This window comes from Hermetia illucens, chromosome 6, assembly GCF_905115235.1.
Source record: "Hermetia illucens chromosome 6, iHerIll2.2.curated.20191125, whole genome shotgun sequence".
Taxonomy (NCBI): domain Eukaryota; kingdom Metazoa; phylum Arthropoda; class Insecta; order Diptera; family Stratiomyidae; genus Hermetia; species Hermetia illucens.
In genome coordinates, this window is record NC_051854.1 from 548,050 (window position 1) to 1,018,873 (window position 470,824).

Here is a 470,824-nt window from a genome sequence, read left to right on the forward strand (position 1 = left end):
CTCTGTCAAACCAAAATCAAATTCAGCACCAACACGCAGAAATTTCCATAAAATGCGACTGCTTTCAAAATTTCATACAATAATGGAACGCAGATATATGTACCCATTCTAAAACCAAATATTCAACTCAACATTAGTTCTATTATAATCACATTGACAAATTTCGGTCTTACATCATTCCAAGGCCACGTGGATATATTGTCTTGCTTCCTGTCATTTCAAATATAATAGATATATCGTCCTTTCCAACACGCGTTTTGTTGGGGACACGCTGAAAATGAACCCGAATGCGAACCCTCTTTATTATAGAAATTCCAAGTTACATTCATTAGATTCTCGATTTCTGCAAAAAAAAGGCAACTAGGCAGAATTCCGTTTTCCCTTATTTTATGGATGTACCATTTCTTTCCGAAGTTGCAGATGATTGCGTGAGGTTAGAGCTGGGAGATAGAGACAGCATCTGAAGTGTCGTTGTACTCACATCTTTTGTAAATGAAGAATCGTCGCATCCAATTGCAAAGGATTTGCTATAGAATTTTTCAAATGGGTTTCATTAAGTTTGTAGAATTAAAATATTTTGACTTCGCTTTCAATCAATATTTACTTTTTATAATAATAAAAAAACTAGACAGTATTTATGAAGCAATGAACCTTCTATCAAAATGCGGGAGTATACATACATCATAATTACAAAAGGTTTCTAGGCGCTAAAATTAAAAGAAAATATGCAAGTTGATAATCCTAAAATGTAATACTGTGCTGGGCAGCAAAAACAGAGTCATATTCCATGTCAACCATATCTATGGAAATGGTATCATCGTCGATAAGGATGCTACCCCCACCCATGACATGGCTTTTTATATATACAATACTAGATATGGTATATTCCGCAGGAATTTCCTAGCAGTTTCCATGCACAATTCATATGTATAGCGCATAGGCCTGGATAACTTGATATGAGTAATCAGCCCACCACACTAAACAGCACGTACAAACTCGTGATAAAATGTCGATATCATGAATTAAAATGGCAGGATAAGGAAAAGAAAAAGGAAAAGTTCTTGTGAATTCAAGACAATGATAAAGTTGGTTTCTTGCATGATTTCATTCACAACTTGCATAGCAGGAGCAAAATACTCAAGGAATGTGAAGAGTAATCGGAATATCCTGTCAGTTGCTTGTGGTATTTGTGCCTTCTATTCTACGTGCACACTTGATGGAACCTATTATGTACATATATAAGTCACCCTTATCTCTAAGCGGGACGAGATAAGGTATTTGCTATTCAATTACCAAACGCTTTTTCTGGCTGTAGGTTCGGTAAGGTCAGATTTTATGTTCAGACTTCATTGTGTGTAACATAGTTAACCATCTAATTTGTAAATATAATTCTTAATATACATTTACTTCTAGAATCTTCTATCCTGCGTAGAAAAGAGCTTTTCCTAAAGTGAATGAAAGGCGGCATTAATATTCATCGAACCTCACTTCAATGGATTTGTATTTAAGGTGGGCTTGAAGGAGCTCATTCAGCTACGTGAAAAATCACTCACAGTGAGAAACACTTTCATTGAAGCACGGGAAATTAGTTTCGATAGTTCGCAGTAACTTGAGTGTGTATATATATGAATATTTTGAAGAAAGCTTAAAATGATGGCTTTGTTTGCAATTATGGAAACGACTGATGCAACGCAGGCCCCTATAAAAGAAGAAAAGTTCTATTTTCTGCTGCATTCAATCTTTTCTTTTTGGGAATCTTGTATATGTGGTTGGAATTAGCGAGTGTTAATTTGATCTTTCGTCATATTCGCAAGAAGCATTTTTCCCATTCGTAAAGAATCGCTTTTTCTGGTCGAATGGATTTACTTACAGCCTAAGCTCTAGTGCTATCAAGTGGTTCATATGTTCTTAATCCTTATGTATATTTTCCCTCTAGATGTTTAGTCAATATTGGAAGAATTGGAAATGGCTGAAGAATATTGCAGTGACACATCATTCTAAAATTTCTTAAAAAGCCCGGTATTTAATTTTAGTAAGGCTTTAAACTAAGAAAGAGAATCCTTTCATTTCATAATCGATTGACCCCTTTCCAGTAGACAGGTGTCGAAGCCTTTTTGGTAGAAAGGTGTTTACTTGTATAATATCTTTTCTGATGAAATATTTCGTTTCTTCTACGATCTTGTACGATAATCTTCTTGAGCAATTGCATCCAACGAACTTAAAGTTGCAAACTAACCAGTTCAGTTATAATGAGAGTGAACCGCAAGAAAAGAAAATATTTTGTTTGAGTATATGTTATTTGTTCAGACTAAAGCCAGCTAAAGTCGGATCTTGATAGCTTCGCCACTTGCTTTGATTCATACTCATTTCGTGTTTAACACCTGTAGCTGCGTCCAGGGCAGAGGTGAGGGATCGTCTATGAGTTTCATCTGATCTCGATGAAACCGTTGTGACTTTCGCAGCAAAGACTGCAGTCTGCATTACATTCCAGAAACTCCGTAGTAATGTGGAATCCCGATAATTCGTACATTAATTATTCGTATTTGCCGCTAGTTCGTACAAATTTGCCGATCTTCAGAAATAATTTTCTTTATTTTGCACTCCCGATAATTTTCCTGTAAAACGTACTTCAAATTTCTTAACGTGGAAACATGATCACTTAAATGGCACTGTGTTTTTATTCATTATTTCATTATATAAATATACAAATTAAATAAAGTGTACATACATTAAATATTTCTTATTGGTTTCATATACATAAATGTAAATATAATAACTATTTTAGTGGCTCATAGAAAATTATAATACATCCATGTCTAACATAAGAGTATATCATCTAAATATTTTTTTTATCCTTCGAATATTCGTGTTTGTATATATTTATTTTCTTTTTTTTTCTGTAAATATTTATCAGTTTCATAGCCTATTGGTTAATTTTAATATAAAACAAGCGCAATTTAGCGTCATCATCATCACTTTCGTTTATCTTAACATCTATCAAATTTCATTAGAATATATCGATATAAATAATAAAGATAGCAAAATTATTGTTCACATGATGAGAATTCGGAGATTGTTAGCAGGTTCGGAATGATCCGTGAATGAATATGTAATAAGGTTGCCGGATAAAGACAAGATTTGAATTACATGGACAACGGTGTTGAAAGGAATTATTCTTGAGTTGATCTCAAATTATTTAAAAATATTTTTTTGCACAAAACCGGTGTTAGTATTGTCCTGATCTCATTCCGAACCCACTGTCGTTTGAATATTAGATGTCAGTAATATTTAAAATTTTTGGAGATCGTTTCATAGTATCCAACATTCGCATTCTGTCTTCATGCGATTGATGATGTGTGCCATGAATGGGAGTATGGGCACCCAATTTTACTAATCCGAAGAAACTTCTTACCGGATCAAGGATTACATGACGATCATAAGCAAGATCGGAAATACGAATGTTGTCGTCCGCCTTTAATAGTGTAACGCCACTGGTGAAGCAAGTATTCGACTTAGTAACTCTGTCAACCGAATGTGTCATAGTTGTGCAAATGAGGAATGGAACTCCGTTCTTTTCGATGCGGAACCCATTTGTATCATGATCATCGTGATAAAACAGCTACAAATAAAACAACAAGAAATTCATCTAAGTGTAATCTCGCGGTGTTTATAGCGATTAGATTATTCGAAATAATTAAGACATGTCTTTTCTATTCGCTGGTAACATTAATTAAGCTTACAAATACCGATATTTCGGGAACCACTTGTTCCCTTTATGAGCACTGATGAAGGGTTTCCGAAATATTGGTATTTGCAAGCTTAATAAATATTATTAGCGAATAGAAAAGGCAAGTCTTAATTATTTCAAAGAAGAAATTAATGTTATATATGGAGAAAAAGTGTTTAACATCACAAATGCAGAAACAGTTGTGAACGTTGGGATACTTCAATCCTGGCTGTTTCTCCATAAGATGACATGTAACTAAATATTCATGTTAAACTGTTGAAGATGAATTTATGATTATATGCGCGAAAAAACATTCCAGGCAGTTGCCAATTATTTTTTTAACAAATTGGCTCTAAAAAAGCACTGAAACATGATCACGTTATATTATTTTTTTATGGAGCATTTAATAAATTGAGAATACACTGAACATTCCAGGCAGATGCCAGGCTTTAATTTCACTTCCACGAGAAGTACAAAAAACGCATTTATATGGAAATTATTATTAAACCGCACATACCTGGGCGTAAATGAGATAAATTCCAGTTTCTTGTACCGTCACAATCCCATTCTCCATGCGGAAGAATTGATTCGAATTACTGATTGAAGGATCAACGGCCCAGTCCACGTATACTCCGCCTGTATGCCTTAAACGACCATTTCCTGTGGATATGAAAAGGCAAAAAAGGAATTAGGAAAAAATATTTAGCATAGTGATGAATGTGCTCTAGTTGAATATACGACTAATGTCACGATGTCAAGGGATGAAAACTTCAAGAATTATTACTAAGCATTCCAACCTTCGTAGTGTCGATGATGACCCGGGATATAACGACTTGTGTCGCCAACATAATGAACAGCTACTGACCGATGTCGTCCTGAAATTTAACAAAGGAAATTATTAAGGAAAATGCAAAAGTATATGGAGTCGTGGAAGGAAAGTGTGCGTTGCTCCATGTAAATCGACAAATAATTAAAGAGGTTATAGAGCTAGAACAATAGTTTTTTATTACTTCTACAAACGTTAATGCATTGGCGTTTACTTCTAACTACTTCTAGTAACATTTCAAAGGGACATATTCAGCTAGCATTGGTTGGATATGTTGTAAGTGCAACTATTTAGATGAATTTTTTTTCTAAAATCAGTAGACTGGGCTGGCCTCACCTCGACCTTCTAGACTTTTGTGTACTGGTCGCGCCACTCGTCGCCGTGTTCCCGTTAATACAACTTGTCCAGGATACGATGCCGCCTTATCCTTTAATAAAAACAATAGAAATATGATCAAATTTATGTGAATTACAAATTACAAGCTTTAGCAATGAAGCAATGATAAATTACAAGGAAATGCGGTGATATTAAATGGACAGCTAAAACATCAAATGAGAATCTTTAACTTTCTCCATCGAAAGTGCCTAGCACTGAAAAAATAATAGGTTATGTTCTGAGCTCTTCGGATACATAAGTGAATGCAAACACCATATGTGATTGTCAACGCTTCTTTTTGGTAACATTGATGTTTCTACTTTGAATAATGGTTGAATTTAACATTTAATTTATACATTCTGTGGCATTAAGCAGACACTACTTATATATAGCTATTTATTCCAATGAATACTACTCATTTACCTAAAACGAAAATCTAAAAAAGCAGCCGAAACTTGGACAAAACTACCATTCATTTAGACAAACGACCAACATTATTTCGTGGAAAACTCAAACGAGCCACAAAGAATTTTGATATTGCGAAATTTTATATTACCAAATAGTTAAAATAATGCATTCTAACATATTCGCTTTTAGTAATTACTTCTCTATAAGCTTTCGATCTGTCTTCACTTGTGTGCATAACGCGATTAGGACGAGTATGAACAGTGAAAGGAGATACTGTTGTCCTAGAATCAATCCAATGTTGCCGCTGTCCCTAAAATATAAAGAGCTATTATTTAAATCTATTTACTGTGGATAATATCCTATTCTCGCACTTTTTACTAGTAATGGCTTTTTACCGCAATCACTCGCAATTGGAAATTAATGAACAATGCGCCTGTCCATATCGTCAATAAATGCCCAAGAACAATCGTTTTATGTAAATGAAAATACTTAGCCTAATAATAGCCAATTGTTATTGTTATTGTGTTTTCTGGGCTTACTGATAAGAGATACAAATAGTTGTAATAGGAAGACACTTCTCGCAACATTTTCAGTTAATGTTTATTCCAATTATCTACCATACAACAGGGTTAGATTCTATAAACTCTATAAACGGAATATTGTCAAGCTTTCAACGTTCAACATAGCTAACAAAGCGACTTCAATATTGAAAACTTGAACAATAAATATCAAGCGCTTGCACGAGTTCACAGAGTTTCGAGAAGTATAACCTTTAGCATTTTGTTTATTGAAAAGAAGTATCATAAGAGTTTTCTTTATGCAGCTTGAGAACCGAAAATTGTCTCTTGACTTATTCAGGCCAAGCTCATTAGACAATCTGATCCTAATAATTGAAAATATCGAGGATATATTATATTATTGTCGTTGGGGATGTTTCTTGCTAGCATAAGGACCGCTTCGAAAAGAAGAACGAAAGTGGGGTCGTTCATCTATCTACAAGAAAATTTGATGATGAACTTAACGGATAGTAGATTTCTAAAAAGGTTTAAACGTTGCTAGTGACAGCTTCTTAATACCTTTCAGTAGCAGAAATAGTTTAAGTACTAGTGATGCTTGAAAACTCTCTAAGATATTTATTATCACTAAATGGGTCCAATCGTGGAAGAAGTTGTTGTTATATTGAAACTATACTTTTCGAATCTGTCAATTATACACTGGCATCAATAACTCGACTTTATGTACTCGTATTGTTTGCGTATAAAAATTCGTAGTAAGGCTGATTGTTATTCGGAATAGCTAGTTCCATATTTTGAAATAATATTTCGATATCTTAGCTGGAGTTATGATGGATTTTAATAGTTGAATTACTAAAAAAATTAAAAACTGAACAATCTTGATTATATTTTTTTTGTGCAATAACTTTGCCGATTAATTAGGTCTTTCATTAAGTCCAGAAGTTACATATGTTGACTGAACATTTTTTTGGTCATATTTAAAGCAGTGAATATTGCTTCTTTTTTAAGGTTAAGGTTAGGTGTGAAACAAAGCCTTGTTAAAATCCTCTTACTGCCTGTCTGTCGCACGCATTTTGTTCAGAAACGACTATATCTATTATTTCAATGGGGGTGGCAAAATTTGATGGGGAGGCTGTATGGGCACCATGTTACTTTTAGACAATTGTATATTACTACACTTTTTGAAAATTCATTAAAGACTCCTTAAGTTTAAAATTCGGCAGCAATATAGACTTTAATATACAGAATGATACTGGAAGATTTTTCTAAAATCCCACTGTTATTGACAAAATTACATTGCTTCTTTCCAATATTCTGACATACTAAATCGATATCTATTACGAGGTACATATATATGGAAGAGTCGTGTACTCAAATATTTTTACATAAGAAATTTGAAAAACCTTTCACACCTGAAGCGTCAAGCTTCCATGTCTCGACTTGTTTATTCGATTCTAAGCGAGGCACTCAATCACATTTTGTAAAGCTAAGGCCTTTAGCCCAATGGTAGATAGACGAAACTAAAGAATGAGCCTCGAACTTGTCATTACTGTGATGAGGACAGAATGTATTCATCTAATCAAACTTTTATTTTTTTAACTCCAATTATTTAGAACAAGAGATTCCATCTAACGTTCTGGGGTGGACACAACTCATAGTTATGTTACCATGTTCAAGTATGTATATTTCGAAGCTTGCTTCACAAAATATTATCACTCGTTTTGATTTCATAAAAAAAATTAGGTGTACCTGTTGAGTTGGGTGATTGTTCTGATTGCTATCGCCATCTTTTCCCTGTTCCATTCGCATGTTTGCTGGTTTCGAGCGGATCTCCATATACTTTTTATATTTCCGTTCTAAATACTGTTGCCTTTAATTTAAAGAAATAATGATTGATTTCAGAAAATCGAATATAAGTTGGAAATTTCTGAGGTTATTCTTTAGGAATATTAAGGGAACGTGACGGGTTCAAATTTTTCAAATGCTTCATTTTTTAAGAAAGAAAAGAAACCTCATAATAAGAGTATGTATTTGTTATTGTAATTTTAAAGTAGTTTAAAAAGAAATTTTTAGAATTTTGAATTTTGAATCCGTCACTTTCTATTAAGGAAGAAACAAATTATTCAATTGTGCTAACCTTTTCTCATTCCAGTCATATTTCATTGTTGGTTTGACTGCGCCTTGTCCCTCTGCAGGTCTGTCTTTAGCAGAGTAGGGTTCATCAACAACTGGAACACCATTTCGTGCTACAATTGACCGTGTTTTTCGTTCACTATTTTCATCACTATTGCCACCTCTAAAAACATTTTTAGTGAATCTTTGTGATGACAATATTATTTGAAATAGTACATATCCAATCCGTATTCATAATCGTCCAAGTCTTCATCGAGATCATCATAGAGAGAACTGTCTAAATCAATTTTGTAAGTTTCGTTTGCAGCCTTTGATAAGTCCTCTTCTTCAGAACTACCGCCAAGAAGCTCATCATCCATGTAGTCTTCGTCATCGACTTCCATATCATTCAGTTCAGGATCATATTCATCTTGATCATCATCCATATTAAAGAAGCTTTTATCAGGGATTATTTTTTCTGCAGACACACTGTGACCATACTAAAAAGAAAGAAGAGCGTATTCTTTAGTATTTAGATTATGTGAATTGTGAAAATTCAGCTGCAATATAATTACGTATTAATTTTGATGGCTTTCGTTGAAAACGGATTACAAACAGACGAAAAAAGCTGTCCAGAATTATGGAAATTATCAAATAGAATTACCCAGGACTACCGTCAAGAAAAGATCACAAGCTAAAATGTAAAATGTAATTACCTCTGATTTCCCAACAGGTAAACATTCTACCCATGAAAATCAGTCACTAATTACCCGTCTGAACACATCTATTGCGAAACAAATTGACAAGATGAGATTCCATCAAGCCATTTTCAATTTCAATTCAGAAAAATAATTCCCATATTCATGTGTTTACGCAAATCCGTGTGGTGGAAAGCTTTCTTCTCAATGAATTTCCTGATTATTTTTAAAAATTTGATTTCGTCAACAGAATCTATTTTCGATTCAAGCATGTTGATTTTTCGCCTTCAATCAAATTTCTGATTTATTTGGAGTTGATTGAATGAAAATGTACATTATTTCTCTCCTCAAAAATCTTTCCCGAAGTTTGTTTTGCGAAATTGATATTTTGCAGAACACATGCCATGGAAAGTTGATGCGCTTGAAGGTCAAGGTGAAATATCGATTTGTATGACTATATGTAAAGTATATGTATACATTATACAAAGCTAAACTAGTGGAGCAGGTCGATGTTGGATTACAAGATTCACAAAACTGTTTATATCGACAAAGTGGCAAAGAATAGTTGCCCATTTGTCATATAAGAAAACTTATTTTATTTATTATGTCTCCTGTCCACTGCTTTGTGGAGTACAGGGAATCCAAATAGTCTCTTATTCGTATTGATATTTTTAGCCCATTTGATTTTTCAGTGAAACTGTGCTTAGGTTTATTATTATAAACCTGCTGCTGCTGCGCAAATGATAAGCTTACAGCAGCCAGGCAACACAGAGAACCACAAACACCCATGACCTACCGGGATTTGAATCCAGACCAATGAGATCGATAGGCTGACGCTCAATCAAGTCAATCTTTGCGTGGTCGAACATTGATTTATTTGGCGCATGGCTCCTTGAAAATTATACTGGAAGTAATGAAATTTCGCGGTAAATAAATTGATACGAACAAAGCTGACCATTCCTAAATGAAAGAAATTAGTTACTCCATTCGGCACATCTGCATGGTTCCCGGAAAAACCTGCTGGCTGAAAGGTATGCTGGAGCGACTAACATCAGCTCGTCATTCCAAATTATCATCAATCTGCCTATTGAAATTAGAGTACAAACAGCGACGGAATATTGCTGGAGAGAAGTTTCTTAATGTTTTAATGAAAAACTAGATTTTCAGTAGAAGCATTTTCCAGTCGGATACAGCTGTTTTTCACCTGGAAATCAAAAGTAAATCGAAACTTTCTCTTATGGCTTGAAAACTTTCTATTCCATTCTATGGATGTATATGTACATGCTATACTTGGAAATCGGCTATTGCTTCTTGAATGAGAATTGCCAAAAACTTATCCCTTATGCATTTCGATGTGTATGTTCTCGATGATTCGGTGCATTTAAAGGCACGTCAGCGATGATTTAGTATTTGAGTATACATTGATGTTTATCAAGTTTTTTACTATTGAAGCTATTTGAATCTATTTTCCACAAGGGCTATGTATTGTGAGTTCAACGATTAGATTACTTTTTATTCATTGTAGAAACAATTCTACTTTTCGCACTGAACTCATTTATTGTCCCTAGTATCAACGAAACTGTCCTGTTGCTATTTTCATCACACTAAAGTTTATTTATAAATTCAAAAGCTACAGAAGGAAATTCAGTTTGCCAAGAAAATTGCGCGACGACAGCAAGCAAAATAGCAAGCATACATAGCAAAGTGGCGTCCTGTTGTCGATTTATTATCATGTTCTTCGACATTTTTATTTTCATATCAACTGCTAAAAACAACAATAATAGAACTGATAAAAAATATGTGAGAGTTGTGAATAACATTCTATATCTGTTTGATTGAATTATTGTGTTATTACCATTATTAAGTTAGGAGAAATTATTCTAACGATAACCTAAACAACTGTTGCGTGAGAAATGGGGTATGGCCCTTTTCTCGCGCTTTCAGAATAGAATGTAAACAAACTGCAATCATGTTTACGTTTTGAAGTCTCATTTCCGTGGATAGCAATGTTTGCAAAAATCTTTTTCTTTTCTCAAGTATTATATTCGCTAAATACCTTCTACTATGTGTTCCTCTATAGTTTTATCAGCACACTTGCATCACGTTTATAAATAGCTCAATTTCCTTCTCTAAATTACTGCATAAAAATAATACATTCAATTGAAATGCGACAAATCTGATCAATAAACTCAAATCTATGAAATCGCAGCAAATTATTAGAATTCAATCATTCTTTTATTCACTTTGCCCACCAAATAGTAATATAAAAAATAGAAAAAAAATATTTCGAACTTGAACTAATATAAAATGGCACGAGACATGCAAAATAAGGTTGAACTCGGTCAAGTTGGAGTCGGGATCAATTTTTGGATGAAAATTTAGAATTCATTGATACAAATGCATTTGAACTTCAGCCATGACTCCACTATGTTCAATTATTTCCTGAATTTGGTTTTCAAATCTGCTACTATTGAGTTGATTGCATTCAACTAGCAGAGGAATCGTCATTTGAGAAATGACAAGAAATTGGATTCTAATTACCGTAGCCATTTCCAGTCGTTTAGCGAATCGAGATAAAGATACTATTATATTTCAAGGTCTCAATAATAAAGGGCAGATAAAAAGGGAATTTTCATAGTAGTCATATAGTATTTGGAAAATTGTTCGGTTACTTTATTGCAAACAAATAACCACTTTGCTTTCACCATAACTTTAACCAGCAATCATTAAACCAAAGAGCTTTAACAAATTCCAAGTCCCCCAAGCATGATTCCTTACTTTGTAGATAATATGAACAAATTTACGTTGTTATCATATGTAAACTGATAATCTACCTCTATTCATCCTAATTTGTACTTAAAGTCAACAAATGCTTACCTTTATGCATATTTACTTCATATTTACATATTTCTAGTGGAAGCTTTCGGATTACTTTAGCGGGTCTTCGTATAGAAGGCGGCTAGCTTTAAGTTGGTAACCATGCAAACATTGGAATGTGGTCTTATATCCGGCATTGCCATTTTCAGCTTAAGTATTGGGTTTTTGAATCGTAAAGCAAATACTAGACCAATATATCATGTTTAATAGGCCCCATTCATGATTTTATTAGTAGGTAGGGTACAATCTCTTTTTCTCTTAGATGTCGTATATTCTTTTGATTTCAATATGAGAAATGATATTAACAAGTTCATAATGGTTTTGAAGAAACAAATAATAACAATAAAAATAGTCTAGATATAAGCCATCTAACGGAGCAAACAACATCATCAACAATCAATGAGGGCTGAAAAGATTAGGGCATTAGAAAATAATACAGGTATGATCATCATCAACTTGATCGCAAGTCTCACACATGTTACTATCATTACATCCAAAAACGTTTAGTTCCCTTTCATAAATTCAGCTATATACTATGTTATATAAAGTCGCAATAGCTTGCCTTTCGATAGTCGTTAGAAACAAAGTCAATGAAGTTTAGAAACCTCTTCATTAGGACAGAGTCTTCACAAAGGATCTGGGCTTTGAAGTGTGTTAGAGCACTACATGCAAGACCCTAATGGTAGGAGGGTAGGACTCTGGTACCCTGAGGCAATGTGTTCAGCATTGCGCTCGCCCGTGATAATTATTCTGATTTGAGTCAGGACTGGTATCCGACATCCAATCACGATCCAGATCCCTCTACTACCAGCGAGATTTGAACCGCTGTGATAGCCTAGCGCTCCAAATGCTAAACCATCTGAGATTCCTCTGAAGTTTCACATCACATATTCGAAGATACAAACTTCTCGAATGTTTTCATCAAATAAACAAAGGATTAAAAAGAATGGAGATGATGGGAAATGTGACATTCTGGGAAGATACAGATATTCAGAATGTTGCTTTTCGATAGGGGAGCCGATAACGCAACAAATGGCTACTGTTTGATAGAGTACCTAGTTACAATTATGCAGAAATGTAATGTAAAATATAGGAAAAAAACACTGCAAAATTTTATTCACTTTACATTGCATATTTAATTTAAGTTGACTTTTTCAATAAATGTTCAATTTCGAAATCAATATATATTGTAGATCACGTTACAGCCAATAAATTAATTGATACTAACTGAATTTAATTGACGTTGACATCACACCAATTAATCTACGTTCATATTGATACAAAGTACAATTTACCTTATTTAATTATAACGATGCATGTTGTTATTACTGCAATATGGAAACAACAAATGCCTTCATGGTATTCTATTTAAATTTAAATTTCTTTCATTCGAACTTGAATTATTGGAAATTTATATGTAATGTGCAAATGTTTACATCTTAATTTACTCTGTTTAGCTTGCATAATTGATTGACGTGATATAAATGGAAAAAAGTTAAAAGCTAGCTCTGTATATTATCATATATGTATACTTGCATGTTTCAAATACACAGTAAAGTATTAGATTTGGGAAAATATTTCGTGGTTTTGAACAGACTGCTATGGAAGGTAGTACTTTTGGCGAATGGCCAGAAGCGATTGGCTATTTGTTTGACATATGCTATACGACATACGTGTAGCATTTGCGTGCTAAATTTTATTATGGTCGATTGAATAAAACGGATGCAATGTAGACTGGAAGGGTATTTGGAGGAAGAGTGCAATCTCTCATTATTTTCATTCAAAATGAACTTGGCAGAAATTATAGAAATACTTGAAGAATCCAAACATTTTGATTTTAAAATTTACAGTCCAGTTTTTTAAATAGTTTGTAAGCATTTCAGAAGTTTTTAGTAGTTATAATTTGCTTGTTCTTATTCTTTCTTACCATTTGTTCGAAAATATGCATTCGCTCTATAATTCAAAAGTATATTCTTTAGTAATGTTGCAATTAGAGGTATTTATCATTCACTTAAACTCACTTGCGTGGATCTCAAACGCTAGTGTTTTTTTTAATAATTAATCCATGCATACTCATCAGTCCCAGTGTGTTCTCCACGATTATTATATAAATTCAAGAACAAGCAACAAGACTTTTATCATCAATTCTTAGAACTGAAAACTGTGAACAAATTAGATATCAGTGGGCATATTTTCGATTTAAGTTGCTGACCACTAAATCTCTTGGGGCCACATTGTCAACTTTACCGCGCTATGAATCATTCAGAAATGACACAATAGAATTTTTTCTAGTCTATTAGAGACGTAAAATATAATGTGGGGCTTTCCATTTCTGCACAGTCAGTGTGATAGTTCGCCCAAAAAGATAGGAATAGACAAAAATCTTAAAAAGAAGAAATCTAAATGATAGTTTGATACAAAAAAAAACATCGAGAGGAAACAAATTGAAGTGAGTTATTTTTTTGGCTTCTGAATGTTTCTTTTTTAATTTTATTATTCGCAAACAATTCTGCAGATTGAAAGTATTTCTAGGTGTGATTTAAAGGCGATTTACCAAATATAGACCTAATAAAATATAAAATCAATGTTATTGGTTATGTATAGTAGGTCAGTAACATGACTCAGGGTTGATATGATTTACCTCATCGAAAATTGACTAAATTTGGACATTGCTTCGTTAAACGTTATAGATTATATGGATATGCCTATATCATGGAGAATTATAAATTGGAATCTTAGACCATTGACTATTGTCTTTGAAAAATGTCAAGTATAATTAAATTGGCAGATCAACTGAAATCAGTTGAAGCAGGCACTCAGGCTTTAGTTATGGTGGTAATGCCATACGCCCTCATCTGCTATACCGGGAAGGATCTCAAATGAATTTTGAATTTGAGTTAATACAAAATGATCGTGGTATTTCACTGTCCCCAGATCCCTACCGAACTTCGCGAGAGTAACTTCAACTGTTTTTTGTTGAATTGCAACTGACAGTTAACAGACTCTGAATGGTTTTTATACGATAGTAGGAAAACTGAAATTCTTTTAAAAAAGAGGATACAAACTCCATTTAAATCAAAATGCAGAAATTAGATAATTTATATAGAACCAATATATGCCTTTATAGCAGATAAAGGCATTCTCAAAAAAATCTAATGATGCAACGCAATACAAACAATACATCACATATCTCAATAAGTAAAATTCAAGCCTATGCAATCCAAAATGGTCTTTTGAATTGTACCATTAATTTATGACTATGAAATGACTATATCTGCCCAAACTTCTAGCAAATGATTGCATCCAAAAATAGTTTGGATTCATTGGTCACTGGACCAGCACTTTTAAAATACGTAGGTATGTAAAATGTGTCTGTGTGTTATTTGTTGTCAATTTGATTTGACGTCATAAGAAATACATAGCTAAATATACCTATATGAACATGTAAACAAATTTTGCTGATTTGGTGGTGGTGCGAAAATTCTTAAGCATTTAGGTATTCATTGCTGGAACAGCAAACTTTCTAAAAACATTAATTTGCGGAATTCAAATGATTTTCTTTATCGAATCTGTATTTATCAACTGTTATTTCCGACTTTATTGATTGTTTTTAATCGAGTTCTTAGATATGAAATGTTTGAAATTCCTTGTTGGTTATTTGGAAATTTCATTCCTGGCAGAATTGACTTTCACGCTCGTCTAGCAGTTTTTCAACCAAAATATTTTCAAACTCTGTATTTCACGATAATAACTTATATTGTTCTTAAATTTAAGCAATTTATACTAAAATTGGGACTAATAACCCATTCAGACAGAATTCTCCACTCACTTTTCATAAATATTTCCTCTATTCATCACTCAGCATATCCGACGTCATTCAACGACATGTACATTCAATATAAATCAATAACGGCTGCTGAGCGTTCCTTAGGAATAAGATACAAATTGTACCTCACATCATGTCTGGAATAACACGCGACTAACTTGTGTATGTACTATAATTGCTTCACTTGTTGCATTTATTGTTCGTAGTGCACATAGGCAAGTGACTTTTTACTTGGCTTAATTTAAATTGAATTAACATCGCATCATCATTGTGAAATGAGATATATAAATAAAAAAGGGGAAGAAAACATTAGACGAACATGCCAATGTCCGCTCAGTATTCACGCGAGTCAATTTTTGTTCAAAGGACGTCAGAGTGACGACAATATTATCTTGTCGACGTTGTCAACAACAAAAAAATTGCAGTTGTCTTCCTATTACATTCCAAAGTTCAAATATAAACGGGAAATATTTCTGGAAGAAAATTTTGCTAGAATATTCAGATTAAACTTGTACATGAAAAACAAATTATTTTCGCTTATTTTTTATGCTTCAACAATGATGAAAAACATCGAAAGTATTTACATTATTGTTATACATTCTTCTATCAGGCTCATATGCAGTGATACCATTTTTATAGTGTGAATCATCAAGTTCCTGGAAATACGCATTGATAACTTCCTTGTTGGGTCCATTATTTTACGTAAAAGTCATTTTTTGATAGTTGCTGAGGACTAAATCTAGTAAAGTTCCACTTGAGCTCTTTGATTTTAACCATTGCAACGATCGATGTATTACCATGGAGAAGTCTGATTTTCTTCTTTGACAGATAGAGTCTTTTTTTGCACTTCATCATCATTAACGACACAACAACCGGTATCCGGTCCAGGCCTGCCTTAATAAGGAACTTCAGACATCCCCGTTTCGCGCCGAGGTCCACCAATTCGATATCCCTAAAAGCTGTTTGGCGTCCTGACCTACGCCATCACTCCACCTTAGGCAGGGTCTGCCTCGTCTTCTTTTTCTACCATAGATATTGCCCTTATAGACTTTCCGGGTGGGATCATCCTCATCCATACGGATTAAGTGACTCGCCCACCGTAACTTATTGAGCCGGATTTTATCCACAACCGGACGGTCATGGTATCGTTCATAGATTTCGTCATTGTGTAGGCTACGGAATCGTCCATCCTCATGTAGGGGCCAAAAATTCTTCGGAGGATTCTTCTCTCGAACGCGGCCAAGAGTTCGCAATTTTTCTTGCTAAGAACCCAAGTTTCCGAGGAATACGTGAGAACTGGCAAGATCATAGTCTTGTACAGTAAGAGCTTTGACCCTATGGTGAGACGTTTCGAGCGGAACAGTTGCGCGGATTTCATCATCGTAGCTGTTATCGGTTGCGATTTTCGACCCTAGATAGGAGAAATTGTCAACGGTCTCAAAGTTGTAATCTCCTATCCTTATTCTTTCCGTTTGACCAGTGCGGTTTGATGTTGTTGGTTGGTTCGTCTTCGGTGCTAACGTTGCCACCATATATTTTGTATTGCCTTCATTGATGTGCAGCCCAAGATCTCACGCCGCCTGCTCGATCTAGATGAAGGCAGTTTGTACGTCTCGGGTGTTTTTTTTGCACTTCACTCTCTAAACGCTGTAATAGCCTTGGATAGTTTTACGAGGGATCATTTTATCCTTTTGAAGGTAATCAACGAAAATAATTTCGTTTGCGCCGCAAAAAACAGTGGCCATAATCTCAATCTTTGGAAATATTGTTTTTACCTTCTTTGACATTGGTTCACCTGCCCAAACCATTGTTTTACTGGTGTTTGGTTTCAGGAGTTCTACGGCAAGAATCCGTCGAGATTTCGAGACTGTTTCCCGAGTCAATTCCTGACCGAGAGTTAGTAAACACGATATCCACCTAGCAGAAAGCTTCTTAATGCAAATATGTTCATGTTTAATATTGCGCGCCCGTTCATTTGATGTGCTAGTTGTCTCCGCTATCTCACTTATTTCCAATCTGCGTTCCTCCATCATGTTTTTAAGAATCAACCATTTCGACACTTGTAATCTCAACGAGGCGGCTTGAAAGTGATGCGTCATCAGTGGTCGTGCGACCTTTTTTTTAAATTCAGAAACCCATTGTTTGGCTATTGAATATGACGGAGAAGTAGATGTAGTAGTTTGGCTTTTCAAATAGAAGTATTTGATGATGTTCGGATTCTCTGTTTTCTCCATTTTCACGCACACAACCAAGGCGTATTCTTCAATAAGCTCGCAACAGAGCAATTAACCTGCAAATTGGTATACAAGCTAATCAGGGGCAGATTTATAGAATATCAGTAAAAAATCAGACCTCTTAGTACTATTTCTTGATCAGGCTGGAAACTTTTCAACCCGCCCTTACAGATGTACCACTAAAACAGACGATAATGCTATTATCACTTTGTTCACGAACTCTTCAAAAATATCTTTCAAGGGAGCGAAAGAATAAAGAACATTAAGGTGCCATTAAACATCAGACAAGGACTTCAAGAATCCGCTGTTTTTCACAAGAGTATGATTGCTGCACTTCCAGCAAAGCACATTAAAATTTAGGCCAATGAAAATATCGACCGAGATTGAAGGAATCTAATATTTACAGATGAACTGACTTTTAAGATTGATAGTTGGTGAAAGCAAGGTTGGTCAAAAAAATAGAAACAATTTTGCAACGGATGTTTAAGCATCCAGCAAATGCCCACGTTCACGGACGCTTTTCTCTGCAGGGAATCGGTAGTTTTCATTCTTTCACCAGGAATCTCGACGCAGGCTTTATCGTGAAATTATATCAGAAGTGCCTCCGGATGGCGCTGGACGGTCATAGCGGAAGGTCGCGGTTCAAATCTCAATGGTGGCAGAGGGATTTGTTATTGTGGCTGAATGTCGGATACCAGACGACTCAGCACCTCAGTCAAATCAGGGTAATAATCTCAAGCGAGCGTAATGCTGACCACATTGCCTCCTACAGTATATGGTAGTGTACGTTATGGTCTTGAATGAAGTACTCTAACGCACTTCAAGGCCCTGATTGTTACGCCAACGATTACTATTATATCAAAAAGTATTGTATTGGAGTCGTCCAGATTTTTGATGGAACCTATACGAGCGAATGTATTCAGCAAAAGTAAAACTTAGCTGATTGTGTACCCCCCGGAAAGACGAAAATTGGCAGATTAGCCTGTTCAAAACTAAAACGCTGATCTGGAATGAAATGTTAAAGCCTTGAAGAAGCTTAAGTTAAAAGGGAAAATGACAAAAAGCACTCTATACCTGGAAATAACGTTTAAATAAATATGGAGACAATTAAGTGGTCGTGACTGTGTACTGCATTTGATTGCAGTTCCTTTACTTCCATGTCGCAAATGCAAATAAAATCATCCCCTCAAAGAAATAAACTTTAATGAGTTAAAATGAAGTTAATTTGTCATTGGAATCAGGGTAAACATACACACCATAGATATATGTATGCATCGGAAGTTGCTATGTTTAAATAATATCTGCACGACTCGGAACATAAAAACGAATAATTCGCCATTTCGGGATTTAATGAGAGAAACTTTCTATATTTATTTATTTCAAAAGTGTCTCCTTACACTGGATGAAGTTTTACTTACCGCTTCTTCGAATTCATTGAGATCAAGTAAATCGAAACCAAGACGCTTTTGCATAGTATCTAACAGCAGGTTGAGGTGTTTAACTTCTTTTTGAAGGTTCGCCACTCGTACAGAATTCCAAATCTGAAAATTAACGTAAATGTATATTCATAACTCTTCAAACATAGTGGATGAAAAATTTGGCTCAATGGGGAGATTTATCTATTGAGTGGATAAATTATAAATGTGGGATAAAATCTAAGTGAAATTGATAAGAGCATTGAAGTTTATCTACTAGATAAATAAGTCTTCCTTTACATTTAACTGAGTAGTTAATACCCTATCTACAATTTTAATACATAAAATAATTGATAAGAAGCCAGATAGTGTTCGCAATGGGTTCGTTGGAATGAGGATTTTTTTGCGAATTATGTGTAGACTCAATTAACTTGTTCGTAACATTTAGTAATAGTTTAAGAACCTCGTCACTAACTAACTAACTGACAAGAAAATACAAAACAACACACTTTTCATATGAATTGAATGCCATGCTCGGCCATTTACCATCCGATTTGTTTGATCCTTTTTTTGTTTTGCTCTCTGAATTTAGTTTTAAAAACTTAACAAGGTTTTACATTCCGAATGCTCGCAAACATCTTCTGAAACTCTGAAGGCGTTTACCTCGAAACCACGTTTTTTAAAACTTCTCATTTCTCTCAGAAATTACTAGAGGGATTTTAATATCTTTTGATTCGAAAAAACCTTTTGTGATTGTTTTATGTGACACCCCAACTTCGCAATCTTTTTTTAGCTCAGTAGCTAGCGATCCACATAAACTATTATTATTTTTCTTTCCTCTCTACTAGTATGCTTGTGAGTTATTTAGGTGAATTCTTTCTTCTTTGAAAACATTTCTGAAGGCTCCTTTGCAGTTTTACCCTTGCAAAAATTAAAATAGTATTATCATATGTTCTGCTTCCTATCAATTGACTTTTTAAATTTCAAAGAGGATTCTTACATTACTTTACCCATACATTTATTCATAATTATATTCTTAAATATTTTCTGTGTAGATATAATTATAGCATATGAGCTAAAAGCGCAAAACATTTGCAAACGAATCTCCTTTCTGCTGCAGATATATGATATAATCATCTTTAACAAACGACTTCTGGAAAATAGTATCCACTTCCAACTCTTTCCAGAAATCACTGTCTTTTTGAACTAAGTATACAAGATCAGCTGTTATCTTCTTTTATCTGCGAACCCGAAGAAAATTCTACTCTCTCTGAATTTATGATAAGACATAACTGAGATAAGAATAACTGCTTTGCATAACTCTGCTGCTAGAATCAATTTCTTTGGCGAAAAAGCAAATAAAGGGGAGATTTTTGTACCCCGAAAAACGTTAATTATATATACTCACAGTTATGAATGGAATGTACTTAATGACGTTAACTTGCATGGAAAATCTATTGGTGTATATTTTTTATAAACAAAGCAAGAAATTTAGGTTGAGTTTTGGCAATACATGAAAATAATTATGATCAACATAAATAATACCTAATCATGAAATAACCTTCCAAGATACACAAGCTCATCATCATCATCAACGGCGCAACAACCGGTATCCGGTCTAGGCCTGCCTTAATAAGGAACTCCAGATATCCCGGTTTTGCGCCGAGGTCCACCAATTCGATATCCCTAAAAGCTGTCTGGCGTCCTGGCCCACGCCATCGCTCCATCTTAGGCAGGGTCTGCCTCGTCTTCTTTTCCTACCATAGATATTGCCCTTATAGACTTTCCGGGTGGGATCATCTTCATCCATACGGATTAAGTGACCCGCCCACCGTAACCTATTGAGCCGGATTTTATCCACAACCGGACGGTCATGGTATCGCTCATAGATTTCGTCATTGTGTAGGCTACGGAATCGTCCATCCTCATGTAGGGGGCCAAAAATTCTTCGGAGGATTCTTCTCTCGAACGCGGCCAAGAGTTCGCAATTTTTCTTGCTAAGAACCCAAGTTTCCGAGGAATACATGAGGACTGGCAAGATCATAGTCTTGTACAGTAAGAGCTTTGACCCTATGGTGAGACGTTTCGAGCGGAACAGTCTTTGTAAGCTGAAGTAGTCTCTGTTGGCTGACAACAACCGTGCGCGGATTTCATCATCGTAGTTGTTATCGGTTGTGATTTTCGACCCTAGATAGGAGAAATTGTCAACGGTCTCAAAGTTGTATTCCCCTATCCTTATTCTTGTTCGTGCTTGTGTTTGACCAGTGCGGTTTGATGTTGTTGGTTGATTCGTCTTCGGTGCTGACGTTGCCACCATGTATTTTGTCTTGCCTTCATTGATGTGCAGCCCAAGATCTCGCGCCGCCTGCTCGATCTGGATGAAGGCAGTTTGAACGTCTCGGGTGGTTCTTCCCATAATGTCGATATCGTCAGCATAGGCCAGTAGTTGGGTGGACTTGAAGAGGATCGTACCTCTTGCATTCACCTCAGCATCACGGATCACTTTCTCGAGGGCCAGGTTAAAGAGGACGCATGATAGCGCATCCCCTTGTCGTAGACCGTTGTTGATGTCGAATGGTCTTGACAGCTCAGTCACGAGCAAAATTATTTTAAAAAACTCATCATCAGATCATAGATTTTCTAACAAAAATGTGACTGACAGATATGTAGATATTTGTATAAAGAGGTGAAGTAACATCTTACCTTTTTAAATTTTAGCATTCTATGGGGTAGGGTAGACATTTTAGAAAGAAACTACCATTCCAAGTTCACCAGTGTATAAGACTTACACCCTCAAACATTAATAAATTTCCTTTTGATGACATCTCATCAAGCCTTGCAATATACTTATTGCTTGGTGGAAGAGGCTCTAATCGAAAGTAGCCAGATTGCATATCTTACTGACCAGAATTATTGTTTCTCTGAGATAACTCTAGCTTAAACAAGCGCATCCTTTGACCCAAGATATCTGGGCACCATCGCGAAGTATTGTTTTCCTTGGAGAATCTCTCGTAATGTTAACTCTATTATAATTTCTGATCATTTTTTTGTGCGAATTTAGAGTGCATCTGGAGGTCAATCAAAGAGAAAAAGTAAATATAATTTCCTATAATTAGACACGTCATTAGACTTGTTACATTTATTTAACTTGTGAATTGATATGAAAAAAAATATTTCTTTCTCCGGCACAATTTTATTTAGCATTATTCTTCCATTATAAGTTACCCAAATTTCATGTTTATGAACGACTTCCTTTATTAATGAAACAAAATTTATTTCTGTTTGTAATACCAAATGCTCGTGATTAGGTCTTTGTTCTCGATGCTATGCCCCCATCGGCTCAAATATCTGAATACAAACGCAATTAAGATATACTATACATTCAAAATTGAGCACTTACGCCACAGAAGTTTTAGTGTGGCACCAAAACAAAGGTATAGTAATAGGTACTTGCATTAATGTTGGGATCTTATCAGTTTCCAAGGAAGTAAATATTGCGCTAAGGAGATTTCTAATGCCTACGAAATGTTACGTAGATAGGTGGTATATTATGAAGGGAGCTGTAGCTTAAGCAATTGAAACTTAAAGATACATTTTTTCCTAAAATGAAATATAACTTCACTGATATCAAGAAGCATTTTCACATTTTGTTTTTGAGGGTATTGAACATTTTTCTTTTGCTTCTATTTTCAAATTACTCAAGTTTCATATCTGTTATCTACTGCTACATGAATGCAAGGTCGTTCGGAGACATGAAACCAAAAATGATTATCAACATTCCATAACATGGGGACAATGTATGTACGAGGAAGATATTGCATTTCACTGAGACGAAAATACGAAAATATTTAACGATGAAACGTGCCACTGACGATATGATTTAGGAATGCAGGGAAGCTATCAGTGGACAAAAAGTGCAAATGATGTATCTACCTAAAGATATAGTGATCGATGATTGCCGAGGGTGACATCTAATTTGAAGTGGTGAATAAATATGAATCTCCATACATGATGAGTTTATAAGGAAATATCTTTCGTGTTATCAGTTACAATATTACCCACAAGTACTTTATTTATTCTTACACACACACATACACGGTGTAGACATAATACTTATTATAAGAAAACTGCCTATGATAGTTAGTCCCCTTCTTGCATTGATTACTTTTGAGGAATCGAAGATTCAAGGGAACGATTGCTGCGTTAAGAGGAAACACCTACATTTTGAAGACAGCCGGAGACTGCACCATTTTATCTACAGCTCATGAAAATGAGACTCGCTTTAGCCTATTGACGGCAAATGAATTTTTATTCGACGAGGATATCGATATCGAAAAAATAGCGTTCGAGAGCAGAATCCTCCGAAGAATGTTAAGCCCCTTACAGAAGAATGAACGATTTCGTAACCTAACGTTCCGGCCGAAATAACTCACCGAAAAGTCAAAGCCCTTACTGCCGGTAGCAATGATGAATAAGTACATAGCAATTGCCCTAAATAACGCCGTATAGAAAGTATACACTATATATACAGGCTACTACAGGGTCCTGTCGGAGAAATTGAATATGCAGAAAATTAAAACGTCATCTACAAAGCGATCCCTAATCCCTGCAAGAATCAAATGAACCAGAGTGAGCCAAAGTAGCGACATTTATGGATAGGGCGGCTATCTCTAGCATAGAAAAGAAGTACTGGAGAAACATTAACGAACCTGCAAAGAACTGTTGACCTCATTCAAAAATGGACCAGGTCAAGGGAAATAAAATTGAATGAATCTAGATCTATTCACATTAACTTCACTAAAATATGAGACCAGTTGGAGTCATCATCAATGGGCAGGACATGCCATAGGCGAATGAAACCAACTATTTAGGTATAACAGTCGATGCAAAGTTCAGCTGAAAAAGACATATTCCAAAAAAGAAAGCAAAGTTAAATGCCAGGTACAGACAGTTAAAGTTTCTCTATTCCGGGCCCCCGAAAGAATAGCAGGCCGGCATGAAATCCGCCCCTTTCTCCCGTTAGTTTATGGGTAAAGATGAACCAACCACGGTGCTAGTGTTAATTACAGTGCCCTTCCCCTACAAATTCGAACCGAAATTTGTGAAAAAAACTACTCAATGGGGAAAATCTCAGGCATAACTTAACGAGAGGTGGCTTTCTTGGGTACACTGTCAGGGCCGGGGTTAGTTTTTGAAGGTTTCCACTCCTAGAAAAAAAAATAGTGTAGTTCAGCTCCCTAAATACATGTATATGTTTGCTATAACCTCCATATATGGGGTATAACGAGTCAACCTCACCTAAGCGTCATTGCTATCGATTCCTGACAATTAGCTTCAGGTACCGCATGACCTTCTAAATGCCACTGAAAATATAAATACGACACTGATGATGACCATAGATATACACGGTAATGTTTCCTTTCAGTATCTAGATAATGAGAAATTAAAAATCAGAAGTATAACTGCGGTTGCGCTCATATGTAAACGATAATATGTAACATTATATTAAAGAGCATTGTTGAAGAGAGACCGTATACTCTACCCTTTTAACTGAAGGTGAATCATTCGAATAAAAACAATCCGAGACTGAAGGTTTGTATAAGGTAAAGAACATTTTTTTCCACGATTAAATCGGAAAAGGACAATTTATGTTTACTTACACAATAAAAAAGCTATTGACATATGACAGCTAATACACGAAGTAAAATCTACCGGAGTTTCTATATACAGCTTCTGACTCGATCCCTAGATATATATATCATTAAGTCCCCATCATTCAGCTGGGCTCCGCTATAGTTGATTAAGAGGAATAAAAATAGCATAAAGGGTTTCATGGAATGAAATGACTGGATGTGGCAGTTAAATAAAAAAAATTATGAGTTCCTCATCTAGAGTGGTGTATATATGTGGTTTGTTTTGATTTTCAAAATGTTTGTTTTGTAATTTTTCAAAGTCTGTTGCACATGTGCATGAAAGTCATGAGTATACGGGAATTAATTCAAATCAATGAGTTGCACGTTTAGCTCTTCAAAATATCAGAAATTGAAAAACTTTGAATTTCAATTGTTTGTTTTATCATTTTTCAAAATGTGTTACACATGTGTGTGAAGAAATGAATTCAATTCAATGAGTTGAATTTTAAGTTCTTCTAAATATCAAATAACGAAAAGTATTTGCACTATGCGCGAATCAATTTGAACTGATAATTTCTAATGGAACATACGTTAAATACTAACTAAGTTAGTATGTCCAGCACCAGAAAGTTAGCAGCTTCACAAACCGCTCAATGATACTTAAGATCTATCGAAAATTCAGCTGAAATTCGGAACCCTTTTTAATGTTTCTGATCTGAATATTTTGACATTCCCAATGGAAGCATTTCAGATATATTTCACACTTCAACTAACTACAGCCATGGTTTGGATATTTACGATAATTTAAAATAAAATTGAGCATCGACCTGAATATTTAAATATTGTTCAGACTCACCACGAATCCCAAAAGTCCTGCGTAAAAGATTGCCAGTACAATAGAATGGCAAACCAAAGCGGTCTTGCTTCCATTTGGTCGCTTCGATTCTCCTGATTCCACGGGAACTTTTATAAAAGGCTTCAAAGTTTCGACGGTCATAACGTTGAGCAGCTCTCAAGCACTTTTCAGAACGAGAATGTTATCACCAACTAAAATATAAATCACAATTCACCAAAAATATCCCAATTCTTAGGGTAAGGCAGATTTCATGGCACAGTCTTTGATTACTATTAAAATAAATTTCAATATATATTATATTATATTGAAGAACATCTAAATATGAAACAATTCTACTAAATTTAAATAAATGTTCACGATCACCGATAATTTTATAAATTTCGCCCCCTCACTGAAATTTTAAAATTTTTTGAATGGAATGAGAAAGTTCAGTAGATAAATCTATATATCTATTATTCCATCGGAAAGTGTCTCTGGTACTGTACTGTTTCGAGATATGAGAACGCCAACCGAACGTGTTTATTTGAGAACTGCGCGAGCAACACTGATTTTCTCGAGGCAAAGTAGCTATGGGTAAGTTGCACGAGCAACAGAAAAAGAAGAATCATTATTAATATTAGTGAGTAAGATCAGCAGTGATCTTATCGTGATCGCGTGGCGACGGCATTCTTCTAAGGCGGAAAAAATCATATTGCGAATTTTCGTTCATAGTTTTTGACTAATTAAGACATAGCAAATGTAATATACGAATGAAGTAGATAGGATATTATCTGAGACATATTCAAATGACCTATCTCGTGTAAGCCTAGAAGTTTTTGAGAAAAGACTAATTTTCTAGTTGGCTAAATAAGTGTATGCATAATAAAAAATCAATAGGACCAAACAAACCGTGCGCAGTGAGGGGTTCAACTTCAAATCTCCGCTCGAGAACCTTGGATAAGAATTCATCAATATAAATAATAAATTCCATGAAAAAAATTTTGTTCATATGAAAAATAAGTTCGAATCCGACCCTCCCTCTTCCTTGGCAGTTTCCCGCACACTGGCCTGGGACCAACGACAAACAATCCTGCATTCAAAAGTACAAACTAATAACATAATTTCAAATGGTGATGTCCAGTAGCATTTGAATGCAGAAAGGCATATGCCAGGTTAGCTGAAGGTCCCTATAGGCAGGCATGAGGACACTAATGATGTTGTAGATACTTGAATTCATATATGTATGTATTTCGAATGCAATGATAAGTTAAATTCAATGCAAAAAGTGAAAACAATTTGATATGCCCCAGGCAAAAAATGGATTTGATTATTCACGAATGGGTGGGTCAAAGGACATAAGAAATACCTACTTTTTCTTGACATTGATAGATCATATGGATCGACGATTCAAAGGTATATCTTAACGATATCAGTGCTGGTCCACAGCAAAGATGTTCATTTCGAATGCACTGAGAATCAGATATATCGTTTGTATGTGGTACCGAAAATGAAGGAGCGATGTAATTCGACCGAGATGCAGACAACAAACTTAATTGATCATTTACTGCCAGTAGCTGCCATCATATGTTTGAATTATACCACTTATGCTTTATATTTACATTGAATATAGTACTAATCGGCCGTATCGGGCTTGTATGTAGATTTAATGACCGGCAAAAGGTCAAGTGCATATTGACGGAAAAGTTAAGTAAAGTAAATCTGTTTCGCAAAATGGTAATTCCATTAAGTAGAAATCACTTTTGCACACAGGAGGATAGCAAATGATGCCCAAGTCATCGATTTGAAGAATAATTAAATGAAGCGTATACTCCCTGGTCATGTTTAATGTATAATAAACGAAATTGTGGAATCCTCAAGGAGAATGTTGTTCTTATTAGGGAGAAAAATCGAATTGATTGAGTTTCCAATTACATTTTATATCAGTTAAATTGTTTCAAATGTGTTGTTACACTCATTACAGTATCCTGATTCAGGTCCGATATATCTTGGGGCCTTATTTTCTGGTGGATAGTGGTCTACTGGATTTGCGTTGTGTTAGCCATTCTATATTTTGTAAATCTTGAAAACGTTTTTATTTTATAGTTGAAAAACGTTAGAAAGCGTGAATAGATAGCGAATAGACCCCTTTGTTAAAATCAAATCTAAATTCAAGGAATGGAAGATTACCATTTACCATATACAAGTGCTAGAATAGAGCCAAAGATGAACTAAAAAGAAACATCTACTATCTGCACATTTTTTGCTTGTATTCAAATCGTTTTTGTTAAAATATACAAATTTACATACTTATATATTTAATAGAGCTTGGTTATCAGTGGAATATTTGTTTTTGTTTTATTCGAAGGTCTTGAATTTTTAATCTAAAAACTGAAAAGTCGATCGTTGTACGAATAGGGACAAATAAAACTTTATGGTGAAAATATATTCAATTCCATGGAAGCAGATGAAAATGAACCTAAGACTATGATATGGAAAAAAGGAAGAGATTTGACTGAAGTATCAAGTAAGGAAGAGGTTTCTTGATTTGATCTTGATCTAGAGCTCCTAAAGTGTATTCTAACCTTGTCAGTAATAGCAGAAATTGAAAAAAAATTCGAATTTTTCGATTTCTTTTTACCCATTGAACTAAGGTTTAAAAATACTCTCAAAGCCCTCTGTGCTTACCGTAAAAGGCGACTAAACAGTCTGATTTCTGGAATTTTTAGAACAAGCTGTTTGATTACGTTATCGAGGGCCTCCAAAATGCACACTTTCTCCAACTTGAAGGGGGATTCCAGTGATATAGGCTAACCTCTGGCGAGTATCCTCTCTCTGGTTTTAACTACTTGACTGATAACTGCCATCGTTTATCAGTGCGATAACGTATACGACCTAGTGACGGAAATAATGAAAATGGACAAAAAAGCAAATGTTTTTGATCGCCGAAATCTCTGAAATCGCAGCGATGCTGCAAAACACAATTGAAAATCTATTATATATATACAGTAGCCTCCTGAAATAGCGAACAAAATAAACCATAACTTGTTCGCTATTGCGAATGTGTTCGTTATTTTGAAATATTTTTTCGAATATCTTTTTGCATTATAATGTCTTTTCACACAATAAAGTGTGGACGACTTCTGGGGGAAGAATATTAGTTTCGTTTGGCAAACATATTTTCGAGATGATTTCACTATATTTTGCACCATTACATTCTAGGGCTTTATTGAAAATTTAAATCGCTTTAGTGGTTGATATTTTCTAACGAGTCTTCGACGCTTCTTTGTATGTTGATAACATTCGACAGTCTAGAGTTAGTTTTTGCTACTTTCTACTTCCACTGTTGCAATTTTTAGTTTTATGTTATGTGTATATGATTCCTAAAAATGTAATATAAAGGAATGGAAAAGCTGTATAAGAAAAAAAGTATATTTCTTCTGGATCGATAATTGTGAAATAAATTCACCGTCATTGCGATGTTTGCTTGCATTTTTCTCCACTTTTCGTCTAGAATGCTTGAAGAAATATTGTCCCGGTTATGATCTTTCATAAAATTGGACTTAAAAATATTATTAGATCATTTTGCTGTTGTTTTCAGTCGGACCTTCTCCCAAGGGGACCCTAGTTTCATATTGTATCCTTCATCGTTAATTTCATTAAAACTTCACCTATTCCGATATTGCCTTACATAATATTTGTCGATAGCAAGGCATTAGGATAGTTCTCGTTATACGGATACCATTTTGGTGAATAGATTGAATCAAAACTTTCAAATTTGGTCGCAAAAACATTACCTAAATATTATCAGTTTCCATTCGCAATTCACTCTCAGGAGAATGGGACGCTGCGTTATCCAAAGACTGAGGGCCTTGACCGATACACCACGACTTTTTAAGGACATTTCAACTTAGAACAAAACCTAGTTAATAACTTAACAGTTGCTCATGCCGATGTTTTGAAATAGCCTTTTTGGTTTTTGTACTTTTATTTCACTTGGAGCTTGTATCGTTTATAGTCTAGTCTGAATAAAGTAAAGAAATGAAATATGTCTGTGCAAAGTTAACAAAGGGCGAGACACAATGTTTCGAAAAATTTAAACTATATTGAAAGTCCTGCAAATGGTGTTCGTTATTTCGTGCGACTTGTTGTTCCTTATGTAGAGTACCTGATGTGGAAAATTGTCGTTCGCAATTTGAGGTTCGTTATTTCAATAGTAATGTATATATAGATCGAGAAAAGAATCGGCTCGAGAGACTTTCTTATGGGAAGTATCTACCGCCAATATTCCAGTAACTGCTTGCATAATTTACTAACCCCATCGTGCGACTTTGTCGGTCAGGATAACACTGCAAAATAGATAGCTTGTGATTCTTGGCTACCTACGACTATTTTGGCAGTCTGGAAATTCGTATCGTGTGCCGAAATGCACCATTTTCGAGTTCCTTACTGATATATTGAAGGTGATTCGTAAAGCTTTGGGTTGTATTCATTCATAAAGACAAACTTTAAACTTACGCATCTTTAACCAAAGTCAAATCAATCACCGACAACAACCGTGCTTAATGGTTGGAACTGTTATAATGAATCTCTCCAGTTCGAAAATAGCATTTGAAAAGCAGCTTTAATATTTAGCACAGCTGTTTGTTGTTTACTCCTTCTATTTTTGAATGGCGAGAATCCACTTGTTGGCGCGTCCTCTGCCAGGACAATTGAGTTTGGCAATCCGGCAGGATATTTCAACAAACAAATACAGAGGTGAGTTAAGTTAGTTGTTCTATTTGTTGCTCCTTTCCAATTTTAGAATAATTTTGCACTTGCCGGAATTCCTTTTGTATGTTGAACATGCGCCTAGGTCGTAAAAGCCAGAATTTTCAAAATAAGTAAAGGGAAAGCATCTGATCTGCAATCACATCGCTGACACCTGTGGAATGTTGTCGAAGGTGATTTTCTTTCTGAAAATTGAGAGCAGCATTTATTATTTTTTTGTAATGTGTGGGGCAAGCAAGTGCTCATCATGGTATGATCCAAAATTTGATTCTCAATGGTTTAGTCGGCTGTGAATATGTATGAAAAACCTGACAAAAGATCGCTGAGGGCCAAGTTGAAAATTGAATTAATTTATTGAGTTTCCATTTTCACTTCGACAAAAGTTGTGAGCTCTCAAACTGTCTCAAGATGTTCACTTCCCAAAGTATCCTCTTATGTTTCACGTATTCGATTTTTGCTTCGCAGGGTTTACCCTAATTTGGCGTATATCCGCAAAACTGTGGATGGACATCAGCGTCATCCTCGAACTAATACAATTCTATGAGTTTATTCAATGGTCCTTGTCTTACTTCTGAAGGGAACAATCCACTGAATGTTAGCATAACTGATCAGTACCTTTTGCTTCAAACACCGTTTTCTTGTACTAGTTCATGGATTTTTCAAAGATGTCCTTCGCAATGTGTTATGAGACGATCTTGCAAAGATTAAACTTTCACAATCGCAAAAAAACAACTTGGAGAATGAGCTTCTTATGGTGATTTTATTCTTTCGAGATGTTATTAGGCTTAGTAAACTTTAGTATGTCTTTCTGCCTAAGATAAGACGACTCGGGATTTGGGGATGTTTATTGCATCCGCATTGCTCCCTAGGTAGACACATTCATTAGAAACTTAATGCCGGTATTCGCCAATTAAGATGTCATACGGGCATTCCCCTGACTTTATTATCTTACATACGTAATTCAATGTGATAACGTTGAAAAGTGGTGTATGTGTACCTTTTCTAGCAATCAACTTCGTGTCGGAAGTAATCTCTACGATCCAGGATGAATTGGGATGCGATAGTTCAACAGTTAGGATGGCAGGAATTAGTTTCTAAATGGGAACATGCTGAAGCCTCATCAAACCCGTCGGTAATTTTACTGTAATAAGGTTATTACAAGAATATCTACTGAAGTTTCTAAGTGCACAGGACGACATCAGAAATCATTACATCACTGCATTAGGAGATACATTAAACACTGATCCCAAGCTGAGTGAAGAGTATTCAAAGGTAAAACTTTTTGCGCCTTTTGCACAATCTACAAAATAGTCTCCCACTTTAGGATTATTTGAATGAGAATCTAAATAGTTTCACCAGGAGTGAAAATACCAATCCATTCCTCAACGATGATGACTTTGAACTTAAAACAGATGTTACACATGCCCCGAATCTAGAGAGTTGGTTTTACATTGATCCTCATGGTCAGGAACAAGGGCCCTTCAATGCAGACGAAATGGCTATTTGGTATGATGCAGGCTATTTTGATAACAATGTGAAGGTACGAAAAGCATGTGAATCTCAATATAGTACCGTTGGAGATTTGATCGATAGAAGCGGTGTTATATTTTCAACTGGTTCAACATCAGATCTAGTGCCTTTGGAATATGTAGAACGAGCCAAATCCTTTATAAACCCATTTCGTTTGAATGTCGTACCCAAATACAGCGAAAATCGAAAGCAGATCGGGGGAACCAAAGTTAATACTGGATTTGCTGGTTATACTTGCGAAAGGTACGCATTCGATATTTCCGATCGGTTAAAGTATCTCCGTTTGGAAGATTCACAAGAAGATGACAAACCACAAATTTCAACACGAAACCCTATTAAATTTAATCTCACGGAAACAAAGATAAAAAAGTGCGAGAAACAAAATGAGAACAGAAAAGTCGTTAGCAACACCGAAAAGCCCTCAACTCAGAAGTTTGTATCAAAGCTGGACAATTTGCAAAAATATTGGCGAGACGTTGCAAATTCGAAACTTTCTGGATCACAAAGCGCTCAACATATTCAAATCGAATTCAATGGAGAGGAATTTGATGCCTTTTTGGAATCAGCATCGCGTGTCAGTTGCCTGGGAGCTGGTTCAATTGAATTCCTAAAGAAACGTAACCTGCATTTTACACAGTACCGTAATCCAACGAGAACAATCAAAGCCGAGAATGGCGAAAATGCCAAAATTGTAGGCCACGTGTTCATAACTCTCACATATGCGAAATATACATTAAACGAATTTAAATTGCTCGTGGTCCCCGTACTGAACGCTTTCCTATATCTTGGTACAGATTTCACAAACAAACTCACAGCGGATAAAATGCCAACGCCACCTCATCTAGGCAGTGACGAGCCGAAAAGATACTGTGATGATAGCTTTTTTCATACACTTGAAAAAGGCCAGAATGATTCATTGAATAGTATAAAGCAATCATTTCCTTGCTTGGAATTTCCGCAGATTGGCAAATTAGGACTAACAGCTCTGTGGATTCATCGTATTGACCTAATTGACGGTTGTACTCTTTCACGAATTCCCACTACACGTTTAGAGGCGAATTCAATGAATTTGAAAGTTCTCGATTGGATGCTTAGTCTTGACATTATTGAGGAATACAAGTCTACATCAAGATTACCAGCAACCGCTTCATACCAGCAAGGCGAGTTGCAGTTGGCCATAAATCTTCAAATAAGAAAAATGAATCCTCTAATAAAATCCGACGAGCATCGATTGCCCAGAAAAACCGAAATTCTAAAAAGAGTGAAGGTTGCTAACTATATTTCCAGCATCCATTTAGACTATATTTCATGGCAAATACTACTCGACATGGAATCCCGGACGCTCACAATATTTGAAGTAGCTGGGCGCGGTTGGTATCAATTCAAACGAATGCCGGTGGGTTTGAGAAATGGACAGCAGCGAATCTACCAGCTTATGAATAAGATATTCCCAAAAGAATGGCAGGATCATTGGGTGTTATTCTCTAATGAACTTTTGATACTTTCTCAAGATTTTAATTCACACATTGAGCATCTTGATGAAATGAGAAAATTAATAGATCAAAGCGGAATTCATGTGAATGTTCAAAGAAGCAAGTTTTGTATGTGTAAAATAAAGTGCTTAGGATATATAGTTGGAAGCGAAACTCAGAGGGTTGATCCAGAAGCGTACAGAGCTATTTCATCAATTACGCGTCCAACTGAAAAAAAACAACTGATGAACTTTTTGAAGTTTCTAGAATGGTTTAAATGGCTTCTGCCAAACTACGATAAAACAGTTGTGCCACTGCGATTGTTAGAACACAGCAAAACCGAAGGCAGTGATAAATTGATTTATCCCCCAGAGGCTTGTGAAGCATTCTCTTTCATCAAAAGGTTCCTAATCAGCGATGAAGTCTTACATCAGCCAAATTCCGAGCTTCCTTTCTATGTTCAATCGAATGCTAACTTCAAAATGGTTGCTGGACTGCTATATCAAGTTGATAATAATGGTAGGAAACGAGCTGTTGCCTACCACGCAAAGGAATTAACAGCTGTGCAAAAGAAATACTCTGTTACGGAATTGGAATGCCTTGCACTTGTATCAAGTTTAAAACAATTCCAATCATACGTTGATGTGGAACATTTCTACGTAGTTTCAGATCAAGATATTCTATCCTGGATATTGAATCAAGTCTCCCTCCCTCCTCGACTTTCTTCATGGTGCATTGCTTTACATAATTATAACATTACTATAATGCCCAGGCGATATCGTAGTAACGATAGTTGCGAGCGAAGTGTTTTCAATAGAGTTGAATGCTCATTTAAATATAAAATCATGGATGATTTGAAAACAGCTTTATTTCAAGACTATGAAGAGCTTCGTCATAAAATTATAAGATGTCCGAATGATTATCCGGATTATAGAATTCGCAATGGTTTAATATTTTCTAGGCGAGAATTCAGTTCTGGTGATCCTACAACAGATCCAATGGTTTGGAAACTGTACATTCCCACAGAGATGGGCAGATCAATTGTTGAATATGTTCATGTAAATGCGTTTGGGGGTCACAGAACACGAAAAGAAATGAAACGATTCTTACAAACCGAATTTTACTGGCCAGCAATGGGAGCGGAAATACGAAAGCTGATAAGAAAGTGTGGAGATTGCCAGGACTAGAAGAGGATTTTTATATCATACATTCTAATGTATATATTTTAGGTTAGGAGAAGTCATCTTTCATTTTTATATTTAAATATAATGTATATGTTAAAGGATGTGGTTTACTCAAAATGCCATATTTTCGATTTTGTAAAGATTATCAAATGTATATCCTAGTGTTTGTAATTATAAAGATTAAAATATAAAACAATGAAATGATGCTTCTTTCGTTAGTGTGATATTTATTCAGCGACGACCAAACAATAATGGTGATACCCACGAAGCGTTACGAAGAATCTGGTCCTATATAACGCTGATATACATTTCGTAGCATACATAACGGAAAAATCTATGAGCGATATCGCGATTGTTTAGTTGTGGATAAAATCCGACTCTACATGCTGCAGTGACCGAGCTACTTAATCCGTATGGGCGAAGATGATCCAGCCCAGAAAGTCTATATGGGCAATATTTACGGTAGGGAATGAAGATATGGTAGACTCTTCCTTAGATAGAGCGATGACGTAAAGTAAGACGCCGGGCAGCTACTAAGATATTGAATTAATGGCACAGAAGCGGGATATTTGGTAATCTTTGTTAACGTACATAGGCTGGTTCTTGCACCGTTGATGATGATGAAAATAAACAACTTAAGAAAACCACACCTGCCTGGTCTCGGCGTAAAGAACTTGACTGTGTATGGGTTAGAAAAATGGTTTTGAGGTATTGTCAAGTCACTTCGCTCTCATTTCATGTAATTATTCTGCAATTGCTTTCGATGTTTAACTTGTCCTCCGGTTCATGAACCGAAACAACAATTTGGTTTATCAACTTAGACTTTCGATGTCAAGATGTTGCCTAGATTCACGCCTCCGCTTTTCGCTCTTGTTTCTATACACATATCTTCCGTCTAATATAAAAAGACAACTTTTCCCAATTTTTCTTCACCACGATTCTGTCTAATAAATAAACCTTCATTCCTCTTAAAAACGGCATATACTTTGCTAGCAAAAAACTCCACAGTGAATAAAAACAAATGCTTTTACCCCGAAGAAAGAAATAATTTATTCGCTCAACAAAAAATAAAATTACGAAATGAAGAACAAAATGCTGACTTAGTACGTACAACGTACAAATTGCTATCGATTTAAAAAAAACGTTAGGTAATTACATACTATTTTATCTTTAAAGCCCCTTCTCCAATCTCCTAAATTTTTTTCGTCTTTTTCTTTTTGATCGAATTGATACCCTCCGCTATCTCTTCGATTTCCTTAATGTTAATCGCTTCTTGGAAGCGATTGTCCTTTTTCTTATTTTGTCTTTGCATTAAATCATTTGCTACGGAACTTAATCGACCCCAAACAAAATTCAAGAAGTCCATCGCTAAATCTTGCTTAAAGAACGCAATGGCAACAAGCGCAATTAGCACTAGTGCTGAAATTGAATTCTGATTCAAATCGCCATCACCTGCTTTTAGTTCGGGAGTGAAATCAAGCTCAGCATAGATGGAACTTGTATTGGCAAGGAAATAAGCGGTTGGCAGGTTATATTTAAACAGTTTATCCGACATGCTAGTCTTTAGCTCCACGTAGTATGACTTTCCATCTAGTGGGATCGTAGGAAAGAAAACTAAAATTCCGGGATTGTAGCTACCTTTCGGATTAAGCGGGCTCTCTACTTTTTGTGAGAAAATTGGGCTGTCCGCGCTTCCTTTCCGATACATTTCCAATGTTAACGTTTTATAGTAATCATTCGACGACGCTGTGACACGGACTTTCACGTCAACAAATTCATATGGACTTATAGCAATCAAATTAATGTCCTGAATATCCTCGTTTGCAATGGTAATTGATTGATGAGACGGAATGGAGCGTTCCACATTTGCGTTTACTTCTCCTTCTTTCGGCCGCACTATATATGTACAACCTGGTTTTAGTGCACGGATTCGGTATTGGCCACTGGCAGCGCTTGACGATTCTTCTTGGTGGTGTAGGCATTCCTCGTTGGAAATTGCTTCAACAACTACATTTGGAAACGGATCACCATTGAGGGAGGTTATCGTTCCAAATACTGAATAAGCGACCCGCTCGCCACTGTAAATATAAGTTAGAGTTCAAATTGAGCAACTTAATTTTGGTTCGTTACAATATTTTAAGACAATACTAAAAATATTAGAGAATTTATTCTGCTCTGAACTTAATTCTTCATTTGCCAGATTTTAGAAGATGAACAATCAAAGAAAAGAAAAAAATATATAACTCACCTCAATTCAATATTGATAGTCTGACCGTCTTTCACGTCAATAATTTTTGAATTTGGATTGAATTTATACTCTTTCATCATGGGTCTCAAGAAGTACTGACTAGGCGAGAGCGAATGGAATTTTATTACTCCGTCATCTCCAGTTACTAAATTTTTCCTATAACTCTCGGCTCCAGAAAGCGACAACAGAACACCCGACAATTTATTACCATTCTTGCCATCCTTAACAGTGACAATGATCTCACACAGCTTATGGGCATTGAATACATTTTTAACTCTATCATAGTCGGAAAAGACATATGACTCTTTCTCTGCCTCCAATTGTACTTGTAACGACGAATCGATCGGACCAAATTTGAATCCTCCCCGAGATGATGAAGTCGTTTCGATTGGTTGCAATTCCGGATTACTTGGGAAACTTAATGTCACTTTAGCCCCTTCAATTGGAGGCAATATTTTACCTTCAATTATCAAGCCTTGTGTGGCCACAAAGCTAACAGCGATGTCTATGCAATCCTTGGCACCGATAACTTCTTTTGTTTTTGGTTTGAACAACATAACATTACTAGTTGGAGTCACTGTTATTAATTCCTCTGGCTGCAAGTATGTGTCAAAGCGGTAGGAGTAGAATCCATCTACCTTGTTCGCTTCTAAGGTAGACGTAACTACATTTTTGCCTTTCTTTCCTTCAATTTGCATTTCAAATGGTTCAGTATTGCGTTCAGCAGAGAGAATTCGAATACCAGTTTTATGTGCAACTGCTTGGATGATTACAGGATTTGAATCGGATGTTGAAAAGCTTTTTGGCAGATTTACGTCATAAATATGGCATCCTTGCACGGTAAGACTATACTCTCCAGCTTTATTCACGCAGAATGCATTCACGCCCGACATTAAATCCATTCTTTCAGTTTTCCCTTCCGGCTGCGAATGATGCTTATACTGCATTTGAGCTCTATGACTGGAAATTATCGAGATTTCATATCCCTTTTGAACGAAAGCTGCAACTTGCTCATTAGCGGATTTAACGTTGAGTTCTTTCGAAGTGCTGTCCCAACAAAGCTTCATCTGAGGAATTGAAGCCTTGTAGTTGCCAGGGAGGATATTTTCAAAGGTGTAGGCGCCTCCTAAGTAGAACATGAGCTTTAATACTTCGCATAAATTTTTCAATGAGATCTAATCACGGGAAAGGTGAAGCGCTTTTACCTGATCACTATTGCTATTCCGTCTTACCTTTAGCTTTTGTCACAAAATTCTGCCCTGTATTCCTACCGCTTGCATCGACGGCATGCAGTGTTACATCCACATTCAAACATTCAGCAGAACTGTCCGGCAAGCATTTAATTTTGCCTGAAATAGTTGCTTTAAGTTGCGAAAATACGATCCCCGACACTGGTGACGATACAATTTCCATATTTTGTGATACTGGATACAATCTGAATATTAGAAAAAAATATATACGCAATTTTTAAAACCTCAAGTTTTACTATCTTACTGTATTCCATTGGCTTTATCTTCCTCTGTCGTTATCACTTCGACCGAATATTTCCCGGATGGTAAATATGTACACCAATGTCGTGCATGTTCAGTTGTGCTGGCTGTCGTGTAAAACGTCGAACCAAGTTTTGTAATGCCAACCGTATGTGGATGCTCAGAGATAACTTCTCCGCAAACTTTGAATGTCGAGACTATGATATCCGGTAATATGGGATTGGAAATGGACAACTTGACAGTTTGCTCAGCGAATTTTAAGTCGTCTAGGAAGGAAATAAGAATATATATTTTCAGATGAGTTTTAGAGTCAAGGTGAAAGCTCGCTTAAGTACTAATGAAGAATCCAAATGCTGGATACTGGCTCGTATCCTCAATGGAATATATAAACTTACCTGCCTCAACAGCAAGACTATATGAACCACCTTTCATGTTCTCTAACGAATAGACACCATCACTGTTGGTTTTCGTAAGTGTTTGCCCATTCAATTTGACGATAGCATTGGGGACACCTTTCCCACCTGCGTTAGTCAATACCTTCCCCGAGACACTAAATCCAGTGATCTACAACATTAAAAAGGAACATCAAGTTTTTCGGAAACTTCATATTTTAGTTAACCCACCTCAAAACTGTCTTTTAATATAACAGTATCGCGAACTACTTGGAATTCAAACGACTCTGGCTGGATATGCAGCTTAAGATTCTTATTGTCAAAAGCAGGGCGTATTAAATACTTTCCGGGCGCTACAGCTCTGAAGAGGAATTCGCCATTCCGATCAATTTCCGAAAAACAAATCGGATGCTGCTCAAATGCTGAATTGCCTGATACAATCAAAGGAAGATCCTTTGTAGAACATTCGGAAACTAACTTTTGCTATTTAGGAGAAAATGAACAGGAATTGAATCTCCAAATTTTAGACTTTAAGGCAAATATACTTACACCTTTTTCTTTGAACAGAACCACACCAACGTTACTCAATGTTTGCCCATTGTTCGAAAATTTTCCGCGAACATCAAATCCTGAAACAACTAAGGAATTCTCCGGCAGTTCAGTATTGCCAGTTGCTACTACCACAGTGTATTCAGGTTTTGAGAAATGCCATTTATCATGCGAAGCTTTTATATGATATTTCCCAGGGATAATCGGAGTGAATGAGAAGATTCCATTGATGTCGCTTGTCGTTTTTCGCATATCTCGACCGTCTGCTGATTCCAATGTAACTGTAACATCCTTGGCGCCACCAATTTGTCCAGCCAATGATATTTTGCCAGTGATACCGAATCCTTTAAAGTTGAAGTTAACATCTTTTCCTTGACTACAAACATCAGTTTTTCCATCGAAGTTTAAGTCGACCGATTCAGGTTCGAAGCTCCAGCCAGGCGGCGGAGATATTCTTAGGATGTATTCCCCTTTGTCGTAAACTGGGATGAAGTAATATCCATTTGAGGGTGAGCAGTCGGTTTTATCCTTTAAGCTGCCTTGTTTTGTTAATCTGATGGAAATCGAAATGTTATCTGCGGGTTGTTCTACAATTTTGACAGTAACTATAATATGTATTTGTAAACTTCCATAAGGTCAATTGGTTTCGGTTGACGGCCACCGAACATCAAATCAACTCGATGATATCACGATCAGCAGAAGATTCAATAGTCTTGTGAATGTGCTTAACAATGGGGGTGTTGGCGTCGGCTTTGAAATGGACTACAATTTGATGGACCCTTGTTTTCGCTTGTGTGCCGCTACTGCATCTGATCGTAAATGAGCAGAGTGCCGACTCGAACCAAGTTCAGACTCTCCTCCATTAGTGAGAAAAAAAAATTCTGAACAAATTACCGGGTAGTTTATTGGGCCTTGGGTCGCCATTAAAACTGTCTTTATCTCTGGCGTGGCTGAAGTTGCCGGCTATGTCTCAAAAGGAGCACACAAAACTAGGCTGGCTGCGGAGGCCAATCAATTAACGCAATGAATTGAAAGTTGTTGATAGCTATGAGTGAAGCTGTTGTGGAAAATCGCGGTGTATAAACCGTGATATAAGGGATTCCACTTTGATGGAGAAGGCACAAGCTCCCCAAATAGCAACAATTCAACAAAACCGTGATATAAGGAATTCCATTTTGATGGGGGAAGCCCAAGCTCCCCAAATAGTAACAATTTCACTAAGCTTTTCAGTGATAGATTGACGGACTTAACGATAGTCTTCTCATCCACGATGAAGAACAGGTGAGAGGGTGGAGTGAATATTCATCACGATTTTCAATAATATGAAATTCGCTGAACATGCAAATAACAAATATTCCTCAAAATAAAATGAAGTAATGTCGCTAAATCCCTGCGGTACTATTCTCTGCAGCCCGTACTGTCTCTTCAGAGCTGCTATTTATAAATCTGAACAATCTGGGATCTTTCTCAGTGAAAGGGGATGCACCAAAAACACATCGAAAGCTTGATCGTCAGAGAATAGCACAGTTTCTCTGCACCCTGTACGAACCGCTCTTCGGATAATTTGGAGAAATGCGCGGAGTTCAGAACATATCTTCATCTGCTTTCGAGAAGGCTTTCGACAGCGTCAATAGAGAGTGTACCTGGAATGTTCTATGTAGGAGGGTCATTTAAAAGAAACTATAAACTGTTATCAAAGCGACACAAGATGACGCAAATTATCCCGTGCCGCATCTGACATGGTCAAATGATTCACAGTCGGACTGGCGATAAATACCAAAAAAAAACTGAGTTTGTCAGGGCAAGTGGTCACGGCAGTCTTCCTTTTTCAATTAACATGAAAAATATGCAGGGTTTTGAATAGTTTGCATAGCTAGGAAGCGTTGTTTCTACCTACGGCGGTTCCGAGCTTCTTATCGCTCAACATATTAGGGTTAGTTAAATCCGTTTTGTTGCTTTATCAAAAATCTGGAAATGCTCTGTACTGTTATATAGGAGTAGCGACTGCCAGTCTTACTTGATAAATTTAAACTTTCATCAATTCGTATCTGGAGGGATTGTCTCCTTGAGAACAGCTGAACCACTTTGCCTGGAAACGATAGCTATGGCGTGTAAGGCTATTGACGCGATATGTCCCACAAGGGTTTACGATAACCATATACGACCCGGGGGTGCAAGATTGACTTTTGATTCGAGAAGCAATGTGTCGTAAATAATCTGACCCATTTAATCTAAAACATTATTATTTCTTACTTTACTTGGACTCTCCACACATTCTCTACTTTTTAGGTTCTGACCACCTGCGGTATCTGCTAGGTCACTATCTAACTGAAGCCCAACAAGTGCGAGGAGAGATAAAGTTCAGGATTTGTGTAAAAATTTCAAAGATTTAATAACCTGGATAGCAAATGAATGTACGAAGCGAATGGGGGAGACCTATACACATTTTCTGTCAGGAAAACATAATTTGCTGAGATCATTTATCTCCAAACAGGGGGAAGTTTTTGAGCTAATTATATTTCGAATTTACTTACAATTTGATTTCCACTTTTGAAAAATCAATGTCAGCGTGACTTCTGATGAATCCTCCACATCCCAAAATTTCATCGGATTTGGCTTTAGTTGCTAAAACTAATAGACTCACTAAAAAAGACACCACCGAACCCCTACTAACCTCCATTTTTCTACCGCAAATAGACGTGATATTCATGACAGCTGCATTATGACACTGGAAATATCAGATGATAGGCAAAATCTGAATCCAATGGAAGGAGCGCGCGAAATGAAATTACAAATGCATTCATATAATCGGCGTGAGATATTGTGTATCTGAAAAGTGCTCTGTGGAATGTTCATTATCGTGCTGGGTGTTTGCTATAGTTACATCATCCTCAATGAGCCACACTAACTATGGATATTGTTACTTAGGCAAGGACAAGCGAATGTATATATCATACCCTGAATAGGTATTATTGACCATTTGCCGAGGTTCTTTGGGAAAACTAATAGGCATTGGATCAGTCAAGTCTACATCAGATTCTACTCATGTGTGTCCTGCCATACTACAATCGCAAGGGAAATCAACGGCTGAAATATAAAAACTTTTCCTTGCAAATTTTTGCTTCCGAAAATTAAATAATGACGGTATAAAAAAGTAGTGATGTTCAACTAATCCAAAGAAAAGACTTTCATGCGATTATAAGCAGATCCAAAAGATGAAAGCACGCAACGAATGACGTTGTAAATAAAGCAAATTTCAACTGAAAGATAAAATAAAGAAAAATATTGAAATTGAATCTTGCATGTGGATTTGAACTCGGGGCTCCGGGCCTTGAATTACGACTATCTTAAAAATTTCCCATAACTTGGGAAATATCATGAGGAATTTCTTAGGCTTTCACCGGCGACCGGCTTTTGACACATGAATTTCGTGGTCCGCTGGACTTGTTTTGTTTATGGCTGCTGTCACCGGGTTGGTAATGTATGACGCTGGTGGTATTCGTCCGGTAGATTGATTCTATTCTTTTCGTGATCAGTTGTGAAGAAAAGTTTGATACAAGAAAATGTTCATTGCATGAACATTGCACAGGACCATCACCTGCATTTATAGGTACGTAAATGAGGTGCAACTTACTTCCTCCCTAGTGTGATGGTTCCACCATGCAAAATATTTAATATTTTTGCCGCCCAATTTCGTATTTTCAATTGTACTGCTTTGAACTATAACAATGGCAATGGAAATTCGTCAAAGGCTCCCTTATATAGTTTTGGGAACACCTTTCCCAAAGCACTAATTGCGGTGCACGTGCAAGCTTTTCTTGAGTTGTGTGGTGGGCGCTGTATAGCTTTCTTTTTGGTTTACCTGAATTGTGAATTCATTATATTGTGTCATGTTTTGTCCTGCAGATGCCTGGAGCTCATTTATACTTTCATTTCCTGAACTTACTTCTCTTGCAATTGATTATTCAAATACACCCTAAGTAGCACAAATATTGACGATATTCACTAAGACTCCTTCGGCATCCTTTCTTTGTATTTTCTAAGTGATTTTTTCCCCTTTGGTGTTTCGAAGTCTGCTCCTCTTTGCAATTGTGTAAACTATGCAGCTTGTGGTTCAATTTGCCTTCCTATCTTTACCGACGTTTCATAGTAAATTGTTTTCGAAATTATCCATCGGTTCTTTTTATCTTTCGTTCTATTCCCAGGATGTCAACAAGCACTATTATCGTCACATCTCATTCACCATCAGCACCGTTTCTTATTATTTTCAATATTATTAATAAAGAGGATGTGCATGCCGTCCTTAAGAACTTTAGTCTCAAATTCAGTGTGTCATTAAGTCTGAACTGTAACCAGTAGAAAGTTCAGATTATTGTGGAGTTTTAAGTTCTTCAGAAATTTATCTGACACTTTGTAGACTATCAAATGCTATTCCATCCCAGGTCGAAGGTTTCACTGTGTTCTCGCAAAATTTGTAAGGATGCAATGTCTTCACTTCCCTCTTCTTGGGTCTTTTGAAAATGAACGTTTTCTTAATTCCTAAAAAGTGTCCTGGTCTTGATTTAATAACTTCTGCTTCTTTGCCTTTTAATTCAATCTGACACAGAACCCCAGAGTAAGCAAAATATTTTGCAGACCATGCGCCTTTTCTCGGTCAAAGATCTGCCTGAGTAGAGTTGGGTGATTGTTAAATCGCCATCTATCGCTCTCTACGTCGCTTCCCATCGACTTGAATTTTTAGACGCATCTTGGCTAGTGAGTTTTCATCAGCACCCTAAGGCATCTTTGGCAATTTCTCGACGATGTTTAAAACCCCCTCCTCACAGGGAGTTATATCCCCGACCCAGCGCAACGCGAGGCAGCGTTCATTATTTTTGGCGACCGGAAGGATAGAGCACGACGAATTTGGGATATTGATTGATGCGTCGACCGCAAGGACGACAGTTGCGTGTTGCATGAGGCTCTCATTCCTCTTTTGTACGAACAGTCTGGGTGCTTCTTTAATTTGTTTGGTGCCCTCACAGGCGGTCTTCAAATTTTTTCGTTTTGCTTTCCCAATCGAGTTGTTGTACATTATTAATGAGTTGCCTTTTTTTGCCTGCTTAGAGAGTCTGGAATCATCTATTGCCAGCTTGGCAAGGATCCAATACAAGATTCTTTGGCGAGGTAATGGGTTTACACTAGCTTTGTTTAAGCCTTATATCATTATTTCTAACTCTAATTCGTTTCTTATACTTCTTCTAACCTTTTGGCGAGTTGTATTGTTGTTCAAATATCTATGTTAGGACTCCCAATTTATTCTCGTGAGTGTCGTTTTATTCTAGTTCGACATCAAAGGCTTACCTGATATCCTCCAGATCACTCAAGAATGTACTCACTCTCTTGTTCGTTTAGCGTTGTGACTTCCCAAGCCTAATTGCGCGAATTCCTTTTGCAGCAAATAAGGTTCTCGATTATTCTTGTTCCTTCCGAACAGATATTCATTTCGGTTTCGATAGGTTTGCAATTTAGAATAGCTTCCTGGCCCCTAAATTCATTTCTGAGCTATTTGAACCCTTTTCTCTCTCTTTAGGTTCTTAGAAGCATTATCTTCTTGCGGACTAGTCTTCCCCTATTCTTGGCTCCGCTACCAAAACCCTAGCTCGTACGTCCCTGAGACCTAACTTTTGTCCTGATGTCTGTTATTTCTACCTCGATATTCTAGACTGGGTTCAACATTTTAAAACCATTCTAAGATACATGCTACACTTTAGCCGCACATTTATCCAGAACTCAAATGGAATAGCTCTAAGAGGTCTCTCTAAAAAGTGTACCGCCACTTTCAATGTTTTTAGTAGAGGTATTTTACCATCAGTCTCTAGGTAGTTTCAAAAAGCATTCTGATAATATTCCCTCATTTTCGCAAGCAGTTAAATTTCAATTTAGGGAGTATCACAAATTTAGACGACGAAATTCGTCGAAGTTGGTGCTTTGGTTACATCCGTTCTACCTTACTGTTTTCACAAAGAGTTTTCATGAAAACGCGCTGTTAAGCAAACATTTTACTGGCTAAGTAACGTTTCGATAGTCCGCCAACATGAGGTGGCACTTGTTTGATTTGTGGATATGACGAATGACCAGGATGCTCGTCTACGATAAGTCTCCACTTAGAATGAGTTTCTAGCATATCACGAAATTCTTCCGTATTCATCTTATTATGGACTCGTCACCTTTACAAACAATCTGTAAGAAGAATTTCTTTTAGAAATGTAAGGATATTCGATGAGCGGGAGTTCCACTTCTCGAAAAGCCTGCAAACGTTGTAAATATTTTGAAAATCATGCTTCTACCATTTTTCAGAGTGAACTAAATGTAAACTCATCCTAATCAAAATGAGTTCATATAGTTCCATTGTTCGTAAAAATACATCCCCCAATGGGCTCGGAAAGGTCGGGAAAGATAATATTCAAACAGGGGTCTTGGTATGTAATTCGAATGTACTTTGTTAACGACGAGAATGCGTCATATTTGCATTATTACAGATTGAAAAAAACTACTGCGATCGAGCAACCGGTCGTAAACTATCAAATATTCGCCTTGTAGACTCCAGTGCGTCAAATGGTAGCAAGAAATTGAGTGATGATGGGTGCACAAATGCACAAATGAAATCTGAAAGAAGCAAAGAGAATGCACTGAATGTGAAATCACCAATCAAAAATGCTATTGGGAATCGACAGTTTATTCGAAAAACAGAAACAACTCACACACTTGTGACAGATTCAACGGGAGCATATTTTTTACAATCTCAAACTCAAACTCAGTCGATGATTAGCAATGATTTGGAGGAGGTAAGCTTATGCATTCAAGAGAAATGCGTCATTTTCATTAATGCATTTGAATAAGGGGCACTGGATTTTGCTCGCTTTAGTATGGAACAGTGATGCATCATTTGCAAGTGCTTCGTTTAAATAATTGAAGGATTAAAATATGATTCTATTGATTTTCATTTCAGTTCCCTGCATTAGGTACAGGTCGACGACATAAACGTCATTCAAGTAGCGACAGATGTGATCAGACAAATTTAAATGGAAATTACTTACAAAGATCAGTACTATCCCCATATGCAACAGAATTTGTATATACAGGCTTTTTTGAGAAAGTTTTATGTGACACTTCCAAAGAGAAGGATTATGAAAACAATAACTGGAAAGATGGCAGCGATGACTCTGCTGTTGAGGAGGGAAACCTTTCGATAATGGAATTAACTGAAAACGAAAGGAATGATGAAATGAAAGAAACAGAAGAAGCGAATACAGGTTTCACAAGCAGTTCCTTGTCGCGGAGGAAGTATTTGTCGAAACTGTCGGCCGATGCAAAGCCGTTTGAATCAAGAGATAAAGACGACCTTGATACTGTTGTTAAAAAACGTGTTGATATATTTGATGCAACAAAAATACCTTTTTCCGTGGGTGCGCCACCTTTTGTACCTAGATCATGTAGTCAAAAAGGTTTCTGCAATACCGAAAACTCTTCCACTGGTACTATGCCAATAGTCAAATCTCATCACGATCAGGAATGGAATGAATCGAAAGAAAAAACTGTTCGACAAAGCTTTTCACTAGATAAAAAACTTTTCATTAATAAGACTGAAAAAAACATGGCAGAAAGTAGAGAACGTGAAAGTTCACCGTCAACCGTACTTAAGGTCGACGATCGTCTGCAAAGCAAATCATCGCTTAAGCTATCCATTATCAAAGACAAAAGTGATGCTAATGATATTGTGACAAAACAGAACCTATGTCAAGTTGAAGGTAAAAAAAAGTATCCACTGATGCCGTTACCATCTACACCAGAAAGGACGTGTGCAGTTTTGAATAGTCGGCTTCAAGCTGACGCGAATCCGTTTTGTTTCGCAAGGGAAGAAAACCAGAATTCGAATAGCATAGATTCAGTGATTACAAGCAAAAAATCCATAGATGAATTAGAACTGAAGGAAGGTACAGTGAAAGGTTCCTCAAGTTCTCCCGAAATTTCAGGCAATACAACGATTTGTAAACAACTGAATGCAGTGGGTGGACAGAAGTTAACCGCTATGGACGAAAAAACTAAAACATTGCACAGTGACCACAAAACATCAAACACCTTCGAAAGCTGGTGTAAAGACAGAAATACTCTTTCGCAAAGATCAAGTTTTCCAAATAAAACCATGAATATTGTCACAACTAGAAATAGGTATACAGAGCAATGCAGGAAGGCTTCATCACCTTCATACACTAATACTAGCTGCAGTGCAGATGATAGTGAGATTTCGATACCAGATCATAGTAATAAAACAGCTCTACCGTCAAAGCGAGACAATCCTTTGCAGATCAAGAATACGATTCAACAATCGTTTTCACAGGATGAAGCTACTAATGAGGAATCTAAACGCAGTCCGGTTCTTAAGTCCTCTAATTCATGGGACAAGGATACGCGTACAACAAACGTCGATGAATCACAAACTGTGGCCTTATTAAAATTACAGGCTATGGCCGATTCACTCATACCTAAAGATACCATGAAACATCAGGCTCAACATGGTATTTGTCCTGGGCAATGTGCTTCGTCAGTTAACGGAAATATCGATACACCTGAAGTTTTCGTTTCGTCACGTAATATTACAGATCCGAGCAATGCCAAAAAGGGCCCAACTCAATTCATTTCATCGAAGTTGACTGTGCAACGCGGTTCATTTAATTCGAAGACAATGCATGAGAAAGTGGTTCAGCAGCATCTGAATGGGCTCAGAATGCACAATAATGAGAAAGTAGTAATGCACATTATTAATAATAAACCAAACCAAATTTTTGAAGGTAAAGTAGGCGGTGATAGAAAACTGCTTCAGACACATAGAATTGAACAATCTTCAAAGAATTTGCAAACATTTGTAAGTTCGGTTGTATCTGAGGAATCAAAGGCTAAATTTACCCCATCATTAAAAACAAATACAACCATTCAAAGTAGCACCGTCAATGAATTCGGTTATGGGAATCATGTGCCGAAGTGCTCTACCCCAGTTCATGATTCTTTGAAATTGAATTTACTAGAAAGTCGTGGAAATAGAATGTGTAGTTCTCAATCGATTCAGTATAGCAAACCAATGAGACCAATTTACAATGTTCCTCGGTTTTTGCCCCCACGGCCTCTCATTTCACCAACTAATGGTGGAACATTGGAACTATCAAATTTACGAACGATTGCAGACCGAATTATGCCTAAGGAAAATGTGAAGGAGTTGGTAGTAAGTAACCGTAATTCCAAAAGCCTCGAAGATCACTTAACTCATTTGAAAATGCAAAACAACAAAGACGATTTAGGGCGGTGTTCAATAGAAGCCCATTCTGTGAATTGCGCGAAGACCGTCGAAAGCGCAAATCGAGACATTGATGTTACAATTAATAAGTCATTCAGCAAATTATCAATATTACCAGCGACTTCGCCACCCATTCCGCCAAGGCGAAACATTTTAAATCAAAATGATTTAAAAAATAATTCAATAATTCCTACTGGAAAGGAAGAAAATCAAATTTCACTGAACGAGGACATTGGCTCAATTTATAGTGAGAATAAAGCAAACACGTGGTTACAAGCTTTAGAGCAACATTATATAAACAAAATGGCAACAAGTGATAACATAGATAGTAAAGAATCTCACAGTTCACAACCCTCAATTATTGGCCCATCGGAGATCTTAAACACTGATACCATTCTGCAAAAACAAATAAAAAATCCTTTCATAGTGGATACAAACATGACCATCAATCCGCAAACGACTTCTTCGAGATGCACAAACCCATTTCTGGATGAACAAGAAATTGTCTCTGAAACCTCACCCCTTAATACATTGACTGCCGTAGACATACCAAAAGATCCTTTATGGTTTTATGTTGATCCAAAGGGTGAAACGCAAGGTCCATTTATGAGTATTGAGATGGCGGAATGGTTTCATATTGGATACTTTAATGATTACTTGAAAGTCCGAAGGAATTGTGATAAACGTTTTGCTAGCATAGAAGAATTTTTAAAGCTCACGGGAAGCAGCTCACCGTTTTTAGACTCAGGTTCAGTACCGCCATTAGAAATTGAAGAGGAAATCCCGAGAAGATCTACAAATCCCTTCCTTTATGATATATGATATGGAAGGAGTATCATCGAGTGATATTTGTTTTTGTCGTTGGAATGCGACATGAATTGAGTAGAATGATAGTAGTAAGATTTTTGTTCAATCTAAAAAGAACGTTATTCATAGCATATATCATATATATGTTTAGTATGGTCTTAGATTTTCACTAATAAGTAAGAGATCTTTCATAACTGTAAGCTGAATCGTGACTGCAATAAGTATTCTGTTGGTAATGATTCCATCAAGTTTTATTGCTTTTACTATTCGTATTAAAATGATTTAGTCTTTAACTGGTTTTGGGATCGAAACCTTTCCCAAATATTTTATTGTATTGTAATCCGGTCAATATATTTTTTTTTGTAATTCTATTTTTTGCCTTAATATCATATTAGAAAGTGTTTCAAGGAATCGCTTAACAAAGTTATTTACAATGTTGGAATAAAATATATTGAATATGGTTTTATGAAACTGTATTTATAAAGCTTAATGGATTTTAAGCAAACAATTTATCCTAAGGTCTGCAATCCCTAATGGACATTAATCCGTTTGTTCAACTTATTAATACAAATATAATTTTATATCACTATGATAATAGCCAATAATGCTTCTTAATTACGAATGTACTGATGGTGGAAATTAACCGAACGTGTTTGTGTCGAAGGGCTTCTACAAATTGTCGTTGAGTCAAAACGCTATTGCGATTATTATCTACGCAATAATTTCCGTCTGAGTACAATTTCTTCGCGCGGGTCGGCTCTGGCTCTGAACTGGGAGAGTATCGTTGTTTTGGCCGCCCTTTTGGTCGTGTCGCCACCTTATTGATTGTTTCCCCCCACCTTTTTGATTGTTTCCCGACGACTTCGATGTTCAAATCAATGACCACACTATCGACGGCTCTCCCGCAACTTTTCTATGATCGGTGCAACCCCGATCGATCGCGGGTACCCTCGTTTCGAATGGGATCATGGCGTATGATGCCAATGGTATAACGTAACATCTTTATCTTCGTTACCGTGAGACGCCATTCCTGCGGTGAATGATGTCGCGAATACGGTTGTCAAAAATATGTTAAAAAAGCTTCATGGTATGGTAGTAACGGGATCGGGGGGTAATTTAAAAATTCTACTGAACTGCATTCCTTTTACTTTATTACCATGCTGAAGTTTCCATCTGCAGCTCATTTTGTTACTCTACTGGTTAATAGTTGTTCTATTAATAAAAGGTCGGTTCATTGTTTGTCCGTCTTTCTGTTACACTTACTTTTCTTAGTAGGATTTAGTAGTAGATTCTCGTATATTTAGTATTGAGCATTTTCTTTTTTCACCGGGTTTTAATTATATACTTTCCTTCACAGAGTGTTACTAAAAAGAGTGTGTCTTACTTAAATGCCAATTGTTTTCACGAATCAGATGAGGAAAATAAAAAGGTACATGATAATTGGGGAACAACCCGACCCATCATGAAAAGAAGAAAATACATATGAAAACCAAACGAAAACAAAGTTTCTGGTCACCAAACTGCATTACTTTCGATTAAAAATTAACGCGTTGCACATACCAATACCAGATGGGTATATCAACGCATTTCACCCTCTAATCGGAAAACAACCATATTATAATTTAACGAAAATTTACAACTCTCGATTCACGAACTTGATTGTAATCAACTTTTCCGACCCTAGCTGAACATACTGACTGGACAAATTAGTAAAATTATCACCTTTACGATGATACTTCCACACATCGTATATAAAAGATTGCTACCACTAAAACCGTTATCCAGTGCATTTTTGATATCGTCTAGTTGAAACGAGTGGTAGATCTTCATTGTGAAGTGCCTGCTAAATTTATATTTGGAATATATTACATCGAATCGAGCAGTTTTCCGGGAGAATTTAACAAGAGAATATGTTTGCATTGAAAATGAAAGTGTTATTTGTTTTAATGATTATTGTGGCTATTGCGGTGGCTGGTGACTTAAATGGAAGTCGTGATGATGATGGTGAAACGGATATAGCTAGGAAAAAGAAATCTAAATTTCCATTCCATTTCTGTGAGTATTTTTCTTTGTGTTTTTTATAATTTTAATAATAATTTTAATTTTTTTCTTTGTATTTTTCGTTGCATTTCACTTAAATGTGAATTGATTTGCATTTCTGTCTTCTGAAGGATGAGGATATTTTCTCCACAAAAGATATATTTTGTGAATATTTTTTGTATGCTGGCGGTTACTCGGGCTGAGCGTGTTTTATCCATTTGGGAGTGATAACCAGGAAACATGGAATTCTCGAAAGTTGGAACTTCATCGACAATTATTCCATATTTGAATGATTTTCCGCATTCATAGATAAAGCTATTTCAATTCATTTGATATTACCTTTGTGGCGACACTTGCCAACATTGACCTATTTCAAATTCAGTTTAAAAGAATGATTCTGCGTCGACTAACTATAGGCTCATCCATAATATTTTTCGTCGTTACTTCGAGAGCTTTACGTTTGGGCCACTGCTTCTTTATTCAGTATTTTTAATGGGTTCTCCCACAAACACTAAAATCAAGGATACTTCGAGAAACCCTTCGCAAATGATAAAGTAACGCTTCTAATATTTCAGAAAGTTGAGGACAATTTTTATAATAATCTTGTCATTAAAATTTCTTGGATGACCATCTGCATCCTCTTCGCCTATTGAAGGGGCAACAATACCGAATCCTAGAACTAAAATTGCCTCAAAGCGTAAAATAAGTTGTACCACTTCTTGCTCACGCCATTCGTATTCGTCAAACAAAAGTAAAAGTCATTGTTATGGTCCTTGGATTTGATCCATATCATTGGAATATCAAAATGTGCGCTTTTGTTAATTCCGTCTGTTCAGTCACGAGGCATTTTCTCAGGCCGACCCCGCATCTAAACAGGACAAAGGCTAGAGAAAGAAGTCGAGACACATTTTCTCGCAATTATGACACTCAATATGAGGGGCCCAATTACTGTTTTGATCGGCAAAGGAAACATACAAATAGGCGACATATGCTCTTTCGTAAAGTGCTTACTAGTAGAGGCCATAACTTAATCTAAAAAAGGATAAAATGACAAGGTGCTCCATCACTTTTTGAGTTGGTTTTTTTTACCAATTAAAACTCAACACCGTTTCGTCGCTAGTAGTAATTTTTAATTCGACATATATCGATATTTTTTCTAGTCCAAAGGAATCTACATTTGATTACACATGCGTAAATATTTAGTCTTACGAACTAAGCTGTGTTTAGAAGTAATCTATGAGAATATCACTTCAGTTCCTCCCATCAAAGTGACTGGATGGCGCTTGGATTCACCGCAAATGGCACTCAAATCGTATTTAATGTTTCAATTTCCTTCCATATGCATTTTTGTAAAATGCTTCATTACATCTGAAACAACTTATTTTTATGGAAATTTCACTGCACTCAAAGAATTGATTGACATGAAAATTAAAACGATACACTTAGGTGTAATTTCATGCCACAGTGCTTACAAGCGACCTTCAGTTGGAGTAGGGTTAATCCGTCTTAAAATTACGAATATTTTTTTGTGTTTAGAATTCAAATTGCTGGTAATTTTTCTGTTTTCCCCACATTGCATGGGCTTGCATTCGACAATATGCCATGGAAAACGGCAATTGTGGCCATTGGCAGTATCTATATACCTTGTAAACTTATCCGAGTGCTATTTCACCCTCTATAAACTGTTCTTGCTCAAAATTCTTAGCTCCATAATTGCTGTGAAGAGAAAAACTTGAAACAGGCATAGGAATATTCACGAATAGCCATGGAGAATAATATTGCAATAGCCAGTTCGAAATTCAGCGGGATAGTGCTGTGTTACTATCGTTATTCACTCGTTTGTTCTACCATCTGCACATAAACAACATAATGAGCTGCGTTCATTGTGTACAAGTCCGTCCTGTTTGCCCACGAAATTCATGTTATAGAACTATAACTAATGAAAATCTCATAACAATTCGGGGTAAGCTTTCAACCAATTCGAGCAGTGATTGGTGTCCAGAAGATTGTCTGTCATTATTTTCGACAATACTAAAAATGTCAGAGCTGTTTCCATTGACCGCACAGGCAGGCTTGAATGTGCTAAACTTTATGTTATCACGATGTTGCATGTTATGTGTGACTTTGTCAATTTTTATCAGATTAGCGTTTTGAAATCTCTATCAATTGTAAACAAAGTACATGTTCCTCCGTTAGCCGTGATCGTCTAGTGGTTAGGACCCTACGTTGTGGCCGTAGTAACCCAGGTTCGAATCCTGGTCACGGCAGTGCTCTAGCACTGTCACGGGGAGGGATTTTTTTTTGCTTATTTTAATGATTACAAACGTTCTAATCGTTTATTTCTTTTTTTCAGTGGGATATGGAGTTGGAATACACGCCCTGGCTATCTTATACTGGCTCAAGGTCAAAGCTATCATAATTTCGTTCTTCGTTGGAACAGCAGTTGTGTGGGGTTTCCGATATTTCGCGCATCATTTCAAATCGTGCCCAGAAGTCATTCACGAAAGCCCCATCATACCGATTGATCATGGGTAAGAACAGTTTGTTTTGTAGTTTTATGGAAAATTTATCTAAAAAGGCTTTAAGTCGTCCAGAACCCTGCAAGCATATGGAATGATGAGATCCCATGTACGCTCATTTTCTACGTTGTTAAGTTGATATATTGCGTATATTAAATTAACTTCGATTCTTTTAAAGTAATTGCACACATTTCTTAATCCTCTGATAGAATGGCGAACAATAACCTATATATCAAGAAATTCGGCGAAATAAAAGACATGACAATTAAGAATTGTAAAATAGTTAATGAAAATAAAAGGGGAGGGAAGAGTTATTTCAATTTGAATGGACTTGCAACATCTGGGCATAAATAGGGATAGGGATAAACCTCACCCGGGGTAGGAAGTCGATGCTCCACTGAGGTAATGATTCCCCCGTAAGCTCGGGACTGAGAATTTACCCAAAGTATTCTTTGTTTATCGCAAATGGCGAGTTTTGTTTTCGCCAACGACTTATGATTGTATTCTGGATTGTGCTACCGCTTCTCGACGATGATACCGAGACTCTACAGAATGCTTACACCAGTGATTAGCAGAATGTCCAGGTTAAACTTCTGGAGAGTACCACCTTCCTTCTAGTTTGGCAAGTCTGCAAGGAAGCGGACTCCACGGACCACTGTGAGTACCTTGTTTATAGACGCATCGGAGGGCAGATTTTTCATGATTATGTATTCCTATTGCAGCAGGTAGTATCACATCTTCTGATGGAAATCCTACGATACGTAAACGAATCTGAGATATTCAGTTAGGAGGGAGGGTTGAATACAGTGGAACGCTGAAAAATCAATGTCCTTCCTCCACTTCATACACAAACATAGCCCTCCCGGAACTAAGCGTGAATTCGGTGCTGAGCTAATGCTTACTGATATCATAATTTGATGGCAGCTTTCGCTTGCTTACATTATTATCTACTCGCAAGGGTTTAGAGCATTGACTCAAAAAACTCAGAATTTATCATTTACGATCCTCGATACCGCGATACAGGGATTCGTCTGATTTGAAATTGTATGGGCCATGCTTAGCATTTCGAAACTTCTAAGTTGGTTGGTGGAACGCTTAAACTGAAAAAATTGCATATTCTTGCAGCTAGCTTTTCTATACATATTAAGAAACTTCTCCTCTCTACAACTTCAGTTATCACGGATTCCACGATCACATTTCCTACTCGGCACCACACGATTTTCTCGATCACGATCCCTATGGCGGATATTCTCATTTCTCAGAATCATCCCCAGATGTGATTGAATCAGACTCGCCACCTCACCGTCGTCGAATATCCTCGAAAGGGCGAAAAATGTCAACGGAAGAGCAGTAAGTACACTATAATGACAAATCTTCGCTCGTCATCACTGAGTGAAAATGCATTTCAGAGTCAGCGACATAATCTTCGCTTTTCTCGGAGTCGGATCGGATTCGTGTCGAAAACGCTTCTTGTGCGAAATGGAGTTTCGATCCAATGACAATCCTCTAACCCAAATGGCATTCCGTGTTATTGGACGTGGTATTTTCACCAAGTACGTCCGGAATGAGGACGAGGAGCCAATGCCTCGTAGTTTTGCAGAATGTGGCCAGGTACATAGCGATTGTAAATTTATCGAAGAAAATATCAATATAGACGAGACGAATGAAATTGATGAAAGTGAGAAAAATACAACGGCATCAACGGAAATAATATCACCAGATCCGGATCCAAGTGAACCTGCAGTGGAGTCACAGAGGCAGATTGATACTGTAGCGGAACGGATTCTTTGGAGATCGAGTCAATAAAACACTGCCTGGCCCACAGTATATCACCAATTATCGATGGGCTGCTAAGTAGTTTAGGTCAAGTGCATATTGTGTTCCGAAAATGTTTGCACTCTCCCTTTTAGTGAGGGTAAACAAATGAAAAGACCACGACTTGGTTCTACAATGTTGTATGGAAGATATTTTGTAAATAGAAATAGGGAAATGCCAGTAAGTTAATGTTATTTTTAAGTATTTATTTATTTATGAAGAGATGAAGCTATATTTATAAGAAAATATAAATAATGAAAAAATGTATATTACAAGAATTCGACATTATGACATTAGACCGGTCAATGTGTGACGGCTCTTCCGGGCAAAAATAATTTCGATTTTGAATAAAATGTTCAGTTTGCAGATTTGATATCAGCCGCGTTCCTTTTCGTTAGAGATTCAGCGCTAATTGTTTTTTGCAACTCAATTCTAATAAATTTAACGGCATCGCTAATATACTGCAGCTCAGATTTTCGAATTACAGTAATAATGAAAAACCACCTTGCATTTGTTCGGAGGGTAGTGTTGCTTCACAGTTTGCTGCTGCGGCAATTGCTGTGGCGATTGCATGTAATCTTCCATGAGTCGTCTCGGTAGCCGTAGTAGCAGTAAACACTCCAATCATTTTCAGTAGAACTTTTCATATTAACACAGATGGCAGGAGAGTGCCATTTGATACCCGTGAATTGAACCATTTTTTATCAATCATTTCCAGCCGCGTCCACTTCCAATTCAATCAGCTGTTCAACCAAGCCTTCCAGTAAACTTAACCTAAAAAGTGTTTGTAAACCGATTCCTGTCTGTAACTAGTGAGTGTAGGTCGGTTTTAGTATTAAAGTGCTGTTAAAAATGGGAAAAAACGGTCCAGCAAATTCAGATAATGACGAAAACAAGATAAAGCTTCCATTAGACCCGCAAGCGCCGGTTACTCGAAAGGGAGTTTTGATTTCATTTCGAACGGGGAAGCCGATGGAAATCAATGAACGCGACAATGTAATTTCTCGAATCATTTCAGAAACTAAACAATTTATCTGAAAATTCACATTCTTGCAGCTCGGCCGATGTCGTCTAGTGACTGAATTTGAAAAACTAAATCGAATTGGCGAAGGCACCTACGGAATAGTTTGTATGACTCGCATTTGTATAGCGCCTGCTTGCTTGATTTCAACTTTGCGTTTTACAGATAGAGCCCGCGACACTAAATCCAATGAAATTGTTGCCTTGAAGAAGGTCCGAATGGATCAGGAGAAGGACGGGCTTCCCATAAGCGGGTTGCGCGAGATTCAAATATTAATGGCGTGCAATCATGAGAATATTGTCCGCCTCAGGGAAGTGGTCGTTGGGAAGAGTTTGGAAAGGTAACTTATTGTAATTTGGCTGAAAGTTGCCTCTAATCACATCCCTCAGTATTTTTCTCACTATGGAATATTGCGAACAAGATCTAGCCTCACTGCTGGACAACATGACTTCTCCCTTCTCGGAGTCTGAAGTGAAATGTATCGTAATGCAAGTATTGAAGGGACTGCAGTACCTGCATTCCAGGTATATCGTTCATCGAGATCTGAAGGTGTCGAACTTGCTCATGACCGACAAAGGATGCGTCAAAATAGGTACCCGCTACGAGAGTCTACTCTTCTAAACTAAATTTCATGATTATTGTGTTGTTCCAGCTGACTTCGGCCTGGCACGATACTTCGGAATCCCACCTAAACCTATGACCCCGCAAGTAGTGACCCTGTGGTACCGAGCGCCCGAGCTCCTGCTTGGCTCTCCGGTTCAGACGACGGCCATCGACATGTGGGCTGTCGGTTGCATCTTGGGCGAGTTACTTGGCCATAAACCGTTATTGCCGGGAACAACGGAAATCGCTCAACTTGAACTGATCATTAAGCTGTTGGGAACTCCGTCCGACGCAATCTGGCCCGAGTATTCAACTTTGCCTGCGTTGAAAAATTTTACTCTCAAGCACCAACCATACAACAACTTGAAGACACGATTTCCTTGGCTCTCAGCAGCGGGATTGCGTCTGTTAAATTTCCTGTTCATGTACGACCCGAAGAAGCGAGCCACTGCGGAGGAATGTCTGCAAAGTTCATATTTCAAGGAAGCACCGTTGCGTACGTGATTTGCCATGTATCTAGGACTCCTTTAACGATACTTTATTTTGCAGCGTGCGATCCAAAACTCATGCCCACCTTTCCGCAGCATCGAAACCTAAAAGGTGGGAAGGAACCTTCATCGTTGGTGCAACCCGCCCCGACAACGTCTGACCATTTGCCCGCGATATCGGATTTGCTTGGCAGCTTAATTAAGAAGCGACGAGTCGATTGAAATAAAACATAGCATCATAATATTTTACATCTTTATTACTAAGCCTACATCAAATATTGACAAGAAACAAATGGGCCAGTTGCAGTCTACAAATAGGGCCGCTCCATTGGCGTTTTCTTGGCTCTTTTGTCGCGAGATCGGGGGAACCATCTGTGCTTCGTGGTGTATGTAAGGCTCATGAGTTCCTGGCGTGCCGCCTCTGGATGCTTGTTCTTGAACGCCTTCATTGCATTGTCCAATTTGTCCTCCTTCAGGAGCGATGTACTGTCCAATTTCTCGATGTTTGGTATTGGCTTGGACATTTCATATGGAAACGGTGTGTCCGGGTGCCAACTGACAATCATTTTACCGTCATTGGTAACAACTATTTTGTCTACTAAATGCTGGATCCCCTCCGGATATTTACTGGAAAACGGCCGAAAACCCGGAGGAATAATTGCACGAACTAACGATAACCTTAAAGCCATTGTCGCAACTGACATTTGTAGTTTATGTCAATTTTGTAATCCAGTGTGCGCCGAACAGTCTTGCTTTTGGTACAATTCTAATCACTTGAAGCATGGACTGAAACGAATCATTGATGTAAGAAGAAGAGGTGGTTTCCTGTCGCAGAAACGGCTATGGTTCCGGCGGAGAGGTAAATGTGGTAATTAATTACTAGTAGAAAACGCGGGAAGTCGACTAAATAGGGAAATTGTTATCTTTAACTGTTTGGGACATTTTCTATATCAGTCTGAGCTAAGTCTTTGGTTTAGCTCATTGAAAGTGTACTGATCAGGCTAGTAAACAGATAATCCGCGTTAAGCCAAATGCGAATATCATGGCCCGCCATTTTACTTTCCGCGTCAAGCTCAGATTTGTATTGAAACTAACGCTTCGAAATAATTTGCAAACACATAACTTCTCTTTACCTCAATGCGCTTATATTTGCAAATTGCATATATTTTACAAGGTCTTGACAGCATAGACACCTGGTTATGACTCAAATGGAAAATGTAAGTTGAAGCCATTCTTCTATCTTTTTTTTTTTTTTTGCTAAACTTTGGCCTCAGGAGGTTGCATTCAAGAGCTCATGTAAGAACCCTGTACCGGAAAATTGCTTTATAATCCTCTTATTTGCTTTGTGATTACAATGAGCTTACGCTAGTTGTACAGTATGTATATTTCGATTTTATACCGGACTCACAGGTTTGCCAAACCTCAAGAAGGCATCGCAAATTCAAACGTGGGAATAGTATTTGGCTTGGTTTGTGTAGGTTTGCGCTTGCAACCGATCCGATTGAGTTTCAGTTTTTGGACTAATCAAAGGGAATTTGTTTGCCTGCTCAGAAAACACTGATGTATTTGCAAACGCATGGATGACTATGTTTGGCCGACAACATTAAGCCAAACGTTTGGAGTTTGGGGCAAGTGTCAAACGTGTAGAGGTGGCATTAAAATGTCGCCCAAGTCCCTTTTATTTAGGTATCATGCCAGTTAGGTCACACAGCCATTAAGAAAAACAGCGTTAATGTGTAATCAGGTGAAGTAAATTACTTATGATTAACTGTATTCGCATTATAGAAACATTTTGTCTACATATTTGGCTCAAATATCCTGGTGAAATATTATATATCAACTAAATTGAAGCACGAATCCATATTCGATGATTCATTTGATTATTGACAAAAAAGGTTAACTTGTAAAAGAAAACTGTTCAATTTTATTCAGCCAAACATTATATCGAAGGTGAGGCTTGTCTGGATATTCGTTCTCCACATCAGTTGATGCGTCGCTATTGGCACTGCTATTTCTCGTAGAAGTATCATCCATGGATCGACTTTAGTATTAGATAGAGTCTGTCACGTCCCTGTTGTTCATGTGACAAAGGTTTCTGCGATCGACTAATCTCCTTGTGCAGTCAACGATACGGTTGCTGGCAGGGCTGCATGGGTCCGTCGTAACGTACAAATGCTCGAATAGTTATTGCTAAGTCTTATCGAAACCCCCAATAGGTCCCATATACGATAAAGATCTCTGTAAAGTGGCCTGTTTATAGAGCAATGCTAATTGGTTGAATTGACACGAAAGATCACAAGCCAAACGCCGCGACTACCCAGAAGTCTAAGGAATGGTTCCACTATACTGTTGGCTATTGTTCGCAGACGACTTGCACAGAATAAATAATTTTTGAAAATGTACGACTCAAACCATCTTTAATCTTAATCCATTGTTGTGACTATCTATGGCATTCCGAAGTTACACTCGTGTATCAGCTGAGATTTCTTGCTGCAGTAGTAGTATTGCTGCGGTTTATCATGGTAAGGCATGGAAGTATCTCCAAGCGTTGAAATTACTGTAATCAAACTCCTAAGCCGGAAACTGGCGCCACCAGTAGCGACACTTGAGTCAGCTCTCCTTGAGAGCCTTGAATGGCTACTAGTTACCACCTATTTTGGAATTTTTCGTTCAAGTTGCCCTGCAGGAAGTTGTTGAGCGGAGCTTGTGTTGCTGCAGTATTCAGTAAGAGTTATCGAAAGAAATCAATCATACCCAACGACTAGCGAAACTTTTTCAGTTCGTAACAGGGTCCGAATAACTTCAATTTTCTCTGGAAATGGATGGGCTTCAACAATGGAAATTATGTGACCCGAAAAATTCACCTCGGCCTGTTTAAATGTGCCATTGGAAGGATTGTTGATGGCTCCGTACTGTCTCAGTCTTTGTAAGAGCATCTCAAGATGTTCATGGTGGTCTCCTTTAGGTAATGAGGGGATAAGGATGACGACAATGTAGGTGAAGCAAAATTCCAATTCATGCAGTACTTCATCGATGAATCTTTGAAAAGTTTGCAGAGCTTTACCAAAAAAGGTCATCAAGTTGAATTTGAAGAGATAGAAGGGTGTGATTATTTCTCTACGGGGAGCACAATTTTCTGCACAGCAATTGTGAAAAGTCGTTGATATACCGGGTTATCGGTCGGGTTATGGATAAGCATTGAGTGCGCGGTGATCTTTGCAGTCTCCATTCGCCTGCCTTCCTAGGAACAAAGTGTGCTCGAGGTAAACCGTCGTAATTTCTAGACGATGACCGATCCAGGCATTATGATAATGTGACGTTGCTTTGAGTGAGAGATGGTCGTTCCCACATCCAGGATGTGTTATCTCTGGGTAACGTTACAGGAGGCCATGAAACGGAGATGAACCTGTTATTGTCTTCACTGTGGGGATCTCATATTCGATTATCTAAGGGGGATGAGATGAGTGATTCAGCCATAATCAATAATGCGTTTTGATACTTCAACAATTTTCGATAACCAACATCACAGCTTCAGGCCCATGACAAGTATACTTGTTTCGAATAATGAGAGGCAATCCAAGTTGCCAGTCCTCGAAACTGGTGAGAATATCAGAGATGTCTTTCAGACGTCTACAAATATGTGCTATAAAATTTGCCATCTCGTCGCTCTTCTCAAGCGATATATCATTGTGAACCGTAATTAATGCCTGAATGTATTTGTAGCACATCGTATGGGTTTCTTCCGTGGGGTGTTGAAGATACCGAATATGCATATTGTGTTTTTTTGTTTCAAGCGTCAATTGCCGTCATTCTTCTCTACGCCAAATAACTTACCATTAAAAGATCATATCAAAGAATTTACCTAATTGTCTATGAACCATCTCATTGTTTATGTGGTTGCACATTATTTAGCTGAAACTTTACTTCATTCATTTTGGTACATGATAGCTTTGCTTCTGGAAATTTTGTATCCTTGACGAACTTCATGTATACTTTGCTAATTACTATTTCATAAAATTCCAGCTATCATGCATTCCCAAATCATTTGGCTGCTTCTTCCACACTGAATTTTTGTATTAGTTTTTTCTCAGGTTCAGTGTCAGATGGTGCATTGCAAATACTTGTTTGCATTACAAAATTAATAGTTTTTTTCTTCTAGCTAAAAAGTATTTATTTCAAGTATATTATTCAATAGAACGTGCGTTTAAAGTACAATGGTGATGTAAATAATGCTCGACCAATAGTCATCAGTAAGATTTCTATATTTATAAGGTCATGCGCAGCCGGTTTCCTTGGGTGCATGTGTGCCCTAAAAACTACGACTTGTGATCTCCACACGTTAAAGAATATAGTAGTGAGCTCGACATGACAACTGAAGAATTCATTGTCCAGTTTGAGGCGAGCGTTTGATATTTGGAACCTGCCTGCTTCCAAGATATGAGCTTTTATACTTTTTTGGGACCAATACGGGACCTGAAAAAGCCAGCTCTCTGAATTGCCGACAACTCGATAATACGCCATAGTATTATAAGTCTACGAAATATATTTTGGATAAACAAATTTTTCTAAGGATGGTCAGCTGTAGCACACATAACTATAAAAACGATAAAAAATCCTTTTGTTTCTACTTTCCGATCATTTCGCGAACTTGATCTGACGCATATGCAAGTGCTTTACTCAAACTAATTTCAAGTCGGCTTATTTCGGCTTAGCGATGATTTTCCTTAGCTTTCAACTGACAAAACATGTTACTTTTGAATAATTTTAACAATAATTTCCGATATACTATTCAATTCACTCACTAAAGCAAATGTCCCTATCCCAATCATTGATTCATTACGTAGAACATCGTAAGACAAACGTTTCTCTCCTTTCCCTCACGAACAACATCCAATTCACTATATGTACAACTATAGGCAGTATGCATTTATCCCAAATATTGCTGACAGAGCTATTGTCGTTCTTCGAAATCATGATTTTGAGAGAGGTTTCAGAACTGACCGTTTCCAAATTTGAGATAAAAAAAAACGGTTTCATTGTGGTCGAATTAAAAATAATTTTCTTTCTATATTTTTTTTAGGTAATGTGGGTAGTGACTGGAGTTGCAGAACGAAAATTTCGCCAGCAATGGAGAACGCAGGGTTCATTATTCAAGGTAAGATAATTTTCGTTAGTTTACAACGACCATTTGACAATAGACTTTTACTCAAATTACTGCTTCACATCTATGCAAACACTAAGAATTTTCCTGATTTGAGTAAGACATCCATCCGCCATCCTTCTTGAAGCACCCTCACTAATTGAGGTTTAACAGATTTGCCGGTTTTCTTTCTAGAGGAGGTCAATGCGATCCAGATTCAGGCTTTGAGGAGGTAGTTCAATTTGATTCACTTGATTGGCTGATAACCAATTGTTCATGAATTGCAGCGTGTATTTTGGGTCGTTGCCTTCTTGATATAACCAACTTTCCCTAAATTTACGCTGTTATAGTATGCTCGAGTGTCCGGATGGCTGAGTGGTTAGAGCACAAGGCTGTCGTACGGAAAGCAGTGGGATTTGTATCGTGATTTGACATCGGATACCAGCCGACTCAGCTGTGAATGAGTTTCAATGAGTCAAATCAGGGTAATAATCTCGGGCGAGCACAATGCTGACCAGATTGCCTCCTACAGAGTTCTGTAATTCTGTAGCGTACCGTTACGGTCTTGAATGAAGTGCTCTAACACACTTCCCGGCCTTAATCCAATATGGATTCCTGCGCCAACGATTATTATTATTATAATATGTTTGAATTATGGCATAGGAACTGCCATTTTGACTAAAACTTTTTAGAAAAACGAAAAATTTTATCCCTGCCAATGACTCTTCCGTTTATTATTCCTCGATCTATTCGGGGCTGAAAACCAACTCAGAATCGGAATGCCTATTATTTGAAACTTCTACCATTTTCCGTTGCGTCCTCAATTAACCTCGTAATATCACTAGATAAAGTTTGCTTACATTGGCCAGATAAAAGCAGCAGGATCACTTTCGAGACCATGCGTCATCAACAACAATCTAAGACCTGGAAAAAGTGATCTGTGATGCTGAGTTAAATGCGGGTGGCATCATCCTTAAGTCCATCCAATTACTGGCCTATGCTCACGACATCAAAGTCATGGGAGGAACTACCCGAGATGTACAATCTACCTTCATTCAGTTACGACGATGAAATCCGCGCACAGGTGTTCGCAGCCAACAGAGCTTATTTCAGCTTAATAAAACTGTTTCCCTCGAAACGTCTCACTTTAGGGTCAAAGTTCTTACTGTACAAGACAATGATGTTGCCAGTCCTCATTTATTCCTCTAAGAAGTTGGGTTCTTAGCAAGAAAAATTACGAACTCTTAGTCGCGTTCGAGAGAAGAATCATGCGAAAAATTTTTGGCCCCCTACAAGAAGATGGACGACTCCGTAGCTTATATAACGACGAAATCAATTAATCAATTATTATTAATATTTATGTATAAATAATGTATGTATTTTCTTTGTTTCAGGTGAACTCCAATCATCGGTCCGGTAAGTCAATAAATATTTTTTCTTGGAATGAATCATTGGGTTTCCAGTTTTCAATTATTGTATTGTTTAAAATTTCATGGGGTCCATAGCATCGTCGACAGTGGGGGATTTTGGACTAGATAACAACTTTCACTTCAACTTTTTGTAAATAGTGAACGGCGAATTTATGTGTGTGTCCCCTAATATTTTTTTGGGGGGAGTATCCACATGCCATTCCCTTTTTGTTTATTGCACAATGAACCACATTGTGGTTCATTTTATATTATTGTTTATTACGAAAAAATATCGTTATTCAAAGGTCTTTCAATGTAAGCAAACTTTTTCTTTATAAACCTTTTATCTCTTTTCCATATAGTTTACCCTCTTTAGCTATATATTTTTGCTGTGAAACAGATAGTTTTGTCATGCCGTTTTCGAACGTTCAGCGATCCAATTAGGCATGTTCATCATTCTGAAATCAAGCGCTTTCCTGGTTTTTCCTAATTTATGGACGGTTCGCGCTGCAAAAAGCTGCAATTCTTTTTAGAATGATACTGGACGGGGAAAACATTTGCTATTTATCGTGCCGATTGGACAGTAGAACTTTGATTTTACCAAATGTTATATAAAGTGCAAAGCTGTGGGTTGTCAAAATTGAGATGACGTATCAACAGTCTTTTAGAATCAATATGCACATTTATGACATTATTCCTTCCGTCTATTATGCCTATTATAAATATTTAATTCAAATAATCTTCATGTTGTAATCCGACAAAGTCCAAAAAAACAATATCACATCATCTAACTAACATTTTCCTTTATTTCTCTCGATGTCCAACAAAACAACGAACGATTTGTGTATCCTCTATTTGATGTAAATACAAAATCAAATGGAAAACAAAAAAGGAACAAATCCACTCATGGCTCTATTACAGGCTTAAAGCTAGTCATCCCCAGGGAAATAATATCCTGTATGCGTTGGTTGTACGAATGGTTCATCATTTTTCTCACTAGACGTTGGTTCCCCTTGAAGAGCATGGTATCTGATCGGGTATGTGAGCTGATTACCCTTGTCCCATGTATAAAGTTCCTAAAATTAAAAAAAAAACAAACATTTTCAACATGCTTACAGGGAACTAGATAAAACACTTTCCATGCACTGAAAATAAGGAAATGAAAACTTTTAATAGAGTCATAAAACTGTCGAACCTGAAAGCTCAATAGTTGATAAGCATAAAAGGAAAAGAAACCGAAAAAAATTCAATAAGGCCAACCGCATGATTTAGTGGGTGTGTTTTATATCTCTAATGAAATCAGAGGACTAATGAAAAAGTTTCCGTTATAGTCAAAGGTTTTATGGTTGTTTGCTTTCTGTTAATTTCTTTGTTGCCATTTTATTGCACGTAATATATCAGACTGGGAGAAAGTCTAATGAAAATATAAGACTAACAGATACGGAAGGGAGTAGAAGCTTGATGTGGAAATGCTTTGGAGAAAGCGCGGTAATTATTATGATATAAAATTAAATTTCTGTTCTTAGTCAAGGATTTCTTGGGTGGCCTAATTAAGCCAATTTTTATTACTTTTCAACAAAACCTGTTAATGATGGTCTGTGTTTTTCCTTCAATAAATCTAAAATTTTGTGTACCTTACCCACCCTAGGTAATTAAATCTATTATACAACAATATTACACCCAACATTTTTTGGGATAAATCTGAATTATTCCATTTCCAAGAGAAAGTAAGAATACCTTCTAAAAGTTACCATTTCCGGTTTGACTTCAACTATACCCTTTTAGGACAGGTAATAAATTAAGGAATAAATTTGCATATAGCTCATTTACAGGCTTTATTGCCCTTGATAGGAAAGGCGAGAAATTTTCGAATATAGGAAAAGACTTACCTTATTGCGAGCGTTATATCCCACCGTTGTTGTCCGGCGGAAGGGATTTGCAAAAGATAGCGACACTTTAATGATTTTTTGCCGATATAAATCTAAAGCCAAACGGATATTTGTTGTCCTTTCCGTAACGGAATCTATTGCATACAAAACACCACAAACTATAAACATTTCGCCAACTTTGTGATGATTTATACTAATGTTCCAACTGTATTGTATCTCCAGGCTACTCGAATCCAACTGTAAAACAAGATAAAAATGATTAGGGGAGAAATTTCGGAAATACCAGATTTTATCGAAAGCCTTTTTGTTTCATGGTAGGAAGAGGATCTTTTAAACTTCATTGAGTAGATGTGATGTAGAAATTGCAACGGAACTTTTCAATTCATGATGACAGATAGAAGACACTGCTCGCTTTTTTTTTCAAGTAACACAAGCACGTAATCAGGTCCTATTTTCTTATAAATACTATAATGGCAAGCATTAAAAATTGGGAAGCATTATAGATACTTCTGCTTTAAGAAATAAGTTGGAAAGTTTTAAGGGATATTTGAATATGGTAAATATTTCGCAATTTTCTGTTCGAACCGCCAGTTCAAATAGTTGACATAAAACAGAGGATAAATCAGTTTTATGGTCAGCAATAAAGGTTAAGACTATTTAGATTAGAAAATTATAATTTGCAACTACAGTGGAATTCCGATAATTCGTACATCGTATTTCCGGGTAATTCGTACAAATTCGTCGGTAGCCAGAGTAAATTTTCTTTACGTTAAGAAAAGAACTAGGTGTTTTTCCTTATACTGTAAATATTTTTATTTTTTCCCCTGCATACAATTGTTTGGGAGACCACGCGTCTCCTTCCTCAGTGCTAGTACCGAAACAATTGTATGCGAAGGAAAAAATAAAAATATGTACAGGATAAGGAAAAACTCCTAGTTCTTTTCTTAACTTATATATCAACTGTAAAAAAACGTGGACATCAATTTGAATTTCAAATTTTCTTTATTTTGCACTCCCGATAATTGGTAATCCTGATATCCCGTATCAAATCGTCAGTCCCTTGACAATACGAATTATCGGAATTCTACTGTATTATATTTTGATAGCGTTATTTTTACGACTTTCGACTAATTTCTTTAAAGATTTTAGATGAAAATGATAAAATGATTGACACGAAACACAAAATGTGTGTATTTAATATGACATTGCGAAAAGACGAGCAACTTATATGGTCACAAATTCACATTGGTTTATCACGTGAACCCTCTCCTATTTAAGTTTAGTTATGTACAAACGAATCCTTGAATATTTGTGAATGAGTATTAATTCATTTATATAAATTTTCTTTTTGCTATTGGCTCAAAGTTCTTCATCTACGTTCTTACTTCCTCGTTCAACTTCAGAGACAATTTATTCTCTTGTAAAGCGGTAAATTGATGCAGTTGGAGAGTAAATTGTACTTTATGAAGAAACGCCGGGGAGAAAATGCAATTGATTGCGAAATGCTCCATCATCTACACATCCTTCTTTTGTGGAGCGGTCACTTTGAATTTTTCTGCAGCTTTATTGGGCGTACATCACGAATGTGATATAGAGTCAAAGCTCTAATCACAATCGATATAAGCTGATGAAACTTTTTTAATGCATGCTTCAGAGCTACTGTATCGATTATGTGTATAAATTCTTCTTTTATACCTTTACCGGACTTTCCGTATCAAGCTTGTCCCTCAGCTATCAATTCGTGCATATAAAAGATAGATGTTTCGAATTATTCGCATGCAGAACGTTGTGAAGACACAGATAATAGAAAGACAACTAATCGATGAATAATTCCAGAATGACAGAGCATTCTGTTCCTTAGGAATGTGGTAAGGGATTTTTGCGTTGTGCCTGCCTCTGAATTTCTTCATCCGACAGTTGTGTAATTCATCGGCTTTCCTCCAAAATTAATATGATTTTCATTTATTGCACGCGGTTGTGAGTGCTATCTTGCCTAAAAATAATTCCTAATCTAAAAATAGCGGCTGGACCAATTCCAAACACTTATCTGCTGTCATCTGAGCGGAAACCCCTATGTGAATTTATTGTTGAATAACTAGAGCACGTAATATAATAATTATCTGCTTACCATGAGCTCGTATAGAAATTCCAAGAAAACAAAGTGAAAAATGTTCAGTAATAGTGCTAAATTCTTTGGCCAACTATGATATACAAGAAATATAGACTGCGTTTTTTATTATTATAAATTTTTGTTGGTATTTCTTCAGGGCAATCTGCTGGTTCTTAACTCTCATTGGAAAAGTAATTAATTAAAATTAATTTCAAAATAAAAAATTACCTAATAACTTTCAATTCTTCTTATCTGACCAGAGGACAGGCTCATTAGTGGCAAAAAACATATATATTTTTCTTACAGTATTTCCTGTTTGAGAACAGAGGGTTTCATGACTGATTTACGATTGAACTGAACAGAAAGGCAGTCATTTGTCTACATCAGGAGTTATAATATTTCTGTTTCTACCCCAATGTAATATTGGTGCTTATTCGTTCTTCGTTTGAAAAATTGAGTACCAAAAGAGATGCTAATAACACTTGGCAAACGGAAAAAACGATTTGCCATCGTAATATGGTTTTGCCCTTGTCACATTCAGATGCTTAAAAAATTTCCTCATGACAGTAATTGTATATCATCAATCCTTAAACGTTCAACATAACCGTACATACCTTGGCTACTATCGTATTATTTGAATCGGGCATGCTGTATATGACCCACAATCCGTTGTCATCCACATTGAAATCCATGTAATTGTATTCTGTCGTGTACAAATAGTTGGTGCCGTTGGCTGCTGCGTAAGGCATTTCCCGAACTGTTGAAAAAAACAAAATTGTAAACAAAAAAGCAAACAGCATGAAAAAGTACAGAACTCTTGTTGAAGTTTTGCCCTTTCGTTGTCAGATTTCAAACACAGTATGGCGCCTGCAAGGTAGAAGATTTATGTGCGCAAATCACCTTTAGGGGTTGTGAATTTGGGGGCCGGAATCTCCGACACCGTCGTCGGTGTCGTTCTGATGAAAGTAACAAGCTGAATGGCGGGAATACCAGAACATTGGGGAGATTTTACACAAGGGTATTGGGAATTAGTAAGCAGGATTGCAAGCTCGTAAGATTACAGTTGGTGCTGGCGAAGTGTTCCATTTGCATATAAGCTGATTTACGATGTTTTTCCCAGGTGTGGAGGATTGAAAAGTATTGACTGAATTGATTTTGAAAACTCATTAACGATTGCGTTTTAGAAATGATTCGTTGCAACTTTCCTTTCGTCGTAGACGTTTCTCAAGTAATGATTCCTTTTAATTATCTTATTACAATCAATTAATTTCTCAGCTGGCGCCATTTACATGCACAATGTAACTTTTGGCAAGTACATGTGTTTTTTTTTTGCAAAACGATTTCATTTCCAAATCCCTAGAAACAAAATTTTTTGGGAAAGAATGTAGCACACTTAGAGGGACGTTTGTTCGAATTTATCATGCTCACCGCAAACTTATAGTTATTAAAATACTCAAGTTTCCAGTTAACTACATTTTATCGATTGATAAACAGAGTCGTGGGTATTTTTTAAGGTGGCAAGTAAATAGAGTTTTGGGTTTCTATAATATTCTTTTTTTTCTCAGCTTCAGCCATGTAAGTTGAGAAGAAGTTTTAATCAAGAAATCATATTTTTATTCTGATCTAATATGAGAACGCTTCGAAAGGGATGAATTCGCCAACGATCAAATCTATAAAAACCCTGAAGGATTGGATGCATCTATTAGACAACACTTTTTCCAAAGGAATCTGTTTGCCAAGCGATATGGTTGAATACCATTATTTTGATTTACACTGTTTTAAATCATTACGTAATGGTTATCTGTTGCTTACCATATTTCTCTCCGGATTTGAGGTCGTAACGTACTGCAAATGGTTTTCCCCGTTGATTGTAATAGAAAGATCCATTATAAACGACATGTGCATTACCCTGATGGAGAAAAGAACATATTATGTCATTTTACTGTGAAAACAAAGGCTTTAACAAGAAATAATACTGAACTATTATATATATGCATATAAAGGGTTTAATATCTAAGAGTATATATTCAGCTCTAGAATACACACGTCCTCCTTTCAATGAAAGGAATAACAATTTACAATCGGTTATATGATAACAGCGGCAATTGAATATCCCTCCGTTCATGTATAGCCCGTTCACTTACCATAAATCCTCCAGGAATGTCATATATTTTGGATGGTGAGTTGCCTCTATATCCTGTTTTCGAAGCGTACTCATACAATCGTTGGTGGTCGTTCTCTTTTGTACTCCAAAATTTGTCGTCGCTATCATGACCTGAACCCGATGCCGGATCTTTAAGCCATGCTCCATATGTTTGGTCCACATATTTGTGATAGACTGGCTTTCCGACAGCATAGAGAAGACAGTCTAGCGGCGAAATTCCAATGTAAATGTTCGATTATATTAAGGATCGATAGTTATTTTGAAGATTGCAAAGGGCTAAAACTATTGAAGTTACCTAGCGTTTTGTTAGGCAGTCCTGGATAGCTGAAGTTTCCTGTGGGTCTAATATCGAAAGAGCCTACCAAATCATACAACGAGATGATGTTATCCTTACACTTAAATTCTCTGAAATAAGCAACAGAATATTAGATGATTTTATCAATACGTGTATGTAAATGTGTGCTGTGGAGACAATTGCGCTTGTGTTAAAATAAGATTGAAAATTGTGAATTTCTCACTATTAAAAGGGAATATATTTTTAAAGTCCTGTCAGTTAGTCCATCCGGAAAGTAGGTCAGTGAAAATCTCGAAAGCATCCTCATTTGTTCAAGACGTTCAAGCCGGTATCTGCACATCGGTGTGCATCTCATTGTGTTTTTTCAGATCATTATCTTATGAGGTAATTGAATTGCTTTGGGAAGGTTTCATTTGTGCTACACATGCAAAGTTATAGACAATCCTTCTTGAGGATTGAAGTAGAGAAAATACACTTGCAAAACAGAACAGACAAAGCCCTTTCATACTCTATCTTTAGTAATTACTTTTTATTTACCTTGGATCCAAACATTCAGGACACTGCGGCGGAGGCGGACATAGTTCCTCATAGTTTGTTTTCACTGATGGTCGAGATCCGAAAACTATTACGTTGTTGGCATCGGGTGGTGGGATGTAAGCTGAAGGACTCTTTTCTAGATAGAATTTAACATAGTTGTGTTAGTGCCAAGAACACTAATATTTATGATTAATTAATGGTGAAATATTTAAAAAGGGATTATTCGAAAATGTAATGTAATGTAGTATGTAAGTCGAAGGTGTGGTTAAGGTCAAATAAGGATTCTGGAATATATCACGGAAAATCTTCTTATCCCACCTCCTCTTTTAACGAAATCTTATTCTAAGAAGTCTTCTTACGTTTCACATAGAAAATTGCAGTCATCGTTCCAATTTCATTCTTTGCAATGCAGAAATACTCGCCGTAGTCTTGGGAACTCATCCTGTCTATAGTGAGGCGCATTAAGGTTTTATACCTGCATCGTATCAAAGAAATTGAATTAATCAGTAGCATCGCGATAGAAAGGTGATGTCAGCAGTGGCGTTAAATAAAGAAAAATTGTGCATTAGTATAACGACGAAAGTGAAGAGCATACCTGTCTGTGTGGGTCTCCATTCGGTACTTTTCACCTGGATCTAAGAGTTTTCCATCAGAAATTCGCTCCCAATAACGAACAGCTTCTGGGTATGCCTCAATCTATTGGGTTTTGTTTGTGTTGTTATCAGAGTTTTTTGGTCCATTTTCAATTTTTTATAATGTTTGCAGGATAATAAAAAGAATGAAATGGTGAATTTGGGAAGAGAATTTAGAATTTCAGAAACGAATACTAGAGCTGGATGAGCACATATTATATAATAAATATTGGTTAATTTATTTGAAACCCAAGCCACACCTGCTGGGGCACGTTGATTTCGGGGCTCGACGACAATGAACAATATTTTTACAACTTTACCTGGCATTCCATTCTAAATTTAACCTGTTTTCCGACACCCAGCACAAATACTACATCCTTTGGATCGTAAATTGGTTAGATTTTAGAGAGGGAAGAGGATATTTGATTCAATCTTTATGTGATATCAATTATTGCATGTTTTTTTCATTTCTTGGTGTGGGCCTCTATCGACAATAACCGATTATGTGGTGGGCACTGAATGTGTTAACGTACGATTACAAGTATAAAGTTTATTCAATTCAATTTATACAATCTAATGTATAGAGCACGATGGATAATTTCTTTGAAGACATGAAAGTGTGAATAGAAATTGTCATATTCGTTTGTGAGGCGAAAACGCAGCCCACGTGTTGAATTTGAATGAATTCCTATAGAAACATTGAAAGAAGAGTATGCAACCTTTCAATTTATCTTTCGCCATGGCAAATGGGAGTTTTTCGGGACACGAAAAAAAAGATCGAATGCCGAGTATAGTTATTGAACTTTGCAAGGTATAAAGGAATAAATTCATCAGGACGTTTTTATTTTCAATTGTCGATATCAGGACTCTGCCTGCTTTCTTGTATACAAACACTTTTGGTGCCGTTGTCTTTTGTTGTTGCATCAATGCTCTATAAATTTTCGCTGCAGAATTTCATGGAGTGTGACTTTAAATCTCAAATAATAGACTCGAAAGGGAAAGTTGTTTACTAACATCACAATATGTACAAGAAATCCTGTTTTCAGTCCATATAGAAAATTAAGCGCTTCACACGTTCTGGCTGTAAGACCGTACGGGTAAAATTTGTTACATACCATACGAAGCCTCGGATATTTTATAGGTGCTATGGCACACATTCAACGACTTCGGCTGAATATGATTTTCCTCGTACAAGAATCAGAGTTTTAGGTTTTGTTGAACATTGTGGAATGCAACCTATTATAGATGGTCCTATGTTTTGAGGAGCACAATGCAAAAAAAAAAACATTTCCGGTAGAATTTTTACATTTGATAGAATTTACCAAACGATCGAAATCAAATATCATTTGTTCCAAGCACTGAACATGCAATGATTATTGTTATGAGTAGCATTCGTCTGTAAGCAAAAATCTAAGAATACTTCAGTCCAATTTATGTATAATCTATAATATATTTGGAATTAAGGATCTAATCACTCTAATCACAATTTACGTTTCTCATATGCACTTTTTGGTGGACATATATAGTCAGCACGACACACAGAAAGCATTCGACCTTCTCTTTGTTCGTCCATTAATAATTTTCTTTTATAATTCAACAGTCCAAAGTTACTCTTATTACCATAGCTTTTTGTATAATCAGGCTGTGGCTCAAAAGAATCGGTCCGTTGACTGTATGTTCGCTGAATAGGTCCACATGTCTGTTTCGGTATAATCCCATAATGTAAGTCACTACTTCTGGTCATGTTTCGATAAAATTCAGATTTATTTACTAATTTTACGTGCACTTGCTTATTGCGACTTTGATTCCTTGCAGCAGCCATTTTAGCTTCTGAGTCGCAATCTGAAATGGTCCTGAATTGATTGATATACTCAGTTTGATAGGTAGGACATCCACGATTATGTTCTACTTCGCAAGCGATACGGTCTTCAAACCAGTTTCCAACAAGTACTTCATTGCCATACTTTTTCTCGAATTTTGAATTCAGATGTGAATTTGAATATTCCATAGGAGTAGGAGCAATGTTTTGAGGACGGTTTTGGTAAGCAAAACTGCAATTGTTAAAACTTTTTGACAAATATAATTTCCACAACGCCTTCCCTGTTTATGTATACTTTCAGACAAGTTACGTCGATTCCCTTTTCACCGCATGTTAAAAATTGACAAGGGTTGCCCATATATTGTTTTAAAATTGCATTTATTTATGAGGCAAAGAACCAACGTGGTGAAAAAGCAATGCCCTCCGAATTAAGCCCCGTGGGGTACTCCTTTTGTTTTAGTACTCATGGCGTCTGTAATTAAATGACAAGTCATTCAACATAATGAATTTTTCAAACTAGCCAATTCATGTTCGTCGGAAAGATTGGAATCTTGTAAGCAGTCACGCAATATTTTCAACCCCGGGGCACATCTTAACTGATGATCTTTGCAGAAAAAAGGAAATTTCCTTCAGTAAACACGCAACTTTTAAATGACTCTATAGGTAGTAGTAGTCGTCTTTTCGTGCGAGGACGAAAGGAGAAGAACCATAGGGGGAATAGGAACGAGAACGAAAATACTTTTCTCCCAACAACTCACACCGTTGCCAACAATTCCAATTAAGGCTAAGTACGTACGCGTAATAAGACATCATCATCTCTAAGCCAGTTCAATTCCGCCCTTATTATCTCGACTTTTCCGTTTTCCTCCTTTGAAATCGGCTTTATCAGATCTAAAGAGATAAAAAGGTCCGCCGAGGGACGTTTATCTCTCTATTAATGCCTCGTCTATAAATTTTGTTCTTGGTTGTAGTAGCAAATGACTTTTCCCGCATTAGACGCACCTTTTATGTGAATCGGATGTTTGTTGCTGAGTCCGCTAATCATCGACATGGGTCGGGAACTATATTTAATAAAGATTCGCATAGGTGAACGAACTGTTTTCTATGAGGTATTAAAATTAAATTAGTTATGGGGGGAATAGTCAAAATAAACAAATGTGATATAAACCACACATTAGATATTTTAGAGACATTCAAAAATTCGCCAAGTGCATGATTTGCTTAAAACCGGGGCTTGGAAGCGAATGAAAGATTTAAATTTATATAATATCAAAATTATTCCAACCAAATTGTGGCTCTATCGTATGTAGTGGTAAGCCAGCGTCTAATAGTAGTAAACTTTTTAAAGTGTATAAGTGTATAGAAGTTATGAAATATTCAATCGGTTGCATGATTTATCCTTTCATTACTATTATATGTACGACAAAATTTAAAACATTCTATCTGTTATATAGTTCCTTCTTTAAGTAGAACTTCCCTTTCTAGTAAGATTCACACACTAATCTTTCCCTCTCCCGAGTAGATCTGGACTTATCAACTGCAATATTGGATATGACACTTCAAAATAGGTCTAGGTCAGTGAAAGCCTGCTATTGATATAATTGAGAAAATTTCAAAGACCCATTCATATTCCGGGACATTTTTTCATATAAACTTTTCAATGACAACTTCCGCTAGTTCCGCTCATAATTAAAAGCAAAACTTACAACTTTTTCATGTGTACATTGAAAGAAACTCGCGATAAACTCTTCTCACATCCATTGCCCCAAACTATTCAACTTGTTTGTATACTTCACAGTCCTCCTTCTCGGTAGCTGATGAGATAATAGCAAGACATTAAAACAAACAGAAACATGCTGCATGTCAGGTATGATGACCTGAAAGCATTTCACCGACCACAATTTACAACCGTGGAATGCGAAACGACCGGAATATAATGACGATTCACTGAAAAAATGTAATTACTCATGACTGCAAATATGTATTAAACGCGGGATCATGCTTGAATTAATGAAAATTACAATGTTTTCCTGAAGTAGTCTGTTACGTATTTATTGGGTGGTGGGTGGAAATCAGTAATAACGGAGGATATCAACCTACACGAAAAGAAAATGTACAAACCTGACAAACGTTGCTCTACCATTAATTTATTCTCAAGGCCAGGTTTCCAGATATGTAGGATGCTAACTATGGTCAAAAATTCGGAAAGTCACAAACATCATTGAAAAGCAACAAAACGGGCGTAGACGAAAGAGCGACCTTGGTGTATTTTAATGATATTTTGAAGTCTGCAGTGAATCTAGCATAATCGGTCCCATAAAACCTTCAAACCATTGCGATCTACGTGATTCGAATTTCCAATGGCCCTTAGCTATCAATATGTCATTTATTTATCGGTGTTGGAAGAAAGAATTTTTGATTTTATTCTACACATTTGTCAAACGAGATCTCACGATTTAATGATGCTTAAGGCGGCTTGTTTATGTAAAGTGTTTCCTGGCTGTCCGAGTATTGTTTGCAGGATATAAAGGAATTATTCTCCTTTTGCTTTTCTAACCCAACAAGAACTCTCGTCGTTCGCAAGTCTTGTTTCTGACAGTTGATTGTTCTTTGTTGCAACATAATAGAGGCTTGTTGAACAAGCAAACATATATTCATGATAACAACATCTTATCAACTATACCAATCTTGATCCTAATGAGTTCTTTTAGTAAATGCTTGGCGAGGCAAAAGATGGGTTGAACAATAAGACCCTTATGTAGCGCTTGAAAGGATTTGAATTGAGCTGTGTGAAAGGTAAATAGAGATGCATGGATTAATTCTGTTTCGGTGGTTGAATGTTTGCTATTTCTTATTTGGTAGGAGTTAAGACTAGAACTCGTCAACACTAGAATATCGTGAATTGGAATGGGTATGTTCCTTGTTGAGTTAATAGGAGATGCCAAGCGGTTTATGTTGACGTAGGTATAGAAACTGGATTTGCATAAGGTCCGCTGTTGAAACTGACAGGATGAGCAGGAAAAATATACATATTACTTCTTTATTGTATATATTCTGTAGAATGAATAGCAATGACAGTGCACTCTTTCACAACAAACTCTTAGAGTGGGTCAGCGGGTGGGCATAAAGTAACATACATAATTGAAAGCAAACTTCTTGACACCTAAATGCAGTTACTGCATTAAGAAGGTGGAGCAGACTTACTCGCCGCCAGTAAAAATCTCACAGAAAATTGGTTTGCAGCCAAAATTATGAAAATGGCGAGAACAAGGCATAGAAGAATATAACAAAAATTTTATAAAACTTTACGGAAGGCGAAAAATTTTCTAAAAATCTTCTATTTCGATAGCGGTATAGTTTGATATCGGTGCTTAGCCTCCGGAAATGTATGTCACCACTGTTCTCGCTGGAGCGAGCGGGTCCTCCAATTTCGTATAACCCGCATTGCCAATCGAATTCAGCAATCTCTTTTGCGGCTTTCTAGGCGATCATCGCCCTTGGCTCTACATGATTTAACTACTGGAGCTTCCGGTTAGTCTTATTGGGTCTGAATTTTTCCCTAGGGTTCACCTGTCGTAAGCGTTAATTGCATGTCCTCCGGATTGACCCATCTTCCGAATAGGCTTATTTAATGTTTTCTAGATTATTACGAATAGCCTTGTCCTTTTCTGTGGAGATAATATGTTTGGTTAGCATGATCCGTTTCCTGACTTTTTGCATTTCATGATCAGCTTTTGTATTTGTAGTATCTAAATATGTGAAGCTATCCATTTGCTGATGGGTCCATGGGTCTTTTCTTTGTTTATTTTTAATTTCATGTTTTCTGCTGCCTCAGAAAGTTTTCAACGCATCCATTTTCGGACTTACCACTATAGTTTGAATATCGGCATAGGTAACAATTTGGCATGCTCCAGAGCGATGTGAAATGTTGGGGGCAGCTCATTACATTTTTCGATTCAGGAGTCTGTTCCGAAACAATTCTTAATTGACTCATTGTCTGATTGTCATTTTTATCACTCCAAACTCGGACAGTATTTTATTCAGTAGTGGTCGGACTATACTGTACATATATCAACGTTATATTCTCAGCACTTTTCAAGAAGCATTCAAGGCATATTAAGCAATTGAAATCGGATGCTGCATGCATACTTGAAATATAGACGATCAAACATATACACATAAAATAATTAATCCCCTGATTACATTTTACGAAATCGTAAAAATTCTGCTACTCGGCATTGCAGTAAAATTGTAAATAGAAATTTATGAATCTTCAACTCACCTCACACTCCAATGTAGCTGAACCCCCTAATGCGGCATAGACATTTTGTACGCGAACCAGAATCAATGGTGCAACTGTAAATATACGAGACATCATAAACGTAATTGATTTCATTATCCGTCCTCTCTAACAACATTCGCGTCCATTCTACATTCATTTCAAGAAAACTTACAATGAACCTCGACAGAGAACGAAGCATTGGCAACCGGAGGGACTCCATTATCTGCGAAACAGCTGTATTCGCCCATTTGGTCTCGTGTAATGTTTGTTAAATTTAGAAAATATCCAGACACGGATGAGGCTACATCATGTAAAATAAAGTAGAAATAAAGCAGTTGTTAGAATGAAAGGCAATGATAATTGGGTGGTTCAGTGTCACAATTATGTACACAAAAAGTGTTAGTTCGGTGTTGTTTTCGTAGATATATTCGATTCTTTCTACCAGCTAAAAGTTTAAGCATATATCTAATAGGCTTTTATTAAATGAGAAGAGTATTAATCAGTTCAAAACTGCCGCTTACAGTGAATAACATTCTTCATTCACCTCAAAAACAAGATTATAATACGATTTCTTCGAACGAAATAATTCATGGAGCTGTAAAAAAGTTCTCAACATACCTTCCCATGCCCCCATCGCTATCGTTCGTCCGTCTGTTCGTCGCCACTCCACTTTCGGCTTAGGTGTCCCATTTGCAGCGCATACCAATCTTAGATGCTTCCCCTCAGCAATTATTACGTTACGTGTGAAATTCGGTAAATTGACGTCTTTTTAATGAAGTGGAGCAATAATAGGAGTAAAAGGTAAAGAGGTGAAGTTTCCCGATAAAGCAGAAGTTTGGAATCATTTTAAAATGAATTATTAATGGAGAATAGTATATGTGAGTCTGAGACCATCATGAACCTAGTTCAATATGCCGTCAAACTAGGTACTTACCCGCTATCGATGGTGGAATTAGCATTTCCTGGGAGAATGTTCCATTGACTTTTACTTTCCAAGCATTTATGCCGGGTATTCCAGGAGTACCATTTGTGCCTGGCTTTCCGGCACGTCCTTTTGGTCCGGTGAGACCTAAATGAAAGGATACACATCAGTGCTTGTGAGAGGTGAATATGCGAAGTGTAAGAAGTTTTAATGGTCCGAATCATATAGTTGGGAGATATGTGCATGCATTAAATTTTATGGTAGACGTTTTCGTTTATTAAGGCAATTAAAAATGTATTTAAGCAAAGTTAAGCGAATATACAGATTTGGTTTAGTTAGTTCCCTATACACTTTTGGTAGAAGAGGGTAAGAGCCTACTCTTTCAAGGTATGGGGAGTAACTAAACGACCATTAAGAGTAAATTTACCTTCTACCGATTGAAGAAAATGGAAGCTTTGATGTACTCATCACGTAGTACGAAAGAATATTTACCAAAAGGATATGTTTTATAGAGTATGGATTGCTATTGATGGCATTCATTTATATCGAAGAAGAACTCTCAGATTGCTTTTATATTAGTTATTCTCATTGCCATTGGATTTCTTTGTCCACTCAAGGAAATGCAAGAATATTAAATCGTGTGATTGTATCCTACTCTCAAACTCTTATGGTGAATATCGTCTTCAACTCAAATATAAAGTCTGGTGGAAATTCAAAAAATAAACTTCACAATTGTATTAGCTATTAAGTTAGAAGCATGTTCAGAACTTTTCTTCTGTCTTCCAACTCTTCAACATGAAGTGATGAACTCAAATAGCAACGACAGAAGTATGAAGGTCTCAAGAATTTCAATGCTTGAAGCCAACGACATACTCCTTCAAAAGGAAGGAAAATGTAGGAGCGAATCGAGCAAGCTTCTCATCTATTGTAAATCGAATTTGTAAGAAGTGAGTGAATCAGTGAGAATATTGTCTGCACTATGATTCTGACTTTGCAGTCTCGGTACATTTGTGAGACTTTAACCCTATTTTATAACTGAATGGCGACTGTTTCCTTTGACGGTTTAAAGTAAAAAATTTCTGATTACTTGAAAGCTTTGTGCAAGCGCTATAATGTTACAAAGAATGTATGTACGTTCAGTGTTGAAAGTAATAATTACACTAAGTATTTCGGTAAGGTGAGATCATAGGCTAGGTTGCTTAATTCACTTTTTATGAAAAGTCATGGTTTACCACGAAATACTTGGAAGTAAGGAACATATTGAAATTCCTGGCGGTTATAGGCTTGATCGACATATTATAGTTCATAGAGATACTATAACCGTCAAAAGGGCACAATAGTGCTTCTAGGGTGCAGTACAGCTTTCCTTGACAGTATTTTTAAAGTTTGCTTCCTTTTTCAGTATCTCATGCACAACTCCCCGTCTGTTCGGCGCCCAAGAGGGTTCTTGCAATTTTATCCGCAACTACACTTTTACCGGCCGAAAACTCGCAGCTACCACAACAATCCACGTAACGCAGCATATATTCCAACCCTTTCAACCTATGTAACTGATTTTCTAAGGCTCTCTACTAGGCCTCCTATTGTTTTTCATCATCATCATCAACGGCGCAACAACCGGTATCCGGTCTAGGCCTGCCTTAATAAGGAACTCCAGACATCCCGGTTTTGCGCCGAGGTCCACCAATTCGATATCCCTAAAAGCTGTCTGGTGTCCCGGTCTACGCCATCGCTCCATCTTAGGCAGGGTCTGCCTCGTCTACTTTTTCTACCATAGATATTGCCCCTATAGTTTTAGTTAATTTAGTTATTGTTTTTATTTTTTATTAATGCCCCCACTTTACTTTGATTATTCTACGAAGACACCCTTAAATGGCTTATCTCTGTTTTGTCTCCGTTTGACTGTGCTTTCTTTCAACTCAATTTAGACACTTTGGCATGTTGGTCCCCGGTGAATAAGATGACATTAAACGGCAGCAAATGCCATTCGATGTGTTATTCACTCAAATCTTCCTTAACATAATTTTATTACTTCTTTGGTTGAAAACCTCTATTATATCTGAGCTCCTTCCAAGACCTGGGTGTATCCTCCGACATAAAGCTTCGTTTTAGCTTCCACTTGATCGACAATTGTGCTTTCAAAATGTCTGGCCTTTATTTTCCATGGATGGGAGGATGGGTTTCTTTAGCAAAGTTACCTTTGACGATTGCTCCACTAAAGAGCTTTATATGCATGATTTTTTGGTGGTAAATTTTTCAAATAGAATATTCATAGCTAATTGAGTACAGCATACTAGGGTTAAGTAAAAATATTTTACCGACCCAGAAGGCAAATAGGAAGTTGACAACTAATGTTATTTATAGTACAAAAATAATAAGAAAAAGACAAACAAAATCCATTCACCTGAAAATATTATCAAAAGGAAATTCAATGGGAATCAGGTTAGATTCGAATTATACAGATATACAGAGATTCGAAAGTTGACTTGATTTGCAAAATCAACAGGACATCAAACATTTTTCCGCTGTTTAATGTGACCGATTTCATGTTCAGACACATCGTTACACAACGCATCTGTTACTCGTATATCGGAGCCAACTTCTCTATCGCTACCGGCAAAGGTTTTCCAATTGAATCATATCAATTTTTTCACTTTTATCTTTTTATCAACTTGTTCGAATATTGAAAACATTGAGTTGAGTGAGGCACTCCTACCTTCATTCGAATAATACCATACCATGAACAATGATATACGTATGCAGGCAATAGAATATTGTTGTTAAATCGATAAAGTTATCTCAGATCCTCTTGCCTTGGGTATTTTATTTTATTAAGTCAATTGAGAATATGAAAATGTGGTGCTATGATGTGCTAGGATTGATTTGAGATTTTCTGTGGGAATGATTTTAAGTTGCGCCTTTATGTATGTAAGATTGGAGGATGATTCTCGGCATGTGAAATATACTCATTTACCTCTTGGTCCTGGATCTCCCGGTGGTCCTTGAGCTCCCTTAGGACCAGACAAACCATCGCGTCCATTTTCTCCGTTGCGTCCATCTCTTCCCGGCAATCCGTCCTTTCCGTCTTTGCCAGGAATACCATCTGCACCGGCACGTCCAGGTACTCCATCTAATCCGGGTTCCCCAGGGACACCATCTCTGCCATCTAGGCCTGGATTTCCAGGGAAACCGGGTTCGCCTTTTGGACCGCGCGGGCCAGGCTTACCCTCGCGTCCATCTAAACCAGGTGGTCCTGGTAGACCAACGTCACCGCGATTGCCCTTATGACCAGGTACACCAGGTAAGCCAGTGGGACCTATTGGCCCTTTGGGACCAACAGGGCCAGGAGGTCCTGGTGGACTCGGCGGACAGTAGTCTCTTGTGGAATTACAAAATCCGAAAATTGCTTTGCCCTATTATGAATAAAAGTAAATATCTAAAATATCGTATTATGCATTTACGTATATCGATCTGTAAATCTATATCTAACTTTTAGTGGCAATTGCTAATTGATAAAGATGCAGTTCCTAAGTAGACATTTCAAGAAAACTTGGTTAACGAATATTTAATTGAAATTTGTACATAATTTACGTCACATAGTAGAAGTATATTTACCGGAACTCGGCAGTACGATGTCAAGTAAACCCATTCATCACCACCAGGCGCTGCGCCCTTCAATCCTGTCCTATGAAGTATATCTGCGTCCTGTTTTTCTAATTCGGCTCTATATTTTGGGTTGAAAAACTCAACTTCAGGCTCTGTCAAAAGAAGAAATTAAAAAATATATATGTATGTCACAAAAGGTGCTATGAGATGCCAAATGTTACTTCCAAAATAAAAGTAAAGAAGCAAAAGTTACTTCCAAAGTAAAAGTAAAATCATCACCCCACAAACCAATTATATTTTGAACATCTGCCTGCATGCTTCAGCATTAAGAAGCAATAAACTCTACCTGGATATCAGACCTATACTCGCCCTGTATGTCACCTTTAATCTATTGTTTGAACCCTTTTCACCCAAGTTCCTGCACTCACCACGTAATGCAGCCGACAAAGATACATCACGTCGTAATCGTCTTCCTTTTTCTGCAAAACTTCCAACGTACTTTCTTTCGTTTCGAACTGTCTCAACAAATTCATAAGGCAGCGTTGTGCTGAAAAAGGAAAAGAGGAGATAAGATAAGATAATACAAAAAGGATGGAAAAAAAAGAAAATATCAAGTCAGGTGGATGAGATTTGGGGTAATCACAAGGACAACAAGGACCCAAAAATATTTCTTAGTGTTGTCTGTTTGGAGTGGAAATTCGGTGGCATTGTTGTTGTTATATCGAATCAGATGGGAATTATATTTGAATTTGTGGTACCATTTTTTGCGGGGTTCCATGAAAATCACAGCAGAATTGAGATACGATATTGTAATAGCAAAAGGCACACATATGAGCTTTATTTTACATAAATATATTCTTAATTTTTATTTGCTTTCGCATGGGGAATTGTTTTGAAAAATACGGTATTATTTGCAGGTGAAGAGTATGGGATACTTGAACTTAAGCAATTATTATTGAAATTGAAAGTATAACACTCAAATAGGATACGAATTGAGAAATCTACTAATTCATATGCGAAGACATGTTCGAACTTCTTAATTAAACCTTCGATATACGCTGCATCAAATCTAAGGCGATAAATGTAGCCTGGACATGATTTGTTCTATACTTTTCGTGTACATACTTGATGTTTTATTTTTATGATTATCGTGATAGCATATGCGTTGCCCTCGAGATGCCCAGATCGTATATCATGGATCCCCTCACCTTTTTTTTTGTTTCTTCTTCTTCAGCCTTTGTTCCGTTCACAAGCGGGGTCGGCAGAAAAGAAAGGTAGTCAAAGTATTTCAGACGGTTCCCGGGAAAGGTGCCTCTTGGACGAGGAGAAGTACTACCTCCGGCCAACATGAGAAGGTCCACTGAGGTCATGTAATAGCGTTGCCCCTCGCAATAAGGGATAATGATAAGACTTACATATGCGTGCTGCATTCTGGGTGACGATGGCGCGAAGGTGACATTTTCTGCGGGGTGGGATAGGAGGTGTGCGCTGCTGAAGGCGGATTCTTTGGTATGCATGACTGATATAAGGCAGGATAGTGCCAGTAGACATATCATATCATAACTTGCAGCTTTATCGCCAGTAATTCCCTGTCGTACGCTCTATATTTACGTTTTGCCGAACTGATCTTATTTGAGGTGAAACCCAATGATTCACAACTATTGTTCACCCATTGATTTTTCAAATGGTTTTTTAGAAGTTCCAAAACTGTAAGCTATTCACGGGTTCAGTTACTTGATGAATTTTGTTTTGCCGCGAAGAATCTCGTTGAAGGAGCCTGTGCCCCTGCTGTTCTAGGTGTGACTCTGCTATGAAAGTTTTGTGTACCCAAGGGTGTTTTAGTTTCTTTTTATTATTATTCTCTCTCACTATAATATTCATCATATCTCTAATGCTTTGTAAGTGATAGGCTTACGACAATGGAACATGTAGAATTATAAATTTTGATGACGAAATTGAGATCCTAATCAGAAGGACGAGAACGAACGGATTCCGTTCAAATAAGCCGGTTATCATATTTGCCTGAATATCAGAAAACGAGTGACTCAAAGATGCACATTTTGGGTAGTAAACAAGTTTTATTGTATTTCTCAAGTCTTCATTCTACGTTTGTTCCTTTATTTTAGAAACGTTCGTTGGACTTAATGATATAGTTTGCTCTGAGTGAGAGGTTTGCCGTTTCAGTTTTTAAACAAGCGCTTTATTTGCCGTCAGGCAAGGTATCAAGAGCTGTCCAAAAGAGATTGATGATTTTAAATTCTCCCTTTTTCATATTTTTCGCTGACGAAAGTTAAATAGTTTTCAATTAATTGGGAAAACTCATACTACCTAACTAATTATCGGACACTCTACAATTTAATTTAATTAAATTACTTAAAAGTTATTGGGTTACTTTACGTATAATTAGATTACAGAAGTAACTCATCAGTCTGGAGGAAAAAGTATGAGATTGAGAGGATTTTGCTCAAAGATTCATTATACATAGCGAACAATGGATGCGTGTAAAATAGTTTCTGTAAATAACACTTACATTAGGGAAGGTTAAAGTGAGCATGGAACTATTCATATATTAAAATTGATATAGATATACACTTACCTTTGATACCTAACGTAATTATCAGTCTGTATTTGCTTATTCTTTAGTAGAGCATTAACAATCGCTTCCACCTCGCTTTGGAACTCAACACTTTTCAGGTTACTATTATATAGTGATTTTTCGAAAAGATCGTTTCGTATGTTATCATTGCAATGGTTGTAGAATAATATAGTAAGGATGCCCATATACAAGAATGCAGCACCAATTAGTAAATAGACCACGAAGAGAGACGATCCATCGAACATATGAGGGCGTAATCTAAGCCCCTGTTCACACTCTCGCGCACCGGCAATGACGCCTACATTTTGATTTCTTTCACGATTCACATTTTCGGCACTATTCACATTTTGCTGATAATCCTTTTTCAATGCCCTAAAGAACTGATTAAGTACGCCAAAAAACATTTTCACTGATATTCAAATAACCGAATCATTTCTAAACACCTAAAGATTTTCCGTTTGCCGATGATTTCGCAAGATAATCTCGTAGGAAATGTCGGCTTTCCACGTTTTCTTGTTAGATGTGACTATAAAAAAGCTCTCTGAATATTGTCCATTCCGGCGGCACTTGTTTTCACTTTTTCCGCCTCATTGGAAAGATTTATGATGACACTGATGTCGCTATCGTGTCATAAATTTCGAGTTTTTCCGACTCTATTTTCTCACTTGTGTGATATTCACATTCGCATCTCGCAAAATCATCATCGCCATCGTTGGTAACATCATATTTTCCACAATGTCGTCATCGCATCATATGTGTAAAAGTCCTGCTGAATAAGATTGGCTAATGCTGCTAGCAAGAAATGAAACTTCTTGTGAGTTTGTTTGGTCGTAAATTTTACGTACGAAGAAGTGAATCTAACAGAATCAAAGAATATTCATCATATGCTTGAAGAAAAGGTGGAAATAGGGATTGTGAGAGTAAATATTAAAGAGGAGAATCGATTCTTTCTTGGAGAAGATAATTTGAATGAATGAATGGGTAGAAGAATTATGCCTACGATATTCAGTCAAATGATAATCAAAACTAGCGTTGAAATGCTAACTACGAAAGGATGTATGGAACATTAAGGAAAGCTTGTCGAGAAAAAAATCTTCGGGAAGGCTAAGTATAACTATTTGAAGCTGGAAATCACATAATGATTGGAACTCGGTAGAAAACATCACTTGGATCCAGCAATTCAGAAAAAATGCCTACCCAAACCTAACTTTGTATTCCCATCAGAATAGAATCGAGACTATCGTCGATACCATCATTTACTTCCATACCGCCATGGTAACGGAGACAGAACAAAATTTTTTCAATTACAATCCAACACGTTAGAATTGTAATCTCCAGACGCCAACTGCTGCTCCTGCTGTTGGTCATTTATAAAAAGTTAATCCACATTTTCTCTCTCCTGACACTTTCGTGGTCCGAGGAGCGCACTTATTTGATAACATACGAATGCAATCTTTGATAAAAAATGTATATGAAGTTGGCAGGCATTCCACCAGGGAAACATTTGGCAATTTTTCTTCAATTTCGAATTTGTCTCCGTAGCATTCGATTGAGAAATCTGTATGGATATACTCGTATAAGTGTGATCTACTTGAGTTTCTCTACTTCACATAAATAAGGACTAGAGGAAATATGGTACGATTCAAGGGTAAGAAATGTGTATGGACGCAGAAGGCATCCTAAGAGGGAAGAAAATCAATTTATTATACAATATTTCAATGATTCTATCTGTACTCAATTGAAAAATGTGAATTTGATTGAGTAAAACAGGAAAAAAATTCTCTTGAAGGGAATAGCGGGTTCCTCATGGAACAGTGGCAAATAGAATACATATGTAAATATTTATTAATTAAACAATGTAAAGCACTTATTGCTATTTTCAATCGCACAAGAATACTAAGCTAATTAATTAATTTAAAGCACCCAAACTACATTGATTGATTTACTCAAGGTGACCTAGCTTTTTCCCTTCAATTAAATTCAGAAGTTTGAGCTGCGTTGCAGATACGTACTTAAGCTTTTGCAAAGTAATCAACCACACGTGCTTCTGCATATGATAATGTTTGAGGTTTCTTGTCGTCCGGTACTTTAGGTTTCGTATGTAAAATTAATTAAAGCTTAGCGACGATACCGATCAAATCTTCTGGAATAGATTCCTACATTGGTTGCCGTAAGAGTATTTGGTTTGCATGTACAAAGCTAATTGAGGTCGGACGGATATCTACTACTACCGTCAAAGCAGTTCGAAGGGAAAGTTATAAGCTGTGTGTGGAGATCTCCATCTTTGGTATAGAAATTCACGTGAGGGGATTCGCAAAGGAGTTTTCGCAATAAAAATGCATACATAAAAATAGATAGAAATGGTAGCAGGATATTCTATACATATATCTCTTTTATAAAGATTTTAGACTTACATCATATTTGCTTTGTATCGTTTGTACAGAAGGGGAAGTAAAGGAATTTTGCACGATTCAAATGCCGCTTGCATGAACAAAGCAAATGAAATTTTCGAAAGCTTAGTAGTTTCAATAGAGTGCATTAGTCAGATAACTCCCGAGCAAAATGTTTAAACCATAAATTCTTGCTTATCTATTAGTTTTGACTGAACTATTTCACGATGAGGAATAATTGTGGCTGCACAGAATTTGCTTTTTTCTCTCTGGTAAAGTATGCAAGCCTTTCTTTTTGTTAAGTCAGAAAATGGTTAAAAATGTAATGCGTAAAATACTTTCCATCGCTTGCCCCTAATGTTTTCCATCTTCCTAGTAGTATTTCTTTGATAAAAAAATCCCTGAATTTATTCAAAAAATTTAAAATATAAAATTATTCGTCAAATACGATATTGTCCCCTTCAAAGAAATCACATGACTACACTTACTCAAATGTAATATTGGGCAGTCCAAGAAAAAAATCCATATAGTATTTTAGTATTATAGTGCCAACTCTTAAAATTTTTCTTATCGAGTTTGACAACATCGTTTCCGTAATCTCACTTTCGTTAGTGTGGGAAACATGCCCAAAAAGGAATTTCGTGTGCTAATTAAGCAGTATTTAATGTGGAAAAACACTGCTTAAACGAAAAATTAGCTTGATAAGTTTTGCAGCGAGTCTGCCACTTCGAAGCAATGATTTGTAAGTAGTTAAAAACTTTAAACGTACTGATGGTTTTAAACTATCGAAAGTGGAAGCATGTGAGGTATCTGACGTCCTAGACATATTGTATGTAATATCTTGCATGAGTATTTACGAGTTTGTGCGTGACGGCTGCTGCGATTTCTCACAATCGATCAAAAACAACGACACATCGATGATTCAAATCAGAGTGAGAGAGCTGAAAGAGCCTAAAGATTCTTGGGATGATATGTGAAAATGGATAAAACATGGACACACCAATATCAGAGTCCACTAAACACCATATGCAGTGGTCAGATGCAGGGGAATCTGCCGGAAAAGTATTAGCCAGCATTCTTGTTGTTACAATGCACCACTACCCACCCTGCTCTTTAGATCTTACTCTTGTTGGGTTTTCTGTTCCTTTGTCTAAAGGGGAGCTTGAAAGAATACCGTTTTCAAATATCAAGGGGGTTCTAGAATGTTTAACAGCAATTCCTAAAACGATTTCAAAACTAGTTTTCAGCAACGACCTTTTTAAAAAATATGCTTTGTCTGGGGCGGCTACTTCGACTGGCAATCAAACATTTTTAATTTACATTCTCTTTTTTGCAATTTTATGATATATTTCAACAAATTTTTTAGACAAGTCTCGGTTTTATTATGCCATAACATGTTCTTGATGACCAATGTTTGCGCTGAGTTCACTGCATCCATATGTTAATTTCGACAAGATGCATGGTACGCCAATGTCGATTATAACTATTGCAAATGGGTTAAATCTATTCCTGCAACCGAGACCAACCCAGCACTACCAGAAGAAGGATACACAAAGACCCAACACCTCTTCTAACCTTTGATAAATAGATAAAAGCGGAGAGGACCGTCATCGCTCGATTTAAAGTTACTATGATGATTCACATACCGAAAGATGTTATCGCGACAAACTCAATATAATTCAGGAGATTGTGAATCTATGCGTTATAAAAGCCATCAAAAGGCCTCAATATATACATTTAGTTACGGGTTGAAAGAGATTGTATCACAGCACAATGGCATTTTATTGTAGCTGCAAACAGCACAAATCACACTTCTTCTTTATTAATAATGAAATGAAATATAACTAACTAATGGTAACTAACTGCACAAACAAAAACATAATTTATTTTTCTACACCGTACTATTAAAAAAAAATCAACGGCTTCTATATCAATGTGATGGATGCAAATTTTATCAACGGTCACGAACGGAGATAAAAATAATATGGAACAGTTACAAGATTCATGCTTGAAATATCAAGTCATAAAATCCATGTGACCCTAGCTAAATATTTGATGATCACTGTTTGGCATGATCTTCGTTTTTGTTTTTTTTTTTTTTGCTCTGTGTGTGGAAAGCGGATTTACCACCACGCGATATTCATTTTCTGTGGGGGTTCTAGCTAACTTAAACTTTTACACCGGTGTGCAATTGTGGTATAAGTAGCAATTTCCTCAAATTTTTCTGTCAAGCCGGTGTAGATTCTTTCCGTAGAAATTGTTTCCAAGCAAAAGTACATGATATGGTTGCCATTCACCCCTTGGTGGCCCATAGCGCATCAACCACGCCTACACACTATCGTTCACGGTTCATTGAAAGGCATTTCTACTCCTTCCAGGACTTTCCGAAACACTCGCACTCCTCTAATGGCCTGTGTCTAATGTTCTTGAGACGTGTCTAATGTTCTTGTTCTTTGTTCGACATTTTAGTATCACGAAGGATTGAAGCTTTTGGTAACAGTGGGGGTCACTTTGCATATGCTTCTTCCATATAGCAACACAGAAAGAGCATCAGCCCAGAACAGCCTCAGCTTGGTGTTGAGATAACTGCATTTCGTAATTTAAGACAAGACAGCAAAAGTAGATCTAGCGCTGTTAATGCATTAAGCGAAATCAAATCAATTTTAATGAAAAAGGGAATGATGTCATAGTGAAAGTTACCTCAGATCCGCATAATTTTCATGTTGGTCGGGGATTTTTTCCCTACGGGCCTGGTCATGGCCTCCTGAACACCTCCACATCCTCCGGTCAAGGTGGGATGAGAAACGCATCGATAATAAGAAGAAATGATATATCGGCGACAAGACAACTCTGAGGGACTACTCTTCTACCCTCAATTTCTCTGAGATTTGATCTCGATGCAGTAGGTGATATTCTGCGCCATCATATGTCGCTCTGATAATAGCTACTAGTTTCTCCGGAATGCCACTCCCTGTTTACACTATCCGAAGCTTCCTTGAAATCGATGACGAGCAGATGAAGCGAAGATCTAAACTCCGGGCACTGTTCCAAAATGATCTGTAGGGTGTTGATGTGCTGAATGCAATAAGATCCAGAGCGGAAACCAACCTGCTCTTTGTCAATCAAGCTTTCGAGATGTTCTTTGGTGTATTCCCAGATTGTTTTAGCTATTATCTTCGCAACAGCGTCGATTTACTCCGATGATTTCTGTTTTGCTTGGAGGAAGAGTCTGTATCCATTTCATAACGAGGAAGGAGCTCATATGATACGGTTAAGGACCATGGTGAAGTTTTGCTTCCACCTCTTCACCTACTTGTCATCGTGGATGAGGAGCCGACTGTTAACCTCCTTCAATCCCTCCCGACTCCGTAGTCAGGCAGATTTTGTGACCCCTCTTCGGGTCGTAACCGACAACCTACCTAACACCCATGGAAAAGTATTTTGATGGCGGCCGAATGTCCATTGATATTCTCAGGCGGATTATTCAGGGTACTTGCCCTTGCCATCCGATCAGCAAGATAGCTGTCACTTGTCGAGCGACAGCTGGGTGGGCTTGAGGGGTTCTTCAACCCCACGTGAAATAACGAATGTAACAAGCAAGCGAATTTAAGTGAGCATTACTTCATGCCAGATATTACTTTACTTTTCTCTATTTTCTTTTTTAAACTGTTAGTATTCAAAGAAATCTAGCTCATCAAAATGACGACCTTTACATGAACTTGATTTGATTTTATATTTTTATGGACACTTCAAATGTCCGTTTGTGGTTGTTTTTCTATTGCTTATATTTGTTATAGGATTTGCTAGTTTAAATACTTTGTATTTGCAGCCGCTTGCCAACTTTATTCACATAGCATACATATCTAGTTCTGGTTCCAAGGATATTATAAAGTAAACTAATGCAAACAAAGGCACAGCTATCCCATTTAGGTTAATTGAATTCGATATAGATGAAAGTCAAATTGGAGGCTGTATAAAAATGTAAGCGCCTTCTCGTCGATCAAAAAGTCATTTTGCGAGTTCTATATAGTACTGGAAAAATGTCAATACTGTGACTGTATCTCATTAGCTAAACTAGCTCCTGCTGTTCTCTCCTTTCAACTTCATTAGCTCGTCCACTTGACCGTCGCTAGCGCGAGTGGTTGTGATACTTGCCATGATATGCCCTCTTACGTATCAGTGAAGCTAAAGAACTAATTAATTGCACTTTGTCGTGGAAATGGAACTTCACTATCCACACGATACTGTACACCATATATTTTATGTACTACTGCCGTTCGTCAGCACTTTTATTTATTGACTTTCAATTCGGATTAAGTGCAGTTTTGTTGCAGAAGAGATTTTATCGTTTTTTATGACTCGAGTTGGAAACAAGAAGGTATGAAATTTTTCAAGTAACGAGTATTCTGTGGAATCCTACCTGCTGTCTTAAAGTCCTCTCGACTTTTCCGGCTCAATGAGAAAGTTTCGCATGGAAAATAAATAAATCAACGATATGCAATATATTGATCCCAATGTTAATGAGCTTTTTCGTCAACGTGCGAATGAATTTTGTTCTATATTTGTAGAATTCGTTGGAATTATTCACCTGGAGCAAGAGACTTACCGAAAACTTAATGTCTTTCTAATTTTATTATTTATTGGATACTGCATGGAAACAAAATTGAACCAACCAAATTTTACGCTTGACTTTAATTCGCCCATGGTTACTAATCAAAAGCTTTCTTCATCGTAAAAACGAGTTAGTTATTAGACCCATAAATTCAAAGTTCCCAAGAAGTTCAGGTATTTTCTACTTGAGGACATATTTCACTAAATATGTTGGAAATTGTTTTTAATGTATCTCAAGGTTTCATTTTGCATTTGTTTATATTATCCGCGTTAGCAATTATTTCTGGAAATCTATGTTCATAAGTGTAAAATATAGTAAGAGTTTAATAGGCACTTGGAAGCTTTTAGAACATGAAATTTGTCTGGTAATCACACATGCAAAAAAAGCGAATTTTATGTTACTTGTAGAAAGTGTTTAACGAAACAAACTTTAGAACTTTACTCATATGCTTGCACTTTGCCTAGGGTATGATTGCGTTTTATGATGTAAAAACTATGGGAAATGGATCATCAAATATTCGTAGAAAATTTTTCATTTCAGAAGCTGAAAATAAAGTGTTAAAAGAAGATAGGTCAGAGGACTCTTCACCGTATACTTATGAAACTCCTCTAAAGGACATCTGCCCTTTATATGAAATGTTTTAAAATAGTTATCGTTCCGATGCTTGTAGTTCTTCTAAATAAAAATAAAACTAGATAGCTTGCTCCTACTACAATATATTTATATATTATATATATATTATATATTGTAGTAGGAGCAAGCTATCTAGTTTTATTTTTATGAAATGTTTTGTTAAATATATAGCAAAGATAGTGAACTATATAGTAGCGTACCGTCTTAACGAATATTTTCATGATAATCTTGTTATTTTAGGTTGACGCTGTCTAAATTAGCTCCACGATTTCAAAAATAGAATTAATTTGAAAAAGCGCGACAAGCTATCCATCAAAGTATGATTTTGAACAATTTTAGGTGGGCATTTGCTCTGCTTGCGTAATCATTGGTTCAGTGGTTTGCTTTTGAAACCAAAGTGGGCAACACATTTTTGTATTCACAATTTCACGTTTGCATTATATTATTGAAGGGGTAGCAAATCGGAAAGGTGGTGACGTGTCCATTTTCACGATTTCGGTTCTTACGAATGGTGAACGGCTCCTGGGTAGGAATTTAATAAAGTTTTTCTAAGCTTTTGTTGGTTTCTTGGGGGGTTCTCATGCGAAGGTGGTGTGAATTTTTTTTTTACCAAATATTGTCATGTTCAGTCTCAAATGAAAGGTCTCGATTAGTACTTTGCGAAATCAGGAGTGCGGGGGATCGAAAGTAATCATTTCTGCAACGGACCCATACTAAGAAACTACCAACCGAAAAATCAGAAAAAAAATCATGAAGCCACCCCGGCCTTGAAACTACTTTTCATGTCGATATCTACTCAAATTAACTTAATAATAGTATATTACTGTATTTTTTGGAAGTTGACTAGAAATCCTCCCCTTTTCAACTTCCAGCACTTTCAATGGTGTTGGAGTAAGATCAGATCACCACAGTTTCATATAGAATTTGAATTGATCGATTCATACAGAAGTTTTCGCAGTCGTTTTTTTGCATCTAAAGCTATATGAAAATCATACTCTGCCCGTATTTAACACAGAGAACGAAAAGCTTCTAAAACCATGTAGATTTGCACCACTATAACAACTATTAGTTTGGACAAAAATTACTAGATTCCTATTCGGGGATAATAGAAAAAAGAAGCTGCAAATTAAGGGGAGTGTAGTCGTTCATTACAGATGAATTTGAGAAAAAAACGAAGTTATTGCTAGAGGAAGAATTTGAAGACTTAGGGCTTGCCTCTACTGTGTTGCTAGCGAGTTTCGAGGAAATATTTCACGACTTTTTATAAAAAAAATAATGATTTTTGTGTGAAGAAAAATATGATGTTTTTATAACGGCGTTACGTAAATGAACAATTTGGAACATTTCAACACTTGTTCTGTAATTTTCGAAAATTTACTTGAACCAGGCTTGCAGCTGCTCAAAATTTAATGAGATCCCCGGTAAATTTTATTTGAAACAAAAATAATTATTATCTTTCTTACTGAAACATAACTGCACTTCCTTTAAAGATCCTGCTACTCTGTCGTGGTAATTTCGGTATAGTTTCGTTATTATTTTTGTCCTTGTAGTTTATGCAGTGGATATCAAAACTTCCACTTGAATTGATTTGAGTGGAAATTCCAAACAATACTTGAAAATATAACCTACAACCAAACATACGAAAATATCAAAAGGTGCACGACCTATTAAATTTGTTGTCCATAGAGGTGTAGGTCCATTCATTCTAAGAGTATTCATACCAGACCATTCGAAACTTCGTTTTGTACGTTTCTATACCTTCTATCGTTCCAAGACTACTGAGATCCCTTCTTTGATAGCTTTCTCATTGCTAAAGATTATGACTTCACATTAGGCTTCCGGCAAATGGGAAAATCAACTGCTAGGCAAGGCGCATATAATGGAACAAAGTTGTATGTAGGACTTTGTTTAGCACAGCTTGTTATATACTTGAACTTTGCATATGTACATATATGAATATACTCAGAAAACCTATTCATATTTGATATCTAAAGTATCAAATTTGTGTGTTTATGAAATCAATTGTAATCAAATTTTGTGTATAAGGATGTTCTATATCAATTCCAATTTGGATGAGCTTTAAAAATATACACAAAATAGAAATTTTGTGGATTAGTAACCTGCAAATTTTGAAACATCAATATCAGATAGAAATTGACTTTACGCTATCCGAAGGGTAAAATTCGAATTGTGGGAAGTATATCACAATCGCTATGTGTCTTCGTCGGAGCAGCCTTTTTCTATTTCGCTTTGTTGTTGTCATGGACACTCACACGAAGCATCCAACGTCCACTACCCTATTTGAGAGCCTCTCAACTCTTCTCAGTCCAGGCCAAGTTTCATGGCAGTGACCTCGAAAAGGGTTTGCGTTCCTTGTCGTCGCAAGATAATACCCAAAATAATGCTAGAATTCATCAAAAAACGGCTTGGTCGACAGAAAGCAGACTGATTTCCGCTTCTAATCCTCCCGGATCGACTACATTAATACCCTCCGGATCATTCTGTTAAACTGTGCGGAGTTTAGGTTTCCACTTTATCTACTTTTCATCGATTTCAAAACTAACTTTGTCATTCTTCCTCAAACATCATATGTGTTTGCTCTCACGCCGATCCGTGGACGTTGGTCAAATGGATCAAAGGAAAGTAACTAAGTTGGACTAAAGATAAATTCCAATTGAAATTTATATCGCTCGACGTATTATTAACCATTTGTATATTAGAGGTCGCTAGCTATTTAAGCTAGATCTCAGTCTACATCGATAATATTCTACTTCACTATCAAACTATGCTGACCCGAAAGTAATCTACATTTCGTTGGGTATTTTTCAAATAATAAGTCAAAATTCTACTAAAATTCATTGCCTGAAAATATTGAAAATGTTGTGATTAAATTTTCCTTTCTGAAAACGTTTCAAAAATTTCAAGCAATTTCAAATTGACTCTAAGGACAGCTAAATGGGATATGTAAATTAAGATAGAATCGGCATCGAATAAGGGTTTAACTAAGTCACTTCTGTTGTGTTATATATGTGACGAATGTTTCCCAAGATTTAAAATGGTTTCCCTTATTTTTGGTCGTCGTTGATAGACAGCGAATATTCTTCACTTTCTTTTAGTTTTATCAGATTCCTACTAAAGTATTGTCACAGATAGAAAACATAGAAATGAAGTGAAAAACTAACACAACAAGGCGTTTTCAAGCTGGATACTTGAATAAAATGTAGGATGTAGGCAATATTATGTTCAAAAGTACACTATATAGTTTTTAGTCAAGAGCACGCATATGAATTTACATATTTCGTTTCCTTATTCAGAGGCAACGAGACGTCATACAATCTATTCTTATCCACCTGCCAATCCGTTATACAATTTAATTTCGAAACACCACACAAAGTATCAGTCATTCATTCACCCACGATTCATTTTGAAATGAAAATAGTAAATAATTAAAATTTTAGATGGTAGCACTTTATATGTTTTCACTTTCACTAAGGTCAGGGTAGCGATATTGGGACAACGAGGGATAGTAAAATGTAATTTATCTGGCAGATAGTCGAAGAGAACTGAGCCTCAACTAAGAATGAAAGTCTAAGATATCTAAACGTTCACTACCGACCGACTTTCCCAAGCTAATCTTCACAAGACAAACGCTACCCGAAGACTAACCGGGAAATGCAAAATTTTGAAGTAAAAGCCGGTCGTCGAACGATAACTGAATTTTCCTTTAAGATTTTCATAATATCTAAAGCTTTTCCAGATATCAGCTGAAAATTATACGCTTAGGAGTCGGCGCGACAACGAAAAAGCTTCTACACAGCTGATCCGTGGCCACCCACAAATCACCCACAATGCAGCACTTGATTTTCCATTTAGCGAATTCCACAGTACTCATATCAATAGGATAACAACCACGTGTTGAAAGGAAGTATTCCTTCGCTCTTCTTGTTTACATCTTCAGCAGTTTAAAGCACCATGTGTACAGCAATCTAATGAGGTGGGAAGTCTATTCAAAAAGGACTAAAATGTTTTATGTAGACAATAAGAGCTTTGTGGAAAATGTGCATATGAGTATGAAAATGAAGGGAGTAGAAAGAGTGGTTGAGAAAAATTAAAACAGCATGAAATAAATGAAGTCATTTCTTTCACTATGATTCAAATTAAAATGATCTTCTGATTGACACATGCCTCTATATTCAGTCAGAAGTAAGGAACATTTTCACAATTTCCCATTTCATTTATTTTTCTCAATCTATGATTTGTATGCTTAATGATCCTTTAATAATTCATCCTTTGATGACACGAACAAATCAACATCCATGGGCATTAGCAAAAAATGAATATAAAAGAAGTCAATGTAAATCCAATCGGCATCTACACAAGAAAAAATACTAATTTTACCCTAAAGGGTACACAAATTGTATCCAAAGTGACTTTAAACAGAATCCTTCGAACGGCCACCACTGTAGATACGTAGTGTGAACGTATATAGACAAACAAAAGCAACAAAGAACATAGGGAAGCAATGAAATCTTTTGTTTGTCCATGGGACATTCCTATTTAATGTCGTCCAATTTAGCTGAAAGGTGTCCTTTATTTTTACGACCACAACTTAGATTCGTCCTTAATGTCCACTCGTATTTTCACTCTATCTCTATGTCTCTTCATAAAAGTTGAAATCAAGCAAGAACGAAGCCAGTAAATCCTTTCACTGCATTATAAACAAGAGAACTATATAAGATAAAGAGTTTTTGGAGCTTAATGGAGTGGCAAGCTGATACGAGTACAAAAACGGTAGTCACAGGAGGACACTTCATTTGGTCATTCAAGTAACTTATAAACACTTACAAGTGACTTTGGTGATTGTATTTATTCTTTTACGAATGAGCCGTGTGGTGGTTTCGACTGTATTCCAACGGAGCGGATGCTGAACAATTCAAATAGCGAGACCTTTTCTCGAAGGATTATCATTATGACTGTTTAGTGTTTCCATATGAAATGTTTGAGAGGTATAGATTCTAGTTTCTTTTGAATTGTGGAACCATATCCAATTGATGAGAACTAACGTTCGATTTGTTGAGGTTTGGCTAAATTAGATAATTACAAATATATTTAATAAGGATTCAAAGAGTACACGATTTTTGACCACAAAAGCACCTTACGTGAGGCTATAACTGTCTAAATTACCTCATCAATCAACTTCTTTTGTATATATTGGTTCGGATTTGATAAAGCATGATCCAGGAGTCAATATGCATTAGAATTTCATTTGGCCTTATTGTCGCCTTCGAATTCATTTATAGTTTAGTCGCTTATTGTCCATGCTGAATTAGTTATTCTTTTCCAATTGCCAGTACATTTGTTTGGATGTGAGTTTACCTTTTCCGTTTATTCATAACATGCTCCTCGCATATGAACATGGCGCCAGTTTTCATATCTTAGCATTTTACTTCATTATTCGTCTTGTTCACATACTCTCCGTTGATATTGACTTTGAATAAGTCCCCTTTTTTGTTAGCAAAGTCAATATGGACGGACTTAGTTTCATTCAATTCCATTCTATTATCCATTTTCCGATTGGAATCAACAGCATGTTTCAACTTCGCTGTAGCTTCTTCAGCATTTCTTCCTATCGTTAAAATAGTCGTGTCAACAATTGTCGGGATTTAAGCTCCTACAGAATTTGGTAAGTTATTAATGTACAGAAAGTGTAGGATAGGATGCGGTACATCAGTTGCCATTCCTTTCATGTGTGATCCACCCCGAGCCCTGGGCCATTTGTTGATCAGCTGGCAAACGGAACTAGAAATTGATTTTACCTACCACAAATGCATGTACATATCCATCCAGCCACCGATTCATATTTTCAAAACTAAAGTAGGTCGAGTGTAAAATTAGACTTAGAAATTGGAAAAAGAAGTATTGAATTCAATACTGCTACTACCTCAATCTTTTATTCAAACCTAGATGCAAATTTGAAACCATTTTCATTATCGTCCTTTCAAAATATCTCAGATCACTAATGAAAGGAAGTATTCTGATCAAAATATAGCTATGATGGTCATTCAACTTTGTTACAATTTAATCAACGGCATTCATTTAGATTCTTGATAAAATTCTTCCTCTTTTTGGTGCCATTTGATTTCATAACCTCGGCGGCAATCATCAAATGGGATAACCAATCAGCATATTATTTCGGTTGTCCATTTCCTGTAGGATTACTCTTAAAATATCTTGGGAATGGTTAAGATAATTACAAGTATCGAATAATATTGAGAATTGGTAGTATGTAGCGCTATATAAAGAAGCACACTTTAGTATTATTTACGGGTAAATAAAAAAAAAGTTTGCGTTTTCCAAACAAATTCGTTGCCGTTGAATTAAAAAAGTTTGAACGTGTTCTTTTTACCCAAAATAACCAACAGAAACTTATTACTCCTATCGAACGAACTATCCATTATTAAATCATCCTTTCTTTTCCCTCTACCTAAACCAAAATATTCTTGATGTTATTAGATTCTAATAAAATCAAGTAGTACAAATACAGCAAAACACGAATCCAAAGGAAATGTGCTCGTGCATACCGAACGAACTTACCAAACCCGCTAGTCTTTGCAACGTTAAAAAAATTAATTATGCCATTAGGATGGCATTTCTAGAGGGGTGGCACCACAAGCAAGCTCTTTAGCTCTCTGGGATTTTCAACTTTTCAAAATTTTAATTAGGGAAAATTGTCTGTGGAGAGTAGCAAATGGTCTTCATCGACCAGTTTGATTTGATTGATTTTATCCCAGTCAAATCATTTATAGGTAAATTAAAAGTAGATAACAATGAATGAATGGCTATACAGGAAGAATAGAAATTGGAAAAATAAGAGAAAATATTGGAATGGTTTTGTTGAAGTCATTGAATATTTATTAACTTCTGAGACAATTTTGGGTAAAGTTTGAAGATTTACAAATCTGAAAAATAGAGTTTCTAACGTGTTATTGCTGTATGTTTAACTATCTAAGTGGGGTGATTATACTCCTGGATATCTTTTTCTAATCCTAATCCACAGCTCTTTAAAAATACACCATACAATGAGGAGAGTTACAAGAAATTATATTTTTGCCTTACCACATCGGCTTACAATATAATGACTAGCTAGTCAATATACGTACAACGTTCTTTAGTGCCATTATACGGGCTTATAACTTATAACTGCTTTGTGGATATTTGCACAGCATTGAGGCTCAGTACACAAAGAAAATTCTATTTATTTGTCAAGATGTGTATGCTCCTCAACACGGACATATATCTCATTATTTTGTTATTAAGTACTTGAAAAGAAGGCCAGATAATTTTCAGGAAGATACATGTCACGCGCCACTTCCACTTGAAAAAAACGTCAGTGGTATCCTTATTATATACTCGTATAATATGTTATATTTTCCACACATGACTTCACATCCAACGCCGCTTGTTTTTTTAACGAGTATGGGTAAAAACCGGCAGACAAATAATATTCGGGTATTTTCTCTACTGAAGTTTTTTTTTTCATGAACTATGTCCTGTTGAAAGACACGTGTCGAAAAAGTTCAACTTTTGAGATGAATTTGACTTTGTTGATAAGAAACTTCCAAGCTATTTTCCAATACCTACCTACCCTCACGTGAATATTAGATAACAAGCACGCAAATATGTATGAGCTGTTGTCTTTTTATCAGCAGCTCAAGTACAGTACTCCGTTGAGATATGACTCAGAATGTTTTTACTTATTCTAAGTTAGAACTCAGCTATGATGAGAGATATGTAATAAAGCTTTTTACACCTAATATCGATTAAGACTCTACTTCCATCATATATGTCGTTGGTAAACAGGAAGAATAGCAGATAAGTAGAAGGAACAAAGATGCTTCTTCTTCTTTAGCGTTGGTCCCATTCAGTGGCGAGGACGGTTCGCCTGGATCGGGTTTGCCATTTCTCTCGGTCGAAAACCTGTTGCAGGTTTAGTCGAAATCGCATCAAATTATTGTGGTTTTTGTTTTAATCGGCCTTTGGGTCATTTCCCATCGACTTCGATGTTTAGGCCAATCTGGGCTAGCGAGTTGTCATTGGCACGGAGGGCATAATTGTACCACCGGAGCGTAATGCCATATCGATTGTGTTGTGCCCATAGCAGGGAAGTTATGATGATACGACCGTGTCATCTACGTCGATGGCAACTCACAATCGCAGATTGGCTTGAACATCAACAGACATAATAATGGCGAATTATGTCACTTATCTAGCGCACTATCTTCGTCTCTATTAACGCATCGAGAGCAGCAGGATGAACGATGCCATAGATTTTAGATTTGATTGATTCGTTGATGCGTCAATCATAAAGGACGTCAATTGTGGAGCGCCATTTGATCTTTCTGATACGTTCACCATTAGCGAGGAACACCGATCCGAATAACTTAAATGCGCTGCACGAGGTCGTGCTGGTTTCGTTATTGATCAGTTATCACATTTATTTGTAGATCGTGCTGTATAAAACGATCATTCTATATTTGGACACAACAACGTTGTGGTAAACTAGGAAAACATTTGTCGAATAATGTGTAGGACGCTAGAGGTTGCATATCCCCCATAATGGGATCCATGACAAAAATGACGAGGGGTGACGAGAGTGCATTTATTTTATTAATACTGACGAATTTATTCTTAAAATAATTTTCTCTGAAATTAGTACACGATCTAGAGATTATTTGTTAAAAAAAGGACGACATCATCAAATTTAGAAATAAAGTAGAAAAAGGTAAAACATTTTAATCTTTTGGTTTTTTACAATGCACCCAAGTAAATTGAATGTAATGAAAAATTTAAAATAGCTGCAGGTTCTACTGTTAAATTACTGAGCATTCAGTTTTATGTCCAGCAATCATGTTGAGAGAATGTTGAAATAACTTCACCGTTGCACAAGGAACGATTGCCCTAACAGAATATTTTTTCACATAGAGATAAGGTACAAATGTCTTTATATTTTTCATTCCAATTGCTCAACCGTCACGGAAAGTAATTTAAAATTTTCTGAAACCTACCTTGAATTGCGAATGTAGTCACCTTAGGAAAAAGCGAGAATTGTGATTTAGAAGTATGAAGATTTAAATAGAAAATTTCCGGAGATCGGAAATAAAGTTAGGAGTACTTAGAAATTAAGAATAGTTATTATAATAGCAGTAATCTGTACAAAAGGGAAAATCTACAATAAGTTAAAAAGTGTTGATAAGAAAATATTTACGAGTAGCAAACTCAAACATGACACTTTCAGAATTAACTCACCAGTATGAAAGCGCCAATGGATATTCCGTTGAAATAATCTTTGTAGAAACACCTAAGAACCCTCAAGGATCTTCCAAGTAGAAATTCTATAGAATTTCCTTTACCTCGGATATTCGATTTTCGCAGACATTTGTAAGAAGCTATTCAACTGCATAAATAAGAAACAAAGGAATGAATGTTTATGTAGTGTCGATATTTGGCAAACATTCAATAGAGAAGACCATGGAGTATGTTTTAATGTGTATTTTCCTCATGTGAAAATAAATTCTACTTTCATAGTGATGGTCCTATTTCATGGAGTAAAAAAGAAAGTGGGAATGTAAAAGGGAAATTAGCTGAAACTGCTTAATGGAGTCCAGTATCTTCTGAAGATATCCACGTTAAAAAAAGATAGACTTTTAGACACAAATATTAGAAATTTTATTTCCAAATTGTCACAATCTTGGCAGGTGCCGAACTTTACCTAGTACTAGGACTATGTTCCAAGCATTTACGCTCGGAAGATCGTACCTACTTAAAAATGTATAAGGGCTCTGGTGGTGGACGGTGGTAGGTTAATTAGAAAATCGGTCGAGAACTCACTGTAACTTCGAGCATATTTACAGAATGGTGTACTTCTACATGGTTTGAGAGTCCCAGGGCATCAACGTACATTTAGGTGAAATACCTGTAGCTGGCAATATTATGGGAACTACAACCATCTTCTCGAGATACTAAATTTCTTTTATTCCCCGAGCCAGGGGTTCATAGTTCACCTTTTTCTCTATGTAAAATTAAAAATTGGAACTTTTTGTATAACAAACGAGATCCCAAACACCTGTAGACATGAATTAATTCAGTTTCTCGAAGCCAATAGCCCAAGTGACTCCATTAGTTGGGGATGTTTTTAAATATTATGCCCTTTTAAATGTAAAAAGATTTTAATTTTACAATCATTCTAGGTCCCAATTAGTATTTTTTCTGTAGACAAATCGACCTACTCTGCAGTTATTTTAGCTAAGATTGAATCCATGTATAAAAAAACCAACAAAAGTTAGAAGCTCCATTATGCTTTTTAGGCAGTGATCGAAAATTTCATAGGTGTTTAGGGAGTGAGCGAGAATTTTATATATTAATGACAGGCCGAACTGAAGGTAAAAACGGAGGGATTTAGATCACTCTATTCCTCATTGTATTGATTTGGTGCAACGCTCCAATAAGTTTTATCGGGGTTTGACCAGAGTAAGGTATTGAAGCACTGGTTTAAACCCAAAGCATATCTATTGCACAGATAGTTGGACAGTAGGTGTAAAGAATATTCAAACAATTACGCTTATAACATCGACCAAGACAAAAGAGCCTTGAGTGACTATGATTGTGTTTCATGATAGCTCTTACTAAAGTACGAAAGTTGTCTTGCATAGGAAATTCTTTTCTTATAATGAACAGGAAATCAATCAAAATGTATAATATCTCCAAACAACAATCATGTGTAACATTTCCATGTAATCCTATCGGAAATTTTGTGAAAATTCAGACCAAATGAAATCACTTCCTGCATGAGTTCAGTTGTGATTATATTTGGTAAATATTTGGATTGTTTCCAAAAGCACTGCTGGCCTATTCTGAAAATGAAATTGAAATGAATGCTACAATAAAAGGAAGAGATACGTAGATATGTTAGCATATTTTGAATCTGAATCTTTCGGAATAGATTATGGTAGGAAAATGTAATATATGAAATGCAATTATTGCGTTCGTTTTGATAGAGTTGTTGTAGGCTCTAGGAGAGAGAGAGGGGGGAGATGGAGTTTTAGATATTAGGAGCAAACAAATTTGTGCTCATCGTTGACTTATTGTTTTATTGTAAACTACGATGAATGATAAATTACTAAACACGATAATTACTTGGAACAACTTAAGAGAGGAAGTCCTTTTAGCATCCGAAAAAGTAGTGCTTTTTTGTCATTAATTTTTGGGAAAAACGAAAATAGAACAACAAATCACTTTAATATATAAATAGGGCGATGTCTAAAAGTATAAAAAATGTTCATCATTGAAAATTAAGGGAGGTAATGTTTTTAAACTTTTTTTCGTTTGTTTTTATTTGATTTGCTTGGAGAATTTTTCAAGAATATTGAGATAAATCGGAGCAAAACTCAGGAAGATACAGCAGTTTAAGCAATCACGTCTCATACGTGTACATTACTCAGCGCAAACTCGTGGTTCGAATGGCAAAGATGGATTCGTTCAAGCACATGTATCTTCCGAAGGGTGTTTTTGATGCCATCAAGCCTATCTATGAAGATCTGAGCAAAGATGCCCTCCTGAAGCGATGTATTAGAGGTTTTACGCAGAACAACGACGAGAGTTCGAGCCAACTTATTTGGTAAATCTCACCAAAGCATTTAAGTGCAACCTCTGCCATCCTTGAGATTGGATTTTATATGGCAGCCTGTGCCTTCAATGAAGGTTCTTTGCTTTACTAACCTTCATGCAAGGCGTGAGAATTAGTAGTGGACCAAGCGCCCATGAATGAGCGTAATAAGCCGAGTGAGGCCGGGAGCCGAAAAACAGACTAAAGAAGACAGAATTAGTCGTAGGCAGAAGCAAAAAGGTGCTTTAGACATCATGGATGACAGCAATATCCTTTATGGACCTAATATCGATGATTCAGTGTAAGCTAAGCCGATAAAACTTGCTTATGAACGTTTTACTCCAATTTTTTGTTAGTATTCAAAACTTCAAAGCTTTTTTTCAAGAACTCACGTTTTTAAAGTCGGTGTCCTTCATAACTCTAAAATTACTGCACCTATCCTTTGAAAATTTTGAACACTGGAGATTTTTTTTAAATTTGTTAATGTTTTTTATTTTGCAATAATAAATTGTAGATATTTTCCCTCAAGAACCGCGTTTTTCACTTCAAAGTGCTCCCAAAAAGGGAAAAATTGAAATTTTGAAAAACCATACGAGCGTTACCTGGGGAAAGTGATCATCTAATGGAAGGACTGCCATTGCCTTATTTTTTAATATTTCTTCATGAAAATTTTACACAAAATTTTTCGAATGTCATACCTTAATGTACCATTGATTTTAATTAATAGATTTTAACTGTGTCATCAAAAAATCACAAAAGTTTTGCCTGTTTCTACGCGAATTAACGTTATACCCCCGCCCCTTCTTAAGAGCACATATATAAATCGTTCAACATAAATGTAATTATTAGCAAAGCGATAAAAAGTTCTCCGATTAGATATGAATTACCCCATTGGGATTCAAGACTATTTCAATAACGGATAATAGATCTACATGCACATAAAGATGTGATGAAGGATATAAAATCGTTCCCCGTCTTCCCGAACATGCTTCTCTGGCACACTTAATGGAAATATAATTATGTTCTCAACATCATTTCTAGGACTTATATTTAATTTGTACTTGAAATCGGTTTTCCAAGATAGAACAAAAAAGTTTCATGCACTTGACAGAATTAGTTATATCTTCTTCCTTTGCCATTGAACAATTGAATTGGAAAACTTTTATCCTCTATTCAGAAGTTTTCAGGCTAGCAGCTTTGGAAAAAGTATCAGAAAAAGTAGTTCGAGGCTAGTTGGAAAGAAAAAAAGTTTCATTGGCAATTAATTTTTGTGAATATTGCAGGAAAGTAGTGATTCGAAGGATTTTTACTTGTGCAAATAGAGATTTTCTTACGGATGTGATGTATGATGATGAAATTATTGTAATTTAATTTAATTTGTTAAAAATATGGAGATTATTTCTCGATAATCAAGTAAAAACCAGTTAAGAATTATATTCGTTTTCATATCCGTAATTCCAATGCCAAGCGCCATAACACTGCTGTTATATGTTGGAGTCTGTTCAAGGAGTGCTTTCAACGCTTCTGGACATTCCAAGTGCCAAACGTGTAATCTACTTTTCATTTGTGAAGTGGTTGCTGTTGAATTCATCCAATCCAAGATATTGCATCAAGTTTCGAAGCAATATGTATTTGGAAACGAGCTGTTAACGTGTCGCCTAATCGATAACCTGTTAAGCTACGTCTATATACTGCTTATAGTCCGATAGATAGGAGTAGGGGCTTTTCAGCCAAATTATTGTAGTACTATATGTTGAAGCTCTCACGCCTATGCAACAATTGTAATTGTACTTAATTTCCAATCTAGTTTCTAAAATGCTTAGGTATTGAAAGCTATTCTGAGAAAAGTGCAGTGCCCGTGGGGCATTCGCCTACTAATCGAACCGGCAAACTTAATCGATTTATGTTTCCCGGCTGTCATCAACATGTAGGTTTCTCGACTTGGATGCTTATAAGTACCAACTTTAATATCATATTTAATGTTCCGACGTCATTTCGTTACTCAAAACTATAACTATATATCAATAATCATACCTATTATACCGATATTATCGTTTCAATCATAATGGAATTTAATATAACGTATTTTTTGTATAATTGGAAGCATGTTCTTTAGATGCAAGCTTTTTCTTTCATCATCATCATCAACGGCGCAACAATCGGTATCCGGTCTAGGCCTGCCTTAATAAGGAACTCCAGACATCCCGATTTCCCGAGGTCGATGAATTCGATATCCCTAAAAGCTATCTGGCATCCTGGCCTATGCTATCGCTCCATCTTAGGCAGGGTCTGCCTCGTCTTCTTTTTCTACCATAGATATTGCCCTTATAGACTTTCCGGGCTGGATCATCCCCATCCATACGGATTAAGTGACCCGCCCACCGTAACCTATTGAGCTGGATTTTATCCACAACCAGACGGTCATGGTATCGCTCATAGATTTCGTCATTGTGTAGGCTACGGAATCGTCCATCCTCATTTAGGGAGCCAAAGATTCTCCGGAGGATTCTTCTCTCGAACGCGGCCAAAAGTTTGCAATTCTTCTTGCTAAGAACCCACGATTCCGAGGAATACATGAGGAGTGGGAAGATCATTGTCTTGTACAGTAAGAGCTTTGACCATATGGTGAGACGTTTCGAGCGGAACGGTTTTTGTAAGCTGAAATAGGCTCTGTTGGCTAACAACAACCGTGCGCTGATTTTTCTTTAAAGCGTTTTAATAATGACAATAGTGAAAATAGTAGAAAGAATTTTGCAATTTTATCTACGAGCTTAATCAATGATTTTTGGGATCTTCTCTTCTTTTAAAAATATAGTTTCAATCATTAATTTCGTGGGAAGTTACTTCTTCTATACTATTATATTAAACATGTTTGCTATTACTTAAAACGTTACACGTTGAGTACTAAATTCGGCATGTATAAATGTAACTTTATTTGGTAATTATCTTATGCATTTTACTAAATCCCAAAAATATAAAATCAACGCTTACCGCAGGCTGTCCACATCAACAAATTTTGTTGGAATCACAACAAACTGGTAGTACCTCCCTCTTGTATCACATTACAAAATAGTGTCCAAATCCCATTCAAAACAACTAATATATTCCCAATAAATTACAATAATTGGCACTTTGACAATGCAAATAAATTGCCAGGTCATCCAGATGATATGATCAACCATTGGAAAAGTGTAAAATTCACTAACAAATACTTGTGGCTGTCGTTTGCGTTCGTGCGACGGTAACCATAGTTATTGTATTCATAGTTTTATAAATGTTTCGTGCACTTTATAGAATTTATTGGAAAACATGCTAGCATCCAACAATGTGAAAATCGTTTCCAGATGATACTCGATAATGTTGGGGCAATATAAAAAGGGAGGAGTTATCTGGTGGTTAGAAGAGGATTTTGCCAGAATTAAATTCTATCTGATGCATACAAGTGTGTTACGTGTGTGTATTGTCAATAATCACGTATATTTTCCTTCCGAGGTAAATAAATGAAATCCCACAAAACATTGTATGATATATACGAAAGCAAATCATATTTAATAACTAATGCGTGCTCTCGTTTGTCGTTTATGTAGTCTAAAATACGAAACGGTTGGTTCGAACATTCTTCCCTACACAACAAAAAATCCTGTTGAAATAACAAAATTTCCACCTAGCAAAACAGAGTGATTGCAGACCTACATCGCTGTTGATTACATCAATTCCATAATATTGACTTCAGTGACACTTTATCATACGTTTGACTTCATCCAAACATATATTGTGTACTATTCGGATCTGCAAACAAATATTTTTTAATTGAAATTCGCAAAGGTGCTCTATAGTAGAATACAATCCTCGATTGCTTGTTGTCTGACTTCTGGCATATCACGTCTCTTGGAAAATTGATTGTTTTCCGTGTTCTGATGAAATTATTTTTACGCAAAAAGCTCATAGTTGCTCAGTTCAAATCCTTGCTAGTTGTCGTTCACATATTTGTTCATTTTTTGTCTGCAGGAAATGCAATATTTGCACCAATGCACAATGAGAGTACACTGGGAAACCTTATATGAATCTGTTATATTTATTTAAACGGTAGATGAGAGGATATAGCGAGAACGCGAAAACAAGAAGCTATGGGAATTGAAACGTTTTTTTCATGTACTTGCCGTGAAATATATACAATGATGTAAATGAAGTAATTTGAAAATTATTGCTCTGAGTGTTACATACCTTATGGAAATTTAAATTAAGTCATTAGTGTAAATGGATGATAAACATTTTGGACGAGACTTTGATCAAATACTTGAAAGGTGTATTGTGGATGGGATATGAGATCTCACCATTGTAAAACTCAAATCGCTCCGGATCACTAGTTCAACAAAGAACGATATGAATTTAAACTTCCAATTGTAATAAATTCTTCTTCAGTAATATTTAGAGTATTCGCCAAACTAAACTAGCTGTAAGCATTAAAACTTCCCTTAAAACGATTTTACGTCGTAAGAACCAATTGTATATGCTATATAAACTCTCCATATCCTGAATAAAGTTCCGATTTTAATAGCAAAAATCGCAAATATGATGCACTTTTTAAGAGGTTAGGCCACTGTAGAAATTTCAAAAAAAACGATCTTTTTTTGCTGCAAAAATGCCCTAACACCTTCACAAACCACATATTCGAAAGATAGAGTTGGCGAAAATGTCTATCAATTGGTGCAGCCCTTCTCAGTGCGATACGAACCGAAAATTTGAAACGCATTTTTTTTTTCGAAACTACATTTTCAAGTTGACCGAACTCATGATTCAAACTAATCTTGACTCGACTTAAAATATCATATGCATCATATGCAAAAATGTTTGCATACTTATATACCTCTTTGTTCACTGTAAATTAAAAACTTTAGGTGCAATTGATTCAGCCGCGGAGCCTTAAAAAAATAAAGAAAAATAATTTGTATAGTTTATAGTTTTAGTCGTATAACCGACGGCGACGATGATGGACTTAGGTCTCCCTCGCATCCTTAAATACAAACTAAGATCTGCCTCAATCGGCTTAGACCCGAATTTACTGAGCGATTTTTGTCATCAATATAATTCATATTCGTGTCGTGCTATGAGTTGTAAACATATAAGGGGGCAAGCAACACCTAGTAACCACCCTCCCAGGGCAGAGGTGAGACCGCATCTGATGAGTTGCCTCTGCCTTAAAGGTTATTGGAACACCCCAGACCAGATTTAGTGTGGGAATGCCAGGAAAATATTAAGACTCTGACAACTGAAAAGGAAGCAACATCAAAATGTATAGCAAGATATAAAAGTATCGACGGCAATAAAAAAACGGATGTACTTTCAAGAAAGAAATTCCAAATTTCCTTTCCGAAAAAAAACTCAAAGTTAAATTTTTTTTTGAAAGAGATAAAAGCAAAAGCAAATGAAACTTAACGCATTTGTTCTTTAAACCGTCACATGGATAACTCTTTTACTGACTTGAAAATCATGGCGGTTTCTGTATTTCACTCCTTAGCAGGCTATCCACGCTACCACCGACACACAATATAATGCAATATAAAAGTCATTATCAAGTTCATTGCAAAAGTGCTTTTGAAAGTTGTTTGGGTTACATGATGATGCACTTAATTTTCAACATCATTTACCATGTGTGCCCATATTCTACATTTGGCTGTTGCCATTGCAAACAGAATCTCATCAGGGGAAGTTTGCCAAATGCAAGATTTTCCATCAATTAGTTAATGGAAAAGTTTGCACAAATTGCAACTCAAATGGGTAAAATGTAGTTAACCATTAAAAGCATAAACCTCTGAAGTGACGTATACTTTCGTGTATATGCAGTAGAGTCCAAATGTAGCATGAAATTCGTATTTTGTCATCATAGAAGTAACACCTTGTGGAGTTTTGATTTTCATGCTCAGCACTTACCATATAAAATAGCACTTAATTAGATGGAAGAAGTTTTGGGAAGTGGAATACATTCCATGAAATAGCTACATAAGATAGAGTCATACTTGATGAAGTAAATCTACAGTTAAGATGATTGAGGAAACAATGGAATGAAGTTAAAATGGTTGAGTTAACAGTGTAATAAATGTGTGTAACATGGTGTCAGGGATAAAGGCTGGGGTATTTCAAAAGAAAGTGCTTCATAGTTAGAGATGGGGTTTTTGATGAACACCTTGCCAACGTACTTAACTTCATCGGTCGTGAAAAGGTAAAAAAATATGAACTAGGAAAGATTATAAGCGCGCTTCTAGTTTAAGGTCTCCTTTTTGCTTTCCACTTTTTCAACTACTCGCCTAATAAAGTCGTAAACGTCGCGCTTTCGGTTTTCCAGTATGAAACAACTTCGGCAATTTATTCAGCCATCTGATTGAAATCTTCTATAGCCTAGTTAAATTGCCAGACAACAACTAATTAATTGAATATTATCATAATCCTAGCATGATTCATGGCGTGCCTCATACTTCCATCTAACCGAAATTCCTGCTAAATGGGCCACAATTCAAATAACCTATTTGAAAGTTAAGGAAACAAGAAGAGTTCTCATTTCTCTCTCGCTTTCACATGTTGAAAGAAGAGTCCTTTGATTACAAGATATCTGTTCAACATATGGTATGTACACCCATTAGGCTAAAGGGAAAATAGTATCTGGTAATTTAAATAGAATTAATTTGATATTCATTTAGAGGTAGTTTCATGTGTATATAACCTTTTGGAAATTTATCATTTCGTATAAGTCTTTGAAACAGAACACTCTCCGCCCCTAGCACGTATCCGAGGGAAGTGGGAAGGAATTTCACATAGGATTTAATATTCTTCCTGGGATCAGTATTCCAGAAGGGATGTGGGTACGCAATTCGTTCAAATGAAATCGATTTGGTCCATGGAAAAAATGAATCACTCCCATGAGAATCGAATCTTACCCGCTTGTATGAAATTTATGATGTTATTTTCATATACTTGAATATTCTAAAATGTATAAATATAATATGTACATACACACAGAGGATATATGTTTGTGAAAAAAGGTCGAAAAATAATTTGAAGGATCAGTTTATGTTACATGAGAGAATGGTAGGACTGATTTCGCTACTGGACAATGATGACCTTGCAAAAATGGCTGTTGTGGCAAACAGCAAAAACTAGTATCATTATCGTTCAGTAAGATTTATGGATTCAAATACGAAATTAATACTCGTATATTCGGTGTGATTTATTAAAAAGCAAAGGTCATGGGGATCAATTCTGTCTATAACGAAGGATGACTTGATCAATTTGGTTTTTATTGCTTTCACGTAGAATGTCATTTATCTTCTTATATACCCTTTTTATCAAGGTTTCTAGGTAGATTTTTCCATACTTAATTCAGTGTAGATTGGTCAGAAATAAAAAGTGCACGGGATGGAGAAAATATATCAAAGTTTTGTATATTATTTTCAGTATGATAAGAATTCTGAACTCTTGGCCAATATGAAAATGAAGAAAACCTCTCCAGCAAAAAGTTTGATTTTGGCGGTGAAAAAATGGCCCAAAATTTTTCGCGTATGCTTTCCACTTTTCCCAGTGAATTGCTTATTTAAAAAAATAAGGCGTTAAATACCGGATAATTAAACACTTCAATATGACGATGATTCCCAAACTAGTTAAAGAGTGGTTAGTGTCATTCATTCAACATTCGCACTTGAAAATAGCCGGTCCCATCCAATGACTTGAAATCAATCGGCAGTCTGTGAGAGGAGTTGGAGAATGGGGTATGTGGCCAAATTGCCAAAAATCAAAAGAATCGGTCTGTGAGTAAACAAATGGCAAGATATACCTGTGGGTCGATTGGCCGCATTAGCTGATTCAATATCGTCACGCAGCCGTAACTACATCAAAAAGTTACTCAACTCTACCCTTTTTTAAAAAAAAATTTTTTGTTCGGAACGTTCAAATTGCATAAGAATTCGCGATCCTTATCACCGTAAAAATTGTTTAGTTAATTGAGAAATTTATTTGTTCTTATTTTGTGCTTTTTTTATGCCCTTTTGTATATAAAATGTCTAGCATCCCCGATGCAGTGAAAGTTCAATCTTTCCCGTTCATATTACCAGCACTTTCGGTATCATTAAAATAAACTATCCCCTAATTTCAATATCTTTATATCACCTAGAAAATATAGGGAAATGCATGTCGTTAACAGATTTAGAAATTTCTCCTGTGGTAAAACAGCATTTAGCATTCATACGGTTCATATAATATATTCATTATTAACATAAATCGCCAATTTTCAGAAGAATTAATCACCCTTTTTTATTCACATATCTGCACAGAGTACATTTTAGCCAGTGCATACATATTTGAATAAAGAACTAAACGTGTCAAGAGAGATAGTATCAATCCCTGCGGAATTCATTCAAATTTCATTACGCTACGTCTCCAAAATCAGTTCAGTTCCAACAATCTATAGCAAGTAGCCTTTTAAATCCTATTCCCTATGCTTTAATCAATGGAATTGTTTAAAAAAACTCGTTAACGTAAATATTTTCACCTCCTAAAGTTTTTATAAATTACGACAAAGAAGAAATAAAATCATAAACAATTAACGGGCTGTAGTGAAATTAACTTTTTTTATTTCCTCCAAGAATACTACGGTGAAGCCATTAAGCTATACCCACAATATGATATATTGCGGGAGAATATCCTGGATATCCTTAGAAAAGGGTTTATCCATCTTGTTATACAGCAACAGCAATTCTGGTTCGTTAGAAGAGTAAAATTTATTTAAAAGCACGAAGACCTAGAGAAAATCTCTTGGAAATTATAATTACCTTTATAAAATAAGGGACGCTAGAACAAAAGTTGATTGTTTAGGGAGATATTGAAACCGTTAATGAGTTGGAGTACTTGGATCAGATTCGTTAAAGAGATTACTTTCCACTCACAATATGTTCATGCATATCAAAGAATCCCAATTTCATGAAAGTGGAATTTGATGATAAATTTTATGCAGGGTGAGATTATTACTTTGCATAGAATGCTACTATTTTGTAATTCAGCTGAATGTAAAAAAAGTGGAAGAGTTAGTAATGTTATTGCTCATCCAATAGCTCCATTTATAATCGAAATTCAATTGAAATTTTTGACATCAATAACCACACAGACCCGACGTGGCCGGAAGAATGGGAGTGATTCCTCCAGATTTAAAGTTTTCTTTTGGGCCTGCAATTGAAATTTTAATGAAATAAAGGATGTAAGGGCCCCTATAATTTTCATTCCGGGCCCAGTGTCTTTCAACGGTCCTATTCATATATCTTTATTCGTTTGCTTTGCAATGGATTCGCAGAACTGGCCCATAAATCAAACGAAAATGTCACACACAGCTTAAAAAGTTTTCGATAAACTTTAAGCCTCTTAATGGACCCAACACTTTAGGCAAATTCATACCCGAAAACTATGCTATGCTATACCCTAAAACTATACTGTCGTGTTAAACCACCGACCCGACATTAGGTTAAGCCGTACTCTTTTCCAACTTAACAAAAAATACTGTATCTTCAATTGTATAAAACAATATGAGCTCGTAAAAATGTTAGCGAGCCTTTATATCGTAGGATTTTATGATCCTAACTGCCCCACAGCATGATTTCCATCCTTTTGAGTAGAGAGTTGTCTATTAAAGTGATTCCCAGAAAAAAAGAGTTCCAGAAAAAGTTATAGAAAGAATATGTCGCCGAACCAGGAAATGTTAATAATTTTTTAGCAAAATAAATATTACTGCAAGATAAAAACTCAGTGGATTCTAACAAAAATAAGTAAATGGTTATAACCTAGAACTTGGTGCATACTTTTCGCAAAACTTAATATTTCATATCAGGTCGTCATATGTCCATATATATATAGATGATTCCCCAGAGATTTTAATGTCCTGCATCCATTGCCAAGTTAGATATGAACAATTTTTTTATCTATTCAAATATTTTTCATGCCACTGTTCGTCTGAGAGATATAATTCCAATTGCCCGTACTAAAGTCATACAGTAGCCGTCCTATTTCACATGTTATTGCCTTTTTTCGAAATAACGGTAAAGGATATGATTTTTTTCTGTATAGAATATCAGCAACGTAGAAGCATCTCAAATATGGCCAAGCATTGCTTACTCATATGTATAGACTAAAGGCATTACATCGTATCATTTCGTCGTTCCTTATAAAAAGAGGGCGGGAAGGGTTGAGCGTTGACTGTGTGACTGTATATGTATGCTTTCCCGTATTGTTTGTTTGGCGATAGTATGAAATGGAGAAGGAAAATCACCCCATTATTGCAGTGAAGAATACGGGATAGAAAAAATAAAGTGAAGCAGAATGAGACCAGTCAACCCTTCTATGCCGGGAGGATATTATTTTTGTGATTAGCTCTCGGGTTTTCCTGGTAAATAAAAGTACCACACCAAATTCAACGATGAATATACTTATATTCAAATGCACCCATTATCTAGGGGAAATAGTGAATAAAGGTGAAAGATATCTACATATAATATTCGGCAAAACTACTTTTAATGCAATCAATTATAGTTTACTATATAGTTTAGTAATAAATTTGATTACCTACAGTAAGTACAAATAATTTCAACATTCGACTCAATTGTTAAACATAAAATTAAAGCCACGACACAATCGTAGGTTCTTGTTTACAAACAAAAAAAAATAGATTTCCTAATAAAAGCGAATATATTTGCTTTCAGGAAACTATACTGCCTTCAAACAGCGTCCTCGAAAGCCTCGTTCTCCACTATCGCTATCCGATTTCGTTTTCTTCAATGTGAAACTCGCCCAACATTTATTTTGCTGACAGCACTTTTGTATTCATCTCAAAGCATTTTTATGAATAGTTTCTTACTCGACTTTCTACTTGCAACTCTAAAGAATTGTTTACAGATAAAGGAAGCCAGATATAAAAATAAGGACAATTTTACCTCCTCACATTTCCATTCAATTCATCTTGATCTCCAAGTAGAAATTGTGGTCAATGTCAAGAGGTTTTATTCTCTCTCCTCGGAAGTGTAGCAATGGCAGTAGCATTCTATGGATTCGGCGGAAGCAACTTGCTTGAGTTTCATGTGAAAAACTGTATGTATTAAAGAGTAATAAGTCTAATAAAATGTAGTGAAAATATTGTAAATTACCTTATCAACCTCAATTCGAATGATTTTCTAGAAAACATTCAATCTAAATACATTTGCATTGAAATTTCAAAAATACTTTAAGCATCTCTCTCACAATGTTGTCTGGAGAGAACTCCTCTGCGCCTGCATAAAGCTGCTGACGAAAGCCATCCCATCTCTCGCAAGAGAAAAAGGTGTGTTCGCCGTCGTCCGCCACTCCGTTGCAGAATACACAATTAGGAGGTCGCGCCTTCCCAATCCTGTGCAGGTAAGACTGAAAACCTCCATGCCCGCTTAGAAGTTGGCTAAGGAAGTAATCAATCTCACCGTCCATTCGGTTCACCCACGGGTCTAAATTGTCGATGAGCCGCGCATCGTAGCACATTGGAAGCTATTGAAGCGGTAGAAAGGTAATATTAATAACTTCTTTCCGCCGCCTTGTAACGAGGATTATGTGGGTCAGCATACAACACTTCACGGGCATTTGACAGAGCTCCGGACATTTGTGTGAAACAAATGATAAAATGCCCAAATTGAATTGGTGTAGGCACTGGAGGACCGTATCTTCTTCATTTCAGCAATCAAAATTAAAATTTGTGTTGCCGTCCAGTCGCCGTTGAAATATTACTAACATCAGTACCACCATTATTTATTTCCTACACTAAAATGATTTTCCATTTGGGTATTTCACACTTCACGCACAAAACTAATCCTGTTAAAAATCCAGTTTGCGTTCCAATAAAACGAAGTAATTTTTCATGTTCGCGAATAAAGCAATTTTGAATGGAATCACATAGCATAGAAAAAAAATATCTTTGCCATAATAGATTGCTACTTGAAATTGCGAGAAGTGACGTGGCTTTTCGTTTCATTTAGCTTTATATTAAAATCTTAGCAGTAACGCCACTTCATTTTGCATAAGGACGATTGACATTCAATTTAATTTCCTCGTTCAGAGGTATCGGAAGTTCATTCCTATTCAGAAGTGGAATTTTCTATTAAAGAATATAAATTCAAATTCAGCGTGCTCGTATGGTGAAGAGTTGAAAAGAATTTCTTTGGATGAAGAATGGATGATTGCATTTGCCATGGATACGACACTAATCCTCTGACACGTTCTACAAACAGAAAGAAAGCAAATATGCCGCAGATATCGAAGTCATTTCCACTCGCTGAATGAAGTCTAAGCCCACTTTGGGAGTCTCATGTTATTTTGCATCCGTTATCCAATAGGAAAAATTAAGAGAATTAATTTTTAAATTTAGTTATCATTTCTGATGCTTGTAAGTTTTTTGCAGAAGTTAAACAAATAGCTTCTTCTTGTTTACAAATAATATTTATTTTGCATATAAGTACTTATTTGGGAAGCTACTTACTCCCTTAATTAGTGCTTGTCTAATAGCTTCATGAGTACTTAGCTAGGCGTAGCTTCATCAGCGCTTAGCTTTGCCTAGCTAAGTACTGATGAAGCTATGAGCTCAGCATTGATGAAGGGAGTAAGTAACTCTCGAAATAAGTACTTATATGCCAAATACTAATGATTTACAAAGAAAGAAAAACTACTTATTTAACTTTATTTTTAAGAGCTGACAGAAAAGCGATTACATAACATTTTGTGGGATGAAAAATCAACAGCTCACAGTTTTGCTCTGCATTTCCTTTTTAGCTTTATCTGATTCTGTTTGCAATATTTACATTTTAATCTGAGTTGACCTGAGTTTTGAGTAGAAATTATCCACGGTACCAACAAAAGTTCAAAAATAACTTACCCCCGATAATCTCGTTTCGAGGTGTACACACGACACCTATTTTTCCAACTGGCAATGGAATCTACAATTCTCAATTTTCACCTGCTTGCGTTCATTCAAGGATCAATCAATATTCATGCGATTGAAACGCCAACTCAAGTATACTTAATCCGCAAGTTCACCAACAAAAGCAAATCTGTCTTTAATCTTTTATATACTCCGAAAACGGAATATGGAAGATATCTTATCGGATTTTCCCATAGCAGTCTTATAAACGGTTGCGAGAGTAAACTTGGGCCGAGATTCTGGCGGTGCTTTGAATAGCAAATCGACACACAGGGAAATTTGCCTTCGAGCAAACTCGCAGAAATACCTGCCTATTAGGTATCCATATAAAAGGCGAAAAAAGGCTAAAGGTAGTAGCAATGCATCGAGTTACACAAAGTTCGTCAGACACATACTGGATCTATTTGTTTGTGTACTGTGGGTTTTATGAAGGAAGAATCAGCGGATAGCGCTTGTCGTAATGTCATCGACTTTTGTGATGAAATCGCGATGTAGGACACGTTTCCTGTTTATTAGATATTCTTTATGGATATTGAAAGAGTGACAAAACAAAGAGTTTTAAACAACATCTGGTTGAAAGGATTTAATAACGTAAATGTAAGTGTTCTTTTCATCGGGAAAATTTTTATTCGAATGAGTTTTAATTAAAAATCATAGAATCCGAATGGATTTAATTAGTTTATTTAGTGTATGGGAATTCTTCAGGTTTATGGCATCAAAACCATTGAAACTTTGAAACGTGAATTTGAAATCCGAGTAAATTTACTTGAGGTCACTCCGTAGTTTGAGGAAATTCGTCCTGGAACATCGGAATTTAGACTGCACTTCCTGTTAGTGTTTAATAGATGTATTGAAAATAAAAAGCAATCAATCTCTTCCTTTTTTAAACTGCTCCCTCACCATCGATCAAATTGGTTCTTTTGGAAATATCTTTAACTACTTTATTATTATTAGCCAAATGTTGTCTATTTAATGACATTTTCATATTCCAATTTTAATATTCTAATGCTGCATTACATTTTCCAAAACACTAAATTTAATCAGTGATACATGAACGTCACTGGACTCATAAGGTGCTAGTTTAAGTATTTGTAATGAGGGACTAGCTAATTAATAATACTCCTTAACATTTTACCGACCAGTCGGTCAGCAGCAGATTCTTTCTGGCGCCGGATTAGACTCTTCCACGGGAGTATCACTGCGTTTTGTATTCTCAGACAAAGTGGCCCAATTTCTGTTATAAGATAATCAGATTTAACAGAATCATATTAATGCTAAATTATATTTATTTTGCCTATTATTAAATTAAATTGTTTCATCATCTCCTGAATCGTTATATCTAAGTGCCAATACATAAACTCGCTTCCGGATTATCATACCGCGTTGTCACTTCCATTATCATTATCACCTTAGGCAATCTTACTTTACTCATTCATCGCGAATGGTAAATTTTTTAAAACCATATGGAAATGTGAGAGCTTACAAAGCACCGCACCTAACGCAATTGAGCAATGGACCTCAATACTAAATAACAAATTAGAGTTAATATAATGATAAATTGTTTATCGCCATGACAGCGGTGCGTTAGCGTCGATTATAAAGCTACCGGTCGGTAAGCATCGGCGACAAAAAGCCGACTGATAGGCATCCGGTCGGTAACGTGTTAACTAGCGCTTGCAGCATCAATATACCAAAATGACTTTTTGTTTACAGCAATTAGCCATAAAATAGTTTTATTATTATTTATGTATTTATAAAAATTCTGTAAAGATAGCCGCAATATAACACGACATGTTACACATTCAGATTCCTGGCGAATAGTACTACCAATTTTCAATTCAAAGTGAAGTTTGAAAATTTCAGATCTTAGCTAGGTAAACCCACAGCAGATTTTGCGAAAAATGGGGGAGGGGCAACTTGGAAATCAGTGAGGGACAATATATTTCAACTTAAGATCGAGAAGTTGATTTTCGAAATATTTCTTTTATTATTTATAAAAAAAATTACACGGTTGCTAAAGTTGACCCTCGACCTTCACACCCGGTATTTCTTTCAAGCAAAACCGCCAATAGCTATAAGAAACTCGCGTACTCTATACCATAGATCAGGGGATGTTTTTATGAGTATGTACGTAACCACTCGATCCCCTTAAATTTCTTTAAACTAAGTGTCAAGAAAGTTCTGCAATTCATAGTCTCGTAAATGGGCCGACACTTGCCAAATAAAATAAATGAAGGCCAGCTATTAGTTACAATTTTTGTCCTTTTTTTGAATTTATCTATGTACAATCACTGATGATAAAGTTTCGCTTGATCTGCCTGATACGTCGACAGTAAAAATTTTGTTAAATCCTCTCCCTACTGCCTCAAAATCTTTTATACTTTCATATTGTGTGAAATATCCTGTTATAATTTCAATGTGAAATTATGCAATTATTCTGTTTAGAATTCACGGTTTTAGCAACAAGTAAAATCTATGAGTTTAACATAACCTATCATCAACGGCCCAACAACCAGTATCTGATCCTGACTTGCCTCACTAAGAAACTCCAGACATCTCGGTTTTACGCCGAGATCCACCAATTTTATATCCCTAAAAGCTATCTGGCGTCCTGGCCTACGCCATCGTTCCATCTGAGGCAATGTTTGCCACGTATTTTTTTCTCTTGCTACAATAGATATTGGCATTATAGAGTTTTAGGGGGCCGAAAATTCTTCGGAGTTCACAATTTTTCTTGTTAAGAATCCATGTCTGTAAGAAGTACGTAAGGACTGGGAAGATCATTATCTTGCACAATAAGAGCATTGATCCTGTGGTGAGACGTTCCGAACAGAATAGTTTTTGGGAGCTGAAATAGAATCTGTTGGTTGCCAGCAACCGTGCGTGAATTTTCTTAGCTATTGTCGATTGCGATTTTCGACCCTAGATAGAAAAAATTATTAACTCATTTTTCTCATTTGGCCAGTGTCATTTGATGTTGTTGCGTCTTTGGTTCTTGGTGCTGACGTTGCCACCAAATATTTCGCCTTGTCTTAATTGATATGCTATCCAAGATGTCGCGTCGTGCTTTCAATTTGGATAAAGGCAGTTTGTACATCTTTGGTTGTTCTTCATATGATGCTGATATCATTAGCATGGCCAATAGTTGGATGGACTTGATGGGTAATGGCTCTCACATTTGCCTTAACATCACGAATCACTTTTTCCAGGGCCAGGTTTAAAAGGATGCACAATACGGTATCTCCTTCCCTTAGATTGTACTTGATGTCGATTGGTCTTGAGGGTAATCTTGCTGCTTTTATCTGGCTTCGCAAATTGATCAGGATAAGCTTAGTCAGCGTTATCAATTTAGTTAGATACCGAATTTTCAGTTTGACCATGGATATACTATCATAGGTGGCCTTGGAGTCGATAAAAAAGTGTCAATCTTTTTTGTTTATAATGAGAAGAATTGCAATTAGGATCAACTTGTCCCAACTGTCGTATCGTTTTAATATTATATAGATGTTGACCAATTTTCAAGTTTTCCCGGAATTCTTCGCAAAAGCTCCTATCTTACAGATTTCTCATAAATTTTAATCATGTTCGTCTTTCGGGCATGTATTTAATCCCGCAGTACAAAAACAATATTTTGTTTTATAAATAGAATCAGTTATTGTTACAAATTATTGCTCAGAAGGTGGCTCTTCTCTACACAACACAACCCTGCACTCATAAACAGCTGGTAGAGACGTTTTCCATCTGATTGTTATGTAAACTCCGTGCCTCCCAACGTAAACAAACAACTTGTCATTCCAGCTTAACGTCTCGTGCTTTCCACTCCTATTCGCTGAGATGACATACATTTCTGTAATTATAGTTAGTTCTTTAAATTAAGTTCGTAAAGTTTTTCATAATTTTATTGAAATTCACGTGTGTAGATTCAAAATGTCTCTAAATAGTATTCGGACTTTCCATCGCAATAGTGGAAAACTGAGAATTAGTATTTCATCATTTAGCCAATTTAGTTATAATCCTGTGTTAGGAAGGCGACTCGTCAAAACCGATGAAACGAAAGTTAAAGTGTCCTTAGTGAAAAGGATATCGCAAAAGTTGTTTGGAAAATATTTGCTTACCACAAATATTGTGGGTTCTGGTATCTTAATGATCTTCGGTGACTGGGCCGCTCAGGAAATTGAATATCAGAGGGGGTTGACTACAACCAGATGTGACTTGACAAGAGTGGGTAAGAACTTAAAGAAAATCACCCGGCATAACGTAAATAAATTATTTAGAACAAATTAAGTGAAATTTTGTGAATTCAACGCGCTAACTGTCCGGCTCTCCTCACAAATTCGGCATCCTCATATACACAGCAATATGAGTCCGTGGTACAGAAAAGCCTTGGCATTAGTTGTTTACGCAACAATTCGTTAGAATGTCATTTGCCCATTTATTTATCCAAAGTGCTGAGTTCACCATCATTTTATCTAGCTATTTCCCATTGCGATTTTCATAATGGTTTGTAGGAATTTCAATATTAGCATAGCAAAGCAATGGGAAACGTGTTTAAAGATTTAGTCATATTAATCTCCCGTTAATTCGCTCACTACACATCAGTCATTAGCGGTCTAGTCCAAATAAACAATTAAAAAATAAAAGCGCACACTTACTGATAAATCGCTAACAAAATAAATAAAATGTTGACCTCAAGATAATTTGACGAAATGTTCATTAACTCATAAGAGGATTGCAGTGAAACGTGACTAGTTTTTGATAATGCAAATTTCGATTGCCGTTTTAAAGCGATAAAGCTTAGAATGTAGAACAGAGAAAGCAATGAATTATATGTTCATATTAAAATATCAGCAGCAAATATCAGGATTAACAGCGGTTTGTATATAATTCAAAACTGATTCCAGGTCGTATGTTTCTCGTTGGTGCCTTACAAGGCCCAATGCACCATTACTTCTACAAATGGATGGATACCATCTTGCCGGTTGTGACAATGTCTTCAGTTTTCAAAAAAATTGCTTTAGATCAGGTAACATATGAATAGAACCACTAGAAGCAACATGTATTGAAATATTAACATGCTACAGTTTGTTATGTCGCCGGTATGCATTGTAATGTTCTTCTATTCAGCGGGCTGGTTAGAAGGCAAGAACACTTCACAGTGCAATCTTGAATTGAATTCAAAATTCTTGACAGTATATACGGTAAATAAATTGGTTTCAATGTAGAAAAAAATTTGCGATTTAAAACTGGCAACTGTTCGATTTTTACAGGTTGATTGGCTTGTCTGGCCTTTTGCACAGTTCTGTAATTTCTACTGGTTACACCCAAAATACCGAGTGACTTATGTGAACGTAGTAACAGCATTGTACAATATTTTCTTATCGTACATAAAGCACGAAGAAGGGGTAAAGCTTCAAGAGGTTGCGATGCAGATTTCAAAATAAGCCAAAGCATAGTTTCGCCTGATGTGAAAGGGCGTTTGTTTTTATTGTACTTAATACACTTCGTTATCATAGAGAGTATGAAATGAATACACAAATTTATCTGTGACGTAAATTTATTTCCTTTAAAATAAACAATTTGAAAAATTAATATTACGCTTTTCTGTATTGCATACAATAAATTGCCTGGAACCAAAAACCAGTTCGGGTATAACAGCGTAAAGCCTATGAGCTAAATTTCTCACTTCGTTTCTCGATCAAAATTTTATAAGCGTTTTCAAAATATTTAGAAAGCAACGGATATACTGGATCATATTGAGTACTATTTTTCCTTCGTATGATTTCACGATAACGATGGATCGCCCCAGCTACCAGCTCCAATCTTAAACAGAAAAAATAATAAACTGAATTCAAAGTAGAAATGTAAGCTACCTTTCGCGATCCGAAGTATGTCCATCTAACCACTGGATCAAACGCTCATTCGACCAATTTGCAGCCGTATGTGGACTTTGAAGCTCACTGCCTGCATGTGTAAACAATAGGAACAAGATTATATGACAGGGAATGAGTCCATCTTGCTCAATTTCCTGTTGAGCCAATTGCTCTATTGGCAAAGTGATCAAAGTCGACATTGCTCGTAAAAATCTAGAAAAATAGCATTAGAAATACTAAACTTTAAATGAAAATATCCCAAGGAAACTTACCGATACGGTTTGCCGATTGATGACAAATTCTCCACAATTGGTTTCAATGCATTCTCCAGATGACTGCAATCATTCTTCAACCTACTTCGACCAGCCGAGCTGACAGGGCGTAGAATCGATAAATTATTTACAAACAATTCAATGCAACGTGTTGCTATTTGTTCTCCGCTGCAATTCAAGACGCCAATATTACTCCTCCCGTTCCGAACTTCTGTGGAAGAAAACCTTACCATTCCGAAACTGTAGCATGATCCGCAAAAGGTAGCATATGAAGCGACCAGGATCGTTGCAGGAAATCTTGCAATTCTTTCATGTACAATGAGGGTCCTGCTGTAGACAACTTATCGCTATTCAGTCCAGGCTCACGGTGCATACTCAGCAGAATTATTCCAACAGTTGCTGTCATTGATTCTAGTGTTGATAAAAAAATCAACATCTTAAGTTACAACCAAAAAGCTATTAACATGCCTAACAACTGCTGCAAAATTGCCAAAATCAAATTTTTCCCTTGATTCAAGTTCTTGATGATACTTGCAGCCGCCTCCGGTGGAAATTTCTCTCCTAAATTGTTGACAAGCCGCTTTACACCTTCTGCATGATAGTGTATAATGTTCGCAAGATTTGTATTCTGTATTTGAGCTGCATTTGGTTGGACTGTATTTTAAAAATAAAAAGTTCAGCTATAGAATGATAGAACCAGAGTTTAAAAATGTCCGTTTTCTTACCAACAACTTGTTTCGAATCTGTTCCCAACTTGACGTTAGCCTCAATCTTTGTCCAGAAGTCTTTATTACACGCGTTGAAAGCGGCAGCAACCAACAAAGATAGTCGGTTATCAACCATCGCCGAACTCAACTCGACTGACGCTGCGCGAATTAAATTATCCGCATTATCCGTTGTTGGACTGTCTATAACACCTAGAAGTGTTGCCTTCAAATTAGCCCCGCACTTAGACAAATAACCAGCCTCCAAGGACTCGAAAATATTTTCGCCAAATATCTCATTTGACGACAGGCGTGATTGTAAAACTTTTGTTGCGGATAGAAGATTTGGTAGACCCTCCTGAAGACATTGTCCTATATGCGGAGCACACTCGGAGAATGAAGTGCGCAAAAGGTTTTCTAATCGCTTATAGAATTTCGCTTGTATATCGTTATTTTCCTTAAAGGCATTAGTGTTTTGGAACTCATTCAGCAGGCATTTTTGCAGTAATGCGATCTGTTGGCAATAGTCAAATAGTTCGTCGGTCATTAGCCACGTCAATGATTTCCATAATTTTGTACGAAAATGTTGGGATGTCGTTAGGCTAGGTGTTTTTCCAGGCCCTTTGGGGGCTGATGACGTTGATGACGATATGCTTCGTAGCTCTTTTGATGGGTCGGTTTGCGAAAGCTTAGATGAAGTAAGCGTAGCGACATCGGTTCCAGCGAAGCATTCTTTTATGGAATGTGTGATTTCATTGAGGAATGTTTCGATTAAATTATCGATGCATTTCTCGATTGTTTGAAGATTTACAAAAATCTGTAAAATGAGAAGATAGTAAGTAGTTGGCATTTTTTTGTCTATTACATAGCTTATAAGAAATATTATTGAAGCTAGTATAGAAGATAGTGTATCCGGATAGCTGAGTGGTTAGAGCACAAGACTGTCGTACGGAAGGTCGCGGTTCAAGTCTTACTGGTGGCAGTGGGATTTGTATCGTGATTTCACTTCGGATACAAGTCTGTGGCGAGCGCAATGCTGACCACATTGCCTCTTATAGGGTACCGTAAACCTGTAGTATACCGTTAGTCTTGAATGAAGTTCTCTAACACACTTCAAGGCTCTAATCTAATTGGATTTTTGCGCCAACGATTATTATTATTATAGAAATAGAGTGCTGACCCACAGCTTCCACAGCTAAAACAAAAAGATGACTTCGCCCTACACTCCTCAAACCTGTACTGGATTCTATTTTCAGAAAAGTGATCTCAGTGAATACAAGAAGTCGGCTGTTAGCTAAATATGCAATACCATGCTCGAAGGTGAGGGATTACAGGCCGAAAACAAGTTGAATGATCAAACACAGAGAAATATCTCCAATAAGCAAAACATCCCAATGAGCGATTACAACTTCGAACGAAAATTTACCTATTTAAGGGCTTTACTCCTAACAGAGGGTATCGAGGTATAACGGGGAATCATCACAGCGAGCAAAGCCTTCTATGAAGTCTTGTCCATATTGTAGTGAGGAAGGCTGGTCGACAGAAACAATAAACTGCGCATCTTAGAATACTACAAAACCACTGCTATTATGTAGTTGTGGAACGAGGGTACTGAGGAAAGTATCGAAAAGGTTCATCAATTCATTTCACCGGGAGATTTTAGAGCTAGCGAACAAATGAGGTTCTTACAAAGCTCGAAACAACCACGATATACGAGTAGCAAGCCAACCACAAGGTGAAATAGGCTGAGCATATCAAATGAGTGAGCGGCCAATAATTGGTAATCACCCTGCGTTCCAGCCTCCCAACTTCGCTACGTTGTGCTATAGGTCCCTGGGTCTAGCTGCTGCACTCACATTGTTTTGCAGACATTATATAGTAGTTAAGTCACTGTTAATTATCATAAGTACCGTGTAAGTGGCCTTCTATACTTATGTGCACCTTAACAATATTTTAAATATGACAAAAGATACCTGAATACTTCCAGTTACTTGTGCCTCTTTACCATCTCTTAGGCCGTTAACTAAATCCTCTTGAGCCAGATTATTAAGTCGTTGCCGGCTAGAAATCACAAATGCTCTATCCTCCCTTATAAAGTCGATTTTATTCAGTTGCATATCCTCCACCAAGGGCTCTGCGAAACGAAAAATTAATGGATGAATGTCGAGTTTTCTTATTCAATTACTTCATGCAACTTACCTAGTTCGAATAGGATTGCCGCTTGCTTGCTTGGATCCCGTGTATTCCGCAATTTATTCGCCAACTGCAATAGATTCCCGCAAGAACGTAAAATGTGCGATGCATCATGAAGGCGACCCAAAACTTTAGTCTGACTTTCAACAATAGCAAATTGTCCGCCGATATGATTTCTCAGACGGTTTGCACCATTTTGCAAGCGCTCCATGTGACCAACTACAGTGTTTAAAGAGGTATCTAGGCGGCCTGCATGGGTTGCCTGTGATAAAAGTGCTCCATGTTGGTTCCGCACTTGAGATTGGAGTTCAAGTGAAAGAATCTCCAAACCATCGGTAAGTTTTTTGATTTGGTCAGAGATCGTAAGGGAACTGGTGCTAGCACTGTCGCGCTTTTCCGAGAGAAATCCCTTATAGAATGCTGAAAAATGGATTGGCGGAAACTGCTGACTATGCTGTGGTATGCTAAGTACACTTACCATCCTTTTCAATTTCGTCACAAATATTTTCAGTCGGCATTTTCACTAGTTAATGTTTATATTTCCCATCAATGACAGACGCACTTCTGACGTTGACAATTTCTTATTTACTAACCTTTTACCTACGGATTTGAATGGATCATCGGTAATTTTACAGAGTTTATTAACATTAACTGCCATATTAGTGGAATTCAAAATAAAAATATTTATCAGATGTAGTTCATCAAAATCAATTCTTAAATTCAATGAATTCACTTCAATTCGATTCAATCAAATATTCACCACACACCGCTGTAATGTTAAACCATATTAACTCCGAGAGTTAGTACTCCGAAACAGATTTGTTTTGACTTCGTCTAGACGAATATTCTGTCAGTTTCTAGTGCTAGTTTTGCTCGTCGCAGGTTTGTAAAAGCGTCTTTTGGGAGATCAATATTCTTGAGGAACTATGGGACGCCGAAAATCGAAGAGAAAACCACCACCGAAACGAAAAGCTATTGAACCGCTTGATCAACAGTTCAATTGTCCATTTTGCAACCATGAGAAATCTTGCGAAGTGAAAATGTCAGCCAAAGTGTATTTTCATTGTTCACACTTATTTTATCTGAACGTTGTTTTGCAGGGATAAGAGTCGAAACACTGCGGCGATTAATTGTCGTGTTTGCCTGGAGGACTACCAAACGACAATCAATTTCCTTTCAGAACCCATTGATGTTTACAATGATTGGGTGGACGCTTGCGAAACTGCTAATTGAGGAAGTTTAGACTATTTTGAATCGGATCAGTTAGTAAACCGCAAGAGAAGACGAATACAAGAGAAATTAATCTACTGCACGCATAAAAGATTGTAATGAATCATAGTTCTATGAAGTAATTTTAAGTTATTTTTCAATTTGGTGAAAATACATAATCTTCTAATAAACCGGAAAGTATGTCTTTGTTGGAGAAGCCAAGTTAGTTTCGAAGAGGTTGCGTAGTATTCTATTCTTTTTCGCAAGAGCATCTAATTTAGCCATACCTATTTTCATTTATTAAGTTTGTTGAAGTAATCGGTAAAGGCTGCCTTATTTCTCAAAGGTATTCAACTCGGAAGTTCGCATTTTTTTCATTTTCTAATAAATCTCTCCGCGAACAACAATCATCTGTCATTTTTACAGACGCACTTGATAAAGGTTAAGTGTAGGAAAACATTAGTTGGCCGCAGAACTTGTAGACAAAGTGAAATAGAGATTGATTCGCAAACAATTTTAACATGGGGTTCATAGATTATCCGCTAATCCAGTAAAGTTTCTGTCTATTGTAAGTAGCACTGTGCAACCAACTAACCATATTCAATTAAATAATTTCTAAAGAAGAGGGGTGCAAATGTGTAGTACTCTTGGAAAAAGTATTTGGTATTCACCATATAAAGTTCAATATAGAAAGCAATAGAAATATCGGTCTCCTCTGCTAGAAAATACGACTGTCGGACTTCTTTATCGCAACAGATGTTGACTTTTATATGATCTGGCTTCTTTGGTTGTTCAGAGTATTTGAAGTTCTTCTTACGCGTGCACATGGATTATCATTAAGGAATATATCAGCTAAGTGGAAAAATGTAAGCTGGATATTGTTAGAACAAACTTACGAAATGATATTATACTGATATATTTCGTAAGTGCCACTGATTACTCAACTGATTTTTACTCCGAAATATTTTATTCATGCATAAAACTGATGTGTTCCTTTAGATTCAAGCTAATTGGTATTTTTTTAGAAATTTCTATTTATCATCTGGCTGAGCTCTTTGAGGCAAGAATTTTAGGAAATCATCACCGCCCTGTTAAAAATCGAACTGTCCGCGGTGTGCCCGTGCAAGCACAATTCAACTTCAGCAAGAACAACGTACAAATGAGTTATAGGCCACACAAAACACGGTTCCATCAGTCCAATTGGTATTGGTATTCTCTCCTTAATCTTTTTATATGGAGTTTTCAGGTCCTTCACGAGTTTTTCGTCTGCGTTTTCTGATTGAATTAATTAAAATAGCTCAATGCTTTAGGTACTCGCTAATTTCCTCCTCAAAGCAACAGTTTACACTCTAGTTGATGTTTAGATTTTTGCAAAGGAGATATTTCAAGATCACTCCAAGATTTAGTTGTAATTTGTTGGTTTCATTATATTCCCTCCTTGCCAGCCAATCGAGCTTCATTATTTAACATTGTTCAGTTGGGAGAGAGCAACTCCAATTCCATTGTAGGGGTACATATGACTCCGACTTGAAGTTACTGTCTTTCGGCCTCGTACGATCCATTCACTTTAACTCTCCATACTTTAATCCAGTGCTCAATTTTCCCGAGGTGAAAGTTGAGCATCTGTTACAGTTTGTGAGTTGGAGTGCTGCATTGTCGAGGATGTCAGGTTATCGTCTATAGGTAAGTCTGAAGTGAAAATAGGATACACTTTGTGCTATTGTTGCTCGTATATGATGATTCTAGGATGCAAAGGCTTTGTAATACTCGAAGCCTGCATTAGACAAGGATTGATCAGTCACTGTTTCTAAATAGTCCAACACCGCGTCCTTTTCGACATCACTTTCTGATAACACCCCCTCGATTTTTGTAGAAGATTCACATTGTTATAGACACCTCATCCCTTCAGTGGTTTTCTAAAGCGATTAATCATAGGTTGTTAACAATGACGATCTGAACTTCTTTCCCGTAGACCTTTAAATCTCTTTAACCTCTGGTCATCATCAACGGCGCAACAACCGGTATCCGGTCTAGACCTACCTTAATAAGGCACTCCAGACATCCGGGTTTTACACCATTTTAGGCAGGGTCTTCTTTTTCTACCATAGATATTACCCTTATAGACTTTCCGGGCTGCATCATCCTCATCCATACGGATTAAGTGACCCGCCCACCGTAACCTGTTGAGCCGGATTTTATCCACAACCTGACGGTCGTCGTTATGTAGGCTACGGAATCGTCCATCCTCATGTAGAGGGCCAAAATTCTTCGGAGGATTCTTCTCTTGAACGCGGCCAAGAGTTCGCAATTTTTCTTGCTAAGAACCCAAGTCTCCGAGGAATACGTGAGGACTGGCAAAATCATTGTCTTGTACAGTAAGAGTTTTGACCCTATTGTGAGACGTTTCGAGCGGAACAGTTTTTGTAAGCTGCTCTGTTGGCTGCAAACAACCGTGCGCGAATGGATCAATCAAGATTTGGTGGTCGCCTTTCAGTTTCCGCTGCTGATCTTATCAGCTTGGTGAAAAAGACAATGTATGTGGGGAACTTCCTAATACCCTAATTTCTAGATAAGAAGCTGAATTAAGTATATATTTATTTAAAGTAGGGAAAATGACTATAAAAAAAAATGCTAAATAGTAAGTAAAATTTGTTTCTCCCTATTATTTTCCCCCCACTGTATATAGTACAGTCTTTATGTGGTCGAATCCTTTATCATTTCGCTTGCATGGTTCAACAAGAATTGTGCTATGCAAAAAGTACCGTAAACTATAGATGCTCTGCCATTCAACTCTTTTCATGTATTTCTTTCTGGTTTGACTTCTTTTAGCCCAATATGAGAGATTTTATCAAGTCCAGTGGATCCACCACACCGTTCATTGAACGGAGCTCTCCCCTTATTTCATCCTACTACGCGTTTATTATGGATGTTGGTAGGCTCGTACCTCGTTTGAACATTCCTTTCTTTAAAGGCGCGGCAGCATTGTGATACTCTTTCAAACTACAATGATTTCAGCTTTATAATACAGGCGAATTTGCAGTATTAGTTATTTTTTACTAGACATAATAATTTGAATACATATTTGATTCGTTCTCGTTCTTCAAAAAACTTTTTTGCAGTTGTTAGTCCATATGACAATCCTGAAGGCTTCTGAACCCTATATCCTTACATTCTTATATCGAATGATGTCTTCAGCCAAAAAGTCTTCCTGGAATATGGGGCTTGTGAACTCTATGCATGACCCTGCACTACTGTTTATATCAACAGACTTAGGGGTTGTAATCCGCGACAAATACCCGAAAGCCAGACATCATTTTTTGGTTCTACCAAAGTCTGATATACCCAGCATTTATCACGTAAGCCTTTCACTCCACAAAAGAAAGATAATTTGAGTTTTTATCTTTATCTTTTCGTCTCAAATCCCGTTAAAGGTAAAAAGAAAAGATTTAAGTTTACTATATGAGCTACATCTGCTGGCCGTCAATGTGATAGAAATACTTGGCATGAAAACTGACGATTTCAAAATTGGATTTCATGCTTTACCCAGCATGCAAAGACTGCATTTGCATGTAATATCAACTGACTTCATTTCGTCTTGTTTGAAGACTAAAAAGCATTGGAACAGCTTCAACACTGAATTATTCTTAGACTATGAGTGTGAGTCACAATATGTTTGTACACAGTATATTTTCAGACTAACTTGAATTTTCAGATGTTCGCAACGAGATTGAGGTAAACGGATCCCTTCGCAGAATCGATAAACAAAAAGCTTCAGAACTGTCGGCCAAAGAATTAAAGTGTAATCAGTGCAACCATGTAGCTAGTAACATGCCTAATTTAAAATCACATTTATTAGTTCATTCTAAGCGGTAACATTAAGCTTCGTATATTATAGCGCAATATTTGATATCTTGAATGGTTGAAAAACATGTGCTCCCCGCGAGCTCCCGAAAGCACTAGCGCAAATAAAACAATATTTGTAGTAGGTATCACATGCATGACTTATATTAAAATTAAAATACAATAATACATACGAAATGTAACAGATATTCAATTTACATTTAATACATACAGTTATTAGAAAATGTGTTTGTAATATTGTTAAACGGTCTCGATGCTGATACTGGCTATTTTGAAACCTACTGAAATAAAGACTCGTATATTCTCGACCTAAATTAGAATCAACATCTTCTGGTACATGTCCTGAATATTTTATTGTATAAAATGAAATTATAATAAAAGTGGCATACTTAATAAGAAACGAATAACAAAAAAACTTCAGATCGGATAAGTAGTAATAGTTGTCGTAGCTAAGATCCTCCGACAGTACAATATTTTGTCTTGCAATAGTAGTTATTTTACTGGAAGTGAATGGCAATCAAGACAGAATGGTGTCGTCGAGATCTTCTTCTTTTCCGATTGGTTGCAATGCCACTTTGCGCAATACTTTGCTAACCACTTCACTCAGAGAATCACGAGCTCCCGACTCTAGCAATTGCAAGCATTTCTGGTAGGTCTCCTCACCGGATCTCAAGCGCAGGATAGCGTTCAATGCGATTTCTGAATTTGATCGGACATAACTATTCTTTTCCTTGGTACCATTGACTAACATGGGAATTACTGCCTTGATCAGCTCAGGAGTAGTCTTTTCTGTAGGTACGACCTTCGCCAAGTAGTTGCAAGTTTGTGCAACAAGTTGCTTCACCTCGTGACTATTATGATTCATGGCGCGGACAAATGGGGTGACAAGCTGTTGAGGTACAGGAACACCTTCGTTGAGGCAATATTGAAGGAGATATCCAGCACCACGAACTCCGTTGCGGGCTACATTCACTTTATCGGATGAAATAGAAGTGATCAATACCTTGATAATCCTTGCTTCATAGTTGCTTGTGTAAATTGTGCTAGGGCTTTCCTTTAGAGCAACGAACAGGGCAACTGTACGACCATGCTTAAGGATTACATCGTCTCCGCCATCTTCATTCAGGAGATGCGTTTTCATGAAGTCATCAAGCTGATCCGCGGGCATATATTTGCACAGTGCTCCCAAGCAACCACCTACTGCACTGCGCGTCACGTCCTCCGAATGTGAAAGCATTGAGCAGAGAGTTACGTAAACCTGTTTCCTAAGGGGATCACTCATTTTCTCGCCAGCTGGAGTGATGATGCCACGCAAGGCTTGCAACATCGTCTCACGGACAGAAGAATCGTCGCTTCCCTTGATACCGTTGTGCATTTCGATGAATAATGGGTCGGCGCGTGTGTGTATCACAACCAGTTCTGCTAATGCCTGCCCAGCCTTCATGCGCACTGCTCGGTTCGGATCGTGTAGTGCTTTCAAGAATGTCGTTTGTAATTGAGGTAAGAACTGTTTCAACATGACTCCAACCTTATGTAGGAGAATAGCCAAAGTCTCTAAAACAGCAGCTTTCACTCCTGCATTGAATCGATCACCAAGAATACGGATTAGAGGACCAGTAATGTGAACTACAGATGGTTGCAACGATTGTGCACTAGTCAAGGAAATGATTTCTCCCAGACCTTGAGCCGCATTCTCTTTCTCTTCTGGTAGACCATTCAATATTGCCTCTCGAAAAACAGGAAGCAGTGGTGATATGCCTTTAGGTAAGCAAAAACCTGGAAGTTCTTGTCCTTTCAAATCGCTAGCCGCAAAGCGAACTGCCTGCCGTACATCAGAAACATGCGCAATTTGTTGGGCTGAATCTAGAGTCTTGATAACGGCATTCAATGCGTCCCATGACCTTTGAAGTATTTCTTTGTCGGAGTCCGCAAACAATCGGAGCAGTCCACGGAGAAGTTGTGGCACATACTGTGAATAGTCGCCTGGAGAGTGTGTGCAGAACACGGAAAGAAGTGTTGCTGCCGCCTTCATAGATGCAGCATCACTTGATTTTGTTGCAGCCATCAGTGTGTCCATTATAATTCGAACACCTGTCTCGTCGCTCACTGATAAAATAACTGCTTGACAATATTCAAGCTCCTGTGATTCACTAGGCTTTCCTTGGGAGTTTGCTAATGCTTGCAGCAAAGCTGCTAAGATCTTAGGCAAATATTTTGTCAATGCTTCGCCAGCTACGGACACTAAAATCGAAAGGGCCTTTGTGTTCACTGGAGGAGCAGTCAATTGCGGGACTAAGTATGGCAAAACGACACGTGATTTGATAGCCATAACTTGCCGTAACCCATCCAAGGTGTTCTCTGCGATCTCGGGATCTGGATCGGATAATCCTTGGAGCATAGATGGAAGAATATCATCCAAGGCGCGGGACCCTACAGTCGAATGCAAAGAGTCGAATGTCTTCGCGGCAGCTTGACGCACCTCTGGTAGTGGATCACTTAGAGCCTTGCGAACTGTAGGCACCAGGCTGTTTACAAACGCTGTCACCATATCCTTCGAAGTAGATGCCATAATTTCCGAAAGACCAATACAAACTCCCTGCCGCTGATCAGCTTGATCGGAATTCAATCCTCGCTCTAAAATTGGAATGATTTCAGGAAGCACGCGTTCTCCTAATTTTCTTACCAAGTCACCGAGGGTTCGTGCAGCCACCTGCCGTTTGTCGTAGCTTGTACTGGCTAGGCAACCTAATAGAAGTCCAAATAGGGTTGGCAAGATTTCACGTAATGTGCGAGGAGTGTTTGTCACAACAACCTTCCAGACGTGAAGAGCCGCTTGTCGCACCATCAACGAGACATCACTGCGGCCCATATATAATCCTGCCAAAACACGATTCCGCCTCTCTGCACCCAGGAATGTTATAATAGCTGAATGAGACTGCTCGGTACCAAAGTTATCGTCCTCACTAGCAGTTTCTGTAGTCATTTTACCCGATACACCAGAAATACGGTACAGCAGGTCTCCTAGAAGTTGCACAGAACTGAATCGGATTCTCCAATTGTCATCAAACAGTCCCTTCTCCAGTTCAGGTAGCAATAGGGCCACCGCAGAGTCTGCGTATAGGTTGACAATTCTCTGACCAGCTTTTAAAGCTGTTTCTCGAACATATTCATTCTCATCCGCTAGTGCTTTTAAAATAGGATTGATAATTTGTCCGATATAAGGTGTAAATTCTTTAGGGAATGCTCCAGGCATATATATAAACATCATAATGTAACCGTCTTTTACGTGTGGTGCAATATCGTTTCGCTCAGCTGTAGCGATGATCTCCGGCATCAGCTTGTGGAGCTTCTCCACTCCTAAACCACCTACCACTTCAGATAAGCCTTGGGCTGCTCCCGAACGATCTACACTACTTGTTTCTGATGTCAAAGTCTTCATCAGCCATGGCAATAGGTCCTCAAATGACGACTCACCCATTCCGCGGACCATTGCACCTAATGCACGCGCCGAGACTGCACGAACTTCTGGTACGGGATCCAAAAGTGATATTTTCAATCCAGGAATGATATTGGGTAGGTATGGAGTAAGATCCTTCTGATCCGTCAACGAGTACATATTTCCAATGATTTGCGCCGCCATTTTTCGTGTCTCTGTCGAACGATCCACGAATGCTCTCTGCACCACCGGCATGATCAAAGCAAGCGAAGGAGCATCAATGAAATGCACGAATTTCGTCTGTAGTAAACTGTGAAGACAAACTGATGTATTTTTCGAAGGATCCTCTAATGCGCTCAGCAAAACTGGCACGATGGCTTGAATTTCAGGATTTTTGATGACAGATCCAATGACCTTTAGAGCGTCTCCGCCCGCTTCTTGGACTTTCGTGTGGGAATCACCCAACACTTCAATGAGTTTCGGCACAATGCTCGGTAAACACGAAGATAGCTGCTTAGGCGCGCAATATGCCATAGCACCCAAAAGCTCTACCGAAGCTGTTTTGGTACGCCAAGAATCTTCGTCCAGAGCATTTAATAACGACGGCAGGACAAGTTTTACACCATGCGCTGATAATTTTCCCATCACAACTTTTGCCGTATCGTCAGCTGCCTGGCGAACGTATTGAGAAGAATCGCCGAAACACTGCAACAAATGTGGCAAGACGTGAACAATGTACGGTTCGAAGAGGCGGCCTAGAGTCGTGCAAAGCATTTCAAATGCAAACAGGGCGCCCTCTCGGGCTTTGTAGTTTTTCTTATCCTGAATATATTGCGTGAGTTTCGACATGATGTCCAACTGCTTTAGTGACAGAATGCCGAGACCCTTCACGATACCTGCAATGCCATAAGCAGCACCGCGACGTTCTCCATATTTCTCCGACTTGACCAGTTGTTGCATTAATTTCTTAACCATTGCCGGTGCTTCGTCTTTAACTGATGGCATCAAGTGCGGCAGACAATTTGAAACTGCTTCCTGAACTTGTTGCGAGGGCGTTGATAAAGCCGATAACAATCGTTTTACTATAGGCTGAATTCTCGCATCATCCTTGTCCAAATGCCGTGCCAGCGAACCCATCAAAATAACAACTGCTTGTCGGATATTATCGTAGCTACGTGAATCAGGCGCTTTATCCAAAAACCCTTCGAATACTGGAAGCAATTTAGCGATTCTTGCCTTTCCGTGTAAGTCTACAATAGCCAGGGCAGCCGCCAGCATTTCTTTGTGCACGATCTCTTCTCTATCGCCCAAACCTTGGGAAACCATAAACTGAATCACTCTATCCACGTCTTCAAGACTGAAGAATTGCGCGATTTGGGATATAGCTATAGCTACACCACGTCTTGGACCCCACTGGTCAATTGCTGGCTCAATTTCCCTATCAAACTGGTCAAGCTTTGGAGGAATCATCGTTAGCTTTTCTTGATAAATTTCTAGAAGTTGATCCAGAACTATTTTAACTAGCGAAGAATCCAACTTTAGTATTTCAACAAAGGCGAGTGCAGCAGCTTTTTGGATGCATGGTTCAGGATGAATCACATCGCCCATCAGTTCTTCATACATCATTAGCGGCACTTCAAAACCAGATTCCTCCCATAGTTTCTCGGCAAGCAATCGATTTTCTTCCGACACATCATGTTTCGCCACCCAAAAACGTCTGGTAAGTAACATTGCAAAATTGTAGTTTTCCTCAAAACCCGGTAAGGTCTTTACTATTATCGTGAGTGCTCGCAATGCGACGTCTCTTACCGCTTCCAAATTATGCTGCAGAGCAGTGAGAAGAACTTCTATTTCCTCCTTGCTCGCTACTGCGCAATATTCTCCACCTGAACTACTTTTGGCAACTTCCAGCAATGCAGCTACAGCATTACTTTGCACTCGACCTCGATAGGTACAAACCAACTTGATTAAGAGACGAAGCATTTCCAGACGCGGCATGTATTTTGGATGTTTATAATCGGTGGGCTCTCCGTTGACAGTGTCGCCCTTTACCTGCGCATGTTTCTCTATGAGCTCCACTGCAATGAGCAACAAACTTTCGTCCCCCGTGATAGGCTTAGCAGTCACAGCGCGCTTCAGAAATTCAAAGGCGTAACAAAATGCTGGGGCGGGGAGAAGACCTTCTTCAAACGTGTCGGTATCCGCGTTCTTCCTCACCGTCTGGTTGTAGAATTTATTTAAAGTGTTAAACACATTTTCATTGATGTCTTCTTTCTGCCAATCTTCGTTTAAATCACAATGAGGTTTGCAGAGTCGAATTGTAGAAACGGCGAGTGAATGGCCCAAATCTGATAGAGTGTTTGCAAAGCAAGTCGTCCTTAAGTACATGTATAATTCTAAAAGTTGAGACGCAGCCAGAGGAGATTGCAACACATTTAGAATAGAACCCAACAGTTTAGAGAAGTACAACGCGACCTGCTGCTGATTTCCTGCACATGCTGCTCTGATAATCGACACGAGGGAAGTCACTTTGTTGTGGAGTAGTCGCAAACGATTTTTAATTGCACCTTCTTTCGCCATTTGATTTTTTATAGCCTCCTGTTGTTTTGGAGTTAAAGTTGGTGGTTTCGATTTACCTTCCTTGCGACGTTTTTCCTCGATCTCTCGGCGTAACTGTAACTCCTCCAACTGCTCCTTGTAGCTATAAACTTTGTTCTCACGTTTCAACCCGGCTGTTTGATATATGTCTTCAACGTTGGGCATTACTGATTTATCGTACAATTCACAATCTGGGGTGAGGTATGTGAAATATTCGTCGTCCGTGACATTGGACATTTCAGAATTATTGAGCTCAGTTGTCACCTTGTTGATCAGAATCGGTAAAATTATGTCAGGGCTTATTTTAGTCATACTTGCCAGAGTATTTTCGTGCATCCTAGTCGGATCGTAGTTGTCTAAAAGTGTTTCTCGAATTTGAGTAATGTTCAGCGAAATGAAAGATTTCGGATCCAAATGCAGAAAGTCGCGCACAATCGTTTCCCAAAGTTCGTTATCATTTGAAGCGACTGCTTGATGGTGCGAGCAGAGCAAGCTCCCTGAGGCAATTATTTGGGCGTCTGCTGTTGTAATTTCCTTGAATTGACAGAGAGTTTTGATCGCATCGGCAAAAGCATAAGATGGAGTGTATCCTTCCTCGGTGGTACTATCGCCTTCATATATTATCTTGGCTTGTTGTATGTGGGCAGTCATTTCAACTAAAAGCGTTCTCGCATAGGAAACTCCATCCGAATGGTTTATGATTTCCGGTATGAGCTTCAAACAGTACTGGCGAACTTTGCTCGAAGAAGATGTGATTCCGCTTATAATAGCCTTGTAAATAGGTTGAGGGTCACCCTTTAATTTATTGAAATGGTCAGTCAATAATTTGACGGACATCAACATTACGTAGCAGAGTGTGTCACTGGGAGCGGCGGCAAGAAATCTTTCGGAAACGAAGATCTGCTTATTCATATCCAAGATTATATTCCAAAATGAACTTAATTTTTGCATACTTTGGTCTTCAGTTTCCGTTTTCAAGATTATACAAGCTGCGCATACTGCTTCCGAGAGAAGAGGAATTTGTGTAGTATTCTGGCTGGCTTTTTCCACTGTTTTCACCAGCAGGGGCGAGAGGTCAGCGTCATTTGATAGTTTTCCATTTTCCAGGCAAGCGAGCAACCATTGTAAATAAGATACTCGCACTGATTGTGACGTTGACTTCATTTCCAATCCTTTCCTGAAGATATCCATAATCCGTTTCGGTAATACACCATGGAAATTGTGTGACCATAAACTGAACATATCCAGTGAGTGGCACAACACTTTTTCTTGAATTTCCGTTTCAAATGCCTTTGAGAATAGATCTGTTACGGTTGTCAGGATCGCTGATATGTTTTCTTTTGGCACTGCATTATAGCTTAGATTTCCGGCACCCTAAAGAGAAATACGCAAAACATTATAAGGGCTTTTATTTGTAAGTGCTATTTTTTAGAAATTCACGTACCTGTAACAAATTTATCCTATATTCAGCTACCGTGATTTTCCCATCGGACCCGTTCAAAATTGCGAATATATTGTTCACCATGTCCTCAATTGCCTTGGGCTGGGAACATTTCGAGCTAAGTTTCTTGAGCGACTCAACCGATTCACTCCGTGCGGTGTCATCTTTCGAATAGAGGTTTTGCATTAGCACCTTCCCCAGGTTCACAGCATATTCGCTGACGTCTAAATTGAGTTCTTGCACAATCATACCAACTCCTTGAAGGATAATTTCTGGGCTTCGTAGCATTGCACGCTGGAGGGCTGGCAATACACCCGACTCGAATTCTTGCTTTGTTATTGAATGGATAAGAGGTTGACAGGCGATAATACAATTGGGATGCGGTTTAACTTTAACTGTTATTAGTCCCTTCACGAAATGATCCAAGATTTTAGTTTTGTTGCTTTCCAGGAGTGCGCTCGTATCACTTTGAGTCTGCTTAAAGCGAATCATTAGCAGAAGGAACACAATCACATTGCTGGCTGGTTCTTTATCAAGAAATTTCTTGAAATATTCATCCACTAACGCTTCTTCTTCTGACCATAACTCAAACAACGTCTTATCTGCTTTTTCGACGACTTTAGCACTTCCATTGGCCAATGCAATTTGATAGAGCTGCGATTGATATTCTACTAACTTGGGCAATTCTTGTTGGGTAACTTTTGAGTCTTTCTTTCGATTTTTGATGATAATCGTTGTCCATAATAAGGCAACGACGGCAGCGAATGCTGCCTTCTGTGCCGGAGCATTTTGAAGATCTTTTGATATTATCGTTTTGAATACTCCGTTGAAATGTTCTAGTGCCAATTCGGGGTGTTCTCGCATTAGATCCGATATGAAATCTCGAACTATCAACTGCGATCCAGGATCTTTGTATTTTGTTAAGGTGGTTCCGACCACTTTACAGATACCGCGAATAGTTGAATTAATACCTATAAAGGGTTTAGTTTAGTTAAAAATCTTAAGAACAACCAAATTTAATTTAAACAATAAAGTCAACCGCACAAGGAAGCAGTGAATACATGCCTTTTGAACTGAGGCGGTCTAAAGTGCTGATCCGCAGAGTTTGGTTGCCGAAGATCAACATTTAAAAAACAAAGCTCAATCGTCGTTTGCAAATCCGAAATCTGCTTATCTCCTCAAACGGCAAGCAAGAGGAACCTACCACTTTTAATTTGCATGAACGAAAACACTGGAAAAGGTAGACTACAAACTAAGCCTCGGGATACTACATTCTGCAAGAGTGGATAACCCTACCCACAGCGCAAATGATTTGCTGGAAGAAATGTTGCTCGGAGAGCACATTCCATCAATGACATCAGCGCTTCCGACTGAAAACAGCGCTGTTGAAAGACTGCGCAGGTAAACCAACAGCGTTTGTGTTTCAATGAATTTGCTGGTTGTTCCCCGCTGAAAGAAAACATCGAGATAGCGCGTGTTCAAGAGCTCTAGGTGAACAACTTCAACAGCAACATTTAAACCTCTTCTTCAATCGACACAGCACAGGCAAACTTAAAACTGCATTCTAGCGATCAAAGACCAAACTGTCGTTGGGTTGATATAGCTGAAGCCCTGGTTAACAGGAATATAACAGTGCCTCTGGCGACAGAGCAGCACAACACGTGAAAGCCTACAATTTAATATCCTTTTCCTATACCAGGAAGACAAATATCATGTGTAACAACACGCCGAGGCAAGACATGATTTTTCATTAACCTTTTTAACTGTAACAAAGGTGGGGTTTCGCTATAGTTCGGAAAAATACTATGGTTAAGTGGAAGTCCTAGATTTTACGCCCATTAGAGACAGAAGTTTCCAGAATAGATAAATGGAGAATGCCCAGTGACATATTTTTTTCGAAGGAAAGTCGAATATTCCTCACTGTGAATCCCAAGAGGGAAGGTTGCAAAGCCTTTTAGGAACTCCCCAATCAATTGGAACTGCCAATAGGATACCCTTGTTGGGCCTCTACCGACCCATAGAAAGTGTAAGCAACTCAGATTCTATCGTTGGAGCACTAAGCTGCGACCTTTCTGAAAGATCAAACAGGACTTGGGCAGTCGTCTGGCGAGGCACTAAAGCTTTTAGGGACCACATATGTATATTTCCTTTCTACTGAGTGCTACGAAAGAGAGTAGCACTTTGAATAGCACGATAAGATATTACACCAATTCTTATGAGGGGGCATAGGCTTTGAATAGTTGAAATATTTTACCTATCAAGATTACGCATACGCTGTTATGAATCGAAAGACCCATTTGATATCGTCTTATACTGCCACCATAACTAGAATTAGGGTCAATAAAATAAACGTCATTTGATAGCTCCATGAAGTCCTTTAGACTTATTCGCATTCTACTTATCCAATCAACGACATTCCTAACCAACCGGTAAATAATGACATCAAATGGAATTTTCGATGTATTTGAAAAAGGATCTACTACCAAAAGTTGAGCAATGTGAGTGATTTTCATGATGAAATGCAGATCCATAAATTTAAAAAAGTTCATTTGTACTGATCTTCGAAGACTAGCCACAATGTTTGTGAAATTGAAGGGAGTTTTACAGTTTTGAAATTGAAGGGAGTAAACAGTTTTTTGGGGAAACTGAAAGAAATCTGGAAGCATCTAATATCAGTTGCATTGTGAGTGTCCAAATTCAAGTAGGTTGGGTTGAAGCTGATAGCCGGGCCAACTTGCTCAGGCAAGTCTTTCGCAGTCCTGCCCAGTCTTTTCCGCATTTACATCGCAGCCAAAAGATTTTCTAACTTCATGCATTCTAATTTATATTGAATATGCGCGCACATATGCAATAAATGTGTATTAGGCAAACTTCCTGGCAGTCAGCACAGACAATCTTCATACATTGAAATCGCGAACAAAAGATGCTGACCATCTTCCCATTATCTCTCAGATAGAAAAGTGTGATATTTGTAACAATGGAAAAGCCACGAAACAAATTATACACAACAAAATATTGATCGCATCACTGTAAAGTGGACACGTCCCGTTCGAAGGATGTTCATGGCCCTGAATACTCAATTAGATACTAAAATTGGGATTGGAGATACGCCTAGAAATGCTTATCATCGGCAAGTCTAATTAGTCCAATATTGTGAAATTTGCGCATTCGACACGATGCACCCGCAAATCATATTCCAATCCATAGACTCACCTGGATTTGACAGCACCGCCGACACATTCTGAAATAGCACATGCCGCTCTTCGACGCCGACATTCAATACACGATTCGGTAAATCCCGTAGAGCTTTCGACAACTGCAACGATAGTTCCATTAAGAATTCATTAGATTTATGGGAAAATAAATTTTTTAATTCACACGAATAAAGACTAACCTCAGCATCTGCCATTTTCCTCAGGTTTTTCCTCCTAAATTTCCAGCCCTCTAGTGAGTGTCTATCGTTTGACGTGACAAAATCTGACTTGAGTCGATGCCGATGTTCACAATAGTGGGTAAGGTTTTGACGTACAACCCAATAGGAGTTGTTTTCATTCTATCCCTTTTCATCTAGTGGATTAGAAGCAAGTTAAGGATTTTGCCGGCTTTGGGAGATTAAATGACATTTAGCCAGATTGTTTGTGAATAGATGTTAATACTCTCTGTTCAGATATGCCTTTCTTGGGATTATTTTTCGAGTAGTTTGAAATTAAATATTTATAATCGGGAACTTGCTTCATTTTTAACATGTGTTTTTTTTTTCATTTCCATCCGAAAGCATAAATGATAATTAATTCTGTTTCTCGAATTTTGGATGTCAAAAAATCATTTTGAAAATTAATTGAAATCCAAACTCACAAGGGCAATTTTGCCGGTAAGAGCAATGTGATCTCACACTGCTAAAATTTTCAATCGCCGGCATCGAATAATCGACTTTCACACGGGATCCATTGCAAAAAAATAATTGAGCATAAAATATGCATCTAAAACCCGCTGAAGATTATAGAAAGGCAGATTTTAGAAATTTGCCAAAAGTAAATTTGGTGTATTACTGATGGCCGACCGGTAGTATGTATACTATACCGGCAATCTGAACTCATTCCTAATTGTAAATATTAGAGGCAAATAAAATTTCAGATGGTCGAGAGGAAGTTACGGAAATTCTACAATAGGTTTTGCATCCCTCAATGCAACATTAGGAACGCTATCCACTTGATGGAAAGCAACTCACTTCCACAGTTGTGGCCGACGGATCCCTCATTCTTGGGCAAGCACATAAGTTAAAAAATTAGCCTTGTGGTTTCGTCCAGGGCAGAGGCAACCCATCAGACGCTGTCTCGCATCTGCCCTGAGACGAAGGTGGTATTTGCTCCCTTATAAGAATTCAAAAACACGACATGTGTATGAATTATATTGAGGAAGCCGCCGAATAAAAATTCAGGCCTAAAGTCGGCCGAAGCTGGACTAGATTTTTTGTAGGACCTAAGGGAGTCATAAGAGATCATAGCAATATTTGTAACATTGAAAAGTGAATAACATATTACCACTTTCTATCAATTAAAAGAAGATAAAATTAGTTTGAAAGGTTTTTAAGCTGCAACTATGACTTGGCCGATTTGTAAAGTTGGATGCAAGATTGAGTTGTATGTACTCTTGTGCTTCACGCTTTCCATTTATTCAATCCAAAGTGACTTTCCTCTGCTTGTTTTCAAATAGTTTTGAACTTTATTATCTTCGCCTTCATGCAGTCTCATGACTAATCCAAATTTTTAGCAAAACGCTTTGGACAAAGTATCATGCGTAAATTGCTGTCAAATAAATATTCGAGTTTACTTTGGAAATGATATTATAAACGCCAATAGAATCATCAACATTTTCGCTAGAAGCTCGGCAACCTGGCAGTACAATTTCATTCGCTTGTTTTTTGCATTAGAATGTAATATGCCAATTTTTACCCTAATTTTTTTAGTGAAATGAGTTAATCTCGTGTTATATAACGATCTGGGTTCGTTTATATCCAACTTTTTCAATTGAAACCTGGACACAAATACTTCGGACTATTTTTTCGCAAAATTTATTATAAGCTAGGGTAGGTGAGTGTTTAAAAAAAGTAAATTTTTTGAAAGGGTATTTTCTGCGCGAAATTTGGTATTAATCAATTGGATTGAATAGTCACCACTACATAGCAAAAGTATCTGTCAATTTAGTCAAATTCTATCTTCTTTGCATTGGATTTGACGGGAGAAGTTTGCCGAGCGGAGACTGAAAATTTAAGCTATTCAACTTGGAAAGTCGGTTGCAAGCAGGGTGAGGAAACGTATACAAGATGACCGCTCCGTGTGATTCAACAAAGGGGACATGCACAACCTTCTCTGAGGAGGAGTTCGGAAAAAGGATGGATAGGTGCTTAACTGATGTTCTCATGAAGACTTGTAAGTTGGATGTGACTTTGGCCTTTATTACATAATATATTATGAATATGATATTATTAGTCAGGTTGGTAGGATCTACTAGCGTCCAGTTTGCTTTCTTTCCAATTGAGAATTAAGACGCCTTGGTAGTCAGGCTCTACAGAGTTCGAAGTGTTGGTCAGAGTGTCACAATTGTAACCTAAAATTTACCCAAGATATAATGATTGGATATGATACATAGTTCCTTGGATGCATTTATTAAGTCTTTAGTTAGGACTTGCTTAAAATCCATATTACATTCCAGAGATATTCAAAAATAGAGTGAGGTTACTACCCTGATGCACGCTTTTCATTGGCTTCATTGAAATCAAATTGACGAAGCAATTCAATAAACCAGAATTTCTTAAAAAGTTGATTGCAGAAGATAGCACGACGTCGATACTTCGAATACGAACGACTTTCTTCTCTTTTTTCATCTTTGGATTAGCTGCCCGCACCGATAAAGATTGAGACCTGTGGCTCATCATATGTGGTACAAAACTCCCAAATAGTATCTTATCAGCTATTGTCAACTGAAAGTGTTTACTGCCTTTGCTCCAATCCGTTTCATGATTCAAATTTCAATAGAAAGGTCAAATTAAAATCTTATACATCGTCAATTTCGCTATCCTGTGTGCGCCATTCTTCAGTATAGGCAATATGAAGTAATAGACTTTATTTATTATATGAGCATTTCGCCTATGGGTTTCCTCTACTTCATTGTTGTCATCCGTTATCAGTGTCTCCACATAGGCAATGCGGTTCACTCAGTGTTATGCTTTGCCCTCGGTCTTTCAGAGTGTATCACAATTTTCGTCTTATTCCCATTTATTCTCGGTGCCTTATCTAGTTTCGGCTGTTTTTTCTAAAGTGTAGATCGTGCCACAATGTTTCTATCGTTTGAATAGGACACTATATTTGGCCGTCTAGGGGTTTTCACACTACGTACCTCAAGGTGAAATTGACCAATTTCAACTCCGAGGTCAGCCCATCGTCTTGCTCAAGCCAAGAACCACTTCTGAAACTTCGTATCAATGGGGCTGATGATTGGCTCATTGTTATTCTAATGAGTGTCCTATGGTGATTTATCCGAGTATACAAATATTTCCCAGACATGTTTGGACCATGAGTTTTGTTTTGCTTCCTTGGACTTGCTCGTTAGATTAGAGTAGTAGCCACCAGCTATTAGCTGCATTCTTCTCAATAGATGGAATTTTCTTTTGACGAATTCTAAGTCGGATCGAAGAGGAGGGTATGGGCAAAACCATTTTCCTGTTTTCTGCTCTCCATTGTGATAGGGGTGTATTTCGAATAAGTTTGGTAGCCAGTATTTAACATTATAAAACAAAGAAGGTTGTGAAGTTTGGATTTTTGCATGTAGATCAACTTTTCTCATTGCATTGCTTTTCGCATGGTTTATTTGAAGAACGGCAATTAACATTATATCTATTTTTCCATTATAGCTGGTGGATTAGTTATGGGTACCATTATATCATTGTTAATTTTTCGACAAAGAAAATGGCCAATAATTCTTGGAGGTGGTGTTGGTGCCGGAGTAGCATTTAGTACGTGTGAACATCGATTAAATGCTGCTGCAGCTGCTGATACAGAAAACAAGCAAGAAACATATTTTTAAATATTGAGAACATTAGGAAAAGATGTGATGTCAAGCAAGAATTAAAATGTTTAAAGAAGATGTTAATCTCGCGGAAATTCACAGTATGGATCGCGATATCAGGGACCAGGAGGAAATTGTTTTCTTCGCAGGAAATTTGCATTTATGTTTGTTTCATTTATTTCTCTTAGTTTTTATCTCAATGATAAATTCGTATAGTCAGTTTGATAATCGTTTGAAATAAAAGTGTCCAAAATGTCATCCATCTCCCTTTTTATCACTTTATTTTTCAATTCACTTTGTTGTGTCGGAGTTTATCTTCCAAACTGGAAATTCCTTGTCGATCCCTTATTTCCCATTCTGATAAGTGATGACCTTAGCGAATCTATAGGAATTCATACGTTATTGTCGTTTCCCAGACTTTGATGAACTCTACTTGAACCATTAGGAGCAATTAGGCAAAACCTAAATAAATTGAAGGGACGAAATGTAGGCGTTGATTTCTGCAAAAAAATGAAGCCAATATTTTTTTCATTTTTCTCAAATTTCCAGGTGGAGGATTTGTAATTGGTACTGTTGTCTCAGTGTTATTCTTCCGACGAAGAGCTTGGCCAATTATTCTTGGCGGAGGTTTCGGTACCGGTGTAGCATATAGAAATTGCGAAAAAGAATTAAACAAGTAACTGATAATCGAGTGTAGCGACCGCAACATTATTTTCTATTAGTGGGATAATTATGATAACTATTTTGTTAATTTTTTTTTTTTTTATCTCAGCAATAGAAAATTTCATTGTAATTTCCCGGTTTTCTTATAGAGATGAAATGAAATAAACAAAGAAATGTTGTTGAAACCACTGCCTATTTGAGAAGTTTTTCTTTTCCTTGCGAATGAGTGTCAAAAGGAATGTACGTTCTTTTGAATGGCTTTTAATAGAACAACAAATCATGTTTAGCTAGAATAGATTCTCACTACGCAATAAAGAAAACTTCCCACGTCAACTAGTAAGAATTTGTTGAAGGTTTAAACTGACATAGAACATAAAAACAAAAAATCAATAATTAGTTGAGGTAAGTTGTAAAAATTCAATAACCCAAAACTCTAGTAAAATCTGTACTTCGTATAATAAAGGACTAATACTATTAACTTAATGAATTAAAAGAAAACGTTCAGTGAGGAGGGAATTTGTCCTGCTGGCGATCAAATCTTTTTGCTTTACGGGACAACGTGTAAGTTCGTGCAGCCGCCTCTTGGTACACCACAACCGCTCGAATACTACCAAGGTTAAGGTGAAATGACTCTCCGGAGCAAGTATAGTTAGTGGGGAAGGGTGGGTTAATCAAAGTGATAGAAATCTTCGGATTTCCTCCTCCATCAGCGACGTGTAGGAGTGTACACAACCATTCTTGGTTATTAAGATGCTATCGTATAAAAAGTGTTCCTGTTGGCATCCAAAGGAGGAACGGGCTGGTGCCGAGGCTCTAGATGAATAAGTGCATTTTAACTAATGCGACCAAATGAGAAATAATCGATATCGTGCTAGCATTCCATCGCATAATAGCTCTCATCAGACAGTGTCAAGTATCGAACCAATATCACGTTCTCAGACCACAAGCATTTTTAACGCTCCTTTTCGAAATCCACTAAAGGCGAATTGGGAGAAGTGCAAAATTGCACAATATCTAGGAGGTGCATCGAGCGCCATATTGGAATTGAGAAAACAACCCAAGTGGTCACCAAAAGCATGAAAGAAGGTTTCGAAGAGCTGTGCTCTTTCGGTGCGCCAGGAAGTTAACAATTCTTATTTGTTAAACTGGGCGGACAATCAGCTACATTTGCTGGTTGAGGCATGACAGAAAAGTTTTTGAAGACCCATTAGCTATGAGGAAATATTGCTTGGTAAGTTTGCAAGATATACATACTACAGGGTGGCGCTAGACCATTTTACCGAAAAATTACCAGAATGAATGCACCGGAAAAAAGAATACCTTAGAAAATCCTGTAACTCTCCATGATTTTTCTTACATCTATTAACCTCTACTAAATTTTCATTGGCTATTCCACATAAGAATGATTTGAGATTTATAATGGTGGTGCAATTCTAAGAAAATATATAGATGTGTCGTTACCTGGGTTCTTTAAGGTTATTACGTACGCAACAACGTTGAGCGCCAACCAAACTCCCCTGACAGGTTTGCCAGTCGTGAATATCGACTGCGCGAGATAATATATGGAACCGGATGGCACGTGCTGGAACTAACTCGAATGATAGTAGTTTAGCGAGGTTCTTGGCTCTCAAATTTTATCTCCCTGTCAGGACACAGATTTTATCATGTGCCTTGAATTAAGAGTCAAAAAACTAAACCCACCCCGGGGAAACTACTCAAATGCAGAGGTATAGTCTCCGCAGAAGGAGCTAAATTTACGTGATGAGTCAATAATTTGTGCCAACTCCTCGGCAAACCTTTAGAAGCAGGAGCTCCTGAGTTCCAGATGGGCAAGGTTCATTCTACTTCTTTCTACATTCTTCACTCAGGCATTAGTTTCAGCCGGCTATGTAGAGGGATCCGGTGAAGAGCCCTGTTTTCAGCGTCAAGTTCGAATTTACAACAGGATGTTCACCTAGTGAACAAAATCCTCCAGTTCGTTTAGGCATCAGAGTATCCTTATCTTAACACTAACAAGCCCGGTGTTCGTAAACTCTAAAAGATAGCGGGAATGCTACCTTTCGGGCACCACAGTTGTTGCGTTGATAACAGAGTTGGCGACCAACGTGGGGCCACAGTTTGTTGTGTACGTAATGGACATTTCTCCAATAAGATATCGCCAGTTGAAATTCAAAGGACGGCTTGGTAACAGAAGCAGTCACGTCTATAAAATATTAGGGATCGACAAAAACATCGTGAAAAAATGCATTTTTTCAGAAAAAGTAAATGTGAAAGATAAGAATAGAAATGGTGGACCAACGGCACTTTCCATAGAAGCGAAAGGAAAGATCCGAACATTTATCGAAAATAGTCAGGAGCAACCCGGTGAACAGTGGGGAAGCGATTGGACACATCCATAGGGCTCGGTAAACAAGTGCCGAAGCGAATTGTACAATGCTAGATTACATCAACCAAAGGGCGGCGATCGCCTGAGCTTCTGCCAGAAGTTCCGCGGCATGCAAACACCCTATTTGCCAACGAGTTGTGGATACAATTGTATCCTACCCTAATCGATAGAACAGAACAGTGAGAACGAGCGATTTCGCCGGTATTCGCACAATACAGTGTCCGATATTCGACACAAATTATGATAGCTGGCGCGACAGAAATCGCGGAAAAAACCGATTACATTTTACCGTGGAAGTAGTTTCCTTTGATAGAGAATACTATAGGCAGGAAATATCCACCCAGTGTTTGTACAATGTCTATCAATTTATGGACAGAGAAGAGACGATTTTGATACAGGATGGAACTCGACCTCGTCAAAGCTGTATGAAAATTTACGAAGCGATTTACAAGCCTACCATCGCTCTTAACTTGTTATTTAAGGTGCCTATATCGAATCGCTGTATCTGTCTCAGAAAATTGACAGGCAGATATATATTTGCCTTGGTCATTGGGCGCTCGGTAATCAACGCGAATCACAAGTCGATCGCTCAATAGTTTACAAGAAGGAAAAGGTACAAAACATTCCAAGAGATAAAAGCGTTACAGCAGACGCCTAAAATGTGAAGACCATGGCACATTTTATAAAGACAACGTGATGAAATGACAAATGACAATCTGCTCGACAATAGTTAATATATTTATCCGCAACCGCCGATCGTGAATCGGGAGATGACATAATTCGAACATTTTCAGAATCCTTGATTGGAAGCATTGGAATATAGCAGATAAATATTTCATGACTGTTAAAAATACGCTATAACGAAAAGTATCATTTGTAAAATTTGAGGATAGTCATTGGAGCTAGAGTAAATTATCCGAATATCATAAAAGCGTACTTAATGGAGCGTATCTAAACATTGTGCCCTTCTAATTTGTAAGGCATTAGTTTCTTAGGAGTACTTATTTAGTATACTTGCAAAATAACAATTTGATGTTGTCAAAAAAGCGCCAGGCATTGTACAAGGCCTCCTATTTTATCATTTGCGATTAAACCTTGAAGATGAAATGATGCAATAAACGCTTTCATTCGTTTTAGTTTTTAATATTTATTTCAATTTATAATATCCTTACTTAATAATAAAACAACATAATTCAAAGTAAGACAACTCCATTGATCCTTTCCTCCTTCGGTTCGAGAATTGTCATATGTAAAGTGTCTTGATATATTTTTTGGGCTTTCAAAGGTAAAATTTACAGAATCGGTTTTTAATAAGCGAGTTTTTTCCTTGTCCTATAGCCTTCTCTAATTCCTCTATTCTATTGTAATATAAGGTTATTACTTAGGGATGAAGCGGGGATTCGTATTAACAAAATGGGAGCGTACCATGAATTGGAGTGGAAGTGAAAAAAGGCAATGATAAGTGATGAGGGGAGTTTAAGTCTTAGTAGTATTATTGGTTGTGATTTACTTTCCGACTTTTTCAGCAGAACGACCAAATATTCCAGAAGTAGTTTAGCCAGATGTCTACAACTAAGACTACAAATCGGTGATTAAAAAAAAGGAAAGTGTCAGCGATATATCATCACAATTATAAATGCTGGTCGATTGATTTTATCAAAATAAAAGAAAAATGCAAATCTGAAATATTGTTTAGGGTAAATTTAAGGTAGCGATGGTAATTAATATGGATGGGGCCACACTTTTCGTGTTGTTCGTTTCAGTCTCCTTCTACAAAATCAGGCAATTATGGATACTGAGGATTTTTATTTGACTTTCATAAATGGAAAACGACCCTCCATGAAAGCAAATGGCACATATCGTTCTTACTTTGTGATAGATACAAGTTATTCCGCGTTCTCTTTAATATTTTAATTGAATCTTATTGACTTTATTGTGCTTAATCGGTTAATTCGGCATTTATTGGTTTATAGTTTATGGCAATATTTTCTTAAATACTTTTACAAGTGACTAGAATAGATATTTCGGATCGATCCTTCTCTAAATCTATAATTCTTAGATAGAAATAGATATTAAAAAGAAGAATGCAATAGGCGTAATAGTTTAAAACGTTATTACAACAATGATAACAAAATAAAGTCTAGAAATTACGTCTAATCAGAGAAATAAATATCTTAAATAATGCTCACTTTCTCTATAGATCATCAATTTGGTGCAAACATTTCTTATCAATTTATTGATTATAAATTATTTTAGTGTTTAGCATCCAACAAATTACTTTGTTGGGAAATCCGGCCAGTAATTTATATAATACCTATGTGTTGTACCTTCAAACACGCGATCTAGCCAATTACTAAGTCCATCCAGAAGATTCTCCTCTAGTAAAATCTTAGCATCGTTCTCACTATTTTCGGAAGAATCGCTGTCTTGCATGCCGAGGAATGCCCCAGCCTCAGGATCGGAATTTGGTAATGTACTCAAATGGCGTGTCATTTTCAACATTCTCTGTAGGGAACGCAACCAACATTAGAAAATATAGAGCAACCGACCCTCCACTAGTAAACCTACCTTGGCACCACGTTTCGATTCAGGGTGTTTAGCATGATACATGCAGAAATATTTGCGATGCCCGTTTAACACTAAAACTGTTCCAATGCAATTGCGAGGATTAATTTGAAGGTCTCTTTGCTCAGGAAGCGACAATCTTAGTAGTTCCGAGAACCAACTGAGACCCTTCTCAATAAGCATATGAGAAAACATCAGAGTCTTGTTCTTGCGATATGGCCAAACAGCTTTATGAAAACCGGGAATTAGCTTGCTGCGGGATTGCAAATCAGTTATGAGGACAACTGTCCGACAGCCTGGTTTGAGCAATCGCACAAGTCCATTGTATTTTTCTGCTCGAAGTTCATGTAGTTTTAGTTCAGGCACATATGTTTGTTTGGCAGCTGGAAAAGTACAAATTAGATTATACTTCAACAGAACATCCACTTCCAAATCTACCGTTATTGTTCTCCAGTTTCACACCACGTTTCTTGATATTTTCTTCTTCAACACGAACTAGGTAAGCCATCAAATATCCGACCGCCAGAATGAACCCAACCGTCGCCACAACGGATAATGCCGGTAGAATATGCTCTTGGCCGAGATTATCTGCAAAATATTCGACAACGAGAAGCATTTTACTGAAGACTCTCCCCAGCAAACCTTGCGCATGTTCATCGAGTAGGTCCTAGGATAAATTCATACTTAGTTCCTTCTCAAATTACCGCCTAAAAGAAGTCAATTCTTACTTTAACCAATGCTTCATAACTAAGTGCCTCTGTGCTTCGAAGAAGTCGTTGGATTGTATCGTCAAGCTTCTGTTTCGTTTGATTCATCGTTTGCTCTTCAGACTCTTTTTCCTGGCGATTAATATTCAATTTGGCTCCGTTTATCCACTCGTATTTGATGTGTGATGTGTCCCTGCGCCATATAACAACTAATCGCAATAGCATATCATTGTCAGTGATTCCTTTTGATAGAGCATTCACGAAATCTGATTGTTTATCCTAAAAATCGAAGGAATTAGACATTCATATTCGGGCTGCATCAATACTCTCAGCTTGCCTGATAAATGTAAGCAAAACGGACTCTTTCCGCGTTGTAGCCTCCTTGTAAAGCTATTTTACGTAGAACATGTCGAGCGTCATTATGTGCTTCGGTGTTTTCCGTGATCAGCACAACACACAGCCGCTTTCGGGGACGATTCCATTCAGTCGGACATACACCTGCAATTCAGTCCAGTGTAGTGGATATCTACAGACAGATCAAAAACTGAATTTATAAATTACCATCTAACATTTCCTGCGAAGATAATCTGGGTAGCACTAAATACTGGTTCGCTGATATCACATTGACGAGAGTTTGAGTTGGAATATCTGCCATAGACACGCTGGCTACAGGTCGAGCCGAATCTTCATTAAATATGAGTAAAGTGTCTAAGCTTGGATGTACTTTAAATCTTTCTTGGGTTAATTGCGTTTCTTTGGTATTCAAATGTATAAAACTATATAGATAGAATAGAAAAGAGAAATCGTTATTTTTGGATTGCAATTTCGTGATGATATACAAACCCAAATGCTACACGATGGCGGTACCCGTAAGCCGTTATGATGTATCGTAAGCGGGGCTGATTTCTTGGCTCCATTATTAAAGCCCGAACACGATTGTCGCTCCAGCCATTCAAAAACTCTTCGAGATTGCTGTCGTTGACCGTTTGAATCAGTTTGTATGGCATTTTATGTCTGACAAAGTCTGGAATGTTTTAGAAAAATTTATATTGCATTGTCTTACCTAAAGCAATAGTTTCTAATCAATTCAAGTAATGGACTTGTTTTCTGAAACATAGAATAACAGCAGCCATAATCGTAAAAGCTGTAAAAGCGCGGAACGAAAAAATGGGCCGGCTGCTTGAACAAATCAATGGGTCACCAAAGAGACAAAAGAGCTCAATTCCCAAGAAAGTGCAGCGCTTAAGTGCCACCAGATCTTGGAAAAGTGTTCGACTCTATCGGACTTTAGAAATCAGTGGTAAAAACGCTATGAAAGGCCTACAGTAAAATATAGATTACTATCATCGGGCTCCCAGTGGAAGCAGCGCTGTTTTCAATAGAAGAGTAAAAATAGTCTGATTCATGTGATTAGGAGAGCACACAATACATTTGGACAAGAGATCAGACGGTTCGAGCAGCTCTGTAGGCTTGCAGAGACAAGGATCAATGAAATCGCAATGATATAGGCCGCATATTTTCTGGCAAGGAATTCTAGCCCTGGAAACACGACAACAGGAGGACCAATCATGCAGATAATTGCAATGCAGCCTCAAAGACACAATCTGAAAAAGCAAAAGAAAATGATTCAAATAACTATGCGAAGATGCCAATACAAAAACTTAAGTTAGAGCTTATAGAGTAATAAAAAGGTTATGGAGACAAAAATCATCGCAGGTAACCTGCCTCAAACATTTTTCCCCATGGCCAAAATTTCATTTTATTCGAGCAAACTACTAGGCCCCCAGAACTCGTAGCAAGCAACATATTCCACTCGAAATGCACACCACAGGCCCTCAAACTGGGAAATTCCCGATTGCGATAAAACAATTTTGTTCCGCCGCCTAGTCCAGTATGGCTTCTTTAAATGTCAAACGAATGTCGCTTGCGCGTTTTAATTGAAACTGTCTCAAATATTTCCTACTTGACATGTCCAGAAACTGACCAGACGGCTCGATCCGCTTGGATGTTAGCAGTCTATCCAGCTTCAGTTTACCGCCATCGGAAATTGCCCAGATTGAGAAGTTCTGAATACGAAGCATTTCTGCCGAATGCTTTTGCTTGCTGCGGATTCTGGGGACCTAGTGCTCTGCTTGGATAAATTGGAATTTTGCTCCGATCACTTTTTAACCCTTGCGCAGTCCGACTTTCGATAGTTTGCGCGGTGGTACTTTGTAACTAATTCGGATACTTTTGAATGGATCAATTTTTTAGACATGAACAATTTGGAAACGATATTTTCAGTTTCTTCCCAGGTTTGAGGGCGACCTAAACAGATTATGTTCTGCTATTCGGGCAGTAAATATATCAAAGCAAATGACAACAAATCTAAATAACAATAACCTCACCGTCATTCAACGGGGATTAAAGAAGTTGCCAGAGCGATAATTGCTTTTCGGGTGCTTGAGGTGTGGATATTTTCGAAAATATTCGATAATTAATAATGAGGTCATATCATTGGAATTGTCTTTTGATAGTAAAAGAATGCAACGGATTTTAAATTGTCTTTGCGTTTTGCATCGATTCCAAGTACGTAACGTAAATGATGAAGAAATATTCGAAATTGTGTTTATTATTTGTTCTACACGAAACAAAGAATGAACCGACAAATTCAATTATAATTACAACGAATAAGAATACGTACTCTAAGAGGTTTGAGTGCCCGCCGTTCAAGTATCGAATCTAATTCAAAAGTTTCGTAATTGAATGGTGAGCGAGGCAACTCGCAAGAGACCATCTAACTAAAGATGCAGATACCAACGTCTTGCAAGTCCACGCACACGGGTTCCAAGGGCGGGTTTATTGGTGCGCCGACCTGGAAATGGCTGAGCATGAGCGCTTTAAGGTCTACTGGATCAATATTGAGAGTACACAATGATCTTGAGTTCGGGCAGGCTTTGCTATACGAGAATAAAATAGTAGCTAAGTTTAAGATCTCCAATACCACCTGACCTTGGCTTCCAAAGTTTCAGAAATTAGGAAATAAAAAAAAAATGAATTTTCACGATACTCTCATTGGCATGGCAGTTGTGTCATGGGAGAACCGATGCAGTTCGGTTTTACTACCTTTGAAAGTACAGCCGCTGCCGGTGAAGGGAATGCTACACAGATTGGAAACGAGTACTCCCCAGAAAAATGAAAAACGTCATATGACCTTCAAAGATCTTTCATTCACCTCCGGACGGAGCTTCGACCTGAACGTAGACTTTCAGCGAAGTGCGCCATACGCTGATCTAGTGTAGAGGCGTTATGATGTGCAAAGGAAACCCACTGCCGCATTTCATCTTTGATGGCGTTTTGGTTTCTCGAAATTAAGGAATCTCAATCATCAGCCCTATGCCTTGTGAGTTGGGGCTTAAGAATACACTGAAAGCCTTCCTTTGCAGGACAGAATTCCACAATTTCAACGCAAATGGGTATGTGCTCCAGGAAATGGTTCGATGGAAAACGCGAATAGACCAACAATCACATTATCAAGTTCCTCACAGAGCACAGTAATCGCTACAGCCAGTATCCTCATCGCTTTGGATAGGATTATTCACCGAGTTGTCCTGTATGCCTCCGTAATTCAAAACGAGCTAATGGCGGATGGAGGAAAGGTTAATAACTGGAAGAATCAAAGCCAAGGTATGGTGGTCACACACAACAGCCTTGCAGGGATGAAAAACTTTCAAATCCCAAAGCAGGTTATAGTACTTATACACTTTCTGTTACTACCAACTAGCGGAGTTTGTTGAAATGCATTTCTTCGGGTTTCTCTGAAAATCTGAAAACTGTTTACAAAACAGCTCAAGAGTGTTCAACTTTAGTTTTAAGTTCAAATTTTTCCACTCATTCGCGATCTCAGAAACCTTTGGCCGTAAAGCAAACCTATCGTCATAAAATTGATCCTTGAATGTCAAATCAAATTTTTACCGCTCCGCCTTGAATAGAAGCGGCCGCGGGCTCGTCAAATTCCTTACTTACCCACGATTTTTTGCAAACTGTAAATGCTTTCCTTGTACACGTAATTGTGACCATTCAACACCAGCACTATACACGGGAGGGAATGTACGCCAGTCTTTCGCAGAAGTTGACTCTCGTGGCCGGCATTAACGGTTGCGAACACAATTCCTGCAAATGAAAAACATCTTAGCCATCGTTATCGAGAATTGTGACTACCGGCAATAACCTAAAGGCTCCAATGAATCAATCATTTTCTTGAACGAGTTCGCCGCCTTCATGCACGAAAAGCACCAATCGGCGTAGAAGAACAAAATGTGAGGCACCAAGCGGCTTTTCGGCACAATATTTTGCTCATAGTATTTTGTGGTTATCGACAATTTATGGAACAAACTGATGTCCTGGTCGAAGTGGAATCGATGTCCGAAAAACTCTTCAAACGGATCCGGGGCAAAACGCCCGTACTGGCTGTAATCGTGTGGCTCGCGGAACATGTGCGAGTCCTCGTTAGTTATCCCGTGTTGGTCATAAACTCGCCTTCGCTCCGCATCCGAGAGCAACTCGTACGCCTGCTTGATTTCCACAAATTTTCGCTCGGCATCTGGGTCACTCGATTTGTCCGGGTGCCTGTAGGGAATTGAGGCGACACGATAAAGGCATGACAGCGTTAGTAGAGAACCGGATTGATTCAGTTTTACCATTCTTTCGCAAGTTGTTTGTAGGCTCGTCGGATATCCGCTAAACTTGCATGTCGCGATACACCCAAAATCTTATACGGATCGCCCAAGCTCGAGACAATCGCCGAGCAGTACAACAGCAGCAAAAATGCAAAACAACAAGTCGACACTCGACCAAATTTCGTCATGAGCATTATAGAATTTTCCTATTTCCTGTTTGTCACACTCTCCGCCGACTCCGTACTTATTGGGAAAAATCACAACATTCAAATTCGATACGGTAACAAGATCACATTAAATAGCTTTAATTGGATGATTGTTTCGCGATTGTTTCAATTAAATCGATACGTTCATGATGTCTAAACACAGCCGTCCAGCTTCCTGGGCAATCGATATTAATTTTTGTGATTAAACCGTTCAAAACAAAGTCTAGCAAATTCTTCAAGAAAAAAATTGAAAATTATTGGAAAATATCTGTCAAAGCACTTTGTTCTTGATACACGACTGCATTCGAAGCCGCCAGTGCCACCCAAGATTATCTTGCAATCTAGTACGTTCTTTCAAATTAATCGATTTCTTTCATTCTTATCTGAATTTACTGAACCTTATAAATGTCACGTACATTTTTACGATAATTATATTAGGCGTATATCAAAAATGCTGACTTTCGCACTCCTCCTTAATATTAAAATGGATTCTATTGACACTTCCAGTTGAGTTTATAGCAATGAACACATCCCCTCCATTGGAAGGATTTTATGGCACAAGAAGCTGAAGCTAAATGTCAAAGTGCGTAAACGTCAAGTGAATTGATTAGACTTCTTGATCGTTTCGGTTTTTCACGGCGGAAAGTTAGAGTTTAGGTTTAATGGGTGCTTTAATGAGTAGGCAGAATGCGGCTATCGAAGAAGCCGATGTTGGATCTAATCACGCATATAAATATCCTCCGAAGTCAGGTGCGTAGTTGAATATAGAAACGAAAACATAGACGTCCTGCATTGCAACGCCATTAGTCAAGCTGTGGAGCTTGTAAATTATTGATGGAAAAAGTTTTAGGAAAAGTGCAAATAAAATGCAAACATATATATCCGGAGCTGGTCTATCTATTCACTTAGTCGCACTGGAAGTTTTATTATATTAAGCTGCGTCGTTTGCGAATCGCTACAGTTGTGCAAGCCAAATATGGGACTTGAACCCTAATTAGTAAATAAATAGAAGCGAATGAACGGACTGTATTACGTGCAGGAAGGAAGAGTTGGATAATATTTATTGAGCTTGGTTGATCGACTTGGTTTAAATGTATTGTCAAGATGAGGATATTGTGTTGAAACAAGGAGTACACAAGAGAATATAAGCAGCTAAATCCGCGAAGAAAACAAAGAACTCTTCGCATCAACACCTAGGGACGCTGTTACTGAATCCACAAAAGTGAAGGGCTTAAGTTAAGAATGCTCAACATTTCCTCCTCCACGAAACTCGGATCCTTCCTTGTTAACCGAAAAAGTACTCGGACCAAAAGCAGACCAAACTCTATCGATGACTGTCTGTTTTGTTCCCGCAATCTTGGTTGGGAGCAAACGTTTTAGTGTTGTGCCATCGACATCTTCCGAGTGCATCAGTTGGCAGAGTGATTGCACTACTTGAGTGTAACAGTCGTTACATGACCGCAAAAAGGGACATTGTGCAAATATCTCGCTAGAAGCGAGTGGACGATATCTACCGTCTTTGATCGAGACGACGTTTTCGATTTGAGAATGGCCGTTCAAGGAGGTAATCAACTGGAGAGGAGTTTTATGCCTAGAATTGCGCGATGTGCACGGCGATCGTGTGAAATGATCTAAACCACATAGATTATCCGCCATCAAGGTGAGCCACGGTTTCATATAAGCCCAAAATAACTGAAGCGGCGCATGAGGGAGAGCCCCTTCTAGTGGATAGATCAGTATGTAGCGATTCTGTTGGGCGAATAGCAGTCGTAGTCACGACGAAGACCGGGGCCTTCTCAAGTTGACCCTGGTCCAGCTTCGCGGAAATAACTATGCTTAAGTGCTACCCACATTCGCTTGTCCATCTTCTCGACCTGTGGAGAACGCAATCTTGAACTTTTTGAAACGCAGACTGATATTGGACTGTGGATAGGATACGACAAACACCATACAGTGTTTCTTCCGACAATCAACAGAAACGTATTCTTTGGATAGACGTTCAGATGCAAAACAGTTAAAGCATAGGGTTGATCCATGGCCTTTGATTCGCCAGTTGTTAGCAACGGTGGATGCGATACGGATACTGGTAGGTGCACGAGGAAGACTTTATTGTTATCGAATTTGATCACATCACGTTCTGACCAAATGAGACTTAGACCTTCTGTCTCCACATCATCAAAAAACTGCTCATAGGTCTCTAGTTCTACATTCGCAAGCACTTCAACTAGTGGCGATGTTAGTGTGGTCATCACCGTCGAGTATCCTTCCCATGCCGTAGATTGAATGGACACCAAGTGCAAAAAAATTGCAACAGAGCTCTCCAATAAAAAGCATCTTCAGACCAAACAAACGCACCCATAACGACGCCAGCACTATACAACTGCCGCTGCATGGCAAACCCTCGTAGAAATCATAGAATATACTGAATTTCTTTGGTTCGCGATTTTGGCAACGGAAGCTTGAGAAACTCGTAGAGGACCGAGAGAATTTCTGCGGCAACGATGCATTTTCGGAGCCCATCGCCTATCTCTCTCTTTCCGAAGTCATTATCAGTTATATTTAAATAGAAATGTTCGAGAAAGTTTAATTTTGCTCCCCATTAAAATGAGTCTACAAAATACTTCACTCGTGGTAACTCACGTTTCTGTTGATTATTCTGATTTTGTTTTCTATTTGCAGGAAATTACTTCGGAACCCATTTCATAATGGGCGGGGAACGTTTCGATACACCTCAGCCTGAGGCGTATCTATTTGGTGAGAATGCCGATTTGAATTTTTTAGGCAGTCGCCCGACTGCGGTGAGTTCCTATCGAGATTTTATTGACAAACACTCGAAAATTAGTCCTTTAAACCTTTTCCAGTTCCCATATCCTCCGCCTCAAGCTAACGAACCAACAAAAACTTTAAAAAGTTTAGTGAACATTCGTAAGGAATCGGTTCGTTTTGTTAAAACATCAGAAACTAATTTGATGAATATTGAGTTCATATTTGACTCGGATGCCAAATGTGCAATCACCATCTACTACTTTTGCTCGGAGGAAGTTACTCCAAATGGTGTTATTCTGACTCCACGTGACCCATCGCTTAATTCTGAAACATATCGATATAAACGCGGCGTTACGCAATCATTTTCCCAGCCCACACACATGTTTAATCCCAATCTGTATTCGGAAGAAGATCTTTGTTACAACCCAGAGAAAGATTGCTATCCAATAGCGATTCACTGTGTTGTTGATGAAGGTGCTGAAGGTAAACGTGAGTAACAAGAACGCGATATGATTATGATATTCGTATCTAACGGAATTTCACATTTCTTCATTAGAGTTGCGACAATCACATACGACCATTTGCGTAGTGGATCATCATGCTGACGGCACATACGCGCTGCGAGCATTAAAACAAAAAATATTTGTCGATGGTCTTTGTTACCTGTTGCAGGAAATCTATGGGATTGAAAATAAAGCGATCAACAAGCCAACGATCGATGATGATAGTGATGAGAATGGAAGTGAATGTGTGATATGTATGAGCGAAACTAGAGATACTCTGATACTACCTTGTCGTCACTTGTGTTTATGTAATTCGTGCGCTGACTCACTTCGATATCAAGCTAATAATTGTCCGATATGCCGAGCTCCATTCCGAGCCCTTCTGCAAATTCGTGCCGTTCAAAAGAGTTTGAATACAACGATTACGAACGCAGCTGCTCAGAATCCTTCAGATGTAAGTTAAGACTGCATATTGATAGTTTTGCACGTCAAGATAAACTTTCAAACATTTAGCCTAACTGCGAACACATTCCCCCTGGATATACTCCTGTATCTTTGATTGAAGCATTGAATGGCCCTCCTGCGATCACAGGACGATCTCTTTCTAACGATGGATCAGATACGTTGGACGCGGTTCAAGTATGTTCTGCAGAATTAGTTACAATTAAAATGCTTTCAACCCATTTTTTCACTAGGCCATTGAAATTCTCAATAAATCCCGAGATAAAAACGATAAACAAAGCACTCCCCGTGGTGAGAAACGTTCCAAGGATAAAAATTCTACTCCAGCAGAGGTTCTAGATGATATTTTTAAAAAGTATTCATTGTTCAACGAATTTTACATTTATTTCAGTTTCGAATGTCTGTGCTGCTAACAAAAGAGAATGAGGAGACTCCAGCTGACACGGGTAGCAAACAACAGAATGGAGTCGTACGCAATGATTGCGAGAAAGCGTCAAAAGAGAAGCTATGCCATAGTCGAAATCATAGCCGAGAAAGCGTTCAGATAATCAATGAGCGCAACAATTCAAAAAGAACGCAATTAGAAGGGGATGAAGACAGTGATAATGAAAATTTGTCACCTCTTTTAAATTCACAAACGCTGAAAGTGTCAAATTCAGCTTTGCATATTGACGGCGTTGAAGAATCAATCGATGACACCGACACAGACGCCGACGATACATCAGAAAAGGCTTCACAACGGGTAAGTACCAAATGTTTCATGTGATCTTAACCACATTTTTCATTAAAAAATACACAAAAACAAACAGAACAAATCATTTTGGTGTACACAACAACTCTATGGTATTTATCTAATATGATAAATTTGTAAAAATGTAATTTTCTAGAAAAGGAATCGCCCTGCGCTTCCAGCTGATGGTGATGGGGTTATATTGGCTGGCGCTGAGGATTCCGATTATTATACACCTGAAGATCCTCAAACTACTATCCTAAGTCCTCTGTGCCCCGAGAAAGTATGGGTCTAATCAAATTCACTCTTCTACGCAATATGATTTTAGATTTGCTTAAAAAATACGTACTTAATTTCAATGCAAACTCTTTACTAGGTTAGACGTTTGACTTTTTATACACAATTGTTTTATTATTTTTGATTTTAACAAGATAACTGTTTGTGTGGAGACTGCGTCTCATCGTAATACTAACAGAAATGTACGACTAACATTGCCGTAATGTGTTTAGAATCAATAGAGGATGTAATTTTTGCCTGGAAGTAGTTAGGATGTGTACGTTAGAGGTTGGTTCCCATTTGCGGATGCCTTGTATGTTTTTGGATTCCCTCCATGGTGTTTCCCATAGGACATACCAGATTTGATAATTTAGTGCAAAGTATTTCGGCTTCTGTTTTTTTCTTTGAACTGCTGTATTCTCTGTGATTATTCCTGTCGCTATATCTGAGTTAACCGTACATGGACACATTTTTCCCATATAAGGATCGCCTTGAGAGTTGTTTGGAGACGGTAGGCTCATATCATTAAGCTGCATCTATCGACATCTACTATTGGTTCTATAGCATTTACGTTTTCATCAAGCATCAATCATAACCATACCTGAAACATTGACTAACGCCTGTAATATAGTAGCTACTAATTCCCAATCATCTTATTCTCAATCTCCAATAGCGAATTTTCAAAAGCAAGAGTCATGCATGGCCAATCACTATTTTTTGTTAGTTTTCAATGAAATAAATTCACACGAAACATATGAACTTCTAATAAAATGCACTTAAAATCTTTTCGCGTACTTCGAACACAAGTCTAAGGGCAGTGAAAAGACAATTTCAAAAGAAAACGTAACTGTTAAAGCGCCATCAACCACGACCATAGCATCAACAGCTCTCAAGGAAAACATCAACTCCTTACCAGGTAATTGGTTGAGGGCGGACCTGCCCTGAGATCTATGGATGTCGAATTTGTTTTGTTAAATCAATTTGATTTTTGCTAGATAGTCCAATCAGTGGCAATTCTTCGTCAACCCGAAGTTCAGGTGATAGCTATTCGTCCAGCTCATCGACGAAACAATTGCTAAGTAAGAGCCCACCGGTAAATGATGCAAACACAAAGATCGTGTTGGATGATAAATCGAACACAGTTACTGCCTGATGTGCAACGAAATAGGCTAGGAATTGTGTCGCGCGAGCGCTTGAATCTCTTCCAGCCTTTAAATCTGACATTACGACATATTCTACATGAAATATAAAATATCTTAATGGCAATGGTATATAAAACATATTATGTAGTGTACAATCAGGGTTGATCCTTTGAATATTATTTTAGGATACATGTAAAGTGTATAAACATTATTGCAATCTGTATAGTTATACCTAGTTTAAAAACTACAAATACATATTTTTGTTAGCTTTAATCAAACATATCGTTTCATTTTACGTCGAAATTTCAAACGCAAGGGCACTATGAACAAATCTTTTCAGGCTTCCATTTTCCACTACTCTGACAAACAATCTCCACTTCTTCTCCGTCATCGCACTCTATTGATATTTTATCCTCGTATAAATAAGATCGGCCCTTTACAATTTCCGCGTTATTCGGTAATTTCGGTTTATTGCACGATATCTCTGTAATAGGAACGACATTGTAGAGAAATTAATTTGAATCGATGAGACTCGAGTATTTACTTGCACAGCGCGCCAGGACTTTCGACCACTTTCCCAATGGATTACAGACTATTTCAGGACTGCCATGTAGCATGTATCCCTCATTGCAGTGTAGAAGGATTTTATCGCCAATTTTAAATCGTTTTCCTGGTTTTAAGTATTATTTCAATACAAATATTCTCTTACGGGTTTAGAAAGGTAATAAGAGATGCATGTTGTCATGCTAATAACATACCTGCATTTCCTTGTAAGTTCATGCTTATTGGACGAGGTGGTTTGTCACAATACTTTTCTGAAAGTATAAATTAAATTTTTTATTAATCGAAAATATTTCATTTGTGATCAGACATTTTTGTTAAACTACTTAATATTGAACATAAAAATGACTGTTGGATATAGTAGGTGCTCTCTCGTATATGAAATCATTGTGATGCTTTTGGCTTTGGCGGAATAATAAAAGGACGTACAATGAATAGTACCGACTTAACAATTGATGTAACCAAATCGAATAAACCAACGAAGGGCGCAAAAGAAGCGATGGATCCATTCTTACACTACTTAATGTTGTGGCAATTACAGGGTGGAACGTGGTTAATTCCTTTGGCAAAAAAAGCTCAAAGCTTCAACTATATCGTAGAGTAAAACAAAACAACCCTGCCATGGTACTGTCGCCATAAGGCAACATTCGGGAATGAGGTAATCAAACAGGTTGCAAAAGCAACTGTGAACTTCTTTTGCATGCACTAGGCATGAGAGTGTGTTTATATGGTGGGAGAACAAATTTAAAATGTGGTTGCGAGCTAGCCAACAATTCTTTTGAGTTCCAGTCGAAAATCCTGAAAGAACCTTCCCCGAAGTGATGAAGCTAAGTTCATGCGACAGAGAAGGATCCACCCCCAAAGCTAGCAATTACGTTCAACATCGCTTTCCTCAATAATCGGCACTTTACTCGACGCATTATTGGCGCTAGACTCATCTTTGCTGTTTTGTTTAAAATCTGAACATGGAGATATCAATCAATATCAAATTAAGATTGTGCCGCATCTACGTTCTCTTTATGCTGCTATAAAGGAACAACATGCGGATGTTACCGAAGAGGAAGTTCGAAGAACTGGAGGGGCCCTGGTCTGGATTGAGTGCAGAATTTCTGGTGTAAGAAATTTACCAGTATACACAGTTAGTTGACACATAGCATAAATCAGGTCATTAGTCGGCCGGAGGAATTTCCACCCTTCCTCACAGCGGGAATTACCTACATTGTCCCTAAAAAGGACACAGCGGATACAAGACCGATTACTCCTTTATTAGTGGGATTAGCGGTCAATGCGCACCTGGAGACGAACAACATTCTGTCCGAAGAGCAGAAGGGTTTTTGAATTGGATCAAGGGGTTGTAAAGAAAAACTCATTATCGACTCGGTCGTTTTACGACAGGCATCTAGAGGCCAAAAAATCTCTTTAGTTGCTCTATCAATTATGCGAAGGCTTTTAACAGCGTCCCGCACATCTGGCTAATCGATGTCCTAGGTCTATACCATATTGATCCAAAACTAATAGTTTTTGGCGACAGTCGTGAAAGAGTGGCATACCACCTTCCCAGTGCTTACGTCTGAGAGTACTAACACCTCAGAGCCTATCCGTATCCGTAGAGGCATCTTTCAAGAGGATTCATTGAGTCCTCTTTGGCTCTGTATGGCTACTGAATGATGCTAGAAGGCATATTTTCCCAATAAAGTATGGCTTACGTGCCAATTGCGACACACTTGATGTAATAAGATAACATCAAGCTATATGCTGGTAATGATGATCACCTTAGAAGTCCGCGAATATGTTAGTAGACATGTTTAGCCATGATATTCGAATGGAACTTGGAATAGCCAAGTGTCGAATCCAAGCTATCCGCAAAGGTTATCACGAGCTGCATGCCGTCCACAGCATTTGTCATCTCCAGACAGACAGACAAATTTCTACAAGTAGCTAGGAATTCTGCAAGGAACCCGTGCTCGAGTTTGTGATCTGTAGGATGCTCTGCTGTCCGAATTCCTGCGATGTATAAAGCTGATACTGAAGTCGCATCTCTCGGGGAAGAATAAAATAAACGGATTGAATGTATTCGCTATCCCTTCACTGGCTTCTGCATTTGGAATATTGCCGTGGACGAAAACTGATCTGGAAAACATCCAGCCGCGGATACGGAATACTATGTTCAAATTCCGAATGCTTCATCCAAACTCTGCTGTGGAGCCCTGTGGATGACATCACCGCCAAGGCGATTCGCTGCGCACTTATCTTTATAGCAAAGAGCAGGCTAGTCTCTTGCATGCGGCTTTTGCACGGCAGATTGTGGGCTGATCCTACTTAACTTGGAGGGTCGACCTTTCAATGCTCAGAGTAGGGTGAGTTAGACCAAGAGCATATCGATGAATGCAAGTCGAAGGTGGCCATTTGTCAAACAGATTGCTGTGTACTGGGAGCTCATTACTGAGACGGAGGAATTTATTATAATGAGACAGCGGGTGGAGAACGACCAGTGCAGAATGTTTGCAATTAAATTCTAAATGATATAGGTTAAGATCTTTCTATCATCATCATTATCAAAAGCGCAACAACCGGTATCCGGTCGAGCCCTGCCTTAATAAGGAACTCTAGACACCCCGGTTTTGCGCCGAGGTCCACCAATTCGATATCCCTAAAATCTATCTGGCGTCCTGACCCACGCCATCACTCCATCTCAGGCAGGGTCTGCCTCGTCTCCTTTTTCTATCGCAATAACAAAATTATCTCTGGTATTTGCTCTATGAGCTTGTCAAAGCTAATAATAACCAATTAAAATTTGCAGGCAACTAGGACATACCTTGACAAATATAACTAATTGAATCCCATACTCCGCTCTCCTGACATGTGGCAACGTTAGTTCCTACAATTGTCAAGTTATTTGGGCATCCATAATAAACTTTTGTCCCCACCGGAATAAATATCGGATTGTGCCGCAAACTTTCCAAATCAATAATAATCGTTCGATTTTCGGAGGATAAAACGTTCACAATTAATCCATTGGATGGCGGTTCCGGGGCATCCTTCAAATTACAATGTTCCATATTTAATGTGGTAAGAACTTCATCATAAAATTCAGTGCTCGTCCTAAGCAAGTAGTCCTCTTGACTTTCCAATGACGATGTATCCTCGGAATGTTCAGTTACCTTTCCTGTTTAATTTGAATAAGCATCAATAGAAACTCTAATATTGGGTAAAATTGGAATGATGCGTGTTTTACACAACGATTTAACCTACCCGTGGTAAATCTCAGAATTGATGCCGGGGTAGTGAGTAATTTGAGAGGAGTGGTAGGGGTTGGCTTAGGTGGCTTAGTTGAAGTTGTAGTTGATGTAGTAGTAGTAGTTGTTGTTGTTGTCTTCGGGGTTGTGGTAGTACTTGTAGTCACCGTTGGCTTTAATGTTGATCTCACTGTTGTTGACGGAGTCGTTAACTTCACTGTTGTTGATTTGGTCGTTGACCTCATTGTTGTTGATTTAGTCGTTAATTTCATTGTTGTTGGCTTTGTTGTTAATTTTGGGGCAGCTTTTGTCGTCGTTGCAGACGTTGTTGTGGATGAAGTAGCAGAAATTGATTTCTGAGTGGTAGAGGTGGTAGTAGGTCTTCTGGTTGTAGCTCTCATTACGTTTCTTCCTATAAATCTATATATACTTGATGATCGTCCCCGACTCATTGGAATTTTTGTTGTTGTAGTAGGGGTGACTTCTATTGATGTTGGTTTCCTTGGAGCGGCACATGCTGGTACTTTTATATCCCATTCGCCTGATGGTAAGTGATAAAATTTAGTGAAAGTGAGACAAATATTTGATTCCACTCAATATTTTCATCTCACCACTGTCCATGCATACGGTTATACTTTCAACAATATTCCCCTCAACATTACAAACTATTTCCGCGAAAGCTCCGACGTCATACTCTTTCAAAGTGGAATTTAGAGGTCCACTTTCAGTTCCATATGAAATTGAGGCGCTTTTTGATATTTCAATTGGTGGACAGCGAACTTTACCTTAACAAGAAATAAGTAACGAAGTGCTGTATGTATTGGATGTCAATTGTTATCACTTACTTATACAAACTGGACTCATCCCTGACCATTCTCCGTTCGATAAGCAAATGCGGTTTGGATTACCTTCTAAAAGATAACCATCATGACATGTATGCTTTGCAAAGCCACCATAGGTTAGACTAGTGTAGTTAATAGCTCCCATTGTAATATCAGGAAGAGGACGGCATGTTACAACTAAAGTAAACAAAATTTTAGTTAATAAATGATCCAAATGAACTCCTTCCATAGAGATATTAATCCTTCAAAAATTGTTCTGCTTGCAATTTTTGAGAAACCTTTAAATTATACTAACTTTGACAATAAGGAATTCCTGGAGACCACTCTGAAGTCCTCAAACATTTACGCATAACATTGCCATGCAATTTATACCCCTCATCGCATTGATGAAAGGCTTTATCATGAACAATATTAACGCGACCGTTGGCCAGATTCAAGTCCGATTTGCATGGTTTACAGAAGTTAGATGGCAATATTTCAATTGCACCATGGACTCCCATTTTGAAATCGGTCCAAGCATAGAGATTTCCTCTGTATGGCTCACAGGAACTATGGAACTCCTTAATTTCTGCTGCAGTGATGAAAGTGTCCCAAATATCAAAATATGCAATATTGCCAACAAATGATTCGGATTCACTGAAATCACCGTTAAGTTGATCCTTTATCAGAGAAATGAGTCTTTTAAACATTTATAGCAGAGTGAAATTTTTATCGTTCATTTACCTGCTCTTGTCCAATAATTAATATGCCACCTTTCTCAATAACACTATTCGCACTCAAATTAAGGCCGGCATGCAATAATTTACCATCCAAATAGATTTCGTAGTAGCCGTTATTACTTGTCCATGCGACACAAATGAAATGCCAGATGCCATCGTTAATGGTAATATCAGTAACAATATGTTGTCCATGAACGTAGAGCACGAATCTATGAAAAATACATAGTTTATGGAAACGATTGGGTCAATCACTTTGAAAAATCTTTCAAAAAATTACCCATTATAATCGGTGAATGTAAACATATTATCCATATCTAAGGTAGCATACGAGATAATTGTGCCATAATTGAAAGAATCGTTTGTTTGTATCCAAGTACAGAATGAAATCTAAAAGCAATTAAGAATTCGTCATTTACAATATATAAAAGTTTCATTTCAACAAAAAACAACAGTGATCATCACTAACTTAGGAGCGCTGCCAAGATAATCATAAGGTTGATGCAGGCTAGCTCATTTCGTCCGGTCCAAAAACAGCTACGCCAGAGGAAATTTCCTCTGGCACAGGTTGGGACAACAGTTGCGGTCAGTTTCTATTCTCTTATTTCTGTTTCCCACATTTTCTGAAGTTGGAAGGGCCTCAGTATGCATTTAACAGTTCTTTGTTGTTGGAATCGAGTCGAAAGAACGGTGTTGAAGATCATGAACACTTTAGCTAGCAGGGCACTTATCATGCCCTTATTATTGTGCTTCCGAGACTACAGTCTCTGACAAGAAGGACTAAAAACCTTTTTGGAATAGTAGTGGTCTCTGCACACAACGCACTTTCATCCAGTGAAGAATATATAAATTGAGTACACCGTCAAAACCGTGAAATGCATTGAAGACTAAGGAGGTATCACAAAGCTCGCTAAAGCCCAACTTGGACTATTTTTTTTTGTCGACGAGCAATCGCTCCTCATTCAACCATTGGCTAAATACCTGACACGTTTTTCTTCAAATGCTCGTTTGACACAAGTGCTGGCCTGATCAGCTCTAACACCGTCTACATCAGCTCCCTGCTACCATATCGATTTGTATACTACTTGTATGTATGGGATAAGTGAGCTCTCAGAGTAGTAACACTACAATTAGGAAATATTTACTATAAAATGTACACTACACTCTTGTTTTATTGCCCAAAGTAACTGACGACAAGATCTGTGCAGAAGCATATATTTCGAAAAACAAAAATGATATTAAACACTTGCAAACTGTGCATTTGTATTCAAGTGGCAAATCTTATCTCTTCTCAAAAAAATGGCAAATTGACCACGCAAAAATGGGGCGACTCCGTGTAGTCGAGAGTCGTCAGTCATATCCCTTTGGGTACTATCTTGATCAAAGTCAGCAAAATTTCCATCATTGTGCAATTATTTTAGGTTTATATTTTCATCATATTTATGAGGTAGAAAACTAGCATTAGAACCTTGTCGGACTTGATTACGCTCAAATGAGTTGCTCTGTTGATTGGAGCCATTTATTTTAATGAATTTAAATACATGAAATAACTTACTTCTTTTAAATCTTTCGCGGGTCCTTCTAACTTAGCATAATTCGTTGTGCTCGGTTTTGAAAATTTCATATAGAAATCTGGAGTTACTAATATCTCACAGTTTTTACCATAAAAATAAGGTGGACATTTACAAGTGTATTCACGATATTTCTCTTCATTCAGATCACTACTACCGACAACTCGTAAAGCCTTTGGGGTACATACTCCATTATTCCTGCATGGTCTTACATCGCACGGATTGTGCGATTGCGCACAATCATATCCCCGAAGTCCAATAGGGCATTTGCACATATAACTTTCTTGTGTGGCTGGAAAATGTGGAAGGTCTATGCAAATAGCATTTTTATGACAAGGAAGATAGTCGCAAGGACGTAGGTGGCATCTTTTTCCTATTATTCCTGGCGGGCATTTGCATTGATAACCATCTGGGATGTTCTCACATCGGCCATTTTCACATAAATTGTGGCGACAATAATCAACTTTCTTTTCACAGTAGGTTCCATCAAATCCTGTCAGGCATTCACACATTGCACTTCCAGCTACTTCTAGACACGTTCCGCCGTTGTGGCATATCGAATTTACGCAGGGACTAACTATCTCTTCACAAAACTGTCCAGTATATGGTAAAGGACATGTGCAAGTGACGGTGGTAGCATTTACTTTATTACAGGAACCATGATTGAAACATGGTGCTGATACACACAAGTCCACAGCATGCTCACAGTGAGGCCCATCGAAGCCTTGGTCGCATTGGCAATAATATGAACTTTGAACATTCGAGTCAGTAATGCACACGCCATTTGGCCCGCAAATTTTCGGATTCATAATACAAGGGTTGGGTCTTTCAAGTGTACATTCTGAACGGGAAGTAGCTCCTCTTGGAGATGTATGCCCTGAAGGGCATTTTTCGCATTGTGTCTGATCGTATTCCGATTGATATTCACCAGGGTTACACTTGCGACAAAACGGCATTAAGCTGTGTGTGTTAGTAACCTCAGGACGTAATTTCTTGCGAGGAATTTTTATTTTGGCCGCCGTGCCCGGGGGACACTGCTCTGGAATTTAAAGATAAATTGAAAGAAGATGAATTTTTGGGATATGAGCTTTAGAAAAAATTTGAATATAGAATATGAACTATTTTTATTTATATAACGGAATTCAACAACTCACGTATGCAATCCTCAATATGTCGTCGTCCACCTTTTCGAGTGGACGTATGGGGTGGACAGCTCGTACACAAAATCTGTCCTAGTTGGCTGTTATAAGTACCAATGGGACACGTGACACATCTGTTGAACAACGCATCTTGAAACGTTCCCCTAGGACATTGAACTAAGCAAAGCCAAAAGAAAATCTGATTAGAATAAACTCACCTAATCTCCAAATGTATTTACTTACCACACATATGTTTCTTAAAAATACTTCCGTCCGAACATTTGAGAAATTCTTCAATTTTGAATCGTCTCACATCAATATTCAAACTCTGCAGTCGTTTTTTCAAATCTTCACTTCTGCTTACAGAATGTAATTCATTACGAACTGTTTGTAAATTTTCAGCGAGTGTTTTGCCTTTTTTCCAAACACCGAGTTTCCGTCCGATACGAGTGTAGAGTTTGATGCGGATGTTGTATTTCTGTTTTACTCGCTGCTTCCTATCTTCATTAGATGGCTGTATTTCCCTTTTGAAAACTTTGTAATATGTTTTGCCGTTAATTTCATTGTCAATATCTTCAGTACTCTCGGTATCTGCAGTACATTCTGGAGGTGTATTCGATACAAGTTCACATTCTTCGAGCTCGTTGCACATGTATTTTTTAAGATGATCGATAAGAATTTTCTGCAACTAAAAATTCATAAAGCTATTGTGTTTGGAGACAAAAAATTGTAGCTCTTCTCTGAAAAATGGATCATTCGTTATACTCAAGGATAGCTTAGAAAGAACCTTAAACCGATTAGCCAACAAACTTATCATTATCATTTATGAAATATTGTACCCACATCGTTATGCTTAGTTTCATTTCCACAAATCGGCTCTACATTGTCAGAATCAACCGGAATGGTCAGAATTTGCTCTACGCTATTAGGAAGTTCGAGTGCTGAAAAATATAGAAATCGTACATATTGTTACTAAGTTGAAGTTCCACAAATTCAACGGGTGTTCTATGCGGATGCTGGGAATATGCAACACTCTATATGCGGAACTTGATTCTTCACAAAATTTAAGCCTTCCACTTTTAGAAAGTGATTCCTAAAACGATCTGAAGTCTCAAGTCTGATCCCCTAAAGTTGATGCAATTAGTAAAACTCAGTCATGAGAAATACATAGTACGCTTCCAGAATAACATTAACTTAATGCTTGCTCTCTACAGGGCTTAAAATGTTGGCTTTCTTCCTCTGTAGCAGCACCAATTAAATTTAATGGCTAGATCAATAATATTCAAAAGAGGAATAGTTCTGTATTCTAGTATTTTTCCCATCCGAAACGAACGTCGGAAATCTATAATGGTCATACTTTCAACCATGCAAACAAAATAGTCTAATTACCAAACCTTTTAAATGAAAAAGGCAGTAGAAATTTAACTCCTAAAATATTTGGACATACGTGTGCAATCTGGCGTTGAATCTACTTTCCAATCAGGGGATTCATTCAAACACGTAAGATTAAGACTCTCTTGATAATCATCAGTGATACTGTCGAACACTGCATAGCCGGGATTGCAAATTAATTCGCACCATGTATATGTGATATTTCTTGCGCATAGAATATTCCCGTTGAGAGGAGGTTTTAAAGTATCGCAGAACATTTCTAAAATAAATCAAGTCAATATTAAAAATATAAATTTCCTAAATAACATATTACTGAACCTTTTACTGTTATATTAATAGAGCATGAAGCATTATTTCCGTATTTATCGAAAGCCGTATAAACAGCTTTATGAAGTCCCTCCCCTAGAATCCCCGGACTTAAAGATTTTTGAACAATAACCTCAGTGTTGGAATTATCAAAGAATGTTGGTTCCTCCCATTCGATAAATTCGGTTTTCGTATTGCGCACGCGATATTCCTCAGGATCGATACAATTCTCTGCGACTGGAGGAACTTTGTCGATAACCTGGACTATAAATGAACAATTGGCCTTATTGTTAAATGGATCACTTGCAATATAGGTGAAAGTGTGGTTGCCGATGTTCAGTTTGACACCATCAGTAATGTTAACATTCTGTTTCAGCCAGTAAGTGACATTGCGGCCTGATGAATCTACAAGAGCAAAATTAATGTAAATTGTCTACTCAGATTCTTGGACTCTTGGATATTCTACCTGACATGTTTGTTGGAATGGGTAGCGTTTTAATTATAGTATAATCATTGGATTCCTCGACAAACACTGATATGTTTTCAGGGCATGTAATGTGTGGCGGAGTGATATCTGAAAAAATAGTCCAACATTATGCTTGTCTTTCAACATTAGCTTTTCCAATTTGTGACGTGAACTTCATCTCAGTCATATTCCAAGAGGGAAAAGCTTTTGCTAACTTACCTACACACTTTGCATTTTTATTCTTATGTGTCCATATACCATTCTTCTTCCCAGCACAAGTTTTGGTTTCTGGACCTCTGACAGTGAATCCTTCCGGGCACAATAGGGTACAGTTTGTTCCGTGGGGTACTTTTTGCTCTGTACAATCACCGAATTCATAGCTTCCATATGTGGGTTTAGGCAATGGCGAACATAAAATTTCTGGAATATTATTTAGTTTTAGATCTTATCATTCATATTCTTCTCGTCTAAGTTCACTAACGTTTGCATGTTGTTTGCAATCCATCCCACTTCGCTAATGGCAAACAAGTTCTGCTTCTTGAACCAACCAGATAGTATCCAGGACCACACTTGAAAGTGCAGTCTGTATCTATTGGCATTGGTTCAGTAACTCGCTTAGAATCAATATCATAAAATTTCATGAATGTTGAATTGCGTGGAGAATAATCGAAAAATAAATTCAAATCCTTATTACGGCATAAAGCTAGACCGTAAAACGGAACTAATAGACTGGGACATGTTTTCACTGGAACCGTGAAAAAGTTATTATCAATCACTTGGAAATATTCTGAGAATTTTTCAATACCTACATACGCAAGTTGCTTCTGTTCCTGACCACGTCCCATTTTCTTGACAAAGTCGTAAACTTGTTCCTAGGATCAGTAAGTGTATGACTTTTCGAGGAAAAACTCGAAATGCTTTAAATTTATACCTGTTAGTTGGTACCCAGACTTACATCGAGCTCCGCAAGCAGCGTTTAGTACATTGGCACAACTTGTTGGTTGCTTAACGAAGTACCCATTCTGAGGAGGTGAGAGTTTCGGACAGGTTATTCCTTTGATAGGCAAAAGAAACGAACTTTGGTATTTACGTGACATCCATTATCGTAATGAGAAGGCTTACCTTCACAGCGATTATCTTCAGTTTGTTTGAATCCAGTCTTGCAAACACAGTAGCTCACATTCAGGGCGGGCTGTTCAATTGTGATGTGGTTGATGTCTGGACAGGGCCGGCACATATTCGAATTATGCCAATAAGTACCATTTGGGCAAGCTATAAGCAAAAAAGTTATGAACGCTGCCTCCACTTAGAATATTAGCTAACGCTCTTACGAAAGCATTGATCCTTTAGGCCTGATCCATAATACCCAGAAAAACATTGGCATGTATAATGTCCGGTAGACGTGCCGCATGTACAGTCGGCATTTACATCGCAACAGCTGCCTGTTTTGCTGAAAAGATAGGTTATACAAACAACACAATATAAACTTTACATCAATCACCAAAATACTCACTTCTGGTTTTCACATAATCCATCACATTTGGACTGATTACCCAATTTTACATTGAAACCAATTTTGTAATCTAATTAAAAAATAAGCAAAATTTGAAAAGAAGTATTTACTTAAAAAATCACTCACCAGCATGTAGGGCTTTCCTCGCTAAACTTTCAAAGTGCGAGAAACTATCAAGCAGGAAACTATGCCCTTCCTCAGGTGCGCTCGAAATATTGTACAACTCAATATAGTTCCCCGACTGGATACCTTTTGAGAAAAAATATAATTTGGTTCTGTGTCATTCACGAAACGGAAACCTTCTATTGGATAGCTTTGAGATACCTATAGTGAAAATGGTTACGCCACTTTCTTTCAATTTTGTTGCTATCGGAACTGGATCTTTTCCATTTGAATATCCATCAGTTACTAAAAATATTATCTTTTTGCTATTTTTCCGAGCGTTAATCAAAATTTTCTGTGGTTTGTTTATAAAGAAACAAATCAGATTGTGAAAATATGATGTATAAAATTTGATAATACCTTCGCTTCCTCCAGAGCACCATAGGTATAGGTACCGCCAGCAACGAATTCAATTTGTGGAATTTCATCGTTCAAAAGTGTACATTTATCGTTGTTAACGGACGGCTCCGAAATCTGGTCTACTTGTCGTATCTAGTCAAGTGGAATTACTTTTTTTAGAATGGGTACCCATTGGCTCCTACATAGAGTGTAAAGTAGCTATATAGTCTCTTCCGATTCGAGCTTTCACAATCTCGGCCGATGACAGAATTTATTTATTACGGATAGCAATGATAACAATCAATAATATTTGCACTACACCCTAAGGAACTTTTGTGCTGAAGACTATAGTATATCAATCTTATAACGAACAACCATTTTAGGTTGTGGCCTTTTTTTAAGGTGTTTTAGCCATGTTCGGATGGCTGAGTGGTTAGAGCAGAAGGCTATACGGAAGGTCGCGGTTCAAATTTCACTGGTGGTAGTGGGATTTGTATCGTGATTTGACGTCGGATACCAGTCGACTCAGCTGTGAATGAGTATCTGAGTCAAATCAGGGTAATAATCTCGGGCGAGCGCAATGCTGACCACATTGCCTCCTACAGTCTACTGTAGTGTACCGTTACGGTCTTTAATGAAGTGGTATAACACACTTCAAGGCCCTGATCCAATATAGATTGTTGCGCCAACGATTATTGTTATTAGCCATTCAAACGGTATTCCATATTCTTCCAAGTGTATTTCGATGTCATGCACTGTTGCTGGGTCCTAGGATATGTATGGAGGTTTCGCTACCTTCCTCATAAAATCTGCAGATAATATCCTCAGTATCTCAAGCTTCCCTAGGTAGTAGTAGTTTAACATACAGTGACTTATGAGTATACGCCTCCAATCCTGAGATCGCTTTAGTTCTCACTGTTCCATTCTTGGTGACCTCACCCAGTACAGTTCCCTCAATTGTGTGCATAGCACTTTTTCACATGAAATACTTATCCGTAACGCACTGTCAGTTCGTATAGGTTTGGTTGAGGTCTATTTTTTTCAATATGACCGTAAGGGTTTAGATGGTTCCGTAGGGGACGCAACGGTAAAGTCTAAATTATACAGCGGAATCTTCTACTCACTTTGTCTTTCTTGAAAACCGCTGGTGTTTTATTCTAATTATTAAAACTAACGAAATTATTACTAATTAGGCAGCCAAATAGGTTCGTTTTAAACATCTATTTGCTTGTTATATGTATATATGTAACTTCAGTGAAATTTCCCAGCTTTACAACCAGAGGGTTGACATAAAACATGTTTTCACTTTCAACTTATGCAATATAATTTCATAAATACAAGATTATTCGCCCCCTATTTACAGTAAATTGATTCTACATTCAACTATTTTATAAACAACATTTTATAACAACTTAATCTGAATACTCGCATGGCCTTCCATTTATTCTCGGAATGAAATCCGTCAATGACATCGCCATGTAAACATTGCATTGCAAACCATAACAAATGACTACCACCCGGTCGGGAAACCCCGGAAATAACGTATAAACGCCGGTTGATAAACTCAGCGATAAAGCCAGACCCCGGCGACAGATCTTTTCGAGCTTATCAAGGGTTATGTGTATAGAATTTTGCAATCGCAAATGTAACATACTTGAAAATAGTATAAAGAAATTGTTTGAATCATATATTGAAGTTGACTGTTATCAACATAATGAGAGATGCTTCTAATGTATGCTTGCCGAATACTGACTTTATGAGTAATGTCTATTCAACCTATGAATGCTGGTATATATGGAGGAAATACTTACAACTTTTCCTTGGGAGCTATACGTTACCAATGCTACTCTCGTGTAATTGTAACTAACGTTGAAATCACTCAGAAGTTTCTTAACAAATTTCGTTTCACTAATGAAATTCTCTTTGCCAACACTTGAACTTGAGTCGATTAAAAAAACCATATCTACACGTTTCGCCTTCCGCTTTATATCATCAATTGCCGTTTTGAAGTTACGGTTTATATCACCCATGTTCGATTTGTAAACAGCATTTTCGAAATTATCACCTGAAATCGGTTTCAGAAACTTTCCTCCAAAATGATTGGATACTGTATAACTAATGTCACCACCAACATCGGGGTTTGCATCTAATCGCGATATTAAATCAGGGATGAATATTTCCGCGCCTATTATCACTACCGAATAACAAGAAATTATTAGAAAAAACTTCATCTTCCTACAGATTTCACAGAAAGCGAAAATCACTGAACACATCTATACAACTCGACTGCCTATCACTGATTGACTAGGAAGCTTAAGACTTCCACTCAAGATATTTTTCAGTTTGAATCTCACTTCCAGTGATTCCTTATCGCAAAAAGAAACAGAAAAGCTGACACATAGGTCATTTTTAAAATGGCACAAACATGCTTCCTGTCGTTCATATGAAATAATTCCATGCGTTCTTCCAATATGAGATTTGAGCCAAAGCTAGGCTTCTCCGAGTCTTTCAACATAATTGCATGTTTTATTTACGTTGCTACTATCAACATTCATTGGAAATTTAATGAGATTTCTTGCATGTGAAAGTAGAAAATATGCATTTATGTATGTCTCATGTTTCGATTACAACAGCACTTTTGAAATGCAGCTTTAGTTCCGTCTGCAGTTTTAAAATCACAATAGCACCTATATTCGGTCATTCGTTTTTTATCACAAATACCCTAAAGCGCTTCCTACTTATTATCCTTCGAGTACGGGACAATTCAATGATCAAATATATATAAATTTTTCTACAAATAAATCCGGAAGGTTGCTATCAGGTGCGATTGATTGGTTCAAAGGCATCAAGAAATCAAACTTGGATATAATAAAAATTTTATTTACGTAAATATATACATATTCGTTTAAAAATATAGATATGAGTTTCTTTTATCTTCTAATATCTTTAAATTTCACTAAGTATCTATTCGATCCTAATATATTACTGTAACTATTTGGCATCGTCCTCATAATATCCTGGATTGAAATACAAGGCTTTATAAACGCCATGCCAAATAAAGCTTGAAGTCTGTAAATAATTATCTGATCTTATTTTTCCCGTTTCCTCGCCAACTTTCTTTGCAAGCGTTTCAATATCTGTATTATGTGCATGTTCCGCCCATACTTTGCACAACATTTCGATGTACCAAGATCCTGTTTTCGGATCACGATGCGTTTTAAACCCTGGAACAGTTGCGTACATAATGATTATATCTGTCATGGTGGGATTATTTATTGTTCGTGATATGCTGTCTGTTTGGACGGAGGTGCGATTCATAGGGCTGAAGGTTCCTGAATCAGATATTGTTCCTCTGTTGGGCAAAAGAAAAAACGAAAAATATAAATTCCGACTGGACATAATAGTCAATAGACTTACCTGCAAAACGGGAATATAAAAACTTTTGGTTTCCCCACCAAATTCGAGCAATGTGTATTACGAAAACAGTGTAAAATGTCTTTTAAATTAATAACTGCACCATCGCTAAATTCTACAAATTCCTTCCCATCCTTTATATCACCATGTGTTAGTAAGGCCATCACGAAACTTTCCGTGCGTCGAGTATAATTTGAGTTGAGAAGTTGCATTAGAACTTGTCGAAATTGACTTAAACACAAGTCTTCGTAGTAAAATACTTCGTATCCGAACTCACGGAATAGATGGATTAAATTTTCTCGATCTATCTCAGCTCCATTTCGCCGGTCCGAGTGTGGAAAATTTATAATGTTCACCATCAAAAAAACACCACGATATTTACTACGCATGGAATACGTTCCAACGCGTTCATCGTAAAAAAGTTTAGTTGATTTCTTAACAATGATTGATGGATCATGCTTTGTAGGTTTAGTGTAGATTTCCAGTGGAAGAGGTTTATCGTCATCGTCATATTTATAAATATCAAATGTATCAACATCTGGCAATGGTTCCTCCTCGGTTTCGGTTGTATCTTTTGATCGATATCCTTCCATGATCTTGTTATCATGGATACTTTGGCATGTATCTTCAGGACAAAGAACTTTTTCGGCAGATGGAAAATTTTCTGTTAAGATATCTAGAAGGAGATTGAAGGCCTTCGGCCCGCGTTTAGTGATTTTTATGAAAAGCTGTCGATGGCAATCTTCCTTTTTTGGAAAATCCTAAACAAAAGAAGGAATGTTGAAATGCGTAAGAAATAATAGGAATCTTTTTGACTAACCTTGTACAAATTCTCTTTCATAATTTGAGATAATATCTTATATTTGACGCATAGATTCATTAATAAGTTCAGCTCAGTCTTCGATGTCAACTTGTCGATATTGTCTTTTATCATTTTACGATGATGATCTTCCATTTTTTAAGTGTTCGTTGAATAGCTAAAAATATATAAAATATGTAGATGATCGCAGGATTGTAGAATTTCAATGGACCCAGCTTATAAAACCGGAAGGGTTTTCCAGGAAAAATGCAGTAGATGCACATTTGAGAGCAATGACAAATTTCTTAGATCGGGTAAAAAACAACAGAGGATTGAATTCATTGAAAAAATTATAGAGGTTTTCAATGGATGGTGTGTAACAAGACAGGCGCTGACATCGGTCTCGAAAGGGATGATCGTTTGATGGTCGCTTACGTTCACTTGCGTGTCGCGTCCGCACTTCTCGCAGAGTTGGGGAGCTGCGACCTCCTAAGATTAACATCGACCGCTTGTATGACCCAACTGTTGCTCAACAGCGATACATATACTGACTAACCCGCCTGAAGATAACGACAAGCATTGGGCTGCCATCAAAAATGCTCTTTTCTTGGGTGCTGCACAGGTCGTTGGCGTTGTCTCGAAGGGCCGTCATAAAAGATCTGGCTGGAGTTAGAGGCTGCTATAATTAGACGCCAAAATAATATTCTCGAGTATATATTTAGCTACTCATTGATTTTGACGAAATGATTTTCGAAATTAAACTCTCCACTCCATTGAATTTTAGTTGAAGGTACTTATGGCTAGGATACAATGCGCAAAACTTTTGGAAACTCTAAGATTTCGTCAGATAGGCCATAAATCGTGTTCTCACTGTAGTTTTAACAGTACAGTGTTATGCTCGTCTTGTATTTTGCACGAATAGTGTTATCACTCCCAAAGATTTACGTTCGTTAGCATAAACCTGTGAAAATTTGCTGCAAAACGCTAAAATTTTTCTTTTCCAACGGAAAGGCGCCATTGCTGGGATGCAAGTTTTCACACAATGGTGAGCCAGATTTTTCCTTTACAATCCCTTCCAAAGATTGTTTGAAAAATATATTCGATGACCTGCAGCCTCTTAACAAAATAATTTTTTTTAGTAAAATCTATGAAGTTATACCGAAGATAAAACGGACAATCTGACCACTCAGTGTCACTTTTACCCCATCCACCTAACATTGAAAAGGATACCCTCGTCTGAGCGGATGGAATCACCACTGAAGTTATCAGAAAGCAGTAGCAGTTTTTAGCTACATTTGCTGACCAAAAGCGAATCTTGTGTCAAACTCTATCCACCCCTTCCGGGGAAGCCATGATTCGACAAATTTTAGACCGAATCAATAGCCACCAAAACTAAGATGCATTCATCGCCAATCACCCGTACGATGGCACACAGACGGAAGAATGAAGCACTGATTTGCACGTGACGTCTGCAGAGAAAATGGTCGACGATCGACTTCAGGTCTGAAAATTTTAAGAACTCATTAAATGAAGGAACGTTCTAGACTTCTAGAATTGCCCTTCCATGGCTCTGCTTACCATCCATCTTCCTGGAAGTCATTGAGAGCTGCATAACAAGCTCTCGTCAATGCCTTCGAATGTATCTTTGGAGTTGGATGATAATTTCTAACGAAGAAAATCTCTGAATTTCTGGCTGATCAGTTACCGATGGACGGATCAAGAATAATATAAACCACATTGCGGATTTGTGATTGTACCTTGAAAAGAAGTTGCTCCAATCCTAATCTCCCGCAAACGTTCCAAACAATTTTACTCGGATGGCAGCAAATAGTCACACGCACGACATACGAGTATTGGTCAAATCCATGTCTCGGTAGTTGAGACTATGGGAACAGACTGTGGCAACGGAGGAATAATCTGCTTTTTCCTTCGCTGATAATTTAACGTAGAATGGGGTTATCTTTGTTTATGCATTTCTGGTTTTCTTTAGTCATTGCTCGCGGCACACTAGTTTGCAGTTTTCTCCTACTTGCGAAATGTATCTTTCCTACAAGATCTATCCCTTTTCCCGTCTATCTAAGCTGCTGCCAGCTAACATTTTTATTAGCCACTACAATTAAACACATCCCGTTCGCAATGAACTTCACTAGGAAAGTACGCAAGAGTCCGAAATAACTTTCTATTGGGAAATTCCATTTCATCATAAAACGTAAGGTACGTTGTCCCCGCACAAGGGATGATTCATTTCGGAAGACATCGCAAACAGGGAAAATCCAGTATCAAACAAAGGAGCCACAAGGTGTATATTATTTGTGCGAATTATCCCTATCCTCACCCATTTCATGTTAAAAATAGTAAAAGCCAGATACTCCTGAACTTCCTAAAACACAACTATTCTGAATGAAACACGAATGCACACGAAAACAATCTTTGAAGAAAGGCAATGTGTGAGCAATTTGAAAGCCTACAGCGCAAAATATCAATTACCTTTTGAGAGGAGATTTAGTACCATCCAATGGGACAATAAATTGCACTATAAGAATTTCGGAAATGTGGATTTTTACTTCAATTGGACCAACAATGCAGCAACAACCACTAAAAACAATGACCGCAAACCAACGATTCACCTGTCAGTTGAGATCTGTCAGAAATTTGACTTGTTCTGATCAAATTCCTCGGGAGTTGCCAGGTGCAATAGGTGGTGAACTGCATTTTCAAATCACCGTTGGGTTAGAAGGGTTCTATTTCAAGCCAAATGAACTAACAGATGGGAAACACGAACGAATTCTGCCATAGATTTGATAGCAAACTAGATAATGTTGACGTATTTATCGAAAACAATTCTCCCCGATCCGCCCAGCAACTTGGCATTACGTTCATACCGAACCAAATAAGAAGAAGACAAGCGGTCATTGTTTTGACAAGTTGCCGATCGTTCGTTCCGTGCTCTGTCAGACGTTTTGAGATTCTTTTTTTGTTCTAACGAGACGCACCGTGCTTTAAACAGAAAATGTCGGGAATGTCGGATACCGAAATTGCCAAAATGAACTGGGAATTGGAGAATAACATCAAAACAGTTCCAGCGTGTGATGAAATTTTCCGATTCGATGATAACCAGCAGAAACAAATCATCGAAACCAAACCATGGGAGAAGGATCCACATTACTTCAAAGATATCAAAATCTCGGCTTTGTCCCTATTGAAAATGGTAATGCATGCCCGGTCAGGGGGTACTTTGGAGGTAATGGGACTGCTGCTGGGTAAAGTCGAAGACAATACCATGGTAAGATTTCGATAAAATGCCAGCGGAAGACATAACAAAGAGTGCGGATTATTGCAGATTGTCATGGATGCATTTGCGCTGCCAGTCGAAGGTACGGAGACCCGTGTGAATGCCCAGTCGCAGGCTTATGAGTATATGTCAGCTTACATTGATTCTGCCAAGGAGGTTGGGCGGTTGGAAAATGCCATCGGATGGTATCACAGTCATCCTGGCTATGGATGCTGGTTGTCCGGAATCGATGTTTCCACTCAAATGCTGAATCAAAACTTCCAAGAACCGTTCGTGGCGATTGTCGTTGATCCTGTCCGTACGGTGTCGGCAGGGAAAGTGTGCTTGGGTGCCTTCAGGACCTATCCAAAGGGTAATATGAGGTTTTAAAAAGGCAAAGCTGTTTCGACGTTACTTAGTTGGTAGTGTCCAGCATTGTCCAAGGAATATTATTTTCTAATTCCACTTCGTGTTATACTAGCGTTATTCCAATTATTCTTTAGGTTATAAACCACCAAATGAAGAGCCATCTGAATACCAAACGATTCCGCTGAATAAAATCGAAGATTTCGGTGTCCATTGTAAACAATACTACCCACTCGAGGTCACCTACTTCAAATCTGCTCTTGATCGCAAACTCTTAGATTCATTATGGAATAAGTACTGGGTCAACACTTTAGGCAGTTCAGGTTTGCTTAGCAACACTGACTACACAACTGGACAGATCTTCGACTTATCAGAGAAACTGGAGCAGAGCGAAGCGAGCTTGGGAAGAGGTCCTTTTGTTGTTACAGGTACACTAATGCGTGTCAAGTGTGGGATCAATCTATCTGAACTATCGCTTTACAGGTGATGTTAATGAGAAACGAACCGAAGACAAACTCTCGAAGGCAACGCGCGACTGCAGTCGTGCTTCCATTGAATTGATTCACGGTTTGATGGCTCAGATTGCGAAGGATAAGCTCTTTAACATGGTTGGCGCAAAGAAATAAACATTGATCCGATATAAAACAGCTTGTTTGGTCCATCAACTAGTTTACTATTTACACAACTCCTTACAATTCTAATAAAAAATGTTTTGATTTATAATTTACACACTTTCTTCTTATACGCAAGTGATCCTCTTATTCGTTGTCCTCGAAGTTGATTTGTGTGCGAGATCAAAGCTGGATATCGCACATGGATACCACGTTTATGCGGCGTCCAAGCTTGGAACGTACATGTCTTTCCGATCGGCAATTCAATCGCTATCCACCCGGCAGATGAAAGGACGACATCTGAAACAAGGAAACGTTAGAGGCAATAATGGAATGAAAGACACTAAAAAAATTTTTTTTCAAAAGACTCATGGAGGGAGTCTTGAGTCCACATTGCCAGACGCAATCAATTGGCGAAACCAGAAAAAAAGCGCCAGAATCACTTTCGAGGCCTACCACTATCAATATCCGTCTACGCCAAGGGCCACTCTATCATACATTTTTTATTTGACTCCAGAAAAAGTGATCCGCGAAGTTGACTACCAGAGGCATTCTCCTTTCAAGTCAGCCCAACGATATCGACATAATAGGAAGAGCAACCTGAAATCTGCAAACTGCCCCTACTTTCAGATCATGCAGGTGGCGCAAGACCTTGGGCTGCGTCTTAATACAAGCAAGACCAAATCAACACCAGAAACAACAACATCCAATAGCAATCAATTGAAAGCAATGGAAATAGTAGACCACAACTTTGAAACCATTTAAAACACATTGTCCCGTTCACAAGCGGGGTCGGCTCGTCGTGATCGATTGCACCATTTTACTTTATTGTGACCCCTTTAAATCACCATCCAGCGTATCAAGCCACCGTGGTTTCGGCCGGCTTTTTGGTCGTCTACCAATCTTAGCGAGTGAATTCTCTTCAGCGCGAATTACATGACCATACAATCGAAGATGTCTCTCTCGCAATTTTTTCACGATAGGTGCAACCCCAGATCGGTCGTGGATATCCTCATTTTGGATGTGATCAAAGCGTGTTACGTTACTACTCCAAGCAACATCTTCGTCTCTATTACCGTTAGACGCCGTTCATTGTCCTTTATAGCCATTGATACGTCGATCACAAAGAACGCCAGTTGCTGACCGCCACTTCATTCAGGTTGCGCTAATGCGTGAAGCAATTTCACAATGTAGTGCTCTATTGGCTATTTAAATCGCTCAGTTCTGAGCAGGTGACTGCCATTGATAATAATAGTGCCTGTTTCATGGGGATCGGTCGCCATAATTTCAGTTTTATTCAGATTTAATCTGAGATCTTTTGCATGAGGCGATCATTCAATTTTTGGACAAGTTGCTCGATATCATTTTTGCTATGAGACGCCAGGTAAACATCATTTGCATAAAGCAGTGTATAGTACGCTAGACATTGGATGTCTCGTATGACAATGTCGATAACAAGAACAAAGAGGAGTGGTGAGAGGGTGCTTCCTTGATGAACACCGATAGAGACAGGAAGTTCTTTTGATGCACCCGTCACACTTCGAACTTTACTTTTAACCCAGTGCACAAGTTCTTCTGGTACTAGGTGTAGAGCATACCAGATTAGTTCATGTGATACACAGTCAAACGCTTTCTCCAGATTGTCCAGTTTATCGTAAAGATTGTAATGGACCGCTGGGTGACAGCGATCACTTTCTTTGCATCCCGGTTGACATTCTTATAAATTTATCAATTGGCCAGCGTTTTATCATTAAGAAACTTGTGGTAGAGGCGTTTCTCTTCACGAACCTTTGTCTCAACGTCGTCATTCAAAAGCCAGCGGTTGATGAATCGCTCCGAGTGTCAAATCATTTCTTCCTTTTTCTCACAAAATCGCCATCATTTAATTCACGTGCGTTCCTCACGCTGTTATATCAGTGGCTTGATTCACAAGACGGCAACAACGGTCACATTTGAGATGAGATGGTCTCATAGGGAGCGGCTTTACATTCAGTGACAGTCATAAAATGTCGGCGTCTTACGAGAATATAATCGATTTGCGTAAAAAAATATAAGCTTTGAGGACGAAATCCGCGCACAGTTATTAGCAGCAACAGAGTCCATTTCAGCTTACATTTTTTTTTAACGCTTGAAATGTCTCGCTATAGGGTCAGAGCCGCTACTGACAAGATCCGAACATTTTACATCTCCTTATGGTTAGGTTTTTAATAGAAAAGACGAGCTAAGTCTTCTTCTAGAGGAAAATCTTCTGGAAAATGTTTATCCTTCTGGAAGATTCTTTAGCTTACGCAACGAAGGAATCTATATCACAGTCGATCGACAGTGGATAAATGAAGAGAGAAAATACGCGAATCAGTATATACACAAGATAGAGAAAAAAAACATGGCATACCCTCCCTCAGATGGAGCGATGGTAGGCCAGGGCGCCAGTGTAGCGACTAGGGATATCACTTCGATGCAAAGTCCTTAATCCGCATTGAGAACTGTTCTGTATCGCAATGAAGAAGATTGGTAGAATTTTCCAATCACGGAGGAAACTCTCATATAAGCGATTTTGCACTAATGAGTCGATCCGGATTATAATCGTCTCCAAACAGAAAGCATCATATTTCGTTTTACCTTTCGGGTTCTGCCTGGCTAATGATTGGAATCTGCCGGTGAGACTTTTAAATTATCATTAAAATGAGAGGTCAAGAACATAGTCATGAATTTCTGTCAATAACTCTACCACTCTAAAAGCGGGAGTAATAGTCTATATCAAGTGCACGGATCCATCTCTCTTCCGGTAACTGATTGGAAAGGAGCGCAAATGTCGGCAGGTAACCAGCCGAGAAGGCGATTCTCAGAAAAAATTTTAATTTTTACGCAAAATTTTTACAGACGCAAAAACTTTTGTGAAAAATAAATATATTACTAGCGAAGAAAACGTCATCATTGTTTTATCAAACTAATTATGTTGATTGCTAGAAACACCATGATACGCATATTGCAAAGAAATACAATTCAAATACTCACCACAAGTCAATCCACCATCAACTTCGCCTGTAATCGTAATCGGGTCCGAAAACTCCAGGCCAGGCCATGTTCGCTTTCTAACTGCATCTGTTTGTGGAACAGGCAAATATTCACTTCCTCGCAAAACCTTATAGAGTTCATCGGCATCTTCGATTGCAGTTATTAAAATAGGAAGTTTTGACGATGTAAAAACGTAAACGCTACAAGAATACACTTTTTATAAACGCCAACTTTATCTGATAGTTCTGCACTGATACCGAATAAAGTCACATTGTCCCTCTATAAAACACAATCGTCCCAGTCCTGAGAGGAAGACCGACATTCCAGGCTTCATGAGAAACGGTTGTGGTTGGATAACCTGATTTGGTGTCACTTGTATTATTTCCTCCGTTGTTAAGAGGTCAAGGATCTGAAGTTTGGCAGCTTTACAAGACAATTCAAGTGGGTTTATCTGAATGGCTCACCTGGTCTGGATGAACAACTCCGGGTGTGTCGTAGCACCATTTCGTATTCACAAATGCCTTATCCTTCTCATTCAGCGTAAGAAGGGGACTAGTTCCTTTCGACATACTAAAGGGATCTGCAGTTTCCGCGTTACTTACAAAAGTCCTACCTAAATAGCATATTCATTGCAATTTTTGATTTGTTTCTCTCTCCTGTAATAATAACACTATACCTATCTGTCCGATCAGTGAAGCCTTTGCTGGTTTTCTACTTGAGTGCATTTGTTCTTGATACAATTGCTCCTCGGCCTTGAGATGAGATCGTTCGGAAATCAAACGTTTGTGGCGATAAAACAAGCGGATATCTGTGTACATGAGGGTAGACATTAGCACTGAAAAGTAACAAATGATCTTTTCTTGAGAAATCTAACCTGACGGGCGCATGATTGGGAATTTTAACATTTTAAGAGTTGTACCAGGCCAAGGACATGTTGTTGCTTTCTGGATAAGATCTATAGCTTGCGACTAGAACATATAAATAATCTTTGAAATTTTAACAGTACTTATGATGACGTGCACACCAGTTACCTTACAATAATCTGACCCAAGCAGCGTATTAAACAACGTGCTCTTCCCTACATTTGTGCATCCGACTAAATATACATCTCCTTCATATTTCCATTGTGAATGTAAGTGAGTAATGAGTTCCTCCACGCCAAAACCAGTCTTGGCGGAGATTAATGCAACGTGCTTTATATTCATGCTGTCGATACCTTTAAAACGCAACTGATTGAATCTAGAGCACTTTAATCTACTCACTATGTTTACACAAACCTGCTGATGTCACCGCTTTGATAAGGCAATCTTTAATTCTTTTCAAATAACCGGGCGAATCTCGTGGAAGCATATCCACTTTATTTCCTACAACGAAAACTGGTCGCTTTGAACCAAGAATGTCTTGGATACCAGGCCATATTGAGCAAGGAAAATCCAAAAGATCAACTATCAAAATCGCTAGGGCATGTTTTGTCTGTATTTGGCGAAGGGTTTTTATGTATTCTTCGGGTGGGACAGCAACGTCCAGTGCAATGTTATAGTGTTTCAAGAAGTGGCAGCGTTGGCAAATAATTGTCTGCAATGTAAAAGAAACAGAAAATTTGCATTTTATTTTATTGAGGCTTAGTAGCATAGTTCTTGATAGCAGGGTTAGTCTGCAGGTAAACTTTAATCAATTTTGGCAGTGCACAGCACTTGAATTTCTGCGGGCAGTAAAAATTTCGCAGGTCACAAATCAGAGTTTCGATAACTGCTTTTTTACGGCTCGAACTGTTCAATATGTGAAGCATCAACGCCAACTGTTCAACTTTTAACTAAAATCAAATGCCATAGAGCCAAATGAACCAGTAGAAACGGTTTCTGGAATTGCTAATATTCTGGTCACAAAAGTGAATCAATCGACTGGGACGAGTATGACTTATAACCAACATTACTGTTAAAGGGAAGAAGAGGGCCTCGGGCACTTTCTTTTTGATAGTTCGGTTTTAGAGCTGCCAACGAGCAACAGAATTATGATTTGTTGTAAGCGCAATTCCACTGACGCACCCTTTCACTAGCCATGCGTGGAAATGTTGGCTGCTTCCAAACTTTAGCAGTGGAGCCATTTCTAGACGTTCCATGAACTATTGTACCAATCGTGATACGCATTGAACGTCTCTGAGCGCGTTAGACTCACCATCGGATCAGGTTTTAAAAGCTCACATCCGACAATTAACGCTGAGATTCTTACTATTTGATAATAGTCTATAAAAGCGGAGGAGTGGACCATTGTGTTCTTCAAGTGCACATAGGAGGAATGATAAAATCTTAGACGATTGTGGTTCTACTGACTCTAATCTTTAATGAAATGAAAATAGAACAACAATCTAGACAAGCCCGAACTGTCCATAGTTTCTGCTTCTCAGATGAAAGTTTCCGGGATTCGGTCATTGCAAGTATTCATACTCCCTTCATCAGATATAAATGTTAACAGCGCCTTGCGTCTGGTTGTGGATAAAATCCGACTCAACAGATTGCGGTGGGCGGGTCACTTAATCCGTATGGATGAGGATGATCCAGCCTGGAAAGTCTATAAGGGCAATATCTATGATAGAAAAAGAAGACGAGGCGAACCCTGCCTGAGATGGAACGATGACGTAGGTCAGGACGCCAGATAGCTTTTAGGGATATCGAATTGGTGGACCTCGGCGCAAAACCGGGGTGCCTGGAGTTCCTTTCTAGCAGGACCTAGACCGGATACCGGTTGTTGCGCCGTTGATGATAATGATGCTGTCTCTGCACCTTTGCAGATATTTTGAAGGCGACGTCTTGAAAGCTACGAATTCAGTCAAATACAATCCACTCTGATACCTTCAATTCTGTGTTCGTCCGCCCACGAAATATTTCGCTAGGAATATAACCAGGAAGGCCAGTATCTGCACAGTGCAAAACAGCACCACAACCGCTACATGGGACATCCGAGGGTGGTATGGATGGATCTGGAAACAAACCGTTAGAATAAAACACTTTCCGAGCTGTGATTCCTCTCGGCGTTACCTGCAGTTCCGCTTTTACTGGCGCCTTCGCCCTCATCGTCACTATCGTAAAACTCATAGTCCGTCAACCAGTTTTCTGGTTGCTGTGTCCTGTTCTTTTCTACTTGTATTGTTTCAGGCCCACGCTTCCCAGATTCCGGACGATTTGTTGCCAATATTTCAACATCGTCTGGATGGGTTGCGAATGCCTTTAAGGACTTAGGGAACGGTTTAATGTTAACACGATTTGTTACTTCTTTTTTCTCGTATTTTCTGATGGCCTCCTCTAAAGCACGGTTCTTTCTGTAGCCCAGTCGTAGTTTCTGATTTTCCAAATACGAGCTAAACAAAATTTTACTCTGGATTTCGGGGGAAATATCATTACTTGAGTTTGAATAATTTAACGAAGTCGCAGAAAGTAATCGTATTTGATTTATAGTTCTGCTCAAAACTAAATTAGCTCTCAAGCGAATCATATTCCCTCCACAACAAGGTTATGTGCTTACTGGGTTATGTTTTTATTTTGATTACATTTTTGGACGTTTATCATTGTTTGTTTTGCTATGGAGTTTTTGTATCTTCTTCTACTTTCAGAATTCGAATCTTAGCTTCAAATTTTTAATGCAATTGGGAGCCAATCAAAATTTCGACGTATCATCGAAACGATTTAATTATTGAATCCGCAATATTACTCATTACATTAAAATTTGTTCGCATAATAGAAAATTGTGATAAAAACATCACCCCTTGGATGCCTGCAAACACACCACAATTCACCACATTACATTGTGTTGGCCAGCAGAGGGCACAGCAGCATGACATGGCAACAAAACGGAAACGGCGGGCATCTGTCCGGCGTCCTGTCTTTCTCATCCGACATTTAGTAGAAGAAGGCCGCAGTAAGTATCGAGATCGGGAATAAATCGAGAGTAATCGCCTGAAATACGCGCCAAACTTTGTGAATTCAGCCGATGTTTTCAAATTCTAAATCAAATTAAGTGGTTTTGTGGAAATATTTCTAAAATGGAATTAATTTCAGGTCGAAATGGGTCGACGTCCGGCAAGATGGTAAGTGTCCACGGACTTGTAACATTGTGAAATTTCGAACATTACTTTCCTCAAGTTATCTCAAAGGGTTAAGGCGTAAAAGGGTCTTAAACATTCCAACAACATTCGAGGATATAGAAAAGATATATTTATGGGTGGGAGACTGCCTTGTTCGTCAGTAGATCTCTCAAATAAATGTATGACAACAACCCAAAGCAATATCTGTACAGTGATGACGTACCGCACAGTGACATGCTTCTTAACTCAACTTGATAACCTTCAGAGCAACTTGTAACGCTTTGTGTTTCCTCCTTTCATTGCAGTTATCGCTATTGCAAAAACAAGCCATACCCTAAGTCACGGTTCTGTCGTGGTGTACCCGACCCGAAGATCCGAATCTTCGATTTGGGCAGGAAGAAGGCCACCGTTGAGGACTTCCCGCTCTGCGTCCATCTGGTCTCTGACGAATATGAACAGCTCAGTTCGGAAGCCTTGGAGGCAGGTCGCATTTGCTGCAACAAGTACTTGGTCAAGCACTGCGGCAAAGATCAATTCCACATTCGTATGCGGCTTCATCCATTCCACGTTATTCGCATCAACAAGATGTTATCGTGCGCCGGAGCTGATAGGTGAGTAATTCAGTGTTTTTTGTTAAAAGCCATTCGTGGGAGTGCACTTCGAATGTCCGAGAAAGTTGGTCGAGTATTCAGGCCAAACGCTTTCCTGCTTAAGTTGGTGCTATGTCCGGGGAAAGCGTTTCGTTCGAATTATCCTTGCCAATAATGATGATACCGCCTAGAGCGCTGGGCTATGAATCAAACCATGTTTACATTTTATTACTTTGACATATATACTGAAAATTTTCCGTAAACTCTCCACATACACCCACCCCAGTTCCATTAAATACTTAATAAACTTTCTGTTCATCTGCAGGCTCCAAACTGGAATGAGAGGTGCCTTCGGCAAACCACAAGGTACCGTTGCACGTGTTCACATCGGCCAGCCAATCATGTCTGTCCGTGCCAGTGATCGTTTCAAGGCTCAAGTTATCGAGGCTTTGCGTCGTGCCAAGTTCAAGTTCCCAGGACGTCAAAAGGTTTGTTTCATTCAATAGCTGTGTAGGAAACCTAACTTGAAACATTGATTTTTTTTACAGATCTTCGTTTCAAAACGCTGGGGATTCACAAAATACGATCGCGATCAATATGAGAAGCTTCGCGATGAGGGCCGTCTTGCTCCTGATGGCTGCAACGTGAAATACAGGCCCGAACATGGTCCTATGGAGGCTTGGGAACGTGTGCAACGTGACATTCATGAAGCTGCATAAGATACTGGCGAGTTGGTGTTAACAAATAAATTGTCTTTTTTGTATGAAAGACTTACGAATGCGTTTCATTCCGAATTGTGCAGCACCCCAATATCGGAAAGTGGGTGCGGCACGAATGGGACTTGCAGCACTCTAAACTAGATCAATCAATTCTTTATGAGCGACGGACGCTCATAAGCACTTTGGGATTAGTTGGAGAAATTTACTTTGATTTCGGACATCAACGGTGGAATTAGTTTCGGCTGTCAACGTAGGACTCTCTTATTGGCCCTTTTTGAAAATTGAAAAGTTGAGTTGAAGACTGCATTAGCTGTAGGAAGAATAGCGTAGTGCACGTGCTATGAGGACGAATTCAACTGTTCTAATCAGAACTGGATGTCTCAGTAGTAATCATGATTGGATCAATGTAAGTCGATTTCAATTATTTTTCTACAAAGAGGCTCAACAACAATCCTGTTAATGTACTCATCAAATGGGTGTACAATAATATCCCCTGAAGTGTGCTGAGTATGCACGCAATACAATTTGGGGGAAAATGCATCTGATTTGAAAAATTAAATATGACTTGACCTAAAAACCGTGAACACTGAACATTTTGTTACCAAGAAAAAATGTAAATCAATTTTTTCGGATTTAACAAGTGGTTGGAATGTATCTATTCATTGAAAAAAAAAACCATTCTACTCTCGTTCCAATCCCAAATCGATCAAAACAAAACAAAAAGAAATTTGCTGGGAGTACGTCGCTTACCATCAATAAGAACCATCAGCTTCTCTTCACATTTGCTTTTGTCATTTAATTAGTTGTTTGTTCTCCGACTGATCAATGCGCCCAGGGTATTGTTTGGAATGCCTTGTGTGGGGCAGATGGTCTATAATTGTAAACGTAGAAGAAGCAGTTGATTAGCTTTTGTGAATATTGCCTGCTGCCTGCACCTTTTTGATGGTGTCGAATCATATTTTCTGCCCTGTCATGCCTCGTCGAAATGATCAATTGATGGTCAAAGATGATTAAGCCGTTAACGGGGGACAGTTTGAAATGACCGCGGTAATAAGGAAGAATCGTTAATTTCGCTTATTATGTTGATTTCGTGGAAATTTTAGATGAATTTATTTAGAAAGGCATAAAACGATTGCACTCTTTATATGGAGTAATTGCAGCCAATCCAATAGAAAGTGTGAAGTAATGAATGGAAAGATTTGTGTTCCCTTTATTGATGGACGTGGAATTGTTTTTGTTTCTATATTGACTTGTGGTTTGAAAATTTGATCTACCGTTACAAACCTGCCTTTCCGCGTCAACCTATCATCACATATTTTGTTCGGACATTTTTGTTTTTTTTTTTCACGAGGTCTATGTTCGTTCCATGCATCCAAAGCAACTTTTCACAAGAATTTATCATAGACACGACTTGCTTCGCAGCGGTTTTTCATCGTCTTTATCAAGCATTCGACAAGGGCGCACGTTGGATTTCAGTCATTAGGAACACAACGCACCGTTGCCGCATTGCCATCCGGGCTCACGTAATCTGACGCTACAACGTATTTAATGTGGAAGCCCGGGGGAGGAGATCCAGGAGTACATTGAGAGCATCTGCTAGGAAGGACTGCAGAGCCTCGAATCCTATTAAGCTTCATTCTATTGTAGGTTTTGCCCAAAGCCTGCCATCGTACGTTAGGAAGGGATGCGCCACAGCTGTGTACATGCAGAGAACCATCTTCGGCCGATGATCCCATTTCTTTGCAAATGTTCTGCTGCAGGCCTCCTTGACCCTCAGATCTATTCAGTCTCCAATTGGATCCAGAATTACACCCAGAAAATTTACACTGCAGGAAAGAACAAATTTTTGTTCATTCAGCCGCGGTAGGTGGAATTCAGGTGCCCTTGTCTTGGTGGTGAATAGCATCAGTTTCGTTTTGGTTGGATTCATCCCACACCTTTCGCAACCTCACTCATAATGGAGGGAAACATCCCTAACACTAATATCACTAAGTAGTCAGCATACGCCACCACCTTCACCCGGCTGCTGTCCAATATTCGCATAATTTCGTCCATCACTTTCGGTATGAAAACTGCTCGTGCGCGTCTCTAAGACTGTGGTACGTATTCTAAAGAGATAAAGCTCTGGCAAATCTCGACAAGCTACGGCACAACCTGCTGCTTCTGCAGCATGACTGGCATATATGCCATCGGCGGATCTTATCTTTGGTAATTACCAATTTGATAGTGTTGCACGGTTGGAGTGTTTGTAAACCATCCAAGCAAGGCTCTGACTCACAGTCCTCGCTGGCAGGAAAGTGCATCTAAACCAGCAGCTCCAAGATTTCAATAGAAGATTCCGTCCAGGAGCCTTCGAAATTTTAAAAAAAGGATGAGCTCCTATGTTTCTTGAACAGAATCTTACTGAGCTTTGTGAATTCGCTCGTGCTTACGATGTTCTGACAATACTCCAAACAAGACCGCCTCTTAGCGGTTTTGATGGCTGCCAATACTTAGGCCTGTAGCAGATGTTGTAGATTTCCCTGGTCAGCTACCTGAGGCAGGAGAGCTCTTCATTCCACCATTGTAGTATCTTCTTGCTGCATTTAGCAGCGTTGCTATGGTGGTTGTCAAATGTTGTACTTCTTCTGGCGATGCTCATCGGCCATGAGCTATATACGTCGAAGAAATATACAGGTTTTCTGCTCCGCATGCTCCAGTTTGACCACGACTAGGTCGCTGGAACTCAAGTCCGGACACAAAAAAGTGTGTAGACTCTTCCTCGCGCCGACCAATCGCGCCTTTTTCTGATTACCCTCCATTTAATCAATTCAGTTCCTTCCTTTGTTCGATTTGGTTCGAAGTGGTCAAGTGAAACACTCCGGAGTTCATTGAAGAATACAAAACACATAGGTGTTTGTGGGATTTTATATCGGCAGCCCGGCACAAGTGTAATCGAAGTTACTCGACCGAGGGACGAGACAGCCAGTTGTGTCCAGTATTCCGCGTCGTGATTGCACCCCGAAGTAAGAGGAGTAGAATGAAAAAAGTTTTTAAATGCTATTGTAATTTGCTCGTAAATGCATTATTGGAGGAAATTGAACAGGATATTTTCAGTGGATGTATCGGTGATACATGAAGCAACTTCCTTCATTTCTGATATTTAAGTACTTCTTACGTTTTGTTTGTTCAATTGATTTTTGGAGAGACTATTTTTCCTCCCTTGCCTGGATATTTCTTGCATGTTTTGCTTCTATTGGATCTGAAATTCCTCTTGCGTTTGAGATTCTCTTTTCCTCTTCTTTCTTCGACTATGATAAATTATTACAAAGTACGTTCTGCGTATTGTTAATGTTAGGACTCTACAAATAATTTGGATCGTGTAATCGAACGCCCATGATGCTACTAGGGCAGGCAGTTGTCGAGTACTGTAATGGTTCATCTAATTCTTTCCAGTACATAGGATGCTCGATTTTAGTGACTCGTCCGAGTTATCAGCGGCCTTTATGATTAGTACAGCCTGAGTTTCGTGTTCACTCACTCACTGTAGCCCATGTGATACCAGCCAATCGTTGACTAGCCTAGCCGTTGTCTCATAGGCCTAGACAACACTATCGAGCACTTTATCTACGAGCCATAGTGCCGCTTGCCACGGGGGTTTCGCCCATAGTATATTGGTGTACATTGCATTCCAGAGTAATTGGCTAATCCCTTTTTACTGGTTACAAAACATTCAATTCAGCATATGTCGATGTCATAGAGGAGGTTCTTATCCGCAAAATAGTCTTTGATTACGTGGTTTATGTTAGGGATCTTATAATAACAGGATTTTTACGTACTCTCCTGTCACCTTATATCTGCAGCTGCTTCCTCTACCAGACAGGCAATTGCGTTGATGGCACCCACTGTTTATGAGGATCGCAAAATTCGTACTGCTACTCCAATATTCTTATTGCTTATGGCTTGCCCATACCGTCCAGTAAATATGGTGGTACTCTTTTTACCAGTGACTCCGAATATTTATTAAAGTTGGAGATGAGCTACTTTGATCTTATTTTTATTGCCTTCACGCCACGTTAGGTATTCCATCTACTTCGGGTACTTTGATGACTTAGTTTTGCGCAGACAATGACAAATTCGTATTGTTTACAGTTGGAACCTCCTCCTCCTCGTTATCATTTTTCATAACAAAAATCGGTCACTTGAATTAAACGACCATGCCTGTTTTCAGCGTAACTTTATAGAGTCGAACCTTAATAATACGAACTTAGGTAATTGGAAATCGTCGAATTCGAACTTTTCTCTTGGTCTTTTGAATTTCCTACTCCCAACTTATATAATTAGAATTTTGGATAATTCGAAATTTTTTGTTGGTCCTTTGATTTCGAATTAATCAAGTTCGGCTGTATAAGTTCCTCTCCGTGGGTCAATGTAGGTCTTTTTGCAGAATTGCTTTGTCGAGATCAATGTTGCGGTGTCTTTCCCGTTGTATGCCTGGCTGATAATTGTCACGACCGCAACCAGCTCTTAGTCGGATTGGCCAGAAAGATCGTCTGTTGCTTCGTAGTGGTTGAGGTTTATTTAAATGCGGCGTGACCCTTCTCCCGCATCTTTGTATAACATATATTTAGGGTCTCTCCCGCAATTCTTTGCCCGAAGCACTTTTTCGCCAGACCGTCTACATGAACTGATCTACATGCATGTACTTATGCAAGGTCTTGTCCATATTGCAAATATTTAAAGCAAATAACGGAAGATACTTTCTCTCGGATTCTACAGACGACCTATATATTTTCTTACTCGTTGGAAAGTGCAAAAGTTCCAAATCTTTCGCTGGGTCCTGCCAATCATTAAAACCATCTTCTTTTCTCTCCAACCTTCCCACAGAGCTACTTAGAAGCCTTTTGTCGTGGGATTGAATCAGTATTTTTCCCGAACTCTTTCTGTCTTAGTTTCTTAGGAATTGTTCACAACGTCTTTTTGACTTCGTACTTCCTTTTTATCGAGTGTAAACTCCACCGTTGATGTTAATATCTTTTCTGTGCCGTCGTAAACATCAAGCAATGAAAGACAATATACTCCATATTCCCGAAAATGTGAAAGTGATCGCTGTGATCAAATCGATGCAGGTGTACGTTATAACCTATGTGTCCACTCAAAAACTATAACTTAACGTTTTGCTATTTGCTTGAGTTTTCGATTTTTAGGTTCTATTTCTTTGCTTCTGATGATGTGAAGTGAAATTAACGCTCATATAAGATTGAAAACGAGTTCTTAGCTCATTCAGCCTATACACTGGATAAAGACTTGATACTTCTCATTATTCTGATTCTTAAATTTTTAGTCGGTGCTTTGTTATTTTACTCCACGCTTAAAACTTTAGATAATTCTATAATCATGGCCCGGAGCTGCTTCGACTCAATAAAGTGTTTCAAACCTTATTAATCAGTATACTGTGAGAATCATGCCTGGGGCTAAATTGAATTCAAAACACCATTCATATTTATTGAATTTAAATAACATAAAATATATTTTAATGATGAACAGCATCGTACATTGTTTCCATAATTTGCAAATAGGTGATCTTCTATTATTATAAAAAAAAAACAGGAGCAAAAAATATACAAACAACTATTAACATTGCAAATGTTTGTAAACATTTTATATATACCAACAAACATTTGTTTAAAAAAGAGTAATTTTTCATGTGAAACTTAACATATTATTCCTATCGTGAGTTTTTCTTTTTCATCATTTACATTTCGTACGGGTTTGCGATAATAGTAACTTCTCGATATTCATATTTTTTGCCATCAATTTACCATAATGATATTAGAATTTACTTTAGTATTTCGCTTCATCATTATTTATCACAGAAATATAAAAGAAAAAATATATGTAAGTATATATTCTTGGCAACAAAGTTCTAATACATTTTAACATATAATAAAATTCGCGGTAAGAAAAGTAGAATTTTCATTCAGGAACGTATCTTGTTTTTTATTTCCCTAGGATGTGTTTTTTCTTTATCAATTTAGACTTAACTTTACTATTCAATGCCTAAAGCGGCATCTCTAGGCGTTTCAGTTTAGCAGTGAATGTTACGATTCAGTGGTCTTAAATTCTTCTTGAATTTTCAGCTAAAAGAAGTCGAGATATCTAAAGATTAGCTTTAATAGATGCTTGACCTCTTTTGTAGGCATATTCACTAGTTTTCTTATTTATTTCGCAATTTTTCGCCTTTGGTTTAGACAATTTTAAGAGTGTTTTGCTATATTTTAATAGATTCCCGCGAGTATGAATATAATGTGAACATATTGATCAAATGAATTGAATGGTGTGGATATTTTGAATACAAATTACGGAACCCGGAGTGGAAATGAAACGTGGAATTTAGTCAGATACAAGACAAGGTGCTCGCCGCAAAGATAAGGGCGCCTTCACAATTAATGTGATAGCTAAAAGGGCCTTTTCGTAGAAAAAGTCCTGAATACTCAAAAATCAATCATCAATCTTCTACTTTTCTCATTCTTTTTTCATTTACGTCATTTATTATAATTATATTATTTATCCATTAGACGTATTGTTTACGATCTTAAATTATTTTTTATTGCTTTCACTTATTAACTATTTCGATAGATGTCAACATTAATGGATCGATTTTATTAGTTAAGAATTCTCCTTCAGACTCAACTTGTAGTCGGAAATGTTTTGTTTTAGCCGAGTTTATTTTAAAGGCAATTGAGTGGGAAATGTTTAACTAGTCTCGGCTAAAAGAAACGAACGGGCCTAGACTTTCAGAATAATCCTATTTAATAATATAATTCTCCAAATGAAAGTTTTCTTGTTTTTATAAACTTGTTCAACTGATTTAGTCTCCAGTATCTGTGTCGAACCAAATTCACGTCATGTAATTATAAACAATATAGGATTGCGCAATTTAAGTACAAGAAAAAGGGATATTACAAAGAAGTAAATGTAAAAATTTACATAAAACATAAGTCGAATAACTACGGCATGTAGCTGTTATCGTTTAGTTTTATTCTTCATGGTGAATCTCCGCCAGAAGCTTTGCTTCTCCGTATTAACTGGGGCGGTTGGGCTATCATAATCATATTCAGTGTTTTGAACACTAGTTGCTGAATATTCATTACCATTATTGCTTTTTTCGCCGCGTAACATATCAAGAAAATTGTCAGATTTTCGAGTATGCTTCTCACCACCAAAACGTAACGCTTCAGCACGAATTTCAGCCTTCAATTGTTCTGAATTTGTGTTTTCCACACGAAATTCATTGGGATCTTCAACGAATGCTTGTTGCAAATCACGCATAATTTTCTTCCTGATTGTTTTCTTCATGCTGAGATGACGTTCCAGTGTTTTTACATCGCCGCTAGTGAGCGTTTTGTTATTGTCACGTTTCTTTTTCGATGCAGATTTCTTTGTATCGACCGCCATTTGCGGATAGGCATCTATGCTTCCGCCAACGCTAACACTGCCACCATTACTAACTCCATTGCCGTTATGATTTGTTGGTGAATGATGACTATGCATGGAGTATCCATTCAAACCGAAAATATCACGCAAATGTGGAATTGATCGTTCCGAAGACATTGTAGTGTAAAGATGTTCCGTAAAGAAGATATAAATGTGGAAATGTTAGCTGAAAAGTAAGGGAAAAGTTGCTTGTTAGCAAAGATGATTCGCTGATATTCAATCTGAAAATAATTAGAAAGAAAAATGTTACAATTTATCGGTTTTTATTCGGATGAATGGTGTAATGAAATTTACGTTAAAGTATATAATTCTTCTACCGTTATTTTGGGAATGCAGTTATTCTTCAAACAAGCTGTTTCTCAAACAAACATTTTTCTGAATGTCATCGTTAGTAATGGAGATGAAGATGATTTCTTCATCTTTACTTTTAGCTTTGCCCATTTGCAAGAGTTACTTGGTAGGATCACTTAGTAATATAATGATGTGAGCCTATTAAAAACTATCCAGTACCGGTGCCTCCTTGTTTTTTCTTAATCTCGTTTCTAGCGGGATATAATATTCTTGTCCAAAAATGTTGGTGTTTTCAGGTTTTATCCTAACTTTTCTACAGTGTAAGCATATCTTAGTAACAAATTTAAATGGCATTATAAAGCTATTCATTGGTGATCATGTTTAGGCATGATAGGCTTAAGGTTGTTTTTTTCAGATAGTTCATATCATTATTTCAAAGTTAACCGATCTCCATGAGTTCACGACGTTTTGATTCAAATACGTCAAATCCTAAATAGCAACTAAAACATTGAATTACGAGTATTAGTGAACTAAACCGTCATACACTTCTCCCCGAAAGGCATTGTCTAAAGTGTAATTATGTAAATATACGTAAGTCTGCGTTGCGTTGCGTAAGTTTCAGCAGTGGAGCGCGAGCCGAACAACATGCTCTCTTGCACATTTCCATCACGGATCTAGCATACGTTCTAGCACGGTTTACCGCGGTCTGCCAACAAGGTAACAAACACCTGTAATTATACTTTTAGCATCAGCGCAATAGAAATAATACCAAGTAGCCACAGTGCTTTCTAACACCACTTGAATGAATGCAATTCTTTTTATTGCCGTTGCTATTATTGCTATTATCGCGATTGTTCTGCTGGTTTGATGATGAATCTTTGTTGCTCTGGTCGACTGATTTTGAGCTAGGTAACTACAAGAGATTCAAACTGCAGGAGTTTTGTACGGACTCTTGTGGTGGAGCTGGTGATGCTTCCGAACCAATTCATTCAATCTGCACGCCAGCATAAGCGGGCTATTATTTGCCTTAAGCTACGATTTAATAACGAGTGCAGAATCTCTAGAATGATGTTATAATGTGCCACATACTGGACGGATAGAAAGTTTTTGCATTGAGATGGGATGATAAATGTTGCACCGAAAAAAAAGAAGAATGAAAGCGGATTTGGGTCAGCGTGTATGTAAATCGCGTTGTTAAAATGTATTAGATTGAATTTTTTGAATATAGAAATTTGAATCTTTTATATTTGGCTTCAGCGTGTCTGATAATGTGGAAAAAGGTAAGATTTTTTAGAATGCATTCAACGAAAGTGTTGTGCTTTCGAATTGTCATTTAGCAAATGAAATAGGTTTTGCTTGTCGAAATAAAAATGGGCTTGGCGATTGAATTTTATATATATGGCTGCCATCCACCCCTTGGTGGGACATAGCGCGTCATCCACTCCTACGCGCTATCGTACACGGTCCGCTGCAATGCGTTTCGACTTTGTCCAGGATTTCCTGAGACGCTTGCACTCCTCTACTCTTCTGTGCTAAATGCTTTTGGGGCGACCCAACTCGTTGGCAACCTTCGGAGAGTGGGTTCCACTGCATGGCTTGTTCAGCAAATTGTTGTCTCCTCGTAATGTGTGACCTTCTGATCACATCGCCCACGGGTGAATTGCCTGGGCGCCGGCCAAGGTGTTTGTTTAAATAGTATCAGGTACTGATTGAATTTTGTGGCTCTATTTCAATCAACTTTTCAATTCGTGCTTTCAAAAATATGCTTATTTCGTCAATTCTCAAGTGACTCTCAACTCGATTCATTCGTCTGATAAGTTGATTTGTGGGATAACGATTAAGCGATCCATAGTCCACTTTCACTGAGTAGAGGATATTATTTAGCTTCTGGACAATTTGTTCAATCTGCCATTGCTGGACCTGTCGTTATCTAGCTCAGACGAAGGCAACCTAATTGAGGCGTCGGCTTTGTGCTCCGTGTTCGTCGTAGAATTAATATTCCATGTTGAAGTTTCTTTGCGAGGATTTGTCCTGTGACCTTAATAGATCTAACGTCACCCTAATCTTCCAATTGAAGAAGACTTCGACCGGAGATTTATTGCCTGGCAGTCGACGTTGTTCGGTACGGTGCGGGTAGGATTCACCCCTCAAATGAAGTTAAAAGAGAAATAAGGACTAGGGAAGTCATTACCATGTACAGTAGGTGGTCCTATGATGAAAAGTTCCAAGGGAAACAGTTTTTCTAAGGTGAAATAGGCTCTGTTGGCTGCCAACAACCGTGCGTGGATTTTTTCATCTTAACTGTCATCGTTTGCGATTTTCAGTAGGACCTTTTCAAAGCTGTAGTCCCCAATTTTTACTGTTTTCAATTGACACATTGAATATTGGATGCTGTTGTTTTTTTGTGCTAACGCTGCCATCATACACTCCGTCTTGCCTTCATCGATGTGCTGGTCAACATCTCAAGCCATTAGCGCGCTCTAGATGAAGGCAATTTGTACATCTTGGGGTGTTTCTCCACGAAGCATGAACTAGCAGTTAGGTGGATTTGAAGAGAATAGTGCCTCTGGCGCTCATCACGACTTAGCAGACCACTGGGATCAGTTTGAAAAAGGTGCATGATATGAAAAAAAATGATGAAATTTCGTATATAGAGTATCCCCTTATTTTAGATCGTTATTAATGGTGAAATGTCTCAAAAGTAATTCCGCTGCTTTTGTCTGGTCTCACACATTGTTCAAGGGCAGTCTATACAGTCTTATTGGCTTTGTTGGGATACTGAATCCTCTCTTCACCGCATACTGTTTTATCCTAGCTATGTTATCATATAAGCAGCTTGAAGTCGATAAACAACAAAAATTTTTTAATCGACTGCCGTTGTGATGAGTCGATGATATTCTGGGCGCTTGTTTTTAGAAATCGTCATGTTCTTTTGGGTGGCGTACTTTCAAGAGTGTTTGCTGAACTCTGGAGTTTGTATTATAAAAGGCATCATCCGATTTTATAAGAAAGTCTAACTTGATCGATTTATCTCGTTTACGCCTTCCAGTTCTTCGATCTGTTTTCTATAGGAGTCTTGCTTCGAACTTCTTATAAGTTACTTACATTCATGCTTGGAGTTCCTGAAGTATTATTTTATTTTCGACTTTGATGTTACAGTACCCAAGTAATATTTTAGTGGAAACTCTCATTTCTCCGAAGGTTCCTCACTCTTAAAGACTGTACAACGGGACTTCGTTTAATAAACTGCAACGATATTTAATTTATATTTTTCTATTTGTTATATTCGGGCCTGTATTTTCGCTCGAATCGGACGTTTCAAGTTCCAATAGAATAATTTGGGTCTCGTTTGTTACATCATTGCCGTTGAGTTAATCCGATCCGATAATGAGTGTCACCCCGCGGTAGTGGAGCCGAAGATTCTGCGTGGCATAACACGTTATGAGGACATCCGATCGATATGGGGCTGCACTTGAATCTTACTGACCGCGAAAAAGTTTTAATTGAATTGAAAGTTGCTTCTTCGCGATATTCGTATATCCAAGAAGGAGAAAGTGGAGACCGGCGTCCTTTTCCTAGGAATGAAGATCAGAAACAGAGAGAAGTTGGCTAAAAACTATGTATCATTACTCTGGAGAACTGAACATTGCACGGGACTACCTTTGTCCGCAATTCAGATCAAGACAATCATCAGTTGGATCTTGATATCGTGAAATGCAATGAATATAAATAACAAAAATCCTATCTATCAGATCTATTTACAACTTTTTGTGTTCCAATCTTGGTACTGCCGGATTGTACTCTTCATTACTTATTACACATACATTTAACAAATTATCTTGTAAATAATCCAAGTGGACCTTCACATCTCCTTTGTTTCAGTTATTTACCCATTTGTTTTAATTACCTTCATACATTCTGTAATCAGGGACACACAACTATTATTTGCATTATAATTTGAAAGATTAAGTAAAGTGTTAACCGTGATGGATCTTGATTTCTCGAACCTTGGCCACGATGATGTTTTTCGGGTACCTTCAAATAATTTCAAGTAATAATGTTTTCATTTAAGAGCAATGCACAGAATCCGAAGATAATGTGTTTTCAAACATCTCCATAACGGTGCTGATCATTTTCCGTGGAGGCAGTGGAGCTTGAAAGGCTTCTCTTGCTTGACCTCGTATATGTAATGGAGCAGTTGTTCACATGTACTTTTTCACAATCCCCAAATTAACATTCAGTCTTTTTTCCAAAGATTTCAACATTTAAGATATGAGTCATTTAGAATTTTTGAAATGAGTGGTAGAACCTTCGCCGAAATTTCACTGGACCGAACTCGATGTTCTCACTCTTCGAGTAGATGCGTGTGTGATCAGAAAAAGTGAAAGCAAATTTGTCGTTATGCAAATACTTATTAAAAATATATTTCTTTGCATATATTCAACCATCCGAGACGAGTAATATGTAGCTCATCCGCCAATATTTCGTAAAATTTGATATAAAATGTTGCATAAATTAATGGCGAATATATGCATGTGAGGTTTTATGGTATAGAAAGCTTTCCAACTTAATTCCACTTTATATTTTGTTGAAACAAACAAACCTAATGTAGCGGATTCTCTTTTGCTTGTTGGGAAATTTCGTTCACGGCCAATCGGAAAATATCATTTGAAATCAACCACATTAGACGATATTTGCATTTTTGGTTTTTATAAATAAATTTGTTGTCGCTCAAATTTTGTGAAAGGCCCTTCGGGATATCGTACGATTAACAAAAAGTATCTTTTGTTGTGTTGAAGTATACTCTCCCTCTCTCTTCTATAATAAGGAATATGATGTATTTTGGAACATCAAATTTTCAATCTCCAATAAACTTACACACATAGCACATCATTCAATATATTGATACGGGTTCTTTATATGCTTTCTGACTGAGCCAAAGCATGGAATTCAACGTAGTAGATGTTGTCAAGTCACAAGATATTGGGCAATTATGCAACTGATATATATATATACAAAAATCGACGGATAATCTGAGTTATTGAAATCTGACTATAAGTATAACACAAATACGTAATCTTCAAAGAAAGTAAATCTACCCAATGACGAACATTATCAAACTTGGAATTTAATTCTTGTCATTTATCAAATAATTATTAATTGTATTTTTATAATTTGTAATCAAATCTGTCGTCTTATTGAACGGATAACATTGCATAATGAAAACCCAACTGTGGCACGTCTTGCGGTCTATTATGTTGAAAGAAACATAAAAAGGTGGATATTATGATCGCAAATATTACTACTGCAAATTAAATGCTCATTATTTAGTTGGCTTCACTAGTTAATATTAATCAAGTTATTCTGATTGTTATAGAAAATCATAAAAAGCATGTTACGTAGAGATTCGTGAGCACGACATTTATTTATTTTTTTTCTGAACCCGCACAGGAAATGCTATTCAAGAAAGCCTCTCAACAGTTAAACCGGTTCTTTATCGAAAAGATGCCCACACAATATTTTCTGGAGGAGAAAAGCGCAAACTATTATTATGATTTCTAGGGAGCATAACCTGATAATCCGAGAATATATAAATTGCATAATTCGCTTATTACTATTATTCAGTTTTCTGGTATCGTAAGGCAGCTAGCTAACATTCCGTTCAACAAGTAAAGAGTTCACGTCTACTTGTAATTTGTTAATTGTTCGCTGAGTATACTTCAGCGTTACGGCATATTGGAAAGACCTGCTATATGCATTGACTCATGTGTATGAAACATGTTTTCAGCCATTTACTTGGAGTGGCTCATTCACCTACATTGAATTTCATTCTGGTTCAGTGGTTACCGATCACCTCAAAATATCTACCATTTTAGCTTTATCCAGCCTGATTATGATATCAGAAAAAAGGTGGATGCCAGACCCACTGAAAGACAAAGGCCTTGGCCAAAATATAAATTTCGAAATGGGTAACAAGAAAACTTTGCCAGAGTAGCAAATCATAAACTCAGCATTTTGAGATACCGCTCAAATGTTGAATAGGTTTGTTCCCTCTGCATGGGCTAAACATTTTAAGAATTAGTTCGTCATGCATTCTGCCATAACATAAACTCCAACAGGTTATTTTTAAATAACAACAATGATATCACATTTCATTGAAAATATAAAAGCAGAGTACGAAACAACAGTTGCAAAAAATAAATCTCAAGACTGTGTGACTCGATACCGTTTTCATTACCGGGATCATTAAGTTTCTACGTTCCGCATTGATACTTACTTCTGATGCTCTAGAGCTAAATATTTTTCTTCTCCGTTCCTTGATACGAATCCAGTGTAATTCTAATGGATTTGTTTGGATGACGAGTTTTCTAGACCGGGCTCTTCCTTGCTGATTCGCTCTTTCTCTTTCCTAGTCACGTTTTCTGTTTAATGCCAGCCAAAGTTAGCTTTGGACAACGAAATTATCGTATTAATGACAAAACGGTCGAGTATGATTTTATATTTGTTGTAGATTTGTTAGTTGTTCTCCTTGAGCGGAAGACAAATAGTATAAAACGGCAAAGCACCATTCGTGCTGGTAAGATGGCGATCTTAGTAGCTATGATGCGTTCTCATTTTAGATCTGTAAAATAAGAATAAGGAAAGAAGAACGTGAGAAAAGGATTATGAGTCATCGTATTATTGAGAAGTTGCAAGATTAAACTATTATATGATTGGAAAAAGCAGTAAAAGAGATGTTATTTTGATCACATGCGTGTGATACATTTTCTAGGTAAAGTTATGAAACTGCCTTTTGAAACTAATTAAATGGGAAATCTATGTAGTTGAACGAAATATATTTTTTTTTTCATTCATACCATTTTGCCTTTTGAACACATTGAGTGCAGTGATCGACGCCCCGCCCATACTTCGTTAAGAAGGATATTGACTGGCCCGTCAATCGGTGGATAAATTGTGAATATTCTTCTTAATTCATCATCCCCACTAGGATATAAAATCAATACATGGTTTGTTTGTTTCTTGCTATATATATAATTGAGATACGAGTCGTGTACCACTGGATGCTTACCGGAAAGATGTTTCTCCGCCATACAGATAACCTCTTGCAGACGATTGTATTTTTTGTCCTATCGCTTTAAAATCAATTAACACATAGACGTGAAAATATATAATATTGAAGTGAATTCAACAATTTGCACTATTTTCTTGTGGTAAAGCCATTGGAAGGCTCAACAATAGTTACACAATTTCCAGAATGTGTAGTTCATATTGATGATTGTTTGTTCTAGAAGTTTCCTTTGTTAAAACTATCCCAAAATTTTTAATCGAAAGTACTTAAATGCCCGGTGTTGAGAATAATTTTGCCTATGAAATGATGTTGAAATAACAAATTGTTTTAATTTGAGTGTTGAGTACTGTTTGTAATCGAAAATAGTACACTACTAGTACTGAGTTGAAAAGTAGTAACTAGGCTGCCACGAAGGTCATATAGTTGTTCTTTCTCCGGTAAACAAAATTCTCTCAGATAAGTTCTGTTTCTTCAGTAGACTCTATCTGATCTTTTTACAATCTTTTGATAATCAGATTATCTCGCGGTCGTCCATCTAGACCATTTTTCAGCGAAATGAGAATTCTCGAAAGAACTCGTTACATTTAGAGTATTTTTTTTCGTTTCTTTATCGTATAGATAGACGCAGTAGCAATTATGCCGTTTTTGAATGCTTATGCTTATTCTCAAACAAAAATCGTTCCCTCAGTTAACAAATAACCCCTAAGCTAACAATGCCTTTCGTCAAAATAAATGCCTGAAACCAAGAGGCAGTCGATGTCTTACTCCCTTGCATCTTGTCCATTTTGAATGTTTAGAAACAAATGACTCCATTTCTTGCCTCGTTTAGGTCCTGGATTTCGTCAGTCACAGTCTGACAGTGTACATATTTCTTTTTCAACTTCATTGAAATAATAGATCGCTTAATTAATTGATTTAAATAATCATTTTATATATTCACATCTCTTTTCGAAAAAATTTGCAAAAATGCCCATGCTTACAAATGTTCAAATTATCTTTAGCTTACACCTACTGAGCAAAACAATGGCTAATTTCGCTATCATTCATTTTTACACAACAGTCCACTGACGGATGGCGTAACGAAAATGATGATACTGCTAATAGTTCCATTAATGGAGTTCATTTTAAAATTAGGAAAGCCTAATAAATTATATTGCCACTATTGAACTCCCATCATAAAATCCGTGACATGTTTGATATATTCTATTCTCAAATAATAAATAATTAATTTTAATTTCTTATATTCCAGAGAGTGATTGATATGATATTTCACTTTCCTTCCAACCTGTCTCAAAACAGTAGCATGGTTTTATCTTCAAGCAAGTTAATGAGCATCAAAAGTTTTATCGCAAAAGGAAAATGTAGCGTAAACATTATTTCCTTGTAAATCAGAGCGCAGGAAAGTGGTTTTCCAAAGTAAAAGCGTATTGAATTCACGTCATTGTGGCAAACTGTTAACATCATTCCATAAATGTGGAAATGCTCAGACTAGAAATGACACCATTCAGCAAAAGCTATTATGTTATAAAAACAACCCTCCGTTTCGTTGGCGTATGTGCAATGTTCGTACGATACTAGGCTCTCCTCTACTTTTCATGTTTAGGGCTGGTGGAAATTCTGGAAGGACTCATAATCGATTAATTTGAATGAATTTAATTCATCTTTGTTATTTGTCAGACATTGGATGCGGACTTTCTATTCTTCTTGTCATGAACGACAAAGTTACATAACTACATGCATCTTTTCAAATGTTCAGCATAGTTTTATTTTTCCATATCGATGCTTGAATAGTACTGAGGATTTGTTTCATCCTTGCTCCCTGTGGCAACCACACCTAACAATGGAATCTACCCATAAACGAGGGAGTGGATTATATGATTACATAAATTGCGTTTTCCCTTAATATCAAGGAACTTGTACATAATAGTAGACTTGATAAAAACTTAGGCCGGAAATTTGAAAATTTAATCTAATCTATAGCATTAAATTTGTGGTAAAAGTTCATTTTTAGTGTATTTTCTTTTTCCTGTAACAACTATCATTCTCTGTTTTTTTCCAATTTGTGGTTCTCAACTTACAAAGACGAGAACCACAGTACCAATTCCCTTGACCGGATTGCCTGATATTTTCGCTTCTAATGTTTTTATTATTCTATTGGTTTTAACCTTGAATCAACAAAAATCCTATGTGTTACGGTACTCTAATGAAAATCAATTACACCATACATGGTGCTGATTTACTGCATAATCTCATCAAAGTCGAATCTCGTGTATGCGCTTCTTTCAATGCCTAACAGGAAAAGAGGTGGCCAATGAAAGGTAAGCGAAAATCGCCTTGCCAATTCAAAGAAATTAAATACAATTAAAAGTAGATGAACTAATGATTTCATCAAACCTGGATTTGAAGAGTGCCAATTATTGTGTATGGCCACCCATTTTCGGCTCCTCATGCTAAAAACCTCAACATATTGAACGTCGGAATTAATAACCCATGAATGTGCTGAAATCTCAAATCCACTTTGAAGGTAAATTAAAATACCTGGTACTGAGCAAAATAAATAAATAAAACGAATTCTGTTCGCTGTGTGCATGACTTTGCACTTTACTAGGAGTTGGTGGTACAACATAAAACACGCCCAGAATATGTTCGTTAAGGTTTTATTATTAATGCTCATATAATATAATTTGTGTGCGTATAAGTGTACCATATATCGTCTGAATAATGAAAATCTTCGATATTGGAAATGAAACGTTTGAAAAGTGCTTGCAATTAGCAAAAAGTATGATAACATTATTAGCAAAAACTAGCAGAGCATTAGTGCAAGGCGAAATATATTGCATTTGTAGGTAGTTGGTTTGCTAAGCTGAACTAAATTTTTTGTCTGAGGAGAAAGTCATCTTCAATACGATGTCAAATAGGGATTGTATTATGTTGCAAATTTTTCGAGTTTACTCATGTGTATAGCTATCTATCTATCTATATGTAGCTATCTCTTAGATAATTTTTAAAAAACTCAAACATGCCAAATTTGGAAGTATTAAAAAACAATATGAAGTTGCTGATTTCGGAAAAAAATAACCCCACGAGAAGTTTTGTTTGTTACTTCGGTATAGTGGAGTTAAAGACGAAACAAAAAGTAGTAGCACTGACTTTGACGGGCTCTATTCTTGACTGGAACTAAATTTCTTTCAAATTTTCCTTCTATACAATTCATACCGTCAAATGTAGGTTTGTTAACAGCTACCGAGTTTCTTCGACACAGGTTATGTCAAACAATTTCTGTATTCTTGTGGGATCTAAATTCCGAGTGTTATGATCAGTACAGTATCGATCTAGTCTTTGCAGAATAATTCAGAAAGAACGGCAATCTGTTCCACATCGAAGTAATTATTATCTCTGCATTCCGAGCGGAACATTCAGAGGAGCTAGCAGGTATATCAGAGTAAAGCTATAGGGATAACAGCAGGTGTATGTTGAAGCCCACCATATATTTTGGAGAAGTTCTAACGTCAACCCGAAGATTACCAGGATATCTAGAAAGGACCTTAGACTCGGGTTATGAACCCACTTTCTTTAATACGGGTAGGTAAGAAAATCATCGAGATCATGGCGGTTCTTGTCGGAGAGTGGCAGATGTGAAAAAACATCATACTATCAGACAACAGGCACATTGGTTTCGTAAAGGGCATCCCGAATCCGCGGAAAGCAAATTGGATGACGTAAAAACTAGTGCTAAACATGATCTCTGGTAGGTGAATCAAATCGATTGTCGGAATTGAGAAGACAACTGAGAAGATCATAATCAGAATGAAAGAAACTTTCACTGTCTATCTAGTACGTCAAAGATTGGTAAAAGTTCATGGTGGGACTCGAATTTGATGAGACAGAGAAACACGACTAGGGCAATCCTCAACCAAACTCTGAAACTTGATTCAGTCCCTGTCTTGTTGTCAATATTTAACAATTATATGATAAATTTCAGGGATTATTTTAGGTGCTTTCAGGCCCCATGAACGATCTGTTAAAGACCATTTTGCTCGATCAAAGGTCTTATGTGGATGGAACCACGAAGTTTTCAAATCACCATTCAGCCGACTGAATTTCCTCTTTTGCTTTCGCTTCGCTTATTCTCAACAATCTGTTTTTTAAATAAAAAAAAATATTCAATATTTTCATTCAGAGCCTTCACAGAGTTTTTGATCATTACCAATCCGATCCGATCCAAAGAGGAATCGAAGCAGCAGGTTTCTTCCTGCACGAGTTCCTTAGTAAAAGATTGGCACCATTACAAAGAAAACAAGTTATCTTGTTTTGAAAACTAGGAAAGGTGCATATGCCCGTTCCTTTGTCTAACAAATTCCACCATTTGATGCAAACAGTTCTATTTAATATTTTGACAAAATCAGATCTTGGACTAATTCATTGGAATCTGGCTGACTTATTTTATGCGACTCATCAAACATGTCAATAAGACTAAGGTCCATTTTCTTGTTTCCTTGTTATCCAAGTCAACTAAGGGGTTCTCTTTAAGATTGAGAGTCCAAGAGTGTAGTTAGGTGGAAGTTCTGTAGTAACGTGTAGCGTTTGTCTTCGCTGAAAGGAGATTTAAATATTTTACTTTTCGAATTACTTGATATTCTTTGAGCTGGCAAGGCTTGAAAAATGGTTCCTTGATTCCCTCCACATCATTGGAATTTGCAAGCGGCATTGTACTATTAAAAAACATCATATGCGTTTATACAGTTTATGAATACAGAGAGGTGTACACTTTACAAACACTAAAGAGGAAATAAAGTTTAAGTACATACAACGAGTAGAATTCACTGCCGGGAAACCCCAAATTGGCAACATAGTCCTGAGAATGATATTTATATACATCACAGTACGTTTACAGATGTGGAAAAGTGGCTAACGAAACATCTTAGGCCAAACGAAATGAAATAATGATTGACTCTCACACACTACAATATTCAAAATATTAATTTCTGTCGTGGATATTTCTATTTTGAAATTCGACATCCTGTATCCTGTGATCATTTTAAAATATTTCATATCGAAATAATTCAACTTTAATATCGGTAGGCAAATTGGTCACTTTATTTCCTTTACATGGGGCTTCCTAGCTTTCCCGATATTTCCAAAGTTCGATGAAACCGCAAATAGCTAGTACGTGCATATGATAGCTCCCTTCAAATTTTCACTTTATCAGACATTCAAGTGTAAATTTTAATGTTCGAAAATGCGCTCTAAAGCGCAAGTGACGTTGTTATGCGTCTGTGGATGAACCATCAGTTACACTTGCAATTCACCAGCATTTGAAAATTGAATGTCTTCAAAGTAACTATCATTCAAGTCCCGTCAATTCAATTTAATTGAAATGGAAATATGGACACTTTGTATGTATTGCATATTCAGTAGACAGCTAACGGTAATTTTAATTGGAAATAAAGTTTTCTGTTTTCTCAACCAGCCATATCGAATGAATATAATTGAGAAGAAAATGAAGAAAAAAGTTGCAGAGAAAAAGATACACGAGGCCAATGTCGATGCTACTGCTTGCACGGATGATGCAGCGCTGCTGGAGCTGAAGTTACTTCGCTTTTTTTAACGTAGCGCATGGCTTGCACTAACTCCATTATATGCAAATGGAACAACAATGAATGGATGAATGACACTGAGGAAGATTGTTGGTGAACACAACGAACAAGCGAACTGCAAACAACAGCAGCTCGTCTGAAAAGTGCCTATTACTACCTTTAAAATTCATGAAGCTATTTGAAGAAAATTTTGCACATTATATTGAGGGCACTGACTTACCCAACTGTACACTGGCAAGGCTCCATCATCCCGTATATTTTGCATGCACATCTTAATACGAGTTTTATTACATTGGGATTCATACTTGCTTTCCTTCGCTGTGGATACAATCTTGAAAAGTTTTCTCGTTTTCATTCGATTGTGATGTTATAAACAGCATGAAAATAATCTGCTTCGGAACTACCGCATTAGTTTGACACCAAACGCGCCCGTAAGAAATGCATTAAGTAATTATTGACTTCAATGTTTCTGTACAAAGAGAGGATATAAGAATATATCTGTAAATGAATTGAAATTGCTAGTCGTGCGCAAATTATTCTTGTTCACTAACCACAAATCGTATTGCACAAACTATTCTATATTTATTTTAGAAGAAGCTTTAAAGTCTGATCCTTAATTATCTACCTATACAATATCATCTATTCTGAACTTTATCCTAATTGTAGAAATAGACCTCAATTTAGTTATCAAATGAACTCCTAATACTTAATTTAGTGTCTGGTGATTGGAAAGAAGACGAGGCAGACCCTGCCTGAGATGCAACGATAGCGTAGATCAGGACGCCAGACAGCTTTTAGAGATAGGGAATTGGTGGACTTGCCATGTTCCATGAATGTCGAAGAGTCATTTTTTACCTATAGATAGCACGTTGATGAGTGGATACACGATTTCGGTTTCCCTACTATTAACCTTAATATGTGATTTAAATGTAACTCTTGAATCTTCCTTCTACATAACAATAACAATCTGAACACCCTACACCGTCCCTATTCTATCGGTGGAACCTTTGTTGCATGATCAAATTTTTGGAACAATGCAGTGCGTTGGAGTTTTCTTTTCCTTCTCCTTTAGCCTTGTCCCCCTTTCTTAGAAATACCTCTTTCTATTTCTTTTTTGTGTTAACGCCTACCTGATCATTTTGGAGGATATTCTCAGTTCTTTCTAGGCAAGTTTTTAAGACGTCTTTCTTCTGTCCAACAGAATGCAGAAGGAGTGGAACCTTTGTTGCATGATCAAATTTTTGGAACAATGCAGTGCGTTGGAGTTTTCTTTTCCTTCTCCTTTAGCCTTGTCCCCCTTTCTTAGAAATACCTCTTTCTATTTCTTTTTTGTGTTAACGCCTACCCGATCATTTTGGAGGATATTCTCAGTTCTTTCTAGGCAAGTTTTTAAGACGTCTTTCTTCTGTCCAACAGAATGCAGAAGGATGACGTTGAGATATCGATTAGTATGGGTTAGTTTCTGATATACATTCAAAAAAAGCTCCTTCAATTCTTTTTAAACATTACATTAAGCAGTGGTGTTCTATCGTAAATTTGAATTGTTCACATTGTCCAGGAATATTTCTAAAGCTCCTCGACAGCGTTAATAAATAACGTGTCATCGACGCACCAGATTTACTTTTTACCGGGACAAATCTCATCATAAAATTTTCCATCTAAATGAGTGATCCAATACTGGCACCATCCACCTATTTATAAACTGTCCTTAGACCCAAGAAGAAAGTTTTGCTAGCGCATAATTTCATCAACTCTACCTTCTAATAACTTGCATCGTTTCGTTTACGAGGCTGCTTGCAAACAGGCTTTTCATGTCCAGTCCCACCAACATGTCCTCTATTTCCACCTTGATGTCTAGGCTCACTACCAAATCCTCTAGTACCAAATTGATGCCGGTTAACTTATCTAAAGCTCTATTGATTTTTTTACAGAACGTCAGCATTCTCCTAAATATTGCTGAAATTCAATTGTTAGGTAATTTGGACACCATGTGCATTAAAGATTGGGCCGAGCTTATGATAGGTCTTAGGGGATATTCTTTATTCGTGGGCTTTAAGAAGGCCATATATTTTCGTGGTTTGTGGATCTGCCGAAATCAGGTTTTCTACTCCTGTAATTCCGAGTGTTTTTGAACAAGAGAACAATTTCAAGTTGTAGAATAGAGGAAGAATCGCAGGCTTTTTCTTCCTGAGAAGATTTTAATCTTTCGATGTTTTTCTTAACTAATAATTTTTCTTGAATATACCTTGAATTTCACATAAACGCTTTGACGATAATCAGAAGCCGGAAACTCCAAGAAAATGGCTAAATTTTATTTACTAGTGTACGCGTAATAATATTCCACTAATTTCAAGTTCAGCTCTTCAACATCTAGAGTACTCTCAATGTTTGTTTTGGACATACTAATCTCATGTACCAATAGTAACGTCTTTGCTGGAGTATGAATTCCAAGCCAACAACCTCTCATGTTGTGAACTTAAAATATTGTCTAAAGCAGGAGAAGGGTATTAACTTACAAACAATTGAACAAATAAAATCAGATGAAACAACACCGTTTCCAATTTTTTAGAGCTTGAGAGATACTTGAACAATACGAACAGTTGCTGGCCAACTAAGTAGACGTAACAAATTTTCCTCGTACATATAACAAACATAACCCCAAATCAAACCACCAATTATATCATTAAATTCTTTGGATTTTATCAATTCAATATTCACTAACATTTCGAGAAATTTAAGTTCAACTTGAAAAATCTCTAAACAAGTTATTTTTCTCATATCCGTATGTTGTAACTAAGAACATGCCATTTCCACCGTTATTCAATCATCATATCAATGCTGCTAACCGCAAACCATAAAAGGGAGATCTTATAAAGTGAGTACGTTAACGACACCAAAGAGTTGCAGCATCCAACATGGGTTACAAAAACATACAAACTAAATGCACTTCTTTATTTTATGTTGAGATGCAACTATTCTATAGATAGTATGTGCAAGAGTGAATAGTGCATACAGTCAGGAGTGTTTCGATTCTTGTATTCTCCAATGGTTGACGTTGGCACAGCATTTAAGAACTTAATGCTTCGTTTACTTGTTGAATGACTGAGTGACTGCTTTCCCATAGATTTTGTTGGACTAAGGAGGGTTTGTAATTTTACAATCCGCCAACCGCAAATTTATTATCCAATTGCGGTCGTCTAGATTTTTATCTTGTATTTCTGAGGGCATGAGATAATAGTGATGCCACGGTAATTTCTTTCTTTGATAGTTGAATTCTAGTTAGGATTAAGACGAATAGTTACAAAATATTATTAGTTTCCAAAGGATCTCATAATGAAGAAAAGATTAAGTGGTTCCTGAAATACCGTATGTAGCTGAATGTTTTAAAATAAAAATTTTAGCCTACAAGGGAAAGTCCACTAATTGTTTTCATTTCAAATCAATAGTTTCAGATCCACCACCACCTGTGCATGTTATAAAAGGGAAACATTATTATCCTCTTGATTGCGGTTGAGTGGTTGCAGGTAATCTGCCAGATAAAGTGCCAAATTTTTCTCACATCAAGTGTTGTGAAGTGCTTATCGAAGGCAACTGAGCAGCTTAGCATTTTTCTTAGACACTACGCCTCATACGAAGGTCTTATTACTTTCTCCCTTTCCGTCCGCATCTATCCATAGAAGATTTAGGCCATATCCGGCTGAAGTGTAGTTCAGAGGATATGAGAAAGGTGCTTGATAACAGTTAATCTTATTATGCATCCATCTATAACTTCATCTCTCCAAAAAAAACGTAGTGGAGTGCTTTACACTCCCGAAATAACTATGCAGATTCCAGGCATTGCTCCGCACTAGTAGATTTTCCAAAAGTAATGGGTGTAGACACCAGGAATTATCTTATCTGTGAAAATAATTTTGGCCCGGTCATGATTAAAATGTTTTTGGGCTTGCTGTGGTCTTTTTTGCGCTTGCTTTTCTGAGAGTAAAGGTTGCCTCACAATGGACCATTTTATTTTAAAGAAGTTGATAGTTTGTTGCACTCAACGATACCTCCATATATCTCCAACTAGTCTCGATTTGATCAAGTTATTCTTTAAAAGCAACATAAGCATCCTCTCCTGCCATTTCAGGCCGCCATTCACATTTATTTCGCCTTGTCAATGGTGCCGCAAGCGCGCACTGAAACTGGCTGCCAGTTGAACTGAAAGCAACATCCACGTACCGGCAAGTCAAATGGCATTAGAGATACTTTTGTTTCTGAGCTTTTATAAAAAATGTTTACCAGCGATGAAGATGCCCATAAAATTCTCGCTCACTGCTTAAACAGACTGTGCGAAATCGTCGACAGGGCGTATTAACGCACATATGTACCGGTTTTCCTTATCTCCTTGCGGGTGGCCAAATCGTTTTTCATTAGATCAAAGTCCAAACTGACAGGTCAGCTGTATCCCATTCACATTCCTTCTGCCGATCAACTGCAGACTGTTCAGGCCGAACTGAACGTGGGTGGCGGCCTTTCGTCGCCATTCTTTTGAATGTTTGATCACAATCGCCCTGAATGGTGTTTGGGTTAAGCCCATTTCCTTTTCTTACTATAACAGCAGTACTATAATTGGAACAGACATGTATCGTTAAACTTTCATATTATTCTTTTTTACCCTTCTATGTTTTCAAAGAATTCCCAGGATTCTTCCCTTTACTTTTAGCGGCAAGTAATTGGAAGTACTCATGCTTTGCTCTCATGGTGACTACTTCGCTAACTATCCTAACCACTGACTATCGGACTATGGGACTGTCTCTTGCTTCTTTTCTTCTTTCTCCTATTCACATTTGCAATTCAAAAGGATTTGTCACTTATATATCAATTTCTGCTGGGCAATAAGGTATTTTTTGTCAGAGAATAGGGAAAATATGGTTCCAATAATACCATGTAGTGTGGTATTTTCAATTGCCATCCTCACTAGGAAGTGAGTTTTGACCCTCAGTACCTATGCGCAAAAAAATATCAGATACCCGAAATATTTACTATCCACCGATTAGGATTCATTCACTCATCCACCACCAACTACTAAATCAACATGGGTCTGCGCAGATTAAGGGTCCACGAAACAGCATAGAAAGTTCCTCTTTCTATTGCAAAATCTTTTAATCGTCTTTGCTAACAAAGCCGACTATTATTATAAATCCATGTTAGCGAACATTAGCCATGGATTTGGCAAATGCTAGCAACACTGCATATTGCAAGAATAAAGTTACATAAAAGTTTTTATTTTGTTTTGGAACTCAGCTCAATAATCGTGGGACTAACGACTCAAGGGAGCGCAGTTTATATGAAGTAAGAAAGTACTTTTCAAGATTTGTAGTAACTTTGACTGCATATGGCTGAATGTAGTGAATGCATGATTTCCGTGTCTTTCAGTGTTGTTTTAAGTCTCGTCTTAGAAGATTCAAGTCTGGGGTTTTTGAAGTCAACTTTTTATGAGTCAGTAACTGGAGTTGCCTTTCAAGATTTCATATCGGCACTATTCTCTCATATGGTTGTTTATGCTATGAAGCTCAACGTGAATCATATAATGTAGTTTTATACAATGTATTTCAGTGTTAAAAACGCCATTTGCATTGGCCTTCTATATTTGTAGCCTTAATAGCTTTATTGTTGATTTATTACATCATTTTTGACCATTGTAAAAAGAAATTGTGAATGGAGATAAAAGAGGTTTTTGTCTTTGAACATTTTTAATTCCTAGGTTCATTGAGCACATATGTACTATACTATATAATTATTAGCAAATATTGGGCATTTGATAAGTTAGATGTGCACAGGACAGTTTCATTATTTTACTTTCAAAGACAATTGCAAGTAATAAGCGAGGTAAGCACAGAGCCTGACGGGGAACATCCCGAGAGCGATTTGACCACGATGCCTTTGCAATCATTGGAGCCTCAAAGAAGGAATTATTCGAAATCTGCAACGCACACAACAACTGTTCTTCTTTATAGGTTTTTTTTTAGATAACTAACAGTCAACAATGGTGACGATGCCTTAAATTGGATGAAGTAAGTTTTAAGAGATATACAAATTAGTGCGTGTGATATATTGTGATATTCAAAACAAAATTACAAAAGGTAGTTTTATACAAATTTGCATTTAATAATCATCAGCGGTCACTCTGAGAAAAATCTAGTAAACACAATCGATTCATTGTTCACGTTGCGAATGAGTTATTTATATTAGTGAGTTACCAATCAACTCTAGCCGGTTCACTGTCAATGATCTCATGCCTACTTAGAACTGATTTAATTTCAATTCATAGACGAGAATATTGTACGAGTATTAGTAGCACAGGGGTTTCTTGGAGGCTTTTTAACGATCTGATTTATACTTTAATTGAAATGTTTTTGTAGCTTACGTATTTTGTTCTAGAAGAAGGTCATGCAATATAAGGATATCTGTTAATTTATCTAAATTTCCTAAGGAAATTCGGACTTCCTTGTATACTCAATTTGTTGTTGTGTTGAAAACAATTGGAAGTGCATCCTTCATTTTCTGATCAAAAACAATACCTCTCTCTGTTGCATCTAGTCGACGGATGTTCCACCTACATACACGTCCAATTGGCTGACTTAGTGATTTAATTAATAATTTGTCTTCTACAAAATCAGCCTCCTGTGATCTGAATATGATTTCAACAAATTGCATGAGTACCTTATTTGTTTATAAATGTATACATTTCAGTGAAACAGGAATCAAAGGAGGGGTTTTCAAGGTTATTGGCGTCGTTAAAATTCGAAAATAAAACTAAATGATTGTTAATTAGATGCCGTGGGTATCAGCCTATCTTTTCCTCTGAACTAACTAAAAACTTTTTAGTAAAAATTGATCTTATTTGCTAGAAGGAAATTGATATTTATTGTTTCAGGCAGACTTAAACTTGTCCATTCGTGCTAGATTTCAACTGGCATTAAAGTTTGGATGGTGCTAACATTCAAATACATAAATTAACCATTGTATTGAAATATTTGAATTTTAGCACTATCTAGCTTTCAGAGTAAGTTTAAAGTAGATTTGGAAAGTCTCATGTGGATACGAAAGTATTTGAATGAATATGAAAAGAGATTCATTATGATTGGAGGGAGAGCAGGAGTCAACATAGTCTTAACTGATTTTAAATAATGTAGATGAAATTGCGTCAGCAGAACGTTTTTCTTTGCCGTCTTGTGTCTAGTCATTCACCAACACAGAAAAACAATAAGCATAAACTAAGTTCAGTGTGCAGATTGGCACGAGTAGCTTCATATTCCATCAATGTCAAATTAGGGAACCTTATTATTCTACAGTTGATGCTCGAGCGGAAGCTGTTTGAACTACCTACCCCCTTTGCCCTCAGTAGTTTTTTTGCAATAGCATATTGCCGTTGTCATTTACAGCATGACATGCATTCATTAGTTCCCCTAAAATTTAAATATATTAGGTAACAACACATTAAATTTTCATAGTCAATTAGATGCTTTTATTGCTTGAATCTCTTAGTAAGGAACCCTGTAACAGTTATATTTTTCACGGTATCTTGTCTTCTCTTGTTCATTTTATCAATTATGATTAAAAAATTTTACGCTAGGCTAATCACTTCACATCTAGTCGAAAACATGGATTTTTGCACTCTTCATTGTCTGTTTTGAAAGAATTCATGAATGAGCAAGGAAAGGTATCAACGACTTGAGGAGGGAAATGTCGAAATAATTGGAAAGACAAAAAATTACGAAACAATGTCAAGAGATATGGTGTAATACATGTTTTATACATTGAAAATGAATTTTGTTTTTAAAATGCTGTTAAAATACTATTATTTCGTTTAGGTGAGATATGAGAGTGGTGTCATTTGAAATTTTATTGCGACACATACAAACTTCATCTTTTGCAGTGATTTTGCGTTAATTATTTTTGAGTGAAATAGAAACACTCGTCCATTTTTGAGCTCAGTAGGGTATCGTTTGAATACGTAAAATTTATCTATTGTATATTCTCGATCATTATAGCATATGCTACCTTCATTTGTTTCGCTTTACTTCAGAGCTTTTTTAAATTAAAATTATTTAGAACATTTTTGAGTTTTCTTTTTGCCTCTTCCAAGTTGCAGAAACAGGGCCCTTTTCCAGTCTTATCCACCCTATCGTACTTCTGGCCTTTATTTGTCTGTTCTCAAGGGGATTTTTAAGATTTCTGCATAGCAGATTCTTCCCGCGGGTCGTCACATATCTAGATATTCAAAACAATGAGCTGATGTATATTTTTGGTGACCCCTATACATTGCAGAAATTTTATCAAGTACGGGTGAAGTAAGTTGATTTCCAAAACACTTTACTTTTATTAATGTCATCAATATTTTCCCGGCCTGAAATCCTAGTGAATGCAGTTAGTCCCAAAGCTGATATATGATCCTCATATTTAATAAAACCAACAACCTCAATTCCTAGATTGGATGTGTTTGATAAGCACTGTAATGATAGTGACAATAATTTGTAAGGAAAATAAAAACAGTAGATCCTCTCCTAAAAATTGATTGACATAAAATATTTCTATATCCAGAAATCACGCTGACTATAATATATAATACATTATAAAGAAGCTTCGACAGCCTCATCAAGGAATGTATGTGGAGTGTTCTATGCAGAGCGACATATGGTGGCTCAAAATTTGAAGTCGAAAGCGGAGTCTGCCTGCGTCGCATTCTGTCATCGATAATTTATTTTCTTGGTTCGAAGGCAAGGAAGACAGGCAAACGCTCATTGAGGAAGGGGACAACTGGTCCTCGAAATACCGGAATATGGGGAATAAAAAAAGTTACTATTCGGTATTTAAAAAAATAAAATTTGTCTGAATCACATTGGCAGGAAGCGATAGCGCGTGGATTTGATTGAAATACTACGACCCATACAGCTGTTTACGACAACGATATATAGTAAAAAAGCCCCAAGATTCCTCTTCGCGGCCAACCGCATCGAGGGGCAAAAAACCTGAAAATGGACTGAAGGCAACATATCCTGTAATCTCAATTCTGCTTTATATCGTTCACCAAAGGGCCGTGGTTCCAGATTTTTCTTACCACTTTTCAACAATGTAGAGATCCAATGCTAGGGTTACATCGATTATGGAGCACGCTAATTCTTCCTAGAACTAGATCGGGCATTTGGTGATTAACTCTGTGCAGTAGGTGACAATGGTATGGTTCCGCAATGTTTGACCCCATCATTCTCCTAGATTTTCTGAAGGGTACACTTATAATGAGGACAGTTTTGTCATTAAGTCATACTTTAGTGCCAGATTTTACCAGCTTGAGTTAATGAGATTTTCATAAAATCCTCTTTGGTTTTGAACAAGATAATTTCTGTCTTTCATGGAATGCTGTTGTTATACTTGTGCATGCAATTAACACATATCGCAAGTTTCTGTTTGAGCAGTTCGAGAATTTGATTTGATATCGTTGAAGAGAGCAGCACATCTATGCCGCCATTTCCCTTTCTTAACTTTTTGACCCTTTTGTTGGATAAGTTCTCCTCACATACCCTATTATTGCAAGGTGTTGATCATGGAGACAAATAACCGCAGCAGTCGCAAAATGAATCAGACTGTGAACCTCGGATGAAATTGTCCTAACTATTGGGTTCGTGGGGTGCCCTATATGTATCGTACAAAGGAATGATGAATGAAGAAAAACATTTTGTTTGTCCGCGACTACTTATTTACAAAATGAACTTGCGATATTCGTATCTGAACCGGTAGGTCAAATCATTATCCGGAACTGATGATTCGCGCTTGTTTGTGGGCAATTCTGCATTTATAACTTCGGGTGGGATTAATCTACTACCCCAGGTTTATATAATGTGTATGATATATTTTGGAGTTGAGGACTTCTAAATTATTATTATCTGCTAGCGACGGATACCTACATCATAATTAAAAGTCAACAACTGACGCTACGCTAATACTGAAGTTAAAGATTATAGCTACAGTCGCATGCTTAGATAGGTTTTCGCATTTTGAAAAGCGGCAAACGCCCTTCTCTTCAATCACACTTCACACAATTCGATCAAGAATTCCGGCTTCTTGTTAAGCTCTACCTATTACCTAGGTCAAATCAATTGCATTAAATTACACTGACTATCAAATGTTCAACTACACCTTTGAACAATAATTCGAAAACCGGTCGTGAAACTTTCGATGCAAAACAGACAATTCAACCAATAACGACTAACCAAAATTGTTAAAGGCATCAATAAGGCAATGACCAAAATAATCAAAACAAAAAGATCACAATAAAATCAAAGACAAATTACAGACGTTGCGAGTGTAGGTGGTAGTTTGGTTATTTCTACGAAGTTGGAACGATCTCATGATAAAATTAGGTCGTTGTTCACAAGCCTTCCACCGGCAATTCTCCTATGAGCGGTTGTGTCCATATATAGCTATGAATAACACTTTTACTTTAATGTACGATAACAAAAACCCAATACATACACGTGCAGTTTTCAGTTGTATATAGTCTATATACGTGTGATTAAACTTAGTGTAATATTCATAAAAATATTGGAAGTAGCAAAGGATAGAGTACTCGTAACAATGGATACAAGAAATCCGAATAATTGATTTTAGTGCGGTTTTGAACATTTCAACTTTATTTATTTTCTCCAGTCATAAAATCGCTTTTCCTTATTGCTCCGACCTGGGATAATGCACGCCTTGCGGGTTTTCGTGGCATATGAAAAGTAATCATTAATTATAATTGATTTCGATTGAAGTCATCATTGCCTATATTGGTTTTTATACTGTATGCATTACAAGTAAAAAATAATAGTAAATTGTTATTGACGATTCTACGGTTTTTACACAGCATTATATTGTATAAAATATCTTTGAGAGCTGCAAGCAAGGTCATAAGATGATGCAATGAAATTGGATTTATTATTCTTATTAGCACATCTTCTATTTGATAAAAATGAAGTAAATACGTAATGGCAAAACCAAGTATGTACGTATTGATTATTTTGAAAATTAGGGTCATTTCCACTAATATTTTGAATTATTTCGATTTTTGGAATCAGCATTTTGACTGGTTTTCATGAAAGTTGATTTTATCTTAATCTAATCTTATTAATTATTCGAATATCAATTTAGAGAGGATGGAAACATAAGTATTTAATCATTTGAAATCTGAAGTTGTGATTTTTTTATTTGAAATTTTTCTCTAAAATGTCGCCGACCCTCTTTATATTCGTAAAACCTTTCAGGCCAAAAGTATTAGACGAATTTTATACTTTTCAACTTTGTTGATTTTTATCTTTGACTACAGTTGAATGTGTATAGAAAATGAGTTTCTCGTTGCAAAATGATGGTCATGTCCAGAGTTCAAATTCTTGATTGGGCAGCGTAATTTATATATAACCTCAGTTCCCGTTCCTATAGGTTCAATAAAACATTCATTTTAAATATATCCAAGCTAAACTCACTTCAACCCCATAAAGAATTTTGCAGAAGCCAAGCATATAGAATTTCTCAGTGATATAGATACAACTAACGTAAATACCAAAACATTTCAAAATTCCAAAATGCCAGCCAATAAATTCTTATAAGTATATAATAAAAAATCGTCAATAATTTTTCATTGCATTCTATCGTACACAGTTCTAGAAGTGGCTAGTTTTTGCATTCCAAGAGGAAAAGAAAAGTGACACGACAATCTAAGTAAACTTTTGAAATGCTATAATAAGAAAGTATAAGAAAGCGAGCAAGGAAAGTCTTCGGCGGTCAATACATTATTTCTTGACTTGAATTAATATGGACCACGACCCGAATTTTAAAACAGTGACGAAGTTGCAAACCTAATTTGAATGCCCGGCTCATTTAAAATCACGGAAAGTTTATACATGTTATGTTGATATCATGTTCCCACCAATGTTGGAAAATGTTACGTATCAACGGTCGAATTTTCAGAATAAGATTTTATTGCGTATGTATAATTATAATCAAACATAGACTAAATCAGAGTATCCTCAATGAAAGATGTCTTCTTAATAATGAAAAAAGCAAAAGAAACTAAAAGCAGAAAGTAATGGTTGCAAAAGACAGCTTTTAGCATCTGTTTAAACTGATACGAAAACAAACGAATAAATAGAAATGACCAAAGTAAGCGTTCGCGTTCGTCAACTTCGTCGTCATCTTTCTCCTTCATAGCCCATAAAAACTAACTATCGAAAAAAGTAACTGACTAAAAATAAATAAGAAGAAACTTGTTTTATCTAATTAGACAGGCTACGTATAAAGATACTTTTCCTTCCTTCTACATCATGAACTTGGAGATATTGGACACAACAACAGATGAATATATTTATGGTCAGAGATTGCCAACCATTTGTCCTGAGAGAACAAAATTAATAAATTTAGCCTTTTATTAACTTATCATCTATTTTTCTAAGTGGCAGAGAGTTCATATGGATTTCAAATTTCAATCCAACGGGCCTTTCCATAATATGAAACAAGAGGCATCACTTTTTCAAAACGGTGTCTGCTTTACTAAAACCCATCAACTTTTATAGTGTTCTTTAGTCGATTTGATAGTCTGAATAGCCGTGTAATACCCAGGTATCCCAATGAGCAATTGAGGAAAACCCAGACCACTAAAATTGCGATTTTCCTTGGAGCTGAAGATTATTAATTTAACTACGGTTATCGGTTTGCGTACTTCTTTTTCTTTGGTCTTTGTCCCGTTGACAAACGTAGTTGATTCGTCGTGATCGGTTGCGCCATTTTATTTTATCAAAGCCTTGATCGGGATATAGTTGCGAGGCCTTTAAATCACCAGCGCATGAAGCCACTGTTGTTTCGGCCGGCGTTTTGGTCGCTTACAAACAATTTTGACGCTCAGACCAATCTTGGCAAGTGAATTCTCGTTAACGTACAAGAACACAAATTGATTTGCTCGCAGATATGAAGAGCCTCAACCCTCAAGCTCAACACCGGGTGTTTCCGTTCGGCTGTAGAAGAAATTCTGAAAGAACATTTCGAAAGGTTCATCGTCAGAGTTTAGACTATCTCCAATTCTGGATCGTTCATCCTTCAGAGTCGAGACAACAAAGCTTTCGACAGCATCAAAAGCAAGTGCATCTGGAGCGCTCTACGCTCTGATTGCTTAAAATATCACATATTGCAACGAAGCAAAAACGGCAGAGTCTGAAAAGGTTGCATCCTCTCACCGGTACTATTCCATCCACATGGACACTGACATCTCTACTTAAAAATCTCGACTCCTTAATGAAATCTGTCTGCTTTCAAAGTGAACTTTGGATCCTAGCCAAATGGCAAGGAGGACGCAAACAGAATCGGAGTCAAGTTAAATTCTAACAGAACCAAGGACCAATCTGACTGCTTCCTCAATCTTCCTATCTGCATTAATGGACAGAACATTGAATGCGTTGATAATTTTGTCTATCTTGGTAGGGTTATTTCTGTTGATGATGTTACTTGCCACATTAGCAGCGCTAGATCTAATTTTGCTGTTTTTTTTTTGAAAATTTAAACATTTAGATATCTCAGCATTCTATGAATTGTATGGGAGCAGCATAAAAATAATCACCACTGTTACTTGAAAAATCCAAGCCTTTCGTTCCATCCGTCTCCGTCATGTAATCGGGAAGAAACAAGAACAAGAAACTACGTCATTGTATGAGTCAATTAAATTGTATTGTATGAGTCAATTGCATATAACATTTAGTCATTTAGATTAGCTTCTCCCCCACCATACACAGGTAATTTAGATATTTTTTTTTTTTTTTAATTTATATTTGACCCTCTCCTTTCTCAACTCAAAATAATTTTTATGGAATGAATTGATTAGCAAACTTTGAGATGATGAATCCAAGGATCCAACAACTGATTATGTTATTGGTAACTAAACTCAAATTGATTGTTGCTTTCGACTTAATCCAAAAGGCTTATTTTGACTAAGAAAACGGAGAGCATTTGTTGCAAGGGAAAAATGTAATTTCTTGACTTGCTTCATTTCACACGAGGCTATTTCATAAAAAATTGAACGCCTTTAATTGATTAAACATCAAAGATTGTTTTACCATTTTCACTCCATATTTCCTACTTTATTTTTCTGCAGAATAATGAAGGATTCCCAAGAATATTCTATTTGGTTTTCTGTGACTACAAGCATACAATATACTAAATTTGGTATATTCATGCTGAGCCTTTCGGTTTCCCTTTCCTTGAATTGAGTTCTGAATGTTACAAATTATCAAACATTCAAATCATTCCCTTTCATATAAGAATAATAGAAAATGGTTTGTAATCACTGAGTACACTTACTCGATGCACGTCAGCACAGTATCACAAGGTTATTAGCATCTATTCAAGCTAAGTCTCGAACTATCACTGCTATTTATGTGCCAAACAACATGTATGCTTAGCATTCAACGATCATCTTCACCTATCGAACAGTAAGTACATCTTTGTCTGAGCCGGACAATAACTTTTCTGAAAGTGACCTTTCACCACTCACCTGGTCATTCTCCATTTACGCCAAATCCACCTGATTGAAGAAGTTTAATCTCACTAATCGTGCTTATCCTCAAACCGCTATTCTCCTATGCACATACACAGCACACAATGAAAGAACCAACGAGTCACTGCTTCGCAACTATATCTTCCGTTTGATCCACTACTTTGTATTCTCTATCTCCTTGACATTTACTGTCCGCGACGCAGACGATATATTTTCTTATTTATTTTTCTTTACGCGAAAATCGTTAATAGCGCAATGCACCGTGTTTGAAATGTCCCAGGAGCAATCACATAGAAAAAAAGTTGATTAGTAACTTCCCTCTTTAATGGCAATGACGATGATACAGTAGCGCAATATCCGCGAAATTTGCAACAAGAACACGAGATGATGTTCAAGTTTACAATCCGTTTTAAATTACAAAATTGTAAAGTCCAAACGCAGGGAAGATGAGGAACGCGATTAAAAAAGCAATTACACTATATACATACATGAAAAATAGGGAGGAACTGACCACGGGTCCACCGTTAAGGCACTAACATCTTATTCCACACTTGGTTACTAGAAATAAGCTGAAGGATCAAGAAACTATACAATTTTCGAGCTCTACTCCTTCTTTTCTCTAGATACTAATCTTCAGATGAAAATATCAAACTACATTAAAGTAGACCGAGAGTTATGAATTTGCACTGCTGCTAGTGCAGCATATTCTCGTTCAGCATCACTTTTAATCCCTTCGTTTTGACGGTTTTACTGAAAAAAATTGCAATGAAATGTTAGATGTCTATAGAAATCGCGGTACACAACGATATCCCAACCCGCAGAAGTAAACACACCGAAAGTTCGACAAGAACTGAAGAGCAACAGCACTACAGCAATAGAAACAGAAGTGGAGTCTCTCGAGGAGCTCTAGCGCCACAATCGGTGCAAGAAAACCAGACCAAATTCGTTTCACAATGCCCACGGTCTCAAAGCATGGAGCGAGTTGAGCCCACAACAATGGATTGCTGATTCCAACAGCAAACCCCACGAGCCCCTCGCAGCACAATACAACACTACCTGTTCGCCCCCACACTTCTTAGCTGGCGGCACGACGTAAACTTCTTGGCGGTCGTCACTTCAAGTCCACTTCGCGGGAAATAATGTGGCTGTGTCCCCGTTTCGCACCTTCAGTTTCGTGCGATAGATACACCTCAAAAGTCGCTCACCTGAAGACCGTGGGAGATCACGAGAACGTGAGCTACACAGTCTTGAATATTCGTAGCTTGAACTGCGCAGGTCACTTCTCTCGAGAACCACTGGAAGTTTACGCTACTCGACTGGAAGAAGATAGCTGGACCATCCTTTCTTTCTGCTACTGCCACAAGTAGGCGAGAAGAGTAAGGGCTTGAAGCATAAGATGCAAATTTCCAATTCTAAAAGCTTCTTGGGCTCAAGCACTTACGAATATAATATTGTATTGTTACTATAATGGGGTTCGATTCCTCTATACTTTACTCGACTGTATGAATATGGAAATTTGCTTTCCATTTTGATTATACACGAAATGGAAATGTAGCTGAGCTAGTTTTTATTACCTGACGCTCAGTTGATGCTTTGGTGGTCTGCGTCACATATTAAAATATCTTTTAATATTTTCTTGTTGATATAAATCTAGATTTCTCAAATAATTAAACATTTTCAGCGATAAGTCTTTAAGAATTTATCTGAAGTGAGTTAATTTTGTCTTTCAAGTTCTTAAAAGCATCTTGTAAAAAATGTTTGAAGATCTAATCTGTTTATAGGTATAGTCTCCATAAACCACCTATGGGTACAGGCCTACTCGCCATCGTTATCACTTTTCTCGAAGAAGCTTCCAATGTTCTGCACCACATAGCTCTAGGGCGATCTACTGGTTGGCGAATCTGGAATGGTCGATTTCATTGTATGGCGTGGCTCGCAATAGAATTGCAGTTTTTTCTCAATGTATGACCTAATTATTGTGACTTTAACCTTCCGATGTCTGACATATTCGGCGACGTCGTTCTCCTTTTGATATTGTTTCAGGCCGGAGGACGCTGTCCCGACGTAGGCATTGAGTTGATGAAAACTTCGAGCTTTCAAGTAACATTAACGATCACTTTTCAGTGATTGCTTCTGCATATGTCACATAGGACTACAGAGAGATTTTTAGTGCGGAGCAGCCCCAAATGAACCAAAAAAGCCTACATGAAAATTTCATCTTAAGCAACTATTAACGCACGTTATATCCCATTGCAGTTATAGACTACTCTCTGAAGTTTTAATGGTAAATCTATCAATCTTATGAGCAGTCAAGTACTGCAGTGGATTATCAACTATTGCACAGACGTCTGTAATCAATACTAAAGCCACCGTGCTATTTTTTATCTAGAAGTAGAGTACTAGGTTCGATGCTTATCTTTTGCCATTGGCTGCACATTAAGCTTTCTTTTCTCCATTCTTTTTTGTTGGTTTCTTATTTAAAATTCCACAAATATATTGGAGCTGTCGTTTAAATGTGTTAGATCCGTCTGATTCCAATTTACTCACTCTTGGTTTCATGTAGTATTTTAATATAATAATAGGGATGTTAGCTACCATTCTTACTGCAATTGTTGTTTAATATTAGTTTGAAATTTCATTTGATTTAACAAAATCAATGTGCCTTCACATTCTTCACTACTCTGAAGTAGTTTTCTTCCCAATTTCCATGAACTCTTCAATTGGACGTTTTCCTTTTCTCCAAAATTTATGTTATTTTTAAACGTCGTCGTCATGGTAATTTACATAAGTTAAATATCACTTTTATCAGAACGGAAAGTACATGATGTTGTGCATCTTAAAAATCATTCGTAAGCTCGCAACGATCGGCGTATAAGTACGTACTACAACAACTTTGTCCGCCGTACACGAGAAAGGTCAACATTTAAATACGATTTTGGAATACAAAGTGCATAGTGTACCTAATGGACAGAATGAAATCACATACGAAAAGTTAATTTTGAAAACTTACTTGGAATATTGATGGGGAGTGATTTTCTGACTATTGATTTTTTTTCTTATAGTTGATGTAAAAAGTGAGAAATTTTACGATGAGGTTCAAGTACGCCATTCGTAATATACTTATTATATTGTAAATTATTCGGAAAGTTGGGGAATTTTAATAAAAGGGAAAACGTTGATTTAGTGTTATTACCTAGAAACAGCAAACGTAATTTCTTTATTAGGGAGGACAAATAAAAATATTTACAGTATAAGGAAAATACCTAGTTCTTTTCTTAACTTATTCTTTAGATATGCTACAGGTTCACCTCTTCTGCAATCTCAGTAAATCTAAAATTTTATCTAAACACTGTAGCTGTAGCTAGTTGAACCATGTTGATAAAATGAAAATTTTTTTCTTGCCTCAACATCAATTTTCACTATTTGATCAGAATAGGGTACACATGCTGTTTGGTGCCGGTGTCATGATTGAAGCTTTCAGAAGAATCCCCTGCGAGAATCACACTCGCTTGAAACTATGGACTAGGCTCTTTACATTCACACAAATCGTGCGCGATTTAAACAGTGTATTTGCCCGAGAACCAACTTGATAGATTACCCGAAATATGATCGACGTTCCCGTGTAATGGCAAATAATGCTCGTCGGGTCCTGTTGCTTTCTCCCGAATTCATTTCTTTGATTACGTCTTCAACTTCTATCATGCTAACTGGTGAAATTGCTCCAAATGTCGACAATAGTTGCCAAACTGTTGGATGAATAAATTTTTCCATTAAAATTTTCTCAAAGTATACCTGCTGTCGGTATTTTCAAATAAAATCTGTCAGGCAGGCTGGGCTGATGATAGGCTGAGCATAGTGTAGTTGTAATCGAAACATGGTTGGGATGTTGAAATGCATGCAACAAAAATGGTTTTTTGGCATCTTGTTTATGCTAAACGCTTCACCAGTCCGCCAGTTTTTCATCAGTCCACTTCTCATTTATTGACTTATGGCAGAATAACGAAGTACTAATCATGTCAGGTAGGCATATCATGAAGATCTTTGTAGTGGATTGTTCAGGCAACAGTGACCGCTTTGTTTCCCGGTTCGCATTTGTATAAATTTGCAAATTGCTAAGCGTTTTATCAACGTAAGACTTTTGATAGAGGTATCTTTTCTCACGGACATTCATTTAGACGTTGTCATTTTAAAGCCAAGTACCTTCATTGATTAATCGCTTACCGGGTTTGGGGACCGTGGTGACTGCGTAGTTAGATTTGTGTATCGTATTTTTTATTTGATTCCATATTTCTTCGACGCTCTTTTCTCATCTCAATTCACGGTGGACAAGCGCGCTCCTCAGGTTGCAGTTTGATTCAAAGGAAAACAATCAACGATGATGATTCTTTGGTATTTGCAACTGTTGTTTGTTTACTTTTATGCACAACGTAATCCAGCCTTAAGTTATTGAATATGCAGAGGGTGGAACGTAGTAAAGAAGTTTACTATTTTATCGTTTACTTTATTCGTAATTATACACAATCAAGAATACTGTCGTCAGCACTGTCTCAAGTGCAGAAAGGAAAAGGTCACCGTCTTGAACAATACTTGCTCAGACATTACGTACAAGTTCTCTAATTTAATTTTTTTCAACGTTAGAATCAGCATTTTTTCGCCAATGTACAAGCAAATGGATTTCACAAAAAAGAAGAAAAACTGCGTTTTAGAAACTATTGGTTTATAACAGGTGGGTGCCCGCCTTCCTTCCGAACATGTTGTAAATATTGCAGTTTCGTCGAAAGTGCAGCTTTAAGGAAGACCCTGATGTTGTTTTTATTCGATGCATTCATTACCAATTTTAAATCATTAAAACCAAAAGCACATTTTTAACATATGATGCTTTGAGTTGATCTTCACACTGATAAAGCAAACTTGCACGAATAATGAAGCTCGACCATACAATTAAGTTTTTTACAAAATGTTTTAGTGAGTTACAAACATTTAAATTTGTGGAAGACAATGACATGAATTACTTTTCATGTTGAGTGAGCAATCCAAACTTTGTGTTCAGTCTGAGGATCGAAGAATTGGTGAAAAGTAAGGGTAGTCCTCAAATTTTGAAAAACGTAACGACATCAGGTCGTGCAAAACGTTGGTTCTCCGAGTTTTATGAAATAAAACAAAATTTAAACAAGTACGACCTGGCACCCACATACACACAAATTACGCAAGGATAGGATAAATGTCCTTCTACCCTGATGCAGAGACGGGTCCCAAAACTGTCAAGAATGCAACCATTGACTAGATCATACTTTACAATTCTACACCCTATTCCGTAGAGGGAAGGAAAAGGGTGATTAGCGAGAAATTAACACTAGTTGGCGTCAACCTATCAGCGTCCAGCATACGGTATTCCGACTTGGTTATTTGATATGGTAGACTTCTGCTTGCCGTCTAAGGACGCAACAGCTAAATGATATCACTGCCTCTGTTATTTTAATATTGAACATTTCGACCATCTTGCGAAAAAGGTCATTCGTTCTAGTCTTAAAAACTTTTTTTTACATTTTTTGATATGCTGAAGAATAACTGCAAAATATCATTGTGATATCTACTTTCGTTTTAATTCTATAGTCGTATTTCGAAGCGCGCGCCGAAGGGTTTCTATGCAATAGAAACCAGTGATAAATGCCTTTTCACTACTACAGTTTGTGTCATTATAAATATAAGTCCTTGTCGTACTGAAGAAAGGCGACAAATTTTCTCTTCAATTAATGATCGTCCAGTAGGTCAGAAGTTCTTTCCCTTACTGAACGTAAAGAATAGAATCCGGACTAGGCGCTCTTAAACACTCACTTTGTATCACATTCAGTTCAAAGAATATTAGCTTGACTATCGGAACAAAATCATAAACCACTCCATAATGTCCGAAGGTGCTAAATTTCTGTACAAAATTCGTGCGTATATCCGTGTATAATTGGAACTATGAAAAATGTTCTATTGTTAATGCAAGAACAGGAATCAAATCTATGAATAACGAATTTTTGAGGCTGGAACAAACCAACAACCTAAAAAAATTCGCTTCATGAATAGAATGTCGAGGAATAGATCATCCGTTTGCTTAATCGTTTAAAACATAAGCAAACTCACAGCTCCTCTCCTGTATTCTTCAAATTATTTATTCTTGAGAGTTATTCGTTTACTTGGGAAAAATCTTTTGACACAAGCTTCCGTTTTTCGGTAAATAAGTCTTATGAATTCTGAACATGCATATTCGGACAGCATTTATGGAAGTGATTGCAAGTGAGATGGAGGTCGTTTATTGCCTCTTAGAAATTGCCTTTTCCATGCAATTCCTTCAGTTTATGGTATCCATTCACTATTTTGTTCGATTGAATGCTACGAATTCCGCTTTGGTCTGACTCTTGACACTTACCTGCTACAACATTAATTGAAACTTAAGCATTGATTGCGTTGATACCCACTTGAATATTTGGGAGCTAGTTTTTTTCAATTTCGTAGAAGGAGGGAAGAAACAATTCGAAATATTACCTACCTATAAGAATTGTACTTCGTTATAGTAACACAACTTATCCATGTTTTTACATAGATGGGCTCTTGCCCAAAATACCTCACAATTTTTATAAAACCAAGTTCAACTTATGTATTTTTTTTATTTGATTGTATCACTTCCAGACTCGCATCGTAGGTACAAATTACATCTAAAACATGTTATTATTTATTATATCAGTCATACAAAAATTCCTTTAAAACTAGTGAAATGACAAAAACATTCACATATACATATATCCTTCTTTTTGCTGTTTCATAGAAGTGCTTGTTTAGAACACAAAAACAAACAACTCTCTTCATTCAATGAACGAACAACTAGTTTTCAGTAGTATAAAACCACTAATTTTTCATAGAAAAAGAAGACAATTTTTTTGTTTATGGCGAGTTGCTTTTTCCGGCGATAAACTGAATTTATGTGTTCAACAAAAAGAATCATTATATATATAAATAATCACTATAAAGATGGGAGAAACCATAAAGTGTGCCAATCGTAGAAAATATCCATATACTTTTTCTATTGTTTGATTCGTTTGTACATACTACTATTTTAAATAGAAATATACAAAAATGTATATTTTTCCCTTAATATTGTTCAGGAAGAAAGATAGTACCTCCAAGCCCTTAGAGCAACAAACGGTTAAATGAGATTGGTGTTCAGTAAACTCTAAAAAACTCTCATGTGTTTTGCAAATGTTTCCAGTTTTAAGCCCTCAGATATTTGAATGAAAAAATTTATAAAGGTTTGGTTTCCTGATTCAACGAAGAAGAAACACACTGCTAAATCCTAGCATGGAGAGATCTTATTCTAATCATTGCATTTCAATTACAGTTCATCGTGCTCTGCCTCTTCTGCCTCACCGTCGCCGGTATTGTCGTCATCGTCTTTATCTTCGTCGTCCTTGTCCTCATCGTCATCATCGTCCTTCTTTGATTCTTCGGCGGCCTTCTTCCTTTCTTCCTCATCTTGAGCATCTTTCATTTTCTTTTCACCGTCCTGGACTGTTTTAGCATTGCCAGCAAGTTTGGAAGCGTAGTCGACATCGTCGGTGATGAGGACATTGTCGAAAATAGTGCCTGACTTGACTTGCCACAAATCAAAGCCAATGGTACAGAGTTCTTTACGCAAGTACAAGTTATCATCTGCGGTATATTCAGGATTATCAATTTCGGGATGCTTCCAAATGCCTTTGTAGTTGGGATTGTCAATTTGTTTGGGTTGCCATTCACCCTTGTATTCTGGATTATCGATCATTGGTGGTTCCCATTCACCGTCCATTTCGTCATCCCAATCTTCAGGCTTGGTGGCATCTGGATCCGGGATGTGTTCTGGTTTATCCCAATCTTCAGGTTTCTTGTCATCTGGGTCGGGAATTGTAGCCTAGAAGGAACCAATCCCAGAATTAGGCATCGATCATTTATCCAGAAGCGTTTGGTCGATTTCTTTGAAACGGACTCAAACTACTAAAATCAAAAACTACTTACCCTTTCATCCCAGTCTTCTGGTTTCTTAGCTTCTGGATCCTTAATCTTCTTTGGTGGCAAAAAGTCCCAATCATCTTCCAAATTACCGGACTCGACTTTTTCGTTATCAATCAATACCTCATATGTGTTGTCAGGTTTAACAATCAATGTGTAGAAGTGAGTGTAGATATCATCTTTGCATCTGATTTCCTTATTGATCAAATGATTTTTGCCCTTGTAACTGAAGATAACGTGAACTTTCTTGGTACCCGGTCCACAAATATCAGGGCCAAACATAATTTCATAGGGGCTTTCACCATGCATGTCAGTTTGGTCCAAAGAACAATCGAATACTTTGACATAACCGCCGCCACAGTCGATATTCTGTTCGTGTTTCACAGAGAATTGGATAACGAGTGGTTTGTCTTTGTTGCTGAATGGTGAAAATTTGTGTGACAGTGCGTAGAATCGGGCATCTTCAGAGGTCTGGATACCTACAATATTAAATAGAATGTGGTAGCTTAGTTTAGAATTTTAATTACTAACTAAATTACATATGGGGATTATTTAAGATCAGATCAGCTAAGAATGGGCTAGAAAGTTCGGTTTACTAAGTGTAAATGCATACCTTTTCCTATCGGAGCACATTGGCTTTATCTAGACCAGTATCTGCTTTCATAATACTTGGGTCACAAAAAAAAACAGAACAAACAATAACAGCCATCAGAATATTTCTTTCTATGGAAATGTTATGGCAAATGTTTTTCTTTGCTATATACATTCCCGCCAGTTTTCAAAGTAAAGAACAGCGGTTTATCATTCAAACTTAGATGTTGTAATAAAAAGACCTTGCCAATGTTGTAAGAAACATGTCAATGTTGACATTTCATTATTTGAGAGCATGTATTATTGTATACAAACGTACTGATGTACACTTCCAAACATCTGTTTGTAGTAAAACCAACCAAATCGCGTCATTTCTAAAACTAATGTTCCTATGTTGTTGAAAGTAAAAAATTATGGTACCAAAAAAAGGTTGACGACCAAGCTGAAAGGTATTTTAGGCTCCCTAAGCCGGACGAGAGTTCTGCCATATTTTATCCAAAAATCAAAATAATAACTAATTTCCCATCAGAAAATTAAATCAACAAGGATGGAATAACCCAAATGTGCTTACTAAAATACGACCCGGAGATTCTGTTTCTTAAAAATAGGATGGCGTTTTATCTTTTGCCTCCATAGTTTGAAATATGAGTAATCAATTTCAAAATACCTGAAAGCATTATGGCTTATCGCCACTTTCTGTGATAACTCGCACCTCTGATAACATTTGTAACTATACTTTGTGGAAATGTTATCTATACTGACCCCATTAACAGGAAAACGTGACTTAATTTTCATTTGTTTCGTTACTAAAAACCGCCACAAAGTGGGCACGGGTCAATGCAACGTATTCTATTATATAGCCCATCTTTGGGGATAAATCTAAAGTTACCACCCTTCTGAGGGATTTGCACGGATGAGTGATCGGCAGAATAATCGTAATAGATTGAAATATCGAAGGTCGGTCAGAAGCAATTAACAGATAGCGAAAACGCCTCTGCCTGATGTCAAAACTGAAAACGCTACGCATACGCTTCGTGGCGTGGCGATATGATACTATAAACAATACAATTGGTTCGAAGCTTTCACCGAAATATTACTATTAGAAGTTTCTAGAGCGCCATCGGACTGAAGACCCCTTCAACACTTATGCAATATTTTATGCTTCCAGTATTCAGACATTTCGCAACCTCAGCTAGAAAAGCACCGAACAAAATCAAAGACACGATCGAAAAAAAACTGGTTGCTTCTTCAGCTTGCCGGGGTCGTTGCCCCGCATACTGTAATAATATGGGCGTGAGGTTGGACCCGCACTGTTAGAACGCAATCTCATTGATCAAATTAGTCGAGTTGGCATGCTCTGCGTCACATATTGCGCCCTCAGTTCATTTGCTAAGGCCTGCTAATGAATGGGTACTAAGTTCTACGTGCCACCAACGCTGATGACGAAGATCTCATTTGAGAAATGACAAAAGATCCACGTATGCAAAACAAAAGTTCTATTCAGAATGGTTACTTACACTCTCCACTAACTGCAATTCCACCCCTTTTTCCTAAACTGATATAGTTTCGTACATACCTTTATCTGCATCTGCATCATTATAGAACTTTCCAGCAGTTCTGACAAACTTTCCAAACTCTTTGCCAGGGTGTTTACTGTAGATCCATTCCTTCTCCCACGAATCTGAAAAATATTGGGAGACATGAATGAAAACATCCTTCTTCTCTCTGGAAACAAAAGGGAAATTATAAATCACATCCTCCCCTGTGAAGGAAAGTAACTTATCGCCAGTTTCCAACAGGGACTGTTATTTCGCGTGGCAGTGTCACACCCCTCAACTAAGCCGGCTACGACTTTTTTCTAGAAGCCGGAATGCAACTCACCGTCTTTGAAATTTTCCTCGTAGTAAACTTCACATTGTACGGCTGCAAGGGCCGCTAGGCACATCAACAAAACTGTACACCTTCGCATTTTCTCGCGAATTTCCCTTTAAAATCCACGCGAATTTCTATACGGAAATGAAAACTGAACGAGCGAATAAGACCGCGCGTGAAATGCCGCCTTCGACCTTTCTTCCTTCAAAACTGAACACTGAATACTCGGTCCGGTCGTTTGACACGAAATTAAAATCGCACTCCAGCCGTCATTCTAGCTTGCTCGCACAAGTAAGTTAGAAGAAAACAGAACAATTGTAGTTTCGCACTATGGAAATTTTGACGCGAAATTCAGATTCACAGTCGACTGACGTTATGGGAAACTGCAGTGAGTAAGAAAGAGAGAGAAGTCCAATCGCGTGTCGGTTATTGCACTTTTTAATGCCAGACAGATGGAACGCAGCGATTGGCCGGCGGAAATCCAATCAGAAAATACCAACACTGTTGAGCTTTATGCTTTCACCGCTTCAAAATATAGGCGCTACTCGATTTTTGCGTTGTGAGACATCTATGAGCTGAATTAAGTATCAGAAAGTTGTATTTTGGTTCAGGTATTTAGTATGGACCAAAAAACCGTGCCAACACTTTTCTTAACAACGAATCTGTAGCTGCATGCCGAATTAAGGAGCGTACTCACTGGGACCGACACGACACGATAATTGTGCTAACGCCCACTGGGACGACATGACAGAATATTGCCTAATGTATTTGCAAGGTCAAGTGAAATCACTATTATTTACTTATGTTTGGCCTAGGGAAATGACTCCTGCTGCCTCGGACAACAGACAGGCAAATGTCTGTACATGTTTCAGACATCAGACCGACAAATATCTACGTCAGATAAAATGATTTTCTGCAGCAGACAAATGTCTGTGTCTGTCTGACGCATCAAACAGACATTTGTTAGACGATTGTCTGGGGCAACGTCAGACATCAGACAAACAAATGTCTGCGTGAGGCAAATGTCTGTTTCAGACAAAACCTTTTTCTGCATCAGACAAATGTCTGTATCTGTTTCACACATCAGAGAAGAATCAATTAGACAAATGGCTCAGAGGGGCTCAGATATTTGTTTGACAGATGTCTGATACGTGAGACAACTATAGACATATGTCTGCTACGTAAAAACACACTGACGCAGACATTTGTCTGAGGTCTGGATTTCCTTCAGTCAATATCCTCTGTCCTATTGGGAATATAAATTTCTTTCACATTGTTTACGACTACGATTTTCAAGACTAATATCCTTGATTTTGAAATTGGTACAGCGAGCGGTAGAATATTCTTCCTGCATACATTTTCCTTTAAGATGACACAAAAATATTTTTTCTTTTCCCCCTGTAGTAGCTTTTTATCACAAATATCTTTGAAGTAATTTTAATTTTTCATAAATAACGCAAACCATCACAATAATAGTGGAATGAATGAGAACTAGACAATACAAAATTCGGTGTACCTTTCGTAATAATATGACTATATACTGCTTATGAAAAAAAATCAGAGGATACATGTTTATGATTAATAGTTGGTCAAGGTGAAAAAAGCCGCGCGAACATCGTTCGTTCTAAAGGGAACAACACCATAAATATATATAACAACAACGCGTGGTGCCACCCCTTGCCTATCCGAATTTAGCACCATACGACTTCTGGCTCTTCCTAAAAAAAACCGGTCTAGGCTTGGTTTAGTAAGGAACTCCAGACATCCCGGTTTCGCATCGAGGTCCACCAATTCGATATCTCTAAAAGCTGTTTGGCATCCTGGTCTACGTCAACGCTTCATTTGAGGCAGGGTCTTCCATATCTTTTTTTTCTATCATAGATATTACCCTTATAGACCCACACGGAGTGTATCTACAGTCAGACGGTCATGGTATCGTTCATAAATCGGAATCGTCCATAAGGGAAAACAAGCTCAATGATAAAATGGAATGTTTTCTCTATTGAGAGGGCTTATTACTTTGCTTTTAAAAAAATATTCACCGTATATTTTATCAAACCTCATATGGGTTACTACGGAATGAACTGTGATTTACAAAAATATTTGTATAACTTGGGAGGTGCAAAAGTCATGTCGACTGAACATTCAGTATATGAGCGAAGATGTGCATCTATCAATGCTTCAAGTCTAAGCCTAAAGCCTTTGCCACACAGAAAGCGATTTTTCGCGGCGGTGGGCAATATGGCATTGTCACACATAAGGCGATATCTTGTGAGCGATCCGGTTTTGTGATTAGTTTCTAACCAGTAGCTTTAGATTAAACGGGTTGGCAAGATTAAATTCGACGTGAAAGGATGTAACTCACTATATGCGCAAGCGTTCACAGTTCCCACCTTTCTACCAAATTTGGTGTCAATCGCTAGAACTGTCTTCGAGAAAAATGCGCGCACAGAACCTTGAAAAATCAAAAGTTTGACAATTTATTTATAACCACTGTTTTGAAAAAAAAAAAAACATCTTTAAAGTTCCGATAGCGACAAATCGATAATGGTAAGCACTTATCGCCATTTAGCGATTCCATCCCATACGGTAATCCTTCAACTTCCTCATAAAGATCGGTAGTTTAGTTTAGTTAACTGGGGGGAGCCGCAGCTCCGAGCACTCAGGCCATTATTAGGCCCATTGTACTATCCCCGTAAGTTGCCTATTCAATGGCTTCCCGTCTACGGTGTTCGCAGAGAAAGGTATATATATGCTTTAACCAAAACGAATCAGAATGTGAGAGATTATAAGAAGGTCTCTTCATTAGAGGCACGGACACTTCGAAAGCTATAACTTCAAAATTATTTCGAATTTCGATTCCAAATTTTCAGTTTTTATTATCCGGAAGATAACGAATACATTTAGATGAAAAACGATTTACGTATTCTGAACCGATTACAAGTATCTCAACCCTAAATAAATTATCCAGTCCGATTTTCTCTTAAAATTGAGTACCGTCGAAAATCAGATAATTCCTCAATCGATTTTCCTTCAAAATCGAACGCCATCGAATGTCGTCGGGTAGTTTTTTAATCATAATCACTTTGTACAAGAGACAATAATGTTATCAAAAATTCCATTTATTTACTTCATTCAGGTCATAGCCAAATTCTAGGAATTTTCGTTTCAAGTACTAAAATCTATCTGAGGATTCTTGACCTCATTATCAACGTCCGCATCGACTTATGATCCATTTTCCATTTGATAGCGAGAAATTCAGATTTTATTCGATGATTCGATTATTATTATATATATAGCAATAAATGCTAAGTATCCTATATATAGGTTTTCAAATGTATACACGGATGTAAATATCTCTATGGAACATTCTCACCCCTCAAAGGCAATATATTTTAATTATCATTCGCTTGATGTTATTGAATGCGACCCACCTTCGAACCTACATACTATCAACAAACAGAAATACTACCATTCTCAAAGAAAGCAATTCCTCTATTCCCTTAAATGTCTAGCATGCGTGGAAAATTATAAATGTCGATTAAGTGAAGCTGCATGGCTGTGGGATTCGGTAAGGGTAATATCCTTCCTCTGCCGAAGATACGAAAGTCCTATACCTTCTCCCCCTGTTCTACTCTACTCATGCTCCTTCATTTCTTCCATTCCACTTATAGAAAAGTGAAACCCTGATTGCAAAATATGCCCGAACTAGAGTTCATGCTACTTCCCTTGCTCGCTATCGGGAAGCAAATGGAACTTGAAGCCTGAACGAGTGAACATATTCCCATATCGCTTGTGTATCCTTGCGCACTTCCAGTAAAATCGAAAGCTAAAGCTCTTCTCATGATTCCAACTTACACATACACCCCGTTACTTTTCAACTAAAAGAAATAAGGAGTGAATTTGGTGAGTGGAAATGAATTTATTTTTTACAAAGAGATTTTCAAGAAGAAACATGGAAATAGTGAAAAAATGTGAAATATTTGATAGCAGAAAATAATGAGAAAAAGTAAAAAAGTTTTGTGGATATAGTTTTTGAGAAAAGAAGATTTGAAAATCGTAGTCGCCTTTCTTAGTGTGAATGACCTTAAACATGGCTTCCGTAGGGATATTCAAGGTGTATCTACTAAGAAAGCTCTCTTATTGATAACGATTTGTTGAAGGTTAAATTGTATTCCGAGACTTCCATGGGTGTTCCGCTTGCAGCTTAATTTCGAAATAAGTTATTGAGTGGAAGGGGGTTTATGCCAGGAGCTCACTAATTTTCGCGCCATCAATTTTCAAGTTGGGTCTTAATAAGAAAATTAATTTTTCAGTGAAGATCTTGTATCAGTGTAATCTTTAAAAGATGTCCGATTCGGAAAATGTAGAAACAAAGAAAAGGGGGCGTCAATCAGCCACAGCTGAAAAGGTAGAGTAAAAAATTTGCCAATAGTTTCGATGTAGTGTTTTCATGAATTTTCACTTTACGTTTATTCTACCTCCCTCTCTTGTTCCCCTTCTTCTAAAACGATTTGTACAGCGAGCGCGTGCACCTACACCACCACCGAAAAAAGACGATAAAGTCTCGGCTGCATCGGACGGCGAGACACCCTCGAAACGTAGTCGAGGTCGTCCGAAAGGTACAGCGAAGAAAAATGGCGGCAACAAAGCATCCAACAAGAAATCAAGTGGAAAAGGACGTGGACGTCCTACTAAAAAGAAGGATGATTCCACCGAGGAGGAGACTGAAGATAATGATGAAACCGAGGAAAATGATGACGAAGATGATTCGGGTTCAGATGAATAGGCCAAAGAATAGTTCGCGCTTAGACTAGTAGAGTGTATGGCGCTAGAATGGAGATGAGGCCGGAAAATTAAAATTGAATTGTGTTCTTTTGATAGAAGTAAGAAGTTTTGAAACAGTAATAAGAAATGAAGGCAAAAAACTATTAAGTTTTTAATCGTTCGTTTTAAGTTCTGTCCAATAAAATATTATGTAAAAATAATTGATGCTCTTTTGATAGTAGAAATTTAGTTTTTAAATTCACAAGAACTGTAACGGAATGCAACAGTTATGTTTTCTTGAAATAAAATACTTAAATTGTAAGACTAATTGCTCAGTTAGTTTGATTAGCTCTCGAATGGGAAGCAACTTTTCATCATGAAAACCACAAAAAAAACAACAGAAACAAATGTGTTTCATTGTGACGTGTTTCTATTAATTTAGGTGCTTTATTTTTCAAAATACAAAAACCCAAAGCCCTTGGGACTCTGAATGTTTTCTTTAATTTAATTCATTCAAATTCATCCAATCTAAATTCATTGGCTTACTGTCCACATTTTCCCCCATTTGAGAAAGGTCTAAGCAGGGAAAAAATGTTGGCGGTCTTGGTTATTGGTACCATAATTTGTTCAATATGTGAGATATTTTTATATGAGTATGGAAAGATGGTCTGGGGAATTTTCGATTCATCTACGTTTGCCCGAGCCATCATAGGTTCTGAATTATTATAAAGTATAAATGAACGTTGTATCTTATCTGCCATCCTTTCTTACTGGGCAATATTCGACTGAGGACATTTTGGCCGAAGGCGTTTATCACCTTCAAAGTCATGGTCTGCCTTCTTCGTTTTCTAGACTGTATACTATTATTAAGTTTATTTGAGCAAATATCAGGATGGGATATATTTTGAAACCTAGATTTCATATAAACGCATAATCCTGATTTTTTTAAATGTGTTAGTTGGGTAGTTCCTGAAAATCAGTTCTGTCTCACTTTAAGTTTGAACATTTCATCTTCTTACCCCCCTATTTTCAAATACACGTCGAAACTAAAATATTCTCGTGAAAGTACTAATTGAGACTTTCACCTGATACTCCACACGGGTACATTAGAAAGAAAAATATCTCCATTTCCCCAATTAAAAAGACAGTGTGAGTTAAGATGTCACGAAAAATGAATATATGCTCACAGCTTTCAAATCGTTTACAGGAGCGATTATATAGAGTAGAATAGTGAGAAAACCCTAATATCAGTTAAGAAATGTTGATGTGATAGAGCCACTTTCCAGGGCATATCATATATCTGTAAGCAGAAATTGCAACAGCAAACTAACTTGAGCATCTGTGATAGTTCTTCCGTACATTCGTGCACATTCTCTCTTAAAGTTATTTGCTTAACTTGGGGATTCAGACGTTATATGAGAAAATAAATAAACCCATCAATCAGCTCCTGCCGACCAATAAGTTTTCTATTCACCTGAATTCATAAAAGAAAAGGTAAACTGTAGCATCTCAGAAGATATCTTGATCCTCACTCATTATCATGTCCTGCTAAGTACGAGTAAGTAAGTTAATATTGATGCCAAACTTCTATAGTTATATGCCGCCATATACGTTGTGCAGATCCTAAATATATGAACGATTTATCAACATTAGAAGCGCAATGGCTTGTTGCTTTAATTATGATTATAAATGATTCTTCATTCTACTGTGGGGTAAAGCGTTTTATCCCGCTTGGATATTAGAAAAAGAAAACAATTTTTCCGATAATGCTGAAAAAATACTTTATTTTTCATATGGGTATTTCAAGAACCAGTAGTCCTCTGAAGGTAATTATGCGGTGTTTCCAACGATTAATTATCTGAAACAATAAAACTTGTTAGCACTGATGAAGGAAACAAGTGGTTCCCGAAATATCGGTATTTGCAAGAATAAATATCTACACCAACGAGAAAGAAACAACAAGTTTTTTATTATTTCAGTAGTCCTGTTTATCAATGAATCTTGATATAACTTACTAACTGTCTAGCTTCTCTAAATACTCTAATCTTAAATATTTAATTACTTACTACTGCCTATTAACTCAAATAGCCAACTGTTGATGTTAGCGAGATCTCCGTTGATGAAATATACTGTAGATAGGCTTTCCATGGTATCTAATTTGTGGCAATCATCATGTGTCTCGAATATGTTGATCTGTTTTTCTTAATTGCCAGATTTGCTTCCCTTAAGTGCTCATTGAATCTGATCGTTATTAATCTTCTGGTTTGTGCTATGCATGATTTTTCGTAATCTGTACAAGTTATCTGGTAAATTCCCCTTTTTGGTACTTTCATCGTTAGATTTTTAACGCTTCCTATTCGTGTCTTCAGTTGATATGGTTTGTTGTTAAATATTACATCGACGTCATATTTCTTCAGAAAATTTTTCACCTGGTAGTAATTAAGGAGCGGATGATAGGTACCCGCCGTCTTTTCTTGACCCTGCGTGTGTGAATAGTGTCGTCAGATTGTTTTTCTATTCACCTGAATTCATATAAGAAAAGGTAAACTGTAGCATCTCAGAAGATATCTTGATCCTCACTCATTATCATGTCCTGCTAAGTACGAGTAAGTAAATTAATATTGATGCCAAGTCTTTGGGGGCAGAGAGAACCACATGGAGACAGTTCGTTCTCTTCTGCCTCTAACCTGGCGATAGACGGTTGTCTTCCGGTGTAGCATTTATAAATTTCCTTAAACGCTTTCGTTCCAATTAGTGGATTTTGATTTATAAATTTCTTTAAACTCTTTCGTTCTAGAAGTGATTTCCAAGTTGTTAAATATATACAAAAATATGAAATTAGTCTGGCCTCAAGGGTGTAAAGAATCGTAAGAACTGTGAATTGCCAGACGATACTGGAATTTTCTTAAAGTTGTTGAAACGGAATTACACTCGGAAATCGTTAAGCAGACTAGTGCAATAGCATATAACTTGTTGAGGAATGCTATAATTATGATTATAAATTATTCTTAATTCTACTGTGGGGTAAGGCGTTTTATCCTGCTTGGATGTAATTAGTTTTTTTGCGAGTTAAGCCTTTAATCGTCTTCCTTTCGAAATCATTCTTTTCCGCAGTTTAAATAACGTGTCGTATCTGTGAAAAGGACTAGTGGAGTAAATTTTCGCCACGGTATTCTAACTGCTTCCTCCCTGTATATGCCGGTAATAATCATAGAAGCACTGGTGGAAGTTCTTCTAAAATTCGAAAACCTGAAATCACTGAAATTGACATATTTTCGGTGTAAAAATATGGGTACAAGTCGGATTAGCTTCTCAATCCTTATTGAAATGACCCCCGCTCTGCATTTCCTGTATTACTTGGACCTATAATATTATTTGTGCTGACAACTGAAGACAAGGCATATGTGGCGCATGTTTTAGTGCCTCTCGTTCCTTGAACGGATAATAAATAAATAGACTAGGATTCTTACTCTCCCTCCGGCCAATAGCTTGAAAACTGCATTCACGCATCTGTGCCACATTAGGCTTTTCCTTGCGTTTTCATTATTGACCCGTGGAGTTTTTTTCCAGGCATCAAAAACCCTCCCCTCCGTGACGATCTCACCTTTAATTTTACAATCTATAGTAATCTTCTCTTTGCTAGCCTTGTCTGCCTGCCTTATTAGGCATTTTTCAGAGTTTGATTGAAGAATTTGTCTGCGATTTCTTGAAGCTTCAACCAACGGTCTTCTTACCGGGACTGTCTGATGTGGCTATCACTTTCCCTAAAATTGATAAAATATAGAGAACTGGAAAAAAATGAAAGATATGCAACTCATCAGACGATACCTAACTTTTGCCCTGGGAGCAACGGAACCGAAGAGGCTACAGGGTAGTCTTATATAAATTCAAACTACAACATGTTTATGAATTATATTTAGGACATAACCGAATAAAAATTCAACCCTGGAGTCGGCCGAGGCGAAACTAAATTATGTTCAGGGATTGAGGAAGTACTAAGTCCGCACCCACTTGATGGCGGACCGGGGCAGTTGGAAAGCAACTTACTTTCACAGGGGTTTTGAAACCTTTCTAGCTATTCCTTTGAAACTTTTCATTGGTAGTGTGGCCCTGGGATATATACAAAAATGTGTTTCGTCCATACGAAAGCGGAGAAAAAATCCTTTTCATCCTCAATATAATCACTTGTTTGGCATCCTTCACATTGAAGACAGAGAAATAGTTGAAGAATTACATTACGACTAGTGTTCTAACAAGTAATTGCCTACATCATGCATCGGGCAAAAGGGTTAGCTGAAACACTTTTAAATCAATTGAGAGACATACTGTCGGACGCAATAGAAGCAAAAGAAATATGTTCGTTTTTAGGTACTAAAAGTGCCTTCAATAGCACGTACGAAAATATAGAACGCCTTTTATTCGTAAAGTGCTTGGGGACACTCTTGCCTTCTCTGTGAGCAAGATGTTGAAAACTAGGTTAGTGGAGGTATCAATAGGAACCAAAGCTACAGTCACGAATACAACCGAAGATTATCCACAAGATAGGGTACTATCATCAGGATTCTTCAAGCTATTACGTCTATGCCAGGCACAAAGTTCGTTTTCTTCACCATATAAATAGCTACGTTTTTTTGCATCTTTGTTTTGTTGCCAGTAAATGTTAATAAAGTTTTGATTAATGGCGAGAAAGTACATATAAGAAAATTGTTGGTGCAAATTGGAAAAATATTCGGGAAAGCGCAGAAACTCACAATAATTCGAAAAATTCAGCGAACATAAGTCTATAAAACTAATGATATGACTGATAACGGACTGTGGACTATTCAATTAATAGTATCGCACGAGATGGTTATTGGAAGTACTGGTTTGTGCGGAAAGTGGCGCACAAACAGGGGCCTCTTCAGATGGGACCACTTTCAACCTAAGTGATCAAATTCTAATATACTCGTATGCATTTGATATCATGACCATTTAAATAGTGACCGTGATGAAGATGTCAAGATACCAAAATAATCAATGCAAATAATTTTTTATTTAAACTTGAAAGGAAGGGCTAAAAGTCCACTTCCTAGCCCTGCATACATGATATACTGGAACTGCCCTAAATTTGCTACATTCATGCAAGAAAATGATCAATCAAATAACTGTTCAATGCATCAATCTTGATGCATTTCTCAATCGTTAGTTTGCAAGTCGTTCCTCAGAAAAAAATCTTTTCAATTCGGATTTCAAACTAATTTCCAAGCAACGATCCCATAAATCACATTCGACTTGGCGATGCATGCATACGAACACCATCGGCTCACCACCCTATTCAAACGCAACGGCCCGTTAATTTCACTTTGCAGCGCGGCTCCTGCAACTGCATGGAGTCGAAATTGCATGCAATTGGCACGAACGGCTGCAGAGAGAAAAGCGACGGCCGGCGTTGGATGGGACTCGTTCTCCGCCCCGGTGTTGGCGCAAGCACACGAACAGGGACGCGAAAGCGCTTCGTCGATTTCTGCGCCGTGCACAGTCCAGGAAGCGGAGCGTTTGTTTATTCGACTGAAGAGTGGTGTGTTGTGTTGTTGCGGCCTTCGTCTTGTGTTCGCTCTCGCCAGTTTCACTGTGTAAGCATTTGCAATTTTATTTGAGTTGTTTTTAGCCAGGTTGCGAGTGGCAATTTTGTGTGGAATTGCTTTCTTGGCGTAGCGTAATTTTGTGAATTTTTGGAAGGCGCCGGGCGCAGTTGAAAGTGTGCAAATGTGCGAAATTCTTTGTTGGGCGGCCGGAGTGGCGCTTTCCCACTGCAACTTTGATAATATGGCGGTTCCCGGTTGCAAGTGGTATTTTCGCAATACTCGGGGGTAAATTCGGCGTGATGGCGCTGCGGATGTTTTTCACATCTCACGGGTGATTTTCTGATTAATTTTGTTTGGCTTTGAAGCCGGCATGGGGCTGGATATTTAGCCGTGAGGCAGTAAGGATTTTTCGAAAGCAACCGTTTAAAAGGCCATGACAAATTAGAGCTTATTGCACTTTGGGAGGGGGCAGGGGGTGGCGTTGTTACTGGCGAGCTTTCGAGGGAACAGCTTCAGAAAATCAAGTTCGATCGAGAAGTGCGCCAAATGTTGACGCCGTTGAAGAAGCTGCGTGAGATTTGAATTGTGATCGTTAAATCACGGTTAACTGCTTATCTCAATTGGAGTTTATTCAAATGGCAAGTCTCTGGTTTAATATCAATCGCGTCAAAATTTTACTCAGAGCGTAAATGAGCTGCTTGGTCAGCAAAACACGGGATCAATGCAAGATCCACATCTTCTATACCCTTTTTCGAAAGAGTATTCTCGCTTTAATGATGTGCACGTGCCGCCTAAGTGAGCCGGGGAAAATGGCAAACTTTTAACCTATCTTGTAAATCAATGTCCGCAAGCACTTTCACTGCATCCGATTTGTCCCATTCGGAAACCCAATACCTGGCTATGTTCTGTTAGTTGCAGTAGAAAAAAGAAACCTAATTTATTCTCAGATTAATTAGTAACGAAAGGACAATGGCAGATAGCGATGTTAAGAGAGGTCGGGGCAGACCCGCAAAAGTCGATAAGTCTGATAAGGAAGTAAAAGAGAAGGAGGTGAGTTACTTTTATTTAGCTGGACAAGATTTTGTGCAAATTTTCCCTCATTTTCAACATGCAGTCACCGAAAAAACGGGGTCGTCCCTCTCCAAATGAAGCACCCCCAGCAAAAGACAAGAAAGTGGAGAAAAAGTCGGAAAAAAATGGCGATGTTCCGGCGAAACGCGGTCGTGGCCGACCACCAAAAGGCAGCAAAAAGGGAGCGGCAGCAAAAAAAGCTGGCAGTGCAGGTCGCGGTCGAGGTCGACCGGCAAAACCAGCTAAAAAATCTGAGACTGAAGAATCTGAAGACGAGAAGGAGGAGAAGGATGATGCAGAAGATGAGAATAACGACACCGAGAATGGAGAGGGCGAAGGGGATGCGGATGAGGATTCATCGTAAACTTGAAAATGAGAGAATTCCATTCACGCAGTTATCGTCAAGTCTTTAATTATAATATAATTCACCCATCATTGATTAGCCATCACATCATCCCTATCATGTACGTTATCACCAATTGTACTCCTCATTTGCTCCCATCTGAGTTTCATTAATACTAATATTCAGCAAGGAAAGAATATATAATAAGTAGAAAGTACGTAGTAAAGGAAATTGGACTACAAAGCAAAAAGTTGTTGAATGTCAGGAGACACTTTACTTTGCTGTAGAATATTCATTACGACAAAAATTATGCGTTATCAAGTCTCATTGGATCTGTTCGTTTCTCATCATTGAAATAGTGAAAAATTCATAAAATCATTTTAGTTTTCTGGCCTTTATAGGCACATGTTCGGACGGTAAATACTATGTGTGAAAAAGTAATTTTAAGCTGAATTTCCACTGTACATTTTATATAGTAATAAATGCGAAAGATGTTTGGCCACATCAAATTAATATTGCCTTTAAAATAATAGTACGTAGGACAGTAATCAATTCAATGAGAGGTTGGTGTTGAAGGGGGTGGCGCAGGACGTCCAATGGGTTTCACTTATTTCACTTACAATTTCTGGGAAACATTGCAGTCACAAATTATGGCATCGCATGTTCACATTACTTTAAAAATTTGGGGTGAAATATCTACGAAAAAGCGTTTTTCACGATATCGCCGAAAATATTAGGTTTTTCAGCTTGATTTGAAAAAAATATTTGCAATTGCGACTCACGACATTTTTGGTACAAAGTAGTTGCTGGCATTGAATCCAATAGCATTATTCGTCTACCGTTTAATGTTGATTCTGTAAGAGATTAAGTGGCCCTTATCAGTTAACATTCAGTCTTATTTTTGAACATTCCAAGATCGGTTAAGATTTGCTGTTTTGAATATATGTTGTGATAGGAATTATCAAGTACTGCCGGTGGCTTAATTGTAACTGGATTAGGTTTTTTCTCTGATGAACTGTTAGCTTGGATTCAAACATGGATTTGAACCTTAAAATCAATAGAAAAAATAGAGGGGAATGTGGTGTTGTTACGATGCACAATACTAACACATTTCTGAATAAATTTGCTGCCTGTTTGTGGTCTCGACTTTGTCGCAGTTGTTTATTTCTTCTCTTGAAAGATGTTATTTATTCAATAGGGAACTGAACTAAAAGGGATTTAAACAGTCAAGAATTTTCAGTAGTAAGCCAGGTGTGTGATGTGACTTTTAACGAAATTTCATAGTAGTCTGAGAATTGAGTTCCCCTAACCAGTTGTACTTCTTCCTTGGATCTGTGTTCGTTTCTTCCTTTCTGGAGATATTTTCACAGTTTCCTGAGTCCACGGCTCCGATTTTGTAGATGTAAAGTTTATTATAATAAGAATTTGTCAAAAACTACTTATTGTCTCTGTAATCGTCAGTTTGAGGTTGATTTTGATAAACCACTATTCGCTGAATAGTTCGTGAAAATGCTTGCAAAGAAAGGCGCTGTTTCGTGAAATTTGTTCGAAATTGCCTGCTCTTCACGAACGAACAGAGAGGATTGCTCCGCTGATTTTACCAGTCAAATCGGAGCCCAACAATTCTCGCACGAATTTGAATTTGAACGGTCAGAGAAGATTATGGTGACTGATTCAGTTTTTAATTGTTGCCAGGGTCTTCCTGAGATCTACTAGTAATATAAAGGTGAACACTAACACTAGGAGGGGAGCGAACTAAAAGTATACAGCCGGCTCTGAAGAAGGGAACAAGTTGTTCCCGAAATATGGTCGAATGTGGAACAAAAAACCACTACTAGAGACGGAAACGGTGTTGAGTTTTAATTCCTAAAAACTTTCGATTTCATAGGCTCCAAATATTTTCCATGGGGTTAAGATCGGTGGAATTGCCGGGCCGGGTACGTATTAAACAAATTAAGGGAGGATCTGGCACGAAAGGCCACAGGGTGTACCATCCTGCATATGTAGATTAGGAAATCCGCAGTGTCTCAGATAATTACAAAACAAGGGGCCAAAATGTCGACAGTGACTGCCTGTTATAGTATTCCTTTCACGAAATATACAGGTCCATCGGCAGATCATAGCGTCGTTGCTGGTGAATTTTTTATCCACGCCACAACGCAACATTCGTTAAATCACTCTGATGGTTTTCTTCGAACATATTGGCGATTCTGTTACCGGTTACAGCTTACATTCGTTGCTAAATGTAGCAAAAGAAAAAACCTGCTTTTAAGAAAAAAATAAGCAATAATATTCAAATCAAATGGCAATTAGCTTTTTCTATTCTTCAACTTCTTAACGCCTTTAGCGCCTTGCAAACTCCAGTCCGGCTCTTCTCATTTTGACGGTTAGCTTTGGCATTTTTGCCGTCTTCTCCATCTAAGATTTCCTCCATATGGCCTTCTCCTCAATGTCATTTCCGAAATGTGCATTTCCCCACCTCCCTCATGCAGAGCCTTCAAAGTATAAAAACGCTCTTCGCAAGGCTGTCCTTCCTCTTTTACCGCGGTAACTTTGCGTTTATTGCGGAATTATCCTTTATTATTGATGTTCATCCTGCTGATTCTGCTTGCTATTTGATGAGAGACCTTTTCCCTCCTTGCCATGTCTCGAAAGGAAAACACGATGCTACTCAATGGAGCCAACGCCGCACTTCTTTTTTCAGGACTAATGTCTTTACATCGTCCCACCTCGAAATTTTACCGAGTTCCAGAAATAATTGACTCTGGCAAATTGAACACTTCTGTCTTTTCTGTACCTCCAACTTCACACAACTGTTCAGCAAATTACCAATAATTACTCTTCAAATATTTACAGTGGGCATTTTAATTAATTAGCTTCAATACCTTTTTGAAAATCCAAAGAGCAGGTAAACGCAAAAAGCAGATATTAAAACTGTCCCCCGGAGAAGGGTTTTTCTTGATGCGTTTATTTCTTTTATTACCGTTATGGTTACCACGCAGAATTACTTTAGTTAAGAAAATCCACATTTCTAGAATGTCACAGATAAAATTTCTAAAGTATTATAAAAAAATTCAATGAATTGGGACTGTATCAGGTTGACGTGAATATTCTGTAGGTCTGTACCTATCCGGAAATAGCTGGAAGTCCTTAACAAATGTGTTAAGTCTAACTTTTATCATACCGTTCATTATTTTGCCAATGCTGCTAAGGGCTATGCGACGGAAGTTCCTATAATCGAATAAATGTTTGTTGTCTTTTGATGTTGGGCCACAGTTCCTGGTCCTGATTGTATATTTAGCTAATAGAACCCTTAATAATAGGTTTGTTAATCTCGCTGGCGTGTTGATGCATGCTATAGTCTATGTGTGAAGAGGAACGTTTTTTTAATAGAGGTTTTTGTAACTTTTCGAATTTCGAATCACTTTTGGTACAGTGCTCTCCCGTTGTCGGAATGGAGAGCTATTGATTTGCTCTTGAATATTCGTATTCCCTGACAGTTTACAGTTACAGTATTCATGGTAATAATGATGTGATCACGGTTAAAACCATATACAAGCAACTCCAGACCAACTCTTTATTTATAAAAGTTGATTTCTTTATAAGAACCCAGAAGTTTGCGTTATACACATCCTTAAAATGCCTTACAACAACCCTGTAGAGTTTTTTTAGCGACTCCAATTGAAACATTTTGCATTGTAGAGTGCATTTCACTTCTGTCCACGTGTATTGCACGATACCTTTATGGTCGCATGTTAAGAACCTTTTCTTACTAAACGTAAATGATTTTAATATGTGCCCTAGTTGGTACATTTTGAGAATTTAGGTTTAGGATCCTGACTTTTGTGAAATCAAAAATGATCTTGGTAGGTAAATCCTCTCTTTTGAGTCTAGTTGCCTTCGTCGTGGGGTTCAGATTGTGCGATTTAGTTTGGATCTCACTACCTGAAAAATGGAGCAGGATTTTGTTCGTTATTTCAGAGCGAAGATAAAGGATTAATTAAACAAATCCATTTTTATTCCAGTATCACTGGTTTTCATCTCAATTTTATTGTATACGTTCTCCACTTATTATTATTCAGTTTTGTGACTTAAAACTAAAACCGGTTTTTCGATAAAAATTTTCCATATGGACTTCTCTCAATTCAACGATTGCAACAACGTCCAACATTTCGTTGGTTTTTTAATAATGATTCTCGTACATCTTATATTAAAAAACAGTTCCACTGAAAATATTAAAACATAGCAATATATATCGTCAAAATGAATGTTTGTCAAAACAAATGGCTTTGACATTGCAAAGTTTTCTATTTTCTTAAAGTTCAAGTATTTCGTGGTTATGAAGTTCAGGTTTTGATTATATATTCCGTTATTATGATTATAATTTAATATTATTATCAATTTTCCGTTTCTTACATAACAAATTCACTTTTTATATTTAAACGGCTTTTAATCTCTAATCCCTAAAAATTCCGTATTTCAATTGCGCTATTATATTTAGGTCATCTTATAAATTTTACTCAAATGTTAACATTCAATTGGAATTTATTGCAATCCATACAAAAAAATTTAATAATTTCACCTAGAAATATTCATAAAGTATATAAAATATGAAAAACTTAAAATTGTTTACGTGAAAAATGAAGCTGCAGTGAATATTGTGAAAATACTTAACAGTGTCTCTCCGAAGTATAACAAAGAACAATCCACACATACGTGAAAAAATCTAAAATTTGTGAAAATAGTCAATTGCAACTAGTTACCTTCTAAGGAATAATAGTTAGTTGAGTAAACACCTGGAATGCCCAACAAACTGTAAACTGGCAAATACTTCTACGCACAGTTTTCTAAGATTTTTGCTACGAATACGTTAACATGCATATTTGAATTTAAATCAGTACTAACTTATCGTTAAAGACTTCCAGTATGGCCGATCGTGACTTTTTTCTGTTTATCAAATCCTTCATTTCCTTTGATTGTTATTTCTAAATGAAGCGGCCGTTGTGTAATGTTATCTCGAAAAATCTACTCTAGTGATTTGTTGAAACATATTCTTGTGCGTTATAGTACTCCTTGATTATTTTTTGCAAAAGAGTTTTCAATGAAGTTTGAAATGAATGATAAAATATGATAAAAGGTAGCGATGATTTCATAGTCATTACGAAAACAAAATCTTCTTAAAATTATGTTTTCAGTGTCAGGCCCAACAAGCAATATTAAACTTGTGTTAATTTGTCGACTAAAAATTTTGATTTTTGGTTTTGAAAAACGAACTTAAAATCTGATCACCCCAAAGCAATATTATTTTCATTCGTTTCGCTTAAAAATTGACTTGACGCTTATCACTTCATTTGAAATCTTAACTACTCTTAATCCTGTTTACTCCGTCAAAAAATTGTCTCGAAAAGAATCGAATCACATAATTCATAAGAACGAATTCTATCTATAGCCAAGTGGTCCAGCCAAATTAGTTTACAAGATTTCTGGCTATTTCTTCCTAGTTTGTTTTTATGTAAACGATTTCAATAATAGGGGAGTCTGCTTGAGACTTCAAATATAAAAGGCTTCGTTGCTTTCTTGTTGAACAAGCTTCAATCGTTTCCTGCTCTCCAAGGAGGTACAAAAAGCTTTCGAGTCTGAATTTAGATATATTTTAGTATCTAGTCCTTGGGCTTGGCTGCGAATATTGCAATGGGCGCCTCAGATTTATCGAATGGCCAGCGAGCGAATATCTAAAAAGATATTCGAAGACAAGGCCTAAGGCCAGGGCGAAGCCACGTAAATTATGAGAAAACTCAGTGGAGGGGGCTAACGAAAGCTGAGGACGTGGCCCAAGGATCGAAGTGCTTGGAGGAGATGTATCCTGGAAATAACACCTTGCTATTGTAGGGATGTATAAAACAACGCAACTTTGATTTTCTGTAGCTTCATAATATTATCGCTATAATGAAGTCCACAGTTAGCCAGATAGTGTAGGTTATAATCGTTCTGTCTGAAGGCAATGAAAGTTTTAGATTTCTACAGAAAGTAACGATACTATCGGAACGCTTATTTGCAAATCAACAAATGAAAGGTTAACATATGGGAATGCTTATCTCTCAATATTGATAAGCAAGCGAATTCTGATGAACAGCAATAAATATCCTTTTACAATATTCGTCAAAGTTCAAATTTGATAGATGCTACTTTTCAGAATAATTTGTACATGTTTTGTTGTGAAGGTAATTTCAAGGGGCACCTCTTATAAATGACACCTGTAAGTTCCCGCGGGGTTCGATTGGATTCATTTATATCTTATAATAATTCAATGTTCATAGGACTAAATTAATAATTATAATCGTTATGATACACGCGCCAGTTAGCTACCTCACACCTAACCGGCATATACGACATCATAGTCCGTGTTACCTAGAAACTCGATTTGCTACTCCTGTATGTAGTTTTCTTTCCCTGATTTGACTCAGATACGCATTTGCAGTTGAGTCGACCGGTATTCGACATCCGGCCAAGATGCAAATCCCTTTAACACCTGTGAGATTTGAACTGCATCCTTCGGCTGCAAAACCCTAGCGCTCTAACCATACATTATTATTATAAATTACTAAGTAGAAAATGGCAAGTACTCGAGTCAGCACTTTTGAAGCCACTCTTTCTGAAAAAAAAAACAGGTTTGATAGTTTAGAACGAAAGTAAGGGCTTGGATTGATGGATGGATAGGTAACTTATGTAGGATAGCACCATAATGCATCCATAGAGGACAGTGATCGGTTATTAGATCTATCAGTGTCCTCCTTTTGATTTTATTAAGTTTCGGGAGTTCGGACGTTTTGATTGCCAAACATCCTGCTGCATGAATTTGTTGTGCCTTTAGTCCACGATTGTTTCCCATTGATTGCCTAGCTGTTTTTTTGTTCCTGTTAGCTTATGAAATGATCATAGTCAGCAGAACTCATTTTGACCGTTTTTCGAAATACCAAATTGAAAACAGCAAACAATTGGACAAGCTCGAGCATTCGTAATTTAAATCATAATTAAATATCGGCGTAAATTGTTCATGGTGGAATGTTTAAAAATAACAGCAAAGCATTTTCCAAGTGAATTACGAGAGCAGCATATTTTTCAGTATCGGCATAGTTACCATTTGCTAGTTGCAAGAGTGAATATCATTTCTGCCTTTTCGGATTGTTACAATCTTTCCTCAGAAAATTGTTTGTGTCCAGGCACGTCGAGGTGAGATTGGTATAGGTCCGGAATAGAAATTTCAATGAAAAAATTAATATTAAGAGAAGACTCGCATTATTTTCACCTCGGGCTCGGATTTTACCTCTACGGCCCTGCCCGTGTAGTTGGATTTTTGAGATAGTTCTTCATGCTTTGTTGAGATCCATCGCTCAATGAAATTCAACTTTTTAACCTCTACACACATGGTATCCGGGATGGGCTAGACGAAAGAAAGCTTACCGAAAGCAGATTTGTCATCAAGATAATGACCCATGACACATAGTCGATGTAGTATGCACTTAGGGACGAGGTTGATCCGCCCGTCTCATGTAGATAAAGTATCAATATTCAATTCGTTCATGAAACAAATCTAATAACCTTAGTGAACGAACTAAAAAACCATAAATACTACAAAATGGAACTCATAAATAAAAATCGCTTGAAGCTATAAAAGATTTTAGTGGCAAAAAAGTACATCATCATAATGTCTTGTATAATATTAAAAATATTTACTAGCGAACAAAAGTATATAGAAATAAATTTTAATAACTTAACAAATAAAATGTTGGATACGATTTAACTTAGCATTAAATTTCGATATCATTCCACATATTTTTCAGAATCCTATTTCAGTAAATTTCTTCGCGTCTTATTCTCACAACTTTAACAAATTTGAATATAAAATAATATTAGCTCAGACATTTGCAAAACTCCGTTCAATTTAGTTTATACATTTTTTTCAAAGTTTTTTTTTTGTCTATTGAATTTGGTATCATTCAGGCAAATTGTAATAGAAATTTAGAAGAATTGTATTAAAATCGAAAGCGTAGAATTTATTACTCATTTATACTTTAATATATGGCATGAAGTGGATTTCTGTTCACGATAAATATCTAAAAAAATATCCTTTAAGAAATTCTTAGATTAGATAGAAACGCAGTTTCCTCTCTTCCCGCCAAAGCGAGAATTTCTATTCTACAGTTGAAGAAACGTTCGAAAATTGATTAAGCCATTCTATAAGTGAAGTAAAAAAATGTATGCATGTCCCCTGTGTGAGGAGTGAAGGCACTATAATATAAATTGATTTGGTAATAACTTGATAGTTGATTTGATGAACTGAAAAACCGCACGGACGAGACTAGTTCTTTGGTTAAAATTTATCCCAAAAGGTTCACTTTCTAGATCCATGATATCAGTTTTTCTACCAGAGTCCTTCAGATTTGTATAAAATAGTCTATAGACATAACTACGAATATAATTAAAAATTTACGTATAATTCATCATCATCATCTCGTTAAACTAATTTGACTGGACTGCACTTTTCTCAATTTCTCCGATTTGTATCTTGGCTATCCTGGTACACTACTACTACTACATGTTACAAAATTCTTCCTTTTTTCACATTCGTCAATTTATCGTCGGTTTTCGTAGAAAACAAATATCATTCATTAAAACAACTTATTCATTTAACTTTTCTTCGTTTCCGCTTCCATTTATATTAGTGATTTCAGTCTACTGTATTCTTTTCTTATCCTTCAATTTCGTTTCATTCGATGATCTCTTTAAATAGTAGCATAAAATACAAAATTGCTGTTGTTTAGATGATGCTGATGTTGTCTCTAATGCTGAGTTTGGTTTTGTGGCTGAAATGCTATTTGTTGTTTTTATGATAGTGGCTGTAGTGGAGGTGGTGTTTATTGTTTTGGTGGAGGTTGTAACGGTGGATCAAATATTCGTGGGACTTCGTGATGAGTTACGGAGATTGATATTGGATCTGTAAGGAAATTAGTATTTTAATATACGGCTGCAAATTGGAATTTTTAAATAGAATATTTTGAATAAATATTCACCCAGTATCTCGTTTATAAGATTTGATTATTTTTAATATACTTCAAGCTCCAGTGCGTCTTGATTTTTCTATATTAAATGATAGGTTTAATATGAGTGGTGGAACTCTAGAGAATTGCTATCCAGTATGAGACGAAACCCATATGGTTGGAGTCGGTGGATATGATCTGTCCACAGATCTACGATAAAGTCTCCTCGTTTCCACTTTCATGATGGAACCCTTAAAACTGAGTGAGTTGCTGTAGTTGGTAACTTTTGGACACAATAATCAAAGAGCGATATGATTGCAGTTGCGTTAAATACTGCAATCGGTTGTCAAAGACCACGGTAATCTCAACTTCCCATTGGATGTTTAAGTGTATCTGAAGTTCAGTGGTTCCTAGTTGTTGAAGTCCGATAGAAATTCATCGGGGAAAGAGGGAAACTTTTATTTACATCCTTTGATGTTGAAATCGAACTAAAAATCTGTGCCAATTGAGCAGATATAAATGTCGCAACATCTGCGACCTATTTAGATGCATCTACAGTCCATCAAGCTTGTAGGATAGGATCGCACATGCGGTTCATGTCTACCCTATCATATATCATAAAGTGTCCTTTGTCTCTTGCAAAAATTTTTTTTGTAATTTCATGAAGATTTGAATTGCCCACCAACTTTGCAATCTCCACAGAAGGTTTCGTCAACTTCACAATCCCACACTCCTCTGAATAAATGTAACTGTAGCGATCATTCAGAAACTTTCAAAGTACTCATCTATTCATGTATGTAAGTTACAGCTTGGAAAAGAAACAAGATCGAATTTTCCGGAATTCACTTGGAAAATTTTGAATGCTTGAATTCTAAAAATTCCCGGATAATGTGTGACATCCGCGAATTGGCAGCTTGGGAACTTTTTAATCAGGGTAGTCAATTTAATTTACCTTTTCAAATTCAATACTGGGTGAATATTAAACTATTTTTTAAAATAAAGTGAAGAAAACAACTTAGGAAGGTTTCCAAAATCGGATGCAGTTCGTTGATGATCCCGTCTAAAGGCACCAACTGATGGTGATTTGGCAGTGTTCTGTGTTGAATTCATTAGTCTTCCGAGCGTTGCATAGCCTTCGATATTATTCATTCGATCCGACGATGTTGTGGTAGTCGATGATGACACTGGGACATATCCATTTGAAGTGAAAGATGAACGACGTTTCGGACTATAAGTATTGTAGAGACTGGATGCATATGATGGTTCATAACGACGAATGTGATCTGTTTCTCCATATCTTTTACTAATTGAATTCATCGGTGGCAACATGTCATTGTACGTTGATCGGCTTGGCTTCAGAAAATCAGTAGTGCTAGTCGGATTTATATGTTTGATGTCATCATCATACCTGCGTCGCACCTGCACTAAAGGTGGTTTCAAATCGGATATATTTGTGCTTAGTTTAAGAGGTCTTAGATATTCTGGTGTGGTATTGGTAGCATTATCAATTTCAGGTGAGGATATTCGATCGGGCGGGCGAGACCGGAGCTTCGCGGCTGATTCACGATAGTAATCACGAGCACCCGGTCCAACAATATTGCTCTGCCTTTTTGGCTTTTTTTCGTTAAACCTGGTGTAGAAGCTGCGGCGCTTAATTCGATCAATAACACTTTCAGGATTATTTGCATCAAGAGAAACAGGTGATGAGAGTTGTGAAGTTCGAGATAAACGCGATACTGTTGGTGACGGCGTAGAGACTCCATAGTTGTCTTCGGAACAGACGGACCAGTTATCAAAGCATAGTTCAGGCTCTTCGCTTGGAGATAGGAATGTACTCGAAGAGGGGCAGTCATCCTGAGGGCTTTTTGAGCTCGATGAATAATTTGTCATATTTTCGTTGGAAGGCGTAAGAAGAGTATTTTGATTGATTTCGCAATTATTACCAATGAAGCTATTGTTGTTGTTTAAAGTTCCGAAGGATAAAGAATTGTAGTTGTTCGATAGATTATTATTAATTCTAGATTTGCTATTAAGATTATCCAGTTTCGAAAAATCTAACAATAATCCTTTCCGTTTTTCCTTTGATTTCTCCTGATCTTCAATATCATTTTTCATGGTGTTCCGTTTACGAGGCTCCATGCTAAGCTCTTGAATACAGTCTTGACATGGCTCTTTTGAGGAAGTAATTATTTGAGCCACAGGCTGTGATGGAACATTATTTTTAATCAAGTCTGCAACTACTTCTGGCTCGTGGAGAATATTTTCCCTGGTAGTATCTGTACTAGTAGAACCACCTGAATTTCGTTTCAGTTTTCCCATGAAACCACTCGATTTCGGCCGTTCCTTGTGCACGAAAGCATTGGCAATATGTCTTTCAATGTTGCTGGTAGATCGAGCATTCATAACTTTCCTCTCAACTCCGTCTTTTTCATATTTTTTAAATAAGCCGAGCACTTTATTTACTCCGCATTTATTGAATGCGCCAGAAACATCTTCTACACTAACAGCTCGTTTAATTAATCCTGATTCAGTCATTACAGGTGCACGCGGAACTGATCTTTCACGTAATGAACGAATCATAGCATCAATTCTTGAACGCTTGTCTGGCTTTATCGTTTTTTCTTCTACTTTTTGTGAAGGGATCTTTCCAACCTCTTTTTCAGGAGATATTGGTTCTGCAGTTACATTTGACTTTGATTTCTTCTTTTTCAAAACAACTGTAACGGAGACATCAGCCTCTTTTGGACTTGTTTCTGCGGCATCAGCTTCGACAGTTGATATTGTAGTAGACGCTGCTAATTTTTTTTCCCTGTTCTTGGCATTCTCCTGAAGATTTTTAAATTTCTGACCAATTGCATAGAGCAATCCCTTACTAACCTTCTTTTCCGGTGATTTATCTTTCTTGGGTGTTTCGTCAGTACCACTTGTACCAGGATCAGTCGACGTTGCCTTTTCTCCAGGGCTCTGCTTTGAATCGGATTTCACCACTTTTTTCTTTACTACCTTCTTTACTGGTTTTTGTTCAGTAATAGTTGGGGAGTCGCTGGATTTACCTGCTGATTGTCTGTCTTCAGAACTACTTGATTTTGATGCAACTTTTTTTACAGCAGCTCCATTACTAGGCTTTTCCGCTTTTTCCATAAGTTTTTCCATCACAGCTGAAATCCCCATTCCACTACGGCTGAACTTTTTGAAATCCTTCGGCGGTGTGATTTTCGAGTTCGGATAACTTTTCGGACGAATTATACGGCTCTTATCCTTATCCTCACCTGAAGATTTAATTTCTTTCGGAGATTCACTTTTTTCTGGAGGTGAAGGACTGGATTCTTCAAACTTAACACAACTTACAGATAAACCTTTCTCAGGCTCTTTGATGGGATATGATTTAGGTCTGATCAGTTTAGATTCTTTCTTGACTTTTTCCTCGCTAGAAGCTTTAGAATCGATCTGTTTCTCGGAAGAGCTGGTAGTCGAGAGTTTCTTTTCTTTCTTTAAAGAAGAATCTTTCGGTTTAACTTTCTTGACTTTAACGAGCTTATCTTTCGGACTATCATCTATTATTGTCGGTCGATTTTCATTGGATAAATTGATTTCTTTTGGTATATTATTAGTCTTGGTATTTAAAGATATATTTTGGAGTTCTTCTAGGATTTTACTAGCAATATCACTAGCATCAAAGCGTTCTACCGGCATGCGTTCAGTTGACTCCTTTGTTCTAGAAATACTTCGCCTTCTTCGTTGTTCGGTAAGTTCCTCGTTTGGAACGTTTTCTTGGGCAACTCGAGTTGACTGTTTTGATTGTAAAATTTGATTACTAACGTTTTCATCCACGATTTCCCTTGGTCGAGAAACACTTCGTCGTCTGCGTTGCAAGAGATCATCACTTTCCTTAGAAGCTGTTTCTATAAATCTGTCTACACTTTTATTACGCACATGTCGAATACTTAATGGACGTTCAATATTTTCTAATTTATCATCATTACTTAGCAATCTTTCAACGCTGTGATTTCTTCGGTCCTTACTACGATCTCGACTTTTCTCACGAATTTCTCGGAGGACATTTTGCGTTTCCCTCTCGCGCAATTTCTTCTCTCTCAAATAGGCATTTTCTTCATTAAGTGGAGCTTCGAAAAAGTCAGGTCTTAGAAAGCGGGACACACGCCTCTGAGAAGATCTGCGTCGCAAAGAACCGTCGTTCAGAACTGGCGGCGGAGATAAACAGCCACTTGGGGGCCGACCATATACGTCCTTGACGGGACTAAAGCAAGAATTGCGGGGAGAAGAGCTACCTTCGTAGTACTTGTACGGCGAAATCGATCGATCAATGTCGCTCTCCTTGTCGAAATATGGCGAAACTGGTCGTTCCAAATTTGACCTTTTTGTAAGATATGGTGAATAGTATTTATACCGATCACTAACATCGCTGGTATAAGAAGAACAGAGCGATCTACTGTAGTCGTCGCCACTTTTGCATGTGCTCGAACTTCTCGATTTCGCAGCCGCAGCTTCATATCCATACCTTTCCCTACCCATGCTACCTCTTCGATTGTCCAATGATCGTTCGTAACTACTACTAGACATTTCCGAGCGCTCAGTGGAGTCTTTAATATGATCCTTTTCACAGGTGCTACGATTTTCTGATGACCCGCTGCCAGGTTTCTCTGACATTTCGCGGCCACCACTTAAACTTCTTTTATAAACCCGACTAGATCCTGCTGTTCCTGATTCGGAGTTGTTTTGCATTGATAGCGTACGTGACAATTTACGAGCTTGTGTCGGCGGAAGTTTCGCTAGAAGTTGTTCTTGGAAGCACTTTGGTAAATTTGGAGTAATTGTTGATAGAGTTTCAAGATCTTTTTTTGTAAGACGAAGGCGTGATAGATCCAAATCGGCCAAGTCGAGAGCAATATCCTTTTCTTTACTTTTGGATGATGATGATGATGTAAGGGATGATTTTTGTTGGCTTTTATCTTTTTTCGAACCTGGAAAAAATACAATGTATATGGGGATTTTCATAGATGGAAGTGATTGTAAGTAATGATGCGTCTCAAAAGATAAATCTTACAAAGCGATCGAAGATGTTGTGTAAGTAATGAATAAAAAAGTGGAATTGTACTTACCTTAAAGAATCCCTGGATAATAGGACCAGTGTGGTATTATCATTATAGCCAATTGAAAAAGAATAACGAACTAATGAAAGCAATAATACAGACTAAATGCTTGGTCGTCTCTGTGAGTAATGATTGATTATGGCAAGTTAATTTGTCAATCGATTGCTTTCCCATCTATTACTAACAAGGAAGACATCTTTTGTGTTATAATTAATCCTTGTTGGATAAAATAAAAAATGGTTTTGGATCAAAAGTTACAGAGTTAGTTGGAGTAAGGATCCAACAAAAGCAAGGATTTCTTAGAGGTAAATTACAAAATTGTTGTACGAAAGTAAGATTTCCTATAAACGAAATAGGGAAACTTTCGGGGATTTATATTTCTTGCCAAGCGTTTATCGTATGATTCTTCCAACTGCTTTATCAATAATTCAAATGCATAACTTGGATAGTTCTCCTTGTTTTGGGGGTATGCCACCATATGGACGTATACATATAAGCATAGCTTAATACATCCTCATGAACTGTACCTTTGGATTAAAGTAAAATCTATAGAAGAGGCTGGATTAAAAGTAGATGTTTTTTTATTTAAATAAGTTTTTATCGAGCCACCAGCAGCCTTGATGCTGTAATGTTTACAAAACTTCCATCAACTTTCAGATCCGTTATTATCGCTACAAATTTTAGAACAAAGATTTCCTTGACGACTGCTATTAGTAGCAGTTTTATCACATCGTTTCACAGATCAATGTTTTAAAATGTGCGAGAAGTGCCTATATTTGTTTAATTGGTTTCTGTCCGTTTCTCCATTTTTTATTCTATTAAGTAACCAGTGGGTATAATGCGACAAAAGTTTGAATGGCATTGGTGCAGGTTAAAATGGAGACCTCCTACTAGATCTTTTGCCCACTCTAGAACTAAGCAACTAGGAACCCTGTCAAAGAGCAAGACTCTTAAAAAAAACTTATACTCTTGACTTTCAAGGGATAATTCCGCTAATCAATGGATTAAATAAATGTCTTCACACTTAACGATGTCCAATCGTGCAACTTTTCCCCGTGACCTTATATTTCAGTAATATATAAACTAATCAGGTATTCTATAATTATTTTACATAATTTAAAATTGCGCGCTGCTTATAATCCCAATACTTTTGTCGAATTGAGGGGAAATGACGAGAGGAGTGATAAATGTAGTGGACCAATTACAGATAAATATAACCCACTTACTAATATGTACTTACTTAACCACTTGTAGCAAATAATCCACTTGTAGATATGTTTTCGTGAATTTTTCCAAAAAGCACCAAATCCTGACCCTTGCAAATAAACCTCGTCGGGAACGACAGGACCTTTCAACAAGAAATCCCAGTCAAAGGAAACTTAGAACAAGTCCCGGAATAAATGAAAGATGATGAAATCATTACTGGTTGGGTAAATGACGTTGAAACAAATTGTCTGAGGGGACATGTAGGAAGACTGTTATGACTGTTAATACAAACGTCTGCATATGGGAGTTAATTACACTATATTTGGCCACATTTATCCTCTTCTTCTACTGGATAGCTAATGCAACATCATTTGCTTTTCAAATGACAATCTTTGTGCTTAAATTTGTGTATCATTGTATCAACGGAAGGGTTTGCTGATTCTTGTGTCCACATATATAAAAGATATTGTCTGGGGTACGAGAAAAAGTTCATCATTTAGTTGAGAACCAGTTGGTTTTCCTCTTGTAGTCAGAAGCATTCAGTTAATAAGTTATTGAACTTCTTAACCAAAGCTGGGAAAGCTATGCGCACAGCTGGATAGCACCTGTGACTTTCTATGGTGCTAGAAAATCTGGCCTCTCGAAGTATTCGCCTCCATTTTTCATGTGGAACTGTATCCTTTAATTCGAAAATCCTAGGAATCCAGCTTTGTCAATTGAATCTTCGCATTTTTTTCTTATTTTGAAATATGGGAAAATTACGCTTTTCCGCCAGCCTTCTGACGTGGATCCCCCCTTCGCCCAGATATCATTAGGAAGCTCATAGAGCTTTGTTGTTAGCACTACTGGCGCTTTCTATTTTTTGAAAACTTATATAATGCATTCTTAACTTTATTGGAGGGTAATCACCTGTTCAGTTCCTGCTATTTCGAGGTCAGGTGTTTGTGCACAACCGACGAGACCCCTTTCTATGCTTCCTGGAAAGTTTCCTAATGCGTCTTTACAATATGTAGTTTGATGTGAAAATTCTGTCCTTGGTGATCTCATTTGAGCGGATTTTTAATTCTTATGTATTTTTGAAGTTATTATTTAATTTATGGAATCGACCATTTGGTCGCATGTTCTATGTCCTCCTGTGTATGTTTCGGCGTGGGAAGCATGTACAATGTCGGAAAAAGGTGTTCAAAGTTTTTAAAATGAACGAATGCATTTTTAATTTTTATATTATATGTTGTATGTGATCTTATAGTATTCTTTATATAGAATCAAATCCCTAATTTCAATTTTTCGTCAATTTGTAATTATCAAATTTCACGACGCGACATTAAGATCCCACTATAAACAGATCTTTTCGCACGGTACGGACAAGCGGTTCTGGTGAGCCTCAGTTTATCACGGGCGTTCGCTACCGGACTCGGACTACGAGACGTCGAATTCCTTAGCAACTACTCTTAGACTAGAGCCTTTTTATACCGCCTTGATGATAATGTGCTTCAGCCCTTCAGATAATTATTTTCTTATAACGCGATATATCAACGATAAACTAGGAAAATTACTTTGAACATCCTCGATAAATAAACTGGGAGAATTTGGGCTTTTTTTCCGGCCAATCAATTGAAATAATGCATTATTCTACGTTAAAAAATGCTACATCATACAAATCACATATATATGGATATTAAAAATATATTCACAAAATCACTTTAAAAACTTTCAGCAATTTTTTTCCGGCTCTGTAACTCTCAGATTCCTGCTGTAGAACAAAGTGTCAAACTCTTTATTATTTCATCATGAAGAGACCCTGTCCTCCTGTAGCCTCACAATGTGAAAGGTTTTTATCATTTTCGCGTTGAAGTCACATAGGGGAATTTTGATGTCGCTGGATGGTAACGAGCCGTATGTTATTTCTGGATGTAATATTCCTCTTTTATTGAATCTTCTTTTTTTCTGCTGAAGCAATATACATATAATGTCCGGACGTTTTATTATCCGCTCTCACACATTGGTCCACTTATTGGCAAATTTCTTGTTAGTCGCTCAACACTTTGGTTTCCTGGATTGCCATGATATCTATGTTTATTTATCATCCTGCTTAGTGTTCTAAGGATATCTGCTTGGATTGGGAGTGGACATTCCACGTTCCAAATTGATATTCCATTACCCGCTGTCCCTACCACTTGTACCATTACAATTCTAAATTGGGAATTTTACCTGATTATCCAAATTGCGACCCGGAAAACGGGTCTTTTCACTTTCCAAATTTATGAAAATTGTAGTGCGAAGAATGGTGGCATGCCAGGAAGATTGGGATGCGGTTGGTAGCACCGCAAATATTATAGAAGAAAATATATGCAGTTAGAGTGAGTTAACTCCGCCCCGGCTGCCGTTCCACAGAACAGGTGGTTAAAAATCTCAACACTGGCGTGTCCAGGCCAGGGTCTTTTGAAAATGTTCACCTCCTTAACAAAAACACCTATGCTCGGTCTATGACCTGACTATTATGTCAAAGTTGGATTTTTGAGGGCATGACTACGGCTAAGCGAACAATGTGTACTATTCAACAGGATCTACTATATATTCTGTGCTTTACTATGTATCACAATGTGACGAAGCAGATCTTAACAGTGACGCTTCACGATCATCGTATGATGTCTGCTCATACGAAGAGTTTAGTCTCCGTCTTTGAGTTACAGGCTAGCTGCTGGTAACACTACAAAGGGTTAATGAACTGAACGTGTTGTGCCATAAACCTTATCTTCAAATATTTTGTGGTGATATCTTCACAAATATATACATGACCTTGTACATAACTATACCGACCAGCTGAAGGGTAGACAATTGAATTGAATGAGAGGTTTCCAAGTTTGAAAATCACATCCTAGTTTTGGTGTTAAAATTTCTCCTTCTATGCACAGATAATATTGAACGAATGTTACTTTGTTGTTAAAAAATCAAAGCGTATTTTGAGAATCCGCAAAAGATTTCCAAATCCAAACTCAAGCATGTAGAATGCATCACACTTGATATAAATAAAATACACAAAACACTTTGAAAATCAACAACCAAAATTAAAATAAAGTAAATCAAAAAATGAAACGCAGCTTCTTTTCGGCATGTTATATTATTGTAAAATGTTTTTAATCATTCAACATAAATAAAACTAAGTATAAAAACAATGAAAAATAATAAAATAAATACAAACAAAGGAAAATCCAATAAGATTTCGATTAAAAAAAGGTCGACTCACGTGCTTTACATTGATTTTGTATGACTGTTCACGGTAGTAGTGGTCAGTAGAAGTAGTACGAGTAGTAATATTGATAGTAGTAGTTAGATCGAGCGCACATTAGTTCGTTTTCAAGTTTATTGTTTGTTTTAGGATGTTTTATGTTGTTGGTTTTTGTATTTTGTCTAGGTTTTTGGCTGTGGTCAAGTTTTCTTACATACATTTTCAATGTGCCTCAATTTTGACCTGACTTGTTTCCCATAGGCATATAATAATATACTTTTAAAATGATTATTTACCATTCTATTGTAATGTTTTATCTATTTAATCATATGTTCTCCTCTTTTTTTTCTATTTTTTTAATTGTTGTTCTTGTTGTTGGCATGTTTGGGGCTGCGGGATTTTTTTGAGCATGCGATAAGGTAACGCGTAACCCCACTGCAAGCATAAAAAAATAAATAAACCACAAGCAACGATCAAAATTTAGTTTACAATGAAAAGTAAATGGAGAAATAAAAATGAAAGTACAATATTGATTGGGACTAACAGTCAAAAAATTCATCATATATATAGACGTATGTATCATATCCGAGCAAACGTAGCTGAGATTGTTTTGCAATGTCTAAACCAACCAATAATTGTGTTGCTCCCGATTTACATGGATTGACTTTGAATTCATTTTTAGGTTCTTCAAGGTTTGAGGAACATTTTATTATTGTTTGGTTAGGCAGAATATTAGATGATTAGTTCAAAATATGTATATATATATCAAAATGGATTTAACATCAACTAGTTGCAACTAAGGTTCAATACACAATCATCTGTCTAATTAGGAACATCGATTTGACTTCATTTTCGTATTCAAAGTTGTAACTGCGTGTAGTTCAATGAAATTTTCAGAAACTTTTCTTTTTGTACAATTTCCATTTTTCAACAATATTATTGAAGACGAAAATAACAATTTGGTTCGTATCTCGAAACAAAGAAATAATAATTAGCCGAAAAATCAAAAATAAAAAGCCTGATTAGCTACACAGTTAACTTCCAGGTTACAAAACGAACTTTGGCATGCATAAAAATATTAAACGAGCCATAAATAAATCTTTCGGAATAGAGTAATCTCAAGAGTAAAAATGTTTATAATGAAAGAAGTGTGTTATTCGGGTGAGAGGCGAAAAAACAACATATTGTCTTAGATAATATTGTATGAACGGTATTTCTTCAACTTTTCGTTTCATGTTAAAAATCAAAATACAAACTGGGGCTTCTAAACGAACGTTCTACCACTAAGAATATTGTACAATTGAAAACAGGATAGAGAATATATAAAAAATTAAAACGATAAAATTTGAATTTATGTAAAATTTTTATTTGTATTTATATTGAAAACACTTGAAATTTTTAAAAATATCAATTTGTTGTTTTTCTAGGATAAAAATGGTGAATGAAATAAGCCGTTTTTCTTTTTCTCTACTTCTACGTCATAAACAATAATCTTGACTTAACAATTTCATCTCTTCCTCTCAGAAGTTTAAAATCTCAAACTTTGAATACGAAATCTGGTTGTTGGTTAATAAATTTAAAATAATTTAGAATAATTTCGTTCCAACATCATTTCAATATACAACTAAAGACTTTCTGGCAAAGGTATGATAATTATATTATGTACGAGTACATCAAAAACACAGTATCGGAAAAAACATACGAAATACCATTTCGCTTCATATGAACAACAGTTGAAGTTGATTAATATGTATATAAAATATTTCTCAATGTAAAACTCTACAGTGATATTGATAATCCCTCTCTATATCATAATAATCGTCATCATGTTCAATCAAGTAAACAAATGTGTAGCTACGAGCTAACGACAATTAAAACATTAAACAGCTAGATAAAAAGTTCTTTGCAATTCATTGATGTATCCAAAAATGATGAAAAAAAACTAGTATGTATATTAAGAAAAAAATGACACAAAATGAAAAAAAACTAACTCTCGGAAATTATGTATATGTATACGTAGTTCAAAATAACCAGAGAAAAAAATTAAGGAACAAAAATATAGGACAGACATTTATACGAAGTAAAACTCTCAAATTTAGCTGGTCAAAGAAAAAACAAAAAAAAGTTAAAGCTGCAAATCTATTTTTTGAAAATTCCTTCTTTCGCTCTTCATCTCTCTCTCTTTCTCTCTATGTTTCACACGCTCTATTGTTTTTACTTTAAATTTTCTCTTTCATTGTTTAAAAAAACTTAGTTTTCAATCTATGATATTCACCTCTAGGAAGTGTCGCTCCAGTTCGGGAGAACATCGAGTCAATGTCCGAGCCCAGATCACGAGAAAAGCTATGTCGCCAAGCTGCTCCAGCACCCGAGTTGCTATTTAACCTGTGAGGAGGAGAAATCGATAATGTAATGCAGGTAGGATTTCAAGTTTCTATTTTATTAAAGTGAAGAATAGGGTTTGTAAGTAGCTTATGATAAAAAGTTGCACACGCACACACGCAAACATACTGTCAGCATTAGTAACTTTGGTACAAATACGTACGAGTACATACCATTCCTCTGGAGAAAATAATTAAGCATTCAATACATTTTCAAAGGTGTATACCAATATATTTTTGGTCTCCGCTTTTCCTACATTGTGCCTTCTATCCCAAAACATATTCTTAAATTCTCTAGACAGGAATAGTGTGGGGTTAAGTAGTGGATGCAATACTTACATGACGAGGTCATGAATACAACGAATCTGCATCGATGCAGTAGATAATGCAATTGTTAGCGGTAAATCAACATCATTTTGTTAATTGCAATTAAAAGTTGCTCATAATTGAATTTTCTTGAAGAAGAACTTTTGTGGATGGCAATTGGTAATTTGTTATATTCAGAAGAGGATGTTTATACATGCTTTAAACCAGTGTACACATTAACAAGACTTGGAGACAGTTCGCAATTAGTCGACTAATAGCCAATGTCAGAGGTTCCGAATCCGCTAGGTACTATTCGCTACCAAAAACGCAGTTCAGTCAATTGCTGTATACACTTCTAAATTGTGGGCTGGTGCTTTAAACAAGCGGTTTTTTTAGATGCTCCCGAAATCGACAGAATCGCCCGAGAGTTCCGTTCTTCAACTTTTTCCGATAAAACCCTCTCAATGCCCATATTTTTCTTATGGTTGCAGATGGCTTCTCGGGAAGCCCTGGCGAGAGCTAGAACATATTTCAGCAGGTGTTATCAATGCGTTACGAACCATTTCATGGGTAATTGGCAACCATATATCTTCTTTACTTGGCTAATTGCTTACCAAAAGAAGTTCCGAAAGTACTCGTAAGCTTCAAAGTATGTAGATATGCCTAGAACCCCAGGAATGAAAATTAAAATCACGAATATTTTGTTTTCTTGACCAGGTTCGGACAAAGGATCTTTAGAGTTGGCTGAATCGAAGATAGCCCCGTTTAGATGGCTAAATTGACTAAAATTCGAAATCAGCAAACAATTTCAATCTTGTTGCGATAATTCGCAAACTATCAATGCTGTGTGAAGCGTCAACTCGTCATCTATCACTCCATTGCTATCCCCTTGCGGAGAATGAAATAGTTCTAGTTTGGATTGACTCTCTCCCCCAAGATCGCTTTGATAAAGAATTAACTTGATGAAATTTTCCCACTGCTTCCCCCTTAAAAAACTTTGTAGTCATTGCATGTAATGGTTCATATTTTTGGCTGATTCAAATCTTAAACCTCTTCAGTTTATAAAAAAAAACTGATAATTCACATTGTCCCTGCCAGACCAATTCCTGGGCAGCATGCAGTGTTCATCGCTAGAAACGCCACTTTACATCAATTCTCTGACTCAAGTTTCTTTAGAGAAGTAATTCCAATTTCCACTTGAAGTTCTTGAGGGAACTTCGGAAAATATCAGTACACATACTAGAAACTGGCCCACCAACATCGGGAGAGAAAGGGGTTGATATTACCTCGACCAGAATTTTTTTCACCCCAGAATAGGGACTTTAGTGGAATTAAGGGACATTTTTGGGGGCTCGTATAATTCTCTTGCCACTTACTTGAGAGGAAAATCTGGCGGGTTCGAATCGGAATTTGCAGAGATGCTATAAAAAGACCTACTTTCTATTACTAAACTGGCAATAATTCATTTTCCAGATTCAATCTTTCCTAATTTGCATCACCTGCATTACCATAAGTAGTTGAAGGTGATTTGAGCAAGATGGACGGGCGAGATCGACACAACGGTAAATGTAATCACAGTTCGCTATCATTGAAATAGTTATGAAGAGGTCATGGATTCGGGGGTTTCCCATCAGAATGGCGCTTCACGAACTTGATAGGGCCCATACGCCGGCAAACAATTTACGCAACGTTGCGTTGTGCAATTGTATTTCCCATACACTTGGTGAAATTTTGTTAAAACATTAGTTACAAGTTGGAAGCGGTATGAGTAAGATGTCATTAAAATGCTATTGCATCTATCTGTATTGTTGTCGGGAGGGGTGGAGAGAGAAGAGGGTGGCCCCCTCTGTAACCCCCTCCCCCTTGCACAATGGGGCGAAAATCACTTTACCAGCTTATTTATGATTCGAAAATAGCCCCTTTCCGGGGTGCCGTATCTTTAACGGAAGTGGAAAGGCCGGACATTTTTTTCCTTCTATATTTTTACACTCTTACTCTCCGGGGTGTGGTTAGCAATTCGAGGGGCTATTTTCGAATCATAAATAAGCTGGTAGAGTAATTATCGTCCCAATGCGCAAGAGGGGATCACCCCCTTGTTCCTCCACCCCTCCCGACAATACAGATAGATGCAACAGCATTTTAATGGCATGTTACTTATACCGCTTCCAACTTGTAACTAATGTTTGAGCAAAATTGCGCTAAGTGCATGGGAAATACAATTGCACAACGCAACGTTGCGCGTACGATTTAGAAACGTCTTCAACAAAACTTGTTTCGAACAACCCAAATTTGCTTTCTCCTATATAATTTCTTACATTTAACTCTAATTTCAAACCCTCGTATATTGAATCTTTCTATCCAATTTAATTAAATTCTCTTTTATTTATTTGCAGGAAAACAATCGTATCTCATTCGTCAACGTGAAAAGGAGATTATGCTTAAAAGGCTTCAAGATCCAGATCAACGATATACCTTGTGCTAGTTGAAGACATCAGTACAGCTTCCAGTCCTTTTGAGACTGTGATTCTTGCTCATCTCGCACCTCTACTACAGTTTACGATGGACGATTCTTCATTTCGAAGTTATTTGCAGTTTCTGCGTCGGAACCTTCTTTATTTTGTTAAGCATCCTTCGCGGAGTCGAAGCTCTCCATTGTATCTTAATATGTTCATAATTGTAATTCTATCTTTTATCAATAAATAATACAAATGCAGGCGTGTTTTATTATTAGTTATGGCACTTCCTTTCCATCTTTACAAAATAGCGTGTCCACCCTCTTAGTTGAGTTTAAATCAAAAATATCACGAACTCTCGAAAATCGGACTCCACAACACCAGGGTTAAATTTTTCCTAATTTGCTTCTTGGCCAAAATTTCATTTTATTCGAGCAAACTACTAGGCCCCCAGAACTCGTAGCAAGCAACATATTCCACTCGAAATGCACACCACAGGCCCTCAAACTGGGAAATTCCCGATTGCGATAAAACAATTTTGTTCCGCCGCCTAGTCCAGTATGGCTTCTTTAAATGTCAAACGAATGTCGCTTGCGCGTTTTAATTGAAACTGTCTCAAATATTTCCTACTTGACATGTCCAGAAACTGATCAGATGGCTGGATCCGCTTGGATGTTAGCAGTCTATCCGGTCCGCTTCAGTTTACCGCCATCGGACATTGCCCAGATTGAGAAGCTGTGAATACGAAGCATTTCTGCCGAATGCTTTTGCTTGCTGCGGATTCTGGGGACCTAGTGCTCTGCTTGGATAAATTGGAATTTTGCTCCGATCACTTTTTAACCCTTGCGCAGTCCAACTTTCGATAGTTTCCGCGGTGGTACTTTGTAACTAATTCGGATACTTTTGAATGGGTCAATTTTTTAGACATGAACAGTTTGGAAACGATATTTTCAATTTCTTCCCAGGTTTGAGGGCGATCTGAACAGGTTATGTTTTGATATTCGGCCAGAAAATATATCAAAGCAAATGACAACAAATGTAAATAACAATAACATCGCCATTCGACGGGGATTTAAAAAGTTGCCAGAGCGATATTTGCTTTTCGAGTGCTTAAGGTGTGGATATTTTCGAAAATACGACAGATTTTAAATTGTCTTTGTGTTTTGCATTGATTCCATGTACGTAATGTAAACAATGAAGAAATATTCGAAATTGTGTTTATTATTTGTTCTACACGAAACAAAGAATGAACCGACAAATTCAATTATAATTACAACGAATAAGAATACGCACTCTAAGAGGTTTGAGTGCCCGGCGTTCAAGAATCGAATCTGATTCAAAAGTTCCGTAATTGAATGGTGAGCGAGGCAACTCGCAAGAGACCATATAACTAAAAATGCAGATACCAACGTCTTGCAAATCCACGCACACAGGTTCCAAGGGCGAGTTTATTGGTGCGCCGACCTGGAAATGGCTGAGCATGAGCGCTTTAAGGTCTACTGGATCAATATTGAGAGTACACAATGATCTTGAGTTCGGGCAGGCTCTGCTATGCGAGAATAAAGTAGTAGCTAAGTTTAAGATCTCCAATACCACCTGACCTTGGCTTCCAAGGATTCAGAAATTAGGAAATAAAAAAAAATGAATTTTCACGATACTCTCTCATTGGCATGGCAGTTGTGTCATGGAAGAACCGATGCAGTTCGGTTTTACTACCTTTGAAAGTAAAGCCGCTGCCGCTGAAGGGAATGTTACACAGATTGGAAACGAGTACTCCCCAGAAAAATGAAAAACATATGGTCTTCAAAGGTCTTTCATTCACCTCCGGACGGAGCTTTAACCTGAACGTAGACTTTCAGCGAAGTGCGCCATGCGCTGATCTAGTGTAGAGGCGTTATGATGTGCAAAGGAAACCCACTGCCGCATTTCATCTTTGATGGCGTTTTGGTTTCTCGAAATTAAGGAATCTCAATCATCAGCCCTATGCCTTGGGGCTTAAGAATACGCTTAAAGGCTTCCCTGCTTGTCGTAAGAGGCGACCAAAAGGGATAGAAATATGTGGGCTAGCAACCTGTAGACTTTTAAAACTTTTTTGCTACCGAAACGACAACAGCGCCTAGCATTGGCACTGATCTCACGGCAACGACCTTCCCCTATCGAAAATGGACTATGATGGCTGTGTGGAATGTGCGCACATCCCTTGACAACGGTTGCGATGGTCCTGGTGAATGCTCACTAACTCCAACTTGAGCGGGATTTCCAACGATACAAAGTGGTCATTCTGCGCCTAAGCGAAGTAAGATGGTGGGGCTCTTAAGAGTATTTCTCTCCATTTTACCACACTAATGGCAATGTGCTTTTGTACTCTGGAAAGCCAAGTGGTAGCAGAAGCGAATTCGGTGTCGGGTTGCTTCTGACGGCTACCGCAAAGCGCGCTCTCTTGATCCAAGAGTCGGTTTCTGACAGATTTCTAACTGCAAGATTTCGGTCCACATTGAGGAGCATCACAATTGTACAATCCTATGCACCAACGGCCTAGACCGGATACCGATTGTTGCGCCGTTGATGATGATGATGCACCAACGGAGACTTCCGATGTAGTAGAGAAAGATGCTTTCTACGAGCAATTGTGTCCGGATAACTGAGTGCTTAGAGCACAAGACTGTCTTACGGAAGGTCGCGGTTCAAATCTCACTGGTGGCAGTGCTCCTTGCCGCCCCAAAAAATAATCCTGCAATGCATTAAAACATCTCGAAAGCTTGATCGACAGAGAGCGTTCGTTGAATGGTTTCTTCGCAAACAACGATATAAAAAGCAGCCGCTTAAGGAGGTGTCGTAGAAAGCGTGAATTTTCTCGCAACTGGCGGACTTTGATGTCATGTAATCTGTGTAAACCTCGCTTAGGTCGGTGGGATCGCATCTTTCTAACCCGAAAAACCGAAGACAACATTTTGGTTAGAACTATGATAATCGTAAAACAACTAATTGAGTCATATAATTGCGCCATTTCCGAAAGACTGCTGCGTTTGGTTACCATCTGGTTAGGTATGATCAAAGTGATGCTTTTATGTAGATGCATTTTTCTTGGAAAGCTAGCGTAATATAAATGCAGGAAAAACGTCTAAGTCATTTGAAAACTCCTATTCGGCAATGTACGTTGGTGTTGCGTGGGACTTGCTGTGTTCTATATTCTCCGCTATCAGAGATTCTTCTGCATAGGAATCTGAAAATACTCGTGCTGCGAAAAACACTCTTTTCCGCTATGGCATGTAAATAATCCTTTGCTACTAGGCTTATCTTGCATCGATAATTGATTACTTCTAAATGATGACCTGTAGGTGAACTTGAACATGTGCTCTTTCAATTTCCCATCAACTCCTTGGGCGGAACAGGGACACTCTCGGCCTCGAACAAATCGAGTGTCTACAATCGAGCAAATCGAAGTCATTGACCATTTACGCTCCTTTGACCGAATTTACGATATGTAAAAATAAAACAACCTGAAGAATGACTTATTCTCGAAAAATCAATGACTCGGATGTCCAATTTCGACTAATGTTTCAGCGAAGTAATTATAGTGTATATTGATCGCATTTCGTTGTATTTTGGCTTTTTTTTGTCGTTATTATCAGAATAAACGATGAAAGCCTGCCTTTGATTTCGGCGAAACTCCTATCATGTTGTAGTACCATTGATTTCCACCGAATATCGACTCAAAACCTTAAGTAAATAAGATTAAGAACAAAGCTTTCTTTCCATAATAAGCACATCGTTCATATATATTTAGACTTTAATGATTTCATCAACAATGTGGGAGCAGCCTAATTAGCACCAACTGTACGGTAGTACATAATTGACTACAATCGCAATAACGGCACATTAGTGGGCAGTTAAAGAGAAATGTCGTCATTAATTTGTTTTAAATCTGTCAGCGATGGGAACTTGCCTGTTTCCAGAAGACCTTATTTACCTCTGTTTCGTCTCCGCTGTACTGTGCTCTCTTGCAGCCCAATCTTGATAATTTGGTCTGTTGGTATTCGGTCAACAAGCTAACACTTAAACCCTCCCCAACATCCTTTTCCTATTCTCTTAATGAGCAAACCCTTTTACTACTGACCTCCTTCCAAGACCTGGGTGTAATATTCGACGGCAAATTTCATTTCAATTTCCACTTCGTTGACATCATCAATAGAGCTTCTGGTTTTATCCTACGGTCCTCCTCCAACTTTACCTCAATTCAGCCCTCTTTAACATTCTTCAATTCCCTTGGCAAAAACATCTTTGAATATTGTTGTGTAGTCTGGTCCCCTGCAATTATCTGATGACTGCTCTGCCAACTCGGATATTATTTTCCGCACCGCCTCTCATAACACATGTAGTACGGACATTTTTGAAGTACCCTTCGCGGAGCTCGAGATTTACTTCCACTCCCCGATCTCGAGGCTATGCTGGTCCTACAACGCCCTACAGCTTGGGTCCTTTGACTCTGTCTCCTTCTCTAGTTTTAAGCGTAAGGTAAGCCATTTACTTGGTCCTTCCTCTGAGGACAATATGTAACAAGGAATTTGTTTTTGAAATTAGTTCTTTCAGACCAGTACGGAAACGTTCACGCCTCCGCTTCAGCACCTCTTTGCTGCTAATGGACGAAACAAGGGCACATTGTGGATTTTTTCATGCGCCGCGTTAGGATTTCGAAATTAAATTCAGAATCATTTTCCATGTCATTAAATTAAGGTCAAAAGACTCTATCTCTTTCGCAAACTTGACCTCTATTCAAAAGTATAATTAAAAAAATAGAGACTTCAAACATTCCACCATTCACGCCAGCACATCACTCTCGAACATCAATAAAAGACCATGCATGACATATTTCGTACTTACACTTGTTTTTTCTCAACCGTTTCACTCTTAAACGAATAGCTGAATTGAGATCTGTGTATTTCCCCAACGATTTCCGAATAGTATCAGATTTTGGTTATTGTAATGTTTTTATTTGCATGAAGTGGGCGATTCCGTTTATGTATTGTTGATTTTTCGGATTTTTTTGTTTTTTGTTGCGACAATTGCGGTTTTAGGTTATTAGAGCGAGGTATTAGTAATGAGAAAGGCACGCAAATTGACAATTTGGGTTTAAGGTTTGTAAAACTATTTGTTATAACTTCAATTTGGACAAATGAATTTTGAAGGCAGCAAAAAAATTACCTTCCAAACGGTTCTTGTTGCCAGAATGGACTGTGTGCTTGTCTCATGTTACCAAGTAGACGTGATGAATTCGGGAAGCCTGCAGTCAGATCGTTGTTCACATTCAATCGATTGGTCAGTGCACGGACCTAGTGAACCGAAGATGTAGGGGTTAAATAGTTGAAAAATTGAATTTTTCGCCGTATAGGACAAGGACCAAACTCACCCTTTGCAATAATGTAGAGAACAGGTTTTCAGCCGTTAGAATTTCAAAGCCATCCTCATCGTCATCTTCTCCGGAACTCTGTGAGTCGTTAGTATCTTGGCTAAGCTTTTTAATGGGGCGGGTACTCCTGCGTAGAACAAAGAATTGGTACCAACAGCTCGACTCATAAAAAAATAAATTCTTCTCACCTGAGTCGATGCATAGTAAAACGTGGTTCCTCTGCATCAATATCCCTATTTATAGAAGTCGTGCGTATTTTATGGAAGTGATCATCGCCGGACTCTTCTTCAGTGAATAGTGAACTAACGAAGAAAAAAAAATAACAATAAAATTTAACATATTTCATGATAGTAAACCTACCCAACACGACGTGGCCTATTAGTTCTACTGAAAGCGGTGCTGCTTGTTGTATGGCCAGAATCGGACGGTTCTAAGCTGCCGGCACGCGGCGTGACATAACCACCACCTTCTACAGCAATAGGGATAATAAATTCACGAGGGCTTTTCTTGATTGGCTGTGACGTCCCGGTGGTAATAGTAGACTGTGATTGTGCGCCTGTCGTCGTTGTATCCGTATCGGATTCATTGGTCGATTGACGTGACAAAGAACCCGACCTACAAGTGGGATATTTTGTTATCATATAGATCGTCGATTAATGTATTTGGAGATAGCAGACCTATAGGATCCGGATCGTACATACGCGGAAGGTCTTTGGATTGGGATGACATGTTCTCTAACAGTCGGTTCAACACTTGTGGCTCGTTGATGAAGATGCGTTGAAATTGGGCTATAAGGTCCTTCCCGCACTGGCGCACTGCGCAAATCGGGAACTTGGTGTTGCATTTCAGTGGAGAATCGCATTGTGGGCTCAGTCTGGCGCGGTTTTATTTCTAATTGAATTTCAGTTTTTCCCGGTTTGCGACGTGGAAGCGTTGCAGACTTCAATGTAATTTCGGCGCGAGAGGTTTTCGTCGTGCTTGGTGGAGGTGAACCTTCAAGTTGAGCAGTAGTTGCTAAAAAAAATAGTATTTGAGAAAATGTTATGTAAAGGCCTGAGAAGCGTAGCGACAAAGCGTTGGGGCCACACGAGGGTCCTCAGTTCAAGGTTTACAGGTTTTCATTCAAATGAGCCCTAAAGAGAATTCTTAGCAAGTGGAAAGACATAATCACAGTTGAGCCATGAGGCGGATCCTATATAACCCTTCCAAAGCACTGGTGTTGGCCATGCATTGAAATCACACATACTACCGCTTGTCCAGCATTCATATTTCGGTAACCATTACACTAGATAATTGTTTTGATAAGTTACCTTTAATCGTTGCTTGTGCTTGTGGCTCCTTTTCATAAATTCGTTGTTCAGGTGTAGACACAGAGATCGTTGCGGTACGAACATCACCCGATTCAGGACCCATTTGAACACGCATTGTTTTCTTCTCAGTATTCATAGGCGGGACAACACTACCCGAAATAGATCTGCCATTTATTCCGAAAGGCACCGGAGGTTTTCGTACACCTGACAAAAAGTGAAGAACCGATTCAAAAAAAGGTCAATTTAGCACCCAACCGGGCAAGGGCTTAACCAATACGTAGTGTCCCAAGCACCAGCAGCTTAAGTTCATGGCTACACCAACAGACATGGGCGAGCTTTCACTACACTATTTGATGTCATAAGAATTTAAGAACAATGACATCAGCGAACTAGTATAAATATTATCAGCTGTGTTTTCACGAGAAGTGATTAGATTACATGCTGAACTTGACAGGAGATAATCAACTTCGATAGGAAACTTGTGAGTGAAATTAAATTATATGTAATAGAATCTGCTGCGCATGCAATATTCATGTGAAACACTGAACTTACCCATACACAACCGACTCGTTGGATTAATAGCGTTTCCAATAATTTCCCTTGCCTTCTTCTTTTCGCGATCGCGTTCAGGCTCTGTGACTGCAATATTTTCAGTCTTGGCACATAATTGTTCCACTTCTCGCGAGGACTCTTCCTTGGCTTGATTAAGCAGTGCTATTGAGTTCTCCATAGAGCGCCGAGCTTCTTTCAAAGAGAAACTCTCCACCGAAGTTTTGGACTCGCTTTCCGAGAGTTCAATTTGTTTCGGGGATGGCTTTCCTGGTGTTTCTGGTGCCTCGGATGGAGTTTGTACACTTTCCTTCCTAACACTATCTGTTGGCGAAATTTCTTCCGGCGAGTTTGATTTCGAGCTTGGTTCGGCCGCCTTACGTTCGAATTCTTTCTTATAGTTACTCACACTACCTCCCGGAATCACAAACTTTTTAGGCTTATCGCTAGCTGAAGTGTTCAAGTTTTGGAACTTCTCAGCTGTCTCCATAATACGGGATCGTCGTCGATTCTCATCTTGTAGGCTGCCTTTTCGATCCGCTGTTGTCTGAGATCTTTGCAATTCTTCATTCTTATCCTCGGACATTTTGTTTATAGCTGCTACCAGGTCTGCTGTCTTGTGTTTATTCACGAATTTCTTAATTACCTTCTGAGGACTCATTTCTTTCGTTGGCGGAGGACTTTCATCGCTCTCTTTAACTGCGTCAAGTTTATTAATTGTCCTTTGCCGTGGAATCACTCCATCTTCATTTACACGGTTAGGCAATGTCTCATCCATTAGTTCTTCACAGGCATTTTCTACATTCGTCAAATCTTTTTGAGTACTTGTCTTCGCCGGACCTTCTTCGAGACAAGCAGTGTCTTGTTCTTGATCAACTTCCATTTCTTCCACTTCATTCTGCGCGACTCCTTGGTCACCTGGTCTTTCTTTCTTTTTGACGATTCCAACTGCATTTTCCGTAGAGACTGTGTTCTCGAGTTTACGTTTTGGCTGAACGGGACTCTCGTTGGGAGTGATGGTTCTTGTTGGAGATGGCATAAGGGCAGCTTCACCCCCAGCTATTGTAGAGGATACAAGAGGTAATCAATCTGATGTTGTCTGTATTTATCCAGAACTTACCTGCAACCATATCCAATATCCTACGTTCAGCTTCGGTATTCCCTATTTCCCGTATCGATCCCACCGAGTGTGAACGGGGAACATTTGACTTGGGATCATCTCCAGATGGAACAACTAATTGGTCTGCTGTTACCGATGGCGGAGACAGTGATAGCAACACATCCAGCCGAACAGGCGTTTGATTTGCTAAGTCCTCTGCGATGTCTAGACAGGAACCGCTATAACCTTCATTCACCCACCTAAATTAGAACATTCGACAAGTTAACCAATTTTGAAAACACAACAGCAAGTGCATTGTACCAATGACTACATATCTGCTCAATATTTGCTCTTCGTTGCGGACATACCGTCAACATTTCTCTAATTAAAGGCGACGCCGGCGAAGGTTTCTTCGGTTCGTAATAATCGCCTTGACTAATTTGCTTAACAAGTCTTTTGAATTGTGAGCCATCGAATGGCATAGCACCGTAGACTAGAGTATAAAGAAGAACGCCCAAAGACCAACAATCGACTTCAGGGCCCTGGTAAGGGGTTCCTTTAACAATTTCAGGTGACGCGTAAAGTGGTGATCCGCAGTACGTTGACAGCAGTCGTTGATCGTCAAAAACGTTCGATAAACCGAAATCAGCAATCTAAGAGAAGTGAAAGCAAAGTAAGTTGAGATCGAAAATGAATCAATTCTTCTCATTTGAGCGAAATAACAAACTCAAAGCAGTCATCGCTCACCTTTGCATTTCCATGTTCATCAAGAAGAATATTTTCTAATTTCAAGTCTCTGTGACAAATTTTGTGTTTATGGCAATAATATACGGCTGTCGCCACTTGACGGAATATCCGACGCGCCTCATCTTCCGCAAGAACTTTTCTTTCTGACAAATAATCGTACAATTCCCCACCAGCTGCGAATTCCATCACAAGAACCATTTTCTCTCGATTTTCAAATACTAAAAAAAAAGGTAAAACATGAGCATTTTCCAGAACTCATTCCAATTCCAGTCAATACCTTCATATATGTGAATAATGTTCGGATGTTGTACGGAGCTCATAATTTGAACTTCACGTCGAATACGTATCAGATCTGATTCGGCTTCTATTTTACATTTCTTAATAGTTTTTATGGCTACTTCTTGACCAGTCTCTTTATTAATACCCAATTGAACTTTACCATAAGTACCTTGACCTAATTTCTTAATAATGTCAAATCTGTAGAAAAATATACAAATCGAAGACATTGATTACATTCATCGTAAAGAAAACATAACTAATGGTATGCATACCTTTGTCGAAGCTTTTTCCTATGATTATTCATTTTTACTGTGCCTGTGTTGCTAATTCCGCCCATAATATTGTCAATTTTTTCTTGAAGTACACCGGGCGGACCGGTCATTTGACCAGGCCCGGCTGGTTGTGTTGCTTCGCCTATCACCATTGTGGACTATTCTGAAAAATTAAAGAGGAATTTGTGAAATCAGCTGTTATATGAATGTAATAAGATAACTTAGATTTATAACTAATCTAAAAGATGATAAGATTTGAAAGAAAAACAAAAAAAACAAGTCAGACGATTCTATGATGCAGTCTGATGGGGTGAAAGTTTCGAGAAATAAACAAGAAATAATTAAATCTTCCTTCAGATTGATGGAACTTCTTCTTAACCCTCTTGGGTAGGAACGTGGCAATGTGGCGTTGTCATGAAAATCATGTTTTCTCACATTCAACTCAGCAATTTGCCTTGATTGAAGCATCTCGCAGACAATTATTGATAAATTTGTCTACCGCGGATAAAGTTTGTACAATGTCACTGAAGAAATGTTCTATTCTACTTTTGAAGTAAAGATCATCTCCGTAGTATTCTATTTTTGACTGATATTCCTGCTTCGTGATTTTGGATGAAGTTACGACAGTGATACAAATACCTATGCACTTAGACAAGTGACTCCTCGTTTTATGTGAATCTTCCACTCCTTGAATGTAGAGCCACATTCACCATTCAACGAATTCTATATTTTTCCTCCTTGAGTATGGTTGCGGTAGGGTTTTCTGGGTGTTATTCTTTCGGTATTCCGCTCTATTCTAAATTATATCTTCGTCTGGACACGCGCAGCTTGACAGTTGCATATTATAACATGCGAACTTAACTCTGCACTTGAAATGAAAAATTTTGAAAAACCTAAAAAAAGACATGAAAGACGCCTTAGCTGTTGATGTTGTATGTAAAGGGATTCACAGACCACACGTTCTCACCAAATTTCGTGATAATTGGTTCAGCCGTTTCCGAGTAAATCGGGTGGGAGAAATAAGTAAATCAGGTTTCGTTTCACACAAAACCTTAAAAAAGAAGAGATCCTCCCGCTTTTCGATAGGATAATTTTTGCAGTATGTTTGTTTAGTTGTGAAGGGAAAAATTTGGTGTGTCTAGCAGCATTTAGGCTCTACCATCTGCCATTATGGGAAGGTTGCCCACAGTTTTTAATAGCATCATTAGCCAATGCTACTGACACTCGAATTGCTGGTTCCAGTCCCTGCACAGGAGAAGTTGAACTTTCTTCTATTAAGATATTTGAGATTTCGTTTTCCTCTACCCCACATTAACCGGTTACCCATAGTAGTTCCATCGTATTGAATTTAGATATATAGCTTAAACAGGATCCAGTTAGACATATGAACTGTTTTCATGGTAGTGCTTTGCATATATTTATATATCCTTATAGCTCCGGGAACACTCAAATATACAGTTTCTTGCAGTAAGGCTAAATTCCCCTCTTTACTCGCCTTAACCCACCACACTACAGATGCATAGACAAACATCGGGCTAATGATACCTACCTATATCCACATTACCATAACAACAAACCAACTCCCCATATCAAGAAAATGTTTGCCTGCACAGCCCATAACTGCGAGAGTTCATTTCATCTTTGCCTCTACATGTTTGCTCTAAAGAAGCTTTTTATCTAAAAAGGATCCTAGATATTTCACAAAATTTTAAAATTCGATCCGGGAATCGATCATTTGTAGTCTCATCAGCGGAAGCTGTAGGTATATCATAAAAGTGTTGTGATTGCCTTGCATTTTATATCATTCAACAGGGTTGGCTTCTTATATTGGTTATTTGCAGGGTTTTTCTCATTGTGGTAAATACCATCAAATTATTTGTTCCTCTTACGCCGATGCATACATGCCCGATTCTCTGATTAATCGCATCGGAAGGATTCATTGTTCCCTCAATGAGAACGGACAACAACGGACGCCGGTCGAATCCCGATCGCAGTCATATACGCACTAAGGGCCCGAGTGCTGGTACTATGGATCCCCTAGGTGAACTGAGTGCTCCAAGTATTTCAGAATGACGTTCTCAGACAATAGTGAACTATGACATGAAATTGTTTCACTTATTATTACAACCTGAATAAAGTGGTGCTTCACAACAAGCGTCCTTTGGGATCGATGTATCAACGATCGGCTCAAATTCAAAATGTATCGTAGTGTCTGTTGCCCTCTACTTTTCAAAGTGGTGAACAGAAGAAAATAAACGATGCGATTATGAAGACGCTGAATCGGCGATATATTTCGCTACGACCACATCTGAAATAAGGATTCCGCGATCGATATGGCCCTGCACTCATCAAGTGGAAATTGTGGGGAAGCATCTTCGATTGTCCGCGCCACCCGTATCTCGCCAGCTAAGATTGACGAATCAACGCTAGACGGTGGTTCGAGAACCGCTTACCCCCATGGAGGGAAGTGGTAAACCAAATCAAGACGAGCCGATCTCGTGACCGGGGATCCCACCCGTTCACGAGATCGGCTCGTCTGGGCTTGGCTAAGGCTAAATGAAAAGAGGAATTATTAGACATAGCCAGTTTCCTTGGATTTTACGAGTTCAGCTTCATCTCATTAATCTTTCTATATTTTTCAGGCTTTCCACTCAATATCAAGGCGATTGTAACATCTAATGGAACATGATAAGAGTATTAGCTTTTGGGCATGACTCCAAAATGTCTAGATAATACCAGTTTGATTTTCAAAAATATGTCAGCAGTATATAGCTCGTTCGTTAAACATTTTCAAAATTTTTTGTTTAGGTTCGAGATAAGCCTTGAAAATCTGAAAAGCCTAGAAAATCATCTAATAACTAAGCAAAATGAACTCACTTTATATCCTATATGAATGTAAATAACTTCATCTCAATTCAACATAATATTATCAATAATATCCCACACTCTCTGCTTCATATTCACTATTTCATAAGAATATAACATTACTCAAGCTTGCCAAATCAACTTTCTTGGCTGCTGGTTGAACAGGAAGTTTTTTCTTCTCGGTCGTCGTGGTTTATTTAATTTTTTTCTCCTTCAAGTTTTCAGATCACATTTTCATATACACTTGCACAGCAATTATAACACCACATTTTTTAGCGAAAAATAAAACTGAAACGGGCCAGTTTTCTTACATGAACTAGTCATTTATCAACTATGTAGGACATTAGAAATATTTAGAAGAGAAAAAAATATTTCACGCCACAAATAAAAAAAGTATTTTTTGATACCGAAAAAGTTTATGAATTTTTGACACTTTAAGAGTTTTTAAGTGCGTAGACACAATTTTTTGATTCTAAAATATCCAAAAATAACACTTGAAAGGGAATGTGTTATTTTGAGACGCGCCCGTCTATGTATGTTGCTTGGCTGCTTCGAGGAGCTCCGGCTGATAGACGGAGATCCCAACCGCGCCGTCGCGTTAGGACCAATTTTAAAAGAACTAGTAACAGGGTGTTTTTCACTTCATGGATCGATGCAAAACTAGCACACGTCATGATAAGAAAATCTTGCTAGCTATGGGGGAATCCATGATTTCCACAATTCATGCATTTTCCAAGCAAAGATCTCAGATTTTTTTCAATGAATGAAGTAAGCATGGATGTTTCGCTTTACTCTTTGGAAATTCCGTATAAATATCAAATCATCCTGTATCATTTCGATCGTGTGCTGACTTACAAATTTAATCTGTATTCTGCACTAAGTGAACAGCATGCCCGATATGTGAAGAGAATGTTGGGAAATGTATGTATGCGCCTGGTCGGCTACTGCTACTTGTACAACGCCACACAAATATCATTTTGTTGGATGTTCGCAACGTTGTAATTTTCTTTTAAATACAATTGTCTAGAGCAGAGACTTGCTACTGATTTGTCCACATCTGAAATGTTGTGGAAGTGTTTTAGAGATGATATCAGGCTTTGGTTATAGAAAAGTGGAAAGTACTTTACGAAACAATCGAATGATGGCAAGGACCCTTTTTCGATAAATGTAATGCAGTAAAAAGCCAATAGTGTGAGGTGCACAGCGCCTCATAATGTTAGCATGAGTAGAAGGCTCTCCATAAGAACTTTCACCTTTAAACTAATTCATTTACTGATATCTGACCTGCACGACGAAATAGCTTATACGAAAACTTCTATGACAGAATTTCTGGGAAGTTAATTACTCCCCAAATACTGGTATGCTGCTCTTTTTAGGTTTTTTCAATGATACTGCAGAGTCATTGCGATATTGTAGACCTAGTCGAAAATGCTAGTGAAACATTTAGCTCCTTACATTGGACGATCCGTCGCTCTCTTTCCCCAGATTTTGTGATTTGGCTAAAGCCTTGGATCGCGTCAGTATCAAATGTTCACCGAAGGATTATTTTTTGTCTGTAGAGCAAAGCTGAACAATATAAACGACTGCCGGCTTAAGGATTTATTATCTATCTCCGTCTATGAATAAAATGTGAAAAGGACCTCTAGTTCATAATCTTGAAGTTAGACATCTATAAAAAACCAGTGCTTAGAATCAAGTTTCTGTCATGTTCTACCTTCCAAGTTCTACTTATCCTATCTTTTAAGGAGGGATCAGTTTTCCTAAACTTTACTATCAGGGTTTGACGAGAGGTCACACAGCACATCTTTTATTTCAAATAAAAATTACGGAAGTAGCGTTTTCATTTTTTTCTTTGTCTGCGACAAATAGAATTTATTTTGAGAAGGACTCACGAGTGAACTAAAAGATAAAGCACAGCGAAAAGGTAGAACAATCCTTCCGGAAATCTGACTTGAAATATCATTTACATTTTTGATCCACTACTCAAAATTTATTCGACCGTCATTTGACGTTGTTAGACATTTACTATTTGATACATTTATTGCAACGTTAATAACAAATTCTTTTCTCATTGCAAAATGTTGGGTTATTCAACTGCCTTAAAGAAGCCAATTTACGCCAGAAATTCAGTGTAAATTTGTATCCTTGTAGAAGCAGCCTAACATGTGCTTACAGAGTTTTAAATAACCTTTCAACTTTCCTTTTGACGCTAGATGCATCCTTGCAGCATGTTTTATCAACAAGTTCAATTGTTGGCGTCGAATCGTAATTTCAACTTTCCGAACTCAACAGTCACTTCTCGAAATCTGAGAGCTCCGCGTATTTGCTTCAGTAAATCTAGTTTGATCGCTATTATGAGAGGCTCCATAGCTCCACTTTTATGCTTTGTGATTCTTGTAATTTTATCGCTAATTTACTTTAATGTAAAATTGTCTATTTATTTGATGTCTAACTGTTCTTATTTATATCGGTTTCTTTCACCGGATTTAACAAAACAATAAAGCACACTTTGAACAACTTTGGAATTTTCTATCATTTCTTCTTAATTCATTTCCAACAATAAGACCGGTATTTTGAATTAATCGTAAATAGTGTATTGTGAAAGAATTTTAGTGGTTTTAATCTGCAAAGTGTAATCCGTCTTGTTCTACAGCAGTTGTCTGGAATTCTGCAAACAATAAAATAGCTCTTCAATACTACCAACCAGCTTCAGGATAAAGAATTCCCTGCATCGTGATTCTACTTCAGTTTAAATTTCAAACTGCCGGCCGTGTAGCAGCTGTGCCATTGAGACAAACAGGCAGGTTGTCCGATAGAGGAAAAACTCCAGCTGAAGTATTCCATTTTGCATTAGTTTGCTAAAGAATGATCAGTTTCCATTTGACGTTCTAATTGCACACAATAGCGTTCTCTTTGGTAGCCTAACTGACATATCCCGAACCGAACGTTTTCTTTAAACCAGTTTCTTCGGCCCTTAGTTTCACGATGTATCGCTAAAAAAATATTTCATTCCGATTAAATTATGATGACATTTCCAACAAGGAGTAGGGAATGGGAACCGGAGTCTCAAAGAACATGTAATTTTGACTGTTCTCATGAATATAAACAGTGTACACTATTTTGTTTGTTTTATGGATAAATAATTTTTGGTAGGCAAGTCTGATATATTTCGATACATGTAAAAGGGGGGTGTAAATTTTTTTTCACCAAATATAGTCTCGGTCTCGGTTAGTACTTTTCGAAGCCGGCCTTAGGTTGGAAAGGTGGGAAGTGCGGGGGGTTCAAAGTGATCATTTCTTTAACGAACCCATTCTCAGAAACTACCCAACCGAAAAATCTGAAAAAAAATCAAGAGGTTGTCACTATATAGTGAATAGGCTCCGAAATACCCTCCATACCGATACCTGTTCAAATAAAGTTAATAATAGTACGTTACTATAATTTTTAGTAACTAACCGGAAAATCCCCTTAAGTTCACCCTACCGAAATTGTGCAGTAATGTAGGCTACAGTATAGAACATGATCCTGCCAAATTTGGTGAAAATCACTTCTGTGCAAATTCAAGACTGAATGTCAATATCACTTGAAAGTGGATATTTTCACATAATATATGCATATATCACGTGCCACGTTCTAATGGGACACATGCACACTGAAATCTCTTTATAAAATAAATACACAAAACCTTTCATACCTGAAGCGTCTAGCTCCCGGTTTTCCGACTTGTTTAAAATGTACGGGTTCTGATAGTACTATCACCTGCGCGTACTATATTTTCATTTTATTAGATTTCCCTCTTTCCCCAACGGTCCTTACAATTTAGCAGTATCTGTCGGCGGACGAAAATAATGGTGTTTCATACAAAAATGTCGAACTAAATTGGTTGACCAGTTAAAGTTAGATGAAAAATAAATAAATAAATGATTTCCGTTGTGCTCTATTAGTTTTCAGGATAAAATAGCTACATGATCTTTTAACAGTTGCTAGGTTTGAAGAAATATTCAACCTTTGAGATGACTTACTCAGTCAATAAATCTTAAATCAATGAAGCATCCGGGACCCACCGTTCCCAATTACACTCGAAGCAAACATGGAAAGATATCCCTGCCATCAATACGAATCTAATGTCTCAAAAACCATTGAAGTTAAGTTAATTTTTTATTCTGCCAGAATTTCATTCATTTAAGTACACTCGCATCCTACTTAATCTTCAACATTTTGTTTAAATTTCTGAAATATGACTGCAGTCCAAAATGTTCGCCCAGCTGCAAACGTTGCAGACCACCTAACTTGAAAATATAAAATTTGCATCACTGAATACACATATTCACCAATGGAAAACAAAAGCCGACAAAATCCAACATTCTTGAGCTAATGCGCTTGTATTATATTAAGACATTGACATTAAATCTTAAAGATATATTCGATGTTCAAATTGGACCCAACCGAGAGAACAAATCCGAGCAGGGAGCAAGTACTTGAATGCAGTCGAAAGTTCTTCTTCATTTGAAAATTTGTCGAGTAGTGAAATGAATGAAAAACTTACATGCGGAGAAAATATTGAATGCAAATGTGCATTTTTCGCGATAATTAGTTGGCTTATTAAAGCATCAAGCCCCTCGAAGGGAGGGGGCGAGGCTGGGTATCAATTACAGACCCGGTGATTTAGTACGAAAGCTGCGGTAGCACAGCGACCATTGCTTGGCGTACATCGAATCTAGAGGAAAAACAACATAAAGAAAAGAAACATGAAATGGTTGAGTAGTTCAGCTCGACGACCTACGCTCACGAGTAAGAGGCAGATTTTTGAAATTTAATTTGGTCTTGATCCGGAAAAGAAATATTTATATATGACACATTAACGAGAATGTTCAGTATTAATAAATAATGAATTGTTCAGAGGCGAAAATCGACAGCAACATTACTAACAAGTATTTTAGGTATTTTCGCTTAATTTTGGACGTGGAGCGCTGAATGCTTTCGTTTGGCTTAAGATAAATTGATTGTGCCAGTTTAATGAGACTTAAATAATTGCTATTGTATGAGCGCAAGGGTTGTTATTAATAGACGTCGTTGCGACATTGATTTTGCATTTTGATTAAGTCGTGTTTGATAGAAATTGTTCTGCCTTGCACTAAGTCGTTATTGACTGATAATCATCACGTAGAAATATCAAACATTTAGTATCAGAAAGGTGACATTTAGAATGACTGATATTTGGTAGATTTGTTTAAATTTCATTACGATTATTCGAGTTGTACCCCCGTTTTTATGTCTTTGGTCTTCTTCATCCAAACACTGCATTTTCAATTGCGAAAAGTAACTTGTGTCTAGACCCAATCTTCCATCCAGGAATCCGGTAAATCAATCACGATAAGTATTTTTAACATTTATAGATTTAGATATTCTTACGATATAAAGCTCACATTGAGCAAAAAAAGCGATTTAAGGTCAAATCGACCCAATAACTATAGTTTCGCAACTATGTATACTTGCATATAAAGTAATTCCAGGATGCATCCATTATTAAGGTCAAGTTTTTTTTAAATGAAATTAGAAAATGGGTCCTATCTACTTCAGGACCTTCCTTTACATTTCCAATTACACTCTGCCATTGATTTTCGAGTGGTGTCCCTCCAACATCGAAACCATAGAAGTTGCACTCACTTCATTTAAAAAGTGCAAGATAAAAAATAACGCAAAATAAAAGTTATCTCGGCTTGGAATTATATCATCTCGTCGAGATGAGAACACACCATATGGAACGATTTGATCCATTTAGTTGCGTCCCCCATTATTCAACCAAATATTTAACATCTCTACATTCGTTTTTCCTTACAAAGAGAAGACAAAGACAAAATCACCAAAAAATTTGTCCGAATCTAATGTTCACTACGTTTGGTGTTTGGTATAGCTAGGTACAACCTCCGCTATCTTTCGCCATTTCTAACTGAATATCTGCCACCAACCAAAAAAATATATCTCTACTCAATAATGATAAAGCAAACCAATTGCGTTGTTTGTTTGATTCACAAAATTGCAAAAGAAAAATATTGAGGACGGCCAAGTAAAGCATCTTGCTAGAATCCCTCATGTTCAACCTAGTATTCACTCCCTCTGCTTCTCCAATCCGACATAGTAAACGATTCGCTTAACTTTTCACCCTTCCTCCTTATTTAAATTCAGAAAATTGACTCGGACCGCATAATCTTTCAGGCTTCGCGAAAGCATTATGATTTACGGGATGCTCACTTTACAAGGCTTAAAAGCTGCAAATACAATAATAACGAAGGTAAGGGATAAGATAGTTCCGAGCGTGTCGACGCTCGGTCTTTGAGAGCCTTGCTCTTTGAATTCGGCGCTTCAGTCTCAAAACAAACAGATTTATAAGAATGATCAATACTTGTGGTACGCTATGGAGGGAGGTATAGGAATACACTACTCTATAAAGTGGTGAGTATGATCCAAAAAATGCAATCGAAGATCAAGTCGTGTCTGTGGGGAAACTAGCATGTAAACAAAAGCGAGACGCCGAGGTCATCTTCATCCACCAATATAAACCGAAGTTTGATGCCAGAGTTTCCTTTCTTCCACAGTTTCATGTTTGCGAAACCTAAGCAATCTAGGCATTCGCGTTGCAGTTGCAGGTCTGCCACCAACTAAGTACAACTGAAGTGTCCAATCATGAAACACATCATTCCATTCTAGTCGGCTATGTTGATGTAGATTATGCTAGGCGTTGGTATTTCAAGACTTCAAGTAAATTGGAACAGGGCCTTGAACTGTGTTAGAGCACTTCATTGAAGACCATAAATGTAGACTACAGGATTACAATGCCTTGTAGGAGGCAATGTGGTCAGCATTGTGCTCGCCCGAGATTATTACCGCGATTTAACTCAGGTACTCATTCACAGCTGAGTCGACTGATATCCGACGTCAAATCATGATACAAATTTCACTGCCACCAGTGAGTTTTGAACCGCGACCTTCCGTACGACAGTCTTGTGCTCTAACCACTGAGTTATCCGGACACTAAAATTTCTTTAGGCAAAACTTGTTTGGTGGAAATGTAATGAAACTTATTTTGTGTGTAGGCAGTACTTCTTGAATAGTTTATTCGCTAAAACGTTGCAATGAACCTGTGAGAGTAATTATGAAAGGAAATTAGAAAAGAACTCTTAAGTTTGCTAGCACCTAAGTCCAGTTCAACAGAAGTCGACATTCACTTAGAAGCACAGTTAATTCAGGAAGGTAAGTAGAGTTTCTCCTGCTTCTGTACTTCGTATTTCTTCTGTAGACCTATTGCAAATTCAATATTCAATTTTAAACAAACTTCGAAAAAAAATCTTTGACGATTATTGAGTTAATAGGACTTGCTCTTTACCTCTATCAACCTCGTATCATTACTACGAATCCTTTCAATTGCATGCTAAATACATAAATGACATCAAGCATGCTTTTAAATCGTAGAAATTTACATATTCATCCTCTAACCGACGCTTGTAATATCCTGCGGCACAGAAGTATCCGTTAAATCATTTAGACAACTAACAGGTCAACAAGATATATGGAAAACTCAGCTCGAGAGCCAGACGAAAAAAATACGGAATATTTCTTGCAGTCATTTAAAATTCGAGGTAAATATTTTCCTTTATTTTTTGACCTATTTCCATCATCTTGACCGACAAGACACTTGAATGTGATTAAGAATATATATCATATTAGAGACGAGTTTCGAATGCTTGGAATTAAGAAATTACCATATAAATATTAAATAAAATTTATCACAAATGTTGCCTTTCTCTCCATACAATCATCCAAAATCCTATTTTTGATTTTCATTCTCCAACTTGTTCCTATCTTGCTCTAGTCGAGGATTTAACTTGACGAGATTTTAATTTAAAGCATGCACGCTGTCGTGAATTAAAAACAAAAAGGTATCCACACAAATTTGGACATGACAAGCGCAACGATGAATTTTGTTCCGTGTAGTCGTACCAGCAGTTAAAATGTAATTTATTCAAAATACCTTTATCATTTATATACAACGAGTACCACATAATCTTGAAATTATTATTTTTTTTTGCTTGTAACTTTTAATTCACTGAAACATTTTTACATAACTGCCCATATCTGAAAGGGAAAGTATTAAAAGAGAAGCAGGCAGTGTAAGACTACTACTATATTGCAGAACCATTTCCAGGTGGAGATGATTAAGGGGGACTACATGTGGCGAAGCAAAATTTGCGTTCCTTTAGATTTTATAAGCATAGAACTGCTTATCGCGTACAGGCTCAGACTGGAGCACACAGGAGGTAGTCGCTTTATGTACTTGCGTACATAATTGCATTTTTTCCCCTTTTTACTCAATTGTAATTGAATTCAACTAGTATTAACAACGTTATAGAGTGCAGAGGTTTTGTAATTTATGTGAATTGATAGCACTCTAAGACGTGTATGACGTTATTTTCATGAACACCAGGAAACATGTGAATATCTTATTTTTGTTTTTTTTTTAAATTTTTTTTAGTTATTTGTATATCGGCATCAATTAGTCGAGGTAGGTGTGTATATGCTAATGGCGTTCAGGGTAGTGTCCAAATCAAATTGATATACATATGTATGTATACTACCAGCGGTATTCAATTCAACTTGCAAAAGGTGTCCCTTTTTTTTTTTTTTGGGGAACACAAACCGCCATCATCAGCCTACCAGTGGAGAACGCACTCAAACTGTTAGCAGCAGGGAGAGTGAGAATAGGCTGGGTTATGTGTCGCCTTAGGGAACAGGTGGCGTTAAAACGGTGCTTTAGATGCCTTGGCTTTGGTCACATTGCGAAGTCATGCACTAACCCAAATGACAGGTCAAAGCAATGCAGGAGATGCGGAGTGGAGGGTCACATCAGCAAGGACTGCGGAGCTGACCCAAATTGTCTACTGTGCAAAGGAAAGGAGGGTGTGGACCATCGGCACATTGCAGGCAGCAGCAGGTGCCCGGAATACAGGAGAGCCCTTAGCACAAATCGCAGATGAGGTTGATACAAATCAACCTCAACACTGCGAGGCGGCGCAGGATCTACTCGCGCAAACCATCCGCGAGAAAAACATCGATGTGGCCATACTAAGTGAACCATACCGAAACCGCGGTGGTAGCGTTTGGGTCAAAGACGAAACGGGCCAAGCAGCGCTGTGGACTTGTGGAGAACAAGCCTTCCAGGAAATAATGGAGCACCCGGAGGAGGGCTTCATCAGAGCGAAGGTGAAGGGCATCCACATCTACAGCTGCTATGCTCCACCCAGCGCTACACTCGTCGAGTATGAGCGGATGCTTGCTGCTCTTGTATTAGGTGCAAGAGGACGTTGGCCTATCATAATAGGAGGCGATTTCAATGCGTGGGCTCTTGAATGGGGCAGCCGGATAACTAATGTCAGGGGACGTGTTCTCCTCGAAGCATTCGCGGAGCTGGACGTGGTACTGGCGACTGTTGGGTCCTCGTACACTTTCCGGGGAAGGGGCCTGGGGTCTATAGTGGACCTGACATACGTGAGTGCCACTGTAGCCAGTAGAATCGCTTGGCATGTCAGTGAGGACTATACTCACAGCGACCACCAGGCAATCTGCATAGAGATCAAGGGCGGATCGAGCTCGAAAAACAGTTTTCGCAAAATGCCGGGTGGTATGCTTGGCTGGACAGTGAAAGCGTTCGAGGGGGACACGTTTTCCGCGGTGCTCAAATCCGACATATCCCTGAATGGTACGGCTGGAGAGAAAGCCACCCAGATCACTCGATGGGTGACGGAAGCATGCGATGCTACTATGCCCAGAAGGCGATTGCTCCCCAGTAGGCAACCCAACTACTGGTGGAACAATGAAATCGCAAGTTTGCGAGCCGCATGTTTTCGGGCAAGGAGGCTTTGCCAGAGGCTCAGGGGAAAACCCGGTGGCGACGGTCGAGAGGAGGCACACAGCAATTGCGTGGCCGCCTAAAGGAAGCCATTCGGAGGAGCAAAAAGAACTGCTTCAAACAGCTGTGCGACCATGCCGACATAAACCCTTGGGGCGAGGCTTACAGAGTGGTGATGAAAAGGCTGCGGAAATCACCCCAGGTGACCTGTCCGCGCCTCCTGAAACAGATTGTTACCACTCTGTTCCCTCACCACGAAAATAGGGGAAGGCAAGTTTTTGTCCAGCCAAATGACGGCATAATACCGCCTGTAACGGTGGAGGAGCTGCGGGAAATATGTGGTAGGTTCGGTGACAACAAGGCCCCAGGTTTGGATGGCATCCCCAACCGAGCTTTGAAACTGGCAGTGAAGACTAGGCCCGACCTTTTCGCCAACACCTTCGAGGCGTGCCTAAAAGAAGGAATATTCCCTGCCCAGTGGAAAAAGCAAAAGTTGGTGTTGCTTCCGAAGCCTGGCAAGCAACCTGGAAACCCAGCGTCGTATCGTCCTATCTGCCTGTTGGATACAATGGGGAAGATGATGGAGAGAGTCATCTACAACCGACTCCTGCCCATCGTCGAAGCCAACAATGGTTTGTCGGAACGCCAGTTTAGTTTCCGACGCGCCCACTCTACGGTGGACGCAATTGGCATGGTGGTAAACCTGGCAAAAGGTGCACTGATTTCTGGCGCCTGCTGTGCCGTGGTGGCATTGGATGTCAAAAACGCATTCAACTCGGCCAACTGGAATAGAATTAAAGGGGCGTTGGCTGACATAGGTGTCCCCGGATACTTAGCGAATTTGGTGGAAAAGTACCTCTCAGAGAGGACTCTCTGGTACGGGACAGATGAGGGCCCCAAAGAGTACATTGTCACAGCCGGGGTACCACAGGGATCGGTACTTGGTCCCCTGTTGTGGAATATCATGTATAATGGGGTGCTTGCTCTTCCCGTCCCAGAGGGGACTACGATTGTCGGCTTTGCTGATGACCTAGCTGTGGTTGTTGCAGCAAAACACCCAGAAGATGTGGAGGTTTACGCAACGGAAACAGTGAGAGTGGTAAAGTCCTGGCTAGAAAAGGCCGGGCTGACCTTGGCGGACGCGAAAACGGAAGCGGTCTTGATAACGAAACGCAGGAAAAATAATACTGTAAAAGTGGAGGTCGGTGGACATACGGTCGTATCAAAGCCGGCTATCAAATACCTGGGGGTAATAATTGACACCAAATTGAGTTTTAGGGAGCACCTAGAGTATGCATGCCAAAAGGCAGCCGGTGCCACCACGGCACTTGCAAAAATGTTACCAAATATTGGTGGGCCGAAACATTGCCGGAGGTTGGTGCTAGCCGGAGTGGTGCGCTCCATCCTGCTCTACTCGTCGCCTGTGTGGGCGGAGGCGCTTGCAAACTCTCAGAGACGGAAGCAGGTGAACTCGGTTTACCGGCGGATGGCTTTGAGGGTTTGCAGTGCTTTTAGAACCACATCAGATGAGGCAGTATTGGTGGTGGCAGGCATGATCCCGGTTGACATTCTGGCCAAAGAAATGAGTGTCCTGTACAATGCAAGACATATGGAGGGGCATGCACAGCGTAGAAATGCGGCAAGGTCAGAGTCGCTTGATCTCTGGCAACGCAGATGGGACGAGTCTGCGAAAGGTCGGTGGACGCACAGGCTCATTCCCAACATTAGGGTGTGGCTTGAGCGAAAACATGGGGATACCAACTACCACATTACCCAGTTCCTCACGGGACACGGTGGTTGCTACAGGCAGTATCTGCACCGCTTTAGGTTGGATGATTCTCCGAACTGTCCCAGATGCGATGGCATACCGGAGGATCCAGAGCATGTGATGTTTCACTGCCCACGATTTGCGATGGAGAGAAGGAGCTTAAACCAGGTGCTGGGCAGGAGCGGGACCCCGGAGAGCTTGGTTACTGAGATGCTGGAGTCCGAGGAGAAGTGGCTTGCGGTTAGCTCCGCAATCATCCAAATGCAGGAGGAGTTGCTGAAAGAACAAAGAAGGAGGAAAGCTGCAAATAGGAGAAGGATGAGTGCCTAAGAGCAAACCTACCCCGCGAAGTAATACCTCAATGGTGGTCCCGCGGGGCTGGGGCTGGAGAGACCGGGGGTGGTTTTTAGTGGGTGTGAATCCCACACGCGCCCGCTGTTGTTCCGCCGTTCGGGCGGCGGAGCTGTGGCGGACGTGTCTTTCTAAGATTTTCCACCTCCGTGTACGCACAAAAAAAAAAAAAAAAAAAATATGTACGTGTGTATACTTTGCAGTTTGGAAATACATATATGAGGACTGTTACGATTGGTGTTGTCGTATTTTGGCAGCTGACGATACTTGGATCGTAAACTGCTCCGAAGAAACGCTGTAAATGCCAATTTCAAGTAACACCCCTTGGTGAAGTACCAATGAATGGTATGCTTAATTTGGTGAAGCACCAATTCCAGCTTTAGGTCAAATCGATCGGTGCTAGCAGCCTCACTAGGGATAAAAAGATAGGCTTGGTTATATCGATCGGACTGACAATTCTTTATTAACGACATTTCTTTAAATACAGGTTTTGTGCCTACGTAAAATACACGTGTGAATGGTATATTCGTAGTAAAATGCCTACAATGCACTTTACTACCTTGGGAATTATTGACCTGCATAGATTGCAAATTGCAAGCGCGTAAACTGATGTGTTTGCAGATTTCCATGCAGGTATCGTCGGTCATTGAATTCCATGTATCTTACGTTTACAGAATATTGCATTATAATATTATGGTCAAGGTGGAGTGAACATTGATTTGTAAATCTTTACTTGTAAAAAACATTAGAGCGATGGAAATTAACAACGACTACCTTGAAGTTGTAGCTATGCACGAATGGAAAAACGTGCATAGATAGTTTCGCAGATAAGATGAACACAAAACCTTTATATCTAAGCCGCCGAGCTTCTGGTATTCCGACTTGTGTTTGCATAATTAGAGGGAAAAATGGCGAAATATTATTTTTTTTCAACAGCTTCAAAATTGTCATTGTTTTTACCCGTATTGAGTTTTACATTCTCATAAAACAAGTTAGCAAAGTAAAATTAAAACCTTTTTAGTTTCAGATAAAAATTTGGGTCGCTATATATCGCGCAATTGGAGAACTCTAGTTATAACCTTCAGTGAACATTAGCGCGTCCTTTCTTATTTTTGGCTTAAATTATTTCGCAAAATTCTCAAAAGTTGCTAAAAATATGACTAATATGTTGCACAAATTTGATTGAATTTTAATTAATTCCTCCCTTAAGTTCTTGCTTATTCATAAGATATAAGGAACACAGAAAATCGCGGAAGGACTTTGCAATCTTATCAATGGAGTTGAGGTCAAGTTGTTGACTACAACTTGATGATACTCAGCTGTACAAAACGTCGACGTGACATTCGTAAAATTGATGCTTCTGCCCAACAAAGTATGATTCATATGAACAGAGATATTTCCTAATGAATTTCCCATGATTCCACTTAGGAATAGTCTCTCGGAAGTTTTTACCATATCCGTCTTCCCCTTCCAAAATGATAATCAAACAAGTCAGAAAGGCTTCGAGTTACAGACACTTGAAATACTTGCACATTAAGTGCATATTCGTATAAAAACACTCATTAAATTATTTTGACCCAGAAACACAGAAAAAATGTTTAAGTTAATGGGATGAGAAGTTTCCGAAATTGTTCTCTGTTAAACTTAAGGTGTGCCAAGTGAACCTATACAGTATGACCGCCACTGATAATGGAGGGGCATGCCAAATTTCACCCTGGCAGAGGAGTTTCGACACGGAAATATAGTATACCTACAGATGTAGAATCACAGTCAAGCTGTTGCTGACTGATAGGCTGCCAAGCTAATTTTCATTGTGAGCTGTGAGAGTATCATGTTTATTATGTGTTCATACTATAATTACTGAGTTTGTTTGCAATTAATTGAATTACCGACAAATTTTATTCAAACGAGTATACAAATCCTCCTCCTATCTGAGTACCGTATGGCTTTGGTTACTGGCCTTAATTTTTTTAAAACGGAAAAACATTTTCGTCATAAATTCTTTCATTTGGGAATGTAGATTCCAATCGACATGTTTTCATTTTCCTTTTCCTTATCTAGAGTTCAATGATTACACGCGGAAGGCCCCTCCACTTCGCGACGGCTATCGGCCACAGCGATACAATTAACATCCGTAATTTTTAATTAAGATCTCAGAAATACACAAGCATAATCCCCACCGCTGCTACATTTCTTCATTCTTTTCACCGCCTCCATTTTTCCTCACCTTTGCATTATCAATGACTAAATACCGGCCGTATCTCGCTCCTGATAAGAAACGCACTATCCATTCGTTGAGGAAGTAATAATGAACAAGAAACTGAAACAAGCAACCAATATTGACAGAGTTGCGGTTCTGAAACTGGGGCCTGAAAATTAAAGTGAGGACGCCTTTAAGCTGGATCCAACACATAAGTAAAGCGGTCGAATGAATCATCGTAGCTTTAACGTCTCAATTAGCTTGAATGGGCGACGAACGGTGTGACATGGGAGAAAAAAATTATCGAATCATTTTCCTAAGTGTGATGACTGAGTAAAAGTTCTACGAAATGCTTGAGATTCTTGTTCTGTCGCGGTCACGAAAGAATGTTCGACGATTTCTCTTTTATTGAATGTGATTTATCTTTCTTTGACCATATTGATCACGTTCACGGATTTCATCGAGACCATTTTCATAAGTAATGTGTATGCGTTATTCATAATAATAATATTTTTTTAGATATGGAGAATCTTTTATTTTCAAAATCTAATTATGCGCCGGGAGGTCAAGAAAATTGAAGGTTTGAAAGCGATTGGTTGGGTTTTGTTATTTCGTATCTTTCTACTTCTTTATGGTTCTTGGCGAAAGTGATTGTCAGGGAGGGGATAATCATTGCAATTCTGAGTTCTAAGAAATGTCCGAGGGAGCTGAATGGAAATTCAATGGACTTATTTTTGGGAAATATGTATTTCAGTTTAGGCTATTGCGATTGAAAATAAAATCAAGATAAAATTTTCAATCTTTTTTCGTGTCGCGTATCATGCAATGTTTGATTGTATCAAGCCCAGATGCTTATACAGGTTCAGGCAGAGATACTCGAACCACATTTCAAATTGCTTTTCAACGCATCTGTGTGGATCTGAACTCAAATAATTTATAGTGAAAACATTGTAGCAGTAAAAATGTTCAATAGGTAGGGGTCGTGCTGGCATTGTACCAGGAAAATGCGCTTCGGACATACATATATGCGTTGAAATTGTGGTGAATACATACATTCGTCTAGTGAAAATCTTGGAAATCATCATTCTATGTTTGGAATTAAGACCAATAGTGGTCTGTCGATCCCCAAGATCGACAATGAAAGCGAGTCAGGCCAAAAATTAACACCAACGCGATAAGACTGCTTTTAGGACATTGGCTTACCATTGCACCGGTAGCCTTAGGTTGGAAATCCACTTCTTGATTGAGGTTTCCTCAGGATGCCGTAGACTACGTGCAAAGTCTACAATTCGGCTGCTACTAGCGAACGCATGAGCAGAGAACAAGTTCTGGACAAATTAAAAACATATTTTTCCTTAAATTAAAAATAATTCCAGCCGATTGCCAGTGCCTAATCAAAAGGCCTCGTCCACTTATCACTGACGAAAACCATATCATCAGTCTAAGCTAAGTTTAGCTTAAAAGCTGAAAGACATTAGGCAAATTTTTCTTGCGTAAATATTATAGTTAGGGCTCTTAGGCAGGGATTCACAAGCTAACCTAAGTTGATGTCGAATCCCCATCACTCTCCAATTTCTAGAAGCCGTCTTATCCGTTTCGTTTCCAACAATATGTCAATATGCATTATTAGGTGTTATTTGGGATTATTGTAACTTCGTTTTCTTGAAAATCCAAAAGAAAGACTAACAAGAAAAGCATAAACTCTGTACCATTCAAGGCTGCATAGAATAGAACTGTAACTATTTGCAAGCCAAAGACAATCGTTCTGATGATGTATTGAATTGTTTCTAAAGTACCAACGCCTGAGAATTTTTCTAGCAAGAGTTTTACCAATACACTTTACTGGGTGTTTGGACGTGACGAGGAGGCAGACGGGGCAGTAACCCGGTCGACCGAATCAACTCCAAGTGGTCAAAGAGAACCTCTACGTGGTGGCACCGAGAAACGCTGTATTCATATTTATTTGCTAGTCGTCATGCAATAGGTGAATATACCAAGTCTTGAGCGGCCAGATCCGAGTCTGTATGAAGACTCATCTGAAGTAGCTCCGGCCACGAAGCTTCACCAAAGATTATCCAGTATCATGGGAATCGGGATAGCTCTCCGAGTTCTCGCTCCAGTTATTTGACATAATCTTACGTAGAGAGAAAGATCTCGATTAGTACTTTTCGAAACTGATATTAATTCTGACGTAGATTGTAAAGTGTGCGAGTAAGGAGCCGAAATGTGCACACAAGTGCAAATGAGACAGGACTCACTTTCCGACCTAGACCTCAAAATATGTCCCATTATGTTATCTGCTCAAATAAACTGAATAATAGTATATTACAAACTTTTAAAAACTGATCGAAAAGCCCCCTTAAGTTCACCTTAGAATCAGGATAGGGCACACCATCGCGAATACATATACCAAGTTTCATGGAAATCCGGCTGTTAGCCTCAAAGTTATACCAGTTCAAACTTATCAAGCGAAGCGTATGACGTTGACTGATATCAATACAGTACTTTCCAGAGCAAATTATTTGTGTAAATGGCTTTTTAAAGAATAGGAGGCAATTGAATTTTTAATTATATACACACGGAATTCCTCACGTAGGGAAAGGAAAAACCCTTTACACCTGAAGCATCTAGCTTCCGATTTCTCGGTTTGTTTTTCATTTATTTTGAAATAAGTGTAAGTAAAAGACGTTTAAATCTTAGAAGTTTTCTTATCTTAGCGTTTTATTAACAAATAATCAACCGGGCAACATTGTATGCAGATTTGGTTTTTTCTAGAAAATCAACATCGTTTCCATTTAGAGAAAGGCAAAGAATAAATTGAGTTTGAAATGGCATAGAGACATGCAATCAACCTATGTAAGTCTGACATTCGAAACCCAGGGTTGGGAGCCAATTACATGTCTTGCTCTCAAAAAAAAAAACTAAACTCTGGCCGATTTGAATTAAAATAAAATTAACCCTAAAGTAATTTAGTCAGGTGGATTCAAGGGAACAAAACCTCGCAGATATAGAACAAGAGCATATATGTAAATGTGTCAGATGGAAACTTTCATGTATTCACGGAAAAGACTGACCAGTCATCACTAAAAAAATCTATTGCCGTGTTCGGTACATTTTATGTTGATTGTTGACGCACAAAACATTGGTAAATTTAAAAAAATCTCGCACCCAACCTGGTCGAAAAGGAAGAGACAAGTGCAAATTAGAACTCTTGATCCGAAAAAATTTGAAGGAGAAGGGGCTGGATGGTGTAGTTTCTTATATTTTCAAAATCTGCCCAGAGAGGCAAGGTTTTCATTTCGAGTCACCGCAATTTTAATCCTTAATCGGTGTAAAGTGAATTTGTTTGTAGCTAACAAATGATAAAAATGCTATGATAAAGTTGTATGTTACTTCAGGTCAGAGATAGGAATTCCTTTTTTTAAGGCGCGAAATCTTGTTGAAACGACACAAAAGAAAACTTACAATGCATTGTTATTGATTATGAAAAGGAAAACAGCCTGGCTGGTACGTGGCACTTTATTTCAGCCCTAAAGTACAAGCGGAACTCATATACGCTAATAATCTGCTTAGCTGAAGGCTACTCAAGAAAGGCGAGAAAACAGAACTTTTAAAGTCAAATTGAAAAATTTTTAGGTATTAGGACTATCGAAATAAAGACATCATTTCAATCACCGCGAAGGGAGAGTTACGTAAAAACTTGGAAAGTGAATTCGAGCTTATCAGTAAAGAGAGATCTACAAACTGGACAGAGACCGCAACTGTTAGCGTAAGGGGAAGTATCGAAGAAAAAAACAATGAAATGATGTTACAAGTGCTTTGCAAAGTCCATACTGAATATTTTTGTGCCGGAAGCAAAAAAAAAAGATTTTGCCGAGAAGTCAACATGGCCTCATAGATTTGAAGACGGAACCACCAATGTCAAGAATGAATATTTTAACGAGTGAGATAGACGACCGACGAAAAGTTAGGTAACGTGACTTGTTGGAGACTCGATGTTGTACTCGTGAATGTACGGAAGGATTTCACCGGGAAGGCCTAAGGTCTTGAGAAATACACGTGGGCTTTCGGAGGGCATCCGTTCTCTTACTATACAAAAAAGCGACATGATTTCGGAGAAAGTCACACAAATTATCCAATAGATCATGGCTACGTGCGTTGTTACCACGCACAAAACAATGGTGGCTCTCTAATTGGTAACTTAACTATAGGCTACATTTGAGTCAAAGTCGAAATCATGATTAAGATTCCGATTACAATCAAGAAGTGGACATGATTTCATGATTACACGTAATCACAGATCGCCATGATTATAATCCGTTTGTGTTGTTTGACAATTAATCTTTCAACCAAAACTAATTGGTGGTGTTAATTGAAATTGTGTTTCCATGCGAATTTAAATTAATTAGTAAATAATTAGGTACTAGCACTGAGGAAGGAGGAACGAGGTCTCCGAAACGATTGTATGCGGGAAAAAATAAAAATATTTACAGAATAAGGAAAAAAACAATTCTTTTTCAACTTATATACCACATGTAAAAAAAAACATGGACACTAATTTCAACTTTGAATTCTAGGCTCTATCCGGGAGGCAGGTTTTTGCAGGAATTTTCAGTCTAATATATGAGGACGAACGATTCCGCCTGTACAAAGAGGAAAGCTGCGATGACTTACAATTATCGATAAAATTAGGCTTCCGATTGCGGCCGATGGATCACATTACCCGTATAGACAGAGCCTTACGTTGTCTGCCTATAAAGGTAACGTTCACAAGACAACAAGGCAGCTCCTGCTTTCTTTGAAGTAGTGAAGTATTCCGGAATATCATGTGTTTGTTGGTAGTGACGAATTGGACCTTAACAAGTGATTGGCCAATTTAAACTCTCCATTTTGACGGGCCCAGACCAAACATCGGTTTTCGCACCACTGAATGATGCTGAATGGTTCAGAAGGGGATCATCGGATTATCTTACAAAAACACAAAAATTTATGTTTGGAACAATTAAACCGGCAAAATTTTCAAAAATGACAGTGTTCTGTTAAGAAGGAGGATTATTTTCTGGAGGGTAGTCATGGGTTGAAGCACATTCGCCAAAGTTGACAGGAACGACGCGTCGACTCCACACACTTCGTAAAGACTGCGTGAGTATATTAGAGCCGTGGGGAGGATATTTTAAGGCACAAATAAGTGTATGATATGCAATATGGAACGATCCATACACTGTCATTTTGTATTCTAACTTCACTGTGCATAATTAATCTTATAAATTCAGTTAGCCTTGCTATTATCTGTTCCAAATTCAGGTATCTATTGATATTCAATTCAATTGATGGTAAACAGAGTAAGACATTATCCTTAGATTATTGGAGAGTTGCATTTTAGCCTCCACCCCGCACACTATGCCCGAAACGGAAGGTTCTTCACAAAAATCCAAATCCATTCGGAAATGCAATCAATTTCGACATTGACGTTCCAAACCGGGGAACAACGACGAGGTCTTCCAGTGCCAAGATTGACGAGGAATTGAGGTGAGATGATCGCTTCACAATAACAGCTCAGCCCACGTGCATCTACTCGATGAATTTCAATAAAGCAATTAGTGCAAAACGAATGCGCAGAGTTGAGACTCGAAGCGAAAGATCTGATCAGAAACTGCCGCGATTGCGAAGTCGACTGCCTGCTCTGACCCGGAGAGCTGAGCCGCCAGTTATATAATTGCAAGCATCAACAAATCTGGCACTCAATAAGTGACAAGCTCACAGGCAAATTGGAGCGATTGGGTCATTGAGCCCGCGGCCGGCGGCGAGTTGACGCACTTCGGCCTCCAGTGGCCACGGAAGCGTCACGGCCACCGAATGAAGCAGGTCAAACGGCCCGACCGGGCGATACTTTTGGAACTGGGTTGCGAGAGGCCGACCCGAGCACCTCCTTGAGCGCCAGGCACTGAGATTCTGTTCTCAGCCCATCTTTAGAGCCCGATCGCGATTTCTGTGCTCCGCTAAAATTAACGAGGACGCAATACCACGGAATTTGAAAATGTGACTCCCGACGAATGCAAACGTGAATGCTGCTTGCAAAGGTTTTTTCTTCTCTTGGACGTAATAGCGGTGTGGGCGTGATACTTTTTTCGCTTTTCATAGCCGCCGCGTTTGACTCAACCCGTTGCGAGAATCGAACGATGATACACTCCACCGGGGAATAAGAACTGTTGCGGGGCGCCCCAAACGTCCATCTTCCTGCACCCGGGCCGTCTTTCAGCAAGGAAATGATACTAATCGAATTGGAATATTTACATACCTGACTTGTTGGGTCCTATTCGATCAGAGCACTCCACATATGATGGCACCTTCCCGGGGCGGTGAAACTTCAGATCTCGCGAGTCAAGATGGATTTTGGGGGTGAACTCTTCTTTTTTTTACTGCGATCTGTCTGTCCCGTCGTCTTGTCCGATGTCGTTATCGTCGGCAGCCGTCGACGTTCAAGCCCTCAGAGACCGAGAAGAAAAAAAAATATTTTCTTGGCACAGATGTTTCTTTTCGCGAACAATTTGGTGGTAAACGTGCACTGACACACCGTATTGTACATTGAAATTATTAATTCTAGCATTTATCACATCATTCACATAATTTACGAGCCGTGAGTTTACGAAATATCAGAGAAATTCACATTTTTACGCGCACGAACGTAATTGACGACCGCCTCCTCTACGCACGAATTGCCATCTTTGTTCGTTTCAATATTTGACAGTTTAAAAATATCTCAGATTCATTCTACTCTTTGAGCAACTCGGGTTGCCAGATTTCAATGGGTTTGCTCAAGGTTGTACGAGCAGGGGCAGTTTCCCATAGCGGCCAATCGAATACACGAACCTTCCGAAAACCTCCAGAATTTAAATCCTTTCTTATAAATTAAAGAATTTGCCACATGTTATTAAAATATATTTCCAGAGAGCTGCTGCATTCATATCAAGATTCTTTAAATAAGGATTTCCGTAATTCTACTTGGGCTTTTCGAAAATTTTTTATGATTTCCACACATTTGCTTGCCTTCTCCAGGCATTCCGGGCATATCAAGTCTGAACAGCCGTCATCCTCCTTGATCTGCGGATAAATTGGAAGACGAAATTGTAACCAAAAGCAAAAAAGTACCCATCAACTCACCTGGTCAGGTAAAACAAAGTCCACAGTTTCATGTATCAGCCGATCCGTGAAAATGCGGGTAAGTTGTTCGTAATCAAATTCGCCAGCACAGAGCCGGCACGCATGCTTCAGGAACTCGTTCTTAATTTCGTCGTCATCTAAAGCTGCCTTAGATCCACAATATTGTTCATCCAGGATAGCGGCATCTTTGATTTCTTCAATGAGTTCTTCCTGACTGTACCGCGACCTCACTTTTTCGCTCCTTGCAAGCTCCGCCAATAGCTCTGGGATAACCAGGATCGTCGTTGTGTCCTCTGCATCTGAAAGCGCCGTGGGTTCGTCACAGGCCGGGCTACTAGGTGGGTCGGAGCTGTTGACTTCGACAATTTGACGGCAGCAAGGGTCGAATTTGTGCATGTTGTTCTTGAAGATAGTTGGCATCGGAACCTTAAGGGGACGAAGTGTCTTCTTGAGTTTCGTGTTGTAAGGCGGATTGACGAAACTGTCCGCGGTAAAATGTTCAGCGCAAAGATGATATTTTGAGAGGTTTTGCAGAGACTTCAAGGTGAGATCACTTCGCCCAGCTGCAATTGCCCATTTATGTGCGCTAAAATGAGAAAAACCGAGTAATCGTATGCCTTTTCTGTATATCCTGGGTCGAGGCTTCCTTCAATGATCCAATCCATCAGGACCGCTAAGTCAAAGTGGCAATGCGTATACTCACTAGAATTCACTTCTCGGAAATGGGAAGTATTCGATGTCTTTCGTATTCAGTTTGGAATTGAAGCAATCTTTCGCACAACAGCGACGCGGCGTCATTATTCGATTGATGATGCGAGATCCAAACAGATTTATTTACTAAGAACAGCTAAGATGACAGTTACCGAATGTCAACATCATACCAACGGCTGATATGCTTTGCGCATTCGACTGCTAGATGGAACTGTTTTTATGTAAAATAGTATTAAACAAAGCTTGTTGCATCGAAATATCGACATATATGCAATCCCTCGTGCGTTCATAATGCCGTTAGCGACAAACATAACAGGAAACAAGACATACATAACACGAAAACGGAAAATATTCTAATAAGAAGAAATACCGAAGATAGTCCTAGAAAGAAAATATCCATATAGAAGCCCTCGTATGTAAATTCATCACCCGTGGAAAGGTCTATGTATGTTTGTTCCCTGAATTCAATGTCCATTATTTGCAAATTCACTTAAGGGAGTCCTAAATCTAAAGCTAAATGGGTGGTGGGATCCGAATACACAGCTGTGTGAAGGTATTATTTGCTAGAAAGGCAATTATAATGGACAAAATCGATGGAGGATTGATTATCTGTAACACATATTCGCACTTGCGATTTTTCTGACTATTTTTTTATTTATTAAAAGGTTTCCTTTTTATTTTCTCTCTTCAGCCTTTGTCCCATTCACAAGCTGTCAAATGCCTGATCTGGATGCAATCTCGAGGCTTTTAAATCCCTCTCCAGCGTATCAAGCCATCGTTGTTTCGGCCTGCCTTTTGGTCGTTTACCATCGACTTCAATGTTCAGACCAATCTTGGCAAGTGAATTCTTGTTAGCGCGAATTGCGTGTCCATACAGTCGAAGACGCCTCTCTCGCAATTTTTCCACGACCGGTGTAACCCCATATCGATTGCGGATATCCCTATTTCGGATGTGATCAAAACGTGTCACGTCACTAGTTCAACGCAACATCTTCGTGACTTCTGGGCAGATCACTGCCGCTGACAGTGATTGTGTCTGTTTCATGGGGATCGGTCGTCAAAAATTCAGTTTTGTTTAGATTCAATCTGAGACCGTGTTGCGTGAGGCGATCGTTCCACTTTTGCACAGGTTGCTCGAGATCATTATTGCTATTTGCTAGGAAAACTCCTTCTTTTTCTTCAGCCTTTGTCCCGTTCACAAGCGGGATCGGAAAACATCACCTGCATAAAGTAGTGTATAGGGCGCTGGACGTTGGATGTCCCGTGTGACGGTGTCCATAACAAGAACAAAGAGTGATGAGAGGGCGCTCCCTTGATGAATACCAACAGAGACACGAAGCGGTTTTGGTACACCCGCCATACTTTGAACTTTACTTTTCGGATCGTGGTAGAGCAATTGAACGCAGCGCACGAGTTCTTCTGGCACTAAGTGTTGTCGTAAAGCATACCAGATGAGTTCGTGTGGCACACGCTCAAGCGCTTTCTCTAGATCCAGAAATACAATGTAAAGAGGGCGATGACCCAAAAAGAGCATTTTGCGAGTGAAGTCTTGGTATCAATTTGCAGGAAATTTTAGAGCAAATTTCGCCATTTAACTTTAGAATTTATTTGATAGCCAATTATTATTAGTTGCGTGTCGTTTGGTGCTCACCTTTAAATCAAATTACATAGAATTACACGTATTTCCTAAATAATGATTTGCCCTTGAATATCATTAAAAAAAGGAACTTCGGTGAATAATCTATTGCGCCGCCATTTTGTCTTAAAATAATGTAGAACTATTTTTTCTTATACATTAAGCCTTACAAAAATAATTAGCATTAGTTCGACTTTCTTCTGTAAATCGTACGAAAAAACGAGGAGTGTTGAAATTTTAACGGAAACCCTTGCCTTGCTATTCTGCGATAGGCGAGCAAATTCGCATTACGCAATGACGTAAGAGTGATCATAGCATTCCGCCACCCAAACGGATGATGAAGGCTTTGGGGTAGAGGTTGCCAAGCATGAAAGTGATTTGAAGTTTGTATCAGTGAACGTGGTACTCGCTTTCAGTTATCACTGCAATACTTGGGAGTAACTTTCAAATTGAAGTTGAATTCCATCGCATTTAAAGTTTAAAGGGCAGAAAGCAGCATTTAAAGCTTAAAGGGCACAAAGGAGCTCCCACCAGCTGCCACCATGCCCTCGAAATACATGTCAAACAGCATAGGACTAGGTGAAAAATACTCGTTGGACACACAGAATCATCCCTAACATAAATATGTGAACTAAGTCAAAACTAACTATTCGACTTGATCCTTAAGGGAGGGCCTTAAGAACTAAATAGAGATACAAATGCGAATTTTTGGAAACACCTCTTTTCAACTGCCTAAGATTTGAAAGCCCAAGGAGAAATCCCGATATTGAACCAGGGCTTCGTTTGACGGTGGGAAATGTAGAAAGCTATATGATGGAACAGAGTGCAGTAATTGCAACGGTGAAACAGATGCAGCAGCGGATAAATTAAGCAGAAGCTAAAAGGGAGCGGAGAAAGGGGCTTAACACACCGAGCAGATGATGGCTTAGTTTATAGCACATAAAGCATTTCATCTACCGTGCATGCACAAAAATCCTGCGTTGTTTAATTTCATCGATTATGGCACTGATTTGTTTTGCAAAACATCTCAATATAAAAGCAATTTTTTTAATATATGGCTTCATAACGTGCACGCACCAACTAAAGAAAACAATAACGAAGTCAAAGAAAGGAAAGATTACACGACTCATTGCCCCCGAAACCTCAAGGAACGACCAAGGAGTACAATCTCCATAATATATCGAATTACAACGACCAACGCCTCATTGACTTTGAAAGTAGGAGAAATTTAATTATAAAATCGACATGCTTCTCCCACAAGCGCATTCACAAAAGTACATGAGCATCCCCAGACGGCGTTACCTTCAACTAGATAGACCACGTTCTCATCCCAAAAAATGATCATCCAGCATCTTCGATGTAAGATCATATCGATGAGAAAGCTGTGACTCGGAATAAAATAAGAAGATGGGCTGGTACCTGTTATACGAAAGTTGCTTGGGGATACAAAAGATAAGCTGTTCTATAAGTTCTACCAAATCGTCGTATATGCGCACGATATAAACATCATTTGGCGATTAGCAAGAGAGGTTTTTATAAACTTCGATAAATCAGCAGACGAAGTTGGTCTAGTTGGAATTAACGAAAACAAGAGGAAAATTGAGACACAAAAAAGAAAAATAACGCCTTCCAGACAAAGTATAACGAATGACGAGTACAACTTGACAACTGTAGTCAACTTTATATACCTAGGTGTACAACTGACGAAAAATGGAAATGAACTTGACAAAATAAAACGACGAATTCAGTTTGCATATGCAGTACAGCGTAGTTCCGAGTATATAAAACGATAAAAAGAACTATGCTATGCGATGCATGGTGAAACATGAACCCTAATACAAACTTCCGAAAAACTGGTCGATACCTTCGAGAGGAGGGTTTTCAGGCGAAAATAGGAGCGAAACGGAAGGACAGTCAATGGCGAATCAGCTACAACCATGGGTTGTACCAAATATTTGATGACCCTGAAGTCTCCAAATTAATAAAATTTCGCTAGTTGCTAGCCACGTTCAGCGTATGGACCTAACTCGAATACTTAAAATGGTATTCGTAGGGAGGGCAGAAAGACGAAGGCGGCTAGGAAAACTAGATTTTCCGCTTAATAGTTCATTTGGTTATTAATTATCAATTGTTCGTTCGCTGGAAGCTTGTTCACGGTTGCTAATGGGTAATTCCAGTAATTTCTTAACAAGACCTTTTATTATAAACACTAATTTATAGAGAACTAATTTAAAACCAGTGAAAATTACATATAATTGTGCTATTTTGTTTATCTTCCTATTCGAGAGACAATTTTGGCCAACCACTCAGTCAATTTCGCGTAACTAGAAAATAGTGGAGTACTTTTTCCCAAAAATCGAACAATCTGATAGCGTACAAATTTACCAAACATTCTACTATTCAATTCAAACCAGCAAATAAACATATCAAAGGGAGACAGTGATCCCAAAGAGTTTATGATTCTTAATCGATTCAATGCAATCTCACAACTTGCAAATGTATTTCCTCCAATTGCCTCACAATATATTCGCTGCGCCTGCTCGCAGACACTGAAAATCTTGTCGATTGATATTAATTTACCAATTTGTAATTTGAGAGATTAGTTTTATATTCTGAGGCACAAGGCAACGGTTCTATTCGGTCGGTAGATAAAAAGTAGCCTAAAGTCTTTAGAAAGCCGCCAGTTCGGTATCAGACGCTAAGTGAGATACGAGTATTCCATACTAAGCGTTTTCTCCGATCGGGCAGAATATAGTAATTATAGTGGATGTTCCTAGCCTAAACGTGGCAGTTGTGAATTTTAGAGAAGTGGAGGAAGAACTTTATCTTTGCATTCAATTTTCCAGTCCTCAGTTCAGGGTGCATAGTGGGAAGTTTAGGGTGCCAGCTAAGTATGGAGTTGAATAGTGTTGTTACTGATGTAAGTGATTTTAAAAATATTTTCATTTCACATAGAAGTAATTTTTATGGTTCATAAAACTAGTTTTTACGGTTATTTTGGAACTTTGGAAAGTACTGGTTACAAATTATGCAATATTATGTATAGTCCATTCACGAAAGTGCAGTGAATATGCATGAACTTGCATGAACTTCTGCACATAACGAAATCGACCATCGGCAAGAAATCAGTAAAGAAAATTAATTTAGCTCGTTGTCACTGTTGATATTTTCCACCCATTTTACAGTTGAAAGCTATATACAGTAATATACGTCGTTAGTTTTGTTTGTCGATGCAATCAATTCGTCCTTACATAATCAAAATGAGAGAAAATAGAAACGTAAAATTGGAATAGAAACATTTATACTAAGTATATCGAGTATATCGACAACTTTGATTGCTTCGATTGCGGTTTGCAAATTCAGTATTGTTTAAGAGTTCAGACAGACTTCACGGGTCATTTGCTCAAAACAAAATTGTGAATAGATTTTTTTATTATAAATTCGGATTCTTTCGCCCTCAATTATACTTATAAGAAAATTTCTTCAAATTTTTCAGATTAGTAGAAGTGGTCTAAATTTTTAGGCTCGAGCGGTCTAAGCCTCGCATTAAAACTTCACTTATTATCCCAATAAGTTAGGGAAAATAATACTAGTTTATATATTTATATGAACAGTCTTATTTATACATATATTTTATTTATTGATTTCCATTACACGAACAATTATTAAAAATGTTAAAAAAACCCATTTTCATGAAAATGCTATGAAATTTGTCGATTCCTTTCTTTTGTTCCATTTTGGGAACCTTTTTTAGCCTTAGACAAAAATGGACTTATCGTCTATCATCGTTTTAGTTTGGCTGATGAAGAAGAACGAGGCTAATACATAAAACCTACAAATAAGCAAGAAATAAACAGAAAAAAATCTTGTTACTGGTTCCACTAGTACAGAAATCTAGAGAATCCGAGACCTTTCCCAGCAAATGGAAGAAGGGGATGATCGCTAAGATCTCAAAGAATGGGCCAGTTTTCAGTATGACAATTGGAGAAGTATCTAGAAGAAGTATCGGAGGACGTAAAGGAGTTCAATAAACCATGAAAACACTTCGAATAAGCTGATGACATCTGCTTACTCTCTCACCGGGTTATGGACCTTGGCCAAATAGCTCTTGATTTGGAAAGAGGGGCAAGTATAGTTGCACTGAAGATCAACACCAACAAAACCAAGGTTCTTAGTCTGGCGACGCATTAACTGCTAGATCCACTTTCGCTGCGCTCTGTCTAAAATCTTGAAGTACAGTTATCTCAATACCAAGATCAAGTTGTGACTGTTCTGTGAACACTGGGTTTTTGCTGTTTTGCTATATGAGAGTAGCACATGGAAAGTAAACTCCACTATTACCCAAAAGCTCCAAGTTTCGTCAATACCTGTGTGCGTCGTGTCATCGGAGTGCGCTGGCCTGTCACTATCTCAAACGGAAGTGGCGGTGGATAGGTCACACTTTAGCGAGGAGCGACAATTGCACAATCTACTCTACCAAGGTGACTAATGAGTGGGTTGCCTCAAGGCACTTGGCGCAGAACCGTAGAGGAGTAGTGTGAGTGTGTCGGGAAGTCGTGGGGGAAGCTGAAACGCATTTCAGCTAACCACGAGCGATAGCGCATAGGTGTGTTTGGTGCGCTAATATAAGGATATCTCAATTGCCACCATTCTATCGCTCCAATTATGTAACGCAAAATTCTCCTGTAACAGTTTTCAATTTTGAGATAATCTATAAACACGATTCCAAGTATTTGAAGTAATTAAGACTTGCTTTTGCTTTTCGCTAGTAATATTTATTAACCTTGCAAATAATGATATATCGGGAACCACTTGTTCCCTTTATCAGTGCTACAGTCCTGAGTTTTGCAAATACGAATATTTCGGCAACCACTTGTTCCCTTATGCTACAAGTCTTGCAAGGTTAATAAAAATTACTAGCAAAAAGCAAAAGCAAGGCATAATTATTTCAAATAATTTAATCGCTAGAAACACCGCGAGATTATATTCAGATGGTTTCCAGTGCATCCCAAAAAAATATTGATTGAAGACTTCCGGGCTGATTTTTACGCCTTCGGTAACTTAGGCTGCTGTTCTCTTCTTAAGAAGTTGAGAAATTATTGGTGAATGTACAATGAAAAACGTTGAGAAAACATAGCGTATTTGAACGTATCAGAAACCTGAGGTACACGGAACACTGGTACAACAAATGAAAATGAATCTTCCAAATAATAAACGTGTAACTATATATGCAAAACGTATTTACTAATTATCAGGACAATCATGTTTGATGTTATTAAACCAAGCAAAATTATTTACTCAACAATTAGCATGTCATGAATACAAATTAGCTTATTAGGCACTAATTAATCGCTTTAATCTATTTATATTGTGCATCAATTAATTTAAGAAACTGACGTATCTCTCTCGAACTATAGTTCGTTGTTTTTGTTTGAGGTTTATTTCACAGTATATTGTAAATTAATAAAAAAGGATTTTCAATAGATGCTATTCCAAATTCATTCATTTTGGTTGTAGCGTTGCAATATCCACTAGTAGAGTTTTAATGAAGGAAATCGATTACATCTATTTGCGAAGTACCATAACATATAAGATTGCTTACATTAATAAATCAATTTTCTGCAGTCTCGCCTAACATTCCCCTGAAATCTTACATTATTTTCGGATTGTTGTACAAATCGCGGCTCGATTCTGCAGTGGAAGCTACTTTCGACATCGACCTAATGCAATTTTGTAGCATATAGGACTGGTCTTTATCTTCCTTCCCACTTTAATTTAGATCATTTAGAAACTCATAGCTTTCAGATTTAAGCACATGAGAGCAACATTCAACAAAGGTATATGAGCCTAAGATATACCTGCAATTGTACCCTTAGCAGGATTATCAATGACCAGCTAACCATTCTAAATTACTCTCGCATTGAATAAACAATGACAGTCAACAGTAGCTTTATCAGAAAATCGAATCAATGAAAATTAGAAAAATAACACCTGCTCGAATGTAGATAGGAACTACTCCGGCTGAGTTTTCGAATAGTACATCATCGCACGATGTGAGAAACCGAACTTTGTGGATTACCCCTCAAAAATCCATCTACCAGACCTGGATTATATAAAAGTTTAGTAGTGGAGATAGCGAAATTGTTATGCGAGTATTTCGGCAAAGGACTAGCTGCACAAAGGAAGTAGATATAATATTTGGACTAAAAATAATCATTGATGCTAAGCACCGAGATTGGACATTAGCAGACCTGGCAAGAGGGAAGGGAAATTTCTCCTGGGCCGGGATTTTCCGAGGGCTCGAAGCAGAGATACATAATTTTCACTTCAGACCCATATAATTTTCACCCGGGCATATTTTGGGACAAAAATCTTCCTGACATTGGATACCAACCGAATCGAGCAGTAATTTGAACTTTCGGACGAATTGACTTCCTTTTTCCCTATGGAAAAGCTAAACAAATAGTATGTCCTCTTAAAATGGAAGAACTCACTGAGCTAGAGTGCTGGGCCTCAGCTCTTCACTTTACAGAGGTCAACTACAATATCGTCAGGTTCTGAGTTACGTGCTAGGTACTAATGGGACAAATGTCCACTCAGATGTTTCTATTAAAGAAATACAAAAAAAATCTCATGCTTGAAGGGTCCAGCTTCCGGTTTCCCGACTTGTTTGAAGTTTGGATTGACCAAGGCAAACTTCTTTCTCTGTTCGTGGTTTGTGTTGTATCCATATTTTCTCTGAGGAAAAGCAGGCACTTAAAAAAGTTCTGTAATATCGAATCCTATAGTGTACCGTTACGGTCTTGAATGAAATGTTCTAACACACTTCAAGGCCCTGATCCAAATGTTTCACCAACGATTATTGTTGTTATTATTATTAGTAGAAAAGACGGATTTCACACCGAATATTATTAATTTGAACTGATAAGAATGAAAATACTATTCTAATATCAATCATTAGGTAGCACGTGTTTGCCCTGTCAAATACAATATATTCTTATATCGTAGAGGTGATGGAGGTGCTAATAGTCAGGCGAAATATTTACAATCGTTACATATTAATTACCCAAAAATTCGCACAACGGAGAAAATATATTCAAATGACGAGTTCCGATTGGGTTAATAGATTGTATTTATGCTAATGTATTCAGATATAATATTTCGGTATATCGATTCAATTAGGTAGGAAGTCTTCATTGAGGCATTAGCATAGTTGTGCAAAAGCTTACAAATTCAATAAGCATAAACGGGGGCCAGCAAATTAAGGATTGTATTTCTTGTGAATATTATGATCTTCCAATACTTCAACCGAATTTGCAACTTATTTTTTTGTCGTGGCGTTTGGACTGTGGAGGAAGTTTAAGTCGTTATTATTTCTAAAACAAATGATGCCTTTGGACTGGCCGCGCAATGAAATCTACAAAACATCTTGTAATTAATAGTAAATTAACTAGATTAATTAATTAATAAATTTAATGAAAAAATTTCTCAATAATATAATATTTACCAAAAAAAATATTTCTTTAATGTATATATATGTATGTATATATAAGTATTTTAGAAGTCAGTGTCTATATTTTCCTATGTTTCAAATAATCTGAGTAAGATAAAATTTCAAAGCGATTTACCAATTAGGGATTTAAATTGAGAAAAGTTTGAAAAAAAATTGGTTGTCCATACAGATTAAACATCAAATCACTTTTACTATTTTCAAAACAATCAACAGACAGAGTCAATCTCTAAAATATTTCATTGTGGTGTGTTTATTGAATATTTAAAACATTATTCTTCAGCGACATGTCCATCAAATGATGACATATTTTGTAAAGTAGTTCCTTCATTAGCTCAAACTTGGATGGGAAGGACAAATATGAGCCACTCATGTGGGGTATTAAAAATCGATAGTCATAAAAGCCATTGATGCTGTCAAGGTACAAGTTTACCGTTGTCCATAGACAGCGGGTAGCATTGATCCGAGGTATTTAAATCGTTCAGTTCTGGGTAGCTCACTGCTACTGAAAGTGATGGTGCATATTTCGTTGGGATCAGTCGTCAAAAATTCTGTTTAATTTAGATTCAGTCTGAAATCGTGTTGCACGAGGTGATCATTTATAGACAAGTTGCTGGAGAACAGTTTGACAGTTGGGCAAAAAAAGATCGTTATCATTTGAAGATAGTGTTAGGAGGTCCTTAAAATCCGCAAATAATCGATATAATCGAGATAGGAAATCATGACCGCTTCCTGCTTGTTGTTTTTTATCATTTTTTGACGATTTTGATTGCACGATATAGATACATTTTGACTTCACAATAGGTCCAAATTTAAAAATTTATTCATTATTATTCTTCAATTTTGAAGGAAATTTCTGGAATCTTATAGTCACTTCGTAAATCTTATATTCTATATCTCTGTTTCGCTGCAATTGAAGATTCAACTCTAAATTCGCTTATTGAAGACTTAAAGTAGACAATTCAAAACTGATCTATATTCTTACAAACAATTAGCTAAATATATGCACTAATGTGTAAATATTTACACCATTTTCATCGATTTTTTAATATTGATGAAATATTGATTGAGTGTAAACTACACCCCATTTCATCATGTTTCCAACTACGGTAATAAATTCATCGTGAACAAGATTGAATAAGATTATTAAGTTTGCACCTGTAATTTACCTAATTAATTCCTAATTCCTACCTTATTCCAAATTCATATATTCTAAGACAATGTCGATTAAATGCTCAAAATGGTATGTGCATAATTTACATAGACGCGGTTGTTCCAAGTAGATGTCCATTATAGAAAAAAAAAAGAAATGTTTTATTCATATTTCAAATTTTACTTTATTACACGTAATGGATATTATGGGATTACTGATTTGGATGAAACGATCAGATTATAGTGCATGTAATTGACGTCTGCATTTAATGAAGAAATTACTTAATACTGTAAGCGGTTAGTTTGTTATTACATAATAGAAACTGTTTTAGCATAAATTTTCATGCGAGCGCATGGCATGATCCTGAGTGACGCGACAAATATTTGAATAGAATAATTATATAATGCATTTGAAAACATTGTGCTGCAATAGAGCTTTTTTATTGACTCTAAATTAATGGTGCCTCGTCTAGTGGTGACATGTTTCACAACTCCATGTGTGTGAAAGTTACAGTGTTTTCAAGATCCTGTCACGGAGCACCATTGTACCACCGTTGTTTCCATATCTCGGAGTTCCGATATCTCGGAGCAACCTTCTCCTAGAATTTATCCCAATCTGTTTGCTAAAAGTTAAGCCGGTGGTTATTGTTGCTTATCAGCAGAAGGCGAATATCAATAACTTTGTCCATCAAACAGAACTTCAATGAGGGTAGGGTTATAATGGTAATCTTAAAGGAACATTCGCAGTCTCCGTTGAAGGTTTTGAAAATTGAAATTTAATCCCGCATCAGCAATGCACAAATCCAGAAAGGAATTTGTCCTGGACCAGATTGGACTACTGGTGTCTATCCACCAAAATAAATAAAGTTGGCCCGCTTGTAGGAGTTACATGGTGGGTGTGATAATATCATGGACTACATCTCTTGTGTGGTTGTAGTATGCAGTTTTATTTTGGAGAAGAATCAAAATTAAAAAATGTCCCGAATAGACTTGCAATAGTTTGGTACTCCTCAAGGTGGACGCACATGAATATTTCCTCTTTTCCTAATTCGGTTCTTTGTCTTTAGGTAGGAGTTCACAAGTCATAACAATATAGTACCAAACTAAGGCTAAGATATAGCTAGAATTGGATTTCAATGGCACATAGGCATGGTTAGCCTACCATATAATCGTACCAATTAACATCTAAAAAGCATGCGCGAATTATCGCAAGTTGACATGGAAAATTACCTGTGTACGCTCTGATATTATGCCTGAAGATAGTGTATTATTTATCACTAATCGTAAGAATGTGAAATATATAACTAACAAATGAAGAGATGATAAAATTGAGGAACATAATTCCTTGTTAACAATTGATATGCCCTAACTTTTATAATGCTACAAAAGGAGCATCGACATTGTGGTACACTTTATATGGCAACTATAAACTAGATTACTCTCATTCGCAACAACGGTTATCTTTAATGAGTTTATTGCCCAGCATTTTTAAATATAATGATAATTTGAATGTTTCATCTAGATATGGTATACATATGCATGTAATAATTTTCTATATACGGTAAACAATGATAACCAGGTTTATTTAATTCATTAATCAAATTCGGAAACCTTGGGGTTTAGTTGACAAAGTAATCTCCAGTTGAGCCTAATATACAAAGATTTAAAACTTCAATAGAAAACATAATAGAAAAGATCCTGCAATCTCGCATACTTGGTACCAAGGAGATAAATCGCGGTAACATAACAAATAAAAACTGAAGTATTTGTGAGAGAAAGGAAGTGTCTGTCTATTTGGACCCATTATGTATTTTGCAAAATATTGAAAATTAAACAACTATCTCAAGATTTCAGTTCCAGTGTGCTTCACTAAAAACGTGCTTACTTTCAGCACTGTAACTGCCAATCATATTTAGATAAGCTTGAAAAGAACCCCGAAAAAGAACAAGTATCATGGAGAGAATGATAACGACAGAAAAAATTTAATGAAGATTAATAGCATTAGGTTCGTAGATTACTTGCATTGCATTTAATCGCAAACAAATCTAAGGGCAGCAAGTAAGATATCATCGTATCATGAACGTATGAGTGGAATATTCTCCTACATAAATCAATTTTAACTTCATTGGATATATCTATATTTTTATTTGAAATAATTAAGATTTGCCTTTTCTTTCTGCTGGCCACTGATGAAGGGAACAAGCGTTTCCCGAAATATCGGTATTTGCAAGCTTAATAGAAAAGACAAGTCTTAATTATGTCAAATAATTTAATCGTTAGAAACACCGCGATATTACACTTAGATATTTTTTCATTCTTTCCAGGATGACACATATAAAATACCTCATACACCTGATGCACAAACTGAAGGTTCCAATAATTTCAATGGCGACATATCTACTAAGACACGATCAAAAATGCTTTACGGAATTAATGATGCTCCACCATGGTACCTAGGAATCTTCCTCGCTCTGCAACACTACCTCACAATGATTGGAGCTATCGTCTCCATACCATTCATTCTTACTCCCGCTTTATGCATGGAAGATAGTGATCCAAATCGTGGTGTCATAATTTCAACAATGATTTTTGTGACGGGCATAGTTACTTACTTTCAAGCAACCTGGGGAGTTAGACTCCCAATCGTTCAGGGTGGAACGATATCGTTTTTAGTTCCAACTTTGGCAATTCTAAGTTTGCCGCAGTGGAGGTGTCCACCAGCAGCTGAAATTGCTGCTTTACATGAAGATCAAAAAGTTGAACTGTGGCAGGTTCGGATGCGAGAGTTATCCGGTGCAATAGCTATGTCAGCATTGGTGCAAGTATTTATTGGGTATACGGGTTTGATCGGAAAGATATTGAGATTTGTGACACCACTCACCATCGTTCCAACTGTGTCACTTGTGGGACTGACGTTATTTGAACATGCAGCCGAGACTGCATCCAAACATTGGGGAATTGCTGTTGGGTATAGTAACAATTCAATTTGTACCTTCATGAATTATTTTAATGGATTTTGTTTACATTAGAACCACATCGATGCTGACTTTATTCTCCCAAATTATGGTCAACGTAAGTGTTCCGTTGCTGGCTTATAGAAAAGGAGTTGGATTACAAATAACAAAGTTTCAGTTATTCAAACTATTTCCGGTAAGCAGTCATCTAGTTAATTTTTTGTAGACAGTCATTAGTAATGTTTGTTTTTTCAATTCTCAAGGTATTATTAACTATTGCGATAATGTGGGGCTTATGCGCCATTTTTACGGTAACAAACGTTTTCCCACCCGGCCATCCGGCGAGAACGGATGTGCGTTTGAGTGTTTTAGAAGATGCTTCATGGTTCTATGTTCCCTACCCAGGGCAGTTTGGCATTCCAAGTGTTACTTTATCAGGTAAGTATGAAGACGTTTGTATGTCTCCTGTTCACTTCTTTGTGAAGTATAGCGCATCTGCACAGTATGTTAATTTTTCCCAAATTTTTTTCCCAATGAGATTGTGCATTTTCATCGCACCAAATGCTGTACAAGTAATAGTCAAACACATTGAAATCATGAATTTTTTTCTGCTACCCTTATACTGACGCTATCAACTTTCCATATTTTCCAATTATTCAGGAGTACTAGGAATGCTTGCTGGAGTCATAGCTTGTACGGTGGAGTCAATAAGCTATTACCCAACTGTATCCCAAATGTGTGGTAAGTACCTATCTTCCAACCTGTCTTTATTCATATTATTTATTATGCTCTCATTCTTGCAATGTTATTGCAGAAGCTGAATCTCCGCCATTGCATGCAATCAATCGAGGCATAGGAACAGAAGGTTTTGGAACAATGCTCGCAGGTCTTTGGGGAGCAGGCAACGGCACTAACACTTTTGGTGAAAATGTTGGAGCTATCGGTGTAACGAAGGTAAAGTATTATATCCTTAAAGCACCACCTGTACCGATAATCACTGCTATTTGAATTCGACTGCAGGTTGGCAGTCGTCGTGTTATTCAATGGGCAGCGCTGATTATGGTCATACAAGGAGTGATCAGTAAATTCGGTGCAGTATTTATAATGATTCCGGATCCAGTCGTTGGAGGGATTTTTTGTGTAATGTTTGGCATGATCATTGCTTTTGGGTTATCAACATTGCAATATGTTGATCTGAAATCAGCGAGAAATCTATATATTATTGGTGTGTCGATATTCTTTCCAATGGTTCTGTGCAAGTGGATGCAAAATCATCCGGGAAGTATACAGACGGGAGTGGATACAGTCGATTCAACCTTATCGGTGTTACTTGGCACCACTATATTGGTGGGCGGTGTTTTAGGATGTTTCTTAGACAATGTGATTCCAGGTAACTTCTAGTGTCATTATTCTATTCCTAACTGCCCAGTATTGGTTTAACTTTGTATTCATTCAGGGACGGATGAGGAACGTGGTGTAACTGCATGGGCGCAACATATGCCACTAGATACTTCCAGTCAATATCAAGAACATAAGCCTGACTACGATTTTCCTTTAGGCATGAATCTCTTACGAAGGTTTGTTTGGAGCAAAACAATTCACAAATATTTGAAAGATATTCGATTTACATTTATTTTATTCCAGGTGGAATTGGACTTATTATGTTCCCTTTTTGCCAACATACAAAATGAAAAAACCGGAATGAATGAGTACTTAAATTTCCTTTGTTTTACATGTGATCAACGTTGTATTTTAGCTTTACAAAATAGAAACCAAAAATTTTAGGATAGTGTTTTAGAATAGATTCATGTCGCAATATAGATGCTGTAAAATTGCACTTGTTACCATAAATAACTGCAAAAATTCTGAGTGGAAGATTCCATTTAGTTTCTATTTAGAACGTTGCCCAACTTTAGAATTTAGAATTTTGGAAATATCGATGTCTCGGTTTATGCTTAGCTCCTATGGGGAAGATTCCAACGATGGAAAACATTTTACTTCATTTCCCATTATTATATAATTAGAAAGAGGAAATTATATAATTAGAAACAGGAAAAAAGAAAGGCGTCCTATACAAACAACTTAGTTTGCAACCAGATTGCAACTCATTTGTCATAAACCGTGCAATTGCAACCAACCACAAGGATCAATACTTTTCGATATTCCGTACTACACCTTAGTTATCCCAATTTATTAAGGACATGAACAACGTTGGTTTTTGTTAGAACTCTGGACGCGGAACCATTGACAGGTTTCAGAATTAAGTGCATGTCGTCCAGGCTAATTTTCTAACTCTGCAAAAATGCTTAATCAAGATGTGGTCACTTTCATTGCTGAGTTTGAAGGTAAGTTTAATACTTCGCATGCAGAAAGTGATCATAAAACCAGATGAATCACGACTTATGGTAAAATTATTGGATTCTTTACTAGACGAACACGAGAGTCTTGCACTTTCGCGGTGGGCTCGAACAAGTGACCAGCAAACCTTTTTTGATATAAGTCATCAGGTCTGATGGGAAACGTCGTCGACAACGCACTGAGAAACAAAGGAATCGATGATTTTGTTATTGATCGGCTAAAATAGAAGCATTTCGAGCGGTTCAGGCAGAAATGTTCGTGCAGTTCGACCAAAAATGAAAATCAACCATAAAAATTTTCGAAAATATTTTTGCGTCTTGGGATATACGGAAGAACTGTCCTGGTGGTTTAAAAATGTCGAACATGCACGCTTTTCTTCAACCATTCAAATTCAAGCACCTTGGGAAGGAGCCAAAAAATATAGTATTTGAAATTGCAAATTGTGCTTCCTCAATGAAACACGTTTCGGACCTCCTCAAATAAACATTCAGTTTACCAAAAATGATAATTGCTATAGAACTTATTTGGATGGACCGGAATAGTTACGAAAAAAACCAAGCGTTCCTGTGGACTTGGCAAGATCATGGACTGTTTGTGGGTTGTTGAGAAAATCACTAGGAGGAGGAGCGATTTTTTGTAAATAAATTACATTTTCTTACACAAAAAAATCGAAGCTGTTGGGAAAATTCCGGAAGTACTGGAGATTGTCAAGACTTAACGGGTTAACCCCACTTGTGACTTTCAAAAAATTGCTTTTTTTTATCGCATTTTGTATAACTATGTGAGAAAAAATTTCAAATTAATCCAAGTCAAAATGATTGAGATATAGTGAATGAAGGAGAAGAATCCGTACCATAAACGGCCTGAAGTTGAAACTTCAAATGTGTTTTTCTTGAAATGACAAACCAACAGGCTTATTCAATCCATAAAAATGTAGCGGTTAATGGTTTGATTTGTTTGTCGAAAAAAATAACCATTTTATAGCCCAAAAACGACCGTTTTTTAGTCTTGACTATCTGCCACTTTGTGAAAAATTCATATTTTTTTGTTTAAATTCTTCGATCAAACACTGGCTTTTACTGTTACTTAACTAAATGCATCGACATTTTTTTGGTTCAAATGATCCAGTTCCTCAATTTTGGTCACTGCAAAACATAAAAATACAATTTTTTTGATGGCCTTTTGTAATATAACGGTGAAACATTTTTCAATGAAAATAATTACTGAAAGTTTTTCGACGTTTGCAATTAAAAGAAAATGTAACGATCGTTCAGAAAAGATTTGAAATTTTCTTAAAGAAAAAAACATCGTGAAAATGACTATTTTTGCGCAACAAGCTGGGTTAACTCAGGAAGCAAGCCAAAATCTTCTAGTGCAATGAAGGAAGATAGTTTTTTTCTGATGTTCGCGTGCCAAAAGTAAAACGCTATAAACGGGTTACCAACTCCTGGTATTCTTGCTGGATATTTAGGTAATTTTGCTGGATTTCGTATTTCGTATAATTCTGAAAATCGCGTCGTTCTCAGCAAAGATAATTGATCTAAGTTCGGGTCTGCAGGAAGTTTGATGACTGCGTTTCCCAGTGAGACAGATTGAAACGCTCAGCCACTAAATCCGAGATCCTGGATAATACCATTGTTTCTAGACGAGAGAAAAACGTAGCTTGAAATTTTGAAGATGGATCCGGAATACGGAACCCCAGAACTTCTAACTACAATAAGAGACTGAATGATCGAAGCAAACTGAAACCAAAAAGTGTATTTACTTTTATTTTTTTTTTCAGTATAATATTTTTTTTTTATATTGAGGCTATGGAATTTTTAGATAATCGGCGTTGAATCAGTGCCATAGATGACGGATGGCGTCGGAAAAAGTACCATATTAAAAATAAATTATGATATATCGATACAGAAATTATTAAAATTATTTTACATTCCGTGGGAAATTGTACAAAACAACAGCAGGAATCTCAATGGGCAACCCAATGTCACCACTTGTGACGGAAATGTTTATGGCGTATGTTGAATCAGTTATTGAAGAAAAGGGGATAATGCCGAGAATATGGTTCAGATATGTCGATGACGTATTTGCCATAATGGAAAAGGATAAGGTCGACAACACGCTAACAGACATTTAACAGAATAACCCGAATATTCAATTTAAAATGGAAAGGAGAGAATACGGATCTCTACCATTCATAGACCTACGAATAATGAACAACAGTGGAACTCGAATTCGAGTTATGTAGAAAACCAACGGCGACTCAAAGAACGATAATAGCAACTTCAGTTCATACCGTAACACAAAAAATGGCTGCCTACAATTCAATAGTTCACAGCCTCTGCACCTACCCATTAACCAAGGCAGGTTTCCATAAAGACAGGATTTACATACTCGATACAGCAATTAAGAGCGGCTACACCGCCGAAACAATAGAAAAACTGATCAAGGAGAAGCAAGACAGAATATTTAAGAACCAACACACAACATTCTTCGAACAAGCAACCACTTTAGACGAAACAAAATGGATGAGCATACAGCATACATACATACAACATACAGCATTGTTACAGCAGGATCCAGCAGAGGCGCAACACTAAAAAGACGAGTGGGAAGGGAAAAGGACCCATTGACAGAAGAAGAGATAAGTGGAATACATAAAATCAACTGCAATGATTGTGAGATATTCTACATTGGCCAAACAAAACGGCTTATCACGACGAGGTTCCAAGAACACATGAAGGAAGTAGACAAGGAGGAAAAATGGGGAATGAATAAGGTGCGATTATCGGTATCTATGCATGTCATCGAGGAGGGACATTTTGTGACGAGGGCAAATATGAAGCTGGTACGTCAACTGAGCGCACCTTGGACGCATGGGAGAGCCTTGAAATATTGCGGAAGGATTTGACAAAGTTGAGATACACAGGCGAGGGAAACTGTGCATCGAGACTTATTAAAGAACTTACCTACAAATGTAGGAACCGCACCACCCAATTACTGCTAATTACAAAAAGCATAATATCATCTCTACTTGCATGCGTACCTCTTTTTCACAATTTGTACCTACATATGTATCTTTGACTATTTGAAATAATAGAAACTTGCTTTTTCTATTCGCTAATGTCGGTATTTGCAAGATACCGATATTTCGGGAACCACTTGTTTCCTTCATCAGTGTTAACAAGACTTGTTATATCGGTATTTGCAGGACCAATAAATAACACAAATAAAAAAAGCAGCTTTTATTATTTCAAATAATTTAATCGCTAGAAATACCGCGCAATTTATGATGATTGTAGCTAAAGTACTAAAGAAGAGAGTAAGTAGCCCCCGAAATACGTATATACGAGCAATAAAAATATATTGTAGTAGGAAGAGCTACATACTTTTATCCTGCTGCTTACTCAGACAAATTAATTTGGTATGATTTGTAACCTCGTTGGCTTGCTCACAGAGCTATTATTTTGAAGATAATTAACCTTTTATATTCAAGTTAGCTTCTAAATAGTTATTAAAATATTTTATAGGTTTCGCTACAATTTTAAGGAAAATTTCACAGGTTTTTGCAGTGGAAATATTGTTGCAACTGTCTCCCTTCGACCTTATAATAAAGGGAGAGTGAGATTTGCAGCATACGGATTCTAATTTAATTTGCCGAAATCCCAAGGTAGAAACCGCAATGATGGTTGTCATATTGGAGACCGAGACAGCCTCTCATATCATATTAAACTGCTCCCGATTCGTACAGAGGATGTAAAGTTTTTGGGGAATAATGAACACTGAAAAGAGGAATAACCAGGGGCACCTGGTCTTAACGAATGAAACGGAAATATTCACTTAGTGAACTTTGGTAGGTTGATGATCTTGATCCTTCACAAGTTACATATCCATGCATACATTTCTAGGTATACGGCAAACATATCAAGAAGAGATAGATGAATAACATTGAATATAATGTCCGGAAGGGGAGTGTGGCAACTGGACAAATGACTGGTGACTCAAGTAAAAAAAAGAGACTTTAGTCTGAGAAAAATACCACCCCGTAAATGGAGTAGTACGAGGACTGGATTTTCAATTAATTATAATAATACTTACAGTACTTGCCTTGCCTTGCCTTTTTCCATATCACAAACAAGACCAAGTCTTTTTGTTCGAAGAGCATTCATCATGTTTCACCACCACTTCACATTGATTCGTTATCCCTGCCCGAAGTCTTTTCATAGCTCAATTAAGAAAGCGGATATTCCTCTGTGACCAAATAAGGCCCCTGCAGAACATATGGGTTGGAATCTTCTTGCTATTGCGGGCTGTGGAGTATGTTATTCAGCTTGAGGCAGTGGTGTCATTCCTTATCTGAAACCGTTTTCATTGAACTTCTATCGCAAACCACATTATTTGTGAGCGATTTCTTATCTGAACTCAGAAAGTAAATATTTGGAAAATCCTTGCTCGCACACCTGTTTAATTCTTTGCCCGAAGATTAAACTTGTTATTTGGAGGTTATGTTGCGAATAACGGCCACCAATGTCCATGAAAAGTATGCAACCTCTCGTAAAGCTCGGGGATTGACAGCATCGTTTTCAGTCTGTCCAATTGAAATGCCTGAAAATTTGCTCTGTTTACATCGCCCCACTCAACAACTGCGTGAGTTCTCCTGACTACCGCCCTCTCTTTCATCACGCTAGTTCGAGCGAGATGACGCGAGTGTCATTGTCAAATTGCAATCTTCTCTGAAATTCTGATGGCGGATCGCGGATGAATGACGACGAACAACATTGGATTTTTTCTTTTCCGCGTGAAAAATGGCAAGCGACCAATTCATTTTGAAGGAAGATGGTTTTCTAAATATCGGCACACAATCGAGCACGATCACGTACCATTCGAGTCTCAATGTGATTCTAGTGTTTAACCGTGAAAATGAAGTGAAGGTGCTCGACGTTCATTCGACTGTGATTCTAAAGTCGTGCAAATTATCAGGTGAGTGCTTAGGTTCGTTGTGCGTGGTGGCGGCGCGGTCCGGTAGTGTTTTCGAACGTGTTCGCGGGCGATTGCATGAGTTTCCGCGGCGGAAAGTCCGCTTAGTGCGAAGCACATTCCACCAAAAGTCCCGGAAATCCCACCCCGTCTGGGGCTCTGACCGTATCCCGGACCACCCCGCCCCCGGGGCTGCGCACGATAGAGTCAATGAGCCTTTGCCACATGATTTGTGTTTCTATTTTTCGTGTTGTGGCGTTTGCCATCTAATCGGCTTTGCGTCAGCATTCGCTCAATATTTCGTAATGTAATCGTTTCAGAGGGCAAGCATAGAGTTCGCGGGCGATATTTGCCGTTACAGGAGAAAATTCTGTTCTGGGACAACAGAAATCTGGGATTGCGGGGTGACTACAATGGCGTACTATTGTTGGATACAATACTGCAGACACCCGTTCCACAGAACGATGACATCGTCCGGTTGGAGATGCTTCTGTCGGAGGCGATATTGTTCCAGCAGAGCCTGCAAAGTTTAGAGGATCATGGAGTGGAGTGTCCGTCGGATGTGAGCAATGAACTGTTGGAAAAGATTAAGGAGGCGCACAGCAATGTGAAGAAGAGCATCAAGGCCCAGAGGGTAAGTGTTATTTGTTACTAACTGGTTCCTCATCCTTTGTTTTAGGGAAATAATGAAACGTTATATCCAAACCCCATCTGGAAGCCTGCTTGGTCCTTTCGCAAAACCTGTGTCGGAGATCAATTCAATTGCTTACCCGATGACAGCCCATTAGCAGGGGTGTTACTATCGTTACAATCAAACGTAGCTGCAGAGTCGGGTGAACAATCACATATGAGGTTGTAATCGCTGTAGTCTTCATGAATCATCTAGTTTGTTTACTGAGGAGATGGTGTCGTTATTTGGGGGGGAGTCCCTCAAGTGCCCATGTTAAATTCAACCTAAATTGGGTGTTATTTTCGGTGATAACAAGGAGGCCTTACTTAGCCTCATGTAGCCGTTTATATTTTGATACAAGCTTTAAAAATACTTTTCACATATTTAAATAGCACATTTAACTTTCTGCTGGACTACCTTCTTTCTAAGGTTTTGTGGAAAACAAAACCTTATTGAAATTCACAAGTGGGCTCGTCGTGGTCGTATCAAGCCACCGTTGTTTCGGCCGGCCTTTTGGTCGCTTACCGCCGACTTTGAATTCTCGTTAGCACGAATTACGCGACCATACCATCGAAGTCGCCTCTCTTGCAATTTTGCCACATTCCGGATTCCTCATTCCGGATATGATTTAGGTGTATTACGCACTAGTCCCACATAACATCTTCGTGTCCATTATCGCAAGACGCTGTTCATTGTCTTTTATAATAATAATAATAATAATAATCGTTGGCGCAACAATCCATATTGGATCAGGGCCTTGAAGTGTGTTAGAGCACTTCATTCAAGACCGTAACGGTACACCACAGTACACTGTGGGAGGCAATGTGGTCAGCATTGCGCTCGCCCGAGATTATTACCCTGATTTGACTCAGGTACTCATTCACAGCTGAGTCGACTGGTGTCCGACATCCAATCACGATAACAAATTCCTCTGCCCCCAGCGAGATTTGAACCGCGACCTTCCGCTACGACAGCCCAGCGCTCTAACCACTTATAGTCGGCCAATTCTCAGAACCATAGAGGGACACGAAAGTCCTGGGGGTTTAGCGTGAGTACCTGCCGTGAAGGCTTAATCCCACGGTCCTCTTCGGACACGGATTGATTTTGGGACTACAATCAGAGCCCCGCCATGCAGGCACAGCGGTCCTGGTTTATACTGAGTGCAGGCTCAGCATTCATACCAGTGAATGCGAGGCCTATCTAACACCTCTGCCGCAACTATGGGGTACGGCACCCGAGTTGTACAGCGCAACTCCACGCTTGAGCTCCCAGGAGCTCTGCCCGCGATGTAGGCATAACAACCACCATGAAACCCCCACTAGGGGGCCAACCGAAAAAAGCGGGCCGAGAGCACATCCTCCAGGATTTCTCCTGGAGCATATGCTCACAGAAGGCCATCCCGATTCCCATGGTACCAGATAACCTCCGGTGAGGCTTCGTGGCAGAGCCACTTCAGATGAGTTCCTTGCAGACTCGGGTCTGATCGGCCGCCTCGAGTACGTGGGGACGGAACTAGAACCATAGAGGGGCGACATGACGGACGACACTGCAGTAAATTTTAGATTTGAGACGTTCGTTGATGCGTCGAACATAAAGAACGTCAACCGTGGAACGCCACTTATCCAGGTTGCGATATTGCGTGAAGCAATTTGCCAACGCAGTTCTTCATTGATATTTGAATCGCCTAGTTTTGGGCAGGTTACTGCCATTGACAGTGATTGTGTCTGTTTCATGGGGATTGGTCGGCAAAAATTCAGTTTTAATCAGATTCGATCTGAGACCGTATTGCATGAGGCCATCATTCCATTTTTGGACAAGTTGCTCGAGGTAATTTTTGCTATTGGACGCTAGGAAAGCATCATCTGCACAAAGCAGTGTACAGAGCGCTGGACGTTGGATGTCCCGCGTGACAGTGTTCATTAACGAATTGTGAGAGGGTGCTTCCTTGATGAACACCAACAGAGACAAGAAGCGGTTTTGATACATCGGCCACACTTCGAAATTTACTTTTTGGATTGTGGTAGAGCAGTTGGACCCAGCGCACGAGTTCTTCTGGCACTAAGTGTTTCCGTAGAGCCTACCAGCGAATACGGTTGTCGAGAATGCGTTCCAAAATTTTCATGGTATGGGAAAGTAACCGGATCGGATGGAGAACTAAACATTCTGCTGAACTAATTTTCTTTTTCTTCTTCTTTTTCCATATTGGAACTGTGATACTTTCTAGCCAGTCAGAATGTGTTCTACCTTCCTCAATAATCCGATTGGAGAATTCACTGATCCACAGTGTTGGGGTCTAGCTCTTCTCTTTCCAGAGGGCAAATACGATGTCATTCGTTTTATTGCTTCCTCGACTTCAGGTGGAATTGCTCCAAATGTCGGCAATGCTTTTGGAAGTGGAGGATGAACAAATCCTTCAGTCGAAATCGGTTCGAAATATTCTCCCCATCTATCCGTCGCGACTCGACTGTCGGTAAACAAAAGTACCGTTCTTGTTATTGACGCAACAGAAGTGTTCGATATCTTGTGTGTGCCCGTCTCGGTTTTTGGCAAGTCGATACAAACTTCTCCCACCGTCCCGACTGTCCAGTTCATAGTAAAGATTTCGGCAATTGGCCATCGCTTCATTGTTGAGAAATTTGTGGTAGTAGCGCTTCTTTTCACGGATTTTCATTGCAACAACGTGATTCCAAAGTCAAGTATCTCGGTTGATGAACTGCTTACTTGGTTTGGTGACTCCGATGCACCTGCACCTGTTAACAGTCTGCCTTTTCATTCACATGACCATTAATGTCGTCTGCAATGATGATATAGTCATCAGCAGGCACGTTGCAGGTCTTTGCATCGAGAAGCTGCCAGAAGGAATCTCTCTCGGCATCAGGTCGACCTGCCTGTGGTGTATACGCTGTGAATGGTGCGATCAGCTGATATAATAGTGAGCTTCATCAGCCAGTCATCAAAGCGTTCGACTTCTTTGATGGCGTCAACCCTTTGAAATGGTAATGCCAAAACCGTATTGAGTGTGTGGGCTACCAAAATAGAGAAATTGATAGTCATTTTTACCGTTTTCGCGTTCTGTGGCGCAGTTTTTGGTAGCACACCATCAGGTTTCTTGTAGAGCGCGAGTTCCTCGATTTTGTCAGAGAAGGTGCCAATATTTAGCGTGCAGACATGTATTTGTTTTGCTCTGACTAACTTACTTGTTTCCTGATGCCGTCCATTTGTCAACCCTTGCCATTTCTCGACAGAACCGAGGTCTCTCCTGCCGCCTCGACTGAGGTGGACGCCCTAGGATTTCTCCGAGGCTTATTGTTACTCAGTCCGATCATTTTGTTCATTGGATGCATTTTCTTTGACGGCTTATCGCAGGACCTGTCAGCAAAAGAGATTAGATAGGATTTAGCATAGTGGAATAATTCCAACCATACTTTATTTATCTTTTTCCCTGATCTCAGCATTTTATTTTTGTTTCACTGAGGATAGTACAAGTATGTTGTCTCAAACCCTTCCCCTTTACCTGGGCTTGAGACTAGCATGCTATGTAAAAGACATGGCAGAGTTCTTTCAGTCACACCCATTTTCTTAGAAATAGTTAATCTCATCGATACACATATAATGTGTAACATCGTTCTACGTTTACGGGGGTGTCTCCAAACAAAAGGTTATTTCACCGAATATAGTTATGTAGGGTATCAAATGAAAAACCTCGATTAGTACTTTTCATATGCAGGTGGTGGAGTAAGAGGGGGTGCGAGAGTGAGAGTGATATTTTTTTTCACGGATCCATTCTCAGAAACCGCCCAATTGAATATAATGGTCGGCAGTCGTAATATTGAGGTCATTTCGCCCTTTGCAGTTTTCCATTTCACCTCCAAACAAATGGAGGGTAGAGTTAGGATAGCTTCGAATGCCGCGTCTGCCCTCTTTGCTCCCTGAGCTTTCCGATGTTAGCAAGATTATCCTCAGTCACCAGACGATATCAAAAATAATTTAATATGACGAGTCCTCACCCATAAGGTTTCTACTGCGCCAAACCAATCAGCTGGATTTCGGTTAGCTTAGTGTCGAGATACGCTTTGATATACCGAACCGTTTTTATCGGCTAGATTTCCACCCCTGATAATGTGGGTAGCCTATTACGGAGACACTAGAAGCGGATTATCTGATTATTCGAGTGCAACCGATTACATCCTGTGTTCGCAAACTAACTGATAATTAATTCGACTAAATCGTAAAGTGGAAGAGTCTACTTCAATAGATTTCCGAGCGACTACAATCTGGATTGTTCTCCGCTCTAGCATGTGTAGAATTATAATCGTAGGCGCTTTGGATCAGGGCCTTGAAGTATGTTGAAGCATTTCATTCAAGACCATAATGGTACACCACAGTATACTATAGGAGGTAATGTGGTCAGCATTGCGCTCATCCGAGAGTACCCTGATTTGACTCAGGTATCCGCCATCCGGACACATTTGAAGAATCCAACTGATTAATAGTGAATAGAATTCATTCTGTATTGCCACGTCACGAATCGCTATGAACGAGGCATTGTTGAAGGCACGTTCGATGCCCATGGATGCGATCAAGGTGTACTCCTTTCCGGATTTAACTTTGCTTCTTCCGTCATGTAGTGCTGCCTCCATAGATTTATTACTTAACAATTAACATATTTTTTATGAACTGATTTACTAGTCTTTTTGGTAGAAAGTCGGTCGGAAGCGTTTTGCGCCCGAATAAGTGGATTTCTCTGCTTTAGGAATAAAAAGCGTATGCGATACACCTTTAAAATATGACCTAAGACATTTGTTTCGTTTATCACTAGGGTCCGAATAATGTCACCTGGGCTCACAGATTTATGTCCATGGAACGAGTTAAATCCCATTTTACTCACTTGAATGACAGCATTCTGCATATCAAAGTCTCGGAATTGTTTGCTATATATGGCTTACAGTCCAAAGCTGTAATTTTGCATGCTGCTTTCTGTGTAGTTCTGTGATCGTAGGCTACCTGATCCATGGCTACGAGTTAGATTCTTCACTAAAGCGTCCCTATGATGTTCGTTTAGCCCACCTTATGCTCTTCTTGATAGTTTTACGAACCTCTCTGCACCGATATCCGCCCACAACTGAATCAGATTCGAGATTTGGGGGCTACTCTTGTCGTTTTCCTTTTGCAAAATTAAAGTTCTACCATGGTGTTTTACCCTTCTCTGGCTTACTGGGGTAAACTACCTGTCATCTTCATATAATATGGATAAAACTATCTTTATTTTCCACCCTCACATTGTATATATTTTTAACTCAACTCAATTTTCCTTGTGAATTTCAGTGGAACACCGTCTGCATTGAATTGCCATATTCCAGCTTAAAACTTGTGGCAAACAATGTAGTTTTCAATTTAAAACAACTCGAACGACATATTCCCGCCTTAGCAATAGCTTCAGCGATAAACGAACGTCTCACCGATCTTCTAGTTGGGTCCCGCGTTGTCGACACCGTGAATTCATCATCATTTGAACGTTGTCTAATGTATTCCGAACATGCCCGCCGACAAACCTTTGAAAAATGGCCACATATGGATTACAAATGGGCTTTGCCCGATCAAATGGCACAGGCCGGTTTCTATCATCAACCGAGCGCGACTGGAGAAGATCGTGCAATGTGCTTTACGTGCAATGTATGTTTAGTTTGTTGGGAGAAGACTGATGAACCTTGGAGTGAGCATGAACGACACTCACCTAATTGTCCATTTGTGAAAGGAGAATATACACAGAACGTGCCGCTCTCTGTTACATATGCCACAAGTCCTGCTATCCAGACAGATGGGTTCAGTGTGATATCAAATACCGATCATTGTCACATTATGTGCACGAGTGATGGGTCGGACGAGGTGACAATTTGGAGCGTGGAGCGGCAATTGCGAAAGATGCACACATTTCAAATACAGGATTTTCTAAAAGATTTTCTGGATGGTGACGATCAAATCAGTTCCACACGAACGACAGCCATGAGTGTTTTGCCAATGTATGCCAACGCTGAATCATCACAAAATGCATTTGTTAACAAGACATCTTCGATAAGTCCCAAAGCCAATATTTTAGGTTCAAAATTTGTAGTAGGAGTGACTGTGAATAAATCGTCTGACGTATCGCAACTCTATTTGTGTGCGTTTGTTCTAGAAGACGCAGTCAACCTGAAGGAAAAAGGTTTCCCATCAGAAGACACAATCAAGACAGATTTCAGCGATAAGATTGAGTTTGAGAAGGACTCTGCACTGGCTAAACTAGTGTCTGAGGAAAATTTTGATTCGAGTCTCTTGAAACTGAAACTAGGACAAGTGTGTCCGTGGAAAGTAAGTGAAGATGAGAAGTCTTTTTATCTGGATTTTGATGACAATAGCACACAAGTCGGGATTGCATGCAAGATCATTGAAGATACCGAAAAAGCACTGAAGGAGCAAGATACTACGAAAGTAGAGAATCTCGATTCTTCAAAGATGCAAAAAATAGTAACTGGAACGAAGCCAGATGAGATTAGCTGTAGATTGATAAGTTGTGTTGCCGTTATTCCTCCCACTCAGGAAGTATTCACGATTAATGATATTTTGTCGGTGAACGACGGGAAGCATGTATTAGTTAAACTTTTGCGATCAGAATCTTTCGTAATTGAAGACATTGAGGATGAAACTTTGAAAATGGAAGTTGATGAGGATGCAACCACTACTCCAATGAGCTTTGTGGTGAATTCTCAACTTCAAGTCTTCGAAATCAATGAATACGGCCTGATTGAGGATCATCCCCTAACTGCTCGTGAGTTTGATAACGACAAAACAGCTCGAGAAATCTGCACTATACCCAAATTGGACAACAACTGCATTCAAACGGCCAATTCGGAGGACGCAAACTCAGTTGTTTGTTTAGTTTGCATGGATGGTACACTGGAGCTTTTGCAATTGAATTCGCTGAGTACGATTGCGAATGTTTGTTTGAAGAGTGAGAAAATTGTTTCGGCGACATATTGCAAAAGTTTGGAGAGACTTTGTGGTTGCACAGAAAATGGATCATTGATTTTCTATGCTTTGCGTGATACTGATCCTGATTCTACCGATGAAATGATGGATGACGACAATGTCCTTTTGATCACGTCGGATACATCGTTAACAGGCTGTGAACAAGATGTTTCGGAAATTGACGGTGGAGCATCGGCCAGTCCTAAGAACATTTGCATGAAAAAACAAGCGGAATTGCTTCAGGCAAATCTGACATCGTCAAATTTAGTAGGTCCTGCCGGGGATAGTGCACATTCTTCGCCGACTCCGAATTTATTAGCGTACAAAAACGAGTTTACAATTTCGGACTTGCAATCACTCTATTCGCTTACGTTATTCGATGAAATGCTAACACCGTTTGTTGCCGAAGTGCCTGGATGTTGGAATGAATTGGTTCAGGCGCAGAAGCAGCGACGTCATCCACAGCATTTGAGACCGGGCGATGACACTCATTTAACGAAGACGTGGCGTTTACATAATGATGCGTAAGTTATTTTCTATTTTCTCAAATTCAGGTTGAGTTTTGCAACGTAATTCAGACAAGGTCAAGTATTTGTTATGGTTCATGATTGTTTTGCTACAGGACGACTTGGGACGAACATACCATCGAATTAACACTGGTAAAGCCATCTTCATTAGGGCATATTGACTTGAAGTTTTCGCTGTATCAACAATGCCCGAATCCGCCTGCAATACAAGTGACGCTTCTCAAACAGAATACTAGTGGCTTTGGATATCGAATGAAATCGCATCATACAATAAATGTGACAAACGACTCTTCGGTTGACGACAACATTGAATTCAATTTGATTGATAACGAAGGTTTGTTAACCAAATATTTTGTTGTTCAGTGTACTGTTATTTAACGTATTAAATTTGTCTGCGTTTTTATTGTAGGCTCTAATGAAAATCCAGTCTTGACGGAGGACTATTTACAAGCGCACAATGCTGAAATATTAGCTGGACCGATTGAATTGTCCTCCTGCATGGATTTGTGCGACCAAGGCGGTCTGGTCACTTTAACTAGCCCAAAATTGTTTAAGACTAGGGCTCGCAACTTTTTGTTGCACATAAAAACTATGGTAGATCCATCTAAAGACGGTCAGGGCAAGACGAGAGGTACGTTATTAGTTGACAACGCTAACTAATCAGTTTTCCATAGAAAGAAGACACTAGCATAATTTGAGACTTAACCTATGCATGCTTTTTCAAATTTATTTACTAATTTTTTCCATTTTGAGTAATAAAATCACATTCCACACATTCACATCCACGAACTTATTCCTCCACTGATTTTCATTCTGTCCTTAAAAAATATTCTTAATTTTCTATAGCTGAAGAATGTTTATACGGAAAATGAAATATTGAATATTTTTTTCTCTATTAAAACATTTCAGTTCCCGTTAGAAAAAAAGGTGTCATGCGCTTCCTGTTTTCATCATTTGCAAACAATTCATCACAAAATTCGACTAACGCCACATACTCTCAAAATTCTTCTTCGAATAAACAATCGCGAAATGATTACTATATAGGTAATGAAAGTTTAACAAGAAGAAAAGAAAAGAATACTTTTTTCAGTAGATTTGCTTCTGTCGCAGGGTACGGTAGTGAACTATTGAAATACAAACGATATATTCATTTCGCATCTATCTAATATGTTAATGTTTTGTTATTTAGTTTGAAAAAGCAAGCATGTTTGGTGTTCACAGTGGGCTCCGTCGGATGAGTTGGAAAAAAAGGCGTACTTGTTATTTTCGTTAATTCTCGGGGAATCAAGAAAGGATTGAATTGTGTTGCGATATTGAACGAATCAAGGCGATAGTCTCCTAAATTTGGTTTCGTGTTTTCCAACTTATTCGATAGTGGTTCCATTATTTGCAATATTGCCAAAGCTAACAAAATGTTTGTGCTGTGCGTTTTTACTGTAGAAAGTTCTTTGGAGCACTGTTTGGTTATTATCTGAAAACAATTGGAAGCCATTTTTTGTTGAGTATGCTGGGAGTCCTGAGTCCGCACCCACTTGATGATGGACCGACCACTTGGGAAGCAATTTACTTCCTCTCTTGAAACCCAATTAGTTTTATTACCAAAGATTTCATGGAAATTGAGACCCATCCAATTTGCGTCGAATGATGAGATGAAATGTTCTTTTAAGGGGGTGAAAACACAATTTTCGCCCTCCAACCCAAACACAACTGTGAAGTAATTTTATAGACTTATCAAGAAAAATCAATTCTCGAGTAGACACTCCATCATTGCCTTTTCCTCAATTTTCGTTTGGGCAGAAAAGCTTGAAATGCATTCGGTTTGGATCATCCTTTAGTACCTCTGTGACCGTGGTGGTTTGGGACCATAACGAAATTCACATAGCGCAAAATTTACGATTTCTCGAGCTTCTTTTCAATCCCCATTTTATAGTTAATGATAATTTTTGACGCAAAAATCCAATTGGATCAGGGCCTTAAAGTGTGTTAGAACAGTTCATTCAAAACCGTAACGGTACACTACAGGATTACAGTACCCTGTAGGAGTGAACTACTAGTGAGATTTAAACCGCGGCCTTACGTACGGCAGCCTCTTGCTCTAACCGGACACCATTTTATAGTTGGATGGGGTAAAAAGTGGGACGGGATCTTGAGCTGGTAGGGGTGTTTGTGAATACGTTTTTCCCAACAGCGAAATTCCTTCTTGCTTAATTAGGCGCATCCAAGGATAGCTTATTATCCTAGCCATCTTTCTTTTTGACATTCCACTTGCAATTTCTATCGTAAGTGTCTGGAATTGAAAAATTTGCTTTTCTTTTTTTTTGAAGGGCCAGTGGCTGCCTGTTGGCCCTATTCTACAGGCCCCTTTCTTCAGGGTCTGTCACAGAATTCAGAGAAATTCATAAAATAGGTTTATTAATGTATAAAAACTTCAAAATAATGTCCTTCCAGGTCAACATATCGTTTCCAGCACTTCACCCAACCTGTATAGGCTTTCAAGAAAGCATCGGCATCCCCTTAAGACATATACGAAGTTTCTTAATTTTGATATTATATCTGGAATACACGCCGGTTGAGGGAACTTTATGGTATCGTTCCTTACGAGCGCTGTTTCCCAAGGTATCAGTGGCCGAGGAGCCCAATTAGCGATGTGGTACGCCGTTTTGATGCCACAAATACCTAAGATCATGACTGCTGTGATAAGAACAAGGAGGCAGAGTCCAGCCAGCTCAGATCTTTATAGTCAGCCTGCTGTGGTATATAACCATCCACCTCTCGGACTACCCAGCTTAGTCAGGTGTAACCCTGACCCTTATTGGCATTAAAAAAATAATAGAAATATTCCCATAATCTAATTTTAAAGGAGAAAAATAACAAGTAGGATGTTTATGTTCAAGAAAAGATTGTTGGAAGGGGACGTGTTTATCACTGTTCATGTTGCGTTTCTATGTCAGTTGGGAATCAAAGTGCTAAGGGTCCAGCAAACAAAAATTGTAACAGAGTTGTAAGATGTATAAAGGACCGCATAATTAATAACTGTCCACGTGGGACCTGAAGTATATATATATAAAGCCGAAATTTTGTCATGGATGGTTATTTAGTCGATTAACACTTAACACTTAGATGTTGGTTTATTTTCCGTAGTTTCCGTAGCCTATATAAAGACGAAATCTATGAGCGACACCATGACCTTCTGGTTGTGGATAAAATCTGGCTCAACAGGTTGCGGTGGGCGGGTCACTTAATCCGTATGGATGAGGATGATCCAGCCCGCAAAGTCTATAAGTGCAATAACTATGGTAGAAAAAGAAAACGAGGCCGTTCCTGCCTGAGATGGAGCGATGGCGTAGGTGCGAAACCGGGATGTCTGAAGTTTCTTATTGAGGCAGGTCCTTACAATCTGTCATGTGTCCGAATAGCTGAGTGGTTAGAGCGCAAGGCTGTCGTACGGAAGATTGCACTTCAAATCTTACCGGTGGCAGGGAGATTTGTATCATGTATCGACGTCGAATATCAGCCGACGAAGCTGTGAATGAGTACCTGAGTCAAATCCGGGTAATAATCTCGGGCGAGCGCAATGCTAACCACATTGCCTCCTAGAATGTACTGTAGTGTACCGCTACGGTCTTGAATGAAGTGCTCAACACATTTCATGGCCCTGATTATTATAAATGAGAGAGAGTATGAGCTTGGAGCTGTGAATATTCGATTTGGCCATCGACTGGGAAATTCGTATGACTTTTTGGGCTTGGGATTACGTCTTTCAAGATATGTAGATTCCAAGTCGTACAAAATCCAATTTACATCAAAATTGCCGTTCTTGAAGCAATGGAACTATTCAAGACGCGTTCTTTCACTAATATCAGCCTTAATCGCAGGTTTTTTCATATTAAAGCGCACAGTTAAAACCATCCCCTATGAATATTTGCCTCTCAAATAGTTATATGATGCAGACACAAACAAGTTATTGTATGATATCTATAATCTCTACCATCTACCGCTAAAGTCATCGTTTGGAAAATGACAGATGCAACGTTATTAACCTATTAGTTTTCAGCAGCAGTCGTAGAGACATTTGCTTATCCTTATTTTCCAAATGCATACTTTGCACCGACTTTTCCTTGATTAATACATAATGCTTCACTATTATAGCGTGTTTGATGTTAATCGTTAGCTTTCCTTTATAATTTAATTTATATTTTTCAAAAAAAGTACTGTTGACTAATAATAAATAAACATCTCTACTATCTCAAAAGGATGTGATTGGCTACACGAAATTTCCATCACTGTTCGTAGCACAAAAACTGATAATAAAATCATAAATGATCGTATGCAACGGTTTGCAATGCTCGAATCGAATGGATTTCTTGAGAATTTGCTTAAACTTGCCTGTGATACTTCAAAATTACAACAAAACATTTCAATTGATATCCTCATATGGATCTGTTCCATACGATTGACGCGATTCCGATCGCCCAAAATGATGGATCGGGGCGGTGGTGGAGGAGGGAGCGGAAGTAGTAAATATAAAGGAAATGAAACACCACAGAAATCATCAGCGGGAAGTTCCGGATGTTTTAGTGAAAATTCAAATATGGATATGGCGACTCAACAGAAGGAATGTGTTGCGATTGTGGAGCAGTATTTGAAGAAGTTAATAATGTCGTGCATTATTAACGGAGATCGTACATTGGCTCACAAAGCTGTGAAATTCATTCTAATTGTTTCGGAGTAAGTACAATTTGCATGAAGTATTCTGGATGCTATGTTGATAATTTACTATTGTAGAGGAGTTCGAAATTTACCAAACGATGTTCATCAGAAGTACAGCTTTGACGCGTCGCTTCGAATTGCCATTGTCTCATCTTTACCGTTCATTATTACATCAAAATATTCAAGTGCTGTCCGTTGGTTCACCTTTCTTATATCAGCTACGTCCAGCCCCGAATCTCATGTCGCCATATCAGAATGTTGTGTAAAATTGTTAATGAATATAACTGGAGAAATCAACAAACGATGGAACTTGTTCGACTCATTACTGGGATCAAGGTAACGTGATTTATTATTAAATTCTTATGGCTAAGGGATCTTTCACTCAATATTTCTGCTAATTGTATCAATTTTGGAATTATAACATATGTGCTTCCCGGAAATATTTTGTGTAAAACAAAACCTTATTAAAATCAGGTGGTTGTGTGTTTGTCATTTGTCTCCAAAACAAATTAAAACGAAATTTGAAAAACATATGGGAACTATCCCAAGCACAGTGAGTAACATAAATTTGCGTGGTTTAAAGAGGGCTCCTCACACATGCAAAGAAGTGATGTACTTTTTTTCTCCAAATGCAATCATGAAATGCAGAAATCCAGTTTCTACGCTAATCGTAAATCATGGTTATGGGTTAAAATGTGCAAACTGACCAACTCGAAGATCTTGTAAAAACCAGGGTGATGCGTCTATATGAACCTCAAGCTTCAAAAAACACCCCATTCCGATTTGTTCAAATAAATCTAATAATAATATTTTCCAACCTTTTGAAATTGACCGGAATATCCCCATTAAGTTCATCCTGAGAGTACCAAACTGCAGTAGATAGAGGATAAGTAGCGTTGCCCATGACGTTGGAAAGTTGGAAAGAAATCCTGCTATTAGTGCCAAATTTATAGCAATTCAAACTCATCAATTGATTTGCGTAAATAGTTCATGGAAAATAGTGCACAATTGAATTTTTAATATGTACGAGTGATTCCTTACATAAGGAAACACAAAACCTTTCATACCTAAAGCGTCCAGCCTCCGATTTCCCAGCTTGTTTCTTTCTTTTTCTCTCTCTTGAATACTTGGTTATTTCACGAAACTGAAAGATATGTTTTCTCAATTCACACAAGTCTTAGGAACTAACTTCTTAATTTGACATCTTTCAGCAACTTTAATACACTATTCTTTTGATTGAATTGATTGAGTGTTAGCCGTTAATCTCTCGATGTATTTGGCGAATAGTTGCTAAAAATAGACTTTCATTTTGACTCTCCTTTTACCAATGGGCCTGTCGTTAACTTTCTTTTCTGTTGAAATTTCGATCACGGGGCCCCAATTTGCTATTACATGGAGAAGAATGTTATGTGAAGTAGTCTGTTAATGACAATTGAATTTCCAGCTTTGCTGTGAAAACTATTAGAGTTAGCCGTGTAAAGTGAAGTCAGCGACAATCCAATAGAGGAGGTCTTCAGAGCACTTCATCCGAGGGAGAGAGAAGAGACTGGTCAGCATTGTCGACCGGTATTTGACATCCAGTCACGATACAAATCCCTCTATCACTAATGAGATTTGTACTATTTGCTCTAACCATTAAGATGTTCGGACAGGCTTTGATAAATTAATGTTTCCTAGCTACATTAAATTCGAAACTATCCTGGAAAGCTTTCTAACATTCAACTTTGGGTGCTTTTAGAATCACAGGCGATTACAGGATTAACTAGCTTTATCCAAATAGGTCCAGCAATAGGGTGTGTTTCCACTGCTTCCATTCGGATTCGGTTAATGCCTCCCAGTTTGCAATGCTGGTCAAATAACTCCTCATTCCTCAGATCTATATTTCATGGAAAGTTCTCGTTTGTCGTATAAGCCGATGGCCAAGCACAGATGAGCTACCAAGTTGTAAGTTGCAGCGAAATTGCACGTTTGTGAGCTTGCTCGGTTGCAAGAACATCAAAAAATTTTCATATCTGGGCCTTAGATTGGGAACCAAGTTGCAGTGGTTTGCGGCTTGAGTGTGTAAAGCAACAATAACGATTGCTTATCATACGATTTTGACTCGTCAAGATCTTAGAACGTAATGAAGCTGCTAATTTGCATGGTTTGCGACGAATGAATTGTAACTTGGTTGCCAACCAGGTTGCTTGATTAAAGGGCTGATATCGCAAATCGATTCCTCCATAAGCCAGACAAAATAAATGAAAAAATGTTAATATTCCCCACTACACAGGTATGGTCTTAATGGATTTCCTTTCGAACCGGACATATTCGACATGGAGCTGCCACCCCTGACACGCAGTAATTCAACACCCAACACCCTCGCAAACATTATAAAATCAAATCCTGGGCTCTGGCCACCATGTGGTTTAGAAATTAAAAAACTAAGCTCGATTGACGGTATCGAGTTACGATCATTTCCACATCTTATTAAACGCAAAGGAATTAGCAATCAGGTACGAGGACTACTGGAAGTCGAACCTTTGCATTTTACTTGCTTAGCAGCGTCCGAGGCAACGCGAATTGAAAATATGGATGCGTTAACATCAAGCACTGCGTCGAACATAACAATGGAAGAGATTGTCACATCGACACCGCTTTACAATAATGTTGAAGGATTTTTCGATGCAAAGAAGGACGCAGACAAGGATAATGTAATTATTTTTTGTCTCCTTCAGATATCAAAGGTTACAGGATTCTTTTTTCTAGATGAATGATGATATTATGAATAACGTGAAAAACATTTTGGTTGATAAGTTTGTCAATTCAGCACTGAAAAAATACAAAATGAAAGACGAATTGGTTACGATTAAACCTAATGGAGTTGGTAGGTTGCTTAATCTGAATTATAGGGTAAACTATTGTTGCTATCTCAAGAATTACTTCCTGCAGTCGAATCAAGCGAGTCATTTCCAATGGCAACAGACAAAACGCATAAAATCAAACCTAAAACTTCAGCTCAATATCAAGAGGATGATTACAATCCCTCCGATGAGCTCAGTGCAGAGAACAAGCTCGCAAATCGTATAAAGAAATACATGACAGAGGGTGGAAATTGCGAAGATTACAACAGTATATTCTCTTGGCATAAATTGCTGTCTGTGCCGCCCAAGCAGATGGTGGTTGTGGATCGTATTCATTCGGGCGCTCGTCGATACGTTGTTATTGATTTCGGTTCACCTGTATTACTTACTGACATGGTAAGTGAGATTGGCTCATTGTAATAGTTCTCTTTATTTTCATGACAACTTTCTTTTCGTCAAAAGGTTATTCCAGCCTGTGACGAGCTTGCATCTCTATTCATCGATATCTGGTGCTTAAATGAAGACACTGACAGCACCAGACTAGTGGCCACACAGGATATTGGAGTGAAGACCCTTGTTTTGAGTGATCTACAACCTCCACCGATTTGTCGTTATATGAAAATTACAATTATTGGTCGTTATGGAATGTCAGCGACACGATGTAAGATTCCGATTGGCTATTTTTATGGACACGTGGTTATTCTGGAGAATGATGCCTACTCAGATCCTTGTAAGTCATCATTTTTTCATGAAATAATTTGTAAATACAACACTTTCCTGTTTTCAGTATTGAATTATGTGAAAGCGAATCCTGCTAACATTAGTGGCCAAATAAAAGCGTTAAAATCGCTTTACGACGATGTTCATTGTCGCTATAGTCTTTCGAGTAGTAAGTTGATTGAGCTACTCACGCCAATACTGAATAGCGAGTTGTGCAACATCGCACATATGCATGCATACATCAATAAATTAAAGGATGACGATAATCAAATCGATAACGCTAAGATTGTGAGCATGTATGATGTAAGTGCATTCACTTTACAGAAATAGTTTGCATTTTCTTTTAATAAATTCACTTATTATTTTTAAAAAGGAATGCATAAACTTGCAACATCAGCTCAACATCATTCGCAACGTGATCGATCGTCTTGACTCCTCTTTGGATCCGAACAAGGCTCCTACTCACAGCCAAACACTCGCTTCGGCGTCTAGGGACAAGTTGCGAACATTGAGTGAAAGTCTAGTAGAAATCTTATTACATTTCACCATTGAATATGGTGCCAAGGTAATTCTTTCCATGGATTGTGCAAGGAAACTAAGCTAACATGTTCATTTTTTCGTCAAACAGAATGTTCTTTCACTGCATTCTTTCTTTAACATCGATGTTGCCAATACGCTGTTCAATACGTTAGTGGTTTCAGGAGATGCCCATATACAATTAGCTACTTGTTCGCTCCTAGTGCGAATGTGCTGTTTTCAAAGTTGGTGGGGCGATTTCCTTGCAAATATTTTCTGCACTCTTTACTCATCACAAAATACGCGGCTGTTTCCGCAAGACAGGTAATGTGAATTTTATACGAAAAATGCTGATAGACGAATAATTGCATGATTTTTCTCGGCAGGGTTTTCTTCCTCCTTTCTTATCTCGGACGTAAGAGTATAATGATGGGGGCATGTAGGTCAATTGTAATTGATGCGATTCTCAAGACTTTAGCAAAACTACTAGCCCCAATTTCACCGCGATACAATAGAAACGAGAATTTACGGGACGGTGAAAGCAGTCAATCGACGAGCAGCTCATTGTGGTCTAAGTCCGATTTACAGTTGATTACTTGGCTTTTACTATTTTTATCCGTTTGTTTGGACGGCAGCACTGAGAAAAAGGATAAATGTAAGTATTGGTTCTATTGGAAATAATCAACTATCTCAATTACTCGTTTTTTGCAGCTTCAAATCGATGGGAGTTCATGTCGTGCGAAGCGGATATTTCAAAGTCACGACCGCAATCATCATCGAGCTCGGGAAAAACATTACCAAGATGCTTCAAGAAGCGAATTATACAACAGAATAAATATAACGGGATCTCTTCATATTCAGATTGGAGTAAGAAAATGTCGATATTTCAGAGTGAGGTGAGTGAAAAAAAAATACATGAATTGTTGTTCCAAGAACACAGAAAAGCACATGATATAATACATGAGACCTGTCACAATCAATTCAAGTTAGACATATTTGTGTAATGAAAGTTGTTAACACAAGCAACGGAAGGGAGCAAGCGAAAAATGCGGCATTTATTGCATTTCGTAGAAACGTTCTAATAAAACATGGATTGTAATAATGGCTTGGGCTCTCAGATATTGACCAAGGGAGAGAGTGAGCGAGACAGTTGCGTGTGGGGATGAGTGAATTGTAAGCAGTTCCGTTGTGTTGGAGATTTCTTCGGTCGAAATATCGACCCAAATGGGGCTTTGCTTTTGCTCCGTTTAGAATAAAGTTGGTTTGTGTTTCCAATCATCTGCCCGTTTAGCAGTTTCACCCGTCTAGATCCAAGTATTCGCCAATCTTTTGCTTCGTAATCTGAAACCCGAAGTCTGTTGATGCAGTCCCTTATAAATATCTTAGGACTCGTTTCGACGCTAATTGCTGTATCTTGTAGCTGTTCCATCAGCCAAGCGCACTCATGGCGTTCGCAATGCCCAGCCGTATGGTTTGGGCGAGATACATTAAGCATCTTATAAGTTTGCGGAAGGTTCATGGTTTCCGTGACGAAACCTAGGTCTTCCTCCGTCAACTTTTTAGGCATGCGATCGTCGCTCATTTGTTAAGCATGCCCTGCCCACTGAAGGCGTTGTAATTTAACGAATTTCCAGACTTCTAGCCCATCGTACAGTTCATACAACTCATGGATGTACCGGATGGGCCATCCATCACGGTCGTGAACTGCTCCCAAAAATTCGCCCAAGGACTTTCGAACGTATTTAGCAAATTTTCAGAGTCTTGGATTAGGATTCAGGTTTCGTATCGATAGCATAGCATTCGTCCTATGATGGTTTTGTATACGCGGAGCCCCATGTTTCCGTGCACACGTTTCGATTTCATTATTCTTATTCGCTAGCTGTATTCGACTTGCTTATCAAAACAAACAGCTTCCATGGACTCAGAAACCAATCCCTGTGTCACTAAATGGAGTTTTGAATAATAGTAATCTGATTTATTGGATGTTCTTTTTTCAGTTTCCTGAAGTGTTCATGGAATTGATCGGTAAATCAAAACCAAAGATAAATAAACACAACGCAGCCCCAAAGCCACCAAAAGACCCTCCTGCAGAGCCGGAAAATTCATTTGATCAAGGATTAAAATCTACAAAAATTGCCAATTTGTTGATTGTTATTCGCGGACTGATTGGATTGATTCTAGAAATGGACTTTACTTGCAACATGGACCTGTTTTTGTTAACTTGCAAGGTTTGCTTACGCATCTATGGGAGAAATTGAAAATTAAGTCGTTTGTTTTTCATTCTTAGGTGATTGCAAGATTAGTTTCAGCTTGTAAACCGTCCATTCAATTGTCAAAAGTTATAACATCAAATCAACTGGAACAACTGATAAGACTGGCTGTTTGGAATGATCAGCAACAACCGTGGGCTGTGCATACGATTACATGTTTGCTCCAAGTATATATTAATTTGTTTTATATGTTTGCTTCTTTACATATGAGATGTTTTTAAGGATCTTTTGGATGCTGATAAAAACTTCAAGGAAACATTCGACGATGACAATGAAAACAACGATGGAAACCTAATGGAGGGGGTGGTAGAGATCGATGACTCCGCAATCGATATATCAGGTACGGTTGCCACTAATGCTCTAGTTAACAGAGAAGCAGTCACTTTAATGAAAACTGATCTTCAAGGGCCAATTCTCACACCATGGTTTTTTTTATTTCTCAGAATCACAGCAAAGTCTACTACAAAACTCGCAAGTCGTGAAAGATATTAGCTATGCTGACAGTAAGTATTCTCAACTTGGAGTTACTCGCATTAGAACATTAGAACTAATTTACATTTTCGTCGGTTAAGCTGTAAAATACGGTCAGTTGCCATCACTGATTGAGTGTGAAGATGCGGAGCTCGATGAATTTTTGCATGATTTCGACATAGTCGACCGAGGAAGAAATCTGATAAAGAAAGACAATCTATCACAAAGTAAGAACAGTTTCAATTTCTTCTGCAAATCAGTCTCGAGTGCGCTGGATTCCCGTTTGGATTATGGACTGGATACGAATGTTGAGATTCTGATTCGTCGATTGACCATGACCCCGTCACTAGATTTGTATGATTCGTTGCCGCAGATTTCAACGAATGAAATGGATTTTTCATCGTCCGAGCTGTTAGCTTGGCCAGAAAACATTACACTAGCTTGGTCGGGAACAGAATACAATAGTGGCCAACAAGCTTGTGAAGTGTTTAAAAATGTTTTTGATAACATCTTTGCTGATTTACATTTGCAAGTAATAATAAATGCTGGCTGTCTTGAGTTGAAACTTTTACTAAACTTTAACTTTGTATTTGCAGGATACTTGGGTCCATTTGGAGCAACTTCTACAAATGTGGTTGACTTTGAATAGTGAGTTGTCAGAAAGACCGGGTGTACGAAAGATCGCGTTTGGAACCAATGCAGTGCAAGGTTTGCTTTCGGCGTTAGCTTGGCATTCAGATATTAAGCTGCGAACATGGGGTCTAGGATTCCATTGCCTGACATTGGCGTGCCACTTGAAACCTGATTGTGAGGGTGGTACGAAATTCGATCACTATTTAGAGTCAACTTTTTACTAAGAAAAACACATTTTTACAGACAATAACAGCTACGTTAACCGAAAAATCGATGTGGCTATTATAAAAGACGAAAACTTTGAAAAGATGCTGCTTCGATTCTTCTCCGGATATGGAATGAGTTCATCCACGACAACTAATCGATGCGTAAGATTAATCCTTGGAAAAACTCTTGACTTAACTATAGCCGAAAAATGATTTTAGGCGGGTCCAACAATTTGTAAGTATCTACACGAACTTTTGGGCGTACTTTCAATCAACGCTACTTTCGCGGACCCCACGTCAAATGTTAAGCGAAAACTCAAAGACACACTTCTGAATGTTGTTCTACAATTGGTTCAACCGGGAGGTGCAATATCAAATCAACAGGGACCAATCGATGCTCAAAGTCAATTAGTACGTGATCTCATGTCAATACATTATGATAAAGCTGATTTGAATGTTGCAATGAGTATAATAGAAAGTGTTTGTAAGTAAAACCGATTGGCGACGTTTCCCCAGTCTGAACATTTGGTATTTTGCAGCATTTTTGGTTTACAATAGTATTTCGAATTCTGAGAAAATTTTGTGTCAGCGTTCAGGTGATTCAGGCAACACAAATAATACTTTCGGAAGTCTTTTTGCCACGGTCTTGGGATCAGATAACTCAAAACAAAATACTACTGTATCGGATAGCTCATTAATTGTGAGTTTATTGAAGCTATCAGCTTCGTTGGTGCAAACAGAAATTGACAAGAGATCAGATGTGAGTGAAACAAATCTACTTCACGTATTTCTGAGCTGAATAAACTTTTGTGTTTTCTGCAGGGTGGAAATAGGTCGGAATTAAGTACAGAAAGTCAGACAGATGAGATCAAAGCGGAACAACAAAATAGCATTGAGATTAAAACCAAAGTGCCTTGTGTAGCGGATACAGGTAGTATACTGTTTTGTTTTGATTTCCTGGACTATTTGAAAAATGAATCTATTCTCAATAACAGTGCTCCGACACTTTCCAACAATGAAAAGGCTACTAGGGTCTTTATCACATTGCAACAGTTCATCATTCTCGCTGTTTGTTTCATCGTCATTGTATCAAATCAACATAACGGAAATTAGTAGCTCATTGAATGAGCCTCAGACGACGGCCGATGCGGTTTTTCATTTATTAATGTTACTTTGCACAAAAGCATCACAGACAAATTTAGTTATAGCCCCTATTTACCAGTATTTAGAAAGCAGTAAGATATTTAAATTTTTTTTGTAAATATTGATCAAGTAAGGCACTACTAATTTTATAGATTCCTCGCCTAGAAATATCCTTCCTCGCTTGCAACTATCTGAACCGTTTCTTTGGTATGTTTTGAAAGTTCTTGAGACACCAGCAGCCGTTGGAGTTTTCAGTGAATTGGGCGGCATGAAAATACTTTGCCAAAACTTAATAAAGTGCAATAAGGTTTTGATGAACATGCAACCGGGCTTGGTAAGACCTAACATTGTAAATTATTATACGCACAAATAACTTGGCACGTTTCCCCTATTTAGATTTCGTTGATAATGCAACACTTGACGAAAAGTAGCAAAATCAAATGTATAGCTAGCACGAATGGAACAGCTTCCAGTTCAAAAAAGGCTTCCCAGTCAAATACAAAAGGAACAGAAGGAGCAATCAATTTCGCTCCATTTTGTACGATCTCATCGGAAAATTCGGCTGCACAGCCGGCTGACGTGCTCATACAAACTCCAATAGCATCACATCGACGTGCAAGGACGCCGGCATGGAGCTACATGTTTTATCCAAACGAATCGTATGTTGATTTGACTCTGACCTTACCGACTGCTATTATGCTTATGGAAATACAAATTCAACCACATTTGTCATCATTGGCATCTTGTCCATCTGCGGTTGCTGTGGAAATTTCACGCGATTGTGGTTTAGGGCCCATACCCTTTGGTCAGGCGCATACAACGGTCGGAATGACATTTATTCGATTGAAATTGGCTAAGCCGGAAATTGCATCCAGTATTGTACTGCGACTATACAGGTAATAGTGAATGTTTAAGTTTATTAAATTTGGGCAAGACATGTTCCTAAAAGTTATACGTGCCAATACATCCTACTCTATGCGAATAATTGGATCGTACTGTTAAGGGTTGTACAATTTGTAAAGGAGGCATTGCCGAAACAGTTGAGCAGTATTCCATTCATATTATTTTAAAATGTTCAAAGTCAGCCCTTGCCATCTAGTCATGATTTCACGATCATCTTCGGATACGAAGTGAGTTCCATCATGAAAGTGATATTGGAGCGGGTCTACATTTAGTGTAGCATTTGTTCAGTTGGGCACGAGGTCTTTCGGATATAATGCGAAATTATGTTTGCGTCTCTCATCTTTAACATGATCTGATTGTTTGCCAGCCTTTATCAAAATTGAAAGTGAAGATGCGAATAGAATCATGCATAATTTCGTTCTATGGATGCCCATGGTCTTATCGAAGATATTGCTAGTGCAATACAGAAATTTGGATAGATGGCAGTATTCATTCGATGTTTGTCGAATACGGAACTTTCAACGTTAGCCGTTAGCCAACTTATCATGAATATTCCAGCTGCAGCTTTGCCCTCAATACCTGCAGCCTGCTACAATGAACGGATTCTTCCCTGACGGTTCAAAATTCGGTTTTCTTCAGAGCAAGAAAGAATCCGTGCTCAGGTATACACCTGTAGACTCCCATTTCCTATGTGACTGAGGGAGGGAGTTTTTATCCTGCCCTTCAGTTCCTTTACAGTAAGCAGTGGGAGGCCTGGGGTCATTTTAGCTGCTCATAGAAACAGACTGATCAACGAGTTTGAAGTTTCAAGAACAATGTTAATGACACTGAATAGCTCATTTTCGCGGTCCCGTGTAAACATAATCCCACTTTTTTTTCGATTACGGGTTGGGAGAACATATCCCCCAGGAATTTTCACTAAATGTATGCTCTCAGGGGCCATCCCGGTTCCCATGGTTCCAGAAGGTGTGGCTTCGACAATCTGACAGACTGGAAACAGCCCGGTGCGGAAAACCAAATAAAAGTCTTTCTAACAGTTAACGATCGCTCTGCTTACAAGACAACACTGACACAAAACACAAGGAATTGGTGAGTGCACACCACGGCCATTATGGGCATTCGCACATTATTCTGCAGATGAAGCAGGGAATGTCGTCGAAAAGCAGCATGTGGGTATGCATTAGCGCTTTGAAATCTATCACGGCTAGCAAGGCACTGGCTAAAATCGAAGATACCGATCACAACGTGAACGCCCATTAAGTCTAGATTGTGGATGTGTTCTTGGACAGAAGACATAACCCTGACTGGAGGTAAGGTTGCGCGAGAGAAGAAACTCATTCAAGCTACTATACTACAGGAGGAAGCCCAAAATACTCGACAGAATTTTCTCTGGCAGACACATTTTAATGTACTCATGTATGATCCGACCTTTCCCACATTCTTTCTATCTAAGCTGCCATGCTGATGTTGCAATCTCGTCCAACCACTTTCTGACCGCAAGCTCTTAACTCCTCCACCTGATCCGCACTAACTAAATCAGTTTGCAACAAAGTACATTCCTTATCCTGTAGGTTGTTGTATGCCCAACTACCTCTAGATAAAGAGGAGAAACGTGCAACAGTATCAGCACAGTATCGGTCAAAATCGTGCGACATACAGGGAAACACGCTAACAACGCTGACAAGTGCAGAGCAGTTTCCTGCTGTGCACCGTCATTGCAAAATCATACAACAGACGCGATCTATACGTAGAACATGCAAGAAAAATCAGGTTCGGTGCGGATCCATGCGCATGCGTTCGGCGATTTTGACTTCCGTCTCGTCTCTTTCTGTCAGAATTTCAGAATCCACTTCGTTTGGCTTTACTAGAGGTGGACGGCGTAGGTTGCCTTTCAGCAAAATCGCGATGTTGTCTCCGTTGAGGTTGCAAACCCAATAATATACTATGCGCTTACATTGCACATGCACTCAGTATCCCGCTGCTTGAGCTCAAGTCGGCTGTTCCCTCAACAAGAATAAAGAGATAATTCACGTAAGCAACGCCTTCAACCACCGAAAGCTCATATTAGCAGTAATTTGTTCTTTGCGGTCCTGTATTCTGCGGATCCAAGGGTTAACTCATCTCGGCCTATCGCGTGCTGTGCAAGGAGTTGTCTGCCGCTCGTTTGATGATAACTAGCCGCTCTCCCAGTACCCCCAATGAATGGTTCGAAGTATGAGCTCAATAGCAAAAGCCACGTCGTGTATAATGCTTTCGCAACTAGAGCGGTCGAATGTCCGAGTGTTACTAAAATTTACAATAAGGCAATGAGTTCCGTTCTGATAACCATCCTTAATTATCGGCAGTGCCAGCCTTGAAAACCCCTACCCCTAAAATTGGGAGTGTTCTCGAAGTTAATTAAACATTTCTCATAATGTTTTGACATAGAGTTCGCTTTGAGAAGGATTATTCCAATTGTTTCAGTAAATTTAGTATGTATATCGCGCAGCTTTTGAAACCTTATATAATACACGGTTTTTTCAAATTTTCAATGATTTCAGACCAAAAGACAGCTCAAGCATTGGTCTCACACAAATATCAGTACTTGGAACAACGATATTCAACGGTGGCAAATGTATTGGTAACAATAGTAACGAAATGTCTGCATTGGAAGATGATTCATTTGCCAAGACGGGCGTAGGTTGGATTCGAATTCTAGCTCGTTGCTTTAGTGTAGCAATGTTTGTCCCGGATAACCCGCTTGCGAATGCTGTTGTTAGTGCCACGGCTGAATATCCAGGATTTCTCGAAGCCTGTTGCACGTTGCTGAATATCATGCCTCTTTGCTCCAACATCGCTTTACAAAATTTGGAAACGGTGCTTCTGAAACTTGGAACACATAACCGGACTCTAAGTTTGAACTTAGTTCATAATCTACTCTCGGGAACAATGCCACAAGGTAAGTAGGGATCGATTGAGTCAGAATCAAACATTATTCAATACTTGAATGTTTCAGTTTATCGCCTGTGCAATGAAGCTGTCTGCGATCTGCTGTATGACCTTTGCACCAAAAATGACGCCTACACTACTGATAGAGTACTCGTTTTACTGGAATGGATTGTGAAAGTTCACGAAAATTTCGACCCTAAATCTGTGCAGCATATAAATCCCCAAAGTGGTCTGTTGAAGGTCATTTCATCAATCCTCTGGACAGTTCACTCCGAACATACTGTTCCTAATTTAACAGAAATAATAACTGACGACCTATTCGAAGTTTGTTTCCGCATGATTGAGAATTCGGAGACAAATGCTGCCCTGAAGACATCATTTGATTCGTTGTTATGCTCATTTTGCTACATTCGACCTGAACTTTTCAGTAAATTGTTAACCAGCTGTGGATTTGTGGAGCACATGCAAATGGAAGGTATGACGGACGACACAAAAGAAGCGAATTCAAGCAGTAGACTTCCAACTGGTCAAGTGAATGATGAAAATCTCTCGAAACTATTCGAAAACATTTCCTTATTGAGTACCTTATCGGCAGCGTGTCAGTCGCGGCAAGCTATTCAGTTACTCATTGAGTCGAAACTCGCACGAAGATTGGCTCAAGCTGTACACGAGTTGTGCTGTTCTATTTCGCCTGAAGTTAGAAAGATTTCGTCGAAGACTCGAAAGATTTCAAATTGTAGTTTAACGGATTCAGATAAAGCAGAAAATGTAAAAATTGATGAGATGTCTACCGATTGCGTGTTGAAAGTCTACCAATTGCCGGAAGTGTTAGACTTCTTCTCGGAATGCTGTGCCGAAGGACAGATGCGAGATTGGTTGGGATCCTACCAAGGATCGATATTCTGGAAGCCCCTTTTGGAGTTACTTTGCAATCACAGGCCCGTTGATTCGAGTGTAGAACCTTTGCAACAGCATTTCATCCGAATTGAGCGCTCAACAATAAACTTTTTCTCACGTGTAACAGCATGCCATCCGAAAAATCAGGAGAATTTAACAACTATTTTGATTTCGGTCATTAAGAAGCCACAAAAAATAACACAGCCAGCAAGTAATACGATCATTTCGGGATTTACGCGACGATTAGTTTTACAGTTGTTATTAGAGAGTGAAAAGATTCTTGTCTCGGTGCGTAGTAAGATGACGCTACAAAAGCGAAGTAGTTCTATGTATTTGGTGAACAATCATCCTTCAAAGCGGACAAATGCCCATCATCTGCTTTTCTACTTAAGTTCGCATACTAAATGCCAAGATCTGTTACAAAATTGCATATCAAGTAAGTGGTCCCTTCTAGTCCGATTTTTAAAAAAATATTGTCTAATCTGGTCTGATTTTTAGTTTATTCCAACATTTTACCGTCGATGAATTCGGATACAAAGCAAACCGATCCCACTAGTTCCAGCAATGCGGGGAAAAATCAGATTGATAATCATAAGGAACTATTGGATATGGGTTTCAGGTTAGGCGCGCAAGGTATGGAGTTCTTGAGTGTGGTGGCTGGTGTGACGGCGAAGGATAAACGTCTGAAAGATGTGAAGAATCAGGCGGCAGCCTTGAAGGAGAAAGATTTAGGTCCTAAATATTCAAGTAAGTACGAGAAAGGGTGTCTCTTTTACAATTTTTCTTTTGTTTGCAAAAAAACATTTTTCTACAATGACCATTCAATGGCTTCCAGAACTAGCCAGCGATGATTTTTTCGCAGCGAATCTAAAAAATCAAGTTTCAAATTGTGCTGCAAATTGTCTTCAGTTTCAACATAACGTCTGCCCCGACGTGCTTCTAACCAGTGACACGTCAATATCTCAAATTCTTGCTTTGATCCAAAGTCGCGGCCATTCATTATCAACGCCATGTTTAGAACTTGAGCTGGTAAGTTACTCACGACGTGTTCGAGTTTTCTTTTACTCAAATGAAGTGCTCTATAACATTACAGATCTCCACTACAAATCAGGCAGATGAGTTCACAGATGAATCACTGATTAAAGCATCAAATATGGAACCTCTGCCAACACCACTGCAAAGATTTTCGAGTCGCGGTGGTTTGTCACTCTTAGCCCATTATTTGCCAACGGTGTTTCCGGAAAATTCAAAAGCTAACACTACGCATCCGGATAAGGAGAAAACACCACCTTCGAACGATTGGGTGAAAGTCGAACCGAATGATGAAATATATGAGGATCTGGAAGATACGGCGACTGAAGCAACATCGAAGTTACCAACAATAACATCAGTGCCACAACATTCATTAGCTGCTTTTGGGTTGTTCCTACGTTTGCCAGCCTATTCGGACGTTTTATTGCGTGATAAATTGCGAGCACAGTGCTTACTTCGTCTTGTGTTAGGTGTTACTGGCGATGGGGAAGGAAGTAAGTTACAAAGTTTAGTTCATGAAAACTAAATTATCAATTTTCGCAGCTTGTTACTCTAATTCTTCTTTGCAGGCATAAAAAGTCTAATCGAACTCTGTTCTTTTATTTTCAGATGATATCTACAGCCTGTCTCTAGCTCCCTCACTCCCAACCTTACCGTTTGAAGTATTCCGTCAACTTTTGGATAGTTCCCCATTGACGACTGACGATGGAGTGCTCTTACGACGAATGGTCATCGAAGTGGGGGCAATGCATTTAGTGTTAAATTGCCTCGGTATTTTCACTCATCAATCACAAAATTATCAAATAACTGGGCCACAAACAGAGGTAAGTAACTAATACGAACAATTTTTAGGCTTTAGGTTCTCAGCATAGATTCTCTCCATTCTTATTCCATTACATAAGATGGGCTATGGGGATGAATAAAGTCTATTTTATAAATTAATTTAATTTTGTGTTATCAGACCGAGATGGAAGACTTAGGCCAACAAATACTTATTATTGGTGACGGTTGGCAGGCAAAATGACTATGTTGGGAGCTGATAGGATAAAGTAGCTTTGCTTCTGCAAACATTTTTTGATTACGTGTCTTTGATTTGTGAAATATATTCGCAACTCAGTTGTTGTTTTTTGTATATAAGTTCTTCGATGTGGCTCCCAAGTCGATATCCGAATAACGGACTCCATCCACATGAGATGCACTTACGTCCTTAATAATGTTATGTGAGTATCTGTCGAGTGGACTTAACCCCACGGTCTTCTTAAGACCCGGATTGATTTGATTGATTTTGATCAAAGTCAGATCCCTGCAGTGGCAAGCAACAGTGATACCAGTCTATGTGGAGTACACGGCTCAGCATTCATACTGATGGATCCAAGATCTACCGAATTAACGTTTGAAGCCCGAAGGTCTCTTTGTTAGTTTGGATGTAACCACAACCCCTATGAAACTCCCATTAGGGCGCTAACCGCTACAATCGAGCTGAAAGCGTTTCCCGGTGCCACCACGGGGAAGTTCTCCTCCGCCACTTGGTTTTGGTCTGCCCGACAGGGTTGCTGCCCCGTCTTCCTTGCCTCACCTCAGAGTACCTGCGCCTCATTGTTGACGGAATTGGCTGAAGAATTTGTGATACACACAACTTAAAAACTATGTAAGCTGCTTGTGTTGCCTAGAACAAAGTTTTTAACTGTGAGGGCCAGCCACTACTTGATTGGAAATATGGAGCTGCTTTCTGTTTAGTCCTGAATTTTGCATAGTCCACCGCGTAGTTTTGTAATTTTTTGGCGAAACGTTATGAGATTTATATTTGGAGTAAGCTACTCTTTAGAAGGTGATAATCGGTCCGTGAAGTACTTTCTTTTCTTCAGAAGGTGATAATTGGCTCCCGAAATACAATATCAGTGAATTATTATTAGAATTTTAGCCAATAACGGAAATTTCTTCTTTTTTCCATTTGGTAATACATTCGTTCTTTGCCGACAATTTGCAGTTGTGAAAAACAAATCGATTCGTTTCTTTTAACCTAAAAATGATTGTATTTTTAGATCGCCAATGGTGTGAAAAATCCAGCAAGCGACCAAGATCAAGTAATATCCGATGACAAATCTCACGTGTATTGGGCCAAAGGTACTGGTTTCGGAACTGGTTCCACACAGCAATCATGGGATGTTGAGCAAGCACTTCTCAGACAGAAAAGCGAAGAGGAACATGTTACAGTGCTTTTACAAGTATGGATCCTAAGGACACCGTTGATTCGTGTCGATATTATAACTAAAATTTACTAATTTTTGCAGGTTCTTTCGAGCTACATAAATCCAGGAGATAAAGTTCCTAAATACTTAAGCTGTGATGATGTGGTGGGCTACCACGAGCTTACAGAAGTAGCTGGTGAATTGCCATTGATTTTCCTAGATTTATTGCAGCAATCATGCTTAATCCCGGCACTAAGCTCCTATTTACGAAATGATTCTGTTTTGGACATAACACGTCACATTCCACTCTACCGATCTATACTACAATTATTACGTGCTCTCGCTCTTTGCAATCAACTAATGGGACTGCTACAACCAAAGGATCCATCTGAGGAGTCGACGTCAATAGCATCGCTTCTGGTTAATATGAAGACTTGCGTAGATACGTATGCAAAGCGTTTGAAGTGAGTATTTTTCTTACGAGGCCCATTTACAGTCAAGCCAGCCTGGTAGAGGTTAATAAAATAATTACCGACAAACACGACCAGTTGCCTTGAAAATGTTTTTTTTTGTCTAAATCTTTATTCGGTACAATGCATTTTGAAGAGATAATTTGTGAATCCGTAAATTTGTGGATTTTATGTTTGTGGCAACTCAAAAATCCAAAATAATATTGAATAACTTTGCGAATGGATCAAATATTTATGTTCAGGGCGAGGTGATTGCGTTTGAATAATCACCGACTTGACAGTGAATGGATCTCTTACACGCATTGCAGGTTTCCATATTTCCAATCGTATTGTTTCTTGTATTATTTAGAGTGAACAAAAAATCGAATATCAAAGGACAAACACAAAAGGTAACGGTCAACATAGACGACGGCGACGATGAAGGTTTAGCTCTATTAATTCCTGATATCCAAGAAACGACACTCTTAGTACAAAGAGCTTCAAATATAGATTATCAGTCTAGTAGCTCGCATGACACCGACAAAGGATACGTAGATAGGCCAATAAGTAATTCGATCGAGCAGCGTTATCTAGAAATTATGAAAAAATTACAATTTGATACGTATGAAATGATTGTTGAGTGTGAAAATGGATATCGTTTTGTGGTATCACATCATTTCGAGAATAACGTTAGAACTGCAGGCGATCGAGGTCATCCGTCGCGTGTGAAACGTTTAGCACAGGAAACCGTGACACTATCAACAAGCCTGCCATTATCGTATAGTAGTTCAGTATTTGTACGCTGTGATACCGATCGCTTGGACATTATGAAGGTAAACTATTTGCTGCCAAATAGGTTTAAAGATAAATATGGATTTGCAAGTTAACTACACTTGCCTAAATTGTAGGTACTCATAACTGGCCCAGCAGACACGCCATATGCAAATGGTTGTTTTGAATTCGACGTTTACTTTCCACCTGACTACCCAAACTCGCCAATGCTTATTAATCTAGAGACAACCGGGCGACATACTGTGAGATTTAATCCGAATTTATATAACGATGGAAAAGTATGCTTATCCGTTTTGAATACATGGCACGGCCGACCCGAGGAAAAGTGGAATGCACAAACATCGAGCTTCTTGCAAGTAAGTATCCACCTACACTGCCTTCATAGTCTTCGAAAGGACAAAAATCATACATTTTATTTCGCTGCAGGTGCTTGTATCGATACAGAGTCTGATTTTGGTTCCGGAACCCTATTTCAACGAGCCTGGCTTCGAAAGGAGTAGAGGCACACCAAGCGGAACTCATTGTTCAAGAGAATACAATAGCAACATCTACCAGGCATGCGTTCGATGGGCGATGTTGGAACAAATACGGAATCCTAGTCCTTGTTTTAAAGAAGTAGGTTGCATAATTTGATAATGCTAAACCTCGAGGCTACATTGCACTTTCTTTCTTTCAGGTTATTCATACACACTTTTGGATCAAACGTCATGAAATTTGTGCTCAAATTGAAAATTGGATAAACGAACTGAACAAGCCCCAATACACGGAGCGAAGTGGTCGTGCAATTTCTTTCAATTCGATGGTTTTGCGCCGTCAATATAAACAGCTTCGTGAGGAATTGGCTCGGCTGCCCGTGCCTGAAGGACTTGAAGATCTCGACAGCCCTTTTAATCCGATCACATCGCTTTTGGCTATGCCTGATATCATGCCCCAGCAGTCACCCACCCAATCGGTGGCACAGCAACCATCAAATTCATCGAATAGCGTTGACGCTGATGGGGGTAACGAGGCGGGAGAAGTTACGACGACGGCTACGACCACCTCGGTGCCCGATGACGCGACATCGTCGACAGTAGCAGCAGCAGCACAAGAGGGTATAATTCCAAATCATAATCAAAACCAGGAGGACTCAAACGATCAGTTTTCTTCAATGTCTTCATCATCGACATCAAATTGGGGGCTTCATACTAGTTAATTATTACATAAATATGTATTCTATTCTATTTTGCTGTTATATATTACAATTTATTCAATACGATCCGAGGAAAGGAACTACTTTAAACGAAACCATATCCACCATTAAGCTGAGCTGGCTTCATAAAACTACACCCACTACAAAATAATATATATACATATATATTTACTTCAATTTGGAAATGTATAATTAAACACGTTTTCCGTTTATTTATTTAATTTGTATTCGTATTTGTACGACTGTATATTATAAAGGATGGTCAACATTAACTACAACCAAATATATTGAATATTTAAACAGGCGAAATTTGCAGTTACTAAAGCCACTTCTTCTTTTCTGCGGTGCAATTGAAACTTACACATGTGCAGCAGCTACAAAAACGGGTTTAGTTAACAGTAAAACTGAACCAAACTATTGTCATTATTAGCAGAACTCAAATGCAACATTTCCAAACAGTCATGAGCAGAAGACTCTCCGATCCGCCATTGGTCTTTTACTTTGTAGGGAGGTTGTTTAGTTGGGACTGCTTTTACTTCAATGAAATAATATGTGTAATAATTTGTAAGCGATAAACATTGAAATATTACATAATGGCTACAGAAAAAAACATGGAAAAACTGAGAAGCAAAACTTGAACTTTTACAAAAGGTGATTGAATTATTATATGAAAAATAAAACAAATTGTTTGTGTTTTTGTATGAATTTGTTTTAAATTTTGAGGTCGAAGTGATTGAAGGGTAGGATAAGCTGTTTTTGGGGAGAACTAAGCAAACGGAGCTCTGGGAATAGAGAAGAGGAAGTGGACTGTTGTCTATCCAAGGTAGGCGAGTTTTTCTAGCAACCAAAAGAACGTTGGCGCAGCTTCAACACCAGTCGCGTCTGACGTTACAATAGAGTGTGTTCGCAGCTACCTAGTTCAGGGAATGGGAAAGATTTTTGTTTCATTGAGAACCAGCAAGTGAAAACTTAGTGCCGAGGTAGGAAAAAAGGAGAAGCCCAATAATTCCCATAAATAATCCACTTAAGAATAACGCAGTCAAGCGCGATGGTATCCTAAAGACTTTCGGACTTCTTACTTTTCTTTCAGTTCCTATTTCTCCTTCCGTAATGTTCTTGAGGCTCACACAAAGGTATTTCCCGAATGATGTAAATTGAAGAAGAAACCATTGGGTAGACTGTCAGCCTCTCAATCTTGTTCTAGGTTCGGATTCCAGTGGCACAATTCCAAAGCAAACAATAGGCAAGTAGAGATTTAGCCCCTTTCGATGGTTTTTGAAGGGTAGAACAAGTAGTTTCAATGAAGATCTTCTATGCGGGTGTGATCATTATTCTCACCAAGTCTATTATTATTACTATTCTGTTAAGAGAAGTTGCACCGCGTCCTTAAAGAACTATTGTTCTCATATTATTGGCTATAGTGTACCTTTTAACCATAGTATGTCAACAAACCTATAACCTTTAAGAATTTTAATATATTTCCTACTTCCAACTATTTCAACTTTGCACATGGTATTCTCCCAGGTGCCTCGACCTACTGTGTACAAATGTTGAACACAACGTGCATGGAGGTTTTGATACACTCCGCACAGAACCTCATTCTGTGTCGGTAGATATTCCTAACTTCCCTAGGTGATAGTTTAGTCGGCAGTGACCAGTAAGTATTCCCACTATAATAAGAAGGTTCTTCTTGGTGGGGCTGAAACAGTCCTTTGTGCGCTTGAGTTTATATCCCTCAAAAAGCATCCTGGACTGCTCCATTTCTGGTAGGCTCGCCCAGTATAGATCGCTCAACCGCTCCTTTTCATTTTTAATGTGGCCATGATGCCGATTCCATAGAAGGGTTCTGGTCAATGCTCCCTTCTTGGCCAGTTCGTCCGCTACATCAATGCCTTTCAACCCAACATGGCCTGGGACCCAGAGTATCCAGACCTTATTGTGCGAGACGAACGCATTCAGCCTCTTAAAGTATTCCTATACCAGTTTAGAGTTCACCTGGTTGGATCTAAGTACCTTGATCGCCGCATGGATGTTAGTCAGAATGGCAATGTTCTGCCCCTGTAGTTCCTTTGGAGATTAAAGGAGACACCTCTGCCTATAGCATATATTTCCGCCTGTACATTTTCCTGGGTTCAATGACCCCGGCACCCGGCTCCGTCAGTGTACAAATATTCAGTTGCCGGTTTAAGCCGTATGTTACAGCCACGCTCTCCCAGATTGACTTGTGATTCCAACGTGTTTCAAACTTCTTATCGAAATGAAACCTCGTTGCCATGTTATCTCTTGTTATCAATAATTTAAATTACCACCTAGAAAGGATATCAATCTTCCTTCGATTTAGGCAGCCCCCGTCTTATTGATACTCCCGGTCATCATGAAGATAACTCTTTTTGGCTGCATCTAGATGGACAAATCGAGAGAAGTTGATTCAAAAAGGACCTCCAGGGGCATGTTCTTATTGCCCCACTGATACAGACACAAGCCCCACTGATACAGACGTTTCATAACGCTCAAATTATACTTGCCTAAAAACTAGATGGTGTTGCGGTCTAAGCTTATTCGTAGCATCATTCATTCTGATGTACGAATTGGGTGTCACACTCATAAACCCACGTCTCGTTTCCAGTAATGACATGACATGGGGGTTGAAGTTAGGCTCTTTAGTGGGAACTCACCTAAAACCGCTTTACTTGCTTCTAAGTGCTTTTCCTGCAATCGTTCATATATTGATGACGCCTTATCATCCACGAAGAAATGGAGCGGCGGAACGATTCGTTCAAACGTTGAAGAACAGATGTTAAGATATTAGCATTTTTGAAGTAAGTTGTAGAGCGCAAAAAACATGATTATTTGATTATTTTAAAACTTCTAAGATGGACGGAGTCAGGAAACAGCTACTTAATTTAGTATTTAAATCGAAATGCGAAATCTTCGTTGCCGATAAAGAAGTATAAAAAAATTGCCCCTCCTCTCTTATGCCTTACCGGGTCATGTACTTTGGCTAAATAGCTGTAGATTTTGAAAAGGAATCGAGCAGAGTTGGACTGGTAAACACCAACAAAACCATGTTTATGAATCTGATTGGTTAAGAAATCAATGGGCAGAATAAGAGGTTGATCAGGTTGTATATTTTCTAAGAAGCGTTGTTTCTGTGGACCGCGGCCCGGAATTTGATGTCGCGGTAGCATTAATAGCGCTAATACCATCTAAGCTGTTGGGACCAAAATTTAGCAATGTAACTGTCTCAACGCTAAGATCAAGTTAAGGCTGTTTTGCGTAAGTGTTCTCTTGGAAATTGTACTAGCACAGTGGTGGAGCAATGTAAGGATCCTGAATGGAAATGCATCGCATTGTCGGGAACCGACGGCGATAATGGGTAGATGTGATTGACGCGCTATGCCCCACATAAGGGACTATGGCAACCATATATATAATGAAGATTTCAAATTGCCTTCGAAAAAAGACTATGGCGTCTTCCTGGTTCACCGTGGCAAAACTGCTTTCCCTCTATGTTCTTTTCAACCACAAAATGTGTGACGCTTATTAGCGTCATTCGTCAGAACTTGATTGCGTTCTAAAGTAACAAAAAACAAAACAGGTCGGGAAACCAGAAGCTGGACGCTTTAGGTATAAAAGGTTTGGTGTTGTTAGTTAGATATCGCGCATTTTATAATTAACGTGAAAACTATCAGATTTGGAAAGTACTAATCGAGATCTTTCATTTGATATCCCACATGACTATATTCGATGAAAAAAATTTTTACATGCCCCCTTTTGCATGTATGGGGAGGCCTTCTTTCAACGGCACCTAAATTTATGTTACTGACTGTATGCGTGGGTTTTCATAGTTCCCACATGTCCACCAAATTTTGTTCGGCGCGCTTCAACCGTTTTGGAGAAAAGTGCGTGTGACAGACAGATAGGCAGACAGTGAACCGATTTTAATAAGGTTTTGTTTTACACGAAGCGAAGCGAAGCTTGGTAGGATCATGCTCTACATTATGGCATATATTGCTGCAAAATTCTAGGATAAACTTAAGGGGAATTTTGCAGTCAAAAACTTTAGTAATATACTATTAACTTTATTTGATAAGATATCGGTGTGCGGCTATTTCAGAGCCTGGACAGTGGCAGCTTCCTGATTTTTTGGCTGGGTAGATTCTGAGAGTGGGACTGTGAAAGAAATGACTAATTTTCGGTCCCTTAATCCCCCCTTGTAAATTAAGTGTCAAAACTGAGACAAGTTTTAAAAAGTACTAATCGAGACCTTTTATTTAATAGCTACATTTGGCGAAAAAAATTTCACATTCCTTTTGCATGCATGGATACTGAAGTGTTAAACCGAACCGAATGTATCCGATCCTTAAACAGAATAGCCCAACTTCATTAAAAAATTAACTTGTTGCTATTTCTAGCCCCTTTTTCTGGCTTCATTTTCTAATCCGATAATTAATAATAATAATAATCGTTGGGGTGACAATACAATTAGATCAGGACTTTGAAGTGTGTTAAAGCAGTTTATTCACTTCATCATAACGTTATACTGTAGGAGGCAATGTGCTCCGCGTTATGCTCGCCCGTGATTATTAATAATAATCGTTGGCGCAACAATCCATGTTGGATCAGGGCCTTGAAGTGTGTTAGAGCACTTCATTCAAGACCGTAACGGTACGCACCGATTCCCATGCCCAAATTTAACGGCTGCTCTTTAGAGAGCTGGGATGTCTACGTTACTTCTCCTGGCTCCTCCAAAACGAAAATATCTACGTCCTAACCAAGGACTAAAAATGAATCATCCGATTTGAGGCCGAGTCAAGATCGCAGTGCATTCTGCGCAACTATCAATGTATTATGTCGTGTTCTTCTGTTTCGGCGAATCCTTGTAACTAGGCAACCAGCTACAAACAGCCAATACATACATACATAAATACAATAGGAAATTTATAAAATGCCGTTGCAATATTAACCGAATCGCGGATTTCTACGATTGCTTTTGGCACCAAGTTGGAAAATTTCTACATCAAACCTGGCCGGATGCACTAACACCTCCACCCAAATGGGATTGAGTTGATATGATGCGCAAAACGCAAATGCGTTCCTGATTGAAAAGTCCCGCCCACCGGATGCTATATTTGTTGCCCCGCAAAACTTCAAGGCTTGCTTAGGCAGTTTCACCTCCTGTGTATAGTCTTCTTGGTGCTGATACTACCTAAGCTCGACTGTAGTCAATTTGATAGTCACATTCCAATCGATTGATTGTCAAGGCAATGCAGGCCGGCTGCGTTGAGGAAAATCGTCTTGAAACTCTGTTCTTTCAAATCTTCCCACCTCCATTAAATTCACTCTTTTGGACCCCCAAATGAAATTGTCAATGGTAACTATCCTTAAGTCAAATTTCCAAAATCCACGAATATCAACGTTTCTTCCCACTCCTTATTCCCAACGCCCCTCGCCTGCACGATATCCATCCCCCTTGGCCTTCGCCTGTGGCGCACTATAGGATTGGCTTGGCTTAGCATAGTATCAAACGAAGAACTCAGTCGACATATACTGTAGATATTGTTGGGTGCGTTGATTAGGAGGCGGAATGGCAGTGGATACGATATATCCCCAAAAGGCAATGCTATCCAGTGAGACTAATTGTTTGAACAACGCCGAGAATTGTTTCAACCTAGTATTACACGGCCCAAGACAATTTAGGAAGGGTACAAGCTTTTCAGGAAATCCTGGGAAGAATTGATGTACACAGCCAGGGACAACGCTGCCGTGGAGACATCATTGTCACACAATTTTCAACTTAGGGGCTTACGCAACCAATTTTAAGCAGGTGCAATCTGTACTATGATCAATAAGCTGATTGGGATTGAATGAGTTGAACGACGACTTTTGTAGGGAAAATTCGCAATAAACGTAAATAATTTGTGTGGGGCACTTACCCCACAGGGTTCCATTCCTATTGCGCCATTCCTTTGAGGATTGTGTTTGTTAAATATTACACTTCCGGAACTGACTTCGACTACGATTTCTTATCACTTTATTCTCCATTCGTACTTTTGGGTGTCACCGAGAACGCGTACTTTGGTAGCGGCGTATGCGATTAAACACGTTTGTATCAAGGGTCCTTACACTTTGAAATATATAAAAGCAAGTGCGCAGTTAATTGCTCTAAGATTCACGTATACTTCGGACGGTTTTGCTGCATAGACAAATTTGCAGAGTAGTTTTTCCGACTTAACAAGCAGCTCCCTTCGTCTTAGTTCGATAATGGTTCGTATTTTGTTAAAATTATAAACTCAGCAAGGGGATTCGGTCTAGTTACAATTGTTCCTCGTCGTAGTATAATAACAGTCTTGATTCTGTCGTGAGAACAAGAGCCGCCAGGCCAGCGTCTTTGAAGCAGAAATCCAATTTGAGTACTTTATGGACAATTCCAGGATTAGATTGATAACTGAACTTCGCCATGAAATTGTTATAGATTGGTATGGAATTGGCCAGTTAATTAGATACCACAGTGAACCCTGAGTACGGCTTGTTTTTAGGGTTTACTAGTCAACGTCTAACGAACGAGAAAGGCTCTAAAGATAAAATTTAAGGCAACCTAAAAAAAATTAAGAAAAAGAAATATTTTATTTTTCCGAAAAATGCCAGACTGGAATAAAACCGTAAATCTATTTAACAGTATATGAAAGCGTACATAAGTCTACACCATATATTTATTATTCCTTTCCGTTAGGAACGTTGCCGACCGTTTGGCATCAAGGAACAGCCCGTGTACGTCCTTCAGGTCGTCCGGCCCAATAATCGTCTTCCCATTCACTTTGCACATTTGATAGGCTGGCGTCAGAAGTTGCACGGCATAACGCAGCGTCGCTTGCCCTGCAATCTCACTGAGGGTCGTGATGGCGCTATCCTCCATTTGCAGTCCCTCGGTCTGCGCCCGGATCCTTATGATTTGCTCCATTTCGGATATGCTGTACGGCAGCGTGCGAATGATCAAGACTCGATCCAGCAGATCGAGGGGCATACCGTGGGGTGAGGTGATGTCGTCGGTACCTCTATGGGAATCCAAATGAAATTAAGTGGGATCATATGGGAGGAATGGTTTCTGTCTCTTACCTGATGACACATCGACCACGGTTTGTGGCAAAGACGACTATGGGAGCAATCGGCGATTCCAGTGACTTGTGCAGGTACGTGAATGTTTCCAAGTCGAGCATGTGAACTTCGTCGATAAACAACACTCCTGGGACCAGTTCTGCAATGCCCTGATCGATGTATCGGTTCACGACCTTGTTGATCTCCATACGCAGTTTGTCTGTAACGGCCAAGTTCAGTAGGGTCGACATGTAAATCAAAGCATCTCAACTTTACCTGTTATCTCGGTTTTCTTGGGTTTCATTAGTTGCCCCATCATGGAAAGAACGTCTTGTCCACCTTGCGGCCTTGCATTCGCTACGTCCAAGTCGTGAAGCGTCACATCTTGGATGACTTCCTTTTTCTTATGCACATCGCCTTTGGGGAGAGGAACGTACTCCTCAGTTTCCAAATCAAACTCGGTAGCGAACGTGTCACTCCGACCTTGGCGTTTCACTGCACCACTGTTGGCTTCGATGTAGATAACGTCGCCAACCTCGACCTTTTCCTTCTGCAGAGATTCGTAGATGCTCGGATCCAATTTGAGCTGCTTTGTACCTTTGGCCGTCTTTAATCCGATCACAACATTGCTGATTGTTTTGCCGTAACCTCCCATCGGATTTTCCGTTTCAATGGGGGTCAATTCGGTGACCTCGCCCTCGTAGACTTCCTTCGTTTCGCGGATACGCAGCCCAATCGATCGCCGGAAGTTCTCCATGAGGACTTCTGTCTTTTTGATTTCACTGCTGTATACTTCCGAACCCACCATGGGGCAGAATGGAACCTTGTTGCCAAGTTCTTGGGCGATGGCAAGAGCTATTGCAGTTTTTCCGGTTCCGGGGGGACCGGCAAGGAGCAAAGCACGACCTGCCATTTTCTTCGATTTGATCAAGTCGACGACAATACCGGCTGCCTGGAAGTATATAGTCAATTGTATGAACTGTTTATAAGATCGTTTTGCGGTGTTATTACCTCTCGAGCGTTTGATTGACCCACCAAGCCGCCTCCGACCGGCAGAGCGGCTCCGCTCTCGTTCAAACCTAACCCTTTCACATGGCTGTGCGCGGCAATTCGCTGTGCTCGGACCGTACTTTTCACTTCTTCGATTTTCATCCTTGGAATGCAATTGACGTGGTTCTATGCGAGCTAATGTCTATGCAGAATGACTTGATATTGATGAAACAAATGCTTGGCAACAAAAATCAATGTGAACTTAGCGTCGGGAGCAAGCAACGCGGGCACGAGAATGTTCCTTTGACATATGTTCAAAACAAAAGTTGTCTTCTTCTCGCACGGATTAGAAGTTTGTTGAAAATTGAACTGCAACATTTGATTGGCAGCTGGGCAGCTAATGTGAGTTGTTAGGATGGAATGGTGAGAATTGGAATAAGACGTCAGATCCGTATTACTGGTTTATATTTTTGAATAAGTCGGTTAAGATTGAGATGGATTGGAAGGGTTTTAAGGGAAAAAATTAAAACAAAAAAGATGGGACATATGTTAAAATTATTTCTAGAGGCAAAAGAAGAAGAAAAAAAAACAGTCTGCTGAGTAATTTTGGGCTGGAAAAATGTCATTAGCAAGATCTTCTTTTAAAATTTCTCTCAACCTAAATTTAAACTAGTTAAAGTATCTTAAAGAGCTCTTTAAGTGAAAGTTCTCCTATTAGTTTACCTAATAAGGGAGACATTGAGGGTGATTTAATTAAAAAGGAAAAGGTTTATCTTTGCCTTTAAGGTTCTAGATTTATATAAAAACACTTTATGGTCAAAGTATTAAGAATATCTTAAATCTGCAGTTGCCATTGAGAGACACAAACTTAAAAAAGTGATTTCATAGCGATTATTAATCTTAAGAAATTATGGGCTTAGAATCCTTATTGTTAATAATTAAATCGACATCTTGAACCAGTCACAAGAGAGTTATATTGATCAATACTTCACGTTTCCTGTAAAATACTTCTTGTGAACTTTAGGTACACTGTTCTGCTGAAATATATTTGATTTTTAATTTTTATCCATTTTAGGCAAAATATTTGATGAAAAAAAGAATGCCGTCCCCAAAAAGCTATAAAACCTGAAAAATATTTCCTGTGGGACGTTTCCTGTTGATATATGAAGGGCATTTTATTGACTCGATCAAAACAGGCACTGCAACAGCCAAAGCCCTTTAGACTCCGGTAATAACAAAAAAATAAACAAGTTCTACTGACTTCCCTCATTGTAACATTCATAAACGGGACATGGGATTCGGAGGTATTTTTCTTCAAAAGGAAGAAGAATTCCAACATCTTAGCTGTAAAAGATGTAGAGCTAGTTACGATTCGGGCAATTATTTGTTGTGAGACAAGCATCGATTCTGAATCAATCAATCAACAATCAGTCGCAGAAGGAGAAGGAGTTTGAAGTCCGGAATACCTAAATCTGGTTCCTTGCTAGGCTTCGCCCCTGATATGCTTTAAAGCGCCAGAGCCGAAAAGCAAGGAAATATGATAAAACAGCAGAAAAGGATCCGACTACGGAAAAAATGAAACCTATTCCTTGTATCTACATTGAATGACTAACTTGGTCCAGGAAAGGTAAATGCCATGAATTGAGCAGTTGTGCAAAAAATTGTGTAGACGGAATGCAGGTCCTGACCAAATTGGATTATCGCGCCAACGATTATTATTACTTATTATAGCAGTGGGCATCGTGCTCCAAATAAGTTAATAGTCCAAGCTATCTGAACAAGCAAGCAGCTCCTAAAATAACCGTTTTGTAACATAATCCAAAATTGTAAAATTCTACATGTGCCTTTACTGATGGGCGCTAATCGTGAATTCAGGGGAAAAAATTCGAAAAAATTAAGGATCCATGCAAATATAATAAGCTACAAATCTCTTAAAAGAAAACAAAAAATGCGACTGAAGGTCCTTAGCCATTGTTCGCAGATACTTGCGCACGCGGCTGCATGCCATGATCTATAAACTGATCACTATAGGCGACGTGTGAAAATTGTTGTTCATCCTTTTTATTACACATGTCCTATAGAGAACTCCTAAATTTACTTCTAATCGCACTGTGATCGATGTGATTCGATGTTCATTGCGGTCTACTTCTCTAACAATTAACTAAGGATGATATTTTAAGCCTACCGGATTGACAAAGAAACACACAGGTTGAGGTAGGAAACGAATGGACAGGAACCAGGTAGATGGGAGCAAGGAAATAGAAGCTATCTATCAGAGTTAACCAAGCTCATTAAGAGATATGTAAAATGACGGAGTGTAAAAAGTATACAGGCAGCCTATCATGTAGGCAGATGGATGGATTTGTATATGACTAAACTATGTTGCCCCACATTGCAGCCTGTTTACTTATTGTTTGTTCTACCAAAAAATGTGAAAAGTTCGGTCCTAGTCGCTAAGCTCTGGAGATACATGACTAGGCAGGGGTACTTGGTGAAGCGAGCTCTTCTCCGAAAATGTCGTTATGAGATAGTAACAAGATCTACGTCGTGAACATTTTCTTTTTCAGAAAGACAGGCCTCAGCGCCAGGTCCACTTCGGTTTATTTTGATTATTGATTTGTCCATTTGCGAATCCTATCTTAACCGAGTTACGGATAATATAGGAATCACATAATTCCAATGATCAATCATCAATCATCACTTCGTGGAGTTGCTATTTTTATATGACTTGCGAGGACATTATTAATGCTAGTGAAGGAAAATCTAGAAGGAAAATTAGACTGACCATTTCAGATCCAGCTTTTTGTATGTTTGAAATTTTTGAAGCTACCACCTTTCGGGTATAAATGAGTATGGAAATATCTAATTCTTATACTTAAAATGCCCACCCTAAATACCAATAATACTAATGATCATCCCAAGTCATTATATAAATACAGACCATGGACTTTTTCCTGGAACAGATCCTATTTGACTCGTAATGAAAAAAATAATTTTCTGGGAAAAGATCTTAATTTTCAATTTTGGGAGTCTACATATTAAATGACCCAGAAAGAAAAAATAAGAAACGTGAGCATGGCGATACAGGTAACACGAGTTGCGAGTAAGTGAGTTAGGCCGCCGTAAGTTACCTGCATATCTTGTTGTAAGTAACCATCTTTTCTTTTACCGCGATTGAGTTCGTTTGCCCCCGAAATTAGCTATTTTGCTGATAATTATGAATTAGGGTTTCCATAATTCAAATTGAATTTTAATTTTCACGACAACATCGTAAATGATAATTGAGAATGACACCGATCTGCTATTACTCATCCCTCAGAGGCTCGGGGCTATTCGTTGCCTTTGAAGGCCAATATCAGCAACGGATTTAAGAGGTTAGCATGCGTCGGTGAGGTCTACCCCAGCATCTTATGGGTTGGGTGCCTCCACCCATAGAGATTATCAGACAAGCCACTATAAAAATTGCACGGATCATACGCATGTCCCGAGTTCTCAACAAAATAACGTGCTCGCAATTCTCATTATAACGTATTATCAATAGTCATCCAAGAAAATTACAAAATATTTTAAGAGACCATAGTAGCGATAAGAATATTGAGATTGTCTTATAACCGGTCATTTGGAACACATTGGGTCAGTTTTGTTCCATTATTCAATGAAAGTTGTTGTTTGGGTTGAGCAGTAGCTGAAAAAGGAGTTCAAAATGTACAGGATAACAGTGAATAGTGTGAAAAAGTTTATCAGTGGTTCTAAAATATCAGAAAAAGCCTTAGAGAGGCATTTAGCGACGGTTAAAGAAGTATTCCCTAACAAAACAGATTTCCCTGCAAGGCACATTGGTCCGCGCAAAACGGATGTGGTTTCTATGTTAGATCTCCTGGGATTTAAGGTAGTTGCAGAGTGTTAATTGGCTTATTGAAGATATTAATGGTGTTTTCTTGCAGTCCTTAGATGAGCTGACAAACAAAGCAGTTCCTAAAGCCATTCAACTAAATCGTGATCTGGAGTTAGATGAAGCTTTGAGTGAGTGCCAACTGTTGTTTCTCTAAAATTATCCCTATGAATTGAATATTATTAAATCGATTCTAAAAGATTCAATTAATAATGAAAATATCTCATGTTCATGTGTCGTCATGAGTAAGCTCCGTGGACTTGGAATTCAGCCTATCGCAGAGGTCAGAATTCTTATCTTCATTGGAAAAAAGATGTGCTCGCGCTACACAAGCTGTTATCAGTGCAAAACAGTTTTGTAGCTAAGTCGACCCCCTGCAAAGTAGACGCGTCACTATAAATCGAAAATAATATTCAAATAGAGCAAATACCAAGAAGTAATAAACGATTATAGAATAAATATCAACTTTAGGTAGTTTATGCGCTTGGAATCTTTTTTCGTTTCTCCGTTCACTGCCTCAAATCTCTTTTAAGGTGTATATTGTATTTTTTTCTTAATTTGCAGATGAACATGACCTTATCAATAGAATCCGCAATATCGCTCAAAAAAATGAGATCTGGCGTTCTTACATTGGAATGGGATATCACAACTGTTATGTGCCACATACGATATTGAGAAATCTATTTGAGAATCCTGGCTGGTAAGTACCTTAACACTTAAGTGGTTACTGGAGTGAAACTGTTGGATGGGTATTTTAAAGTATTGAATATCTAATCTATTGGTGAGTTTTCAACAGCATTCGCTGTGAAGATGTAGATATAAGTGGCAGGTCTGCAATTAAACTTTGATGCCACAACCCCAAAAACCATGATTGATGTAGTGGACAAGGAAAGTAGGATCCGAAGGGTGTCCATGCTTTGAATTTACAAAATATGTTTTCTTTATCCTATAGTTAGTCTGTCCATTGCCTGGCTCTCGATAGAACTGGGCTGTCTGATGATATCGTCTCTTTTCTTATAAGGTATGCTGGCTCTGGCGGTAGAGTGCTCATTGGGTAGTACCCGGCGCAGCCCACCATGTTCCGGTACGCGTTTGCACATATCTGGCTCATAAAATTCCGTGTCTAGGTTTTGTTTTAGAAGGGCTAAGTCTTTTTTGATTGATGAACACAGATAATAAGTGAAGCTTTTTTTCCAGTAACAGAGGATTTTTTGCAATCTATAATAGTCTGGTTTTTTTCGATATGGTGCTTCTTTGGTGGTGCGAATCGGTTGTGAGTCATGTATGAGACATCTAAGTCTTATGTTTCCACCGAATTCAGTTTAACAACAGTTGTTATATCGCTGGACTCTAGGCCAGGACGCAGACAGGCTGTAAGTTTTTCTTGTTAAGAATTCAGAATCTGAACCTTTGCACTCTTCATTTTGGAACTCTTCTAGGCAAACTTCCCCATTTAATATTGATACCTTCCTTGCCATAAAGTGTGTGCATAAATACAATTTGCAATCCAACTTAATATGCAAGACGTTTTCCAGTTGCTCTCCGCGAAGTTCACAATCGCATTTCCAATTCCAATGTGAGACTTTATTAAAGATGTAACATTCTGCACCCTGATTCCCTCAACTAGTCTCTATTCAACTGTTGCATTACTCTACCCCTTGAGGATAGCAGATAATTGGAATTTTATTCTGTTGTTTATTGATATTTTTTATGAAAATCTCCATGTTCGCAATCCTATTTTTAGAACGACATTTCGCCTTCAATTTAGTTACTTTTCGATAATTTCAGGACAACACAATATACCCCCTACCAGCCAGAAATCGCCCAAGGACGCCTTGAGTCGCTTCTCAACTACCAAACATTGGTCACTGAACTTACAGGTCTCGAAGTGGCCAATGCTTCACTACTGGATGAAGGAACTGCAGCGGCGGAAGCAATGTCTCTATGTACTAGGTAAGCATCGGCATTCCTCAATTCAATTTGAATTTTTTGATTAGCGAAACATTACAATTTTCCTCTCGGATCAGACATAATCGCCGAAAGAAAATTTACCTTTCAAATCGTCTACATCCACAAACAATTTCCGTGGTGAAGACTCGTGCTGTTGCTTTGGAAATCGAAGTGGAAATTGGACCAATCACTGAAGCTAACTTAGCGAGCCGGGAATTGGCTGGAATTCTTATTCAATATCCTGACACTTACGGCGAAGTGAAGGATTTTACCGAGATATCAAAAATTGCACATAAAAATGGGGTAAGAAATATAATCAATGTTTTCCAGTGAAAAGCAGATTTTGAGTTAAATATGAACTTTCATGCCCATTTCAGAGCCTAGTAGTTGCTGCAACAGATCTCCTGGCTTTGACTCTCTTGCGTCCGCCAGCAGAATTCGGTGCCGATGTTGCAATTGGGACTTCCCAACGGCTCGGTGTTCCACTTGGATATGGTGGTCCGCATGCCGGGTTCTTTGCTTGTAGACAAAATTTGGTGCGGCTAATGCCGGGGCGCATGATTGGAGTCACACGAGATATGGACGGACATGATGCTTATCGTTTGGCTCTACAAACCCGTGAACAACATATTCGTCGTGATCGGGCTACAAGTAACATCTGTACAGCTCAAGCTCTTCTAGCCAACATGTCTGCAATGTATGCAGTCTATCATGGACCCGGAGGATTAAAGAATATCGCGAAAAATATCCATCAATCTGCTTTGGCTGTTCAAACTGCCCTGGAGAATGCTGGACATACGCTAAGTAATAAGATTTTCTTTGATACACTCCATGTCACACCCAACGGGATTAGCGTGGATGAGATTCGCGAGAGAGCTGAGCAAAAGAAGATTAACTTCAGATATTTCAATGATGGTTCTGTAGGCATTTCTTTGGATGAGACTGTTAAGACAAGTGATATTGAAGATATTCTGGGAGTGTTTGGATGTAAAAATCTGACCGACGTATTGTCTGAAGATAAATTCTTATCGAATGCTATAGAAAACACACAATACCGTCGAACGTCTTCATTCTTGACCCATCCAGTTTTCTCCAGCCATCATAGTGAATCCCGTATGGTCAGATATATGAAACAGTTGGAGAACAAGGACATCTCTTTGGTTCACTCAATGATTCCTCTAGGATCTTGCACAATGAAATTGAATTCCACAACAGAAATGATGCCATGCTCCTTCCGTCATTTCACAGAAATTCATCCTTTTGCTCCAGTAGAACAAGCTAAAGGATATCACCAAATGTTCCGAGAGCTGGAGAGAGATCTTTGTGAGATTACCGGCTACGATAAAATTTCATTCCAACCAAATAGCGGAGCCCAAGGAGAGTATGCAGGATTGAGAGCTATCCGCAGCTATCACGAAGCTCAAGGGGAAGTCAATCGAAATATATGTTTGATTCCAATAAGTGCTCACGGAACGAATCCAGCTTCAGCGCAAATGGCCGGTATGAGAGTGGAACCGATTAGGATTCGCGCAGATGGAAGTATAGACATGGTACACCTCAAGGAAAAGTTGGCCGAACATGAAAAGGAATTATCTTGTTTGATGATCACATATCCCTCGACAATGGGCGTGTTTGAGGATACGGTGGCGGATATTTGCAAGTTGGTTCATAAACATGGCGGTCAAGTGTATTTGGATGGTGCTAATATGAATGCTCAAGTTGGATTGTGTCGTCCTGGAGACTATGGAAGTGATGTGTCTCATTTGAATTTACATAAAACTTTCTGTATTCCACATGGAGGTGGTGGTCCCGGAATGGGTCCAATTGGTGTTAAAGCTCATTTGGCTCCACATTTGCCAGGACATCCTGTTATTAGCCCTCTGGATAACGAAGAGCACAGTTTTGGTGTTGTGAGTGCTGCACCATTTGGTAGTTCAGCTATTCTACCCATTTCATGGTCTTATATTAAGGTAAGGCCTTTTCTCATGAGGGAGCAATTATAGAGTTTTTGGTGTGATTTTAATGATCTTGTTTTGCAGTTGATGGGAGGTCGTGGTTTAAAACGTGCAACTCAAGTTGCCATCCTTAATGCTAATTATATGTCGAAGAGGCTCGAGAACCACTATAAAACTCTGTTTAAACACCCAAAAACAGATTTAGTTGCCCACGAATTTATTCTAGATATTCGTGAATTCAAAAAGACAGCAAATATTGAAGCTGTTGATATTGCAAAACGGCTAATGGATTATGGCTTTCATGCCCCAACCATGTCCTGGCCAGTAGCTGGAACTTTGATGATTGAACCAACAGAATCTGAAGATAAACAAGAATTAGATAAATTCTGTGAAGCCATGATATCAATTCGATATGAAATTAAAGAAATTGAAGATGGTAAATGGGATAAAATGACGAATCCATTGAAGATGGCTCCACATCCACAGAGACAGGTGATAAGTTCGGAATGGAATCGACCGTATACGAGGGAGCAGGCAGCTTTTCCAGCGGTAAGATGTTTTCTCCTGTGTAGAGTAAGATTTTAGGAAGTTACTGAAGTTTTTGTTTTTTATGCGTAGAGTTTTGTGAAGGCAGACACTAAAATGTGGCCCACAGTGGGAAGAATAGACGATGCGTATGGCGATAAACATTTAGTTTGTACATGTCCACCAATTCTACCTGAGTTTTAAGGATGTGCATTAGATATATAATTGTTATATTTAAGATTTAATTGTAAGTGTTATTTTGATGTATAAATATTTTGCAAGATATCGATTTTTTCGTATTTTTGGCGAGACCACTTGTTGGATTATTGAAGAGTTTCAAGTGTTGATGGTGATTTCTTTTTCTTGTATTTTATGTTATGTTGCTATTGTATTTTATTATTGTAATGGTTTCTGATTTTGGGCGAACTTGAATTCTGATTCGTATGTGAAACATGATTATGTGTAATCACCGAGGTTTATTTGAACGTAGTTTACATCGTCACCCTTTCGTCTTCCCGCCATTTCATTTAAACCTTTCTGAGGCCGACTCTGCAACGCAGGGTGCTAATTGACGGTGGCATGTGTGGGAAAGGATAATGTGAATTAACATCTTCTTCTCTGCAGGATACAGGGGTGACCGATGCCTATATCGTTCTACGAGTTGAATAATTGGATTGATTGAAATTGGCTATTAGGGATTCCATCCATGCGGATCGTGACTACAAACATTATTATGTACTGGGAGCTGGTTTTTGGTGCCACTACGACATGTCTGCCCATCAGCCTCATCTTTTTTCTTCCCTTTGCCTAACTTAAACCTATAGGTGCATCGAATGAGCATTTTTCCTGATACTTTTCGTCATCAGTTTAAGGACCCATTTAATGAATGTGATAGCTTTGTGCCGACGCGGGGCTGCACGTAACGTCCGTCCATTTTTCGTCGGCGTATGAAGTTGCAGTTCATCAAGACGATCAGCTAGATCATTCTCAAACGGAAGACAGATTGGTCGAATTGCTACATCGTAAGTTGAATTCCCTTTATTTTCTATTTGGTATGCTTCGCTACTGAGGTTGGAAAGGAAGTGGATTTGTGGTATATTTCAGCAGGCCCTTAGTTTGAAGATCAAGTTTTTAGGTTTGTTTTGGTCTGCAGGTATTGTCACTAGGTTGGATATGCTTATGAATTTTTTAGGGTGGCTGCCGATTACTCTGGTGCTCTTATAGGCTATCTGATACCCAGAAGCCTGTACCTATGTCCAAAATATCGCTTTACAGAGCTCAATTCCAATCGTAACTGCTCGAATATCATGACTACGATTTCCACAGTAACTTCGAAAGCTACCGCGTTCCCCAATTATTCCTTTTCTCGTTGAAATTTATATTCTGGGCCCCCGAGGAAACTCCGGGCCCGGGGGGGATTTCCCCCTTTCCACCCCCTCTCGTCAGGCCTGCATTTAAAAAAAACTCGGCGTACTTGAAAAACAAATTGTTCTTTGTATTTGAATCATAATAACATTAAAATTTAATTGTACAGTTTTTTTCAATGTTTTTCTATTTTTCATTTGAATTGGGTTCTTTTATGGCTTGTTTCCCAAACATGCAATGTTCTTTCACTTCATGTTCGTTTTCTTTAATTTTTCGTCAAATTATGATATTTTTAAAACTAAATATATTAGATTCGATTACCTCACATATTACAATTAAGTATATAATAGCCAGAGAGTAAATCAGTCAAGAAGATTTATTCATTCGATTTTTACTTAGTTAAATGCGACTAACTAACAATTAAAGATAATAATTGAATAGTTCTTACCTAGAAATGTAAACTCTGAATTAGATAACAATAATTATTATTGTAAGAAGTAGTTATACGAGTAGGAGTGTTAAAGAAAGTTATCTTACTTACGATTGAACATTTTCTTTTCATCGATCGAGATAGAGCGGAGTTGAAATATTCAGATAGATTTTGAAAAATAATGGGAATATATAGTTGCCCTTTTGGCTTTGCAGAGGTCTTAACATTAGCCTTTCGATTGAAGAAAACATAAGAAACTATAAGGCCACATTTAGGATGCGCATAACGAAACATTACTTAGTATCTATGTATATAAGATACATAGTGCAAGACGACCTAAGTGTTTAGTATAGTATGCTGCAAGTGATGTTTCTGCCAAGTTACGTGGCTTCAATACCCAACAACAACAAGATGGCAACTGGAATGCGTATGTGTATATGTGTATATTGTGTTCCATGCACTCGTATTCAAAAATTGCTAAATTGAACTTGTTTTCCTAGCCCAACTGCACAGGTGCACGCCATTTTTTTGCGACAATTATAAATGGTATATAAATAATTACTTCATATCGTCTTGCGATATGTTTCTTGTGCTATGTGACGTCTTATTATGCGCAAGATAAATGCGGCTTAAATAAATTTGATTTAATTCTATCAAATTACTTATATCGATTTAATCCTGGAGCTTTCCTAATCGAACCCCAAATTCCGGATGGCATTTTCAAGAACCTTTTAGACAATTACAAAGATTATTTATGTTCAACAAATGATGATGTTTAACACCTGGAAACGTTAGTTTTTCAGCAAGGTCGAACCCATTTCTTCCTTCCTTGTGCATATGAATGCGTTTCTCTTCAGGAACCTGCTCTCACTTTCGTAGAAAAAAATAAATAAATAATATAAACCCTAAATTCAGAATGTAATTAACTTTTTAATGCAACACATTGTGTCCATGTCTGGTTGAAATTCAATCGAAGAAATACATGCTCTCTACTTTCAGTAATTTTTGTCTTGTGTATTATGGCACATATATACATTCATAGTAACTGGAGGAAACTTTTTTTTTTCAAAATGGAGGTTAACTACAATACCAAGCATTACATTCGAAGTGGTTTCAATTTGTCTAACGACTAAGCAAAATCCAAGCGGGGATTCAATTACAACGTCCTCAAGCGTATTTTGTCTGAATGAAAACAGCGTTATAATTTCAGCTTTTCGGGTCCGATCTATCTAAGGGTCCTTTGTAGGGTTCGATAGTTATTAAGGATGTTTGGTATGATTTTGGTGGCGATGAAAGTGGACTGTATGACGGTTGCATGGCGGTTGTGCTTGTAGTTAGTGTGGAACAAGTTCCTAGTTGCATAAGAATATTGTCGCAGCTTCGAATTTGAATGTCTTGTCTAGTATCACAGGGGCTAGTGGCTAAGGGGGTTTGTCTGCCTGCCTGTTTGATTGTGCTAGCTTTATCCCTAGTGGGTGAATTTTCGGCCGAACGAGCATAACGATTGCCAGTGAATGACGAGTTCGGTTTCAATGAGTCTAGGTAGGCCTTAGTTATAATCGGAGACGGCGGGGATTTGTCGGTTTTGGCATCACGCTCCTTTTTCTGATACAGGTAGCGGTCGTACATGGTTGCGGTCACGGTTGTGTGCCGGATTTCTATTTTATTAGGATTATACGCACAGGGGGAAGTTGTGCCATCGAAGTCTTTCAAATCACTAATATTTTGATTGTTCCATCGTATGGGACTTTTATTATTATTTCTATGTGTAGGGTCTACCGATGAATTCTCATTATCCTTAAAATTAGTTGAATATGTTGGCAAATTATCACGACGTGCACGACTTTCATACTCTTCCCGATCCTCGTCCAACCTACGTCTTGGAGATATATCCCGCCTCAGGTCGCGTGAGTACCGCGCTCGGGATGTATAGCTGGAAAACTCATTAGTCGTGTAATCCTTATTGGAATTGTAATCGTTTATTGGTTCACTTATCTGTATTACCGGAGCAGTGGTTTGTTGTTTTTGTTCGAAAAGCGAGTCTATGTACTTTTGGCATTTGTCCCTCTTGTAGGAGTTTCGATCGTCGCAAAGTGAATCGATAGATTTGATTGTATTTTTTATAGAAGCTAAACGATCGGCTATATTGTCGTCATAGCGCAGGGGGATTTCGGTTCTGGATCTTGGACGCGATGAAGATCGATCTCGATCGAGCTTTCTGGGGGACTCCATTGGATCGAAGATTGTACTGAATCTGCTTTTTTCGGGCTCTTTTTGCTGATCGACCCTATATGATGTATCGATCTGTTCGCTATTGCTTGGCAGAACGTTAGTTTCACTTTCTAGTCTCTTTTCATTATTGGGTTCACAGCCCTTTTCCTCAGTTTTACTATTGCCTAATGTTGCGTTATCTATCACTTCATACAGATCAGGTCCACTTCCAACAGTTTCTTGTAATGCAATACGAACATCCGCTACAACATTAGATATACTATCATTACCCCCGTCTTCTTCAGCTCCCTCCCCTGATTTGATAGCATGTTTCTTCAAAATCCTATGTAAAATCATTGAATTCTCTTCAATGATTTTCAAAACACGATCGCTCCTACATTTACCTTCCACAATGTCAGCTCTCGCTTCAGGACACGAAGTTGGGCGAGGTTCTTCTTTTTCCACTATTGTCGCATCATCAAAAGAAAATGATTTCTCACGATCGATATGGTGATGAAGAGGATGTCTTATGGCATGTTTTGTAACACTAAATGGACTAGGTGAATTGGATGATGCCAGGTCAGATGATCGTATCTTGAAATGATCGATTGGGGAGACATCAGGTGATTGGTGCAATGGACTTTTCTCATGAGTTCCAATTACCTCGGATTGTTGAATTTCTTTCTTATCCTTTCCTTTTTCCTCTTTTTGAGTCATATTACCGGGGCTGTATGTCTTCTCACTTTCCGGGGAAGCCGTTTTAAATCTATCCAAGAAATTATCCCGGTCGTTTAATGAGTAGAAAAGTTCCAGTTTCTTTGGCCGCTCAACTAAGTTAACTCTCTCAAAATATTCATTGGTGACGCCTTCTTCGCTGGCATCGTAACTGTCGTCAGTATCGTGGAATGCTGTTTCGTCATTCTTGGTCAGCAAATCTGTTAAATTGAAAGTTGCTGAAGGGGTCTTCAAAGGACTTATACTAGAAGTACTTATGTAAGTGCTAATATCAGCTATTGGAGACAGTTGACTTGTACTGGTAATTTCCAAAGGAGATTTGGTGCTAACGTCCAGATAGCTCATAGGTTTCATGTCTAAGGTAGAAGCATAATTTAGAGTAGATGAGGCACTGGTAGAAGCTAAAGTGGTAGAGATATTTGTAGTAGCGCTATCTGCTCTGTTCGTTTCACCGATTCCAAACAATTTATTGCTTCCAATACGGTCACATTCTGCCGAGCTGTCTTCATCTATAAGTTCACAATATTTAGTAAGATTCTCTATGCTTGCAGACTTTTCATTTCCAGGTACATCGCTCTTTTTTTCGGCATCTTCTTTATCTAAACTCATTAAAATTATATCAGGCACTTCGTTAACATTATCATCTTCGTCCTGATTCGTGGGCTGATAAGACGCTTTGGGACTAGTATCAAACTTACGAAGAGGACTTGCTTCCAGCGAAGATGATATAAGGTCCATATCATCATCATCACAAAGACTGGTACTCGTGCTAGAGTTGGCATCACTTTCTTCACTATATGAGGAAGATTCGCTTTTCTTCCGACTTCGAGATGATGTAACCGACGAAGCTTTTTCCGAGACATTGCTTCTGGAAGACGTTGGAACATCAACATAGCTTTTTGAACTATCCGAACCTGAACTGCTGCGTTTTGATGAGGATGCTTCCTTCAGTGTTATTGAATTTTTCCGCTTTTTCGTTGCCTCGGTGTCGTGCCAGTGAAGGGTTTCTCCTCGTCTCGTTGGTTTTGCCAGTGTCTGCTTGATAGGTTTAGCACTGGATGCGGGTAATTTACGAGCAGGAGGAATAGCTCCTTGTGGGGGACCAATTCGGCGGCCTCGATTCGTAACGATTGCATTGCGTCCCATTAGAAGTTGATTCATTTGAATCGGTGGGGATGGGTTGACAACACCTGTACCTTGTTTGGCAACGGCGGCTGTGAGTATAATGTGAGCTTGACGCTGTCTTTCACGAAGACGATCATATTGCTTTTTCAGGAGGGATATATCGAGAGCGATGCGATCTTTATTGTCTGTTGTCGGTTTATTGGTAGTTGATGAAGAAGCTGATCCTCGCCGATTTATACGAAGACCCCACACAGTAGCAACTGCCAGACGAGAATCTTCATCAGAATCAGGTTCATCATCTGAGTAAAATATCCTGAAATGATTCGAATTTTAGAATTTCTCAACGTAACGGCAGTTAGAAAAAAAATAAGGATTACTTCAAGCCTTTCCTATCTTGCCAAGGAGCGATATTGTAAAGATGTTTCTCACGTAGCTTTTGTAATTCCGCAATAGGTCCTAATTCCACGACTTTTTCGATTAGGCCATTTGAATCGATTAAATGACCATTGAGTAACTCGCCTGAGAGTGTTCCCATTCGGCAATAATAATCATCAGCGGTTTTAGTAGCTAATATTTTTCTGGAAGTAGAAAAATTAGAAGTAGATAAATTTGAAAGATTTCCAGTGATTGTTATCGCTATAGCTCTCCCAATAAATTTTTAACTCACCCTTCTAACAAACTCCATATAGCTAGTGCTGTTCGCAATAAAACATCACTACCCTCGATTAATATCAAATCCCATACACGCAGGACACAATTTATTGGCAAACATGTACAAAACAAAGTTAGGAACCATTGCATAGTGAAAACATTTGTAAGAGGCGGTTCAAAAGAGCCTTCGCCAATAGGTCCTTGTAGTTTTTGAAGGTGTTTAGCTAGCCTTGGTAATTTCGATGTCATGATTTCTCGAAATACAGCCATATCGGCTTGTAAACCGCCTAATGATCCGCTAAAGTAGCCGGGTGGCAATACACCTTCTACTAAAAAAATCATCACTTTCATGGACTCTTCTTCGCTTTTGTCCATAACTTGCAGAATTAAGGCCCCAAGCATATTAAAACCCTGGGAATAAGGAAGGGATCAAAAGGAAAAGGGCAAACGATTAATTGATTTTAGAGCGATAGAAGTGTTTAGAATACTTTATACTTACTTGACAGTAACCCACTTCAGGATTCCATCGGGCATACCCCAAAAGTACTCGTTTGAGCTTGGCCTGATTCAATGATCCTGCCGGGCCTGAGCATAAACTTGAGCCAGTACGATGTAGATCCTTAACAAATTTAGAATTTATTCTTGCAATAATTATCTGATCATTTGACCTGTAGCATGTACCTTAACAATTTGTATTCCCAACTCCTCATCGTCTTCGCGCCATTGTTCGCTGAAACATTTTTCTTGTTCCTTGGCCCAGTCAACATTCTTTGATTGTAAATATCGATCAGCTAGAGCTAACCAAAGCTGTAAAATATATTTTTTTTAGTATATACAAAAAGATACCGAAAGATTTTATGAATTTCATTACTTTTCTTCGAAATTCGGGCGGCATACCACCTGGTAGCCGCGCCACCATTTTCATGGCATGCAGCCATTGATTGAAATCGGATGATGCTGCATCGAGATTTTTAGCAGGATCAATTTTTGGAGGGGACGGCGGTAACAATCTGAATTTCATATCTCTTGCTTCAGCTATAAAATTGAGAAGATGATTTGTTTTTAGAAAATGAAAATATTTATCGAAATATTTCACACTTAAAAAAGATTGAAATCTATTGAAACATTTGCTCTAAAAATTATACACGTTGGATCTGTAGATTCCAAATTTATATCAAATATAAGGCATGGAGGTCGTTTAAGCTTTTTTTAAATATCCAGACCTCATGGTCATGGTATATGTGGTAAATACATCAGATTATCGCCGGGGCCACAATGCCCCACTGTTGTGAAATTATCAACGGTTCATTTTCATTTTGAAGTTATGATATTTTATTTAAACCTCTCTTAGATGATATCTTTACTTCTACTTACCAACTGTAGGTCAATTTATATTATTATATATACTCGTAGGGAGTATTTCCAGGACATTTGATAAATATCACCCTAAGGGGCACTATCAGATTCGATGGATTCAAAGACAGTTTCCAACCCACGCCCCGGCCAAGTTTCAAGCAATTTCTACCCTACCTTCAGATTCTTTCTTTGTAATGTATTTCTGTAGTGATTAGTGATTTGATTAGAGTCGTTGCTAGTCGACTCTGCTTAATTCGCCAGGATATTGTGGCCAGCTACCAAATTTATATTTTCTAATGTGAAGGAGTCGCTCTTCTCTTTTTTTCCGGGATCTCATTAAAATTTCAGAGGATTTTTTCATTCGTTAAGATTTACTGAGAGAGTAACGCAAATTATCCGCTTTTTTCTACTTAGCCTTTGAAATTGAAAATATTGAAGATGATTTGTGATTGGATTACTTCCAGATGTTTGTAAAAATTCTAAGAATTACATTTCGCTTTAGAAGCAGGGGGAGAAACAAAATACAGATTTGGTTGGGCTTTGTTGCCTCATTCTTATTCAACAGACATTTCTGATACAATTCAGTTATTTCTCAAGAATACTAATTCGAAAATAAGGGTCCTGTCCTCTTTTTCAAAATGACCAGTCGCCTGAAGAGAATTCAATCTAAAATTTGTCTCTAGTTCTAAACAATATTAATTTCGTTGAGACTTGCCTGTTGCTATAGATACTCGTATTTTGAAAACTGTCCATAGATCATCATTCTGGGGGTTTTACTTCTCCCTGTGGTGTAGTGATTTCAATATTCCATCCGGACATCTTTCATGGCTAAATTGAATGTAAAATTTCGATAGCATATTTACGGGAAATGATAGCTCTCAATAATGGATGTGCCATTAAATTTGATTATAGGGAATATCCGCTTTCGAATTATTATTCACTTTGGGAGTTTGATATTAATTTATTAGCTTTGCTGAAATTTGGATGTTGTTTTTCGAGGGAGAGCAAAAGGGAGGTAGGCAACATGCTAAAAGGATTATCTAATTAAGAAGTAAAGATATGGACAGATATGTAGGTATACTGTTTATTAACTAGCCTGTGTTCACTGAAGTTGCAATTGTGGGCTGGTATAAGTAGATTGGAGAGGAAAAGCAGATTTGACAAAGCGCTAACCTGTTTTATATTTATTTATATATTAAAGAGTAGCAGATGCTTTTTCAGGCGGCTACAATTGGGAACAGACATGCTGAATCCTCAGCAGCCGAGCATATCGCATTGTTGATAGATCTCTTGCTTCAGTTCCTAATAATGAACAGCCTCGAATTGACGCACTATCATCTCTGGTCTTTTACGCCCAATGGACTTCTTCCAAAAATTGATCAACTTTTTAGTCAAATTTTAATTAAATTTTAGAGATCCGGAATAAAACACGAGTCTCACACTATCAGTTGAAAAGAACCTACAATTTGAACAAGAACTTGCCAAAAAACTTCAATCTTATTTTGCTGTAGTGGCCATAGTAGACACTTATACCCAAATCTGACCCGTAATCTCTATTGAGATCATTATACGCGAAATCCAAATTTCTCAAGCATATGGACCGTGAGCAGGTTTGAAGCATGTACGAGGGACGGCTGATAAGTTCGCGGCCTAAGTTATTATACTTAATGAATGAAAAGGATAATCTTATATTTTTAATTTTTTAATGTAATCCCCCTCAAGTGAAATACGTTTTTCACATTATGAATATAATGACTTCATGCCACTGAAAAAAATGTTTCCTAAATTTCTCTTTAAAATGGTGTTTTACGACCGCCTTCATTTTGCTGTCGTTGGAAAATTTTCAAGCAAAATCTCTTGAACTCGTTTGTTGTTAATCTGCAGTCCTTCCATTATCTGCCACAATTTAATTCTTCGATCGGCTAGTACTAATTTTTCGATTTTTTGAGTATTTTCTTCAGTGCGACCCGGGCGAGAGTCGCCTTAACAGGACTTTCTTCCTTGTTGAAATAGTCGAGCTCATTGTATAGGACGCTGCAGAATCCCAAAAACCCATGAAATTTCTTCCAAAATTAATTTCGGTGATATTCCGTTTTTAAGGTGGAATTTGATGACAGCGCAATGCTCCCAATTGCAAGTATCCCGAGTTTCCGTTGACATCGTGTCCTTGTTTGTACATGAAATAATTAGAAATGAACCAAATAAAGGAAAGAGAGTGGTATTTATACTAACAATGAGCCATGTAATTAGTGTTATCAGTAACGAGAAAATATAATAATTCGCTACATTCATCCCTCGTTTTTTACAAACAAAACGATGACTCGTCCTGGGCAACCCACATACTTCCACTGAATTAATTTTTATATACACTGGAAAAATGTACAATAATATCTTCCAGCTATGCGCACTCTGGTCCCATGTAACCCACCCACGTTAACCACGTGCGTTTTAAAATAGTTACAGCTCATTTACCCTACACCGACCACCCTTGGTTAAGTTAATGGTAAACATGTATGCGTATTCGATATTCTCAAAAATCCAAACGAGCATAAAAGAAGGATGTAGGTTTGCGCCCTTTGAATGCTTACCACCATATATGAGAGAAACCACCCCATTCATCATTACACTGTGCTTGGGCTTTACTATAGTTTCTCGCAGAGTAAATGAGACATTAACGAGTTTCTTTGAAAGGACACAGTCTGGGAGCTATTATAATAGCTAGTGAACGAACAAGGATATAAATGCCATCGCACAAATTACAGCGAATCGAAGGAATTAATTTGTCATGCTTTGACTGTGGTGGATTAATGAGACCATTTATTATGGAATATCGATGTCAGTGGATGCTTACTCGCGATAGGGAAGTCAATGCAGGTTACAGATTTTGTTATGGGAGTGCGTAATTGGTATTTATGTTGCAAATAAAAGGAGACTCCACTGGTTCCTTTGAGATTGTGCACTTCGTCTGGGAGAAAAAGGCTTTGATGCTGGCTTAGTTTCATCGTTTTAAAATTGAAAAGTTAATGGCCTAGACACTAGTTGATAGATGCGTCTTTTCTGATTCATGAAGTTATGTGTTTCAAGTTCGTCGCCCTTGCCGCAATATTGCAATTTACTTATCCTTTTCCACTTCCTTTTCGTGCAAATTCGGCTGAATATTACGACAACGTTGATATGATTCGAAATATGTTTCCATAAGTGAATAGCTAAAAATATAAGGTTGCCACCTGTTGAAACTATGCGAGGTATATTTGGAAAGGATGTCAATCACCTCCCTATTGAGGTGTTGGTAGTTGACATGACAAAATTCCATGTGTGTTGATTGAAAAAAATGAAGTTGAAGTGAATGAACGCATTAAGGTTTGACGTATCAACAAGGATATTGTGAGTACTAATTGAATTAATAATAATAAATTCACTAGTGGAAATAACCTTGTAAAGAAGTAAAAGAGAAACTTCCTATGCATGCAGTACAATATACCATACATACGTATTGAATACTGAAGCTTTCAAGGATGTAATTTATTTTCATGTTCAAAGTGTCCAATCTAATGATATCGAAGTTTAATTACGTTGGAGTGAACGCAGTGGCAAGTTAATTTTACTTGAAGTTGGTGAAAGAAATAAAATTTTTTTCCTATTATTTATGAAAGGGTGTATTTGTAAAAAATAATGCTGAAGGCGATACTTGAATAGACTCCTAAGGAAGTAGCCTCTATTGCACCTGTATGTATGTGCTCTATCTATTGGTGAAAACGTATCCTTGAAAGCTATGTAATGATAGGAAAAATGTATCTTTGAGAGTTTTGTAATGATTGGGAGTATTTTGCCGTGGATAGTGGAGGCTATTCGGAAATTTCTATGGCCATGACAAATAGCGTAGGGTTGAATGTTATGATTGCATCTACTAGTCAGTGATGTGGAGTAATAGCCGCGTTGGGCACCCGTTATTTAAGGTAACTATCGACGCAAATATAGTTTAGACGTCGAGACTTCCGGACCATTAAAACTGCTTTTCCAAAATTTCCTTTTGATGAATGGTACTTTCTTTTGGAGGCAATTATTTTGCGTTTGAGTTCTGCGATCTTTCTGATGAAACTATTGTTTTTTGCAATGGATATTTTGATAGAATTTCCACCATTTTAAAAACCTTAAAATGTTTAAATTTTAACTTAGGCTGGCAGCTGAGCATAATCTAGCAAAGCGAATGATGTTGTATAAAAAAATTTCAAAATGCAATGGCATACAATGAGGAAGTCCGAAATGAAGAATGAAAACATATATGTACTTGTAATTCTTCAGAAAGATTGAATTAAATGCGAAGCGTAATCTCATAAGCTCAAAGAAAATGCGATTAATTCGATAGCAAACTTTAATACTCACTAAGTATTGTATAGTAGCCTTCGCTATTCTTTTTATCATATTATTACCTTCTTTGGCTAAGTCACGCTGAACAGCAAATTGTTTCAACGAGTTGAGGAAATAACTCATGTCAGGGTGAAGAATTTAATAATTTGCTCATAGTCAGTATGTAAATATTTTGATAATCATCTACACTCATGTAAGTACATATCACGCAGTATTTGCCTATAAATACAACTGGTTGTGATTCGATGTATAATTTATTGATTTTCCTCGTTGTTCAGTTCTCTACCATTGAGAGGGGTGGTAGTCGTGTTGTTGCTGAGCTGGTTAAATTATCTATAAGGGACACTATCAGAAAGAGATGAATTAATAAATATGAATAATTGAGGGATAAATTAAGGGTAGTTCAGCGGAAATGTGTTAATAGTCTTTAATGCTATGCACTTATTGCCTATATTCGCCTGAGGCAGGTAGGGTATTAGTTGTGTAATGAATGGAATAAATTTTTCATCTCCAATAAGTTATTCTATCAAAAAACAGGTCATTGATAGTTTGTTTTATTTTGTAATTATTATTCAGCATCAAACAGTGTAATCCACTATTGAAAACGAAAGATTTTCGTAGATCAAGATGAATAATGAGGAGTAAATTACGCGGTAGGGTTGCCTATAAAATGTAAAGAAGATGGGTTCTTCGGGCTAGTTAAAGTCAATCCTAAATGGCTTCGGTCACATCAAGAACTTTATTAATGAAACTGTTGCAATATCTTTTTCGGTGTTTGCTCAAGGTTCCGATCGTCACGAATAGAGTAAACTACACCATTCAGAAATTCGTGCGCTTTTTATCGATCGATCGTCCGGAGAAGAGATTCGGAAAAACTTTTACACAAAATTAAGTTTTCATCATTTTTAAATTCAAGACTCAATATTGACAGAACTGGAGAGGAACTAATTAAAACAAAGTTCGGAACAGTATTATCATTATAAACCTACGATGCCTGAAAATGTGACTCAAACAGAATTGGGTGCTATATGAAAAGATACATTGAAGTGTAACAAATTTATTCAAAAGGCCTGAATGCAAATCACCAGGGAAGCTCCTTGTTTTTCTTGAAAAGACCCTTTTATCCAAGTTGAGATGAATTATAAACATGTTTGTTGTAATTACATATATTAGAATCCGTAAAACTACATTTGTGTCGGAAAAGCATGGACAAAGGGTATCCCTGTTTCTACTGTAGTTCAGAGTGTACCATGAAACGAATGCTTCTTCCAAGCTAATTGTAATTTAAAACCATGGCACATAATGCAATCCCTTGCAAATTCTGGGAACACCGAGTCGATTTCCTTTTCACTGTGTGTGTATTTCATGAATGAGATGACTGGACAAAGGGGGAGTGGGAGTAACTCCATTTCCCACTCCATTGGAATTTCCCTAGAACAAATACCATTTAGTTGCAAATATTTTTCTCTCCAATTACCTTAAAACTTACTGAATAAATTACGAAGACAATTGAGGAGCTGAAGGAGCTGACGGAGCTGAAGGAGCTGAAGAAGCTGAACATGATATTCCTCTTGGAATAAAATTCATTTGTTAAAGGATCCATTTTGGCTTGTTTAGACTTTCAGGGAGCTTTTGTTGAAATGACTTGTGTTCGGTTTCCGTTGCCGTGGATGAATCCGGCAATATCCTCACTACTATATACATATATGTACAAACAGTCATCGCATCCACTACTAACTCGTAATCTAAAAATGAATAGAAAGTTTGATGAAGGGGATTTCGTCCTTTAGAGGAACTGTATAATGGCTTCAACGATTATTGTTTAGATTGGTTTTATCTTTTTGTTGGCAATGAAAAAATAAGTGATTGAAGGGTATCTGTGTAGATGAAATTTGAGAATTTTGGATGGGAGATAATAGAAAATTATGCAAGTAGATGCATTTTACTGAAGTTGGAAGATTGTTGGAAGTTGCCAGAATTCTGGAAGTTTTTTGGCAAAGGGTGAGACAGATTGCAGAGACGTTTTTCAGAAGAGCAGTCTGCATTGCACCTTTTACTATAATAAGTACGTTTGATGTTGATTTTTTGTACTTGACTTTTTCTGCTGGAATGGAATTCTTTTTTGCTATTTCTGAAGTAATGACTTATTCATGATTTCAAAACAAAAACTGCCCTGACACCAACTCCTGAATAACTCGATTTCGATCAATTCGTTAATATCCCCATACTGTCAAGAAAAACATGATTGGAAAAAGAAAAGATACTTTCTTCTTGTATTTGTTTAGGTTATTTATGATCCTTGAAAAAATTAATTTATCGTTTTTATTTGGTTAGAACAAAACAATCGAGCTCCTGGGCCTTGTTGTCTAACATCACAGAGTTTCAAAAGATGCAATATTTTCATGTAACCAAAAATATGAGAAGAATCCTCCGCCTTAGGTACACGAGAAGACACATCTATATTCATTTGTCCAAAATCCATTACTTACAATTCATTATTCAAAGCTGAGTCTCCTTTTATTATAAAATGGATGTTTTACTCCCGAGAATTCCATAAATTCTGGCAGAGATGTGGGAAAAATAAGCAACAGCAGCGGAGATTCAAGCAAATAATTCCGAAAAATGAGGACTTATGTATTTTTGACGAAATACAAGTGTATTTCCAAGGGATCAACAATAGAATTGTACCCATGTCGGAATTAGGCTCGATGGAATGGTTACATATTAATGAAATAATATTGAGCATAGAAATTTGCTCAGATGAGAGTCGTTAAATGAGCTGATTGACAATATACAAGCAATGATGGGGATGGCCATTAAAAGCCAGTCAGTAACTGGACAAACAAACAACGTAGTTTATTATTCAGGAGATTTGTTAGATTTGTTTTGCGAATACAATTTGACTTTTTCGTGGCTACCGAATCACCTCAAGGATTTTACTTCTGTTTTATTCCTGAACATGAGTCGATCAATTTGGCCTACATAATCAATTATTCAGAGCACTCTCTATAGAAATCAGCACTCGAATTCGATAAATCTATACGGAAGATGGTCAACAAGGATTGCTAATGGCATCAAGATAACTGTTTCTTCCAGCCTATAAAATACAAGCCTAAGACATTCTCGATGGTGATGATAAGATACCATTTTTCAAGAAAATTCCGTAAGCCTCTCACAGGAACGACGTGAAAGGCAATTTTGTCTAGCATAAAATGGTAAAGTTCACTTCAGTGTTTCATATTGCAAATTATCTCACATTTACTGTCCCTCGGGAAATGAATAGAAAGCATGACGTAAAGTGAGTAGATAAGACGTGATTAATGCTGACCATCGCTTCGTTGTAAATTGAAGGGAATTATGATGATGAAAGAGTCGCTCCTAGATTAAAAACCTACCCTAAGTAGATAATCTTTCCTTTCTCATACTTTCAATGAAAGCTAAGGAAATTGGGTAGTGAGTAGTCCTGATGCGTAATTAAGGATACTTTTTGCTAACTATTATTATGGTAATGAAGGTCTTGTATCACTCACATATGTATGTGGAAAGACTAATTATTGTAGATGAATTGTTTAGAGAAAGTGCTAAGTAGAAACAAAGATTCAGGAAATCATTAATTTAGCGAAATGGAATTCATAATGGAATATAACCTTCATGAATTGGCTTTCTTTATCATTCTTTTTTATTAACTCTATGTACAGACAACAGTCACGGTGAAAACCTTGGAAAGAATGAAAGTGGGGAAAATTGTACTCTCTGATACGTCAGGTGTAGGTTTGTGGGGGTTGACAACCGTACCCGGAAAAATGAACTGTCTCAAAACCACTAAAGCAACGACAGGCCTGGTAACGAAATAGCTCAAGCGTTCCAAATGGCGTACGAAGTTAAAATTGGATAGATCGAGACCGAGGTAAAATATCCCAGTACAGAAAAAAATAAAATGTGTCAATAACTCAATTTTTGTGAATGGCTAGGGATGACGCCAGGGGACCAAGCTGCAAATGATTATAATCACGGAACCTTCTGGACAAGGCTGAATAACATAACATAAAGAGTAGCATTTCTTCACATTAAGTGGCAACTTGTTCCGAACGCACCACCGAGATAAATGTGTAAAGGTTTCACTGAAGGTTGCACTAGTGAGTATGCAAATCGACAACAGAAAATAATTTTGAATCGTCTGCATATAAAAGACTAGTACAGGTAAATAAGGATGGAAGATCATTCAAGAAAAATGAAAGAAAAATTGACTGAGGTTGGAATCTTGGGGTACTCCCGATGAGGAGAAAAGTGGAGATGAGATGCAGCAATTCCAGAAGACACGATTTACTTTACCATCTAAGTAAGATCTTAATAAGGACAGAATCCTTGCTGGATACAATATGATCGGAGTAAAAATTTTGGAGGAGGAAAGGATGGAAATAGGTCGGTAGTTTTTGGCTAGGTTAATGTCATCTTTTTTGTGTAAGGGGATAATGAGTTTTCTTGCAGATATCCGGAAAATGACATTGGCATGGTAAATGGCATGTTACAAATGATAGTAAGGAGAAGGGAGAATACCATCGGGACTGTAACCGTCACTAACGTCAACGTTTTAAAGAAGGAATTCGACAATGGAGGGATTCAGAAGAGGAAAAGAAGATATCTTAGCCGAAGAGGTGTTAGCTGTATTCCCGTTGCCCGAGTGGGGCTTCCATGCTATTTGAATACTGAAAATGCGCATTGTTGATCAGAATTTTCGCAGTTAAAAGTAGAACCCGACTTTTCTTCTATAACTACAAGAGAGAGACAATTGACGTATTATAAATCGGGATAGAAGCATTTCAAATGGAGCTGTGTGGAGTTAGCAAGCAAAAAGATTCTTCCTAAAGCTAATAAAATTTGCTCCCAGCTCTACATGTTACGAAACAGCGTCCATCTAGAAGGCATATTGTGCTAAGGTCTTTTTCACAGAATATAACCCCTTCATTGCCTCCCACTATTCATGCATTTATTTCACTTGAGCACGCAGCTTTTGTGCGTCCTTCTCTTATAAATTGCATTTTAATATTCAAGTAGAATATGTAATATTAACATGTCTCGTCTCAAGTGGGTGAAAAAAGTTAAATTGGATATTACAATAGGCTTCATATCCGCTTTATCTTAATAATCTCCTCGCGGTAGAAAAAGGCAACAAAATCCACTTAAAAATCTCTTGAGTATATGCGAGTGCTTGAAAATTTACATGTAACAATTTCAACGACACCGTTGACTTCAGGACTGTCAATGTGAACGTGATTTTATTAAAACAGGCCAATTGAATGAAGAGGATATGATTAACCCTTTCAATTTTCATATTGCATGAAGTTAACGTACATGTGAGAAATATCTACCCCTAAACGTTCTTTGAATTTATAACTAGACTTCCTTTGTATTTATCTGAGTAAGAGGTTTATAAAAAAAAAGAATTTATTTATTGTAAAAAATTGAAATTATTTCGAGGATAAGCCTATAAAATTTCAATCAATGAAGGAATATTGCCAATAAAGACGGGGAATCAAAGTTCAAAGAAAAGAATGAATATTTATCCTGAATTTTACTTGCTCAATTTGACTATAAATTGATGTGAAGAATGGTGCATGAATATGTACGCGTTCTACGTGCAATATTTGATTTCTTGGATATCCATTGTATTCGGTTTCGATTTCCGGAGTAGGTAGAATTTCCCAACACGACACCAGAGTTGATTTGTTGCTTGCCGCTTGAAATTTTTTTCTTCTCTTATTGCAGAACTTCAAGGGTAGATATCTCGCTTATTTGAATGAATCGATATGGAGGGATCACTCGCTCAAAATTGACTGAAGCTGGGAATATTCCAATTTCCTCGACAAACAGGGTTTAAACGCCTATACTTTATTTATTTGACCATAGAATTCGATACTCCGAATTGGACGCTTTAGTTTTTTCTCTGAAGGAAAAACTTTAAAATTGGTATCTTCAGCAAAGCCCATGCGTTATTCTTTACGGTTTTCGACGTCACCTGAAGTCAATGCAAATATTTAATGAATGCCAAAATGCATATCGAATGCTATATCATTGAAAATTATTTTATGGTGGTTTGGAAGATTCCAGGCGAGACACTTTTACTGGTAGGACGAACCGTGTGAAGGTAGTCCAAAATCTTCCATCATCCCAAAGTAAAGCAAATGATTGGCTTAGATGCCATGGCTGTGTCATACATATTTGGTCAGAATCTGAGATACACGAAAAAATCTTCTCGATGGATTCCACTCAAAAGAAGGACATGTTAACTTTGTCAAATATTTCCTTGTGAAATCTAAAAACGGTCAATCTAGTACCTTCGATAAAATTGCTATAAGTGACGAAACTTGGTTCTACAAGTAGAATGCGGAAGCTAAGCAGCAGTCCATAGTATGGAGCCCAGAAGGAGCTAATCCGCCCGTCAAGAGAAGGTAACAAAAGTGATAATGTCAGTTTATTTCACTGGGCCCAAAATTGTAGTTGCTATTCCTTAGGGAACTTGTCAAAAAAATACAAATTGATAAGGATTAATAAAAATGGAAAATATTTTTATTTGAATTCACCGAAATTTTTTTAGTCCCACTGTAAAGGAGCTGCAACTAAGGTTGACAATGTTCTTTTATCAAAGGGGGAAGGTTGCGTAGATCGAAAATTGCCGACATGTTACTGAACTCCTGTTTTTCAGAAGAAAATGTTGGCTTTTTGATATATATAATAGAAGAATCGACTATCTCACCTCTATTCAGTGTAAAAAACCCTAAAAATCTTCTTTCAAATTTATGAAGGCAAAATTCAAAATTTACCATTTTTATGTATGAAAGGAATCCATCAAAAATTATGGTAATATCTTCAGATAGAAACAGCTCAAGCATCAAGTTTATAACGTTTTTCACGTTGGCAGAGTAATTCGAATAAATTGCCAGGAATAATGGCGAAATAAAGTTAAGATAAAGGAATGTCGATAAGCTGACTCTATGTTCAGACTAGCTACGAGGCATTTTGAAAAGAAACATCAATCACTTTCAGAATGTTATGGAACCTGCAGAAAGTGATGCGATATGGTGCCAGTTTTGTGAAATATGTCGTGAACATCCTGAAGTATATGAGTATATGGGGTATTCTTCCTATAAATAGACATATCACGCTACAGTGATGTAAATGATAATGTTTGCGTTCATTCTATGATTTTTGTCATATGTCCAGATAAGGAGTTTAACGAGAATCATTTCGAAAGTCTATTAAAAATGAAAGGAAACATATTCATTTATAGGAAGGATCTGTAATATTTATATATTTATCACTTCGAACCAAATTAACAAGCAGGCCGGGGGGGGGGGGGGGGGGTATGTTGGTGAGCTGCTGATGAAGTTCTATAGTCTACATGTTCTCATAAGTCTCTCCTTTAATATACTCGTATGTATATAAAAGCCAGGATTATCTGAAACCATTTACAATGTTCTGAAAAGGAAGAATCTGGCTTCCTATTTTAGGCGGCACAACATCAATAATAAGCTCAACAGAAATAAAGGAAAGGATATTACCTGTTTACCTTTCATATGTGGATATCTCAAGGGAAACTATATGTTACTACATTCATGAAAGAAAATACTCCGACAATAATAAATGTAATTTTCTTTTCTCTATTTTCATCTACGTCTGGTTTGTAACAAGGTCACGTACATGTCATCATGCCCATGGTACACTTATGTACAGTGAATGTTTCGTTAAGGATGTACTTTTTGAGAATAAAATAAAAACATTGCATATGACACGAAATTGCTTTTTGTTTACGCGCATTTAATGGTTTGTACAATCTGCATTAATTTTTTATAAGTTCATATATTATACGAAATAGTGACGGAAAATACAAGCAGAATGTCGAATGGACCGCCAATGGAGCAGAATTATCAGGGAATTGTTAGATAATAATCAAAAAGCAGGAGCAGTGATTATTAGAAGGCGAAGAGAGAAGGAAGTCCTTCAGATCAAAGCAAGAGCATTTTTGATCTCATGACAACCCTCAAAAAATATTCAAAAGCTACAATTTGCACCATGCCAAATATTGTTAGACCGAAAACGTTACTCCGATCTAAATTGATCACCTTGAGTTGTAAATACCACCATTGTTGGCAAAATTATATAATTTACGTTCCTTAAGAATTGCCAGCGCTTAAATGAGGATTCAGTGCACGGTTTAGCCGGGATGATACCGATGGATATTCTCGCGGCTGAGGTAAAACATTGCCTATTAGAGCGTAATTTCAGTTTGGCGATCAGGCACAGAAGATGAAATACACTGCAGAAGGAGAGGTGAAGATATCGGTTGATTTCAAAAGTTGAGTTTTGCTTGATGAGCACCATGCTGAAATAAATTGTCAAACACACTTTTCATCAATAGGCATGATGGTTGGATAATAGTCCTTCTTGCGAAACGTATAAACATGACGAACAGTTAAATATTGATTCCGTCTTCAAGCATGATAGTTCCTCGGGGAGAGTAGTGGGAAAGGAGGTCGTTTTGGAGAAGAGCTCCATATATCCAAATTGGTTGAACATAGAGGATTGGCAATGATCGCTAATGAATACAAGACCTGAGTGAACAAAGGGCATACCGCCAGGAAAATGCGAGGGGGGCTCAAAATGAAAGCTATGTGGAGGACTCATAGGTGTAGATAAACGATATTTAGTTAGGAGTGGCATATGTATTTCTAAACTACGAAAACGAGAAATGCAGTGTAGAGAAAATTGGAAAATTAAGCTGATTCAAACCAACCCCAATATTCTGGGGTTAACCTGGATATCCTGCAAACCACTCAGGGTTAGGGCGCGGATATTTTTATAATGAGACTACTCCGTCACAAGACTAAAGTACTAAAGTAATAGAGAACTGTTTCGTAAAGATAAAGCCCCAAGGATCCAAACATTAGATTTGAAACAAATACTAAGGAAAATAGCCTAAAACTTCGAGTTTCTGCGAACCCTTAACAGGTAAAACAATTATGCTGATATAAGGGAGTTAACTAGTACAACTGTATTGAAATTGTTATTTTCGCTGTAATTAATATCGCTCAATGAAAAAATTTTGTCGCCTTATGTCTTATCGTACTCATGAGAAACCTACTTTGTTGACAGAAAAAACTAAATAGTACTGCAGAATTGTGAAAATAAGGGGGTATTTAGATATGTCTGTAGCTTTGCGCCCACAAGACATTTAATTACCAGACGCTTGCATTACCGTTTGAGAAAAGTGGTTTCGTAAAGGATATTTCATTCTTTAAATATTTACAGCTAGCACCTAAAGTGGTGCTCAGTTTCACTAAGGACGCACCAATAAGCACATCTTTGACTTAATTCATCAGATGTACAATTAATGTATCGAATTAAATTAAAATAAGAATCAACCCCTCAAACTGTAAAGAATGATTAAATAATTGAACGAATAAAAAGCTTGGTTATCTTTGCTTTCCATTACAGACTCATGAAAAAATTACTACTAAAGGATAAACATGAAGTGACCCACTATCACATAATAAAATATTCACCATTTTTCGCTTTACTCCGTCGTCCTTGTGTCACCTCCATAACTTTACAAAGTATTACTTGATTATAGTAGATGTGATGATGAAAGTGATGTAGTTCAGGATCACGAGCATTATACACTCATCACTAGGTCAACAACAATTGCACCATCAGATAGACCAGGAGTATCATCAACACAACAATAACAACGAATATGCACAACAAATTTAAAAGGGAGAGCACAGCTGATGTGAGTGTGACCCATTTTTCCCTACTTTTCGCGCACTGCACCCGAGAGAAAGACTATTGCGGGTGCACAATAAAAAATAGCGATGCCTTAGGGAGGAAGATGTTAGGCAACGTGTGTGGACTTCGTTACCCAGACACTTTACCTTCTACAATTGACATTCACTATCGTCCTTTGAAGTAACATTAGCTAAAAACCGCTGGCAGGTCTTTCTGATGATTCCTGTCTTCATCCTCTAGAGACAGAATCACTATCACTACTGCACATTAGTAAAAATAAATTCTCGCTCGTATCCACTAGGAATTGGACTTGCACAAAGCTTGAAGGTATCAGATATATGCACTGTCCTCTTATCTTGTTTTTCTACCCGACTGATTTTTTCATGTTTTTTTTACATTTCATAATTTCCCCGAATGGGATTGAATTGGATGGTAAAGCCGCCGCGACGCCATCAACCCCACGCAAATACGAGAAAGACAAAGACGACGATGAGGATGAACTTCATTGAGAAATTTCGCAATGCAGCTACGAATCAATAACTTGAACTTTGATCCTTGTATTTTTCTTATATTTTCGGTACCTTGAGAACTATACAATTTCCACACTAACTTTTTAGGGGAGGATTGAATTGCAACACGCAACTATTAAATCATCACTACAACGCGATAAAAGAAAGTCGATATTGAATGTGGGAGGGTGGCTAAATCGTCGTTCGTCGCGGATGGAGGACATAAAAAAAAGAAAAAAGAAAGCACTGGAGAAACAGTCACTGAAACTTTCACTTTGCAGATAGTTGCTAGTGAGTAATACAGAATTGGCTATGATAGCAGATGGGAAGAGTGTCCTGGTCGTCGTTCACCCGTTTTGATTTAAGAGCGTGTACAAAGCTTCAATTCCTACGACAGACTAACGAAACATCTAAAATTTCAAGGCTCTTCCTTCACCTGATTATACAAGAATAGAATATTGGCGTGTATGAGTGGAAATCTGACGGAAAATGTTCATGCGCTTTTGATAGTCCTAAGTTGCCAGTGAGTTAGAATCGTTATCTACGGAAGGTGCTAAACGTTCATGTATAACAGAATTATAACAAAAGTTCGCATAAAGAGGCAGACGGAAAGCTTTGCTTACTACTATCTGAGTGAGTGTCTGTCTGTTCAGATCCTTTTGTCGATATTTGCTGGCCTGAAACACGTGATGGTTCGACATTTATGCTCGTCTACTTGTTGCATTCATTATCGGTTGATGGAGTAGTATATATGAAGTTTTTTCGTAATAGCACTGATAATCTTGTTAATATTATTTTATTTATTTTTTTTTTTCTGATCGTTCTTTATATTTTATTGGTCAATGAATGGGGGCAGATTGCACCCCATAATGCAAGCCAAGTTCGCCGTGTAAAACATATTAAACAAGAAGCTGATACAAGATATACCAATTGAATCAATTGCAAGCTCACCTGACTTATTCGACAATGCCTGTAGATATGCTGTAACAACATCACATAACATCTCCTGTCGACGTAACCTGCGATCTCGTTTAATCAACGCTCTGGTTAGATACGATCCAATTACTCTGATTTCGAGCCGTAACGATGCAGAGATTTGCGTTAACGATTCTATGGCTGAGTGGGTGAGAAAATACTTATGTCAGTTCACTATTTTTGGAACACATATCCTCAATGAACATTAAGGTATTCACCAGGTATCTAACAGATAACTTACTTTGCCCTTGAAGCACCTCCACTGGATATTTCCAACAGTCGGGACATATGTGAAAACCTACTTCCTTTGAGTATAGATATGAGCGTTTGGACTCGCTTTCGGTTTCTTGCTGTCGTAAAGATACTTTACCGTAGATATCCCAGAGTAACGCATCCAGTAGATGCTGGAGCGTTTTATTGCTAGAAGATAGCATTATGTAAATGAACTTTGGAGTTTGTATGTCGACTGGGCCGAGAGAAAATGTTAAGAACAAACCTCATGGTAGCTATCGCGATTTTTTCGGGCTTGCGGTTACCTGAACGTTTACATGCACACTTGAACTAGTTATGTGTGGTATCGGAAAAGTCTAAATGGAGCTAAATAAATAAAATCGTTTTAGATTTGATTAAAACTGATTGCTATTACTTGGGTTGCTAATAGCAACAGAATTGTTTTTGTTTGAATATTTGCGTCAATTGTGTTTTTCCAGGTATACAAATATTGCAGTTAATTCGTTTTTTCCATGCAGTGTAATGTAGAGCGCATTTTATATTCTCCCTTTTTGTAGGAATCAGATTCTTATATTGGCCTTAGTAATTTCTTCTTAATTGTTTTTCATTTGCCTGTGTTAGAACAAGGAAGCTTGCTATAGTTTAATTATCTTGGGATCCATGTTTTCATGAAACTTGTGTGTAATATTTACTGCATTTTTTTCTGACTTGGAACTTGAAAGAAGATAAGAAAATATACTAGTCATCTCCACAAAATATATAGTATATATGTATGCACATCTAACTTTTGCCTTTTATCGCAATTACAGAATGTAGAGAGTTGTGGAAGTCAACGGATATTTTTTTTGAACAGTACTTTAGAGCTCTTTTCATGAGTCCTTCCTGATCGTTTTCCACGGTTATGCTTTGTTTAGAATAGTGTTGAAGCTAATAAAAGAGTTCATTGTAATTCTTTGGAACTGTACAGTATAGGGTAAGGGTGACTTAGTATCAAAAGTTCCAAAAGAGAATAGACCAGGATACCTTCCTTCCTTACGGATAGATTATTTTGCTATTGTACTATAGTTAGATGTAAACATCTCGCTCGCATTAGGAGACACAGCGAGTGTGGGATGAAAATTTATTACGGCCTCTCTAACCCTACCCTTCAAGGAAGATGTTCCTATATTTATTACCTTCAGTAAATGGGCTGATCATTAGGCCTTCATAAGTCAATCTGTTTTACCTTCCCCAGCTGCTCTTTTTATATTTTGGCAATTGTGGAGATAACTGACCTGTATTCTGGCGTCTCAGGTAGTTGTCCAGAATCATTCTTTTTTTGTTGTACCCCAGTCCATCAATAATGTCTAGATTCAATAATGTCTAGATCAACCTAATTAAAGTGCTACTGAGGCATTGATGTATTGATGTCCCTGGTAGGCCTCTCTCAAACATTTGAATAACATTTAGGCTTCAATCATGTTATCACTACCTTTCTGGGCCTGAGAATAACATTTCCCAGGTTTCCATTTTACACATGCCCTCAATGCTTAGTTCCCCTCACCGGAAAGATGACCTTCATCAGTGATATCTAAAGCAGTGAAGAGGTGTCCTTTGTGTGTCCTTTGATCAACTGACTGTACAGGGACATAACCGAGTTTGGTCAAACCGAACAGTCAGCCCTACAACGAACGACTTTCACTACCAGAGGCTACCATAGCTTAGGCTGCTGATCAACAAGAAGATACGTGGATAGTCGACATCTTAGCCCATGTGCGACTCATCCTCTGGTTTACTTCCACCGCTAATCTACGAGGAAATAGACATGGTGCAGTACGTATTGATCACTGGAGGAGAGACGATGTAACCTAGCTTGATTAATGGTGAATGCTGAATGATGAAATGATGAAATGATGAAATTTTATGCAGCCGGTCAATAAAGTAGGTCACAGGCTAGGCAATCAGTACTTTGAAAAGTTGAAAACCTGGTAAGAATTGTTGATCCAGTAGGGGTGGACAATAAATGAAGAATTACATATTCCAAAGGCCATTATGTGAGAAATTCAAGGACAGACGAGAGTTCGGTAGATAACAGGCAGGAATTTGATGTCTTCGAAGTAATCAGCTTGCCCGAAGTTTGAATATGCTGCATGGTGCCATCGGCTCAACGGATAGCAACCCACCAATCCGTTAGGTATTTTTCCTTTGCATGTGCAGTCTCCTCAGAAATTTACTATCAGTTTCATTTACACCAAATTCCTATTCCTTGCATTCTACTTCCATTGATGATTTTTCGATTGTCTTCAGTGGAAATGATTCATAAATGAGCAATTTTTCTTCTATGGGTCTATTCTCTGAAAACCCTCAAGTAACAAAATCCAGACAATGTTTTCAGATAACGAATAGGGTAGGAGTATCTTACTGAAAAACATAGAATCTGTTTGCATAGTGTTGTTATCTATTATAAAGGTTACTTAGATACTTGAAGGTTATTACCTCTTCTCTTCGTTTTAGTATATCTTCGACTTGCATTTATCAGCAGACTCGACATAACACAACCATTTACCTGTTGCAGTCTTTGGAACCTCTTGAGATCATCGTCTCGAAAATAGTTTACTATTTTCTTCGTAATAGACTCAAAACATTGTCACATTGTTTTTTGTTCAGCCAACCTTGCTAATGGTAATTCTTTTGTCTTCCTTGGAGAAAAAAGACCTGAAGAATGTTCGGGGGATGTAAAATACCATTAACGTACTATACTTGGTGCAGTATTTAATAGGAATTTTACTGTGTTTAGGGTTTAGTTTAAACTAAATTGTGTCGTTGATAGCTTGTGCATTTTGAAGAGGATTTTGTGTTTTTTCTGTCTGGATAGAGGTTTATTAAAATCAGGATCAATGGATTTCCGAGCGGTGGGGATAGCTATGCTATTGCTGGCGCTCCTGAATTTTGGAAGTGGGCAGGAGAATATTAATGAAGTCATTGCAAGTGGACCAAAACCAATGAACTGGATGAAAAGTGCTCAGAATATCCTTGCTGGGCCTGCTGGGCAAATGATGGTTCAGTTCGCTAAGGAGTTAATAAGTCGATCTTCAGGAAGTAGCCAAGTAAGGATAATGTGTGATGTACTTGCAGGTTCCATTGCTAAGGCTGATGCCGATCAATCAATTTTGTTGTGAAATGATGGAGCTTGGAAGCTTCTATATTAATAACCTACCAACGATTAATTTATTAAACATTTTTTCCTATCTCGAAACGTGCTCAGATACTCAGCTTGAATTTGGGTAATTTCTTCGTTTTGCTAATTCTGAAGGCGTTAATATTCGCTGTGAGCATGATTGGAGCGGGAAATTGGAACCATTATGCAAGACGTATGGATGCTGAAGGTAAGCGGAAGTGTTTTGGGTTCACTCAAGAAAAACTGTGAAAAGTGAAAACCTTGTCACATATCGTAACGCGCAATAGACATTCACGGCATTTAAGTCAGTTAATTTAGCATTTATGTGTACTGTGGTCGTGTTCAAGAAGAATATGTTCGTGCGAAGGTGTTACGTGGTTTATTTGTAACAACTGAAGATTGGATTATTTAATGATTTTCCGGTTTTTATTTATATTTGACGATAACTCCAAAAGCGTTACTACACTGCAAACTGGCGATCTTTTTAATATTCTCCGAATTTCCATTTCAAGAGACAATATTTTCGGCTGGGGAGCCTTCGCTTCTAATCGGATATTTGGCAGCTCAAGGATCTGGAAGAGATGGATGTTTACACAAAGCAGCCTGCAAGGCACCGCGAGTAGCTTTTGAATATTCTAAGGCAGGAAAGGCTCTGTTAGATGGAATTGAAATGTTCCAAGGGTAACAATACGATATGTTTATAGAGAGCTGGACATTTTTTATGGTTTCTAATAATTACAGGAACATCAGTGATAAAGCTCGCTATCAAAATCTTATCAATTTAGTGGAAAAGTCTGCGTTCGATGGATATAAGGGGGCACCATGCGATTTGATATATCGATGCGATCTTTAAGCTACGCATTAGTTTCTCATTAGGAAATCAGTTTTATTGATTTTATTATTTTCGTATAAAATATCGTAGAACTAGGTGTTTTGAAAATTTGTATATTATAGTCAAATTATAGGAATTGTAATGCGGTCATGTGAATTTTAATATATCACAATATAAATGTACGAGTACGTATTGTAGAAGAAACAATTATAGTCAAGCTTTTTTTATTTAATCTGAGGGGAAACGCACTAACTATAAAGTTCACTCGTTGCTATTGTTTTCTTCCAGTTCCTCTTGCATTCGGTTGTCATTGATAGCTTTAATATATTCTGGATAATAAAGATAGCCGTCGTTGTTGACGTCAGCAATGTAGATAAATTTATCAATAACATCTGGGAAAGTTCATATGTGTGATTATTAACAATTAATTTGGCGGAAAAAACTAGTTAAAATTACCGATAATATGATTCAGTTCGGCGGTAGCATTTTGTACAAAGATATCACGATCTGCCTTTGTGAAATGTTCGTTTTGATGAAGAGCAGCATGGAGCATTTCCAGCCCATCAAGGGCATTATTATTGTCACTATCGTGGACCTGGAATTATTAAAATGTGGTTGCATAGTTAGTGATATATTTTTCAATTCAAAATACTATTTTTTAATGATTTACTTTTCAGCACCGAATAGTCATCTCTTTGGTAACGACTTCCGTCAAATCAACTCCGAGATTTTGAATTCAACACAAGCCTGGGATAAAAAGGGACGACTTCAGTAATGGAGTACGGAGTATTGATTTCGAACCTGAATATCCGTTCTCTGTTCAGAGTACTCACTGAGGAGGTCGACGAGTACAAAATTAACATTACGACAGTTCCGGAAACGAACTAGTTATTCAGTGATGTATTTGACTATTGAGTACACAAAATTTTCTAAGCGGGAACTTGTCGGACCCATAAAAATGTCCTTTGTAGTTAACAACATTTCTCTGGGTGACTAACGCGAAACTTGGAAAGGAGCCTCAACATAGTAGGACTACAGAAGGGAATAGTTTCCATGATGTAATAAATAATAAATGGACAAAGTCTAATTGATTTTGACTGGCGGTGGAAATACTTGAAAAAATGCATTGAGAATCACTGCGGAAGAGACCATAAGGTGCGGGGCCCGGTGCAGAGCAAATGAGCGTTTCAATGACAGACTACCATAGACACGAAAATCCAGCACAGAAGTCAGATATTCTCAGTGAAGCAAGTTCTGTTGAAATACTGGGAATACGGCGAAATTTCCCTGGGCTTCCAATAGGCAGTATTGATCGTGCAAACCGTATAAAATATTGCTTGAGGTTGGAGTCCCGTAAAATTGTTCAGGTTTATTACAATGAAATCATTAGCCCAGGTGAAAGTATATGACCAATTAACACGAATTTTCAGGAGATCGTATGCCTAAATGCGATGCGGTGGTTTTGGCATTATCTATTGGATCAGTGAATCATCGGTGTGACTTTCTTTTTGCTCTTCTCTATGACGCTACAGTAATAAACTACTAATGACGTTCAACCTGGATACGGAGAAGCGTTAGATCATACTTAAGTTGGTTTATGAAAATAGCCTCCTTTACTTTCTGGTTCATTTGGCAATGTCGGAAGGAGAAGATGATTCCCTTACCCAAACTTCGTTTCAGGATAGGCTTCGAATGGATTTGTTTAACTCTTTTCGCTTTGTTGCTATACAAATTAATTGTGACCTACGCAGAAAAGTGCGTTCCAGCTAGGGGACAGTGGCACTGTCATAGTTATCCAAATAGGGGCAACGCTTCCAAGTAATATACCATGTAGGCGGCCACCAAAACAAATCAGTAGTAGTGAAATACTAATCACGTATGAACAAAATATGTAGTCCTAGTTCAAATATGTAAGTTGTTAGGATTGCAAGCTGTGTTGGAAAATTCAAAGAGCTAACAAGGAATATAGACAAATTGAAACACATGGCGGAGAATAGTAAACGAGGAGTGTACGTTTCTCGAGAGAACGTGGAGAAAACTGAATTAAATTTCGCCGAACCGACAACGATGGTGCGTAGACGTAGTGGACGCTTTATGATCCATTTAGTGAATATTGGCCATCGGATACAACAAGGTAGCTAGAAAAAATGTTAGGTCTAAGACATTCCAAATGAATTGGAATTATTACTTCCTCGTCCTTCGAAGGAATAAAGGCTTTACTCTGTTGAAATTATTTTTGAGTGGTTTTGCCATTATTTTGCTGAGTTAAATTTAATCAAGTACATCTTTAAAGAAGAAATAATTTGTCTTAACTTTATATCTCTTTCACGAAATGGCGAACTGTAGTTTTCCCATGTTTTGTTTGTAAGTATACCTAAATAACGACTCTGAACAAATTTCTTATTTCGTTGTCGTAAAATCGGAAGTTGCCTAAGGAAAATGCTTTATGAATAGAAACTAGTCGGCATGAAGGGTATTCAAATTTAATTATATCCCTACTAAAGATTCTGGAATAGATATGTATGTTTTTATCAATGAACTGAAGTCAAGAAAATAATTGGAACTTTTGCAATGAACTAAAGATGAAAGGGTATCTTGAATAGACCTTTTCAAGCACTGAAATGTTCACACATAACGAATAGATCACTCAAAGAACCAACTTAATTGTTGTCCTTTTCAATACTTACCATGAAATAATAAAATTGCTTGTCCTCTTCGGTCATTTTATCCAAATCAACGTCGACACCCAGTTTATCTAAGTCATGTTCAATATCACTGTAATTCAGACAAACACGTTGTTATGACTCGGGGCTCTAGTTACCTTTCAATTTAATTTCATTAATTGACTTACTGTCCCTGAGGGGAAATATGTTCATCTACTTTATGTTTTGTTTTTGAAACTTCACTCCTTGGATGATGAGGACCGCGTCTTGAAAAAACAACATTGATGGCACTCAACAGCAAGAGAATTGAAAGGACGGGGATGAAAGTGATGTAAACCATGTTTAGGGCTAGGTTATTGGAGTGGACTTATTTTTTAAACAATTTCTTTTAGGATTTTCAAATTTACATTGCTTTCTTGAGCTTTACCGGGCTTCTTGAATGCCGGTGAAAGCTGTCATGATTCCAGCATGAACCACTGGGAAAAATCGATAAGTCTGATATTGCGCAGGACAAGTATCTAAGAGCTGTTGCTGCTGCTACAGCCTCGGCGAAAAGGTATTGTTCTCGTTAAGTTAAAGTTGATACCAGGTCCATTGAATTGATTTAAGTATTTTGAACTTGTTGGGATGCATAGAGAAACTAATTAGAGGGAGGAAGAGGTGTGGGTGCTAAAACCAGTAAAGAAACAACACTTAAAAAAACTAAAATATATTATTTCTTCTCAAAAGAATCTTAAGACACCACGATTCTCGAAAACTCTTGCAAAATAAGTCCAAAGTCCACGGAATGATTAGTAGAAAGTTTTATCCATGGCCGTGTTCAAAGAGTAATTCCGGTACATTCCACTCCTTGCCAAGTTGGTGGAGAAATCCTGGCTGCGGGGAAAGAAGCGAAGTGGAACTGTATGCGGATTTGGAGCAAACCATCCATATTCGGAGTTTACAGTTTTATAGAAAGGATTTTGATTAGGTTTCTGTGCACCGTACCCTTGGAATAAATCTGAAAGGAAAATCAGGAGCTGTTGAGATGATAATACGAAATTTCCGACTTCACTTAGCTTACAAGGACATTCAAAACGATGTGGTAGATTGAAAGTCTGGTATACTTTGGATGTTCTCAAGTCTGGTTTGTCACACTGAAAGTGTGTTAAATTTGCATTTATTTCGTTTCTTACTTCGTCTAAATTCCGATTTTCACACATTTCTTGTGTTTGTTCTTCGAGTCTTTTTAACACCGTACTGTACACCTTAAAATAAATACGAAAATCAAAGAGAAAATGAAAATTGACAAAAAGTTGGACTGAAACCGTTTGTATCCAAAATTCAATTTGATTATTAGCCTTCGATCAAACTTGAGTGAAAGTGGGACGACTGCTAGGGCTTATGTGGATTATGTATTTATGTTTCCGTGAATTTAAGTCTAGGGTAGGAAGAGCTACGTGGAGTTTCCTATGGTAACAGACTATGGGCTTAACATATTTATATACATAAGTACAACCTCGCTATTCGCATCTGCAGATTTCCATTTAAAATTCCTTGATTTCGGGAAAATATCAAAGCTGAAAAGCCTTGAATTTACATTTAGATTGCGAAAAGGATAAAGGGTATTCAGACTGGCTTATATACTGCTTTGATCGTTTACCAAGGTGAGATGAATTTTTGGAATTTCTGAGATAGGAGAATAGGTCAATCGGTGATATTATTTATTCATTGGAAAGGTAAATGACAGAATCTTGTTGAATTTAGAATATTGAGGAATTACATTCAGGGAACCTGTTGCAAACTTTATGAAGTGTTGCTAAGTGCGGGGTTGTCTTTCAGATGGTGACCGAAGTGAAATATCATTAATAATTTTGCTGACACCCTTTGAACCTTGTATAATAATGAATTGTGTCATTCCGTTTCATGGACTGTATACAATTATTTCTTGTTGAAAGAGAATGCTAATTTCCTTTTACTTCCGATTTTTAAATTATTATAAAATTAAACCTATATCTACCGAAATGTAGCTAGGAATTATGACAAGTTCTAATTGGGAGCAATATAAGGGCAGTACTCAATGCTGTAAGATACCAATCTGCAGATAGAAAATGGAAGGTTCCATATCTGAAGAAAGAAGAATTAAACCATTATTTGGCTTTGAGCGCCATGGAACAAGCATTCCTTTGAAAATTAATTTCCGAAATAATTTAGAAGGATGTGATACCGGAACAAATAAATGAAAAAATGAGTTACAAGTCAATATTATGATGGAAGTTTTTGATTGACCTAAATTGCCTAATTGCATTGCCGAAGCTGCGGAGAAGGAAGGCAAACCCTGATGCACTTTCTCTGTGATTGCCCAGCTCTAGTTAGAGTCACGCTACGGACACTGGGCAAGAGATTTCTGACTGTATGGTGGAAGAGCTGCTTCCCTTCGTGAATGCTACGGGCTGGCTGTGAAAATCCGAGCCGGCTAGACTCTGCCTCTCTACTCTCATAACAGCACTCACGGTCTTATGAGTTTGTGATATCAAAACGGCGCACCACAGCGCTAATTGGACTCCTCGAAGCGGCCACTCTACCTACCAACCCAGCTCATGAGATTCTTTACATGGGCTGCTGAGTTTTAAGGAAAGGAAGCAAGAAATACTTGATGCATGGGAACTTTATATTATTTTCTCGCATTGTAAGAAAGTTATAGCAATTTACACATCTATTAAGCGCTCGGAAAGGGGTGATATGCTAAAGAAGACGAACCATCTAAATGGGATTCATTCTTTAAAATATTAAACGAAATTTAGACCATTTTAAGCGAGCAGACGTAGCCACCCCTGCTGCAGTAATTTTGATAAAACCCGATAGAAATAAAATTTTTCTGAATTTCGATGAGCTGTATGATCCTAAATTTTCTTTAATTAAATGTAATTAAATATTATCCAGTTGGAAAGGCCTGCTCCTGAGCCTTCCTGCCATTTGTTTCCGTATGAAAACTTGTTAAATTTCACTAATATATTTAATTTTTCCGTTGTGCGGTTGTTTCTGGTCATAATTTTTACTAACCGTAATTTGCAAGTTTGTCGTAGTTTGTGAAATTGATGAGGTATATGTTTTTAAGGATCAATTTTGCGTAGAGTTGATGTTTAAGTGAGGGAATTAGAATTGAGACTGCTAGAACACACTGAGTTTTTCAATTCTGAATTATAAACGTGATGTCTCCTGCAATCCATGTCCTGAAAGTATGTAAAATGTAAATTAACTACTTTCGGTAGATTCATAAGTTTCTGAATACTAAGTAGCTAGGGAGATCACCTCTGTGTATGTTTAGGGCTTGTTTTCTATAGGATTGGATCACCGTTCTTGATCTGCGAACCTTTGAAAATTAGTCAATTTTATTCGCATGGTACTTTTGGCTGAGTCATGACGTGGTTTTCAAACTGCAAGGTTGTCATTTCTTTACTTCCGATATAACCTACTATCTGATGCATTTCCCAGGCCTTCGATACGTCCTCGAATGAACCATGAAGATAAGGCTTTTGGCTTAGCTAGGATAGTTTCAGAACATGCCAGTTACTACAACAATTATGTAGGCCATTTTTCCTACAGTACTCAAAATGAACTATCATACATATCAGGCAATCTAAATTACAGTTTCCTCAGCCAACCGATTTTGGTTTGTGTGGAACCTTCTTTGTAGATCGTTGCATTTGATTATTATCCATCAAGTGAAAAGCTTAGTGGTCTTAATTCTTCCAAAACGATGTACTTTGTTGCATTTGTGGGGCTCATGGTCATGCTCCGAAGTATGTGGAGAGCCTAGCCCTATATTTGGGCATATTTATCAACTGAGCAACTTATATAGTTGCCTCTAAGCGAGACTTTTCGGACTAGTTGATAACTTAGCATCCTTCTTGAAGAACAATACATTACTTTGCAATCTAATGTACAAGTCCTTTAGTTAGCAATTCATAATGAACTGCATTCCCGCACTATAGTCCTATTAGACCATTTTATTATAAAAGAGACCAAAGCATAATTTTCTACTTTAGTGAATTTTATAAATCGTAGGAAACTTTGAAATTGTTCCAAGGCGGAATTGAAAATATAAGATGCATTCAGAATTAAATGGAAAGATGAAGAGGGTCAGTGATTATTGCTTTCATCAAACGTATCCGGCCAATCAGCAGTTTTTAATTCCAGTTTTTTACATTTTCATTTAACAAATGAAATTTTCCTCAATTTTAATTTTGATATGAAATCTGTCCTTCTCGTTAGGCACTTTTATTTAGCTTTAATTATACCGAATTCAAACTACATAACCATTGAGAGCTCAGAATCATTCTAGGTGATTTTCGCCCCCCATCTTTTGAGTTTATGGTTTAGATTACAATAAAAAGTTAATGATGGGCTACCCAATTATAATGATTGCGTAAATCCTAATGTGTAGACTTAAAAAGCAATAAAATCGAACGGATTAACACCTAAAACGCAATAGAATTCAACAGATTGATACAACACCTCTAAACCTACTTCACAAAAAACATATCATCTCATCAGATATTAATGCCAGGTGACAAATTGTAAATTCTTCATATTTACTTGAAAAATGACAATAACTATAAAATACACAAAGAAGGTTGAGGCCAATTGGACAGTCAATCTGCCATTATCTAGACACACGAATGGGTTGTATACACTTATGACCCCTGCGAATGGAAACAAATGACTCATTTAATAATGGTTGATGATGTAATCAACATTAAAGAAGCTCGAAAAAAGGTAAGCATGTTGTTTTTTGCCCTCCTGAGTTGTTTTACCACTGGAGTTACATTACTAAGATTGCGCATCTCCAACTCATTTATCGAAGATCCATCTCAAAGAGCGGACATAGTTAAAAAGATCCATAAAATTCGCCAGTCTAAGAATAGGAGGTTCATCATGTCAGAGGTAAGTGAATTCGTGGACTATGAATGTGCCTGTATGTATGTACAATAAGTTTTCCTATCGTTTTATTTTTTCAGTTCCGTTTTGCCTGTGTTACACTAATGATCGTTCTAGCTATCAATCATTCAGATCAATCTTCTATAAGATCTCAGTCTGCGGAACATCAATCAATTGTTAAAGAGCATTCCCCAATCAATATAATACGGATAAAACCGGTTGCTTTGGAATCCTCTAAGAACAATCTTGATCATCAAGAAAATCGGCGAAAACAAAAGTCCAGTACGGAAACTGGTCTGAGTGAAAGTAATGGATCCGCATCTTCAGTTATAGTAATTAAACCTGTTTTATCGCCAATCTCTGAGTATCCTGCCAAGAAAAATTCAAAAAAGTTTTGGAAGAAAATGATGAGACGTCCCAAGTTTCTCCATGATGTGAAGAAAGGTGATAACATGTCAGTAAGCCGAGTGGCACGAGTTCACCTTGCACCAGGAGCTTATCCAGTGTTTTATGGATTGGCAAAAACTAATGGGAATTTCAATAAGATTAAGTCTATTACACATTCAACAAATTATTAGATGTATATAAGTATATAATCTAGTGTGAGACTAGATATATATATGTATCTTACCTATATGTACTGATTTTTATTGCAAGTTATTGTTTTTCAATTTTGAAAACTATAGATAGGGTAGATATCTCAACAATAAAACCCTTCAATAATTAGAACGAAAGAACTTATTTCCTCCAATATTTCGGATTGATAATCCTTGATAATCCTTCAATTGTATGTAGATTTTCAATGAAGTCAAGTATATAGAATATGCTATGAACCTGTAATTATTACAACTCAAAGAAATTTGAGATTCCTTAATAGTGAGATGAAATTAAATATAGAAGGTAAAGTAGTTATAAATATTTTTGAAGAGTTCAAAGAAGTTGCCTTTTATATAGCGTTTCAGCTATTTACTTGGGAATTAATAATAAGCGAAACGAAAATCCTCATTTTCAAAAGGAATGGCGTGAAAGAGAATGTTTTTCAAAGATAAAAGAATATTCAAGATGTTTAATGGAATCTGATTGTGTGCATTTTTACAGATCAGATATTTGAAAAAAAAAAATAATAAAACCTGTAGAAAGCTGTTTAATTTTTGGATAAATTTTATTTTTTTATCGTACATACGAGTATATGCCGGGAGGAAACATTTAACTTTTCTTCAACAATTAAGATCGGACAAGAAATTCAGAGCTTCAGTAACGATACCGGGATACTAATTTAAGATATTAAGAGTTTTATTTGAAATTCCTCAAATATGTGTAGCAACAAAATGCCAGAACAATTATAGATGCAGTCGGAATTTGCATTTTCGATACATAGACTTTTATTCAATATTTATCTCTCAAAAAATGCAAAATCTTATCCATTTATTCAAATGTATTTGGACATACATATGTATAAAGGAACAAAAAAATTCAGAAATTAATAATAAATAAATTTTCGACTTTCATCAGTTTTTGCGAATATTTTCGTAGACGTAACTTTTTGTTCAATTTGTCCATCTCCTATATTTGGATTTGTTTATTTACAAAGCTGGTGCCGTTTACTGTGCAGTTAAAATTTGAATGCTTATATGGATATTTCAAATAGAATCTTTGACTCATCTGCTTAGGAATTCATCTACGATAAACCGTAAGGTATCGCCTTTCTGGAGTTAGGGGGGAATCTAGAGAAATCTGAAAATTTCTTGCTCTGCAAACGACATAAACTCGAAACAAACCACCAGAGAATACCATCAAAAGAGTCTTTAATGTGGATGCACTAGTTGGCCATGTTCCCAAAGGACGTTACAAAACCTAGCTGACTTCGAAAACGTGGAGGCGGATCGGTAAACGCAAGGAGTTGAGAGCACTGTTGGTGGCTAGGAGAGGAGGTGAGCGCGACGCGCTGGAGCTCCGTAAACATGAAAGGATACGATAAGTGCAGTTTAGTGTACGCCATGACACCTTTGAACTGGTAAGGGACGCAGAAACTACCTCGAATAGCAACGACTGTAATGGCATCACGCAAGATGGTGCAGGTGGTTCTAAGTGTGTCGATGATCTTTTGTGGAGCGTTATCGGCAGAGCAGCTGAAGAGGTGAAAGGAGCACTTCACCTCAATTCTGAAACTATTAGCTTAGATGATCTCCCTGTGGAACTTTTCGTGCAGTTACTGTCGTTTCTATAGAGTTACTTCTACTCATCTCCAAATACCGAGAATCTAAAGTCTTTCCAAATATAGGAAGAAAGGGACGATCGTTAATATTCTGAAGAAAGCCACCCTTCTTGAGTGCTTCAATTGGAGGGTTATTTGTATGCTCCCTGTAGCTGCAAATATGTTAGCCAAATTTGCCCTTAAACGTTTCAAGGAAAGCCTTGAAAGTTTAGTTTTTGCGGAATTGTTTAATTGTTGAAGCGATGCTTTTCGTCGCTTCCGGAAAAACTTTCGACAGTATTAATAGCGAGTGTAACTACAATACTCTACGCAGGAGGGGCATTCTGAGGAAATTAACAGTTATTATCAGAGCAACACATAACGGCGCAAAATATAACGTGCTGCATTGAGGTAAGATCCTAGAGGTTACATCTTGCTATCGATACTCCTTTTCTTATTATCGATGGCGATCATCATGTGGTTTTGAATGAAGGGCATGGAGAGATGACTCTGAATTTGGAGAAGAAGGCAAGCAGAATCGGAGTGAAGATTAGTTTAGGTTAGTATAAATAAACATGACATTCTTCCTATTTCCTATTCGGGAGAACATCGAAGGCGTGAAGCAATTTGTCTATCTTGGTAGCGTTGTTTCTGTCGACGGTGGCACCGAACTTGATGTCACTTGACACATTAATAGTGCTAGATCCGCTTTCGCCGTTTTACCTAGCTTCTATGGTAAGGAGTTGTGCAGGAAAGGAGACGGTTTATCAACTTCATTCCAACAATTGCTGTAGCGATCATAATTTTTAATACAAACATTAGTTAAATGTTTTCAAAAACTTCATTTTTTTTTATTTTCCAGAGAATAAGAGTTTGTGAAGGAGAGAAGGAATACGTGTGCAAAGTTCTGATGAATAACTTTATATGCAGCTTTATCTATCTACGTATGGCACTGGCGTTATGATAGTGTAGCTGAAAATCAGATAGCCCAATGTTTTTATACCAAAATTGTACGCTCTGCACTGACCTTTCTTTACCGGACACTTGATAGTAAGTTTTTTACATTCACCACGCCGTTCTAGGTGGCACATAGGAATGCTTCTGTTTTAGTAAAGATGTCTCCGGCACAGAGCCATCTTTTCAGCGAGGGCTACCACAGACAATTCACGTGTTTACTGTAAAGGGCCTTTGACTTCCACTCATCGATCAGATCCTGGTCCGAATTCTACCCATTTATAAGATTGAATGATCGAATTATCCTCCAAGTGAAGTACAGTCACCGCGCAATCTGCTTTCCAAATAGCTACGTATTAGGATTTATTCTTCCGATATCGGTTCCTGGGTGTTTTCCAGGTCGCTCTTAGCCCAATATTCCACATATACATCACAGTGATGCGATAGTGAAAGTATCCAATATACTTATTTTATTCTTCCCCAAGAGATACGATTCCAGCAGAACCTTGGGACATCGCAGAAATTTCGACAGCAGAGGATCTTTCAAATCACCAACTTGAGTATGAGTTGCTTGCAGAAGAATTTTTTGATTATAGCTTAGTTGTGGAGGCCACCTATGTTACACTCGGGATGAAGCTGGTGTTGACCTTTGCGGGTTGCTTGGTTTCATAATTTATTTTAATCACAAACGAAACATGCGACTCGTAATATGGCTAACAGGGCCGGTTTACGGTTTTAAATTGGTCTATGCGCACATAGCATAGCATAACTTTTTGTACAACTCAACTTTGCCATTATTTCATTGTAAACCTATAGACTTACATATGATAACAATAAAATGAAACATGAAACATCGTAATTGTAAGATTTTTAAGTTCCATATTTGGACAAGGAGTTGAAAACAAATTATGGAAAGCACGTTAGTTTTCAAAAAAAAAAAAACAAGACAAGTTGCAAATATGGTTGTATTCATTTCCCAATTGATATCAGTTGAAAAATCCATATGTCATCACCTCATCAAAATCTCCCCTTTAAAGCACACTTTTAACCCATAAACTTGCAGATAAAGATCTTTCACAGAGTCATCAGCCTGCGTATGCAAACGAGACGACGTACCATCAAAAGTGTCTATATAAATTTAATATCGCGAATTAATGTGTTCTATTCTCTTCACTACCGGTTCTTTTTTTTCTGCACGTTTTGAATTTTCACCAATTCAACAACAACTTCCTCTATACTGATTCACAACTTTTGCTTGACCCGCACCTTTAGTATTTGAATGTATGAAGGTGTAGCTCCAATGATGACTTTTTATTTATAATTAACCACGAATGGCGAACAAAAAGTGCTCCAACTAGTTTTTATCTAAACCTAAAAAGCTATTTAAAGTGTGAATGAATGCAGGATGGATTCTGTTCTGATAGAATCGCTGAACCGTGAATAGTAGACATTGTGGAGGACAACATGAGAGTAATTTTCATTAATGTAAGTAGTAGAAATATCAAGCATAATTTAATCAAGATAACTAATAAATTATCAATTATGGTTCCGTTATCAGCTTTTCCTGCTATGGATTTTTGCGGCGGTAGGATCAATTCCCTTAAACTACCAAAATTCACCGATGATTATCGTGGAAGTTCAAGGACCGGAAAACCACAGGGTTGCTCGGAAGGCAGAAAGTGTATATCCTTACAATACTTCAGGAAAAACTCCAGCAGGAATCAGTTATGTGAAAACAGATTTCAATAGAAAAATTCGAGGAGCTCGATTACATGTGGCTGACGGGGCTTATCCTGTATATTACACACCTGGAATTGCCAATGGACGCTTTGGAGCCAAGATCTTTACATTGAATTAAATTAGTTATTTGTGATTGTGAAGTTCAAAAGTTCAAAAAGTATGTGGAGTAGATTGTGCAATATAGATAAAGAAATATTGTGATAGGAATATTTAATGGTGCTTACTTTTATGAAAAATAAATAAATAATTTTTTAAGAATTTTGGGCGAATTGTCCTTTAGCTTGGCCTACATATTGTTCTTAGTTCGCTTATGAGCCATTACTATCGTTTCGAAGGAGGTAGTGGAGGAACGTCTAATAAGTTGGGCTTCTGTTTGAAAGTATCTTTTTGTTGTCCATTTGCGATTAAAAGGAAAATATTATTGATTCAAGGTAGCTCAGTGAACAGGATTTTTCCAACAATTCTTTAATCTTAGTGACTTTTCACTTCCTTCGTTTTTAACAGACTCAAATCTTAATTGCCATGAATTACTATATTTAACAAGTTGATGGATTATTGTCTACATTTCGACGAGCTTAGGAATATGACGCTATGCTAAAAATATTCAAGATAAGTCTAACTGCATCTGTTTTGTTGTTGATTCGAGAAGCTTTACAAAATTCTTTAGAAGAATGGAATTTGAAATTTTGGTGATGACGTATTTTATTCGGCTTTACAGTGATCATTATTAATTAATTGGCATGCATTATATATAGGCCCTCATATCACAAAATATATACATGTGAATAAACTAGAATATAATGAAATATATGAGACCAGTTGGGGGTCAAACCAATGATTTTACTATCAACTAATACTTTGCTTGATTTAAAAATCTTTCGGGATAGAGATACGAGTACTCTCTTTAATCCTCGTATTTCTGTACTTTTAGTAAATCAATTTATCTTAGATTTATCTCGTGATCGAAAAAAGTTAGATACTTCCGCTGCGGACAGGATTCGAACCTGTGCGGGTAGAACCCAATGGATTTCAAGTCCATCTCCTTAACCACTCGGACACCGCAGCTCACAATATACCCATCTTGCCGCTCTCATGCGATAGTGGAAAAAAAGATTTGGCAATGATAATTTATTAAAAAATTAAAAGCTCAAGATAATTTAATACCAATATAATTTCAACATAAATTATTCCTAAAATAGAAACTCTGAAACTTTGTTGTTTATACTCTGCCGACTCATGCATACTCACGGGGCATGTTATTTTTATCAGCTCCCCACAACCCGATTGAGTTGATAAAGTTTTGGAGCATAGCATTGGAGTTTTAAATTTGTAAAACTTTTTGAATGCTTTCGGTGTGGAGATTTGTAGTTTTTTTAAGAAGACACAGTTACATAGCTTTAGGGGACTCTATGATAACTTTTTTATTGCTTGAATATGGCCGCCCGAAATTGAATTTAATTTTGTTGATCAGTAAATTAAGAATCGTGTGATTAATTACCGAGATGAACTATCTATTAGAGAGAATTCGTCCAATTTACAAAATTATATAATATACACTTACTGTGAGGAAAAATCTGGTGGTACAAAAAGTGATATCTTAAGGCATTTCTCAACGGAGTATTGAACTGTACTGTTTTTGTTAATGGGGAGGAAAAATAAAGGAAGAGTAAAATAACAGTTGAGCTAAGATAACTATGGATGCAATTTCGGTTCGTATTTTCAATACATCTTATGTAAAAAATGAATATTGAGACACAGAAGGTACTCCATGCTGGTACTAACCAACCAGGTGTGTCGTATTGTCGAATATTAGATTAGTTCACCGTAGAGTTAATCTTTGAACTGAAACCAAAAAGTAGAAGCAGAAAATGCCGAAACCGAAGCTCTAATTCTCTCGACTCACTCAAGTCTGTTGGTGGTCATTAAGCGATAAATACAATTTACAACTACCAACTATAATTTCCTGATTCTCGCAAAATATTACCGAATTGTTTTATGAGCAAATGAAGCAGAACAAGTTTAAGTTACAATTCATCCGCCTACTAAGGAAAGGTAACTTCTTTTGGTCAGCATGTTGATGTCAACTTTCTTCGATAATTGTTTCTGATTCTTTATTATTTCACAAGAAATTGCGCTGATTTTCATGGGTCATCCACAAACGGTATTTGATAGCGTCAATTTCCCTATCCGTATTTGGATATCAAGTACAAGTGAGCGTGAATCCAAAGTTTCCTTCCTGCGGGGAAATCTATTATCACTTTGTTATTATTTGAATATAGTGAATTAATAATTTTTCATTTGCTCGGAAAGAAGGAAGGTCCTGGTTGGATCTAGGATCACGTTAAATTCTCTGATTAGTTATTGTACCTAAAATCTCTGCGGCGACCATAATTTCGAGGGACCATTAATTATTATCATCTTCTCACCTAAGAAGGTGCTTCACTCTCGAATGCTAGAAAGTGTAAATTCGTTTTCCTTAACGACCTGCTACTGCATGCAAAGCATTGTGTTGAAATTTAACTTCGTCAAAGATACTCCTAAGTTTGTCTGAAAAGAGTGGAAGAATAATTACTGGAAGCCTAGTATTGCCTATCCCCATATGGAAACTTTTCAAGAAGGAGGTGAGCTAGAGAACAAGGTACTACATTTGATTGGCATCGGTAACCTTCATAGAGGTAAGGATTTACACCATTTCCTCCTGGACAGGAGCTGTTTCAAAGAAAAAAATAAATTATATTCAACACAGTTATTATATTTATATTCTTCGAATTTTCCAATTTGTATAACTTCTTTTTCTTCTTTAGCCTTTGTCTCATTCAAAAGTGGGGCCAAATCGTCTTGGTTGCTCGATCATAGCCCTACTCTGGATGGAGTCGAGAGGATCATAGATCACCACTTAGCATATAAAACCATCGTTGTTTTGGTTGACGTTTTGGCCGTTTCGATTATTTATCTATTTGCGTATATTAATCCATATTAATCTTACACTAAATTTTCCCCAAATGGGTACGACCTTCACAAGATAGGTTAGCCTGCAGTATTGCACTACATCATTTAGAATGTCGGAAAAGATAAATTTGAAAGTTATGTATGTAACGTATAATCTTCAACCTGTAAGAAATTATAGACTTGTGGCCGTAGATTTTACAAAGCAAGTCGGGACCGACGCGGAGGAGGAAGGCATGTCAGAAGTGAACTTCAGCTACTAAAGAGGATGGATTACAGGTTGATTCCTGCCTGTCAGAGCCTTCTCCTTTACTTCTAACACGGGAAACGTAAGAGAGGAAAGCTAGTGATTAAACTGTGACCTTAGAAAATCTCCCAGCCGTAATCAGGGTAAAGGTACTACCAAGCAAATTCGGAAGTTACGGGATAGCTGTTAAGGGGGTCATCCCGTGTGAAGACATTTTTTTCGTCTTTTTCTGGGATTTTTTTTTTGAGAACTTACTGAAACTACAAATGTTATAAGGTTCTCATATCGCTTTGTAGGGCTCTTCAATATCAGGAAGAATGTCTGAATATCTCACCAATAAGCGTTGTTACGAAAAATCGATTGTTGAAATGTTAAACCACATTTTTTAAGTTTCGGGGAAGCACTCATAAGAAACTTCTCAACCGATCTAGTTGAGATTTGAACTCTTATTTTGTATACCCTTTCCAATAAGTGGAATATAAAAAAATATTCAACTTTAATAGAATAAAAAACACTACAATTTCCGGTTTATCTGATGGTCTATTTTTCCCTGGAATTAATTATTACTTGGAGAGGATGGAGTAAAGAAGGATCGCGGTCTTTTACTTGAGGTTTTTCGCAATGTATCTACACGCGCAACAAAAAGCGTTTATTGGCTGGACCATCCCATCGTTGGAAGATCTTCAGGCTAAATCGTCCTTGTTAGGTTGCAGCCTCCATGTGTGCGTTAAGCAGCTTTCTGGTTACTTCAAAAATCGTTCAGGAGTAGAAAACTGGTCTGTGGTCTGCACTTAAATTCAATACGATATAATTACCCCTAAATTCTGTTCCATTGCAATAGCTTGAAAGAAGCTATAATTTTATTATGAAAATCTAAGATAAGGTAACCGGTCGATGATATTGTGATGATATGTGAATCAAAAAAATCCCGGTGTGCAACTACATGGTTACCTATATTATGTCTAGACTACTAAAGCCAACAAATGTGCTACATAGCAAACAGTCGGTAATAATTAGGCATATCTTTAAAAAGGTAAGATACAGGCCAAAGTAGGAGAATTTCTTGACTTTATTGATAGTGAAAGTCTTTTAATCTTCTAATATCATTTAATGCCTCTTATCTATAGACTAGTTATGTATATTGATAACTCCGCTATAAGGTTATCATATCAGTCTCTTACGGCACAATAGGGACAATTTTGGTAGTTAATTTTGCTTACAATATATTTTCGGTGAATAAATCCAAGAGGTGGGCGTACTTCTATAAATAATTGTATGACAAACTAGCAATCTTTCAAGCGTAGTTACAGATGTAAGCAAAAATGAATTCAAGGTCTACTAACGGCAGGCACAATCTAGAGGCTTATGGGCCCAATACATAACTTTATTTACATAATTTCTGTATAACAGTTTAGTGGAATTTATGATTTTGAATAATATATAACAATTTGTCTTCATGCCTGGCTGGAAATGATAATTATGTTTTTATGTAAGTTAAGTAAGTTAAGAGACGACGACTAACATCTTTTGTTGTGCTGATTATTATCATATATACAAGAAGGTGAGGAAACATCAACTTCAGAGCATGTAATCGATTTGGAATGGCCTACCCCAAAATAAAAAATGTTGTTATGTATACCGGCAACATTAAGTTAAACTACTTTACGCCAGTTTCTCTTCATACTTTATGTGAGCGGATCAGCAAATTGTATGGGAAAAGAGAAACAGTAGTCAATTATATGGAAACCTATTTTTATGGTTCTTTTCTCCGCGACTGAGGAAGTTGGGGCAAGCAACCACATTGTAACTAATAATTTTAGTTTTTATGATTTTGTGAAAGTTGAATTGAGACTGTTACTATTATGGAAATATGGTGCAAAATATTACGTGCATGTAGAGGAGTGAAATATAAAAAAAATATATTTTATCTTTATAAATATTAAAAAAAATATAAACCACAGTGAAATATTGGTCGAACAAGAGAGCAAAGGGTCAACTATTTACTTTCTTTAATTTTTGGATTTACTTCCATGAAAGTTACTTGTCATATCTAATGATATGAAAGGCTCATGCTATTGCCTAAGATCTTCATTGACACAAATCAAATTCAAGTGATTAGCATACGTACCACATACTTCCCACATTCACTAGTACAAGTATCAATTACAATAGTCAAGTAGCCCAACAGACTTACTCTGCATAAAATCGATATTGTCTTTTTATATCTTCTGGTTTTTGCAAGAAGTGCAATACGCCAACAACAGGGTCGATGTCGTCGTCTAGATTTCAAATTGGTTCATTGCAACTGTAGTCATAAATTACATAATTAAACACATAAAATCAGCTAATACCGCTGGCGATATGCTTCACATATTTATTTGTTCATTAACTACTTTACAACGATTGAATAATAATGAGTTATTGTAGATAGAAATGAGCTTAAAATCAGAAAAGCACTGAAGCGATTTAAGATACAAAGTAGATTTGCTATCTTTTATTGAGGATTAAAATAGTTTTTGAATATGCGAAGACCGTTTGTGTTAGTGTTTCAGGAAGCAAACTATGTATGCAATATAGATTAAATTGTCATTGACAGGATTCTGGGAGACGCATTGTCAGGGCCCATTAAGGATGGCACGTAGATTTTGTAGGTCACCTTGCTCTACATAGGGGTCTACGGCAATTATGTATAGAGTCTAAGAAAGAAGGAGTCTCTCACAGTGTAAGGGAGAAGCCTGTCTACAATTCACTCATTTTTATCCTATCAATCTATTTTCATAAATACTATTACGAAAGTATTATTATTATTATTATGTGAAACATTATGGTCGGCTGAATGCTCAGAAAAAAGTGGTTGAAATTTGGCGTCTTGTTCATAAGTGCCAACTTTATTAGAGAAATTAGCTTATTAAAGATGTTAATATTGCAATTTCCACAGTGAAATTATTAACTAGTGAAAAAGAGTAACCGCCTTAATTACCACTCGAATAGAAATAAACTTATATTAATTTCGAACAAAAAATATGGCAGTCAATACATCTGAGAAAATTACATAAACGCATTTGTATCTCTTAAACCGGTTGCAAATATATCACAATCTGGGACAACAAGTCGGTGTTTACTGAAAATGATAGTTACCACTCTTAAAAACTGTAAAGGGTCTAAAATCCAAAGCTTTCTATCTAAAAGTTCGAGATCGCGTGCCAAAGACATATGTGCTTTCCTGAGTTAGTATTTCAGTGAAGTCAATTTACACGTAAATAAAAGATAAAAGAAAAAAAGAAAACCATTGCATAAGAAATTCACATGTTTGAACTGATATTGCCTTTTTGCTGTTGTTTAATATTTTAACTGCGATTAGTGGGTTGACCTTAATTTTCTTGTGACATACGCCTAAATAAAAGTCCGCTGAATCGCTACTAGTTTTCATGTATGTTTACTTACATATACTACATGAATGGGTAGGTATACTACGTTAAAAATGAAAGCATTTACTATCATTTTCAAAGATTGGTGAATGAATGGACATGGTTTTGGTAACACGGCGTATTAATGAAAGCAAAAATTTAGGTGAACTCGGAATAATTTTTGGGCCACGAGTTGAGGAAGTAGATAAGAGAAGTAAGATTTTCATATTCTATTTATTGTGCAAATTTCAATAGCTTTGAGTATTTTTTTATTATTTTAGGTGAAATATAATAAAAATATCATCCTTTAATGACCAGGATGGATGGCCACCCGGATTGATTATGGACAAACACGTGAGGTGAGTTATTTCAGAGTCTGAAAAGTGGCGGAAGCTGATGGTACAGGTCAGAAAGCACCTTAGTGCTGCTCCACTAAATGATCTGATCGACTCGGGCTTGTATGCCACTACGCTAGCTCGGCTCGGGGTGATTGGTCGGTTTCTTTGAACACTTCAGCCCTTACACGTCATATACAAAATTTGCATTGTCTAAAATCCGTAAACCGTATCCGTAATCTATTGAATTTTTCTGTGAGTAGGCTTACCGTGGTGACTTTTCTTAAACACAATTTTGAGTTGTAACTACCGACGTATAATCGTTGTTCAGGTGAAGTGAAGGCAATATTCAAGGGTACTATAATCTACTGAGGTTTTGCTACAGAATCATAAAGTGGGATGGACACATCCGCACTCATCAGCAAGCGACACCTACTGAATAATGAACCTCCAATATTGAGCATCAGTGGGTAAATCGCAAACATTCTATCCACAACCTTGCCTGCGGTATTGTAAATCTGCTCAAAGAAGCTCGTTATCGTTTCTATCATGATATCGAAGTATTTTACCGTCGGCTTCGACGAGACCATAGTTTCACCAACCTGAAAACAGAGAGCGGTGGGAACTCTCTGCCTGATCAGGACAATGTTTTCGGTTTTCTCAAGAGCTAGGGATATTCCGTGTTCAGCTATCTATCTGTTAATCGCTGCATCACCATTCCCAGTGTACGCTGAGCTCGCTCAACCGTGCGTGCAATAACGAGTGCCGCAATATCATTTGCGTATCTGACCAGATACGATTCATCAGGAATCTCGAGTCATAGGAGATTATCGTATAAGACCTTCCAAAGGTCCGGACCAATGATAGATGCTCCTGATGTGATTTTTATTTTGCGGTATCGTAGGGTAGGACACGGTCCTTTAAATAGACCCTCAATATCTACAATAGGTAGCCTGGAGCATGGAGAGGATTTTCTAGTATCTCAAGAATGTGCACACCTCACAGAATTGAAGGCGCTTCTTACGTCTAGGGTCACAAAGAGTACCACTCGACGACGTAGCGACAGTGTGCTTCAGTTAGTTTCACAGATTGGACCTCCCCTCAATGGCATCAATTGTGGATCGCACCTCTCTAACAACATCCATGCTCTTTGGTTTTATGAAGCATTGCATTCCTTTTGCTTCTTTTCTAAACTGCTTATAGCATTGAATACTATGATACCTTTCGATGGTCGGAGATCCGTTGGTTAATTACCAATAGTCACAGATATTGGGTTTATACATTTTTTTTCTCTTTTTTATTGGCTTTGTGATCTTGGTGTCATTTTCGTGTTTGGGTTGGTCCACTTGCCTATCCTCAGTTTGTCAAGTTTGACTCATTAACGGTTAGGCTCCTATCTACTATATAAGGATATGTCTGATAAAAATGTGCCTATTGGAGTTATTTGTTTCTGAATGATGCATGGATTTTAGGTGGTTATACAGGACGAGGGAAGAGATGATTCTCGCCAGACCTGGATTTTTTTTTCAGGTGCCCTAATTTGACCTTTAATCAAGGGGCAATATTACTTGTACCCCGAATCTGGAATTCCTCCCTGGGATCCTGCCCATGAGTCTTTCTGGCTCTTTAAATCTACTAAAACACGAGGGAACAATAGAAATTTATTACTGAAATCACAGTAAGATATACATAAAAAACAAAATGTTCATCTTGATATATTATCCCTTTAATATAAGAGGAAACAATAATGTTTACAAAAAAATTATTCTAATGTTAGATGACAACTGTACAAAAAATGTGCATAAATAACAATTAATAATAAATGCCTTAAATCGATTTTACGCTAGGTACACATAACTTACACTCTAAGTAACATAACATGAAAGATTTGAATCATACCAACCAAAACTTAATGGGAATTTTCGAGAATACATTATTCCATAATCCTTTGAAGATGTCCGATAATCCAGCTTCCAAATCGGGTCTTAATTCAGAAATAATTTCATGTGAATGTTGGTTTAAAAATGCATTTAATGATGCCGCCAGAATTTCGTTTCCATTAAATAAGTTTGTTAGATGTATCCTCATCCCGCCTACAATAAACGTTACTTTCATTGTTTCCATTCGTATGGCATCCTGGAATTAGAGTTTTTATCGTTTTAGATAGATAGATACTAAGTTTTAGATAGATAGATACTAAATGTATAGCTTTAAATTACAAAAGGGTCACATATAATTAAATTTTAGAATTATTATATAAATTTGAATTAAATTTATTCAATCAATCCCGAATGGATTAGAACCAATTATACCTCGGGAATTCCTTTTACACTAATATCCGTGTAAACCGAAGTTTTAACATCAGACAAAAGCATCGTTACGTCTCCATTTCCGAGCAATGGTAAAAGGAGAATATTTCCATTCAGATTGTACTTTGCGTTGATACGAAGCTGAGGAATTTTCAGGTCAAAGTTGAGAATATTCTTATCGAAATCCAAACTGCAATGAAAACAAAAAAATATAAATAGAAAAATATTTTTAAGGATCTAGTTACATACACTGCATTCTCAACAGTAGCATTGGATGGTCCTTTAACAATTAAATGTTTAAATCCTCCCGACAATACTAAGTTTCCGCTTCCTTTCGAAATTGAAACTGAATCAATGTAGAGAGGCTCGAATTTCTTCACACCAATTTCAGGTATTCCTTTGGCCAAAGAAGGAAACATCCCCTCAAAAAGATGTTTAAAACACTGATTTTCATTTGGATCGGATCGCTTGCATGTTTTGAGCCATTCAGCTGTGAAATCAAAAAAAAAATTATTGATAAAATTATGATTGAATTTAAAATCAATTCATTTAATGGTATTTAAGAGAAAAATAAATTCAGAAGCGGGCTTTTTTCCTGTTTCCTGTTTTTGACCAATGGGACCACTGTTAAATATTTTGGGGAGGGGTAGTGGCCTAGAACTATCATGTCGTCAGATTAGTGTGTCTTTCTCACGGGGGCTTCATTGACTACAAAGTTTCCTGTCAGCAAGTTCTCCTCTGACACGCATTCAGCGTGTTGTGCGTGTTGCTCTAACAAAGCATTGCTTATCATTCTGTTTTTCCATAACAAAGTTAAACATCCACCATTATTCTAAAGAAGAATGCCCTCATTGATCTAAGAATTTAAGCTACCGCGCTAAACTACCTACAGCTACAAATTATCTATTCAAGTTTCTTATTGCCGTAGATAAATGTCGACCAACTTTGCGAGGAGAGCATCTTTATTTGAATTCCATTATTCCGTGTTGTTATCTGGGGTTTGTAGTTGATACAAGCGAAGAACATGGTGGAGTAGTATTTATGCGCTTTTGAGAAAAATCTTAAATGTTGCTTTGTTGAGGTTACCGATCCCATCTTCTCTTTTGATGTATCGTAATCGAATATGATTATTGCATCCCTTAAATAAAGCTATAGCAATTCATCCTTGAAATAGAAGAGTTCATTATCCTCAAAGACCCGATCCACATTAGTCGACCTCTCTGCCGAACAGATTAAAAGCTAAAGAAATCCTTGCAGTACCTTACTTTCTCAGCGTGAATTAATTTGCTCGTCTGACATGAAGCACGATGGTTATACCTTGCTTATTATACCAATGCTATCAATTTGGGGAAGTAAATTTGGTCCATATGTCATCTATCATGATTCCTTCTTTCCTTCCTTCTGCCTTATTTGTCGTAGGAATTGCGATAGGTTTCCTTGTCATACTTTCATTCATCTGCTTGCTACGACAATAGTCAAAAAATCATTCTTTTCAGTGGGTGTGTATCCCATCTACCAGGTTTTCAGAATTGCATTCTGTGGACTCTATTTCATCTTTATAAAAGTACAGGTCAATTACTCCATGCCGCAACGTAGTATCGTCCTCTTCCTTTTCTACATAGAACGCGCGGTCCGCTTCCGAGAAACTATAAACTCATTTTTGAAACATTTTCATTTTCGGTCATAATACGGCGTCTTAGCTTTTTGATGGAGCAATAAGCAAACGACCCCTCAAATTTATTGATGGCATCACAGTGAATGAGGGTGAACGAAATCACACCTGTCGGACGAGTTGAGAGTCCTAACCTCGAGTTTTTGAAAGAATATTTGGTCGTTGGTGTTTTATTCAGCTATTTTGTGATGCCTTTTCAGATGCTCTCTTGAGTTTTTGGTCTATGCTTCATTGAGAGCTTAGAAAAGACGATTACTCGAGGATTGCCAAAATCTAATATTTATTCTCTCTAAGGATGATGCTTGTTTCTCAATCTATTTAGTTGACCAATCCTCTTTCATGGGCTACTTGGTCTATCGATCTAGGATCGGTCCAGGATAATATTAATCCCGCGCATCCACGTTCAGTGCAGCCTGTAAGTTATGCTTGAGGAGTCCGCATCTGACCGACGGCCTTACCCTGGATGGGATGCAGTTGGTCTGCCAGTTTTCACTATTCAGGCGGGTGGTGATGAAAAATGATTCGGCCAACCGGGCAGATATGTTTGCTTAGGCCGTGAGTGAGAATTTTAAGGGCATCTTTATCGCTGGCGAACATTTTTGATAAATTCTGGCACACACAAAAAAAACTCAAATTCTCGTCTCAAGGTCGGTCAATCCCCAAAAGCTGTTTTGCGTTGTGGCCTACGCCATCGGTTCATCTGAGGTAGGGTCAGCCACGTGAACTTTTCCTACCATAGATATTGCCTATCATATCGCACTACAATTTAAGGATTATAAAACAATTTTTCCTATAGGTTAAAATGAATCTGCCAATTATTAACATATTATTTTGAAGCTGTATTGGGAAGTTCGTATTTCTATTGTAGTTCTTGAAAGATTTAGCGCCTAATTAGTAATAATTAAAAAGTGACTCAAAAGCATTGAACACAATCGGAACTGCCACCATCGTAGAAGCAATAATATAATTTCTTTAAACGTTTTTGGCACAAGAAATATCTTAAACGTGACAATCGATGAAGATATATAAAATCCATTGTAGATAACTTCCATTAATTTAGATATTCACTTTTGAATTCTATCTAAAATGTCTTGAAGTTGAATACACGCAATGAATTTCAATGTTTTAATGTCGTTGATGATATTGTTCTCAATAAGGAATTCTAAAGAATAACAATACACATCCGCGATTTGCTATATTTTGCTTTCATTATGATTTAATTATGCAATTGTTGGTAGAGTGAATGTAATTAGTAATCAATTGCCTATGGAAGGTTTGTTTTCAGTACTTTTTTGAATGTTTTTATTGCATCTAGGAAAAATGACAGTAGAGTTCAGAGAGTTCTTTAATTCATCAATGCGTTTGAGAGGATCGGAATCTTAGTTGTTATTTAGTTAAAGAAAAAAAACAAAAAATGTTGAATTCCTTAAACAAAATTCAAAGTTTTCGGTATCTGAAATAGTGAATATAATTGATGCCACCTCTTTTCCTAAATTTGCACATTATACCTTCAGTGATTTGTTAAAGATGAAACCACAGCGACAAAAAATCCGCGTAAGGGGCGAACATTATATGGGCCCCTTATTACTTTCTTTATTTATTGATATCTACTCTGGGTCCGAGAGAATCACATCTTTTCCCTTGCCTCTCGTCCAGCCTGGGTGTATCTGAAGAATAGTGAGTCCTAGAATTATGAATTTTTGATGAAACTGGCAACCAGCGAAATTTTTAAAAGAAAGCTGTGACTAATACTTCGTGATCCATGGGAGCTTTTATAAGAGATCCTTAAGATTCTGTAAACTATCTATTGTAGGAAAGGTGTAGATTTTGTCTAGAACTTAGATTATTGAAGTCTAACAATTTAAATCCCCGGTATATAATATGGAGACTTTAGAGACCACGAAATTAGATCGACAATTTTATCGTCACGATGTTTTTTTTGCACTAAAAGTAAGTACCCTCTTAGCGACTGAACTTTTTGCCGTTTTTTAGGCTATCAATCTGGCCTTCAGAATAGGTGCGGAGAAAGTTTCTATCATTACAGATTCTCTGCATACCTGTAAATGACTAGAACAAACTGCGCTGTCGTATCGCCTAGTGGGTAAAATACGCGCCCTTGCTTCAGACCACGTTTTTAAGTCACAAAATTCTATAGTGTCTGACGCAACGTGGTACCCACTAAATGAACTCGCCCATGTTGGGCCTCTTATGACTCTCTACTAGAATGGTCGAATCCTCCCCTGGGGACGTTTTCAAAACATTCAACAACGCAACCTGGTGTCCGGATCTCAACACTTCAATGCTACATTTTAATTAATTATTACCAAATCAATAATGACTAAACGTTTATAACCCTAACATTAATGATTAACATTTGTAAAGCTTGCAACGCCTGACCAGCTTGTTCAAGTAGGCTCTGACACTAAAGTGTTTGCAAGTGTTTCGGCTTTTCCAATAAAAAAATCGAATTAAATGATATGTTTTTTTTTGGTCAAGAAGGATAGCACGTTTCAGGTAACATAGGCTAAGTGCCTGCCATTAGTCCTGTCGGTGCACTTCATGGGTGGTATTGGGGCCCTGTCGGGTCCCAGGGGACAAACAAAAATCAACAACAACAACTGCCTATAGCCTAAAAGAAAAGCCTACCGAGTCCTACTTACACTTTTGTACCCGCAACCCCAAGGCAGTGGAGATGCGCCAATTTCTTCAGGTCGGTGCATGTATATTTTTGACAAAAATTCGATTAGTGGGCGATTGATTAAATCATAACAAGATCAAATTTAAGTTGTTGTGAGTGTTTAATCAACTTTCACCTAAATTCGTATCTGCTTAATTCGAATTATCAAGGTATCTGGCATCACTTGCTTTCGACTTGTCTCAGATGCATTCATAAACTGCATTTTGCATAATTCCGTTTACAACAATCAAGAATGAATAAAGCCGCCCACAGAAGATCAGTTTTCTGCTAAATGTTAACATTCCTCTGAAGAAAGTGAATAGCTTGCACTTGCTATCATGTAAGTCAGAGTAGTATTTAAATAAACCAGGTAACTGCGCTAAATGAGATAACATTCCGCGATTACTTCATCTGCGTGTTAACCATTCAACAAACAAGTAATGAACACACATCTTACATATTCCGAAGAAGTTGAAAAGAAACGTTCAAATCAGGGAAGAAAAAGAAAAGAAAGAAGCACAAAATGCACATTGAATAACTAGGTTAAAACTATTAAATCTGTGAAAATGTAACAACTATTTATAGAAACAGTAATAAAATTAAACATTTTAAAGTTTCTTACGTTTCTCTTTCAATTGTGGTTTATTATTCACAATTTCACGTGCTGCGACTATAACTATTACGTAAATAAGGATTAAATTTCCGGATAGTATTGTTTTGGTGAACATTTTCGAAAATTAATTAATAACGTGTTCGTGAAAAATACCGGTGTAAATAAATTAATTTGACCGCGCAAACTTTTAATTCAACTAAACAATATTCACTAGACACTTAAAATCTTTAGAAAATCAACCTAAAGTCCCAGTCAATATCTCCGAAGCTACTCCTATCTAGGTCCCAGTAATATCCAAATCTAAATTCAGCGCGATTTATCCGAAAAAAAACCCAACTGTTTCCTTCGATGATCCAAAGGAAAATAACAACTAGTCTGCCGAGTGTATCTTGGATAAGTGCACTTCTCTCCTTGTGCGCCACACCATCATCAACGTTTCAACAACATTCCGACTGGTGCTTTTCAGTTTTATAAACAATCATTTGTATAATATGGTAGGCTGAAAATAAATTCAAGAAAGCCTTGTAAACTCAACGCATATCTGTTGGTATAAGTATTGGATATTACGAGTATGATCGCATCTTTATCGACGAAATGTGACTAATTTTCAAATTGCATAGTTTAACTTGTAATGGTGCGTCCGATTTTAGCATAGTTTGCATATGAGGAAAGATAGTTTATTAATAATAGACATTTGATTGTCAGTCCCATTCTAATATTGCACACAAAAAAAAGGTAAACGTATTATTGAGTGTTTTTATTGGCAAAATTATTTATCAATAAATAAATTGCTGCCTTCATTGTCAGACTCAATACACTTCGCATAGAAGCCGCAGATTCAAGATAGATTACAATATTTTAATTTAGTTTCTATTACCCGTTCAGTTTAGTTATGTAATTTATTAGAGTCGATTTTTTATAATGTAGTTGTACTCATGGGCAAAAAATCCTGGCCGGGGGTGAGAATTATGACGGAAAATCTGGCAGCAGGGTTGAAAATTATGCAGTCCCTCTAGCACCACATTTTGCCATTAAAGTGTCTTTCTTAGGCCGCCGAGAAATTCTGGAGCCTGGGGAACTACCTCCCTCTACATCCTCTTGATAGGTCTTGCATGTAGCTATATTACTTTTAAGACGATTTCCAGTATTGTATTGATCATTTATTTGTACAGACAGGATCTTGTTTTTTAATCTAAAAGGTGAGGTCGAGTAATTTCAAACACAAGGTTGGATTAAAAAAATAAATTTTCCTCTCGTGTTTCAAATTCAATCTCTTTGATAGAGAAAAATATCTACTTTACAATAATTTTCTTTATTGAAACCTAATTGAGTACATGAGGCATTTGCTTGGCAGTAGCCTGTAAATCTAAAGATGAAGACAGGCGCCAACGATTCGATGCACAAAGTAAAAAATTACAAGGCAAAATCCGCTGACAAAGTGCCAACAGAACTGTTTAAAGCGAATATCAATGTTTTGGCTAGAGTGTTGCAACCCGTCATCAAATATATCTGGAATGCAGAACAAATATCTGTTTCTTAGACAAAAAGAATTAGCATGAAACTTCAGTAAAATAGCGGCTGCAGAAATTATAGAAATTGGCGAGGTATTATACCGTTGACTTACATAAACTCTCAGCTGCATCCAGAATAGAACAGCCCTTACTGGTTTGTATTTTTTAGATCTCCTTGCATGCCCGGTGTTAGATATCAAAGACCGTTTTTTAAATTAAACGATATGTGGATGGATGAATGGCTAACTTGTTGCGATCAGATGTTATGTCTCTATACTGTCGCAAGTCGACTTATCAAGCCTTATCAAAGAATCTTCACGTGAGAGGCGTTGCCTTGATGAGCACCGACAGAGACACGAAGCGGTTTTGGTATACCCGCCACACTTCCGGCTTTATTTTTCGGATCGTGGTAGAGCATTTTAACCCAACACACGGGTTTTTCTGGAACAAGGTGAAGCATGCTGGATGAGTGTGTGCGGCACACGGTCAAATGCTTTCTCTATATTCAGAAATACAATGTAAAGAGGGTGATGCTTATCACGGTGTTTCTTCGTGGGTAACCGCGCAGCGAGTATCGCATCAGTAGTTTCACAATTCATGACAAACCCGGCTTGATTCAGGGATATTAGAACGATGCGCTCAAACGTTTTCATGGTATGGGACAGCAACCGGATGGGGCGGTAATTTGAGGATTCTGTTGATAGTCCATATTTAAATGGTGGTACTTTCTTGTCATTAAGATGCTCTTCTTCCTCCTCAATAACCCGACTAAAGAACTCACTGCGATGTCATCAGTTTCTGTTGTTTTCCCCCATTTCATTCATTGGGTTACTGCCTCGACTTTAGTATCGCTGACAATTACGTCTCTGTGGGTTTTACGTGAGCACATGTCCAGTGGACTTAATTCCACGATCTCCTTAAGAAACGGATTGACTTTGTGACCACAATCAGAACCCCGCAAAACAATAGAAAAATGCGTATTTAAACGATTTCAAAACATAAAAAAAGGACCTTGCAATGAAGGAGCGAAGAATAAAATTTAGCCCCAAAACGCATTTTTTTATCCTTTCTGTGCTTGTTTTACAATTTTCTTTTCTTTTTCGCGAATTTCCGTGCACCAGTTCGTAAAATGTATCCAATTTTCATCAATTTCCCAAGTTTTTACTTCATCTGTATATTGGTGTGCAGCAAGACACAAGAAATCTGTACTGAATTTATTAAGGGATACGTTTTCTCAACTTTTCTTCAATAAATGCAGCTTCTATATAAGGACATCGCTGATCTGAAAATGTCTTATCTAAGATATTTAATTAGTATAATCGCTCTTTACTCTTACAATAAAACGCTAGTATATTCCCCACATTCAAAGTCCAACATAATATTTCCAGTCATTGGAAACAATTTTGAGTGAATATAGTTTAATTCATATTTTCAAAAGCTTCTTTCCACCATTTCTCTCACTGCGAAAACGAACGCTTTGTAACTCATACTTTTCAAAAAGCCACGAAAATCAAAGCACTCAGTAAGCTTCCACATGCGTTTTGTCATGGAAACAACCGAACTAAGCAATCGTGAAATACAGAAAATTTCATGACGACGCTTGGCATTTAATAATTTTGATTGTATTGTCGAACTTGTCGAATGGCAACGTGAAACAAAAACTAAAGAGTTAGGCGAAAAGTATAAAATATTATCTGATTTTTCAACACATTGTTTTCGATGAACGTATGAAAAAGTTCAATTTCATAAATGATTCGAAGCTAGAACAAGCAGAGTCAGAAAATTGTGCTTAAAAATATCTGAGACAGGAAGGTTTGATTTATTTTCGTCCTGTGAATTAAAGATTTTGCTGACACGTAAACCTGAAAAACATTTCAACATCGGCTCTATCGATTTTTCCCCCTTACAATTTGGTTTTCCACTTCTGTTGCCTCAAACCAATCCACATCTTTCCAAGAATAATTCTGAGGACCCTGAGACAGGGCTGCGGATTTCTCTGATATCATCGATAAAATGTGTATGAACAGCGACGATTACGAAGAAGGGGAAATTGAATCTGATTTGGATGATTTATCCAAGTGTAAAATTAGGATATCAACCACAACTGATGTAATTGGAAATGGTGACAGTAATGTGTTTGGTGAGTTTCGTAAATTCAAGAAGGCGCTCTGCATGTTCAGAGATGTGAAAACAATTTAAATATTAAATATTTATCTCTTATGAAGATAATGTTCAGAAGAATGAAGAAAAGTTGAAGAATTTGCGACAGGGGAAACGAAGGCGTAGAGCGGACTCGAAAGAACGTTCTAGTTCACATGAGGTAAAGCCATACATAATGTAACCTAGAAAATCAATACAACACATTAACACATAAGTATAATACTTTCCGTTAGGAAACTTCCAATTATTTTTATATTTCATTGGAAAGTATCTTTATATATTTATATGGAAAAAAAGAAAGGATGAAATCAGTTAGGTAAAGTTGATTGATCGGGGTCGCATATGATGGTTGCAATTGTGTATGGAAATCGTAAATAGATCTATCTTTTAGTGGTACTTCTCGATGTCCTCTTGAAATATCTTAATATTTAAAATGTTATACACATCTTACATACTTATAGTCTCTTTCGGAGCATTTTTTATTTTTATTATATAAGATTCCTTAAGTGCAAAAAGATATTGATGAAAATCAAGGTATACAACACAAACCCGAAAATAATAATGAAATCACTTTCTCTGCAATATTCCCTTCAAATCTCAACATTTTCTTTCTTTTTTTTTGGGCAAGCGGATCATTTCTCGGAATTTGGTAATTTGGATTTTTTGCAAATCTAATTTGCTCGAAAATGTAAACAAACATATTCCAATTTCCTTTTAAGCCAACGAGGTTCTTATAATTCTCCGTATACATATTTCGGCCGCCACTTGCTACCTTCTTCAGCGGAAAGTTGCCGTTGTTTCTTTTTTCGGACATGAATTCAGTCAATACAAGCACACCGAGGGCAACACACAATACTATTCGTAATGTCAATGGTCTAATTACGATACATCTCCTTGCCAGGGGCATCAGTTCATCCCTTCGCTGCGTAGAGCAGAAGAGACGGCGTTACTCCCATAAAAAAACGTCTCCTGGTTAATATAGAGCCACAAAAATTTGCTATTAGTCGACTCAATATCCGCAAGGGAAAGCTCAGCACATGAAATGAATTTTTTAATGTGTCTAGTATATCTGCCCATCTTGCGGGGTTGAACCCGTGGAGATCGGAGGCTGTGTGCCTGAGCTCGATGAACCGCATCCACAATCTCCATTACAGCATCCACATGGATCTCCCTACTCAGAACCGGAACTTGCTAGAAGAAAACTCCCGACAGCATGGATCGTTTCAGCGACTCTACTCCTTATGAACTTTTCGAACACTTTCCCGACCGCATCAAGCGTACACAGTGGTCGGTATGCAGGCAATAGTTCAAGGTTCAATCGTCCTTAAGCCTTTTTTCCGTCGGTTACAGACGTTTTTTCAAACAGCGCAGTTAGTAATTGCCTCTTTTCATATGTCAAATCTGCCCTTGTTGGTCTCTGCGTTGTGATTGCTGCTCTAGTTAGTCTGTTGTTGTCCTCGTGATAAACCAATGTTGGGCTTGGTACTGGATTCTTTTTCCTTTACTTCAGTTAATGTTTGTACCGAAATGATTCTTACGAAAATTACGGTCAAGGAACTTGCTCACTAGGGTACTCTGATAACGGTGAGGCTAGGATAAGATAAGAAAATGGCGACTACTACTAAAACCTGCATCAATTCTATTTGCTTCTCATGCACTGTTAAATCTTTTTTTAATTGTTGAGTAGCTAGAATTTCTGAATTCGAATAAAAATGATTCCTAATGAAGCAATGGCAGTAGCTTAAATACATAAATTTCTATAGAATGTTTATCAAACGTAAATTTTCCCAATTAGATTAGTCTTAATATAAATTCTACTAACTAAATTATTCTCAGGCAAAATCATCTCATCAACTCGATCCTGTTGAAATTGCTGAAATGGATGAGTATGAAATGCTTTGCATTCGTGGAGCAAGCCCACCGCAGGGTACGCCGTTTTGTTCAATCGAAGAAAGTTTTCAACCTTTATTCGAAAATCAACCTTCATCTACATATTATGAATACGAGAGAGATTATCGATACGATAGCGACTGTGATAACTATTCTAGACGTCGGTCATCACCCCCTGTTAAACGTCGCAGAGATAGAGGAAGAAAAAGGCATGGTAGACAAAGTCGAAAATCTCCTCCGGAGAGGCGATCAGGGCGTCGTCGATCGAATAGTGTAAGTACGGATCTGTTTATCTTTGTGATATTTTCGTAATGAAAAGAAAATTTAAAAATTGTTAGTAGTGCTTCAGAGGCTTTCTTATTCAATCGATAAATAACATTTGTAAAAAAATGCAAAATTAATGAAAAACTCCTGTTGATTAAAATCAAGTTACTCGCTTAAATCTTTTGTTATGAATAAGGGGAGGTCAAACTTCTATTGAGTGACTGTTGGTGTGTTGAACATAGAGACAGTGAAGAAAGGCTGGCATTTTAAAATTTTGGATTATGATAACGTAATTTAAATTCAGATTATATAAATTTCGTTTCAGTTTGACGGCATGGAAGAGAACGAAGAACGTAAGATGGAAATATGCAAATTCTACCTTTTGGATTGTTGCGTTAAGCGGTCAATCTGCAAGTACATGCATTCAGAATTCCCCTGCAAGTATTTCCACCTTGGCTTAGACTGTCAAAATGAAAAACCTTGCAAATTTTCTCATGGGAAAGCACTTTCCGAAGAGATGACCCAAGCATTAGCAAGACACATTGCAGCCGCCCCAAAAGCCATCTTAGGTAACTTTAGACGTTACAGCCGTGACAAAGCTCTTGCAATGATCGAGGCAAAAAATCGTCAGTTGAATACTGATAATGGGAGCACCGGAAAACAGTCATCGTCCGTGGACAATCAGTGCAAGACGACCAAATCTTCGTCATCATCATCAAAAAAATCCGCAAAAAAACGACCGCAAGATATTTGGGCAATATTTTCATCGCAACAATTGGAAAAACTGAAGACCTTGGAAATTACAAACCTACAACAAGTGAAACAGATGTCGTTGGCGCAATTGACCGACATTGGTTTAAGCTTAAATCAAATTGGGGAGATTCAGAAGACAACAACAGAAATAACGAAGATAATTGAAAATGACCAAAAGGCACCATTGAAGTCAATAATGACATTTAGTAATCGCGATGGGAGTGATGATGTTGATGATGGCGAGATGAATGCACCCAAAAGCGATATGGATATGAGGCAACTGTTGCCATTGTTGACCACAGCTAATAGTACGGAAAATAACAAAGACTCAATCGATGATGTTAGCATCACGGATGAATGGTATGGCATTTTATAATAAAGAGTGAGAGTGTGTGTTAAGAAATGGTTTAGCCAAATGGTATATGTCTAATTTTTAATCAGTTGCATAGCCAACAAAGAAATTGGGTTGAATGTCCTCTACCTCGGGTAGAAGAGAGCATTCTGAACCCTATTTTTATGCATAGGAGTTCGGAAGATTGGAAATCGGAATAAATTCGAATCCCAATCGAAAATGTCACTGATGAGTGCACCTAAATTTAAACATAACAGCTATTTCCAATATATCGATTTCTTTGATGCACACAACTCCAACTTTCTGTAATTTGCCATATAACCAACCTTCCTGTTTACAGTAAAACTGATGACGTAATTGGAGGATTGCAAAATGCCGACTATAAAATTATTCAAGAATCATTTAGAGCAGAAACAAAACCGAATTCCGGTAAGTGCTACATTGCAAACATCGACGAAGTGTGAACACTTAATTAAGCATATACTCGTACACCTTTTATTCATTTTTGTTTAGACGCAAATTTATGTTTACTGGATGACGAACCTGAACTGGTTATTGATGAGACTATTGATGATGTTGATGAGAAGACTGTTTGCGACAATCCTTTCGGGAAGGTAATTTGAAATTTATTGAAGTTAGAGGTATTTTCTGAAATTATCACTCTACCTTAATATAAAGCTCTTGCCAATATGAATAGCAAATACTTCGTATGTGCTTTGAACAATTGCAACCATTCTTCCCGAAGTTTCGCGAGCCCTTTGTATAGTCCTTAGTAGATGCTCCGTGTAGGACTCCTCTTTTATAATTTCATATTTCAAATATGTTAGGTTCTGTTCGCAACCTTTTTTAAAGCCACCCTTTCCCATCTCAAGGATTTTTCTTCAAAAAACTGCGTGAGGTCCCAACTCTCCGAGAATGATACTATAAGATCATGGACCTTTGTTACTGCCCAATTGAAGAGCCCATTGATTAAAACTCCCTGCTATGATTTTTGGAACATCCCCTTTCGTGTCCAAAACCAGAGCGCTCAGTTCATGTTGGGCAAGTGTAATGCTATTTGGAACACAGCAGCTGCATATTGGGATTACTTTCAGTTAAATAAAAATAAATATTCACTTGATTTTTAGATTGAAACTGACGTTATTTCTGTAACATCTATGGACATTTGCTCGGATTTGAATAATTCTGATCTAAACGCTGAGGATAATAATGACGATAAAATCTCAACGACAAGTTCCGAAGCAGCTTTATTCGACTCAATTAGTTTTGATGGTAATTTCTCTTATATTCTGACAGTAAATATGGAAAACTATTATTTTGAATTTTAGAGCCCTTTGAGCCAACCAACTTTTACTCTGAAAGAGCCGAAACTGATTTTAAGCCAGAGAATGAATCAAAGGAACCAGGTTGGTGGTGTTAAACGTTCATATGCTCATTCCAGGTTCAATAAAATTCTCACCGATTTCTAGTTCTCAGCGACTATGACATGCGTTTGCCTTTTGCTGATGTGATTGCTAACTATGTGCCGGCTTTAGAGATAGATGCTTCTCTAAAATCCCATCTGGGGGTGCCTTACAAGGTATAACCCTTCAATTTAGAATAAATTTACAACCGATAATTTTTATTGTATTTATAGCTATATGAAATAATAATCCCAGACAAAAAAGATCCTGCAATACGCCCTGAAAACATTCCTGAAAATACACTAGATCCAAGGCTTAAGAAACTAGTAAACATTATAAACAAGAAAACAGATGAACCGTGTTTGACTTTCCATTTGGACGCAAATAAGATGCTTTCATTGGTAAATCCATATAAGTCTGAAAATCAAGCTTCTGAGCCCAGTGCCGATCCTCGAAAACGAAAAGAACAAACATTAGAAAATAACCCGAAGCCAATTCAACAGAATTTCAATTATGTCCTTAACAGTTTTCTTCAAAAATCCAAATGGTATCAGAATTTGAATTCGAAAGCTAAAATTGATATAAATCAACATTTAGCGGATCTCTCAACCGAACTAAATAGATTTTCTCAAATCATATCCAGAGATAAAAAATTTCAAATATCAACAATAGCAAATGGCTACAAGATCCAGGAGATACTCTACGAAATTGGTTTAGAAGTGAATTATGATGGGATCATTCAAGAGGTGAGGACTCCCAAACCAACCACTGAAATTCCTGAAGCCAAAATTCCACAAAAGCCTGAGGGAGTATCTATTGAGATACCATCCCTGTTAAATATGAACTTAAATCAAGCCTCAACTTCAATCTCAACATCACACTTTCCACAAAACACCAACCTTTTGCTTCCTAACATCGGTATAACACTGCCAAGTATACAACATCAACGTTATGAATTCCCAAAGCCCGGCCTGTTGGGTATAGCTCCTGGAATTGAATTACCGTCACAATTCTTGCATAATCAGAATAGCTTGCCTAGTTATAGTAATGTGCTGAATGGACCAATATGGAATGAGTATCCAGCCAACTATTCAATATCGCGAAATCTCTCCAATCTTTGTTCAACCATTGATGAACTCAATCGAAGTCAATTTGGTTTGCAAATGGGAAAACGATGGAATCGAAAAATGAATTTGAAAAAACCACGAAGAATTTAGAATATAACGTATTGTATGATAGACAGAAAGTTAACTGGAATGATTTAAGAAAGTTATATTTGTTCGGAATAAACCCTCACTTAATTTTAGTAGTTAAATATTGCAGATATGTGTCTTTTGCAGTTGTAGTTTTGATATTGGTCTAGGAGTTATAGAGTAGAATTGACCTGGCGCGTAGATGGATTGATCCTATATAATAAACAAGCACGGCAAGTAACGCAGATCTATGTTTAAGTCAAGAAGGGTTCTGCCATATCGAAGCGTATTTGGAATTGAATGGATGTAGTCAATCAAAGCATAACCAAGACGAAAGGAAAAGAGCCGAATCGCTGAACCCTGAACCGATTTAAATGCATAACTGATCTCCTTATGCGTTTTATATATTTCGGTTATATGTATTTATTTCGTTTGCCTTTTTTGAGACATTCCTGATATTGTTTATATCCACCGTTTCTTCGACAATCCAGTCATTCCTTTTGCGCCAAAGCGCGGGCTTGTGTCTGATGATACAGTCATCTTGATTGCGACTTCGCGGGGTAGGTTTAGGTTACGCACTCGTTCTTGTCTAAGTTCTCCGAACTTAAGCCCCTATCTACCGGTTGGTTTAGGTTTCACCTCTGGTGGGCAGTGTAACATTACATGCTCTGGATCCTCCGGTATGCTACCACATCTAGGACAATTAGGAGAATCATTCAACCAAAAGCAGTGTAGATACTGCTTGTAGCAACTACCGCGTCCCGTAAAGAAGTGGGTGATGTGGTAGTTGTTCTTGCCATGTTTCCGCTCAAGCCACACTCTAATGTTGGGACCACCACCAATATTGCTGCATCTGATGTGGTTCTAAAAGCAATGCAAACCCTCAAGGTCATCAGTCGGTAAACCGAGTTCACCTGCTTCTGCCTGTAAGCACCTCTGCCCATACAGGTGATGAGTAAAGGGTAGGGTAGGTTTAAGGGATAGTCGGGCATGTATATCGGTAATTGTTCGTTTGGCAACGTTTTGTGAATGTATGCCTATTCTTCGTCTATCAAAGCCGATAACACATGATTACTGAGAGATAAAACAAAAGATTTGAGCGGGTAACTCTATTTACTCATCTGTTGACTAAAAAGCATATCAAGCCTATAGTTTTTAACAAATAAATAGTAAGTTGTCTATTGAACTGTGTGCCTGACAGTTTGATAAAATAAATTTATCCGGAAAGATTTTATTTTTCTACAAGACTACCATTTACTTTATGAAAAAACATTCTGCGAAATAACATTTCATTGAAGTTTTATGTATTTTTTTTTAAAAATTCTAAAAACATGCAGCGAACAGTAGAAAAGGGGTGGGACCATTAGAGCTGCCAAACACTAAAGAACTTCCAGGAACAAAGAAGAATTGTTAAAAATTTCAAAGAAGAAATTGAAAAAAGAATTCGTTAAAGTTGAACTCAACTGGAATTTAGGTACGCTCATGCAATACAATACATAGAGAGGGCAGACCGCTTTGCAATTTCGGCCAGGGCTAAACAGGCGTATGTTATTGAGGGATGTTAATAGTGTTGTTTAATTCGTTAGGTTCTGTATATTGTTTGTCTGGAGAATGGTTTTATTGTTGGTTGATACACTTGGGAAACATAAAAGTCAAGCTATAAAGGAAAATTAAATTAAAGCTGTGAATGCTAATGAGTTAATGGGACGTGTGATGACTAATGAACGTGTGGAAGAAAACCAATTCTATATCGTGCCAAATACGATCACTTCACTGTCCACTTTTTACTATTTACGCAAATGTACCTTGTGTCTGTGTATTTCATCCTTTTCTAGTCCTTCCTTCTATATTTCCAGAAATAAGCTGCAAACAATGAACCGTCTGCGTCAACAACTGAAAATCAGTGATCGCATACTAAGCATACACTCATAGTGCACACACTGCACATTAAAATGTTTAAAATATAGAAACGCCAACGTAATGTAATATTTAAAATTCAACTCACATTTCCGTGAATTGTGTACATATTCCTATAAAAAACTGTTACTAGTTCAAGGTCTGCAGACAATCAATAGTGATATTCGAATTGGTGCAGATATTTGCTTATTAAAAGTGTCAGAGAGTCGTGTGATGGCCTTAAAGTGTTAATTTCAACAATTTACGATTTACAGTTCAATGGTCCAAAATAATATGTTTGTAAGTTCATATTTGGGTAGAGAGAGGTTGATGCGTTTTATTTTGAAATTGTAAGTGATATCATTTGGTGGAACCGCATGCTTACATATTAATATTATTAAAGTGGTAACTAGAAAGGTCAAATCCACACGTGCAAAATACGCATCCAAAGGAAGATTTTTATTATTATTTTACTGTAGAACGTCATGCCAGATATCGACGTTGGCTTAAGTCATTTAACCCTAATTTCCTTCGCACTTTCGTCAACGTTGGTATTAATAGTTCCTGAAATGACAACTCGTCCATCCTCTGATCTACTGTATTTAAGTCGAAGTACCTTGGCAACATGTGTTTGTATGCCTCTGTGCTAGCCAGGGTCGAGAATCCTGATTTAGTCAACCTGCCTTCGAAAATCCAAATTTAACGGAGGTAAAACAAAAGCAACAAATACAAAGGCATTCACCATCCCTCGTAGAGAACTAAACGATGGCTAAAGCATACACCTTACAACACGATGGTTCCTTCCTTATGTTTCACCATTCCCCGCATCGACGCTGCCCTCGTCCGGCAGGCCATTAATTTCCTAACCAAATGTTGGACACACTCCAACCCCTTTATCTTCCAGGCCATGCAAACTGAGAACGCTGAAGACAATCTTCTTCGTATTTATCGGTTCCCTCAAATTCTCCTATCTCTACAGTCTCGAAATCACTTTTTCGATGCAAATATCTTGAGTTTTCTTTTCTAATCGAAACACATATTGACCCCAAAACTATCTGAATGAACTAACCTAATTCTATCAAGCAACAAACAATCTCGCATTGCGAAAATCATGTATAAACAGAGCGCAATATCTGAATATGTGAATCCGGCCAAACTTGACATTTCTCTATCCAAAAATGCTTCGTCCTAAAAACTGCACAATGTATTTTTCTCATGTTACACCTCCAGCAAAGACATTGCGTTAATCGAAAACCCAGAGAGCAGGTGAGTCATATGGAATCAAAATAAGATATTGCACTAATTTCTTCTTTTTCTTGGAATCTCCAAATGTAAACTACAAACATAATTACTTAACACTCATAAATAAAGTTTGGACTAAGTGAATGTTGCAACATAACTCGAGTTTTCGCGGAATTGCCCAAGAACCCATACTTATTCGTAGCATCATCAACAAATCTACCAGAGTTGAAAATTGTTATAATTATTATAACATCCGTTTCTTTCAATATCTTGTAGCTTTCCATAAGTCTATACACCATAGTGTGATGGTCATTCATTGATAATGATGGTGCTGATGTTGATGACGATTTCAATGTGAACTATCAAGGTCTTCGCTAGTTAGTAGAGAATACCGGTGAATTTGAAACTTAAGGTTGCTTCCATTTCAACAGTTCATAATTAGCTTCATTATTTTGATATTCTTGCAAGTTTTGTGTCATAATTTCTAATCACTTCTCCCGGCGGGGGCTCGAAAATCAAATCTTCGTTGATCTATTAATGAATGCTTCGCGTGCAAAGACAGAAAAAATTATTTCAGCATTTGGCTCGGTAGATTAGTTTATGAAATTGTACACAAAGCCTTTATAAGGAAAACATTTTGAAATTTTATAGTTGCGGAGACATAGTGAAAATTCTGTCTGAAACAGTTGCGTCTATAAAATATTTGCCAGTGGCACTATTGAACTGATTTGTACAATATTCTGAAAAGGCGCCTTTTCAATTTTTCTCGGTTTGATGGCTAAGTCCTCTAAATTTAGGATATTGTTACCATTATGATTGAATCCTGTCGATGATGGAAATTGTCTGTAAAGTGATTACCGGATGATCGGCCTATCATACTTTGGTGGATACCCTTACTTGTTTAGTTAACTCTACTTCACCCTTTAGAATTTCTGGATTCCAGGGACTAAAAGTGATACTGGGTACCAAAATTTATTAACTTTAAAAGGAGAGAGATGTTTTTGATGCAGAAGGGGGAGATGCAGTCAAAAGGTTGACTTAAATTTATTGTAAGATTTACTGCCCTACTAATGTTATCAAAACGACACGCTGTTAAGTGAACTATCAGCCATGTCCTGCTGATTTAAGCTAGAACCATGAGATTTTCAAAGTAGATTAGGGATAATTCGATCTTCCTCCATTTGAATTGAAAGATTTAAGCGAGAAACTCTGTTTACTCACCTGTTCACTAATAAGCAAATGGAGCGTAACATTTTTGGTGCACATTTTTTTGTAGAATTCTCTCGAATATTAAGTAGCTTGCTCCTTGGACTATCTACCTGTCTACTACATGCACGTCATCCGACAACAGATGGTTATATTGGTTGGAAGCATTTCTGAAAGTGTATTCAAGAATGATGTTTTGTTTCAATGATCCGTTTTAAATTTGTTAATCATCTTTCTAAAACTTGTATGTCCTCTTTTGGAATGGCTACCCCATTTTCGATTGATATTTTTTTTTAAATGTTCTTGTTAACACTTACTTTCATTCAGTTTTACAGAAATCCCTCACCACCGAGTTTGAACGGAAAATTTAAGATAAAGTGTCAGCTAATACATTTTTATATTCCAGCCAAATTGTGTCTATGTTGGTCAATCTACTCAGTATTTCATCAATGATTGGAGTCATGCTGACACTGATTATTACAGGTGAATAGTCCGATGAGAAGTCATTGTTCAATTTAAATGTTAATAATTCAACTATTCAGTACTATCTTCTGGTGTGCCTGAACTCTTGACACTTAGAACATTATACCCGGTATTCCTTCTTGTGTCAACATTGTTTAACTTCTAGAAAGTGTAATTGTCTACCTATAAAAATATTCCATAACTTCGCCAATTATTTTTTGACTAGCTTATCCGACAGACGTTGTTCTGTCTAACAGCACTGACACTGCTCACCAACTTCATTTTGCACTTTACGTTGATCGCCAGTTCTGGAATATTAGTTGGTATGTCTAATTTGTGGCATTTTCAACGACCAAACTTTAACTTAAAATAAAAAATTGACTCCTTAAGTGTTCCTAACTATTAATTTAAGATGTTATTGCGATGAACTAACCCTTGTTAACTCTTCTTTATAATTTCAGGTTCATCTCTACTTTTTCGCATACGAAAAATGTTGAGAGGAACGCTCAGGAAAGTGTTGGTGGACTGATACGATTATCTCTACCATCAAGAAGTAATTGGAAAGACGGCAGGGTGAGATTAATTATAATCTTAAGCAGTTTCCCATGGCATGGAGGATATAGCCGCTCCTGTACAGGTTTAAACTGGATACCCCACCCGATTATGATGATGATTAAGAAAAGCGTGGTTACATACATCGCGTAAAAACGAAAGATAACAAACCTAGAATGAGCTGACTCCGCCCCGTAATGTAATATGGTTCCACGGGGCTTGGAGGTGGTTTTAGTTGGTAAAAATCTTTTGAAGATTTGCAGTTCGTTAGCACAAAAAAAAAACGGACGGACAGACTGACCTTTAAACATCATTAGCTTGAGATGAAAGATTTAAGCGAGTAACCCGGTCTAATCTCTTGTTTATTATGAATAGAGCGCGGTAGCAGCCTAGAACTTTCAACATATTTTTTCCTCAGAGTATTTTGTAATAAGAACTAAATATGCATTATATATCTACCAATACATACACCTGCATGAAGGACACGGTTCAAGATAATTAAGAGATTAACACTTAACTAACTCCGCCATTGCTCCTCTAGAATATTTTACACAACATCATTAAGTGATGAATTCTATCCAGGATAGCGAGGCAAGAAATGACAAACTAGCGTTTAGATTTTTCCATATTATTTCATATTTTCAAGACTGAATATAAAAACCAGTTACTCTTCATCAATGGACGCATTTGATCAATTTTTTTCTGATATGAATAAAAGAATATTTCTATATGTACAATTTGCTTTCATTTTGAAAGAGGTGCCTTTGTTTACCTTGCAAAAAAACCTTGTGATGTTAAAATATTAGATTTAGACGTAAATATTTTTGCATAAATTACTGATATGAAAATATAAAAAATGAATTATTTTCCTCTATTATTTATCCACTTATCATAATTCCCACAGTTGAATAAATTGCAACGAGGCTATTAAAACTTACACTTCTCCAATATGCACCATTGGCATAGTGCCTTAAAATACATGCCTTCCATAAAATTGCAGTTGTACATGCACAAAAAATCATGGAACCAACTGTTTTGTCATTTTATCACCAATATGTACCTGTTGAAGAATTTGCTAGTGGTATCTACTTAAAAACAGAAGTTAAATTATCGAACAAACTATTGAACTAACCCCGCTACTAAATTCTAGCTCCCGCAATGCGCCAAATCATGTCCTACGTATAAAAGTGACCGGCGAAGCGATGCGCCCGTTTACTTAGCTATCAGATACATTTTATAAAACATCGTAGTTTTTAATAAGTTGTGTTTCTCCCCATATAACGTTACCTAGATTTGATTGCAAAATTTCCTTACCCGAACCATTTTTTCTCGTAACTTCAAGCTCGCGTCCATCATCCATTTATACAACAGTCCAAGAAGTGGTTGGTTGTGAGGAACGATACCGTAACGTTTTAACTGCATTCAGTTTGACTCTCACCTCTTAATAGGTGATATCTGTTCCAATCTATTAATCTGAATATATCTAATTTAGATTTTCGTGAACATTTCTGTGCCAGTAACGACAGTGACAAACCGTGGTAAATCATCTAAATCAGACTTCCTTGTGAAATATCTACCCGAGTGATGTATTAACTTAAGTTTGATCGGTCGCGGCGTTTCAAAGCCGCTGTAATTATCGTCATATTTGCGTTGAATTGCAATAAACATTTTTGATTTCCCAAGACAGTGAATAACGTGGGGAAAAACAGTGCAAAAGTGAATTGCAAAATATCGTAAAGAAACCTGAAAGATCAAAGGCGAAAATATCTGAAGCTAAGCAAATAAGAAAGATAACTCAGGAGACACAAATATAGGAGCGAGACCCGAATGCTGAACGATTATGCAATAGAACTGCATCCATAAATGAACTCAGGAAATTATAAAAAGAAAAACCATTGATTATAAAATATTGAAAACGTATCGAGCCATTGAGTGGTGAGTTTGAACAGACAAGGTAAACATTGCATCTGAACAACCGAAAAACCTCATTCACCTTCTCAGTGTACCTATCGAAACTGAAAGTGATATTTTCATCTATCGCGGTGAATCGTTGATAGCAAAAGTGATTTGTTTCTGGTTCCTGCAGTCAAGATTCAATCTCGTGTTGACCGTGTTGATTTCATCGTGGAAGTACCTATAATTCATCCGTTCATTATTGCCCATTGGCGCCTTTAACTGCTATCACAACTAAAGATTCACACGCATCTGTTATCCGCAAGTCGCTTTGTAAATTGTGAATAAAACATCTGGAAAGCAAGGAGACAAATTTTAGTATCTAACGAAAGCAGAAAACATGTGCGATATGACAAAAATTCGACTATTTGGGGGTACAATAGTTACCTTGGCATTCCTCATAAACGTTGGCTACGCAATCGACACTCTACGTAAGTATCTAATGAGCAAATAGATGGAAATTGTAATGAATGTATGTATAAAGTTTCAGCGTGATTTTTTTTTCTTTGAATTTACATGGCAAAAAGGGAATATGTAGTTTTGTAAACGATGAAGTGCGGAATGATCTTTTATGGTTGTTAGTTTGTTGATTTATGCGAAAACCATGCCGTCCAGTTGAGAAATAAACACATTGAGAATTCACGATTGATGAAACTAATAAAAATCTGAATGCTTGAAGATTTTAAATGAACATAATTGCGTAAGTCTCTTAAGAGACTACTTTATGGTAATTCTAGGGCTGCATGGCATCAGATATAGGAAGACGCGTTGAAATATACTGAATCGAATATTGAAGCTGAAATGAGCTCGTAAAGCGTGTGTTTGAATAATTAAAATCAAACAGAATAGAATCATAGATTTCCATCATTGAATTATGCAGTACATATGCCCTCCAGTTTTTAAGAAGTTTAAATATGTACATAATATTGCCTGCTCTTTTTTGCAATCTTGGGAAAAGTTTTTGATACAGAATGAAAATGAAAAGAAAAATTTAATTTTTTCTTTAATTTAACTACCACCCCCAATTTTTTGTTTTCCTACGAAATCCACATTAAAATTGCTCCCTTTAAATAGAAAACTTCAGGATCTTCTCCTATTATATCAATAATTTCAGACTGATATAAGATGGATGTGGTAAGACCGAATGTTGCTTGTTTTTTACTTTATTTCTTTTTCGACGCTCCATTGGCATATCTCGGCATCATCAGTTATCCCTTTCCCTTGCATCTTTGCCTAAATTCTTGTACGTTTCTTGAATACAATAGAAACAAATTGTTAACCGAAGATTTAAGCGAGTAACTCGATTCTTCCCTTACGCCTGTGAAGCCTAAATTCGTGCGTAATTCCCCTTTTAGAACATTGCGAAATAAGAATTGGATGTGATAATGTTTTCTTTCGAATCCGGCGAAGTGTTTTCATCTTCACAGGAGGACGCTAGGAAGAATGCAACTATCTGGTCTACTTGAACAGGTTATGACTGGGGGCAAACAGTTTCCTTTTAAATCACTAAAAAAATATTTATTAAATGGCAAATATGTATATTTCCGCAACTACCTGGCGCCTTCTTCAGTGCTTACGTTTGGATGAGGAAAGAAATCTAAAATCGCTCTCTTCATACTTACTCTCCTTGGCATCCCAGGCGTAATTAAAACTTAATTTACTTTTTCCTCCTGGTCATTAGTCTCGCCGATGTGACTCTTTCAGTAGTTTTAAGCATAGGTTGAGGCTCTCACTTTTTCCTCTTTCTGAGGACAATAAGCAACCAGAGTTTTAATCTGTTTATTGTTCGTTAATGATGAAATTCTTTATCATTCTTCAATCTTGTACGAAGATTGCAGATAGTAGTGGAAAAGTACCGAAAAGTGTCGCAGGGGCAGAGTAAACGATGCAACCTCTCCCAGGTTGTAATAGCTAAACTCTAGGACGGGTCAGTTAGATGTTAAAACAAGTCTAAACAAAATAATGAATACCAAGTAGACGGCACTACTAAATAAATTAAATTCGCTGAATAAAGTGAATCTATCTAAAAAGGCAAAAATCTAACTTCAAATGCAAACTTTTCATAGCCGTTAGCATTTCTAATCTGGTGATAGTGAAACACCTTGCAATCTATACGAAACTCAATGTCAATGCAAAATCTATTTCTATCTATCTTTTTACGATCATAAGATAATTCCAATAATATGACCTCATTATAAGAAACTGACTTTTGAGTTGTGATTGATGAAAAAAAAAGAAATAGAAGTCAATTAAAAGTCACCTTTCCATGTAAATATTTAACAGATAACCGGATCTTATTCGTAAATATCGACATATTTACGCAGAAAAGAAATCAACAGCGATCTGTTAGGTTATTGTTGCTATTTAGTTTTATTGTTACTTAATTTGAAATTATATTTATTGTGTTGCGAATATCAAAACGAAATCTCTTCAGATACTCCCCGAAACCCGGGAGAAAAACAAAATATCGTTTCCAAATTTTTCAGTTATGTAAGACCATAGAATTTCAGCTGCTTGTAATTAATTCAAGGACGTGTGAAATGCATTTTATTTACAAGCAGGGTTGAATTGAAAAGTACCTATTCAATTAAATTGGTTAGTATTGCAAACTGAATGAGGAAATTATAAGTATGAAAAAGGATTCTTATCATTGGTGTTAAAAAACGGAGTCAGGGTAAAAAGTCCTATTGGTTCCATCACAGTGCTAGGTCCTTAGGATTCGCAGGAAACAGTTCAGCTCAAATTTGTTGACATTTTTCGTTCAGCATATCTGGAATAAGTTCTCAAACTGTCAAGTTTTTAATCGTGGTAAACTGGGTGGACTGGGTTTAATATTAACCAGATTAACTAGTCAAATAGGACTATGCGGGTGCCTCATACTCCCCAAAGGAGTGAATGAGAAACAACAATATTGGGTCTAAAGTTTATTATGAACTATTTCGAGTTTTATTCAATTCTTCGACACACGTCTCTGGAACAAGTCACATGTAATAAGGGTGCGTTTCATTTTATCTATTCAAACAAATAAGTGAACTCGCTATAGGTGTTTAAAGTTATTTTTCATTTTCAACTTCACTTAGTTTTCAAGAAATTCTGGCCCGTCCAAAGTGCTGACAGAGAATTTCGTATCCAAATCTGATCAAATAAACGAGATGTCGACGTTTGAACATGTACGGAGCTACCATTGCTCAAATTTGGCAAATTAAAGGAGAAAGGAGCAGCAACTACAAAATGGCACAGAAATTTTCCAGGTATCCAGAGTGAGTGGCCTCTAAGCATTTGAGTTTGAATCCAGCATCGCAGAACAGTAGAGGACTAGTGTAAGATTCCTATGAAGCTCCGGAAGGAATTGAAGCATATTTCTGGACACCGTCACCGTGGCGCATAGGGGTGATTGAAATCCAATGCTCCATTTGGACGACAATAGCAATTCATATTAATTTACGCAAGGGATCCATACCGACATATATTGCTGAACGATAAGTAAGCCCTCCTCGATCCTTGCTCTTTGAATGTATTGACTGTTGACGTGTTTTATGTGCCTCTGCATTCAGCACGTAGAGGATACGATGAGAACCCACCATTCACATTTCTCCACTAATTGAACTTTTTATTGGATGTACGAACTTTTGGTAGTAGGCGTGTTAGTAGTTTACAAATGCGTGATGAAAAGCTTTCTGAATAAAAAACCAGGAATTGCTCTTCGATCAATACAAACCACAAATAATGCAGCTGTATGAAGCCCAATTACACTACCTTTACAGACCCGTTCCTACACCCATCATAATTAAGATTCTGCAATGTGCCAATGACCAGGAGCATATAATGCAGTATATGCGTAATGTAAAGTAAGCAGTGGAGCTTGAATTCTTCTTTGGATGAGTTCTACCGGTAATTTATCAAATGAAAATTGAAGCATTTTCGGTTTTATCTTTTGGACCTATACCTCTCTATGATAGATGGACAGATTGCGTCTTGATAGAAGACAGATCTGTTGTTACTGTTCTGGTACATTTAGAAACGACGATGATACAGAGAACATATCCAATGAGATATTGTATGAAGCTTCCAGAACGCCGCACTTTCCTACTCACTCCCTATACGAAGGTACATAAAATAGTCCTCTACACCAGCCACTACTCTCATGCCTAATGCGCCCCATCCTTCCAGAAAAATAGCCCACACTATTCCTAACCAACTTTCCCAACCTCAATTCCTGATCGAATATCATACCAAGATGGTCCCTCTGTACTTCTGAATAAACTGGCTACTGATAAATTTTCGAACTACATAACTTCCAAATTTTTCACTCGTTTATAATTTCAAATTCAAGGACGTCTGACAGTCAAATTTTATTTTCAAATAAATTGATTTGATCCATGGACCATGAATGTATCATATGTAAGTGCGTTGATATTTGTCTAAATAATTGACAAAATGTGTATGATAAAAACGTTTTCAAACCCGTGTTGGAAAGGTGATTCAACTGTTGATTTACTAGATCTTGAATTAAGTACACGAGTTATAAGCAAATTTCCGGACATGATGATCTATATATAATTTAATTTTGCTTGTGATGTGCCCATAGGTGTTTATACCCTTTATCAATAATAATAATATCGTCAAGGGACATCGCACTGCATTCTAAAAAAACTTTTGTGCCTTTTTACTAGTTATAGTAGACCTATAAACTATAGTCCGTTGTTTAAGTCTACAATCCACAGAAACTTATGTTCCCTACTTACAAATGTTTCAATCTGGCATCTGGTATTAAGTATTCTCCCAAGTGCCTTACCTACTTTAGTCAAGTATCGGACACTGTCGCAGAATATGTGTGGAAGTTTTATCATTCTCCTTACAGGATCTACAGACAGTGTCCGTATGGTTTGGAGGCACTTCTTGGTTAGTTTTAGACATTCCTTCGAGCGCTTGGGTTCGTATTGTTCCATGAGCACCCTGGATAGTTCCCTTCGTTCACCTTCATTTTGGACGTCGTAGCCATGCAACCATTTCCGACTCCACAGAATGGTTCTGGATCGTATAGTGGCGTCTCTGCTCCTTTCCTGGTCAGCTCATCCGCTGTCTCGTTGCCTTCTAACCCAATGTGGCTGTCGGTAGTAATAGTAATGTTCTACTTTCTACAGCTCCTTTTGAGGTTGAAAGAGGCACATCTGCCTATGATGTATATTTCCGCCTGAAATATGCTGGTCTGCTTACCAACTGATTCAAAGTACATTTTCCTTGGACCAATGACTCCGACACCAGCTCCTTCTGTCGTAAGGGATCCGTCGGTGTACTAGATATTCGCCACACTCACCCAGTTTTCCCCGTTGCTTCAACGTTTTTCAAACTTCTTCATGTGTTTTGTGGATTATATAGGCGGAGGTGAGGCACCGTCTGTCTCTGCCCTGGTAAGAAACCGTAAAGCGGTATCGTATCAGTAATTCTGGACACCGCCTAGAAAAACGCAAACCAGCCTTTGAAGTTTGTATAACTTCCAAGTTGTTGTGTTGACTTCCGTTCTGTCTATCTAAATACCCGCCCCATAAGTACCATTGCAGTATTTCTCTGGTGCAGCAGTTTCGGAGTGCTACCCCTTTTTTTCTTTGCTATGGACCTCCAAGTCATTAGAGGCTCTTGTGGCTTTCCGACATATATTTCCAAATGTTTCCTCCAGATTAGCTTTAGTGATTCCCAAATATTTGATCCCTGTTACCCGTTTCGCCTCCATATCATGCAATGTAGTGATTCTCAGGTGATCAAGCTTGTGATTTAAATGGACTTATTAAGACACGACATAAGGATCAAATATTTTCAAATTCACCTAAGAAACACTACGGAAATTTATTATTAATGCACCAATATTTCTGCTCTTAATTGTTTAAAATTCAAGATACTTCTCCGAGTATACTCATTCTATGCATGTAGTTCTCCTAGTTCATTAATTTTTCCATTAATTTAAAATGTTGCACGTATCTCGAATACTATTAGTTAACAACACCACAAAGAAATTACTCACATTACAAAAAGTTCGATCGGATTTAAATTCACGATTATCATGATTCTCTATTAATAATTACAAGCTATCAAATGGTTCACCTAATTCGCAATCAAAATGCGTTGCGCTACTTTATTTTATTCAATAAAACAAGTTGAAAAAGTCAATTACAGTCCAATAATAGATGAAACAGTGAAAGCATGATAAAATGTGAAGGTTAACAAGGCATACCAGATTTACCAAATCTAATGTGAAAATATCTTCGGATAAATATATTTGATATCGTGTATAGTTCACTGGCTTCGAAAGTGCCAATCAAATACCTGCCGGAAATTTGGTTAATGACCTTAGGCTTGAATTTAGTAACAGATATGAATAGAGTTTTGCAGTTATTTTTTGCAACTTTGGGTTTTCCTATTGTGGGTGGAGTAATTTCATATTACCATACATACATATGTACATATTGTGAAAAAGTTTATTGAAAGATAAGTGCATATTGCGTCTATTTCAAAAATGTTTAAAAAAATATACTCGAACACACTCCTATTACCAAATGTCCTCTGCCGCAATATTCAACTGGGTTATATGCAACCCACAAAATTAAACTATCCACATCGCATTTGAAAAAAAAAGTACCAACATTTCCTAGCAGAAATAAATTGTATTCATAAGCATTTGCAATATTTGTGTTGCAATTCACTGAATCTTATATTTCAACTGAAAGAAAGACAAGAACCAAAAAAAGATACTAATTTTTTATGTTTTGCTTCAAAACCACAAGTTGGATTCCATGGATCGATTGATTTTCTTAGAAATACCGTTGAGAAATTATCATTTTGCCATTAATTTTAGCAAATCGATAAAGCCATTCCATTATATATATATACATGTATATAGTCCGTGAATTTGTTAATCCTGTGACTAATTTAGACAATTTCGAAAGAGATTTATTGAAATGTTAAACATGAATTCGCTACAAAAGGTGCAGCCCTTTGGAGATTTCGTATTTGTTTATTATACACTTCCAATCATCGGCAATGCAATCATATGTGCAGAATATGCAAGCGAATTATTGAGTAAGAAACCACAATCTGCATACGTACACAAACGCCAATTATTCATTAGAGAATTTTTGTTCAAAAATGATCCGAAAAATCTATCTCTACCTAATTCTATGTGGCTAGCCACAAATCCAAAAGTTGTACAGGCAACAAATGACCCTCAGAAGTGCTTATTTGGAGGATTGAGAAATTCCATAATAATGTAATTAGACGCTAAGTACAAATGCTAGGAATTATTGATATTGAATGTGAGGGACAGCTTCATCGGCATACTTTCGGGCATACAACTTCGAGTCAATCTAATTACTATAAGCACGGAAGGTGGCGACCCCGTGGTATCTATAGTACGTGGTCAGTAATAACGAGATTATGATGTAATCGAATTTAATGGTCAATCGGTCAATCCGTACTGAACGGAGCACTTGGTTACTTTAATGTGGTTAAATGACAAAGAAACTTTTTATTAGGAATGAGATTACTAAATGTAACGTGAGGAAATTATGTTTGAATGCAATGCAATGCCGAAAATAGACGTGGGTCTAGGTTTTTTCTTGTACTTATTCGGGAGCTTGATTGATTTATTTCAAAGTCAAATTTCATTTTCAAGTACATTGGACTTGGATGACTTATTGATGTTGTGAGCTTTATATGTTTTTCAAGAAAGGTCCAGGAACGATTCTTTCTGCTTCACTTCTAGTTGGAACGTAGGATCTGCACAAAACCTCTCCGTCACGGTGACAAGTGTCTTGCATTATTGGAAACATTTCCATCCAATGGCCATTTGACTTTTACTTTTTGTCTAACAATTTGTAATTCTTCTTCACCTTCGAAGACGACCTCCACAGATTTTGGAGTCTACTAGCTTAACTAGTCTAATTCCCCTGCTTCTGTTAGTATCGGTTCCATCATTTATCATGTCAGGTAATGATGGTGTCAAGATACCTGAATTCTTCCAAGTCTTCTAGTGTGCTACACATCATTGTTAATGGACTCGCGCTTATAACCCTTTTCCTTCTTCTTAATACTACAATCCTTTTTCGATCTTGGCATCCCGAATGCGTTACCTTCAATCCCAGATCCCTTAGTTCTTGCGTCGGCGGAGGGCACAAAGAATCATAGGGTAAGTAAGCAGAGGCAACTATGACGTTTCTCCTCTTACCATTAACCTGGTATTGTAAGTTGATCGCAACAAGGTCGTGGGAACAGAAATGTCTCAGCCTGGTAGCCTCTAACAATTTTGACATCAGAACGCAGGCCCGCGGTCTCGAGGATCTTTCATCGAAGAAGATCTTAGTCCCCTTGCTTGATCTAATACCGCAGATTTTGTAAAAACGAGCCCATGGCTCTTGAACCAGAAATATATAAGGACAGTAGTGATACTTCCACGCTCTTGTGTCAGGATTTATTTCATTCTATGTAATTACTTGAAATGTAGGTAGATGACCTTTTTGCACTATCGTTGTTGCCTTTCAAAGGCTCTACAAATACAACATCGATTCCCGGTGCTTTGTTTGTTCGAAGTTTCTTTTCGCTGTGCTAAATTCATGTAGCGTCGATTTCGGTTGAAATGTCCTCCAGTTGCAGGAATGCAATTCCACTCTTTGAGAAAATTGACACCCATCTTTCTTCATTAGTTTTTGCTTTGATTCTGCATTTTTACATATAATCTTACTTATTTTTGGTTGAAACCTGTTTCCATGCTTTGCAATTTTGCCAAAATTGTCTTTAATGATACGTTGTACACAGCCAAAGTAGTGTCAGATGTCAGATTCGTCTTTTCTCACTCCAGTAGGATGTTGTATATATTTTCTGTGGGTTTCAGCTTTGACCAGATAATAACCAGGATCGCAATGTTCTTAATATGTTCGTAGATTGATAATCCTAGAGGCACATCTTTTCTGAAAATCTTTTCATTTGGAAATGCGCAAGCTATTTTGTATATGAACAAAATACTAAGCTGGTATTAATGGGCGCTGATATACATTGTTAGCTTCACATTTTTCTTTTTTATAAGCGATAGCATTGGCCTAGGTATTCAACAAAACCTTCTACTTTATTTGCCTGTGCTGACTGCTTTACGGCTAGTTGTGCGTTCCACACTAGTTGTGATTCCGTCTCCTTCAATAATTTCCGCGATAAAACACAAGAAAAATATAAATCAAAAGAATCCTAAAGCAATGTATTGCTGAGCATATGAATAGATCCTAGGAATGGAAAAGCTAAATAGAAAACTATTGATCTCCGCGGTAACGTGGGAATTTTGTTCCAAAATTACAGAACTTTTGTTCAAACGCTTTCCGATTGGATTGCATATGGCCTGGCAGACAGACTGGCAGACAGAAAGAAAAGTAGTAAAACGATTTTGATGACTTATTTGACACGGAGCACGAAAAACACAAAAAAAAATATAGAAGGAAAAAAATAATCCTTAGGTAATTTCCTTGTTAGGCTGTAGTTAAATAAAGCAAGTTACTCGCTTAAATCTTTTGTTTCAAGTAAATGAAAATCAAATGGTTCCCGGAGATGCAAAGCCGCTTTAATTTGAAAATTATTGTTGCTCCAGGATTTATTCTTTGTTGGTAGTATAACGTCTCATAATTTCATTGGGCACTAAGGGCGAAAATTCCAATTAACTCCAGTCATAGTTGCTAATCAAAATCGAATTTGTTTCAATACAAAATTTCCTTTTTCCCTAAAAATGCCGGTTTGTGTGCCGAATAAACTTTAATTACAGTTAGTTTTAACTTTTTTATATCTAGAAACTTATATGGTATAGGTTGCGTTAGTGAAAAACCATATTCTCCAGCCTTAACTGGTTGCCGTTTTCGAATAGAAAACATGCAAGATGGTCTTTATTTGGCTGAAAGATTTTGCATACGTCAACTATGATGGAGGTCTTTACTGTTGTTATACATTTGGTTTTAATAAAATTCCTAGAGTGCAGACATGCAAACGGTACACCATTTTCTATGTAAATGGTGCATTGTTGGGAATATCAACTCAATATTCTTATTAAGATTTGCTATTGTTGACCTTTGACTTATGATATATCCTCACAGACACCAATATTGGACCTGCAATTCTTAAAGTAAATGAAGCCATGGCAGAAGCCGGAGTGCCTCTATAACCATGAGCTTGAATATTATAATTCATAACAAGTTAAAAAATGTAATACTATTTTAAGAACTAAAGCTTTCTGCTATGATAAGGATCGATATCAGAACGATTCCTAACAAAGAAGACTACCTCTAAGAAGAGGGAATATTGAAGATCTGATACCAATGGCTAATCCTGTTTCCTTTTAATTTAACACCAATTGGAGCAAAAAATAGAAAAACTCATGCGAAAACTCAAAGTATTAGTTAACGTTGCAATCTTTACCGCGAACCAGTACCACCTTCAGTCACACCGTAACATTTCAAAGATCATTGAAATATTTCTGCATTAGCAAATCGCTCGCGGAACGCGATGCTCCATTGAAAAGACTCCGATTTTCCAGTAAGCCTGTTATAGCGAACCGTCATATATGGCTTTGCCATATATACAGGTACATAGGGGTAAACTAAGCCCAAATGCCGGCTTGTATACCTTTCGAACCAACTCTTATGGAGACACTCCAAAACCTAGTTATAACTATGGTTAAATGAACGAATGGACCCAGGGAAGCAACTCTGCAAGCATTGCATTTCGGGCGAATAACAAGTATAACACAGATGCGCAGCTCGCAGATGTTAGCATGAACGAGTAATATAGTTGTAGCCATGGACATATGTCTGAATGAACATTCGGTTATGTAACTTTCAACCGATCTTGTAACTAGTTTCCAGAAGTGACGTCACGATTTTTGCTTCATGTCTCCGTGGTTTCATGTTTTTGCAGATTGGACAGAAGAGCGTTAGAAAAGCAACAGTGGAATACCCAGTTGTTGGCCTAGTCCGAGCTGAATGAATTTATCATCAAGCCATGCGCATGAAAAAGAAATTTAATTGTGAATATATGGTTTTAACGGCCTCGCTTGTTACTCATGCTGCACTGATATTTCTGGGTTTTTTTTTGCTAGAAACATTTCATTCGTTTCTTTTTTATGCTTTTAAGCCTACGCTAGAGATACTCTTACAATTTCAACAGAGCTTTTAAGTGGCCTAGTTTTAATGGTCTATTATAACGTTTCCACGGAAATGTTGTTATTACTGGAGTATTCCTCAGCATGTTTTGGTTAATGCAATATTAAAATCTCCTGCAAAAACTAATTTTACACATGATAGCCTCATTATTGTAATGATCATAGACATGATGTAACAACAAGTGTAGACAATGAAATTTTATGAATTAATCGTGTGCGGATCATTGTTTTGGTTTGAGATTCCTTACAAAAATAGAGGTCAGGGAATTGTTTCTATTTGGAAAAATTGGGTGCTTCAGACATTTTTAGAATCATGACTCTTGACATGAAGGACAAAAGCAACTAGATTAGAAATAACTTTTGCATCAACTATAATTTCAGTTTTTGATCATTTTAACTGATATGGGAAAGGAAACTCATCAGTAAGATGAACTTTTCTCCCATATTAAATTGGGTCCTGAATGCGGGGTGGAATACTTTCTCTGTTTCTATTGTACAGGAGACATGATACTCGATATTTTGCCAGATAAAGCCTAATACCGTAGTTGATGCAACCCAAGGTCATCTGGTGAAAAGACTGACATCACCTCATTTTATGTGTTCAGATTCCACCGCTTGGTAGTTTCGTGATCTGATGCCAACTATATAATATTTAGCCGTGCTTTCGAGCTCATCTGCATTTTTTTCATTTAAAAAAATAGCCAAATCTTAACCATTCCACTACATTAATATTAAAAGCCAAATTTTTTGTAATCAGTTTTTGAACTCTCTTTCTTATTTAAAGGTTGGTGTCGTGTCTTTTATTTGTACTTGTATCTGACTTCCATTTTTAAATATAATTTCCTATGCTTGCCAAGTATATCTTAGATATATTTTCGCAAATAGTTTAAGTTAGTCCTAATCATGTGAGTAATTGAAATTAAAATTGTTTGATGGATCCCTTGTTTCAGGCACTATTTGTCGTTCAGGGTGTGCATTGTTATGCATTGTAAATTATTTAGAGTAGAATGCTAACCTGTGTTATATACATATATTAAGTGTTAGTTTATTAGCTAATATTCTTAGAAGCCGGGCAGACTTGATTAAGGACAGTGTTATAGAATTGTATACCGGCGTGGTATATTCAAGCGGTTACCCATTCCTCTGAAAAACACTGAGTATAATACTTTCTGATTCTCATTTGGGACACCATCTCGCGTTCTTAAGTTGACGTCGTGAGAATTTCTAGGTGCATTATACCTTCATGATACCGTCCGGTGTTGACCCACTACCCTCATGAGTCGAGGTACATTAGAATAGAATAAATAAGGAATAATATCATTTATTCTCACTATTTACCTGTATGGATGGAAAAAATGCAATAAATTTCTGTACCACCCTACATAACATCAAAGAGAATAGTTTGGCATATACATGGTTAGAGTACAGAACGGTGTAAATATTGATCAATTGATTTTCTTGCGACGAGTTGAACTCACGAAATTCATGCCTATGAAAATCACAGAATATATTCATATCAATCGGATAGTGATGATATAACTCACTTATTTCATGAAAAATTACTAAAAGATTTGCGATTTCTTTTCAACCTGAACCACCATCAAATCAGGAGAGGCAACTGGGTCAAAAATGATGAGGAAAGCGGACGGAAAAACAGCCATTTGCCGCATTTCTAAAAGTATCTCACCATTTCTAAAAGTATTTAGACAACACTGAAGAAGAGCTTTTAATTTCAAGGAAGCCAAAAAAAATGTTCGAATCATTAAAGAAAAAAAGGATTCAAAAAAAGTTTCAGAGAAGGACCTCAACGCAGGATAAGTGTTGAAAACATTTACGGAGGTCACTATCATCCGTATATATCTAACGATGTGTCGTTGCTGTCTAGTGCTGATAATACTGCCCGACTATGGGAAAATATTCGAATGGTGCCACCCCTCCATTTTTGTCGCAGATATTCTTCTGCTGTCAACGAAATAGCATATATCTCCGCCTGGAATATGGTCGTCATTTTCCGGATGGGTTGGGGCATTTCCATAATCGGATTCCCCGAGAACACCCCTGCGCTCGATCTGCTTTCCATGGTTGGCCCATCGGTGAAAGCTATGAAGTCTGCAATCTGAAAAGACTCATGGCCATTTATCGACCATTCTTCTCTTTTGGTGATTACGACAGTGCATGAATCTGGAGACCATCAGAGCCGGTATCAGAGCTACCGGATGTTTGTCAAAGAATTTCCAGATAGACGCATAACCGTAAGTTTCGTCGCCTTTCCACGCTCCAATGCTATCGAGTCTATATTCGTCGTTCTCGGCTTTTCGTTTCACCTGCAAGTTAATGGGGGGTAGATTAAGATAGCTTCAAGTGCCTCAGTAGGCCAACTTTCGAACCTACTTCAATCAGTAACATTCTTCCAATAAAAGGACGTACTTCTCAATCAAGACAATTGTACAAATTTTGATATGAGTCATTATCTTTATCGTCAAAGGATTTGATTCAAATCTTCCTAGAAGAGGGCTGTGAACCTATCAGGAAATGTTGCGTTGGATAAGTAGCGAAGTTCCTTACAATCGTATCTGAGACGAAAACAATCACAATCGCACTCATTACCGAGGAATGAAGGAAGAAGCGCCTTCCACGCTGATGGTAAATCACTGGCTAAAATTAATCTCAATTTCGAAGTAAAGACATACTACACTGAATATTGAATTGAATCGTCGTCGTGAAATGAATGGTTCTATCATTTTCGTAATAATTCTCTTGTCGAGATAAGTTTGACTGTTTACGACTTGATTTGAATGCGAATAATTTGTTTATATTATTTATATTTTTATTATTCGTGGTAATTGAATTTTATGAAGAAAAAAGTTGTATCTTTGGACTTTTGACGTATTATTTACAAAACTTTACGACAACAACAATTTATGGACGTAGTACGTGTTAAAAGTGGACATACTCGAATATCGTTCTTTTGTGCATACTTATTTCTGTATCTTTCGTTAATATTTTAGTATAATGATGGCAAAAATCAATACTATAGTTTAGAGCTGGTGATCAAAGTATCTTTTTTGAGTCGACCGTCCCGCTTTCTGGTTAGGTGGTATCAATCTAAAAACAATTCTTAGCAAAAATAAGTATGAGGGGACTTTGGACATGGATCATGGTAACATATTTCATTCATCTTACCAGCACTCATTGAGTTGACAATTTTAAGAAGTCTATAATCTCAGTCGACTGATTTCCATCACCTCAGTGCAGGGTAACCCCCTGTTGGCCTGCGATAGTTCCATTGCATTGATAGTGTCACCGGATTTAAATGGGGCACAGCGTTTGGTAACAGATTATTTATCTTGAAGAACATTTTCACCAAAGTACTACCTACCTACTATGCTATTGTAGGATTTGTCAAATACCTGGATGTATTATCTTTGATTAGTTCTTTTCTGACTCGTATCTTAATGCCAATAAGAAATAGTTTAATTCAGAAAAAGAAACATGAATAAAATTTCATTTCTTTACTGAAGTTCCGTTAGAAAATACATTGGTTAATATGTGTACCCATATCCAATCACACATCTCTTCCAGTTTTTTCAGCGTCTATCGATAATTATATAACTCCACTCATGGTAGCGGAATGTCTGATATTATGTGGATCAAGTCACATAATTTCTTAGCAACATTTAAATATTTTCTATATCTGAATTGCTTCCAGGTCCACCTCATTCTGCATTCGTTTTTTTCATTGTAAATCACGAAACCTTCCCATTATAACTTACTGTTTCACATACCTTGATGAAAAGCCCGAAATATATATGTGTATCAGCTTAAACTACCTGGAATATGTAAATAAATATTTGGTATTAACATTATCGTTCTTCCATATGAACTTGTTATCGAACTCCTCGAAGGTAAGGAAAGATAATGTTATAAAAATATATTTATTTAGATTTCCCACTGTTAAATAAGAAGGAGTTATGCAATCAGTCAAACTCGTTTTTACACGCATGTCTTATGTGCTTTTGCTGAAAAAAATGTGTTAATGAGCTGAACTTTGTCCAAATAAGAATGTGACACACCTTCAAATATTTTGTAGCAAAAAAATATCATCTGTAGTTTACCGGTGGTAAAAATTATTGAGTCAATAATAATTCTGAATAATTGCTTTCCATTTTAAATGATGATGTTCTAACTGCAGTGTGGACTTTAACTACAGGGACGTGTTATCGGTTTGCGTGGGGCCATTGAATGGCCTCCTCGTTCCCCTGACCTGACCCCCATGGATTTTTATTTCTGGGGTGTCGTGAAGGACAAGATATTCATTCGTAGACCACGCAATCTGCAAGAGTTGGAGGCGTATATTTATGACGCTTTTCAAAACATCGAAAACGCACTCTAGAAGAGTACATTCCAGGACTGCATTAACTGCGACGGTGCGGAACTTGAACACTTACGATAGACTCTACGCAACATTTTGTTCTCGCTTTTCCTCAATATATCGATCTTTCAGGTGTTTTCCGCGCTTTATTTTGGTGTGAAGGGACTTTTGGACCATGTGAAAAGACTTTTGAGCCACCCTTTATATTACATGAGTAGACACCCGGCACAGGAGAAGGGAACAAATAATATCGGTATATGTCAAATAAAAACCATTACGGTGTTGCGTCTCAATCCTTTAACCTTTTCGCTAGAAACACCGCGAACACACATTGACTTATTCATAATATAGCTGCTAGAACGTTTCATTTGCAAGTATTGGCTTAGGATATTTTGTTTTTAGTTAGTTTGTTTTTCTAACAAAAACTCAGTAAATAAAAGACAATGAGGGAAGAAAGTTGAAAGCCTTCTCGGGATCGATAATAACCAGATGGAGTAATGGCTAAAGTCCGTCCCTGTTAATATAGCCACCTTAGGAGGATCCAAAGCGCAAGGAGCCTGCTTTCCATTGACCAAGCATTGAAGATTTTCCCTTTTGAATATCGATGCACTCCTTGTGTAAGTAACAATATCTAGCCTCGACGTATCACTTAATTCTTCTTCTTCAGCGCATGACCCTTTCAACGCGAATTAAATATCCATACCATCGAAGACACCTCTCTTTCAATTATTTCACGATCGGTGCAACCACATATTGATCGCGAGTGTCCACATTTTGAATGTGATCATGGGGTGTTTCACCACTGGTCTAATACTACATCTTCGACTCCATTACCATCAAAGATACTCTCGTCACTATTAGGATATTGAGGGTGGCTATATAACTCGAAGATAGTCCTTTTGACTCAAGTTGGCACTAGGATTCATGTATTAAGATTCCTGAACATTTCTAGGTCTTTCTCGCCAGAAAGATTGTACCTTTATTATTTTTCAATTCCTCCAAGTATTGGTTTTTCTTGCAGAATGGCAAGGGAAGAAAATGAGTAGACGAAGCTTTGAAGTTAGACTTGATTTAGCTTCATTATCAGTGGCGCTTATTCATTTAAATTGTGACATAGACTTTGCGCAACAAACATCCGACAAATTTTTCTGAATAACTTTAGCATTAAAGCTATTCTTTTGTCATGCTATTCTAGAAAAAGATATTTACTGTAAGCAAGAGACATTAATAAGCATTTCTACTTAAGACCACGTTTCTGTTTTTAAATCATATCAGTGAAGTTTTCTAACTCACAATATTTTACCTTTTATCTTTCCAGCCGAGTATGTCAAACCGTGCAGTCGATCGGATCCTGGTTTAAACACCTGCATTAAAAACTCATTCAATTATCTAAAACCATACCTCAAAGATGGGCTAACCGAGCTTGGAGTACCATCTCTCGAACCATTGGAAATCGATGAACTCATTATGGATAATAATGCTGGTGCAGTGCGAATTAAGGCTAGGTTTTCTAGCATAGCTGCCTTGGGCGCAAGCAACTATTCAGTTCGTGAAGTCCGCAATGATATCAAGGTAAGTCAACCTTATGAGTACTTTTTAGTCCTTTAAACTTGATTCTTCTGATTTTAGAATCTTCGCATCGATATGAGCCTGGGTATTCCCCGTGTTGAAGTTACTGGAAAATACGACGTTGCCGGAAATGTCCTTTTGTTGCCAGTTCGATCGCATGGAAATTTCTGGGCTGAATTCTGTATAAAATTTTATAACATTCTAATGAATTTTTGATAGTTATAGTTTTCACGATTTGTTGTTTCAGTGAATATCAGCGCGATTGCTAAACTCTATGGACAGGAAAAAATTAAAAATGGGAAAACATACATGTACATCAATAAATTGGGTATAGATTTCACAATGAAGAATGCCCGATTCAAGGTCGAGGACAAATTGAACACTCAAAACATTCTGGGTAAAAAATATGTTGTCACTTTTTTTTTCATCCAGAAACCTTCATGGAAATCAACCTAATCATTTGACTCTGATTTGAACCTTCGTTAAATCAAGACGGCGATTTATTCGCTACTACATATACATATATTCTACTTATTATGGATGTCTTACAAATTTTTATCTTATTTGATTCCCAGGTGAAGCCATTAATCAATTCCTCAACCAAAATGCGAAGGAGCTCATTCAAGAAATGCGGCCGACCGCCTCCCAAAGTATAGCGCGACTTTTACAGAAAATCCTGAATACGGCCTTCGGGAAACTGGAGATGAGCTATTGGCTCCATGACTAACTGATAGTCTTTTGATATTTTTTTAAAAGTATTCTTACGCTTTGTTTTATTCTAGAAGTAGATATTAATTGGATATAAAATATCATCACACATCATTTCGACCCCAAAGAATGAAATTCTATTGTTTTTGCACTTTTACATTTTTTTTGTATGAAATTATTTAGTAATTTAAATTTCTTATTAGGTAGAAACATTGTTAGATGTTTAGGCTGTTAGTTAAGTTCTAAAGAATTCTTACCACCTTATATTTAAATTATAGTTTATTATTTTTTAGAAAGAATTTGTAGAAATTATTACAACCCAGGGCTTTCGAAGCCTACATTATAAGTAATACGATTTGATCGATTTTATACGAATAAAGTATTAAATATTTAAAATTTTTATGCTACTTGATCCAAGAAGCAAGAATTACGAACCTTCGTCGTAAATGATGACCACCTTAAGAATCTGTTACGCGTTCTGCTTTCATCCGTTTTTTGCTTGCTGAAGTTACTCCAAATAGGATTTTTGACCTTTCCACTATCTTCATCATTCTCCATGACGTCTTGAGCTTGGCTTGCCTTAATCATTAATCAATTAACAATGTTATTTCAGCCTCTTTCTGCTGCCCTTTAAGAACAGATTTCTCTGCGCCAATAGGTGCCCTAGATGGAACGAATAGTTTGTACTGTGTGAGTTTGTACTTCATTAAAGTAGTTGCTCCCACTATTCACAAAACCTCTTCAGAAAAATCTGCACTAGACAGTATTAACTGTCGCAAATAATTTATTCAGAACAATCTCAATTTTTGAAAATTCTAGGGCGCCAACATACAGCAATCGAGCGTAAAATATGATAAACAAAGTCCATTGATTGATTTCAAAGACATGTTTGTTTGTCTAGGGTCAGAAACTTGCACTCATGTGCAATCAGCCAGAATATGCTTTAATGTGGATTCATTTGTTGAATGACTTATGAATTCATGTGATAATCTATCAAGGCATCCATATGTTATTATTGTCTTCGAATATGTACTTTACCAAGCGATAACTTCGGGTTTAGACTTCTTTGAGTAAACAGTTTATGGGCGCTCATAATTGTTGTACCCAACAAAGGTTATGAAAGCTTATCACATGTCTACAGACAGGATTTCCTCCGAAAGTCGTAGAGATATTTTTACATTGTGGCTAAAAATAGGAGAGCATTGATTAAACATAGAAAGCATTGATTACGCGGAATGTCTTTCTGGGCCCAGTCTAGTGTAATAATCCGGATGGAGTTAGCAAAGTGGAATCAGAAAATGAAATGCTCCAGACAGCGGCACAATAGCCATCTATAAAAACATTGAAACCCTTCACCATTTCTTATCAGACTAGTTAACTTTTGCGCATCAAATTCCAGAGTATCAGAGTGTGTTCGACCTATGGCCGCCAAACAATAATTTGCTTTTAATATTATTAACGAATTGGTGTCAAGCGCCACTTTAACCCATTTAACAGTAGATGCAGTTCAACTGCGATAAGGAAACTTTGCTGTGGATCATGAAAAAAGCAAGTGAAACTATTGATAGTAAACAATTATGAAAATCAGATAACCACACTCATGATTTGATCTCGTGAAGGGGGTAAGCAGACTTCCAACAGCTTACCACAAACTTCTCTAGTGAATTGAAAGATATTTTAAGATCAAAAATGGAGAGATGAATTCTTGATATCTTAGATTTAGACTAGACTACACAGACAGACTAGTGCATCTTTACGTTCCTCTTGGACGAACGAAGAAGGCGATTTTGTTGGAAGCAAAAAACAGACCTAGCAGAAGAGTTTAATAACGAATTAAACTGATTGTCCTTGCTTCAATATTTGAGTAAGCTGGAATTAGAGGAAGATGTAGACACTAAGAACACAGTACTTTATCGAGATTATTTTAAAATTCCTTTAATAACCTTTTTATAAATAAATATAGATATCATAATTTAAAAGATACTTATCTTACAAGATACTTTACAGAAACCTTTACAGCTAATTTAATCAAAACTTTAAATCTTTGTATTTAATAGATTTTATTAAGTGGTTCATGGAGGAAAGGCTTCCAAAGGTTCCACTCGTTATTGTCGATATATCCTAAAGTAGAGAATAAGGATAGGATAGGAATTAAGGGTGGGAAGGTGGGTGACTTACCTTGCTGACTTCAAGGTCGCCTATGATAGCATAGCAATCAAAGAATTATCAGCATCAAATGGTACTATTCAAACGAGAACAATAAAGACCGCTGATAATTTCCTCTATGTAGAATCATAACTGATGATAACTACGATGGTGAAATCCGCGCAAATTGTTGGTTGTCAACAGATCTTAGTTCAGCTTGAAAAAGCAGTCTCGCTCAAAACGTCTCAATATAGGGAAAAAGCTCTTACTGTCGTATTTCTCGGAGACTTGTGTTATTGGCAAGAAAAAATTCGAACCCTTAGCCGCGTTCGAGAGAAGATTCCTCCGAAGAATTTTAGCCCCTACAAGAAGATAGACAGCTCCACCGCGCTACAGATATGCCAAGACAATAGGTGATCTTCAGTAAAAAACGTTCAGAACTGCACTCGATACATATGGATGAAACTTCTCAGTTTAGTTTCCATTTTACCGCAGTTCCCCTTTTTTCCATTCCAATTTTTCTCCCGTACATCCATTCAAATACTAAATCACACTGTTCAGATGGTTACGCCTATCGCAAAACATATCTGACACACGCTTCAAATATCAGAAAATGATCTTATTAAATACAATTAATTAAATTTACGAACAATGATTAAATTGTGAAACAAAAAATCTTCTACATTTTAGGGTTTTTTTTTCTCGCAATATAATAAGGTCTAGATAAGATCACGTATAGCTTCGCAGCTTTCTATCAAGCATGCACCTAAATTGTGAAAACGTGCGAATGCAAATGCAGTTGTAAAAGTGTCATTTACCGCAAAAGGATCTTGTTACTAACTCAATCGACTGACGTAATTAGCTCATTACAAAGATCACGTCTTCAAATTTTTGATCCGTAAAAATGACGATTCGAAAGTGCTTTCATTGATAGTGTTTGTTTTTGTTTACGGATGAATGCAAAGATCCTTCAACAAAAATTTGATGATTTGTTGGAAGTTTAACGGCGCCACATATTCACAGTGTTTTGACAATATCTTGATGGAAATGTTCTTGGTAACAGACATGCTTACGACAGTAAATGTTATTGATAGCGCTAATGTGAATTAATTAATTGGTCTTGCTACTATATTGCTCTCCGACAAATTGTTATGATTAACTTTGCTTAGAAATTGATGGTTCCGGGGGAAATATTGATATGAAATTTTGATAAGCCACCAGCTAATTTATTTTTGGTAATATTCAAAAATGAAGGACTTATTTCAACTATGAAGTTACGGATGCTTCCAAATGTGATTATTTTTCAGTTTATAAAATATATTCATGCGGTAAAACTAAGTAAACATTGTATGATTCTTTGGACACTCGTAAAAGAATCATTTGGTTATCTAGAGATCATCAAGGAATAACAATCATTAATTTTATTTTTAACTGATTCATGATAACATCCCCTAAACCGAATTCTTCTAAACCTTTATAATTCCCGGCATCAAAAATAACCAAAGTTTTTAACAAATTGATGCCATTAGGAAAGGCCTCGAGATAACGTGATATCAGCAATCGGGTTGAATGGACCAAAGACATTGAATACTAACTATAAATATTGGCACTGCAGGAGTAGCGAATGACATGTGCCAGCGTAATAAGGCGGGGCGGATAAGTAAGGCGATGTAGTGGGGTCAAGTTTATTCATTGAGTGAAGTATTTATAAAGTTGGACTATGGAAAAACCAGAAAAAATATTTTGGATTCGCATGAAATAACTGACAGAGGAATGGATTTGTCTTTAGCCCAAGATACTTTTAGCAATGTGTGCATATCGCATAAATGACATGATACTCAATTTTTCCAAAAAGCAAGTAATTTACCGCGAAAAAATAAAATACATTTTTTTAATAATTATTTGCTCTTCACTGACTCTAGTGGAATTCCTAACATCGTCATAAGAAATCTGTTGCATTTAAGAACTGCATTGAAAATGGTAATTTTTTCCAATACTTGGAAAGTAGCGCAAATTGTTGCTATCCTGGCAGTTTTTATTACCATAGACCTAGAAACAGGGGGGAGAGCATGAGGCACGAGTGTACTATAAGAAGCCACCCAAAGGCGCAAGTAATTATAAGCGATCGTGGTAAGGTCAGTCTTCAATGATGGACATAGTAGAGTAGGCATGCTTATTTTATGTTTTCCTTATTCAGTATTGCAATCAAATAATTATTTAAATGAAAATTGTACATTTCGCTGTAAATAAATATAATAACATATTTTTTAAAACTGTATATTACTGCATTTATCTACAAGAAAAAAACAAGGTGTACAAGCCATGCGCGACCAAATATTCAGAAGCATAACTTCATTCTACCGTACTAAATTCTATCTAATTCCATCTCTTCTTCAAAGTACTAAAATCAGCATTGACCTGGTTCAGCCCGTCTTCGACAAAAACAATGGCAAGCATGTACAAAGACCAGATGAAAAGCTTTAAAATTGGATCAATATTAGGGTTAGAAAACATAGACTACGCTCTTGCCCCTACTGCAGGATACATCCCCCGCCCATAGATGATGTTCGAGAAAGGAGAAAAGGGTTCTCTATAATATAATAGCAGCGAAACGAGATGAGGACCAATGGTGAACTATTTAAAACCAGGAGATGCGTCAAATATTCGGTGGACATAAGGTTCCCAAGAGCCCTGGTAAAGCTATAATCGGCTGGCCACGTGT

The 470,824-nt window shown here is 37.7% G+C and overlaps 40 protein-coding genes, 5 long non-coding RNA genes and 2 other non-coding genes across 102 annotated transcripts; 25 read left to right on the top strand and 22 right to left on the bottom strand.

Annotated features, from left to right (window-relative positions):
- Positions 1 to 2,652: 2,652 nt before the first annotated feature.
- LOC119659396 (protein eiger) lies at positions 2,653 to 26,057 on the bottom strand. 3 transcript variants are annotated; one of them, XM_038067459.1, is made up of 11 exons: positions 25,866 to 26,057; positions 25,503 to 25,693; positions 19,017 to 19,139; positions 8,201 to 8,463; positions 7,989 to 8,147; positions 7,601 to 7,721; positions 5,533 to 5,646; positions 4,890 to 4,980; positions 4,525 to 4,602; positions 4,245 to 4,387; positions 2,653 to 3,619 (listed from the first exon to the last, which is right to left on the bottom strand). In XM_038067459.1, the coding sequence occupies exons 2-11, from the start codon at positions 25,641 to 25,643 to the stop codon at positions 3,272 to 3,274; spliced, it is 1,581 nt and encodes a 526-aa protein (XP_037923387.1). In that variant the 5' UTR covers positions 25,644 to 25,693; positions 25,866 to 26,057; the 3' UTR covers positions 2,653 to 3,271. The 3 variants fall into 3 exon arrangements, with proteins under 3 accessions (XP_037923387.1, XP_037923386.1, XP_037923388.1); XM_038067458.1 differs by having other exon boundaries at positions 25,503 to 25,771; XM_038067460.1 differs by lacking the exon at positions 5,533 to 5,646 and having other exon boundaries at positions 25,503 to 26,056.
- Positions 26,058 to 35,459: 9,402 nt separating this feature from the next.
- On the bottom strand, positions 35,460 to 41,822 carry LOC119658871 (nodal modulator 1). Its single transcript, XM_038066641.1, has 8 exons — positions 41,648 to 41,822; positions 39,114 to 39,666; positions 38,796 to 39,047; positions 38,568 to 38,736; positions 38,177 to 38,438; positions 37,915 to 38,117; positions 36,683 to 37,808; positions 35,460 to 36,512 (listed from the first exon to the last, which is right to left on the bottom strand). Exons 1-8 carry the CDS (start codon positions 41,791 to 41,793, stop codon positions 35,627 to 35,629), a joined length of 3,597 nt encoding a protein of 1,198 aa, XP_037922569.1. The 5' UTR covers positions 41,794 to 41,822; the 3' UTR covers positions 35,460 to 35,626.
- Positions 41,823 to 42,556: 734 nt separating this feature from the next.
- On the top strand, positions 42,557 to 49,853 carry LOC119658873. Of its 2 annotated transcripts, XM_038066643.1 has the most exons (5): positions 42,557 to 42,723; positions 45,023 to 45,337; positions 45,453 to 45,574; positions 45,635 to 45,940; positions 46,105 to 49,853. In XM_038066643.1, exons 3-5 carry the CDS (start codon positions 45,485 to 45,487, stop codon positions 49,264 to 49,266), a joined length of 3,558 nt encoding a protein of 1,185 aa, XP_037922571.1. In that variant the 5' UTR covers positions 42,557 to 42,723; positions 45,023 to 45,337; positions 45,453 to 45,484; the 3' UTR covers positions 49,267 to 49,853. The 2 variants fall into 2 exon arrangements, with proteins under 2 accessions (XP_037922571.1, XP_037922570.1); XM_038066642.1 differs by lacking the exon at positions 45,023 to 45,337.
- A 772-nt stretch (positions 49,854 to 50,625) lies between these two features.
- Positions 50,626 to 55,998, top strand: LOC119658672. Its single transcript, XM_038066234.1, has 4 exons — positions 50,626 to 51,306; positions 53,645 to 53,822; positions 54,984 to 55,160; positions 55,220 to 55,998. Exons 1-4 carry the CDS (start codon positions 51,162 to 51,164, stop codon positions 55,614 to 55,616), a joined length of 897 nt encoding a protein of 298 aa, XP_037922162.1. The 5' UTR covers positions 50,626 to 51,161; the 3' UTR covers positions 55,617 to 55,998.
- On the top strand, positions 53,487 to 53,558 carry Trnah-gug. Its single transcript has one exon. It is a non-coding gene; the product is annotated as a tRNA-His (tRNA).
- A 146-nt stretch (positions 55,999 to 56,144) lies between the features above and the next one.
- Positions 56,145 to 57,981, top strand: LOC119658670 (cyclin-dependent kinase 10). Its single transcript, XM_038066233.1, has 6 exons — positions 56,145 to 56,621; positions 56,682 to 56,754; positions 56,812 to 56,986; positions 57,036 to 57,238; positions 57,299 to 57,745; positions 57,799 to 57,981. The coding sequence occupies exons 1-6, from the start codon at positions 56,478 to 56,480 to the stop codon at positions 57,957 to 57,959; spliced, it is 1,203 nt and encodes a 400-aa protein (XP_037922161.1). The 5' UTR covers positions 56,145 to 56,477; the 3' UTR covers positions 57,960 to 57,981.
- Positions 57,977 to 58,450, bottom strand: LOC119658674 (39S ribosomal protein L42, mitochondrial). The gene has a single exon (XM_038066236.1). The coding sequence runs from the start codon at positions 58,439 to 58,441 to the stop codon at positions 58,046 to 58,048; it is 396 nt and encodes a 131-aa protein (XP_037922164.1). The 5' UTR covers positions 58,442 to 58,450; the 3' UTR covers positions 57,977 to 58,045.
- Positions 58,451 to 65,064: 6,614 nt separating this feature from the next.
- LOC119658669 lies at positions 65,065 to 96,483 on the bottom strand. 10 transcript variants are annotated; one of them, XM_038066230.1, is made up of 18 exons: positions 96,124 to 96,483; positions 85,139 to 85,927; positions 82,971 to 83,089; positions 82,552 to 82,694; positions 81,911 to 82,349; positions 78,949 to 79,083; positions 78,633 to 78,779; positions 78,187 to 78,315; positions 78,015 to 78,088; positions 71,877 to 71,977; positions 71,641 to 71,756; positions 71,282 to 71,417; positions 70,745 to 70,854; positions 70,430 to 70,653; positions 70,098 to 70,194; positions 68,900 to 69,042; positions 66,176 to 66,412; positions 65,065 to 65,362 (listed from the first exon to the last, which is right to left on the bottom strand). In XM_038066230.1, the coding sequence occupies exons 2-18, from the start codon at positions 85,540 to 85,542 to the stop codon at positions 65,216 to 65,218; spliced, it is 2,901 nt and encodes a 966-aa protein (XP_037922158.1). In that variant the 5' UTR covers positions 85,543 to 85,927; positions 96,124 to 96,483; the 3' UTR covers positions 65,065 to 65,215. The 10 variants fall into 10 exon arrangements, with proteins under 10 accessions (XP_037922158.1, XP_037922160.1, XP_037922159.1 ...); XM_038066232.1 differs by having other exon boundaries at positions 85,139 to 85,930; XM_038066231.1 differs by having other exon boundaries at positions 96,107 to 96,483.
- On the bottom strand, positions 73,344 to 74,061 carry LOC119658673. Its single transcript, XM_038066235.1, has one exon. It carries the CDS (start codon positions 73,919 to 73,921, stop codon positions 73,394 to 73,396), a length of 528 nt encoding a protein of 175 aa, XP_037922163.1. The 5' UTR covers positions 73,922 to 74,061; the 3' UTR covers positions 73,344 to 73,393.
- An 18,522-nt stretch (positions 96,484 to 115,005) lies between the features above and the next one.
- Positions 115,006 to 115,691, bottom strand: LOC119658675. Its single transcript, XR_005250271.1, has 3 exons — positions 115,610 to 115,691; positions 115,400 to 115,551; positions 115,006 to 115,343 (listed from the first exon to the last, which is right to left on the bottom strand). It is a non-coding gene; the product is annotated as an uncharacterized LOC119658675 (long non-coding RNA).
- A 5,465-nt stretch (positions 115,692 to 121,156) lies between these two features.
- On the top strand, positions 121,157 to 122,991 carry LOC119658887 (mpv17-like protein 2). Its single transcript, XM_038066677.1, has 4 exons — positions 121,157 to 121,627; positions 122,304 to 122,425; positions 122,484 to 122,600; positions 122,670 to 122,991. Exons 1-4 carry the CDS (start codon positions 121,330 to 121,332, stop codon positions 122,841 to 122,843), a joined length of 711 nt encoding a protein of 236 aa, XP_037922605.1. The 5' UTR covers positions 121,157 to 121,329; the 3' UTR covers positions 122,844 to 122,991.
- On the bottom strand, positions 122,939 to 127,110 carry LOC119658885 (conserved oligomeric Golgi complex subunit 5). The gene is made up of 9 exons (XM_038066672.1): positions 126,920 to 127,110; positions 126,448 to 126,861; positions 126,222 to 126,382; positions 124,270 to 125,065; positions 124,013 to 124,198; positions 123,775 to 123,955; positions 123,545 to 123,712; positions 123,273 to 123,485; positions 122,939 to 123,222 (listed from the first exon to the last, which is right to left on the bottom strand). The coding sequence occupies exons 1-9, from the start codon at positions 126,957 to 126,959 to the stop codon at positions 123,066 to 123,068; spliced, it is 2,316 nt and encodes a 771-aa protein (XP_037922600.1). The 5' UTR covers positions 126,960 to 127,110; the 3' UTR covers positions 122,939 to 123,065.
- A 147-nt stretch (positions 127,111 to 127,257) lies between these two features.
- LOC119658889 (transcription elongation factor 1 homolog) lies at positions 127,258 to 127,848 on the top strand. The gene is made up of 2 exons (XM_038066687.1): positions 127,258 to 127,483; positions 127,542 to 127,848. The coding sequence occupies exons 1-2, from the start codon at positions 127,368 to 127,370 to the stop codon at positions 127,672 to 127,674; spliced, it is 249 nt and encodes an 82-aa protein (XP_037922615.1). The 5' UTR covers positions 127,258 to 127,367; the 3' UTR covers positions 127,675 to 127,848.
- A 47-nt stretch (positions 127,849 to 127,895) lies between these two features.
- Positions 127,896 to 131,735, top strand: LOC119658886 (aprataxin-like protein). 4 transcript variants are annotated; one of them, XM_038066675.1, is made up of 5 exons: positions 127,980 to 127,996; positions 128,077 to 128,218; positions 130,770 to 131,006; positions 131,082 to 131,307; positions 131,363 to 131,735. In XM_038066675.1, the coding sequence occupies exons 3-5, from the start codon at positions 130,782 to 130,784 to the stop codon at positions 131,521 to 131,523; spliced, it is 612 nt and encodes a 203-aa protein (XP_037922603.1). In that variant the 5' UTR covers positions 127,980 to 127,996; positions 128,077 to 128,218; positions 130,770 to 130,781; the 3' UTR covers positions 131,524 to 131,735. The 4 variants fall into 4 exon arrangements, with proteins under 4 accessions (XP_037922604.1, XP_037922603.1, XP_037922602.1 ...); XM_038066676.1 differs by lacking the exon at positions 128,077 to 128,218 and having other exon boundaries at positions 127,896 to 127,996; XM_038066674.1 differs by lacking the exon at positions 127,980 to 127,996 and having other exon boundaries at positions 128,021 to 128,218.
- Positions 131,631 to 142,499, bottom strand: LOC119658884 (eIF-2-alpha kinase activator GCN1). 2 transcript variants are annotated; one of them, XM_038066670.1, is made up of 4 exons: positions 142,381 to 142,499; positions 142,200 to 142,302; positions 138,990 to 139,957; positions 131,631 to 138,919 (listed from the first exon to the last, which is right to left on the bottom strand). In XM_038066670.1, the coding sequence occupies exons 1-4, from the start codon at positions 142,393 to 142,395 to the stop codon at positions 132,029 to 132,031; spliced, it is 7,977 nt and encodes a 2,658-aa protein (XP_037922598.1). In that variant the 5' UTR covers positions 142,396 to 142,499; the 3' UTR covers positions 131,631 to 132,028. The 2 variants fall into 2 exon arrangements, with proteins under 2 accessions (XP_037922598.1, XP_037922597.1); XM_038066669.1 differs by lacking the exon at positions 142,381 to 142,499 and having other exon boundaries at positions 142,200 to 142,320.
- Positions 142,500 to 143,825: 1,326 nt separating this feature from the next.
- On the top strand, positions 143,826 to 146,909 carry LOC119658888 (MICOS complex subunit Mic10-like). 8 transcript variants are annotated; one of them, XM_038066685.1, is made up of 3 exons: positions 143,826 to 144,072; positions 144,231 to 144,415; positions 145,897 to 146,309. In XM_038066685.1, the coding sequence occupies exons 2-3, from the start codon at positions 144,310 to 144,312 to the stop codon at positions 146,067 to 146,069; spliced, it is 279 nt and encodes a 92-aa protein (XP_037922613.1). In that variant the 5' UTR covers positions 143,826 to 144,072; positions 144,231 to 144,309; the 3' UTR covers positions 146,070 to 146,309. The 8 variants fall into 8 exon arrangements, with proteins under 8 accessions (XP_037922613.1, XP_037922612.1, XP_037922606.1 ...); XM_038066684.1 differs by having other exon boundaries at positions 143,827 to 144,076; XM_038066678.1 differs by having other exon boundaries at positions 143,828 to 144,076; positions 144,156 to 144,415.
- A 3,322-nt stretch (positions 146,910 to 150,231) lies between these two features.
- On the bottom strand, positions 150,232 to 157,563 carry LOC119658639 (dnaJ homolog subfamily C member 16). The gene is made up of 10 exons (XM_038066172.1): positions 157,052 to 157,563; positions 156,583 to 156,980; positions 156,378 to 156,524; positions 153,216 to 153,396; positions 152,934 to 153,148; positions 152,710 to 152,870; positions 152,394 to 152,651; positions 152,104 to 152,332; positions 151,669 to 152,048; positions 150,232 to 151,605 (listed from the first exon to the last, which is right to left on the bottom strand). The coding sequence occupies exons 1-10, from the start codon at positions 157,222 to 157,224 to the stop codon at positions 151,375 to 151,377; spliced, it is 2,373 nt and encodes a 790-aa protein (XP_037922100.1). The 5' UTR covers positions 157,225 to 157,563; the 3' UTR covers positions 150,232 to 151,374.
- A 249-nt stretch (positions 157,564 to 157,812) lies between these two features.
- On the top strand, positions 157,813 to 163,393 carry LOC119658641 (probable E3 ubiquitin-protein ligase MGRN1). Of its 8 annotated transcripts, none has more exons than XM_038066176.1 (10): positions 157,813 to 157,986; positions 159,916 to 160,034; positions 160,098 to 160,491; positions 160,559 to 160,959; positions 161,019 to 161,144; positions 161,201 to 161,299; positions 161,359 to 161,709; positions 161,855 to 161,980; positions 162,781 to 162,889; positions 162,973 to 163,393. In XM_038066176.1, the coding sequence occupies exons 1-10, from the start codon at positions 157,899 to 157,901 to the stop codon at positions 163,050 to 163,052; spliced, it is 1,893 nt and encodes a 630-aa protein (XP_037922104.1). In that variant the 5' UTR covers positions 157,813 to 157,898; the 3' UTR covers positions 163,053 to 163,393. The 8 variants fall into 8 exon arrangements, 5 of the variants coding, with proteins under 5 accessions (XP_037922104.1, XP_037922103.1, XP_037922102.1 ...); XM_038066175.1 differs by having other exon boundaries at positions 160,098 to 160,485; positions 162,969 to 163,393; XM_038066174.1 differs by having other exon boundaries at positions 157,814 to 157,986; positions 162,969 to 163,393.
- Positions 163,394 to 163,405: 12 nt separating this feature from the next.
- Positions 163,406 to 177,805, bottom strand: LOC119658638 (sushi, von Willebrand factor type A, EGF and pentraxin domain-containing protein 1-like). 3 transcript variants are annotated; one of them, XM_038066169.1, is made up of 28 exons: positions 177,170 to 177,805; positions 175,380 to 175,511; positions 175,182 to 175,314; positions 174,984 to 175,106; positions 174,858 to 174,927; positions 174,676 to 174,794; positions 174,467 to 174,616; positions 174,276 to 174,398; positions 174,154 to 174,216; positions 173,826 to 174,089; positions 173,564 to 173,764; positions 173,345 to 173,452; positions 172,891 to 173,283; positions 172,628 to 172,831; positions 172,024 to 172,121; positions 171,424 to 171,862; positions 171,196 to 171,357; positions 170,026 to 171,080; positions 168,751 to 168,860; positions 168,478 to 168,682; positions 168,050 to 168,413; positions 167,758 to 167,931; positions 167,524 to 167,697; positions 166,929 to 167,453; positions 166,492 to 166,842; positions 163,874 to 163,930; positions 163,660 to 163,785; positions 163,406 to 163,599 (listed from the first exon to the last, which is right to left on the bottom strand). In XM_038066169.1, exons 1-28 carry the CDS (start codon positions 177,629 to 177,631, stop codon positions 163,436 to 163,438), a joined length of 6,549 nt encoding a protein of 2,182 aa, XP_037922097.1. In that variant the 5' UTR covers positions 177,632 to 177,805; the 3' UTR covers positions 163,406 to 163,435. The 3 variants fall into 3 exon arrangements, with proteins under 3 accessions (XP_037922097.1, XP_037922096.1, XP_037922099.1); XM_038066168.1 differs by having other exon boundaries at positions 171,424 to 171,868; XM_038066171.1 differs by lacking the exon at positions 163,406 to 163,599 and having other exon boundaries at positions 166,492 to 166,554; positions 166,604 to 166,842; positions 171,424 to 171,868.
- A 412-nt stretch (positions 177,806 to 178,217) lies between these two features.
- On the bottom strand, positions 178,218 to 182,218 carry LOC119658643 (caspase Dronc). 2 transcript variants are annotated; one of them, XM_038066179.1, is made up of 4 exons: positions 182,059 to 182,218; positions 179,593 to 179,749; positions 178,776 to 179,533; positions 178,218 to 178,710 (listed from the first exon to the last, which is right to left on the bottom strand). In XM_038066179.1, the coding sequence occupies exons 2-4, from the start codon at positions 179,725 to 179,727 to the stop codon at positions 178,350 to 178,352; spliced, it is 1,254 nt and encodes a 417-aa protein (XP_037922107.1). In that variant the 5' UTR covers positions 179,728 to 179,749; positions 182,059 to 182,218; the 3' UTR covers positions 178,218 to 178,349. The 2 variants fall into 2 exon arrangements, with proteins under 2 accessions (XP_037922107.1, XP_037922108.1); XM_038066180.1 differs by lacking the exon at positions 182,059 to 182,218 and adding an exon at positions 181,907 to 182,018.
- A 257-nt stretch (positions 182,219 to 182,475) lies between these two features.
- On the top strand, positions 182,476 to 183,935 carry LOC119658645 (COP9 signalosome complex subunit 5). Its single transcript, XM_038066183.1, has 4 exons — positions 182,476 to 182,854; positions 182,912 to 183,215; positions 183,346 to 183,636; positions 183,692 to 183,935. The coding sequence occupies exons 1-4, from the start codon at positions 182,582 to 182,584 to the stop codon at positions 183,832 to 183,834; spliced, it is 1,011 nt and encodes a 336-aa protein (XP_037922111.1). The 5' UTR covers positions 182,476 to 182,581; the 3' UTR covers positions 183,835 to 183,935.
- On the bottom strand, positions 183,750 to 190,475 carry LOC119658640 (nitric oxide-associated protein 1). Its single transcript, XM_038066173.1, has 10 exons — positions 189,870 to 190,475; positions 189,684 to 189,811; positions 188,112 to 188,409; positions 187,866 to 188,050; positions 187,709 to 187,802; positions 187,511 to 187,642; positions 187,299 to 187,447; positions 187,092 to 187,243; positions 186,835 to 187,034; positions 183,750 to 184,119 (listed from the first exon to the last, which is right to left on the bottom strand). The coding sequence occupies exons 1-10, from the start codon at positions 190,321 to 190,323 to the stop codon at positions 183,926 to 183,928; spliced, it is 1,986 nt and encodes a 661-aa protein (XP_037922101.1). The 5' UTR covers positions 190,324 to 190,475; the 3' UTR covers positions 183,750 to 183,925.
- A 151-nt stretch (positions 190,476 to 190,626) lies between these two features.
- On the top strand, positions 190,627 to 192,276 carry LOC119658647 (60S ribosomal protein L10). Of its 2 annotated transcripts, XM_038066185.1 has the most exons (5): positions 190,627 to 190,746; positions 190,887 to 190,915; positions 191,218 to 191,523; positions 191,828 to 191,990; positions 192,051 to 192,221. In XM_038066185.1, exons 2-5 carry the CDS (start codon positions 190,893 to 190,895, stop codon positions 192,219 to 192,221), a joined length of 663 nt encoding a protein of 220 aa, XP_037922113.1. In that variant the 5' UTR covers positions 190,627 to 190,746; positions 190,887 to 190,892. The 2 variants fall into 2 exon arrangements, with proteins under 2 accessions (XP_037922113.1, XP_037922114.1); XM_038066186.1 differs by lacking the exon at positions 190,627 to 190,746 and having other exon boundaries at positions 192,051 to 192,276.
- Positions 192,277 to 197,702: 5,426 nt separating this feature from the next.
- LOC119658649 lies at positions 197,703 to 228,391 on the bottom strand. Of its 6 annotated transcripts, none has more exons than XM_038066193.1 (4): positions 228,268 to 228,391; positions 227,209 to 227,961; positions 206,266 to 206,610; positions 197,703 to 199,863 (listed from the first exon to the last, which is right to left on the bottom strand). In XM_038066193.1, exon 4 carries the CDS (start codon positions 199,812 to 199,814, stop codon positions 199,227 to 199,229), a length of 588 nt encoding a protein of 195 aa, XP_037922121.1. In that variant the 5' UTR covers positions 199,815 to 199,863; positions 206,266 to 206,610; positions 227,209 to 227,961; positions 228,268 to 228,391; the 3' UTR covers positions 197,703 to 199,226. The 6 variants fall into 6 exon arrangements, with proteins under 6 accessions (XP_037922121.1, XP_037922120.1, XP_037922119.1 ...); XM_038066192.1 differs by lacking the exon at positions 228,268 to 228,391 and adding an exon at positions 228,045 to 228,261; XM_038066191.1 differs by lacking the exon at positions 228,268 to 228,391 and having other exon boundaries at positions 227,209 to 227,439; positions 227,700 to 228,261.
- On the top strand, positions 220,623 to 221,439 carry LOC119658653. Its single transcript, XR_005250269.1, has 3 exons — positions 220,623 to 220,987; positions 221,056 to 221,170; positions 221,238 to 221,439. It is a non-coding gene; the product is annotated as an uncharacterized LOC119658653 (long non-coding RNA).
- A 276-nt stretch (positions 228,392 to 228,667) lies between the features above and the next one.
- On the top strand, positions 228,668 to 230,433 carry LOC119658652. The gene is made up of 3 exons (XR_005250268.1): positions 228,668 to 228,919; positions 228,993 to 229,173; positions 229,255 to 230,433. It is a non-coding gene; the product is annotated as an uncharacterized LOC119658652 (long non-coding RNA).
- Positions 230,434 to 233,844: 3,411 nt separating this feature from the next.
- On the bottom strand, positions 233,845 to 237,940 carry LOC119658644 (calreticulin). The gene is made up of 4 exons (XM_038066181.1): positions 237,712 to 237,940; positions 237,407 to 237,511; positions 235,246 to 235,718; positions 233,845 to 235,141 (listed from the first exon to the last, which is right to left on the bottom strand). The coding sequence occupies exons 1-4, from the start codon at positions 237,797 to 237,799 to the stop codon at positions 234,587 to 234,589; spliced, it is 1,221 nt and encodes a 406-aa protein (XP_037922109.1). The 5' UTR covers positions 237,800 to 237,940; the 3' UTR covers positions 233,845 to 234,586.
- A 3,602-nt stretch (positions 237,941 to 241,542) lies between these two features.
- Positions 241,543 to 242,797, top strand: LOC119658650 (high mobility group protein I-like). Its single transcript, XM_038066196.1, has 3 exons — positions 241,543 to 241,608; positions 242,019 to 242,113; positions 242,225 to 242,797. The coding sequence occupies exons 2-3, from the start codon at positions 242,051 to 242,053 to the stop codon at positions 242,489 to 242,491; spliced, it is 330 nt and encodes a 109-aa protein (XP_037922124.1). The 5' UTR covers positions 241,543 to 241,608; positions 242,019 to 242,050; the 3' UTR covers positions 242,492 to 242,797.
- Positions 242,798 to 247,823: 5,026 nt separating this feature from the next.
- Positions 247,824 to 249,960, top strand: LOC119658648 (high mobility group protein I-like). 2 transcript variants are annotated; one of them, XM_038066187.1, is made up of 3 exons: positions 247,824 to 248,081; positions 248,981 to 249,083; positions 249,148 to 249,960. In XM_038066187.1, the coding sequence occupies exons 1-3, from the start codon at positions 247,852 to 247,854 to the stop codon at positions 249,466 to 249,468; spliced, it is 654 nt and encodes a 217-aa protein (XP_037922115.1). In that variant the 5' UTR covers positions 247,824 to 247,851; the 3' UTR covers positions 249,469 to 249,960. The 2 variants fall into 2 exon arrangements, with proteins under 2 accessions (XP_037922115.1, XP_037922116.1); XM_038066188.1 differs by having other exon boundaries at positions 247,939 to 248,081; positions 248,990 to 249,083.
- Positions 249,961 to 253,393: 3,433 nt separating this feature from the next.
- Positions 253,394 to 273,431, top strand: LOC119658651. Of its 4 annotated transcripts, none has more exons than XR_005250265.1 (3): positions 253,394 to 253,797; positions 270,313 to 270,449; positions 273,112 to 273,431. It is a non-coding gene; the product is annotated as an uncharacterized LOC119658651 (long non-coding RNA). The 4 variants fall into 4 exon arrangements; XR_005250264.1 differs by lacking the exon at positions 253,394 to 253,797 and adding an exon at positions 254,484 to 254,584; XR_005250267.1 differs by lacking the exon at positions 253,394 to 253,797 and adding an exon at positions 256,210 to 256,677.
- LOC119658636 (rho-associated protein kinase 2) lies at positions 257,108 to 306,667 on the bottom strand. Of its 7 annotated transcripts, none has more exons than XM_038066161.1 (17): positions 306,221 to 306,666; positions 282,835 to 282,997; positions 282,561 to 282,760; positions 282,284 to 282,501; positions 281,858 to 282,189; positions 281,558 to 281,796; positions 280,441 to 281,496; positions 279,889 to 280,092; positions 279,256 to 279,592; positions 278,939 to 279,193; positions 278,767 to 278,880; positions 278,579 to 278,705; positions 278,374 to 278,501; positions 278,053 to 278,103; positions 270,307 to 270,416; positions 259,501 to 263,467; positions 257,108 to 258,442 (listed from the first exon to the last, which is right to left on the bottom strand). In XM_038066161.1, the coding sequence occupies exons 2-17, from the start codon at positions 282,984 to 282,986 to the stop codon at positions 258,394 to 258,396; spliced, it is 7,539 nt and encodes a 2,512-aa protein (XP_037922089.1). In that variant the 5' UTR covers positions 282,987 to 282,997; positions 306,221 to 306,666; the 3' UTR covers positions 257,108 to 258,393. The 7 variants fall into 7 exon arrangements, with proteins under 7 accessions (XP_037922089.1, XP_037922090.1, XP_037922092.1 ...); XM_038066162.1 differs by lacking the exon at positions 306,221 to 306,666 and adding an exon at positions 285,712 to 286,204; XM_038066166.1 differs by lacking the exon at positions 257,108 to 258,442 and adding an exon at positions 268,328 to 268,466 and having other exon boundaries at positions 263,330 to 263,467; positions 306,221 to 306,660.
- A 177-nt stretch (positions 306,668 to 306,844) lies between these two features.
- Positions 306,845 to 307,987, bottom strand: LOC119658646. The gene is made up of 3 exons (XM_038066184.1): positions 307,787 to 307,987; positions 307,084 to 307,669; positions 306,845 to 307,023 (listed from the first exon to the last, which is right to left on the bottom strand). Exons 1-3 carry the CDS (start codon positions 307,879 to 307,881, stop codon positions 306,889 to 306,891), a joined length of 816 nt encoding a protein of 271 aa, XP_037922112.1. The 5' UTR covers positions 307,882 to 307,987; the 3' UTR covers positions 306,845 to 306,888.
- A 4,056-nt stretch (positions 307,988 to 312,043) lies between these two features.
- On the top strand, positions 312,044 to 322,923 carry LOC119660106 (solute carrier family 23 member 2). 2 transcript variants are annotated; one of them, XM_038068486.1, is made up of 9 exons: positions 312,044 to 312,350; positions 320,417 to 321,060; positions 321,122 to 321,242; positions 321,310 to 321,484; positions 321,707 to 321,787; positions 321,861 to 322,000; positions 322,067 to 322,436; positions 322,503 to 322,623; positions 322,691 to 322,923. In XM_038068486.1, exons 1-9 carry the CDS (start codon positions 312,324 to 312,326, stop codon positions 322,749 to 322,751), a joined length of 1,740 nt encoding a protein of 579 aa, XP_037924414.1. In that variant the 5' UTR covers positions 312,044 to 312,323; the 3' UTR covers positions 322,752 to 322,923. The 2 variants fall into 2 exon arrangements, with proteins under 2 accessions (XP_037924414.1, XP_037924416.1); XM_038068488.1 differs by lacking the exon at positions 312,044 to 312,350 and adding an exon at positions 319,985 to 320,097.
- Positions 322,924 to 328,103: 5,180 nt separating this feature from the next.
- Positions 328,104 to 361,178, top strand: LOC119660206 (baculoviral IAP repeat-containing protein 6). The gene is made up of 41 exons (XM_038068642.1): positions 328,104 to 328,384; positions 328,702 to 329,015; positions 334,377 to 336,580; positions 336,679 to 336,917; positions 336,993 to 337,214; positions 337,493 to 337,627; positions 340,837 to 341,311; positions 341,369 to 341,629; positions 343,566 to 343,986; positions 344,042 to 344,159; positions 344,225 to 344,532; positions 344,599 to 345,159; positions 345,230 to 345,421; positions 345,485 to 345,696; positions 345,759 to 346,027; positions 346,084 to 346,268; positions 347,370 to 347,600; positions 347,660 to 347,809; positions 347,865 to 347,982; positions 348,086 to 348,145; positions 348,215 to 348,645; positions 348,710 to 348,929; positions 348,990 to 349,114; positions 349,172 to 349,436; positions 349,492 to 349,712; positions 349,775 to 349,883; positions 349,948 to 350,187; positions 350,248 to 350,429; positions 350,492 to 350,991; positions 353,539 to 353,936; positions 353,994 to 355,259; positions 355,322 to 355,570; positions 355,659 to 355,852; positions 355,917 to 356,349; positions 356,465 to 356,679; positions 357,898 to 358,080; positions 358,147 to 358,508; positions 358,864 to 359,326; positions 359,402 to 359,641; positions 359,712 to 359,900; positions 359,962 to 361,178. Exons 1-41 carry the CDS (start codon positions 328,210 to 328,212, stop codon positions 360,478 to 360,480), a joined length of 13,854 nt encoding a protein of 4,617 aa, XP_037924570.1. The 5' UTR covers positions 328,104 to 328,209; the 3' UTR covers positions 360,481 to 361,178.
- Positions 361,179 to 367,101: 5,923 nt separating this feature from the next.
- On the bottom strand, positions 367,102 to 368,894 carry LOC119660122 (ruvB-like helicase 1). The gene is made up of 4 exons (XM_038068515.1): positions 368,584 to 368,894; positions 367,849 to 368,524; positions 367,594 to 367,792; positions 367,102 to 367,532 (listed from the first exon to the last, which is right to left on the bottom strand). The coding sequence occupies exons 1-4, from the start codon at positions 368,722 to 368,724 to the stop codon at positions 367,178 to 367,180; spliced, it is 1,371 nt and encodes a 456-aa protein (XP_037924443.1). The 5' UTR covers positions 368,725 to 368,894; the 3' UTR covers positions 367,102 to 367,177.
- Positions 368,895 to 372,206: 3,312 nt separating this feature from the next.
- Positions 372,207 to 377,169, top strand: LOC119658946 (glycine dehydrogenase (decarboxylating), mitochondrial). The gene is made up of 8 exons (XM_038066815.1): positions 372,207 to 372,451; positions 372,507 to 372,585; positions 373,019 to 373,154; positions 374,243 to 374,407; positions 374,482 to 374,707; positions 374,782 to 376,374; positions 376,444 to 376,908; positions 376,978 to 377,169. Exons 1-8 carry the CDS (start codon positions 372,266 to 372,268, stop codon positions 377,086 to 377,088), a joined length of 2,961 nt encoding a protein of 986 aa, XP_037922743.1. The 5' UTR covers positions 372,207 to 372,265; the 3' UTR covers positions 377,089 to 377,169.
- A 1,267-nt stretch (positions 377,170 to 378,436) lies between these two features.
- Positions 378,437 to 401,048, bottom strand: LOC119658944. Of its 4 annotated transcripts, XM_038066811.1 has the most exons (10): positions 400,889 to 401,048; positions 400,634 to 400,812; positions 400,369 to 400,533; positions 384,273 to 384,436; positions 384,083 to 384,208; positions 383,901 to 384,020; positions 383,418 to 383,812; positions 383,128 to 383,328; positions 381,880 to 383,063; positions 378,437 to 381,825 (listed from the first exon to the last, which is right to left on the bottom strand). In XM_038066811.1, exons 1-10 carry the CDS (start codon positions 400,891 to 400,893, stop codon positions 379,886 to 379,888), a joined length of 4,479 nt encoding a protein of 1,492 aa, XP_037922739.1. In that variant the 5' UTR covers positions 400,894 to 401,048; the 3' UTR covers positions 378,437 to 379,885. The 4 variants fall into 4 exon arrangements, with proteins under 4 accessions (XP_037922739.1, XP_037922741.1, XP_037922740.1 ...); XM_038066813.1 differs by lacking the exons at positions 400,369 to 400,533; positions 400,634 to 400,812; positions 400,889 to 401,048 and adding exons at positions 389,188 to 389,458; positions 398,686 to 399,867 and having other exon boundaries at positions 378,437 to 383,063; XM_038066812.1 differs by lacking the exons at positions 400,369 to 400,533; positions 400,634 to 400,812; positions 400,889 to 401,048 and adding exons at positions 389,188 to 389,470; positions 398,686 to 399,867 and having other exon boundaries at positions 378,437 to 383,063.
- Positions 401,049 to 403,267: 2,219 nt separating this feature from the next.
- On the top strand, positions 403,268 to 404,664 carry LOC119659768. The gene is made up of 5 exons (XM_038068027.1): positions 403,268 to 403,284; positions 403,478 to 403,709; positions 403,868 to 403,988; positions 404,293 to 404,461; positions 404,522 to 404,664. Exons 2-5 carry the CDS (start codon positions 403,500 to 403,502, stop codon positions 404,631 to 404,633), a joined length of 612 nt encoding a protein of 203 aa, XP_037923955.1. The 5' UTR covers positions 403,268 to 403,284; positions 403,478 to 403,499; the 3' UTR covers positions 404,634 to 404,664.
- A 29-nt stretch (positions 404,665 to 404,693) lies between these two features.
- Positions 404,694 to 407,823, bottom strand: LOC119659769 (multiple coagulation factor deficiency protein 2 homolog). 2 transcript variants are annotated; one of them, XM_038068029.1, is made up of 5 exons: positions 407,683 to 407,823; positions 407,464 to 407,623; positions 407,300 to 407,387; positions 405,069 to 405,207; positions 404,694 to 405,004 (listed from the first exon to the last, which is right to left on the bottom strand). In XM_038068029.1, exons 2-5 carry the CDS (start codon positions 407,613 to 407,615, stop codon positions 404,874 to 404,876), a joined length of 510 nt encoding a protein of 169 aa, XP_037923957.1. In that variant the 5' UTR covers positions 407,616 to 407,623; positions 407,683 to 407,823; the 3' UTR covers positions 404,694 to 404,873. The 2 variants fall into 2 exon arrangements, with proteins under 2 accessions (XP_037923957.1, XP_037923956.1); XM_038068028.1 differs by lacking the exon at positions 407,683 to 407,823 and having other exon boundaries at positions 404,698 to 405,004; positions 407,464 to 407,672.
- A 145-nt stretch (positions 407,824 to 407,968) lies between these two features.
- On the bottom strand, positions 407,969 to 408,641 carry LOC119659771 (UPF0691 protein C9orf116 homolog). Its single transcript, XM_038068032.1, has 2 exons — positions 408,339 to 408,641; positions 407,969 to 408,275 (listed from the first exon to the last, which is right to left on the bottom strand). The coding sequence occupies exons 1-2, from the start codon at positions 408,475 to 408,477 to the stop codon at positions 408,067 to 408,069; spliced, it is 348 nt and encodes a 115-aa protein (XP_037923960.1). The 5' UTR covers positions 408,478 to 408,641; the 3' UTR covers positions 407,969 to 408,066.
- A 3,434-nt stretch (positions 408,642 to 412,075) lies between these two features.
- On the top strand, positions 412,076 to 413,568 carry LOC119659770. Its single transcript, XM_038068031.1, has 2 exons — positions 412,076 to 412,201; positions 412,276 to 413,568. Exons 1-2 carry the CDS (start codon positions 412,193 to 412,195, stop codon positions 412,771 to 412,773), a joined length of 507 nt encoding a protein of 168 aa, XP_037923959.1. The 5' UTR covers positions 412,076 to 412,192; the 3' UTR covers positions 412,774 to 413,568.
- Positions 413,569 to 416,667: 3,099 nt separating this feature from the next.
- Positions 416,668 to 417,342, top strand: LOC119659772. Its single transcript, XM_038068033.1, has 2 exons — positions 416,668 to 416,828; positions 416,902 to 417,342. Exons 1-2 carry the CDS (start codon positions 416,808 to 416,810, stop codon positions 417,199 to 417,201), a joined length of 321 nt encoding a protein of 106 aa, XP_037923961.1. The 5' UTR covers positions 416,668 to 416,807; the 3' UTR covers positions 417,202 to 417,342.
- A 724-nt stretch (positions 417,343 to 418,066) lies between these two features.
- On the bottom strand, positions 418,067 to 418,148 carry Trnas-uga. Its single transcript has one exon. It is a non-coding gene; the product is annotated as a tRNA-Ser (tRNA).
- A 5,415-nt stretch (positions 418,149 to 423,563) lies between these two features.
- Positions 423,564 to 424,043, top strand: LOC119658590. Its single transcript, XR_005250247.1, has 3 exons — positions 423,564 to 423,737; positions 423,847 to 423,897; positions 423,965 to 424,043. It is a non-coding gene; the product is annotated as an uncharacterized LOC119658590 (long non-coding RNA).
- Positions 424,044 to 425,722: 1,679 nt separating this feature from the next.
- LOC119660271 (protein takeout) lies at positions 425,723 to 431,690 on the bottom strand. Its single transcript, XM_038068731.1, has 4 exons — positions 431,299 to 431,690; positions 426,577 to 426,817; positions 426,331 to 426,517; positions 425,723 to 426,154 (listed from the first exon to the last, which is right to left on the bottom strand). The coding sequence occupies exons 1-4, from the start codon at positions 431,402 to 431,404 to the stop codon at positions 425,912 to 425,914; spliced, it is 777 nt and encodes a 258-aa protein (XP_037924659.1). The 5' UTR covers positions 431,405 to 431,690; the 3' UTR covers positions 425,723 to 425,911.
- A 5,939-nt stretch (positions 431,691 to 437,629) lies between these two features.
- LOC119660269 (protein suppressor of sable-like) lies at positions 437,630 to 440,903 on the top strand. The gene is made up of 7 exons (XM_038068728.1): positions 437,630 to 438,227; positions 438,560 to 438,648; positions 438,733 to 438,833; positions 439,347 to 439,491; positions 439,548 to 439,625; positions 439,689 to 439,798; positions 439,856 to 440,903. Exons 1-7 carry the CDS (start codon positions 437,632 to 437,634, stop codon positions 440,837 to 440,839), a joined length of 2,103 nt encoding a protein of 700 aa, XP_037924656.1. The 5' UTR covers positions 437,630 to 437,631; the 3' UTR covers positions 440,840 to 440,903.
- A 6,207-nt stretch (positions 440,904 to 447,110) lies between these two features.
- LOC119660272 (protein takeout-like) lies at positions 447,111 to 466,353 on the top strand. Of its 2 annotated transcripts, XM_038068733.1 has the most exons (6): positions 447,111 to 448,108; positions 448,175 to 448,557; positions 464,999 to 465,252; positions 465,310 to 465,430; positions 465,497 to 465,646; positions 465,825 to 465,976. In XM_038068733.1, exons 2-6 carry the CDS (start codon positions 448,467 to 448,469, stop codon positions 465,974 to 465,976), a joined length of 768 nt encoding a protein of 255 aa, XP_037924661.1. In that variant the 5' UTR covers positions 447,111 to 448,108; positions 448,175 to 448,466. The 2 variants fall into 2 exon arrangements, with proteins under 2 accessions (XP_037924661.1, XP_037924662.1); XM_038068734.1 differs by having other exon boundaries at positions 447,140 to 448,557; positions 465,825 to 466,353.
- The last annotated feature ends 4,471 nt before the right edge of the window (positions 466,354 to 470,824 follow it).

Bases quoted from the DNA above. Each gene is read 5' to 3' on its own strand.
- LOC119659396 (XM_038067459.1), bottom strand. From the start codon at position 25,643: ATGACCGTCGAAACTTTGAAGCCTTTTATAAAAGTTCCCGTGGAATCA. The intron at 8,148-8,200 runs GTACTATTTCAA...AAATGTTTTTAG, and splicing joins TATGAATACGGATTGGATAT to AGGTGGCAATAGTGATGAAA. The intron at 3,620-4,244 runs GTATGTGCGGTT...TTTTATTTGTAG, and splicing joins TTTATCTCATTTACGCCCAG to CTGTTTTATCACGATGATCA.
- LOC119658871 (XM_038066641.1), bottom strand. From the start codon at position 41,793: ATGGAGGTTAGTAGGGGTTCGGTGGTGTCTTTTTTAGTGAGTCTATTA. The intron at 38,439-38,567 runs GTAAGTTTATAT...TTTCCTTCCTAG, and splicing joins TAGTCTTGCTGTTGAGGCAG to ACGACTTAAAATTCGCTGAG. The intron at 36,513-36,682 runs GTGAGTTATATA...TTATATTTACAG, and splicing joins ACTATCAATATTGAATTGAG to TGGCGAGCGGGTCGCTTATT.
- LOC119658873 (XM_038066643.1), top strand. From the start codon at position 45,485: ATGAGTTCATATAGTTCCATTGTTCGTAAAAATACATCCCCCAATGGG. The intron at 45,575-45,634 runs GTATGTAATTCG...GCATTATTACAG, and splicing joins ATATTCAAACAGGGGTCTTG to ATTGAAAAAAACTACTGCGA. The intron at 45,941-46,104 runs GTAAGCTTATGC...TTTTCATTTCAG, and splicing joins TTAGCAATGATTTGGAGGAG to TTCCCTGCATTAGGTACAGG.
- LOC119658672 (XM_038066234.1), top strand. From the start codon at position 51,162: ATGTTTGCATTGAAAATGAAAGTGTTATTTGTTTTAATGATTATTGTG. The intron at 51,307-53,644 runs GTGAGTATTTTT...TCTTTTTTTCAG, and splicing joins TAAATTTCCATTCCATTTCT to TGGGATATGGAGTTGGAATA. The intron at 55,161-55,219 runs GTAAGTACACTA...AATGCATTTCAG, and splicing joins AAAATGTCAACGGAAGAGCA to AGTCAGCGACATAATCTTCG.
- LOC119658670 (XM_038066233.1), top strand. From the start codon at position 56,478: ATGGGAAAAAACGGTCCAGCAAATTCAGATAATGACGAAAACAAGATA. The intron at 57,239-57,298 runs GTACCCGCTACG...GTGTTGTTCCAG, and splicing joins CAAAGGATGCGTCAAAATAG to CTGACTTCGGCCTGGCACGA. The intron at 57,746-57,798 runs GTACGTGATTTG...TTTATTTTGCAG, and splicing joins TTTCAAGGAAGCACCGTTGC to CGTGCGATCCAAAACTCATG.
- LOC119658674 (XM_038066236.1), bottom strand. From the start codon at position 58,441: ATGTCAGTTGCGACAATGGCTTTAAGGTTATCGTTAGTTCGTGCAATT.
- LOC119658673 (XM_038066235.1), bottom strand. From the start codon at position 73,921: ATGGAATATTCAAATTCACATCTGAATTCAAAATTCGAGAAAAAGTAT.
- LOC119658669 (XM_038066230.1), bottom strand. From the start codon at position 85,542: ATGTTTTTTGGCGTACTTAATCAGTTCTTTAGGGCATTGAAAAAGGAT. The intron at 71,978-78,014 runs GTGAGTTGAAGA...AAAACCCAATAG, and splicing joins CAGCTACATTGGAGTGTGAG to ATTGAGGCATACCCAGAAGC. The intron at 66,413-68,899 runs GTATGTACGGTT...CTTGTTTTACAG, and splicing joins ATAATACGATAGTAGCCAAG to TTGGATTCGAGTAGCCTGGA.
- LOC119658887 (XM_038066677.1), top strand. From the start codon at position 121,330: ATGTCTCTAAATAGTATTCGGACTTTCCATCGCAATAGTGGAAAACTG. The intron at 121,628-122,303 runs GTAAGAACTTAA...AACTGATTCCAG, and splicing joins ATGTGACTTGACAAGAGTGG to GTCGTATGTTTCTCGTTGGT. The intron at 122,601-122,669 runs GTAAATAAATTG...CGATTTTTACAG, and splicing joins AATTCTTGACAGTATATACG to GTTGATTGGCTTGTCTGGCC.
- LOC119658885 (XM_038066672.1), bottom strand. From the start codon at position 126,959: ATGCCGACTGAAAATATTTGTGACGAAATTGAAAAGGATG. The intron at 126,383-126,447 runs GTAAGTTGCATG...TTCGTTTCGCAG, and splicing joins GGCAATCCTATTCGAACTAG to AGCCCTTGGTGGAGGATATG. The intron at 124,199-124,269 runs GTAAGAAAACGG...TTTAAAATACAG, and splicing joins AGATTCGAAACAAGTTGTTG to TCCAACCAAATGCAGCTCAA.
- LOC119658889 (XM_038066687.1), top strand. From the start codon at position 127,368: ATGGGACGCCGAAAATCGAAGAGAAAACCACCACCGAAACGAAAAGCT. The intron at 127,484-127,541 runs GTCAGCCAAAGT...GTTGTTTTGCAG, and splicing joins AAATCTTGCGAAGTGAAAAT to GGATAAGAGTCGAAACACTG.
- LOC119658886 (XM_038066673.1), top strand. From the start codon at position 128,421: ATGATCTGGCTTCTTTGGTTGTTCAGAGTATTTGAAGTTCTTCTTACG. The intron at 128,517-130,769 runs GTAAGCTGGATA...ACTTTTTTGCAG, and splicing joins TATCAGCTAAGTGGAAAAAT to TTGTTAGTCCATATGACAAT. The intron at 131,308-131,362 runs GTGAGTCACAAT...TTGAATTTTCAG, and splicing joins ATTATTCTTAGACTATGAGT to ATGTTCGCAACGAGATTGAG.
- LOC119658884 (XM_038066669.1), bottom strand. From the start codon at position 142,320: ATGGAACTATCGTTGCAGTTGTCGAAAGCTCTACGGGATTTACCGAAT. The intron at 139,958-142,199 runs GTGAGTCTATGG...AACCCTTTATAG, and splicing joins GGCGGTGCTGTCAAATCCAG to GTATTAATTCAACTATTCGC. The intron at 138,920-138,989 runs GTACGTGAATTT...ATTTCTCTTTAG, and splicing joins ATAGGATAAATTTGTTACAG to GGTGCCGGAAATCTAAGCTA.
- LOC119658888 (XM_038066685.1), top strand. From the start codon at position 144,310: ATGACCGCTCCGTGTGATTCAACAAAGGGGACATGCACAACCTTCTCT. The intron at 144,416-145,896 runs GTAAGTTGGATG...TTTCCATTATAG, and splicing joins TGATGTTCTCATGAAGACTT to CTGGTGGATTAGTTATGGGT.
- LOC119658639 (XM_038066172.1), bottom strand. From the start codon at position 157,224: ATGCTCATGACGAAATTTGGTCGAGTGTCGACTTGTTGTTTTGCATTT. The intron at 153,397-156,377 runs GTAAGTAAGGAA...AAAACATTCCAG, and splicing joins CAGTTTGCAAAAAATCGTGG to ACTTTGTCAGACATAAAATG. The intron at 152,333-152,393 runs GTAAGAATTGAC...AATTTATCCTAG, and splicing joins GTTATGAAGCATTGGTTAAA to GACCTACTCGATGAACATGC.
- LOC119658641 (XM_038066174.1), top strand. From the start codon at position 157,899: ATGGGTGCTTTAATGAGTAGGCAGAATGCGGCTATCGAAGAAGCCGAT. The intron at 157,987-159,915 runs GTGCGTAGTTGA...TTCTATTTGCAG, and splicing joins TAAATATCCTCCGAAGTCAG to GAAATTACTTCGGAACCCAT. The intron at 161,710-161,854 runs GTAAGTACCAAA...GTAATTTTCTAG, and splicing joins CAGAAAAGGCTTCACAACGG to AAAAGGAATCGCCCTGCGCT.
- LOC119658638 (XM_038066168.1), bottom strand. From the start codon at position 177,631: ATGTGTTCAGTGATTTTCGCTTTCTGTGAAATCTGTAGGAAGATGAAG. The intron at 173,765-173,825 runs GTTAGTGAACTT...ATAATATTCCAG, and splicing joins ATTGCAAACAACATGCAAAC to AAATTTTATGTTCGCCATTG. The intron at 168,414-168,477 runs GTAAATGAACGA...TCTCTGATAAAG, and splicing joins TAATTATTGGACAAGAGCAG to GATCAACTTAACGGTGATTT.
- LOC119658643 (XM_038066179.1), bottom strand. From the start codon at position 179,727: ATGGAAGATCATCATCGTAAAATGATAAAAGACAATATCGACAAGTTG. The intron at 179,534-179,592 runs GTTAGTCAAAAA...TCTTTTGTTTAG, and splicing joins TGAAAGAGAATTTGTACAAG to GATTTTCCAAAAAAGGAAGA. The intron at 178,711-178,775 runs GTAAGTCTATTG...TTTGCCCAACAG, and splicing joins TTTATATTCCCGTTTTGCAG to AGGAACAATATCTGATTCAG.
- LOC119658645 (XM_038066183.1), top strand. From the start codon at position 182,582: ATGTCGGGAATGTCGGATACCGAAATTGCCAAAATGAACTGGGAATTG. The intron at 182,855-182,911 runs GTAAGATTTCGA...GGATTATTGCAG, and splicing joins AAGTCGAAGACAATACCATG to ATTGTCATGGATGCATTTGC. The intron at 183,216-183,345 runs GTAATATGAGGT...ATTATTCTTTAG, and splicing joins CTTCAGGACCTATCCAAAGG to GTTATAAACCACCAAATGAA.
- LOC119658640 (XM_038066173.1), bottom strand. From the start codon at position 190,323: ATGATTCGCTTGAGAGCTAATTTAGTTTTGAGCAGAACTATAAATCAA. The intron at 189,812-189,869 runs GTAACGCCGAGA...GTTTGTTTCCAG, and splicing joins CAGTAAAAGCGGAACTGCAG to ATCCATCCATACCACCCTCG. The intron at 188,051-188,111 runs GTTTGTGTAAAC...TGCGTTTTAAAG, and splicing joins CAAAGCGGTGACATCAGCAG to GTATCGACAGCATGAATATA.
- LOC119658647 (XM_038066185.1), top strand. From the start codon at position 190,893: ATGGGTCGACGTCCGGCAAGATG. The intron at 190,916-191,217 runs GTAAGTGTCCAC...CTTTCATTGCAG, and splicing joins GGTCGACGTCCGGCAAGATG to TTATCGCTATTGCAAAAACA. The intron at 191,524-191,827 runs GTGAGTAATTCA...GTTCATCTGCAG, and splicing joins TCGTGCGCCGGAGCTGATAG to GCTCCAAACTGGAATGAGAG.
- LOC119658649 (XM_038066193.1), bottom strand. From the start codon at position 199,814: ATGTCTTCGGAACGATCAATTCCACATTTGCGTGATATTTTCGGTTTG.
- LOC119658644 (XM_038066181.1), bottom strand. From the start codon at position 237,799: ATGCGAAGGTGTACAGTTTTGTTGATGTGCCTAGCGGCCCTTGCAGCC. The intron at 237,512-237,711 runs GTGAGTTGCATT...AATATTTTTCAG, and splicing joins CGAGGAAAATTTCAAAGACG to ATTCGTGGGAGAAGGAATGG. The intron at 235,142-235,245 runs GTAAGTAGTTTT...GGTTCCTTCTAG, and splicing joins CAGAAGACTGGGATGAAAGG to GCTACAATTCCCGACCCAGA.
- LOC119658650 (XM_038066196.1), top strand. From the start codon at position 242,051: ATGTCCGATTCGGAAAATGTAGAAACAAAGAAAAGGGGGCGTCAATCA. The intron at 242,114-242,224 runs GTAGAGTAAAAA...CGATTTGTACAG, and splicing joins AATCAGCCACAGCTGAAAAG to CGAGCGCGTGCACCTACACC.
- LOC119658648 (XM_038066187.1), top strand. From the start codon at position 247,852: ATGCAATTGGCACGAACGGCTGCAGAGAGAAAAGCGACGGCCGGCGTT. The intron at 248,082-248,980 runs GTAAGCATTTGC...ATTTATTCTCAG, and splicing joins GCTCTCGCCAGTTTCACTGT to ATTAATTAGTAACGAAAGGA. The intron at 249,084-249,147 runs GTGAGTTACTTT...TTCAACATGCAG, and splicing joins AGGAAGTAAAAGAGAAGGAG to TCACCGAAAAAACGGGGTCG.
- LOC119658636 (XM_038066161.1), bottom strand. From the start codon at position 282,986: ATGGTGATAGGCGAAGCAACACAACCAGCCGGGCCTGGTCAAATGACC. The intron at 282,761-282,834 runs GTATGCATACCA...ATTTTTCTACAG, and splicing joins AGGAAAAAGCTTCGACAAAG to ATTTGACATTATTAAGAAAT. The intron at 263,468-270,306 runs GTGAATATCATA...TATTTTTTCCAG, and splicing joins TGGAGCGACACTTCCTAGAG to GTTCGAAAAAAGATAAAAGC.
- LOC119658646 (XM_038066184.1), bottom strand. From the start codon at position 307,881: ATGACGCCGCGTCGCTGTTGTGCGAAAGATTGCTTCAATTCCAAACTG. The intron at 307,670-307,786 runs GTGAGTATACGC...TTCTCATTTTAG, and splicing joins TTTCCGAGAAGTGAATTCTA to CGCACATAAATGGGCAATTG. The intron at 307,024-307,083 runs GTGAGTTGATGG...ATTTATCCGCAG, and splicing joins ACTTTGTTTTACCTGACCAG to ATCAAGGAGGATGACGGCTG.
- LOC119660106 (XM_038068486.1), top strand. From the start codon at position 312,324: ATGGAGTTGAATAGTGTTGTTACTGAT. The intron at 312,351-320,416 runs GTAAGTGATTTT...CATTCTTTCCAG, and splicing joins TGAATAGTGTTGTTACTGAT to GATGACACATATAAAATACC. The intron at 321,243-321,309 runs GTAAGCAGTCAT...TCAATTCTCAAG, and splicing joins AGTTATTCAAACTATTTCCG to GTATTATTAACTATTGCGAT.
- LOC119660206 (XM_038068642.1), top strand. From the start codon at position 328,210: ATGGCAAGCGACCAATTCATTTTGAAGGAAGATGGTTTTCTAAATATC. The intron at 347,601-347,659 runs GTTTGCTTACGC...TTTCATTCTTAG, and splicing joins TGTTTTTGTTAACTTGCAAG to GTGATTGCAAGATTAGTTTC. The intron at 358,509-358,863 runs GTGAGTATTTTT...TGTATTATTTAG, and splicing joins ACGTATGCAAAGCGTTTGAA to AGTGAACAAAAAATCGAATA.
- LOC119660122 (XM_038068515.1), bottom strand. From the start codon at position 368,724: ATGAAAATCGAAGAAGTGAAAAGTACGGTCCGAGCACAGCGAATTGCC. The intron at 367,793-367,848 runs GTAAAGTTGAGA...TGGCCGTTACAG, and splicing joins CAAGAAAACCGAGATAACAG to ACAAACTGCGTATGGAGATC. The intron at 367,533-367,593 runs GTAAGAGACAGA...GGATTCCCATAG, and splicing joins CGTGGTCGATGTGTCATCAG to AGGTACCGACGACATCACCT.
- LOC119658946 (XM_038066815.1), top strand. From the start codon at position 372,266: ATGTACAGGATAACAGTGAATAGTGTGAAAAAGTTTATCAGTGGTTCT. The intron at 376,375-376,443 runs GTAAGGCCTTTT...CTTGTTTTGCAG, and splicing joins TTTCATGGTCTTATATTAAG to TTGATGGGAGGTCGTGGTTT. The intron at 376,909-376,977 runs GTAAGATGTTTT...TTTTATGCGTAG, and splicing joins AGCAGGCAGCTTTTCCAGCG to AGTTTTGTGAAGGCAGACAC.
- LOC119658944 (XM_038066811.1), bottom strand. The intron at 400,534-400,633 runs GTAAGTTATCTG...TCACCCACTCAG, and splicing joins GGAGGTGCTTCAAGGGCAAA to CCATAGAATCGTTAACGCAA. The intron at 383,064-383,127 runs GTAATCCTTATT...GAATCATTTCAG, and splicing joins CAAGATAGGAAAGGCTTGAA to GATATTTTACTCAGATGATG.
- LOC119659768 (XM_038068027.1), top strand. From the start codon at position 403,500: ATGGATTTCCGAGCGGTGGGGATAGCTATGCTATTGCTGGCGCTCCTG. The intron at 403,989-404,292 runs GTAAGCGGAAGT...TTCCATTTCAAG, and splicing joins AAGACGTATGGATGCTGAAG to AGACAATATTTTCGGCTGGG. The intron at 404,462-404,521 runs GTAACAATACGA...TAATAATTACAG, and splicing joins GGAATTGAAATGTTCCAAGG to GAACATCAGTGATAAAGCTC.
- LOC119659769 (XM_038068029.1), bottom strand. From the start codon at position 407,615: ATGGTTTACATCACTTTCATCCCCGTCCTTTCAATTCTCTTGCTGTTG. The intron at 407,388-407,463 runs GTAAGTCAATTA...TCTGAATTACAG, and splicing joins CATATTTCCCCTCAGGGACA to TGATATTGAACATGACTTAG. The intron at 405,208-407,299 runs GTAAGTATTGAA...TAATAATTCCAG, and splicing joins AGCAATTTTATTATTTCATG to GTCCACGATAGTGACAATAA.
- LOC119659771 (XM_038068032.1), bottom strand. From the start codon at position 408,477: ATGTGTGAAAATCGGAATTTAGACGAAGTAAGAAACGAAATAAATGCA. The intron at 408,276-408,338 runs GTAAGCTAAGTG...TTTTCCTTTCAG, and splicing joins ACATCGTTTTGAATGTCCTT to ATTTATTCCAAGGGTACGGT.
- LOC119659772 (XM_038068033.1), top strand. From the start codon at position 416,808: ATGAGAGTAATTTTCATTAAT. The intron at 416,829-416,901 runs GTAAGTAGTAGA...TTCCGTTATCAG, and splicing joins TGAGAGTAATTTTCATTAAT to CTTTTCCTGCTATGGATTTT.
- LOC119660271 (XM_038068731.1), bottom strand. From the start codon at position 431,404: ATGTTCACCAAAACAATACTATCCGGAAATTTAATCCTTATTTACGTA. The intron at 426,518-426,576 runs GTATGTAACTAG...TTTTCATTGCAG, and splicing joins GCTACTGTTGAGAATGCAGT to TTTGGATTTCGATAAGAATA. The intron at 426,155-426,330 runs GTATAATTGGTT...CTCTAATTCCAG, and splicing joins GTGTAAAAGGAATTCCCGAG to GATGCCATACGAATGGAAAC.
- LOC119660269 (XM_038068728.1), top strand. From the start codon at position 437,632: ATGACCCAAGCATTAGCAAGACACATTGCAGCCGCCCCAAAAGCCATC. The intron at 438,228-438,559 runs GTATGGCATTTT...TCCTGTTTACAG, and splicing joins GTTAGCATCACGGATGAATG to TAAAACTGATGACGTAATTG. The intron at 438,649-438,732 runs GTAAGTGCTACA...ATTTTTGTTTAG, and splicing joins AGAAACAAAACCGAATTCCG to ACGCAAATTTATGTTTACTG.
- LOC119660272 (XM_038068733.1), top strand. From the start codon at position 448,467: ATGTGCGATATGACAAAAATTCGACTATTTGGGGGTACAATAGTTACC. The intron at 448,558-464,998 runs GTAAGTATCTAA...TTATCTTTCCAG, and splicing joins CTACGCAATCGACACTCTAC to CCGAGTATGTCAAACCGTGC. The intron at 465,431-465,496 runs GTATAAAATTTT...TTGTTGTTTCAG, and splicing joins AAATTTCTGGGCTGAATTCT to TGAATATCAGCGCGATTGCT.